The following is a 508,791-nucleotide window of genomic DNA, read 5'->3' on the forward strand; positions in this document are numbered from 1 at the left end:
AAACCTTAGTTATCCAGCATCTCTCTAAATGGTTGTCCTTGGGGAGAAACGCCCATGGCTTCTCATTAGGGTGTGAGCCCTGGTTCCACAGTTCACTCCCATCTTACCTCACCCTTTTGCCTGAGGTTTCAATAAATCCCTGTAAATTCTAAATAAGATTTGCAGATGAGCTACAGAAACCTCTGGGCTTAAGGGGATTCTGTGCAACCACAGTCCCTTCTAATCTAATCCCTCAGGGGGAGGGTCCCAAGGGCTGTTGGTGCATTTGTGCCACAACCCATGAATTCTTTATGGATGGCCCTTTGTGCCTGCTAATGGGGCCTGAAATGTACAATCTGCCTTGAGTAACAGTGAAAGGGTGCCCTCTCCCGACCTCGCCTCAGTCCCTGAATGATTTATGGATGCAGGCCAGACCCACTGGAGATTCATTACTGATGTTTTTTATGAGATTTTTTTCTCCAAGGGAAGGAAGTTGATGTTCATGTATATGGTGAACTCTACTGTGTGTGTGTGTGTGTGTGAGAGAGAGAGAGAGAGAGAGAGAGAGAGAGAGAGAGAGAGAGAGAGAGACAGACAGAGAGAGACAGAGACAGAGACAGAGAAAGATTGTCTTTAAAAAAAGAAGGGAGATTGTCTCTCGGACTAAAAAAAAAAAAAGGAAGGGTGAGTGCACCCTAGTGTCAGGGTTCTCTTCGCTGCCATCATCACAGATGATGAGGTAATACAGTTAGCTCAGAGCCTCCCATCCTCTCTTGGCTGTCCCGGTTTGCTTTGTTTGGAGAGTCTCATTTACCCCAGGCTATCCCCTGAGCCACTGTGCATCCAAGGACAGCCTTGAGCTTCTGACCCTCTTGCCTCTCCCCTACATGCCATGGCACCTGGCTTTTCTGTGTTTATTATTGTTCTTAATGCTATTTTTATTTATTTATTTTATAAATGTGAGTACATTGTTCCTCTCTTCAGACACACATAAGAAGAGGGTATCGTATTCCTTTACAGTTGGTTGTGAGCCACCATGTGGTGGCTGGGAATTGAACTCAGGACCTCTGGAAGAGCAGTCAGTGCTCTTAACCTCTGAGCCATCTCTCCAGCCCTTATTATTATTATTATTATTATTATTATTATTATTATTATTATTATTTCGGAGCTGGGGACCGAACCCAGGGCCTTGCACTTGCTAGGCAAACGCTCTACCACTGAGCTAAATCCCCAATCCCCTTTATTATTGTTATTAATGCTATTTTTATTTATTTATTTTATAAATGTGAGTACATTGTTGACACACATCAGAAGAGGGTATTGAATTCCTTTACAGATGGTTGTGAGCCACCATGTGGTTGCTGGGAATTGAACTCTGGACCTCTGGAAGAGCAGTCAGTGCTCTTAACCACTGAGCCATCTCTCCAGCCCTTAATGCTATTTTTTTTATTTTTATTTATCTTTATTTTTTTTCGGAGCTGGGGACCGAACCCAGGGCCTTGCGCTTGCTAGGTAAGTGCTCTACCACTGAGCTAAATCCCCAACCCTTAATACTATTTTTTTTTTTTTTTTGGTTCTTTTTTTCGGAGCTGGGGACCGAACCCAGGGCCTTGTGCTTCCTAGGCAAGCCTCTACCACTGAGCTAAATCCCCAACCCCCCTTAATACTATTTTTTAATTGAGTGTGTGTCTGCCATTTTGCTGTATGTGTTCTGGTGCTCATGAAGGCCAGGAAAGGATGTTGGCTCTATTGAAGCCTACCACTTCTTAGGTTTTAAAAGTTGTTTTATTAGTGTGTGTGAATCCACATTCAAGTGGGCACATCTATGTCACAACTTTTAGGGGTTGGGTCTCTGCTCCCACAGCACATGGACTCTGCACATCAGACTTGGATGAAAATTACTTTTATCTCCTGAGCTATCACACTACCCTCTCTGTGCTGTGTTAATCGGACGCCACAATCCAGTCACTCAGTGCTTATCCGGAGAGCTGGGTGTGCTTTGTGGAACAAAGAAGGGAAGATCCCATCCCTGCTTAGTAAGTCCTAAGTCTAACAGGAGACAACAAGACCTACATATTGGGCTGGAGAGATGGCTCAGTGGTTAAGAGCACTGACTGCTCTTCCAGAGGTCCTGAGTTCAATTCCCAGCAACCACATGGTGGCTCACAACCATCTGTAAAGGAATTCAATACCCTCTTCTGATGTGTGTCAACAATGTACTCACATTTATAAAATAAATAAATAAAAATAGCATTAATACAATAATAAGGGCTGGAGAGATGGCTCAGAGGTTAGGAGCACTGACTGCTCTTTCAGAGGTCCTGAGTTCAATTCCCAGCAACCACATGGTGGCTCACAACCATCTGTAATGAGATCCGATGCCCTCTTCTGGTGTGTCTGAAGACAGTGATGGTATACTCACATACATAGAATAAATAAATAAAATCTTTAAAAAAAAAAAAAGACCTACATGTATTGGTAGAGGAAAGGCCCTTTAGGGAGAGTGGGACTTGAGTCCAAGCATCCAAAGCCATTATGTCTCTGTAGACAGTGCCAACTGAGAAGCCAGTTGAGAAGAGAGGACAAATGTGCTTGGGAGACTCCAGGAAGTGCCACCGTCCATAACTTGAGTGAAACCAGAGCCTCAGGGTTTTTATCTCTTCTGATTTGGTGCAGGCTGTTGTCTCTCTCCGTGTCCCCATGTCTCCCACCTTCTCCATCCAGTCTACCACCTTCACCACTCTAGTTTAGAGGCTGGACTTCTTCCTTTTTCAATGTTTGTCCCCAGTGTAGACCAAAGTCCCTTCTTTGGTTTTCTCTTAGCAGGTATGGTAGCTCATGCCTGTTGTTTTAACACTTGGGAGGGAGAGGCAGGAGGATTCCTTAGAGTTCCATTTGTGTGGGGTTGGGGATTTAGCTCAGTGATAGAGCGTTTGCCTAGCAAGCGCAAGGCCCTGGGTTTGGTCCCTAGCTCCGGGGAAAAAAAAAAAAAGGAAAAAAGAGTTCCGTGTGTGTGTGTGTGTGTGTGTGTGTGTGTGTGTGTGTGTGTGTGTGTGTATAGCAACCTGGTATGGCAGCTGACACTTGTTAATGCCAGCGCTCAGGAGGCGAGGCAGGGGAATTATAGAGAGTTCCAACTTGCTGGGCTTTAGAGTGAAACTACCTCAAACAATAATGACAATAACACAAAATGAGGGCAAAACAAAACCAAGCGTTCCACCCCCCCCCACTCCCCCCAACACCCCCTCCCTCCCAGCTCCCCTACTCCCCTAACACCCCCATCCCCCAAAAGAAATGTTTACAAAACACAGAAAACCACAAGTAGTTTACAAGGAACACCTTGTTCTTTGGGACTTGTAAACCCTAGCTCTTTCCAAGTGAGATCCCAGAAAAAGGTCATTCATTGCTGGGGTCCAACACCCAAGAGGATCCTTTGAACTCTTTTTTTTTTTTTTAAAGATTTATTTATGGGTTGGGGATTTAGCTCAGTGGTAGAGCGCTTGCCTAGGAAGCGCAAGGCCCTGGGTTCGGTCCCCAGCTCTGAAAAAAAAAAAAAAAAAAAAAAAAGATTTATTTATTTTATGTATATGAGTACACTGTCCCTGTCTTCATGCACACTAGAAGAGGGCATCGGATCCCATTACAGATGGTTGTGAGGCACTACGTGGTTGCTGGGATTTGAACTCAGGACCTCTGGAAGAAGAGTCAGTGCCCTTAACCACTGAGCCATCTCTCCAGCCCCCTCTTTGAACTCTTAATCCTTTCAAATAGAAGTCAATGCTACTCAGTGGCCTTTATCATCTCAGGAAAGACACAGCTGGAGAATCCCCCGAGGGACACCCTGTGCAACAAAGGGTGATGCTTGCTGTGGCTGTTGCTGTAGGAGCAATTTCGCGGAAGCTTTGAAGCAGACGCAGAAGCTGAGAGGGGGTGGTGGAGGGTTGGGAGGCTCAGCTTCCTGGAACCTTGGTTTTGACCTCTAGGAACTCAGTGTTGTTCTCTGACACAGATGGTTTCTATTCTCTTTCTGCTTTCTCCCCACCTCCCCTCCAACCCCCTGGTGTTCTCCTTTCTCATGAGATCAAGCAGAAGAGACTCAGCTTTCTTTGTTTCCTGTGTTGTTTCCAACACTCCGCCTGTCCAGACCTCCAGTTCTAGGGCAGTGTTCATCTTCTTCTTCTTTTTTTTAATTTTGTTTTGTTTCATCGGTTGGTTTGTTTTTGTTTTGTCTGCTTGTTTGTCTTGTGTTTTGGAGATGGGGTTTCTCTGTGTACTCTTGGCTGTCCTGGAACTTGGTCTTTACCCCAGGCTGGTCTTGAACTCAGAAATCCGCCTGCCTCTGCGTCCCAAGTGCTGGGATTAAAGGTATGTGCCACCACAGGCAGGTGTGGACAGTGTTCTTCCCTTTTTCATTTATTTATTTATTTATTTATTTATTTATTTATTTTATTTTATTTTATTTTATTTAATTGGATATTTTTAAATTTACATTTCAAATGTTATCCCTTTTCCCGGTTTCCCTGCCATAAACCCCTTATCCCATAACCCCTTCCTCTGCTTCTATGAGGGTGTTCCCCCACCCACCTACCCCTTCCCACCTCCCTGTTCTGACATTCCCCCTACTTTGGGGCATCGAGCCTGTAGACAGTGTTCTTTTTTTTTGGTTCTTTTTTTTTTTTTCGGAGCTGGGGACCGAACCCAGGGTTTTGTGCTTCCTAGGCAAGCACTCTACCACTGAGCTAAATCCCCAACCCCAACAGTGTTCTTAAAAGGGGATTCTCCATACAGAACTGAGAGAACAAACAGGCCCCAGAAGAACTACATACAAGATGCTACAAAATTCCCAGAAATGGATTAAAAAACCTACCAGTGCTTAGAGACAGGACAAATGATCTTTCTTTTTTTCTTGAGACAGGTTCTCTGGAGGAGGAGGTTGGTCTTGAACTTGCTTTGCGAATGAACATAACCTTGAACTTTGAAAAGTGTGTGTGTGTGTGTGTGTGTGTGTGTGTGTGTGTGTGTGTGTGTGTGAAGAGTGTGTGCATCTGTGAGGGCCCACAGAGGACCGAAGATCCCCTCAACCTAGAGTTACAGAAGGTTGTGAGCCCAACTTGGATCCTGAGAACTGAACTTGGGTCCTCTGGAAAGTCAGGAATAGGAAGTTTTCTCAAGAGCTGACTCATCTCTTAGCCCCTAAAGAGGCTTGAGACTTTAAACATTTTTTTTTTTTATATTATATTTTATTTATTTTTTGGTTCTTTTTTTCGGAGCTGGGAACCGAACCCAGGGCCTTGTGCTTCCTAGGCAAGTGCTCTACCACTGAGCTAAATCCCCAACCCCACATTTTTATTTTTGAGACAGGCAGAATCTATGTCAACTTGGGTGACCTGGAACTCTTGATGTAGACAAGCAGAGTGAGCTCCAACTAGCAGAGATCCCCCTGACTCTGCCTCCCAGCACTGGGATTGAAGTCATGCCATGCCTGCTCAGGTTTGGAACTTTTTTATTTTTTAAAATTAGTTAAGGGCTAGAGAGATAGCTTAGCAGTTAAGAGCACTTACTGCTCTTCAAAAGGTCCTGAGTTCAATTCCCAGCAACCACATGGTGGTTCATAAACATCTGTAATGAGGTCTGATGCCCTTTTTGGTGTGTCTGAAGATAGCTACACTGTACTCATATACATAAAATAAATAATTCTTTAAAAATAAATAATTTATTTTAAAATATTTTATCATTGTATTTTTTTAAAGATTATATTTATTTACTTTATGTATATGAGTACACTGTAGCTGTCTTCAGACACACCAGAAGAGGGCATCGGATCCCATTCCAGATGGTTGTGAGCCACCATGTGGTTGCTGGGAATTGAACTCAGGACCTCTGGAAGAGCAGTCGGGTGCTCTTAACCTCTGAGCCATCTCTCCAGCCCCCTATCATTGTATTTTTTATGTGCATGTTTTTGTCTACATGTATGTCTGTCTGCCCCTGATGCCTGTGGAGATCAGATGAGGTCATCATATCCCCTGAAACTATTTACAGATGGTTGTGAACCACTATGTCTGTGCTGGGAATTGAGCCTGGGTCCTCTAGAAGAATAGCCAGCCATTGCTCCTAACCACTGAGCTATCATTCCCCCTCGAGGTTTAGGAATTAACAAATTTAAGAGTTGTTTTTTGTTTGTTTTTGTTTTCTGTTTTTTTTTTTTTTTTTTTTTTGACCTAGGGTCTCAGAACCCAGGCACTGCTTGACTCTCCTATGTAGCCAAGGATGACCTTACACCTCTGATCTTCCTGCCTCCACCTCCTGAATGCTGGGATTATGAACATGTGCTGTTAGGCTCAGTTTATGGGGTGCTGGTGAATGAGCCAGGGCTTTCTTTTTTTTTGGTTCTTTTTTTCGGAGCTGGGGACCGAACCCAGGGCCTTGCGCTTCCTAGGTAAGCGCTCTACAAGCCCAGGGCTTTCTGCATGATAGGCAAGCATTCTGACAACTGGGCCACACACCCACCTCCAATTTTGAACTTCTGATCCTCCAGCCACCATCTCAAAAATGCTGGGATGACGGTAATGAGCCACCACAATCAGCTTATGAAGCACTAGGAGGATCAAACCCAGGACCTCGCCAATGCTAGGTAAGCAATCTCCCAACTGAGCTGCATCCCCAGCCACCTTCTCTCCTCTTTTTTTTTGGTTCTTTTTTTCGGAGCTGGGGACCGAACCCAGGGCCTTGCGCTTCCTAGGCAAGCGCTCTACCACTGAGCTAAATCCCCAACCCCGACCTTCTCTCCTCTTAAAATCTGTATTCTGGGCACTTAATATAAGTCGAGCCTAGGCTAGGGCTGGTTTGTTGTGTAGGCTATTAAGACGATTAAGACTTGGGAGAGACAGCTCAGTGGTTAAGAGCACTGGCTGCTCTTCCAAAGGTCCTGAGTTCAATTCCCAGCAACCACGTGGTGGCTCACAACCATCTGTAATGGGATATCAGAGGCCCTCTTCTGGTCTGTCTGAGAGAAAACAAAACAAAACAAAAAACAGTTACAATGTACTCACATAAAATAAATAAATCTTAAAAAAAAAAAAAGACTTGGGAACAGAGACAGTGATATCATGGAAACCGAGGGAACCCAGAACTTCCAGGTATGAGAGACGAGTCAAGAAAAACAAGGACCAAAGGCTACCTCATTAGATTTGTAATGAGAAGGTCAATTGTACAAGTTACCATGACGGCTTTATTGGAGGGTTGAAGACAGGTGAAAGCGTGATTAAATTAATAGTTGGTTGGCTAATGACAGGCGAGGGAGGGAAGACACTGTAGACTATTATTTGGGTGGCTTGGTTGTGCAGGACACAGGGGGACAGGTAACCAGATGCAGACTCATGGCTAAAGGCAATGGTCTGTCAATTTTCAAAGAACTATTCTTTGGTCACAGGACTTGGGGGAATCAAATCGGTACTGACTGGAAGCTCCTCCTCCCTGATAGCTACCTTGTAAAATGTTGGAACATGTTATTCAAACTGCTGGAGGGTGAGGGATGGTTATCAACAGCCCTACCCAGATTGTAAATCCTGCAAATTACAACAACAGCTGGCTGGGCAATGGTGGTATGATATTGTGAAGGTAACCGAGAGCTGTGTGATTGGACGTAAGGTCCATTCAGTAGGAGGGAACTCAGATCTCCTACTTCAAAACTAGCCAAGAACTGAAGAACACATAGACCCTAGGGGAGAACCTATGGCTACCATTTTGCTCAACTGATTTAAATAGAAACTGTCTTCTAAATATTTATCTTTATACCCATAGATAAGTACAGACCTCGCCTCTCATCAAAGAAGCTTCTTTTTGCAGCAGACAGAGGCAATTACCGAGAACCACAACTTATCAAAGCATAGAAAATGAGTGTAATGTGCCCATCCACAAATGGGACACCTGTGACGCAACATCTATACCCCAGGGTTTCAGAATAGGGGGTGAAATTACTTTAAGAGCCAGAGGACAGGAAAACTGCTGTAAGATAGCATCTGTGTACATGAACTTGCAACAGTACAGTCGCCTGCGTGTGACCACATGAGGAGCAAGAAGCTAATTGCTTACATCTTGAACTGCAAGTATGAAGCAGAGAGAAAAAAACTGGAAAATGACGTGAGTTTTAAAGCCTGTCTCCAGTGACACACTTTCTCCAACAAGAGCACATCATCAAGACCTCCCCAAATAGCGCCACCAGCTGGACACCAAGTGTTTAAATACAGGAGCCCACAGGGGACATTTTCGTTTAAACCACTGCATTTGTCCAAGTGATCAACCCCACACCCAAGTATACACAGATGACCCGACTACATACACACATATGCACATACATGTGCACACACACATACACACGTGTGGGGGAGGGGTGGATACGATGTAAATACATTGTAGTTATGTATGAAATTCTAAAAAGGTAATAGATGATTACGTTGTTATTTTTTTGTTCCTGCTTTTCCTAGTGGGAGCTGAAGCTGTTAGGAGGGGTCTCCGGATGGAATCGATGTTGAATGGGTTGCACAGAGGCCAGCTAGCAGAACCTCATTGCCATAGAACAGGTGAGAGAAAATGAAATAATCTAAGACTTACACAGACCTAGGACTCTAGAGTAGGGAACTGTGACTAGAGACAGACAAATAACACTGTAGGCACAATTAGCATCAGGAATGTTCATGGCAGAGTTGTGATTCTTTCTCACAGGAGCTTACTCTGTAGACCACGCTAGCCCTGAACGCATTGAGATTGAAAGAAAGCAGGAACAGATGATTAGGGGAAGTGGCTCTTCAGATGGAATGTTGATGAATTAAAAAGGAAAAAAAAAGTAAGTCAGGTTTTTTTTTTTTTTTTTTTTTTTTTTGGTTCTTTTTTTTCGGAGCTGGGGATCGAACCCAGGGCCTTGCGCTTCCTAGGCAAGCGCTCTACCACTGAGCTAAATCCTCAACCCCAGTAAGCCAGGTTTTGCACACCATTAATCCCAGCATTTGGGAGGCAGAAGCAGGTACATGTCTGAGTTTGAGGCCAGCCTAGTCTACAGATTGAGTTCCAGGATATCTAGAGTGACACACAGAATCTCTATGGGGGGGGGGGGAGGCCAGAGGGGGGGGTGAGTGGAATGCAAAACAGAGCTGTTTGGAATTTCTGGGGTGCGGACAATGTGTATGCAGACTTTGTTTCTGCTTTGAGAGGCTGCAGAAAACAGCGAGTAGTTGCTGACAGCCTGGCTTCCCCCTGAATAAGTTACTCTGCTTTACATCCTCAGTAGAGACAATAACATTGACTGCTCCATCCAGTCTGTGGGAGAATTATATAGGCTCAGAGATGTTAAGTGCTTAGGGTAGTGTCTGGCATGAAGAAGGTATTCCATTAGTACCATCAGGTCAGAGATGGCCATAAAGAAACAGACAGGGAGCATAGGGAGGCAAGGCCAGCCTGGTCTACATAGTGAGTTCTAGGACAGCCAGAGCTACACAGTGAGACCATGTCTCAAAAGCAAAACAAAGCAAAACAAACAAACAAAACCCCTAAAAGAAATAAAGACACAGATGGGCTAAGGAAGGTTCCTTAGCATCAGAAACTGACAAATCAATGGAATGAAAAGAAAACCAATCAGTTTCACAATAGATAGGTTTGCAAAATGTTAGTGGGTAAAAGGAGGCTCTCCTAGACACAGTTAACTGATAATATCTCACATCTGTTCTGCACCTTTGCAGAACACCTACACTGTCCAAGGTTGTCCACTTACAAAACAAAGGCACAGAGTGCTTTTCTTCCCATTCCCCTCGAAGGTGACTAGACAGAAACCAGGATTTTCCCACCTCTTGACAACCCACTGCACCCCAGAGCATGCTGCCTTGTCCAGCACCAGTTTCGGTTTATCTGGCTGTGGAACCCCTGGGGCTCTCCAGGCTGCAGGTTACAACCTGCAGATAGCTGTCTTTCCTCTTTCACCTGTCACTGGATGACTTGCGGGCCTTAGGAATCCTTTATCTGCATCTTCACAGAGGAGTTGAAAGAGACCTTGAGTCCAAATGGAGACTACCCACAGTTCCTCAGGGTTTTTGTCCTGAATTTCCATGTAAATAAAATTTCAAGGGGTTGGGGATTTAGCTCAGTGGTAGAGCGCTTGCCTAGCAAGCGTAAGGCCCTGGGTTCAGTCCCCAGCTCTGAAAAAAAAGAAAAAAAAATTTCGAATGGAAACTGTATAACCTTTTTTTTTTTTTTTTTTTAAATCTCACTGTCCTTTTTTAAGAAGCCAGAGTGGGGCTGGGCATTGAAAGCTCCCAGCTCACATCTGTAGTCCCAGTAGTTGGGAGGCTGAGGCAGGAGTTTGTAGCCTAGAGTTGGTTCAGTTTTTTTTTTTTTTTTTTTTTTTCCGGAGCTGGGGACCGAACCCAGAGCCTTGCGCTTGCTAGGCAAGCACTCTACCGCTGAGCTAAATCCCCAACGAGTTGGTTCAGTTTATGGCAATCTTTTTATTTTTTTAAAGATTTATTTATTTTATTTATATGTTAGTACATTGTAGTTCTCTTCAGACACTTCAGAAGAGAGCATCCCATTACAGATGGTTGTGAGCCACCATGTGGTTGCTGGGAATTGAACTTAGGACCTCTGGAAGAGCAGTCAGTGCTCTTAACCGCTGAACCATCTCTCCAGCCCCCAGTTTATGGCAATCTTACTCCTTTAGTTGCTGAGTTCTGGGATTACAGTATGTCCAGTGCCATTCACGTCTGACCTAGTGTTTCTAACATAGTAAGGGTCATTAATGCACCCCCAAATCTGACTTTTGTGTTAGCTAAACAGAACATGTTTGCAGGACAGTCTTGGCACACAAACCGCCAACCAGCAGTCTCTAAGGCTGATAAACAGTATTTATAGGTTGATTTCATTGACTCACACGATAAACATACCAGGGGTTTTCACTGCAGGTTGGGTGACACAGGTTTTGAAATTTGCCTAGTTCTTGTCTCCATTTTACACATTAAAAAAGATGAAATTTGAGCCACCAAATAACTTAACCATGATCACAGGTTGGCAAATGAGTGGGATTTGAGTTAAGTTTGTTTCCATAACCCAACGTTATGACTCAGAGAATGCAGAGGCTGTGGTCAAGGTTGAATGCATCTATTTATCCTGAAGGAAAGGTCAGCAAAGAAACAGAGGGGGACAAGTCAGTCGGAGAAAATCATCCAAGGATCGAACCCAGAGGTTTAAAAAAAAAAAAAAAACAAGAGAAGGTTTTCAGATGAAGGGTCAGCTCTTGTTCACGCTGTGTAGAGCGCTTGCCTGACATTCATAAACCCTAATTTTAATCTCTAGAAAACTCTCCAAAGACAAAAAAAAGGAAGATAGGAAGGAAGAAAGAAAAGAAAGAGGAAGAAGTAAAGTAAGAGAAGGAAAGGAAGGGAGAGGGAAGTGCCTGAACGGCAGCACAGTTATTAAAACGGCGACAGATGACTACAAGTTCCAGAGAGCGACGCGCCTATTTTCCCGCCAGCGCCTCGGCCGGCCTTGTGAGAACTTCAAATCCCGGCATGCCCCGGGGCGCACCGGTCCTCGCCCCTCGTCGGTCCCGCCCCCTTTCCCCACAGCCCCCGCCCGCCGGGTTGGCCTCGGAGAGTTTGTCCGGTGGCCGTGGTAAACGGAGGTGCAGTAAGAACCCCGGCGGCAGCACGATGGGCGACTCCAAAGTGAAAGTGGCGGTACGGGTCCGGCCAATGAACCGACGAGGTGAGAACTTGTCCCGGGCCGGGGGCGACAGGTGCCTGTAGTGGTAGAGCCTTGGCGTCCCGGGGGTCTCGGCGGGCTCCCCTCAGCGCGCGTGCGCCCTCGACGGCGCGGTCGGGCCCTCAGCCCTCCGCCCCGCCAGCTGTCACCGAGCTCGGCAGGCCTGGGGCAGCTCCGGCCTCACAGCCTCCTGTACACGCAGCTCTTAGGGCGGACAGCCCTACTTTTCGATTTTCCACGTTCCATTCCTTGAACCTGCACCTTGTTGCTGTTTGCAGAAAAGGAAGGACGTGCCTTCCTAATTCTTTCTGGTTTATGATTATCGAGAGCTAGCTTTCTTTCTTTCTTTTTTTCTTTTTCTTGAAGTGATAGTCATCTCAACAATAAATAGTCTCGGTGCCAAGATTCTTGGGAAATTGTATCTTTCAGACATGCTCTGAAGTCTGTAGGGAGGGTAGAGAAAGTAGATAAACTCAGGACACGTAAATCATCTCTCCAAGTTGGAAGGACTGAAGCCCAACTTGTGTCCGGAGAGTAGCTGGTTTTTGCCTTTGCAGCTTCACCAGAGGGTGACTGTGTAGGATACTTAAAATGAGGTGATGTGTTTGAAAACACTTTATATACAAGTCTTGTTATTGAGGTGCTGCTGGGCTCCCAGGGGATGGAATTGCAGTTAGTTGATTTAGACTACTGACTAGCTAGAATTGTTTTCTAGGGTTTCTAGTTTGTTTTACTGTGTTTAAAGTCAAGTGTGTAGGAAATAGTTTTTCTGTTTCCCTGCCCTTTGGCGTATATATGGAGGTAAACAGGTGGGACAGTTGACAAAAGATTTTTCTGGTTGGTTGTTCTGTGGGAAAGCTGGTTTCTCTGTTTTCTTGGCGTTGGTTTGCCTACCTGAACGTGCTTAAGTCTATGAGGCATGTTTTTCCCTGAAGACTTAACTTTTTAAGCTCTCAGCTAATTGCCTCCTTGCATCCAGGTTATCACAAAACAGAGTGAGTATCTTAGAAGTCCGAAAGTTTTCAACTCTTCCATTTTCGAGTGTCCAGACATCTTTATTTTGGATCACTTCAAGCTCATTGTGATCATTACTGCGATTAAAAAACAAAAGAGAACAGCCAAGTGAAATCCGACTTATCTGGGACTGATTCGGAAAGGATGGGTTCAGCACATTCTTAAAATTTCCTTTTTGCAAAATACTTGGAAATGTCAGTGCTGAAGGAGGCCTCTAGCCAGCCACCACAGCAGGGCTTGGCACAGATAGTTAGAGCCCAACTCTTCCTTGTTTTCTCTCACTGGGAGGAAGCTACTGCCTTTAATTTGCTATGCTTGTAATTCTTAACAGTGGCTGTTACTATGCTCAGAGTTTCGAGACATTCATTGAATGATTTTAGCTATAGAGTACATGTTAGCTGTTCCTTACATTGAACATTGTCTTCCTTCTTCTCTCCTTCTCTCCTTCCTTTTTTTTTTTTTTGAGACTGGGTCTCCCTACATAGCCCTGGCTGCCCTGGAACTCAGCATGTAGACCAGGCTGGCCTCAAATTCACAGAAATCCACCTGCCTCTGCCCAGATCTTTAGTGCTGGTATTAAAGGCATTCACCACAATGCCTGGCACTTCTTTCTTTCTAAAACAGTGCTAAGGATTGGAACACTGGTCCTCACCTGCATTTTATCCACCGAACCATCTGAGTTCAGCCAGCCAGCCAGGCATCTCCCCAGTCCTGTTTTTCCCCACTTATTTATTTTGAGGTAGTGTCCTCGTGTAGACCAGGGTGGCCTGGAACTTGCAGTCATCTTCCTGCCTCAGCCTCCTGAGTGCATTGCGGGGATGCACCAACCACTGCTGACTGAACTCACTTTAAAATGAATGTTTACAGTTTGGTTCCACTGTTCAGTGACAACTGCCCCCTAGTCTCTTTGCTTCCTCTATCTTGTGTCTCTAGTGTTCATCACAGATCATTTCTTCATCTACAGGTTATTACGAAATTTAATAGCGAGGAACCTTAAAGCTTGTTATTTCTAAGTTGGCATCTTGAATTCCCATGAAAAGGCAGTAACAAAATTGAGCTGCTTTTTGCTGAGTTTGAAAAGAACCCTATTTAAACATTACCTCTTCCGAGGAAAGTGGTATTGTGATAGCATGTGGCTGTCAAGTAGTTGGGTCTAGTTCTGGGTGCTCCTGACTTAGTGTGTGTGTGAGGATTGACATGGTCACTGGGTTGTACTTCCCATCATAGACTCTGTTGTTTGAATGATGTTTGTGTCTTTTGAGGAGTCTGAAGGTTTCCAGAACTCTTCAGTGTAGGGTTCAGTTCTTTGTGTGACTTAGTGGCTGGTTGTGTTTAAGGGGCTTCAGCATTTCTGCTCAACTGTCTGCGGCGGTGGGAACTTAATTGAATATCAAGGGGTAGTTCCTAATTTAATGATAGCTAGAGTTGTAGTGGCTAATTTGTCAAGATAAAGAGAGGGAGGGAGGGAGAAAAGAGAGAGAGAGAGTGAGAGAGAGAGAGAGAGAGAGAGAGTGTGTGTGTGTGTGTGTCTGTGTGTGTGTGTGTCTGTGTGTGTGTGTGTCTGTGTGTCTGTGTCTGTCGGTCTGTAATCTTAGAACTTGGTGGAGGCAGGCAGAAGGATCTCAGTTTGAGGTGAGTCTGGGCTGCGTACATAGTAAAATTTGCTTTTTTTTAGCTAACCAACTAACCTTCCTTCTTCCTGGCCTCTGTTTTTCACCTTTTTTCTTTTGGTGATACTGGAGACTTAACCAGGGCCTTGTATACACTAATGTTTTCATTCTGGTGTTAGGCTCGCATGCATGTGTAATCTTTTTTTTTTTTTTTTTTTTTTTGGTTCTTTTTTTCGGAGCTGGGGACCGAACCCAGGGCCTTGTGCTTCTTAGGCAAGCGCTCTACCACTGAGCTAAATCCCCAGCCCCGCATGTGTAATCTTAACGTTACAGCTTCTAGTCATCTGAAATAGGAAGCTAAGCTGCTAAAGAGGTAAATGTTGTTATTTAAGAGATCTTGAACTTGTCTTTGAAAATGATGTTCCTCTTTCTTTTGGTATTGTTTTGAGATTGGGTCTCTGGTGACTCAGGCTAACCTCAGACCTGCTGTGTAGTTGAGGCTTTCCTTCTACCTCTACCTCCTGAGTGCTGGGATTACAGTCTTGTTCTATCCTGCTTAGTTCTTGTCTGTTCTTTTAGACTGTACAACTCAATATATGTGTTTACATCCTTCTACATACTGCAGAGAAGACCATTTCATATCTTATAAAAAAATCTGAGAGGCCTTTATTTTTGTTTTATGTCCTTGAGTTTTTTCCTTGCATACATATATATGCACCATATGTGTACACTATCCAAAGAGGCCAGAAGAGGGTGTTGGATCCCCTCGAACCGGAGTAATAGGCTTTGTGAGTTGCCATAAGGGTTCAGAGGACCTGAACCTTGGTCCTCTGCTAAAGTAGCTAGTGCTTGTAACCACTGAACCATCTCCCCATCCTCTCTGAAGGTTTTCTAAGTATAATTTCCATTAGATCAGTGACAGTCTCCTTTTCAGGAATTTGATAATTTACATTTGGGTAGTTTAAAAAATATTTAATAGGTGAATTAATATTGACTACTTGCCAGGTTCTAGATTGCATGGGAGCTTCAATCAAGGAACTGCCAATTTAGAAATATGTGCAAGATTAGCCAGGAAAACAAAGCAAAACAATATAAAGTCTTTGGAAAATACTTTTGTTAAGGGAATGGAACAGAAAGTTATGCCAGAAGTTGAGCCAGAAGGATTGTCAGGTGAGCATGTGTGATAGATAACTCTATTTCAGAAGGTATTTCCGGTGAGTTTAAAGTTTGCATTCTGCAGTGTTGTTTAAACACTGTTGTAAAACACAAAAAAAGTCAGAAATGATGTCTAAAAGATTTAGCGCTGCCAGAAGTCCTGTTCTTGGTAAAGTGGAGGGACCATAATGTAGGCATTGAAAGCAGTGCCAGCCAAGACATTCATGCTGTGGGGAGAGCAGAACTTGAACCCCTGTATGTAATTAAGAATGAGCCCATTAGTGTGGCCATTGGTGAATAGAAACCATGTAGCGCAGGGGGCCATGCCCAGAAGAAATGGTGAAAGGAAATGGATTGCTCTTGGGGAGAGGATTTTGCCAAAGACCTTGTTTGTGTTGTCCAGTGTTATCTGTGTCTTCAAGAGTGCTGTATGGTTTCTGTATGAGGAAATGACTGTCATGTGAGGAGAGACGATGAAAAGATAAACAGGTAGAGCTCACTGCTACTTAGTAAGAGCCAGGTGAGTGACAGGGACACTTAGGAATTTAGAGGAGTGAAAGACCTCTGCACGCCTGGTGATTAGGGAAGACTTCACTGAGGAGGGCAGATCTGGGTTACAAAACATTCCCGGCAGGAGGCCTATGATTTCCCTGGGTGGGAGGGGAAGACCTTGGTTCTCTGAGGAGGAAGCCAAGCACAAAGGCGAGAATGAAAATGAGCAAGGCCTGTTTAGGCAGCAGAGACTAGATTGGCCTGTCCCTAAGGTGGATTCTGCAGGGTTGACTGGAGTAAGGTGAGAGGAGGCCTGGGAGGAGCATGGGACTCTTGCGGATAGCTAGGCCGGAAGTCAGCCTAGGAGGCTGGTCTGGAGCTCTCTTTAGATTTCATTGGCCACAGGCAGGAAGGAGAAAGATTGCTGGATTGCAAGGCAAGGTCAGAAGACTAGATAGATGGCTGATTCCTTGCCACAGCCGAGCAGGTCTAAAACCTACTTGATAGAAATGAAACCAGGTAAGGAGGAAGTCAGAGGAGACTGGCTACATTCAGGTAGCCTTAATTCAGAAGATATGGGGCAACTTCAGAAATGGGAAACAGAAGGCCCTACCCATCAAGGAGGAGATAGGAAGAGTTCTCTAGGAAAGTGAGGGTCCAAGCACGGTGGTTTTGACCTTGGAGTTGATCACAGGGAGGCTTTGGATCTTTCAGAAAGATGTCTGACAAATGAACCACAGGTGGCTGAGGCTGGGAGTTTCTGACAGCGTTCGATGAAACAGAAGGTAGTTGTTTGCTGACATCTGCTTGATGTGCCAATATCCAGTGAGACACCCCAACCATTACAACATTGTTCTTGCTGTCAATCCAGGGACTGAAACTTGGGTCAGTATGGAGAGGACTAGAGCATTTGCTGAAGGTGCATGCCTGTGACAGGCAACTTTGTTACAACCTCTGTTACCATTTCCCTGTCACCTCCATAAAACCATGACTAATCCCTCGCTTTTCCACTTCTTCAGTTCTAAATGTGGGAGAAGGCACTGATAAAGCTATTACTTAAGGAGATGAATTGAGACATTTATTGAGTGGGAATGGATTTATTGATCTCTGCTCACTGATGACAGGACATGTTCTCTGAACAAACGTGGCAGAGATGAACAGTGCCTTATGGGGAAGCATATGAAGATCTGTGACTGAATGGTGCCCAGCTTTCACTCATACAAGCTGTAGGAAGCCTTAGAAAATGGTATTCATTAACCAGTTCAAGTATTGGTTGGTGAAAAACTATAATAACTACCTTTTCTGTTTTTCATCTGGAGTGCTGGAGCTTGTGGAAGTTGATTCTTTCTATCCAATGTGTAGGTCCAAGGACTCAAACTCTGTCAGGTTTGGCAGTAAGCACTTTTTGTGGACTGGACCATCTTGCTGGTCCTCTGATAGTGATCTTCCAAAGATTTGCTCCAGTAGCTGGGCTGAGTTCCTGTTTTGCTGGGGCTCTAACCCAGGGGCCTTTCTTGTTTTGGGTGGCTTTATCATTAGCCCAGTCCCAGGGTTTTCTATTGCCAATTGTGAGTTACAGAGTTTACTGTTTTTGTCTTTTTGTTTTTTTGTTTTTTTCCCTGAAAGACAAAAATCTCACTAAGTAGCCCAGTCTGGTTGCAAACTTGCTGTTTCCTGCCTCAGCTTCCCAAGTGCTGGCATATGCTGATAAGTTATTTTGCACCAATGAAATGGGCCAGTTGAAGCTAGATTAGAGTATATATAGAAAGGTTTATTGGGAAACTGCTCTCTGGTAGGCCAATTCACTGGTCCCAAGGAAGGAGACCAGGGAAGTCAGCATGAGGAGGGAGACAGAAAGGAGGGAAGGGGGAAGAGAGAGAAAGCCTTAGGTAGAGAGGGAGGAAGAGGGGCAAGAGACCAAAATGTCTAGAATTATATAGGGAAGAACAACCCAGCCCTTGGGCTGGAATGGAAAGTTCAGAGTAGAGGGCTGGGTGTGCCAGGTAGGGGCTGAGGGATGCTGGGAGACCTGGAGGCCAGGTCTGCTCTGGTATGTAAAATGCACCGCACGCAGCGGTTTGTTCTGGGGCCTGAAGCTAAAGCGCACTATCAGTGGTGGACAGCTCTAGCTTCATTGTTTGCTTGCTTGTTTAGACAGAATCTTAGTGTGTAGCCCTTGCTGTTCTGGTACTTGTTGTGTAGACCAGGCTGACCTTGAGTAAGCTCCCAGCAATGTGACTACTTTTGCCTCACCTGGTCCACCTCTAGTTTTTAGGAAATACACTTGTTTACTGTATTCTTCAAGCTGAACTTTGAAATCTTTAGAATTTCTACACTTCACAGTTCCAGAGAAGGGGATAATCAAACTAGTATTTTGGGGACCTGCCATCAAAGCTTGTGCTTTTACTGGGCCTCATAGGAACCAGGCAGATCTGAAGATAGATGGTAGTCAGAGGAATCTGGCAATTCTGAGAGGCATGGTCTCTTTCTTCCCTTTGCACAGGGTGTCATTGTACAACCTAGTCAGTCAGGCTGGCTTCAAACTTGCAACAGTCCTACCTTGGCATCCTTAGTGATGAGAGTAAACACAGATACAAGTCACCAAGCTGGTTACCAAAGGAACTCAGGTAACAGCAGGTGGCACAGGCCAGTTCATGATCAGGCCACAGATGCTTGAGCAGTAAAGACAGTTGTAGGGCAGTAGGACTTGGGTTTGAGAATGCACTGCTAGCAGTCCTAGCTGTCTTCCTTGCCTCCAAGGCCCATGGTGGTGAAGTAGAGGGGTTCAAATGAATGCTACAAATGAAGTGAGTTCAGATGGTGTTCATCTGAGGACCACTGAGCCTATCAAATTCACCTCACGTCTGCTTTAGATGACTGGGTGCATGCTGATGCTCTAGCCAAGAAGTGCAGGAGAGGCAGGTTTTAGGGGGAGGTGTTCGAGACGATGAGCCCTGCTCTGAGTCATTAGCCAGCTTGAGTCAATGGTGATGTGCCAGGTACTCTATCTGCACCTGTAGAGTTAGCTGTTGTAGGTACCGGGAAGAAACTCAGTGGTTGCCCTTAGCTAAATGGACAAAGGCAGTTGTGTAAGAGAGACTCAAAACTCAGGGACTAAGAATCTGTAGAGACCTGGAGTCATTACTGTAGAAGAGAGAATTTATGTCTTTTTTTTTTTTTTTTTTCTTTTTTTCGGAGCTGGGGACCGAACCCAGGACCTTGCGCTTGCTAGGCAAGTGCTCTACCACTGAGCTAAATCCCCAACCCCAGAAGAGAGAATTTATGTTAGGGCCTGTGTGAAGGAGGAGGTCACAGAGGCCAAGAGAGACCCAAGAGAACCAAGGTGGCAGTAATGCTGTGTAAGACCATGGAGACAAAATGTATCACAGAATAATTGGCCTGCAGTCAGATGTCACAGGAGTGGCCATTTGTTTTGGCCTCATGGTGTTGATGGTAATTTTCAGAATAACATGACATCCTAAATAGATGGATGATTTAGTGATGGAGTGGGGTGTAAGAACATACCAATTGGGCATGCCAGTATTGAGACTGTGAGTCTACATGAATATTCTGTGAGCTCCTCAGGGACAAGACGGCAAAGGAGTGGTCTAGTGTGCCAGACAGGTAGCACTAGGCCTTTCCAGCCTCTTTTTTTTTTTTTTTTTTTTCTTTCCTTTTTTTTCGGAGCTGGTGACCGAACCCAGGGCCTTGCACTTGCTAGGCAAGCGCTCTACTACTGAGCTAAATCCCCAACCCCCCTTTCCAGCCTCTTATTTTCTTCTTAAAGTCTGGGAGATGTTTGGGCCAGTAATACACAAAAAGCCAATGGAGAGGGAAATATGGGAGGAAGAGGATGACTCCTTAATGGGAAGGCCCTAGAGAGCTTCATTTTCATGGAAAGATTAAAAGATTGAAAGTGAGAAGAATTGTGTGAGTGGACACAATCAGAGACAGTGTTTAGAAAATGTTGAAACTTGAAGAGGGCTATGGATGGAGTTCTGTTGGTAGGGCTTGCTCATCATGAATAGAGCCTAGCTCCCACCCCAGTACCATAGAAAATGGGTGTGGTAGTGCACGCCTGTCGTTCCCACAGGAGGAGGTGTTGAAGGTTATCCTCTGCAGCCACCTGGAACACAATAAATCCTGTCTGAGAGGATATGTAAAGCATTTGAAGGACTCCAGCAATATTTTATATTTATTAAGGTTAGTAGGGTTAGGAACTTTTCTAAGTTTTCTTCTCTCTCCTTCTCTCTTCCTTCTTACCCCTTTGTATCTTGTCCTGGCTGACCTTACTTAGCCTCCTGAGTAGTTTCATATGCTTGGTTCTTCCTCTTCCTTTTAAAATATTAGATACGTTTATGTACCAAAATTATGCCCTTCAGTGTTTTAGGACATTAAAGATTTATTTATTTTATTTATATGTATACACCATAGCTGTCTTCAGACACACCAGAAGAGGGCATCAGATCCCATTACAGATGGTTGTGAGCCACCATGTGGTTGCTGGGATTTGAACTCAGGTCCTCTAGAAGAGGAGTCAGTGCTCTTAACCACTGAGCCATCTGTCCAGCCCCCGTTTTAGGACATTAAGATCTGTGTGGCCGCCACTGCTGTTCAGTCCCAGGATGGTTGCTCCATCCAAGAAGCAGTCACTTCCCATTCCCCGATCCTCTGGTCTCTGTGGATTTTCCTGTCCTGGTGTTTGATAGAGATGGAGTCATACAACATGGACTAGGCTTCTTTCAGTTGGCACAGTGAATTTAGGGTTTACCCGTGCTGTATAACACCAACCAAAACTCCATTCTTTTTATGTCTGAATACTGTTTGATTGTGCCTTGCTTTGTTTATTCACTGACCAGTTGATGGGCATTTGGTTTGCTCCCATCTTTTGACTATTCTGAGTCAAGCTGTATATCATGAGGTATAAGTTTAGGGTTTTTCTTTTTGATTTTGTTTGTGGGTTTGTGTGTGCATGTTGTTGTTGTTGTTGTTGTTTGTTTGTTTGTTTGTTTTAAGATGTAGTTTCACTGTGTGGCTCTGCCTTACCTGGAACTCACTTTGTAGACCAGTCTACCTTGAACTTACAGAGCTTCTCCTGCTCCTTCCTTCAGAATGCTGGGGTTAAAGGTGTGTGTCACCATGTCTAAGGTAAATTCAACTTTTTGATTCAGGCTCTTCTGTGGCCCAGCTCCGTTTCTGCATCCCTTTTCTTGTGGTGCTGACATTGCAGGCTGTGTTCCCTTGCCCAGCTGGTGTACAGGTTTTTGTATGGAGGTGTATATTCATTTTTCATCCTGTGGACACAGGAGTGGAGTTGCTTTGGCATGCACCAGCACCAGTTCTAACTTCTGAGAAACTGTTGAACTTTACTGTGAAGTCCCCGTATCACACCCATTCTTGCATCAGTTTCTCCCCAGCAATGCTCACATGTGCTATGTGCACCTTTTTTCTTTGGCAGAGCCGAAGGATTGAACCCAGGGCCTTCACTGCTTTGCTGGTGCTCTGCAGTTGATCTCATCTTGCAGCCCTGTCTTAGAGGGTTTTAATCACCCATTCCAAATCTTGAGGCTTGATTGTGTTTTTGAGTGTCTATATTTTGTGTTTGGGGCCAAATACAATTACTGAAACTTTTCATGCTGTCCCCTTTTCCCCTTGACCCACATCATCTCTTATTTCCTCTCCTTAGTGCTCACCCGTAGTAGAGCTCAATCCATCGCCATCATGTATTAGTTGAATAGATTTTGATATTCACTAATATATAAGGGTAGAGATTACTTCTAATAGGTATTTATAAGTCTTATATATGGAAAGCTATTTTGCTTTCCTTAAAAAGCATCACATGGATTTATTGGGGAGCAGCATGTGTGCCACAGTACATGCAGAGGTCAGAGGACAGCTTGTAGGAATCAGTTTTCTTCTTGCACCATGTACATCTTGGGGATCAAACTTAGGTGATCTGTTAGGTGGCAGGTGCCTTTCCCCTCCGAGCCATCTGCCAACTCCCAGTTTACTTTTTTTTTTTTTTTCTTTTTTTTTCCGGAGCTGGGGACCGAACCGAGGGCCTTGCGCTTGCTAGGCAAGCGCTCTACCACTGAGCTAAATCCCCAACCCCACTGAGCTAAATCCCCAACCCCCCTAGTTTACTTTTTACTGATATGGTGTTATCAGTTTTTAGCCCCCAATCTGGAACATTGGACAGAGGAGTCCAGAAGCCTGCGAGTAAAAAGTATAAGCTGCTTCCAGTAGCAGTGCAGATAAATGCAGGGTTAGGCTCACACATTACTTGCAGATTTTAAAATTAAAAGTGAATCTCATAAGTAATTTATTGTTTTTCTTTACAAAATGGGCACTAGAGGTGTTGAAGAGTCACTTAGGGGCTAGCTTTTTTAGTGACGTGCCTGGTAAGAAGAGGGAGGGTCTCTGTGTTTGGGTGTTGGCAATCTGGTTTGGAAATTAGAAAGGCAGATTACCAAATGGGCATCTCTGATAATTCACAAGTGAAAGATCCATTTCCTCAGACAAAACCTGAGTTACTTAAGGGGAGTATCCCAGGCCCTGCCTGTATTTTAATATGAAGTCATTGGGGTACAAACCACAGCTGATTTGTACATGGAAGAAAGACTTGCTTCAAATGATTGCTCACTCTTACAGAGTGACTAATACACTGGCTGAATAAGCAGGGGTGTCAGCTCTTGATAGTTAATATCATGAATAATTTGATGTAGAAAGGCATCCTGTTTGGAAATACTGACCTACAGCAGTTTGGGGGGCCTTTAATGCTAATACAGTATATCCCCCCTCCCCCTTTTTTTTAAAGGCTTAGGAATATATCAAAGTACCCTGGTCCTGAGGATTACAAAGCCTGCTTAGTCATAACACAAACTTAATGTATTACTGAAGGTTTCTAATTGGTTGTCAGACAGTGTTAATTAAGTCTAAGTCTTGTTACTTTAGGTTTCATTATGAATAAATGTACCCATATTATTTATTGTAATAATGATTAATATTTAGTAATGTTTGAACCATTTTAAGTGTATTGGTTGGAGACATTAAGGACATTTCACATTGACTTACCATCACCACCATACACGAGCAGAGAGAGCCTTTGCACATTATAAAATCAGGTGTGGTCATGCATAACTAATCCCAGCAATTGGGAGCTAGAGACCAGAGACAGAGGCTGGAGGATTGCTGCAAATGTTTTGGTCAGCTTGGGCTACAGTGTGAGGCCCAAGTCCCCCACTCCCTAAACAAAACAAAACATTTTCTGACCCCCTGAAGTTAATAATAATAGTTATTAACTGCTTAACTCTTATCCAGCCTGCTGACCCTGCCTTTCTCCTTTCTGTCTTTGTGAATCTGACTCTGTGACCTCCTGTAAGTGGAATTTTCTGATACTTTCCCTCTGTGACTGCTTCATTTGTTTCACAGCCTGAAGGTTTAACTGTGAAGTGGGTGTGGTGTCGCACACCTGTGGTCTCAGCACTTAGGAGTAGAGACAGGAGGATTGGGAGTTTAAAGACAGCTTAAACTACATAAATAGCCTAGGTTACATGGGGTACTGTTTCAAAAGCAAATAAAACAAATTTGTTTGCTTTTAAAGGCTGACTAATGTGTGTGTGTGTGTGTGTGTGTGTGTGTGTGTGTGTGTGTGTGTGTGTTCATGTTGTTTATCTAGCCACTTTTGGAGAGTATGAATAATTCTGCTATGAATGAACTCTGTAGCTTTCTTTTTTTTTTTTTTTTTTTAACTTTTCTATTTTTCGGAGCTGGGGACTGAACCCAGGGCCTTGCGCTTGCTAGGCAAGCGCTCTACCACTGAGCTAAATCCCCAACCCTGAAGCTTTATTTTCACAGAGGTAGTATATAGCCCTTTCTCCCACCGTGTTATATATGTGTGTGTATGTGCAAGTGGAGGCTAGAGGATAATGCCAGGTGTCTTCCTCAGTCACTCTCCATTTTATTTTTTGAGATGCAGTCCATTACTGAACCCAGAGCATGCTAAGCTTTTTAGGTGAGTGTTGGGGGATCAAACTGGATTCTCATGTTGTGTAAAGTGCTTTTGCCCATTAAGTCTTTTCTTAATCCCCTAAAATGCTTTCTTGGATAACCAGCCTTCCAGCTCTCCAGACCTCACTGGTGGTTTGGGTGTGTGTCCTAGACTGTGAGTCCTGACACATTCTAAACACTCCTGTGAAAAGTCTCGATTAATGTCTGTCCACCAGTTGACACAGTTGACAGAATTGGAGTGGGAGTTTTATTTGGTAAATACTGAGCTATGGGTGTGGCTTCTCACTCTGGTAATCCCAACATTCCAGAGGCACAAAACGGGAGGATGGCCTTGTGCTCCAAGTCTGTGCTTCAGGGTAAAATGCAGTCTCAAGAAAACCACTCCCAACAAAAAAATAAATGAATAAACAAAAAGCCCTGAGCTAAAAAAGAATTGCAGAGAGCTAATAGGCTGCCCTTGAGTGGCATGTAGAGGCATCTATAAATGTCAGTGTCTTTAGGATAAAGTGAATTCATGTTCGATGTTTTAATTACTAAGTGATAGTTGGAGATGACAATTTCCAGCTTCTTTTTTTTTATTTTTTTTTATTTTTTATTTTTTTTAAAGATTTATTTATTATATAGAAGTACACTGTAGCTGTCTTCAGACACCAGAAGAGGGCATCAGATCTCCTTACAGATGGTTATGAGCCACCATGTGGTTGCTGGGATTTGAACTCAGGACCTCTGGAAGAGCAGTCAGTGCTCTTAACTGCTGAGCCATCTCTCCAGCCCCCAATTTCCAGCTTCTTAATCGTATCATTTGATGCTTCCAAATTATTAATTGGATTTGATGACCAACATGGTATGTGTGCACTGCAGAGGGAAAAGCTGTCAAGAGAATGGGGCTTGCTAGTAGTTTAAACACCTACCTGTATCCTCAACACATGGCAAACCGAGGTAAGAGGATCATGAGTTTGATTCCAGCCTGGATGCAAGTAATACCCTGTCTGAGAAAAAGTGGTGGCACGCAGGGCAGAAGCATCTAAGTGTATGGATGTTGAAGGAAAATGTTTAGATACTTTGAGTCCTCTTCCAACTCAAGATAATTTGGTTGTAAAAACTCAGTTTTGCAGGTAGGCCAGGAGGCATCCTTAGCAAACTCAAAGCTACACTGACTTTGTGGTGGGCGGTGAGATTGTGGGTTCTGAGTCAGTGCTTCCGGAGCTTTAGTGATGTGTTTGTATAATAGAGATCTGTGTGAGGGGCTGGCTCATGCAGTGTGGTCAGATACCACCGGGCAAACCTATTAGCGAATCTCCATGGCTGTACTTGCTCAAGCTCAACCCACAGAAGCAGGGCACACTGGAGTGTTTACAAAGTTGCTCTCCCCAACCCCCAGTGCTGAGACTTTCTTGCCTCTTTTTGGGGACTCCCTAGAGCTGGTTGAAGCCCAAAGCATTGGAAGCAGATGCCAAGGCTAACTGGCCACCACAGAAATTAGTCTTTCACATCTAGGTAAAACTGGAGAGAAATCCAATAGTAGATATGCAAAAGTTAACTTAGGGCTAGCAAAGGAGGAACTTGTCTTATTTTGCAGTTGCTGTGTAAGTTAAAATGAGTAAAAACTTGGTTTCTCTGACATGGAAATACTTTATCACAATTGTGACATAGAGACATTTGGCCAAGCTTACTTGGGAACAACTGAGGCCACAGGGCACAGCTCCTTTCCTGAGAGCTTATCTTTTGGCAGTGGGGAATAAGGCAGGCTGAAGCAGTTTCATTCTTTGGGTCAGGCTAATAGAAGAATATAAAAACTATAGAGAACATAAGCAAGAGGCAGACTATTCTTTTTTAAACAGCTGTGTTCAGACACAGTTCTCATCCAAACAATGGAGCCAACTTTGTGGTTTGTAGTTAGCTCAGCTGTATACTCAGGAGCACATTTTGTCACCCTCAGAAGAAAACTAGACCTGCAACAGTTGTTCCTTTGCACCAGACACCCCTCATCTGTTTTTTCTTTTGTACATTTCTCCACTTGGGTGTTTAGATTGAATGGAATCTCATACCATGTGGTTCTTTGTGACTGTCAATTAAAGTTTTTGTATTATTAGTAGTGATATGGTGTTGGTTGTGTATGTATGTATGTGTGTGCATGTGATGGTGCATATGTGGAGGTCAGACTGGTTCTCTCCTTCCACCTTTACCTGGGTAACAGGGAAGGAACTGGGGTTGCGGGTTTGGATTTTAAGTGTCTTTGCCAATTAGCCATCTTTCTGGCCTTTGACTGTCTTTTTTAGGTCACTGTAAGCCTCAGCCAGGTAGTGGCTTTTATCAGGAGTTCGTTCATTTTATTACTTTAACACTTATTGTTATGTGTGTGGAGATCAGAGGACAGCTTTGTGCAGCTGATTCTTTCCTTCCACTGTGGGTTGTTCCAAGGGTGGAATGGAGGTCATCAGGCTTGCCCATCAAGCCCTTTTCCTGCTGAGCCATCTCACTGACCCTGCTCATTTTAATTATTGAATAATGTTCCATTCTGTGGTAATTCACATTATCTGTGCTTGGTGGACTTTTGGGGTTGTTTCTTCTTCTACTTTATGCAAAATACACTGCCATGAACATTTTATCTAGTAATTTTTGTGTGAATGCAGGTTTCTGTTTCTCTTGGCCATGTACCTAGAGTTGCTGGGTTGTATGGTGACCCCGCTTAGCCCTTTTAGGAACTGTTGAGCCGTGTTCCCAAGTGACCGGCCTACTTGTATGCCAGTCATGTGCCTTCTGCACATCCTTGCCAACCTTTGTTTTTGTCTTATTGGTTATTGTTCTCTGAGTGGGTGTCAGGGGCCATCTCATTGTGGTTTGATTTGCCTTTCTGTGGTGTCTGGTGACACCATGTACACCACATGGTGCTGCATGTCTTCCTGTGCTCCCTGGGCATTTTTGCACCTGTTTTGAGAGGTGTCGTGGTAATTTGCCCATTTGAAAATTGGATTATTGATTGTTATCGTGATTGAAGTGTAACTGTAAGATTCTGTTGTAAAAAAAAAAAGATTTTGTTGTTTGAGACAGTATTTCTAGACTAGGCTGTCTCTGCATCCCTATTCACTGAGGGTTGTCTTGAACTCCTGATCCATCTGCCTCTTCCTCCTGAGTGCTTATTACCTTCCACGTGCAGCTGAGGTTTCTATATATTCTAGTGCAATGCCCTTAGTATATAATGCGGTTGGCAAACTTTTTCTCTTCAGTTTTTGTATGGTCTCTCCCTCGTCTGACTCCCACCCCTACCCTTGTTGCTAAGGATCTAGGGGTTTACTCGATGAGCATTTGCCACTATAGCCCCAGGCCTTCCTTGAACCTTGTGCTCAGGGACTTATTGCTGTCTTAGCAGTGTGAAGATTTTATTTGTGAATGTAGAGTGTCTTTTCACTTATTTAAGTCCTTAATTCTTTTCAACTGTGTTTTAGAATTTTCATATACAAATCTTGAATTTATTTTCAATTTATTCCTAATTTAAATTTTTGATGCTATTTTAAGTGCAATTTTTGAAAATTTTCATTTTCATATTTCCATTGCTAGTATATAGAAACACAATGGATGCATCTATATTCAAAAGTATATTATGTACACACACAGTGTATACACACACATTGTTTGATCTTTTTTTAGTGGTCCTATAGGACTTTGCAGTACACAAGGCGGAACCACCTGTGAATAGAGAATTCACACCTTCCTTCCTTCCCAGTCTGGATGTCTCTATTCGTTTTTCTTGCTCGACTGCCCTGACCAGAATGTCCAGTGAAGAGCTGAGTAGAATCTGAGCAGTAAACATCCTTGTGCTGATGTTGGAGGTTAAGCTGTCCAGTCCTTCACTATCAAATATGATGTTAGCTTTATTAGACTGAGAAAGTTCTCATGTATTCTTAGTATGGTTTTCACAGAACACTGTGGGGTTTGTTAAATGCTCTCCCAGAAATTATTTATTTCTTAAGCATGACAGCTTTTTTCCCTTACTTTTTTTCTGCAGAAATTGACTTACATACCAAATGTGTGGTGGATGTTGAAGCAAACAAAGTTATTTTGAATCCTATAAATACAAATCTTTCCAAAGGAGATGCCCGGTAAGTTATGAAGCAATACCATGTTCACTAAAACCATCAGTGGCTACTGGACATATGAGGGTGCTCCTAAGGACACATGGCTGCCTACCAGGAGGCTGTCCCCAGGCTGAAGAAGAGTGAGGGGATGTCAGGAGTGCTGCAGACAGAGCCAGGTGGACAATGGGAACTCAAAAACTTGCGGGCACTAAGGGCTGAAGTGATGAGGTAGGCTTCAGGCAGGTGGTGCTGGCTGATGGACCAGGCAGGTGGGCAGCCGGAGAGGGCAGAAAGGGAGCCTGGAGCCTGTGCACTGACTTATCCTGGTGGCTTTTACTTCAGCCATTCCAGGGGCTGCCTTTCCTACAGCTCTCAGAGGGTTGTTTTCTCTAAATATAGGAGGGCTGGAGACCATCTAACTTAATTACTGTGCTCTGTTAACTCTTTAAGGCATATCCTGACTGTCAGGCTGAGGATAGATATTTCAGTGTCACTCGTGGATTTGGGTAAAGGTATGAACAAAAGAGAAAGAGGGAGAAAGTGAATTGGGAAAGAGCGATGAGATTATGTTTTTCTCAAAAATATTAGAGTAATATTAATTAGATCAAATAAGCTGGGCTCAGATTATAGAAACCGGGGGAAGTAGACAAGGAGATTTATATTACGGCCCAAGCTAGCCTTGACTTTACAGTTTGTGCTGCCAGTCTCCTGAGTGCTGGAATATAGGTGTATGCCACCACATCTGTCTCCGGCTTGTAGTTTTTGTTAGGCAGTTTTTGATAATTAATAAGTGAATTAGGAAAAATGGTAATGTAGACAGCAGAATAAAGTAGGAAAGAAGGGTTTTATGGGGGACATGTGTATGGGTATGCTATTGTACTGATCCTGGACTTAGGTCAGGAGGGGGAGACTTTCTGCTCTGGTGTCCATGCAAAGTAGATACTTTAAATATTGTGATAATGTGGCTGTGGCACTTCATGGTGGGCTTTTGGCTTGAGTTCTAATGAGTGCTGGACCTGGGTTCAGAGATTCTGAATTGAATCCTTCCATAGCTGTAACTATGGTTTTCTCCTCTTCTCCGGTTTAGGGCCTTGCTTTGTATCCTGGAACTCACAGAAATCTTCTTGCCTTAGCCTCTTGAATGGTTAGATTACAGGTGTTAGCTGCTATGCCTGGCCTGTAGCTATTTTTAACTTATTTGAGCAAAATCTCTATGTTGCTAGACTTGCCTGTCTCATAGAATTGTTTTCCTCAAAGATCAAATCAGTGTTTGGTTAAGCATTTTTTAGTGTTCTGCAAATGTTTATTGCTCCTGATGGTGAAGATATCACTTAATGTCTGTAGTGATAAGGATTAAGTGTTATGTATTGTTACCTTAACAATTACCTCAGAAACACAGCAACTTCAAACAGCAGTCATCAATTTCTGTGGTCCGGGAGATCAGTCAGGGCTGGCCTTGAAGTAGTTAATGATTTTCCTACCTCTTCTTTCAGAGTGCTGAGACTGTAGGCATATGCCAACACATCCAGCTTTGAAACACAGACTTTTACATAGCAAATTTTCATTGAAGTATTTACATGTACAGAAAGGTGCACAGCTTAGTGAGTTTTTATAAATTGGATATCTGGGGGCTGGAGAGATGACTCAGTGGTTAAGAGCACTGACTATTCTTCCAGAGGTCCTGAGTTCAATTCCCAGCAACCACATGGTGGCTCACAACCATCTGTAATGGGATCCGATGCCCTCTTCTGGTGTGTCTGAAGAGAGCTGCAGTGTACTTATACATAATAAATAAATAAATCTTAAAAAAAATAAATTGGATATCTTTCTACAATTGACCTCATGTAAAGGAAAAAGGTCAGTGTATTGTTCACCTAATGAAAATGCTTGCTACCAAGTCTGGTGACCTGAAACTGGTGGACGGAGAGAACTGACTCCTGAAAGATACTCCTTGACCCATGCAAGAACAGTAAATTAAGTAAAAATGAGAAAAAAGAAACAGAACATTGCTGGTGTGTGAAAGACTACTCAATGAGACCTTGCTCTCCCTCCCTTCACAGGATCTCACTGTTTCTTGCCTGGAACTTAATAATAGCTAGACCAGGCTGGCTTTGAACTTGTAATGACCCTCCTGCCTCTGCCTTCTGCTTGCTGGACATGGTCTACCACAGCTAGCTAGCTGCTCACTCGCTCGCTTGCTTTCTTCCTTCCTTCCTTCCTTCCTTCCTTCCTTCCTTCCTTCCTTTCTTCCTTCTTTCCTTCTTCCCTTTTGTCCTTCCTTCCTTCCTTTCTTTCTCTTTTGTAATATCAAGTTGAAAAGAGAAAAAAGAATTTAGAATGTAGCAGTCAGTTGTATATACTAACTATAAATTTGAAAAGAAATAGGAAATCATATGTTAAGAGATTAAAATTTAATTTTGAGTATTAAATTATTTTCTTAAAGATATATTTTTATTTTCCTGTGTATGTCTGTGTCTGCTATATGTGTGCAAGTGCCTGTTGAGGCCAGAAGAGAGCGTCATACCCCTTGGAACTAGAGTTACAGGTGGCTGTGAACCACCCTATGTGGGTACTGGGAATTGAACTCTGGTCCTCCGGAAGAGCAGCAATGCTGTTAACCGGCAACCTTCTCTCTAGCCCTACCTTAAATTTTTACTAATACGATTAATTATCTTGCAGAGTGCAGAATAATGAATAACAACCTCACAGGATCTGTACTTATAACTAGAAAACGAGGTTTTCGGTTAACGTGGAAGTGTTCGCATCAGTGTCCCAGCACTTGGGAGGCCAAGGCAGGCAGGAGGATTGCCAGCCTGGCTACCTAGTAAGTTAGGGTCTAACCTGGGTTTCATAGTAAGTTCTAAGTACATTTCTCTAGAAATGTCAGCTGTTACTCTTACTATTGCTATTAGTTTTATACTGTGTTCAAGTTTAAGTCCATGCTGTATTCAGTGAGCTCTAATTGAGCTTAATAAAGGTGATAAAACTTAAAAATCAAGGTTAGTACTTAAGTATGTATGGCTGTTGAGAAGGTACCCAGGTTCTAGAAACAAAGATTGCTAGCCCTGGAGAAATGTCTCAGTGGGTCTTCTTGCTCCTGTAGAGGACCTAGGTTTATGTCCAGTGCTACACGATGAGTCACAGCTGCACACAGCTCAGCTCAGCTTCTGATGTCTTTTGGCACCACAGACTCCTTCATACACAAGGTGGCACATGAACTCCCAAAGGTATTCTCATGTATAGATAAAGATAATAAAACAGTGTGTGTGGGTGAGTGGTCTGAGGATAACTTTGTGGAATTGGTTTGATTCTCTCCTTCCACCTTTGTTAGGGGGTCAGAGGATCAAATTCAGGTCACCAGGCTTCCCAACAAGTGCTTTTACCCACTGAATCATTTCACTGGCTTAGGATCTGAAAACTTTATTGAGTTTTCCCATGTTGATTGGGCACTTATAGCTAATTTGCCTTCTCTTAACAAGACAGCTGCTCTGGGCAGAAGAGTGAACACAGTAAAGTGCTTACCATGCAGTGGTGAAGCCCTGAATTCAGTCCTAAGAACCGTATAAAAAGGCTGGGGCTGGTGTCACACATTGGCAGTCTCAGCACTGGGGAGGCAGCGAAGGGTGGATCTCTGGGGCTTGTGAAGCCCCAGGTCAGGTATGAGGTGGACAGAATCTTGGAAATAGCACCTGAGGTTGTCCTTTGGCCTCTATGCATATGCTCACACAGGAATATGTACCTGTACACACACAAGACAGGACCTTTGATTTTATGTTTGCAGTGCATGGGATATTGGTCCCTGTTAGCATTAACTGATTTGGGAAAGGTTAAATCATTGCTCATGAACAAAGGAACATTTTATCACACAGAGAAATGATTTCCTCTTATTTACCAACATTATAGGGAACATTATTTTTATCTACTGTATTTCCTTTCTAATGTGATTACACAGAATACCCACTGGAGACAATTAATATATTTATTTTCTCATGTAGACTCACTGTGCTTATATTTTAGCAATCAAATATCTTTTTGAGATTATCTTCTTACCTAGAACCAATTGGACTTTCTAGACCCATCCTTGGGGCTTTCCAAATCTTCATCAGCAATATAATTATGAGTCATTTGAGGACTAATGAATGACTAATTCCTTACCTTATGTAGGTAGGTTTTTTTTCTTAAACTAGTAACATTTGAGTGTAATTTAGCTTAGCATTTTAGATACCAGGTGTGTTGGTGCATACCTGGAGTCCAGCTAGGACTGCACAGGAAGATATCCTGTCTTAACAGTCCCCCTCCATATTTTTGAGCACTGCCTTATAACTACTTCTGACAACATGATGTAGCATGCTCCATTCTTACGCATCTGAAATAATCTTTAGTCATATTTAATTTATAGTGCTTATGACCATAGCAGGCCAGCAGGTTTCTAGGGCATCATTTGCTTCGAGGGAGGCTTCTCATGGAAAACAGCAGGCTCTGCTTCCTGTGTGGTCATAGCTGACATTTATCATCACATAGGAGCTGTCTCCATGTCTGGTGACAACTGCATTCTGAGAAAGTTCAGCCCTCAGTTCCCATACTTGGTTCTGCCATCAAGTGCTTTCTGTCTTTTCTGTTCCACCAGTTTAACACAAACAGGGATTCTGTGTTCAGGGGTTGGGATGAACTCTGTAAACACTGTTTGTGGTTTATTGAGGACGTTCTTACCTGTAAACGACTCCTTTTTCTTTCTTTCTTTTTTTTTTTAAAGATTTATTTATTTATTATATATAAGTACACTGTAGTTGTCTTCAGATGCACCAGAAGAGGGCATCAGATCTCATTACAGATGGTTGTGAGCCACCATGTGGTTTCTGGGAATTGAACTCAGGACCGGTGGAAGAGCAGTCAATGCTCTTAACCACTGAGCCATCTCTCCAGCCCCGACTCCTTTTCTTTCTTTCTTTTTTTTTTTCCTTTTTTTCGGAGCTGAGGACCGAACTCAGGGCCTTCTCGAGCTCTACCACTGAGCTAAATCCCCAACCCCCCCCACCCCCCCCCCCCCCCCCGACTCATTTTCTTTATAGGCTGTGGTTTTGTGATGGTGAAGAACACAGCAACTAGAGGGTCATTGTAAGATGCCAGCATTGGGCTGGCCTGGAGCTTGCCCAGCCCAGGCTCTGACTCTTGATCCTCTGCCTTAGATCTGCCACTTCTGGCTTTTATGTCATCACAATTAAATGGTCAATGTTTTAGCATTATCATGTAAATAATGTTGACCTTCAGATCCTCTGGAAAGGTGGGAACTGCCCAGGAAGCCACAACGGACAACAATTTCTGCTTTAGGGATGTAGCACATTTTTTTGTTTGTTATCTGTTATTTCAAGACAGGGTTTCTCTGTGTAGCCCTGGCTATTCTGGAACTCACTCTGTACACCAGGCTGACCTCGAACTCAGACATACACTTGCCCCTGCCTCCTGGGTGCTGGGATTAAAAGACATGCGTTACCAACCTCCTGGCCTGGGATGTAGCCATTTTACAAACTCTTAAGAACCTAATGGTTGCCTTTCATTTGCTTGTTTAATATCTACTCTAATGTTGAGATTTTATTTAAATAGGGGATTGTGTTGCACAGATTCATGCATTGTGAATTTGTCTGCATTAGTCAGGTTCTCTAGAACAGATTAAAGGGATTGGTCAGTTGGCTTACATGGCATATTGTAGGTTGTCCAACAGTGGCTGTCTTCACACTGCTGAGGCCAAAAACTTGGAGACTGCTCAGCCTTTCTCCTCACATCACTCTTTATTAGAGTACTACTGCAAGGGTGACACCTACATTTAGGCTGGAACATCCTACTTCAAATAACTTGTTAAGAAAATTCCTCGGGATTGGGGATTTAGCTCAGTGGTAGAGCGCTTGCCTAGCAAGTGCAAGGCCCTGGGTTCGGTCCCCAGCTCCAAAAAAAAAAAAAAAAAAAAAAAAAAAAAAAGAAAGAAAGAAAAAAAAAAAAGGAAAATTCCTCACAGGGCTGGTGAGATGGCTCATTGGGTAAAGTCACCTTCAAGCCTGATGAGTTCAGTCCCCAAGACCTAAGTATGGAAAGAGCTCACCCCCACAAGGCATCTTCTTACCTCCATATACATGTCCTGGTATCTGAGTCCTGTCTCTCCAATAAATACACTTTAAGAAAAAAAAAATCCCTTAGGGGTTTGCCTAATGGCTTATCTCTTAGTTGGTTTCAGTTTTAGTCAAATTTGCAATCTAGATTGGCCTGCCCCCCCCCCCCCCCCCCGTGCATATGTGTGCGCGCACACACAGGTTTGCACTCAATATATACTAATGTATAATGCATATGTGTGTGTGTGTGTGTGTGTGTATAAAATCCATTGTCCCAGACATAGTTGTCTAAAATGTAACTTTTACTCTCTGGAACAGTGAATCTGAATTTTGCTGGGCCAATAATGTCACTTGATAGCCTTTTCCTGTTTCTCTGCTTTGCTATTTCTTAGACTGGCTTCTGAGGTATCCACAGTGTGAGAAATGTCCTGTGTATCTGAGAACTAGAGGCAGTGGTTCCATCTTGAGCAGTTTAGAGATGTGCATTTATATTTGAATGGACCCCTGAGGCCCTGCAGTGGAGAACTCTGCCACATTGTTTAGTCTGTTATTTCCAATTTATTGGAGCATGATACAGTTTCCCTTCAGACATAGTAGAAACAGCTCACAGCATAGTATTCCTTTGAACAAAGTTTGAGGATATCTATACTTGCTCCTTTTTCAGTTCTCCAAAGTGACTGACAACATCTCCTCTGTTTCCACACGAGCCCCTAACACTGCATATGTATCTCAGCTTAATTTGCAGACTCAATTTATTTCACACATAAAAAAAAGATGCTATCTCATCCTTTCTCAGTGACTCCAGTTTTTTTTTTTTTCTTGTCTAGATTTTGTGCTATGATAAAGAAGACAGCACCGTTTTGTTCACTGTGTGTCCCCGTTACTAATCATGACTCCTTCTTGAGCTCACCTTTCCTTCTAGGGACCTTCCCCCACATCCTCCTCCTCTGCCTGATGTACCTCTGCTGGGTGTACCACACTCAGTTCTCACAGTGATCACCTGCTCAGCCTAGACTCTACAGGTGAAAGGCCACAGTCCTTCACAAGATGGCCTAACACACTGGCCTGACTGGGCCCCTGGCTGTGTCCACTTTCCATGTGGATATAGATCTGTAGCTTCCTCATCCCTCTCTGGTTTGATGATTTGGCTCACAGAATTCAGGGAAACAGTCCATTTAACACTGCTCTTTTGGTGCTGGGGGTAGCTCAAAGGGAAAATGTGCACAGGAGGCTCTGGGTTCGTCTTTGGAGCCAGAACATAAGGACACAGTGAAAGCACTGCTACTATAAAGGGTACAAATCAGAAGGATCAGCCTAAGGAGACTCAGGGCAAGGTGTGGGTGGAAGTGGGGAACTTCTGTGCACGTCACATGTAGTCAGTATATGCCATCATCCCATATAGTCACCAGCCAGGGACGGTCCAGTGAACCCCTGTGTCCAGAGTTTGTACACATTTTTAATTTAATTTATTACCATTGTGTGTGTGTGTACACAGTGTGTGTGTGTGTGTGTGTGTGTGTGTGTGTGTGTGTGTGTGTAACTGAGCCATGGTGTGTCATGGGGGTCAGAGAACAACTTTTAGGAGTAAGTTCTCTTCTTCCACCTTTATGTGGGTTCCAGGTATTGAACTCAGGTTGTTGGTTTATGCAACAAGTGCTTTTTACATGTTGAGCCATTTTGCTGGCTCAATCCAGATTTTTTTAAAATCAGGGTTTTCAGTACAAAAGCATAGTTATTGTCAAATGATTGAACTGTCCCTAATCCTTGGCCTTTCACCAAAAGTGGAAAGTCTGGTATGTGACTAAAATCCCAACCTCTAGTTAGAGGCTAATTCTCAAAGGCATCCATCTGTACATGAATTGCCCACTACATGATCTGTGATTGGCTTCTTTCCCTTAGGTGTTGTTTATCCTTGGTATAGCTTTGACTATTACTTCTTTTTACAGAATGGATTCCATCTTGTATACCTGTTCAACTGTTGGTGGACTTTGGGTTTTCGGTTCTTGTGGCTTTGTGAATAATGCTGTCTGTGTACATGGTTTATGTGGACATGTGTTTTCATTTGTGGGTGGGTCTCTAGGCATGGAATTGCTGGCTCATCTGGAAACTCTTCTTAACCTTTCAGAACTGCCAAAGCCCTTGCACCATTTTAGGTTCTTGATAGTTCCAGAGGGGTGGCTTCTTTGGGTCACCATGAGGATAATGGTGGCACCTTGGCTAATTGGGGTTCATGTCTTGCCCAAAGCTACAATGAACAAGCAGAATAAAACACTGTGCTGTCCAAACAAAACAAGTCTGGTCCGCTTTAGTCTTCGTCTACCAATCTGGATCCCATGTTCTTATAAATTGGAACCCAGTTGTGTTTATTAAGTAGGACTTTTTGGAAAGGGTTTTAAAAGTTGAGAAAATTTGAAGACTGTAGCATGAGAAAGGGTCTAAAGAACCTGTCCTCTTGGCTCAGCAAATCCTCCTCTGTGTGCTTTTACCCCACTTGATTGGTTCCTCCTTCCTCTGCACCTTGGTTTCCTGAATTTGTTTTTTCTTTCTTTCTTTCTTTCTTTCTTTCTTTCTTTCTTTCTTTCTTTCTTTCTTTTTTAAAGATTTATTCATTTATTTTATGCACGAGTACACTGTAGCTGTCTTCAGACACACCAGAAGAGGGCATCAGATCCCTTTACAGATGGTTGTGAGTCACCATGTGGTTGCTGGGAATTGAACTCAGGACCTCTGGAAGAGCAGTCAGTGCTCTTAACCACTGAGCCATCTCTCCAGCCCTTGTCCTCCCCCCCACCCCCCAAAGCTGGGGACCAAACCCAGGGCTTTGCGTTTGCTAGGTAAGCGCTCTACCACTGAGCTAAATCCCCAACCCTTGTTTTTTTCTTAATCTTCACTTTTTATTTCTTTATTGTTTCACTCTGTGTGTGTGTGTGTGTGTGTGTGTGTGTGTGTGTGTGTGTGTGTGTGTGTGTTTTAGATCATGTCCAAAATATCAGGTGTGCATGAATGCCTTTTTTCCATGAAAAACCAGAAGCTTGACTTGGAAAAGATTAGCTACCTTGTAAAAGCTAATGTCTGATTTTTAAAGGCAAAAGGGTTAAAAGGAAATAAACATAATATTTCCATCTATTTTGGGGAGGGCAGTGACGCTTGGTATTATTTTATCTTGTCTTCTTTTTTCTCTTAAAAGATTGAAAGAGTCCAGGAGCTTTCCTCTTCTGTCTTTTGTTGGTAGTGAGTTGTTTTTGTGTACCTCTGACTCTTTGAAGAGATCGTATCTCTAAGAGCCGCTACTTGAAGCATCAGCCCCAAAACTTGAAAAGGAAAGAACTCCCTCATATGAGCTGCACCTCCCGGTTGCCTGTCCAGTTACTCTGGTTTCTGCGTTCTGTTCCAGCTGCGTGCCGTGTGTGGCTCTATGTGAGTCTGTTTACACCGTGCTTGGTATGTTAAAGTGGGATTTCTCTATGAGTCTTCCTTGTGACTGTCCTACACCAAGGGTCAGGTCTTGACACTAGAACTCTGAGGTTGATAGCATTTGGAGATTTAGATGGCACGGTCTTGAGCCAGGTGTGGTGGTGCACGTCTGCAGCCTGGGAGTAGGCAGCAGTAGGATAAGGAGTTCAAGGACAGCTTCGGTGCATGTTGACTCTGAGATAAACCTGGTAATCATGAGACCAGTCTCAAAAATATTAACAGATATTAACAGCGCCCTACCCCCACCCCCACCCCACCACCACCCCAGCAATATTTTAAGACCTTGATTCACTCAGACACTGATTTCTCTAGTGTCCCCTGTGAGGAACTGTTCTTATACATTGGGGCAGACTCCAACAAGGATGTCATGTGGTATCTCAGCTCTTATAGTAGATGACATAGGATGCTGTCCCTATCCTCTTTGCTTGAACTTAATAATCAGAGAACAGTATGGAGGTTAGGACTGCTGGTCTATTGGGTGTGTCTGAGATGTGGATCTCAGCCCCACTTAGTCAAGTCTGATGTGCTTTGAGACATCAGTTTAGTCAAGCTCATTAGATAATTAATGAATTTCTTTCTTTCTTTTCTTTTCTTTTCTTTTTTTTTTGGAGCTGGGGACCGAACCCAGGGCCTTGCGCTTGCTAGGCAAGTGCTTTACTGCTGAGCTAAATCCCCAACCCCAATTAATGAATTTCTAATACAAGCAAAGTAAGCCCAACCCCCTTTCACCCTGATCCTGGTGGGTGTGCAGATCGGAACTTGTAAAACACTGGGAAGTGAGGAGACCATGTTTGTTTTCTCTTGCACCACATATTGGTTAGGGCTTTGGCTAATAATTTCTTTGAAACATATGAAGTAATTTTCCAACTAATATCTTATTAGTGGAAGGCGTCATTAGGTCATATTAGATAATGACTTTTAAATGAAGATTTTAATTGAAGGAAGTCATGCAAAATGTAATTATGGTATGCACAATGGACATGCCTGTTCTCTCTGCTGTGAAATGACCCACATGAGGCTAACAGTTCTGCCTGCATAGAAGGTGCTTCTCTGGAGACTTGTGCACGTCTGATTTAATTTCATAAGAGCCTTTTCCCCAGGAGTCTGTCTACCCTAACTATGTGGGAGGCTGCAGCTTGATTTGTGCTCAGAGGTTGTAGATAGCTCTGTACATCCTCCCATTTACGGAAATACTCTCATGGCTGATCGTGTAAATCATGTATGTTTGACCATGGTTATAAAAACGAGTCAGGGAAAATTGTAAAGAAATGATTTGTGGTTAAATGCAGCTCGTTGTGTAGTTAATAGAAACAGATGATCGAATTGCAGTAAGTATAGATTTGGCCAAGTTTGACTAGCACACTCTAGCTGACTGCTAAACTGATCTGTTTGATAGCTTGTTAATAAGATTTTTTGAATAAAGATTGTGAAGGATGGCTGCCACAGAGTCAGTATTTGATGTATGTACATACATTTCTGTTTGAGACAGGGTCTCATGTAGGATTAGTATGTAGCTGAGGATATAGCCTCGTACTTCGAGACCTCAACATCCAACCCTCAAGTGCTAGAAACATACATGTGTGCCATAGACTGGGCTTAGACTATATGTTTTGTCATTGTCAGTGGTATATGTGTACTGTCCTGCTTGTGCTTTTATGGTTTTCATTGGTAATGAGAAGGAATAAACGTTAGAAAATGCTGCATAGATACTTATATTCGATAAAACAAGGAATCCACATTATGCCAGCACATAGTAAGTCTAAAACAAATAAGTTACAGCTGATAGGAATCTTCCTGAATTCTGAATTCAACATAAAATTGTCAGTATATGATCTACTAGAGAAAATATCTTATTATAAATAAAATTGGACAGCTCCTAAGCCCTGGCATTAGAGACCTTTCCTAAAGAGATCTTCTTTGCTTTGTTCCTTTGGCATCTGTATCAATAATTTTTCTCTCTGCTTTGACAGAAACAGGGAGGATGGGCTTAGTTTGGCTTACTGTTTGTGGGCACGATCTATTAAGGCAGGGAAGGTGTGGGCAACATGATTCTGCTATGGTGAGAGCATGAGGCAATTCTTCCACTATACCCTCATGAGGCAGAGAGGAATGCTGGTGCTTAGCTGGCTTCCTCTTTTTCCTTTTTATTCAGACTCCCACAAAATTACAAGTCCAGCCACTGGAGACTAACCATCACAGCATAGCTCCTTTCCAAGGCTCTTTGTTTTATTCAAGGTTCCAGAGTAGCTGGACTATTAGACTAGCCCTGATGCAGACAAGGCATTTGTAGCACTTTGGGGAGGTTTCTGATCCACTCAACATTTGAGCATCCAGTGTCACACTCATCAAGCTAAGAGTCAGGACAATCTGTTAATCTTTAGTTGTGCTTATCCTGGTGTCAATTATTGGACAGATTCCAGACAACAAAGCTGGAAAGTGGAGAGGAATTACACAATTCTTCTATGGGTTTTTCAGATTCAAGAGTTGAAGTAGTTTGGTTTTATTCTGAGCATTGTCTGGTTTCCTAGGAGAAGTTTCTTCTGCAAATTAGAACTTTAGAGGCTTGGAGTCCTAACTTTTATACACAGAGTTCTTTTACAAAACACAGTATCTTGTGGTAAATTTCACTTTTATCAAGCCTAATTTATATAAGCTTATAATAAAATCATTTGTCTTGTGGTGCTAGGAATTGAACCCAGGGCCAAGACCGCCACTCTGCCCTTAGCCCAGCTAAAATCTTAGAGGGAGAGGCATAGTCATGATGAGTAAAAACGCTGGTATTTTCATGTTCTAACCAATACATAAAGCTAGCAATGCTTTGTCCTACCTTTACGAACTGAAATTGAATTTACATAATGATCAGAAAGGATGTAGAAGTTACATTTATCATTTAATTTTGAGATAATGTAAAACTATTATCCATGGCTAACCATGTCCTACCATCTTTTCCTCCCTTTCTTCATTCATAATTGTTTTGAGGAAGATTCCATCTACTCAGCAACATTTGAATGCTAAACATAATCATAATACAGTAAATCTGCCTTAAAGTTAATTAATAATGGCAAGTTTAACTAATCTGCTAGTCTGGAGTCGGAACTGCTCCAACACTCTTAGAACTTTGTGAGTATGGAAATGATGCCCCAGATAGAATGTTCACCTGACTGCCTATGACAGGTTGCAGTCACAATGCAGGTGCACTTACAATCCCATGTGGTTTGTGGTTTGTCAGTAAGCAGATGAGCTGCATGGTTGGACCCAAGCCTGCCCCACAATGCCTGTTAGTTACTGTTGTTCTGCCTGGACTTATTCTCAAGGCCTGTTTGATGTTGCCTCTGAAACAGTGGTTTGAAGGTTGGTCTGGGGACTTGAGAGTTTCCTTCCAATCTTTCATGATGTGAAGAGCTAGTGTGTCTTCTTACTTACTTAGTAAGTAACCAGTGGACTTTCCCAGGAGTGGACTTTCCTTGTTCACTAGGCATGTTCTTGGGGTGACAATCTCGTAATTGGAATCCTTTAGATGCCCACAGTACACAGCTTTGTTCTGCAGTCATTCTGACCATCTCTGATTTCCGAATGTGACACTGATTATGTTTTAAAAATACTGCTGCCCAGGGACCTAAAGTTAGGATTGTAGTTACTGGATGACGTATCTGTTTCTTGAATGTGAAACACTGCTTATGGGATATAGACTCGATGTCGCATGTGGGGTATTGTGGACTGGACCCACCTGGAAGAGTGCTTGATTTAGCCTACAGCTTCAATATTTAAAGATTAGGAGACTTCATGTATAAACTCAAATTTGTTATACGTTTAAACAGCTTGTGACCAGGCCTCGACCTCCTCAGGCTCAATTCCTTTGTTCCTCTCAAGACTCTTATATGCCTCCCCTTTCTAGCCAGCAGTGTAGATTCATTTAAAAAATATTTATTTTTTATTTTATGTGTATGAGTGTTTTGTCTGCATGTATGTCTATGGACATACATGTGCCCTTAGAAGCCAGAAGATGCATCAAATCCCTTGGAACTGAAGTTACAGACAATAGGGAGCCACCATCTGGGTTCTGGGAACTGAACCCTGGTCCTCTGTAGGAGCAGCAAGTGTTTGTAACTACAGAAACATCTTTCCAGCCTCAAATCAAATCTGTTCTATTCTGTTCTATTTGTTTCCTCCCATACCTTTTCCTTTCTCTTTTTTTCTTTTTGGTTGGTTTGTTTGAGGCAGGATCTTACTATCTAGTACTTGCTGGCTTGGAACTCGATATGTAGTAGATCAAGCTAATCTCAAACTCACTAAGGTCTGCTTGCTTCTGCCTCTGCTTCTTGAATACTGGGATAAAAGGTGTGTATCACTAAGACAACCCAGAAGTACATATTCTTCTTTTTAATTGGATTTTTAAAATTTATTTACATTTCTTTTTTTTAATTGGATTTTTTATTTACATTTCAAATGTTATCCCCTTTTCCAGTTTCCCATCCATAAACTTCCTTTTTTTTTTTTTTTTTTTTTTTTTTTCGGAGCTGGGGACCGAACCCAGGGCCTTGCGCTTCCTAGGCAAGCGCTCTACCACTGAGCTAAATCCCCAACCCCATCCATAAACTTCCTATACCATCCCCCCTTCCCCTTCTTCTATGAGGGTGTTCTCCTACCCATCCACCCACCGCTTCCCGCCTCATCGTCCTGACATTCCCCTACACTGGGGGATCCAGCCTTGGCAGGACCAAGGGCTTCTCCTCCCATTGGTGCCCAACAAGGCCATCCTCTGCTACATATGAAGCTAGAGCCATGGGTCTGTCCATGTGTACTCTTTGGTTGGTGGTTCAGTCCTTGAGAGCTCTGGTTGGTTGTTATTGTTGTTCTTATGGGGTTCAATCCTTTCTCTAACTCCTCCAATGAGGACCCCGTTCTCAGTTCAATGGTTGTCTGTGAGCATTAGACTCTGTATTTGTCATGCTCTGGCAGAGCCTCTCAGGAGACAGCTATACCAGGCTTCTGTCAGTATGTACTTCTTGGCATCAGCAATATTGTATGGAATTGATGGCTGTGTGTATATCCCCAGGTGGGGCAGTCTCTCGTCCTTTTTCTTGAGCTTCATGTGGTCTGTGGATTGTATCTTGGGTAACTCAAGCTTTTGGGCTAATATCCACTTATCAGTGAGTGCATACCATGTGTGTTTTTTGTGATTGGGTTACCTCACTCAGGATATTTTCTAGTTGCATCCATTTGCCTATGAATTTCATAAAGTCATTGTTTTTAACAGCTGAGTAGTACTCCATCATGTAAATGTAGCACATTTTCTGTATCCTTTCTGTTCTCTGTTGAAGGACATTTGGTTCTTTCCAGATTCTGATTATTATAAATAAAGCTGTTATGAACACAGTGGAGCATGTGTCCTTGTTATATGTTGGAGCATCTTTTGGGTATATGCCCAGGAGTGGTATAGCTGGGTCCTCAGGCAGTACTATGTCCAATTTTCTGAGGAACCTCCACACTGATTTCCAGAGTGGTTGTACCAGCTTGCAATCCCACCAACAATGGAGGAGTGTTCCTTTTTGCCATATCCTCGCCACCATCTGCTGTCACCTGAGGTTTTTTTTATCTTAGCCACTCTGACTGGTGTGAGGTGGAATCTCAGGGTTGTTTTGATTTGCATTTCCCTGATGACTAAGGATGTTGGCATTTCTTTAGGTGCTTCCCAGCAATTCCATGTTCCTCAACTGAGAATTTTTTGTTTATCTCTGTACCCCATTTTTAATAGGGTTATTTGGTTCTCTGGAGTCTAACTTCTTGAGTTCTTTGTATATTTTGAATATTAGCCCTCTATCAGATGTAGGATTGGTAAAGATCTTTTCCCAATCTGTTGGTTGCCCTTATGTCCTAATGACAGTGCCCTTTGCCTTACAGAAGTTTTGCAGCTTTATGAGATCCCATTTGTCAATTCTTTTTTTTTTTTTAAAGATTTATTTATTTATATACATGAGTACAGTGTAGCTGTCTTCAGACACACCAGAAGAGGGCATCAGATCCCATTACAGATGGTTGTGAGCCACCATGTGGTTGCTGGGAATTGAACTCAGGACTTCTGGAAGAGCAGTCAGTGCTCTTAACCTCTGAACCATCTCTCCAGCCCCCATTTGTCGATTCTTGATCTTAGAACGTAAGCCATTGGTGTTCTGTTCAGGAAAATTTCCCCAGTGCCCATGTGTGTGAGACTTTTCCTCACTTTTTCTTCTATTAGTTTCAGTGTATCTGGTTTTATGTGGTTTTGATCCACTTGGACTTGAGCTTTGTACAGGGCGATAAGCATGGATCGATTTGCATTCTTCTTTCTACATGCTGACCTCCAGTTGAACCAGCACCATTTGTTGAAAATGTTATCCTTTTTCCATTGGAGAAGTACAGATTCTTTCTGGCTTCTGTGACAAAGATTATTCTTCATGACTTTTACCCTGGGCTTTGGGACTCATTTAACCCCACCCCCATTTTTCTTATTTTTTATTTTATTTATTTATTTATTTATTTATTTATTTATTTATTTTGGTAAATATACAGAATTACGGAATCTCAGCACTCAAGAGCTGAGATTGGAAGGTGAGGATTTCAAGGTGAGGATGGTGAGACAGAGTTTGAGGCCTGCCTGGGATACATTGTGAGGACACCCCCCCCCCCCAAAAAAAAAAAGTACCATACTTTTCTTTAAAAACTAATGCCATTTAAAAGGACATTTTTAGATTGCTGAAGAATCTTATTCAATCTGTGATATTTCATTTATTTATTTTACTTATTTATTTAGGGTGTGTTTGTGTGTATATTTGGTGGCCAGAGGCTAATCCTAAGTATCTTCTTTTCTTAGATGCTGTTGGCCTCTGTGTGTGTGTGTGTGTGTGTGTGTGTGTGTGTGTGTGTGTGTGTGTGACAGAGACAGAGAGAGACAGAGAGACAGAGACAACAGAGACAGAGACAGAGACAGGCTCTTGCTGACTGGAATTTACTGAGTAGACTAGGCTAGGCTAGGCTAGGCTAGGCTAGGCTGGCCATTAAGCAGTAGGGATCCACCTGTCTGCTTCCCCAGTGTGGGGATTCCAAACATATGCCACCTCCTCCAGGTGTTTTCTTTGGGTTCTGGGCATCAAATGGAGATTCTCATGTTTGCAAGGTATGCAGTTTACAGACTGAGCCGTATCTCCAGTCTCAAAGTGAGATATGTCTGAAGGTCATGGCAGTTTTCACCAAAGTGTTGAATGAACAGTTCAGGGCATTTACTGCGGTGTCTTGGGGCAGTGGGCAAGGATTCTCTGCTCTTGAGCCTGTCAACTGTTCTCTTGCTCAGAGAGAGGTATGTGTGGTCAGAAAAACTGAGAGGGGATTGTGGTGTGACAGGAGGCTTTTTTTTTAAAGGAGATTTTGAATGAGATTCAGATGCTGCAGAGTACGAGAGTCACATGGGTTATATGAAGCCCTTCTCTCTTTCAGTATTATAATTAAGACAGAAGAGGGAGAAGCTGAACATGTCCTGATCCTGGAAAACCAATATTCTGCTATTGTCAAGATGGACTGATATGATTATAGATATATCAGAAAGAGTAATTTAACAAAAAATTAAAAGCATTCCTAAGTTAAAAGACAGATCACTGTAAAATTTTGAATGTCATCAGAATATGGTCACTGTGTACATGTTTAGTACTATTTCTGAAAGCCATTCTAATTTCTTTAATTTAACTTTTTATTTCATGCGTATGAATGTTTTGCCTACATATGTGTCACTGTACCATGTGTGAACCTGGTGCCCCTGGAGGGCAGACAGAGCATTTGAAGCTCTGGAACTGGAGTTAGATTGTGAGTAAGCCACCATGTGGTGTTGCTGGTCGCTAAACTCAGGGCCTCTCGGAGCAGGAGCAGCCAGTGTTCCTAGCTGCAGAGCCAATTTTCCAGTTCCATCTTTTTGTTTGTTTTGATTTTTTTTTTCCTGAGACAGGGTTACTCTGTGTATCCCTGGTTATCCTGGAATTTGCTTTGTAGACCAGGATGGCCTCCAACTCTGCGATTCACGTGGCTCTGTTCCCAAGTGCTGGGATTAAAGGCATGTGCTACCACTGACTGGTTCTATTTTTTTTTTTTTTAAGAGCAGATTTTAATTTACTTTTGTGTGCTGGGTCTGTCACTAAGCAATTCTCAGCCTTCAGTGTCCCTTCTGGCTGGAAATCCCCACTCTGAGTACGAGATGTAGTGGTTGAGCCTGTATGCCGCTCATCCATTTTTGTGGAGTAGGGTACTGGGTTAGAGACATACATCAGTGCTGTCTTGCCATTTCCAGATGCCTCTTCAGATACCTTGTATCAGACACCTTCTTGCTGCTTCAAATCCTCTGCTTCTCCTGGGAGCCTTTTGATCACTTTTCAGCCCTGGCTGCTGCCAACTCAGCCTGAACTCTAACTAGACTCACCCAGACACAGTCACACACTTTCTCGTGCCTCCCTCCCTCTCCTCCTGCTATGTTCAGCTTGGCTGGCAGAGGATTCTGTGCGAGGTAGCTTGTCTGTGCGCCCTGTTTGTATGCCAGGTCTTCTGCTTATGCCTCACAGGCTGTTGGTTTAGCTTCCTGTTTACTTTTAGCCTCCTAGGACTGGGTACTGATCATTACAGAGGACAAACTTTATAGGAAGAGGTCGGGCCTGTTCTTCTTAGAGTGGTTTATTAACCCCCAAAGCACTGGAAAGACAAGGATGGAGGTGGTGCTGCTAGAGTTTAGTCATCCTCTTAGCTGTGGAATGGGATGAGACAATGTTGACTCTGGGCCTCCCTACCATCTGAGGAAATCGGGAAGCTCATATTCCCTCCTGGTGCTTCAGCTGCCTTCTCTGTGAGGTGAAAGTGGTGGCTGTATATGTTACATGGACACTGCAGTGGGCATGGCTGACTCATGGCTCATGGGCACCTGGCTCATGATAATATGTAGTAAATGGTAATTGCTGTTGTGTCCTGGTAGACTTATTCTGATAATTGTTCGCCTATGTTGTATTTTAAGAGACATTCTTTTCAAACATGGTGCATGCTGGGCAGTGAATAAGAATTTGTTGATTAGGTTGAACATGTAGTAGCTACATCAAGTTTCTTTTCTTTGACAGTATCAAAAGTGAGTTAAATGTGTGTATTAAAATTCAGATAGCAGGATTGTGGGATCTCTCTGAAGAGCATCAACTAGCATAATGTTGCTCAGAATTGGTACAGTTGCACAAAGAATTGTCATTCTCAGACTAGAAGGACTCTAGTCCTGATAAGCAGGCTTTGGAGCTGTTAGGAGTCTAATAGGCAGTTCACAGTCCTTGGAAATATAAGTGATACATAAAGAATGCTAAGTTTTGGATCTTCCATTGATGACAAGCAGCATTTATTTATACTATTATTACTACTTTTGTTTTTTTGAGACAGGGCATTCCTTAGACTCCTGCTGACTTAGCACCCTGAGTGCTAGGACTATAGGTATGTGTCTACTCATGGCCTATGCTGCCGATTGACACCTAATTTTTATGATCTTGGCAAAGTGCCTGATAAAGGAAAGGTAAATATAACTTGCTTTAAAATTAGAGAGAGAGAATGAGAGAGAGAGAGAGAAAGAGAAAGAGAGAGAGAAGGAAATCATATCATATTCTGGAGTCAGAGAAACATATCAACAGCTAAGAGTATTGTTTTTGTTAATATACTCAGTGACAGTTTGTTGTGTTTTAGGAGCATTGACCTGAAGAAAACAGTGGTTCTAGGCTTCATGGAGCTTGCTATTGCTAGCACAGTAGGATTTTATAGACTCATCTAAGCCACGTGATTATTTATAATGAGATATTATAGTAGCTTTCTATGATTAGACTTAGGCAAAAGGGCATGTTGGTCCGTCTCCCTCCCAACCACATCACCAGGAGGTAGGTTACAATATAACCTTGCTGAGTCCTGTACCATGCTTATTAGCAAACAGCCACAACATTAGTCATGCAGTGCTGTTGCTAGTGGCCAATGAGGTCACAGCTCTCAGTCAAGTTCCTGGCTGGAAAGTTTCCCTGGAGACACATGTAGCAGGTATTCTGACCAGATCAGAATTCAGGACTAGGTAGGGCCCCACCCAAGAGCATAGTTCCCAAGGGCGCAGGATAGGAAGCTAGCTTCTCCTTGTGAGTTGCCCTCCCAGGAAAGAGGTATCTGTATCCAGTTTTGGTTAATCTATGTTTAATACCATACATTTTCTCAGTGAAAGAATTATTTCTGGTATTTGCTATAACCCTTTTAATGCTGATCAGAAAGAGATAACTGGGAGCATGCAAAAACTGCTTCCAGAGCAGAAATCTTAGCTCTGTTTTTATTTCTTGTTTTATGGTTTGTTTTTTTTGGCCAGGAACCCTTTTGGCTGATAATGCCTCCTTAAAATGCATAGGATTATAAAGGAGTCCGGATTTGTGCTGAAGTGTAATTATCAGAAATGTTTTAAAACTGTGTGACAGTAGGGATAATGTACTTCCTGCTGTGCTAACCAGCCAGATCGAGTGTTGGGGAGAATTACTTAGACTTTGACATTGTGTTGGGTGCCTATTATATTGAGAGATATTTGCAACAGGGCTGAGAGATGTTTCAGTTATTGAAAGCACATACTGCTCTTACTCAGGGCCTGAGTTCAATTCCTAGTACCCATCCATGTCAGGCAGATTCACAACCCTTGTAACTCTAGCCCTTAGGGATCAGATGTCCTCTTCTGCAGACACTGTACTTAAGTGGGTTTGCATGCACACACCTGCCAAAACAAGCAAATGTTTCCAACCATTAGAATGCGATAGGAAAGCCAGCTAGGTTTGTTGGTGATAAGAGTCACAGGCTCTGCTTAAACTATGGTTCATTGCTAATCAGTAATTTAAGGGTGCATCAGTTTCTATGCTAAGGTCTTGAGAAGTGCCTTTACAGAGCCTCTCATTCCGTCTCTGAGGTTAAGAACCCCTGCTCTAGAGTGGGCCTCTTTGGTTGGGATTTTGGATCACATGTCAGCCATTATCTCTGGGTTGGTCAAATGGATAACTGTGTTCCCATTACTTTATATGAGATGAGGGTGCTGTGCTTAGGGTTCAGAGTTAAGGTCTTTAGGATATAGAGGACAGCATGACCTTGGGGTAGGAGGAGAGAAACCTGAGAGTGAGTCCCATGTGGGTAGTTCAAAGTCAGAAGCCTGGTTGGCTATGAGCATTTCCCATGTATTGACTTTTTCTAATCTCCATTATTGTTTGCTTTGCAGATGAGGAACAGGCAGAGAAAGATTAAGTAACTTGCCCAAAGTCAAAACTAGGCCTGTCTGCTCTGTGATTCCAGACTACTCACTCAGCACAAGAGCACCCTGATGACATTGTGGAGGACAGTTAGTAGTGTGCAACTCTAGATAGGACATTGGGTCAGAAGCTGCTAACATGATACTAGCCAGAGATGGAAAGGCTCTCTGAATGCCAAGCTTTAAGAATAGGGGAAGGATTTTTCCAGCCCAGAAATCTATACATCTCAGTTTTCAACTTAAGACAAAATTCATGTAATAAATAAACTCTGCTGTTTCTGAATAGATTTTTTTCTAGCAATTTCAGTTCTTTTTGTGCCTGTTTTATCTGTTTCTGTTATGACTTCCTCCCTGATGAAAGAATGTTTTTGGAGGGTAGGGTTTTATTATCCTCTCCAGTTAGTGTTTATGCTTAGACCACCATAGTCACCTGCTTAGATGGGGACTCTGATGCATTTCCTAAATGTGCAGTTGGGTGACTCAGTCATGGTCATAAGATGCTTGTACAACATGAAGCAAAGGAGCCTTTTGAGATCTGGTGTATTTTCTGGCCTTGTGTATGAGAATGCACGAGATGTAAGGTGGAGGGCTGTATGAGGTCAGGGGTGCGCTAATGTGCAGACAACATCCCCAGCTGCACTGCGTTGACTCCACCCCTACTCCCAAGTAAATGCAGCATGCCCTGACTTCCCTGTCTAGGAAAAGAGGCGCCTGGCCACACAGTGAGCTCATCGTGAATGGCAGATTACGTTAGTATGGCCAACTCTAACTAGACATTTTAGGGAGTGTTTCCCAACCTCTTTCCACAGTCGTGGGATATAACAGTGAGAGTCTAAGCTGAGTAGGCATGAGAGTAACCTGGACTTCAGAAGCCTCTGTACATAAGTGATTGGGCTCTGATGCTTACATGAATCTTAGTGCTTATAACCAGTCTTAGTGAAACATGCTTAACTCACCTTTCATGATGGGCTTGGTTAGCTAATTCCTGGTCCCAAGTGCTGATTGGCTGAGTTCAGATTCAGCATCAGCCCTTGTGACATTATGGGGATTCATGAATTGCACAGAAATCTCTTAGAAGCCCATTCCAACCTCAATCTATACCCTAACCCACACAGCCTGTGTGAAGTGCCCTTATCTCCGACTATAATTTATGATCAGAATGTTTGGTTGGCTTTTTTTTTTTTTTTTCATCTGCTGTAAGGCAGTGATGATTTTCAGGTTGGTAAAGAGCAAATATTGTTCACTGTCATAGTCTCTCAAAGATGTTATGTTGTGCCAGGGAGCATTCATGAACCAAAAGACCACCAACGAGAGCCATTTCTGATGTGACTGCATTAAGGTTTCTTTATTCTAAGTTTGGGCTTGGGCTCTCCTTTAATCCAGCTTTGACACAGCAGGGCAGGAAGGTGGAACAGCCTGGAACCCTCAGTAGGACAAGGTTTTATAGGAAATGGGAGCAAATGAGGGGGTGTCAGCTTGGCAAGCATCTAATAGAATGACTGTTGTAAGTCAGCAGTGGGTGCTCTGAAGAAAAACCATGAACAATCATAAATGGTCTGAAAGTACCTCTAAAATAATCAGACTAATCTTTGATTGACTGTTGTTAGGAAGTAGCTAGGGAGTAATTTTGGTGTAAGGGCCAAGGACAAATCATGGGATTCTTTCTGGTACTTGGGTGTAGCTTATCTGTAGGTCAAATTTTAGGCTTTTTTTTCTTAAGATGGAGGCCAGTTCCAAGATGAAGTAAATTTGGCCTCTCCGTTCCTTTCTGCATTCCCATGTTTTTCTTCCCTATTTAAAAATGTCCTTTCATCTTATAGACCAATAGTGGGATTCAACAGTGGCTTAAAATAAAAGTTATTTATTTTATATATGTGAATATACTATCACTGTCTTCAGACACACCAGAAGAGGGCATCAGATCCCATTATAGATGGTTGTGAGCCACCATGTGGTTGTTGAGAATTGAACTCAGGATCTCTGGAAGAACAGCCAGTGCTCTTAATTGCTGACCTAGCTCTTCAGCTCTCAACAGTGTCTTTAAAAACAAAAACAAAAATCTCATGTATTTCTTTTTATTTTGTGTGTATGAATGTTTTGCCTGCATTTATTGTAACATCCACTCTGTATATCTGGTACCCGAGGAGGTTAGAAGAGGGTGTTGAAGTGGTCATTTCTGGTTTCTTTGGAGAGTCAGTTGTGTCATGTGATGTTTTTCTGGAAACTGTCTTATGAAGGGATGTTTTTGCTGGAGCAGACACATGGGAGGATGTTTTGCTGAGAACAGACGTGTTTTTCTGGAGGCTGCCTAGAAAAAGGATATGTGATATTTTGCTAGAACAGATGCTTGAGAGAACACGTGATGTTTGGAAAGGGTATAAATATAACCCAACAGACAGTGTGGCATTGGTTCACCTTGCCTTCTTTGCTGATCATCGTATGTTGGGACTCTGTGAAGAGAGGCACACCAGGGAACTTCTTGTGGTGTTCAGTGGATTCTTGTTGCTTCCTCAGACTTGGGCGAATTGGCAGCCTCAAGGTTTCTTCTGAATCAAACTGCTGTTGCTGGTTTGTGAATGGTGTTTGTGAGTGGTTCTAGCTAAGGCTGCTGATTTGTTTGAACTGAACTGCTGATGTCCTGACAACAAAGACTGGAATTGCCCCTGGGAACTATTTCTGAACAGGTCTACATCCTCCTTTGCCCTATTGACCTTTCCTTTCTACTGCCTTTGGTGGGTGGTGGGCTAGAAAGGAGGTTGGAGCATTTGAGTATATTTATTGGAGTATGTTTTGAAAAATATAAGCCTACAGGGTTTCAGATCCTCTGGGACTGGACTTACAGGTTGTCCTACCTGTGGTGCTGTGGATGCTGGGCACCAAACCCACATCCTCAGCAATAGCTGATGGTGCCCTTAACCACTGAGCCATCTGACCAGCTCCTTAACAGTAGTTTCCTAATAAGTAGCTTCTGCTTGACTTTATTTATTTTGATACAGTCTCAATGTAGACCAGGATACCTCTACCTCATAGCAGAGACTAGCTTTAAGGTCCTCCTGCCTTCATCTTCCAAATGCTGAGATTATAGGTCGGTATCATCATGTTTAGCTCCTAGTCTCTGATTTCAATAAACATTCATCAAATACCTCAGGCTTGGCAGGCTTTGGGCTGGTGGTTGCCAAGGATACCAGATGAAGGAGCTGATGCGGCAGTGGCTGTCGGCAGGATCACCTGTAGTTAGTTGCTGAATGTAGTGCACATTGAAAAGGATTAGGGAGCTCTGCAAAATGTGTATTTTCTTTTCTTTTTAAAGATTTATTTTTATGTGTTTGTGTGCATGTGCACACATGTGCAGGTACTTGTAGAGCCCAGAAGGCGGCACTGGATCCCTTGGAACTAGAGTTACATGATTGAGTGTGAACCACCATGTAGGTGCTGGGAACCAAACTGGAGCCTTGTATATAAGCAGCAAAGACCATTTTAACCATTGAGCTATCACTCCAGCCCATAATTACATAATTTTAAAGGAGTTGTGTGTATGTGTGTATGTGCATATTCAGGTGACTACTGTGGTCAGAAGGGTGGAGTTTGATCCCTTGCAGCTGGTGTTTTAATTGTTTGTTAGAGACCAGACATTAGTACTGGGATCTATATATATATTTTTTTTTTGGTTCTTTTTTTTTCGGAGCTGGGGACCGAACCCAGGGCCTTGCGCTTCCTAGGCAAGCGCTCTACCACTGAGCTAAATCCCCAGCCCCTATATTTTTTTTTATAGATCAGTTAGCATTCTCAACTGCTGAGCCATCTCTCTAGTCTACTTGTTACTGGAGCCTAGAAAGGTTAAGATAGCTGCCCTGGGTGGCATAGCAAGAGGTAGACAGGATTTAGACCCAGGCTTTTGAATTCTGAAGTCCAGTCTTGGCCTCTTTGACTATCTGGTGTCACATTTACATACTAATGGAGTTATGGGTGAAGTGGCTTTGGTTGTGCTTTCCAAGTGGGTTTACCCTTTAATCCCTTGTCCCCGCTGAATGAATGGAAGATAGGAAGTATTGGACTTGGAGCTACTGTGCTCTGTAGGGAGCAGAATCCCGGTGGACTGCTTTGAGTGCTTACACAGGGTATCTGGCAGCAGTCCTCCTCGGAGAGTTACTTATCAGTGTTGTGTTTGTCAGGGGCATTTTATTGCTTTGTGCACTTGGAGTACTTTAAGGGCTTCATGGAAGAGTGAACGTAGGCTGGTAAACAGGGCAACAGAAGGAGGGAGGACTGGGCTCCCTCAATAAGATTGAACCAACAGTTGTGGAAACCTCAGCTCTGCGCCTCATGCATGCATGTCTCCACAGCTTTCCGTTGAGCCTGCTTTCTTTTGCTGCACACAAGAAAAAACAGTAAGGGGGAAAAATCCAAAATCCAAACCAGGTCATTTTAAATGAGCACTTTCTTTTCCACTTTAATTTGTTTTCCCACATCTTGTGGCATGACTAGGGGACCGGATGGTAAGAGGAAGTGGGGTGTTGGGAGAGAACTGGTATCAAATGTTCAAGTGGAAAGAACAGTTTCAAGTGGCACTTCTGGGTCTGAATCCCAGCATTGTTGATGAATGAGTTATTGACTCTTTGATCTTTCTGCCTTAGTACTGTAAGACAGCTCAAGGCCTACTTTGTAGGTTATAAGAAGTAAAAATTGGCAGGCATTTGACATGTAGCAGTGACAAAAAGAACTATGTATGTATGTATGTATGTATGTATGTATGTATGTATGTATGTATGTATATGCTAGGAATCAAACCCAGATCCTTGCATGCTAGGCAGATGTTATACCACTGACCTATATCACCAGCTTGGGTTCTGTTATTCCTCCTCCTCCTCCTCCTCCTCCTCCTCCTCCTCCTCCTCCTCCTCCTCCTTCTCTTCCTCCTCCTCCTCCTCCTCTTCCTCTTCCTCCTCCTCTTCCTCTTCCTCCTCTTCTTCCTCCTTGGCCCTTCCTCTTTTTCCTCCTCCTTTTTTTCTTTTTTTTTTCCAAGACGGGGTTTCTCTGTGTATCCCTGGTTGTCTTGGAACTCTGTAGACCAGGCTTGCCTCAAACTTAGAGATCTGCCTACCTTTGCTTCATGAATGTTGGGACTAAAGGCCTGTGTTACCGTTACCTAGCAGCTTCTATTATTCTTAATAAATTAAAAAAAAATAGAGACCTAGACTAAGTTAATCAGTGCCTCAGATACATCTTCCTTTGTCTCTGCTGTGAAAGGAGAATTGTAGCAGGCCAGCCTGATACAACCCTAGCTGTCCTGGTTGTGACCACTGTCACATCGACTAGGTGACCCGGGCACTCACTGCAAATCCATATTTATATTAATAGCTTTTCTTCTTCTTCTTCTTCTTCTTCTTCTTCTTCTTCTTCTTCTTCTTCTTCTTCTTCTTCTTCTTCTTCTTCTTCTCCTTCTCCTTCTCCTTCTCCTTCTCCTTCTCCTTCTCCTTCTCCTTCTCCTTCTCCTTCTCCTTCTCCTTCTCCTTCTCCTTCTCCTTCTCCTTCTCCTTCTCCTTCTCCTTCTCCTTCTCCTTCTCCTTCTCCTTCTCCTTCTCCTTCTCCTTCTCCTTCTCCTCCTCCTCCTCCTCCTCCTCCTCCTCCTCCTCCTCCTCCTCCTCCTCCTCCTCCTCCTCCTCCTCCTCCTCCTCCTCCTCTTCTTCTTCTTTTTAGAAATTCAGGTATGTTGTATACCTGCAGCCATCTAAATTAGCTTAGCATAGAAGTCCCTGCTTCTGCCATGACATGAAGAGACACTTCTGTCTTGATGTGCTCTATGATAAAGTGTGTTGCCCAAGCTTGGGCTTGTCTGCCTCTTTCTTTGGTCTCTTGGCATTGTCTGCTTTTGGCGACAAGTTCACACCAACGTATTCTGAAATAGGAGTACTGATTAGGGAGTTTTCTGTTTGTTTGCAAATAATGCTGGCATATGAAAATGAATGCTTAAAAGCAATTTTCAAGCTCCTATATTCAGCAGTGTATATGCTGGGTACAATTTAGTTACATTTTTTTAAATTTTATTTCTATTTGATGTGTACGGGTGTTTTGTCTGCATGTTTGTCTTTGTATCAAGTATATACAGTGCTCACTGAGGCCAGAAGAGGGAGTTGAAACCCTGAAATTGGATTTATAGACAGTTATGAGTGATCATATAGATGCTGGGAATCAAATCCAGCTCCTGGAAGAGCAGCCAGTGCTCTTGACCATTGAGCCACTTCTCTAGCTCCACAATTTAGTTTTAAAAAGAATTCATGGGGTTGGAGAGATGGGTGAGCAGTTAAGGGTGCATAATGCTTTTGCAGAGGACCCAAGTTTGGCTCACAAACACATGCAACTTCAGTTTCAAGTAGAATCCAATGAGGCCTCTTCTGGCCTTGCAGGTATCCACATTCCTGTACACATACATAAATATAGACACGTGTATATATAAACTAAGAAATCAGAATTCAATAGCTGAGCATGGCGGCTAGTATAGTCCCAGCATTCTGGAGGCAGTGAGTGGCAGGAGGATTGGATTTCAAAACCAGACTCTCAGAAGAAACAAAAGCTGCAGTGAGATGCCCTGCTGTTCTAACTTGAATGTTATCAGAAAGACAGTGCCAATGCTCATGTGTTACTGGGGACACATCAATCAGTAACATATGCTTGGTATGTAGTTTGACTTTTTCAAAATGTTAGTTCTGGCATAAGCAACCACACTATGTGACCTAATATTTATATTCTTAGGTATTTCTTCAAGAATAAAAAGAAATGTATGTACAAGGATTTATTGTTGAATGTTTCTACCAGTGTGCTTTCTAGTGACCCTAAACTGGAAGCAGTTCAAAGGCCCCGCTGATAATGGATAAACAAAATACAATATGGCAATAAAAAGAAACCCGGTGCCGATAACACACTCTGCAGGAATGAGCCTCACAAATGTGCCATCACCTGATACAAGAGACAGTATTGTGTGTATTTCTTTTCATATTAAATGTCCTAAAAGACAAAGAGGAAAAACAAATCTACCGTGGCATATGGTGGCCTGAGGCTAGTGTAGAGCCTGACACATTGTAGGCCTGACTGTTGGGGCAGGAGGGGGCCTTTGGAAGGACCGAGGTGTTCTAAGCATCCATTGTGGAGGTGTCAGTTAGCCATTTGCTAACTATCATTGAATTATAAACACTTAGAATGGGTGACTTTGTGATATAATAAGTTTAAAACTCAATCACGCCTGACCCATTTTACTGACATTTGGTTGATGTTTATTGGGTTGCACTACAAGGTTGGGGGCTGGTTCCTTGGAATTTTGAGGTTGGGCATGCAGAGGCTTTGTGAGTGGTAGAGGGTCAAGGAGGGAGGACTGATCCCCTATGGAAAAGGGAGCAGCATAGTCCAGTGGCTCAAACCTATAGTCCTGACTCTCTAGAAGAAGATAGAAGCAGGAAGATGGATAGAGGCTGGTGTGCAACACGGTGAGAATTCATTTCAAAAGACAAAAAATAGAGTTATAGACAAAAGGAACCTTCTAACTCTGGCTCTCAGTGGGTCGGTCACATATATGATCCACCAAGTTGCTATCTGGATTCGCAAATGGAGAAAACACAAACACCCCACACCCACCCACACACCCACCCAAGTTATCTATCTGGATTGCTCTGTTGATACCTTCCATTCATATTTGGATTTTGGTAGCTTCTTTTTTTTTTTTTTTTTTTTTTGGAGCTGGGGACCAAACCCAGGGCCTTGCGCTTACTAGGCAAGTGCTCTATCACTGAGTTAAATCCCCAACCCCCGGTAGCTTCTTTTTTTAAAATCTAAAATGTTTGCTGGCCAACCTCTGATTTCTAAGTGAAGACTACCCACAGGAACATAGAGGCCATCACTTTAGGGAGTGCTATAACAGGGTATTCAGAATTGGGGCTGTTGGCCCCGGGAAGCTGGAAGCAGGCTAACTAGAAGTAGGGTATATACATGGTTTTCTTTTGTTGATATTAAGTAGTAAATGGAGTAAAATGAAGAGAAGCTGGGTGTCTTTACCAAGGCCTGACTATTCTGGGCAGATGGGTGCAGAGGTTCAGTGTCAGAGAATGTCATCAGCTGGGTTCTGTCCTATTTTAGTCTTTCTAGCCAGACACAGGCCAGGACAGAACTCTTGATGAATTCCTGTACCCTAATCTGCTTCAGGTTACAGATGCTAGTCTGAGAGTTTTAGAGCTAAAACTGTATTGTTTCCTTCCTTCAACAAAATGAAACAGAAGCTATGATCCATGTGAGTGAGGTGAGTTATTTGCTGAATAAATGACACTGAGGAGGAAAACGAGACAGTACAGAAGTACGAACCATCCTCGCAACCTTCACTGAATTGAGTGGTGGGTTTTCCTGGGAGTTTTGAAGTTGGCCACACTTGGAAGTTAATCTTTAGTTGAACCCAAGAAAACTAAAGAGACTCCTGTTAAGTAGTAGATTTGGGGGACTGATTATAGTAATGGATTAGAAATTTCATTTTTCTCCATTCACTTGTCAATTATAACTACAGACAGAATTGCATCACGAGCCATCTCCCATGTATCAGTATGTATGAACACATGTGTGGCACACACCCCACATATACTGTTGCTTTTTTTTTAGGTTCCCAGGTTTCCTGACTTCATTCTGAATTCTAGATTTTGTTCATTAGAGTTAATACCAAACTAACTTTGATGACATTACCTCTGTGAGTGACATACATTTGTGTTGGAGGTTCCTTGTTTAGTGTGGGTGATTTATTTATTTATTTATTTAGAATTTTTTTTTTAAACAAATCCCAGTTTGGCCTCAAACTTGCTATGCAGCTGACCCTGCTGGCCTTCCTCTTCCAACTGCTGGATTTATGTGCTGTTCAGGATTGAACACAGAGCTTGATGCATACCAGGCAGGCACTCTTACCAGCTGAGCTACATTCCTAACCAAGTTGATAAGAGTATCAGAGTATTTACTGGGGAGGTGGGAGCTGTTGGGTCATCTTCTTTATGGGTATAAACAAGTGAGTTGCTTCTGCTTCTTTCCTATCTGAGCAAAAGGAAATCTATTTTCTGAGGCAGGACCTGGTGAATGCAGTAGCTGTGGCTGCTGTGGGGGAAATTGGATAGATTTTCTCAGTGTCAAGAGAAATTTGAAACCCTGATTTCCCAATGTGAAGCCTTCTAATTTTCCACTTGGGGTTAGCACTCTGAGGGTGGGTGCAGTGCATTGTGGGGTATGTTGGAGATTGAGGCGCAGGATGAACTGGGAGGGTGGGAGAGGTAGCGTCAGTTGGTAACATTTTTCCCACTGGTGAGTTCAGTTACAGTGTCTACTAAGGGGAAAAATGGAGACTCAGACTTTGGACATCAGAGAACGCAGAGAAGTGCAACTCACACATTTCCTCTACTAGTCCAAAAGTTCTCATAATCTCTGTACATAAACGTTTGCCATTTGAGTCTGTGTTACTCAGGTAAGCGTGCATCACTCATTATATGCTCTATACGAAGGAACTGAAGGTAGTTCAGTGTTCTCTGGATGAATTTAAGCCGCCTTAGAGTGAAGGCAGACCTGCTATTTAAAACAGTATTTTATTTTATGTATGTTTTTGTGAATTTATATGGACATAGGTGTCTGCGAAGGCCAGAGGAGGCCCTTCACATCCCTTGGAACTGGAGTTACTACATTTTGTGACCCATCTGATGTGGGTACTGGGTTCTGAATTCCTGTCTTCATGGTTGAGCAGTGCTCTTGAGCTATCCGTCCAGCCACAGGCATTAGTGAGTTTATATTCCTTCGGCTGGTGTGTGTGTGTGACAGGAGAAAAGCCAGGTGGTTTGTTAGTGATCAGTTGAGTTAATTCATGATTCTTGAATGTATGACAGTTTGAAATCATGGAGTTTATAGATCAAGGTTCCCTTATCAAAGTCTTACACATTACAAAGCACATCTAACTGTCCCCTAGTCATGGTCTAGGCTGTTATCTGCTCTGGGCCAGTGTGGTTTGTGGAGGTACAAGATTGTAGTAGAAGAAGGTTTTGGGATTTAGAGATCTTTTGATAAACACCTCTGCATCTCAAAAGGCCTGAGGTTTATTTTCTTTCTTTCTTTCTTTCTTTCTTTCTTTCTTTCTTTCTTTCTTTCTTTCTTTCTTTCTTTCTTTCTTTCTTTCTCTCTCTCTCTCTCTCTCTCTCTCTCTCCCTCCCTCCCTCCCTCCCCCCCCCCCTCTCTCTCTCTTTCTTTCTTTCTTTCTTTCTTTCTTTCTTTCTTTCTTTCTTTCTTTCTTTCTTTCTTTCTCCTTTTTTCAGAGCTGGGGACTGAACCCAGGGCCTTGCACTTGCTACGCAAGCGCCCTACCACTGAGCTAAATCCCCAACCCCAAGGCCTGAGTTTTTAAAAGGCAGTTGGAGCCAGGGGAGGTTTGCCTCGCCATTCAAACAGTCCTGTTGCTTGCTTGTTTTTAGGGTTCTTCTTTGTTTTCTGGGATACGTGGTATATTCACCCCTGACTCGCTTAACTTTTTTATTTTAAATTCTATGGGATATATTTTTTTCTGTCCTCATATTGTGTCCTTCAGTTTAAAGGGTTTCCTAGTTTTTTTTGACTATGGAATTTGCACTCTCATGTCTCACTTGCCTTACTGTTTCCGGGTGGCTTGGAGGAGGCGGGATGGTGGTAAAAGGTTTGTCCTGCAGAGGCATTGTCATATATAAAAGAGTAGTATCGGGAATGTTTAAGGAAATAGTTACTACTAGAGAAAATTTATTCAAGCTGAGAAGTGACAACTGAATAAGAGCCTCTCAGATCAAGGCTGACAAAGTCATGCTGACCTCCCCAGAGCAAGCAGTGGTGCTCTGTGTTGGGGAAGGGAAGTTGGGTGAATGGTGTAGTTTGGGTGTTGGGCAGGGGTTAGGTTGCCTACAGAGTGCAGGAGTTATTTACTGAGTAAGCAAAAGCTTGTATTGGTCTCTGATTAAAAATGAACCTCATTCTCTAGAGGTCACAGGTTGCTTGAAATGACACAGCCAGAGCTGCTGTCAAGAGGATGGATGGCCAGGGGACAGTGGAGGTAGTTGGGACCATTGGTGTTGAGAAGGGCTTACTGTGGTGGAGGTTCTTGTGGATGGCTCCCTGAGGGAGATGGTTTGTTTCTAATTTTCTTCTATGCAGGAGGGCTTAAGGAAGCAGAGGGGTCAGAGGGCAACAACAAGTGGTAGCATGGCCTTGTATGGGTGTGGGAATGTGGACTATGGAAGTGCTTGAGGTAGCCTGTGCTGTTCAGGCTCCGCTTCTCCACCTGCCCTAGCAGTGTGATAGACTTTGGGAATCAGAAAGCGACTGTGAACACAACCAGAACAGACTCTCAGGAAACGGCTTCCGTGAGGTAGATCCTTTAATTGGGGTGGGGTTGGGGGGTGGGGTGGGATGGGGTGGGGAAGAGAGGCTACTTAAACCTTTGAGGGGGTGTGGGTAGGAACTTTCTGGGTGAATGTTCATCATTGGCCAGGCAGGGCCAGGGTGTTGGGGATGCCCCGTTTGCACAAGGAGGAATTCCAGGTGCTAATGGACATGATCTTATTAGGGGGAGGAAGTTTAATCTGGCTGCTGGGCTATGTGACCTCCTGTGGTGGTGGTGGGGCACAGGGCTACTTGTACTGGGACATGAAGGCCCCTAATGGGGTGTGGGGTTGAGGGAGGGGTAGTAGTGATCCTACTCCTGATGCTCTCAGAAGGAGATTTTCAGAGGTCGTAAACCTCTGGTGCTTTGCAGGTATCACTGATAGGGAATTAAAGTGGGTCTTATGGACTCATTTCTTTTCATTTTGTTGTAAATAAGTTGTGCGGGACTGGAGATATAGCTCAGTGGTAGAATACTTGCCTAAGATTCATGTATAAGGCCTTGAGTTCACTTCCCAGCATCATACACACACACACACACACACACACACACACACACACACACACACACTGAGGAGTTGTTCAGAACTGAACAAGTAACCCAGTGAAACATTTATTCATTCCTATGCATTATCCTAACCAGCTTTTCTCCTTTCCTTAGATAGTCTATTGCTGGGACCAGGCTGATTGGTACAGCATTGGTTGTATATTAAATAGAAGGTCCCACTTCTTACAGTGTTACCCAGTAGATCCTGTGGAGTTCCAGTAGTTTGGTTGTTTTGCTGGTGGTGTTTTTGAATACTAAGGCCTCTTTTGTCTCATTCTCTAAGCATGCTTTCTCAATGATGCTCAGTGTAATATTCCAGATGTTGAGAGAAAAGTAGACTGGACTTTGAATGATACAAGGACGTCTTAATGAGACCTGCCTGTGATGGTTGAGAAACATCCTTGAGTTCATTCAGTACAGGGATTTAGTCCTGTCGGTTTTATTCTGTGTGTAGAAAGGAGGTTGGGGGAGGAGTGTCAGGAGCAAACTCAGTCATTATAGATTGCAGTTTGGTTGCTGGTACTGCCAGTTGAGTCCCAAAGAGGAAATAGCATCATTGCTATGGTGGCTGGATTCAAACCAGCTCTTTGTTTTCTTTGTTTCTTCAAACAGGCTTTCATAGGGGACTGACCTCTAATTGGCTGTGTAGCCAAGGATGACCTTGGTCCACCTCCTGATTATTGGGATTTTAGGCATGTGTTATCATGGCTGGCTTACGCAGGGTTATGTTAGCATGGAACCCAGGGTGTCATGTATGCTAGACAAGTATTCTTTGGGGTGAGTTACATCCCAGTCTCAAGCTCTTTGTGATGTGTATACTTTTTAGAGTGTGTCAGGGTGAGATCTTGTTAAGTCAGATTCTGCATATTTTTAATGGTGATCAATTAGTACCTTAAAGCTTTAGAATTGAAAGAGATGATTGTTGACAGTATGGTGGCACAGCCTTTAATCTCAGCCATCAGGAAGTAGAGGCAGAGGCAGAGAGGCAGAGAGGCAGAGAGGCAGAGAGGCAGAGGCAGAGAGGCAGAGGCAGAGGCAGAGGCAAAGGCAGGAGAATTTCTCTGAGTTCCAATGAGTCCAGGCCGATCAAGGAATATATAGTGAGGCACCTCTGTCCCTCCCTCCCTCCTCTTCCTCCTCTTCCTCCTCCTCCTCCTCCTCTTCCTCCTCCTCTTCTTCCTCCTCCTCTTCTTCTTCCTCCTCCTCCTCCTCTTCCTCCTCCTCCTCCTCTTCCTCCTCTTCTTCCTCCTCTTCCTCCTCTTCCTCCTCCTCCTCCTCCTCTTCCTCCTCTTCCTCCTCCTCCTCTTCCTCCTCCTCCTCCTCTTCCTCCTTCTTCTCTCTCTCTCTCTCTGACACAAACACATAGTGGAGGACAGAAGAGATGATGGTGCTTGGATTTTATTGGTTGACAGTGGTAATTGGTTGGTTTATAACTCATTCTGACATGTTTGTGCCTTAAGTATATGTAATATTGTGTGAATGTTGTTTAGTTCCTACATCAATCTTATTTTTTTCATCGTCAGAGGAATTATTGAAACATTCTCAGAGATTATCAATGTGTATAAAATTATCATGGAATGTCTTCTTAACCAGTCTAGTGATGAGAAATGTAATTTGATTTATTTTCATGGTATGATTTGTGTTTTGAGTGAGAAGTGAATATAGGTCCCTAAACAAGATCAATAAAAAAGAGTAAGATAATAGTTTATCATAGATACCAGATTTTTTCCTGAAGTACTGAATTATTGCATGTCAGGGGGTTGGCAATACTCGTGGTGGAACCCAGGGCCTTGCACATGCTGGACAGGAGCCACATCATGTATTGTTTCCAAACTGATCTTTTCCAAAACAGCAGCTCCTTCCATGTTGATCCTCCTGGATCATTAGCATTGTCATTTACAGTGCTGTCCTGCTTGGAAGACATTAGTCAATGCAGGCAAGAATTTGGCTGCTAAAGTTCATGGTTGTGAGTGTGACGAGATAGAGGGTCTGCATGGTCTCAGAGCCAGCCTGTTAGACAACATCAAGGACAAAGCTTTGAGTGTGGAGAGTGTCACACTCTAGCCAGCCATGCACAATACAATGATCCCTGAACGTCTCCAGTCTCCTGGTAGGATACATGCACTGGCCCATCTGTTATTTGTGTTGATACTTGCCAAGCACTCAGGCTGACTTTAAGTCATGAGGAAGCATTAGGTATCTAGTCTGAGGGATGATCTGCAGGCAAAGTGGCCAGTGTTTCTAGTGTCCATGATAGCCAAATTGGCCTGGGTTGGGGGAGACATGATGACTTCAGACAGCCCAGGACTGTGGACAAGGAAAAGTACACCAGTGACAGTAGTTGGCAAAATTTGGATATAACTGGGTTTGGATATAATAGGTTGTGTGTTGATAGGTCTGTCCTGACTTTGATCACTGTAACTGGGGTTCTGTAAGTCATTAGCGTGTGGGGAAGCTTGAGCAAGCCCGTGCAGGAATTCTTTGCACTATTTTTGTAGTTTGAAAGTACTTTAAAATGGAGTTAAGCAATGAGAACATTAATTCAGCAGAGCTAGGAAATAAAGGCTGTGGTGGACATGCTTTGTGCCAGCACTCTGGGTGGACCAGGAACTTTTCTTTGCTTCAAGAGTATCTGTAGTGGGGCTCACTGAGGATTCTGGGTAAGGGATACTGAGACCAGTGAGTGGTGCTACATGGAATTTCAGCTCTTTGTTGACAAGATCTTGTTTAACTAACTAATTAATTAATCTGCTTATTTTTGTATGGGGCTGTAATTATGTATGGGAGTGTCTTGTGACCATGTAGGTTATCTGAGCTTTGCTTGTTGTAGCTCCCAGACTCCCAAGCTGGAAATATAGTTTTTTTTAAAAAGATTTATTTATTTATTTCATGTATATGAGTACGCTGCTGTCCTTGACACACTAGATGAGGGCATCGGATCCCATTGGAGATGGTTGTGAGCCACCATGTGGTTGCTGGGAATTGAACTCATGACCTTTGGAAGAGCAGCCAGTGCTCTTAACCATTGAGCCATCTCTCCAGCCCTGGAAATAATAGTCTTGTAATTGACTTAATGGTTTCTGTTTTTATTGGGTTGCTTTGAATTCAGGTGAGTTCATGGATTCTTCTGTAGTGAGTCAAAATATTGTTTGATATTTATTGATATTCATTTTAGGAAGAGCTGATTTTAAAAGTTTTTTAAAAAATATTTTACTTAAACTTGAAATATACTAGATGTATGTCTTATTGTTCTTAGAAAAGATAGGATTTTTCATATACATATTAAATACCATAGTACTAGCTTAAGTCCCACCTGGGAGCCTTATGATAGCTTGTCTTAGATAGCTTTCTTTTACTGTGATAAAGACCATGACCAAAAACAAATTGTAGAGAAAAGAGTTTATTTTATTTGACAGTTTACAGTTGTTGTCCATCTCTGAAGGAGGCCAGGGTAGGAACTCAAGGCAAGAACCTGGAGGCAGGAACTGAAGCAGAGACCATGGGGGCGTGCTGCTTACATACTTACTTGCTTCTCATGGCATGCTCGGCCTGCTTCCCTATACAGCAGAACCACCTGCCCTGGTGCACTGCACACAGTGGGCTTGGCCCTCTCACATCCATTGTTAGTCTAGAAAATTACTCCACAGATCTGTCTATAGGCCATCTGGTAGAGGCATTTCTCAGTAGAGGGTCCTCTTTCCTGATAACTGTAGCTTATGCCGATTGTCAAAGACCCAACCAGGTAATACTTAGAATGGAGGGATTGGACCATTTTGACCAGCATGGAAGGAAGACTGAGGGTTTTGGAATCATAAGTCCCAACTGTGTTAGATGGTTCTTCAACTTTTCTGATTCTTCAACTTCTCATCTGTAAGATGATCTAGCACACCAGGTGAAGTTACCATGAGCATCGTAGAAGCCATGTCCAGTGCTTTTGGCCTGCAGATACCTCATATGCATGGCTGCAGTTTTTTTTTTTTTTTTTTTTTCATTTCTTTTTTATCGGAGCTGGGGACCGAACCCAGGGCCTCTACCACTGAGCTAAATCCCCAACCCCATGGCTGCAGTTTTTAACCACTCTGTATTCAGTTGAAAATCTGCTTTGCTTACAAATGCCTGTAACAGTGGTTGCATTTGTCAGTGACCTGTTTTACAGATTGGATGGCTTTAAAATGGTCATTTATTTATTGTGTGCTTGTGAGGGCACATATATGTCATGGCACATGTATGGGTGTTAGAGAACATTTTGTGGCAATTGGTCTTCTTTTACTATGTGGATCCTAGGGATCAAACTCAAGTCATCAGCCAAGTGCCTTTACCCTCTGAGCCATCTTACTGGCTTAGGGCTTCTTGTCAGGAGGTTTGCCCATATCTTGTTAGTTCAGAAAAACAGATTTTCTTTCATATCTTAGCCCTGTTGGATATGTTGCTCCTAATTTACCAGATTGTCACCACCTCTAAGAAATTTATTGGGTTGGAGAGATGGCTTAGCAGTTAAGAGCACTGACTGTTCTTCCAGAGGTCCTGAGTTCAATTTCCAGCAAGCATATGGTGGCTCACAACCATCTGTAATGGGATCTGATGCCCTCTTCTGGTGTGTGTCTGAAGATAGCAACAGTCTACACGCACATGAAATAAATAAATAAATCTTTAAAAAAAAAGACATTTACTGTCTTCTTCTCAAGTCATTTGGTACAAATAAATATCAGATTTCTTATAGAAGAAAATTTTATGAGACAAAGGGACAAGAAAGCATGTGGACAACCATTGGGGATATTTCTATGTAGTATCCACTCAAGCTGAGGCTGGATGCTTGGGTTCTCTGAGGAGGACCAGATCACTATTCTTGTTTCACTCAATACCTGAAAGACTCCAAGCCAGGAAGGACTCCTACTTTAATGGCAGCACTTTGGCTCTACATCAGGAGTGCTCACATTGGAGATCTAGGCTAGCATGGGAATAGATAGTGAGGACTCATCTTAAAACAGACAAAAATAGGAGAGCATTCTTTCTTTTATCCTTAAATTGGTTTTGAGTTTGCTGTGTGAACATAAGTGAGCATGGCTGTTATGTGGAATTCTGCACTTGCCTGCTTTCAGTTGGTCCAGGAAAAAAAGAAATATGTGTGTGTATTAATGTCTGTGGAGAAGGAGGACACGAAAGCAGCCTTGTTCAAGGTTAACAGTTGGTGCTTTGGGGTGAAGGGTTTTTGGAAGTTCTTTGTTGGATCTCAGGCCTTAGTTATTTTTCTGGCAGTTTCAGACAGAGGGACCGAGGGAAGGTTGAAGTAGGTGGGCAAGTGAAGAGGGTATGTACCAAGTGACCTAGAGAGTAGGAGCTCACTGTCAATACATCAGTTGTTCCTTTAATGTATGTATCCTTTTTCCTGATCCAGAACAGAAGTTCCACGGGATACACAGATCTAGATAGGTAAAGAGTATAATTGGCTGCTGTGAAAACCTCAGGAAAGTTCTAAATGTGAAATTAGGTAGTTTTTCTTGGAGGGGATGATAGTTGAGATAGGAATTTTAAAAATTCTAATTGTTTTTTATTTGTATGGTTATTTTGCTTGCATGTATATCTGTGTACCACATGCCATACTAGTGCCTGAGGAGGCCAAAAGAGGGTGCCCGACTGTCTGGAGCCAGAGTTACAGACAGTTGTGAATTGCCACGTGTATACTAAGAACTGAATCCCAGTCCTCTGGAAGAGCAGCCAGTGCCCTTGACCACTGAACCATCTCTTCACACAAAGACAGGATTTAATTATGTAGCCCAGGCTGGCTTCAGCCCTATAGTCCTCTTGCTTTAACCTTCTTTCCCCTAGCAGCTGGGATTACAGAGAGATGCAATTGCACTTGGCTCAGAAGTCAAGTGTTTGAAAAGGATGATTAATGAGACGTTTGTCTTAGTGTTTTACTGCTGTGAAGAGACACCATGACCCAGCTGGAGAGATGGCTCAGTGGTTAAGAGCACTGACTGCTCTTCCAGAGGTCCTGAGTTCAAATCCCAGCAACCACATGGTGACTCACAACCATCTGTAATGAGATCTGATGCCCTCTTCTGGTGTGTCTGAATAAAGTGATAAATAAATCTTTAAAGAGAGAGAGAGAGACCATGACCAAGGCAACTCTTATGAAGGCAAACAAGTCTCTTATGAAGGCCGGCTTAGTCTCAGAGGTTCGGTCCATTATCATCGTGGTGAGAAGCTTGGCAGCATGCAGGCAGACAGTGCTGGAGAAGGAGCTTAAGTTCTATCTACATCTTGATCCAAAGGCAGGCAGAAAGAGACTCTCATCCACAGTGGGCAGGGCTTGAGCATTAGGAGACCTTAAAGTGTGCCTACACCATGACACACTTCTTCCAAGAAGTCCATACCTTCTATTAGTGCCACTTCCCATGGGCCAAGCATATTTAAACTACCACAGGTGCATACAAGGATGAGCAAAGATGCAGAGGCAAAGAGAGCCATTAGAATTTTAAGTCTGGTCCCTAAGTTCTCTCAGAACTCAGGTCCTTCTTCCTGTTAGAGAGTCACAGGTTAATCAGGTTAACCTGTTCCCTCCCTTCGGGCGTTGGCTTAATTTTTTAAAAAATTTTAATTTTTTTTAATTTTAAAAGATTTTTTTCATTAGTATATATGATGAGTACACCGTAGCTTCTGACACACCAGAAGAGGGCATCAGATCCCATTGCAGATGGTTGTGAGCCACCATGTGGTTGCTGGGGTTTGAATTCAGCACTTCTGGAAGAGTAGTCAGTGCTCTTAACTGCTGAGCCATCTCTCCAGTCCCATTGATATTAATTTACCTTTCATTTACTATTTGGTTTCAGAAGTAATGTTTTCTCTTTTCCTTTTTCATCCCCTTTTCTTTTTCCTTCCCGTCCTACCTCCTCTTCTCGATCCCTCCCCCTTTGAGACAGAATCTTATGTAGCCTAGACTGATCCTGAACTTGCTGTGTAGCTCAGACTGACCTTAAACTCCTAATCAATCCTTCCTCCAGTACTGAGTATGGGTTATAGGTATGCGGGCCTGCTGGTATTTGTTTTCTTATTGCAAAATTTGTATTCATTATCTTTTGCTGTTCAAAAAGAGTTTTGTAAACTATACTTCTTTTTGCTAATCCTTGTTCCTTTTTCTTTTTTTCCCTATGTGCATGGCAACATGTCTGGAACTCAGGGGCCAGCCAAAGGTAAGAGTTCTTCATGTGATGCTTGTAGAGATTCCTGTGCATATCCCAGAAGTACTGGTCATTTTCTTATCAAAATGGAAAATTCCTTCTTCCTGCTGGTTTATAAAAGCAATATAAGGGGTTGGGGATTTAGCTCAGTGGTAGAGTGCTTGCCTAGCAAGCGGAAGGCCCTGGGTTCGGTCCCCAGCTCCGAAAAAAAGAAAAAAAAAATAAAAGCAATATAAGCTGTCATCTGTCTCACAACTCCAGAGCTGCTTATTGGCACAATGCATCTGGCCGCTCTGTCCAGTCTCTTAGCAGCCCAACATAGGTTCCTTGTGTGCTGTAGATTAGCATGAAACTGATTGTTCCAGACTGGTCACTCTGCACCAGTCCAAATCATCTTGCTCCTAGGCGACTGGGGATGCTTTGCCAGACCCATGGGGTCCTGATGGAGCCCAGATGATGAGTTCCAGCTTCCTCTAGGGGCTCTGCTTGCAACTTACATTGGAGTCACTTTCTGAGACTACTTTTAAAAGATTTTTTTAATTACACTTTTTAAAAAGACTGAAGTCTTTATTATTCTGTTACTATAATGAAATATATGAGGCTGAGTTCGTCCGTCCTTTCTTCCTCCCCTCCCCTCCCCTCCCCTCCCTTCTCCTCTCCTCCCCTCCCCTCCCCTCCCCTCCCCTCCCCTCCCCTCTCCTCTCCTCTCCTCTCCTCTCCTCTCCTCTCCTCTCCTCTCCTCTCCTCTCATGTATATAAGTACACTGTTGCTGTTTTCAGACACACCAGAAGAAGGCATAGGAACCCATAACAGATGGTTGTGAGCCATCATGTAGTTACTGGGATTTGAACTCAGGTCCTCTGGAAGCTCAGTCAGTGCTCTTAACTGCTGAGCCATCTCTCCAGTCTTCCCCCAACCCCATCCCCGGAGCTGGGGACCAAACCCCAGGACCTTGCGCTTGCTAGGCAAGCGCTCTACCACTGAGCTAAATCCCCAACCCCTCATCTCTCCAGCCTTAATTACATTTTTTAATTAAAATTTTTTGGTGTGTGTTGCATATCATACTGTACATGTGCATAGGTGAGTCAAAAACTTTCAGACATTTGTTCTTTTCTTACACCACTTGGACACCAGGGTTGGAACTCAGGCTTGATAACAGACCCCTTTACTCACTGAACTAACTTTTGTGTGGGAGTTTTGGCTTGTCTTCTGAGTGTCTTAATGTTCTTTTTAAAGAATTATTTGTTTATTTTATATGTCTTGAGTGTTTTGCCTTTCTGGATGTATGTGCACCATGTGCATGCCTCAGCTCATGGGGTTGAGAAGAAGATGTAGAATCCCCTGGGGCTGGAGTTACAGGTGGTTGTAAGCCACACTGTAGGTGCTGGGAACCCTGTCTTCTGAAAGAGCAGCAAATGCTCCTAACTGCTGAGCCCCTCTGGGTCATATTCTGTCAGCAGGAATTCTGCTTTTCTTTTTTTTTTTCCTTTTCTTTTTCTTTTTTTCGGAGCTGGGGACCGAACCCAGGGCCTTGCGTTTGCTAGGCAAGCGCTCTACCACTGAGCTAAATCCCCAACCCCAGGAATTCTGCTTTTAACTGGACAGTTCTCTGAAGTTACTCAGAACTTCCAGGAAGTTCCGTTTGTCCACATTCTTGGGCTTGCTTTTGTTTTACAGCCTGTGGTTGAGCTGTCTGTAACTCTGTTGTTACTGTTGCTGAAATATGTGTACACTTGCCTTTGGGATCCCCAGTGACCTTTTAAATGGTACTTGGGGGTGACACTGGTCTCCATATGTTTGTGGACTTTTTTTTTGCTATGAAAGGGTATTGGGTTAATTTTGCTTTTTATTAGAGCAGAAGAAGATAGAGACCAGTAAAGATGTTAGGAAACCACTTCACAATTTTACAAACTTGTCATGTTTTATTAGTCTGTGAATTGTTCTCACTGCTTAGAGAAAATGCTTTGTAGACAAAAACCCTGGAAGGGGAAGCCTACATCCTTAACAGATTGCTTCCTCTGGGGGAGGGGTATAGTTGGCAAGTGGGAGACCTTTATTTATTTATTTATTTGTTTGTTTGTTTGTTTGTTATAAAGTGTATTAATTTATTCTATGTGGGCAACGTGTGTGTGCACTCCCACATGCTTACCCTGTCATGTGTATGCTGTGTCAAGCACATATCAATCATAGGACAACTTTTGGGAACCAGTTCTTTTCTTTCACCTGTTGAATCCTGGGGAATCAAACTCAGGTCATCAGGCTTGGTGACAAGCACCTTTACCCTCTAAACCATTTCACCACCCCTATTTCTATTTATATTTTTCTGTGGAATTTGTTAATGTGACTATTTCTTCTCTGTTCATTGAAAACCTTTGTGATTCAAAAAACTAATATTTAGAAAGAAAGGAACAAGGGAGGTCAGTGGGAGAGGAGAGAAATTATAGTAGCATATGTGTGAAATGACACAGATGCCAGAAGGAAGCCCATTGCTTTGTATGTTCACCTAGTAATTTATAATTAAAAAAAAAAAAAGAATGGTGCTGGGCATGTGCTGCTGCACACCTTTACTCACAGCAATCAATAGGCAGAAACAGGTGGATATCTGGGAGTTTGAGGCCAGCATTGCCTCAAAACAAAACAAAACCCAAAAAAGCTTAAACTCAAGATGTATGGTATAGTATAGTATGGTATAGTATGGTATGGTATGGTATGGTATAGTATGGTATAGTATGGTATGGTATAGTATGGTATGGTATGGTATGGTATGGTATGGTATGGTATGGTATGGTATGGTATGGTATGGTATTTGCTGCTTATAATGGAAAGCCCCTCAAACATGAAAACCATTCAGATGAAAGGCCTGCTTCACACCAAACCTAACTTCCAGCTTTCATATCAACAGGTTAGTGCAGTTAAACTGATTGATTGTTGAAGATCAAACCTGGTACCTTATACACGTTAGATAACAAGTGCTAAACTACACTTAAGCCCATTCCTAACTATTCAACAAATTGTTTTGTAAGGAAGCAAAGCATATTATTAGCAAGAGAAACAAAAATAACCTCTTGAAGCCAGTGTCCACTGCACCATTTTTGACAGAAGGAGCAGGCTCTAAGGCTATAATAAGATACTAGCTACATGAAGGACATATTTGACTGTTATTTGTATAAAATACTCATTAATTTGGATCTGTCAGTGGAGCATGCATGAGCATAGTGTGATTATCATCTGACTTCATGAATTTTTGGGCTAGAAGATACTTATAGTAGTTTATGAAATTGCTAAAACCTAAAGGGAGCTACTTAGTGTTTTGGTAAGTAAGAACTATTTATTAGTCTTCAGCTTTGTGCTCAGTGGTGGTGGCATTTCTGTAAACAAGAGTCCCTGTTTCTCTGAAGTTTTCTTTCTTTGATTTAAGTTGTGCTAATGTTTTAGTTAGGGCTTCTATTGGTGCAACAAAACATCATGACCAAAAAGCAAGTTGGGAAGGAAAGGATTTATTTAATTCACACTTCCACATTGCTGCTCATCAACAAAGGAAGTCATGGCAGGAACTCAGGCAGGGCAGGAACCTGAGGCTGGACTGATGGCAGAGACCATGGAAGGTGCTGCTTAACTGTATCGCTTCTCCTGGCTTGTCCAGCTTGCTTTCTTAGAGAACCCAGGACTACAGCCCAGGGTTGTTCCCACCCACCATGGGTCCTTCCCCCTTGATCACTAATTGAGAAAATGCCTTACAGCTGGATCTTATGGAGGCATTCCCTTAACTGAGGCTCCTCTTTGATGACTCTAGCTTGTGTCAAGTTGATACAAAACCAGCCAGTACAACTGACTCCTTATCATTTTGACACACAAAAACATCACTATTAAGCCACAACCTTTCCTTTCTTATTCATCCCCAAGATCTCACATTAAAACCATAAATAACTTAGAAAGTTCCACAATATTTACAAATTTAAACACATTAAAATTTCAGTTTTTTTTTTTTTTTTTTTTTTGGTGGGCAGTGTAATACATGCCTTTAATCCCAGCACTTGGGAGGCAGAGGACAGCTTGGTCTACAGAGTGAGTTCCAGGACAGATAAAGTTATACACAGAGAAAACCCTATCTGGAAAAACAAAATGAAGCAAAACTTTAGAAAAAATATTTAATCTCTCTAAAAATTTAAAATCTTTTTTTTTAAAGTTCAAAGTCTTTTAGCTGTGAGCTCCTATAAAAATCAAAATTAAATATTTTCTTCACAAATTAAAATTAAATACTTCCTTACTTTACAGTCATAATCAAACCAAAACAAAACCAAGTTTCACAGTGTAAACAACACAAAATTTAATGACTGGGATCCATTCACGATCTTCTTGTCTCCTTCAAGAGGCTTGGGTCACTTTCTCTGTTCTGTCGTTAGCAGCACACACAGCTTTTCTTCTAGCTTGCACCACTCTACTGCTGCTGTCCTTAGTGGTTATCCCATAGTACTGACATCTCCAAAATTGTTAGGGTCTTTCTGCAACTGGGCTGCACTTTAGCCAATAGGCTTTCTTCATGGTACCAAGTCTCAACTTCTCCGCATGATCCCTTCATTCCTGGGCCTTCAACTACTACTGAGGCTGGACTTTCGCTAATGGCCTCTCCTGGCTTCTCAGCTGCTCTCAGTGACCCCTTCTTGCCTTCAAGACCAGTACCATCTGGGTGACTATTACATTACTAAGTTCTGTTGCCAGCACAAGATAAACTTCAACCAGTTCTGGAACACAGTTTCTCTGTGTTCTCAGGAAACACTTCTCAGAAGTTTTTATCTCGATGATGCTGGTCTCAATCACTGCGAACTTCTTAGCTCCCAGTAACACAAAGGTTTCACTTCCACGGTGCTGGTCCTTGTAAATTGTGACTGACTCTTTAGCTCTTCAGCTGCAGCTGACCAGAACAACAGAATCTAATTCAAATTAGCAAACAGGGAGTTGGGGATTTAGCTCATTGGTAGAGTGCTTGCCTGGGCCTCAGCTCCCGGGAGTGGGAGGGTGGAACAAAATAGCACACAGCCCTGATAGAGCCTTTAAACTTCCCTCTGAAACCTTACAAGCCAGGCCTCCATCTCTTGTACTGTTCTCAATATTCTTTTCTTTCAAACTCCTAAAGAATATTCCACTAAACTCTTAACACTCAATGGTTCTTCTAGTTCAAAGTTTCAAAGTTCTTCCACAATCCTCCCAAAACACGGTCAGGTGTGTCATAGCAACACCTTACTTCTGGTACCAACTTGTCTTAGCCTACAAAGGACTGAGCCCTCCCCCGTTGATCACTAATTGAGAAAATGCCTTACAGCCCTTTCTTTCTAATGACTCTAGTTTGTGTCAAGTTGACACAATCAGCCAGTACACCTATAACTGCATAGATGGTATTGTGCATATCATCTCCTAAGCTTCCTTTTTGCTTACCATTGTAGGTGACTTTTCATGACTTTAACTGTATCACACAATTGTCAATATGGGACTATATGCCTCACTAACTCCTACTCTCTGGCATTGGTATTAGTGATTTATCTGAGGAGTGGGCATCTGAAACATAATCACTGTGTAGCCTAGGCTGGCCTGAAACTTGACTATCTTCCGGCTTCAGTCTCTCAGGTGCTACCAGGCCTGTCTAGTATGTTGACTAGCAACACTATGCATTATTGTAATGACACTGTGTGACATTAAGGTTTGTTCTTCATGCACTGTCTTTTGTTTTCTCTGTAACAGATATTTGCCTATGATCATTGTTTCTGGTCCATGGATGAGTCTGTCCGAGAGAAGTATGCAGGTAATTGAGCACAGTTTCCTATGCAAGTATGGTATGTAGTTTCAGGCACATCTGGATCCTAAATTTAAATTTTAGATGTTTGGGGCTAGTGAGATGGTTCAAATAATAAGGGTGCTTGCACCAGGCCTGATGGTCTGAGTTTAATCTCCAGGATCCACGTAGGGAATGATGAGAACCAACTCCTGAGGTTGTCTTCTGACCTCCATACATGTGACAACCCACATGCACATGACACGTACAATAAATAGAGCAGATTGTTGAATCTTAAGTGTAAACTGTAAAGTAAGCAACTTGATCTCTGCATTGCATGGCCTGATGGGTGTCCTTGATCAGACATGTTTACAGAAGAGCATTTATTGACTCTTCTTCTTACTCTAACTAGAAATACTCTGTGTTGGAAGCACTTGGGGATACATAAGCTGATTGTGGGGTTTTTTAAATTTTTTAATTTTTTTTGGTTCGTTTGTTTTTTGTGATTTTTGTTTGATTTCTTATTTGTTCATGTGTTTTTTTGCCCATAAATAATCATTTTCCTGTCCCTTAGGTCAAGATGATGTTTTCAAGTGCCTTGGGGAGAACATTCTTCAGAATGCATTTGATGGCTACAATGCCTGTATCTTTGCCTATGGGCAGACAGGTAATGTGAACTAACATGTACTCACACATTCGGGCATCCATCCATGAAGGTGAAGATGAAGCCATGTTTGCTAGGCCACACTGCTCACTTTCCTATGTTAGTTTCTCTCACAGGTCATAACAGTAGGCATACTTTCAAAGACTGTGCATGGAAATTAGGATTTAAGTTGTTTATCTTTATTTTTTTTGCATGTGAAGTTTCTCTTCCTCTTCCTCCTTTCTCCTCTTCTTCCTTCTCTTCCTCCTTTTTCCTCTTCCTCCTTCTCTTCCTCCTTTATAATCTGTCAGAAATCCAAATAGAAACCAGTTATGGGGCTGGAGAGATAGTTCAATGATTAAGAACACTTGCTGTTCTTCTAGAGGACCTGTGTTAAGCTCCCAGCACCTACACAGCAGCTCACAACTACCTGTAACTCCAGTCCAGGAGACCTGAACTACTCCTCTGGCCTCTGCAGGCACTAGGCATGCAAATGGTGCAGAATACCCACACACATTAAATAAAAACTCACAGAAAAATATATTTAAAAGAACACATTTGTTAGTATCATACTAGTTGTAACTGGTAAGGACTTTAGGTGTTTATACTTTGTAATTAAAGAAATAAAGTCAATTTAAAGTAAAACTAGTTGCTTTCATAATGGTACAAGTGATCTGTCCAACCGAACACTGTTGTTCATAGAACAGTGTTTATGATGGGGTTGGGCATCATGTGTTGTGTCCAGAGAACATAAATTCTGAGCCAGGCATTGCCAACTCAACTCCTCTTTTCCTTGTCTTTACCAGATGGCATCATTTCTTCATTGTCAAATGTTGAAACTTGAGACCCTCCCACAGGATTGGCATGATATTTACCCTATGGTCACTTTAGGAGGGGCTTTGGAAAGTTGGAAATAGAAGTTTTAGGTATTATGACAGGTGACACAGAAGCAACCTGTGAGGTTGAAAGTTTGAGACACAAATATCACAAAACCATTTGATACTTGGAGGGGCAGAGCATACCTAAGTGCCATGTGTTAGCATTATGTAGTAGAATAGTGGTAGTTTAATCTTTCCCCTTTTCATTTGTTCATGTTTTCTGATCCTTCCTTCCTTTCCCTTTCTTCCCTCCCTCTCTCCCTTCTTCCCTCCCTTTCCTTCCTTTCCTTTTTTCTCCCCCTTCCTTCCTTCCTTCCTTCCTTTCTTTCTTTCTTTCTTTCTTTCTTTCTTTCTTTCTTTCTTTCCTCCCTCCCTCCCTCCCTCCCTCCCTCCCTCCCTCCCTCCCTCCCTTCCTTCCTTCCTTCCTTCCTTCCTTCCTTCCTTCCTTCCTTCCTTCCTTCCTAAGATCTTCTATAATCTATAATCTAACCTGGCTTTTGACCTTGCTATCCTTAGCCTCTGGAGTACTGGTACCATCACAAATGACTCCTGAGTCGTCTTCAATGAATATTTCATTCTTGCATATTAGAGGAAGATTATTGTTCTCTGCACTATTACAAGAGGGCAGTAAGCTGATTTGCCCTGAAACCCATGAGCACCTGTGTCTTTTGTGCTTTGATTTCAGTAGTTAGGAATATCTTATTGTCTATCTGTCTTGTCTGTCCCTCCCTCCCTCCTTTCCTCTCTTTCTCCCACCTTCCCTCCCTTCCCTTCCCTCCCCTCCCCTCCCCTCCCCTTCCCTCCCCTCCCCTCCCCTTCCCTCCCCTCCCTTCCCTTCCCTTCCCTCCCCTCCCCTTCCCTCCCCTCCCCTCCCCTCCCCTCCCCTCCCGAGCCAGGATGTCTACTGGAGGCTGCCTTTGAACTGATCCTCCTTTCTCTGTCTCCTGCTCCGGCCATCCTGCCTGGCTGGGCTTTTTTCTTTCTGGACCAGTTTCCTTTTTTTTTTTTTTTTTTTTTTTCGGAGCTGGGGACCGAACCCAGGGCCTTGCGCGTGCTAGGCAAGCGCTCCACCGCTGAGCTAAATCCCCAATCCCGACCAGTTTACTTTTATACAAGTAATAGAACGTTTCTGTGTGCTCTGTCCTTACTGTGCATTTCTTACTTTATTCAATTACATGAATATTTATTGTATTTTGTGAATTTTGCTAAGTCCTAAAAATTGATTGTAAATGGTAGAGAGAGGGTTCCAGGCCTTTAAACTTCTCCAGGAAGTACTAATGGTTGCTCTTTGTCTTTCAGGGTCTGGAAAATCTTACACTATGATGGGAACAGCCGACCAACCGGGGTTAATCCCACGTCTCTGCAGTGGACTCTTTGAACGAACCCAGAAAGAAGAGAATGAAGAACAGAGTTTTAAAGTCGAAGTGTCGTACATGGAAATTTATAATGAAAAAGTCCGAGACCTTCTTGACCCCAAAGGGTAAAACTTGGATGCTTGAGTGCTGTGTCTTTCTGCAAACAGACATAACAGATTGTGGCTTCAGAGAAGTTTATAATTGAACTGTAGTGGGGAATGACCTAGCTAAGCTGTTTGTGATTTATGTTTACAAGGATCAGTTTCCCAGAGCCAATTCTGGGTCGTTAGAACTGGCGAAGTGATGGTTCAGGTCTGTACTTGTGCCATGCTGTCTCTCCTCTCATCACCCAAAGCCACAGACAAAACAGGTGACGAAAGTATTCATTTAATATAAGCATGGCTGCAGCCTTCAGTCATGCAGCCTCTTTTTTTTTTTTTTTAAGGCAATAAATTTTGGATTTCTGTGGTTGGTTCCAGGCCTGAAGTGAGGGGAAGATAAATGCAAAGCTTGGAACTTGGTTTTAAAATAGTCTTAAAGCCCTCCGTCGGGGTAGGAAGTCATGACTTAATGAGGCTGACTTTGATGGAGAACTGCTTCAGAGCACAAGGAGGCTCAGAATCACTCTGCTCACCCTGCAGCCAGGAGGAAAATGAGCAGAGAGAGGGGCAGCTGAGAAACCTGTGTACTGCAGAGCAGGGAAGGAGACCAGGCAGGGGAGAGGGAGAGTGGGAAGCAATGACTGTGGCTGTGGCTGTGGCTGGCTCACGTGAAACCACATTAACTGGGTCAGAGAGCCATGGGCTTACAGCCCAGGAGGGGATAGTGAGCTGTGTTTGGAAGAGGAAGGTGGTCCAGGAAAGATGATATGAGAGGCAGAGAATCCCAATGAGGCTTAATCAAGAGCAAACAGATCTTAGTGCCTCACAGCCATCTTTCTTTAGCCAGTATGATCTTCAAGCAGGGGCTTGAATTGGTACTTGATACAGCTGTCCAAACTTTACCTACTCATTGTTTATCAAATCATTCTTACAGTGCCAGACACCATGCAGTTCAGAGAAAGCCTATGATCAGGAGACAATAAGTGTTACAAACAAGTTAGAGCAGTGTGCAGTCTGCTTTTCAGTGTGAGGGATGCCAACACTTAAGTGCAAAAAAGGGAAAGATGGCCTTTCCCAGAGCCAAGAGGATTCCATAGAGGTACTTGGTGGCCCTGTGCTGAGAAGGAGTTTATCCACTGAGAAGTGAGGTGAGAACAGTTAGTGTGTAGGCACAGCCTGTGCCAGCATGTGGAAGTGTCTGGATGATCATCTGTTTACAGGACGATCAGCATTCAGTGCAGCTGGCAGGCGAGTGTATAGATCAAAAATGTCATAGAAAGAGGCTGGAGATGGGTGGCCATGGCTCAGGCACCCATATTTTGCTCTCTGTACATTTTTTTATGTACACTGCCTTCAGGGCTTTTCTTGTACTTTGAAAGATGGCCACATTCTCTGAGATCTAGCTCAGACATACACTTCCGAGAAATAGTAAACTGGCTGGCTTCGTTGCTCTTCATACTTGTACCCCCTAGTGAACTGGGTTCAAGTCTATCAGATGTGTTTGGTCTTTGGTGGTTTCTTGTTTGTTTTGTATGTGGCTTAGTGCTCAGCACATGAGCTTTGGAGTTACTGAGCTCAGGAACCAGGTCCCCTTGTTTGTGGCTGAGCAAGTTCCTTGCACCTTCTAGGAGAACTATACAGGGAATGTGTGACGTTATCACACAGTGGCCCATAGGGCTGTTGTGAAGATTAAGAGCAGCTCCAGGTCTTATGACTTGTAGCATACAGTAAGCATTTAACACAGTGGAGGTCAGAGGAGGTCTGGAATCCCCTGGAGCTGGAGTTACAGGTCGTTATGTGCAGTCTGATGTATGTATCGAGAGCTGTACTCTAGCCTCCTGCAAGAACAGCAAATACTCTGAACAGCTTAGCCATTTCTCCAGAGCCTACAAACATTTTTGTTTCTGTAAAGTTAAAATAATGGATTAAAAGTTGTAAATCAGATTTTATTTTAACCAGAGTATTTGAGAAAACTTCATTCTTAAAATTCAAGCACTGGTTTTATTAGTTTAGTGACTGTCATGTATAGTAATTTAATCTTGTTTTGCTTGAGACATAATGTAGTAGGTATACATTGTCTTTAAGAAAAAGGGGCTGGAAAGGCTGGAGAAATGACACAGTGGCTAAAAGTACTGACAGCTCTTTCAGAGAGCATGGGTTTAATTCTTAGTATCTACATGGTGGCTCACATCATCCGTAACTCCAGATTCAGTGGAAGTCTGTCCTCTTCTGACCTCTGTGAACACTAGCTAGGTGTGTAAGTTGTTCACAGGCATAGTTGTTGACAAAATCCCTATACACATAAAAGGGGGGTGACACTGAGGAGACAGCTTAATTTGTCAAGTGCTTGCTGTGCAAACATGGGGATCTGAGTTGGATCCCTAGGAATCAGGTTTTTTTTTTTTTTTTTGTTTTTTTTTAAATTGTGTGTGATCTGTGTGCCTGCAATCCCAATACTGAGACAGAGATAGGCACACCCCCTGAGCCTAAAATGTCAGGTGGCCTAGCCCGTAATCAAGTTCAGGTTCCAGTGAGAAACCCTATCTTAAAAACAAGAATGACACCTGAGTCTTGACCTCTGGCCGCCATAGGGTTATACCTGTTCTCATACATGCCTACATACAAATGAACATGCATACATACCCACATAGAAAACTGAAAGGCTAAAAGTTAGTAGCAGACTATATCCTGGTGTAAGAGCTGAGCAGCAATTCAGTTCTTGTGCTGTGTCTGCTGGAGCTGAAATAATATAGGACCACTTGTCATCATCTGCATTCATGTGCCATTGTAAGTTGAACCCAGGACCATTAGAAATACTGAGCTTCTATGTGCTGGAAGACAGTAAAGCTTTTAGGTGGCAGAGCCATTTCCTGTTTTCCCCACTTTGCTGAACTGTTCTACTACTCATCCAACACCTCTGGTCCATTCCCAAATGGTGGATGAAGTGGATATTGTTCCGGGTTCCCCATGACTCAGGCTATGTGTTTACCACCATTCCTTCCTTTCTCCCCTGTACTGTTCTTTGTTACCTGTGCTCTGTCTCCAAGCCCTCCCCTACCTGTACTCTGCCCACTCCTACCTGTACTCCGTCTCCAAGCTCTGCAGCTAATACCTTGCAAGTCCTTGTTGGCACCTTAGTTCTGCTTCTACTTTGATAGCCAAGTGTGTTAATTCTCTGAGTGACTTTTAGGTGCCAGAGATTGTAGTAGGAACTGTCGACCCCAAAACTATCATTAATACAAGGTATTCTTCTTTTCTAGAGCCCAAAGTCTATTAGGCAAATACATTCTGATCCATGGTAGCGATGAGCAGACTCTGAGGCAAGACAATAATGGGAACAGATTGTAAAAGAGAATGGGTGCTAGACTGAGGAGCATAAACCTTACATTGTAGCACCAAAAGTCCACCATAGAACTTTAAGCATTCTAACTCATTATTTATTTTGAAAAGACAGTATCTCTCTATGGCCAAATGAACACATAGTAGGAAGAACAGATAATAAACAAAAAACTGTAATCACCTGGGATTTCACTATTAGTCAATATTCTTTTTAAAAATAATTTTGACAAAAGGTACTTTGATTTATAGAGTACAGTGGGGATATTTTGGGATATGTAGACATTATGAAATGGCTTCTTCTATCTGTTAACCTCAGTTGTCATTTTTCTATTTTTATGGTGTTGTGTGAACAAATGAGACCCACCCCCAGCAATTTTGAAATATGATTTACATGGTGACTGCTGTGGTCACCGTCCTGTTTGTGGGTCTCAGGGTTTACCCCTTCTGACTGAAACTTGGTGCTCTGTAACCAGTTCCTGGATAGGTGTTCCTGGTTTTCACTCAGAACACTGAGTGCTACAGCTCCATGCTTGCGGGAGGCTTGTTCTAGAAACTAATGGACGCTTACTTTTTATTTTATTGAACTTTGTTCATTTATTGAAGCGATCATACATCCCCCTTTCGTCTGGTGTGTCAATGTGATAAAGTGTGCAGACCCCTTGTTCGGACGGCCAGACAAGGCCTAGATAAGCTCTGTTGTGTCTTTAAATTGCCCTGAGAGCCCTGTGTTGTCTTTGCTCACAGCTGAGCTAGGCCTGTGGTTTTTCTTTCCTGTGCATTTACACTCACAGAGCTTCTGTCTTGGGGCTAGTCCTGTGATATGACAAGGAGATTGTTGGTATTTATTTGACTCTGCATTCTTTGCAGTAGTAAATAGACTTCCCACACTTACCCTTTTGAACGATGTGGTATTTTGCCACATTATAAAGCTTTTCTTCTCAGCAGAGATTTTAAAGTTAGGTTTAAATCCTTGCGAGGTACAGTGATCTGCTCTTCTGTTTTTAGAGCATCTCTCTTGAAGTGTGTGTATATTTCTGTGAAGCACAGTTTTGAGTCCTTCTAAAAGTCTCTAATGAACCATGTCTCTGTCATGACAGAAGCCGACAAACGTTGAAAGTGAGAGAGCACAGTGTGTTGGGACCCTACGTGGATGGACTTTCTAAACTGGCTGTCACAAGCTACAAGGTAACAACATCCTCTCTGTCAGGTGCTTCAATTGTAAGGTACTGCTATTTTGGCTCATTACATTTCTTTATTTTTGAATAGATATTTAAAATTTTTATTATTTTTATTTTATGTATACGAGTGTTTTGCCTACATGTATGCTTGTGTACTATCTGTGTGTCTGATGCCCCCAACGCCAGAAGAGGGCATCGGATCTCCTGGGACAGTTTTATGAGCTGCTATGGGGGGCTGGGAACGAACTCAGGTTTTCTGGAGTCATCTTTCTGGCCCTGAGTTACATTTTTAAGATTAAATTTATAATGCCATCATTTAAATAACTCCCTTTATACAAAACCCTTCAAGGTGATGATGGGGATTAGTCAGTAAATGTCAGATATGTTCAGTGAGACCTCTGGATCTTCAGAACTAATGGATCCAGAATGGGCTTGGGAAAGTTTTAAAAAATGTTTTGCCTATGTTGATATTTTTGAAGCTAATGATTTTGCTTTGAGAGTTTTTGTTTTGTTGAAATTTTTACTAAACATCCTTTTTAATTTATACAGCAAAACTATAATTATATGACATGAAAAATTTCTATATGTTTGGTATCTTTAACATTGCATTCAAGTATATACATCATAAAAATAACAGGATTTAAGTCTTGTTTTTGTATGGATTATTGCATATTCCGTTTTGCATCCTTAGTGTTTAGGAAGTACCAGGTTGGTGTATGGTGGGTGTTTTCAGTATATGTAAGTGAATGAATCTAAGAATAAGCAGTGATTTAAACAGTCTGAAATAGGTACTCCAAGGCTGGTGTCTTGCTCCAAGCTGTTGGGAGGGACTCAGGTCCTTCCCCACTCCACAGGGAGATGCTGTAATACATATGCTCTGCTTAATATCTTCTATAATAGACATATGATGGCACGTCTGGTCTGCTTCCATTAAGGAGCATCACCCAGATGGTCTGCTTTACACTTGAGTTCATCATGTGGCCAGGCTGGGCTGCAGAGATCTGGGAAATAGAGCCTCTTGGTGCTGCCACAGCAGTCTTAGTGGGAGAGAGCTGCTTCACTGGAAACAACACTGAGTGGTGGGAGGCAGCTGAGTATCACTTTTGCATACTCCATCTCTGATTCCTCGTTTCACAGACTCCTGGAGAGGACTTTGCTATTGTGTGTCTTTATTCATTATTGTTTGTGGTGCCAGGGGCGAGACCCTGGGCCTTGTGTATGCTAAGCAATTGCACTGATCTTGGGCTCCATTCCCAGCCCAGGAGACGGTAATTTGTGTTGTAATTAATGAAGCTGAGTTCCAATTGCTTCAGTCACTGTTTCAGAGCTTGTGGCTTTTGTGAGGTCAAGGAAAGACAGGGTGTCACTCTGAATTACCTGGAATTATTGCATACCAGGCTGGCCTCAAACTCTTATTAGAGATTCACTTGCTTTGCCTCCTGAGTGCTAGAATTAAAGGTGTATGCCACCATATCTGGTCTCAGCTCACAGCATTTGGAAAAACTGAGCCAGCCCTGGTGGGACAGCCCTGTCATTGCAGCTCTTTAGGAGGCTGAGGCAGTAGGATGGACAGTTCAAGGCCTGTTTGGGCTGCAGAATGAGCTTAAGGCCAGCCTGAGCAACTTATATAGGCCCTGTCTTAAGTAACTAAGTAAATAAATAGATAAATAAGCCAGCCAGCCAGCCCAGTCTCAAAAACAAACAAACAAACAAACAAACAAATAATAGCTAGAGGGGTTGAGGATTTAGCTCAGTGGTAGAATGCTTGCCTAGCAAGCGCAAGGCCCTGGGTTTGGTCCCCAGCTCCGAAAAAAAGAAAAAAAAATAGCTAGAGATCGCTCAGTGGTAGAGCATATATGTAGCATGTATATGTATATGTAGCATGTATGAGCCCCTGGGTTCAATTCCCAGAACTGCCTTCTTCTCCATAAATCATAGCATATACCTTATGTGTTTGGGTGAAGGGGTTAAATTCTTATTTTTTGATTTTATATAATTTGTTTTGGTAATAAGCTTATATTACTTTTACAATTGCATGCATTTTTTTGGCCCTCATATGTCACTCAATAGTATTGTTTCTAATGCTGTGCATGGCACACCTGTAATATAGTACTGTGGAAGCAGAGGCAGGGAGATCACAAAATTGAGGCCATCCTGGGCTACATAATACATGTAAGGCTAGTCTGGGGTACCTGGTAAGATCCTATCTGTGAGTTGAGGGTGTCTAGCTTCTAAACTTCTGTGTGTCAAAGCTGCCATGTGCTTCTGTGTCTGCAGTGAGTAAAGCCCTTTAGTTGGCCCTTGAAAATAGTATGGGCTCTTGTATTCTTGTGGAAAAACAAAATGTAACCTGTAAAAACCTGGGTGCTTGTGATAATGTGGGAAGAGTGGTCATGCTTATTCACAAATAATAAGTAAGTGCCTATGACCTTTTTCCACTTAGGATATAGAGTCTCTGATGTCTGAGGGCAACAAGTCTCGGACAGTTGCTGCAACCAACATGAATGAAGAAAGTAGCCGTTCCCATGCAGTCTTCAAAATTACCCTGACACATACTCTGTATGATGTGAAGTCTGGGGTGAGTAACTTCTGACATGATCACAGTTTAGTCCAGTGGCTCTTAACCTTTCTGATACTGCAAACCTTTAATACAGTTCTTCATGTTGTGGTGACCCCCAACCATAATATTTTTTTTGTTGTTGTTACTTCATAACGGTAATTTTGCTACTGTGATAAATTATAATGTAAATATTTGATGTGATCCCCAAAGAGGTTGTGACCCACAGGTTGAGAATCTCTGGTTTAGCCTGTTTTCTTTGCTAGCTAGACTGAAGGCCTGATCCAGACGTTTGGTCAGGACTCAGGACAGAAGGTCCTGACAAGAACAGAAGCTGCTGTACTGTAGCGCTGTTGGAATACTCCAAGAGGGCTGGGGTCTACAGCAACTCTAGGAGTCATACTTAAAACCACAAGGGACACACAGAACTTTAATCAAGAATAAGAAATTGCTTCTGTCAGCAATTCTCTTAGCACCCGGAAGTTGTAGAATATTCTGGAAAACCTTAGATTTCATGACTTCCCTGATGGCAGAGAAAAGGCCAAGGAAGATGCTTAACTTCTGCTTTCCAGTCTTTAGCAAGAGGGTCTGAAGGAACTTTAGTCATATCCTGCGGCCTGGCTGAAGGGCGTCTTGGACTAAGCATGGTTCCCACCCTCTCCAGCAAGAGGACAGCGAGGCTGAATTACACAAGCCGCTGACCTGGCCCAGCTACAGCAGCTTGCACTTTACACCCCGATGGCTGGTTTCAGCTGAGGCACCTTTGCCGGTACACCTGCTGCTAAACAGCCAGGAGGTCAGGGAGCAACTTGCATTGGGGAAGAGTGCTGTAAAATCATTGAATGTGAAGGGTGCATTTTGAGCATTTGGTTGGACCCTTGAGAAGCTGCCGAGGCCTCTGGCATGTTGAACATTTTGCTAAGTAACTCACGTGCTCGCTCTCCTTGTGAAGATTGATTTCTGGTATCCATCTCTCAGGACCTCAGTCTCAAATATGAGAGGCCAAAGTAACCTGGCAAGCTACTCTATGCTGGCAGGCTTCTTTCTCCTTTGCTGAAAAATCATTTTTCTTCTACATCAAGATCAATGTTAAAAACAAAACGTTCTCTGTCTTTGATTTCCTTTTTAGAGTAAATCAAAGCTAAATAAATACCATACTGAATACTTTCTTTTCTATTATTATTATTATTATTATTATTATTATTATTATTATTTCTTCTTTAATGTATGTGAGTACACTATAGCACTCTTCATGCACACCAGAAGAGGGCAACGGATGCCATTACAGATGATTGTGACCCACCCTGTGGTTGCTGGGAATTGAACTTAGGACCTCTGGAAGAGCAGCCAGTGCTATTAATCGCTGAACTGTCTCTCCATCCCCAACCTTCTTTTTCTTAAATCAGAAGTATTTTTTATTTGGGAAACAGAATATCCCTTTGTAATGTTTATGAAAATCTATAAATGTATTTTTTGCTGTGCTGAGTGCAGAACCCCGGGCCTTCTGCTTGTCAGATAAATATTCTGTCAAGAGCCACTTTCCCAGCCAGATAACACAGATTTTAAAGGGAAGTTTCCACAGTGGTTGAATCCGTAGACTCTGATATCGCTTTCTTGTGGTTCTGTTTTGCTGATGAGGTAAACCATAAAGTATGTCACATTTCTGATCTGGTGAAAGAAAACATCATTGTCAAAAACCATAGCTGATGTTAAAAAGTTAAGCGGATCATTTAAATAAGATGAAAATGTTTAGAAAATATTTTTGACTTCTAGAACAAATTTGTTACACAAAAGTCAGATTGTTTGTTTTTATTTTTAATATTGGCCAAAAATGTAAGTATTTTGTCTCAGGCTAATATTTGTGAAATTTTAAACACAGTTTTAAATCATTAAACTTTTGATCTTATAAGCAATTTTGTTTATATCTCTGAAAATTATATCAATCTCTCCAAAATGTCCCATTTTATAGCATTTTTTCCTGAGGTCATCAACTTCCTTGTTTCTCACTACTGGGTTAGCAAATTGTATAAGTTTTGTGCTAGGTGGTGGTTTTCTGCAGTGTTTAGTACCAGCACAAAATAATTTTGCAGTAATGACAGATAGCTTGAGTTAAGGCCGGAGACAATAAGCCATTTGAGGGAGTCAGCCTGTTTTCAGCGTTCATTAGCTGTTTGCTAGCATGTGTTGATTTTCTCTGCAGACATCTGGAGAGAAAGTGGGCAAGCTGAGCTTAGTGGATTTAGCTGGCAGTGAACGAGCCACGAAAACTGGAGCTGCGGGCGACAGGCTGAAGGAGGGCAGCAACATCAACAAGTAAGCTTTCCAGAATCACATTCTTGAATTGCTTTATGGGGCTGATAGAAAAATAGGGGAACATCTGCGTTTGTTGGAGAAAGATGATCTGGAATGGTTAAGGCAATGATGAATAAGCAGTTTGGACTTTTTTCTAGTGTTTTCTATGGCCCAGGCTCATTTTCTCATCTGTGGAGTTGTTTGATGGGATTGGCGAGCACAGCCCCCAGTCAGGTCAGGGCTTCTCAACAATGGTCCTATTGACATTGGAGCTTAGATGACTCCTTTTCCTGTGGGTGGAGGATGTTGTACATTGTGGGATGTTTGATAGAATCCTTGGTGCCCGCTCACTAAGTGATGTGAGTATCCACTGACTCTCTCCTGACCCCCGATTGTGACAACCCGGTCTCTTCTTGTGACTTGCTGTTATCCATGGAGCATAGTCATCCTTCACTGGTTCTTGGCTGTGCGAATAGACACTGTGCCAGCCACATTGGGCTGTCCCTTTAGTCTGCTGTTGTATTTGTCAACATCTCAGAAGCAAGACTTTATGAAGTAATGTTTCATTTGCCAGCTCTGTCACATATATAGTTTTACCTCAGGCTAAATCACTACCTCTTCTTGGGTTCAAATCTTCCCTTTCCTCAGGTGAGACATTAGCCAGCAGGTAGGAACTATGGAACACTTCTCCAGCACTAGGGTGTGCAGATGTCAGCTAGTTAGCACTATTGCTCTAATCAGTTTTTTACCTTGGGCACCCTTCTTGAGGGTATCTGTTGGTTATATTATTATCTTCACCCTAGTTTATCAGCTTACATATTTTATCTGCAAAAATGAAAGATCAACAGTGTTAAGTATTTTTATTGCTTCATGTAGCTCAGATGGACAGGAGCCTTTAGGAGCTTGGTCTTGAAATCAGACAGCAAAGTGCTGACCACAGCACTCCTTACATGCAGACAAGGACACCATCCATCCTTGCAACTAACATGACATTTGATATGTTCTGGCTTAGATAATTGGGGTTTTTGTTCCATGCAGGTCCCTCACAACCCTGGGTCTGGTTATCTCTGCCCTAGCCGATCAGGGTGCTGGCAAAAACAAAAATAAATTTGTTCCCTATCGAGACTCAGTTCTCACATGGCTGCTCAAGGTGAGTCATTTTCTTTGTCCTTCGTTAGTGTTTTAGTTAGTGATTCACTCTTGGTTAGCTTAGTTCGTTGGTGATTTTACAATGGACAGGTCCCCTGGGATCTTCCTGAAGGTGGTGTGGGAAGTGGACATCAGGTTGGGTATTAGAGCTTGTAAACTAGGTGACAACTTTGTAAAGGTGTCAGAGTGGAACAAAACCCTCTGCCTTTCTAATACTCTCCATGGTTCACTGGAAACAGAAGCAGGCCCTGGAGAGGTACGTGGTTAAGAAGAGCTCTGTCCTTCCAGAGGACCTGAGTTTAATTCCTAGAATCTATGTAGCTTAGCTCACAGCTGCCTGTAACTCCAGCTCCAAGGGATCTGACACCTCTTCTGGCTCCTAAAGGTGCTGAACTCACCTGCAGAAAACCGTACAGTGACACATACAGTTAAAAACAAGGAAATAACTTTTTGTGTGCCTAGTGTAGCTTAGTGATGACTCATTTTCTCATTGGTAAAAATGTACTGTACTTACTATTTCTTACTATAGTGAAACAGGGGCCTCAGGGAGCTTAGTAAATGACTGAGTCTTTGGTTTTAAAGATCAGCCTTTGCCAAGGGAAGTACTTTCTCTGACTATACACACTCATGTTTTTTTTCCCTGAACCCCCAATAGGGTTTCTTTGTGTAGCCCTGGCTGCCCTGGAACTCACTCTATAGACCACACTGGCCTCAAAGTCCTCAGGAAGAAAATCTGATAACATTCTTCTCCCTTGGACTTCCACAGAGGCATTTCTAGTCGTACACAGCCATCCCCTGATGTGCCTGATTTAAGATCAGACTCTACATGGCCACTGTGACTTTACTTAAGACAACAGGCAATCTTCTCGTGTTGGCTCAATGGCTGTCCACAAGGCTGAGCCTGTCAGCCCTGTTTCAAGAGAATCAGGTGTCAGGCAGCCACGCCCATGCCTGGCTGGTTTATGTGGCTGTGCTCTTAGTAAAGATTCATGAGACTCTTCATTGACTTTGCCTGTTTTTGATTGAAAGTGAGGGAAGATGTTCATAATATGTGAACAGTGAACCAAAGATGTAACTGCAGCTTCTTTGTGGTGATTCAGGTTAAAAGTAAGGCATGCGTGTTGAGTTTCTGCAGTAGTTTTTTTCATCAAGACTTGTATTATCTGTTTTATATCATATTTGATATTTGTACTAAGAGCCTAAGTAGGGGATTTAAAACCTTACTCCAGAGCCGTAATGTTTGCCCCCACCTCTGCCCAGTGTGTGGATCTTTCCTAGTCTACCCCCCCCCCCACCTGATGATTGTCTTTCAGTGTTGGTGTGAGACTAGCACACCCCCAGCATGACCTCCATTGAGCTCATAAAGTGGATCACCTTTGTAGGGATGAGTGTGTATGAGGATGCACCAGAGGTCGTGCTTTCTGTCATCCTTTTTGCCTTTGGAGCCAGGGTCTCTCACTGGGATCTGGGGATAGGGAGTTAGGCTAAGCCGAGTGGCCAGTGTGCTTCAGAGATCTGCCTAACTCCCCACTGCTGGGATTACAGTCGTCTGTCATCACACCAGGCTTGTAGGTGCTGGGGATCAAACTCAGGTCCTTGTATGGTCACTTGATGTTTATCACTGTCTGGAGGTAGATCTCCTAACTCCCAAGTCTGGGGGTAAGCAAACTCCGACTCCCACTTTTTTTTTTAAAGATTTATTTATTTTTTTTTATATATGAGTACACTGTAGCTGTCTTTGGACACACCAGAAGAGGGCATCAGATCCCATTACAGATGGTTGTGAGCCACCATGTGGTTGCTGGGGATTGAACTCAGGACCTCTGGAAGAGCAGTCAGTGCTCTTAACCATTGAGCCATCTCTCCAGTTCCTTGACCTCCACTTTTATTCTTTGTTTGTTTGTTTCTTTTTCTTTTTTTTTTTTTTTTGCAGACAGGGTTTCTCTGTGTAGATTGGCTGCCTGGAACTCTGCAGACCAGGTTGGCTTTGAACTCACAGAAATCTGCCTACCTCTGCCTCCTGAGTGCTAGGATTAAAGGCTTGTGTCACTACTACCTGGCCTGCTTTTATATTTAATGTCAATTCTTTAGTGGATGTCATGTGGATCTCTTACTGAGCTGACAGCCATTTCCCTTGGACCTTCTTTTTTTTTTTTTTTTCTTTCTTTTTTCTTTTTTCTTTTTTTTGGAGCTGGGGACCAAACCCAGGGCCTTGCGCTTGCTAGGCAAGCGCTCTACCACTGAGCTAAATCCCCAACCCCTCCCTTGGACCTTCTTTGTCCAATCCACTCTTCCGTTTCTAAATTCACAGGAACTTTAAGTCTTTTCAGTAACTGTCTTCCAGGCCCTTAGACTCTTTAATGAGTGGCTTCAAAGGCCTTTTACAGCTGACCTAGCTTTCATTTATTCTCTCTAGCATTGTAGGTTCTAGGTGAGTGAGGATGGCTGGTGCTTTAAGACTTTATTCTTTTTTTTTTTTTTTTAATTTATTTTATTTATTACATGTAAGTACACTGTAGCTGTCTTCATGCACACCAGAAGAGGGCAGCAGATCCCATTACAGATGGTTGTGAGCCACCATGTGGTTGCTGGGATTTGAACTCAGGACCTCTGGAAGAGCAGTCAGTGCTCTAAACCACTGAGCCATCTCTCCAGCCCCAAGACTTTATTCTTACTTGTCACTTCCTGCTCCTCTCTCCTCTACCTGCCACTCTGGAGTGTCTTCTCTTCTAGGTTTCTTCTGTTCTTTGTGCTTCCAGACGCTGGGTTTAGCTCTTACACAGCACTGCGTCTCCTATTAGATGGCAAACCCCACAAGAGGGGAAGAGCAAGCAATCCCAGCTCTAGTCTGAATTAGCACACCGACCTTTGTTCCGGTAGTTCTCTCAGCCTTTCTGGGTCTCGAGTTCCTAGCTGCACGACGAAGTAATTTGATTAGATGACTTCAGAGTTCTTTCAGCTTGAAAAGAAAAATTCTGACTTCTAAAATGAAATTTCTTCCCATTGTCCATTTAATTTGCATTGCCACATTTGAAACAAAGCTTGTCTGATTTGTTTAATTAAGGAGTAAACAAGAAACTATAAACTTTCTCTTGGATGCCTGCCCATTCTTTTGTTCTATTTTCCTTTTTGTTCAAGACAGTGTATTGCTGCTCCAGGTCATTTGGTAAATCAGGCATGGGGTGTGCCCAGTTTCCTTTTCTTCTAAGCATGCCGTGGCAGCTTGCTTTCACCCCTGGTGGTTATGGTTACAAGTCCTGTTTGTCATTCATGTTTGCTGTAGCCCTTAGGGGGATGTGTGGCATCACTGGTGTGTGGAACTGCAGTCGTTGAGACGTCACTGCCCATCTGAATGTGTTTGGGGCGCCTCATGACAAACCTGGAGCATTGACAATTGAAATTAGTGTCTAGGAGTGAAAAGAGAATCAAACAGTCCTGATTGATACATTTCTTGCCTTTTTATACATAAAGAGCATATTTTCTTCAATATCTCTTTTTTTTAAATGAAATTTTCAGTAATGGATGGGTAAGCACACATATATATTGTCTGTGATCGTATTAAGCTATTGATACCTTGTGAATTACTGTGTTTCTAATGTCAGAACAGAATAATTTGAAGTGGTATCAGGTGATCTGACTCAGCCTTCAGGCCTGAAGTTGTGGTTGCCAAGAACTAGTTGTGGGTGTCTGTGTGGGAAGGGAGGTCTGTTTGAAATTGTTGAAATTGAATGTGGAAAACCCTGGGATGGAGTAGAGCTCAATTTGCTAGTTCTAGATTGTTAGGCATCTTGTTGATGGGTTTGTTTGCTTGTTTTTGTGTTTTGTTTTTCAGAACAACCCTGCTTTCCTCTTTAAGAAGGTGGGGTTACTAATGGTTGAATTCAGAAAAGGCAAAGAAATGTATAAAACTACAAAATTCTCCAAAAAATTTATATGTATTAAAATTGGAAAAATATTTTTTTAAAGACTTATTTATTTTATATATATGAACACAATCCTGTTACAGATGGTCGTGAGCCACCATGTGGTTGCTGGGAATTGAACTCAGGACCTCGGGAAGAGCAGCCAGTGCTCTTAACCGCTGAGCCATCTCTCCAGCCCTGGAAAAATATTTTTAAAATTAAGAGTTTTCTAAAGATGAATAGTGGTCAAATCTAAGTCAGCTTTCTGAGTCAGCTTTCTTCTGTTGTGGTGAATGTCTCTCTGAATTTTGAGAGTCTGTCATTCATTGAGATCGCCTTTCTGACAGGGGATGTTGAGTCTTTATGTGTTCATGTATGTGGGTCTGTTCACGTGCGAGCATGCGCGGAATCCAGAGGACAGCCTTAGGTGTTGTTCCTCAGGCCCTGTACACCTTTAAAAACATAATTTTAAAAGTTTTATTTGTATGTATACATGTTTGCCTGTGTGAGTTTATATGCACTGTGAGCATGTAGGAGCCAGCAAAGGACATTAGAATCCCCTGAAACTGGAGTTGTAAACCATCTTGTGGGTACTGAGAACTGAACTCATGTCCTCTGTAAGAGCAGTAAGTATTTTGAACTGCTGAGCAATCTCTCTAGGCCCTTAACTGTTTCTGAGAGAATCTCTCACTGGCTTGGAGCTTATCTAGTGGGTCAGGCTTGCTAGCAAGTTCTGGGGATCTGTCTTTCTCCATGTGCCTGGCCCTGGGGTGGCAGGCACACACTATCATGCTTAGCTTTTTACATGGATTTGGAGCACTGAGTTCAAGTTCTTACATTTGCAAAGCAAGCACTTTTATGATTAAACTTTTTCTCAGCTCTGAATATTTTTTATGTGTGTGTATATATGTGTGATTGGGAACGCATGTACACAGGTGTGCATGTACTTTAGTGTACCAAGATGGGTGTTGGGTTTCTTCCTTTACTGTTCTCTACTTTATGCACTGAGATAGGGTCTCTCACCTGAACCCAGAACTTGCTGATGTAGCTTGTCTTGCTATCTTTCTTCAGGGACCCCTGTCTTTGCATCCCATGCTCTGGGATTCTAGGTGGGCTGCTGTCTGCTTGGCTTTTACATGAGTGCTGGAAATCTGTTCTGATCCCAGTGCTTGTATGGCACATGCTTTCCCCACTGAGCCATCACCACAGTCCTGACTCTTTGATATAGCTTAGTTTTTATAATGCTTCCAAGCCTCACATAGTATAGTGAAGTCTGCAGTTATCTCTGGGCCTGTAACACCTTACTCCACAGGCAGTGCTTGGAGCTAGGGCCTTATGAGCTGTAGATTAAGGATGAGCCAAGGCTGTAATTGTCTGGATGCCTGAATCAGGAGTGAGTGTTGCTCACTTCCATGATGATAGGCAGAGCTCAGGGCCTGTTTCCATTTTCACCTCTTGGGTCTCTTCATAGGGCCACCTTGTTCCTCCTGAGAGCAAGAGGAGCATCAGCTGCTTTTACTTTAATATCAGAAGTGACTTGCCACCAGCGCTGTCACCTTTACTGTATTGCCAGTTAGAGGCCAGTCTATAAATGCTGACCATCCAAGGGAAGAGCCTAGTTAGGACTAGTTAGGATTCAGGAAGCCGTGATGGCTGAGGGACTCTGCTGAAATGGAGTGACCTTTAGCATCTTTCACATGGTTAGTGGAGTGGGAGTTGATTTGGCGATTTCAGATTTTTTGAGGGTTGCCAAACACCAGCCTCAGCTTAGAGAGGGGTTCTGAGGAAGGGGGTGTTTGGGAGCGATGAAGACAAATGACTTGAAGTCAAAGCATGGGTTGAAGCTGGTGACCTCAGCTCTGCTCTGCTCCAGATGGCTTTCCAGACTGCTTTCTTTCTGTTCTGCTTTCTCTCTCCCTGGTCTGCTTTCTCTGGATTGCCAGACAGCTCGCTCTCTATGTTCTCCAAGCAGTTCTCTCTTGCCATTCTAAAAAATTTCTCTGTTAGCTTATCTCCTGCAGATCATAAGCCCAGTCTTTTATTTTACATATCAATCTAGTCATTTACTCCAGGTTTCCTTTTAATTATCCTATGAATCAGTATTCTGTGACCCCAGCCCCTTAATTCTCAGGAGACTGCAAGCACGTATATTCTTTTGACATTGCAAAAGAATTCAGAGATCTTATTGCCTCTGTTAAACACAGCCAATAAACTAGCTGGGTGGGACCCTGTGCTGAAATGACCATTTCTATCACACCTGGGCTTGACTCTATGACCTTGAACTGAGGAATCTCCCCTCTGTATCTTTTTGACAGACTGACTCATAGTGTAGTTGTCTTCGTTCCTGTGAAGCCCGCTCAGATAATTAATATTGCATACTTGAGAAATATTGCATAGTTGAGAAATATCGCACATTTTCAAACTCATGTTTTTAGAGTTCTTTTCTACAGCCTTAAGGACTGTCCTGAAGGTTCCAGCATTCACCATTTTCCTGAGACATTAGCCACACCTTCACCTTCCAGACTCTGTGATTATCATGGCATCATTAAGGGGAGGGTGGTGCAAACCTTGGAAGGAGGAATGTGAAATATGCACTTTACTATACAAACAAGCTTCATGCCCACAGCCGCCATCGTCACTCCTGGAGACCCATGCCTACTGGTCCTGTCCCAGGGACAGGAATCCTGTCACTCTGTCTCCACCAAGGCCACGCAGGACCAGCAGAGGAGTGGGTTTCCCTTTTTCTTTTCAGTCCTGAAATATATGTAACCTAGAGCACGTGTGCTCCGGCCACAAGTGTTCCTCGGAATCACATAGCTCTTTATTGTTAATGTTCTGATTAGCAGCCATTTGTCTGACTGTTTGAAACAGTTATTGAACCTGCAGATGAGTGTCGATGCTGGCTTTCTTGGTACCTTTGAATGAGCTTCAGGAGCCATTATGTAGAGCATGTGCTAGTGTTTTCTAGAGTGCTAGCTGAGGGAAGAAAATGGAGCCTCTGTAACTCAGCTTTTGTTGTGGAGGGCTCTAATTGTCCCTTAGGTTTCAGAGCTGGACAAGATTCCCAAGAACTTGTTTGTACCAGCAGGACAGGCAGCCCTGTGGAGGAGAGTGTAGGTGAGCCTCCTCAGGACTGGGAGTGTGGCTCAGTGGCACAGCACTTGCTATACGCTGCGAGCCCTGGGTTCCATCCCTAGCTCTACCAAATTCCCCAGAGGATCTGACACTGTGAATGTCCAGTTCCTCTGAGGTTGGCTAGCCATTGAAGTCTTCGTTCTGAGCAAAACTGCTCAGAATGGTATCACATTGCCTAATTAATGGGATATACTATCTTTGGATTAATTGTTACTTAAAAAAATGAATGTAGTCTGTTGGGTTTTCCTATTCTTTCTTGAAAAAAAAATCAAAGGGTTTGTGGTTGTTTGGGGTTCTTTTTGTTTGTTAAGAAAAGTAATTAGAGCTGGGCATAAAGATGCTTTCAGTTCCAGTGCTTGGGACACAGAGGCTGGCAGATGATAGAAGTTGAGGCCAACATGGTCTATAGAGAGAGTACCCGGACAGCCAGGAATACACAGACAAAAAAACCGTGGCTCAAACCCTGCCCCCTGCCAAGACCACCCCCACCCCACCCCACCCCACCCCACCCCCCAAAAAAAGGAAAAAAAGTAATTGGCAGAGAAGTAACAGTTTAGGGTTGAACCTCATGAGCGTGAGCCCCTGTCTTGGTCAGGGTTTCTATTCCTGAACAAACATCATGACCAAGAAGCAAGTTGGGGAGAAAAGGGTTTATTCAGCTTACACTTCCATATTGCTGTTCATCACCAAAGGAAGTCAGGACTGGAACTCACACAGGTCAGGAAGCAGGAGCTGATGCAGAGGCCATGGAGGGATGTTACTTACTGACTTGCTTCCCCTGGCTTGCTCACCTTGCTCTCTTATAGAACCCAAGACTACCTATGCAATGGGCCGGGTCCTTCCCCCTTGATCATTAGGTGAGAAAATGCCTTACAGCTGGGTCTCATGGAGGCATTTCCTCAACTGAGGCTCCTTTTTCTGTGATAACTTCAGCTTACGTCAGGTTGACACAGAGAACCAGCCAGTACAGCTTCTATTTTGTCTTTACATGTGTTTCGTCTTGGGCTATTTTATTCTTTCAGATTTTAGCTTTCTTTATGTGAAGAATTCTCCCAACTTAAAAGACTCCTCACTGTTTTCTTCCTGATAGGACAGTCTGGGAGGTAATAGCAAGACCGCCATGGTGGCCACTGTGAGCCCAGCTGCTGATAACTATGATGAAACACTTTCAACCCTGAGGTATGCAGATCGAGCAAAGCACATCATCAACCATGCTGTGGTGAATGAGGATCCTAATGCTCGGATTATCCGAGATCTCCGTGAAGAGGTGGAGAAGCTCCGTGAGCAGCTGACTAAGGCAGAGGTATGAGGCAAGCTGGACAAACCCTGGTGCTGAGGCTTATCTTGGCAAGCTGCTATGAGAATTTTCTTCCCTTGATTCCGTTCTTTTCTTAAGTAGTACTTTGTAGGAACTTTTTTTTTTTTTTTAAATGGCTGTTGAAAAGGATTGCATAGGAGAGAATGGAGTAGGAAAAAAATTTCTTTCCATTTTTGTCCAGAAGGCTGACAGACTAGAAGAATATGCAGGACGAGAAATAGTAGAGACAAAATATGTGATTTAATTTTGTTCAGAAACTGACGGCGCTTACAGTCCTGGGAAGGGAATTGGATTTTTCCCCTCCTTTGTTAGCCCTCAGTCAGAACAGAAGACATCCTCTCCTTTATAACCCACCCCTTCCTGTTATGGGTGTGTTATGTTTGTAGAGCAACTGTAAACTCTCAGGACGGAAGAGAGAAAGAGGCCAGAGCCTTGCCATGTTCATTCTGCGGCAGGAGATGCTTAGGTTCTGTAACGAGGTTTGAAGATCACAGTGTAAGCACAAAATGTCATGCTCAGGGCTCCTGCTGTGGTTAGTGTTTCTGTCCCAGGGACTTGTCTTTGGAGCTAGCACCATAGCCCTTTCCTGTCTAATCATCCTTGTTGTGCTAGAAAGGCAAGAAGCTTTGACATGGGCACAGCAGTTACTGTAGTCATGTTTGTTTTTCTATTGAATTTTATCCTGATTTTATAGTTCTTTAAGAATCTTGGGGCGAGGTTTCTGTATTTCTTTTATTTATGTCACCATCTGGTTGTTTCTCTGTTTTAAGACCGAGTGTTATTAACACTGTCCAGTTTGCAACGTGCTTCCATGCAGCTTATGTAGCTTTGAGTAAATTCTTGAAATCAACATTAGAAAGAGATTGAGATGAAGCATGCTTCTGAGTCTAGCTGTACAACCTATTGAAATTAAAGTCATTAGTCCTCTGTAAATAGCAGGGACCATCTAGCTCCTTAAATGTAGTGAAATCCTCACAGTGTTGGAGGAAGGTTGTCTTCCTGGATGTGCTGTATTTGACTCGGTAGGTCCGAGGTCCTCTGAGTGTAGGTGCTGTGGACTGTGAGGACCACCACCTTGCTGTAGGAAGGTGGAGAGCTCAGTGTCAGGTGACAGCCTTTGTCCTTTCTCAGCCACCTGATTACTCTTTCCTGGCACTGAGTAGTTAATTTCATGAGATAACATTTTGTTTTTAGGCAATGAAATCTCCAGAGCTGAAAGATCGCCTGGAAGAATCTGAGAAACTCATCCAGGAAATGACTGTGACCTGGGAGGAGAAACTAAGGAAAACCGAGGAGATTGCGCAGGTTTGTGTTTGGGGCAGGTGGCTGGGCCTCGGGTGGTGTTGGGTCTGTAGATCCGCTAGGGCTGCAGCTAAGACAGTCAGTCTGAAGGTAGGATTTCATAGCTTCAGTAGCTTGTTTCCCGTGGCAGAAACGAGTGGGTTTGTGCTGGGGATTGAGATTGAGACCCCATGCGTGCACCCCGCTGCTGAACTATGTATTTTTTTAAGAATTCATACACTCATACAGTGTATTTTGATCACAGGCACTCCCCACTCCTTCCCCCTAACTCTGTTGTTCACATCCTAGTAGATGTGTGACCATTCACTGGGGCAACTATACCCTTTTAAGAAAACTGACTCTCCTTCCCTCAGCAGCCATCAGCTGTCACTAATTCAGGATAGGGACTCCTGAACCCCTACAACCTCCATTCTGGAATGTCGACTGGCTTGATTGTGTATGGAGCCAACCATAGCTTCAGTGAATTCAGGACTACAGTGGCCCTGCCATGACAAGGGCACAGTTTCTCTTCTTCCTTGATGGACCCTGATCCTTGTGGGGAGGGGTTTGATATAGATGTCTATTTTTGCCAAGCACTATTTTTAAATTTTAAACTTATTTTTCTGTTTTAAATGTATACTGATGTGGACCTGGTCAGTGACTTATAGCTGTGACCTGAGGGGAGGTATTAAATTCTGTGTAACTCATGGTGGCACAGGCAGGAAAAGGGAGTGTAATAGATGTGAAGGAGAAGACATGGGCGGCTTGAAAGGCCTTTTGAGCTTCACAGAGGTGTTCTAACCTTCACTCTAGCAACCTGGAACTGTTTATACATTTTGGAAAGAAGAGAAAAATATGATTATCTTTATGTTTCTCAAGAATGCTTTATTTGCAGGTAAAGACATGGGATAGTCAGATCCTCTGTGTCTTGCTGCCTCTGTGCTGGGAATCACTAGTTCTCTGATATGTTTGCAGGAGCGGCAGAAGCAGCTTGAGAGCCTTGGCATATCTCTTCAGACTTCTGGAATCAAAGTTGGGGATGACAAATGCTTCCTGGTTAACTTGAATGCGGACCCAGCTCTGAATGAACTCCTGGTGTACTACTTAAAGGTGAATGCATGGCCTTCTCAGAGCTGGAGATATGGGGAACTGTGGTCCTTACCAATTGCTTTTATTTCATCAATTGGAGTGAAGGGCAGTCTTGGGTTTTGGGGATCATTTATTGTTATCTGTCTTTGAGTAATGTCATTGAACTACTTACATAAAAAGAATATTCCGATATTATTTCCAGCAGGTTAAATATTGTACCCACCATTATTTAATATAATTTTATAAGAAATACTTTCTTAAACATAAGAGGAAATAATTAACATTCTTACTTAGTGACACCTAATAGGAAATTGGTTTTCATTATCTTTTAGGAAAAAATTTAGCAGTTAAAATAGCAACCTATTAAAAAAACAAAAAGGAGAGCTGGTCATCTTGACATTGGGAGGATCAGAGTGTGAAACAGAAAGCAAAACATAGTACACATTGAAATCTGAAAACCCCAGAAGACTGAAGAACCAGGAAGGACCTTGAGCACGGCCCAGATGTAGGCGTGCTTTACATTGCCCTAGGGCCTGAGTTAATTACACATAGAGTCTAGCCCGGTCAGTACATGCCGGGTGTAGTTTCTTCCTCTCAGATACATGATTAACGTGACTGAGAAAGTAGAGCTGGCTTTGATGTTGTTGCAGACAGTTGTAAAGAATGTAATTTTACTTCTAAGAATACTCACATTGGCTAGTGGCCTTTTGCTTTCTATTACTGTGATAAAAGACATGACCAAAACAACTTGGTGAGGAAAGGGTTTAATGTTAGCTTCCAGTCCATCATGAAGGAAGCCAGGACAGAAACTTCAGGCAGGAACCTGGGGGCAGAAATGGAAGCAGAGACTGTGGAGGAACACTGCTTACTGGCTTGCTCCCATGGCGTTCTCAGCTTGTTGTCTTAAACATCCGGGATGCCCAGAGGTGGCCTGGTCTTTCCACATCAATCGTTAACCGAGAGCATGCCCCATAGACTTGCTCCCAGGCAGTTTAATGGAGGCTGCTTCTCAGTTTAGATTTCCTCTTCCCAAAGGACTCTAGTTTGTTTCAAGTTGACAATAAAAACAAACAAACAAACAAACTAACTAACTAACTAAAAAAACTAACCAAGCAGCATAGCTAGTTTCCTGCTTCTCATTGAGGATATGCTGGAATAATTGCTTAGTGTCATTTTGATAAGTCCCCTTTTTACTGAGTGTCTTACATGATGTTGGCAATGCTGTGAGTTAAATAACATCTTTACACAAACACAGATGTGTGCAGATCTAGTGCAGAGTCAAGGCCTTGCTGGTTCTTTACACACTGGAGGAGGTTGCCTCTGACTAGCTTCCTGGGTTCATGGGAAGATTGGATGCATTTTTATAGACAAACACTGTACAGCTCTACTGTATTCTCTATTCTGCTTTCTCCCACACATGGTATTTTTGCCTATTAAAAATACTATGTTGTGTTGAAGAGAAGGCTCGGTTGTTAGGAGCACTGGCTGCTCTTCCAGAAGATCCTGGGTTTGGTTCATAGCACCCATGTGGTGGCCATGGTGTAGGCTTTCAATATTAGCAGTTGGGAGGCAGAGACAGGAGGATCTGTTCTACTTGAGAGTTCCGAGACAGTCAGAGCTACATAGTGAGAGACCATATCTCAAACAAACAAACAAAGAACCAAAACAAACAAATCCAACTGTCTGTAACTCCAGTTCTGAGACATCCAGTACCCTCTTCTGGTTTCCAAAGGTACCAGGCACGCAAGTGACTCAGACTTACTTGCAGACAAATTACTCATACACATAAAATAAATAAAAAAATTAGAAATAGTGTCTTCACAATTCTCATGGCATTTTTGAACAGTGTTGGCAGCATTTTTTTAATATACTGTATTCTTGTCTAATCACATGTACACAACAGATGCGTGTAGTGTGGGCATGCATGTCAAGATCAGGGAGCAGCCTTGGGTGTGATGCTCATGAAGGACATCTACCTCCTTTGAGATACCATTCCATTAGTCTAACATTCACCAATTAGTCAGGATTGCCTGGAAGGTGAGCCTCAGGAGCCCTCCTGTCTCTGCCTCCCTAGGACTTAGATAGCAAGCATACCTAGCATTTGCAAGTGGGTTCTAGTGTCAAACCCAAGTCCTCATGTTTGCAAGGCAAGGAATGTTCTCTCTCTCTTTCCTAGACAAGCATCTTGAGTTAGAGCAGAGGCTGCGGATGCTTGTGGACTTAGGAATATGCACAGTATAATGAAACTGAGGCACACTGACCTAGGTTCCCAGAGTCTGGAATTACTTCTGTTTCAGAGATGATATAGTCCCAATTACAGGGTGCACAGAAAACCAAAACAAAATAACCCATAAAAAAGCAACCTGGTTGATGTCTGTTCTATAAGTTAAAAGTTCAGTAAATCAGCAGCAGCTGTTTGGAAAGGGACTTTTGGAGGAGTCAGAACATTTCTGGCCCCTTGTGTGGAGGAGCTGGTTCTCTTCCAGAATAGTCAGCCCCATTTGGGCCTAGTCTGAGGCAGTGCCAGGCTCACCCGATGGCAAGACCATACTCATGACAGGGCACATTCAGAAGGGTGAGCTCAATCCAAGAATGATCTTTTTTAGAAAATGCCACCATGTGGGATGGGGGAATCTGGAGGCTGCACTTTAAGTCAGTTTGTGGATGCTACTTCAGATGTGATGACTTTATTTCTAGGTGACTCCCCACATCATCTCTGATGTCCTTCCTGTGTTCAGGTTGTAGGAATTTCTCCTCTACAACATTCCCCTCCATCTTTATTCTGCTATATCTCATACTGTCAGCTTTTGGAATCCTTACACAGATAGAGACACAGTCCATCACTAGCTCATCCGATTTGCTTGCCTTGTATCATCTTAATGTAGCTTTAGGTACTCATTAGATAATCTTTTGTGTGTGTGGGGTATGTGGGGTTTGGAGCATGTGTCTGAAACTGGGTCTCAGACTGACCTTGAATTTAACAATCTTCTTGTCTCATCTTCTGAGTGCTGGGATCGGCCTGTGTAAACCTAGGAGATAGTCTTTAGGAAATTTCATCTTCTTTCTGCTGTTGTTTAGAGCACACTGTTGACTTAAACATTGAACATTAAGGAGTTGGCATAGTTGAGCCTTTTGACGTTAGTGTCTGGGATCCTAGTGTACCCTCCAAATCACTATAGCCTCAAGTGAGCGACTGAGATTGTTCTTTATAATATAAATTCTATCTGGGACTCTACAGTTTCTTGTGTTTCTAGGGATCAGTGCCTTTCTGATATTTGGTGCTTAGAGTATTTGTTGAAAATGAATTTCTTTTTCTACAACTTAGATTATACTTTTTTTCTGTTTGAGTTAGTGTCTTCTGTTCCTGCTGACTTGTAATTTGCTCTGTCTATAGTTACTACTGCAGACTGTGTCTTGTGTTGGCTGTACCAGTTGTAAGAGTCTTGGATAGGTTACAGTTCAAATAAAGAGGAAAATAGCATTTGCAAAACAGAAACTCAGTAATGACTGGTTGCTTATGTCCATGAGGGCTCAGAGCAGATAGAAATCGGGATAATCCTGCCTTGTACAGTTTCTATGCTAGTTGTGATGGTGGGTATTAGGTATTTTCCTCACCTCTGGGTGACATAAATATAAACCAGATCAGACCAGATTAAAAGTAGATAAGTTCAGGTTTATTAGGTGCTGCTTCAGGGCAGGTTGATCTGTCTTAAAGAACCGGGTTAGGGAAGTCTTGAACCCTGGCTAAGGCAAGGAGGCTTTATAGACCTTAGGCGTGTAAGCTAGGAACTAGGACTGTGCCCGGGTGTGATGAGAAGCTGGCACCTGGGCAGGCACTTAGACAGGTTAGCTGTATCAGAGCGGAGGATTACGTTGGCTGCCAGGAATGCAGAACTGAACATTTGGAGCCATTCCTTTCTTCAGTTTTCAGTGTGGGTGGGGTTGGGAGACGGAAGGTAGACAGGGTTTCCCAGCATGTACTGGGGAGAACAGTGAGCTCCAGCTGAAAAGTGGGCAGGAAGCTCTGTTCAGTGTCAGGTGGTGAAGTAACCTGGGGCAGTGTGACAGTGACTAGGTTGCTGGTTCAGTTCTGAAGATATTACACTAAAGGCTGAAACGGAGGGGTTAGAGAGATGAATCAGTGGTTAAGATCACTAGTTGCTCTTCCAGAGGACCTAAGTTCAATTCCAGGTATCCACATGGTAACTCACAACTGTCTGCAACTCCAGGCCCTCAGGATCTGAAGTCATCTCTGGTCTCCACAGGTTCTGCCTGCCCATGGTGCAGACGTACATGTAGGCAAAACACACATAAGCTTGAAAATTAAAAAAAAAAATCTTAAGGAAAAAGAAAGACTCTGAAATGAGGCACATATGTGGAGATCAGCGGAAAATTTGTGGAAGTCAGCTCTTTCTGCCGTGCTGGTTCTGGGGATTGAACTCAGGTTGTCAGGCTTGGCAGCAAGCACCCTTACCTGGTGAGCCATCTTGCTGGGCCCCAGATGCTTTCTTTAAACAGCTTTTAATCTTTGTAGTTGTCTCATTTTGGTTGAGACCACATAATTTTGTTTCTTTTTCTGTCTCCAGAAAGAGTCTCAGGTAGCCAAAGCTGGCTTTGAACTCACTGTGTCTCTGAGGCAGCCCTCAAACTCCTGATCCTTCTTTCTCCACCTACAAGGGCCAGCTCTGAAACTGTAGTTTTCAGACCACATTTTGATATATTATTGATAACTTGGCTTAAACTCTGAGAATGATGTAAAATATTTAGAATCAAGATGGTAACAAATAGCAAATGTACAGACATGAATATAAACTTTTATTTTAAGCTTAAGTAAGACAGCAACAGGAGGGATATTGCTTATTTTAAGGAATTAGAGCTCATGTAATGATCTTTGGGGGCCACCATCCATTTGCTTTCAGAGTGTGTAGCTGAGGCTGCTGACCGAAGCTGATCTTAACAGTATTCACAGTGAACTTTGCTTCTTTCTTAGGAGCACACGCTGATAGGGTCAGCCAATTCTCAGGACATCCAGCTCTGTGGGATGGGCATTCTCCCTGAGCATGGTATCATAGACATCATGCCCGAAGGCCAGGTCATGCTGACTCCTCAGAAGAATACCAGGTAACATGCTTAAATTACTGTGAATTACATGAGGTGCAGGAGGATTGAAGGATATTGGCCTGCTTTTATTTTCAGCCTACTGAAGTCACCCTGTTATGTGCCACACCCTTTCTATTTAATCTTAGTATCTGTCACATTCTCACACCCACTCCCATGTTGTCATTTAAAAAAAGATTTATTTACTCTTTAATTATGCATATGTATTATGTGTATGTATATGAAGATATGCATAGGGATGCAGGTAGTTAGAGGTGTCAGATTCCGTGAAGCTGGAGTTGCAGGTGGTTGTGACCCCCTGTCATTGTCTTCAGACAAACCAGAAGAGGGCCTCAGATCCCATTACAGATGGTTGTAAGCCATCATGTGGTTGCTGGAATTTGAACTGAGGACCTCTGGAAGAGCAGTCAGTGCTCTTAACTGCTGAGCCATCTCTCCAGACCTTTTGTTTGTTTGTTTGTTTCTTTTCTTTTCTTTTTTTTTTTTTTTTCCAGAGCTGAGGACCGAACCCAGGGCCTTGCGCTTGCTAGGCAAGCACTCTACCACTGAGCTAAATCCCCAACCCCCTTTTGTTTCTTTCTTAACTCATTGTTTTTGAAGAATGGTACCATAAAGCCTTAGGTGTGCTAAGCTTAGCACATCACAGCTCTCTATTTCAGCTTGTGCTTTGAATGGCCATACAGACAGAAGCAAACGGGTTTAGTTTTTAAGAATTCACACAGGAGCAAGGTTTGAGTGGAAACGAGAATTTGTGTGGCTGGAAGTGCATAGGAAATCATGGAGGCAGAAAGCCAGGTAAGAGCATAGCTTAGTCAGCTGTGCTGCCTAATACTGAGGAAGCTGAGGCAGAAGGATTGTGAGCTCAAGGCTTACATAGTGAGAGCCTGCCTCAGGAAAGCAAACAAGGTTTATAGCTTTACAGAGCTTAAAGAAACTCAGACACTGGAGTGTTCAGGAGGCTCTGCAGAGGATATGGAATCCAGAATAGACTAGGATTGCGAAGACTTGAGAGGCTGGAGAGCGTGGGACCTTGTCTCTTGATGAGACAGTAAACAGTTTCTCTCTGGAGGTAGACTTGATCATGTTTAGTGTACAGAAAAATATAGTTTCAGTGGAGCTGAGTTTCACTTGAAAAGGGAAGGAGGAAAAGGAGAGGACCTCCATGTGAAAGAAAGGGTAGTCCTTCCATGTCAAGTGAAAGAATTTGTCCTTGACAGCCCACTTCTCAGCCAGGGAGTGACTTGGCAGGACAGATGCGTGGGGCTGGTATCCTGGGAATATGCACAGGCGTAGTTTGCTACTTGTTTCCTGTGCTTCCAAATTCCTTCCATGCTACTGTTCTACCCACCATGTCTACAATGAAAGTCTGCTATGGAACTAAACAGCTCAGCTGACGTGATGCCACTTGTCTTGATTGAAAGGATGTGAAGGTGGTCTCTGCCATGACAGAATTCCCTGTAGGTCTCATGCTGCATCCCTGGTATCTGCCACTGTTTCTTGAATCTGGCCACTTGACTGACTCTGTCCAACTGGATTGGCTGTGCTTTGATTCATTGCTCAGTCTTTCATTATTACTGTCATGGCTCCATATTTACTCCTCGCTACTGTCCAAGGTATTCAAAGTTTTGAGAAACAGAGAGATTGATCTCTGACAGTGTCATTAGTGAATACGTAGAACTTTGACAACTGGAATAATAATGCTTAATGTCATCAGTATTTGAGGAACGTGATAATGATGTACCTACAAATATTTAAATTCACCAAGACAGGTTTTATTTGAGGAAATTTAGAGCAGTGAAGCAGAGAGTGTAGTAATCCTATTCATGTTGTCCTCTTTTCCCCACAGAACATTTGTCAATGGGTCTTCTGTCTCCAGCCCTATCCAGCTACACCATGGGGACAGGATACTATGGGGAAACAACCATTTCTTCAGGTATGACATTGCCCACATCTGTGAAAATGGAAAACCATTGAAGACCCTGTTCTGAAATAGAAGAGTCATTTTTTTTTAAAGATTTATTTATTTTATTTATATGTTAGTACACCGTAGTTCTCTTCAGACACTTCAGAAGACAGCATCCCATTACAGATGGTTATGAGCCACCATGTGGTTGCTGGGAATTGAACTCAGGACCTCTGGAAAAGCAGTCAGTGCTCTTAACCACTGAGCCATCTCTCCAGCCCTAGAAGAGTCATTTTAAAGTGTGAACACCATAAAGTGACATTTATTATGTGTGTGCTCATGGTTGTATGATTGATTATGTTGTATGCATAGCTTACATGTCTGTTCACATATATGTGAACCCCAGGGCTTAGAATGTCAAGTTTCCTCATCGAAAGTACTAAGCTTTTGTACATTGCTTTATTTTTCTTCCCAGTGTAAGAGCACCCCCTCCCCCAATTAATCATTTTTTTTCCTGATGGATACACTCTCTCCGTCTGTCAGTCATCTGTCTATACACACTGCTATTTTTATTTTTGCCTGAAAAGCAGTAGTAGAAAAGCCAGGAGGTAGTTTCCCAAAAGGAAGTTAGTAATTTCTTTCAGCTTTCAGTTTTCAGTGAGTTTCAGCACATCAGACACTGACGGCTTAAAGTGGGTCATATATTCTGAGACAGAATGAGAAGTCTTTGGGAAAGTGGCTGCTAGAGTGAACTGTGCCTCTCAGAAAGGCCATGGCTGTGGTCTACCATTTTCTTGGCATTTCCCTGTGGCTTAGCTGTACCCCTGCAGCCATGAAAGAAGCATTCAGATCACAGGGACAAAAGGGCCACAAAGGAAGTAGCATCAGCCTTACAGTTCTCTTGTCAGGGCACTAGAAATCTTCCCTCCTAGTCCCCTTGGGTGGACTCTGTCCAGTAGCTGCAAGAGAGGCTGCAAAGGAAGGTTCTCACCTATGACCACAACACTGTTTCCCAACATGGCTGCTGCTGTTTTGCATGGTTAGGCAGACTAGCTGCTGTAGAATTCAGAGACTGGTCTTTTCTCTTGTCCTTGACCAATGTGCTTCAGCTGTCAAATGGACTTTTCTCATAACTGTTGCTGATCCTTACCTGTATGCTGCTGCTGTTTTGAATTTATAGGAAAGGTTAGATGGGTGCATGCTTATGGGGAATGCTTTTCAGTTCTTTGCTTTTTATACTAAAGTGTTGGCTAACTGGTCTTGAAGCCCCTTAGATAGTTCTGTATTGCTTTTGTGTGCATTATGGTATTTTACTTCTACAGTCTTTGGAAACTTGTCACCATGCCTAGTTCTCCATCCTGAAGTGGTCCTCAGCTTTTCTGTATCACCCAGCTGGCAGAAGTGTGGACTCTGCTGTATCCACTGTACACACGTGGATATCTTATGTCTACTACTAGAGTATGAAGCTGGTCCATTTGCTTGTCCGAGAGCAAATGCCACTAAGGCATGGAATGAGTAAGTATCCTCGTTCATTTAAAAGCAGTGTCTCTTATTTCACCCCAAGACTCAATCTGCCAAAAAAGAAAAAGAAAGCAGAGCGAGAGGACGAGGAGCGTGAGGCATCTCTGAAAAATGACAGCAGTTCTGAGCAGCTGGATGCCGACGGCGACTCCTCCAGTGAGGTGTCCAGCGAAATCAACTTCAACTTTGAGTATGCACAGATGGAGGTGACCATGAAGGCTCTGGGCAGCAATGGTGAGCACAGGCTGAGTGTGTTTCTGCTGACACCTTCCCTGGATGACCTCTGAACTCTGTGTAATCTACTATAATGGATTGTATTTGCAGAACAGTCATTATTCTCTGCTATGATGGACAACATCACTGCAAACTTGTCCTCATGGTGGAATTTCCTAGGTTATATTTGCCTTCTTCTCATATTTCTGGAGCAATTGCCACAATCTAAGTTTCATGCAGAACTTACTTTAGCCCTTTTTTCTGCAGACAGTATGAAGTCTATCTAAAGTATGTAACACAAGTAACTGGCAGTAAGAGAGCGAAATTGCCTCAGACGGTATTGGGTTATGGCAGTTTGAATGATGGATGTCTAAAGTATACTTTCTTATTCATTATGCTTCTTGTTCCCACATGTTTAGACCCAATGCAGTCCATATTGAGCAGCCTAGAACAGCAGCATGAGGAGGAGAAGCGGTCTGCTCTCGAGCGCCAGAGGCTCATGTACGAACACGAACTGGAACAGCTCCGAAGAAGGCTGTCTCCGGAGAGGCAGAATTGTCGAGGTGTGGACCGGCTTTCCTTCCATTCACCCAGTGCCCAGCAGCGCTTGAGACAGTGGGCTGAGGAGAGGTAGGTGTGTGCAGGAAGGCCTGATTTGGGTAGCTCTTATACTCCCTACCCGGAAAGGTTCTGGATGGGAACACTAGATGATGCTTGCAAAGACTAACATTTCTGAGAGTGTTATAGCTGGGATTTACTGCGGGTCTCCCTCCCTTCCTCCTCCTCCCTTTGCTTCTTTCCCATCCCTCCCTTCCCTTTATCTCCTCCCCCTCTTTCCTCTTTCACTTTTCTTTTTGTTTTTGTTATTTTGAAATAACAAAAGTTGACTTTGAAATCACTCTGTAGCCTAGACTGGCCAGGAACTTAGAATCCTCCTGCCTCAGCACCCTGAGCACTGTGATTGTAGGTCTCTGCTTACATGCTGCCTATCTCTGTCTTTTTTTTTTTTTTCTGTGTTTCTTAAACAGCACTGAGGATTGAATCCATAGCCTAGCGTATGCTAGTCAGGTAGGCCATCTCCCACCACACTGCAATCCAACTCTTAATTTTCATTTTTGGAAAGATGGGAATTGCTGGTATATGCAAGTTTCTTTAAAACTGCCCATGGTATCTGCATTTGTGATGCACGTCCCTAATTCCAGCACTCAGGAGGCTGAGACAGGCAGATCTCTGCAAGTTCAAGACCAGCCTGGTCTCAGGGCAAGTTTCAGGTCAGTCAGGGCTGCATAGAGAGAACCTGTCTCAAGAAAACCATCAACAGAATACCATGTTAGATACTGCCCATTTTCAGTCTGTGACCTTTGGCTTTGAATAAAGAATACTTTACCACTGTATCATGCTTTAGTTTCTGAAGTTTGGTAGATTTTTCTTTTTAAAGGGAGAAAGAAAGTTGATATCTGGACTGATGAGGTGAGGTAGGTACAGCATGATGCTAATATGATTGGAGAGTACCAGCTTGATCTCGTATGGCCTAATTAGCATGGCACTAAATGCCGCACCGTTCGAGGGTGTAGTACTAACTTCCTGTTACTCCGATCTGCATATGGATGTCATCCTTGTCTGCTGGAGACTGACAGAGTCAGTCCTACTGAGTCTCCAGACCAGTGAGGATCTGGAATTGATCAGGATGCTTTGTGTTTCATATGTAGTTGACTTTGCAGAGCTCTGAACCTACCCATGGACAGCTTGTATGCAAGGAGTGCTGTGCTTATGACGTGATCCAGAGACCAGTGTGTGCATGGGGCGGTGTCAGTACCCTGTTCCTATCTTCAGAAGAGAATTTGAATGAGCTGATTGTGACCATGGTCTTCATATGCTGTTTTGTGTATTATTGCTACCTGCCTCTACCAGTCCTGATTTTATTTTATCTTAAAGAGAAGCAACATTGAATAACAGCTTGATGAGGCTGAGGGAGCAGATTGTAAAGGCCAACCTGCTGGTACGGGAAGCTAGTTACATCGCAGAGGAGCTGGATAAGAGAACCGAGTATAAAGTTACCCTCCAGATTCCAGCCTCCAGTCTGGATGCCAATAGGAAGGTGAGGTATCCATCCTCTACACAACAGGGATGCCATCCCAGAGGCTGTTCTGGGCTCTGTCCTCGTGACTGGATTAGTGGAAAGCTATTTCCTTCTGTTTTCTGAGTTGTATGTGTCTGCGTGTGTACATACTTGTGTGTGTCTATTAGCTGCTAGGCATGCACTCCTGCTCCCCTTGGACCTATCCTTCATACCTGCTTTTTGTTGTTATTTGAGACAAGGCCTCAAATTCAAGGCAATCCTTGTTCTGGGAGTACAGGTATGAGCTACCACACCTTTCTTGTATTTTTGAATTATAATTTATAATAGTTTAGGCTGGCCTTGAACTCCACGTCCTCCTGCCTCAGCCTCCTGAGCGAAGTATTACGTTATTTCCCACACTGGAAACATCCCTGGTCTCAAAAGAGTGCGGCAGTGGCACTGAGTACGTACGCAGTGTTGTCCTGGCTCTGTCTGATTGTCTATTCTTTTAGGCATTTGAAGTAGGAAACTTATGACATGTTTTGCCCTCAGATGAGTGACTGGGGCACCCTAGATAATTTACTCTTGAAGATATTCCAGGTGGCTACTCTTGAAAATTTACTTTTTTTTTTTTAAGATTCATTTTCTTATGTACTCAGGTGCTTTGTGTGCCTGCAGACCAGAAAAAGGCATCAGATTGTAAGCTGCCTTGTGGGTGCTGGGAATTGAACTCAGGACCTCTGGAAGAGCAATCAGTGCTCTTAACCACTGATCCATCTCTCCAACCCAAAGTTTACTTTCTTTCTTTTTTTTTTTTTTTTTTGGAGCTGGAGACCGAACCCAGGGCCTTGCGCTTGCTAGGCAAGTGCTCTACCTATTCATTTAAACAAATGAAAAAAAAAAATCACCAGTTTGGGGATGGCTCGGTCAAAGGTGCCTGCCACTGAGTTTGACAATCTGAGTTTGTTCCCCAGGATCCACATGTTGGAAGGAGAAGACCAGCCAGTTCCTGCACGATGACCTTTGACCTTTATATGTGTGTGCACACGCACGCACACAAGTGCTTGCGCACGCACACTCGCGCACGCACGCACACACACACAGAGAGAGAGAGAGAGAGAGAGAGAGAGAGAGAGAGAGAGAGAGAGAATGAGAATGAATGCATAGTAAAATAAACCTCCATACTTTTGGAAATAAGTTTGTTAGTTTGGGGTGATGGCCACTCCTGTAATCCCAGCCTTTAGGAAGTAGAGCAAAGAACAGAGGAGGATCAGGAGATTGAGGCTAGCCTGGGCTTCATGAGATCCTGTTTCAAAAGAAAGAAAAAGGAAAAAGTTTTATAACTATCAAAGCTAATTTTGCCTTGTCGACATCTCCTGTCCGCAGCGAGGCTCTCTCCTCAGTGAACCTGCCATCCAGGTGAGAAGAAAAGGGAAAGGGAAGCAGATTTGGTCTTTGGAAAAGCTGGAAAACAGGCTTTTGGATATGAGAGACCTCTACCAGGAGTGGAAAGAATGTGAAGAAGACAGCCCGGTAAGCTGCTGAAGACTCCCTTCTCTGGTAGTCTGAGAAGGAGCCACACCACAGTGAATCTGCCCTGCTCCGGGGACATCAAATGATTTTCCAAGATTGTTGTTCTGGTTTTAAAGTAAAATTTATTTTAATGCTTAAGTTGTTGAGCTAAGTTAGTAGTTTAATAGTTGGTCATGCATAGTTTTGTTTGTATCTCCTCGTTTCTCTTTGGATTCTAGCAGAATCCCCCCATCCATCTGTTAGCGAGTGCATCTGTCTCTGGTTGTTCTGGGGTTCTCTTTGAGGCAGGGACCAGGCCTTCTCAGCACACTGCAGGCATTGCTCAGCAGTGGATGGGTTCACATTCATCAGAGCACCTGGTGTTTGCACTGCTAGGAAGGTCTCCGAAGGCATTGTGATCCCAAAGTGCCCCAGCTCTGTGCTGCTGCTGGCGCCTTTGTTGTCAGGTTTCCTTGTTCGGGTCAGTCATAGTCATGTAGTTGTACATGCTTAAAACAGAAACACAGCCCATGTATTTTGTTGTTGTTTATTCCCACAGGTTTCTTTTGGGACAAGGTCTCTCTGTAGCCCAGCTTGCTTTTGAAGTCGTGCTCTTCCTGCCTCAGCCTCCTGGGTGGGATTATGGGGGTGCACTGCCCCAGCCTGCTACCTGTACCAGTGTTTTCTATTCTGCTGGTCCTGTTTCCACATGGACTTGCTTTCCTCATTAGCTTTTTAAAAAAATTCATTCATCTTTATAGTATCATCAATAGAAATGGCTTTTTATGGTTAGATATACTTTTGCATAAATTCATAATTTTCTTCAGTATTCCTCTCCTACTTTGACTTAGAGATAGGTATAAAAGTGAATGCCAAAGAAGTTCAGTTGCTGCTGTTGCTGACCTAATTTGCAGTAGTGCATTTAGCAACTGAGTAGGATCATCTTGCCTAAAAGATCAGTGAAGAGGTTAGTGCTCTCAGCTGGTTCTTTTTAGTCACTGAGGCAGGAGAATCTCCATGAATTCAAGACAACTGTGGTCTGTGTAGTGATTTCTACACCAAGGCCATGCAGTGAGACCCAGTCTCCAAAAAATAAAATCAAATCAGGATACAATGGTAAAAGTTGTTGACCAAATGAATTTATTTTATGAGATTCTTTTTTTCTTCTGAATTTGTATGTTTGTGTATCTCTTTTAGGTTTCCCGATCCTACTTCAAGCGTGCTGACCCATTCTATGATGAGCAGGAAAATCATAGTCTCATCGGTGTGGCCAATGTCTTCCTGGAGACCCTGTTTTATGATGTGAAGTTACAATATGCTGTGCCGATCATCAACCAGAAGGGAGAGGTTGGCTCTCACTGCCTCAGCCGGCAGACAGTTCAGGACAGTGAGGGGTGCTGACAGGACACTCGTTGTTAATACCTTTGTTTTTTAACCAGTCTGACTAGTGATAAGTATTTGTCTCATGGGCACCCTTTCCTGGTTTACTTAGATTGCAAAGCAGTTGTTAGAAACTCACCCTTTAGTGTCTCACACATCGTTACCCTCTGGCTTTGTCAAGGGAGGCAGGTCCTGGCAGGGAGAAGGAGTTGAGTCAGCCCAGCAGCCATGTTTGCTCTGCTTCCTCCTTCAGGTGGCAGGCCGGCTGCATGTGGAGGTGATGCGGCTCAGTGGGGCCATTGGGGAGAGGATTGCAGGAGGAGACGATCCTACAGAGGTCAGCTCTGAGAAGGAAGTCCAGGAGAACAGGCTGGTCTGCATGGTAAGCCAAAGACCTCTTCTAGAAGGAGCCAAGGTGGAACCATCAGTGAGATTGTAGGTTATACAATAAACTCATTTTCAACAACTTATAAATGCCTATCTTCAAGAAGTCTTTTAATGCTCAGTGTCTTAGGGATTGTGTTTTGACAAACTGTGGAAAGACCCACTCAACACTGCCAGTACTTTCTCTGTAGCCTTGGATCAGTCAGTCACCTCTTTTCTCGGCCACTCAGCAATCAGGGTGAGTGAGCTGCTCACCTGTCTGGCCCGTCTGAGTTTTCTATTCCCGGAACTCTCCAGTTCTGCTGAAGATCAGTGTCTGCCCCTCTGTGGTCCTGTCACCTTAGCTGTTTCATTTTCACCTGGCCCAGCTTCTCTATACCTCCCTGGTTACTCAGTGCCTTTGCCTGTGCCATTCCAGCCAAACAGTTCCCAGCCCGTGCACGATCCATGGCAAACCATGAGTGTTATGTAGAAATCCTGTCAGGTCCCAGGGTAGAGATGAAGATGCCAGGTTCCTGCTGTCTAGTAGCAAGAGTTATGTGGGTATGAGCAGAAGCCTCTAGTGTACGATCTGTTGCTGTGATATAGCAGGTGCCAGATGTCCCAGTGGACAGAGATTGAGGAATATTCTGGGAGGATGAGGGTGTCAGCTAACACCAGATTTACAGGTGCTGTGGTGTTTCCTGGGTGAATAGTATAGAGGGTCTCATGCTCCCTGGCACCTGCTCCTTCCTCCCTCTTTAAGGTGCAGTCCTTGTCTGAATCTCCAGATGCCCCCTAGTGGGCCAGTGCTGCTAGTGGTTCGGAATTCTGACAAGATTTAGTGACAAAATCAGCAAGAGTCTGTAGTATTTAAAGGAGATGACTAAAAGATCTGTGAAGAAGCCTAGGCCAGCTCTTGATTCTAAACTCATCCTAGGTCAAGCTTCTTCCTCAGTAAATATTTCTACACTTGAGGTTGTTGGAAGGAGTAAGTTAGCACACAGCCATGCCAAGGGTGAAGCTAGTGCTGTTGAGAGCTGAGCCTCTTTCTGCAGCTGCATGGTGAGGAAGCCTGCTGTGCTCTGAGACGAGCTCCTGCACTTGGAGGGGGCAGTTCTTAACTCCTAACAGTCTTGTTCTTACTCATTTGTACTTGGCTTCAGAACCTCTTCCTCAAGGTCATGTACTTGCTTATCAGAGGTTGAGATGTAAGCTTTCTGGCTCTGTGTGGCCATTTCTGAGATGACAGACAGTGACCACATCTCCAGGAGATCAGCTTTCACAGTGTATAATAATGAGAATGATCACCGGCCGTGGTGGTAGCATATAGCCTTATCCCAAGATCTGGGAGACAAAGGCTGGTGGTTCTCTTAAGTTTGAAGCCAGCTTGGTCTATAGAGTGAGTTTTAAGGGGTTGGGGATTTAGCTCAGTGGTAGAGCGCTTGCCTAGGAAGCGCAAGGCCCTGGGTTCGGTCCCCAGCTCCGAAAAAAAAGAACCAAAAAAAAAAAAAAAAATAGAGTGAGTTTTAGGGCAGCCAGTGCTACACAGAGAAACCGTATATTAAAGAGGGGAAGAATGGAAATTTGTCATTGAAAAAAAATGTGTATCTGAGCTAACATGGCTATTTTTTTTTTCAGAGATGGGAACCGAACCCAGGGCCTTGTGCTTGCTAGCCAAGCACTCTACCACTGAGCTAAATCCCCAACCCCTGGCTATTTTTAAAATAACAAAATATATTGAGATTTAATGGAAAATACGAAGCATGAAAGTAGTAAGAAAAGTGGTCATTCCCTGCCCACCTGCTCCACAGTGTCCCAGCAGCTCAGCCCGGCTCAGTCATACACTTCATGTCGCCCCACTCCAACCCCTACCCCCAGGAGTAGTTTGATGCCACCCTAACATCATACTTCACCTACAAGTAGCATGTGCCTTCAAAAAAGTGGGCACCTTAAAAAAAAATAAAAGATCAGCTGGGTGTGGTGATGCATGCCTTCTATCCCAGCACTGGAGGCAGAAGCACGTGGATCTCTGATTTTGAGGCCAGCCTGGTCTACAGAGTGAGTTCTAGGACAGCCAGGGCTATACAGAGAAACTCTTGTCTTGAAAAAATAAAATAAAATAAAAATAAAAAAGTCAATCAGTCAGCATACTAATTCCTTAAGGTCATAAACCACATAGCCAGCTTTCTTAGGTGTCTTTGGTGCCATTACCCAGGTTCCTTTTATTTCTCGATCCTGTACTCTTCTCACCTTGAAAGCTGCTTGTGTAGCCCCTGTGTTGTCCTGTGACTCTGTTCATTGCCATTGTATCTGTGCTCAGAGATGTCAGACCCGGGTTGGGAGTAGCAAGGCATAGTGCACCACAGAATCAGAAAGCAAGAGTGTGATATAGGTGGTGCTGTGCTTTTCTGTCAACATTACTGGTTTTTAAAGTTATCTTTATGCCATAATGAACTCTTAGATTTAATAGATGTGTCTTTCAATTCTGGGTATTTATTATTTATATCAAATCTCCAGTCTTCCAAACTTTGGGTGGTGGTAGTCCCTTCAGTTCTGCAGACATGATAGGTTTGGGGTACAGTAGACATTTTGTCTCATCTTGTAAACAGTTCCTTTTCTGGATCCAGAATCTATTATTTCTTAGGAAGCAGTCTTCGTTTGAGTTGGACATATACTTCTTAGAGATCAAGCTCTAGCTGTAGGGGTTCACTGTGTAAGAAGACGAGGGCAGATAAGGAAGCTCCTGTGGAAAGTCAAACGTGGGGACAGTCTCAGTCCCATGAGTGAGGGAGATCACTGGCTGTACAGACGTTGCACTAATTTCCTGTAATGATAGAGTACGCCCATATTTCCGTTCTCAGAAACATACATTGAAAGCTCCAGGTGTCATCAATTCCTGCCAATTCACTTTGGCTTTTTCATGTCGAGTTGCAAGTGGGGTGCTATCCTGACATCTTGTGGCGATTTCAATTTTTGTAGTAAAATTTAAAAAAACTAAAAAAACCAACCAAACCAAACCACCAACAACAAAATAACCAGCCTATGTGCTTGGGATGTTTTCCCCATTCCTGGTGCTCTTCTTTCCTGGCAGTCTCAACCCTAAGGAGCACCTGTAGAGGGCAGGTGAGCACATCTGACCTTGCCTTTGGTTTACTCCAGCCTTTGACTGAGGTTCATTTCCGTAGGAGCTAACTGCTTTCAGATGGACTTCCATCACAATTGAGCACGCGTGTTAGATCTGCTCAGCAGCACCTGGCCCAGCTGTCAGTCCTAACTGTGTGGTTTTACCACCATCACAAGCTACCACAGAAACTCCAAACTGAAATCCAGATGCTGCTGCCAAAAGTATGAAGAATGTTTGGTATGGGCAGCTAGAGGCATGGCTCAGTGATTAAGAGCATTTGCTGCTCTTCCAGAGGACCTTGGTTCCACCAGCTGCTTATATCGGCTCACAACTGCGTGTAACTCCAGCTCCAAGGGGTTCTATGCCCTCTTCTGAAGGCACCTGCCCACACATCACATTCACTTATACACACAGGGGTGTCTGTGTGTGTGTGTGTACAAGTCTGTAAGTGTGGCTGGAGAGATGGCTAAGAGTGGTTAAGAGTACTTGCTGTTCTTTAAAGGACTGGAGGTCAGTTCCTAGAGCCCATGTCAGGCAGCTCATGACTTCCTGTTACTCTACCAGGGGATCAAATACCTTCTTTTGGACTTCACAAGAACCTAGACTCACATGCATACACACATACACAGTACACACATCCATATAGTTAAAATAATAAAAAATCTTTTATAAAAAGGGCTCCAATGTAGGCATTTTCTCTGGGGTGTTGGTCCTACTGGGCATGTGCTTGCAGCCATACTTTGTAATTAGAGACTCTAGGGTCCTCTCATCCAGAGCTTTCTTTGAATGTTTGCTGGCATTCTCCAGGGAGAGGTTATCAGGGTAAATGTCAGTGTAGAAAACAGAAACTCTGTGGTCTTCACTTCCTCTCTTCTCCCCTCCACATGCTCAGTGACATTCCCAGTAGGAGTTAAGTAAAAACAAAGTGATATGATCGTAGCACACAGCGTTTCTGTTTCAGAACTGAGCGCCTCCTGTCCTTAACTTACGATAGAGGAAGTGCCTGTCCTCTCTTGAAGGTTTGCTGCTTATTTACTCAAGACATGGTTTTGTGCTTTGCTCATTGTGCTGAATGGCTTTGTGCTTTCCTTATGAAATGTGGGGTGATACTGATTTCCAAAACTTCTTCTGCAGTAGTGGTGATGGTATATCCTACATTCTGACAAACTAGGGTTCTAATGCTCTTGTCAGCTTCTAAGTGCTGCCAAGAATCCACCCTGGTATCTGATTGCTGTCACCATGTGTCAGGCTTGTGTCCTAGTCCTGAGCGCACACTGAATGAGATGTGCCTCACATAGGTGAGTGGTTGTGACAGAGTTAGGGCAGGACCTGAATTAAGTGCTCCTTGGAGCCCGTTGGTCGAGCCTCACGTGGAGCCTTCTTTGCTTTCAGGTTAAAATACTCCAGGCCACAGGGTTGCCTCAGCATCTGTGCCACTTTGTCTTCTGCAAATATGACTTCTGGGATCAGCAGGAGCCAGTGACCGTTGCTCCCGAAGTGGACACCTCTTCATCTCCCACCAGCAAGGAGCCACAGTGTATGGTTGTGTTCGATCATTGCAGCGTGAGTTCTTTTCAGTCTGCCTTGGTGTTTAAGTTGTTCTTGTAAACACAGCTAAAGAGGGAGTACTGAATCTTGGATGATTGTGCCAGTATTCATAGTGGGGTGTTCTCAAGTCTTAGACCAAGTGTTAGTTTATTTAGTGTGTCCACAATCAAGAGTGAACTTCTGTCTAGAGAAAGGCAAGGCTGTGTAGCTGTATATATGAATGAGCACTCTTCTCCAGAGGGAGTTTGTTTCATAAAAAGGTTAAGAAACTAATGTTCTAGTGAAAACGAAGGTAGTAACAAGACCAGAGACCACCCTGCTGGGCACCCCATGTTCTGCCATGTTGATTGGTTATTCTGTCAGCTGGACCTGACCTGTTGTTATTAATGATGATGTTTTTGTGGGCTGAATAAAAGTAGTGATTATCACTGTGCCTTTGGCTGTTACTGTCAGGACTTGGACTGACTTTTGCTGTTTTTGACTCACAAATGAAAACAGGCTCCCAAAACATTGCTAACAAAACAAAATAATTTTCTATTTTTATAGCCTGGTCTTTCAAAGTGAGAACCTTTAAAGTTCAAAGTCAATACTATGTTTGTGTATGTTTTTATTTTAAAAGGTTGATTTGTTTTGAATCATGTGTTTCTTTATGGGTATGCTGTCCATGTGAGTGCAGGTGCCCACAGAGACGAGTGGCATCAATCTCCTAGATCTGGAGTCGGATAGATAGGTGGTTATGAGTCACCACATGTAGGCTCTCTGGAAGAGCAGTGCTCGGCCTTAAGCTTGGAGCCTTCCATCTCTCCTGCCCCTTTCAAAGCCATACAGTATATGAAAGCCAGAGTGTTAGTCTGTGTGTGCACTGCTGTTTAATGACCTTTGTCCTATGAGGAAACCATGCCACTGTTTCTGTGCTTCCTTCCTGGTATCATTAAGGAGGTAACACCTAGTTTAAGTGCTCGAAAGATCAAGCAAGCACTTGCTGCTCTGTAATGAGCTGTTGTGTTTCAGGAGTTCAGTGTTAACATCACAGAAGACTTTATTGAATATCTCTCAGAAGGGGCCCTGGCCATTGAAGTGTATGGACATAAAATGAATGATCCCCGGAAAAACCCAGCCCTGTGGGATTTGGGAATCATCCAAGCAAAAACAAGGAGTCTTCGGGACAGGTGAATCTTTTTAAATTAATTAACTAAATCATTAATTAATTATTAATGTATCAATGCTTTGTCTGCATGTACACCTGCATGCCAGAAGAGGGCATCAGATCCCTTTACAGATGGTCTTGAGCCACCATGGGGTTGCTGGAAATTGAATCCAGGACCTCTGGAAGAGCAGCCAGTGCTCTTAACCACTGAGCCATTTCACCAGCCCCGACAGGTGAATTTTTGATAATCTATTGGATTCCCATTTCTAGCTTTAAAAATACTGCTGGAAAGGGGCTCGAGACCCCAAAAGTACAACAATGTCAAGCAACCAGAGCTTCCAGGGACTAAGCCACTACCTAAAGACTATACATGGACTGACCCTGGACTCTGACCCCATAGGTAGCAATGAATATCCTAGTAAGAGCACCAGTGGAAGGGGAAGCCCTGGGTCCTGCTAAGACTGAACCCCCAGTGAACTAGACTATGGGGGGAGGGCGGCAATGGGGGGAGGGTTGGGAGGGGAACACCCATAAGGAAGGGGAGGGGGGAGGGGGATTTTGCCCAGAAACCGGGAAAGGGAATAAAAATAAATAAATAAATAAATAAATAAATTTAAAAAAAAATACTGCTGGAGATGACTCTCATTTATTTTTAAATTATTTTGCTTTCCTTTCCCTTGTGTATTTGTGATATGTACATGTGTGCATACATATTTGAGTGGGGGTGTAGGTATGTACCTGTGGGAGTCAAAATGGACATGGAATGTTTTCCTCAATTATTCTTCCCTTCACATTGAGGCACAAGGCCCCTCATTCAAACTCAGAGCTTACTTAGTAGGTTTAGTCTGGTGGGATCCTGTGTCTGCATGCTTAGAGCCATAATTGTAGGCAGGCATTGATCCATCCAGCAGTTATGTGTGCAGTAAGCACGTTCATTATTGAGTCATGATCATTATTATATGAATTAATGGTCACCTTTTCCCAAGCATCACCACTCTTATGGTAAATGAGCTTTCTCCTGAACTTCATTTTACTGTTGCTTCTTAAACGCCCACATGTGTTTTTCCACTGTTCAGTAAAGTTCAGTGCTCTGAGGAAATGTCTACCAGTAAAATGAAGTTCAGGAGAAAGCTCATTTACCACAGTGAGTTTTGTCTGATTAGCCAGCCATGGAGAGACAGACAGCGATCTTCGGTAGCATTCACGTTGACACTGTCTCTGGCTCACAGGTGTTTGTTGCTGGTTGCTCGTTTGATTTTGTGCTGCTGATGTTTGAACCCAGGGCCTCTTGAAGGCTAGGCAAATGCTCCAGTTTTGCATCCCTGGCCCTTTCCAGTTCTGAGTGCCACCAGTGTTGGGAGAAGGTAGCATAAGTGAGTTTAAAAGGAATGACTCAAAAGCGGGGATGTTTTTGCTGCCATCTAATTATAGACAAGAACCAAATTTTCTTTTTTAGCAAATCCTAAATTAGAAGGTGAGATTTCTTTTCTTAATTTTCTTATGAATTGACCCAAGAGCACATCCTTATCAAGTCATGGATGACACCTTCCTATATCATCCTGTTTGGCTTCTGAGTACCGACTAGAATATTTCAATCATTGGATAACTATTTTCAAGTGCATTTGTCATTATACCTCCCCATGAGTTCTCTAGTTCTGTGTGTAGCTGTGTGTGTGCATGTGCATGAAGATTTATGTGAGTTTGAACTCTGAGCCATTGTTCTAACCCATATGTAATTTGTCTAAACAAAATAAAAGTACAGGTGAGGTATAGCTCAGTGGTAGAGCATTTGCTTAGCACATGGAGGTCACCTGAATTCAGTCCTCAAAACTTGAAACAATGGGAAAACAGAGCCATCCTAGATTGACGCTGTCAGTTTGACTTTTGGTTCACGTTATTTGCCATTATGTTCTGTACATTTCTTTCTGATCTAATGATCATTTCACTGGGCTTCTTTGTTTACGGTCATTCTCAGTGTTAAGAATGGAAGGTCCCGGACTGGAGAGATGGCTCAGCGGTTAAGAGCACCCAACTGCTCTTCCAGAGGTCATGAGTTCAATTCCCAGCAAACATATGGTGGCTCACAACCATCTGTAAAGAGATCTGATGCCCTCTTCTGGTGTATCTGAAGACAGCTACGGTGTACTTAGATATATAATAAATAAAATAAATCTTTAAAAAAAAAAAAAAAAGAATGGAAGGTCCCACGCTGTCTGTATTGAAGTAGAGAGGCATGGTTTGGGGGCTGAGGAGGTAACTCAATCTGCAGGATGCTGACCCAGCATGCATGAAGCCTGGGCTCGGTTCACTGCATAAACTATGTTGGCATACACTTGGAATCTCCGAAGAAGGAGGCAGGAATATTGAAAATTAAAGGGTACCTTTGACTGTATATTGAGAGTGAGCACAACCTGGTATATATGAAACCCTGCCTAAAAAAGAAGTGTAATTTCTTAAGACCTGCATATATTCCCTAGGTGGAGTGAAGTCACCAGAAAGTTGGAATTCTGGGTTCAGATCTTGGAACAGAATGAGAATGGCGAATACTGCCCTGTGGAAGTAATTGCTGCAAAAGATGTCCCAACAGGGGGGATCTTCCAGCTCCGACAGGTACCAACACTGCCGCCATAGTAAACTCCTCGACACTGGATGACTTATACTGGATTCAGAACGTTTGATAATAATGATGATGAAATATAAAATGGTCAAGCCCATTTCTTTGGAGTAGTTAAATGTATTGACATTTATTTATCTATTGTGTATGTTTGTGGATAGGTGTATGCCACTGTGCGCATGTACGAGTCAGAGGTCAGCTTGTGAAACTTGGTTTTCTCTTTTCCTTCTACATATAGTCTTGGGGTTTGAAATCAGGGTGTTAGGTGATGGCAGCAAGGCCCTTTACTTAGCTGTCTCCCTGGCCCCTTTCTAGGTTTTAATTTTCATTTTCAATCCCATTTCTTATATAAAAATTGTTTCTTTTATTGTCTAAAGTCATATTACTTAGTGGTGTTTTAAAAGTAGTTTCTAAAAGGGTTAAAATAAACTTTTTGAAAAATATTTTATTATTTTGTATGTATGTGTCTGTACATGTGTGAGTTTGTATGTAGGACACAGTGCAGGTCAGAGGACAATTTGGAAAAGTGGGTTCTCCTCTGATGTTTGGGCCTTGAGAATTGAACTCAGGTCATCAGGCTTTTGAAGCAAGCACCTTTGCTGGCTGAGCCTTCTTGTTGAGTTGAAAATGAGAAATGTTCAAGGAAGACTTAGAACTGAAGAGTGGGATGTAAGGCAGACGTACCAGTCAGCTTCTTGTACTCATGAGCATGAGGAAAGCAGTTCAAAGCGGCAGAGAGGGCGGACTGTAGGGGCGGACTGCCGGCTCCCTGCTGGCCCTGCTCTGTCCGTCAGCAGAGGGGACCAGTGTTGTGAGTGTCACTTGACACATGGCAGCTGTTAAGTGTGTGTGGCTGAGTCTATGCAGCATAGACTATGGAGTTCTCCTCGATCACCCAGATGAATGGCTGTCTGTCAGTCTGTGCTTCTGACCAACAGTGACAGGGTGGGTCTCCCATACATAATCTGTTTCTTAGCAGCAGTCTCATATTGGTTTCTTGGTAACAGTCTTCATGTGAAGGTTTCCGTGTTTGCCCACATTTCCTCCTCCTGCTGGTCCTCCCTTCTCCCCTGCGCCCTCTCGTTGGCTTTCGTGTCACGTGTTACAGATAGTGGAAAATCTCAGTGTAATTGGTACAAATGATTGGAATTACTCCTTTTTACAACACTAGGCCTCATTTCACAAATCTAGTAGGCTGTTCTCTAGAATTTTCATACTTTAAGATATGACACTAGGGGGCTGGAGAGATGGTTCAGTGATTAGGAATATTTTCTTCTCTGCCAGCTCTCGTTTGGTTCCCAGCGCCCAGGTCACATGCTCACAATCACCTGTAATTCCATTCCTAGGCCATATGTGGGCCCTACGTCATGACATTCACAAAGGCACACACATACACATAAACAAAAACAATAAATCTTTAAAACCTATATTATTAGGATTGCTATAGAAATGAATGTTTAAAGCATTCAAAGAAAAACATGAGAAAAGGTTGAAGGAAAGAGTGTTCGAAATATTTAAATTTCAGATTAATGTAGAAGGTAGAAGCAAATGAGTTTCTCGGATGCATTCATGCACAGGTAAGAGACTTAGAGCAAAAGAAGAGGGTTTTCAGCCACAGTATTATGTAGGGAGACCCAGCTGAATTCCAGAGGGTGAAGATTTTCCTGGGCTTTTTTTGGGGGGGGGTGCGGGGGACTGGCTTAGGAAGTCATCTTAGGAAGCCAGGCTAGGTGTCGTTTCTGTAGCTTACAGTCAACTGGATGTTTCAGTGTCAGTTATACCTCAGACCTCTGACTGGGAGTATCTACAGATGCCCCTAGTTTGTCAGAAAGGCTTCAGTGAAGGATGGGCATCCTCTCCTCAGTGCTAAGACACTCCAGCTTGGTAAAGGGCTCCCCTGTTAGGTGACAGGGTAAGGACTTGAGGTAACTCTGCTTGATCAAAGGCTGAGATCAAAGGAGAGGCGGGGAGAGGCTGTCACAGAGGCTTGGGCAGCTTGTTGAGCTCACCTGAATTTGAGGTTTAAAATTGGGCCACACTGTTCTTGCATGGGCCAGTGGCAGGGTAAGGGATCATTTGTAGCCATGGTGGGATGCTGCAGGGGCAGATGGACAACCACAACAGCTGGATGGATTCCGAGGAGTGGCTGAGGGAATGTTCCAAAGTGTTCTCTGAGACAGTAAGCCTTTCTCTGACTGTCTTCCATGTTATGACCCATTTCAAACATTCAGGATAGGAAAAGAGGCAGAAGGCAGCTACTTGAAATGATGAAGTGGTCTCTGACTTACTAAAGTGGGTAAAGGTGCTTGCCACATAAGCCCAAAGACCCAAGTTCAGTCTCTGGGACCCTAGAGAAGATGGAAGGGAAAAAGTGACTGGACAGTGGTCATCTGACCTGCAGTGTGAACTGTGGCATGTGCATCTCCATGTGCATACATAAGAGTAATAATAATAACAAGGAAATAAAAAAGTTTGCTGAGTGACTTTTCCCTTAAAATATTGGATGGAATGCATACTCCTTGGAAATGTTCCAATCAGTGGCTGTTAGCAGGGCCAGTGATAGCCTGAGTAGATGTTTCTGGCTGTGCAGAACTCTTGGTAGCTGATATTCTGGATGAGAGGTAAAGCAATTGACTTGAAAGTGGATGTTTAGGTTCTGTTGCTTAGATGCTCTTCTCTGTTCCTACCATGTGTGATGACTTGGGGATACTGGGAGCTCTGCCTCGGTGTGCACAGCCACAGGGCTTGTTCTGGACACCCACGCAGGGTCAGTCCTGATCACATTCTTTGCACCTTAATTTCTTTAATTCTGGGAAAAGGGCAATGATTCCAAGTTGTCACTAACTTTTTTAGACTCTGCTTTTTTTAAATAGCAATTAATTGATTTTTTTAAGTACATGTGTACATGTGTGTGTTTAGGCATGTGTGTACATATGTGTATGCAGGTCAATTTTTATTTATTTGGTGTTTCCGGACAGGGTTTCTCTGCATATCCCTGGCTGAACTGGACTTGCCCTGTAGACCAGCCTGGCCTAGAATGCATGGAGATTTGCCTGCCTCTGCCTCCCGAGTGCTGGGATTAAGGTGTGCATCACCGCTGCCTGGCAGTTCTTATTTTGAAAACAAGACTGAATGCCGACTTTGGTACCCTGTGCTTCAATGTAGGCTGCAAGTGTCTCTCTGCCCCGTCTCTTAGAGATGGACCAGGCTGTCACACTTGCAGCAGTTGTCAGCAGTCTGCATTCGATATACGTCTACTGCATTGTTCTTCACAGCACTACAGATCACTTATCCGTGCACTTGACTGTTGAGTTGCTGGGGCAAAGGTTGCTTACAGTTTGAAGTTACCTAGCCCTAGAACAAGCTTGACCAGTTTAAATTCCTGTCCCACAGGATTGATACTATCTGTCTCAAACTTTGATCTCTATTGGAAGTAATTTCTAGCTTAGCAGGTTGAAATGAAAGCTCTCATAGTTACCTTGTCAGGAAGTTGGCCTTTTTTCAGTCTAGGTCTTCTAAGATAGCGCCAGGATAGCCTAGAACTCTATGCAGCCCTGGATAGCCTGGAACATAGAAATCTCCCTGCCCATCCCTGGAGTGCTAAAGTTACAATGTGAACCACTATACCTGGCTCAGTTGAACATTTTTTATTAGACACTGTTTGCATTTCCTTTGCTTATAAGTTTTCATTTACCTGGGGGTTCTGTCAAATGCCAGCATTTGGCAGGCTGAGCTAGGAGGATTACCTTAAATTCAGAATTAGGCCATGTGGGTAGTGAGTGCTGTATCAACTGTGTTGCTACATAACAAGCCCCATCATTCATTGAAACACATTTTATTTTAGTTTCTTATTATTTAGGAATTATAAAAATGCTCATTTTGTTTTTTATCTGAAGAAAAATACATTTTCCTGACTAGGTTAGAATTTATGCTTTAGTATTTAACAGTTATGAAATAGATGAATCTCTCTAAAGCCAATTGCATTTCTCTATATCAGCCTGTAGGGGTCTCTCTAAACCAGAGTTTTGAAACTCAAGAAGATGATTTTTGTGTGTGTGTGTGTTTGTGTGTTGCAGGGGCAGTCTCGGCGAGTTCAAGTTGAAGTGAAGTCAGTGCAGGAGTCAGGGACTTTGCCACTGATGGAAGAGTGCATATTGTCGGTTGGCATTGGCTGTGTGAAAGTTAGACCGCTCAGGTCCCCTAAGACCCACGAGAACATCCATGTAAGTTTCTGGGCCTGCGCTGGGCTCTTTGAAAGGCAACAGCAGAGCAGAATCTTTTGAGACATTGCTGCCCCTTCCCTACCATTGGTGTCTCCTTCAGTGCACTGTCTTGACAAGAGCCCCTTGTTACTGTGTTACTGCGTGTTGTCCTGGTTTGTGGTGAACTGAGAGTTAAAACCTCTCAGCCTAGCAAACCGCCAAGACTAGCGGTGATTACCCCCCCCACCCCATGGCCTACCCCTCTAAAGAACCCCCCACTGGCTGGTAAAGACTCTTTGCCAGCGGGTGTTTGATTTCCCCGGGAGTAGGGGGTGGTAAGCCCAGCAGGGAGGGCATTGTATGGGCTCTGAAAAGGTCAGGGGAGGCTCTTCACTTTCCCCTAGAAGCTCCTAGTCTTACCTGCTTCCTGAGGGCGGATGAGGCTGGGTGGGAGGCCAAGGCGTGATGAATCAGTTAGACAAGAAGACAGGAACTGTGGGAGAAGGCTGTGGTTGTGGACAGAGGCCTGATTTGTGGGTAAATAATTGTTTTGGTTCTACATAATATGCTGTTTTCTTTTAGGAGGAAGAGGAGGACATGGACAGCTACCAGGTAATTGAGCACCTGTTGGCCTCATCAAATCAGCTTGATTCAAGTACTTAATTACACAGGCCAGGATCTTTCTGCACTGCTACTTGATAATTAAACAATTCTGCTTTTCCCAAAAGTCAAACAAAGTATGGAGTGCTGTGTATTGTGGGGTGCATGGGCTAGGAGTAGGACGCCCTGTGACTAAAGGCCTTTCCTAATCAGGGACACTGCATTGGGCTATTTACACTGCCACCTCCCAGTTGCCTTGCCTGTGCTCCCCTTGAGTTGAGTCACCCATGGGGGTATACACACACACACACACTCACACACACACACACACACACACACACACACACACACACCCCAATACCTATCTGTGTCTTTCATGTGTGAGACCAGGTCACCCTAAACGCCCCCTCCCTTGAGTTGTCCATTAGTTTTGGAGGTTTTGTTTCCCCTGTGGTTTCTTTCCCTAACGTGCCAAATTTAGTTTATGTCTGTGAAGTTGCATCTTGTTTGCCATCATTTAAGGCTGCCTGGGCTCTTTGGAGCCTGATTATGTCATCTGCTGTAGTCACTCTCCTGGCTTTGCATCACCCTAATTTGATAGAAATGTCTGCCTTCCTCTAAGTCACTGATTAAAAAAACCCTTACCATATCAGCTGGGTTGAACTGAGAGAATGGAGTTTTCTTTTAAACAGACATTACCCCGTTCATCGTTGCTTTCTGGATATGGTATTTGAGCCCTCTGTGATGGCACTTAGAGTAGATGCACAGCATGCTTCTCTGTCTTGTCCACAGGAATGACATAGGCTATTTGGTTAAGTGCCCTGTTGAAATCCAGACACTTGACATCTGCAGCATTCCTCTGAACCTCCCGTCCCTAACCTTGTTACTAAAGGAAATGAGGTCAGGCTGACTTGCTGGCAGGTGTTGACTGGTGGGGTTCAGTCTGTCATTAGCAACCCCTATGGTCTCACCCACTGCTACCTCCCAAATATGCTCAAGGAGTTGGAGCAAGCAGTTGGAGGTGGCTAGACACTTGAAGGATTCTTCCTGGTAGTTCTGCGGAGTAGACATTTAAAGGTTGTCAAGTACAGTTTGTGAGTCTTGTCTGGCCAGGCAACCTCATAGAAGATGTTGTTTCTCATGGGTGGAGTTAAGCAAGTACAAAGAGAACCAATTCTTAAGCGTCTAAATCATGTTCCGGGAGTTGTGATCTGTATAATAGGTAGAATCACTTGTTGGCGCTTCATGCTGGGTGGCCCGGATCTCAGGTGGTAGACTGCTTGCCTTGCATTCAGTTTTCCTGTCCCTATTATGCAGGGCATGGTGACAAGCCTGTGATCATCCCAGCACTCTTAGGTGGAAGTAGAGACTCGTGAAGTTGAAGGTCATCTTTAGCTATATAGTGTATGAATTCCAGGCCAGTCTGGGTTTTATGAGACATTGTCTTAAAAATGAAAAGAAAAAAAAGGCTGCTTATGTCTTGCGTACTGCTTATGTCTTAGAGTTAGGAGAGTCAGGTTAATTTGGGGAGCATCTAGTTCAAGTTTGTTGCCTGGATATTGCATTGAGTGTGACTTCCTCTGTTTTCTTCCAGGATAGGGATTTAGAGCGGCTTCGTAGAAAATGGCTCAATGCATTAACCAAACGTCAAGAATACTTGGATCAACAACTGCAGAAGCTTGTCAGTAAACATGGTAGGAAGAAAAGTTGGTCATTTCCCTCCCCATAGCAGTGCAGCCGAGTGTCAGTGTAACCAGCTGAGGACCCAGTGAATATGGTGGTTTGAATCGATGTCTGTTCTTGGCTTGGGGCATAGCCTTTTAGAAAAACACCTACTTATTTGGTTGTAATGATGTCTTCTTACACTTCCTTCTGGGGACAGGGCACAGGCATATATGTGGCCAAAGTGTCTATACACATTAAAAAGTAACTGGGAGAAAGATGTAAATGTTTCTTGTTGAAGGTACTGGGAACTTAGAAGCTGAGCCCTGCTATCAGGCCCTGCACCAGAGGTCTGTGAACTGTAAGAAGCCTCTGCAAGTTCCCAGTAACCTAGGGAGAGCTTGTTTACTCAAAGACAGTACGGAAACAGGCTGGAGAAATGGTTAGGAACACTCAACTGCTCTTGCAGGACAGAAGACTTGGGTTCAGTCCCGGCTCCTACATGATGGCTCCCGACATTTTGTAACTCATGTTTTGGCTCTGAGGACTCCTGCATGCATACATACTCACAGTCTCTTCTCTCCCTCCCTGCCTCCCTCCTCTCTTCTCTCCCTCCCACCCTCTATTGCATGCACATATACTCACTCAGTACTCCCTCCCCCTTCCCACCATACACTAAATCTGTATAAATGTGGGAGCAGCAATTAGGATTGCTAGACCTAGCTCTTCTCTTGTAGACAAAACTGAGGATGATGCTGACCGAGAGGCACAGCTCTTGGAGATGCGGCTGACACTCACAGAGGAAAGAAATGCGGTGATGGTGCCGTCTGCTGGGAGTGGCATTCCGGGGGCACCGGCAGAATGGTAAGGTCCTACAGTATGTCTCCTGAACCCTCCACGAATGACCAGGCCCTCACTTCCCACTTGGACTTTGCAATGCTGCAGTTAGTGAGTGGATGCCCGTGATGAGAACAGAGATACTGAAAGACTGTTACTTTATTTTCATGAGTTGAATATGACTGTGGCTTGAAAATGTTTTATTAAATAATATTGTTATTGGCCAAGGTAATTAGGATTTCTGAGAACTTAAATCAATATTTAGTACCGCTGCACTTAGCATTAAAAAGTAGTTAATATGTTAATTACTTGGGTCATTCGTTCCCTTAAAAGAATGTTAGTTAGGTCATTATGCAGTTAGAAAACTGCATCTCAACCAGTTTTTGGTTTTGGTGCTTAAACTGTGCTGTCAGCAAATGTCCTCTGACACTTGACTGAAATTAAAGCAAGTCAAGCATAGGAGTCCTTAAGTATGTCATTGGCAAGAAGGACAAACTCGTTAGACAGGCTGCTGCCGAACTGGGGAGTGAGTCTATAAGAGTGAGCTCCCATGGCCCAGCGCTGGAGGGTTCCTGTAGCCAATCACGAACCTCATCACACCATCTTAGAGGTACATCAGTGCCCAGCCATTGTCCCCAGAGGGCACACGTGATCCTGACAGACTCCTGTGTCTCAATACCGTACATAACCTGTCCTTCATGTTTTAGGACCCCAGTGCCTGGGATGGAGGCCCACATTCCTGTTGTATTTCTTGACTTAAATGGTAAGTTAGAGGTAGCTTCCAGACACTTCCCTTGAGAAAGCAGTGACAGGTGATGCTTTATGCTTCTGGCCAATCACGTTTCGGGTTGCACTTAGGCTCAGTGCTCTGTGTGGAATGCGGATGCTAGACGAGGACTGTCAGTCTCAGTATCGATCTTGCTGTGCTGTGCAGCCTCCACCTTTCTCTCACTTCTGTTCATCTCTGTTCAGGTCCCTAGGGCCTCACACATGCTAGTCAAGTGTGCTGTCACTGAGCTAGAGCCCAGCACAGCAGCCGTGGCTGTGATGCTCATATCTCCACGTGGCAACCCTGCTTCCCTGAGAGTACTTTATTTCCCTACCAATATAGGGTATTTTTCCACACTGAATATATGTTCAACTTCACTGCTCCAAAGAAAACGTCTATCTGGAAAGGACCAACAACTTAGCATTATTTAATGACTTTCTCAGCTTTTTTTGTGAGTTCCTATAAACTTAACCTTACTTGCTGATTTTTCTTTTTATATAACTATTGTTTTCCCCAACCCCTGCACTCCCATTCCACCAGTGTCTGCCTATAGGAGGGAAGATAGAAAATGCAGAGGTAGGGTAGGGAGTTAAAAATAAGAAGTCAGCAGTTAAGCTCCATGAAACACCTGCAGAAATGTGCATTAACACAAAAACTTCCCTACATAGAGAAGGATGCCTGGGCATCCTCAGCGGTTCCTTTCACCGACTGGAAGTGTGTTAGGATGCCTGAGGGGCCCAGCATTTGGTGCCCCAGAGCGCACACAGGTGCACAGGTTAGAGAGAGACATGGGGGGCCCACACCAGCTGTCCATCCTGTGAGGTGAGAGTTGTTCCAGAGCTGTCACAGGACACTGTCTACCTTGTGCTTTTGAGCTTTGGTGGCTGAGTCTCTCTGGCCCGCTTTCGTGCTGGGCTTCCTGGACAGCTAAAAGGCAGGCCTTCAAGGGATTGGGGAGCGTAGAAGTTCAGGAAGATTTCTTAGTTGTGCATTTGTTTTCCTCCTCAGTTAAGATGTTTCTGTAAGCATAGGAAGTCCTGGCTCTTAAGACATTTTCATATGTACATACATTATGCTTTCCTTCTGTGCACACTCTCACCTTAGTTTCCTGTCTCTACTGTACACTTTTCCTGGGTCCCTTTCTTCAGCCAAGTCATTCTGCATTCATGCCATGTAGGCAGATGGATAGACAGATCTAGATTTGCAAAGGAGAGAAAATGTAGCATTTGTGTATTTCTCCTTCACTACCATCTTCTCTTCCTCTTCCTCCCTCCCATCAGACAATTCCTATTCCCTCACCCCCATGGGGTTTCCCTTTTACTTTTATACCCGTTATGGGGAAGAGATATATGTCTTATTGTGTTTGCCTTGTTTAACTTAACACAATGATCTCTTGAGGCATTCATTTTCTTGGAAATGACAAAAAGTCATTCTTCTTTATGGCTGAATAAAAGTCCATTGTGTAGATATACCACATTAGCCTGGGCATCTGAAGAGACAGAACATTGTTCAGCACTCCACGTGAGTGGTCTACACAAGCCAACCTGCTTTGCTTTGTAGGCACACACAAGCCTTAGGCGGATGGGGCACTGGGAAGCCAGGCCCCGGACGAGTGACCACAGGGCCCTGTGCAGTTGCCAGGTCCATTAGCCAGCCTGCACTCTGGTTAGGCTTAACTGTGAGGAATTGCTGTCACTTCTTCTTGTTTCTTAAGTGCACTGAAGGGCGGGGAGATTGGGCTGGGATCCCATCATTACCATTTATGAGCAGACCTCATATAACCTCCTAGGTATCTTGGCTTCATTTGCCTTCCATGTAAAATATGACACATGGGGAGCAGCTTGAGTAATTTCTTGAAGCACTTTCTGGCTTTTGGATCTGTGAACTATTAAATGGTTATTATCAGTGTCATGCGAGACTGTGGGGCAGAAAGCAAGTGAAGTTTGAAGCAGAAGAATTTTAATAATAAGCGCGTTGGTTCTGCCAGCGGGGGCGGGAGGAGGGGTGTCCTTGAAAACAGCCTGGTGTTAAGTGACAGCTCTGCTTTCAGCGGATGATTTCAGCTCTCAGGATAACCTTGATGACCCAGAGGCCGGATGGGATGCTACCCTGACTGGGGAAGAGGAGGAAGAGTTCTTTGAGTTGCAGATTGTGAAGCATCACGATGGAGAGGTAAGGCTGCGCAGCCCTGGAGAGCAGGTGAGGAGCTCCAGCCTAGCCCTGCCCTGCCGGGAGCTTAGGTGTCAGCAAGAGAAGGGAAAACTCTGAGTACTTAGAGGGAAGCTTGACCTCACACCCAGTCCTTCTACCTTCCCCCTTCTTTGGTGAGAACCCATGTTGTTGTTCTGTGACTGTGCTCTGTTTCCAACCCTGACTGGAAGAGAGGTGGCTGTTGATTGCTCTGAAGTACATGGAGCTCCAGGCTGGAAGGACACTGACTTTGGTATTTGCTCCGCAGTTCCTTCATAAGAACTTTTTATTACAGGGCCTCACTTTGTAGCTCTGGCTGGCTTAGAACTGGCTAGGCAGAGCAGACTGGCCTCAGACTCACAGAGATCTACTACCTTTGCCTCCCAAGTGCCAGGGTTAAAGGTATGGAACACCATGCCTGACCTAAGAGTTGTTTAAGAGGAGAAAAAGAAAGACCCAGTGGTACACATCTATAGTGCTGGTGTTTGGGAGATTGGGGCACGCAGATCCTGAATTCAAACCAGCATGAGCTACATAGTGAAGTCTTGTCTCAGGGTAAAAAAAAGGGGGGCTGGAGAGATGGAACTGACTTCTCTTCTCAGAGGTCCTGAGTTCAATTCCCAGCAACCACATGGTGGCTCATAACCATTTGTAGTGGGATCCAATGCCCTCTTCTGGTGTGTCTGAAGACAGCGACAATGTGCTCATATAAATAAAATAAATCTGTTTTATAAAAGCAAAAGAATCAATGAAGGGGCTGGGGATTTAGCTCAGTGGTAGAGCGCTTACCTAGGAAGCGCAAGGCCCTGGGTTCGGTCCCCAGCTCCGAAAAAAAAAAGGAACCAAAAAAAAAAAAATTTAAAAAAAAAAAAAAAGAATCAATGAAGGCATTGATGCAGACTCATGATCTCATGGTTGAATCTGTGTGAGGGAGCATAATCCTGGGGCTTTATTTCCTAATTTTGAATATGCTTGACACATGACATCAGCAGTATAGTATCTGAAGAACTCAGAGGCAACCTGAGATACCTACTGTGGGGCATTAGCTCTGGTCCACTCATTCACACTGTGTCCTTCCCTAGTCCTGAACCTGTTTGTGTTAGATGTGATAAGATGGGCTTGGGATCAGTCTATGTATAAGTAGACTATGGGGCCATGACAGCTACTGCAGTTTGTAATTGAACTGAGAAAACCAAATATGGCTACTATCCTGCTGATTTCCTGGATGTGACACTTACCTGCAGTTTATTTGGAAGTGATAGGATGCAGGCTAAAATAGACAGATGGTCTCCGTGAGTGACCAAGGAACATAAAGTCCACAGTACTCAAGTTTTTCAAGCTTTCTTGACATTTAAACATTTTTTTAAAAACAAATAACAGCAAGTAGGTAAGTAATGTCTTAGTAACCATTTTTGTTGCTGCAAAGACACACGCCCAAGGCAACTTACAAAAGAAAATATTTAATTGAGAGCTTGCTTAATAGTTTTAGAGGATCAGACCATGATCATCATGGTGGGGAGTGTGACAGTAGGCAGACAGGCATGGGACTGGAACAGTAGCTGAGATCTCACATCCTGGTTGGTCCACCATGGGATGGGGAGAGGGAGACGAAGGAGACAGGGAAAGAGGATGAACTAATAGAGAAGAAACTGGGCGTGTTTGAAACCTCAGAGCCCACCTCTAGTGCCACATGTCTAACAAGGCCACACCTCCTTATCCTTTCTAAAGGACTAAGAACCAAATATTCAAACAAATGAACATATTGGGGAGGCATCCCAGTACACAAGCAGTAAGTACCAGCACAGGCACTGTGCCAAGCGCTCTGCACTCTCACCTGATAGCAGCCACATTCTGTCAACATGTCAGGGCATTTCTTTTTTTTTTTTTTTTTTCCCCGGAGCTGGGGACCGAACCCAGGGCCTTGCGCTTGCTAGGCAAGCGCTCCACCACTGTGCTAAATCCCCAACCCCTCAGGGCATTTCTTGAAAGGGAACCTTTACCCCAGCTAAGTGGCTTTCTCAAGAAAGTCTGTGTGGCCTTGGAGGAGAAAGTGAAGTGCTGTCTCACCATCTCTGCAGGTGAAGGCAGAGGCCTCCTGGGACTCTGCAGTGCACAACTGTCCTCAGCTCAGTAAAGGCACACCTGCTGACGAGCGAGTGTTCCTCATCCTGAGAGTGGCAGTCCAGCTCAGCCACCCTGCAGACATGCAACTGGTCCTACGCAAGAGGATTTGTGTCCATGTTCATGGGCGCCAGGTGAGGCTGACTGTGCCACTAACACTAGAAAGTTCTTTCTAGACACGGTCTGTGGAACTCTGAGCCTCCCCTTCCAAGGTCTGTCACTGTCCTTTACCATGCTGCCAGTCTGTAAACACACACATGGCGTTGTCACAGGACTGAGGTGGAGTCACAGAGCCACCCTGCTTTGGGGAAGTTCAGTGGCTTTGCTCCTTGGGGTTCTTCTGAATCAACTCGAGGAGGTTCTCTGGTCAGTTGTGTGATCTGTTGTTAGCCTGGGAGTACTAACAACATTGTCTTTTTTTTTTTTTTAACTTTTTTTTTTTAATTCTTATTTATCTAATGTATATTACAGATGGTTGTGAGCCACCATGTGGTTGCTGGGATTTGAACTCAGAACCTCTGGAAGAGCAATCAGTACTCTTAACCACTGAGCCATCTCTCCAGCCCAACATTGTCTTTTTTAGAACCCTTTGATTCTCAGTTTGACTTTGGTTAGAAAACATTGAATAGATAATAGGTCTTTCTGTTTTAGTAGATCTGCATTTTATTTTGTTGTCCTTGATATATATTCTCTCTCTCTCTCTCTCTCTCTCTCTCTCTCTCTCTCTCTCTCTCCCTCCCTCCCTCCCTCCCTCCCTCCCTCCCTCCCTCCCTCTCTCCCTCCCTCCCTCCCTCCCTCTCTCTCAGCTCTGCATGTCCTGGAACTCACTCTGTAGACAAGGCTGGCCTTTAGCTCAGAGACCTGCCTGCCTCTGCTCCAATGCTGGGACTAAGGGTGTGCACTATACTGCCCTCCTCTGTGTGGGTCTTTCAAGAGGCAAAGCCCATTTGCGTTTCAGAGTACTTGAGTGGGCCACCTTCTAGCATGTGGTGTGCTGGGTGGGATAGCATCCTGCCAGCAGAGCTGTGAGGAAGAAGAGCCTTGCAAAGGAGAGCAGCTTTGAGCTGGCACTTTATACAGTGTGGGGCAGGCAGGGCTGTGCCCTACTGAAGAGGGAGGGAGGGCGGGCGGGCAGAACGAACCCTGACTGACACATGGAGTTTTTCTAGAAATGCTCTAGGTAAGAGTTGAAACACTGTGTTATTGGATTTGTAAGTGTGGTTATTGGAAGGTGGGTTCTCATTCACTCCTCCGTTACCTCCCAACACATAGACACAGATGGAAATAAATCTTCTCATTTGAAAGAACACAGTCATGGTTGACAGACTTCAAGATGTAATCTCCATCCCTAAAAATTAATCTTTAGTTTTAAATGTCCCACTGATACCAGTCTCAGAGTTGAAGACTGGCATAATCCTGTTGAAATCACAGCTTCTTAGCTCTCTGGTCCAACATCAATAACATTGAGGTCAGGAGTTAGCTGTAGAGTAGTGTGTGTTTCCTACTCCCTCCTCCTGTGCCCCTCTTCTGGGCACTCTGAAGGGATGGAGAGAGGCCTGCTGCTCCGGGGAGCTTCATGAAGAGTGAGTTTCCATGTCTGAGTCAGCTGTCCTGGCCACCTGACCTGCAGTATTGGCAACAGTGAGGGCACAGTGTCAAGGAAGCATTTCTCTTCATTTTTGAGTAGGAGAAACTTGTTATTCCATTTCTTTCCAGTTGGACTGATTTGATGGAAGTATTTAAGCCATGTCACTTCCCTCAGTCTCGGATTCCTTTAAATTGCTTCTTCATGTAGGACAGTAACAAACACATGGCAGGCAGCTTCATTAGTTCATGCAGATGGTAAACACTGCCCTCTACCACCCAGGAGAAGCTGTGGCCTTGCTCTGTATGAGAGCTACAAGTCAGGACTGAGGCCCTGAAGGGATGGAGGAAGTGGATGACCTCCTAACACTCTGAGAGGCTCTGTCTGGGAGTTGGAGGTGGACGGCTTTTATTGGGGGAGGATCAGGTAGTAGTCCTCAGGTGTTCAGAGAGACTCTTCAAAATTAGTTAACACTCACCAAATGGGAAATAAATCATGATTAGATAGGATTATAAAGTTACGTGTTTTTAGCAAGCGCTGATTTTCCCCCCTTTGGGTTTTTGCATGCTTCTGCCTCACCTTTTGCCTCATGCCTGTTCACTATTCTCTCTCCTTATCTTTATTCAATTGTATTCCGCCCCCATGACTGCTCTCTTCAACCTCTGCAGAATGTTCAATCTTCACAGCTTCTCCCAATGAGTCATCTATGCATTAATTCAACAGTTCAATTCCTAACTGCAAAGAGCACAGTCAGCATAAACAATGACCATGCACTCTTAAATCATCCTTCATAACGATCCTGCTTTGGTCAAGAATTTAATGCCTGAACTTGTCAATATTCATGGTACCAGATGTCTGCCGTGCTGGAGAAGCAGAGTGTAAGCATCCCGGTCCTCGCTTCCGTCTTACTCAGAAGGTCATGTTCTTGTCTCTTCTGTCTTCTGAGTTTATTCAGATGCCTGGAGGCAGCTTGCAGATCCCAGGTCTCACTTCTCCCTCACCAGGTGCAGGAGCCAAGGCATTGTATCTACCCGTCCATTGGTTCTGTGCTTAGGTGAAGGAGCTGTGCCCGGTGCTAGGGATCCCACATGCGTGTGTCAGAAGTCTGTTCTTGTATTAGCTCTGAGTACTGCTGCTCTTTGCTACAGTAAACAGATAGCAAGGTTGGAAATAATGGTCTATATTTTGTTTTTCTCTAGGGCTTTGCTCAAAGTCTCCTCAAAAAGATGACTCATCGGAGCTCTATCCCTGGCTGTGGAGTGACCTTTGAAATTGTCTCCAATATTCCAGAGGTAAAGTATTCTAGGAAGTGTGAACTGGAAATAAACACGTAAAGGGCTAACTCTGAGGATGAGTTCTCTGCCGTAAACTTTTAGTACTATATATATATATATATATATATATATATATATATATATATATATATATATATTTGTGGCTTTAAAAGTTGAAATTTTAGTATTTTGTTCAAAGAATTCTCTTGTTTTAAAAAGTTGTTTATTTATTGAGTAAATGTATAAGAGAGGGTCCATGAAAGAGTTGAGGAGAGTGAGAAGTACCATGGCACGCCACACAGTGTCCACAGCTTTCTGGGGGAGTTGTTTCTCTCCTTCTAGAATCTTCGTCTGTCACTGACCATTGAGCCTTCAGCAGGTTCTCCTGTGTCTGCTCCTTATGAGTCTGCACAAACAGGGTAAGCCTTATGAGTCTGGGACTCACAGATGTGTGTCTCTGCATCCAGCTTGGTACAGGCAGGGATCAAAGTCCTTGGGCTGCAGGTGCTGCTATCCACAGAGCCATATTTCTAGCCAAGAACTCCATTTTGAAAATCAATTTAATGGCTTCTTATTTTGAAACACAACAGGCAGTAGCAATATGGTGTTAGTCACAGAGGGCCAAAACAATCCAGTGTAGAGATTTATGTCTGACGTAGAACTAGACTGAAGTCCAGTCTCTGTCTCTTGCTAGCAAGTGAACCTGCATACTTTACTCTAAATCAGAGAATGACGTTTTTTGGGGAGAGGGGACACAGGGACTAGAGACTCGGTGCCTCCCCACAGGCTGTCAGAACTGCCTCCAGGCGATAGAATTTGTGGATTCATTCTTCTGAGTGTTTGGATAGTGGGTGGACAATAACTGCTTTTTTTTTTTTTAAACAGGTTTCTGTGTGTACTCTTGACTGTCCTAGAACTTACTCTGTAGACCAGGCTGGCCTCGAACTCATAGAGATTCATGTGCCTCTGCCTCTTGAGTACTGGGATTAAAGGCATGTTCCACCACTGTCCAGGCAATAGCTGTTTTAACAGTCTGTACAGGAAGCAAGCAGTGGATGGCACGTAGGCTTTGCTTTTAGATTTGTACTGTTCCGGGCAGTCCACCAGAGATGACCACTCTGACAGTTTACAGCCGATTTAAAGTCCTTATTCTAGCCAACTAGGACCACATCCAGGTACTTAGGAACCTAGGTGCAACCCTGAGTGTTCAGAAGGTTTTTAACCCAAGTGTTGGCATCTCAATTTAAAGCTCCAGGGGTACTTTGCAGAAGCAAGCAGTTTAACAAAAGCTAGATGGTTAATTGTAGAGGGTTCTACACAAACAGGGTAAGCTAAGTTAGCTAGATATCCTGACCTTGGGTTACTAGAATAGAATTAGGTAATTTTCCATGAAATTCTGCATCAAGGAGGTCCAATTCTAGTTAAACTTAAAATGACCTCAGCAAGAATACAAGCTGAAAGAATCTTTGCATTGTCTTGCTCTATTACATTATGTTGCAAAACTTTTTTCTCCAAAAGCATCCAATGGTAACTCCTTCTTTCCTGGGTTTTTAAAAGTTGGGTCTTACATATTAAACATTAACTAAATATTTCATTTGAATTGAAGCCTCTTCACCATTTGAGAATTAGGCTGTTGCCAGGTGTGAGTATGTGTCTATAATTGTAGAACTTGGGAGACTGAGGTAGGAGGGTCAGAGTGTGAGGCTAGTCTGGGTTACGTAGTGAGACCCTATCAGAAACAACAGGCTCCTTGCCCAACCCCACCAAGCCAAGGGCTGAGTGTAACCGTGATAACGCCCTTGTACAGCCTGTGGAGGGACCTGCATGCATTCCCAGAAGCCAGCAGCCAGCCAGTCAGCCAGGACGCTGTTTGCAGCAGTGACTAATTACGAGACCTTGGACTAGAAAACATTACTCTTCATATGTGATTCTTTCTAAGAGTTAAAAGGGAAGGATATAGGGGGATCAGCTTAAGACTAAGCACCCTTGTGTGACAGGATGGTTGGTAATTAGCTAGGCTTCCAGAGTTAGCAAACATTGTTTCATTCTTTGTGAGAATGGGCAACTCAGTCAGAATAGGGTGGGGATTCACCTCTGTTTTCCAGAGCCTTTGGCCACTGCTGCTGCCCAGGGAGGACTCAGGCAGTGTTAGGAGCTCAGCAATCTGAGTGTCAGGCTGCTTAACAGCAGCTAGGGCCTTGCCCACTTCCTCTCTCCTCTCCACACTGCATCAGCGTCTCACTTGGATATTGGGGATGTTAGGTCTCCACTCTTGTCTAGTGATGTGACCCAGCTTACATTGGTCCCAGGGGTAGCACCTTCTTGCAGAACTGTTGTCGTGGTGGTAATTCCACGGTTTCTGTAGGTGGATTTCCAGATCACCTACAGAATCCTTTCCAGGTGGTAATTAGTTGTGAATGTTTGTGACGTGGGTACAACTGTGTTTGAAATGTTTGTGAAAGCTGCAGTTTAACCAGCCTTCCAGGTTAAGCTGGTATCTAATGATGGGTTGTGATTTCTGGGGAAAGTGCATTTTGAGTTCTAAAAGCTGATGTTAAAATGGAACTTGGGGTTCCATTGAATTTTGTCAATGCAGAGTCCTGTGTATGTGTGTGTATGTATCAATGTGTGTGAGCATGTACATGTGTGAGCATGTGTGTGTATGTGACTATATCTTCAATGTAGTTTTTTCTTTAAAGATTTATTTATTTATTATATATAAGTACACTGTAGCTGTCGTCAGACACACCAGAAGAGGGCATCGGATCTCATTACAGATGGTTGTGAGCCACCATGTGGTTGCTGGGATTTGAGCTTAGGACCTCTGGAAGAGTAGTCGGTTCTCTTGATCACTGAGCCATCTCTCCAGCCCCTTGAATGTAATTTTAATATCCATCCTTCAGTTCAGTGCCTGTGTGTGACACTTTTCTTTTTCAGTCTCTTTTTTTTTTAGCTGTTCATTATTTTGTTCTTCAGGATGCCCAGGGAGTGGAGGAGCGAGAGGCACTGGCAAGGATGGCTGCTAACGTGGAAAACGCAGCTTCTGCTGACTCCGAGGCCTGTATTGAGAAGTACTTGAGGAGTGTGCTGGCTGTGGAAAACCTCCTGACCCTAGATCGCCTGCGTCAGGTTAGCGGTGGTCAGCAGTGCTATGGTGGAGCTCCGTCTCACCTCTGTACTTGACTTTCTGGAGTCTGGTCTGAAGAGTTTACTCTCACAAAATCTACTGCCTGCAGTGGGGTCATTTTGCTTAGTCAAGTCATGGCTGGTATTTAAAGAATGTGGAAAACCTTGAACTGTGTGTTGGAGTGCATCTCTCTCATATGTTCTTCTCCTTGGTCTGTTTTCCAATTCCCAGGAAGTGGCCGTGAAGGAGCAGCTGACAGGAAAAGGGAAGCTGAACCGGAGGAGTATCAGCTCTCCTAGCATGAACAGAGTGAGTCTCTCTCTCCTGCTGCTGCCGTAGAACGCTATCTGCCACCTCCTTTCTGACTTCTTGTCAGGATGCCTTTCTGCCTCCTCTTGTCACATCTATGTCCCTCCACCATGTGCCTGCTATTAGACCCAGGATGCTTGAGTGTCATGGCACACATTACTTGTCTTCACCACCTGCTCAGCACAGGTTGGGAGTCACAGATGTGAGTAGAGCTTAAACCCCTACTGAGGCTTTGCTGCCCAGGCCAAGGAAGTAATTTTCTGGGCTTTAATTCATTATTTTCAAATTAGGAAGTTTGGTATATGTTTGCAGGCCATTTAGGGTAGAATAAAACGAGTAAAACAGGCTACATGTATGGCTGAGATGTGTTGATTAAAACTATGTATAGTTTATATACATATTGAACATGGAGATAATTATTGACCAAGAAGTGTGCCAGCGGCTTTATCTGTTCCTTATTTCTGTAAAGATGTGGGTATGAAGAGTAGGTGCGCTTTTGTTTTCGGTTGCTCAGCTTTGTAGGGAAGAGCAGCTGCCTCAAACCTGTAAGTGTTGGTGAGTGACAGGCAGGGAAGGTTTCCCACTGGAGACCCTGTGGGCTCAGAGGTGCAGGAGAAGAGGCATGTCTGACCACCGAAGACCTTAAGTGCAAGGCCACTGTTAGGCATGTAGAAATGCCACCAGTTCCAGGTCCCTTCAGTAAGTTATTAGCATACTGACTGGCAAATGCAGAGACTTGGTATCTGAGTACTATAATCTGCCTAGGGCACCTTCCATAGGTCAGGTCCTCTGAGAAGGGGTGTGGAGTTTGTGATTAATTACTAAGCAGACTTCTCTCTAAGGGAGTAAAACTTAATTCTCTGGGGTAGAGGAAAAATTCTCTGAAGCTGGAGAAAAAAAAAAGTGGGAAAATGCCACACACAGAGGCACATACACACCCTCAGACACTCAACACACACTCACATACCCTCTCACACTCTCTTACTTGGTGGATAAAGCAAAGCAAAGCAACTCCCATCACTTCTATCCCCCAGCAGAATCTCTCAAGCAGTGTAAAATCACAATGCAGCTATATTCTGTCTTTCTTTAGGTGGATGATTACAATGAGTAAAAAAACTGCATGTTCCCTAATGCCTTTACATGATTAAATGTTTCACGTAATACAGATAAAAAAACAAATAATTCCCAAGAGCCCACGTGCAGTCGTATCTAAGCAACTTGTTATAGATTAACGAAGTGTAAGCAAGCAAGCAAGATATTGCTTTCTCCCCCAGTTTCTCTTACTGGCAGGCTGCAATTTGTAGTTACAGAGAAGGGATCAATCATTTTATTATTTCTCTTAAAAAGAGATCTTATAAAAACATTTTAAAAGAATCACAAATCTAAACTTTTATATAAAAACAAATGGTCACTGCTACTTTAAACCGTCAGGGTGCACATCTACCAGCTAACAATCATATCAGGAAGCCGAGGGCAAAAATGGGTACAAGAAAGGAATCATTGCCTTGATCACCAGACCAGCCTTAGCAAGAAAGGCGTGCTATCTAGTATTAGTTGGGCTGCCATTGTTTTTGTTCCCTGACCTCACAAAAATCCCTGGCTCAACTATCAAGGGTGTGACTTTCTGAACTTTAAATTGTTCTCCAAGATTTTCTGCATCAAAGCCACTAGCGAACAATATTAACCTAACTTTACTAACCGTCCACATCTCCAAATTCTTTCTAGGGGTGGTGGACGTCACTAACATCTCCATCTCTAAGTTCTCTCTGGGGGTGGTGGTTCAATCATAAACCTACTGCAGCAGCCATACTGGAAAAAGACCAATCACTGTTATTGTAGGTGCTAACGACACTGCCCAGGAGGGACTGGAAACCTTCATACAATTCATCTATTAGGAGAGGAGTGATGACTTTGGGGGGTGGGGGTGGGGAGATGGCGACAAGCAGAATCAAACTCCACAACAGCACAAGGTCCTCAGAACGCATAGTCTTCAGTGCTCTGCCTCTCCAAGGCACACCCATCGTGCTTGTGCTGACTGGTGGGCTGCATTCCATGAGTTCTAAAGCTGTTTGCTGTTCCTCTCACACAAGCCTCCACAGTAATCTAAATAGTTTATTCTTAGACAAAAGGCTCAGGCGATGGCTGGATCCAGAGGCATTAAAGGAGTGAAATGTGTTCTGTTCAGGCCCAATGAGGTGCCACCCCAGTGTATAGAGGACACTAGAGCCTAGGTAAACCACCCATGGGAAATTGCTGGTAACTGCTCAATGGTTTTCACATCCCAGAGACACACTGGTCTGAAGCATTGGTCTTGGTTGGTTGGTTGGTTTGGTTATGATTTTGTCTCACTGTGTCTCTCTGACTGGGAAGCAGGATAACCTCAGACTTACTGTGATCCTCCTGCCTCTGCCTCTCAGATGCTGGGATTACAGGCACAGACCCTCAGGCCCTGTTTGATTTGATTTTCAAAGCAGCCTCTTTCTGGATGCTCTCATGCTTTTATATAAATCCCTTTTATCTCTCGCCAGTTGTCAGGAAGCCGACAGGAGCTTAGCCCATCCCACAGTCTAAGCAGCAACAAGGTGAGTTAACACTTAGCTCCTCGCCTCTTTTCTCTTTTCAAACCTCTGTACTTGCATATGTCTGAACTCTTTGTACACACCTTGGTTTTGTGATGTTTATTGGGGAAAGCTCCACACTGGTTGATCCTGCTGTTGAGATCCACTAACACCCTTTTACTAGAGTTGAAATGTTTGGTCTTGCTAAAAATTATCTTTCTGTTTATAATATTCCATTTACTTATGAAGAAGAAACCTCAAATTTTATTTATAATAGTAAAGCTATGGTAATGTAGAAAACTTAAAAGAAATAAAAATATTTATAATTATTGTTTGTTAGAAAAAATGTGTAAATCCCAGTAACAGCTTTATGCAAATAGAAACTCACTATTGTTTACTTAAAAAGGTCAGCACTTCTTGCAGCTGCCTGATCTGGGCGCTACTCCTCATAGTCTTTTTTGTCACTCTGAGGTACCTGACTAAGTGTCAGTGCTCTGCTGTCAGAATGACCCTAGTGTAGATTGGGAGTTTGCATGGTCATAGTGGCAGGGTGATGTGAGTGGCTACTTCAGAATGACTCGGGTATTTTGGCTGGTTGATGATAATTGTTAAGGCTGAGTGGTGTTCATGAGACTATTTCTAGTTTTGTTAATTATTCTGTATTTGTGTTTGACATTTTCTTTATGGAAACATAAGAAACAATGAAGAGGAAGTTAAAATGACTAAGACTCATTTTAAACTCAGACTGTTACCATGCCTGAAAACATAACCAAGCCCACAGGTGAAATCACACAAGGGCACATGTACACTCAGACAAAGTGGAGCTCAGTGAGCGAGTGGTGTGGATGGGCGTGGACAGGTTCTTCCAAAGGAAGGAAGCAGAGCTTTTGGGAACTTGGTTGTGTGATGATTTTTAAGTGTGATTATAGGAGTTATTAAGGGAAAGATATGTAATAGGAAAGAAAAAGCCTACTTTGTGTGTTCGGGGGAGGTGCGTTTAACTCAAACCCTCAGTTACAAGTTCCTTGTAAGAAGTGGCTGAGATTTTGCTTTTCTGTCTCCTCATACTTTCCTTATTGTAAAATTGAGACCAAGCTTCCTTTGCAGCAGTAGAGAGGATGAAGGGACATTCATATACTCCAGGCTGAGGCAGATGAGTAAGAATCACAAATAAGGGGCATACACGTGCTCTCCACACATCCTGCAAGGGCTGCAGTGAGGTAGTGGCCATGTGCGGAACCCCAGGAGTGACCCATGTGCACATAGGCAAGTGAAGAGCTGGACTTTACATTTTGGATAGAAGCCCCTGTGTCATTATAGGTACAGGGTGAACAGTCTTGTCCAGAGCAGAGTAGGGTGAAGCCCAGGAAGTAGGGGCCTTGTTTGGAAATCCTGAGTCAATACATGCTGATGCCTTGGTGTGTGTGTGTGTGGGGGGGGTGCTGTGGTGTGTAGAGTACTCCAGAGTGCTGTATGCAGCTATCCGTGTGAAGAGGGAATGCTTATATGGATAGGAAAGACGATGGAGGGGAAAGAGATGTCCTTGGGAAGGAATAGAAAAGTCAGTTACACCAAAGAGATGGATTCTGGGATCCTCTGGGCAGGAAGAAATGTATGGGGAAGGAGAGGAGTAGGTGCCATTCAGTCTTTGTGACAGAGTAGATTACAAAGGAGCAGGCCGTGGGAGCAGCAGGTGAAGCTGTGGGGGTGTATGTACATGTGTGTGCAGAGAGCAGGAGGCAGATAGATCATGTTAGACCTCGGACTGAGGACCAGTAGGGTTGCTTGGGGATAGTACTGGTTGGCTGCACCTTTCCAGGCCATTTCTGCTGAGCATTGGAGAGTTCAGACTGAGTCTCTAGCAGTCTGTGTTTGCTGTATTGCTTGAGGTGAATGAACATTAAATGTTTTTGTTACTGTCCTAGCAGCTTCTCTTTTCTGTCCTAGATTTCTTGGGGTTCATGATTAATTTGGAAAAAATGGTGATGTTGTTTCCAGATGCTCAGATCTGGCTTGTGTGATGGTTCTGTCTTGGTGACTTGGTCTTTTAGTCTTTCCTCTAGACCACAGAGAGCTGAGCCTGTTGCCTGGGGCTTCGTACAGTTTACTCTCAATCTGTCTGTGTCTGTCTGTCTATCTGTCTGTCTGTCTGTCTGTCTGTGTCTGTCTCTCTCCCTCTCCCTCATTCTCTCCCTCTCTTGGCTATAAGCAGCATGTGAGTACCACCTTAGGCTGTTGCTTTTGCCCCTGGGCCAGGAGGAGAACTGCTTTGTCACAGATGCTTGTGGGTAGGACAGGCAGATGGCAGTGGACAAGAATATTACAGACCACGTGAATGGAGTACAGACCACCAGATAGCCCCGCATTTCCTGTGCAGGGAGGGCCTAAAGCAATGCACTGTAAGAGATCATCAGCTCACTAATGCACGTCATATCTTCTCACTAGTGAGAAAAAAATCGTATTTCTCTCAGAATCAGGGAAGAGGATTCAACCCTGTAGCCTGCTAAGGACATTGCCTGTATCATTTCAAATGTGTAAAACGAGTTGTGAACATCTATAGGAGAGTTCTTTAAGATGGCCAGTGTTTAAAAGGTCAGAGGACCTGTCAAACCCTTAACCACAGCTGTGCCTACAGTGACTCTACATAGGTACTCAAGTACCCCTGACAGGGGCAGAGGAAACCAGTTGTATACCTGTGCTGTGCTTAAGCACTACTCACATGCACATGCACACAGATAGGCACTTGGGCAGAAATGCTCCGTCTTGATTTCCCTACAAGGAAGTATTTAATGTCCAGGGAGTTAGTCCTACAGATTTCAACCCAGACTTGGTGATGCTAAAATTACTAGAAAATGTATTTTGAAATCATCAAAAATAATGCTCATGTTAGTTGTGTCTGTCTTGTAGGCATTCATGGAGTCAGCTCTTGTTTTCTCTTAATCCATTTGCTGCTCTCAGCTCTGCTACAGATCAGCATTGTAGGGTTATGCTGTAAATGAGCACTATAGGCTAGAGTGTGAAGTGTTTTCTTTCAGGCATCATAGGCTAGCCAGAGCACTATGGTTTGTCAAAGAACACAGAGAGTCCACTAGCCAGTCCACTAGTCTTTCTTCCCCTGTTGTGGTCTCATGAGAGTAGATTTCATCTTGGTGTTTTTGCTTACAGTTATGGGGTGTTTTGCCTCTGTTTTAGAGACATTTTTAATAGATGCAATGAAAACGGATTCTTTATACTGTCTTCTAGTGGCTATCCGATGCAGAATTAATTTCAGCTTGTTGCTGGCTTTGATAGTGTATTGAGGACAAGGACAGCTGTCAAGTCTGTTGTCATTCCTAAAGCCGTTTTAAAGATGACATTTGTAGTAAATTAGTAAAGCAGTGTTGTCCTCTGAAGTGGTTTCATTGTCTGGTGCTTTTTGAGGACCTCATAGGTGCCAGGGAAGGGCACTACTATTGAGCTGTATTCCTAGCCCTCCTCAAAAGCTCTTGACAAAGTTCAGGTCAGCTGGTGTCTGGAGCAGGGTGGAGCTCACACAGCTTCCTGGAACTGCTGTCAGCTCTGCTTTGGGTCAGAGATGCCAAGCATGAGTCACTCTTCAGCTGCATCAGAGCTGCCTGTGGGCTGGAAATGACACGGGCACATCTTTTTATTTACTTTTTTGCCACTTTCTTGATCAAAGTCAGTCTTTTACAGAAAGCCAAAAAAATGATATTTGGTAGAAGAGCGGAGGCTGATGGGAAGACCACTGGTGGACATAGAGTCTCTAAGGACCTCCTAGACTTGCTGGATTGGCTGTGCTTCTGAGTCTGGGCCCCTCTTAAAATCTTGGAAGGGTTTATTTTGTTTTTTGAGTTCTGCTTCTTAGAACAAATAGTCTCTGTGTGTGGATCCAAATGACCCCAGAGTCTTTTCCAGTCTCTCCATGGCAGAGTCTGAAGCTCAGCGTGGGAGCAGACATTGGGACTAGACTAGTCAGTCTTCAGGAGGTACCCTGTGGTGCCGGTGTGCATGGCTATGGCAGAAGTAAGGAGGTGTCATGCCTTTTCTCCTTTAGGTCTGAGCTGTTTTAGAGAGCTCAGAAAATTCCAGAGCAAAAATCTCTACCCACAGTCCCAAGTTCATTCCCTCTGAAGTACATTTAACTGGTGGCTGCTTTGTTTTGTTGTTGGTTCTATTCTCTTCCCCAGCATTTCAGTAAAGGGAGAAACTAGCATAGCTAGGCAGGCCCAGTTTATTGCAAAGTCAGCACTTGTCCTGTCCCAACACGGGGTGGGGGGGGGCACACAATCGTGGGCAGACCTATCCTGGATGCTCCGTTCATCTCTGGTGAGCTGGTAGGGGGAGGAGAACCACATGGTGGGAGATTCCTGTGCCTCTAGGGACTGGCAGAAGAGGGGGTGGGGGGGCCCATCTTGCTCCTCTTCAGGTCTGTCCCTAGGATGCAGAGCCAAATGTGCCAGGGTACTCAGATCCTGAGCAGGGCAGTGAGGCTGGGAACAAGTGACTGAGGTTCCGTCTGCCCTGACTACAGGGACCTGTGCTGGGTGCTGTGACAGTCTCTCCATCTGCCATTAATTCACAGGCCTGCAGTGCGTGTAGGCAGACCTGCCATTTATTTATACTCAGAGTCTCCGGGTGTGGGGCCGGAAGACCCACTGCTCTTGTTCAGCCTCCAGGGGACATTGTGCACTGGGTGCCAGGGGAGCCCTGATTGTGCCCCAGGGAAGGGACACCTCCTTCAGCTGTTACTGGACAACTCTGTCACACAGCTTGGATGCTAAGTGCATCGCAGATGCTCAGTTTCCTAAGATACACAGTGTGGTTGTGTCAGCCTCCAGACAAGAAAGCTAAGATATTAGAGTAAATGTACTCTGTACTGAAGGAGGATGTCTTCAGAGCAACCTTGTATGAACTTGACATCACCAGCAGACATTTCAACATTCCTTCCACTGAGACTCCTGAAACTCCTGACCTTAGTGTTCAGACACTGACCGTGACACCCCAAGGCACCAAAGTGGGCAGCATCCCAAGAAGGATAACTAAGTTAGAACACAAAAAATTAAGAATAAAAATTAACAGAAGACTAAAATCTGTAAACAAGTGTGTTATCCATAGGAGTGTCGTTGCCCCGCTGGAACTGTGTTTTGTATTGCCCCATCATGTGCCTGGAGTCTGTTTCCTGAGGGCTGAGAGAGAACATCAGTGTTGTGTTGTTTTGTTTTAATGCCGTCAAGTGCTGAGAGTTCTCAGTGGCGAACATGATTCAGATCACTTAGAGTTTATTGAATCTCATGATCAGTTCTTAGGTTGCTGCTAAAAGCAATAGATTTTCACTCCATGTAGGAAGCTGTGGGGCTGTCACCTCACTGTTGAGCCTCCCAGGACACAGATTTCCACCCTGCTTCTCAGCAGCCCCCAGAAATCCTGGTTAACCCCTGGGTCCTTTGACTGTAGAATGCTCAGTTAAACTGATATTAAAACTGTTACTTAAACCTCAGTGAGAAAGACCTGAGTTATCATAGGATGAAAGGAAGCTTAAGGTCTGCTCACAACTTGGGGCTTGGCACCATGCTACTTTCTGAACTGTGGGAAGAGGAGCGCCGCCTGGTCGTCACCCCCCTCCCCCTAATACATGGGCTCCAGTTGAGACAGGTATGAGGGTGTCATCTGCAGCCACAGGAGCATTTATTTCTAAAGGCCTGCGTTGAGGAGGTGGCAAGATGCAGTAGAGTTTGGGATGACTTGATGGCAGCCACAGGTTGTGAAGTGAAGAGGAGTCTGCAGTAAATACTCATCTGTGAGGGGACACAGCCCCGTAAGCACGTGGCAAGCACGAGGAAGAGTGATGCAGTCAGACTTCCATCGCAGAGAATAGCCGCTGTAGCAATGCTAGTAGGCCTTTTCTGGAGTATTGTATAATTTTTTAAAAAATAAACTTCTTAATTTGAAACAAAATGACTTGCTTTTATCCCTATGCTTAATAGGGTCGGTGGGAAAGTCAGCAGGATGTGTCTCAAACACTAGTTTCCAGAGGAATAGCTTCAGGTCCTCCAGCTCTCTCTGTTTCACCCCAAAATAACCAGTCTCCTGATCCTGGTAAGTTTTTTTCATCTGCCAATCACTGCCATGAAATCTGAGTATCTTTCAGGAAAAGGTTAAATCAGGATGTCCTGCTAGGTCCTCAGGCTATTCCTGTCCATCAGAATGTCACCTTTTCTTAGCCTGTTGGGTGGGTGGCATCAGGTTGGAAGGGTGTTTTTACCACCCTGTATTCCTCTGATAGATTACCCGTGACCCCCTTGTCTTATTCATGTTCTGCGTATTTGTTAATACTTCCTGTCCATATGTGGTCCACAAAGACCTTTAGCTTTCACACCCTCACATCTGTCAAGTTTTGGTATCAAGCTTGTGTTGGCCTCACACAGTGCTTTGGAAAGTGGTTCTTTCTTTTTTGCATGTGTTTCTGTATGATTGGTAATATATACTCCTTAAATATTTGACAGGATTACCTAATGATGCTGTTTGAGGCTGGCATTTTCTTGGTGGAGAAGATTTTGAATCATGACTTTTGTGTTCCTTATCAGGCTGCTTCCTAAGTCTTAATTTTCAAAAAGTCTTTAATATTGACTAGGTTATTGTTTATTCTTATAAATGTCACAGTATTTACTCTAACTGTTCTTTTAAGATTCATAGCCAGGTGTGGGGTGCATATCTTTCATCCCAGCACTGGGGAGGTAGATCAGGAGGATCCCCATGAGTTAAAGACCAGCTTGGTGTATGCAGTGAGAACCTGTCTTGAAAACAAACCTTCAAAACACTACAAGTGAGCACGAAGACCCAAGCACACAAAACAGAGTTCTCCTTCCTCTAGAAAAGAAGTTAGTCCTTGTTTTAGCTATTGACAAAGAGTGACAGGCACTGGCAGGAGCCATGCACATGAGGGCATCATAGTTGCTTTAGTTACTGCTGTTTAAATTGGTAGGTGCCAGCTGTGATAATCTTTTTCTGCTAATGATTTGGGGTGTCCGTAGTAGTTTATATTGCTGGGTTTGCTTACAAACGACTCTTGGCAAATGCACAGCAGAAGTTATGTGCCTCTGTTTTCATTTCATCCCGACAGGACTGAACCCAGCCTCTTACTTGAACCCAGTGAAGTCCCTGGTGCCACAGATGCCAAAGCTGCTGAAGTCTCTCTTCCCTGACAGAAGGGGCAGACACTCATCTCCTCTTGTACAGCAGGTGAGGCAGCCTCAGTGAGTGTTTCCCTGAGATGCCGCCGTGCCGGCACTGTGTTGCTGTTCTGAAACTGGAGGTAGAGGGCATGTGAGCCAGCTTCTAACTCTAGGGGAGCCTGTGATAATGGCTCCTCCCTCTTCAGATAGCCGAGCTGTTTGCACATATCGACACCCCATCCTTTCTGCTCTAAAACAAGAACTGCCAAGTCTGCTACTAACGTGATTCATGGTGCTATCACTTAGTACGACAGTTGTCACATTTATGAGGGTGCACTTAGTATTGTTTGTGTTGCCAAGGAGAAAATGTAATTCTATTTTTAATTCTTGAGTTCACTTTTCAAACACTCTTCCATCATGCTTCACCCCACCCCCTTCCTCAGTGGACAATCAGTTCTTTGACTCAAAGTAGTCACTTGCCTTCCTTCTGTTTTAAAAACTTTGTCTATCAATGAGCATTAGAGAAAATGTTCTAGGATTTTCCAAACAACCAAGAAGCTTCTTTTATACGGTGGTGAAAGGTTCACACTTGGAGACGCAGTATGTAGTTGTGTAGACTTTAGCTCAACAGAAATTGTTAAGTGAGGTTTATTTATACTCATTCAGAAACACAAACCACGCAGGTACAGCTGGCGGAGTGGGTCTTCACATTAGCTCCTCCACATTTCAAAAGTCCCAGTGTCAGGAAAGTAGGTCAGTAGCTGTCGGAGGCTTGTGTGAAGGCATCTTCAGGAGAGATGGTTTTGGGGCCAATAAGCTGTCCTGTCTGTAGAGAGAGCTTCCTGTCCAGTGTGATATCAGTTTGCACATCAGCACACAGAGCAGTTGGCACAGTGAAACACAGCAATTTTGATAATTTTTAAATTACACCTAGCTAGGCAGGTCAAAGGTCATTTGACAGTTATTGAGATGTGTCTGTGAATGGAAGGCTCAGGCAGACTTTGACAGTGGCTTGTCACTGTGCACGCTATGCTGCTTTAACTGGTCATTGTTTCATCAAGTATGATGTGAAGGTCTATCTGAATTACTAAAGTAGATGTAAAGAAATTGCCCTTCCCCAGTCTGCCCTGGTGGCCCACAGCCCACATGACAGCCACCATATCTTCTGCTTTTTGTAAGCACCATGGTGACCTTACACGGAGTTTGATGACCATGGTTTCTCGGCTGCTCTTCATTGCAGGCAGTTGTCTAGATGGAGGGGAAACGGAGTCAGGTTGAAGGCGAGCAAGTTCTCAGCGAGCAAGTCAAAGCCCTGAGTGCATAGGAGAGTTCCTGTGTGCTCACTGTATGTGCTGAGACCCTGAGCTTTGGTGAGGAGAGGAATAGCAGCCGGGTAGACACAAAGCCGGATGGGGACAGAAAGGTGTCCTGCCGTGTCCAGGTGACAAGACATCTATGGAAATACAAATTAACACTGGGTTTAGTGACAGTGCCTTGTGGTGTAGCTAAAACATTAGAAGTGATTTGTGAAAACACCTCCCTGGGGCGGGTGTCTCCATATCTTCAAGGTTGCAGGCTCTGTCCTTATCTGCATAAAACCATAAGACTTGTATCACCAACAGCATGCCCTTCTTGGTGGCCTGTCCTAGGCTGGGTGTCCAGGTCCCTTCCTGGCCCTCTCTGTTTATCCACATTTAACCAGCTCTTCCCCTGGGTAGCTCACTTCATTCCTTTCTTTAGCTGTTCATATGATATACATTAGCCCATGTTTGGAAACCTTCTGGAAATGAAAGCAAGGTCTGCATTCTTGCTGAGGCTTATAGCACCCTCCAGGAGTGAGCGGCCTCCTTTAGTCTGTGTATGCTCCCTACCAGGTCCCCACGAGCACACGAGCACATGCCATTCAGCTTGAGTGCCTGCCTCTTCTTCCAGTGCTGCAGGCACTGTTTCTCCTGCTTTGGTTTAGAGCCATGCTGTCATGGAGGTCACTCTGTGGAAGCACAGCTAAGTGCCCCCAGCCCTCTCTATGAGTCAGATAAAAATAGCACACTGCCTCCCACCAGATACACATGTCTTTTTCTTGGGAATTTCTATGTTTCTGTTTGCTGACCATCTCCCTCTGGAATATAACTCTAGCGAACAGGGCTCATTTGCCCTGAATCATCCTCATAAGCTGGAGACACAAAGTTGTCTCACTGTCTCTTTGTATACAGATGGCAGATGTGGCCCCGTATGGACCTCTGTCACATGTGTAGGAAGCACTGTTTGTGAGTTAGCGGTGAGACAGGCACAACTGAGTGGGGTCTTGAGGTGTCAAGATGTTTGTGGACCTTCTCTCCTAGGTGGATGGGCAAGCCCTTAAAACAAATTCCTGACACCCTGATTTCCCCCTTGGGTTACCCAAAATGCACTCCTTCATCTGCTCCTCCATCCAACCCCTGAGCTACTACTTTCCCTGACTGTCTGCTGAAGGTCTGTGGGATGGAAATTCTAATTGTAAGTGACAGCGTCAACATTAGTTTTCTTGCAACTCGAAATGTGCTCTGTGCTGCTGCTCCCTGGTGTGCATGCTTGGGTGGGGTTTCAGTGCCAGTGGGAGATGGAGATGAATGGCCTTCGAGCCTGGCTCCTGTATGTTCCTCTTTCCACTTCCCCATTCTCTTGGAATTCTGATTGTATACTTGGGGGTGGGATTTTGACTTAAAAAAAAATCCTTCCTTGTGGTTTCTCCAAAAGCTGGGTCATCTTTTTTGTGTGGCCTTGGCCTCTGCTGGTGGAAGCCAGGGCAAAAGTGGTCCGTGTTCTTGAAGGCCTACCCAGTCTCAGCAGTTCTGGGTTAGTCTGCCTGCTGCTTGTTGGGAATACTTTCACAAGCCTTCATCTTTGTTTTGTCTTGTAGGGGCCCATGGGGGAATGGGTGGGCTAGTAATGTCTTGAACTTGGCAACAGTGGAACTGACTTATCTCATTTAAATGATGCACCTGTACCAGAGTACCACTGTCTTAGTTTGGCTTAGTAATGCTGTACCAGGACCAAGAGCAAACTGAGGGAGTAAGGGTTTATCCGGTGTGCACTTCTGCCTTGTAGTCTATCACTGAAGGAAGTCAGGGCAGGAACTCAAGCAGAGCAGGGCCATGGAGGGTGCTGCTTACTGGCTTGTTCCACATGGCTTGCTCAACTTGCTTCCTCATAGAACCCAGGACCATCAGCCCAAGGATGACACCACCCACAATGGATTGGGCCCTCCCACATCAATCACTAAGAAAATGCCCTGGACTCAGTGCTTCTTACCCTGTGGGTTGAAACCCTTTTGGAGTAGATTGACCCTTTTCAGGTGTCACCTAAGACCATAGGAAAACACAGACATTTCCATTATGATTCATAACAGTAGCAGAATTACAGTTATGATGTAGCAACGAAAATTTTATGGTTGGGGTCCTTACAACATGAAGACCTATATTAAAGGGTCATGGCATTAGTAAGGTTGAGAACCACTGCATTGTAGGCTTGCGTATAGAGAGATTGATGGAAGCATTTTCTCAGTTTAGGCTCTTTTCTCTCTGACAACTCTCGCGTGTGTCAAGTTGATATAAAACTATCCAGCACAGCCACCGACTAGGAACAGTCCACAGTTCTACCTGACACCTCTGTTGGATTTTTTTGTTCTGTGTCCACCCTTTTCAGTGTAGTCCTTCTCTTTGCTATTGTATTAACTACAAAAATACACAAAAAACACTTAAATGGGGAACTTCAGGGTTCACTTCTAAATATTTTGTTTTAAAATTCCCATATTCTTTTTGAGTTTGTTTTTTTAAAGCTTATAATTTTGCTATCACCTGCATAGTTCTTAGTTATAGGGTATCAGTATTTGAGTCACAAACACAGTGTTGGGTGTATAAGGCCTAAGATAGAGGCCTGGTACTCTTTGGCTGTTAAGCATCTGGCCAGCATAATGTATCTCCACATTCATGGCTGCCACTCCATCTCCCCTTTTAAGGAGGACACGGTAGCATCATGAAGCTAAAGGGACTGCATACCAGTCTCCTGCTCTGTGTCACCAATCTGGCAAAAAGAACTCCATGATCAATGCCTGATGACCTTGCTTGCTGCCTGGCTCTGCCATTACTCTTGTTTAGGCGTCTGATGTTGGCAACAGTAGTTTAGCTAGGTGTGAGCCCTGAGGTTTTATGTGCTGTACTTAAGTAAGCAACAAACTGATGTTGAGAGGTTTAGACCCTGACCCAAGATGCAACCTAGAAAAAGTCCATGACTGAACATGCCGAAGAGGACCTATCCCAGCTCTGAGGACAGGAAGCATGGTCCAGTGTTAATGTTGCTGGGACTTAGAGACAGCAGATAGAGAGCAACACTACTTAGTTACTTCAGGCTTGTAATCTGAAGGGAAATAGAGATCCCGATTCAAGCCTGTATACCATGTTCAGGGACACAGGTCTGTCATTGGAACCCAACTCACACTTCTCTCTTAAGAGGAGAGGAATTGAACAACTTCCTTCATGATGATCACAGTTTAGTTTGGAAGATAACACTTCCTTTGAGACAGTTGCATCACTGAAAGGGTGGCATTATTTCAGAGAAAAATGAAATGCTCTACGAGGAAGGATTGAGGAGTGGGTTGTCTGACTCTTGGTATCCTGGTGCCCATACCTCAGGAGAAGAACGACAAGGTGGTTCTCTGAAGTGCTGCTACAGTGAACTGGGATTGGAATTAGCAGAGCATAGAGACAGCTGTGAGAGCCCAGTAACCATAGGCTGCTGCTCTCTACCACAACCCAGGTGCTGGCCATCCCTGGGTTTGAAAACAAGGTGTTTCCAAGAGGGGATGCTAACCCATGTGAGGCCCAGAGTCTCCTCACATTCCCATCATTCCCCTGGCAGGACAGATCAGTTGGGAGAGAATGCAGGTTTGTTGTGAGAGAATGAACATTGCCAAGAGCCCTCTCATCGGTGGCCTTGGTGTTTTCAGGCAGAAGCATTTTATTCTGTCCCTTATGCAGGGGCAGGGCAGGGCAGGGCAGGGCAGGGCATGGGCACTGGTAGGAAGAAGTTTGGTCGGCACTTCTGAGTCACAGAATGGCCCAGAGGCTTCTGGTTCCTGGCTTTGCAGTTCTTTTCTTTTGTGATGGAAGTCCCTAGTTCCTGTTTTACAAACAAGATTCTCATAACATAAGTTGTGTGTAGTCTTCTTTGTGCGAGTGTATTCATAAAGAGTTGGGCTTCTCATTTTCATGGCGAGCAGTTCTGGTTGTAATCAGTTTCTGTCTGAGTTCCAGAAATGCAAAGATACTGCATAGAAAGAGGTGGCAGCTGACAAGATTGCTGTCTTTGACCTTCCCAGGCACATTTAGTAACGAATCTGGGAAATAATGAACTACAATTAATGAAACCCGCACCCGTGTTCAAGTGTGTCTCTCAGACAGCACATACAGTAATTGAAAGGACTTCCTGCTCTCTAATTAGTCAGATTGAATTAATTTGCCATGATAGCTCTCTTCACGTGTCTGGAAGTCTGTCTTCCTAAAAAGTTGTGGTGTGCTTCAGAGTTTGAGATCCCAAGTGGCTGCATTGATTAGTGCAGGGAATGAAAGGGTTAAAGTCAGATTGGGTTGTGTGGCTATATTGTCTGTAGGCGCACCAGGCCACTGTCACTTAGTGCTGACTGACCTGTCGAGGAAACTCTGAGATATATGTGGGCTCAGCTCCCCCATCACACTTAGGGCCTTAGAGATTTACACAGCATGAGCTGAATAGGTTTCAGCTGAGTTTGATTAAAAATAAGTAATAGTGTTCATAGAATCACTGAATCAGGAAAGTATTTGAAGGAACCAGACAAACTAGAAAGAAGAAAGCCTCTTCAACCATATTTCCTTGTCCCTCTTGTTCTTGACCATGGGCAGGGAGATTGTGGGCTGCTTCAGAGTAGGGAGTTAGAAAGTCAAGTCCATGTGTTGGAATGCTTCTCCTATCTGGATCTGCAAGGAAGATTCCAGAAGGAAATGGGAGGACTATTCAAGAATGCATAAAGCCCTCACAGGGATTGCTGCATTTGTCAGAAATTTTGTCACCTCCTATAATGGACACTTGGATCCTGTGGTTGACAGAGCCATGTGGAAGACAGGGTAATGGTGCTTTAACCAGGACCTGTAATGATCAGCCCACCCCTTCCCCACATGTGGCCATGCAGAGAACATATGTGATCACCACCTTCATATATTTACCTCATGCTGGTGACAGAGTAATCTGAGGGCACTGTGCATGTCAGAACACCCACTTCTCCATTTGAAATAGAGCCACCAGACAGGTAAAAAGCTGGCTTAGACATGACTGACACTCTGTCCACACCAGCCTGACACACAGAGCATAAAGCAGAAGGCAGCTATGGGAACGTGGTAGATACCAGGCACTGAGGGTTTTAACGCTACCACAGCTTCAGATGCCCCTAGTGAGGCCAGAGCCTTCCCTGAGCATGCCTCTGCCCTCATTATAGGCACAGTCACTCCTCTATGAACATAGCTCTTAGACACAGGCCTCTGTTGATGAGCTTAGGGCGGAGGCTTGGTCCTCAGCAGTATGTGTGGCTGTTAGCAGCACTAGGCGCTACTCCTATCAGGCTTCTAATACCCTGCATCTAGGCTTACTTAGAATGTCCTCATATCATGAAGGTGAGATGTTGGTTGCTTCTGATTATTTGTAGCAAAAAGTAAAATTTATAACTCTTATAAAACTAATTTTTCCTATTTGGACCTAAATAGTTGATTAATATTTATTTAAATAAAAGCTGAATATTAATTTGGACACCATTTTGATCAAATTCAGGGTAGTAGGTAGCTGTTAGAAAAGGTTTATAAATATAAAAATTGTAGGTAAAAAATTCAATATTGTTTAAGTTTAAAGTAGTTAATGTTTACTTTGTCCAACTTCTCTTGTTCCCTTTACCCAGCTTTGTGCTAAAATTTACAAGGATTCCTCTTTTTCCTTTGTGCTGCTTGTTAAATGACTGGTGTATGTGTTTATTCCTTTAGAAAACACAAAGACAGCACTTATTGATGGCCTTCCAAGACTGGAGGCTAAGATGTTCCTTTTGAGTGTCACAGAGGCATAGTCAGTGCAGGGTCCCAGAAGGCACTGCCAAATGTTTGTGACATAGGGAAGGGAGTGGGCACTCATAAAGCCTGGGCAGATTTTTGAGGGTGAGCTGTGATCTCAGAAACGTTGCCAGGTTGTGGTGGTGCGTGTGGTCTGTTGGGTCTCAGCAGTGCTTAGCAGTGCCATACAGAGGCTCCTGTGCACGGCGGCCTCCGACTCAATGCAACCACAGTGCTTGCAGCAGTAGGCTATGCTCTCCAAGCCCCGGTTCTGGAGCAGGAAACAGATAATTATATTCCCCCTTCTCAAGGGACTTCTTAATATTTATGGTTGTGAAATACTTTGCAATAGTTTTTATTAATAGTTACCAGATGTGTCATAAGGATTAATGAATTTACAGTCTGCAGTGTTTAGAGCTCCTGAAATAGAGTCGATGTCTGTGCAGGGGATGTGGAAGAGTATTAAAATGCAAAGAGTTGAGCATGGAGAGTGGAGCTATTGGGTGTGAAGGAGCAGTGGCTCACATGAGGTCCAGTTTAGTTTGTATCTGGTACCTTACAGTGACTGCCGAATTCTCCTGTCTGTCCTTAAACTTGGGAGGCTTGAGGGCCCCTCCCCCATGTGTGGCTATACACACTTAGCTCCTCTCAGCCTAGGTAATACCTCTGCCTTCTTCAGCCTCCAGACATTCATTTCCCTCCTTGTTCCCGCTTCTTTCTCTTCCTATCCAAGTTTAGGCCCTCCGGAACTCTCCATGGAGCCACTGAAATAATGTCTTCATTGACCCCTCATACTGGTGTCTTCCCTTTCTAACCAGTCTCCCAAAGGAAGCATCATCCTCACTGTCCACACTTCAGAACAAGCAGGAGCTGATTGTGGCCACGAAAGACCTTTACACCTCTCCATCCCCCTCCAGTTTCACCACCACACTGCACTGAGCCTCTTCCCCTGCGGGGGCTGCTTAAGACCCCAGGGTAGCTACTCCTGAGGAGATAGCAGTTCCCCATCCCTGCCATTGCTGCTCAGGTTGGTCCCACACAGCCACTTGGTCTTATCCTTTCTCCCCTGAGTCCCCTCTGCCTTAGGACCTTCCAGTCAGGATCCACATCACACTCTTCATTTTAGTGATTTGGCTTACACATCTCTCCCCACAAACAGATCACCACTCCTTAATGAGAGAATTCAGATGGACACTGGGACCTGCTGAGTCTGGAGAGCAGTTTCATGCTGGAACCAGGGCTTGGTCTGTTTGTGCTCTCAGTTAATTTTTGCAGCGATTTTGTTAAGGAGCTGCTGAGTCATGAGGAAGAGTGTGAACAGGCTTCCATGCTCAGTATCATGTCAGCAAGTGTCCATGTTTGGTGGCTACTGTTCCCTCCTGCTAGGCTTCCTTTTTCTTTCTTTTTTAAAGATTTATTTATTTATATATATATGAGTACACCAGAAGAGGGCATAGGATCCCATGACAGATGGTTGTGAGCCACCATGTGGTTGCTGGGATTTGAACTCAGGACCTCTAGAAGAGCAGTCAGTGCTCTAACCACAGAGCCATCTCTCCAGGCCCCAGCTTCAACCTTTTTTTTTTTTTTTCATCTTTATTAACTTGGGTATTTCTTTTTTTTTTTTTTTTTTCACGTGGAGAGGTTTAATGAGAAGAAGAGTAGAAGGAGGGGGACCGTGAGCATGTGGAGGGAACGGGGGAGGGGAACGGGGAGAGCAGGGAGCAAGAGAAGAAAGAGAGGAGAACTTGGGTATTTCTTATATGCATTTTTTTTCTTTTTTTCGGAGCTGGGGACCAAACCCAGGGTCTTGGGCTTCCTAGGCAAGTGCTCTACCACTGAGCTAAATCCCCAACCCCAAGCTTCAACCTTTTATGCCCCACCCTAATGCCATCCATTTTCAGTCAGATGTAACTAAAGAATAGAACTTGCAGCCTGAGCCTGAGGAGGGAAAAACCTCTTACTGTCTTTACTAAGAAAATACCCTGCAAACCTTCCTTTGGGTCTGTGGAGAAAAGAACAGAGGCGGCATCAGATCTCTTGGACTTAAAGGTAGAGTGGCAGGCACACAGAAGACTGCTTCATTTCAGTGTCAGCTGATCTCAGTGAGGTCAGAGGTCAGAGGTCTGTCTGGGTGCTGGGAGAGGTGATGCTAAGGCACAAAAACTTTTTTTGTGGTAAGGCATGAAGGAGGTGGCTGGGGTCTTGGAGTTGAAGCTCTTCCAACCACATGGCAATAACGCTGCTGTTCTCGGACGCCCTCACTTGTTCATCCTGAGGCGCACGTGTTCTCCTCCCCTGCTGTCTAGCCCCCATGTTTGCAGGGTGAAATGTATATCCTTTCTCCACTCCAGTCCTTCCATCGCAGTCCTTTCTGCATTCTCCCCAGTACCTTCTCTGAGCTGTCCCAGTGCTGATTAGAATGGGCCTATGGTGGTACTTACTTCCTAACAGAAGCCCTGGTAGCTGTGGTGTCCCCTTTGCCCATATTTGTGTGTGTTATCTGCATTTGAGGAATGGTTGTCAGTCACGCCTAGGCTTGAAGACTCTGTGTACACAGTCGGAACTACTTGGAAATCTCAGGGCCTAGGATCCTAGGAACTAGGAGGAGATGGATGGAGGCTTATCCTGTTCAGGTTTTCACTGTCTTTGGTACATGTGGTCACTGATCAACTGGCCCTAATCCTCGGCTTTTCTTCCCCGGAGTCCTTCAGTAAATCCTTCAACCTTTCCAGGTCAGTGGGTGACATAGTCAGTAGAACTGTGGCCACCATTTGTCCCTCCAGCTGGACAGGGGAGGTGAAGCCCATGCTTGCTTACCCCTGCCTGTGGGTCGTTCTCTACTGCTGAGTGGCAGGAGCCGGAGAGGCAGAAATGGTAGACTTCTGGTTTCTTCCAGAGACCCTCACACTGTCGTCTGCCTCTGTGTCCCACTGCTGTTGAACTCACCGTAAGATGAATTTGGTTCCTGCTCCCTCCTGACTTCACGTTCTTACCCAGATTCTTATCATTCTTCTAACACTCCTTGACTATGTCTGTAAGTCAAGTCTTCTGCTATGGTGTTTCACCCCTTCTCAGGCTCTTCTCCCCTCACCTGTTCAGGTGCAGGATTTTTTTATTCCTAGAATGTCTATTTGACCTTCTGCTTCTTCCAGTTGGCATTGCTCTGGCTCTGGCTGCCCTCTGCTTGCTTTGCTCAGGAGTCAAGTTACCTCTCTTTCTTTTCCTAGCTCTGTTAGTTTCAGATGCCCAAGGCTGCCCAAGACTGCTCCTATGTCTGCCTGCTTGATGCTCCAGCCTCCCTTCTCAGTCCTGCAGCATGTTGTGGGCTCCAAGTGCTCCCTGGCTCAGGTCGACTCCCAGCTTCTGTTTTCTGTTTGAGTTACTTCATGTAAACACTTGTGCTCACAGTCCAGTATTTGTCAGCATGTGTCTGTGACCACAGAGAAGAAGCATGACAATTATATGTGTGTCTTGTCTCCTACTGGGGCCAGCCTCTCTTGTGTGGTGTAGAACCCTGATACCCTCAAGCCTAATTGGCAGGAGTGTGATGGAGTTCCTGAGAGTTGTGACGGTCTCCTTGTGGCTCCTGGCAGCTTTCTGCTCTGTGCTCCTCTTGGGCCCCTCACTCACGTACTTGTTTCCTCAGCCCGTGCCCCGAATCTTGGTGCAGCCTACTTTCTCAGATGCCCGGGCAACAAGGACAGAGGAGGTGAGTCACCGGGTTGGGGCTGTCCCCTTGCAGAGGTGGCCCTGACACTACCTAGGGTCCTTTCATCCATGCCTACCTTCCCCTCTCTGCTTCCCACTTATTAATTAGCTACAATGTAGGTCACTGCCTTCTCCTGCACAGGCTCCTTGTTACACTTTGCTATTTTCAACCTGCTAATCATATGATTGCTAAAGTTTTTGGTGCTTGACTGCTAATGTAGTCTGTGCTTTAATAGTCCACCGCTAGGCAGAGGGGGTTTCTATAAACAGAACTATCTTTTTCTTGTGAGCATTTGCTTAATTCTCAGTTTTACAGTTCATTCTGGTTCATGGTATCAGCGTGAAAAGACTAATGTTAGACTGGGAGAGAACTGTCTCGTAAGGTCTCCCACAGCCCAGTAGCGCTCACCATCCTGTGACCAGCAGGCCTCCCTCGTCCCAGCACACCTTCAGTCTTTAGAAGATGCCTCATCTTCGTAGGGAAAGTAATGTATTCAGACAATAGCAAATAGGGTGTGATGATTTGAGGGACAATTGACCCTTTAGGTAGTGCCCCATTTTGAAAAGTCCCTTTCTCTCCAATGCCTTACTGATGTCTTAGTGTTTCCAGGGTACCCCTTCCCTGGGAGCACTGTCCGTCATGTGGAGGGAGGCTCACAGCCGTGGGCATTCCACAGGCAGCAAATAGCAGTCAAGTGATTAGTTTCAGTTCCAGCCAAGTGGGTGCTGGGAAGGAGCCAGTGGAGGCTGCATCGTCTTTCCTTTTGCCGTTGTTAGTCTGCCTTCACTGAGCCTGGCTTGTCCCTTCCATGGGAGCATGCACAAGCCCTTCAACTTTCCTGGGCTCCACTGTAAAGGACTGTTGCTAGTACCCGCATCCCTCTCCCATCAGGGATTCAAGTGGGGCATCGGGACACCTGTCACCTGAGGTGTTCTTTGCCTCTCCTTTCAATGCCTTTCAGTGCCAGAGTGGCACTAGAGGTGCTGGGTGAGCATAGAAAGGCCACAGGTCATGTCCGGCTTCTCTTAGAGCTGTGTGTATTTCCCTGGCAATAGCTGACTAGCGTAGGAAAGAATAAATACAGCACGTCCAAGTTGTAGAAGAAAAATGATTGAAGGATCACCTAATCTTCCAGCATATTTATGGCGATGACAGTTATTGATCTGCTGGATTGAGTCACTTTTCAGGCAGAGCCCCATCACAAAAATGGGCTGTTAATCTCAAGAGGTACCGTGAATTCCCTCCCCCAGAAAGTGTGCCTTGTGGGCAATGAAGGCTTCTGGAAGGAAGCAGGAATATAAATGACAGTTCACGGGAAAATGCATGATTTATCAAACCGCTGAGTTAAGCCAAGTAACTGGAAGAGACTTATAGATCTTAGCTACTTCCCAGTTCAAATAAATCCTGTGTTTCAATGGAAAGTGGCCATCTATAGCATAAATATTGGGCTATATCTTTCTTTTTCTGCGCAGCCTTCCATCTTGTTCCCATTTCATCTTCTCCCTCCTTAGCACCGTGGGTTCAGAATTGGGAGGTAGTGCTTGGCCCCTCAGACAGCTTTAGTTATCTAAAAGAACATCCTGTGTTCACTTCTAAACACCAGGACTAGTGGGGGCCTGCCATCACTATGATATCCTGGCTTCGTGTCTGTGTCTTCTGTCTGGTAACTCAGACAGTGATGTGAAAGGCCACCGGCTCTGTCCTTGCTTAGTGATGATCCTTGGCCCATGTCCCAGAATCAGAGGCCCCCGGGCCTTGACATAACACCAGTAGTCAGAAAAGCAAGCTCCTAGAAAAAGAGCCCTAGCTATAGGCAGCCTGGTCCCTTCCTTGTCCCTGCCTCCCAGCCTGAGCACCAGCAGTGTCTGGGGTCAGCGCCTCGTGTGCCTGCACTGCGTGCTAAAGCACTTTCAGATTGTCTGGTGAGGTCATCCTTTGGATTTTGCCAGAGAAAAGTGCTTCTCTGCCCTCTTTAGTGCGTTTCAGTCTTCCTCTGAGGACAGTGGAGGGTGAGGGCATCTGCCTCCATGGGAACACATACTAGGGAAACCGTGATGGGCAGAGTGAGGTGTAGTGTGTGTCGCTTCCTCCTGTAGTGGGGGCCTGTGCATCACATTGTGATGCCCTCCTGTGCTCAGGTGCAGGGCTGAGCATCTCTGTAGAAAATTCGGATGCAGCAGGGTTTGTGCCATCACGCTCAGCCACTCCCAAACACAGATGTACAGCCTAGTGCTCACCTGACATTTGGTTCCAGGGCAAAGGCTAGCTCTGACTGTGTTTGCTTCCGGTATGTGATACCCACAGCCAGGAACAGCTCCTACCCAGGGTTCAGTGTAGATCTGGTAGCGCTAGCCCCATGGGCTTTGATTTGGTGGGAAGGCCTTTCCAACTGTCCTTAGTATGCCTTCTGTCTTTCTGTAGGCTCAGCAGGGCAGCCCTGGGCCTAGTGGGGCTTTGGAGTCTATGGTGAAGATGGCGGCCCCTACAGTAAAGATCTGCGACAAACCTGTCAGAGTGTCTTCCCCTCCATCTACCATGGTAGTTACTCAGCCCCAAGAAGGGCAGGATGGACCTCCCAGCCCCTTGAGCGAAGCTTCAAGTGGCTACTTCTCTCACAGTGTCTCCACTGCCACCCTGTCAGAAACGCTCACCTTAGGCCTGGACACCACAGGCCTCGGCAGCCAGACACCTGGATCCCCCCCTGCCCTGTGTCAGGTCACCCAAGAGCCTGAGCTGGCTTTCCTCTCCTGCACACAGAGCCATCCAACTGACCCAGAGGAGCCCCATATACCACCTGCAACTCCTACTCAAAGCACAGAGCTGGAGGTCCCCAGACCGCCTCTCCTTTCTGACCCCACACCTGCTGTGCCCACGTCTCCATTCAGAATCCGGAAAGTGCGGCCCTCAGAGCTTACATCCTTCACAGGCATGCTGGGGGGAGCCTCCTCTGGAGCACAGGAGGACCCAGTGGTTTCAGAAGACCCGAGCCATGCTAGGGGACAGACTCTAGGGAGGCTAGAAGTGACATCTGACTCTGAGGATGCCAGCGAAGTTCCTGAGTGGCTCAGAGAGGGAGAGTATGTTGTTGTGGGCACCAACAAGACGGGCATTGTAAGATATATTGGACCAACTGATTTCCAGGAGGGAACGTGGATTGGTGTGGAGCTGGACCTGCCTGCAGGTGAGTGGACTGTGGGTGCCCGTGCTGAACATGACCCTGCTGAACGTGGACTGGCAGGAAGGGAACATGGGATGTGCTGTGTACCCAGAGCACATCAGACTCCTTGAGCCTCCTGACCCTTCATAAAGCAGATGCTAGCTTATCTAAACTCTCAGAATCCATCAGCGCCCCACGATAGTCACTGAAAACTGCTATAGACAGTAGTATTTTAAATCTTTTTCACTTGAGACAGTGAGCAGCTGTGTGGCCCAGACTGGTTTGAACTGACTCGGGCCCAGTGACCCTTCAGCTGTTAGCCTATCACTCTCTGGGGCTACAGTTAGGTGCCAGCACACCCAGCATCTTTCTAAAGTTGCAGCAGCAGCTCTGCCTCAGACTGCATTCGGTGCTCTTGAGACTCTAGGATACTTAGTGACGGCTCTAGGGGAGGTGACAGGGTCCCAGACTGCATTCGGTGCTCTTGAGACTCTAGGATACTTAGTGACGGCTCTAGGGGAGGTGACAGGGTCCCAGACTGCATTCGGTGCTCTTGAGACTCTAGGATACTTAGTGATGGCTCTAGGGGAGGTGACAGGGTCCCAGACTCTTGAGTCTCAAGTCAGCCGGCAGAGCTCAGGGTGGTGAGGACGCAGGGAAGGCCCTGCAGGGAAGGAGCATGTGTTCGGACATCTCTGTAAATGTTTTCAGTGTTGTTTTATCCTTTAAGAGTAGGCTCCCCTTGGGACCAAGCACTAGGCCCTGTGGTCTGAACCAGCCTGTGGCCTCTTAGTCCCTTTTAACCCTTGTTGTAAACACAGAATGGTTTTGTTGGCTACCCTCCAACCTGGACCACATGGAGCATGCTTACTGTGCTACACTGCCATCCCTGGGATCTGTATTGTCTTATACTTGTCACCTCACAGGGAAATCTCATGTTCACTGGCAGCTGTGACCTGCTCAGCCTTGGGCTATAGTTAATCTGCTTTTTGTTCCCAAGTTTATGGGGCCCAGGATCTGGAGTTGGTGGCAAGGAAACTGCCTGGCTTCTTTCCTAACATGTGGCCAGCATCCCTGTGTGGCAGCACCATGGCCGCTCCTTCCTGTCTCTGACTGAGGAGCTCTGCTGTGTGGATGTCTTCATCGCTTCACCTAGGCTGCTCTGAATGTGGGCTGGGAATGGTGACATGGACTCAGGCCCCTCACTCCCTGAGTGTTGACCGTGTGAAGACAGCAGATGTTTTTCAGAATAGCAGCCCCATCACAGTGCCGCAGGGTCAGGTGTGAGCATCTTCTCCCATTTTGAGCACAGAGAGTACCTTGGTCTGAGCATGGGAGGGGGGAGAATGTCAAGGCTGAACTGGCAGGGGCAGGGCATCCTGGAGATGTGCAGCCCACCTGTTCCCTGCAAAGCAGCTGCTCAGGCTGCCACAGGGCAGACCTGGCTCCTCGCCTAGGCTCTGGGCACTCAGCCAGACCCAGCAGCTTGCTGGACTGCTGGGTAGACTCAAGCCGTAAGAGGGTGCCCTCAGAACTCAGCACTAGGCCCTGGGTCTCTCAACCAGCCGGTGGCCTCACCAGTCCATTTAGCCCTGGCTGCAGATATAGGCCAAAATGACACCCTTGTCTCTGAGCCGAGTGCTTCCTGTGAAGTCACTGTCTTTAAAAATAATCTGGCAGAGAATACCTTGAATACCTTGAATTGGAAGTGGTTCAAGATGTAGTAGAGGCTGGGAAAAACTTCAAATCTGCTTTTCCCAAAAGAGCAGGAGTAAGTCTGTGTCTGCAGTTGAACTCAAGATTTAAAGAGAGTTAGGAAATAATTTAACTCCCCGAAAGGAACCAAGTACCTGCTTTGTCTGCGTTGCTGGGCTAGGTTCAAATACACTGTGGTGAGCAATACCTCCCACTCGACTTTCAGTTGTGCAGAGGAGAAAATGCTAGGTGAACAGATACATTTTGAGAAGAGCAAGTGTGCCGAGGGGATAGAGGCGGGCGGCTGTCGGGAATACCGTAAGCTGTTCACAGAGACACAAAGGATCCAGGAAGCAGAGCTGGCAAGGTGGGCTGTCACCAGGGTAAGGCAGGGCAGCGAGTGTCCCATGCTGCTGAGTTCGGCCCAGCTTTCTATGTTTGAGGACTGATAGGAAGGTAGCTCTGTGGCCTGCAGGGCACCTAGTGCCTGCATCTGAGAGCCTTGTGGTAAGTAGTGCAGAGCACACATGGGAGGAATGGGAACATGAAGACCACTTCGAGGATGGCAGATGTGTGGGCGGGGAGGACTTAGGTTAAGGTAGTGGAGGTGTGGGGAGCAGTGGTCAGGGTTCTGGAATTGTGTAGGACAGACGGAGGGGCTGTCGGGAGGAGTGTCAACAAGGTAACAGCTAGTGTGTGGCATCCTCACAGGCCACAAATACAAGTCCATGAGTTGGAAAGGCTGGAAAACTGCCTATCAGTGTAGGGTCACCATCTCAGGTAATCCCGAGACACAGAGATGACAGGTGCCCAGGGGGCCAAGCTGGGGGACAGTCACACCTGGGCTGAGCTGGGACCTGGGATGTGAAGTAAGCTGGAGCCCTGCTTACATTTAGGAAAGGAGCTAGTGCCCCTGGAGGAGCAGGAGCCAGCTTTGCCTTGATGGCTGTCACCTCGTCCTCAGCAGGTCTTTGGGCAAGGCCTGCTGCTTCATACTTAAGACCACAGTGCTAAGGGGCCGTTTGTCCCTGATGACTGCTGTTTGCTGTCTTGAGAGCTACTGTCATGGGCTCTGGACTCAATGGCTTCTGGGTTGGGTGGTGGCTTGGAGGTAGCAGTATGATAGATGGACACAGTAAAGAAGGTGACTGTGTGTAACAAGGCTTCTCCATGATGCTTCCTTCCCTGCAGGAAAGAATGATGGCTCCATTGGTGGGAAACAGTATTTCAGATGCAACCCTGGTTACGGGCTGCTGGTGAGGCCAGGCCGGGTCCGCAGGGCTGCAGGCACTGGGCGCAGGCGCAGTTCAGGGCTCCAGCCTCAGGGAGCCCCAGAGGCCCGCAGGAGTGCTACTATCTCGGGCTCTGCCACCAACCTGGCTTCACTGACAGCTGCATTGGCCAAGGGAGACAGGAGCTACAAGAATCCTGAGAACCGGAAGTCCTGGGCCAGCTAGGATGCAGCTCCCTCGTGAACACTGATGGGAAGGGGAGACCTGATTCCTCCACGGGAGCAGGGCCATGAATGCTTTTTGCACGACTCGGGGATGATGGACAATCTGGTTCGCTGTCCTCTGGGAATCTGGAAGCTGGATTTCCTTCCTCTACTTGGCAGTGGCAGACATCCCTCAGCTCTGTTCCCCTGGTTAGGTGTGGAAGGTTCCAGGAGCCCAGAGACCTGTGGGATTACGGTAGCTGGGTGGCAGGGCTGGAGCCAGCCCCGCTCCTCCCTGACTGCTTGAGGATGTGTGTGGGGAGGGGGTTCCCAGCCAGATGTATTGGGCTCCCCTTTCCTTATTCTGCTGACTTCACTAATGTCTTAATTTAAGCAATGATCCTAACTAGTGTCTTGCCCTCACAGACAGGACTTCCTTTTCCTGCCTGGGTCCAGCATGCACACCACCTCTGTGCACACAGTCGGTTATCAGCCTCCCTAACCCATGCCTCATCCTTCTGCACGGCTCACAGGGTTTCTGGAAGGCATCTTTGTAGGTGTCCCAGTGTCTTTACACTCAGAAAGTCTTTTCTGTCAGCCATTCATTTCCTAACAGGATGCTTGAACTATATTTATTTAATTTATTTTTTTCCAAAAGTTAAAATACTTCACAAACCACAGTCGCATGCATGCTTGGGACCCGCCTTGTGCTTACCGGCCTCTGGCTGGCCAGAGCTGCAGCCTCTATCTTGGATGATTGTTGCTGGAAGTGGCGGCCAGCAGATGAAGCCAGCTGCCCTTTGCGTTGCTTGATTGCAGAGACACCATGGCTTTGCTGTCACTGGTGGGATGGCAGACCCAGAGGCTTGACATGGTTCAAGTCTTCAATCCCTTGTCTGGATCTGCCAGTTTTCAGGGAACTGGAGAATGTCTTAACTCTTGACAATTCTTACCCTGACTACGCCTGGGCCAGCAGCGGGCAGGTAGGTAATGAGGGCAGAACTGTTTCATTTCCTTCTTCCGATCTGTGCTGCAGTCGTGGTGTACCCAGGGCATTACCAACCACCTGTTTGCTGAGGTGTGTGTGGCCTCTGAGTCCCAGAGTGTTGGTGGAGGCTCAGTGGGCAGATCAGAGTCACCCAATACTGTTGTCCCTGGTCCTGCCCTGCCTTCCACCTCAGGTTGTGTCAGTGTTTACTCAGGGTATCCTTGGCAGTTTTTAATTTGTTTTAAATTTGACCATCAAACTCTTGAAGAACCACAGCCAGCAAGCTTTGGAGAGGAATTGGTTCTGTGAGGACTGAAGCCTTTTAAGGGAAGTAGGTCCTGCCAGGTGGCTTCTCAGAGCACCTCAGCCTCCTCTGGCCCTTGTGGCCTCTGTGCTAGCATTGCTGACACTTAGTGTGGACCATCTGCCTTGTCTGATTAGCCCAGTATAAACATCACTACCATCTGCCTGCTTGCCCAGACCCTGACCAGCGGCTGCTTAGAGCTGTAGGAGGATGGATGGTCTTCCTGTCAGCATCCACGGTGTCCCCTAGAGAGCAGCCATTCATTCCTTGAAGGGACCAGAGTCCCAGAGTCCCATCCTCTGGGACAGCCATGCGATGGCTGCTAGGGAGAGAAGTCCCTGTAGGAGTGAAGCCAGTAGTGCTATGCTGTGGGAGGGCCATTGTGCCACTTGGCACTTAGACGGTCTAAAACAGGATGCAAAGGTTCCTACGGACTTCATCTTGCTTTGGTCTCAGGAACACTGAAAGTCCTAAGGGATTTCACTTGGTCAGCTGTCATCCTGTGGTTCTGGGACCACCTTCTCTCCCCTAGCCTCCACTTTCCTCCCTGTTCCTTGGACCTGAGGTTCCCCAGCCTTTCTACTTCCAGGCTGCCTAAGAATTCGCCCTGCCTCTGAAAAGCAGTACCATTTGCACAGAGCCTTGCAGGACGCTCTTCCTGTGACGTGCTTCAGCTTCCCTGGCAACTGACAAAGCACTGACATCCCGCAGGATGGCTGTGCCCATGGCCTCCAGTGGTTGGTGCGGGGGCGCAGCTTTGGAGCTGTACTGTGTAAGGGCAGTCTGTCCGCACCTTGGTGCTCAGTGTGGATGGGGTCTTCTGGGGTCTCATGGCATACATGGCAAGTGTGCTATAAGTTTGTCCTCATGGGTATCCTTATGAGCTGTTCCCGTGGCCGAGAGGACCCTGTGTGCCTGTCTGCTATGAGGGCAGGGAGGTGACCTTGGGAAAGCTGGTGCTTTGGGGTGGGTCTGAAGAGATGGGGCTCAAGTGCTTGCTGGCCTTCAGGGTTTGCTGTGCCCACATTGCACTCTGACTTCATGTCCCCTGTGGGCTGGATAAGGACAATAAGCTGTGTTCTCCGGGGGCTCCCATGCTAGACGAGGCCAGACAGGCCAGCTGCAGCCTCAGGCCTCTACTTACTGCCTCTTGGAGCAGACTAACACTAACTTGTAGCTGGAAAAGTGATGTATAGGGGTCATGGTCACTAAAATGTCAGGTAGTGGATGGTAGGTGGTGGCTGTGGGTTGGGTCCCAGGTGCTGAGGTCTATGGGGCAGAGAAGGCCAGTGTTTTGGGGCTGTGTTTAGTGACACGGCCCTGAGGAGCTGCAGCGGTACAGATGGTGTTTCCATGTCTCCAGTTTTCTCTGCCACTTATGCCTTAGAGGTTCTGTGTGGGAAGCAGGTGAGTTGCTCACATAGCATTTACCTGTCTGTCCAAGCTGCCTGTTCTATGTGTTGCCCTGACGGTGACTTGAAGCTTCTAGTGCCTCAAGGCCCAGGCCACCTCAGGTCAGAGACCATAGGGCCATCTTCAGTGCCTTTCCCGGGACCAGTGTCTAACCTCTGCTTCCGGTCCCTGACACTACCCAAAACATCTCTTAGTCTCTCTCTATGGTGCCTTCCTGCTGTGCTGTGGACACTCATGCAGTGTTGGGAAAGTTGGGAAAAGCACGGGTGTGTGGACTGTGTAAATATGAGCTCACATGTGTGATGTTGATTCCAGGATTTCAGTGATTGGTGCATGTTAAATGGGAATTTAAAATCCAAAGACCCTGTAATGAACAGTAAAGATGATTTATGTTGTATGAGGAACCACACTATTGTAATTTTGTACTATACATGCCTTTCCATCAAGTGACCAACAGCTTCGAAATAAATCCAGGTGATTTCTTGCTTATGTCTGAGGTCAGTCTTACCTGTTCTTCCCTATCCTCACCCGGGGTTTCAACTGAGTACACTGTCCCTTGGTAGTAGTCCTAGGGTTTCCAGAGAGCACGAGGCTCCAGGGCACAAATTTCTGTGACCCCTAGATGTGACTAAAGACCCTGGAAGTCCCCATTGGCATCTTGGTCTGTCTCTAATCCCTCAGTCATTTTGGCCCTTCATAGAAGCCAGGTAGCATCACATTCCTGGGGGGACTGAGACTAAAACTAAGTGGAGCTTCAGGGCTAATAGATGACTTGCACACCACCCCCCCCCGGTTCTCTCTGTGTCTCTCTCTCTGTGTGTGTGTGTGTGTGTGTATGTATGTATGTATGTATGTATGTATGTATGTATGTATGTATGTATGTATGTTCGTTCCCTGGTTTCAGGCAGGGGTTTCACATCTGCTTTGACCTATGATAGGCCCCATTATGGACTAAACTAGAGAGCGAAAGTCTTTCTACTGCTGCACATAGATATACCCTGGAGTGCAGTGGTTCTCAACCTTAATGCTGTGGCCCTTTAATACAGTTCCTCATGTTGTGGTAACCCCCAACTATTCTGTAACTGTTGGTTCTTCATAACTGTAATATTGCTGACTTGAATCATGATGTAAATATCTAGTTTCCAATGGTCTTAGGTGACCCCTCTGAAAGAGTCAAGACCCACAGGTTGAGAACCATTGCTTAGGAACAAGGTGTTTTAGAAAGAGGGATAAGTTAGGGCTATGGAACCTGACTTTAGACCTGCCCACCAGGAAGCCTACCTTTTCTGGTTTTGTGCTAGAGAAGGGACCTCCTCTGCCATCCATGGGTCCCTACTCAGCCACTTTGCTATAGTAAAGCATTGTTTCCAGGGTACAGGACTCCTGTTTTTCTCCGTGCACCAATCATCATTCTGCCCTTTTCTCATAATAAAATAGCCTGAGAATGCTGAGTCAAGGGCACCCGGAGGCCCAAGCAGAGGTGGCCATCAGCCATAGGCAGCTTCTGTCTGCACAGGACTTGTTTGTATTCCCAAGTGCAGCAGAGTTACGTCCTGCCAGGCAGAGACAAAAAATGTGGCAGCCAGGAGCAGCCCCTTGAGAGTTGAGGCAGGATTCTGAATGGAACTGATCCAGCAGTGGGGGTTGGGGTGGAAACATCATCTTTTCCAGACTATGGTTACCTGGCAGCCCCTGGAGAGGTCTAGCCTGTACCAAGCCCTGGCATGGGCTGTAGTGAGTGTCACACTTGGTTCATTCTTACTTGAGTGACTCAAGGAATGTGGGCACTGTTCCTGGGCCTGGAGGAGCTTCGGAAGTCACTCCTAGATACAGAGAAGAAAGGGTACCCTTAGCATGTGCCCAGGCTAAGGAGATCTGATCCTGACCTGAGCTGTGCTGTCAGACTCCCCTATGTGTACACACCATGAAGGGAAATGGTTCTCAGTCTTCTAAGGAGGGGTACAGGGACGGCTGGGATCTGATCTTCCTTCTGCTCACCACTGAAAACCAGAACAGGAACAAAGCTGCCATTTTCTGTTTCTGCTCCTCTGGATATAGCTTTCAGAGCGAGCTTCTAGAGGCTCAGGGTGGGCAGGCTGCAGTGGGAAATGAAAGCTACAGGACCTTAAGTGGGGCGGAGCCTTACTGGATTCCCACTCCACCCCCAACATGAAGTGGCTGCAGGGGTTCTGCTCAGGGTTTGTAGTTGTGATCTCTTAGCTCCCCTGTCCACTGCCATGATTATTTGGATCCAAAGAAATCCCAGACAGACTTTGCTCAGTTATACATTTTATTCTCTAATAGATACAATACTAAAATAAACACAAATTAAAAAAAAGTTTTGTTAAAACAAAACTGTACAAAAAAGCAGTATACTACATTTTAATTACAGAACAGTCTACTGTCCAAAAGGCACTAATCCAGAATAGGAGATACAATGAAACAGGACTCATTGGAACTATTTAATCAATACAGTAGAGCACTTGTTTCTTTGACCATTTACATCGAGAAACAAGGGCTTCTTGCTACAGTCATCACACATTGTTAGAATCTGAGTCCTACTGGGAAGGTGCAGTATCATTCCCTAGAGCAGGCTCCACCAGGGGCCAGGAGGGGGCTGGGAGGGTGTGGGCAGCGGTGGGCACCCAAGCTTGTCTTGGCCTCTGGTGGGCTGGTTCTGGCCATTATTGGCAGCCACTCTAACCCCTCTCCTGTTTAGCACCGGCAAAGTGGGTTCTGAGATGCTCCAGGTAAAGAATTGGACCTCTGGTGACAGCTCTGGTAGGGGAGGCATCTGGTAACCCTGTCCAAAAAGGCAGCAGCTACCTGGGAGACATGGCCCAGTGGTAGCCAGGGGGCTGGGAGCTATGCTAGGAAAGTCACCTGGGCAATGGAGAGAAGACTCCCCTTGCTCCCTGGGTCTGGGTACCCAGTGATCTTATCTGGGAAACTGGTTTCTAAAAAGGGAGTTTGCTTCCCAGAGACAAGTCAGAATGCTATACTATGCCTGGCCTCGGGGGTGCAAGCCTGCCCCCCTTTCAGTTAGGTGGTGGCCATACACCTACCTCCCTGTGCCCCAGCTTTATTATCACAGACTCTGGCCTAGGTAAGAAGGATACTGCAGCTTCCCAAACAGTGTCATACACAGAGAAGACGAAGACAGGCATCTGATGTTAACAAAAATAAGTAACAAAGAAATGGGATTAAACCAAATCTCTTCTCACAGCGCCCTATACTACACCCTCCTTCTGCTTAGCAGAAAATTGTACGTACACAAAAATACAAATACACAATTTTGTAGAACAGTCTGATTTTTAATATATTTATATATATTTATATTTATACGAGTGGCAGGTTAGTTCATTATATAGAGCTTTTTGCACTTTTGGCTCATACGCAACAAGGCTTATAAGTTCAGCTTTAGCTTTCATTCAGATTTTATAGCTTTTGAACAAATTTTTTCACATTTAAAGCAGCATCCAATTTGCACTAGGAGTCTGTGGTGACTATGGGGAAAGATGGGGTCAAGAGATTATGGGGGGTGGGGTGGTATACATTCCAGTGTGTGTGGCATGTACAGAGGATTCCATGTGGACAGAGCTTGCCATGATGACCCCTTGAGGTAGACTGGACACCTTACAGCAGACTCAGACACAGGTGTGATTCACCCTCAGGGACACATGGCACACAAGATGGGGACAGAGACCAGAGAAGACACCAAAGGGAAACACAGAGACTAAGACACACAACCGCCAAGGCCAGGAGGGCGCCCTGCTCCCTCCCCGACTCATCTGGCAGGATCCTACACAGCCATTAGGCTGAATACCTGCAGGCAACCTCAAGACATTTGGTCCCTGGTGTCTGGTCAGAACACGTAAGCTTGCTTTCCACTTCCCAGCTGCCCATGCCAGCTTGTTCCCAGACCCACAGGGAACTCAACAGGACTGCATTCGGCTCCTGCTAGAACGTTCAAGTCCAGTCAGGGCCCAGAATCCTGGTCCTCCTGACGCTCTGACTCAATGCTGTTGTCCCTTAATTTGCATCCAGTTGACATTCCTCAGTTACACCAGGCCAGACAGGTGCTTGGTAGGTAGACCATGGACGCTGCGTCTAGAGGGTGACACAGTCCTCAGAGGAAGTGTGGTTTTGCATGCTCCACAGCCTCCTTTTAGCCACCACTTGGCCACTCACCCACTGCTTTCCCCTCTCTAGGTGAGGCAGGGCCATCTGCACCTGTTACATGCAAATGCCCAGGGTTTGCTCCTCCACTGCCTGAACAAAAATCCTGCATCAATGGAAATAAGGTGCCTGTGGAATGGATTCTTCCTTCCTGTTACCGTTGTAACCAACCAAGCACAGCACAGTCAACGACCTGTCCTATACCCCATGTAAATAGGGCCCAGATCTAGCTTACACTTAAACTATTCCCCAAAAGAAAGTCTCTCACTCACTTTAAAAAATGCACATTGGCTCTTACTCTACTGCTGATGGCCTTCAGCTCCTTGGTATCTGGGCTGTGGATGCATGCGGTCAGGGCTCCAGTGCACACAGGTTTATCAGTCATGACCCCTGCCTGCTGGCCCTCTCAGAGCTGGAAACGGCCCTAAGTGCTGACAGATAGGACTCTGCTCAGAGGCTGTCTCACTCCTGCTCTTCTGCTCAGTAGCTACCGAGCTCTAGCTAAGTAGATTCCTTAAAACTCCCTCTGACCCAAGACCACAGTCACACCAACAGAAAGAACACGGGAAACAGTGACAAAGCCAGCCTTCTCCCCATGCTTGCCCTTGTGACCATTCTGCCTGCAGAATGGCAGGGACACTGGGTTGGGGAGTGGGGATGTGCATAACACCTGTCCTGGGGCGGGGTGCATGGTGGGAAGGACAGGGCACAGGCCAACTCTCAGGCAGGTTCCAGAGGTCTGTAACTTGCTTAGGCACTTAAACAGAAATGAGAAGTTTGTTCTAGAAGGTACTGCAGACCCAACCTAACCATGGCCATGGAGGGGAGGCCGAGCCCATGGGGAGATTGGAGAAGGCTCTTCCAGGGGAGATAACTGACAGTCTTGGCACCTTCCAGCTAGTTAAGTTATGTGGTGGCTCAGGGGCCCGTTTGGCATCTATGGTCCCTGATCTGCACCTAATGAGGTACAGACTGCCCTGACACACTGTTTAGGGTCATTATGAGGAAACACTAAGAAAGAAGAGAGCTTTCAGAGCAGTGCTGTGGTAGAACCCAAGAGCATGAAGGAGAACGCTTGCCAGAATGGCCAGTGCTCGGAAAGGAAGAGCCCTACCCACCCTGAGAACTTTGGTTTTGTTTTTCTGGTGCCCATTTTCAGAGCTGCGTGATGAGATCCCCACTGCTTTCAAACAGGGAAATGCAGGCATCAAGGCAAATGATAGAGGGGTGCTTTCTGAAAGTGCTCACCTCCACTCAGTACACACGACTCTCTCTCACACACACACCTCTCCTGCAGACGGGGCCCAGGAAGCATCAGAGAGAAGCTGCTGTTTGAATTCATACAGCTCTAATGCCATTTGGTTTTCTAGTCTAATGGCCTCAGCAAGCCGTAGAGTGGACAGATGGCCTCACAGGTTTAGGCTGGGCTCTTAATGCCAGTAAAGCAAAATGGGAGGGATTTCTGGGCTGAGGATGCTACAAACAAGACTGTAGAGATTTGACCTGGAAGTGCTGGGAAGCTAAGTCCTTGCAGGAGCAAAAAACCTTGACACAAGTCCTGGGACTGGTCTGTGTCTTGAGCCCTAGGAGGTGTCACAGGCACAGATTCCATCCCACACTTTCTATAGCACCTTTGGCCACCAACAAAGATGCAAAATCTTGATTACACCAAAATGAAAGGCACCCATACTCTTTTTTTCTTCAAGCCAAGGTGTTTGGGGCAAAGTGAAGACAGTAAAGCCAGCCTGCTGAGTCCCTCCGCCTTGCTCCTCAGGTGTATTTCATTCTCTCGGGCTTTAAGGCTACCCATGATGTGACAGATCACAAGACGACAGTGACCTAGCCAACTCTCCGAGAACCTAATTTTGTAAGAAAAAGAGCTAGAAAAGAAGGTGTGTGTGTGTGTGTGTGTGTGTGTGTGTGTGTGTGTGTGTGTGTGTGTGTGTGTAGCAGGTCATTTGGAAGATGTCCCTTGTTTGGTGTCACTGACCAGTAGTCATTAAACCTCCACATTAACCTTGAGGCAGCCTGCTCCATTTTTGGACTCTAGATATTAAAAAGTTTTACTCTTGGTCTAAATTTGAATATCTTCAAGAAGCTGCCACTTATGGGTCAGTCAGTGTTGATAAGGAGCCAAGGAAGGCCATGGCAGAGTCACAATAATACCAGAGCTCCAAAACCTTGGACTCCACAATGCTTCTACCTCCCTTTCTATGGCAAAGGGACAGCAGGGTTTGTAGGAGGGTTCCACAAACCTTCAGAAACTCAAGCAGGGTGCCCCACAGTCAGGGAGCTAAGCGCTGAAAAGAACTGAAAAGAGCAGGCTGGGACCATCAGCCCACAGTGATGCACTTCAGCTGCAGAGATGAGAGTGGCTGTGGCACTGGGGGTGACCCCATGTGCTTGAGAACTGCAAGGGGGTTGGCAGTGACCTCAGCAGAGTAAGACTACACATTTCCAAATACCAGTATCTAGATTCTTACAACAATCACCTCTAGGGTTTTCCTTAGGGAGGGAGGGAGGGAGGAAGGGAGGGAGGCTGGCTCTTCTGAGACGAGTGCCACCTGCACTGTCCTTGGCTGCTGAGCTGGTTTTGTGTTTTGAGGTGGTGCTACCTGTGACATACATGAATATTTACCCTGGGTGGGGTGGTTTTAGTCAGGGCGGCCCCTTGAGCACCTGAGCAGATGAGGCTAGGAACTTCTACCTGCATGCTAGTTTGTTCCTTGGAATGCTCACAGGTAACTGTAATGTCTGCTGCTGTGCGGTATGTGTCTCATAAGTCACACAATTAACTTAACCAGTGACTTTTCAAAATGGAACCAGAAGGCAGACCTGAACCTCTAATGAACAAAGCAGTTGCTCAGCAGCTCGGAAAATAAGAAGTCCGACATCCACAGCAAGGCTGACAAGTCCCAAGGACCACACCTCTGACCTGCAGGTATGGGAAGGGACCACAAGGTAACTTAGAGAGGCTTCAGCAAAGGCCATCCTCCCAGGACCACCTTCCTGACAGACACGTGCTGCACAGTCCACTGGAGGTACCTGGGAGGACTCAACCAAGGCATCTCTAGGAAGTGAGACTTCCTCTGTGTGTCTGTGTGCCAGGGAAACAGGCTCTCTAGCCCTCTCCAGGCTCATACTCAACCTCAGCCTTTCCACACAACAGAGCTGGAACCAGCATCTTGGTTAGTTAGTGTTCTGGGTGAGATGGGACAGTCTATAGAAGGGTACACGTGACAGCGTGCACGCCTGCACACACACACACACACACACACACACACACACACACACACACACACACACAGAGTTACTAACTAATCTCACAGTTTTCAGCCTAAAAAAAGACAGGGCTCTTGAACTCAAGTTAACCTCACCTGGGTCGAGCCTCATGGGCAGAAGAACTTATAAAAGGCCACTTAGCACTGGTAGCTGCTGGCATTCCGGTGGACCCTTCTGACGCTCTAATTGAATCAAGGCTCCTGCAAAGGATGACTAGAAAAAAAAGAAAAAGTCCAACTAAGCATCAGCTGGAGAGGGGTTAGAGAGTGTGCGGTCCAGAGGACGCTACAGGCTGTGAGGGTTCTATGATGCCCACCTGAAGGCACAGGTGCTTACGAGAAACAAACTGGGGGACAGTGCACATGGCCTCAGCAGAGCCAGGAACCCAGGACTGACAGCCGAATAGCTCTGGGATGCTTGTAGGGGCTGAACAAGCCAGATGTGAGCAAGCTGGGGTGTGCACACGGAGCCTGAGTCCATGTATTCGTGGGTGATGTCGATGTGTGTGTCCCTGTCATGTTGTCTGTTCTTGGTCTCAGGGTCCCAGAAGGGAAACACCACCCAACTGTAACTTCAGTGCAGCAAATACTCTCTGATGGTCGTGGCAGTGGAAATAATCAGGTTTCCAAGGAAAAGCTGGAAAGTGCCAGGAAGCCCAGTGAAGCAGCAAGTGTCCCCAGGTAAGGTATCTGGCTGCCAGGGAAAGGATGGGGACCAGGACACTCTGCCAGATGCTGCCTCAGTTTGAGATAGTGACTAGCTTCTGGCCAAAGTAGAATCAGTTGAAACTGGACACAAGAGTTTAAGAGAATTTGGAAGTCAGATGCAAGCAATAAGCAAAGCCTTCCATTCTGGATTTGAAATGATCCCCGATGCGTTCTCTCTCTCTCTCTCTCTCTCTCTCTCTCTCTCTCTCTCTCTCTCTCTCTCTCTCTCTCTCTCTCTGGTGGGAGACGAATCCTATATCATTATTTTGGTTTACTGAGCTGTTGTTCCGAATGTTCTCAGGAGCATTAGTGCTCGAAGGGAACAAGGATGGGCGCTGTGCTATTCTCAGTCACATAAAGGACAGAAATCCTCTTCATTATGACCATGCCAATCTACACCCTGCTAAAACAGCTAATTACATGTCAGGAGGACACTCAGTCATTCGGAACAATTGCCTTTATACTTTTATATATTCATTCTATGCCACCCCCTCAATTACCATGGTTACAATTTGAAGAAAGATTCTGCCAAACCTTCATTTGATCACAGCACACCATCGTGAATTTGTAAGTTAATTATGGCTGTACAGAGCCAGTCATATTTAACGAGAGAAACGACGGACATGCAGCCAGGGGAGCTGGCCTCTTGGGCGTTAAGTGGGGCATCAAGCTCCCCAACAACAGTGCTTGGAGCTGTACAGCCTGAAAATTGGTCACAGAAAGGGACTGTCAGCCAAGGACGGCAGCAAAGTTCCCCTACAAGTGGAAGAAGGCCACTCATATCTCACCGGAACTGGACCAGCTAGATTTAGTTCTGCCAGATGCCAAGAACGATAAAGCAGCTTGCAGACATAGACACCAGGGCTTGCAAGGCAACCGCCAGGTGGGGGGAGCAGAACCTTCCTTCAGTCTTGTCCTCTCTTGATTCAGGAAGAAAACTAGTATTGTGAGGATTTGGGTGGTTCAGGTTGCTGACCTTTCTTTTTTTCTCAATTAACACCCCCTCCACAAATGTAGTGTAATGAGGATCTACATAAACTCTCAATCTCCAAACTCCCAGCTTCTGCCAGTCCATGGATATGCACAAAGTGTTCTTCTAAGCGTGCCAGCCCTCTATGTTGCCATAAGTAGTATCTCTCCTTAGGGTTAGAAACAAACGGCACTGGGGAAAGTCTTTTAGAACATACTCTGTAAGAGATGAGCTTTTGCAACCACAACACTGGCGTGATGATGTGATGGGCCTCAAAGCCTTCCCTGCTGTATGGCCTTTGCATGTCGGTTCCCTAGCACAACAAGGAGATCACTCTTTTTAAGGGATGGTCATCTTTGAAATGGAGTGTGTGTAATGAAGGACACCGTGCAGGAAGGAGGATCTGTTCTGACCACAGGCTACCATGAAGGCCTTAGAAAGCAGCTGGCCGTCTGCGGCTGCCTCCATGCTAAGCCTTCCACTGCTGTCCAGGTGCTTACTCTGACAGTGGTGACAGGCACAGGAGAGAAATGGTAAAGGGCTTTCACAGCCACAGTGCAGTTTGTTAAATTCGGTATGGCTGACAACTGGTGGCCTAATCCTGAGTAAACACATTTGCAACGTACAGAACACACACAGAGGAGTGCTGGGCATGTGCAACCCCTACCCCCGCTCCAGTGCACCCCACCCAGCTCCACTCAAACATACACATCAGAACGGGACGATGTGCCCAACCTTCACTTGGGAAATCTTAAAAAAATAAATTCGGCTCAGTAACGCTGTACATGGAATCGGCTGGTCTCAGTACAGCCTCAATAAATACAGTAGTAAAACAGCTAAAAACCATAGCGAGAGGAGAACATCACCGAGATGGAGGGAGAGTGGCGCTCATGCAGGAGGCAAAGGACAGGAGTCCACCACTACACACGGAGTTATTGCCTAAGAACTTGGGGAGGCTCACAGGAAAGTCTAGGCCAAAGAGGAAGAAAGTTCTGGGCTAGAGCAGAGCTGAGTTAGATGGGAGTCCTGCTTCTAACCACAACCTTTTTGAGACCAGGGAGAGAAAGGACCTGGCGTGAACCCTTTTAGGACAGGATAGAGAAGTCACTGTAGGAAGGGATTATTTTCACTGTGTAGACAAAGGTAACAGGTTTGGCAGATGGAGCACTGACTGCCTGTCGTGGGAAGGAGGGTCTGTGTTCAGAGGACAGAAAATGTGCAGTGACATCGGCTCAAGGCAGAGATGCGGTGCAGAGAGGCAGAATGGAGAGGAGAAGCCATGTAGGGATGGACAGAGTGCCGGGAGCATCCTGACAGAACAGCATCTGCTGCCGCTGGTGTCTGATGACTGGTCTCCAAGAGGAGTTTAAAGAAAGAGTTCCTAAAGCCAGAGAGAATGGAGACAACTATCAGCTTCCCAAGTGCCGTCCCCATGAGGTAAAAACATTCCCAGATGTCTGGTCCTAAAATAATGGGTGTGGCCGAGTGACAAACTTCCCAGGCATCAGAGCTCTGGAGCGGAGCACAGAGGTCCAAGCAGCCTTCCAATGTGCTCATGTCTTTCTGAGGTCACCTACTGAGCTGGAGTGAAAGCAACAAAGGCTATCTGCCTCCCCATCCCAGGTCCTCCCTTTCTGTAACCAGCCTGAAGGAGTGTTCAACACAAACGTGCCTGCTGTGAACTCAAGTCTCCTGGGTTCTGAGATCCTGCATGGTCACACAGGAGAGCACTGCTGCCTCCTGGCTGTGACTCTCAGACAGGCAGGAGTATCCCAGAAGGCTCCTGTGTTAACAGGTTGCCATGTAAGGTACTATAAGGTGGGAGATTACCTTCCTACCCAGCAACAGTAATTCTTAAATAAATGTAACCTCACAGTCTACCAACGCCTGCGCCCCTCCTCTCCTCCTCCCAGTATTCACTGGTTGAGAAGAGTTCTGGGACCATAAGAAGTACAGAAGGAGGTGAGAGAGAGACAGGGCAAGCAAGGAGCACAAAGGATGAATCTGACTGTGGATATTCTGTGGCCATTCTAAGAGCTCAGGGACCAGGACTCAAAAGTAGACTCAAACCTAGTGACCCAGGAAAATTGCCTGATTTTTGAACCTTGATCCCAAAGAAGCAAACCCCTGCTGAAGGCGCGAGAGCGCAGGTTCCCCGTAAGGCAGTGAGGCTGTGGGCTCTCACCACGGAGCCAGGCTCCATGGTAACTGTGCTCTTCCAGGGCCACCACACTGCCACACAGAGCTGGTACTGCCTGTACCAGCCAGGGCTTGGTGTCCTCTGCTGCACTATTCTCTCTAAAAGGCCCTAGGATGACTTTGCTCTTCTGCTGCAGAGCTCCCTTAGAGTCTGGAGCTGTCTAACAGCTGGAGCCTGTTCCTTTAAGAAGGCAAGGGAGAAGAAACAACAGCGGCATCGTAAAGAGGCTGTCAGTCATCATAATCTCATGGTAAATCATGGATGTGGCTTGTTGGAAAATACGTCTTCCCCCCTCTCCTGTTCTTCCTGATTCAACTGAGAATAAGCAGACAAAACTCCACCAAAATGGACAGACATAATAGGAATATTCCTTCCAAGTAAACAAAAGGAAAGAATGGTAATGCAGTCTCCTAAGTGAAACAAACAAACAAAAAAAAATCAAATAAACCATTCAAGATACTAAGTAGGTGCAGGGGGTGGGAGGCTCTTTCCTGAGAATAAGAAATGCTACTCTTAAATTTGTGGGTTCAAGTAATACAGTAAGAGAAGATGGCTCCATTTTACTTCAGTCCTCAGAGCTGGGAAAAATGCATACATTTCCCCCTGAAATCTACTGATTGGAGCAGGGCCAAGCCCTACCTAGTGCCCTTCAAAGTCACAGATGTAGGCTGGGTAGCATCCTCAGCCCCTCAAAGATGACTCCTCGCATTCCTGTAACCAAGACTCATACCGAAGGGATAATCCAGACAGTGTGCTCTGGTAAGATCAGAGGATACCGAGTATCCGGCCCGGGGGAAAGGGAGGAGGGTCTGCAATAGTTTTGAAACTGAACACACTTGGTGAGGAAGCAGGGGGTGAGGAGATGGCACCTACTTTCTATCTTAGAGATTGGTTCAGGCAATAGACAAAAAGATGGAAACCTGCTCAAAGGCCCACTCCACACTGCCTCTAAGCAAACCTTCGTTAGACAAACAGAGGAGATAGATGGGGGAGGCAGGAGACGCTTAGCCTCTCAGCACACACTGCACCAATTCACTGAAGGCTGTTTCTTCTTACCCACAGTGACAGTGTGCTATTTAATCAGGGCTCCAGGAGATCATTTTCACACAAGGCCAGCGGATGTAATTTTCTTTGATGCATGAATAGTTCATCATTTTGCTACTAGATGACAAGGTGACCACAGGGTGACTTTATAACGCAAGTTCACTGTTTGGTATTTTGAGTTCTCAAAATGAAAAAAAGATTTATCAAATATAAATATCTTTAAAAAGTAACAAAAGTGCTACATATGTGATCAAGGAAAAAAATTCCATTAGTTACTGCCGCTTAAAGTAGATTAAACTACAAATATTACCACATCCATTATCAATATGGCTTCCAATTATTAAATAAATCGCCTGTAGCAATACAGCTTTCACACCTCCACAAGAACAGAAAAGGGAACACAGCAGGGACGTCCTGCTGTCCCACGCGCTCGACATGTAGGTGGCAATGTCCCCTGCTTTTTCTGCACCTAGCTAGGCAAGGATCCCCGTCTGTGACAGTCAAGTTGCCACGGTCCCCAGCAGAGTCCTAGCAACCCTTGGTGGGCCTCAGGTGACAGGTACAAAGCCTGCTTTCCACTCACTCTTGACCTCAGCTCTATACTTTCTGGTAGCAGGGAGGGGGCACCAACAGGAGGCAAAGCAACTTCCAAGGTAACTCCAATACTTCCCAGGCAGGCGCTGGCATCGCGCTGTGGAATGTATAGCGGCCCGAGACCTGGGCTTAGCGTCCATCCGACACTCAGCTCATGCTTTCCCTACTGCTCTCAAGCTGGGTTTTGCTTTTCAGAACTTGGTTTTTGTCTTTTTTGTTTTAGAATCGTGGTCCCAAAGGCGGAAGGCAGTATATTATCTACTAGGTCACACAGCTTGTAAGACAGAAGGATGTCTGTGTTGGGCATTAGCATTAACCAAGATCTGAGCTTGGGATTCCAACGACATTCGTAACACAGCACCCAGAGAAGTAGAGCCTGGCCACACTGTGACAGGAGGCGGCTTATTGCAGCTGAATCAGTGCGTCTCACGCCGAGGTGGGGCTCTATGTTCCTTGTGCTCCGCTCCACGGATCCTTGCCAGATGGTGTCTGTCGGCCCTGTGCCACTGCCTCAGCCTGCATCCCATCAGTCTTAGGGCGGGGACGGGGTACAGCCTAGTTTTACAGGAATCTAAAGGTACCCAAGATTTTACACAGAGCCTAATATTTGAGAACTGAGGGTTATCTAAATACTTGGAAGCACTTTCTTGGAATGCTAAGACAGAGCAGCGAGATTTGTCTTTTCACCTCAGGGGCTGGGAGAGGGAGGTTTGTCTGTTTGCTTCTTACTTACTGGAGTTTGAATACTGAGAGAGTATATGCAAAGGCTGAATGAGGGCACCATGCCATCTTCACAGAACAAGACCCTAATGGCTACCTGACATACAAGGAACTGTAAGTTATACTGTAAGAACACATGTTAAGGACCGAGGAAAGTCTGCTAAGGTGCTACGTCTAAACTAAGTTAACTGTTTAACTCCCTGATCAGTCATCATCCAGGGCCTCTGTCTTGATTTCATTGGCTCCCTGCCGGGCCAATGCCAAGATAGTGTGGTTGACGGCCGCCATCTCCACAGCTAACGAGATGGGATCTTGGTGGTCGCTATGGCTCGTGCTGTCATCCTAGACGTGCAGAGATAAGAAAGGAATGTTATTGGTTGGCTGGCAGCAATCTCAAGCTCACAAAAAGGCATGCAGGGGTGCCGTGCGGGGGACAGAGCATCTGTGGAGAAAATGGCTGAGTGCATCTCATGGTGGAGGTGAACTGTATTTAAGTAGACACTGAATGGACACAGGTCCAGAGACTTTCAATTTTTTGTGACTCAATAAATAAAAAGGATATAAATGATTTGTTTTGTTCCTTTTTTCGCACAGTATTTATTCTACCAAAAATTGCTAGTGCTGATCAAAGCTGAAGTGATCAAAATAAACTAATAGTCTGGATTTTTCTGTTTGCCACAGATACAACAGTGACCTAGTGTACTCCTAAATCCACAAAGCTACTGGGACCCAGTGTGTCCCTGCTGAGAACAGTGGAGGAAATGTAGAACAAGCACCTTACAGATCAGGGACGGTCTGCAGTTACACAAGTTGCAGGTGCAGACCCCGACTGAGAGCTAAGTGAAGCTTTCCACCCTCTAAGTCGCACACAGTAAACAGTGAGGCTGCTGGTGGGCGTAGGGACACACGCCTGTGACCCCACCATGCCCAGGCCGAGGCAAGAGACTGACTGCAAGTTCCAAAACCAAACCAAGGCAAACCCAGACAATCGAGGAATAAAGCAGTGATGGAAGTTCTCCCTGCAGGTGTGCTGGGCACTAAAGGCGCCATCACAGATCTGGGACGGATCTCACCTGTCTCATCTTCAGGGGACTCTGTACCAAAGAGCTTTGGAAAGAAAAGTCCCTTGCGGGAAGCATGTGATGTGCTGCCCTCAGGGCATCTGCAAAAAAAGGTGGCAATGATCCATCCATGTGGGTCTGCTGACAAACGACAGGGATGTTTCCAGAAAGAAACAGCACTCCCCCGGGCGGAGGGTGGAGCTGTGCTTGGAGAACTGGGTCTCTTGGGGGCATAATCTGCTGGGACACATGGCTACTACTGTTTCGTTCTGGCTTTTAGACACTAGCCTTTGGGATTTAAGAAGGAATCTGCAGAGAATCACACATGTTGCTGCAATAGTGGATACGCGGAAGCTGAGGACAACTGAGAATGAAGAACATGGCGGCTGAGGACAAGGAAAACACCAGAAGAAAGAGTCTAGGGACAGGACCGTGTGTTCTTTGAATTTCCCAAGTGGAAATGAAATTTGATCCTATAGAACATTTTAATGAAATCTGTCAACATGTTTGCGGGTGTGGGGAATTCCCCCAATCACAGTTATCGACTTATTCCATGCAGTGGCTACAATTAAATACACTTTCCCGAAGCAAGGCAGAGCACAGCAGGATGAGATGAGAAACCATGCAGGTATTGCATTATGACAGGATGAGTCAGTGTCCAGAGAGACTCTGGTTAGCCACTCCTCTGGGCACGAGGGTTCCCAGTGTAATGGGGACTGGAGTGGGCGGGGCCTTTTGTGCCTTCATGGTCCACGGCAGGCACGGTCACAGCTGCCCGCATGCCCCTAAGTGTTTCTCAACACTGTGTGTGTGAGTGTTGTAACTTGCTTGTTTGGGTCAGATCCTCCTGTCTTCTTCTACCTTCTCTGCTTCTCTGCCTCCCTCTGAACTTCTTCCCTCCTCCTCCTCCCCATTGCGTGCTTGCCAAGTGTCCTGTTGTGTGACAACAAACCCATAGGGTGGATAGAGATTACTCACAGATTTAACAGGACAACAGAGTCTTACCACATTCCTTTCCAAACGCATGAAAATCTAACTAGACACATGAGCAGAGTGGAGGGACACCAGCTGCTCCCCGGCCCCATACAACCACCCACAGACTTGAGTTGCCACTGCCCCCCACGGTAACCAGAAGGCTAGCCCAGCCACCCACCTGCTCAGAGTAGTCGTTCCCGTCCACATCGTCGCTGTTGGAATGGCCTCCTGGACTCTGTACATCGATCCCATGACTCTCCAGGATTGCTGCTTCTTCGAAAAAAGCAAATAGATCCCTAAATTATCTGCTGCCTCCACATAGTGGCTGCACATGATTTTATGGTGAGGAAATCAGAACATGGTTAGTCGCTAGTCATCTTTCAATGGGAGAAGTTCAACTCTGTGTAGCTTGGGGTAGAGTCCAGCTTCAATGCACAGCAAACTTCCCACTGGTTAAGTACCAAGCGGACTGTTGGGCACTTCACAGAACTTACTATGTTAACAGCTGTCCTGGCGGGCAGGGCAAGGCATCTGACAAGTGGAATGGCAAGTAAATGGCAAGTGAAATGAAGTCATACTTCTCCTGATGCTGGGCATCAAAACCAGGTCCTTCCTTTCTCCCTCTGTGCTATCTCAGCCCCCGAAAGAAGCTTAAAAGAATCTTTTATCCAACCTCATCCCATCCATTCTGACCTCGTACTTTTACTATAGTTTTGACTGGGATTTTCTTCTTCGTTAGTTGAACACATGTTCCTAGGGCACTGTCACATGGCCTTCGCAGTCCTCTAGCTTTACTGTTATTGTTACCAATGGAGCTGTTTAGGGCACACATCACAGTGCAGAGCAGTGACTGCACACTGGGAGCCCACCACATGCCCTTTCTCGCTGCTTTTCCATGCTTCCTGTCCCCTGCATCTCTTCCATTCCAGCTACCGAGAAGACGTTTCTTAGTGTGGAGTTCTAGGCTGCACTAGTAGCCAGCAGGCTGGGAGACTCACAATTCTTCTCTTAGGACCCCACAGAAAACCTTACTGCGAGCCACACGAGTACCCCTTGTTCAGGGTTAGAGCTACATTCTAGAAGAAGCGTCTTTATAAATAACAAAGGCATTCTTGAAATATAAATAAAATAGTTCAGGTAGCACTGACCATGTTATTTAAAATGCGAAGAGAAGCAATGGTGTCTGTTGTTAGACCTAAGTGTTGCCATCACTTAGACTGGTAGCTTATAGCTGGCCACTCTTAGTGCATTTCAAACCTTCTCATGAGAGAAGGCAGTCTCTCTGATACATTACCGATATTGGCTCTCCTCTTGATCTCCTTCCGCCGATTAGCGAACCAATTATATACTTTCAGAGACGTAACTCGTTCCAGGTCAGACAGCTTTTTGCCTGTGAATGCATGCAACAAAATTCAGACATCTGTATCTTGGACCCAAGTGTGAACTGTCCTTTAGAAATACTTCTCTGATGAAAGCTGCTTCTGATTCTATTTACTGCCAAAATAACAAAACGGGGCATAATCTTTGCTACCATTGCTCAGTACCAAGAACATGCTAACAGCATCACTGTGTGAACAAACATATAAATGGATGCAGAGCTAGCCACAACTAATAATACAACAAGCTTCAACACAGGAAGGCAACTCAGTATTATAAAAATTCAACAAAGTCTGTTTACTAGAGTTCTAAATCAGATTGTAGATTCCATGTTAGCTTCCATAGAGGCACCATTTAATTAACATCATCAAGAGTGTTGTTATTGTATTATTATTATTATTATTATTATTATTATTATTATTATTATTAGGGGGAGTTGAGATAATATCTCTCTGTCCTGGAACAACAACAATTTATTTTATTATTATTATGATGATGATGATGATGATGATGATGATGATAATGATGATGATGGGAAGTTGAGATAAGGTCTCTCTGTCCTGGAACTCGCTCTGTGGACCCGGCTGGCCTGGAACTCACAGAGATCTGCCTGTCTCTGTATCCTGAGTGCTGGGATTAAAGGTATACACCATCACCACCCAGCTGAGAGGAATGTTATTCGTTAAAGAAGTGTACAGATAACAGAAAATGACTTGTTTTAGTTTCCTGGTGTCTTAAGATCTTAAGATACATGTTCTACCTTATATAAGATATGAGTTACAAGTTGCTTTGAAGGCTAATGGCCATGTCCATACATGTGACTCTTCTGGGACACAAAGTGGCACTCAGATTGGATTTCAGATTTACAGTCTTCTTGGTCACCACAGTTAATTCTTAAGGAGATACCATGCCAACTGAAAGTAGTCATCTGCACTGTCTCTTCCTCTATGTCTTTTGGATTTAGGTTTTTAATCTGTACGTGTTTGCCAGAGGAAGCAAATCCCTGCACTGGGACTGTAGGCCTGTGGGCACATGGTACAGATTCCTCTGGGGGTAGATGTGACTAACAGTCAGATTTCTAAATAAAGGAGTTACGCCCCTTTCACTGTGTAAAACTGAGATTCACACAGTCTTTAAACCATCAAAACAAGTGGCCAAGCAGAAACTAGCTGATCGTGTCAACTAGTGAATGGGTGCTTGTGTCAAATGCACAGGGACAAGACACACAAGAAGTAGCAGAGTGGTTGTAGACTCCACAGGAGACTTTAAAAGGGAGCAGCCATGTTTCCTTTAGCTATGCGGAAGTCATCCCAATATGGGGAGCAGATAGAACCCAACCCCAAAGAGCTTTCTCACAGATCATACAATTTTAGAGCAACTTTGAAAAAAATGGATTTTTATATTTTTATTAACAAAACTCACTTAAATTTTTACTTTATGGTTATTTTAGAATTGATAAATTCATGCTAACTTTTAGTAAAACAAATCCACAATTTAAAAAAATTCAAGGCTTCAAATCTTATGGAGTCATTGTGTATGAGCACTTGATTCGTGTCGTGGTAACATCAGAAGTGCTATGTGGAGAACACTGGGTTGGGACCTGCATTATGAGGCAAGTGTCCAGACCACTGACTGTAGCTGAGCCTTGCCCTCTGAGCTCAGGCTTTACCTGGCTTCTGTATGACCGCATTGCAAGCATTGGCAATTTCTTCTCTCTTTGCTTCATCTGGGTACTGGTTCTCATTGAAGTAACTGCAGGGACAACAGACAAAGACACATCTACTTTAAATGTGCTCATCAAGTATGTCTTCTTTGATCCTTAACTCTGCCGTACTCCAGGATGTTCAGAAGAGCTTTCTGATAGAAACCAGTCTCCACTGTGTTCAATATGGCAACTACCACCTATGTGCCCACTGTGTGGCTTCAAAGGAAGTTAATATTAGAAAGAGACTTGCCTTTCAACTCACCAAAATTCCTAATTGTGACTGGTGGTTACTTGCTGCTGTATTTCATTAAGATTCTTCTGAGGTAAGTTATTGTTTTAGGGGATCTACTTGGTGATGATCATGTTAATTGAATTAAGCTAGTCACGCCTACTCTCAATGGTTCTTTTCATTATTTATTTTATACAGACATAGAAAATTATGAATGCAAGTATGACATGACCTCAGAAGTAAAACTGACTGGGGGAACCAAGAGGAATAACAGGAGGGGAAGGCTAAGAAAAGGTAAGGCAGGGAAGTAAGGGTAAAAGGTGTGTACACACACACATACACACACACACACACACACACACACACGTTAGTTTAGTATACATGACTAAAGTCCTAGAGCCACAAGAGCCAAGCTACTCAAGACTGGTGTCAACACAACTTTTTCTTTTTTTGGTCATTCCTTTTCTTTTATAGTAGCAAAAAAATGGAAATTACCCAATTATCCACAAACAAGGGGATGGCAGAACAAATTATGGGGCAGCTATATTTATACACAGCTATTTTAAAACAAATAGGAAAAAAATAAGTTAGCACTCTGTTCACTGACCTGAATGGATGTGTATAGCATGTTCCTAAGTAAGAAAACAATCCACAGGATAATGCACAAGCCAAAATGCTAAGAATTAGAAGATTCCTGATGGTATGTATGCCGGTTCACACGCGTAGCCAAGGAACATGCACACAGGACTGAGAACACTGACACTCACTGCTGAGGACGGGCTCAGCGGGGAACTTGCGCACTTCATTTCTGTGGGCAATAGTAGGCTTAGCAACGAAAGGCTTGCTAAATCTGTTGTTAGACTATCAGATGCATAAAATGTAAGGTGGGAACAGAAAGCTCATTATTAGTGCTTTTTCTGACATCTATGAACTTAAAGAAAACTCTTGGCTTGAGTTTGGTTTCACTGGATTCTAGTACTGAACATTTCTTCCAGGGTGTCCCTTTTCTGAAAACCAGTCCTGTTCCCTCACCATACCATCAGCACTGGCCAAGACCACCCACTGCACAGATGCCCCAGAGGCCCCTCCACTCTTAAGACCCCCAAATCCCTGCTGCCCTTTCCTCCCTTGATGTTTCTTTCTGGATAGCACACCTTCCCTTCAGTCTGTGCTGCCTGGCTTCCCCATTGTCTTTTCTAAAACATAGGCCTTACAACTCTTGTCTTGCCCATGTTCTACATGGTCCCTTACTGTTCCCACAGTGTAAGCATTTCCTCCTGCAGTCACTAATCCTGAAACTGTTTCTCTTCCTCTAAATACAAAAATAAACATCTATCACCTCTAGCTACGTCCTTACTTCTTACCCAAATGGCAGACAAGCCAAACTTGAGAAGAACCTGCCTACTGAGTTTTCCTGTTCCTTGTTCATGCCCTGCCTTCCCCCCACTCTTCAGACAGCACCTTCCTTTTACCCCCACCCTTCTCGGGATGTGATGTGTTCCTGAACACCACAAAACATAGCCAAGTGGCTTCCCACCTCTGCAGTCTGAGCAGCCAGCCCTTCCCTTGGGTGGGAATTCATTCATACCTCGCTCTTCTGAACCTTTTCACTCTGAAGTCTCAGCCCTCACAGCCACCACCTTCACTCTTTCTGCAGATGACCTTGCCTTCCCTGTTATCAGCTTGCTAGATTTTTAGCTTCCGAGCCGCTAAACTTCTCCAGGTCATTATTCATTTCTCATAGCTGAGAAAACATAAATCATCCTCCTTTCCAAGGTCAGCTTCTCTCCTTGTCCTTGATTGTACCCCCCTCCTTTTCATTCTTTCTAATTTTTCTTGCCATTCTCAGTTCTTTTCTGCACCAGTGTAATAATCTTTCACTGATTTTATGATGCACATTTCTTCATTATTTTGGTCTTTGAAATCAGGACACATTTCCCAACTGGTAGTATCTGAAAATTGAATGGCAGTGTTTTGCTTTTTCCTTCCTCACTGGCGTGCACAATAAGGCACGCCTTACAATCAAGACTTTGCTACACTAGCTGCTAAGTCCTAAGGTTCCCCTCAAGCAGAAACTCTGTGGCCAGTATACCTTGTAACTTTCTAGCCAAATGACCTGAAAGTCCACGACAGGCACTGGAGTATGTGATTAATATTCTTTTTTTTTTTCTTTTTTTCGGAGCTGGGGACCGAACCCAGGGCCTTGCGCTTGCTAGGCAAGCGCTCTACCACTGAGCTAAATCCCCAACCCCGTGATTAATATTCTTGACACAATTCTTTAGGTTATATCCTAAATGTCCTGTTCAAACATTTTCAAAGGCTGACAATAGATGCTTAGAGCATGCCTCTCACTGCCCCTCCCCCAATCTCTACAGTCACTGCCACTTAGGCAGGAAGCCTGGTCTATCCCCCAGGGCATGAGTGTTCTTTACCCAGTGAGTTCTACAGGACTCATCTGTCCCTTCCTCACAGTCCTTCCATCTTGTACCTTCTCTTCCTGAAGCCAGGGTGCAAGTCAGACTCAACTTCAGCCATCTCACAAATCCTGGGACTGTAGGCCTGGACTGTTCAGCCCAAGGACAGAACACACAGCTGTCAGAAGCCTTTATCTCTGAGGAGCAAGACCCATGATACACAGAGCAGGAAATAAAATGCCAGTGACACACTGACGTGTCTGACTCTCACAATCTACTTCATAGAAGTCTCTGCAGAGTTTTGAAATGAACAGACTCCATTTTTATAATAAAAGGACCTTAGGGAAACACTGAAATAATTAAGAACTAGTTTGATGATTAATACAAATTTACAAACAATTTATGCTCTAAAGTGGACTGGGATTAGGTAGAAGGCATTACTGTTGTGACTGCAGTGACTAATAGAAAAAAAAGCCATACTAGTTTTGATGCAAAATAAAAAATTTTCAGCTATCCCTAGCATAATGTCTTCTACTGAGTAAGGTTTAGTGTTTACATTAGTCTGTATTTCTAGGCTTTAATTTCACACAGTGAGTATCTGAAAAAGGAGACCCTGGTAACCTCTCCCAAATCAAGAGTATTTAGTTATATAGTTTAAGCCTTACTTTAAAAAAAAAAAAGTAATCTTTTTTCTCTGTTAAAAAATCTGTTGATTTAAAAAATATCTGTTTTTTTTTTTTTAATAAAATTCTATCTGTGAATGTTTGCGGATGTAAGTCTGTGAACCGCCTATGTGCAGTGCCTGCAGACGTCAAAAGAGGGGGCTGGACCACGGGAACTAGAGGTGCAGATGGCTGTGAGCGGTCATATGGGTGCCAGGAAATGAGCCTGGGCCCCTAGCAGAGCAGCCGGTGCTGTTAACTACAGACCAGCCCTACTGCTTTTACGATTAAGAAATGTTGTGCTCAGCCTCACTGCTGAGCTCTGGCTAACATTTAAAGAATTAACACTAATTTTTCTTAAATCACTTCAGAAGCTTGAGAGAAAGAAGCTTTTCTAAATTCATTTTACAAGATCTTCATTGTCCCAATACCCCGATGACCACAGATACAAGAAAAACAAAACAAATGAAAACCTTCCTATACTGTGAAGGACAAACTGCATGGTCAACTTACTGGATGCGCAAAAGAAATTAGAAATTTGGTAAACTTCCAATATCCCTTCATGGCTAGCACCTGTCATTTCTTTAATAGCAGAGGAGGTCAGAGTGTGAGGGTGGACTGGGTCGTACCCATCACTTCCTCAGGGGAATCCCAGGTTTTATCAGCAACCACTGTATTCCAATCCTTCTAACAAAATCTTGCTTGAAGAACGAACTGCACATCAGTCTCACCAGTTAAAAATACTCAAATCAAATCAAACAGACATGAGGCTTGAAGCTGAGAACACCAGGAGGCTAAGCAGGAAGTGTTGAGGACATGTGATACACAGGGTTTCTCTGGACAAGACTTCCAATACAACAGGAAATAAAAAGACGACTAGGTGGCAACAGAGCGGAGAGCGTGCTCTAGAATCAGAGACAACATCTGACAAAGGACAGACATCCAACCATAAGGAACTCTCCCTGGCATTGGGCAGTAAGGTGCATGGCTACGATGGCACCATGGTGACTAGTCTAACGTAACAAAAGCCCTAGCCTTCCCGTTACATGCTTGGTGAGAGAGAATGCTGCTTAGAGAAAGGGAAGTGTCCAAGAAAAACCATGACCAGTCTTCCAGTTACTCAAAGAAGGAGTCTGGTTGGCCACGGCAGAGACTAACACATGTGTATCTGCTTACTCAAGAGAGGTATGAATACAGCAGTGGAAGAAGGAGTGTAAAAAGGAGTCTGGTGAATGAAGGCAGAGGCCCTAAGCAAGGCTTCTGGAGGAAGCAGCACCAGCTCCTGCCGCAGAGACAGCTTCAGGGTCCACTTGCACCGTGTCTGCTTCAGCTCTGTCTGGTGGCTTTAGCAGTGGAGACACAGATGACTACAATTATGTCAGAACTGTGCTGCTGTTAAATTTTATGTGACCAAACTGGACTGTGAAGGAAGTCAGCAAAGAGGCTGATGTCTGTAATTTCTTAATCACGCATTTAATCACCCTGTCACAAAGCCCTTGTTTCTGCTACATAGCTGACTATTAAGGGTGGCAAAGACGCCGCAGACGGACCTTCTCAGTGTGGTCACAGCAGACAGAGGTAAACAGAGCTGTAAAGGGAGCCGCACTGAAGGCAGAGAAAGCACTAGTGTAGCAGAAGAAGCTGATGGTGGTGCAGGCTCTCAAGGAGAGTGAGAGCGCTCAGGGCAGGGACCTGGGCACAGTGCAATAGTGAGAGGCAGAGTAAAGGGATCCTAAGGAGTCCATGGCAATGGAATTGGGAGTCCAATACAGCCTGAATGCTTGATGGGGCAGCAGGTCAAAGTGGAGAAAAGACTGAGTCCATGTTGTGAAGAGAGGAATCAACTCTTTAAGAATCTTGGAGCCATGGTTTAAAGCAGGGACATTTGAGGGTCAAAGTTGTTTTGCAGAGCAGTATTTCCTGTTGTGACAGACACAGAAGCCACCCATGTGTGTAGCTGTGGCAATGGCTAAGGAGAAATCATGAAGGCATGGGGAGGAAGAGGAAGCCATGACAGTCCTGCAGCATGAGCCATCATTTGCCTTCCGGCACTTTAATTTTTAGGTATGTTTTGTAAAAAACAAAAAGACAAACAAAAACTTTTCTAAGGTAGGAGAGCTTGGCTGCTAGTTTCTAAAGGACACACAAAATCAAACCCTAGAACTTCACTCTTCTTTCTTTTGGAAATGTAAGCACATGCCCGTGGATAGCGACATAGAGACGGCAAGCTCGGAGGACGCTGCACATGACAAAGGACACCATCAGCTGAGCGACCAGCAGCTTCCCACAGAGAAGTCAAATGACTGGTGCTATGTGATTTAGGGTAAAAGTTAGAATGAAAAGTGGGAAAATAGTGTACACGAAATGAGAAGCCATAAGCTAAGAATGAAGGGCAATGCCCCTCAAGCACATTTGTTCCAATAACACTTACATCACTGAAGCCAGAGAATTTCTGATTTGTGTCTTGTTGAGAATGCAGACAAAACAGAGACCAACCCTAAGAGGGGATGAAGCCACACAGACAGGCATGTCGCACTGTCTTCATGCAAGCTATCCCTGCAGAGAAGATCTACAGTTTCACTCTTTTAGTTATCTAGAATTAGTGTTCAGGACTGTTTCCTACTACCCACAATTCCATGTGGATTTCTTCAGAAGACATTAACATTATGCCAGCCTACATGCTATGGAGTTTAATCGTGTCACCTCCTATATGAGAGCATCTATGAGTGAAATTATCTTTAGCAATGAAACAATTAAAATGTTTTCATTTCTTAGCTTGTTTTTATACAGTGGAGTAAAGGTGGAGAGGACACAGGTGGAAAGCCACCCTCCCTAAGGAGAGGATCTATCTTTGCAATTGATAGGGGCCTAATACTTTTTCTATTTACTCACAGATCATTAAAATGATATTCCCTTTTCTTCAAAGATACCACAGTTCTTCTAAGACTAAGCATACCTTAAAACATTCCCATGAACCCATCTGTGGCCAGAGAGAAGTAAGAACGGCACAGATAGAGCTCTGCTGTATGCACGACCATCACTGAGCCTGGTCTTGTGGCAGTTAGGGGTCTTGTAGATTGTTTATTAGTTAGTTGAAGTGGGACAGTGTAAGCTGCATTCCCAAGGTTATAAAGGACTAGATCAGGTCCTCTGACTTTTGAGTCTCATTTTCATTCTAGTACTGTTAGCTAAAGAAGTTTCTGGGTGAGAGGGAAGGACAGGTAGCAATGAGGTAGCATGAAGTGGAAAACTGGTGGGGTGGTGGTGAGTGATGCTGAGCGAGAGGTGAGCAGTGCTGAGGGAGAAGATTGGAGGCATCATTACTTACATTTACCTAAATTATATATGTTATATGTATATGAAAGTGGGTGCATATTATCACCTGTGGGGGGTTGATAATGCTCCCCTCCAAGAGCCAGAGACTAACACCAATCCTGGTACCAGTCATGAGAAACCTCCTTTTAAGTTGTTGCTCAGTGATTTCAAGCAAATCCCAATAACACAGGCTATTACTGCTGCTCTTAGTTGCTTTCCAGAACCTAAAGTCCGTTCCTACTGCTGAGGACACCCTGGACTTTGGAGACAGGACTTGAAAGAACTGAACTGGATCTGCCCCAGAATCGTCCTCCCTGTGGTCTAGGTTTCATAGTACTGGAAAGCGCTATGCAAACTGCCAAGGTGGAAAGCAATCAACAGTCCTACCCAGCTAAGACACCTGTGAACCACAGCAATGACCAACGTGCAAAATAGCCCCAAAGGTGCAACAGCGGCACTGATAGCTTGGGGGTAACCAATAGCTGTCTAGTTGTACTTATGGGCCAAATGGCATGGAATTCGTGTCTGCTAATGTAAGCATGGCCAACTACTGTGGCTGGGGAGCCCACAGAACCTACAACCTACTGCTGAAAACCAGTATAACTGTTCTGTGCATTCCCAATACTTACTCTCATACCCACAGATAAATGTAGCTTTCACTCCTCATCTCATTAAAGAAGCTTCTTTTTGCAGGAGATGGAGACTATTACAGAAACCCCAACTGGTCAAAATGCAGAGAACATTTACCTGGGTCCTCAGCCCCAACTGATACATCTATACCGCGGCCCTTGTACCTATGACTCAGGAAACATCAAGAGGGGGTGAAGATTTCAAATGCCACAGAGGACCGAGAAGTCTGCTCTGAGACTGCATCTGCGATCTATGACATGGAATCTCAAAAATACGGCAGCACAGACAAGACCTAAACAATGACATCACCAGCCGACAAGCCACCAGGAACGGGGGAGATCTCAAAAGGCCCCACCTCTAGATGGGATGATTTCAGTCATCAGTGACTGCTGAAATGAAGAGATCTAGTCTTACCGAGGGACGAGCCCCTAAACTGGTTATCCAATACCACTGGTCAGCTCTAAAAATACACATATGAGCAATGTTAAATGGGTTCAGCAGCCTGTATTTATATATTTATATATTTATTTATACACACGCAACAATAATAATTAAAGACAAAGAAGAAACCGGTAGAGAAAATGCACGGTAGACAGAGGGTGTGGCAATGGAAGGGAACAGTAGGAGAACAGAGTATGACAGTAGGGGAGAGATGATCTAAGTGTATTATATACATGTATGAAATGTCAAAACGAAACCTACTACTTATTACAATTACCTATTACAATTAATAAATGATAATAGAAATGAAAAATCTTATTGTACATGGTAACTATACAGAAACCATTGAAAAGACCAGAATTTCTCATCTACGAGTAGTCGCCAGTTAGAAAACTTAACACAGTAGTTATCCTGTTCTCATTATTATCTCTCTCTTACTATTTAATAGAGTAAGATAAATACAAATTAAAATAAAGTGCCTAACAAGGAAAACAGAGTGAGCCAGGCATGTAGAGATCAAACTGGTTGGCAACCCTGCTCTCACCAGGGAGGAAGAAGAAACAAGTTCCAGGTCATATTCAGCTACACAGTGAGCTGAAGCCCAAGCCAGGGGCTGCTCACACCTACAATCCCAGCACTGGGGAGGCTAAGGCAGGAAGATGTCATTTCAAGACTAGCCAGGGCTACACAATGAATTGCTCTCTCAAAACAAGCAAGCAAGAGAACAAAACAACAAACAAGCAAGTAAGCAGGCTTCTGTCAAATCAGCCCCCTTGCTTCTCCATATATGCACCACCATCACGTGTGCACTCTGGAAGCATGATCAACTAAGCAGTTAGGCCACTGGGGCTATAACTTCTTGAATTCATCTGATCTTAGTTAGGCTCAGAATAGAAAGACAGTTACTAACTTACATATCCATAAACTAGAGCATATTTTCATGGCAGTGTTCATGATAAAATTATATTTTACAAGTCATGTAAGGAGAGTTAATATAGAATCGTACAGCTGGTGAAAGGCTCTGCTGCTGGAAAGGTGTGTACGTAACATACAGAGATATGTTGGAAACACGGGAGGTGTTGATGATGGTCGCCGAGTGCAAGCATGAGAGCTCCTTTCTACTCTAGATCCCCTTGTATTTCCTCACATTTTACACACTAACCAGATAGTAACTTTATAATGCAAAGGTAACATTTGAAAAGAAAGTTTGCTACCTTATGATGCGAGAGAAATGCAGTTTTACATAATTATTAAATAACAGTTTCTTAGCTGGCCTTGCACCTTTTAGCAACATTTGAGAATGTGCTTCATAAATGCACTAGAGTCCGATAAACAGGAGCCACCCTGCACTAATGCCTTCTTACAGATGAGCTCATTTTGAATTCTATGGGCAGAACTAAATAAATAACAGCTCTCCCCACATCAACCTTTTAAAAGGTGTACGTGAACAGAAAAACTAAAATATAAATGAGTTCTGTTCCAGAGGAAGCTGTATGTTTTCACAGTTTGGCAGCATCTTAAAACTTCAGAACAGAAAAGCTTGTGAAAGGAGAGTTTTAAGCAGAAAAATTAGTATTGGCCTGTGGACAGATTAAAGACCCAAAAAGATGACTTCTCAAATCCTCATTCATAAATTCATATGGAAGTCCGCAACACAGACCACTGTGGATTTAGACAGACTGCAGAGCAGACCCTAGCAAGGAGTCAAAGACTTTTGAGTTGTATGGAAACATCACGAGGTCAACTCCTCCCACCTGTAGTAAGGGTATGAAATCTGAGATGGAGCCACCAAGGAGAAAGAACTAGCCTCCTCATGGTCACATGACCTACAGCTGAAGCATCCCGACATAGTTCATTGGCTCAAAGGCCTAACAGGAATGGCCGTTAGTAGCTAAAGATAGGCTACTGTTTCTGACCTCATTTAAGATATGCCATGCAAATCCCCAAAGATGAACCAACTAGCTTAAGGTCCTGGCAGTCTCTCGAGAGCTCCTGACAGTGAAGATGTGATGCTATCAGAGAGAGAGAGAGAACTGCAGGGCCACAGCTGCATCTCACCCAAGGGCTTCTCACCTCCTTGAAAAACATGGTTACTCAGGGGACAACTGTAACACTGACCCACCTCACTACACATTGCCAGTCTGTGTCTACAGCTGGCTTTACTTAGCCACATGCACCAGTTCCTCTGCAGACACTAGAGGTTACAGGCTTCCAACTAACTCTTATCAGGGTGGTAAAATGCCAACTCTTGGTTGATGACCAGGAATGAAAGGCATTAGTTACTTTCCACTTTGCTGGCCCTAAATTGTCTGGAAGAGACAATTTAAGGGAGAAAGGATTTACTCTGTCTTATCGTTTGAGGGGATACTGTACAGCATGGTGGGGAAGGCATTAGAGCTTGTTCACATTTTAGCTGACCAGTCAAAAAGGAGGGGAAGCCAGGCCAGGAAATAAACTTCAAGACCCATCCCCAAGAAATTTCTTTCCTCCAGTTAGGCCCCATCTTCTAACCATTCCACGGCTTTCCAAAACACCACCACAAGTTTGGGCCCGCGGTTTCAAACACAAGAACCCAAGGGACATTTTTCATCCAAGTCATTATAGATGGAGACTCTTCTAGAACTCTCGGGAACCAAAACCAAACCAAACAAAGCACCCCTGACAGGCTCCCACTGTATCACAGAAGAACGACAAGGTGCACTTGACTGAGACAAGCGGCTTGACCGACTCTCAGGAGCTTATCAAGCATTTGGTCAACTCTCCATTTTAACAATAAAGAAGAAACTGTGTGAGGATGGTGTTTGGTTCTTCTGGTCCATGAACTTTCTAGTGGAACTACCAAATGGGAATGATAAACAAGTTAAGCCAGCAGAGTGACATTTTGGAAAATTCACAAACTCTTGGGCATTGGGGCTGGTGAGTTCCTCTTGCAATCTGCTTCACCTACAGCCAGGCGGCAGCTGCACCTTTTGCCTTCTGTCCCGGTTTCCTGATAGGAAGTAGTTTTGTCAGAAGGAACTGGAAGGTGATAGAGAATGAAGTTCCTCACACTTGGCCAACCATTAATGGATCACAATAGAAAGACCAACAAAAGAGGATTGGTAGAGATCAACTCATTGTTCCCTGGATTTCCCCCCCCCCCTAGGGTCAATTCCAAGCTTTTGCAAAATGCACATCATGCTAAAGGAATAATGCCTGAGCCTAAAATGAGAAATGGTTTCACTGGGGAATCAATCCTTAAAAAAAAAAAAAAACCTCCTAAGTAGTAAACCAAGTAGATAAATTCTTAGAACTATGGTTGCAATAACACCTCTGCTTTTGGCCAAGATCTCGTAAAGAATCAGGGTGTGCTGCTCTCTGGTTATCCTAGTACTTCCCGAAGCCTAGCTTTTCACTGCCCATGTCTTAGGTTTGTGACCATTTTCAGTGATAATCAAACTATCAGAGAGTAGGTAATGGCCTTTAGTAGCCTTTTAAAAGGTAAGTTATAGAGAACCCTGTCTCAAAACAACAAAACAAACAACCCCCCCCCTGAAAAAACCCCTTTTCTTAAAAACAATAAAAGGTAAGGAACTGTAGAACATTCCTTAGATCCTAGCTCTCAGGAAGCAGAGGTAGGCGGATCTCTGAATCTAAGGCCATCCTGGACTAAGAAGATCCTGTCTCAAAAACCAAACAAACAAAAGTGAAATTAATTCTGCTGCTATATGTCAGAACATATGCGGAAAGCTGCTTAGCCACTGTGTGCAGATTTAGTAAACCTCCAAGAGAGAACTAAATAGTAAGGCTGTTTTGGTGCCAAGTCTGCCTAAGGATGATGGCTATATGACAGTCTCAAGATAATTAGAAACAAAGTCTGGGCTTTGGAAAAGTATACTTTTTAATACTATTTTACATGAATGTGTGCAGAGGTCAGAAGAGGCCATCAGATCTCCCAGAGCTGGAGTTGGTGTTGGCTATGAGCTGGGACTCAAACCCAGGTTTTCTGCAAGAATGAGCCACTGGCCCTGCCCTAATCTGAACTTTAATGTATGGGGCGTCGTCAAAGCAACAGTACAGGATACTGTGAATGAGGCGCTACACCATGATCAGGACTTCTGTGGTGCATAGGTCTTCAAGGTACAGTTTAAAGAGGACACACATTTTGTAGCATGAAACTCAGCAGGATATTCAAGCTTCTTCAACCAAAAAGACAAGCAAATGGAACACTTACTCACAAGTCCATATCCTGCTTGTGGCTACAAGCAAGCCCTATGTAAGCTGTTATCTTAGGGTCTAACACTCCTTCCCACAGTATACGAAGAACCAATGTCTCCCTTGATCCTGCCCACTAGATAGCATCCCCTTGTGTCTACCACAAGGACTGACACCAAGTAATCGCTGGAATATTTGAACCTTAAAAAGAAAAGGCTCGGGGTTGGGGATTTGGCTCAGTGGTAGAGCGCTTGCCTAGGAAGCACAAGGTCCTGGGTTCGGTCCCCAGCCCCGGAAAAAAAAAAAAAAAGAAAGAAAAGGCTCACTTGTTTCCCTCAGTTTTCAGTTAGGCACAAGCTGACCTCCCTCTGTACCAGTGAAGGTCACATTCTGATGAAGTTGTCATACCTCACAGTGACTCTCATGATAGCAAGGGTCACCTAACTGTGCTGTGTCTTTGTAGACTGTGGCTGTAGCAGGGTATGCGGAGTGCAGCTGCGCCATCCACAGAGGACAGGGAAGACTCTCACTCCACCTCAAAGCATCACGGTAAGCTCTCTTTTAGCTATTTCTGTTTGACCAGAAAGGAACCAGGAAGTATAATTTGCCAGTTTTAAAATGCATTTAAGGACAGTCCATCTTCTTATTGGCTATGAGAAATGGATTGGGATAACTCTGCTTGTCAATAAGTGGCAAAGTTTTGCTGTTTTTCCTCAAATAGTCTAATGGATTGAAATGAGGTCATGTCCAGGCTCCTGCTGCCTCATGTAAATGCTAAGAACTTCCTTCTCTTTGCAGAGGCACAGGAGGTGCAGCTCTTATGTTCCGCTCGAGTAATTCCACAAGGGTATAGGAGAGGAGAAACTCATTTTAAAATTCAACTTCCAGTACCTATTAATTCCGAAATGTATAGTTTATTCCCCCAGCATTTTCTATTCCCTACCAGTGCTGACATGGGGAGGGAGGGAAAGGAAGACCAGGCAAAACTATGTCGGGGAGGCAGAGGGCATGCACGTTCATCCTCATTCACTTCAGGAGCTCAACCCTGCCACCACAGTGCAATGGCCAAGGAATGGAAAGACATCACTGAAACAAGAGCGGTTTCTGAGTCACATTAGTGAGGACAGTCTTAAATCCTTCATTATTACTTACCTTTGGATTGACATAATGGCCTTAACATTTTGAAGAGAATTGAAAGATACTATACTCCTCTTTGTCTCCTCTGAGCCTGACATGTCTGGAGTAGCTATGGGCTAACAGTTCCTAACCTGCTGAGGCCGTGGGATCACCTTGCCTACTCATTCAGCCATGTTCACATTACCCCTGGAAGCATTAGCTTGCATGCCTAGTGCCATGCGGCTTACTTGCCTGCCGAGTCTAATAAAATGCTTGCTTGAAGCATATAAACCACGCCACTCAGATGCTGCGTAAAATACAGGGAGCCTACGGGTACCTAGCATATATCTACTATGTATTCCTAACTGCTATATCATCAGATACCAAACAAAAGGGAAAGGATACAAAGATATAAGCTCACCATTTAAAGCAAGTAACTCAAACTGTATCATGTCTCTCCATCTTCACCTTTCTGTTTTTCAGACAGTCTCCCTCAGCAGCCTAGGTTAGGTCAGCCTGAACTCGGTATGCTTTCCGGGCTCCTGGAAACTCATGGTGATCCTCCTGCTTCAGCCTCCGGCGTATGGATGACAGGCTGGAGCGCTGTGACCCAGCTTTATCACGGTAACACAACTGCTTCGTCTGCTCCCACCATTTCATTTACACCCCCTCCAGTTTACTAAGCCACGACCGTCCTTCCTGTGCATTCACCATTACTGATGTAGGTACTTGCTAAAAAGTGAGCACACTTAATGTAAAGAGCTAAAAAACAGGCTCTTTTCTCCGTGTTACTAACTTGCTTCTGAGATCGAGGGGCTTAAGATACTTCCTTCAGCAGCTTTACTCAATTCAGCAATAAAAGAATAATGAAGAAAATGAAAGATTCTTTGTGATTATAATAAAAGTTTTAGGAACAAAAATCAAAAATAAGAGAAGTCAATTTTTTTTCTAAGTAGTAATTCAAGCATTTGTAGTCTTCTCACTTAATAAAAAAATTAGTACTTCCAACAATCTCGATGAAACGGGAGGTGACCAATGACATCTTTGCCACTTCAGTTTCTTATTATGCATCTGTAAACCCTGACACTGAGAGGCCCTCTCCACAAGCTGACTGCTGAAGGCAGCATTATCACACTATTGGGACATGCAGGAACATGGATGTCTGACAGAGCCCCTTCTCGGGGGATGAGGCTCCCCAAGGTTAGTCTGCTCACGGTATCCAGGCCGTGCCAGCCTGCAGCTAGAGAACTTAGTCTCTGCACATGCTACTCTCCAGAACCCGCCCGGTGAAGAATTCACTGAAACTACAAGTAAAAAGAGACAGGCACGAGACTGACACCAAAACCTTACACTAACAAACTGTCCTGGGAAGAATTCCAAAATGCTAAAGACCAAGGGAATTAGATTACAGCGCCCTCAAACAACACTCGAGAAACACGCTTCATAAGCCGATTATCTCTTCCGTACTAATTCTCCCAGAAGGCAAGAATGCACCGGGCAAACCGCATCTGTGTGTCAGACACGTCCCAAACGCAGACTACACGCACGGCAGGTTAAGGGCAGGGACACCAAGTTTAGAGCTTTGATTTAATTTGTGTTTGCCATAATACTGTGGCTGCAATGCTATTTTCGCTCATGACAGCAGTTATTCCAAGAACCTATTTTTGGATATGTGAATTTTAGGGGAAGGAGACACTTACTCTCAAGCTTGTTTTCTATGCTGGTTCCTTGGCTTCTGGGGCGAGTTTAAATTAACTTCTTAAAGTTATTTTGTTGACTTCAAAGTCAAAAAACCAAAATTCATTTCCCTTATAATTCCCAGGCTCTGTTTAATGGTGGGGTTTTATTTTGTTTCCTATTACTTACAGAAGATGAACATTACAGAAATAACCCAAGAACAAAAACACATTACAGGTAAACTGCTCTGTGAGAACAAACCATGCAGTAGAACTCTGAATACACAGATAGACTCGTCTGTATCTTCTTGGTCAGTCAGTCAATACAGTCATTCCATCACTTAACTAGAAAGAACAGCAGTAAGTAACTTTCTTGCACCACTGCAGTCACCACATCCACTGGATACTGCCAGGCACTCTTGCAGTTACTGCTCAGCCTGGTCAGGGCTTCCCCGAAGACGTTACCTTCTTCCCATCTTTCTTAACTGGGTGAAAGAACCTGTGGTGTGGTTTAGAAACTTTTCTATCTTCTTCCTTTGATATGAAACAGGAGTAGGAACAGTAGCCAGGCCTCATTCTCTGTATTCCAGCCACAGACCCAAGATAGACCTTGTTCCCAAATGAAGGCACAGCAGGGCCAGATCCTGAAAGGCACATAGGGAGAGTATACTGGGCCTGGCTCCTAGGCTTCGACCCTCCACAATGCAAGTCTAACTTACATAAGCTCTTCTTCCATCGAGAGCTGTTTCTACTCTCTCTCCAACACTGCCTCATTACCGGAAGGCGGTTGACTGAATGAATGAAGGGGCAGGTTTTGGAAAGTCCTAGTTTTTGTCTTATACTATCTGCAGATACAGGCCTATCCAATGGACACCGTTTTCCATCTTGTGGATATATAAACCACTGGTAAGCCTAGTTTAGTGCTAATATATAGCAAAAGTTTATTAAGTAACTGACCAAAGATTATCCAATATCTTCTAAACTCTCTATTAAAATAGACAAATCTTTAAAACAACCCATACTGTTCTAAACAGGAAACAAGACCAACCTATGCAGATAGAATAAACCTGTGTTCCTCATGCTCCTGTGGTCCAACATCAATTACACATGTGTTGCATCTTTTCCCTGTTAAAACCTTTATAGTTTAAGAACTATAGGTTAAGACCAAACAGAAGGCTGAAACAGATGCTAATCCAAGGGCATAAGATTTGGGCTAACCAAGGCCTCGTTCGTGTGCAAAGAGCAACTGGTATACATCCAGATGAAAATGTCTTCTCTCTCGAGCAAGAGGACTCATATACAATTAGTACTGCAGAGAGACATGGAGTCCATCTCCTCACTGGATGTGTTGTCTTAGGAAGTATCTAACCTTGAACCTTGGTTGCCTCATTTGGAAAAGGACCAGAGTGGGGATCAAATGTGGAGGGTAAACAGGGGTGCTCCTGATGGTGGACTGAACAATGCCTTCCTGTTTTATGTGAAGTTTTGCTGAGGTCTGACTTACATATGGAGCAATCCACATGTCCGAAATGATTGCAGTAATTCCCAAGAGCATAAAAGCAGTGTGCTCTGCAGCTGCCTCCTGGCCCCCCGACCTCCATCTTCCTTAGTCTGGGCCAGTACCACACATGTTCTTTTTCTATAAATTTCATTACTCTGGATATTTTCTATAAACAGAACCACATACACACTGCCCCTTGTACTAATCAATGATTTGGGGAGTCAGGAAAGAAAACAAAGCAACATCCACAGCATTATACATGTGACTATGACTGTCTACTGTAAGCAGAACACTGTGACAAGGCTGGGGGATGCACCACTGAGAAGCTTTGGGTGTGGTAAGGTACCAGGAAGCTGCACACACACGTCTTCGCACACACACGTCTCCGCACACACGAGTTAGCAGGCTGTAGTTTGTGGACACTCTCCTGTAAGTGTTTTCTTTTTCTCACTCAAATGTGATGCAAAGTCACCACAAGAAAAGGAGGTTGAGTTTTCAGAGAGAAAATGAAGTGTAAAATAATTTTAAGAAAGTGGAAAAGGTAAGCCAGGAAGATATGATATGAGTATGTGACAGAACTAAAGATCTCCTTGAGGTTCATGATCATGAATTTAAAATGAAATAAATCAGCAGGGCTTTAAGGTTTGGTTCTTTTTCCAGCTACAATCAGTGGCCAAAAATAAATAAAAAAGCAGAAATTGTGAGCTGTAAACAACAAACCTGCACCCATACCTTGAGCTGTAAGTGGCTGATGGTGTTCCCTTGTGAGTGCCATGACAACTTCCTGACACTCACTTCAGGTCACTCCCTACCTAATGCTGGAATGGGCTTACTCTGAGGACAAACACTCTCAACCAGAACTACTGGAATCTTCTATGATTTCGTCATACGCATCATCTCCATTCACCCTTACATCTTGACTTACCAAGGTCCTAAGTTCCCAATGATTCACATGGGAGGGTTGGCTGGGGAGCTAGGATCAAACCTTGTTAACTCTGAAGTTTATCTTCTTTTACTCTATCATTACACGTAAATAATTACACGTAAAATTACACGTAAATGTTTAGAAACATAAGAACTGGGGAGCAGGAGAGATGGCTCAGAGGTTAAGAGCACTGACTGCTCTTCCAGAGATCCTGAGTTCAAATCCCAGTAACCACATAGTAGTTCACAATCATCTATAATGGGATCTGGTGCCCTCTTCTGGTGTGTCTGTCTGAAGACAGCAACTGTGTAATCATATATGTAAAATAAATAAGTGAATCTTTAAAACAAGGACATAAAGAAACATGAGAACTGGAGTGTAGGGATGCTGAATGATTTCCCAGGGCAGATCCTTGGCCAGTGGTGTGTGCAGACACTGTGTGCTCGGTGGATGCCTGACCATCACCAGGTTCATCACTCATCCAGCCATCACCACTCAGGCACAGGTTACTCTGACAGCCTTCTAATCTGGCCTCCTATGACTCACTCATAATATTACAACGTCCAGAGCAGACACATTTACACACAGACCAATGGTTACACTGACTGAAGGGGGGGGGGTGAGAAAGGAGAGTGGCTTCCATTAGATCTTAGAGTTCTGAGGATATAGTAACAGTATTGTACAGATAAATGTGGTGACATAATGTGACTATTGATACATTCAAGGAGTTAAGCATGCAGCTCTATCTCAATGAGGTTGTCTTTCATAAGTACATGTACACTTGTGTGTGGAGGTCATATGACAACTTGATGGAGATGTCTCTCTTCTTGCACATTGGTTCCAGGGATTAACTTAGGATGTCAAGCCTCACAGTATGTGTTTACCTGCTGAGCCGTCTCAATGGCCTTTCCATTTTATACTTATTTATCCAGACCACTACTGATGACATTAGGGCTTCTGTCAGTATTCTGATAGTGTTCTTTTTTGTTTTATTTCTGTCAGTAGAAAAGTTTGTCTCTGAAAGGCAAACCCAGAGGTAACCGCCCCAACACAGGCTGGCGCTCTTCCATGGGATCTTCTCTGGTTTGCATTTCCACAGCAATGGATGAAAAATGCTACTTCAGTGGAGCCTAATCGAGAGAAAGCTTTGCCAAACTATGTTTGCCAGTGTGACAGGTGAAGGATGTCACCCCAGTAGAATTTTAATTTGACTCACTCTCGACTCAACGCAAGTGTCTTTGCTGGGATGCAGTGATTTGCATCTGGAGGCTTGTACAGGAAGGAGGCCTGCCATGGGCTGGAGGCTACCCGGGCTGAGTGAGACTGTCTCAGGGCGGCCAGAACAGGGAGAGTGACAGTGGCCTTTTAGGACTTTGCAGTCCATTCTGGCTCCTTCAGTCCACCTTTCTGTACAGGTGCTGGTCCTACCTTATTTATAAACTCTCTATGTATTAAGGGCCATGCTTTCCTACTTCACTCAGCTTTACCCAGAATATTACCCACTTTTATTTATCCATCATTTCATTTCTGCTTTTGGGTTATGAGAGTCAGTTAGGAAACATTTTTTCTACTTCCAGGACACAAAAGGATAATTTATGTTTTCTTCTGTGTATATAAATTCACCTCTCTGATTGATTTGAAATTTATGTGTATGGAGTGAGGAATAGAATAGTTTTGGACTTTTATCCTATGCTAGTATATTTGAATAAGGTTTACTTGGCTGGATATATGTATTTATCCAAACATTCAGTCTATGCCAGAAAGCATGATGCTGCTCCAAGGTCAGGTGACTTCATGTTCCACTTCTGAGAATACAAAGCTCCGTTTCTGAGGATGCGGATCATCCAGACGATTGCTACTCGGGGCTTTAAAAGGCTTTCGGCATTTCCGAGCAGTCAGGGCTGAGCCACACCTCCTCTAGCAGTGCCAGGTTAGATGAAATGAAGCCAGAAAATAGGGTGAGGATATTTAATTTAAATTAAGGTTTAAAATGTTAGAACTCAATAGGAACCTTATAAAAAGATAAAATGTTGTATATCCTTTTGAGTAAAATTTAGTCAGTATAATTCTAGGAAAGAAAAACTCAGAAGTGAAGGAAGCCCAGCCGCTGAGTGACATCTACTATGCACACGTTCTCAATGGCTAGTCCTTCTCACACCCACGTTTGTGGTAAGTGCACTCTGGTATATTAGTGAGAAATGTAGCTCACTGCAACATCAGGAGAGTCAGAACCCAGACCAGGCACAAAGCAATACCGACATCTCTGCTACCCAGAGAGAAATGAGCACCGCTGTGACAGACTTAAGCCAGGCACTGTTCTCACTCCGATCTGCTATGTGGAAAATTTGAAACAAACTTTCAGAAAGAATCAAACTTTACAGATGAGGAAAATGGAGCAGATTGCAATCAGATCTCCAGAACACTAAAGTCTCCCCTTCCACTGCAGTCAGTCAGGGAGACACTGGTTTATTACTGAGCGTGTGGTCTACTTTTAGCTACAGTCAAGAGTGAGGGAGAGCACCTCACAGCAACGGATACCTGACGGCTCCATTGTGGCTGCCTATTCACCTCACACACACCATCTGCATTCCCACACTTAAAGCCTGTCCTCCTTCAGGGAGCGATGCCAATGGGAAACAGCAATGAAGCAGGTGAGAGAGAGATGGCAAACTCCTGGGTAACATGTTGCCGGATACTGACATTTCCACTTTGAAGACAAGAAAGACAGAGTTTTGCTTTCCGACTTGATCTGAACCTGATCAGGTTTCTGGGACTTCTAAATCTGCATCAAATGTTCCATCCGTCCATCCATCCGTCCATCCATCCGTCCATCCATGGTCAGATTAGGTAAGAATAACCATGTTGCTGTCAACCTTCCAGCCAATCAGAATCCTGTATATATCACTTATGCTGGAATGTGGGGGCTGAAGGACAGTTCTACTGTAGAATATATACTAAATTCAGCATTATGCTATAGGCATGTATTTATACCATGTCAGATGGGAAAAAAAAAAAAGGCATCAAAAGGCACTGAAACCAGATGCAGATCAGGCTTTGTTACATGTATTTTTTAATCTTTGGGAACCCATTTACAGAGATTGACCCTCTTCTGCAGAAAAGGGAGTCTCAGTACTCTCTCTCCTTTATGGTTCAACACTGATGAAAATCAAGCTTCACAGAGTTTTTTCAAAATAATGGAAAGATACATATTTAAAAATACCAACTCTAGGCCGGGTGGTGGTGGTGCATGCCCTAATCCCAGCACTAATCAGGCAGAGGCAGGAGGATCTCTGTGAGTTTGAGGCCAGTCTGGTGTACAGAGTGAGTTTCAAGACAGCCCGGGATACACAAAGGAACCTTATCTCAAAAACAGCAGCAGCAGCAGCAACAACAAAAACTCTATAAACTTTAACTGTATGGAGGCCGTTCCCAGCAGAGGACAAGATTGAGTTATAAAACAAGCTGGTTGGTGCTGCCAACGCCAGCTTTATGAGTTCTCTTTTCTCATCGACACAGCAGTTCTGACACTTCAGCACACCCGCAGAGCTACACTCTGGACGTCATGTTATCTTTTAGAAACGAAACTGGTCTGCTAAGGGTTTCACGGCACCAGGACACCTACCTTTCCATGACAGCTAGGCACTCCTTTCTCCAGGTAAATCTACTCCCTCGTCGAAGCCGGAAGGTTCCAGGTGTGGCAGAGACTGGGGGAGGTGTTTGTCTCCATTCAGGGTCCTCTATTGGAATGGGGGCAGGTCTCATACTTAACGTAGCCCCTGGAGTAAACAAGACATTTTTAATCAGATATTTTCCAATTAAATTAGTATTATAAAGATACCATGAAAACAAGACAATGAGCTTTGAGTATGAGCTTTTCTTTGTCCACTGAAATTTGAAGGTCAAGATAGTTAATATTCTTAAGGGACCCAATGCCCTCTTCTGGTTCTGCTGCCTCTATACAGATATAGTTCACAGACATACAGGCAAGCTACCTAAACATGTAAGATAAAAAATGGCCAAAAGAAAATCCTCAAGAGGTAAAAAAGCCTCTTCCTTTAAAAGCCTGTGGTCACCATACCTGTCACCTTCCCATCTGCTTTCATGTGTCCCTCTGTCCCTTTAAGGAATAGGGAGGCCTGGACTTTCCCCTGCTCAGCCCTTTTCCCCTATTCTAGGCCAGATACGGTACACATCTGTAATCCTACCACTTGCACGTCAGAGGCAGAAGGCCCCGAGTTACTAAGGCTAGTCTCAGCTCCACAAGACTCTGTCATATAATACAGCAGTGAAAGAAAAGAAGATGGCATTTCAGAAGCCTTCAGTGAGCAGGATCCAGTCTCTGTAGGTCTATTACCTACTAACAATCCCATATTCTTTCATCTCAACTATAACAACTTTGATCTGAGAGAGTTCACTAATGTAAACTTGCTTTTCTCAAATAGCTTCAACCAGTTATAATTCACTAATTCTTGGTCTACCACATGTCTTTTTCTGTGGCTTGTTCTAGATTTGAGACTAGACTCAAACCAGAGAAACCACATTGTCTCAGGCTTGCATGGACTTGGCTCACAGATCTGAACAGAGACTGACATGCTTCCCCAGAGAGCTCTGCCTCCTTTTACTACGTGTACTGAGAAATTCACCTTTCCCAAACATAATTACAGTTATACCCCTCTTCTGATTAGCATCTTTGGGACGTTCCCTCTGACTTTAGTTTAATGTGAACTCTTTTTCTTTCTGTCGGGACAAGGAGTAAAGCAGCCTAGAACTCTTGCCTCCACCTCTTAGGTATTGGAAGTATGGGCATGCTTCACTATCTGATGAACCAAAACTCTTACTAAAATGTCCTGGAAAGGCAGGTTAGAATTCAAGGGGTTTATGTACATGTGAATACATGTTACTCTCACACAATGTATACATGTTCCCTCATGGTAGGAGCTGTTTTCTATCAATATCGCCAGGTAACACCGTGGACAACGTCTCTATTTTAATACACATATATTCCACTCCCTCCTGCCTCCCCCTTCCACCCAAACCCTTTCTGAGACAGGGTCGTACTATGTAGCTTAGGTTAGCCTTTAACTCCTGACCGCAATAGTTCCTCCTGCTTTAGGATCCCAGTAGCTGGAACTACAAGTATGTAAATGTGGGCCTAGCCAAATCCTATTCTTCCTAAAGGCAGCATGTTTATTTGTATTTTCTTGGATGGAGACCAATGGTTTAAGCCTAGATTGTCCTTTTCAAACATATTAACTTTCTGTTTCTCCCTTATTAGTAAATCTCTTCTTCCAATGGCAAAATATCTCAGATTTACCTCATCTTTAATTTTCCTACCTCCCCCCAGATATTATACAGCCAGTCCATACTCAAATTTCATTAATTTTTATAGTCAAAGTAAATTGAGTATAACAGTTTGTTTTTATATGTATTGCTGACTTACAGCATCATCTCTCACAAGCAAACCTGCCCAGGGCAGGTCAGAAGATGAAGCTTCACAATAAGCCATGCAGTAGTCCTGGGCAGGTCCTATGACAAAGTCCAAAGCTAGACCATGGGGAGCTTTGTACCCTCTATCTGCCTCTCCTTGGATGCTGGTTTAGCTGTCCTTTAGGAAGTTAGCTCAACCGCACGTGTTAACAATCTAGAAAGGCTGAGAGGAATCTCTAGGTGCTTCTGCCGTTCTACCCGAGGGCTTGCCAGTGGAGGGAGAAGCTCCCTTGTACACTTAGGTCACCTCCCATTTAATCATATTAATATATACATCACGTGGATGCTTCTACAGCCATTTTACAGAGAGAAATAAATGCCCAGACACACGGTCCCAGCAAAGGCATGTTGGTAGCCAGGCTCCAAGGGCTCTACGGGTCCTCCCTTGCTTCCCAGCAGCTGTGCCTTTGTGTCGTGCTTTCCCATTCTGTACTCATGGCTAGACTGTGATCAACAGTAGGTGACAGTGAAAGCAGGTCTCCTCCAGAACTGAAATAACAGGGCATCTCTCTGTGGTTTCTTTTTCAGATCACTTGCTCAAGGGAGGAGTGATGCTGGGGTGAGAATGGATGCTGGGGTCCTTGAGGAACTGCTGTCTCTAGCCACATGGATAGCCAGCCTCCATGTGAATGGCCTAGCATGTGGAACATCCAGTTCCAGTGACTGCAGCCCTGACTGATGGCTTAACTAAAAGCTCATGATGTTTCTCCTGGATTTATGATCTATAGAAACAGGAAATAAATCTTTGTTGTGCTAAGCCGCAAAAATGTGGCATGGTTTGTATCACAACCAGGACCAGTTGTTATTTCATTATATTCCCCCAAACACTAAGTGTAGTAATTATCTAAATGCACCAATTTGGCAGGAAAAAATCCCTTTAAGATAAAATACTAATAGTAAACATGAGCACACTGTCTGATCCTAGCCTGTTACTGTTACTCTGACTTGTGTTAGTTTCTGGTCCTTTTTCTATTGAGCTTTAGATTTTAACTGAGTGGAGATCCAACACTGGTTATTAGTTGCACCGCTGTAATCATTTTTTTCACTTGTGCTGTATCTTTGTTTACAGCATTTTTAAAATCCTAATTATGATACTTAAGTTTGTGAGCCTTTCCATGCAGCTGATGGGTGTGAATCTTTTGTGTCAAGTCTAGCAGGTTTAAATCTCTTCAATTTTCATCAGTGAGTTTGAATTTTTTTATATTATGGTCAATGGGTTTATGAAAGGGGCTCAGGGACTCAGCAGTTAGGAGTCCTGGTTGGTCTTCCAGAGCACACAGGTTTAATTTCCAGATCCTTCCTGGCAGCTCACAACCGTAATTTCAGTTCCAGGGGATCTGATGGTCTCTTCTGGCCTCTGTAGGCACCAGACTTGCAAATGGTGCACAGAAATACATACTGGCAAAACACTCATACAAATAAATCAATAAACAAATAAATACATTTCTGTTATCAAAATAACCAGACCCTAGTTCGAAGTCTTTTCTATTTTTACCAGAGCAAGCAAGGATTACAGCACACAGTAAGAATCTAGGATAACAATCTACCTATTTAAAAGTAGACAAATTTTGTTCCAAAAGAAAATGTCCAAAACAACCAGGCTAACTAACATCATAGGGGGTCAAGATGAAGGCAGAAATAGAATAGAAAAGGCCATGGGTTCTCTTACCCCACCTCTGCCCTGGTGAAGGGATGGAGAATCTCAGAGCTGAGGGAATGGGGGAGAGAACAGAATGAGTGAGTGGGCTGCTAGAACTGTAGCGCACTCTCTCAGGCAGGCAGTGTCGTTCCAGGCATGCAAACTAACAGAGAGCAGACTCCTAAGAGGCTGAAGGAAATGGACAGCCAGTGCACAACAGAAGCTCCTTTTCGGTATTGGGACTTATTATTAACAATATTAATCATTTAAAAAAATATTCTGCATTGTCTAGACTTCCTGTAAGAAAGGAATTTAGATTAAAATAAAGTTGGTCAGAAAGGAAGGGAAAAAAGTAAGAAAAAGGGAGGATAAAACCCCAAGAGAATAAAGTAGTGACCTGGTGACCTTGAAAGAAATAGACTGCTTATGTACCAAAAGCTGAAATTGAATTTTAATTTTAATTTTAAATCTGTAAATATCCTTAATGTTAAAAATACCACATTAATTTTGAAATTGTTTTTCTTGTTCCATTTATTTATCAATGTAGCAGTCACTCAGAATAGCACAGAACCAGGTAGGCTAGCTAGCTGCCTGTAACCCAGCCTGGAAATGTGGAGTTGGGGATCCCCAAAGCAAGCCAGGTAGCAAGACTAGCTGTATCTGTGAGCTCTAGATTGTCCGAGAGACCTTGACTCCATGAGTAAGGAGGAGGAGAGATTGTGGGTGATTCTTGACATCAACAACCTTGAACCTCCAGGTGCCCACATACATGTATATCCATCCCCACACACAAACACAGACACTTGAAAAAATAGCACATGAAGCTCTTTGAATGAATACAGATTTCTTCTAGAAAGCCCAGTCTATGTTGTTTTGATTTATACAGACAGTGAATTCTACAAGAATAGGATAATTACACAATTTAGGACTCTGACAGGACCAATGCAAAGAAACTAGATTGTGGGAACAATGAAGAGAAGCCTAAAAACTTCCCTGCAGCAACACAGGACTTCCGGGCTGGTTGCCTTCTCCACATTATACCCGAGTTCACACTAAAACACAATTTTGTTCTTTGTTTTGGCAAATCTAAACTCGTGAGAAAAAAACCAACTTGCTTTTCTAATGTGCTAACAGGTTTTTAATGAGTGTTCTTCTGCAGATTATCTCATGTACAGGGTTAGAATTAGGTGAGGCCCCACTGATCAGCTAGTAAAGGAAGGTTGTTAGCACTACCCACAGGAACAGAAAATGGCTTCTCATCTTCTCCAACGTCATGCATATGTTTCCCAGAGCATGCTATATGAGGATAGGTGTTTCCTCTGATCTGCACACAGACTTCATGTGCACTACATACAAGCCTCCCACCTGACTCAGTTTAATGTAAAGTCTGCAGATCAGTGTCATGAGCCTGTAGGTGCCCAGCAAATCCTGCCTGCTGTAGTAATGGTTGAATCAGACAAGAGAAGACTGTGGAGCTTAATTTGAATTAAAATAGGGATTTTTCTCACATCACGCTGAATTTAGCACTTGGTTCTTTAGGAAAACAGGCATTTTCTTGTAAATGTTGTGATAAGAAACAAGATCAAGTCCATATGATTAGTTTCCATAAACTTGCTTTATTTATAAGACTTAGCAGGCTTTGGGATATGCTGGGAAATTCTGATGGGTCTGTTTATCAGAGAATTATATTGTATCTATAGATTTTGGATTATCAATAAAGTAACTCCACTTTCCCTTGCTGAATTTATGTAAAGAGAATCTTGTAAAGGAGAGACCTTATAAAACCTTGAAATGGATCAAGAGGCAGAAAGCCGAAAGTGGAATTTGACCAGAGAAGTGCGACCAGAAGTCATTTAATGTAAGGGAAGAATCCACAAACACAGCTGACTTGTTTGCCAGGCATCTCTACAGCAGAGAAAAGTCAGCTTTCTATTCTGCAGTTTGCCTTAATTTTACATTTTTTCTCAAAGTGTATGCGACAACATGACACTATTTACATTTCTCCTGATGACCTGTCTGCTCAACAGAGGAAAGGGTAAATAAACCCACCCACGGCTGATTTCCTATAAACTACTTCAGGCAAGCTGCGGGACCACACCTCAGGAACTGTGGCCCTCTTCTCTTGGTATCTTAATATGAACAAAATTAACTTTTACATCTATTCTCCCTCTCCCTCCTTCCTTCCTTCCTTTCAGAACACATTATATGTATTTTTCAAACACAGACTACAGTGTTTAAAATTCAGGAAGCCACAAAAGGGCCATCGCTCAATGGTAAAATGCCTGCCTTGCATGCACAAAGTCTTGGATATGATCCCAAGCACTGCAAAACAAACAAACAAACAAACAGCCCAGAGGTTAAATAACTAAGTCTTTCTCCATCTCCCCTTACCAACAGCATCCCTCTTCAGAGATGTTCTTACCGGTTCCTAAGCAAGGATTCCCAACAGCTTCTATTCTTACAGATATCTAAACTGCACGTGCACATGCATGCACGCGCTCCTTGCACTCCTCGGGTACCAATAGTAATATAGTATACATTGTTTCATATCTTACATTTTAAACTTCTGTATGCTGTTTCAGTACATGCAATATAATCCACACAAAACATATTATAAATAACTACAATATTCTATGATATTTTCTTGTAGAAAACTTAGCCACTTCTTGATGAGGTAATTCTACTGACTTGCAGAGTAGAACATAAGACGCTCTAAGCAACTATTTAACAGGCAGAGGAGAGAACCTTAGGTGCACACAGTATTCAAAGATTACAGCAACTCCAAAGCACCCATAGAGGAAGAAACACCACCATTCTTCAGACAAAATCAAAGGCTGTTTTAAAGTCAGCCAAGACGCACTGACACATCCAGAATCCTATGCCACATTACCTCTTAGATTAAAGGTGAAAAGAAAGAAAAAACTTAAATACTGATGGATAAGATTCAGTATAATAGTTATATACAACAGAACTACCATTTGACACTTACCAACTTCCCTTTTTTCTTCTGCTTATAAAATATAACACAGAGAAAAGTGGAGGAAAATGAGTATAGACCGGGCTTTTAAACAGGAGGCAGCGATGTAACTTCAATGAGAAGCCAATGTATGCACACAGGGGCACTCATCCTCTACAAGAGAGACTACCTGTGCACAGAGGGCTGCTCCCAGTCAGCCTGTTAGTCTTTCCTTGTGTTTCCCATTGGGTACCCTACATTCCAACTCCTTCATTGCTGGGTGGATCTAGTTCAGGTTCTTGGATAATTGGGAAGTAAGATTAAAAACAAAAGTAAAATCATTCCAAGGTTGCAAGCTAGATCTTAGTAGGAGTCCTCAGTGAGCCTAGAAATGCTGCTGCAGTTCTCTTTCCTGTTCCTAATGGATTATCAACAGCTTTCATTTTGCCCCAGGCTGGAGCAGAGCATTAATACCCCAGCGTAGGAATTCAGCTCAACAACCATCAGTCTCTATGCAAGTTCTGTCCTAGGTACCAAATCCTCAGGAACAGTTCCTCACGTAGCTAGCTGAACCCTGGCTGTCAGCCTGTGTGTCTCTGTGAAGCATACCACACAGCACGTTTTTCTCCTTCTCAGTCTAGCTAGCACTGCTGTGAATTACTGGCTTTGAGATGAGTCACAGGAGAAGGAAAGTCATCTTTGGGAGATTACTTAGCATCAAGTCTGACATACTGCTTCAAGAATATTGTAGAATTGTGCTGGTCTCATAAGGAAGCGCCAGACAGCTGAACACTTGAAATGTAGCTGGTTGGAAACTGTGTTGTAAGTGTGAAATACATACCTATTTCTAAAGAATAAAGCAAAATCAACAGGGAGTGGTCACCTCTCAATTTTCAAAATGAAAATTAAACACTGAAGTGATGGGTGCTACCATATCATTACTATGAATTTCAGCTTCTTTCTGAAATGTGGCTGCTAGAAAATATAAACCCACATGGCATCTGCACTGCATTTCCTCTGGGATGGTGTTGCCTTGGAACATGTAACAGCAGCAGAATATAGGCATTTTCTCAAGAGATCTGCTTATGCTTTTAGACACTATAGCAAATGTGAAAGCTCTTCGTTATACAAAAATGTCAGCTGATAAACACTGAAGGAATGGTAGGTGACTGGAAGAACTGATAGAGCAAGGATCCTCAAGGAATGCTGAGACTGCCTAACACAGGACCGAGTACTCACCTTGGAGCAGAGCTAGGCACATAGACTACTTAAAACGCAAAGGAAAGATCTCGTCTCTACCCTAACAGCGCCACTGCGTATAGAAATGAGCAGTGCCACCACTTGACATGCTTTATGACACATGGTACACAGACTTCTTACTATTTTACCTAGTGTTTCATTGAGAAAAATACACAGCAAAATTGTACTCATACTGCTCAATATTTCCTTATACCGTTAACACACACTGCTCTATCAGTCCACTTTATTTTTGTTGTATCTCAATGTAAATTGATGTCATTATGACAGGGATCCCTAAAAAATAAAAAAGTCTATATACCATTTCTAACAAAAACATTTGATCTGAGTCCTTTAAGAGTAAGTCTGGGGTTGGGGATTTAGCTCAGTGGTAGAGCGCTTGCCTAGCAAGCGCAAGGCCCTGGGTTCGGTCTCCAGCTCCGGAAAAAAAAAAAAAAAAAAAAAGAAGAGTAAGTCTGTTTGGAAATATCTACAGTGTGGGACATTCTATAAGACAAAGGGACTTTAAAAGTTTTTATCATTAAAAAATAAAAAATTTTGGCTGGAGAGATTGGTCATCAGTTAAAAACACTGGCTGTTCTTCCAGAGATCCTGAGTTCAATTCTCAGCAATCACATGGTGGCTCACAACCATCTGTAATGGGATCTGACTCCCTCTTCTGGTGTGTCTGAAGACAGAACACTCATATAAAATGGGGGGGGGGGGTTGGGCAATTTAAGAATCTGGGGAAACATTCTAATTTGCTGACCCAAACCAGATACTACTTATTAAAAGACAGAGAGGGAGAGAGTGGGTTGAAGGGAAAGAGACAGATAGTGAGTTATATAAGACATTTTTATAACAGAGAAATGCAATAAAGGCCTAGATAATGGTGGAGGCACTCGTTTTCTTTGACATAATAATGGAGACTGTGATTTCATAGGAAGCTACCCTCATTATTAAGACAGTGCACACAAATAAATCTTAAAAATGATTAGTGAACAGCAAAAATGTTCACAGTTTTTGTATCTAAGAAAATTAACTGAAAATAGCTGGATATCTTATTAGTCTTTTTAAATGTATGTATATCTGTAACACTTTAAAAGAGAAAATAGAGAATGGAGTCTACAAATTTTTTTTGTACAGATTGTTACTATTTTGTTTTGTCTTCCCGGGGCCTTTTGGGTTGAGAAAAGCAAACAAACCAACCAACCCTCACAAAGGCATTCGAATGCAGTTGTGTGTATTTATGCTCAGGGTCAAGGCTGCTGCCCATAAGACCTCACCTGGTGTGTCTGCGAGCTTTATGCAGTGGTGCTGCAGAAGGTATCTGATGGTAAATGTTACACTAATGTCAAAGTCTCTGCACTGTGTGGCCCGAGACAGATATTTTCCTGACTTCATATTTTTCTTGGTCTATCACTTGTTACAAGTATCTTGGAATAATGTTGCCTACTCTTGGCAACTCCACACACCAAGACTCATGATCTTTTCTCATAAGATTTCATCCTATTTTCCAATCTAGTGTTGCTCCCAGGAGCTATGTAAACGGCTTCACCTTACAACTCTAAAATATATTTATTGCCCATGTCACAAGCATTAAAAACACAAAAGCATTTAGAAGAAGAGATTGGAATGGTACAGTATGAACTCTAAAAACATATTAAATGCATACCAATTAACATAATGCTTTTCTAAAAAAATGTGAAAAAAAAAGATACAATTTTATTTGTACACCTGCAGTTGAAGGAAAAAGGGCCAGCCACTGATGTCATGACCATTCTTCCAACTGTGCCTAGGAAAATTCCCTAACCTGGAAACCCAGAGACAGCTGAGAGGAAGAGGTAAGCCCCTCAGAAGCAGAAACCTCAACAGTAATCACACCAGGGCCTCCCACTTGCCTACAGGCACAAAGGAAAATACTAACGTGTGAAGCGAGTTTTCTGAACAAATTAGCATACACTGACAAAATTATGCCTTTTCCTTTTGGCATAATAAACAAAAAGGATACTTACCAGGGTTTGTCTTTTCAAGTTGATACCATCTGTAGAATGCTCTCTTCTTCTGCTCACTCAGATCTGATCCCTGCTGCAGCAGCCAGTGAGAGATTCGACTCTGACTGATCCCTACAGAGGAAGAAAAACAGCTCTTGGTGGGAGACTGAAATCATAGACAAGTTAAGGAGGGTTCTGCTGGTTTTAGTTACTTGATACATATTAACTTGACTGTGTGAGAAGCTGTAAGTTGACACTAGACTGACCACACTGATGTGCAAAAGTGACCTATAAGAAATCAAACATTCTATCAACAAGGATATTATAGTGTCTTCTAAAATGAATCTGTAAGCTGAGACTCTAAACATGGAGATAACGAGAAGACACCAAGTAACATTACTTGTCAGATAACACTCCACGGCTGCTGTAAGAACATGAGACGCTTTAACAGATCTTTTGAGAGGGAAATACCTAGTCAACAAGTTTTATTTCTCATTCATAACACTAATTAAAAGATTTAGGGGCTCAGAAAGAAAGGGTCATTGAAAACACTGTCATCGTTACGATTTCTAACTAATTCATTTAAGCATTTTAGACACATCTCCATTAGTAAAGAGAAGCAGGAGTTGGCAGGCAACATGACCTCTGAAGAAAGCCCAGTAAATGAGAAAAAAAACAAACAAACCCGGTTTCTAGAGTTGACTTTCCTTTCCAAACAGAACAGACTACACAGTAGTAGTTCTCTGCTATTGCTAATCATTTCTTGCCAGCCATTACTTAGAGATGTGGATGACTTGCACATATGAAAGTCAAAAGAATGTTTCAACACTTTCAAGAATCACACACTCACTCTGGTCATTATATTCTTAAAACCCCAATATGCAAAAGCAGAGAAATCAGGAAAAAATAAACAAGGCATTTCTAAAATATCATTTAACTATGATAAAGGGTTTACATCTTAAAGCCTCTAACACATGCCAGGCAGTGGTGGTACACACCTTTAATCCCAGCACTCAGCAGCCTGAAGCAGGCAGATCTCTTGGGTTTGAGGTCAATCTAATCTACAGAGAGAGTTATGGGCTACACAAAGAAATCTTGTCCCTTTGGAAGTCACATATCAGATATATTTACATTATGATTCATAATGGTAGCAAAGTTATGAGCAATCTTTTTTTTTTTTTTTTTTTTTTTTTTTTTGGTAGCAAAGTTATGAAGTAGCAACAAAATAATTTTATGGTTGGGGGGCAACACAACATGAAGAACCGTATATTAAGGGTTGCAGCAATAGGAAGATTGAGAATCACTGCTCTAAAGATAGCCACTGTGGGCTACACCAAACACTACTGTACAAACAGCTGTGTAAACCTAGTGTACTCAACAGAAGGCAGGGCTACCATGACATAATCACATATTAACTAAACAAACACAAGGCATCAGGGTTTCAGAAACTCAGCAACTCCTATTAGAAGATGACAAGAGAAAACATGGCAGGAGGAGCTGAAAGAAAGACTATGATAGAAAGTTCTCTGACTAAAAATGTGTGTGTGTGTGTGTGTGTGTGTGTGTGTGTGTGTGTGTCCAGTACACAAGGTCAGAGGACAACTTGGGTTTCAGGAACTGGAACAGGATGTCAGGTGTGGTGTCAGGTACCTTTACCCACTAAGCCATCTCACTAGTGCCTTCTCTTTCTCAGAGTCTGGTTCTCTTTTTAAAGACGTCCCTAAGTAATTCCCAGACGCCCCCAGTGGTAGAAGGTCTGTGTGATGCAGGTCCTGGAAGCTCTGCTCATGTGCACAAGTCAGAGGAGAATGCCGATTATTCTGAAGAATTACATCAGCTGTGGTTGGCAACATTGTAACCAAAATCTAGTTTTAGACATCACGGTTTCTTTTTAATACTACTCTAAAATAAGAATGAAGAAATGGTCATTCAGCACATGAAATCAAAATCTATTTGGATTTTCCTGCTGTTACCACATAGATAAAAAACAGGGATGTTTAAAAATATATTAAGAAAAAGTATGTCTGAGATCTGTCAGTTTTTTCCAATATTAAATCACCCTCACAATAGAACACATGGAGCCCATTAGCTATGAGAGCTATCCATGCTGTGTAGCAGGCAGCAAAAGCCCATCAAGAGGACATCAAGTTACAGTATATTTTTATAAAAAAAAACTGACATGCATTTACATTTTCTGTTTGTTTTGTTTTGTTATAGTGTTTATTTTTGAGAAAAAGTTTTCTCTGTGTGACTCTGGCTTTCTTGAAATTTACGACGTAGAGCAGCCTGGAGTTGAACTCAAGAGATGTACCTGCCCCTGCCTCCCGAGTGCTGGGACTAAAGGTACGTATGGGACACCACAGCCTGGCTAAATTTAATATATTTAAAAAGCTACAAAACTCCCAAAACTAATCTAACATCAATAACCCATTAATACTTAGTATTAACAAGAACATAGGATTCACATACAATAGGGCTATTTTCAGAAACAAATAGGCAGGATCCATAAACACTGAACTTTGGGTATACAGACCACAGGAGTAATTACTTATCCAGCACAAACATACACAAAGACATGCACAAGAAGACTCATATGTGAGCATTACCCAGAGAATTCCCCTGTTCCAAAGCCTAAATGGCCATCAAATGCAGAATGCATAATGATATCTGTCTTCTGCTGCAGACTGCCATAGCAACAGGAAGAGGATGAACTAGTAGTATATGTACCCATAGCAACAGGAAGAGGATGAACTAGTAGTATATGTACCCATAGCAACAGGAAGAGGATGAACTAGTAGTATATGTACCCATAGCAACAGGAAGAGGATGAACTAGTAGTATATGTACCCATAGCAACAGGAAGAGGATAAACTATGTACCCACATGGGCAGACTTCACAGAAATAATGCTGCTTCCCAAAAGCCAAGCACACACAAAAGCCATACACTATACTATATATAGGGATGTAAATCAGCATACTGGTACCCATTCCGGAAAGCAAAGGTTGAGGATGAAGGTTTATGTGGTGGCCAGTGATGTTCTGTACTGATGATGGAAAGTGGTAATGTGGGTATCTAGACTTTGGAAAAGTCACTGAGTTGTTACCTACTGTACATATTTAAAATTTAAAAAGATCCCCACAAATTTTTAAAATTCAAAGCATATATATACATATACATATATAAATATGCTCTGGATATATAAAGTATATACTTTATGAATATATAATTTCATATACCCTGTATTACATTTTATATATATATATATATCAATCAAAAGCTTACAGACACATACTATAAGTCTAAAATTGTAAAAATTTCCTGAATTTCTACCACTAAAACTTTCTCAATCTTTCCATAAATGTTTTAATGTCTGGCTTTTGACCCTGAATATTTTAGTTTCTGTTCGTTCTTTTAGAAACAGTGCGATTAATGGTGAATGAAGACTTATAAAAATAAGTCTACTTCTGCCTTTTGTCTGCAATTTTACTCTGAGGTAAGCATGTGACTGACTTAAAGATATGTCATCACACATTGTTCTCTCTGTGTAATTATGAATGTAATAAGACAAAGGGAGGAGCAAGTGATACAGGTTGTCATCCTGATTCACCTTGGATTCAAACAGTAAATGCAGAAAATGAACAAGTTAACCCAGCCATTTTCCAGAAGAGGCACTGGGAGACAGACGAATAAGCAGCAAATGTCACACTGGGAAATGATTTTCCTCTAGGGTCCTTGACCCACAACCCTGGTTGCTGTGGAAGCTCTGTGGGGCTTGGTAGTCAGGTCCTAGCAGTGTCTTTGCACTGTCTGTCAGCTCTGCTACTTCCCTTGGGAGAAAATTCCTGACAGTCCCTTCCCTGCTGTGGAAGAAAATCACTGACTAAAACTAAGCGCTGCTTAATTTCTTTCCAGTGAGAAAGTGCCCAAAGGGGTTGGAAACAGTCGCTGGCCCGCTTCACCATGCCCACGACTACAGACTTTCCTGGCTCTCTGGAGACACCACGCTTCTCCCACTAGAGGGCTCTCAACTAGAACAGCATTCTACATCTTAACACCGGACGGACGCTGGCTCCCTCTCCATGCTTTGTTTCTTGTCACAACTCACTGGCTCTTCACACTTCACCAGCCCTGGAAGGAGGGACACAGCTCCTCCAGAGCATCATGTGGGCTCCAGGTGCTATGTTAGCGTCCTACTCATTAGTGGCTGCTGGGATTCCATATTTAAGCCTCTCTCTTTGATCATCATTAATTATCAACAATGATTTAAAATGTCATGTAAATGCAAGAGACTCTCAGGGCACAGCCTGTTCTTGGAAACCACTGGCTAGGCAACTTTAGCGAGAATTTCTCATAGGCCAACGCAGCAAGCCTAGTCCACTGTCCTCGCCCTTCATCTGCTTGTCTTCCTGTAGGAGCTAGCTCACTTTAACCTCCCCACTCTCTCCCCTAACGCTTACATTCTTACCAAATCTCTTTCTTCTAGTCATCATTCCTGTCTTCTGGAATCTTAGCTTCTTTTACCTGAACAACTATAACAACTCTGATGACACAAACAGGCCATCTCAGAACCACAAACCGTAAACCCTTATGAATGCTCTTCGTAAATCAGACCAGTCAGAGACATGTTTAGTCATGTTTGGGTCTATCTGAGCCAGAGTCTCACTAGATAGCCCTGGCTGATCTGGAAGCCACTATGCATCTCAAGCTTGTCCCCCACACGTAAGCGTCCTACTTCAGTGCTTTTGAGGGCCACATTGTAGGTGTGTGTCACTATGGAGCTAATGATTCAATGTTTAAGCTAAAACAAAATCATTTTCTATAAAAATCCAAGTATGTCAAACATACACAGGAAAATGTTTCTCCACCTTCTCATACCTTAGAATCATTCTTGTTTGTTCCGTATGGATGCATAAAGCCTTCCCAATACAGGTAACACATAAGCTTTTAAAGAGCATACAGTTAGGTTTCAACACCTAGTAAGGGACTTTTCTCCATCTTGCACACTGTACATCTAATTCCTCACTTAACCCAGGGGACAGCGACTTCATGAGACCTCTAGCTATGTTCTGTAAGGACACTTCTTTCTGCTGTTGTGTTTGCTATCTTGTGTTGTCTGCTTTTTGATTAATTGCAGGCAGTGTCTCACTCTGTAGTCTAAGCTGGCTTTGAACTCTTAGAACTCTTTCTCTCTCAGCCTCCCAAGTGCTAGGATTAGGGCTGAGTAGCCATGACCAACTTTATGGTGGCTTTTTATTGACTCTTTCTTTTTAAAGACATTTTAGATTTTTATTGTGTGTATGAATGATGTGTGTCCTGGTGTTCATGGAGGCTGGAAGAGGGTGTTAGATTCAATTTTTAAGCTAAAGCTTAAACAGCCTAGCTAAGCTGCTCCTGCATTTCTGATATATATTGTCTGGAATACTAGAGGCTTATATTTCAAGATGCTAATTCTGGGATACAGTTTTATGCAGCAACAGATGACTAAGCCATACATGTTGGCCCTGGGACCTCTGTCTTTATGTAATCTTCACATTAACTTCTGATCTTTAATCAGCATTCTCTTTCTGCCCTGACCCAGAGTTTCTACTATAACTTACTCAGGGCTAGGTTTAAATGGACTCAAGATTTTCCCATTCCCCAGTTTTCTGACTTTGAAGCCCTGTATGATTGTAGTAAACTGATGTATATTCTACAAAGGGCAAACTCCTATGTATACAATGAGTTTTGAAAAATGTGTATGTGTATGATCATGGTGTGACTCAAAACATAGCTCTCTTCCTGTTCCTTCTTGGTTCTGTTTTCAGTCAATACATAAATTTCAAATTTTTGGCTTCACTCTTATTGGCACTATCTCACCATGGAGTTCTTACTAGTACAAGTTGAATGGTGTTGTGTTAGCCAGGCCTTATCTACTTGAGGGTCTGTGTCCCAGTTTCATGCCTGGAGGACAATGTTACAAAGATAAATCGGGGTCACTGTTCCTTCAGGATCTGTTCGGCTGCAGTAAAGTGAATGGAAAGGGTACAGCAAGAATCTCTACCCATGACACGCCTCTGTGAAAGGAAGGAAAGCAAGACAACGTGGTATGTCCTAAAGGCACCACCAAACTTGCTCAAAATCACCCTTTTCAAGGCTGTGCACATTATTAAGGGCTCACCACGCAGCACCTAACAGCAGCTCACAAATCATCTGGAACTCCAATTCCAGGGATCCAACGCCAGGACTCCATGAGGGTGTAAATTATCATCACCATCATCACCATCATCACCATCACCCCCCCCCCACACACACACACTGGAAGTAAATATGTGTTTAAAAAGAAGAGTCAATAAAAAGTGACTCTGAAGTCGGTCACGGTGACTCAGCCCTAATCCCTGCACTCAGGAGGCTGAGGGAGAAAGCATATTGAGAGTTCAAAGCCAGCTTAGGCTACAGAGTAAGACACTGCCTGCAGTCAATTCAAGAACCAAACAACACAACATAACAAACACAACCACAGAACAAAGCGTCCTGACAGACACGGGGATGGTGGACTTATTTGACATAGATAGGAACAGTCAAAAGAACTACAGAAAAGGATAAGAAAAATGGTTTATCCTATAAAAACTATCAACAGAGACTACTATATGGAAGAACTAGACAGACATTTTGGAGTACAGAAGTATAAATGAAATAAAAATTTTACTGACAGGGTTCCACAGCAAATAAGAAGTGGCAGAAGCACTCACCACCGCGATGCAAAGGTCAACTGAGGTAGCACATGGGGAAAGAGTGCCATGGAGCAAGCTTTATAGACACACACCAACCAGGTGAGACTCTTAGGAGGTAAGTGAATACACAAGAACTGAGAAAATAATGGTTAAAAATCACACAAAGTGTGATGAAAAATCTTAACATTTTTAGGTGCCTAGTGATCTTCACGTATGTTAACCTAAAAATTCACACCTACAAGCACCATAAATCAATACCTCTCTCCACAAAACAGGACTGGTGAGATGTCTCAGCACATAAAAGTGCTGCCAAGTTGGACATCTTGAGTTCAATCCATGGGATCCCATGGTGGAAGGCTAGACCAATACCCATGAGCTGCCTTCTGCTCTCCACCCATGAGCAACAGCATACATACATGTGCTTCACCCATGAGCAACAGCATACATACATGTGCTTCACCCATGAGCAACAGCATACATACATGTGCTCTCCACCCATGAGCAACAGCATACATACATGTGCTTCACCCATGAGTAACAGCATACATACATGTGCTTCACCATGAGCAACAGCATACATACATGTGCCTCCACCCATGAGCAACAGCATACATACATGTGTTTCACCCATGAGCAACAGCATACATATATGTGCCTCCACCCATGCACACAAACTAAACAAAACTGTAATAAAAACACTTTAAAATCAAAGATAAGAAGTGAAAGTAAAAGAGGGAAAAGAAGGATTATGTACAAAGTGAGCTCATTAGGGCTGAGAGTAGGTTCCTCAGAGAAGCCATGAGGAGGACACTTAGGACACTGCCTGAGGAATACAAGGCAGTACCACAGGAAGTCTCTGAAATGAGGACTTCCTAGAGTATAATGAAAGGACATTAGACAGGAGCTGGAATACACTGAAGACAGAAAAGGGAGGGGTGCTACGGGGTGCATCCCAAAATGGCCACAAATGATAGCTTCTGAGTGGTCAGGCCTACTCGGAAGACTGGAGTCTCTAAGAGTACACACTAAAAGATATATCTCCCCAGTCCTCTGGTCTCCCTGCTTCTGGGCTCTGTGAGGTGAGCAGCTTTGCTCTGTCACACCCTCCTGCTGCTGCTGCTGCGGCAGAGCAAGTGACAGCAAACTGACACAGACAAGAAAGAAGCTACGTGCGTAAAGAGAAGAGCAAAGGTATGCTGTAGTCCATAAGTACCTTGTGCTATTTTGTTGAAAAGGCAAGTGTAACGTAACAATTACATACTGTATCCTAATGAACACATGCATTAATTAATATGCAACGTGTGTGACATCACAAAATATGAAAAATGAAGCTGTGTAAGAGCAAAGTTGTTTTGAAATTAAGTTGATATTAATCTGGGCTAGATTATTATGCACTAACATGTCAATAATAATCCTTAGTGCAACTGTCAAAAGAACAATTCAAACTATATCAACAAATAAGGGATTACAACTTGGATACTAGAAAGTATCCAAAAGGACGAAGCAATAAAAACTAAAAAGGCACCAAATATACAGAGAACACGGTAAATATAAGTCATGCTTATCCTAATTACATTAAATCTTAATGAATTAAACACTACAAAAGAAGACAGAAGCTGACAGAACAGATAAAAAGCACTATATTCAAGGACTCCTCACCCACAGGTAATGTTGGCCACCAGAACTCCAGGTAAGCTGCCCTTCTATGGATTCCCCTTCACAACTCTATCAGTGTCCCCTAACCATACATATCCCCTATCCCAAAACTTTCATCATCACAGTGTTCCAGCCCCCAACTTGGGCAGTAGCACCTGCTCAACCACAGGTCATACTGGCTAGAAGATCAGAGAAAAACAAACCAAGGAACAAAATACCATCCAACAAAGACATTCTCAGAAATCAGCACCAGGACCTCACACCCAGATGCCTAGAGGCCAGTGTAAATAACACAATCAACAACAGCCATCTCAGTATCTCCCCACCAGAGCCCAGGTAGCCTACTGTAGCAAGCTCTGAATATTCCAATACACTTGAAGCACAAGGAAAGGAATTTAAAACCAAGTTTATGAAGAAAATATAAGTCCTTAAAGAGGAAATTAATACATTCCTTAAAGAAATCCAGGAAAAGACAAACAAAAAATTGGAGGAAATGAATAAATCCCATAAAGAAGGCCAAGGGGGGTGAGTTGGAGAGGGGGTACAGTTAAAGGAAAAAAAAAACTGTTCCTAAAAATGGAAGTAGGAGAAATAAAGAAAACACAAGTAGAGGGAATTCTGGCAATGAAAAAATCTAGATAAGTGAACACGAACTATAGAGGCAAACTTCACCAAAAGAAGTGGAGGCATAAATCTTAGGCATTGAAGATACCATAGAAAAAATAGATACATTGAACAATGAAAGTATTAAGTCTAAAAAATTCTTGACCCAAAACACCTAGGAAATCTGGGACACTATGAAAAGAACAAACCTTAAAAAAAAAAAAAAAGAAAGAAAGAAAGAAAAAAGAAAAAGAAATAGAAGAAGAATCCTAGCTCAAAGGCTCAGAAAATATTTTTAACAAAATCATAGAAGAAAAATTTTCTAACATAAAAAAGGAAATGCCTATAAAGATACAAGAAGCATATAGAATACAAAACAGATTGGACTTGAAAATAAATTCCCCTTGCCATATAATTATCAAAACACTAAACATACTGAACAGAGAAAAATACTAAAACACTAAAAGCTGCGAGGAAAAAGAACAAGTATCATATAAAAACAGACCTATCAGAATTACAACCAACCTCTCAATGGAGACTCCAAAAGCCAGCACGTCCTGGACTCTGAGACCACAGATGCAGACTAGAACTAGCAAAACTTTCCATTACTATAGATGAAGAAAACAAGATATTCCAAGATAAAATCAAATTCAAACAATATCTATTTACAAACTCAGCCCTACAGAATGTATTATAAGGAAAACTCTAACCCAAGGAGGTTAACCATACCCATGTACAGGAAATAATCTCACACAACGAGCAAACCCATTGTATATGTGCGTGCATGCATGCGTGCGTGCATGCGTGTGGGTGTGAATGCCAATGCCAACAAAAATAATAGAAGTTAACAATTACTGGACATTTATATCTTTCAGTATCAATAAACTCAATTCTCCAATTTAAAAAAAAAACCACAGAATAACAAAACTCATAAGAAAAAAACACCCCATCCTTCTGCTGAGTATAAGAAATACACCTTGGGGTTGGGGATTTAGCTCAGTGGTAGAGCGCTTGCCTAACAAGCGCAAGGCCCTGGGTTCGGTCCCCAGCTCCGAAAAAAAAAAAAAGAAAAAAGAAAAAAGAAAAAAAAAAAAAAAAAGAAATACACCTTAACATCAATGATGATGTTATCCCAGAGTAAAGGGTTGGAAAAAGACTTTCCAGCAAATGGACTTACAAGGTAAGTTGGTGTTGGCCAGTCTAATGTTTAACAAAATAGAGACTTCAAACCAAAATTAGTTAAGAGACAGGAAAAGACACTTCATACTCATCAAAGGAAAACTTCACTAAGATGATGTTTCAATTCTCAACATCTACACCCCAAATGCAAGGGCACTGTAAAAGAAACATTACTAAAGCTTAAATCAAACATTGACCCTCACAAACTGATAATGGAAGACTTCAATACACCACTCTCATCAATGGACAGGTTATCTAGACAAAAATTAAACAGAGAAATACTGGAGCTAACAGACATTATAAACCAAATGGACCTAACAGATATCTACAGAACATTTCACCCAAATACAAATTAATATACATTTGTCTCAATACCTCAAAGAACATTCTCCAAAAGTGACTATATTCTGGGCCACAAAGCAAGCCTCAACAATACAGAAAAATTGAAATACCCTCCTGCACATATTAGACTATACAATGGATTAAAGCTAGATTTCAACCACAACAACAGAAACTACAGAAAGCATACAAACTCACGGAAACTGAACAACTTTCTACCAAGTGTGAGAAGCTCATTTTTCATATTCCATTTTATCTCCACCCAGAAATTAGGTCACAAGCCACTTGCTAAGTAAGGTACTTGCTCTTTCAGCTAATCCATCTGACTGAGTCACTTTCAGGCTGAAAGCTGCAGCCTCTGGTTAGCAACTCAAAGTGACACAGAAGGCTAGAGAAAGCAGCCTGCAGGAATTTGGGAGCTCTAAATTAGAGTATGGGGAGAAAAGGAGAGAGGGACTTTATCTCTGACCTTTGTTCTCAGTACTTGTAGGACTCTCAGGGCAGGTGTTCACATGGTAAAAAGTTCACTGCAAGTCTGCATATAAATTCAGTCATAAATTGACTAAGAAGTTATAAAAGAGAATACCTATGTGCATATATACTAGAAGCAATTTTTCTGGCTTACCTTTCACCATTTGTTACAAGCTTGCAGCGTCATGGAATAAGACTGTAACTAAGCTGTCCTTGAAGTTTTGTTTAGATAAACCCAGTCAATATCTTATCTCTTGTTTTTGTACCTGGGGTCCTATGGTGTATATCTTCTTTATAATCTTTGGTTAATAATTCCTGTAACCCCTTGGAATGTGCCCTAAGTTTTAGAAGACTACTGTTATCTCAGAAGCAATTAAGCAGTCCTATTATAAAAGGGACTCGAATGCTCTATTTGGGCTGCCATTCTGAACAATGGTAACCCTTGTATGCTAGATGTTTCTGCAGAATAAACATTCATTGTCTTTGCATACTATCTGAGTCTGGGTCTTCCTTCAGTGATTTTCAGACCCTTACAAATGAAAACTGATTCAAGACAGAAATAAAAGAAAGAAATTAAAGACTTTCTAGAATCCTAGAATGAAAGTGAATACACAACATACACACACTTATGGGACATAATGATAGTGGTGCCTAGAGGAAAGTTCATAGGACTACACGTCTACATAAAGAAATTAGTGAGACCTCAACTAACAATCTCCCAGCACACCTGACAACTCTACAACAACAACAACAACAACAACAGAACACAAGAGGAGTAGGCAGCAGCAAATTATCAGACCTAGAGCTGAAATCAATACAATAGAAACAGAGAACAATACAAAGAGTCAATGAGTTGGGTTTTGTTTTGTTTGTTTGCTTTGTAAAAATCAATAAGATAGACAAACTGTTCAGTATCCAAACTAACTAAAATACATAGAGAGAATATCCAAATTAACAAAATCAGAAACGAAAGGTAGAACATATCAACAGATACCAAGGAAATCCAAGGAATTACATACTTTAAAAACCAAAATGCTGGGATCCTCCCCACCCTGGAGAGGGTAGTGCTGAGGGGCACAGAGTAGGGCTCTATTGTGGCTTTAAAGTCTGAAGGCCTCCTGACATTTTAGCTCTCTCACTGTACTGAAATACTGATGATAACTTCTAAAAGTCCTAAACACTTTCTTGCTCTTTCCTTCTTGCTCTTCCCAGAGAGAAAAGCTGCTGGTTGAGGTGGTTGACACCTGCAGCTGAACAGCAGGCAATTAAGTAATGTGGCCTTCGTTCTACCTCAGCAGGAACTAAGCAGCTCTAACTTTCTTGGCCTGCTAGTCCTAAGTCACAGGAAGAAAAAGGGACACTTTGAAAAGTGATTATAGAGTTTATTACTAAGTTGTAAAACAGTTTCCTATGAAAGCTATCTAAGGGGAAAAACAGATAGATCTTAAGTGGAGTAAGGGATAAATTCTAAGTGGGGAAAGGGAAAAAATTCTTCTCCCTTTTCCTTCTCATTTCTTTGTCCTCATTACTTATATATCTTTCAGAATACATGATCACATGTTAAAAAGTTCATCACAAGTTCACACACAAAATCAAATCATAAATTGAAATAGAACTTTACAGCAGAGAATGTTTACATGCATATGCATTAGGAGTAATTATCTGGGTAAACATCCATCATCTATCACAGATCCATAGGTTCACTGAAGGTTTAAAATCATAACTAAGTTATTAGTGAAATTTTATATAGATAAACCCAGTCAATATTTTATCTTCTGTCCTGGCACCTATAATAAATCGTTAGTTCCCTTTTTATGACCTTTGGTTAATTGTTTTACAACCTCTTGGAATGTGCTCTGAGTAGGAGAAAGTCTGGTTACTCTCTAAGAGGCAGTTAACTGGTAACACATGGGAGACTGGCAGAGTTCTCATTGCAGTTTTGACTATCAGAAAAGGAACTAATAGCAGTCCCACTATAAAAGAGCTTAATAAGCACTGATATAATTTTAGGAATTCCTCCAGGATCATCATTAGGACTAAAGAAGTCATCTATTTGTCTATGTAGCATGACTACGAGATAGTACATCTTCGTAGATCTGCAGAGATCTGCTCAAAGGGGCAGGCTATTACTTAATGATTGTTATATATGTTTAATAATAGCAGGAAAGCATATTAATAGCAGGAATCTCTCCCAAATGAATTCTCCTACAGTCTTGCCTACTAAGAGTGAATCTGTCCCAGACTATATTATAATCAGAAGCAGACCATCACAGAAAAATCACCTACTAGCTATTAGCTTGTCCTATTATGGCTCCTGACACCTATTCTCTACAAAATTGAAAAATCTAAAAGAAATGAATAATTTTCTTTATAGATACCACTTGCCAAAGTTAAGTAAAGGGCACATAAACAACTTAAAACACCTATAACCCCTAAGGAAATAGAAGCAATAATTAAAAGTCTCCCAATCCAAAAAAAAAAAAAAGGCCCAGTGCAGGACAGTTTTAGCACAGAATTCTACAGACTTCCAAAATAGGAATAATACTCCTCAAATTATTTCACAATAGAAATGGAAGGAACAATGACAAATTTATTTTATGAAGCCATAGTGACCCTGATACCCAAATCACAAAAAGATTCAACTAAGAAAGAGAACTACAGACTAATTTCCCTTATGAAGATAGAATGTAAAGAACAACAACAAACAAACAACAACCAAAAACTCAAAAAAAAAAAAAAATCCCAAACTGAATCTAAGAACACTTCAAAAAGATCATCTACAATGACCAATTAAGACTTCATCCTAGAGAATCAGGGATGATTCAACATAAGAAAAATCAGTTACTGTAACTCACTATATAAACAAAATGAAAGAAAAAAAAAACAAACCACAAGTCCACCATCTCATTAGATGTTGAAAAATCCTTTGACAAAAATCCAACACTCCTTCAGGATAAAAGTCTTGGAGAGGGGTTGGGGATTTAGCTCAGTGGTAGAGCGCTTGCCTAGTAAGCGCAAGGCCCTGGGTTCGGTCCCCAGCTCCGAAAAAAAGAAAAAAAAAGTCTTGGAGAGATAAGGAATACAAGGTACATACCTAAATATAATAAGGGTAATTACGGCAAGCCCATAGACAATATCAAATGAAATCCAGAGAAACTAAAAGCAATTCAACTCAAATAGGGATAAGACCAATCTGTCTACTCTCTCCATATCTATTCAATATAGTACTTGAAGTTCTAGCAAGAGCAATAAAACAAACGAAGGAGGTCAAGGGAATACAAATCAGAAATGAAGAAGTCAAAGTATTGATATTTTCAGATAATATACAATAAAAGACCTGAAAAATTTACCAGGTAACTCCTACAGCTGATAAACCCCTTCAGTAATGTGACTAGATACAAGATTAAATAAACAAACAAATCAGTAGCTTTTGTATATACAAATGGACTAAGAAAGGAATCAAGGAAACAATACCCTTCACAATAGCTACAAGTAATATAAAATACCTTGGGGTAACTCTTAACCAATCAAGTGAAAGACTTGTATTATAAAAATTTCAAGCCTTTGAAGAAAAATTGAGGAAGATAACAGAAGATGGAAAAATCTCTCATGCTCATAGATCAGTAGACTTAACATAGTAAAAATGGCCATCCTACCAAAAGCAATCAACAGATTAAACACAATCCCCATCAAAATTCCAACACACTTCTTTATAGACTTTGAAAGGACTTCATATGGAAAAACAGAAAGTCAAGGATGAAAACAATCCTGAACTATAAAAGCACTTCTGCCTCTATCACCATCCTTGACTCCTAGAAGTATTACAGAAATAAAGTAATAGAAACCAAATGGTGTTGGCATAAAAACAGACACACTGATCAATGTAATCAAATAGAAGACCCAGACATAAACCCACATACCTCTGGACAACTGATTTTTGATAAAGGAGCCAGAAATACAAAATGGAAAAAAGAAAGCATCTTCAACAAACAGTGCTGGTACAACTGGATGCTGAATGCAAATAGAACCATATTTACCACTGCTCAAAAGTCAAGTCCAAGTGGACCAAAGACCTCAACATAAGACCAGATACACTGAACCTGCTAACAGGGAAAAGTGGGGAGTAATAGCTTTGAACACACTGGCATGGGAAACAACTTCCTACACAGAACACCAAGCACACAGGCATGAAGATTAATTAATAAATGGGTCCTCATGAGACTGAAAGGCTTCTGTAAGACCAAGGACACCATCAATAGGACAAAATGGCAGCCTACAGAAAGGGAAAAGATTTTCACCAACTCCACATCTGATAGAAGGTAAATATCTAAAATTGTAAAGAATGCAGCTGGCAGTGGTGGTGCACGTCTTTAATCCCAGCACTTGGGAAGCAGAGGCAGGAGGATCTCTGAGTATAAAGCCAGCCTGGCCTGGTACGGAGTGAGTTCCAGGACAGTCAGGGCTCTACAGGAAAAACCCTGTCTAAAGAACAAAACAAAACCAACCAACAACAACTCTGGAAACTAGACATCAACAAATCAAACAATCCAATTTAAAAATAGGGTACAGATCTTAACAAAGAATTCTTAATTAAAAAATCTCAAATGGCTGAAAACCACTTAAAAGAAATGTTCAACATCCTTAGCCACCAGGAAAATGCAGATCAAAACTACTTTGAGATTCCAAATTACAGTTCTTAGAATAGCTAAGATCAATAACACAAGTGACAGTTCATGCTGGCAAGGATGTGGAGCAAGGAGAACACTCCTCCATTGCTGGTGAAGTGCAAATTTGTAAAGCCACTATGGAAATCAGTGTTCTAGTTCCTCACAAAAAAGGGAATCAATCTATTTCAAGATCCAGCTATCCCACTTTTGGGCATTTACCCAAAGAATGCTCCGTTATACCACAAGGACACTTATTCAACTATGTTCACAGTGAACTTATTCAAAATAGCCAGAAACTGGAAGCAGTGTGGATGTTCCTAAACTGAAGAATGAATAAAGAAAATGTAGAACTATTACTCATCAGTTTAAGAAAAATGACAGCATGAAATTTACAGGCAAATGGATGGAACAGAAGAAATCAACCTGAGTGAGGTAACTCAGATCCAGAAAGACAAACATGGTGTGTACTTACTTATAAGTGGATATTAGTTAGAAGGTAATTGATAATCATGCTACAATCTACAGACCCAGAGAGGCTAAGTAAGAGGGAGGGCTCGAGGGGGCAAACATGGATCTCCCGGGAAGAGGAAATAGAACAGCTTTTGCAGATAGACCGGGGACAAGTCAGAATGGGAAGAGAAGGGATCAGGTATGAGGGCAGAGGGAGAGAGTACTGGGAGAGACAACTGGAAAAGGAAGGCATTTGTGGGGTGATATGTTAACTTGGTGCCATTGAAACCCTCTGCAATCTCCGAGAGAGACCCTGACAAGGACTCCACTAAGAGAGGATACTGAGCCTGAACATCTTTTGTAACCAGGCAAGGCTTCCAGTGGGGGACTGGGACACTAACCTAGCCACGAAACCTTCCACCTACAATCTATCCTGCCCAATAAATGTGCTATGGTGGAGCAGAACACGTAGGAGTATCCAACCAATGACTGGTCTAATTTGAGGCCCATGCCACAAGAGGGAGCCCAAGCCTGACATTGCCTAGATAACCAGGAACCAGAAGCTGGATAACCCAGAGACCTAGAGTAGAACCAAATGCAATGGGGGTGTGGGGTTGTCTATGAAATGATCCCTAATGATGTTCTGCTATACTCATAGATTGGTGCCTAGTCCAGTCATCATCAGCTGAAGGGAAATCCACAGCTAGATATTAGGTGAAGAGAGAGCCCAAGTTGAAGGTCTCCATTAGGTCCCTCCTCTTAGAGCCCAGGAAATGTAGAAGAATGGGCAGAGGAATTGGGAGAGCCAGAGGGGTCAAGAACACAGGGAGAGGATGGACCCACAGAATGATCTAAGCAGGGCTCATAGAGATAGAAGAGGCAATTGTGGAACCTGCATGGGTCTGCGCTAGGTCTTCTCCATCCATGTTATGGTTATTGACTTGATGTTTTAGAGGGGGTACTCCTAACAATGGGAGTGGAAGATGTCTCTGACTATTTTGCCTGACCTTAGAACCCCTTTTCTCCTACTGAGTTGCCTTGTCCACCTAGGTTGGTGCTTGGTCTTATTATATCTTGTTATGCTGTGTTCAGTAGATGTCCCTCGGAGGCCTGCTCTTTTCTGGGGAGAGATGGGTATGGGGTGGATTTGGGGGAAAGGGAGGGCCAAGAGAATGAGAGGAATGATGGGAGGGGAAGCTGCAGTCAAGAAGTATTTTATGAGAGAAGAAAAAAATCAGTATATATTCAACTATATGCTGTTTATAAGAAATATATTCAAAGACAAATATGTTGAAAGCAAAACTGGAAAAATGCAGATCATGCAGACAGCAGCCATCACTAGAAAAAATAAACTGTAATAAAAAAAATACTACGAAAAGCCTGGGCTACATATACATAGTGAGACTCTGTGTTGAGTACAAACACACAGTCAATGCGTAAGAAAGATATAATTAAAGACATAAACCTATATAACAGAACCTCAAAATCCATGCAACAAAAACCTGATGAGAGTTGAAGGGAGAAACAAGGAAGACGAATGCCCCACTTCCAGATACCCCACTTGCCAATACCCCATTTATCAGTACCCCACTTTCCAGAAATAAAATCATTAAAGAGCAGTAAGGAAACCACACATGCACATGAAACAAAGCCTAGCAAACATTCTACCCAGCACATGCAGAAAACATGTCACTCTCAAATGTTTACCAAGGTGACATTTACTGCACTCTAGAGAATGACATGTCCCTCAGTCCTCAACCTACAGGTTAATGTGCATGGAACAATCTCCAGAATAGGTGACCCCATTTCTGGAAGGAATAAACAGATTATGATCTCCAGTTGCAATGGGATCAGCGGTGTGTGGGAGCAGCAGTGGCGGAGTGCAGGCCTAAAATGCAGAAGATACTGAGTTAAATGAGAAAAAGACAAGAAAAAAAAACCAACAACACATAGAAATTAAACAATACTTTTCTAACCACTTAGTTGAGGAGGAAATTATGAAATAATTTTGAGATGTTAGAAAGAAAAATATATTATAAACTTTCACAATGAAGAGACCAAGGCAGAAGCTTATAGTTGCAAGGAACCCTTTAGCTAGATAGACTAACCAAAAGAAAAAAGAACTCAATTATTAAATCACTAGTGAGGCTGGGGTTCATCTCTGCAGAGATAAAAGGGTCATAAGGAAATTCTGTGAACAGTGGTATGTCAACCAAATCTATAATCAGGATGAAGTGAACAAAACTCTAGAGGAAAAAACTAAACTACCAACTACGCCCAACTCAAACATAAACTCAGTGCTGCCCACAAGCAGACCGGATGAAAGTACTGAGAGCAAAGAGGACTGTGGCTTGAGAGCCAATATGAATGCATACATAAAAATCCTCAACAAAATACCAGGAAACTGAACCCAACCACATATTAAAGAAATTATACACGACTAAGTGGAATTTAAGTTGGGAGAGAAGAATTCACTCAATATATGAAAGTCAACTAAAGTAACAGTCTGTACTAGTCTACAGCAATATATAAGAAACAGCAACAGAGCATCTGACCAAGTCAGTATCGACCATCCAAACTCCAGGAGAAGCAAGGTGCAAGATCTACATCTTCATCTGAAGGCCATTAGCAGAATACTAACTTCCAGGCAGCTAGGATGTATATGGAGTAGGTAGTACCCACCTACTCCAACAGAGGGCCACACCTTCTAATAGTGCCACTCCCTGGGCCAAGCATATGCAAGCCATCTTGGTGATTCCGATACCGGGCAGTACATAAACAAGCAGTGGTTTAGACTGAATTTCGCAAGGACATACTCTTTTTGTAAATTGTAATGGGGTGTACATTTTAAAAATTGGGTCTGGGTTTCATTTTCCAAAACATAGAACTCATGCATGTCATATAAATTAAAAAAGAAAAATAATTAAGTCATTTTTTTAAAGATTTATTTATTTATTTATTATATTTCTATTACACTGTAGCTGTTCAGACACACCAGAGGAGGGCATCCGATCCCATTACAAATGGTTATAAGCCACCATGTGGTTGCTGGAATTTGAACTTAGGACCTTTGGAAGAGCAGTCAGTGCTCTTAACCACTGAGCCATCTCTCTAGCCCCCAGTCATTTTTATCTATACTCTCCAGCTAATTCTCTTACTCTGCTTAAAACAGACTTGCCTTATTCACTTCTGGACTGACAATAACACATAATGCAAATGAATCATAATTCACCTACCAGCTTCCGTCTGATGGACACAGGTTATTTATAGCTTTATGCTACCATATCACATAAAATAAACATTCTTATACCATCATCCTTCGAGATATAAGAAAGTATTTCTGTAGGATAAACTCCTGGAAGATGAAATATATGGTCAAACTAGAGGACTTAAAAGAAAAAAGGAATGTTACTAATACAAGAGTTACATTTTAAAGACTAAAGTAAATCAATTATAGATTGGAACTGTCATAGCTCTGTGAACAGCACTTGTCTAGCATGCATTAAGGGCCTGATGATTTACTCCCGTGTGTGTGTATGTGTGTGTGTGTGTGTGTGTGTGTGTGTTTAAGTAGAAACCTTATCTTGTGTGATACATGGACATTATAGCCCATGTATCACGTAAGTGTTGAGTTAACGTTTACTGTGCTACAATGTAGCAGACGGTGAGTGACATAAAGCAGAGAGCTTTAATACCATCCCCTCCTCTGAAATCCACCCTCAGGAATATAATTCTCTAACATAGAAAATCAACTTAATGCAGGAGGGAGAGCACATGCCTAGAGCCTTTGCACAGGAGCTCAAATCCAGTCCTGGTAAAAGGGAAGCCCCAACAAAAAAGGGGTATGGATGGGTGAAGTAGAAACTGAAGGGTTCTATGGAGAATCAGGTGTGTTGGGTGGTGTTTTGCTGTGGCAAACACATGGAGTATTGTCCTGAAGTGGACACAGGTGAAAGACTAAGGCAGGCTTGTGAAGCAGACATAGGAGAGAGGATGTTCTGCTAAAGCAAACGTGTGAAAGGACACGTGATGAAAGATTCTTTGCTAACAACACACAGTTATTGGTCCACCTTACATTGTTTAGTTGAGCTCCATTTGTCAGGACTCTGTGGGGAATCAGGTTGACTGGATGCATGTGCTGAGGCAAGTAGAGGACACGTGATGTTTGGAGGGTATAAATAGGACTCAACAACGAGAAGGAGAGAGAGCTAGGCTTGCTTATACAGCTAGATGTGCAGTGCTTGTGGGTCTCACGTCTTCACTGATCTTCGATTCCCTGAGATAGGCATAGCCCAGAACTTCTTCTGGCATCTCTCGGAGTCCCTGCTGCTAAGTCAAGCTGAGGTTGAGGCCTGGCTGTCTCTGGTAGGTCATGTCACCACTGTTGCTAACCCAACTGTCTGTCTACCAAACTGGGCTGCTAGTGTATCTGTGAAGTGTTTGCAAGTGGATCAAGCTATCACTGCCTGCTGACCTGTGAACTGAACTGCCGATTTCCAGACAGCACAGATGGGAGTTGCTCCAAAGAACCTTTCTAAACGGGTCCCATATCCTTTCTTCCCACCTTTGTTGAGTGCTGAGCTACAAGAGAGGTTAAAGTGTTAAAAAAAAATCATTAAAATTAAGGTTTGAAAAACTTAAAGGTGCACGTGGGTTAATATATTTTTTAATTTATTCTTTCTACAAGTTCATGTTATATAATGAGGAATATTACAAATGTGGTTAACATATTTAGTCTTGAGTAGGCTAGCTCCATAAATGGGCACTGAAGGCTGGCGAGAGTTAAGCAGAGCCAGGATTCAAATCATGGCTCAACCCTTTCTTGGGTATGGAATTAGAAAAATTACTCGGAGAAATCCTGCTCTAGAAAGCAGGTAATTAACTACATGAAGCTTATTCTGAACCCAGGCCCTGCACAGCTCTAGTTATGTCCTTGGCCCTTTACATGCATTCTCTCCGCACTGAGCTGCCTATGCTTAAGAACCCTGACTGCACTGAGCAAGAGCTACAGGATGGGGAACCCAGCCATCACCTCCCCTTGGTTTTCTTATCTGTAACTGTGGGACTTCACGCCTGTTTCTCAATTATATAAAGCAGTTAGCATAGCATCTAGCACTTGGTAAGTGTCACATCAATTACAGCTAAAAATAAAAACTTTTTAAAAGGAGGTTTGTCCTACAGGGTGTATGCCAGTACCAAGCAGAACTGGCCCTAGAACTCCTGTCAGCCATCTGCCCAATAACTAGGCCAAACCAGAGCCCGAATATAGAGATCAGCAAAATTTAAGAGATATTGGTCTTAATATTATTATACATTACTATTTCAAAGACATGGTATCTCCTGGAAAAAACCATGTCAAACGAGTGTCGTCTAAGTAGTGGAAGAAGGTGGGCCCAAAAGGCAATCTTTCTGTCAAAAAAAAGCTGTCAAAAGAAAACAAATACCTTTAAGAAAACACTATATTTTAGTTTTTAAAAGGACTCAAAACTCAAAACATTAAATTTAAAAATTGCTTTACAAATACCGCAGTAGCACTAGAGCCTATCATTTAGAAGGCTGAGGAAGGAAGATCTGGGGTTGAGGACCTGCTGAGCTACACAGTGAATACCAGGTCAGGCGGGATGACACAGCAAACTCCATGTCTTTTAAATACAGAATTAAAGGGGCTGGGGATTTAGCTCAGTGGTAGAGCGCTTGCCTAGCAAACGCAAGGCCCTGGGTTCGGTTCCCAGCTCCGAAAAAAAAAGAAAAAGGAAAAAAAAATACAGAATTAAAAAATAACGATTGCTCAGAATTTCTCATAAATAACAGCAACAAGTTCATATCGATGTTACTTTGGATAGGGATAGACAGGCACTTTAAAGTCTAAAAGCAGGGTGCTGTTCAAGCATCGGCCCGAGACCGTCACCTGTGCTCCCGCTCAGCCTTCGGCCTGTTGTCGTCTCACAGGAAGTGCCTCCTGACTGTCTTCCTAGGACATTGTCCCCTTAAGTCAGCATTTATTGTCTGTTTTTGGCCTGACAGCACACAGTCCATGCTGATCATGAGTTCAACCAAGGATAATTCTGAACCCCTGATACAATCAATGGCCTCTACCTTCTTGGTGCTTGGGATTATAGGTGTGTGTCACCAGGCCTAGCTTTAAAGAAAAACTGCATGTTCATTGACTTCATGTATATGTGAGGTACATGCCACAGCATGCATGTGGAAGTCAGAGGATGACTCTGAGGAGTCAGCTCCCCTCCTGCCGAGTGAGCTCCAAGGATAGAACTCAAAGCCACTAGGCTTGGGGAACTACGGCCTCTGCTCTGAGCCATTGCTGCCCCCACCTCCCACGTCATTTTCTATTCCCAATGTTAAGAAAGAGTGGATTATGTACTGGTGAGAACATTTTAGGGACAGAGTTGTTTATTTGCTGGTTTCTCAATCTGAGGTGGTGAAAGAAAGAGAACTGAGAACTGCTGAGTCAGTCAGGCCTGGGCAGCACACCTGTGTATTGTCCTCGGCCATCGCTAGCAGGCCTTCTGGGTGTGTGAATCAGTATAACGTGGCTTCTGCTTTAAGTCAAGTAGGAGACCTGGTTCCCACTGTAAGGCTGGCAGCAAACCTAACGGAAGCTTACAACCCTCTGCACTGTACATGAGATGATGGAAGCCCAGGGGGACACACACATTACAGTAACTACAGAGCTAGTTTACAACAAGCTCCCTCCAGAACTCTCAGTACCAGAGTGAGAAACCACGGGCATCGCACGGAAGAGGTGCTTCTTCCTGGTATATCCTCATGTGCTGGCTACAAGCAGTTTGCCCAGAATTTGAAGGAGACAGAAGAAAAAACAGTTTGCAGGACGTGTAAGCCAAGAGAAGGCCCAAATATACTACACAAAACACTAACAAGAGTGGCATAGAGAGCCTGTAGGCAGAGCTGGGGAAAGCCTCTGAAGAGAGGAACTACAGCTCCAAACATTTACTCTGGAGACAGTCAGACTGCCCACCTACAAGCTGCTTATTGTGAGGACAGATAACAGACAGCTTTCAAACTGACTTTCTACTTAAAGCTAGCCAAATCCTGATAAAGTCTTGTCAAATGAGCAAATGAATTATTTTTGACAATTATAACAGGACAATTCCACAGTCTGATACATGCTCTAACAACACTGCTATTCTAATTTAGATATAAATTATTTTTAATAACAATTTTCTTCATAGTTCACAAACCTTGAAGGTAACACACCCACGAATAGGGAACTGATAAAGTGCAGTGTCCAGACAAGGGCTGTTACTCAGCTTTACAAGAAAAGGAGTGCTGGGGCTAGGCAGCAACACACAGGAACCTAACTGCTCTTAGTAACTACAAGAACCCTGCTGGAAGCCATCACGACTTGACTCCAGTGCGAACACACTTTGGCAAAGATCCATGGTCGCAGGAATTGGGAAGATCAAAGAGCCAACAAGCAGAGCACAGAACACTTTTGAGGGCTGTGAGATCATACTGTAAGTGTGGATGTGTGTTGTTTGACCCTATAGCATGTACAGTACCAAGAGGGGGCCTAATGTCAACTAGGAATGCTAGTTCCCAATGACACATCAACATAGGGTCACTGACTGCAGCAAATGTGCCCCTGAAGGAGGTGACAAATATAGGAGACTGGGTATGCATGGTGGAACAGGAGGTATTTCCCAACTTTCTGTCCAATGTTGTTGTGAACAACACTGTTCTAAAGAATAAAATTTGTTTTTTAAACTGATATCTTAGTTGGTTTATAACACCTGGTCTAAAGTTCTCTGATTAAGAAAGACGGCAGTACTATTTTTTTTTTTGTAAAACAACTGATGCATATATAATATTTTCATTCTCCATTTTAGAGAAAAGTAAGTGGTTTGAATACAGCTGGAAGTAAAAAGATTAGACGCAAATAAATACAAGTGTCAAATGTACTGTAGTTTAAAAGTGGACTAGAACTGGACAACTAGGAAAAAATTGGATTGCTATGGTGTGGATGTCTATGTGCACCCCAAGCCTTTTATTGAGATCTTTGTTTTTACGGTGATGATGTTTACATGTGGGGACCTTTCAGAGAGGGGTTGCCTAGGTCACATGGGGAGGCCTTCAGGAATAGGATTAGAACCCTAAGGGGCCTGGAAGACCCTTCACCCCTTCCACCATGTGAAGACACAGCAAGAAATAGTAGTAGTATATACGCCAGAAAAGCCAGCAGTCCCCAGACATGGAAGCTACCTTAGCTCAGGGTTTCCTGGTCCCCAGAACTGTGAGAAATACACATCTATGTCTGTAAACCACACTATCAACTCAGTTTATCACATTTCGGTTAAATGGACTAAGAGAACAATCATTTGGTCAAAGTCCCACAACTTATAAGGAAAGTGAGGCTTTGGTTCACATGATTAGATGTCAGAAAGAACGGAATCTCAGTATCTGCTGTTTTCCCACTGTACCCTAACAATTCAACACAACTGTTATAAAGTTCTTTAGATTCAGATGCTAACATTTTTCTTCATTTTTTTTCAGAAGACATGACACCAATTAGTATATTTCTTTGGCTGATAAGCTTTCATCAACCTTTGCCTATTTATTTACTCATTTATTCTTAGTGTCCCCAATGTTTCCCAGAGATCATTTCTTTTTATTTGTTTTGGGAATCTTTTAACAGCCTAAGAAAACATTTTGCTGACAGTAAATATAAAATACATGTATTTATTCCTAAAGCCAAGGCTCTGCTCACCACCCTATCATTGTTAGTGAGAAGCTAGAATCTTGGCCGACCTCTCACAGAGGTAAAATCTACCCACGGTGGGAGCAGCTGCAACTGTGACGGGATCTACAAATAACATGCTGGAAATTCAGCAGGCACTGTTATTATATCCTGTTTACACTGTCATTTCTCCTATCAGCAGGATATTATTTATACAGACCCCACCCCTGCACTTCTTGTTTATCTTATTATAGAAGCCCTCCAAATCTATAAAAAGCAGCCTCTGCATTTGATTCTGGAACAGCACATGTGTCGTAATTTGGCACCTTGCTACACTTTTTTATTTAGCATTTTCTGTTGTTAGGCACCATCCGTTCTGATTTTTATCTTAAGGTTGATCTCACATATTAGAGTGGAACTGAAATGATGTGAACATTCTTTTCTTTGAAAAGAATCTGCCGCAGAATGACAGAACAGTTATGTAGATAATGGTCAATCTCTAACTTACTGTTCTTCCAAGTCAGGGTGGGGCACAAATGGGACTAGTTCAGCATACAGGAGAGACACAACTTAGTGAGTTAGCCAGTAGATAGCAAATAAATTAGCCTGCTATTAATTTCCTCACTCTCTTGCTTTGTAGATTAAAACAAAACAAAAACCCTGCAACTTCCTTAAACACAAAAATGTATGCGATTGTTGAACAACATCCTAGAAACAGTCCCTTTGTGTACCTGTTAATGTGTGGTTTGAGCTCCTTTATGCCTCAACCAATTCTACCAGGCGGGTGGGGGTGAAATGTTCCAGGTATGCAAACAGTGACAGACCCTCTGAAGAAACTGCATCACCCACGTGAGGATTAAACCTAAGGACAGTCAGTACGCTCATGCCAGATATCACCCCAATAGAATGAGGCGTGGAAATAAGAATGCATTAGGTATGCAAATGAACAGGACTCTTAAAACTAAAAGGAGTTAATTCAGCCGTGAATATATATAATATAAGAAAGATGGCAATAAAAAATAGGCATAGGGGATGCATTATAAGAACTTCTGGGGCTGGAGAGATGGCTTAGTGGTTAAAAGCACTGATTGTTCCTGCCAAAGTCCTGAGTTCAATTCCCAGCAACCACATGGTGACTCACAACCATCTGTAATGGAATCTGATGCCCTCTTCTGGTGTGTCTGAAGACAGTGACAGTGTGCTCACATACATATAATAAATAAATAAATTCTTTGAAAATAAAAAAAAAAGAACACGATGGCTCAGTGGGTAAAGGTGTTTGCTGCTAAGAATTATGTCCTGAGTTTTAATCCCTGGAACACATGATAGGGAAACAAAAAACAGACAAAACAAAACAAAAAAAACCCAAAAAACCCCTCACCCCCAACATACACATATATGCATGCATGTATGCACTAAAACAGATTGAAGTATAAGATGATTCAAGGTTCTGTATATTCAACACTCAGAAATATTCTCTTCTGAACAAAATCAACTTTGCAATTCTGTTCTGTCATGTCACGAATTTGTCTGGCTTTCCCTCTCAATTTTGCAAATCAGAACATACACAGCTTGTAGTCTTAGAGGCTACAGCAAAGATATGAAGGACAACAGCTGTCATGGCATAACCCACCACACCGTGAGTTTCAGTAAAGCTCGCACGATTTACCCTCATAATGTGTTACACACTGTAATTTAGTTTATTAAAGATAAGTAATTTATCTCATCCATCCTATTGGCAAACACCTAAAGACTTAAAATAATTAAATTCACACCTTTCCTTACCAGTAAGACTTCTATATTAAAGGACATGTTTAAAAGCCATTTATCGGTAACAAAGACATTTATAAAAATGAATTACTAGTAAAATATACATACATATATGTACACATAGGTATCATAAAGGGTTGGCTGACATTAGGTATAGGGATAAAATTTAATACTTTTACCTCTGAAGTTACAATTTTAATCAAATTAATGAGCAAGAGTAACCTCTTAATAGAAGATTCAGTATTTACCAGTGTTTAGGCCATTGAAGGAATGAACAGAGCTGGAAGAGCTACTGCGGTTTAGGTACTTGTACATAACCACAAGAGTACAAAAACTGAGGCAGGGGGTTGAAACACACAAAGGCATAAGTTTGCAGCCACGCGCTAAAAAGGGTGGTGGTGGCAATTACTGTAACTGTAACTAAGCAGGGTAACAGCCCAGCAGTGCACTGGAAAGAGCTTGCGGATCCTCTAAGAACGGAAAGAAGAGCACATCGATGGGGATGACACGCCTGCACTCACATTAAGGGACTCCATGTTTAAGATGTGATCTGGGTAGATAGGACACATACACACCACATGTGGGTGAGGTCTGGGCTGGGTGGAGAGTGGGATGGATATGAAGAACAAAGAGAAGACACTGGTGACTCTTTTCTTCTCAGGAGGCATGGGACAAAGGTTTCACATACAGAAATGGTCCAAAGACAACTTCACTAGGCAATGGCGGTGCACATAGCCCAGCACTTGGGAGGGGGCTGCAAAAGGATCGGGAGTTCAGGGTTGTTATCAGCCATGGAGTGAGTCTCAGTCTGAGTCTAGCGTGGACTGCACGCAACCCTGTCCCAAGAAAAAAACCAAAACAGACCAAAACAAAAAAACAACAAACAACAACAACAAAACCAAGGCTTTAATGACGACAAACCCCATAACTAAAACGGAAAAACCCTCCCAAACTTGCTTTTCCTCATGAGCCACTTTTTATTGGTAAAATCCTAGATTTAACTTAGAGAAGTGTGAAGCTTTTAAAAATATTAAACAGACAGCAGCTGATAACTTGTCATAGGTTCTACCATAATCAAAAGAAACGACACCCCCTTTCAGTTACAAAACAGGGGCTCTTCTTATTACTAATTATTATTGTTGTTAATGTTACAAAACTTACTAACACAAGTTTTTTAAGAAGTCACTGGAGCATATCCTTGACACCAGAGGCTCTGGTTTAAACCCCAGGCTTCTGTCACCATGCCCAAGCTGACAGGGCTGCAGCACGGAAATGTAAGCGGTATTCAACATCTGCACAGACGGCAGAGACGAGACGTGATTCTAGAATAAAGGGCTCTGTGGCTCTTACCTGTTACCTGTGCAACAACTGCTTGGGAAATCCTCCGATTGGCAAGAAAGGCTTTGATTTCCTCTTTTATCACACTGCTGTCCCTCCTAACAAAAACAGAAGACAAGACCAACAATGTATGTTGAAGGTAGAAATCCTCATCTTTGCTAAAAGAAAGGTGAAGCAGAGAGGTGGGGAGAACACAGAAAGGAAGGACACAAAAATAAAAGGGAAACGGACTAAACTTGGGTGAAAATATGAAATTACAACAAACCGAGAAACACCAAATACTGCAGTCCTGAAACATCACACCATCAGACAGACACCTCAGTGAATGCCACTGTGGATACAAGTCTCATGTGGGAGGACCGGTAGCTGAATGCTGTGAATAATTCATATTAGGAACAAGGTTGTCATGTGCGGTATGTATGGCCTCATTATAGGGAATGAAAACATAGAAGCCCTGGAAAAATGAAAAGCAAAGGCTGTGAAAAATCAGCTGTACGTAGGCTGTGGGTCTGCAGGTTAAGGAAGGCACTGTAGAACTGACACCCATCTGAAAACCTTGGAAATGCTTCCGGGGCAAAAATCAACACAATTCTCATGAGTGAATTAGCACTGTAATGTTTATTACAATTAGCTGCTTCCTCTCCCTCCCTTCTGTATAAGAAAAAATGAAAAGAATGTGGAATGGTTTAAAATATTAGCTTCATATTAAAAGTGTTTATTAATTTTCCATTACATATAATAAGTACACAGAATAGTTAACACTAAAAACTATAGTATTCAATCTTGGAAATATATATTCTCAGCCTATTACTTATTTAAATAGTCAGCACATTTTCATAGACTAGACAACCATAAGAATGACAAAGCACACGACTCATCTTTCACCAAAATAAACAATACTTAAATAAAAGTTAAACTAGAGTTTTAAAGAACACTGTTCTTGTTCAAGATGAAGGCTGACAGATTGTAGTAGCTAACTTTCTAAACAAGGTCAGCAGATAAAGGCCTCAGCTCAAGTCACTGCCATCTGTTCTTAGAAAGCATGAACTAATGATCTTTTTCTGATTGACCTTTGCAAATTGAACAAAACATATCCTTCCTTTTATTGTTACTATATGTAGCCCCCAAAATGATATACAATTATTACAATTCCATATAGAATTTGTTTTCACTTTTTGAGAGAGGAGCTCACTCTTGTAGGCTAGGCTGGCTTGGAACTATTGAGCCAAGGTGGGGCTGAAACTCAAGGCATCCTTCCATCTCAGTCTCCTGAGTGCTAAGTGTAAAGTTCCATGTTGGATACTGTCGAGAGAAGCCTCGGCCATTTTCCACTCTCTCATTTTTCAGAGACAGTCTCTGAGTCCATGCTGGCCTTGAATTTACTGTAGTTTCGGCTTTCTGAGTGCTGGGATTACAGCTGTGTGCTGCCATGTCTGGTCTCCCTCTTGTATATATTATCTACATTATACCCTCAATTTTACCTCTCAGCAAAGTCTAATCATTAACCACTAGCTATTCACAGTAAAACCCTGCTCACCCTTGATCTGAGACGATGGAATCACAAATCTTTAGAAATCATTTTGTGAATGAACCATAAATTCCATGGGGGTTCATGTCTTGCTGTAGACTGGAGCAGAAACAAAAGTATCCTATCAGAATATAACTTGTGATTTACCTGAGACCAGGTCTTTCAGCCCCTTCACTAGGAAGGATTATACACTGTGGTGAGGGATGCCATGCTTCCGGTGGTGAGTTGGACCTATGCATGCTGTGTATGCATCTATGTTTGCCTCTGAGCCCAGAGCTCATCAGTTTGCTAAACTGGCTGGCCAATGATCTGTAGGGAATCCCTCAGGGCTAAACACGAATGCCACCACTGCCTGACTTTTTAATGTGCTGAGGATGTGTAGTTAGTTCCTCATTCTTGTGCAGCAGGCTCAGTATAACCCCTAGAGCCATGTTCCTGCTGTGGGGAATTTGGGAAAATAATAGATGGGCTACTGAGTATCCAATATGTAGCTCGACAATAAATTCTGAGTTATTGGTTGGAAATCCTAAACAAAAGGTTTCAAAAGAAAATTAAAAATTAGTTGCCTAGTATAATATTCTAAATTTTTAAACTGATTTAGATTCCTGTTTACATCAGCAGTATCTATTTCAGACGGCTTTTGTTCACAGACTTAATCATTTGCTTTCTGAAGTAACTATAAAATTAAGTTGAAAATTTTTATACAAAGTGTTGTATTTCAACATACCGAATGATCCTGGAAAATGAAACTATACTTGAGAATAATTGTTCAGATTAAATTTAATACTTTTATAGGCAAAATGAGCAAATGATATTTTCCTGACTAATGATTTAAAATCAAAATTAAATCAACCTATTTTAAATCAAATGCACCTAGAACAGACACTAAATCATAGAGAATGGAGAACAAACACTAAACTATGTAAGCAGTTCATGAATTACTCACTGCCTTGCAGTGTGACATTATTAAAGGACTGCAGCAAGCCAGTAAGAGTCTCCAGTGTTTAGAAATCAGCAACCTATTCACTGCCTCAAAGAACACATTCTTATGCAGGTCTTTAAAGCATCCACAATAAATCTAAAAATGCACATACGTGTGTATCCACATACATTCCTTACCGTTTTACCACAGACACTTCTTGAAAAATAAAAAAAAAATAAAAAAGAAAACAAAACAAAACGGGGTATCTATAGGACTAAATGATGCCTGGCCAGCATCATAAAACCCCCTGGTCTCAACCTCCAGGCCCTCCCCTCCTTAAAAGACAAAAAACATGTGAGGGAAAGCCAGTTAATATTCTGTTGTACTCTAGTTACACCATCCAGTAAAACAAGAACATTAACACACTCCTTTCAAGGGCTTTCACTTCTACAATCAGTGTGCATTAACTGTGCAAAATAAAGGTCTGTGGCGTTTTCACACATGAGGATAACAAACAAACTTTGGTCCGTTCATTTATTTGGCTGCCATGACCAGCCCCACCCCGCTCCTAACCATCCTCCACTCCCACTGCTCCCCTCTCTTCCCCTTCTCTACCCCCTTTCTCTCCAAATTTCAAAGGGTTTTAAGATTATGGATATAGCTCAGTGGCAGTTGCTTCCCTAGTGTGCACAAGGCTCTAGGTTCAATCGCTAGCTCTGACAACAAAGGTCTTTAAAATGTTTCTTCAAACAATGGGATAAAAACTAAATGATATAAATACATACATATATGTGCATATCATACATGCAAAAGAAATTTCTATGAAGTAGAAAGTTTTGGAACTGTAAATGTATCATGTAAACACAAGCTATTATTTCTATAAACTAGGCAGACAGGATTCAAAGCAAAGAAGAAACATGTGACCAACTCTAACTGTAAGACATACATCAGTGTAAGTGTGCATCTTGGACCAGGTACTTCAAGCACCATGCATGGACAAAATGCTCTCAAGTCAGTCAGGTGAGAAGACGCCTGCTTGCTTGGGCTCACTAGGTACTTGCAGAAACGGCACACATTCACCTTCACTGTCCAGCGCCATCCTATTAGGCTGACTTGGCTGTTTGTCTTCTCTGCCCTCTCCTTAACTGTCATTCTAGCTGTGGAACCGCCCATTCGATAGTGTAAAACATCGCTTACACAAACATGACTCACTCCTCTTCTAGTCCATAATTCTCCTTTGTTGAAAACTTGAAAATTTGCCTAAAGAGAATGTGTCCCTTCTTCCACTCCCCCCAAATATTTCACGTGCTTCACGACTGTCCACGTGAAGTCTTAGTGAATTAGCACAAGCAACCACTTGACCACAGATAGGCACAGGAAGTGCATGCTACTTCTCACTCCTGATTTCAGATTGTTGCCACGTGGTCATCTGATGGGCCTAGTCTGCAGCAGGATGGAGCTAACCATTGCTTCCAAGCCCACTGCCTTTGCTTTTAAGACTACTTAAACCCTCCACTATTATCCTTCCTAATAAATACAGCAGGCTTCATGAGGAATGCCTTTTTGACAAATCACTTTTAAAAGGCGATTTATTTATTTTACTTTTCCTATATGGGTGTTTTGCCTGAATGTACAGATAAGTGTACCATATGTATGCCTGGAGGGATGGATCCCTGGAACTGGAGTTGCAGACAGTTGAGAGCTCCCATGTGGGTGCTGGGAATTGAACCAACATTCTCTAGAGGAGCCAGTGCTCTTAACTCCTGAGCCATCTCTCCAGCCTCCAACAAATCGCTTTTAAAATCTGTATATTTATATGTATGTATGTATATATGTATGTATGCATGTATATTATGTATGTACGTACTTATGTGAGAATAGGATTTTGAGGCAGGGGTCTTGCCACTGACCCAGAATGGCTCTGAACTAGAGATCTTTTCTCAGCTCCGGAGTGCTGGGATCTAAGTGGCACCACTACCCTGCTCTCTGCCTTTGTTTCAAAGCAGGGTCTTGCTATGTAGTCAACAGTGGACTTGAATCTACAGCGATCCTCCTGCCTCCACCTTCCAAGTACTTGGATTCCAAAAGGGTATCACCACAACTGGCTTCCTGACAGCTTTAAAAAAAGACATAATATAACTGCCTTCGATTGAGAGCCATTCTCCCTGATTATCATGGTTTACAAAGAAAGATCTCATTTTTAGATTAACTCTTAACATCTCAGTTGTACTAAGGACACAATGTACTATACAGTTCATGCCCTTAGCATGTCATCTATCTCTCCTACCAGTCTGGAGAGACCTTTAGCACAATGACTGTCATATTCAGCATGCATTTTTCATACCTTAATTTGTTTAATGAGTGAAAATTTTCTAGAGGTTAAAGGCTATAAAATGGGAAACCTGATCTAGATAATTTATATAACAACTTTAAATTCTTATTTTCAAGAATGTTTATGTTTTCCAAATCAGGATGGTGATTCAAAATGACACTGATTTGTTTTCTGGAAGAAAGCAAATTAAAGGGCTCACATTTTAAAATGATTTGCTTTAAGATGACTCACACTCCTTAAGTTAACATACCCTTAACATTCTGGATGTTGTAAAGGAGTAGCTCAAAGGCACCCAGGATGAAGCCAAAAACAGTGTTTCACATCTGAAAGACACTCACGATTTTCTCCCTGTGTACAACTCTAAGAGAGAGCGTTAAAGGGTTTAGAGCTCTTCTCCATGCAGAATGTGGAAGGAGGGGGGGGGCACCACCACTCAGTGGTGCTGCCTTCTCATGGAGCATGAATCCTGCCTGCACAAGCATACACAGCCTGTGACCCAGCTACATCAGACCAGAAGCCTTTTCACATGGTCTTTCTTAAATTTGGGACTGTTTTCATATTTACAATAAAATACCCTAGGGACAGAACCCAGTTGTAACACAAATTTCAATTATGTTTTACATAACCTATACAGTGAAACTAGATGTAACTTGGGACAGTATTTTAAAATAACTGTGCCTAGGAATGTGTGATACCATGGAATTTTTCACTTGTGACACAGCAGTTCCCGTAAATTTTGAATTTTAAAACACTGTGGCTCATGGAGCTAGAGCTTATTTTAATGCACAGCGTTACTAATTCCAAATCGTCTCATTTACATGATCTCATACTACGTAAATGAGCACAGGAAAACACTGATACATCCTATTGTATTTGCAGATGCGGACACACATTCCTATTTAGACACTTACATGCTAATAGGCCTTTTAAGATGTCCTAATATAAAGTGAATCTTCACTGTTGGCTTTCAGTCCTTCCTAAAGTAGCACATTCAACTATGTACTGAAAATTTATATGCCAGTGTGGCTTTCTTCTTCCTCCTCTTTGATCACAATTCAAACTATCAAGGGTATATACCTTCATTACATACCTTCAAATTATATATTGTAATACGGTTTGCCTGGATTAGAAAATCTGCAAAGCATGTCCCTGCAGGTTGGGGCTGCAAAGCATGTCCCTGCAGGTTGGGGCTGCAAAGCATGTCCCTGCAGGTGGGACTGGGGGCCAGAGGTCCCTGCAGGTGGGGCTAGGGGCCAGAGGTCCCTGCAGGGTGGACTGGGGGCCAGAGGTCCCTGCAGGGTAGAATGGGGGCCAGAGGTCCCTGCAGGGTGGACTGGGGGCCAGAGGTCCCTGCAGGGTGGACTGGGGGCCAGAGGTAGGTTTTGCACAGCAGCTGAAGCAAGAAGGCACTCGGGCGCCCACGCTTCTTACCAGAGCCCACCAGGTCAGTGTCCGGTCACTAGTGTGAGTAAGCAGCAAGGACGGCGTGTCACTAGATGGACAGAGAATACCCAGGAAGGACTACTGCTTGAAAAGTCCTTGTTTGGTAAGGGACAGATCTGAAGTAGCAGATATGTTGAGGAAGGAGAATGGCAAGCCGCGTAAGGAATGCCATTCACATTCTCTTGAGGAATGATATTAACTCCCCTTCCTAAAACTTTATCAAATCTATAAGCATAAGTAATTTCAGTGGTAAGATATACCATCAACACAATGATAACAAAGACATGGGATTATAATTTAGGCTCAGCTGCCCAATAATCAAACTTTCTTAAGCAAATTACTAATTTTCATGAACCTCAGTTTCTCTGATTAACCATTCGGCATGGCTGTAGAGACTGCAAATGTCATGTGAGCAACTTCTCTCTGTGCCCTAAGAAGGAATATCCTTTGCAAACTTGACAAAGGTGAGGAGGGGCACGCTTGAGCTGGAGGGGGAGAAAGCCCAACAGGGGGACCAGAGGTCTAGAGGTTCCTACTGACTAAATGTCACCACAACAGCTATTCTGAACAAGCAGAGAAAGGGAGTAAGAAAGTGTCCTAATAACTGCACAACGATTAAGAGCGCACAACTGAAACACATACTAAACCTGTGAGTCTGCATCCAAGGCAATGTGCACAAATACTACAAGCTGGCACTGAACAAATAATGCTATTTTACCGTCTTCTCTACTAATGAAAAACTCAAGAAATTTCAAATGAAAAGTGGGTCATTTGTCCAAATGGTTTTCCTTTTTAAACTGGAAAATGATACATGCTAAGTTCCAAACACCAGCTATGGCCAAGGGAGTGACTCAGTGGAAGATAAAGCTATGGGTTCAATCTTCCGCACTAAGAAAGTCACCAGAAATAGCAGAGTCTTGGCACCAGTGTTTACAGCTGAGGATGAACCAAACTACTGAGTCTCTTGAACTGCACAGCACTGAAACCTGGCTAACACTGACTATGTCTGAGGTGTGACGCTCCTCAGTACATGCACCCCATGGTCCCTGGAACCCAGAATTCCATACATAGCAACTCTTCCCTGAAAACAAACTTAGAAGAGCCCATGTGTTTAAAGCTGTCTCACCACAGAGGTGCCATAGGATGAATCTTCATACAGCACTGCCAAAGCCCCCACCATTCGGTCTTGGTGTCAGAAAATTTTCAGGACCGCTTATAACTCAGTTGTGACTTTTGTTGTTACTTCTGGTAAGTCTACACTTCTGTTCACTAACAACTGTAACTAACTTATCTGCAGGCTCTCATCTTTTTTTAAATTTAAGATTATTTTATATTCATGAGCACTTTGCTTACACATATGTGTGTACAACATGCATGCTTGGTGCTTACAGAGCTCAGAATAGGGCTTTGGATTCCCTAAAACGAGTTATGGATGACTGTGAACCACCATGTGGATGCTGGGAATCAAATCCATATTCTCTACAAAAACAAGTGCCCTTGAACAGTGCGTCCATCCCTCCAGCCCAAGGCTTCATTTTTACACAACTGCATAACTCTATTGAAAACAATGTTTTTGTCATTTCTATTTGTAAAGGTCCAGAAAAACTTCCTAATTCCAACCATTTGGTACAGAATGTGAAGCCGTGAGAATGGGTGTGGCGTCCTAAAGTATTTCTATGTCTGTCAGTCTGCCTCCTCTGTGTTGTGTTCCTTTTGATGCTGTCTGGAGGGTAAACGCTCTGGAAGTTACCATGTTAGCTTTGAACTGACATCAATCTTCCTGTCCCAGCCCTCCAAATGTTGGAGTTACAGGTATGTGGCCATACCGGCTTATATTAATCAGAGAAAAGACACACCTTTTTGATACTTTTTCCTGTTTCTCTAACTTTAATGAACATATGCATATTTTAATTTTTATTTCAAAAACAATAATAACTAATTTATTGGCTATATGTATATATCTGTATGTGTGCCATACACCTGTGCCATTGCATGCTTGTAGTCAGAGGACAACTTTTTGGGAATTGGTTCTTTCTTTCCACTTTGTTGGTTCCAGGGTTAGAACTCAGGTTCTCTGACTTGGCAGCGAGCATCTCTATTCACCGAACCATCTCATCAGCTCCAAATCCTTATTCAAAACACATTACCCTTATGGCTTAAGCCAAATTTATTTACTCAGTTAACATGCTGAGTCCGCACCATGGGATAAGGAAAATACCATGTCTACTACCCTCAAAGTGAAGTATTCTGGTGTAAAGTCCTGACTACCTTGGTTGAAAGTGGCCTTCTTTTCTTTGTGTTTAAACTCTGGGTGAACACACTTACTTGGTGACTGATGGTGTATGATGTGCATGTGGGCATTGCATCTACTGTCAAAATCAAAACTTCAGCTTTTTAGGGGCAGGGTGGTATATATCTATGTTTCTTACTGAAAATTACTTCTGACTTAATAGTTGCTTAAATTACAGCACTGATTGAAGTGCTGCAAGGAAAAAAAATGAAGAGTGCATGTATTCCGCATCGTGGTAAATTCATCTTACCACTCAGAAAAAGTATTTACAATGAAAGATTGAGGACTAGATTGGTTTAAACGAACTTCTGCGAGGAACTGTCTGCCAAAGCCATAAATAGAGAAAGCCCTTGGACAAATCAAGAGACTAGAAAAGCTTAATCACACAGCAAAAGGACTGAAGCAGAAAAGAAATAAAAAGTGTGAACTAAAACCACAATTTGAAGTTTCACTTTCATTTCCAATAAAGGGAGGGAGAAGCCATTGTTCTTACTGGTAAGCTGCTGAAATACAGCCTAATTCAAAACAGTCTTAGAAATTATAGCTGTTTTGGGGGAATTCTAAATAGGCAACATACTAACCTCATTAATTCCTCCACTTTATCATCTACATCTAGGTCCTCTTCTGAGGCTTCAAAGCTATATGACCTCTGACCCATGCTGTTTACATGGTAGCGAGATGGTGACATCTTCCCATTGGATGTGGACAATCGATCACTGTTCTCTCTCCCATTTTGATTGGTAGTGCAAGGCAGTGGGGAGGTATCATAACTGTTGCTGGGTGATGGGGACATTCCCGAGTGCTGGGTCTGCGTGGAAGCTGTGGCTGTAGAGGAAGATGCTGGAACGTTGTTGGTACTGTTCCCATACGAGCTTCCCCCGTAGCTGGACCTCCTTCCAAACTTATCACTATGCTCTTGATCAAGACGGTCCAAAGTTTCTAATGCATGAAGAATTTCATGTTTGGTCATCCCAGTACGCCGAAGACGCTGGAGCAGATCTATCTGTTCTATGGTAAATCTGGGCTCATCTGTGTAGTGAGACATGGTTTCCAGCAGACTGGAGAGAAAAGGAGGAGGATAAAAATGAAGAGCTTTTATTGTCAGCTAAAAACCCATTCCCTCACCAAGAATCCTCAACAGAAGAGGCTTGAACTCTGCGCAAGTTCTCCTTACTGAATATATAATCCTAAGGGATAGGGAGATGCCTCAGTCCATTGACATGCTTGTTATGCAAGCAGGGGTGCCTAAGTCCAACCTCTCGGACTCATGCAAAGCTGGGAACAGCAGCGAATGCTAAGTACTGGGGAGGCAGAGACAAGAACATCGGTAGGCCTTGCTGACCAGCCAGGGAAGCCAACCAGTGAAGCTCACCATCAGTGGCTTCCGCAGAATGTACACTTCTGGCATCCACATGCATTTATACACATCTTAGTAAGTCACACATGCGCACGCAAGTGTGCGCGCCCACACACAGATATACATAGCAAAAATGAAAAAGAAGAGCCTGACAGATTTTTCGTTGTTCTTGTGACATGGATGGCTACAGATCCTGAGTTTAGTAGAAGTGCATCAGCTATAACATAAAACCCAACTTAGAATGAAATTTGTTGTTTTGGTAATCAGCCAAAATTTGGAAGCAAAATGTTAATTATGTAAAAATATCCATCCATCAGGTAAAGTACATCAGTACATCAGTACATCAGGCCCAGACTATGTGCTAATGTACAGGATTTGGGGTTTCTTTTTTCTTCAATACCTGCAAACCTGACCAAGAACTCTCGGGCCATTCAATGACAAACCTTTTTCTTGGCTGAGTCTAAGTGGATGCTAGTGACTACTATAAACACTTCAGTGGAGAGTAAGAACAGTACATACAACAGAACATCAAGCCCTGCTCCTTATTCTCAGCACTCTCGTGAGCCGAGTGCTCTCCAAATGGATCCCTCATGTGTGTACAGCCAACTGGAGCTATTCCTGTCTCAGAAAATTAGTTCTACATGTTTCTATTTTGACTAGCACAAGACACTATAGCACACCAGAAAATGTTTTCTTAGAGAGAAAATTAATATTTTGTTTGAGACATTAGCCCAGTAATGTCTATCGTAATGTTTCAACCTGTGGGTTGTGACCCCTTTGTAGATCAAATAACCCTCTTACAGAAGTCACCAAAGACCATCTGAAAACACAGATATTTACATTACGACTCATAACAGCAGCAAAATTACAGTTATGAAGTATCAACGAAAATAATTTTATGGTTGGGGTCACAACAATATGAGGAACTGTAAGGATTGCAGCATTAGGAAGGCTGAGAACCACTGCATTAGCTGCATCATAAAATGCTCTCTCCTTGAATGTTTAATAAAAGTCAACTTTTAAATGAAAGATTTACATTACGTGTTTGTCTCTATTATTCTGTATATCTGAGTGTTAATGTGCATATGTGTATGTGTACCACAGGCATGTAGTTCCACAAGAGGGCACTGGATGTCCTGGAACTGAAGTTACAATTTTGTAAGATGCCATGTAAGGGCTGAGGACCTAACCTGGGTCTTTTGCAAACATAGCAAGTGCTCTTAACTCCTGAGCCATCTCTCCAGCTTCTAAAATCTGACAGGATTTTTGAAAGTGATTTTAATTTGTATTTTCTAGTGATCGATACGATAAGTGATATCCTCCCAGTAAGGGAATGCCAGGAGACCCAGAAGTCAAGAGGTGTTCTTATCCTTTAGATGTGCTCAGGCAGGCCCCAGCCCTGCTGGATAGCTAACTATTCCTTCATCCCTCTGCATCCCTCGACTGGAAATCCAATGGAGCAGTCACTTTTACTCAGAAACTGGGTGAGAATTTCATATGATATGACTTTTTATAGTCCTCATAGCAATTCTGTGGTAGACACGATTTATTTTGTTTTATCTTAATGTTGCATTATGAGCTGTTAAGGAAGATGAGGCTTAGAACACTTTTGTATCTTTCAGAAGGTCTAAAGGCAGCCTGATGGCACAAAGAGAACTTTCACAGCGCATCTGGCCAACAGACTGAGTTCAAGGTCATCTTGGAACTTAGTGAGACCTGTTCTAAAATCAAATTAATTCAAGTACTCTCTGCCTCCATTTTTATAAAAGCAGTTGCCAAACTAAAGTAATGTACTGGCTTGGCCAATTCCAGTTACATCTCCTAATTATTTTTTTCATCTTCATAATTACTTTCCCTTGAAAATAAAAGGCCTGTTTGGTATCTTCAGTTCTTATCCGATCAAGACACTTCACAAACTGTTCTTCCCGTAGATGCCCAGCTTTAAGGACTAATTTATCTATGTGCATGAAAGTTAACCACATTTTCCTATCCTGTTCAGTCAGAACAGACAGTAAGTCATGTGCCATTCTTCAAGCCTCCCTCTATATGACATGACACTATTAGTATAAAATTTCACAGCATCCAAAATACTTTACACCATTTAGATAATTCAACAATTGGAAACTACTCTTATTCTAAACTCATAAAGGGGGAAATAGGGCCCACCCATCACTTTGATTGTCCAGAACACCTAATCATTTCTAAGTACACGTTCTTACTGTGTTTAAACAGCAGTCTATAATTTGTACTAAGAGCAGCCCCTTCTGCCAAGGGGGCTAAGGGAGAGGTCATAGTTGCTAGGAACAAATGACAACATAGAGGAGAAAGACAAGGGCATCCTGAGCAGGATCACATCATGCACATAACACAGAGGACACGATATGTCACACATACGCACACACACACAAATGATTAGAAGCTGTCATGTGCCAATGTGTATCAATACACATGACAAGATATACTATGCCAATTTCCATTTGTACCTCACATAATCTACCCAGTGTAAGCACAGCATCATAACAGTACAGCAGCAGATGACCTATAACGGTCATCTAGCACCATAATGCCAGCAATCCTTTTACAATAAAAGATAACAAGGAGGGACTACATTACTTTTCTCATGCACAGAGATCACTCATATGATAAGGGATAGTTTTGTTTTTAATTACTAATTTGAATGCAGGCTCCAGCTAATAGTAATTAAAAATAATGTGAGAATTTTAACACTGAAATAACAAAGACAAACATTTAAATAGAAAAGAACAATTCAGGACTTAAGGCTCAATTCCTAAGTTGATACTGTAAGACTACAGTACATCTTAAGACATGAACTGTATTTTGCAATAATACCTAAAACTTTTCTAGATAAGCCACAAAGCCCAGGACATACATTTATAAATGATATTCTGCAGATTGACAACAGAAGAGTCTAGCTAAACATTCAGAAATGATTATGTGGTATTGAAATCACAAGGACAAAAATGACATGAATTTTTAAAGCATCAATAGTTAAGGTTTTCTTGTCAAACAAATTTCTTTCAGATTACTTTGGCTGTTTTTAATCTTCTTCTTCTTCTTCTTTTTTTTTTTTCCAGAATGACCAGGCAGAACTCATTTTGCCTTGCATATGTGGCTACTGTAGTAGGATTCAAAACATTCCAGGCCTTTCTTACTGTGTATATAAAATATATCATTCCCTACCATCAAAAGAGTGACCACTTTAAAATAAGAAAATGACATGGAAGAGTAAGTAAGAAATGTTTTATAGAGAACTGAGCTTCATAGCAGGGTAAAATAATTTATAATTTAAATTATTCCATAAATTGACTAAAACCTAATAATAGCCTATGATTAGAAAACATGGTGTAAATGCCCTTCTCATAATAAAGGATTTTATGGGGGAAAAAAAATCCATTCCAGTGTGTCAATCACACTTGAGTATTTTTTAAATTAGCTTTGACTGAGTTCCGGTTTACACAGTTTTGAGGGAATCTGTTATGCAGCTTTGACATGGTTTCAGACCCTGCCATAAGTGACAGACATGTCTATAAGAAACGGCAGAGCTGATGCCCATCGCACCTACAGTGCTCTGTTCTGCTTGGCTCTGCTCCGGCATTTCTGAGACAGCCTTGCACACAGTTCAGGCTGGCCTCAAACATACACTGATTCTGCCTTTGTGCCCCAAGTCCCGAGATTACAGGCCAGAGAATACTAAGTCTCATCAGACTCCTGAACATGGAAACCAGAATCAACATCTAACCACTTGAGAACTCTGCCTTCTTTCAGGGTTACATGAACCCTCCCCAGACACTGCAGTAAGTTGCTGACTGGACTTCAAAAATTTTAAACTAACTCAAGAGTTTGACAGATGCTTTGAAAGCATTGACGCCTCACCTGTGAATACCAGCACAGCCCTGCAGCATCAGTGCTCAAGACAAATGACAACAACAAAAAAACCCAAAACCTTACTGTTATTCTCATTTGGCAATACATTCTTTAATTCTGCTTTCTATTTAATTGAATTATCTTTAAAACTGTGACAATATCATATGTGTATACAACACACCAACTACTGCACTCCTCTCTATGTTTGTGAGTTTAGGGCTCACCTGAGGTACAAAGCAAGCTCCAGGCTGTTTTAGACACACTGAGTCCAGTCTCGAAAGAACCAAACCAAAACAAAACAAAAGGGCAAAAAAGAAAAGGAAAAGGAAAGGAAAGAGACAAAAGCGGCAGGCAGGCACGCCAGCAAGCAAGCCTGGGGCGTGGGGCAAGCCTCAGAGATAGAGTGCCTTTCTTAGAGCACTCAGACTCAGGACAACTCCTACATCTGGCTCTCTTCCAAAGCCTTTTCACTAAATCAGAGTCAACGTGGGGGGTGGGGGTGGGGTCTAACGGAAAAAACTAAATAATGATGATGATGATAATAATAAAACCAAATCTTAATGACTACTTATTAGATTATAAACTGCCAACCAAAACAGAAGAAATTTAAGTGAAACAGACTCTACCAAATTTTAGAAATTACATAGGCTCAAGGCACTCTGCACTAGCCGCTAAAGATACACTTAATGAGCTAATAGGCCCTTTATCTTCTCTAATTTCTGAAATTCCTGGAATACTTTTATTCGGAGGCCTATTTCATATGAACTAGTGGTTACAGTTCATGTTCCAGCACAAAAACACTCTTGAAGCAATAGCACCACCTCCACTTATATCTCTCTGCCTTGACTCTGAAGAACAGCTAGCAACGACACTAGCTAACGGGCAGAACTGTGCTAGTGTATGCAGTAGGGGAGAGGAAAGGCTTAGGTGTCTTTAGAGCTTGCAAACAAAACAAGCATTAAGATAGCATGCTTTTTATATTCTACTTATTCCTGAGAATGCAGCAAGAGCTCTCTCTAACACTTAACCATCCACCTCACAGGCGTCTAGGTTATCAAACAGTTAAACACAGTAAATATGATGCTGGAGAAGAGGTTCAGCACATGCTGTCCTTGTAGAGGTCCTGAGCTGGGTCCCCAGCACTCACATCAAACAGATAACAACCACTGCAGTTCTGGAGGATCTGATGTCTCTGGCTGCCGTGGGCAACTACACTTGTGCACACACACACACACACACACACACACACACACACACACACACACGTGCACATAATGAAAATAAAATAATTTTCCAGAAAATAATAAATATGGACACTTTATGCTAAGATGAAAAAATAATTTCAAAATATAAAGTTAAAAAATGGTTAAAAAAACCAAAAAAGCCCCTAGATTTGAAACCTCACCCTCACCCTCACCATATGATACTTGTTTCCCTCGATGTCAAAGAGATACACTATTTGAATAGTTTTCTAAAATTTCTTTGCTCTTGGGCTGGCAAGATGGCTCAGAGGGCAAAACTGCTTGTGCTAACCTGATGAGGAGAGTTTGATCCCACAGGGAAGATGTGGGAAGAGCAGCGCACTACACCAAGCCATGACATCCACACTAGGTGGAAGCACACGAGCAGCCACCGCCAGCACATAAAGAACAGATGGCATTTTTAAGAATTATTTGAACTCTAAAAGCATTTGCTGTCACATCTGAGGCACAGTCCTAGTCACTTATCACAAGGGCGGCAGACGGGCTAAGCGTTGAGATGATACTTACACCACTGGAAAGGAGCTGAGCATACTTTACATGAGGCAGATCAATGGCCTTTCCAAAGACGGCCGGCCTTATTTACCATTCTGTAAAATAAAGACAGAAAAATTGAGAAACAATTATACAAGTCAGCACTGAATAAAAAGTTTAATCAAACAACTTCAGGGTATTAAATAAAAGTTAACATTAGATCTTTTTTCAAAATTATTTTGTAATTCTGAAATGAAATAATGAATTGGAGCAAAACTTAAACAACGAAAACACAGAAAAATGGCATTAATAGTTTTCCAAATGATTCCCTTGCGGAGGAGCAATAAAAAAAAAAAATCACCCAATTTAACTTGTTATCGGGAACCACCCACAGACGCGGATATAAACTTGCAATGCAACACACACACTGTGCTGGCATCTAACAAACTCCTAACTGGAGATTAAGCCTTGGCCCTCATCCATGCCAGGCCAGTGCCGACTGAGCTCCACCCCCCCAGCTTTCAGATGTCCCATCGCCTATGACACTTATAAAGACTCTTTTAACAAAGCAAGCTAAGTGTAATGCTAATCTTGCTGCTAGGTGAACTCCATTTCTATGAGTGTCAACTGTCACAACTATAAAAAGGGGATAAAAGTGGAGGCTGGCACACTCATCTTCTGATTTGTATTGTTTCACTAACTGTTGAGACACTTCTACCCTCTTCGGTTCTGACCACACACACACACACACACACACACACACACACACACACACACACACACACCTATTAAGAGTCCAGGAATCAAATGCCAAAGACTGAATTTATTAGCCATGTCAAACCTAAATCTGTAGCTAGAGACAACTTTTTCCATAAATGACAGGTTGGTACAAATCGCCAGCACCCTACCTTCACAGGTGCTGATGGACACCTTCCCATCATCATGGACACACAGAAATAAAGAAACTAACAACAACAACAACAACAACAACAACAACAAACTAAGCCAGAATGGTGTTATAGGCTTTTAATCCTAGCACTCTGGAAATATCAACAGAGGATCACTGGAAATTCAAGGCCAGCCCGGTGGACCAGTGAGTGCCAGGTCAGTTTTGAATTACATAGAAAGATCCTGCCTCAAAAAAAAACAAGAACTGGGGCTGGGAAGGGAGTTCAGGGTAAGGTACATGCCACACATGCACAAAGAACAGGGTTTGATCCCCAGCACCCATGTAAAAACAAAACAAGAAAAATTAATAAACCAAATAAAAACAAAACAAAATGATCAATAACAACTAATTAACTAATTAATTAAAACAGGCCAGGCAAGGAGGTGCTTTGGGGAAGTAGAGATGGGAACATTTCCGGGGCTTGTGAGCCAGCTAGGCCAGCTAAGCAATGAGCTCTAGATGCTTAAACACTAAGGTGGGGAACAAATGAGAAGAGCACTTGCCATTCACCTTGGCCTCCACACTGCTTATATACGCATAAGCATGCACACACAGACACAGAGATGAAGGGAAATATTAGAAAAATTTGTAAACATGTTGCAAACACAGAAAGTATACAGAGCTAACAGCTTAAGTGCCCACAATACACAGCTTGAACAGTTAATAAGTCTGATACTACCCCACCCTTCCACTCTGTGCCTAAGGTTATTTTCAAGCCTCATCATTTTCACGAATAATTCTTAGCAAGCTTCAATATCTGGTTTCCAAATCCAGAATAGACTAAGCCAATAAAAACTTTAAAGGTAGTTAAGTGTGAAAAAAAGTTCACTCATAGAATTAAAAATAACAAAGGCCAGTTACCTGAATTTAAAAAAGAAAAACTTTATTTACAGACACACAGAACAAAGCTGATCCTCATAATTGGTGGTGTTTATGATCTGTTTAAAAAGGAAGCAGACTGTGACATATGACTACTTTCAGGTCATTTGGGGAGTGAGGGTCGAACTCCGAGCTCTAACATGCTGACCCCACTCAACCACTGTGCATCCCCAGCCTGACAAGTTTTTGTTGAAGCCAAGACAATTAAAAGCTTGTGCTTTGGGACATTAGTCAGAGGTGTTTCGCTCATGTCAAACATTTTTCCTTTGAACAGTCCCAGATAAATATTGCCCTCTATATTTAGCATCTGAGAGGCAGATGGTGAGTGTAGGGTGAAGATCGGATGGTGACATGTGAGAAGGCACACTCGCAGATACAGAAATTTTAAAAAGCATCATGGTTAGAAGAATATTAGGCCTTAGGGGCTTAGGGATTCAGCTCAGCGGTAGACGGATTGCCTACTAAGTACAAGACCTGGGTTTGGCCCTCAGTTCCAGGGAAGGGGAAAAGTAGACTACTAGGGCTATCCAAAGTGGCTCATACCAGCCATCCTAGCATTTGGGAAGACCAGCTTGGGCCACAAATTGAGTTCCAGACTAGCCTGGGCTATACAAGGAGACTCTGTGCATCCTCTAACCACTACCACCAAAAATAAATAAAATAATAATACTAATTTCTCAAATAATTTCTCTGGGTACTTTCAGACTATAAACTTAATGACTATTCTCTCAGCCAGATTCACTGGGTAAAGGCTTTTCGTGAACCATTTATTGAAGTTCACAATCATCTGAGAAACATTAAGACACCAGCTGCCCAAGGTCAACCAGTTTTTCTTATAGAATTACGGGCTTCATCTTCAAACTGTAGGGTTAATGATACCATTATTATCTCTGTATTGTTTCTCTGGAGTAAATGTTTCTCTGTGAGATGCAGTGAGCATGTTCAGCATTCATGATGAAACAGGCCTGTCACAAACCATGGGGACTTTTATTCTGGAAGAATTATTACACACTACCTGTCAAGATCTTATAGCCTTTCTGATACTCATGCTGCTTCTACACCTCCAATGCTGGGAAAACTTCATGGAGATTGTAAAGTTGCTTCTTGTCACTTCAACCCACTCACCTGGCTTGACAGAGATGGATTAAATTTCTGTCCTCTCCTTTCTTTCACACACAACTTTTAAAAATATCAGCATCACATTTGCAGACAGCTCCCAGGCCAGGCACCCCCACGGCTTTCTCAGTCAGCCTTGCAGGGCCATCTTTGAGTGTGTGGTTCCCCAGACTCAATGGAAGACTGCAGAGTAGTTAAGGAGAAGGCAGAGAACCGGGTTCCCCGGGCCTAGAAAAATCACTCTGCCCATAGTCCTTTTTGTGTATTTTTCAGATAGTGTACAGCTCATTTGCACAGCTGCTGAGCAAACACGCATGGAACTATTACACTGCTCAGCTTTCTTTTCTAAGTCCCTAGGCACTGGAAATTTTGCCAGATAATCCCCAGGTGTACTAATACACGCCATCAGAAGAGTCCCAGAATTGCCACATGCCTGCCACAGGCTCTGTGACAATGTAATAGTACAGAGATTACCAGTCTTGATAATGATACATGTCAGGCTAGAACCGACAAGGACATATTTACAGAGAAAATCCAAGTTAACCTAGGACCTACTAAGCTCAAAGAGGTAGAAGAGAAGCCAAGTTGATTTTTGAACAGCTTTCAAGTAATCTTACTTAGAAACTACTGACTTAAAGGACAATGAAAACTATACAATAACACAATGTCATGTATCTTAGGTGAAATATGTTGCCTGGGTATAAAGGTAAGTTGGGCCTAGCATTATCAAAAATACCTCTTAGGGGTCTGAGGATATACCTCTGTCATAGTGTGTTTGTCTAGCATGCTCAAGGCCCTGTCTTCAAATATGAGCACTACAAATGCACATACCTAGAGTTTATAAATACATAGGTATATGTATCTATGCTGTAATATCAATATTTCCAAAATGAATACTTAAAATGAAGTTACCCATCATTAAAAGTAACTTAGACAGCAAGCGCCTAAGACATATCCCCTTCAAAGGAATTCATATCAGCTATTGGAACAAATGCCTTAAATGTCCCCAAATTAGTCACATAGTGAATACCTGCCCTAGCCAATCAGCTCCCTGGCCCTTCTGAAACACAACACTTCCCTCCTGACTAGGGGGAACTCTTTCATTCCTAAGACAGCCAGTGCCCAGTAGAATTTTCTTCTATCATCGTGTTACAGGGATCTGTACATGTAACTGTAGTCCTTACTGGAGCAGGAGCTCAAGAGCGAGGACCGTTTCCTACCCACTAGCCAGCCTCAATCCCTAGCAATGTGCCAACTTAAGGAGCAGTAAGCAGATCTTTGTTTAGTGCAGAAATTAAGTCTCACACCAATAAGATAGTCCAAAATTCTAATTTGGAAAGCACAAAGAGTCTGTAATACTAAAACTTAAAATATGCAACTGATCACCTTTTCAGACAATTAATAAGCATGTATTACTTACACATTAAAAGGTGAATAGTGTGTGTTCTTAGAACTAAGAATTTATATCTACATCTACACTACATTTAGACTCAAACTGTGTTAGGATTAGAGGCCCCGGTGTAGCTAGAACACTAAACTACAATTTAGAAACTTAACGGCTCCACACTGTGTAACCTATAATAGTCCCTGGAGTTCCCGACAGCAGGGGAACTGAAAGCCATGAGAGCAGAGCTCCTTCCACTGTGATCAGTAACTTTATAAGTCGCTGGTCTTTTATTTATTTACTTTTAAAGATTTATTTGTGTGTTTATTATATATACAGTTCTCCATGAATGTATGCCTGTATACCAGAAGAGGACACTAGGTCTCATTATAGATGGTTACAAGCCACCATGAGATTGCTGGGAATTGAACTCAGGACCTCTTGAAGAGTGGTCGTCAGCCCCAAGTTGCTAATCTTTTTCAGACGACTCTCTTCTGACCTAAAGCAGAATCTAATTCCGTGTGGCATACACTTGGAATATTCTGATGTTGCAATAGAACAGTCTACTCAGGGGTCAGTCTGTATCCATTGCTCACTCACTCATTTGAAGCCTCTACTTCATGAGCAGAATAAAATGACAATCATCAGAGCAAAACTTGTCACCCTGGACTGGTCAAAGATCCAAATGTCCTTTTCATTTTGTACTTCCCTCAATCCTGCAGTTTCTTAATGCTTAATCACCGAAATAATTAAAGTTAAAGAGTGAATCCATTAAGCTACAATAGGGTAAATCATAACTTCTTCAGACAGAACTGATAATAATGAGCAGACAATGTTTTCTAATCACCTCAGCTTATAAATGAAAAAACAATTCTAATGCAATATACACAGCACCCTTACTTCTTCCTAGATAAGCCACAGCATCTGTTGGGCAAAAACAAGGCCCTGCAACTGTAAATCTCTACCTTTTACAGGTAGAACCCAGATGCTATTCTCAAGAACGTCACCTTCAAAAGAATTCAGACGCCAGTTTCCGAGTCTTCATGGACAATAAAATCCTAAATTTAATCACAGCTGGCCTACTCACTTATCTACTAGGTGAGGTGGCTCATGCTTGTCACCCTAGCACTCAGAAGGCTAATCTAAGAGGTTATCGAGTTTGAGGCCAGCCTGGGCTACACTGGCAGATCCTGCTTCTAAGGGGAGCTTGGAATCACTAATTCTGGAAGTAATGTTGCTGAGTTTTATATCATGTGGCTCTCAGTGGCTTCAATGTGGATATTATCGCTGACAAGAAAGTTATCACAATTGCCTAGATTGCTTTTTACAGATTTAGAGGCCATTTTTTGCTGAAGCCAGTGACTCTTCAGTGGAGTGTGTGTGTGTGTGTGTGTGTGTGTGTGTGTGTGTGTGTGTGTGTGTGTGTAGCATGACCTTCTGATTTTCTGATTTTAGGAGACAAAAAACTCTATGTATCCACTAAAGAGAATAGTGATTGATTACTTCACATCCAATAATCTTTCTCCACATCTTAACTCATCCTTTTCTTTACTGATAAATAGCCCCAAACTCCATCTTCCCAGGAGATTGAGACTTGGGTTTCCCACCTCCATACTTGGCAATCTAGTAAGAAACATTTTTAAGTCTTTGTTCCACATTGATTTATTTATTTTGTTCATGGTGGCAGTGGGGAAAATACACTTATGCCATGATACACATGTGGAGGTCAGAGGGTAACTTTTGGAAGTCAGTTCTGTTCTTCAACCAAATGAGTCTTAGGGATTGTACCCCAGTCATGGTGATAGTGCCTTTACTGAGACATGTGGCCACAAAGGCATTTTGTAAAAAACAAAACTTGGTTCAGTGACATGTATTATGTGGTGAGCAAAACTGGTCTATCTGGTCATTAACACTAGTATCCAGAAACCTAATTCCCAGATTAATACTTACAATGACCTGCACAATACATAAAAGGAAAAAAAAATACAGACATTCAGACACTCAACCGGAGATTTTGCTGAGGTTAGAGTATTACAAATGTTTAGAATGAAGAAGCCTTCTCTGGCTGCATGAAGCAACAATTTCTGTTATTAATATATTTACTGAAATTTGCTGAGAAAAATTGTACAACAAGCTAACATTTGACATCCCTTTTACCTAAAAGTGTATGTTTTATGCCTCAAGTCCTGTAGGCCTTGTGTTGGTCATTTGAGCATTCAACAAACATTGACCACCTAAGGACAAGCAAAGCACTGGGGAGCATAGTCATGAAAATATACAAGTTCTACTCATATAGAACCTATATTCCTGCAGTGAAAGACACAAAAGGGTCAACATAGACTCCACATCATGGTAAGCACATAAGAGAAAAGGAAAGTGGGGAAAGAAGATAGGACTTGAGGGTTGTGGAACTGCATGCAGCCTTAAATAGGGTGCTGAGACACTCTCACTGAGGAAGTTAGACCTGACTGAAGACTAAACTAAGGGAGGGAGCAACCACGTAGATTAGGGATACAGGGCATTTCAAGATCTTGAGTCCAGAGTCAGCCTACTAGGTTCAGGGCTGACAAACACAAGGATACGTGTGAACAATTAGAACCTAGGCTAAGCAGGAGCCCCTCCTGGCAGCCTAAGATCCAAAGGAGCCTATAGTTTCTACTTGGAAGTACAAAATACTTCTTAGCTAAAAGAGAACTAATCATTTTCGCGGGTAACTCAGAAGGAAGCCTAGTATATACTGCTAAGGGTAGAATTTCTAATATCAACAGGTTAGCAAAGAACTTTCTTCTGTACATGCCCAGCACCTTAGAGAGCATCATCAGGGTCAACCTTAGACTAGTTTAAAGCACAACTGTCAATTTACTAGGTGAGTACTGAAGGCAGAGGACCAGGGAATTCAGCTCTCCATGCACTTCCAGAGGATGATGAGCTGGCCAGGTAAGATAGCACACACTCGTAATTGCAGTACTCAGAAGGCTGAGGCAAGAGGATCATGACCAGCCTAGCCTATATAATAGACCCTGTTTAAAAACAGAAAAGAGACAGGGAAGGGAAAAGCTTTGGAAAAAGATAACTTGAAATAAAGAAATCAGAAGAGACACCTCACAATGGCTTCAAGTCAAAATTAGGAGCGTTCCACAGGGCAGCTTCATTGTATTCACAGGACACTACAAGTACCCCATAGAGTGCTGACTCTACCTCCTACAGAGTCAGTGTACAGCTTCCTAGTTATGCAGCTGAGATGAGGGAGGAGAGTCTCAGTTAAGTCTACTGCTGTGAACAAACACCATGGCTAAGACAACTTGTAAAAGAAAGCATTTAATTTGTGGTTCACCATTCCAGAGGATAGTGGAATCCATGACCAGCATGGGAGGAAGCATGGCAGCAGATAGGCAGGCATGGTACTGGAGCAGTGGCTGAGAGCTTACATGTTCACACAACAATGGCTAGGCAAAGAGAGAGAGGCTAATTGGGCCTGCCATGGGCTTTTGAAACCTCCAAGTGACACACCTCCTCCAACAAGGCCACAACTCCTAATCCTTCCCAAACAGTTCTGCTAACTGGAGACCAAGCATGAGGAATGGATTGTGTACACAGTTAATTTCATGTGAACCTTCTCCCCGTTCTAATTGGTGAGATAAAGGCTCAAGCCTATTATTGGGCAGTGGAAGAAAAAGGTGGGGCTGGAGGTTTTAGAGAGTAGAGGAAGAAGGACAGAGAAGAGTTGTGGAAGGAAGATGGAGCAGAACCATGTGGCCTGGAAAAGCCCCAAGTAGCAAGGGATCTCATAGCTGGGAAACAGTTAGTGTAGTGATCAATCTGCCCAATCTAGGTGTACAGCTTATAAATATTATAACTGAGTTATGTGGTTTTTGCATGGGCTCATTAGGGTTGGAGATTTACTGCAACACAGAATGGTAAGATTTACATTGGCATTATCTGCTATAGTTTTCATGGATTCAAAACCCCTTCCTCTGAACTATTTCCTTCAGTTATCTACTGGTAAGCTCAAAAATTCTTGAATTTTATGACACTTATAAGCTAACACCATACAAATATAGTCTTTGTTTATTGTATGCAACTAGATATAATATGGACTCCCCAAAAATCTTTGTGCTATGAATTATAGATGGGAAGAATTCTTGAGGAATTTATTTTTATTGTTTATGTGTATGGATATTTGTGACTGAGTACCTGAAAAGGCCAAAAGAAGTCTTTGGATTCTGTGATTCTGGTGTTTAAGAAGGCTGTGAGCCACCTGATGTGGGTACTAAGAACCAAACACTGGACCTCTTGACTGAGCCCCCAGACTGAGCTCCTAACCACTGGGCCATCTCTGTAACTCCAGAAGAATTCTTTAACCTTTGGAATAATTTCCAGAATCAGATCAACATTAATTTCTTTTATATTACTTCTAACCAGCATAATAAATATGCTAAATATGCACCCCCTGGTCTTTATTTCTTATTTATGTTCATCTATAAATAAAAATATAAAACCACCTATTTACACAATGCTTAATAATATCTACTAGGGCTACACAACACTGGGGTCAACAGCCAATTACGGATCAGGAAGAAGCTCACGGGGGGGGGCCCTATCCATTCCTGCTAAACTACTGTATACTGATGGATTCTGAGGGAGAAGCTGTCACTGAAAGGTGAGCCAGCCAAACTCCACTAGATAATTCTACTCTGTATACACAGATGTCCTGGTTAAAGTCAGTGCTCACAAAACAAGAAGACTTGAAGTTGTAAGGAAGAGAAGGGGGAAAGAAAAGAGTGAGCAGAATATTTTATCCACATGTATAATCATCACAGAGGAGATTTTAAAACTAAAGAGAAAACTATGCAAACAAAGACTCTCCCATGAGGCAGCCATGGTGGCTTACAACTCTATCTCTGTACTCAGGAGGCTGAGGTAGTAGGATACTACGAATTCTTGGCTACCTGGCGCTACAGAATGAGCCCCTACCTCTAAGATTATCTTCTGTGGATATAATATGATGTTATAAACTTTAAATATCAGTGAATTTACCTTATTTATATCTTATTAAATTTATTTCATAAAATAGAATGGAATGCCCTCCATGAAGGTCCAAGAGAATGATGCATTCTTAATCCTGCTCGCACTCATGTGAGCTGCTAGTAGACTCCCAAACACTGCTTCCAAAGGAATAATGACAGGTCACTATTTTAAACTGAAACTCACAGCTAGGAACGCACACTCTGTATACGGCGAACTAGCACAGACTGCTTGTATGTGTGAAACCAAATATCGCCAATTACTCCCCATTGCAGGTTCCTTTAACTGTTATCCCTTTCAATGCTACTATTTAAGACACTCTTTTCTCTCCAGCTAACTGCTTTCTCACTTTTGTCTTATTCTTGTATATAGCTACGACCTCCACAAAACACATATCTGAGGGCCAAGACAGGGTCAAAGAAGTTCCGTACCCACCAAAGGTAGCTCCCTTCAAACTAAATTGTCACAAATACTTTTGTGTGTGCACATGAGTGTACAGATGCCACTAGAGGCCACATGTTGGCTTTGGGTGTCATCGTCCATCACTTGGGGCCTTATCATTTTTTGAGGCAGTCTCTCACTGATCTTATCTCACTGATTCAGCCAGTCAGCAAAGCCTAGGGATAGTTTGTCTCCACCTTCCCAAGGCTGGAATTAGATGTGCACCACCATTCCTGCATTTTCAATGTGCATGCTGGGAATCGAATTCAGATCCTCAGGTTTACAGGGCAAGCACTTTACCAACTGAGCCATCTTCCTAGGCTCCTAAATTGTTAATTTTGTTTTTTGAGGGTATAGTTGAGTCAATCTTTGGTTGTACACTGGTTTATTTGGGTTTTTGGTTGGTTGGTTGGGTTTTTTTTTTTTTCTTTTTTTTTTTTTTTGGGCGGGGGCGGGGGTTGGAGACAGGTTTTCTCTGTGTAGCCCTGGCTGTCCTGAAACTCACTCTGTAGACCAGGCTGGCTTTGAACTTCGCCTCTCAAGTGCTGGGCTTAAAGGCACATACCACCACTGCCACATTCTAATGCACACTGTTTAACCTACACAGTATCTACAATTTTGAGACTGTACATATATATCAGTGTTTTTAATAGAATCAAGATCTACATTCATCAACATACATTGTTAATATCTCGTGGAACCCTGAGTTCAAGGCATGCTTCTCTGAGTCACTGCAGGCAGGTAACTGCAGTCACTCAACTCTGCAGACACTGAATAAATGCCACTGCCGACCAGCGAGCTTAACTCACTCAGTGATTTGTCTCATGGCAGAAAATTATTCATATTGTCCTGTTTCAAGAAAACTGGCACCATGACTTATAGCATGCTAAACATACTGTCTTTTCATGTTAATTATTTTAGTTAAGAGCACTCTGAAGGCGGCACTTCAAGAAGGGCACTTTCATGAGAGCAGGAGATAGAACTCCCATGAGAGACCCTCCCCTCCCCCACTCTCCGCCACCAATACCGGAGGAAGGAAGACATTCTTATCAGGAGTCCAGGATGGAAGAAATCTACACAAACAAACCCTGTTCAACTAACCTTATCTGCTTAGTCACTCTTCCAAGATTAGCTGCCCTGATTGAAAGCTTTTCATTTGTCTAAGACAGCTTTTGGTCCTAATGGCTTCTTGGGGCCCTCATTTTTCTTGGGGTAGGGGTGGGGGGGGTCCCATAGGGGAAAAAAGATCACCAAATAAAATGTGTATGCTTTTCTCTCAGTAACGTGTTACTTTAGTTCTAAGGCTTGAAGAGGATGGAGGATATATTTATCTCCCCTACGCTGTGAGAGAAAACCGTCTCCATTTTTCTCTTATCCCTGACTTATTTTCTGTTCCACAGGCATTACTGGAGCAGTCATCAAATACAACCAGATGCTGACAAAGCTAGTTCACCAAAAAGGCAAGTCCAGAGTACACACCAAGGACTAAGAACACACACAGCAACAGCAAATAACCCCTGCAGTTATTCAGTAAAAAAGGGTGGTGGCACCCAAATGATAATTAATGCTTATAACTTTCTACCTAGCAACTCCCGTTCTGGAGATTAACCCAAGAATATAGTTCATACAGGGCAAGGTAACTTCAATTCAAGGTTATTCTTTGCAGCACAAAAGATCAGAAATAATCTACATTGCCACTATAAGATGACTATAAGTTATGGTATAACCACACCATACAGCCATAAAAACTAAGGAAACTCCTTACATCTTATTATGAAATAGATTCCAATTGAAAAGAACAAGAAAGAACAAAGTGTTTTTGTCAGCTGTAGAGGAGGAAGAGATTTAAAAAAAAATGCTCACATAGTCTTGTTTCTATACACACACCAAATACTTCTGGAAAGGTATTGAAGACACCAGTAATCCTTGAGGAGAACAGCTGAATGTAGTAAGGAGACTTCAAAGGCTTCCATTTTTCTACCTTATACATTTCCCAGTTGGAGAGGAATATGAAAAGCTGGCAGAGTTCATTCCAAGTAAAAGTAAGAATTCTCCACTGGAGACAACAGATAGAACCAAAAGATAAAGTGCTTAGCTAGCATTCACCAGGTTCTGGGTTCAAGCCTAAGTACTCCATCCACATCAATAGCATTTGGCTTTGGAGTTCAACGTGCTGGTTCAGCAGGAACCTAGGGGTAGAGTGGGGGATCAGGAAACAAGACAATGAAAGAATTGACATCCTTTGCCATCTGGCTCTTTGAACTGGCTGTGAGGTCTGAAGAAATAAAAGGATAGATCTGAAAGATAAAGGGTATTTTCAAGATATGGGCAGACGGAAACTGGGCAGGAAGGACTCCCCAAATCCACCCTGGGCTTCTGGTGCTAAAGGCTGAAGCTCTGAACATACATTCCCAGCATGGCATGTCTGTCCCTCACAGGGAACACAAATGCAGAGACAGTGAGGAGGTACCACAATGGAACAGCATAAAAAAAGGCTATAAGCACAAACTCTACTTCATGGCTGTATGTGGTGGCACACACCTTTAATTCCAGCATTTGGGAGGCAGAGGCAGGTAGAAGTCTGAGTTCAAGGCCAGCCTGTTGTACAGAGCAAGTTCCAGCATAGCCAGGCTATATAGAGAAACCCTGTCTCAAAACCACAAACAGCAGCAGCAAAAAACTCTTTACTTCTGTCCTCAAATGTATGTAAGATTCCACTCAGGGGGTCCTCAATAGCCTTCTCAGGCTCCAAAAGCGTGGCTGCTGTGCAAGCAGGAAGTAACAGTTACATTCCATCTCCCCCAGGTCCTGAAGCCAGACACATTTTCACTACAAATCTCTAAACATGAGATACCAGGAGCAAAGAAACAAACCAGCACTCCAGAAAGAAAGCCAAAAGGAATGTCAGTGTGTTTTAAAAAGTAGCCTACTGCTCACCACACGGGAAGTGGGAGGAACCGTGAGGGCAAGCAAAGAGGTCACTAAGCTCCTCTGGGATCCACACTTACTCTACAGAGTACAGTCCTTCAACCACTTTAAAAAGCCATCAAGGGGGCTGGGGATTTAGCTCAGTGGTAGAGCGCTTACCTAGGAAGTGCAAGGCCCTGGGTTCGGTCCTCCGAAAAAAAGAACCAAAAAAAAAAAAAAAAAAAAAAAAAAGCCATCAAGCAATGGTGTGTGTTCTTGATACTATGGCACTGTGTACCCCTGCATTCTAGATTGTTCACATTAAAAAGAAAGACAACTAGAAGAATGGGAAAAGAGAGCTGGGGAACACACGGGGAACATAAGCACATCCTTGTAACATATTGGCAGTAAATTACTGAATAGTCAAATACAGAATTGCTTTCATTTTTAAAAGTTTAAGACATATTGCCCTGTTCTAAAAATATAACAAAGTATTTATCTTAATTCAATGTACTATCTTCCTTTTTCAATTTTATCCGGAATTAAAAAAAATATATATATTCCATGTATGCCCTATAGCACAAAGATAATAGTTTTAAATATACAGATGAGTCATTTTTAAGAGATGAAGTTTACACTAAAACCATAATACTTGCTAAACCATAAAAACCCAGAGAAACCAAAGGCCATTGTTAGGTAATTTGGATTCATATGTGAAGATGAATGATATTGCCAGGAAGAGGTGTTTCTAAGATTAGCAAGGAGTCACTTCAGAGGCTCTGGAGATGAAACTCCATTTGATATAAATCTGTGGCTTAACAGAAATGAAACCAGCATTACTTGTTTACTATACCCTGTTTTTCTTCCACCTACCTCAGGAGCTATGGAGTATAATTTTATGTTTGATACTTACCTCTACATTTTTCATACACCTTCATGTATGCGTTTGATGTTCAAATGCCCCCACAATGTAGGTAAGGCAGGTTTTACAAACACTTAAACACAGGAAAATTTTAATTTTAAACAAAGCAAAATAATGTGTCACCAGAGACATTTTATCCAACTTCTAGTTCTCCAAACAACAACTTCTATTTTCACAGAAAATACCTTTCCTGCCCATTTACCTTCATTTCACTAAAGCCAAGCAGCTGTGCTTTGTCTCAAGTTATTAGCAGAGTTCATACTCCATCAATTTCATATTCCAGACAACAGACTTTGATATCTATTTTTCATTGCAGTGGTTGGGAAATGAAGGTTGGGAAGTGTTGAAATATGGCTATGTACAAATCAACCTGCCACATCTGACTTTGTTGGCAAAACAGAAAATGATGTCTATACCTCTAACCCAATAGGACAAGCACAGATCTAACTAAGGAAAGCTTTATAATACCAGACTTCTGTAACATTAAGATAGTGTGGGAATGATATTCTAGAAACAAATGCCGTGTACAAGGGCTACAGTAAGACAAAGTATTTACAGCAAGGGGTATCATTTCATTCTCTTGTCATTTCTTTACAGTAGCTTCTTTGTCAATCCATTAACAAAATCCATTAACAAAGGTCACCAGCTTGGCGAATTCTTCCTTTATTCCCTAAAAGTTATAAAACTTCCTGAGTGAGATAACCTGACGACTTGTGAATGGAGTTAGCAGACCCCTTAGTTTCCTGAACTGTCTGGGTGAACTAGGAGGCAACTGGTAAAATAAAGCAGGAGTCACTTAGACCTGAACACATGACACAGGAAACTCATTAAAACAAACAGCCTTTCCCCAGCCTTGGTGGTCAGCATGCAGTAAATTGTGATCTCTAGGCCAACTCCCGCTCTCTTTCAATTCTCTTTCAGTTTGCATGTCCTTTCCTGCAGTGGTGGCTCTTTTGCACAAGATATCCCACTTACCTTGGCTTGATAATTCTTTTCTTTCTTTATGTGATACCTAGCCTTCAGACCTGGACTTTATCATTTCCCAAGGGACCCCTTTCCTGCCAATCTGACAATGCTAACTCTCTACATTCTAAGTTCTCAAAGCACCTGGCAGTAGCCCATCATGGTGCACTGGAGTGTAGCTTTGCATCTGTATGACTATTTAAGTAATAATCCTCACTACACTGGAAGCTTCAGGAAGGTAGAAACCACACATGTCTCTGTTCTCTATTATGTTCCTTTTACCCAGGAGAGTTTCTGGAACATGGCTGTTACTTAATAAATAGCGAGCGAGGAGATGAATAATGATCTACGAATATTTCAACAAGCATTGAGCCAGGAGTTCCAGATCATTGGAGTCTACCTCTGCCTTATTATTTTGCTTTTAATTTTCCTGTGTTTAAGTGTTTACAAAAACCAGCTTACCTACATTGTGGGGCATTTGAACATCAAATGAATAGACAGGTGTATATGAAAATTGTGCAGGTAAATGTCAAACACAAACACTGCATGGCTATTGAGATCGGTGAAAGGAGGCAAAGGTACACTAAGTGAGTTGTGCTGCTGTCACTTCTGATAAGCCACAGTTTTATATCAATGTGAGGCTCACCCCCAGAGCTGTTGTTTCTAGCTTTGTGGTTCACTGATCTATATAGAAAAGATCCTTGGGCTGGAGAGCGCTCAACAGGAGAGAGCACTTGCTGTTACTCCAGAGGATCTGGGCTGAGTTCCCAGCACCTCATGGTAGCTGGCACTGCTTACTGTGACTTCAGTCCAGGGGATAAAACTCCCTCTTCTAACCCCCAAAAGCACCAGGCATGCATGGGCACATACATGCACACAGGCAAACACTCACATAAGCTGAAATAAATATATACTGTAGAAAATCTAAATATGTAATACATGGCTGAGTCTCTGGTTATCTAAATATTGAAAATATTCATTTTTTTTTCCTCTGTGACAAGATGAGTGGGTCTGTGAAGCCACAGGGTTTTTCTCACTTAATATAAAATTATTCTCTTTACAGATCGAAAGACCTAAGAATTTCTTGAGAAAAATGTAACTATCTTTCTTTTCTCATAGTGGATACTTACCACTTTATAAATTGTAGAATATTATTAAAACTCAAAAAGTAGAGGAAGTTCTCAGGCCAAAAAAAAAAAAAAAATCACTAATGATTGATTAGTTTGAGTTTTGGTTCAGTTACATAACATATAATATATCCTTAAAATGTCATAATATTAACCTTTACAATAACAAATAATTACCACTTACTGTACCTGCATTTCAACTTTCAATTGTTCATAAAAGTAGCACTGGTAAAAGGCCTAGCTTGGCATACACCAGAGAGTGCATGCAATGATAGTGTGTTGGGTTTTTCCTTAAAGAGAGCCTGAAAATGATTTGGCTACACCTACTTCTGATTCCCATGGTTATCAAGAATCCGAAGGTTAAATTGGAATTCATACATCTATTTAAAGAGTAAAAAATATTTTAGACTCTCCTTAAGATAGAATTAGTTTGTTTTCTGAAAAGGAGCAACGATGAAGGATCAACCATGTATAAATGATTAACTAATGAGAATACACTAACAACAGTAACACTTAGTACACTATTGGTGTCTGTTTCTTCACTTGACTGTCATGGTGATTCTACTGTACAATGTTAATATTTCTATCTCACAACAGAAGAAAACTGAGGCTTAAAGGACATTAAAAACAAATGAAAAAATGCCTCAGTAATTTAACAGTATCTTTCACAAGTATCTTCTAACAGGAGTTAGAACTGCATACAAGAGGCTCTTGAGTTAAGCTCCCAGCACTGGCCATTCTACACTCTACTGGAGACACATCACAAAATAAAGCTATAAACCATACCTATCTCAACACACACATCATTTGTAATATGACCCTATTGTTACTCAATCACGCTTTTAGAAGAAAAGGCTTTGATTAAATAAAACTTATCAACTCTTTTTACTGTCCAGCCCTTTGGCTTCATGGTGAATTCTCCCAAGCATTTAAGTTAGAAATAATGCCAATTCATATAAGCTATTTCAGAAAACAGAAGGCAAGCATGCATTTCAACTCAACAGACATGGCTAGTATCACTGTAACATCAAGTCAAATACGTTAAGGGCAAAGCGATCCATGTGTGAGTATCCCTTGGGAACATGTGCAGAGAACCTTAATAAAATACTAGGAAATGATAAAACTTAAGTCCAACAAAACAAAAGGTTCCTGCAATCCTGACTAACGTTAATGATAGTGTGAGACGGCTTAACTCTCCAAAGCCCTTAAAGTGCTTTACCATATTAACACCTACGACCATTTCAATAAATCCAAAAACAAACCTTCAATTCACGATCTTAAAACAATGACAAAACTCAGCCAAATAATGCATGAAAAATAACTTCTTTAAAATAATAAAGTATTTACAAAACACCTAATATTTGATTACAGTTATGACAGAAGACTGAAAGCTCTCTCATTTGGATCTCTACAACTCCAGTGTCTGCTAGAGCTTCTGGGCAGTGCAGTGAGGAGGAAAGTAAAAGTCTTAGGAAACAGAGCTTACCAGCAGGTCTCCAGGACAGCCACCGTATTTTCATCTATACCTCAGTTCATGTCAAGTCCCTACTTAAAGTCACATAGTGGCTTCCACTGCACACAGAATAAAATGCAATCCCTTCCTAAGGGACATTCACACTCTCTTGTAAGATTTGGCTTCTATTCTTCACTCACTGTGGCCTAGGCTCAGGCAGCTTGTTTCTCAAGGTCATTCCCCTTTCTTTCCTTCCTTCTTTCTTTTCTTTCTTTTTTTTTCTTTTTTTTTTTTTTTTTGAGACACTGCAGTCTGCTTCTCACAGCCAGTTTGTAGTTCGTTGTTGTTACTCGAGTGCTAAGTGGCACACACTTGAAATGGTCTATTAAATAACCGTTATAACTTATTCTACTTATTACTGCTATCAAATTAGTTTCTTCCTTAGGCTGAAGAGTTGGCTTAGCACTTGAGGGCCAGCACTACTCTCATGGAGGACCTGAGTTCAATTCCCAGCACCCTTATCAGGTGGCTCATCAGGACCTGTAATTCCAGCTCCAGAAATTCTGACACCTCTAGCTTCTAAGGTTACCTGCATTCCCTGCAATCATGTGCACAACCCCACCCCCCACCCCACCCCCACAATTTAAAAATAAATCCAGTTTAAAAATGTAGCTTCTTGTTTCCTAAAGCATTTTAGCTAAACAACAGAATCACTGTCACATGTGCTGAAACACTCATTCAAGCATTTCAGTACTTTAAGGTAGCCATTCACATGAGCACTGAGAAGCGTCTATAAATGTGGGTGAAATAGAGGCAGGCCCATAGTTCTGGTGGGGTATACAGGAAAAAAGGGAATGTGAGGCAGATTCTTAGATGCAGCTTAACATTTTCCATTACTACCCTTTCAGCCGTCAACCCCAAACTGCTTGGTTACAATGGCCCAGAAGAGCAGTTGGAACTTGTAGCTGTTAACAAGGAGTGAGACTTTAAACCACCTACAGACCTTAAGGATAAATTGATGACAGTAAGTATTAATACAGTGAGCTATTCCTTCCTGGCCTAAAACTAACAAAAGCTAAAAAGATTCACTTGCAGTAATAAATACGGTTTGCTCTCTCCTCAAACACCTGCTCAGAGTTCTGGCTCCTACAGAACAGCCTTTGACTACAAACCTAGGAGCAGTCATGTCCTCTGCTCCCCTTTTTTCACTCAATATCCATTCTAATAAACATTACATTCAGCCAAGACTCAGGCCAGTTCCCTGTTCTTGCCTTCATCAGCCTTCCTTGCTATTCTCTCAAAATGGACTTTATTTTCTGGCTATCGTTTAATTTAAAAATTACTCAGTAGCTCTCTCCTGTAATCTGTTTCATATTCTGTCTGGAAGGTGCCCCAGGGAAGGTGTTCCTAATCTCAGGTTGCCTCACCCCAGTACCTGGGCGATTTCCCAGTTCTCTAGTGACAGATGCTGTTACATGACAGGGCGCAGAAAACCTAGAGATTACTATGGCTTCTTGGTTTGACTTCCGATTGACAGCTGCTCTGTTCTGGGGTCCTTTATGTCAACTCTGATTTGACACTATGAATCCTAAGTGCTCCAGGATTATTGAACATACACAAATACAAGATAAATAAAGGATGAAAATCAGGGCTAGAGCATGGCTCGGTGGTAGAGTGCTTGCCCTGTGATCAATCTTTACTGTGCACACAGGAGTATTAAATAGTGCACACACACACACGCGCACACACACACGCGCGCGCACACACAAACACACACACACACACACACACACAGAGGTATACATACACTTGTGGCCCAAGCCACCCATGAGGCCAAAACAGGAAGATCACTGAGCCTAGGAATTCAAAACAAGCCTGGGTGACATTTCAAAAACAAGCAATCAACTATTTCAGGAAGAAAAGGCTGAATACCAAATGGTTCCATAACACGAGTCACAACTGTTTCATGGATGAGAACAATCCTCCAAGACTCAAAAAGACCATGGAGGTAGAAGCATCGAGGTTGACCCCCAAACAGAACAAACCAGTGCACCGCTGTATCCCCCAGATCGGTGCCGATGTCCCCTGCCACACCCAAAAGAAAGGCTGAAGGGGATGCTAAAGGAGACCAAGCCAAGGTGAAGGACGAGCCACAGAGGAGCTCTGCAAGGTTTGTCTGCTAAACCTGCTCCTCCAAAGCCAGAGCCCAGGCCTAAATCGGCCCTGCAAAGAAGGGAGAGAAGGTTCCAAGGGGAAGAAGGGGAAAGCAAATGATGATAAGGATGTGAAGGCCAACACACACCAGGCACAGGAGGCTGAAGGTGCTGGAGATGCCAAGTGACACGTGTGCATTTTTGATAACTGTGTACTTCTGGTGCCTGTACAGTTGGAGATACTATTTTTTATCAAGATTTATAAAAACGCTGAATTTTGTTTTACTTTCTTTTAAGCTATACTGTTAGCACACAGAACATTTCATTGTTGGGGCGCGGATAGGGGATCTTGTGTCACTAACAAAATATCTCCCAAGCTGAATTGATGATGAAAAACATCTTTCCTTGACAATTTTAAAAGGCTCTCATTGGTTCCCAGGAGAGATGTCCTCGTGTTGACATAGGTGGCCACCATGGCATAACATGCTTTGTGGTCTGGGAAAACTCTATATTCATTTTTATATCCTCTTCCCCCTGTACCATCAACATAGACTTAATTCCCTTAAAACCAGAGACCTGTTGGAACCTGATCCCCAAAATTGGTTTTCCAGTCTATTGGGCGGTGTGGACTTGGCAGTGACTTCATCAAGTGTTTCAGAAGAGTGCTGGTTTCTTTTATAAAAGATTGTGCATCTTCAGATCGATGATTCTGCCATGTTCAGTTCCTGTCAGGGTTCGCCTGTGAGTGGTTGTCAAACAACAACCTTAATGTGAAATGTCAACCCTCACTTTAAGCTACTTCCCCCTTTTCAAAGCATTGAATGAAGATTTCATTGGGTTTTATAGTGGCTTTCTGATGTTGGTAGTCTATAAGAAAGTTCTTGTATATTGTTGATCGTTTGCCCATGTTCTACCTGGAATACCACGATTGTTTAAAAAAATTATCCTTAATAAAGCTGGTTACGGTTAGGTTTGGGAGGAAAAAAAAACCATAAAGTTAGGTAAGGAGAGGGGAGCAGAGCAGTGTACCAAAGAAGCTAAGGAAGGAGAAACCAAAAACTATCACAAGAATAAGCTAGGTGAGTTTGACTGAAAGCTAAGGCTGGCATAGGGAACAGTAGGGGAAAGGATGAATTTTTGATAGCAGTATGAGTGCTTGGTACCTGTGGATTATTACATTCACATGGTCTTACTTTCTCAATGAGAGAAAGCCCTGTGTGGCAGCAGTTTCTAAGACAGGCCGTTCTGTCACTAAGGGATGAGGAAGGTACTAGCAGGAAGACTTGTTAGGAACTTTCAACCAAAGCTAATAAGAGTCCCAGTCAAAATGGTGTAAGGCACCACATGCTTACACACACTCATTAAATCTTAACATAATTTAGCCATGTACTAACATGTAGCAGCTGCATCTTTCCTATTATACTAGTGAGAGAGTTACAGGATAAATGTCAAGGAGTTCCAATTAACATGTTTTTGCTCATATTCAAGAATAACAATAAGATGGACTCAAATCAGTCTCCTCCTTGGAGAAAGGCTCAAGAGCTCCCTACTGATGAGCCACTGGTAGTTGATGGATTCTAGAGATAAGAGTCCGTTTGTTTGACCGAGTGACCCTGGTAGGGTGACAAGGCTCTAGAAAATGGCTCCACACTCATGAGTATGGGTAGAACGGATTGAACTTGGTGGATTATTTTTCAAAAACAGAGAGAAGAAATGAAGTTAGGATGAGGTAGGAAATCAGGGTGCACCAGAGAGGAGTTAGGGAGGGGAACGAGGGGAGAATATGATGAAAATGCAGTGTAGTTGTGTATGAAATTCTCACCTCTATAACCCTAATACCTGCAGAGTCAACAGGCACATTCCTGGAACATGATGATCAACCAGTGGGGCACAACCGGTGAACTCCAGGTTCAGCAAAAGATCCTGTCCCAATAATATAGAGAGTGACAGAGGAGGTCACCTGATGTCAACCTTTGACCTTCACACACGCATCTCAAAACCAAGATGAAATGGACCTTCTCCTTGAATACATAAACTACCAAAAATAAAAAATCCCCAAAAAACTATATAGGTCAGTACCTATTTAAGTTGAGTTTGCACTTAAAAAAATATGCCAAAAACAACAACAAAAAATGCTTAGGAAGGATGACTTCACTGTCAACTTGACTAACCATTCCAGGAGAAAAACAATGACAGTTTTTCTCAATTTATTTCAGAATCTGAACTAGGAAAAAAAAAAATTCCCCAAATCGTTTCACAGGTAGAAAATTATCCTAATGTAGAAGTTAGAAAATTAAGTAACAGGGTAAGAGAAATGCACACTATTATCCTCGTGAAGACAAATGAAAAGGATTTTTAGCAGTACGTGAACAAATTGCTACACCATAGAAGGTGTGTGTGGTACTAACAACCAATACAAATCACCATCACAATAGTAATGATGACACAGCACCTGAAGAGGCCGTCCAAAGCTAGAGTGAACTAGAACGAGAACATCCTGTCACTAATGCGGCTGACATATTTAATCAGGAAAGGTACAACATTTTCCTCAACACTGAAACAAGACAGGGTCTGTGGCTCTAACAGCTCGTCAGCATCATCACACCCAAAGTCTTAGTCAATATATAACGGAAAAACATAAAGTATTATTCACAGATGACTATATTAAAAAGACTCAAAGTTTCTATGTAAAGAGAGAAAGAGACGGAGACAAGAGAGAGAGAGAGGGAGGGAGAGAGAGAGAGAGAGAGAGAGAGAGAGAGAGAGAGAGAACCCAAGTCTTTGAGTGTATGAATTCCGCAAATCTGCTAGAAATGAGGACAACATAGAAAAATCAACTACATTTTTAGGAATGATCTAGAATCTAATGAATTTGCTTGTTTTTCTTCCTTTTTTAAAAAAGAATCATTTTATCTATTTTATGTATACACGAGTACACTATAGCTGTCCTCAGACACACCAGAAGAGGGCATCAGATCCCATTACAGATGGTTGTGAGCCACCATGTGATTACTGGGAATTGAACTCAGGACCTCTGGAAGAGCAGCCAGTGCTCTTAACCACTGAGCCATCTTTCCAGCCCCACTTCTTTTTTCCTAAACACTTACCATTTACAGAGCTGGAGAGGTAGTTCCAGGTTAAAGAGCACTTGTTGCACTTACAGAAGACCCAGGTTCAGTTCCCAGCATCCACATATTGGCTTACCACCAGCTCCAAACAGTCCAAGCTGACCAACTCAGGCACCATGAATGTGGTACACATACACACAGGCAAAATGTTCATATAGATAAAACAGAATCAATCTTTTTAAAACTTAAGTATCATTCACAATAGCACCAAGCCATAAAATACTGATGTAAATCTAAGACAGAGATCCAGATCTGCACAGCAATGAATGAAAACCTTAAGAGGGGAGAGATCAAGGAACCTGTAAGCGAGCAATGCAGCCAGGAAGCTGACTTACTAGGATGCATCCACTGCTAACTACTGAGGGCCAGTGAGAATCCCTCAAGGGCTGATGACACACATTAGCAAGCTGATTCTAAGCCATGTGTGGCTACACCAAGGAAGACCACCATGAGTCTGTCAAAGGTGTCAAGGCAACACAAGGTAGATGGGACGGCCTTCTCAACATCTGAGGAGAGAACTCAAGACATCCATGTGTAAGAACTGCAACCCGAAGGAATATTTCAAGCTTTTATTAAAGCAACAAGAACAATAAAAGCCCTGACTCAGCTGGGTGGTGGTGGCTCACACCATTAATACCAGCACTTGGGAGGCAGATACAGGTGGATCTCTGTAAATGCAAGGCCAGCCCAGGCTACACTAAGCAAGTTCCAGAACAGGTAGCATTACACAGAGAAACGCTGTCTCAAAAAACCAAAACCAAAACAAACAAAAAACCCATAAACTAATTTAAAAAACATCACAGACCTAAATATGTGTGTTCTTCTCCCACAGTGGGTCTGACTACACCACATCCCCCATAGCATTTCATCCACAAGGCCCCCAAACTGACTCCTGATGCCACTGCCCGCGGTGGCTCCACTCAGGAGGAGCCATGCAAAGTGCCTGCCGCTGTGCTTTGAGAATGTACTCAAGAAAAAGGAATGTGTTCTCAAGGTAAAATACCAATTCTGAAGACTTAATGTAAGAAAGGAATATAAAACGAATCCCTAGTCATTTTTACACCAAGAACATGTTGAAATAGTAATGTGCTGGGCAGCTGAGTTAAATAGAAGACATTAAATTTAATTTCAAATGTTTCTTTTTATTTGCTGAAATGTAGTTATTATAACATTTAAATCTAAAATGTTGCCTTCGTTATATTTCCTTTAAAAATGTTTCAAAATTTTACTTTCTGTTCAGGAGGAACTGTCTGCTTGCATGTCTGGGTCACCTGTGCGCTCGATGCCCATGGAGGTCTGCAAAGGGCAACAGATGCCCTGAAACTGGAGCTATATCCATATGGCTGTGAGCCACTATGTGGGTTCTGGGAATTGAACCTGGGTCCATCGAGAAGAGCAACCAGTGCTCTTAACCCCTCAGCCATCTCTCCAGCCCCTTCCACTCTCTTTGTGTTAGACAGAGCTGCTATAGGATGTTAAGAATGCTAGTCATAGCAATATAAGCAAAACACAACAACAAATAAGATTTCAGAGGACATGTTAGTGTCACTAGGTCAGCTGTCACCATAGCTTTTCCTGCCCTGGATTTTTCTGCTGCTTTAAAATAAATAAATTTATAAAGTTATTTTCCAAAGAATTTGTGATTTTTTAACTGAAAGTATCCTAACTCATACTCTACTCTAGCAGCACTTGTGATGCTATCTTTGAAAAAAATAAAAATATATTCAGCAGAATTCTCATTGTCATTCTTTTACTTTCTTTATGCATGTGTACAACACACTAGTTTTTATAAACTATTTCATTCCTGTATTACACAGAAAATACACATATAACACTGTACTCAAATAAAGTAGATACATTTTAATAAGGGTGGTTCTCACTGAAATAATAAAGAATAAATACATTTTGCTGTCCTGAAATCAGATATTCACTTATTAACTCGACTGCTGCTGAGGCCTTACTTTAGCTGAGATGTGGAAGGTGTTTCACTGTGTGTCACAGCCGCCTGTGGTGCTGGTTCATGGCTGCTATGCTAACCTCCAGGCAGAAGTGGGTCCTGATGAACAGCAGTAAAAGGTCCTTTCACACCCATCCCCCCACCCACCCGACCTCCACCCCCAGCCCCAACCCCCCACCCACACAGCACAGCAGAGCCCCTCCCACATAAAAGGCAGAAATGAGGATTCTGTTGGAAAACTTAAACATCATAAGAATTTGTATTCTATAAACAGTTAAGTAGGTTGAGTTTCTAACTTTCTCCCACTTGTGAGGGACAACTACACCAGGAAGAGGTTTGCCAGCTGAGAGGTTCAATAAAACTAGAATATCAAAATCAAGAAGAAAACAGAAATAATGACACTGGAGATCAGAGAGAGCGAGGTCCTTGAAGAATCCCTGGAGGCACATTAGGTTGTACAGCTTCCTCATAAGGGCAGGAATTAAAAATTTAAGAATAACATTATCTGCAGGCTCTTCTGTGTGACAACTATTTCAGGCTACCACTGATGGTGGCTTGGGCATGAGAGATTGTAAGAAGAAAAGAGAAATGGTAACAACCAAGAGCTGTCTGGGAGTAAAGCAGAGAAGACGTGAAGGAGGAAGAGGCAGAGAAGGCCAGTTTGCTAGTGGGAACGGGTGTCTGGCTATTGGTGTCACTTCTTATAGAACAGCAGCTCTCAACCTGTATGTCACTATCCCTTTGGCAGTCACCTATCAGATATCCTGCATATTAGATATTGACATTATGATTCATAACAGTAGCAAGACTAAAGTTTTGTAGTAGCAACAAAATAATTCTATGGTTGGGGTCAGCACACATGAAGAGCTGTACTGTATTACAGGTTACAGCATCAGGAAGGCTGAGAAGCACTGCACTACAGCAATGGTGGAAGACAGAAACCCAAGAGTGACTTCAGAAGTGGTAACTGCGGTGCCTGAGACACTTGAGAGAAAACGCTTGGTTGGATGTTCAATGGAATATACAGAGGCTTGGGCTCCTCTACTACTAGACAATAGGAATAGATGAGCCTGCTTAACTGCATGTGGATTAAAACAAAACAAAAACACATCAGAGCTGGAGTAGAGCTTTGAGAAACTTGAAGCCTAGACAGACAAGAAGCCACCTACAAGAGACAAAGAAGGAAAGACAAAACTGGGGGAAAAAAGAAGCCAAAGAAAAAAGTCTTTGAGATGGAAAGGGGTTATTAATGACAAAAATAGCTGAGACATCAAGCTAGAAGAACAAAACTTGTTCGCAGATTTTAGTGACACTGTAAAAGTTTTGAGGATGAGTAAGCATGTACACCAGACGCTGGTGGCTGGCATCAGGAAACAAGGTAAGAATAATCAATATTGTCTGGGAAAGAGAAAGGACATACAGCAGCACCTAGATGTAAAACTGGGGTCCATGGAACTTTACTTGGTTTAAATTGGATAAATACCTGAATTTCTTTTAGGACTAAAAGATGGACTCTGACTCACATCAAGAAGCTTTAAAAAATATGAAAGACTAAAATCTGAATGTCCTTTGAATGTGGAGTATAGGCAAACATGCATGCCTCATACACCGAGAAGTGGTGTCCCAAACAGCCAGAAAAGTTTCTCCAAGGCCAAGTTCGATGAACACAAGTGTCATTCTACTGCCAGCAACTGCATGTAGGAACAACGCTGCTGTCCTAACCAGAGCACACCTATGACGTGACTCTGGCTGTGGTTTCTGTCAGGAGCTGCCTCTCATAGTCCTCCCATTGTATGAGACTCATTCTGTTGTAGTCTTGCTAACAATTCTGAAAGATTCCTAACTTCATGTAATAAATTTGCTCTTTTTTTTTTTTTTGTCTTTGAGACATTGTCTCCTGTATCCCAGTCTGGCCTCAAATGCACTCTTGTAGTTAAAAATGATCTTGAACTTCTGATCCTCCTGCGCACTACTCCTGAGTGCTAGGGGTGACAGGAATGTGGCACTGAGCCAAATTTGACATTGGATATAGATGTCCTAGGGCTCCATGCATGCCGAACATGCACTCTACCAATTGAGCTACATTCTTAGCTCAGTGACTACACTTTTAGCGTATGTAGAACAGTCAGTGTCTGTTGTTCCACCTATGACTCTGACTGTTCAAGTAACTATGACAAAAAATGGCATAGAGTGGAAATGGCTGCTGACACAGGAGGTTGGAAATTGTGCCACAGACACTTAGTATCAGTAAGCAAGCAGACCCAGACCACCTACTGAAGTACTTCTGTTTTAAACAGTCTCTCTCTCTCTCTCTCTCTCTCTCTCTCTCTCTCTCTCTCTCTCTCTCTCTCTGTGTGTGTGTGTGTGTGTCTGTCTGTCTGTCTGTCTGTCTGACTGACTGTCTCTCACACTCTGTGTGTGTGTCTGTCTGTCTGTCTGACTGTCTGTCTCTCACACTCTGTGTGTGTGTGTGTGTGTGTGTGTGTGTGTGTGTGTGTGTGTGTGTGTGTGTGTGTGCCTGGCTCTAGTTCTGAATCCTTTTAATTCTGCCTCTTAAGTACTGGGACCATGAATATGGTCCACCATGATTGGATTTGGTGACGAATAGGGTAAGATACTTTGTCACTGGTTTATCAATTCATTGTCCCCTCTAGTCTTTGAAATGAGCATCAATTTTACTGAGTTGAAAGACTGACTCTCCCTTAAAAATTCATTAAAGACAGAAAAAAGAAAGCAAGAGAGAAAAGTAGTAAGACAGAGTTTATTTTTTTTTAAGATTTATTTATTATATATAAGTACACTGTAGCTGTCTTCAGACACACCAGGAGAGGGCATCAGATCCCATTACAGGTGGTTGTGAGCCACCATGTGGTTGCTGGGATTTGAACTCAGGACCTCTGGAAGAACAGTCAGTGCTCTTAACCCCTGAGCCATCTCTCAAGCCCCAAGGCAGAGGTTTTAAAAAGTATATATGAATTATCTGTTTACAAGAACAAAAAATACACTGAAAACAAAGAATTCTTAGCACTTGATCACAGGGTGAAGATGCAAAGATGAGCAGTACCTGAACAGGCATCTCACCCAAGAGTATGTGCCAATCTCTGACAAGATGCCCAGCAGCAGCAGACCAACTAACATCACTCCCATGAGAACGGCCATAAAGAAAGTGGGAGACAATTACAGGTGTCAGCCAGGGTGTGAAAGAATCGCATCCCTACATCATAAACAGACAAGGAGTACTCTCAAGGATGCAGGAAACTGCAACCAACACACAAACAAAGACAAACAAGTGACAGCACTGAGAACTGTGGCCATTCACCAGCAATGACGAACGAGTCCCAGCACTAAGAGGCAGAGGCAGGTGGAGCTCTGACTTTGAGGTCAGCCTGGTCTCCATAGTGAGTTCCGAGATGACCAGAGCTACATACTGAGATCTTGCCTCACAAAAAAACGAAAAATAAAATAACACAATTCGTTAGTTTCTTAAAAAGCTAAACATAAATTTAACATTCAAACTAAAACTACCGCGCTACCCACCCAAGAGAAATGAAAATATAAGAGAACTGAGGGCAGATGTCACATAAGGAATATTCCTAATGTCCTTAAATTATCCATCAGCACATTTATAAACAATGGAAATACTGAGCAATAAAAAGGAAAGATCAGTAGTACCTGCTACAACACGGATGGACTCCAATAATTTATGTTATGTCACAGGGATAAGAGACAAAAGCTACTGTTGGTTCTGTGTTTAATCTATCAGGAACTAAGAATGTAATTCAAGGATAGTGTGCTTATGTGTTCAAGATCTGGGTTCAATCTCCAGCATGGAGGAAGGGAAGGAGGAGAGGAAAAGAGAAAAAGAGGAAAAGGGAAGTGAGAGGGAAAGAGAGAATATAAGAATACAAGTCAGAAGTGGTAACACACATCTGTAATTACAATAAACAGTTGATAAAGACAGGAGAATTTGGAATTAAAAGGCTGTCTGGAAGATACATATTCAGATATTGTCTTTAAAAAATAGATTTAAGAAAAAAAGAATACCTTGGTAATAGGCAGAAAACTAGCTGATGGTGTTCAAAAAATGAAGGCAATACAAACAAACAAACAAAATCATAGAAGTTGGTTTGGGCTTAAAATTGAGTTGTCAAATAGAATAAAAGGCAGGCTAGTAGTACTCTCTGAAGCACACAATTAAATTTATTTTAAGACAAGAGTACGTCCTTAGCACTGGACTGCATCCCGAGAACCAGGAAAAGTTAACTAAACAAACCCCAAGGAAAGCAATTAGTGGAAGAGCAAAGCAGGAACAATAGACCTTGCAGGTTAAGGTTTCTGTCTGTAGTCACAGAATAACTTCTTGTTTGTCCTGTGTTAAGTCAGGTTAAGGTTTCTGTTTGTAGTTAAAGAATAAGTTCCAGTGTTAAGTTCTTGCAAGTTAAGGTTTCTGTCTGTAATTAAGAGTTACTTCCTGTTACTTAGATCTGAGGTAAACTACAAAACATGTTTTTCACCCCACACTAACCTTGGGACCCCATTCCCATGATTCCCTTCCCTTTGTTCCTTCCCTTCCATTGTACCTTTCTAACAATGTAAAAAGCCAATCCTCTCTGTGAACACTTTATCTCTCTGATAAAAGGAAGCTCAAGAGGAAGTCTGGGGCTGCTCTCTAAAATCCTGACTTAGGGAAAGGCTGGGGAGTCCCAAATGTACCCCAAATAAAGCTTGCTGCATTTGGACAATCATGGATTTGGTCTTTCTCTTCACAATTTTCAGGTTTAACACTAGAACAAAGCTCTTTGCTACTTCAAATAACCAAAGGTTCTCTAACATTCCCATCATCAAAAACAAAGAACATTACTCTTTTTAAAGAGATAACAGACAACTGCACTGTCCCTTTTCCTCCCTGATGCCCTCATGAATCCTATCAATCTGGGGCAAAGCACTATACTTGTAATTTAATGTTACTCTATGCTTATAGAGGGCTTTGTTTGTTTTGACCTTGGGGGTGGAAGGGTGGGTATGCGCCTACTCATCAGGGAAGAAAAAGACTTACCAGTGAACTTACTTTGAGAACAATTTACAACCATAGTTCAGCTTCTTAATTTTCACTCATAAGCTCCTGTGAGGCACTTTCTTAATAAGATTATCTGAAGCAATCATCTATCCTGTTGCTGCGTATTCCTTCAACAATATCAGAACCAATTTCAGGCCTCCAAGACAGAATGAAGGCCAGAGCTCCCCAGGAATTCTCCAAGGCTCTGGCACAAGACTGGTACTGCTGAAGCACTAGCCTCAAGGACTGAGCAGCAGATGGCTTCTCAGCTCTGCAGCCTGACAGTCACTGCTGGACTACCTAGACTGGCCTATGTTATGAAAGCTAGTTAATATGCTCATACTCATTCTATCAGTTGTTCCTTTGGAGAAACAAGCACCTCACAAATTCCCCTGTATGCCAAGGGTAGGGTGACTTCCTTGCACCACAAGGTCCCAGATGACCTTGCAATGGTGGGACATAATTATATATTGTCTAAACTGGCAAAATGAGAGTTGGAGTACTTGTTTCTATAAAAAGTATATTACCAAAAAAACAAAAAAAGTTAAATGTTTTGATACAATTTAAGATAGCTTACTGAAAACAAGAAAAGTAGATGCAAGACTACAGTAAAAGACTTGGGGAGGTAAGACATTAAAATATGATTCACAGATTGTGTCTTTAAGATCTTCCTTCATTTTAGGGCTGGAGAGATGGCTCAGGGGTTAGGATCAGTGCAGCTCTTACAGAGGACCCAGATTCAATTCCCTCTTCTGGCCTCTGTGGGCACTGAATGCACTTGGTATACAAACATGCATGCAGGCATACACATAAAATAAAAAATGTAAAAGAAAAAAGATCTCCCTTCATTAAAAAAAACCCTCAAACTTGACAAAACAAATGTAGGGTATATACAAGACAAACTGATACACACAGAGCCAATCCACTCATCCTAGTAACAGCACACTGTGGCCCAAGTTCTTGTTGTTTTTTTTTAACTCTGGTACAACTGAGAGTGTTTGGATGGGAGAAATTGCTGGCTGCTGGGGTGGAGAGATACATTTGCCCACTGGATGACCAAAGCATCTTTACTCCAGTAGTGACAACCAAAATGGCCCACAAGCACTGTCCACTACTCCAGTTGAGATCTAAAGCTCTGGATCAGTTAGTGTGAATAAACAACCATATATTTTGATTAAAATAAGTATTTGGGGAATCATTTTTTAAGGATTTTTTGATATATTAACTTTTTTTTCACTCCCTGACCACTCTTGTTGTTTAAATGAAGTCATTAAAGACGACTTCTGTCCATTCACCAGGAAGCCAGAGCACAAAGGCGCAGGATTACCAGGTCAGGCCTAAGAATAAGAGGTTGAAAAACCAAGGGATAAAGGAGAAGAGGAGAAGCAAGTCCCAGCAGGTAGGAGAGGCTTGGGACAACACTTGCTAACCCTCCCAGTGAGGCCACCCAGGCCCACAGCACAGACTAAAGCAGCCACATGGACATTTCAGAAGCTTTAATGTTCGTGAGCAAGTGGATGGGCAAAGTAAATGACTGTCCAGTTACTTATGATGTCCAAACATTTAGAAATTAGGAAAAAACGGAAGTAGGTCTGTGTGTGAGGAAACACAGTGACCCATCAGCCGTGGCTGGACAGAGAGTAGATATACGTAAAGAAGAGTGAGAAACAAGAACCACAAAGACTTCAGTCAGTAGGAGAATCAAATCCAACACTCAGGAGAGGAGTCCCTTCAGACACAGGCATGACACTTACCACTAAAAATGCAACATGCCTTAAAAGTAAATACAAAAAGTTAGGATCAGAAATAAGTCTGTAAGCAGGGCTTAGGAGTAAACAGACTGGCATGAGTGTGTCAAGATGCACCGGAAAATGATTCCTCAGGAGGAAGGATTATTAGATAAGATCCTAACTGGCAAGACAAGAATATATAGAAGTGTTAACTGAGTAACATGGCAAATAGTAAGAGGGGAAACATCTTTAGGGATAAGAAAGTAAGATGCTATTCAAGGGTGAAAGGAAATATTAGAAGCTTTAAGAAGCACAGGAGTCAAAAATTATCAAAATTACCAAAAGCACAATGTAAACACAGGTAGAGTCCATCCATACATGATTAGCCTGGTGAAAGTCATTTTGAGGATGCTGATGAGGCAGAAAGGCTTGGTTGTATGCTGCACTGATCTCAATAGGTATTTATGTGGGATGTAACTATGTCCTACACATAAGGAAAATTGAGAAGAGAATAAGCACACAAAATATTAACTAGAAAGGGATTGCTTGCACTACAGAAGAGTCCTGAGGGTTGAGGAAGACATGAAGAAACTGGAAACAGAAGCACAGAACCACTAGTAAGGAAGTGTTTTAATATGTGCCAACACTTTCATAAATACAGTGCAAATGTTCTCATAAGCCCAAGAGTTCTATTAGATTGGTACTATTTTAAATACATTTACGTATTACTTTACATGTGTGCAGATACACACGTATACATGTGAAGATCAGAAGACAATTTTCAGAAGTGAGTTCTCTCCTTTCACCATGAGGTTGCTGGAGATCAAACACAGGCTGTCAGACTTGGAGGCAAGCACCTTTACTGGCTGACCCATTTTACTGGCCCCAAACAGATACTGTTATTTACCTTAGCTTACAAATGGAGATACTGAAACACATGGAAGTTTATACAAAGAGTAAGTTGTAAAGATTAGAGGTCCATCAGAGCAATCCGGCTCCAAAGTCCATGTTTCTCAGCAGCTCAACGGTCTGGAAATAATCAAGACTCTGAGAAGAACAGTGATATATATTAAAGGGGAGGAGCTAAGGAATTAATCTTTGAAGGCAAAATTTCAAGAGGCTTGATATTCTAAAGGTTTTACACACACACACACACACACACACACACACACACACACACGACTACCTTGGATCCAAGTGTTATACTGTCTGCATTTTCCAAGTGTCCTATATCAATTAGAATTATTTTTTAAAGATTTATTTATTTATAAGTTTATTTATTTATAAGTACACTGTAGCTGTTTTCAGACACACCAGAAGAGGGCATCAGATCTCATTACAGATAGTTGTGAGCCACCATGTGGTTGCTGGGAATTGAACTCAGGACCTCTGGAAGAGCAGTCAGTGCTTTTAACCGCTGAACCATCTCTCCAATCCAGAATTATCTAGTATGTTTATGGAAGAGTGTCCTATATCAATTAGAATTATCTAGTATATTTATGTAAGAGTCACATTCCTAAACTCACCCCAGATTCTAAAACTCTGGAGGTAGGACTCAGGAAAATACGTTTTAATACTCTTTCCAGACAATTCTTCTGCATAAAAGCTAAGGTACAGCCCATTTGCTTATAATACTTTACTTTAGCTCCTTTTCCTTTTGTAACTGAACTGGATTCTTCTAGACTCTTAGCTGACTATGCTTGCTTGATCGGTGTTTGTATCTAAAATTCCTAAGCTGATTTCTAATCATCTAAACTTGGATTTAGAATTTTCAGTATTGAAATTCCTATTAACCACAATATTGACAGAAGAATTTTCCAAGAAAGCTCTAGTTCCTTTCTTAGGCATGATTCTTCTGTTAAATATAACATAGGCTGATGGATTCTATGCTGAACAGACATGCCAATTGTTCCCTTGCTGAATCTCTGCAGAATAAGATATATGGTAGATTTACTAGCTCAAGTCCTGTTTATTGCGTCTAAAGTAGTAGGCAGAAATGTACTGGTTATGTTTGACCTACCACCAAAGCTTATCTTTCCCCTTTATTTTATTTAATGTATATAGGTATTTTTCCTGCACCACAAGCATGCAGAATCCATGGAGGCTAGAAAAGGACTTCAGATGCTGAGACTGGAGTTACAGATGGGCAACCATGTGGGTGCTGAGAATTGAACTTGGGTCCTTTGGGGGAAAAAAAGGCAGCCAATACTCAGTTTTTAATATCTTATTTTACTTTTAAGTGTATGAATGTTTTGTATGATGTATATCTGTGCATCACATGTGTACCGGGCCTAAGGAGGTCAAAACAGAGTGTCAGATCCCCTGGGATTGAAGTTATAGACAATTGTGAGCTGCCGTGTAGATCCTAGAAATTGAGCCCAGGTTCTCTCAAAGAACAGCTAGTGCTCTTAACCACTGAACTATCACTCCATTCAAGGATTTTATAAGGAAATGGTTGTCATTCTACAGAAGGTAAAACATTCCTCATTCTCTTTGGACTTGATGAGAAATTGCAAAGAAAGGACTGATTTAATTAAAGCTACATCTACAGTACTATTCTGTCATCTGTCTGGCTTGTCTGAGATGACTACGATTAAAAAGAAAACAATGGTAAAAATACAATGTGGTTCTTTTGCCATTTCTTACAAACTGACCCTTGAAGAAAAGAGTAAATAAAGGCAAAGAATTCATTTCCACAACACCAAGCAGCACTCAGCATACATTCTCAGACTCTGTGTCTGTGAATGTCCCCACTCAATCCCTTCAAGAACTGCATGCACACAGACCCAAGAACACACTTACAGGTGACTTCCTCTTGTGTTCTGCCCTTACCTCACAGAATACGGACAGACATGAAACTCACTGTCAGTGCATTCACATTCCTCCCTTGTCAACAGACTAGGAAACACACTACCACGATTAGGCTTTAGTTGAAGAATCAGTTCCAACAGCTCCATGGTAAACCACACCCATCTATAATACACAAGTCAGTGTGATGGGGAAGAGGAGACTTCAGAATTCAGCAAGGCAGACAGAAGCAGGAGGGGGAAGTGAGAGGTAGATGAGGCAGGCATGAAGAATAAAGCTGAGATGAGAAACCAATTCCAAACCAGGAGGTAGAAACCAGCTTCTAAGATTCCCAACAATGCTCTTCCTTTAAGGGTGTGTGTGTGTGTGTGTGTGTGTGTGTGTGTGTGTGTGTGTGTGTGTGTGTGTGCGCGCGCGCGCGCGCGCGCGCGTGCGTGCACGTGTGCGCGCGCCCGCACACAAGCGCGTGCTAAAAAAATTTTAAAAAACATCTAGTTTCAATCCTAAGCAGCTATACCGTTATAGTTTTCTTTGAGGCCAAATAATTCCTAATTAAAACTATTTATATACTTATTTTAGAGTATATACAAAAAAAGAAAAAATCTGAAGCCAAATAAATACAAGGAAGAAAAAAAAGTATCAGGAAGAAAATGAAACCACAGATAGCTAAAAACCTTGCATGGCTGAATCTGACTTACCAGGAAGCTCCACTGATATTTATCTTATTCTTTCAAATTCATTCTTTGGGGTTTTTTTACAAAGCAAATTACCAATGCCAACAATTAAAAATACCTCAAATTTCAAAGACAAAAATCACACGGCTTGGGGGCTGGGGATTTAGCTCAGTGGTAGAGCGCTTACCTAGGAAGCGCAAGGCCCTGGGTTCGGTCCCCAGCTCCGAAAAAAAAAAAAAAAAAAAAAATCACACGGCTTGTCTTGTGTTAATATCACAGAGCTGTGACATTTAAAAATTCTCTAAATCATACATCTAAAGAGAAGCAGCTCTGTAACTATGCTTTAACCTGATAAACCTTTTGGGACCTAAACTCAGAGTAACAGTACCTAAATCTCCCCTCCTTTATTCTTTAAATCTTTAGTTATTTCTAAGTCCAAAATCAGAGTATAACATGAGCTCCAGTCTACCTAGCAGGTCTGCACTAGCCCCAGAACCAACATGGCACTAAGTAGGTGTAACTTTGGTCTTCGAATACAGACTTTCTGCTTTGGTGAGAAATGTATCAACTGAGTGTAGGGCAAGCACCTCTGATCTTGGCAGTCAGAATGTGAAGGAAAAGAATCAAGAGTTCACTCTGGGCTACAGAACAAGGTCTGTTTCAAAAGAGGGAAGAGAAGGAAAGGTAGGAAGGGAGGAATTCATCTTAATTTTACATATTTACTGAATATTTCACTATGATTGTTAGATTTTAATGGGTACTAACACTATAAATATTTGTTTAAACAAAGCTTATTCATGTTTTATTATTGATGCTTTTGGTTTTGTGAGCCAGGGTCTCTTATAGCCCATGCTGGCCTCCTAAGAAGATGATCTTGAACTCTTAACCCACTTGACTGCTAGGATTATGTCCTAGGATTTGTTCTCTACTGTGTTGTCTTCAAATTCATATAACAAGAAAATGTAATTACTTTTCATAAAACTTTGTATCTCACCAAAGAATTTCTGAAATACTACAGCGACAAAAGAGTGAAATTCCTGGTCCAACAATTGGTACTTGTGGTATTTTAAATGAAAATGTCTCCCTTAGACTCATATATTTGAACACTTGTTACCAGTTGGAGGTACTGCTCGGGAATATTTAGGAAGTGTGTCCCTGTTGGAAGAAGTACGCCACTGATGGTGTACTTTGAGAGTTTAAAGCCCAGCCATTTCCAGTTTTCTGTCTCTGCTTTGTGCTGACCTCAGAGGGCGTGAGCTCTCAGCATTCTACTCCAGCTGCCGTCCTGCAGGCGTGCCTCCCCACCATGGTGGATCCTCATCCCTCTGCAACCGTAAACCCAAATAAAGTTCCCTTCTATTAGTTGCCTGGACCATGGTGTTTTTAATCACAGCAATAGACAAAAGCAGCCAATACAGAGCCTTTCCTCTCAACTATACGACAAAACAGCAGAACCTAGGAAAGAGGTCAAGTGCTCCTTCCCTGTGTGTAGTGATGAATGATTTCCATGCCTAAATTTAGTGATGTTTACATGAACTAAACATGATAAAATGACATAACACTATACATGCATTGTACCAATGTCAGTTTCTAGGTTTTGTTCTGTTTGCTTTGGATGTCTGTTGATGTCAGAGCCTTACACATGCTAGAGAAGCAAGCATTGTGCCACTAAGCTATTTGCCCTCTATCTGTACCATACTAAAGTTATGCATACATGACCAATAGGGGAAGATGAATGAAGGAGACAGGGCCCCTACTATTTTGCAGCCCCTTATGAATGACATGATACAGCAAAAGCATTCTCAGGGCTTATGTAAGGCAATCCTATGAAGTGGATTTTCTTCTCGCCTCCATTCTACAGGTGAGAAAACTGACATACAGACATTAAATCATTTGCTCAAGGGTACACAGTGGTGGAAGCTGGTTTGACACGGGTGGAATGACTCAAAGTTGGAATTTATTTGAAAGGCTGCAGAGCCACTGAAGGATTACAGGAAAAGTATGGCTGACAATCAAATTCACATTTTACTTTGGCAAGATCCCTCAGGTACCAGTGTAGAATGACTAATGAAAAAACAACTGCATACAACAAGATTAGTTAAGAGACTGATGTAATGAGTCAGAATTAAGAGAACGGCAAGAGAATGATAGGAAGTATACTCAGGCAGCAAGATCAACTAACTCCATCTCACGATTGTAAGGCCTGACTAGCCAAACCAAGAGCATCAGGATTAACTATCCTTATCCAAATCACAAGGAAGATTGTTTCAGTATTACATCATTCTCATTTCAGCAGAACCCACATTTGACTTTTCCCTGTTTAAAAACTGAATCTTGGGTCAGCAGGTAAGGTAGCAGGTAAGGACGTCTGCTACCAAGTCCAAGGACCTAAGTTTGGTCCCTAGGACCCACAATGGTGAAGAGAGAGAACCAACTCCTGCAAGTTGTCTTCTAAAATGCATGTGTACACCATCAAAGGTGTGTTTACTCACATTAAATAAATAAATAAATAAATAAATAAATAAATAAAAGAATGTGACTATATTCATTAAAAAAAAATCAGTGTTCTTTTGCACCTCCACACTGCTCCTTAAACAAGAGAGTTATTAATGTTTCTAATACATCACATATATGGGCCCCTCCCTAGACAAAAGATGGACAGAACTACCAAATATATTGCCTTAGTTTGTTTTTTATTGCTGTGATAAAGACACCATGACTAAAGTAACTTGGGGAGAAAAGAGTTTATATTTGACTTATACTTCCACAGTCAAGGCAGGAACTCAAATAGGAGAGGAGGCAGAAAACCAAGTGGAGACCACAAGGGGACCTTATTGCTGGCTTGCTCCTTCTGGCATTCTCAGCATGCTTTCTTATACTTTGAAGAACTTCCTGCCCAGGGTTGGCACTGCACACGCTTCTTGTCAATCAGCAATGGAGAAAATGCCCCCACAGGCTTTCCCACAGCAACCCGATTGAGATATTTTCACAATTGAGGTTCTTCTTTCCATTTGACCCCAACCCATGTCACAGTGACAAAACAAAACAAAACAACAAAAAACCAACCAACCTTGTCAGGGAATATATCCAGCAAACATTTCAGTCAACAAACTAATAAAAATCTAAATGGACTCAGAATGAACTAAGAAAGAATCAGGTACACCTGCCTTAAGACTCAGAAAATAAAGAAAATGGCCATCAGAACAAAGCTGAACCACTGCTCCATAAAGCACTTAGAGTGCAATTTCTACCTTTTGGTCATAGTTGTCTTTTAAATAAACCCATAATGCTGTTCCTACATCATAAGAGTCCATAAACAGTGATGAGCTAAAACCTAAAAGTTTTATACCAGATAATCACCAGAGAGAGTTTCTCCTCACGTGCACCTATAATGGATGGGTCCTCAGTCTAAGTGAAGGCCATCTTGGGCACAGTTGTGTCTAGGAATCTGAGTCACGCACTAATTATTTAATACTAGCTGGAGAAAAATGTCGGACTGATAGACTCCCGTCAGAGAGGACTGAAGTTTGTCAGAATCTGCTAAAATGATGGTTCCCAACAATAAGGAGGCCTCCAATGTGTCTATAACGTGGACAGCATGAATGGTGGTTACACACTTAGGTCTCTGCCATTTGAGGATCAGATTGATTTCATGGCTGTAGATCTGAAAAACACACATACAGAGACGGAGAGTGGACCATACACATATTCACACACTTCACATATATTTGAGTACACATATGAATATGAGTATATAACACTCTAAATATGCTATGCTCTTTATTCAGAACAGCCTGGTCTAAAGTTGTACAAAATTGAAAAGTAGAAAAACCAGTAGTTATCAGAAAAATCTAACCAAAGAATAGAATAATAAGATTCTGGAAGCCAATATATCTAAATAAAGCAAGAATGAACAGACCAAACCCAGCAGATTTTTCCTGGGTACTTTTAAGACTAATCCATAAGTGTTCACCATTTTAAAAAGTTGAAAAGTGCACCAACTCCTGTTCTATGATAAATTTATAATTCCCAAGAGAAACAACTCAAACTTAAAGAACAGATTACAACAGAAAAGCTGCAATAGATGAAGCCAACAGTAAACCTGCTTTGCTTTTGATACAAACAAAGTAGCCAACTGAACTTTCAAACTAGAGCCAGAACTAACATGACACATAGGAGACTTAAAAAGAACAAATGAATATACAATATACAATGAAGCAAGCAAGAATACTCATCAATACTTAGTATAAAATTGCAGGGGTAGAAGAATGAGACCTTTGTTACAATGTGTGTTTGAACTTAGAAAAACAGAGATATTAAGTTTCTACTTGGGCTAGAAGATGAAATACACCTAGCTGTGCAGATGAAGCCTCTGAAGGCATTCAACTAAGGGGTTACTAAGGGTTCCTTTCCTTGATGCACTTCTGCAACTAAACAGCCTTGCATGTATGTATGCTGTGCACAGAACTAGCAGCAGATTGGTTAAAAACAGCTTGCATTTTCAACTTCCCATACTGAAAGATTGGATTTTTTTTTTCAGAAATGATCAGAATAAAATAAGTATGTCTTTACAGTTACAGGATGAAATTTTAGGCTGGACAGGCACCAATGCCCCCATTCTCCCCATTTTTTCATAAACCATATGACTTCCACATGCTGAGAGTGTTTTATGCTTTAGTCTGCAGTAAAGGCTTTACATCATTTTAATGCTCCAGTACTCAAAATGCAACAGAATCAGCCCAGTGAATATAAGGAATATTCGGTGTACATGGAAGCCATTTTTATCAGATTATTAGTCAGAAAAAGTTTAACCAATGCTTTTCCCATAAATAATTTCACAATTCCATTGATGAAAATAAACAAGAAGATTCAAGGAAAGGGTAGATGAAAAACACTCATTTTTTTCTAGCTTGGAACATTTTTGTTTGTCATATCTAAAATGATTTTTAAACATTTAAAAATTCAATACCTACTAGAATACATTTCAGACAAACACAAGTTACCAACTATTATGTTGCTACATGGAAATTTCTCTCAGCTTTTGAAAATTAATGTTTTCAGGTTAAGAAAAAGCTTCAAACAAGTAATTCTGAAAATCCTGGTCTTCAACAAACCAAAGGCTCAGTTCGGAGCAGCACACTGTGTACAGAATTATATTTTTAGGTCCATTCACATACACAATGCTCAACTTCATGCAAACAGTCCCCTTATCTGTGAGAATGATCAACAGCAGAAATTTCAAATCAAAAACTAAACCTGCCATAAAATCTCAGTGTATCTACGGGACTTTCAGATGCTATGAAATCGAATAGCCCACAGCTAATAGACGAGACATTTGAGAACTAATACATTTGAGCACACACATAAATACATGAAACTCTCGAGTCAAAATAGAAATTATTATGCCAATTATTCTTTTAGTGATTTGAAAGTCTATGATACCACAAAATCATCACAGAGAGTGATTGAAGAAGTTGTATTTTGGACTGAGGGAATACAAAATGTATGATCTTAAATTCTCCTGGTGTAATGTCATTAAATATTCAAGACTGTGAGAAACAAGACGTTTCATTCCAATCCTAATTGAAAATTGAAAAATAAAATCAAATTTTCCAAACTTGACTTGTAAGCATAATAAACCAGATCTAGCGACTTGGCTGTACAATTTTAATAAGTTTAATGCAAAGTACTGTGAACCCGATGTGATAATGACTTGTGGCATAAATGCAAAATAACAACAAATTTGGGTCCTTTTCACTTAACGATGCATTTTATAGTGAAACCACAAAAAGCACAGCTCATATTAGCACAAACTAAGCAAAAAAGTACAGGAGGTATTATGTCCATCGGGAAGAGAAATGTTCTGTGCCAAGGAAGGAAGGAAGGGGTTGGGGGAGGGAGGAAGCTAAGGAAAGATAGGAAAGAGAAGGCAAAGATTTCTATTATCTGCAGGTCCCCAGAAAAAAGGAACACGTGACTATACCCTATATAAGAGACGAGGTTTTTTTTTTAAGCTTCAAACAAAAATAAAAATGGCAATCACTTTTATCATTCAACTTTAGGTAGCGTGTATCTTTACTGCTAAGTGCATTCTTTGCTTCACTCACCCCAGGCTTCCTCACTCTTCCATACCAGTTTTCAAGCAAATGTGACACAGAACAGGGTGGGGTAGAAGAAGAAAAAAAATACATGCAGCGCCTTTCAGCGCACCGCCAACCCTCTTCCCTGCAAATAATTTCCAACAGTTTTTTCAACTACGAAAATAAGTCGCCCTATCTACCTCAGGACACAGAGCAGACGTTCTGTCTCATTAGAAGACACAGATGCGTATGGCATTTAGCACTCGAGTTCCCAACCCCACGTTCCCGAATTTTAAATAATTGGCAAGCCACTGAGCTTGAAGATGACAAGATACCTCTACTTACTGTTTTCGGGGTGAAGATGGGCGGAGGACTCCTTTCAAAGTAGCCCCAATAGTGTAACCAAAACACGGTTCCGGAATAAAATATTAAGAGACACTTTTCCTTTCCCACCTTTAGCTGCCGACTTGTGGAGATGCATCTCCACATCACATCATCAATATAGTCCTGCCGGGAGTTTGGGGTGGAGACTGGCCCAGAGGAAGGCACGGAGTGTGAGCTGGGCGCCAGACACTAACGAGTTACTGAGCCCCCAAAACCATGCACAAGATCCACGGACCAAAAGTCCAGCCCGGGACTCACGCGTGCTCCCAAGCCCAGGCCGCTTATCTCTGACTCCAGCCATCTAACTTACCATCTACAGACATTCCTTCAAGACGATCCCAGCACCCAAGTACACGTCTCAGTTTAAAACACAGCGAGACACTCCCCAAACAAACCAGCACACCTCGAAACCACCTCACAGTTTCTCAAACTCCCAAGCAGGAAGACCCCCAACTCCAGGATTCAAACCTTCCGCGGGTCTTGGAGACCAGAGAGAAGTTAAGAAGCATCGACGCCTCTCCACGTCCGCCCCTCACAACTGCCCCACCCCACAGCCGACGCACGGGCGCCCCTTCGGAAGTACCCCCACTTCCTCCCCTATACTCAACCTGGCCACTCCAGAGACCCATCTGTGGCGCCTACTTACTTTCTCTCCCCCAAACATCTCGACATTTCTTTTTCCTTAAAGTAATGAGAGAAGTGTGGAAAGAGACTTGAAGCAGTCCGGCTTGCAAACGACCCCACTCACCTCGGAAATCCAGCTGAGAGTTCTCTGCACCCGGCTCAGCCCCCTCCCCAGCGTCCCAGTGCAAGGCTGAGGGAGGGAGGAGGAAGGCGGGAGGGGGAGGGGATCGTCACCGCGGGGCGCCCTGCGGGAGGGGCTGAGGAGGGCTCCAGACCCGCGCAGGAAGAGCAGAGGGGGGAGGGGAGGCCCCTGTCTCCCAGTCTCCCCCTGAAAACCACCCTTGTCTCAATCACATCAGACTGACTGTCTTTGTCTGGCTGACAACCGCCATATTGATAGCAACAGCCCCGCTCCCACCTGCTGCCGCTGGGCATCCCTGGGAGTTGTAGTTTCCGGTTCCCTAGAGGAAAAGCTCGGAGTTGAGGGTTTGAGGCTCAAGGGAACTACAGCTTCCAGCAGGCACTGCGCCCATACGCCTTCCCACAGGGAGGAGGGGATCTGGGATTTTAAGCCGTGCCGACTACATATCCCAGAATACCAAGGATGCCAGACCCAGATGAGGGAAATGATATCATGCTGGGATGGAAAGGAAGGATGAATTGGCGGCGGCGATGGATTTGAGCGGACGGAAGGAGGTGTTTAGAGAGAAAAGGGAGGGAAAGGAAAGACGCCCACAGTGCCCATGATATCTACTGTAAAACTACATTTCCCGTGAGGCTCTGGAAAGTGCGTGAGAAGGAAAGACTCCAAGTCCCGCGATGCTCTCGGCTATAGAGATTAAACCGGAAGATCCTTCCTTGTCTTGAGAAGTGAAGAGACTGCTACTGTACAACCAAAAGTCCGATATGAAACTGGTGAGTTTCCGCTACTAAGTCAGAGGGCAAAGATAATGCTGTATCCCTTTGGACTCTGTCGCCTCCACCATGATTTGTCACGGAGGGAGGTCAGCAGTTAATTGTAACTTAAAGTGATCTGTGGCAAGCTGGGTTTTGTGATTGGGATTTGAATTCCCTCTTGCACATATCCCACAGCCCCTGCATCTGTTAGGAGGTCTAAACTACTGTTTGGTAGATCTCTTTGGCCAAACATGAAGTTGTATGTTACATTTCTTCACCTTTGGGCTAAAGATAGGCTCCAAAACTGTTGGTTTGCACCTGAGAGTTCTAATAGGTCATCAGCCTCTTTTTCACTTAATGAGCCCTCGAGTGGACTACCTACTGATGTGGCAATGATGGATTCGATCTGAACAGAAAGTAGGAGTTATCAGACAGAAGGTCTACATGTCCTGTTACTCCTAACTACCTTTCAAATTACAAGAAAGTGATGCCACAGAGTGGTGTCCTTGAAGGATTTAGCCAGAGCAGTGTCGAAGCATTCCTGTTTAGGGCCTGCGTGAAATTAACGGCTCTAGATAAAACACGCCTCTTGGAGAAGTCACTGTGTGGCAAAACTCAAACAGTAGGCTTACAGACGGCCTTTTCAGATATTTGTTTTGCTGAGCACACTGTTCTAACAAGTTGTTTTATTCAAGCTTAATGGAGATAGGGCTTCTCTGTGTAGCAGCCCTCACTGTCCTGGAGCTAACTCTCTTTGTAGACCAGGCTGATCTTGAATTCAAGAGATCAGCCTCCCTCTCAGAACAATTTCTTCAGGAGGGTTTCAGAGTTTATGTTTTTTTTTTCTTGTTTTGTTTCGTTTTGCTTTACTCATAAAATCTTCTTGCTTGACTTATAAACAGGGGTTAAAACAGGGAAGGAACAAATGAAAGCTTAGCCTTTCCCTTTCAGAATCAAAAGCTGATAACAAGAAGCCAGATATGGGGGTGCGCACCTTTATTCCCAGCACTCAAGAGGCAGAGGCAGGCAGACCTCTGAGTTTGAGGCCAGCCTGATCTACAAAGTGAGTCCCAGGACAGCCAAGGAAGTTACCCAGAGAAATCTTGTCTCAAACAAAAAAAGAAAAAGAAAAAAGAAATCAAGAAAAGGAAGTGTTCTAATCATTAACACTTCCTCTCTCTTCCCTTTTAAACAAAGTGTAGATCCAATAATCAAGCCAATAATTACTGTCCACATATCAAAGTGGTTTCTCAGTAGGCTAAACTTGTATGCTGTGCCTGCCAAAGGGTTTGAATAAACTTTCTCAGGTCCTTAACTTTTAGCTATTTACTGCTTTAGGAATGTGAGGTTGGCTGTGGTTTGTTCTTTGTTTTTTTTTATATTATAGGGACTAGGGATCTATGTCGGGGCAGCATGGTTGCCTAGGATGTACATACACAATACATTGGGTTTGATCTTTAGCATGAGTGTAATGAGTTACATTGTGAAACACATACATACTTCTGAACAAATTCTTGCTTTTGCTGTAAGACTCTCCCACGGCACATGAGGGATAGCTGCATCTCATTGTTTCTTTTCCTTTAATGAAAATTTCTTCAATAGGTCTGTTTTTCTGCCTTCTTACTAATACTGCTTTTGAGGTGGCTTGTTTCACTTGGCATTTTGAATTCAGTAAGACCTTCTGTCCTTGTTAGATTTTGTTATTATTGCTTCTTGTTTATCAGCCTTACACAGAGCTAGAGTTATCTGGGACAAGGGGTCTGAAATGAGAAAATGCCTCTATTTAATCTGTAGGGCATTTTTATGATTGATGACTGATGTGGATGGGTTCAGCCCACAGTTTGTGGAACTGTACACATGCAGATGTTCCTGACGATGTAAGAAAGCAAGCTCAGCAAGCTGTGTGGAGCACATAATAGTCTTCCTCCATAGCCTCTGTGTCAGTTCCTGCCTCCAGGCCCTAACTTCCTTTCATGATAGGCTGTGATCAGAGTATGTAAGCCATTGAAGCCCTTTGCCTCCTTTTGGTCATAGTGAGCGTTGTTGGCTTTTTGTTTGTTTGTTTTGTTGGTTTTTTGGTCTTTTTGATTTGTTTGTTTTGCCTTGAGACAGGGTCTCACTATGTAACTCTGGTGGTCTTGGAACTCACTCTGTAAACCAGACTCGCCTCATTGCTCCATCTGCCTCCCAAATGCTGGGATTAAAGGTGTGCACAACCACATCTAACTTGATTGTGGTGTTTTCTCACAGCAATGGAAAGCAAACTAGAACACCGTCTAAGCACCCTCCCTCCTCCCTGCGTTCAGTCGTGATCTCTTCTGTTCTGGGGAAATCTCAGCTTTTTCTCAGCTGCAGAATCCTATAAGAAAATTTAGTACCTTATTTTGCATTCCAGGTAAACTCATAATCTTTATCTTGGTTGCCTCAGCTTTGGAGAATATGGTCCCACTTCTGTCTCTACATGTAGTCTAAGTAGCCTTTACTGTGATGTCTTTATTCAGATTATGTAGGATGTTTTCCAGTTCTTGAGTTCGCTCTATTTTCTTTTGTCTTTGGAAATTTAAACGTGTCCAATTACCTACCACATGGTGTCTTTTCTCAGTTAATGTCTTCACATACTTCAGGACATTGTTTGAATAACAATTTTTCAAGAGTTTCTTGAATTAGGCACCCCTGGTACATGTTTCCATGCAGACCATTCTGTTGGACTTTTAGTTATTTAGTTATTTTAGTCATTTTTTTTTGTGTGTTTGTCCTTCCTAATGTAGACATTGTATTCCCAGAGACTTAACACAGTTTAATTTCTACTTTCTAAAAAGAGCATTTTTTAATTTGGGGTGGAGTTGCCTTATATGTGAGTCTGTATACCACATGTGTGCAGTCCCCATAGAAGCCAGAAGAAGGCATTGGGTCTCCTGGAACTGGAGTTAAGATGGTGTGAACCACAGGAACTGAACCAGGTCCTCCAGAAGAGCAATAAGTTCTCTTAACTGCTGAGCCAGCTCTCCTGCCCTAACTACTGCCTCTTACGAGCAGTCAGTGTGTGACAGTCAGTGTACTGTTAGCACAGTACACTGTTTGATATAGATGACAGTATTCTATTTTACAGATTTAAAATGTGAGCTTCTGGGAAGTGAAGGAAGAGACTCGAAGTTAAACAGATTAAAAGTGAGAAAACAGGGGGCTGGGGATTTAGCTCAGTGGTAGAGCGCTTGCCTAGGAAGCACAAGGCCCTGGGTTCGGTCCCCAGCTCCGAAAAAAAGACCAAAAAAAAAAAAAAAATGAGAAAACAGGATCTGAATCTTCTTCTCCTTGCTTGAGAGTCTGCTGCTCAGTAAGGGCAGAGACAGGAGCTCCTGCACTGTGGCAGCACAGGGCAGGATTGGCTCTTAGACGTGTGCAAACTGAGGCATTAGATGTAAATTCGTTTGTTTCAGTTACAGCCTTTAAAATGGTTATTGGTGTTGAGCATAATAGCACATTTCTGGGATCCTGTCACAGAGGCAGAGTGATCTCAAGTTCCAGACCAACCTGAGATTATAAGACACTATCTTAAAACTTACTGGTAAAACAAGGTTTTTATCCTTTATCATCTGACAGGCCCCATGCCATACCAGCTGAGTGAAGCTAGTGTTCTTTTGGGTTTATTTTTATTTTGAAATGGAAACCCTGCAGCCCCTCTGGCCTGGAACTCGCTCTCTGGCTCAGCTGACCTCAGAAGTGCAAGGGTCAGCTGATGCTTTGTTTTTTTCCCTCAGGTTCAAACAGCTTCTTTGATGGGATTTTTGTTTTCTAACTTTACACTTTTCTTCTAATAAATTTTTGTCTGTATTGATATGTATGAGTGAGTGCCTGCTTATCCGTGTGTGTACCAGGTGCATGTAGGAGCCCCAGGAGGCCAAGGAGGATGCTGGACCCTCAGGAACTAGAGTTATAAGGACCCCACCCCAGTCCTTTTCAAGAGCAGCAAGTATTCTTAACCACTGAGCCATCTCTCCAGCTCCTCACAAGTCACTGTGGTGGTGGCTTTTCACATGCACACTGAAGACACTGAATGGCATTTAAAAAGTTCCTAGTTAGATACTAACTCAAAAGATTTAATGGCTGACTATATTTATAATATCATACACTATTCTGGCAGCTTTAACAGAATCAATTCATTGACATTTCCAACTATAATCCTTTTGGGAGAGATTGGAAATATAACTTCTAAATTGGCACATTTTAGAGCATGGTTACCTGTTAGTATAGTTGGAGCCTAATCAGATTCAACCTAGTCAGTTCAGCTGAGTGATGGAGGTAGAAGTTACCAAATCCCTCGCCATAAAGTGCACTGAGCAGACTGACAGCAAGTGAGCTTGAAACACAGTGGCGGGGCGTCTAGTGGTGAAGTGAGCATTAATTGAACTCATTTGAAGCTGAGGATGCAGGATCTTTCTGAGCTAGTCCCTGTGACTGACAGAATCTCCATGCTTACCCAGTCCACAGTATACCCATAACATTCAGTTTCAACACTCTCCATTTTAACTATTATGTCCCACCCTAAATAGCTACGCATGGAATTACTTATAGTTTGCTGAGACATAAGCTTGAATGTGACTTTGGGATTAATGGCACTCTTGTGAGTGAGCAGGCACCTTGCCTCCACACGTTGGCTCTTGACAGCTGTTGTCACTCTCTCATTAAAGGCCTGAAGGGGAAGTCATTTTGATCTCCATATAGTGTACTTACTGAATTCCACGTGGGGAACTATATCTTGCTGTTGCATTTATAAATTTAAAACTTGGAGAGGCCACAGACTGGATCTAAGCTCTAGACTGCTCTTTGTGCAAAACTGTTTCATTTTTACCTGTTCAAACTTGCCATTACTCCTGGGAAAACAGATGGAACAGACAAATTTATGTATCAGTTCTGTGGAGGATGAGCAGAACTCCAAGTTCAGCTGTAGATTATATAAAGATCATTGTTTAAAACAGCAAGTCCTGCTCCAAGGTCATTTAACAAGTCACTAGGTGTTAGAGTATAGTTGATTCTCACCTTGTATAGACATTCCTGGCTGCTCCTTGCCAGAGTGACAAATTCTGACTTCCTTGATCTTGAACCAGGAGTGTATCCTCTTTCTCTGTAAGTGATAGTCCTTCAAAACCTCACCAGAAACTGCTGCATGTGTTGCAGTTTGACTGTTAAAATGTTAACCTGATTTCGGGGGGGGGGGGGGGGGGGGGGCATGCTTCTCCTCGATGGTTGATTAGTGCGCCCTCCTGTGTCCCTCTGATGTAATGCCATGTCAAGCCTAATGAACAGTGAGATTTTCATCACAGTCCCAGTAAGACAGATGTTTTCCTTTCTTAATTTCCTCAAGCTCTGAAAAAGGCCTGTATGGCATATAGCCTTGCAACACACCTTGTGTGGTAGTGCCCTGTGATAAAAGTGGACATTTTGCATTTCAGAATACTAAAAGTAAGCAGCTGCCCCAGTGGCTTACCCTGAGTACTCAGAGACTTTACCGTTTCCTCTGATGGTCAGACAGACAGCCCACAGCAGGAGGGAACAGTATCCCTCCCAACTCAGGGAAACGCAGCCATTCCTGGTGAAAAATTGGTTCCTAGCTTACTATATATCGGCAAAGACCTGAATATAAACCATCCCCCACATCTGCTCTTCACTCGTTTAGTCAGTCAGCAAATCTTGAACACCTCCTTTGTATTAGGCACTGCTCAAAGGACTGCTATAGTGCAGAGATCAAAATAGATGTGTTTGCTGCCTCTATGAAAATGTAGCTTGCTGGGTCTGCTACAGGAAGACAGTGTTCCAGTGAGTGCCGAGATTTTGCTGTATTGTTGGTCACTGGCTCGAGCATTCTTGTAGTAAAATAGTAGAGATTTTAGTTTTCCTTGTAGTCAGCAATATGCCTTCAAATTTTAGTAATGTCTAGCTGCCACTAGGTTTCCATTATTCTGGTAATGTGTGAGGAAGCTGTTCCCTTTTTTTGTATGGATGTAACTATCTCCTTTCCTACGTCCTTGCCCCTTACCACCTGCTGCAGACCTTCTTCACATATAGCAAAGTATACCTAGAGTAGGGATTGCACATGCCGAAAGACATTTGAGAAAGGGGCACGGGGCCTCAAACCTCTAATCCCAGGACTTGGGAAGCAGAGGCAAGAGGAGTGATGCAGAGGCAAGGCCAGCCTGATCTACATAGTGAATGGAGGCCAGCTAGGGATATTTAGTAGACTCTGCTCCCCTCCCCCATCAAGCTAAACAAACAAACAGGTCAATAAATAGTGTGGTACCATACACATTTTTAAAAGATCTCTACTGTTGTTTTGAAAATGCCAATGTGTGATCATTAAGTGTTAAGGTGAACAGAATTATGGGCTTAAGCAGGTAGACAAGGGATGTGAGCCACAAAGATCCTCCAGAGCTCCAGAAAAGCACCAGCTAGAAGCTAAGAGCTGACACACTAGGCAGGACTATGAAGAGGATTGAAGCCAGAGAGGTTCTGAGGAAAAGTAGAACATGGAAAGGGACTAGAGGACATTCTTTTAGATTTTTAATTTTATTCTTGAGTATTTTGCATGCATGTATGTCTATGTGAGAGACCAGATCTTGGGTTCAGACACCTTAGAGAAAACTGACCTAAGGTTAAATTCAAGTTAACCAACAAGCCAGCACACCTAGCGCCAGTTCCCAGGTTACTCCTGAACGAGCCTGCTGCACCTGGCTTTTCTCTCTAACAACCACCAATCAGAAGAAAAGCACAAGTTAAGTTTATGATTTGGCTCCCAGCACCAGCCAGTTATTTTAAAGGGCAACAAAATTCCATAATAGCCCCCCCAAACCCCCCAGATGTGTGCCAGGCCAGAAACCCCCTTGCTTGCTTGCTCGCCTGCCTCTAAATGTTTGCTTGAAACTAGGCTCAGGGCTTCACCTTCCTATCCTGCTGCATCAGGGTCGGCAGTGAGTCCAAGCTTGAGCTTGAATAAAAAGACCCTGGTACGATAGCATCAGAGTTGGCCCCTTGGTGGGCTTTTGGGGTTTGCAAACGGGCACAACATGTGTACCAAGTTCATTCGGAGTGCCCAAGGAGGTCAGAAGAGGGCGTCAGACCCACTGGAATTAAAGTTACAGACAATGCTGAGTTTGGAGAATAGAACTATTGTTCTCTGCAAGAACAAGTGCTCTTAACTACTAAGCCATCTCTTCAGCCCCTAGGGAAAAACTTAAGAGAAGAGTCAGCTTCAGAGCCCCAGGATGTTCATTGACCAAGATGAACTTACTGTGAGAACAAAAAGTTTAAATCACCCCATACGGCTATATGTCCATGCCTTACAGATCTCAAATGTTTACATGTATTAAAGTCACAACTAAGTGAACTTTAGTTCCCTCAGAGATGGATAGTTGGGCAGACGACATTCACAAAAGATCTCCAATATTAATTGTGAAATTAATGCCCCCTTTTGCTCTTATGGTTAATTTTTTAATCATTCATGTTTATAAAGGAATAAAGAAAGTTTATAACAAAGTGTCTGACATAATCAAAATTTCAGACTTATGGCTTAAGCAGATACTGTCTTTTCCTAAATACAGTTTATCTATATGTTCCTTTTTCATTAACATAAAAGAAGCATATGTGATGATTAGTGTCTGTTGTAAGCTTGATAGAGTCTAGAATCAAAGGGAAGATTGTTAATCCCAAAGATGGGAGGAGAAAGACCACCAGCCCAAATCATCATGACCAAATTAATTAAAGCAAGCTTTTTTATTCTTGTACACAGGCTGTCTCCCCCTAAGGTAGGGATTTGAGAAGTCAGCATTAGATATGAGGAAGACAAGAGGTTGTTGTTGTTGTTGGGTTTTGTTTTGGAGTTTTGGCTTTGCTTGATTTTGTTTTTTTGAGACCAAGTTTCTCTGTGTAACTGTCCTGGCTGTCCTAGAACTCCCTTAGTAGATTAGGCTGACCTTGAACAGAGATCCTCCTCTGCCTCCCAAATGCTGGGATGAAGGGAATATACCACCACGACTTGGTAAAACAAGATTTTTATAGCTCAGGGGCATAGCGTTTACAAATTTGGGGGATTTGGTGGGCAAAATAGGCCAAGTTACAAGAACAGAACATAAGCAAAACAAGGTAGCCGTGATGACCTGAAACAAAGACACAGTCCTAATAACAGGTTATAAGATAGCTATGAGAACAGTGTAACAAAGCTTTGAAACAAAGCCAGGGTTACAAAATGGTTATTAACTCTTTGAAACAAAACAGGATTTCCATTCCTGAAACAGGAATGAACCCAGTTTGTCTTTACTATGAGATGACTTTTAAGCCTAAAATGGCTCTTCAAGACGGGCCTCTGGGCATGCCTGTGAGGGATTGTATTATATGAACGGAAAAGGGAGCCTTGCTCATTGTGGGTGGACCATGAATTATGGGCTGTATAAGCCACCTGAGCATTAGTAAGAATACATTTGTCCCTCTCCAATCCTGACTGCCAATACAATACGACAGCTACTTTAAGCTCCTGTTGCCATAAATTCCCTGCCATAATGATTTGTACCTTGAACAATGGCCAAAGTAAGCCCAGTCTCCCTTTAGTTGCCTTTGTAGGGTGTGTACTCAGCAGCAGGGGAGGACCTGAGGTGGTATAGTTAGGCCTTCTAGTTAAGGATTCCTTCCAACGTTTTTTTCTGGTATCTGGAAATAGGGCTATAAAATGGTAGTTTTCCTATTTTTTATATTTTTTATATTCAGTTTTATTTAGTGTTACATATCATGGAACACATGCATTTAAAGAGTCAAATGTGTTGTGGTGAATTTACAGAGTTATTTACCCATCCTCACAATTTCTCCAAAAAGATCTCTTATCTATCAACCTCCAGGACTCACGCAGCCTCTAATCAATCTACTCTGTCACTGGAGATTTACCCCTTCTACTCTTTTCATCTGAATTGTTTCGTATGCTGTAGTCTCTTATGTCTGACTGCTTTTGCCACCATGCCCAGCTGTGGGAAGATTTAATCGACATGTCCAACTTCACTTACTCTGTCTTTGTGCACTGTTGTCTAAGTTGTAACAAATACATAATTTAAACGTACCATTTAACCACTTTTAAATAAACAATGCAATGGCATTTAGTACATTGTTATACAACACTGACCATACATTTTTAGAATGTTCTTAGATTATACACATTAAATACTACCCACTTCCCACTCCCCTCGGCCTCTGGTTGTCAGCCATTGTCCTTTCTGGCTCTGTGAATCTGGCTGCTCTTAGTACCTTGTCAGTAGTAATACAGCGTGCACATTCTCACTGGCTTAGATCTCTTCACAGTATTTACAGGATTCTTCCATGTTATCACACGTGTCAGAATTTCCTTCTTAAAGGTTGAGAAGTGTTCTATAATACAATGTCCGGTTTAATCAGACCTTTTGCCTACTTCAGACACTGAATACAAATACCTGTTTAAGTTCTTGTTTTCACTTTGCTTGTGTATTGTTTTTGTTTGCAATATGGACTCAGAAATGAAATTGTTAAACCACCCAGAATTCTGAGTTTAATTTATTGAGTAATTTATTGAATAATTATTTATAGTATGCTCATGGTAGCCGTACCTGAACCCTTTTATAATCTTACCAGTAATTCACAAAGCTTCTGATTTCTCTACATTCTTATTAGTATTCATTTTCTCTCTGAGCTGATGTTTTAGAGATGGCCATCCTATATCTGGTAGTTCTGATTTGCATTTCCCTAATGATTATGTTGAGACTTCCTGCGTGCACATTTTTGTTTTGTTTTTTGTGGCGTGTGCACATTGGTTTGTTAACTTTTAGTTTTGAAAACAAACTGAATATGTAAAAAGGTAATGACAAAAAATGACAAGGCTCTGTCCAGACTGGTATGGTGGCACAGTGTAATCCCAGAAGTCAAGTGAGGACAGGAGGCTTAGGAACTCAAGGTCATCCTGAGCTACATGGTCAGTTTTAGTCCAACCTAGGCTACATAAAACCCCATCTCAAAAATCAAAAACCAAACTAATTGCCTTGGGACTGAAGAGATAGCTTAGTGCTTAAGAATAGCTGGTGCTCTTACAGAGGACCTGAGTTCAGTTTCTAGCACCAACATCAGGCTTGAACTCACAGAAATCTGCCACCACTACCTCCTCAGAGCTAGGATTGAAGGCATGCATCATTGCTGTCTGGTTCAGTATTTCAAGGAAGAAATCTTATCTTTTACTTAAATCATTTTACTGCCTCAGGTTCCAAAGGGCCCCAGGCCTTCTTCTGGCCTCTGTGAGCACCAGGTATGCATATAATGTACAGTCATAAATGCAGGCGAAACACTCATACATATGACATAAAGGTAAATAAGTCTTTAAATATGTGCATATGTGTATGTGAATATTCCCTCCTACTCTGTCCTGTTCTCCAGAACAACGTCATTGTTTGGTTTTTTGAGTGTTCTTGGAGATAGTCTGTGGGCTTATGTACATAAATATAATTAAAATCTTTTTATTTTTTGGATAAATAATGGTAGTGTTGATATTTTAGTGACATGTTGTTTTGTTAGGAGTTAGAAACATACAGATCTTTTCCGATCAGTTTCTCTAACGAGGGGACGTGGTGGCACAGGCTTTGATTCTGGCTTCTGGACGTGGAGGCAGGAGGCTCAGGTTCATCCTCTACTGCCCCTGCGTAGTGAGTTTGAGACTAATCTGGGCTATATGAAACCCTGTTTTAAGAAAAATCTAGAACTGGTGCTTGTGCCTAATAATCAAGAACCTGGCTGTAACAAAATCCAAGGACTTTTTGTCTTCTATGTACTTCAGTTCTAAACTATGAAATGGTTTCAGTGTGCCTTTTAAGTATTTTTAGAAATACTTTTAACAGACACTTTGTAGTTGGGTTTCCTGAAGGGATAGTTAGGACTGTGGCACTTAGCCTGTAGCTGGCTCTTGCCAGAACCTCCCTCCTATCCTCCACTTCAGTGTTTTTTCCCTGGCTAAAAAGTGAAAACATGGTGTCAACGTAACTGTAATTTTGAGTTCCTTTTCATGTGTTTGATAGGGTGCCTGTGTGTAAGCGCGTTTGTTTGCATCCTTCCAGGTCGTGTGTGTGTGTGTGTGTGTGTGTGTGTGTGTGTGTGTGTGTGTGTGTGTGTGTGTGTAAGCATGTTTGCACCCCAGCTGTATACTGTTTGATTTGTAGGGCTCTGGTCGAAACGCCTATGCTTTATTTCCTCATCTTGCTTCTCCAGACCTCCAGAGTATGCCAGACATCACCTGTTCTATAAAATATCAACCTTTCACTTTCTTATAAACTTAGAATGATTTGTTTCCATTAAAATCCTTTGTATGTGATTTTTTTTTGGAACCAGGTTAACTTATTACATTTTAAAGAGATAATTGGAGTAATAAGGAAAAAATATATATATATACACACATATGTATATGTGTATACGTTTGGTTTTTCAAGACAGGCTTTCTCTGTGTAACCCTGGCTGTCCTGAAACTCACTTTGAAGACCAGGTTGGCCTTGAAACGGCCTTGAACAGGAGGGAGATTAAAGGCATCCACTACCACTGTCTGACTTAATATTTCTTTAAAATTATTGAATCTTAAGAACAAAGAAATCTTTTCTTTTACTTAAATCATTGTACTGCCTCCTTATTACATTTTAAAACGTTTTCCTAATAGGTTATTTCCTTTTAAATATCTAAGCATTCTCTCTCTCTCTCTCTCTCTCTCTCTCTCTCTCTCTCTCTCTCGTGAATTTGCTCACACATGTGTATAGGGGTGCATGCGCTCTCTCACTTTCCACCTCATTCCCTTGAAACAGGGTCTCTCACTGAACTTGGAGCTATGCTGGCAGCCATCAAGGCCCAGCAATTCTCTGCTCCACTTGTAGGAGCACAGCCACACCCAGATGTTCGTAAGGCGCTGAGAATCTGAACTCACGCCCACACGTGTGCACAGCAAGTGCTTTTTCCCACTGAGCCATCTCCCCAGCCCTAAATACCGTATGTTTTTATTGTTGCTGAATTAGAATCTTTTCCTATATACATAAGACACACATACCCTTGTTAGTTTTCTTTTACTATTTATCCTGTTGTGTTTTATGAAATTTCTAGGTGTGTATCATTGTAGCTCATTTTTCTTCAGACTTCATTTCCATCCTATGTAGCTACATTTGTACACATGTGCCGTGGTTTGGTAGTAGGCATGGTAGTAGGCATCTCCATCCTGTTTCTGATATGAGTGGTCCTGCCTTATCAACACATCACCTTGATGCTGACTTTGGGTTGAATTTCTTGAATAATTTATGTCTTATAGTTAGCTGCTTTCCTGTTCTAGAATTTTCTAGTCATTACTAAAATGAAACTCTTTCACATGGTCCAACAATATGTTATGTTTTGCAGGAAAGATCTATTTGTGTTTGATTGTTTGCCCTAGGCAGTTAATTATATCTTGTAAGCCATTTCCAGAGTTTTAAGTAAACAATGGATTTTACAGCTTGAAATCCTAGGTGACTCTTAGCCGACTCAGAAATAATAAGACTTCTGTGACCTCAAAAGAAATGGCAAAGTTTCCTCAAAAAACAGCAGCCAGAAATAGCTCTCTCTCCAGAGACAGGCCCTATCAAGGCAAGAAATGTAAACAGAGAGTCTGTTAAAATAAACATAATTGCCACTTACATGCTTTAAAAAAATGTTATGGGGACAAAAGGGGGCTCAGAGCCAGGCCCACCTGGCAGCTTATTTATTTTAAAGGGAATTTGACTCAAGCAGCATCGTTCCAGTAGGAAGAAGAAACTGTTGCAGAGCAATGATCTATAACTACCAAGAAGAGAGGCAGGAGCAAAAACCCATTGTCTGGTTGTCTAGGACAGTCTAGTGTGTGTCACAGAGCGAATATTGAGCCTGTCTTGTAAGCAGCACTGTTAGTGGTGTGGGACGTGCCAATCAGCCTGCAGACACAGCCTTTTAATTGAGCATGTGATTGATGGGCTTTGGGGGATGGGCTGAAAAAGTCAGTAGTGGCCTGTGCAAGATACAAGTTGTAAAGGATGAGTCCTACCTAGAGAATCACAGCTTCAGAAGTAAAATCTGAGCTGGCCTTTACAAAGCTCTTGGGGCAGAAGATTGTAGCCCGGTGGTAGGGTGTTTGCCTAGCATGTACTAAGCCCTGGGTTCCAGCCTCAGCACCACTCATACACAAGTACTTTGATTGGTGTATGTCTAAATGGCAGAGTCGTATCTCATTCTGGGTGGAGAAAACAGCTGAAAGTAAGAAGGATGTACACGTAAGGTACTCATTTCTCCTTGACAGGCAAGTGCAACCAACTGGTTCTTACTCCTCCTAGCAGTGCGCGTAGTACTCACAGCTCAGTATTGTGGAGTATCATTTTCATCCCGTCTTATTGGGCCATTTGCTGAGACCCAGTGCAAAACTGCAGTAAGACCAGCAGGGTTCTGTCCAAAGAAACCCACTGGACTAACTTTTCTCCTTAAGGAGGAATCAAAAGAATATTTGATCAACATGTACATTTTTTTAGACTTATTTATATTATGTTATGTGTTTTTTGTTTTTGTTCGAATTATATGTATGTGCACCACATGCATGCCAGGTCATTATGAAGGTCAGAAAAGGTCATTGGATCTTCTGGAACTAGAGGGTGTGTACAGATGGTTGTGAGCGGCCAGATGGGTGTTGGGAACTGCATATAGGTGCTCTATAGGAATAGCCAGTGCCTAGCCACTGAACGGAATCTATCCCTAAAGTGTAAATTTTTAAGGGATTTTTTGGAAATAAAAATAACCCTATTATAAAATCAATAAACACTACCGTAGATATGTCTTTCTTTTTCAGAGTATAATTGAGAAATATAAAGAAATAAAAAATCACCTGTAATCCTCTGCAACTTTGATATACTTGAGCACTAGTAGGCTGATGGACTATCTGTGATCACCCAAAGTATGACTTAGTTACCAGATTGAGCCTGAGTGACAGAAAGTCTTGCCAGTGACTTAAGCAGAACAAATGCTTACATCCCTCTATAAACCAACTGCAACGATGAATAGTTCAGGATTGGTGTGGCCGGTCCAGGTTCCTGCTACCATGTTATAACATGTAACTTCATCTTCATGTTCCACTATAACTACCTGCTCAGGCCATTATACTCCTATCCTAGCCAACAAGAAAGGAGTGGAGGCAAAAAAAAAAAAAAAAAAAAAAAAGCATGCCCTCTCCTTTGGATGAATTCTTAAAGTGTGTGTACCACTTTGTTTCCCTTGGCTGAGTTTTATTTTCATGACTATGTCTGACTCCAATGAGACTAGCAAATATAGTTTCCGTTCCAGATAGCCACAATCACACCTTAGCTTTGGAATCCTAGTGTGAACAGATCTGTCATTGCTTTGCTTTGCTTTCAACAGGATTTTCTGTGTGTAACCCTGGCTGTCCTGGAACCCTCAATGTAGATCAGACTGGCCTTAAACTCAGAGACTCACCTGCCTTTGCCTCCCCAGTTCTGGGATTTAAGGGGTGGGCCACCAGCACATGGCCAGTTGTTTTGCTTGTAGCCACGACAACATACCTGATGAAAGCAACTTAAGGAAGGGTTTACTTTGTCTCAGGGTTTGAGGGTATAGTCCTTATGGCAAGGGTGTAAGGCAACCGGTCACATTGTATCCACTGTCAGGAAACATGCTCTTCCTTTTTATTCAGTCCAGAACAGTAGCAGTGAAACAGTCCTGCCACACGGGGTAAATCTCTCTGGAAGCGCCCTCATGGACATGCCAACAGTTTGTCTTCTCAGTGATTCTAAAGCCCTTGAAGTTGATGGTCAAGATTAACCTTCACAAGATGACAAGAGTCACTGTGAAAAGCCTTTCACTTTGAGTATAGTTAACTGTGTATTTCCAGGATGAGCATTCACTCTGACATAGGTTTACTTCCCAGTATGTGGGCTCTGGGACTAACTCAAGTCATCAGACTTTGTAGCAGGTATATTTTCCCTATATGCTGTGTTGCCCACTCTTAGTTTGTTTATTTGAGGAGTTCTTACTATGTAGCCCAGGCTGGCCTCATTCACAGCAGTTCTTCTACCTCAGCTTCCTGGGGGCCTGAATTACAGTCACAAACACCCTGGCCTCTTTTTCTCCTCGTTTACAAACCAACCACAAAAAGTGACTGATGTTTAAAGAAAATAGTCAAAAGTACAGAAATAGGAAGTACCTGGTAGAGTGCTGGGATGGTGCGAGCTTGGAATGTTCTGTTAGTTTGATTTGGTTTTATGCTGAAATAGCAAGAGTTTGCTCAGAGATCATGTCTGTCTCACAGAAATAAAAGCATTGTAGCTGTGGAAATTGCTGGAACCCTGACACCCAGTGTTCAAAGCAAGCACACTGTGTCAAAGTCCAGCTTTGACATGGCAGGTAAACTAAGGCAGGATGGGGAATTGGCCATTGATCACTTGGCAGACTTTTCTCTCAGGGAATAAAACTTAATCCTCTGGGGCCTGTGGGGCGGGTGACAAGGGTGAGAGAATACAGGTATACACAGACACACACCTGCTGGATAAAGCAAGGGTCAACAAGCTCCAGCAACTTACACACACACAACACACACACGTTGTAGGTGGATATATACATACATATACACACGTTGTAGATGAGCAAAGCTCTAACAACCTTTTTTTTTCATAGCTTATACATCCCAGAAAAATCTTCAATCCTTACAAAAATTACTGTGTGGTTACATCTATTTTTCTTTAAACAATTACAATGAATATGTGTAAGAAAAAACTTGTCCCCCAATACCCCCAAATAATAAAATAGATTTAAAAAAATTCCCAAGAACTCACCCACATTTGTAACTAAGCATCATGTTATAGATTAATAAAGAGCAAGCAAGGTAATTTTCTCAGCTGCTTTCTCTTACTAGCAGGCTGAGATTTGCAGTCACAAAGAAAGGATCAATTATTTTATTATTATTTATCTTAAAAAGTAATCTTATGAAAGTCTTAAAAGAATCACAAATCTAAACTTTTATAAAGAAAAAAGCCAATCATTTCTACTTTAAATTCTCAGGGTGCATATCTACTCATTAGTAGACAAAAAATTAATCATCACCTTGATCACCAGCCCACCTTTAGCAAAAACAGTGTGTCAACTAGTAAGAGTCCAATTGCCATCGCTCTTTCTTCCTGACCTTAAGACATCCCTCGCTCAGTAATCGAAATTGTACCTTCCTAAGTTGTTCCTCAAGATTTTCTTTATCAGAACCACTAACAAAAACATCTTAACCTGACTTTACTAACAATTTACAGCTCCAAATTCTTTCTAAGGGTGGTGGACGTTAGAAACAATCTCCATCTCTAAGTTCTTTTTGAGGGTGGCAGTTGAATCATTAATCTGCTCCAGCAGCAATGGAAAGATCAGTCACTATTATTGTAAGTGCCAGTGACACTGCCCAGTGAGGGCTGGAAACCCTCCTAGAGTTTTCATACAATTTGTAGATGAGGATGGACATGGCGACTACTAGAGCAACAAAGGACATGTACTCCTCATTCCTCTGCCTCTCCAAGGCACACCCATCCTGGTTGTGCTAACCAGTGTTTGGGCTGTGTTCTATGAGTTCTAAAGCCGTTTTGCTGTTCGTCTTGCACGAACATACTATTGTGTCCTCAGCCCACAGGCTGCGTCCTTTAAGACTGTGAGCTGTGCCTTCATTGCTTTAGAAACCACAGTGCTCACATTGAAAAGAAACGGGAAGCGTCGTCGTCATCCTCAGGAAAGAGACTGCTGTGAGCCGTCCAGCAGACAGGCATGCATCTTTAGTGTGCTTTATCTTCAGTTTGGAAAGCTTTAGCATTGACCACATTTTGATTTTTTTTTTCTCTCCACAAATTAAGATAGCTTACTGAAGCATTGTCTCTTAGGTTTTATCACTAAGACAAATGGGAGGAGAGGAAAGAGAAATGAATGGGTGTGTGCAATGGGGGATTATTTAAGAATTAGAGATTAGGAAGAAATAGGGAAATGCTTCCTTTTGCATAAACAGGACTTTTCTTGTCTATTCTCATTACTTCTTCACATTTATAACTCTCTGGTGCCCAGTAGCCTACAATCCCTAGCTAAGCCTGACCTGTACTACTTCCTTCGGCCATAATTGTTCACTGTGAGCATTTCTACCCCCTTCTGAGCATCTGTTGGCTGGGATATTGCTTTGTAAAACTTCCCTCCACGTTTTGACTTGTTTTCTTGGAAGTGCAAGGCACAGGACTAGGGTCCAAAGAAGTGAGAGCCCCAGGTGTCACTTACTTAGCTGTGTGTGGTGCCTAGTCACTCTCTAGCCTGAAAGTGCCTTTGCCATGTGTACATTACAGAGTTTTTACATGCGTGTATAGACTTTCTGTGGAAAATTAAACCTCCTGTCTCACCCAGCTGTGTAGTTAGTTTGACTGTGAACATGTTTGGCACATTTAACAGTTCTGCAACATAGAAACAAGCTGGGGAAGGTTAACAAATAAGATTGCAATGTATTTAAAGAAGTCTCTGACTAGAGAGCCTGGCCCAAAAAACTTTTAGTGGGGTGGCATCATTCCAGATTCAGCACATTTGGCTCAGTGACTCAGGGTGACAAGACATAAGGAAGGGGTCCCTAAAAGAGGGTGCCCTCCCCATTTTCTGCTACAGCAAGAATCCTGTGCATCCTTGTTGGGACATAAAGGGTCTCCTTGTGAACTGCTGCTACTGAGGGCAGTGACCGTGCTTTGCTGGAGTGGAGCTAGAGTAGAGAAAAGCTGATACAACCCTGCAGAACTAAGTTCCTCTTAAGCAAAAGAAATCACTAAGGCTTAAGTAGTGGAATTCCTCCCAATGCGTTCATTGTGTAGGTACATGGATAGAATAATTTTTAAAAAGCATCTTTGTGTTCAAAGAAAGCTGAGGAATGATTTAGTTAAATCTCATTTGTCCAGTGAAAAATTTGAAGCCTGAAGCATTTTTGGCTTCTATTCAGGGCAATACCACCTTCGAGACAGAATAAGAACTGTTCTCTATATGCAAGTCACATGCTGTACTTGATGTTGTGATACACAGACCAGCAATAAAAACTGCTCATTTGTTTGTTTTTGTTTGTTTGTTTGTTTAAGCCAAAAATATTTCATCTTGGAAGAAAGTTTAAAAAGTTGAACGTGTCTTAATATCACCCAACAATACTTACCATGAAGAAGAGGCAGGCTCCTTCAGAAACCTGCATGTAGACATGTGCAGCACCATTCTTCATAATCATAGAAAGTTTGTAGATTATCTTACCACACTGCACTCAAGAACAAGCCACATATCCATCACTCTGAATGCATGAGCTGATTCGGTTCATCCATACAGTGAGGCCGATGAGCTATCTATGCTTGCACTAAGGGAGGAGTGAGCAGTACATGCAGACTTCCAGTTGCTGCCCTGCATTCCAGCCAGCAGTCTTTCTGAGGATCGCTGTTGATTGACATTTTATTTACTGACCAGTGTCATCTTCATTGAGTGCCTGTTCAAATCTTTGTTCTCCTTGTTGTGTTGTTTGTATCTTACTTAGGCTGATTGGGTCAGGGTACTGGTGAAGCCTAAACTGGCCTACAACACCACTGTAGCCCACCTTTTGAACTTGGGACCCTCTCACCTCAGTTTCTCTAGTGCTTAGATTACAGTTGCCACCATACCAAGCAACTTAGCATTTCCCTCCCCCGCCTTCTTTCTTTATTAACATGTATTAACTATACATGATGAGTTTCATCGTGACATTTCCATGCATGTTCTCTCAGTCATACTCACCCCTCTCCCTGTTTTGCCCCCTCCCACTTCTGCTGATCTCCTTCCTAACTTCCCAACCCAGCAGCTTTACCAATTCAGTGTAAGGCCATTTAGAGCATACCACTGCCTAGAAAGATTTAGATCTCTTGGGGATCCTTTTCTTCAAGTCTAGCAGGGAATGGATGCTGCCCTGGCTCAGCGTGCTGACTCTGGCACTTACTACCCTGGATCCAAGTTCTACCCTGCTGCTGCTGCTGCTGCTGGTTTTAACTCTTTAAATTTTTATTTATTTAATGTTTTGCTTATTTTTATTTTATTTGTTTTGCCTGCATGTATGTCTGTGTGAGAGTGTCAGGTCCCGGAATTACAGACAACTGTGAGCTGCCACGTGGGTGCTAGAAATTGAACCCGGATCCGCTGGAAGAGCAGTCAGTCTTCTCAACTTCTGAGCCATCTGTCCGGCACCTCTGCCCAGCCTCTTACTGCTTTGGGGTCATATGTACACTTCATGCCTGTGCTTCACTGCTTCCTCTATATAATAGGAAAGGATTTCCTAATCGCATGAAAGGAGTTAGGTGTAAATTATTTGCAGGTAGTGTGATACCTAACAAACACTAGGTCATAATGGCAGCATACCAAGCAAAACTATTTTCAGCACGACTAGGGGGAAAGAGACCACAGGATACTTTGTGCCTCATTCATTTGAGGAAAGGCTATAAAGTATACTGTATGGAAAGAAAAACAAAACTGTTCAGTTGTGAGGGACAGGGTAAGATAAAATGTCGCAGCATCCCTTCTGTAGATGTTCCAGAAAGAGAAGTACAAAGGATGAGATAGATACAACACCCCAAAGGAGAGCAGCTCACAGTTATCTTTTATTTTGAATCCAAATAGTCATGAAAAGTCTTGAATCTTTGTATTCTAAAATCATAAACCAATAAGACTACCTAGTCTCAAGAGATTCACAAACGTCTAAGGTACAAGTAAGTGCCACATATAAGCAGGTCCTCTCCACCGCCCACCTTAATGCTGCTGTAACTAGGACAGCTGAGAATGAATGTGACAGGTACTCCTTCCCTTCACTTAGTTCTTATAACTCTATTATAGATGAGGGAACTTAGTCTTCAGAAAAATCATGTTAATAACAAAATTGAGCAGGATTTGAGTTGAGGTAATCTACCTTACAAAACCCCAGCCTTACATAATTTTATGAAACAGCCTCAAAGCTAAAGCCACTCATCAAATAGTTGACTTTTCTTGCTTAGGACCATTTAATTGCCTTTAGATCGCTACTGACATTTTAGTGAAACTGTAGGATCTAGATGGTGTAGACTGTAATATACCAGCAGAACAGAGTTGTTAGCAGTTATGTAAATAGGCATGTACTTTATGGAAAGCATTTTGGCAGCAGATAAAGAGCCATAAAATGCTTGTACTCTTTGACCTAGTTAATACCACTTCTGAGAATGCATGAAAGCAGTCCAGTATGGAAGAAACTCCTACACCATGTGATCAGCACAGCCGTAGCCGTATTTATAACAAAATGCCTATGCACACTTAGGTGTTCAGTTAGAAGGGAAAGATTTGCTGGCTAGTAATGAGATATTTGCATAACCCATGAACATGAAATGTCATGTGACAGAGACAAGGAAAACAGTCATCCTGGGTTTTAAAAGCAGCACCCAAGTTTTATAATAAATTACACCTTTAAAAATTTTAATTTATGTGTTCTGGCTGCATGTATATCTGGGTATACAGTACATGCATACAATACCCTTATCTTTTACATAATGTGAAATGAAATGAAATAAATAGTTACTACTTTAATACTTCTCTTTCCTCCACCTTTGAAGATTTTTGTAACATAGTTGTATACTTTAAAAGTGAAATTCCATGCTGACTTGGGCTTTTGTGGTTTGGTCTTGTAACCCTTCCTATGGGTTAGCTGTGCTGTGATCAGAGAGTCCGTTAAGAGACTTGTAGAGAGCATCTCTAGAGACTGACAATCCCTGAGTGATCTGGTGTATGCCTCCACTACTGGTTGGAGGAACCTTTGGCCAGGACTGTCTCTGTGCAGGTGACCCATGATGATCAATACATTCTGAGAAGCAGGAGCATCTCATCATATGCCACCTCTTCTGAAGCTGTAACATACAGTTTCCTTGTCCTTGGAAATTAGGCAAATGGGAAACAGGGCCAGTCACCTTTCTTAGGTACTCTGAACACTTTCGCACTCACATACAGCCCTTTGTCCTTTGATAACTGTAATAAATAATACCTTGCCTGGTGTAACCTTATTTGAAGGAAGCAGACACCACAGCAGTGAAAATAAGGAAATCAAGTGTGCCTTACGTGGTGCTTTGAATTCAGCTGGATCCCATGAGCTCATATGTTTGAATACTTGGCCCCCAGTCTCTGAAACTGGGAAGGATTAGAAGATATGTCCTTGTTGAAGGAGGTGTGGCACTGGGGGAGGCTTTTGAGATTTCAAAGCCTAAGCCATTCCCTGTTAGCTCTAGCTGACTTCTGGTTGTGTCCCAGGGTGTGAGCTCTCAACTACTGCTCCAGCGCCTTTCCTCCTGTTAACTGCCTTGCCTTGATGGCTTTGGGCTCTAATCCTCTGAAACTGTAAACTCTAAGTTGCCTTGGTCATGGTATTTTGTCAACACAGTCAGAAAGTAAGAAAGACACCTTGTAAGTAAAGCAAACTGACTAGGACAAGGACAAACTAGCTGCTCCAGGTTTTGGGCTCACTGTAACATTTGTTGGGGTGACATAAAACCGTTCTCCCCAGAATGGTGAGAGCATGAGCCATAAAACTTGTGCCAACTTCCTAGACCAACTGAGAAAAACAGACTATTGTTTCCACTAAAAGTTCTGTGTATCCAAAACTCAGGGTGGGTGTTTGAGATGGGGGAAACTATTATGTGAGCTTGCCTTTTAGCTCTCGTTATCTTGGGGCTAGGAAGTAATTGCTAATTGTAATAATGTCTGCTGTTATCAGTTTAGCCTTCAAGACTGTTGCTGGTTTAGTTTCTGACTTTGACTCATCTTTAACCTAATAGTTACAAGCCACAAGCTGCTCCTTGGGTCATTTGCAGCTAAGCAGTGACTAGGTTGAGGGATGCTGCTTACTAAAAGGTTAGCAGTAGAGCGTTTCCTCTGCCTCCCCTCCAGTTTTCTTCCTGACTTGTCCCCGAGGAAGCTTACTCAGCACTCAGCTTCTTGGTCTTTGGCGTTATTTTAAATATGTAAACAAGTGATCATTCCCTGTAACATCCTGTGAGGAAAAGTAGAATGCTCTGTATGTTACAAAGAGCACACAGAGCTGTACACACCTAAAAGGCTTATCCTATGTTACAGGTGGCTGTGGGGACCTGGGCATGGATGTGGCATCGCTCTGACTTGTCCTTGTGTTAGATGAGAAAGGACTAAGAGATGGCTTGCAGTTCAGTGGAAGCTTCTTCAAAATTACTTGAGTCAGTCAAGGAAAAGGTCCTTTACTCCTTCTTAAAGATGGCAAATGGATCTTGGGAAATAACTCAGCCCATAAAATATGTATCCTGCAAACGTAGGAACCTGCACTGGTACCCCAGCTGGCTGTGGTAACATTCATCTGTAAGGAGACAGGGGTGGGAGATGCCTGGCCAGATCACCTTGCTGACGAGCCAGCCTAGCCAAATCTATGAGCTTCAGTTTCAGTGAGAGACTGTCTCAGAAAAGTGAGGTGGAGAGCAACTGAGGAAAGCACCACAAACACAGGCACAGTGACAGAGTGCTTCCCGCATGGAGAAGTCTCAGTACATCAGGCATCCTTCTGTTTACATTGAGAAGGGCATGAGATTTCAGGTCAGGGCGTTGTCTTGTCAAAGCTTGGGAATGGGTTTTATTTGGGTGTTTTCATGGGTAAATGTCTTTAGATTTTGTTATCTACACTCTTCCCCACTGCTCTACTCATACTCCTTTCCCCCTTACTGGCTCCCTTCTTTTACCCCCAAATAGTCCCCAATTCCACTTTCATGTAACATATATTCCTCTGTCCTCTCCTGGCCCCTCAAGATCTCCAAGTCTGACTTATTTCATTTAGCATAACAATCTCCAAGTCTGGGGTTGGGGATTTAGCTCAGCGGTAGTGCGCTTGCCTAGCAAGCGCAAGGTCCTGGGTTCGGTCCTCGGCTCCGGAAAAAAAAAATGCAAAAGAAAAAAAAAGATCTAAAAAAAACAATCTCCAAATCTGTCCATTTTCCTGTTAATTCCATGATTTCTTTTTCCTTTACAGCTAAATAAAATTTCATGGCCCATTTGCACCACATTTCTTTATGCATTCATCTTTTATGGGGATTTACACTGGCTCTAGGTTTTTAGCTGCTGTGAATATGGCAGCAATACAACCAGGTGTCCTTTGGCCGCGTGCCCGGGAGTGGCAGTAGCTGACTCGTGTGGCAGTTAAGTTCTCTGGGTTTGAACTTTCCATATCACCTGTGCCAGTTTACATGCCCCTCCTCACACTCTTGCCAGCACTTGTTGTCATCTTTGTTTAGGCTTTTATTTTTTTAGGTTGGGTTGTAATAAGAAGCCTTTCTGGTCTCAGATTTGTGTTGCTTCTCATGCCTCTGCCTCCACATGGTGGGACTGCAGGCAGACACTACCATTCTCAGCTTGTTTCCTTAACAAAAGTCATTATGGATGGGGTGTGATAGAATCCAGAAGCATTTCAATTTGTTTTTCCTCAATAGCTGAGTGCATTGAACACTTTTTGAAATGTGTACTGGTCACTTGTATTTCTTTCAGAAGTCTCTGCCAAGTTTATTAGCCCATTGACCAGTTAAATTATTTGATGTTTAGTTTTGGAGTTCCATATATATTCTAGATATGAATTGTAGTCTGTAACAATTTTCTCTTCTAGAAAAGCCACTACTTAAAGATAGAGAAACTCAAGCATAATTTGAGGACTCAGTGAGTTTCATTGACTATCCCCAGCCGCAAACAGCACTTAGGTGCAGAGGGTAATAGAGATCTGAAAGCCCACGGGCACATGAGTCCATGCCTGAGTATGTGCTGTGAGCAACTGTGACCTACCCCAGACTCTTAGGATCTGAGGCTGTTGAGTATTTTACAGGTAGTTAGAACTTAACTAGATAAAAAGACGTTACACAGAAGGTTAGCTGAGTATGCACAATGCCTTTATGGGAGAGATGACATCACATAGGAAGTTAGCTGAACTCACACTCTGTTCTTATGGAAGAAGATGTCACATAGAAGATGGCTAGCTGACTTCACACATTGTCCTTATGGGGGAAGATGATATCACATAGAAGGCTAGCTGAGTCACACATTGTCCTTATGGGGGAAGATGATATCACATAGAAGGCTAGCTGAGTCACACATTGATGTCACATACAAAGCTACTTGAGCTCACACCCTATTCTTCAGGAAGAAGATGATGTCACATAGAAGGCTATCTGAGTCCACACACTGTCCTCCTTAGAGAAGATGACATCAGAAAGAAGGCTAACTGAGCTCATACACTGTTTTTATGGGAAAAGATGATGTCTCATGGAAGACTAGCTGAGTCACACACTGTTCTTAAAGGAGATGACTGCTTTTACTACGACACTTCCTAAGCTGTTTCTATAACTGGTTGTTTTTTGTTTTTCCCAGTACTGCCTGTCAGGGCACCCAACTTTACCATGCAATGTGCTCAAATTCAAATCCACCACTATTATGTTGGACTGCGGACTGGACATGACTTCTACCCTCAATTTCCTTCCTTTGCCTCTTGTTCAAAGGTATGTGCTGGCTGATGCATCCTGAGATAAAATGAGCTTTAGTTCCCTGAAAAATGGGACTCATTAGTATGAACATTACTGATACCGTGTATTGTCTCATATATTTGCTTTACCTCCTTAAAACTGTTCTATCAAAATAATTTCCTTTGGATGTGTTGGTAGAAAGTACTCTATTGATTTATTGATTGACTTCTATATTCCAACTTCTTCTGGGCCTCTGTAAAATGTTTCTGCAACTGCTTTTGTAACTGAGGTCATGTATATTTCATCTGTCTTCCTAGTACATGTAAGAGCTAATAAATGACTCACTGATGAGCCCCAGAATTGAATTTTAGGATCATTTAACTGCCCTTTCAGGGATCTGACAGAATAGAAGCTGGCATTTCTTTTCTGTGCATTGTTTTCATATTAATCAATTTGTGTGTCTCTCTGTGTGTACGCATGTACATATGCATGGATCTGTGTATGTCCCCAGTCCATGTCTTAAGTCACCCAGATTGCCTTGCTCCTATAATCAGCATTGTTAATACTAAACTAAGATTTTAAGAAACTGAGTTTTCATGTCGTTTCTACTTAGAAAGAGCAATTTGTAAGAAAAGTGACTTTTAGAATCAAATATGCTCACAGCAAAAAAAAAAAAAAAACACATATAAGAAATGAGATGAAAAGGTAATATGAAACAAATCCAAGAGCTTAAAAGACCAGCAAACTGAGTACGCCATCTAATTCATCTCAGGCCTTCCCGAAGACAGCTCCAAGTGTAGTGATTATTCACACAGCAGCCCAGGAACCCTCTAAGAAAATCATAGTCAAACGCTGATGGTTTTTTCTGAAATAAAATATGTAACAAAGGGGTATGGGGACAAGGTCACAGATAATTTCAGATTATGTTTTATACAAAGTTGATGGAATTCACTGATAACTATACTCAGCACTTTAAATACAGGTATTATCCAGGACGGGAGAAGATGCTTATTTACCTAGCTGGCAGATTACTTATTTAAACAGATGGAAACTGTTGTCTTTTTTCTCTATACAGAACAAAATATTCATTATTTCGGTGTTTATTAAAAATCTGTCCTATGTGGGACCAGGGTTACTGACATCACAAAACTGATTCCTTACCCTCAGGGAGGGTGAAGTCTGTCAGCAGAGACAGGCGTGCACAGCTGGCGACTGCCTGGACTGGAGATAAAAGCTCTGCTCTGTGGTGACTGCTGTTCTGTACATAGCAGGAAGGTTTCTATAGCTGCTGTCTAGGCTCCTGAACTTGACCCGCTTCACTCTGTCCTTCCTGCTCAATCTCTCTAGGTAACTCCTCTGTCACCAGCACTGATGAGGAGGGGAAGCCACAGCCATCCTCTCCTGCCCTTTTCTTAAACTTCAGAGGGAAGTGGTGCTACTGGGATGGCTGGCAGTTCCTACAGTTCTTTCTAAAAGTGTCACTTGGGGCAAGGAACACTCACTGGATAAAGCGCCTCCTGTTCGAGGGTGAGGCCTGGAGCTCATATCTCCTGCACCCACATAAAAGCCAGGCAGGCATGGCCTCTGCTCGTAATCTCTGTGCTGGGAGGCAGGGGCCAAGACTCTCTGGGGTAGGCTAGCTAGGCCAGAGCAGAATCTGTGAGCACTGAGCCAGTAGGTGAAGTGGGGAGGGGGGTCAAAGAAAACAGCAAAGTGTCTTCTGCCACTCAAGCCAGAAGCGTTGGGGCACATCTGCTGAGAGTATGCTTACCCAGTGTCCCCTTACCCCATTTTATGTTTATAGCTCTTCCTGTTACATTACTTCATGTATGCATATTAACTTTCTTCTCTACTGAAGATGTTTTATAAGGATGGGAATTTTGTTTCCACTGCATCCTCAGCACTTAGACCAAATCTTGGCCTGTAATGCTCAGAAAATATTTGGCTTTGCAAATGAATCACTCTCCTCCTTGGAGCCCATGCTGCCTGACCTGTTCAGAGGCTTTTAATTACTAAAGTGTCATTGGTAAATTATTGTACCTCTGCTGTAGTGCAAATTTGGGGTGGGGTGTCTGTGCCTGTGGCATGCTCAGGGTTAAACTCAGGGCCTTGCACATACTAGCAAGCACTTCTTACTGAGCTGCATCTCCAGACCAGGTGGCACTCATGCTCATAATCCTCCTGCCTCAACCTCCCCACGGCTAGGATTACAGGTGTGCATCACCACACCTGGCTGACTTTCCTTCTTAAGTCTTTATCTGGATATCTGTATTTCTCTGTTTACCAAATGAGCTTTCATTATACGGTATTTATAATGGGGGGCGGGGGGAATTTGTGATATAGGATCCTGTATTGATCACATATTGTATTCAGTTGTCTGGTTTTGAGCCTCCTTCAATCTGGAAGAATTTCTCAATCTATCTGTTTTAATGACCTTGACATTTTTAGACATACAATTATTTTATATAGTCTTCTAGTGTGGGTATATTTGATGTTACTCATAAATGGGTTGGAATCATTATTCTCTTATCAGAAGACATGGGATTCCATCCTCCCCAGAGTCATCCTGTAGAATGCAAGCCTAAGCTTGTCTAACCTCTCAGTATTCTGTTTGTCTCACTGCTCATATGTCCCTCCAGCTCTTCACTCTCACTGGGCCCTGGCTTCCTCCTGGTTCCTGCTAGCATGGTGAATGCCTGCTGCCTTCCCTTAGCTCTCCACACCCAGACCCTCCACCACAGTTCCCCTGGACCTTGGTGCTCCGACTTCAGTGGGGTCATCTGCCTAGACTGGTCCTTGCTAGGTACCTTCTGTGCTACTACTGAGGTGCCTCATCCTCCGAGCAGCTTGTTCTCTGGCTGTTGTCTTACCTGCCTTATGGGAGGACAGGTGTGTTCCATCCACAGTCAGGGTGCCTGCCTGTGTGGGTGCTTAACATAAAGACTCTACCTAAGGGAGTTAACACCTTGGTCTTTACCACCTGGACCAACCGCTGAGGCTCCTCCCTGTTTTCTACACTTTGATTGGAGAGCTGCTAACAAATACTGAATAAAGCAGTGTTGTACCCATTTCATTGAATCTCCAAAGACCACCCAGGAGCTGATTCCAAAGCAATCACACTAGAGTCTTTCTTTATCCAAGCTCAAGCTTGGACCACACCTCTCTCTGATACAATAGGACTGAGGGTGAAGCTCCAGCCCAATTTCAAGCAAGCATTTATAGAGGGGAGCAAACAAGCACTGGGTTTCTAGCCTGGCACATATCTATGGGGCTTGGGGGAGCTATTATGGAATTTTGTTGCCCTTTAAAATAATTGGCTGATGCTGGGAGCCAAATCATAAGCTTAACTTGTGCTTTCCTCCTGACTGGTGGTTGTTAGAGAGTTACCTGGAAATTAGTGCTAGGTGCAAGTTTGTTGCGGGAGTAGCCTGGAAACTGACGCTAGGTGTCGGTTTGTTGGTTAACTCAAGTTCAGCCTTAGGCCATGTTCAAGATCTTACGATAGAGTCTGAACCCAAGATCTAGTCTCAGACATGATTGCATCTTGTCTTTGTTGTTGTTACTTCTGATTTAAAGATGTATACACTTTATACTAGAAATTGTAAAAAGTTTCTTTTTTTTTTTTGGTTCTTTTTTTTCGGAGCTGGGGACCGAACCCAGGGCCTTGCGCTTCCTAGGCAAGCACTCTACCACTGAGCTAAATCCCCAGCCCCAAAAGTTTCTTAATAAAAGAATTAATAGCAGCCTTTGTGTCAAAAGAAATGGCTCTAAAATAGTTAAATAAATGTCATGTGTTCTTCACTGGTCATCATTTTTCTAGTATTTTCTCCTGAATTACTGACATTTTCAGATTTCTAGTATATAGAGCGAAGTCCAATTGCTAGAAATAAATGGTTGATTTTTAATTCCTTTTAGTGTGTGTGTGGGATGTGTATGTGGCAGGGACATGCATACAGCACATGCATGGACAGGAGATATCTTTCTGAACTTGCTTCTCTCCTACGGTGGAATCTGCGAGTTGAACTCAAGTTTCAGGTTTGCCTGACAAGCACTTTTACTGCAAACCCCTCTTGCTGGCCCATAAATTTTGTTTTTGTTTTTGTTTTTGTTTTTTTTCATTCAGCCTTTATAATGTACAGGAAATTAGTCTTACCTTCTAGAAACCATTCATCTGGATAGAAAGTCACTTTATAACTGTTAGGAAAAGTAGCTTCATTTTCCATGATTGGAAACTTAAGCCATGGGTGACAAGTACCAAGCTTCTTAAACTGTAGATTGGGATCCTACATAATTGATTGTGAAGGTTGTAATATATTTGGCAACAGTAAAAGGTTCCTGAATGTCCAGTGACCAAAAATTAATTCAGAGTCAAATGGAATTCTCGCCTGCACTCACCTGTGCCGACTTGCGTGCCTGCACTGCAGTCAGGTCCGGGTACACAGCGTCATCCTCTGGGGTGCCTATGCACACTGCCTGCACCACCTCCACCCCAGACGACTGCAGGTCATGAACTGCAGTTTTACTATACATAGAGGATTTTCCATTCCTATGAAAACATAATGGTTTAATTACAGAAAACGAAGACTTAATATTTTCCTGTCATACTTACATGCAAGCATGAGATTTATACATTAGTGAAGTTAGTAAATCTGTGTATCTTTGTATTGTCTTGTGTTAGAATGTTTGATTTTAAAAATTGCTATTTCTGGCCTGACTGTGGAGGCTCACGCCATTAGTCCCAGCACTTAAGAGGCAGAGACAGGCAGATCTCTGCATTCAAGGCCAGCCTGGTCTACAGAGAGAATTCTAGGAGCCAGGCTGTTACCCAGGGAAACAAGCAGGATGGCTCAAGCTGACGACCTGGGTTTCGGGGCCCACCTGGTAGAAAGGATGAGCGTGCAAGCACATGCACGCACAAACACACGCACAGTAAACACAATGAAAATTTTACATTGCTCTTTGAGTTGCTGGCTGGAGTTTCATAAACTGTTGGATGAATCCTAGCTCGGAGTGAGGATAGAATGCCCAACAATTTCTGAAATGGCCTCTTTCTGTCGTTTGTGAAATCATATTTTTATGTACAGTGTTATTCTCAACATTGGTGATTACAGTATCAAAATGTTGACCAACTCGGAAAAACAACTGTTGACGCTCTCCACTTCCTACAGAGTCAGATATCTAGTCAAGACTTATTTATGTGTGAAATCAAATAAGCATGGCCGTCTCATTAGCATGCAGATTTATTCTGATCTTTAGTAGGTGTTAAGATTATATGTATGCCAAGGGATTGTTTCTTTATGATTATCAGTAAATGTTTGGATTCTGTTCTTAAAGATTTGTTTGCTTTATTGTGTGTGTTGTGTACGAATGTGTCTGTGTGTGCCTGCATGAGTTTGCATGTACTGTGTGTATGCAGGTATTCTCAGAAGTCAGAAGGGGACATTGAATAACCTGGAAATGTAGTTACAGGCAGTTTTGAGACACTGGTGCAGGTGCTGGGAACCAAACCTAGGTCCTTCAAGAGCAGGACTCACTTTTAACTTCTGAGCTATTTCTCCAGTCCTATATACTATATGTATGCCTGTATACATAGAATCACATACAAATTTAAGTTTCCTGGGCAAAGGGGACCACAGGTAGAAAGAGTTCCAGGTGACCTGGTGTGGCCGACTTGTCAGCACTGAGTCGAGAGTGTTCCTTTGCTTGGAATTCACAGCCCAGCACCTAACCTACGTGAGCTTTGTCAAAGTCTGTGAAGCTACCCATCCTGCCTCCATTCACGATGGCTGTGGAACACAAACAAGATACAGCAAGATAACTGGTGACTGGGAGCTCTAAATGCCCGCAGTATTTCATCTGCACTCTTTCCTTTCTTCATAAATGCTTTTAAATTTCTCAGATCTGTTCTAAACTGATATGCCACATAGCCATTGATTTGGCAATGCCAGGGATTGATTAACCTGGAGCCAGGCATGGGACAGACAGACAAGCGTTCTATCTGTCACCCAGCCATTCTATTCCCAGCCCTGGGTGTTTTTGAGATAGTATCTGACTGCCCAGCCTAGGCTGACCTCTGAGCCTAGGCTGACCTCTGAGCCTAGGCTGACCTCTGAGCCTAGGCTGACCTCTGAGCCTAGGCTGACCTCTGAGCCTAGGCTGACCTCTGAGCCTAGGCTGACCTCTGAGCCTAGGCTGACCTCTGAGCCTAGGCTGACCTCTGAGCCTAGGCTGACCTCTGAGCCTAGGCTGACCTCTGAGCCTAGGCTGACCTCTGAGCCTAGGCTGACCTCTGAGCCTAGGCTGACCTCTGAGCCTAGGCTGACCTCTGTCACAGGAACACACCATAATACCCAGCTGTTTCACTTTCTTCTACTGTGTAGTCTAAGCTGGCCTCAAACATGATATCCTCTTGCTTCAGCTTCACAGTTGCTGGGATTGTAGGCTGGGACCACCATAGCCAGCTTTAAGATGGAGTCTCAAACTTAATACAACTGTTTAGTTCTCCTCTTTCAGTTAATTTGGGTAAAAACCACTGCCAGTAACTCTTAACTGTTTCTAACTGTATGGTGTGTATATAAAGTCATCATGAATTCACTCACTGAAGATTATAATGTATTCAGGATAATTCATTTTTGTTTTGCAGCCCCAGGCTATCTAATCTTCCTGGATGGTCTCTGAAAGATGGAAATGCTTTTTTGGACAAGGTAATGTCTAAAACAAAAACTGCAGCCTGCTTGTACACGGTGGGAAGCTGTCCTGTCAGAGCCATGCTAATGACTCAAGGCTGAGTGTGTTTTCATGTGTGTTCTCCCACAAACCCCAGATTCACATCAGGGTCTTTAATACTTGGCAATTCTGTCTTTAGAGACTGTCTGTGCTTGGCCTCAGGTCACATTTGTGTCTGTGACAATCTTAAATACTTTGTAAATAATTTATCACCAGAAAAAGAAAGCTATCTACAGTTGTAGTTAGGGTCACAAAGGCGGTGCTTATTAGACTTTGGTCAGCTTATTAAATGAGATCCCAATGCCTAAAAAAAAAATTAAAACTGACATAGGCACACTTCTCCATGTCCCTCCATGGTCCTTTAAATCATCCAGTCTCACCTAAGCTTCGGAATTGAAATGCTGAGTGACTTTAAACATCTCTCACATGATGCATCTGAGTGAGAGTTACCACTTACAATGGACTGCTGTACAAGCGTGGCTTCTTTTCAGAATTAATTCCCGTAGCTGCACCCCAAACTCAGGTGCAAGCCCGGTGCATAATCTGAAACTAGATTGCCCTCATAGCTGACTATAACGTTATGTGACTATCAGGAACCTATGTACCTGATTTCAGCCCAGGTCTCCTGCTGCTGGCTCTAAATCATTATCCCTGAGAGGCTCAAAAGCATTGCCTTACCATTGCCTCGTGGGTGAGTGAAGTGACTTGCATGTGTATGTGGGAGTGTTTCATTAAAGGGGAGTGGTGAGTGACAGACAGTGACATTGTAAGTGCTCAGAATGGCAAATGTGCCTCCTGCAGACCTCAGAGACTTTATCATCCTAGGATAAGCACCCGAGTATAGCACTGTGAAGAGGAAGATCACAGCGCCCTCTTAAGGTCATGCCAAGGTTTGAAGCTGCCCACGGCGGCTCACTTTTAGCCTCATCTTGAAAGAGCTGGGGAATTGTCTCCCTTTAAGAATAATTGCTCATTTGTTTTTAGCTAATGGGTCCATAGAATTAAGAATTATTGCTCTCACCCCCACCTCTCTCTCTCAGCTCATCCTATCAGTAGTTAAACAGTATCCAGGTGACATGCTGCTCATAAGAACAGCCTTCAAGGGGAAGAAGCCTTAAGGACCCCAATAAATTCCTGAGGCTAGTAATGTAGTTGACACCCTGTTTTCAAATAAAGGCAGAGTAATTCGGATTATGGTAAATTTAGATACATGTGTGTGATTATGTAGAAATATTTGTTGGGTGACTTGTAAAAACTTGGTAGAACTGAAGTTGTATATTTCCCTTTCTGAAAAAGGCAAAGGACACTGTCAAGTCCCACCCGGTTTGGCTATAAAGTTATAGGCCTCTGCCTGTGGTGATCCAAAAACTCTGCCGTGTGTTTGTAAATGTCAGTGGCTTTCTGGGGCCATCGCAGCCTACCTGTTAGAGGTCCACCTGGGTCCCCAGCCTTTCCAGTTCAGTGTGCTCTAACATAATTGGAGTACTCTTATATGTGTGACTTTGTCTAGGAGTTTTTCTTGGTGCTGCTTCTCCATGGGAACTGGCAAATTGAGGTTCTAGACCTCTTCTCAGTGGACTCAGGACTCTCTGATATGCTTCTGAGTTGCCATGGAAGTAAGTGCAACTGCTCTAATGCAGCGTGGCTCCATAGCATGGCCATCTTTAGACACCTTGCCTTCTGTTTACCGCCCCACCCCCAGTTCAGGGAAGAACCACCAGGAAAACAGCACCCTGTGTGAGCTCCTGCTCTCAGCCTCCTTTCTCATAGCCAGTCCTTGGGAGAGTCCAGACCGAGATGTTTATATAGACATGGGCACTGGCAGAGGCAGGGAGGTATATATCCTGTTTTAATCCATAAGCCTTCCTTTTTCATGTGAATAAATATGGTTGGCGTATAACCCCAAGTGAGTGTGTGTTCTGTGGAGCAGACCCTACATGCACTGTGGTGGCAGCACTTGGATCCTGCTCCCCACTCCTCTCCTCCCTCCTCACGAGGCCTCTTCCCTTCAGTTCTTAATCGCATGGAAGAAAGGCTCCTAAGTGATTTTCCCAGGCCTGGACTCCTCACTTGATGCCATAGTAGAGTCACCAGAAGTTCTTGTCATAAACACAGGCTCCATGGCCTCCTCTCCAGCTTCTGATCCCTTAGATATTAGTCAGGACCCAGGGAGCTTTGACTTGACAACTAATTCTTAAGAAGCACTGAATCTCAAATTATAGCAGCATGTGTTATTCCTGACTCTTAAAGATGCCTCGGGGAATGTGTGTTCAAACCCCAGATCTGCCGCAAGGCAGTGTTTTCACCCTCAGTCAGGCACCTAGCCAACCTGAACCTAAATAGGGAACAATTTGTCTAAAAATAACCTCCCACCCTCTAGGTTAGGTGTGGAGATTAAGTTTCCCTGATACTGTATCTATTAACTATCTCTTAGTACTTTTCCTTTCCATCTCTTTTAGGAGCTAAAAGAGTGCTCAGGTCATGTATTTGTGGATTCTGTGCCTGAATTCTGCTTACCAGAGGTAAGATGAAAGTGATTCTTATTGAAAGTCAACATCCTGGTAATCATCACTGGAAGGCACGGAATAAAGCACCATGACCCACGCCCTCACTCACCACAGCCTTCTTGTCACTGCAGCTGTCATGTCGGAATGGGCAGCTCCCCATTGATTTCAGTGTATCAGGGATGACACGGACTCTTGCACCCTTCACTTCATGGGCAAGAATGTGGAACGTGTGGACCAGTGCTCCAAGGACCTTGTGACTTGTTCCAGAGTACGGAACTTGCCAATAAGAAACCTACATTTCCCAGCTCACCTTTGGTGTAGGTTCTAAAGCCATTAGCTGTATTTTCAATCTAGATTATATGTCTTAAGTCACTGTTTAAAGTAGAGCCACACTGTTGTTAAGACTTGGAAAAAACAGGAGGCACCAGCTCTAGTCAGTGAGCCCAACAGACCAAACGTAAACCCATGACACTACTGTTTCCCTCAATTCTACAGCGTGTGTTGTGGATGGTCCAGTACAGTTAGTGTGCAAACCTGTTCATAGTGTGTAGAACCAAATGCTTGTACAGAACACTTTCAAAGGTAAAAACACTTTCATTTCTTTTTTTCTTCTTTTTTTCGGAGCTGGGGACCGAACCCAGGGCGTTGCGCTTGCTAGGCAAGCGCTCTACCACTGAGCTAAATCCCCAACCCCACACTTTCATTTTTATTCCACTAAAAGTATGTAAGTAAATTTGTGAATATCCATGTATTAATGGAATTTAAATATTAATTTTTTTTTGGAGAAATATTTTTGTCATCACGCATCTTTGGTTGAAATAAGTTTGTTTTTTTTTTTCTTCTGACTGTCCTCAGCAGATGTTCCTGTGATTCTGGGCTCTGTGGGCTGATTGTTGTATTTTAAAGAGAATATTTAGGCTGCCTCTCATGCCCTTACATGTGAGCTTCAATGTTGCTTTCACTGTCATTGCATTTGTCCCTTTGCCACTCTTGTCTGAATTTCCTTCTTTAAAAGTTCCAGAGGCAGCAGAGAGTAGAATCACCTCTCCATCGTGAGAGCATTGTCTTGCAAGCACAGGGCAAACAAAATGTGGTGTTAAGGCTAATAGATGTGTGGGATATTGACATTAGGTTTTCTCTTTCCATTTGGTATATGATACTGGGGAAACATGAAGAACCATCTACTCTCCCCAGAGAAAGAACCAATAATAAACCAAAGAAAGAATGCCACCACAGTCCAACTTGGTAAACCAATGAGTCCTACTGGTCTTATTTGAAGGAACATGAGTGAGGGGTCACATACAGGACAGAAGTGGCTCAATGACACATTACCAAATTCCCACCACAGCATAGATGGTGGCTCACCAATGATAGAAACCTGGAGTGTACTGTACAGCTTGCAGGTAGCTGGACAAGTCCAGGAGTGTCTCTTTGAGAAAACTCAGTTTGCCTGAGCCTCTTTCAGGCAACTCTGCTAGTCTGAAAGTGTCCTCAGCAGTGTTCTTCCTGTTTATAAGCTTGGGGAAGGAGGAGCCTAGTGAATCAGGTCAGTTTCAGGGACTTCCTGAAGCCTTGTATTGTTTGCTTCCTGAATTTTAATGAACTCCCCTGCAGAATGGAATGTTTCCCCTCCTTGACACTTCTTTGCATCTCATCTGAGATGGAATATTTTGTCTAAGGAAATTACCTGCACAGCAGCATAGATGCCATTGTCCCAGCAATGAGGCACTTATGTCCTTGACTCACATGTTGATGATACTGGCAGGCTTATTAAATTATTTGTATGCTAAGTCACTCAACCAGAAAATACCCACACCCCAGGTAGATATCCACACTGCTTATTGTTTGCTTATGTCATCAATATCTTTGTTACTTCTGAGCAGGGCTAACAGCTCCACCACCCACTCTACAGCTATGTTCATCCTCAGTATATCACATGGTTAGGGGTTAACTCCTCTGTGAGGGAGAGTTGCTGGCTGTGAGCTGCAGTTTCTAGGCTCGCTATCCACATAGTATATGCTTGAGTCCACCCCACACCAACCCCCCACTAGTATGCCAAGGCTTGTTAGGTGGGAAGGCAGAGAAGTTGCAGGGGAAGAGTGCAGGGTGCTATCACAAGAAGGATGCATAAAAAGCCCCCTTGGAGTTCTAAGAGTTAGTGCAATTCTATTTCTCATTTCCTCCCTCAGGAATACATTGAAAAAAGCCAGACATTGAAAAAAGTCAAAAACTTGAAACAAAAAAAGAAAAAGAAACAAATTAAGTTGTCTCTCTATTTGACTTTTGAAGAGCAGGTTGCTAAATGTATAAGATCAGAGTGATACCAGTGAGCCAGCCCCATTCTCGCAGCTAAGCCATTTTGCCTGGCTATCGGCTGTCAGTATTAGGACACATCCACAGTGAGAGAAGGGCGGTGTTGCGGGAAAGGCCTCATTATTCTGAAGAAGCGAAACTACTACTCTACATTCTGACAGCATCATTTGTCAGTCCCGTCCTGCTGATCTATGTGCCCTGGCACAGACGCATATCACCCTCCCTTTCTCTTCAGACTGAGCTAATAGACCTGTCTACAGTCGATGTGATCCTCATCTCTAACTATCACTGCATGATGGCGCTGCCCTACATCACCGAGCACACAGGATTCACGGGCACAGTGTATGCCACAGAGCCCACCATGCAGATCGGCAGGTGAGAGGTGTGACTGCCAAGCTCCTTCAGTGGCCACTGTTGGGTGTGGTACCAGAAATGTATAATTTATTTCCCAGGAACAGAGATGAGTATGCTGCTCTGTAGACACAGGCGTGCTCACTGGAGTTGCCTAGAGATGTGTCCCCGTCTTTGTTTCAGCATAGCTAAAGGGAGTGTTCATAGGCAAGTCCTCCGTAGATGGTGCGAGTGGGTCAGAGGCTTAGGAAGATGCCACAAAGATCCAAAGCAGAAATCTTCAGAGCAGTTTGCTTATTTAAATGAAGAAGAAAAAGAAGAAACTTTATTAATTTTCTTTGAAATATCCCCTCTTTTCATGATTTACTGAGGGCTGTAAATGAAGACTTGTAGAAAACAAGGGAAGAAGCAGTTAAGTTGTCTTTCGCGGTGACAGAATGAAATATCACACACTTAAGGATTTAAGAGTAAACGGTCTTGGGCCTGGAGAGATGGCTTGGTAGTTAGAATGCTTGCTGTTTTTGCAGAGGACCCAGTTTTGGTTCCAAGCACCCATGTCAGGCAACTTTCAGCACCTAGAGCTCCTGTTCCCTGGGATCTCACTCCTGGCTCCACAGCCACATGCTTACATGCATGCATGCACATGGAGGTGTGCACACACATACACACATAAGAAATACGTAGGTTTTAGATCATTCATTTTATGTCTGTTTTGCCTACATAAATGTCTGTGCACCATTCCTGAGCTTGATGCCTGTGTTTCTCAGAGGAGGGTCTTAGATCCCCAGAACTAGAGTTATAGATAGTTGTGACCCACCATGTGGGTGCTGGGAACTGAACCCAGGTCCTCTACAAAAACAGCAAGTGCTCTAAACGACTGGGTCTTCTCTCCATCCACAAAAATAAATAAATATTTAAAAAATAAATCTTATAAAACAAGAATTACAATCTTCAGTCAACCAAGAAGGTTATACTTTATTCTCTACCACAACTAAGCTTTTGCAGTGTAGATGGCTGCTGTACATTACCATAGAATCAGTTACTGAGAGAAAAGAGGAAAAAGAAACCCTGTAAATTATTACTGGGGAACAACCCATACATAATGTACAGCTTTGAAATAACCAGTATAAGGTACAGCTTTCAGGATCCAGTGTACAGGGTCGATTGTACTATGAACTGTTAGGTTGTACTGTAGTGTCTTACAGATGCCCAACAAGATGAGCTTGTGACTAGAAATGAAGCAGAGCCTTTAGTGTGCATGACCTGCAGCTTATACAAAGTCAGTCAGGGGCTCCGGGGACCAGAAACTGCCATTATAGGAAAACAAGACAGCAGTGTAGTTGAGCAGAAGCGTTGCAAGCGTTATGGCGTAGTCTGAGAAGGATGGCATTTAAGGGTCATGAGCCTGGGCCTCAAAACTTGGGCTACTGGGGCCAGCACTGCTGCCTCAGAGAGATGGTCGTTAGGGAAACAGTGAAGTGCACTCATTTGGGTTTCTGTCGCCGATAACTTTGTATATTGCTGTTGTCTCTTATTGGTACAGAGAGGATATTACCCTGTCTTGATTATCAGCACTAGCATGAACTGGATTCAATATTGAACATGTATCTCTAGTTGGGTAGGAAGGAAGGTGGATATGTGGACCTTTTTGGAGGACAGTCTCATTCTGCAACCCAGGCTAGCTGAGATCTCACTATGTAGCCTAGGCTAGTCTAGAACTCATGGCAGTCTCCCTGCCTCAGCCTCTGGTTAGATTACAGAGACGAGCTGCCAGGTCCAGCTCTATTTCCAGCTGTCTGATTATCCTCTAGTTTTCAGGGTGCTATCAATGTCTGTGTAGCCGCAAGTCAGCTGAGTGCAGCACTCCTTGGACTCCCTTGGCTATGTTCAGGTATTCCATGCAGAATGGCAGAAGTCTGTCTCACTGTAGATCTTTTGGGCAGATTTTAAACTAGTTCTCAACGTCTCCCTCTAAACCAGGGGTTCTCCACCTTCCTAATCTGCAATCCTTTAATACAGCTCTTCACATTGTGGTGACCCACAACCCTAAAATTATTTTTGTTGCTACTTAACTATAATTTTGCTACTGTTATGTATTGTAATATGAATATCTGATATGTGGGACATCTGATATATGACCCCTGTGGTGGGGTCATTCAACACTCCTTCCCCCCCCCAAAAAAAAACAAAAACAAAAACAAAACAGATCGAGACCCACAGGTTAAGAACCTGACTGGAGGATTTTTGATTCCCAAAGTATGTGTCAGCTTTTTACATCAGTTTAAAACATCTATCTCTGGGACAGGGTAGTGAAAAGTGGGCAAATCTCCCTCTCCTGGCATAGTGTTAGCAGCAAATTGTTCTTCAATATTCTTTATGCTTTGTTTAAACTCAGGCTTCTCATGGAAGAGCTGGTGAATTTCATCGAAAGAGTGCCTAAGGCCCAGTCTGCCTCCTTGTGGAAGAATAAGGAAATACAGCGGTGAGAACAGCCCTCTCCTTGTTGGCACAGAGCTTCTCAGTCTCCTTTGTACTCCAGCACAGACCTTGTTAGAGCGGGAGGTGAATGGGCTTCATTTACTTCACACATACAGGCTGTGGGAGCGTTAGGAACACATGGCTCCCTGGAGGTTCTGGGTCTAATGGTCCAGATCACTCAGGTCTTGCCAGGACTGTCTTAAGAATCTTCACCACTCAGCAGGTAAAGAACTAGGGATGCAAGAGGGCTCTGTGGGCAAAGGGGCTCCAAGACTGCAGATCCTCAAGACCCACATGATAGCAAAGACCCACACCTCACAGGTTGGCCTCTGACTTCTATACATGTGCCTTGTCCCGAGTGCATCCATCACATACACATACATGCACACAATAAATAAATAATTGTTTAAATAAGAAAACAATGTTGCTGCTTAAGGAAGCTGAGGAGGACATTTCTTAGATGATGTGAATCAGCTATAAGAAAGGATTTTCTTGCATAAAGACTGGGAGCTGGAGAGATAATTGGATGAATAAAGCATTTTCTCCACATTCATAAGAATCAGAGTTCTGATCCCCAAAACCCACATAAGAGTGAGCAGGCAATCCCAGAAACACAGAAAGGTAGAAACAGGGGCTCCCCAGAGCTAGCTGGCTAGACTTGGTAGAAATGGTGAGCTCTGGGTTCAGCAAGACGCCCTGCCTCAGTCACTAAAGAGAGCCATTGAAGGAGAAACCTGGCATCAGATTTGAGTCTCCACACGTATGCACACAAGCCCTCATATGCATGTGCACATTGTATGTCTACATACATGAAAACACATGTATGTACACACACCATACCCACTCACAATCATGCACACATACACACACACACAACAGTTGTGTTGAAGAGGCATCTGGTTTCATGTCATGGGATGGTGAGAAATTCAGTGTTGATGGGTGGGTAGGGAGGTGAAGCAGGGAGGGGCAGGTTGGAATAAGGTTATATAGTCTCCTACATGTGAGGTTGAGGCTTGCACCATTGAGTATGTGCAGGTAGAGGCCTGTAAGGAGAACAACATGACCACATTTGGTTTTGAAGAAGGGAACTCTGGAAGCAGCATGGGAGTGGTGAGCCCTGCAGGGATAGAGACCGGGAGACCAGCAGGGGGTCATTTCAGAAACAAAGGTCTAAACTAGGGTGGAAGCAGTGAGCATGAAGAAGACTGCAGCTCCAGAGAAGCTTCTGAGTTGGGATTTAAAGGGATTGGTAAGTATTAAGGGAGTCGCAAAGTAGAAAAGAGGAAAGTGTGGAAGCCAGGGACATAGGAAGGTTCCAAAAGCACAGGCTCATAGGTGGTGACAAGTCCCTGTAATCCCAGCACTCTGGAATGGGAGACAGGAAGACTGAAAGCTATGTCAGCCTAGACTGCATATGCAAGTTCTACAAGTGCTAGAACCCAAGTGCAAGAAAAGAAACTAAAGAAAACTAGCCAGTAAAAATGGAGATGTGGCCCTTGGAAGTGGACATTGGAAGATCAGTGGCCATCCCCAGAGTATAGGTAGAGACTAGATTGCGGGAGGTCAGGTAAAACATATGTACACGGAGGGAGCATGTAGGTGGCTTGATTCCACACCCATGCACTCTGACCTCCCCTGGCAGTGGAGGCCACCAGTCAACCTTGACCTGGCATGTGTCTAACCCAGCAGTGGCTGCCTTCACCTCCAACCCCATCTTCTGCTCTTATCATGGAGAGCCTAGGGGTCAAACTGCTTTAGACTTCCTGAGAATTCCTGATCCCACCCCTTTGTCCAGTTGTCCCGCCCTTCACTACCTTGTCCCCAGAGAATGATGATGATGATGATGATGATGATGATGATGATGATGATGATGATGATGATGATGATAGCAGTCATCCAGGCTTCTGAATGTCAGCGTCTTACATTTTGCCAGTCTTCCTGTGTGTGTAGGTGAGCTATCCCATTTTTGTGTTCCAGAGTTTAGGCACCTGTCTCCTCTATGTGTTCCTTGTACTCACTGCTTATTTAACCTAGGAATTACTTTTTCTGCCAGACATCATTCTAAATGTGTTTCTGCAGAAGGAACTAGCACTTTGATGACATGTGTGGTGGTGTTACTGAGTTTACAGGAGAGACGTGCCACACAGAGGGTGGGTAACTTCCCCCAGGGTTATCTGCTAGCTGTAAGAGGTTCTGACTTCTTAGGTGACTCAGGCTACAGAGTCCACATTCAAACCCTCAGTCAGTCAGTCTTTGAGGGCATGTCCTGCAGTCCCCCTTGTGTGGTAGAGAGGGAAGTAGGTGTTCTGTCCCCTTTTCTCCTATCTTGCATGGATCTTCTGGGTGTCTCTGGTTGGTAGGATGGTGTGCAGATGTCTCTAAAACATCTGGGAGTGCCATAGCCAGGCTGTCCTGTCTCTGTTTGAATGGCTTCCTTGATCTGGCCACTCCCAAACAGTGGTACATGGTCCCCTGCCCTCTTTATGTGGCATTTACAGTCTCATCTGCCTTTTTCTCAGCCCTTACAGTACCTTGAGCACGCTGGACCACATGGGACCTCAGATCCTGACAACCTCCCCCCTTAAAGAAGTCTTAGGGCTGTTTCTTCTTTCCCTGTAGTAGACCACGTGTGCCTTGACCTCCTTTACTCATTTCCTCTTGTTTGTTTATGTTCTGATGTACTGAGCTGCAAATAGTTTTGGCACATCAGAAGTGGTATTCAAAGGTCAGTGTTCCTGATTTCCCAAGTCCTGGGCCAAGTCTTAGGAAGTTCTGAGTCTTAATTTGCCTCTTCTGTGACCTTCAGCACAAAAAGAGGCATTTTCCCCCTTGCTACCCATTCTTTTTAAAACATAACAACATAACTGGCTCCCAGAGTCATGTTAGTATGTATTAGGAAGAGAGTGAATGGAGCTTGAAAGAAGAGAGCCTTAGGTCAGGTGCCTGGGCATTATTCATGAGATGCTCAGCAAATCTCTGTAGGAGGAAGTGTTAGCTAAAACAGAGCCACCAGTGTCTCATCTCACCACTGGTGGGTAAAGGGTAGAAAGGGAAAGGTACCTTGGAAGAGGTGCAGAGATCTGATATGTACGCTGCTGAAGACAACCAGTGTGCACTCAGGCCCTGACCAGGGCTTTCATTTTGACTTCGAGACACATGACGGACCTTAGCTATTGATGGCAAAGGGGACAGTCTAATTATGCAGAGTGATAAAGCAAAAGCCCCAGGGCTGTCTTTTTTCTATCCTGAATAAACTCAGCACAAATTTTAGAACTGGCATTGAGATGGAAGCACTCTTTGAGCTGGTGATGATTCCTTAAGGAAAGCACATGTCCTTCAAACATGGTTTCTCACTTCAGCATCTTCCATAAAGCCAGGCACCCAGTGTCTATCCATGACCCCGTGCTGCAGGAGAGGGAGGCAGGGACAGGCAGATCCCAGGGGCTGGGGGCCTGCAAATCCTGCCTAAACAGTAAGCTCCAGGTTCAGTGAGATAGAGGACATCTGGCATCAATCTGTGGCTCTACCCTCCCACACATGGCGAGCACATCTGTGTGTGCACACAGGAGGGTGGGGATGCCCTTAGACTTTTTAGTAAAAGAAGTAGAATTTTTTTTTTTAAGTTCCTTATTTAATTGGGCCAGGTTGTAGGAGTGCGTCATTTGGTCAGCTGAAGGAGTTCTGCGGACACCTGGGGTGCTGTCACAGTCCCGTACTGAAGCAGCTGGAGCACGCCGAGCGTCTCGCTGTTGAGGGTGTGAACTGCCAAATCTACCCTTTTTTCTTTCAGGTTTGTTTTGCTTTTTTTTTTTTTTAATAAGTTCAAATCTGACTGTTTTATAAGTGATTTTTCAAAGTTATTTTTAAGTGCTGGCTTACACATTAAAATAATGCCCCGTGTGATTCAAGCAAATCACTGGGAGTCAGATTTGAGACTTGAAGATTTACTTCAAACTACATAGAGATTCTCAAAATAGATCTTGGTCGAGTGCCTGAAATTAATGCATCTAAGTAGCTTGAGTTAGTAAGAAGGCCATCAAGTAAAGAAAACAATAAATTAAACATTTTCAAGCTCATTGGTCAAAAAAACATCTGACAAATTCTCTTAAATCATTTGAAGTTGGTTTGAATTAGCATTTGATTTATTATTAGGATGTATATTCAAAAATCCTATTACTCTTGCTTTTGACAGTTGTGTGACTTCTTGCCTTAGTTGACATGTCCCTAAAATTTATGTAGAAGACATTAACCATCCGTCTTAATTTTGACACTACAGTTTACTCTTCCAGAAAAAAAAAAGATGCAGTTTTGAAGGGAAGGAAAACCCATGTAATAGAATTTTCTCAGTTTCACCTTAAAATTTAGATTTTTTTTTTTAATGAGAAATTTTAAAGCAAAATATTCCACAAAAGAAAGTGCTTTGGTGTCTGGTATTTTTAATATAAATGTTTTATAAGAGTAGAATCCTTCATCGTAATTAATCATAAGTCATGATAAGGCATTTCTAGGTATGGCGGTGTGCACCTGTGAAGTCTCACAGCTGGGAAATAGGGAGCAGAGGCAGAGGAAAAGTTTAAGGGCAAGCTGAGCCCCAGTGAGATTCTGCATTTACAAAAATGATAAAAATGGTAAGCTATTGTCATAATCATCTCTGAAACATTAAGGAATTAAGAACAGAAGAAGAAGGCTCACCCCGCAGGAGACTTTTAAATGCATGTTAAAGCCGTTATTCTTTTGCTCTGACATTCCTTGGCTATTTGCTGAGGAATTTATCAGGTCTGACTGTATAATAGGAAGAACTTGGAAGTGTGGGCGTAGAGGTCACACAGACTGGAGTTTGAATTTCAGCTCTGTTTCTTGTACCTGAGTCAGGTCGTCTCTTTGGGCTCAGTTTCCACATTTGTAAAGTTGAGAGGATTGCCAACCACCATTGGAGGTGCTGAGTGGACCAAATGGGTACTATGGGTGACATTTTTAAGCTGTTTGCCTGTTTAAGCAAGACATTTGGAGGTGTAGTTTGAGTGAAAATGTCCCTCAAGGCTCACGTATCTGAACGTTTGGTCCCTGGTTGTTTGTAGAGTTGTAGAACCTCTAGGAGGTGCAGCTTCCCTGGAAGAAGTCCATCACTGTGGAGCAGAACTTTCAGGGAGTGCGGTCTTACTGCTCACCTCTGGGGGCTGACTTTATAGGCTCTCCCTACTTCCTGCCTGGTCTCTCTGCTTCCTGTGTTTTAGCTTCCTGCCTCTGCTGCCTCTACAGACTCTGTCCTCCAACCCTGTGGAACCAACCATAAGCCAAAATAAACTTTTATTTTCTCCCGTAAGTTGCTTTTGGCCATGGTGTTTTATCACAGCAACTAAATTGTGACTAATCCACTTATAGCAACCAGAGCACACCTGCCTTCCAGCCCTAATTCATCATAGATGCCACCTTTTTTGTTGAGAGCAAGTGGACAAAGGAAGCTGTTTCTAAGCCCACCTGTTTAACCTTGTCAGTGATGCTTTTTGAGATGTGATGATTTCCTTCCATAAAATACATTAAAAAAAAAAAAAAACCCTCTAAGTGCACATACATTACAGTTTTAGAAGTTAGCCATGGAGAGGGCTCTTTAAGGCAGATCCTCACAGGATGATTGTGCTTTGATAGAGTCAGCCTTGTGATCCCAGACCCATTGTTTCATGTTGTCAGTAAGTTAGCCTTTGAGGGACCAATACATGTTTCCCAAACTCCAAGGATATTGATGAAATAAAACCTCTCTATTACTTCCTACTGAGACTCAAAGTTAGTGTGGTTCTTCTGTCCGTGAGTCTGTCCTGCTCAGCAAGTTCACTTCAAAAAACAAATGAGCTCTTCCTCCCCTCTTACTTCTCTTTTACTCTTTGTTCTCTGTTCTTGCCCCCTTGCCCCCTCCCACCACATGCCCATGGCCGGCCGCCTTGCCTCTCTTCTTTTACTCTTCTCTCATTAAACAAATGATGAAGCAGAGTTGTGTTGTTTTCAGGGACTGTGGAGTTGAAGCAAAGATCTTCTGGACTCTCTTGGAAGGTGCTTGCTCTTCACGCTGTGCCGTAGTGATCGCCGTTGTTCTTTCTAGAAGTAATTTGGTCTAAAACAAAAATCAGGATTATAGTATTTCCGGTTAATATTGAGAAATGTGTGGTTTTGAGGCTTTGTTTTTGATAAGCTCGGTACACAGCATCAAGCCGACCTCCAATCCAGCGCTGATGTCAAGTGGTCTTTATTGAGGGTAGACACAGTTTCTGCTTCTCCTGTTCTTTTATTCTGCTCTCACATTCTGTCCATTTGTTCAGCAAACACTTAGAACCCAATCAATGTGTTCATCGGCTGCCTTTAAGTAATCCCTATAGACCTGAAGGTCTTAACTCTTTAACAAAAACCCGCCGTCTTAGGTTGCTGCTCGAGCTTCTAAGATGTGGGAAGAGGCAGCGAACTTTGGCTCAATGTCAGTGGCCCAGGGAGGAAGTTTATCAGGCACTCAAGTGCGATAAGAAGGAATGAAATGATGAAATCTTTTAGAAGTACTTATGAAAAATTTAGACTATGAAATTTTGACTTTGATAAATTAGAAAGCCAGAAACAGAACCAGTTCCCTCTGGGTTTCCTTATCCTACTTATCCTAAATCAGCTAATAATCCTAATGGCTTTAAGTGGGTCTGTAAGTGCCCTGCCATAAGCGTGACCTCACATACACATAGGAGTTTTAGGGAAAGCTCAGTCTGAGGAAATGTAAGGAGATAGGTAGATGACAGGGTGACCCAGTGTCTAGGGACAGTAAAGAAAGTATAAACCAGAGTGGGTTTTGGTAGGGGATCACACTTGACGAGTAACTACCAAGTACCCAGCACTGGGACACATCTGTGAAAAAGCTATCCTCAGAGCTTAAGACATGCAGCCCCTGCACCAGCCTACAGCCTAGGGGTAAGACTCTGTAGGCCCTGTTGGTTCAAATAGCAAGAAACCATACTGGGACAAGTGATGGGCTGAACAAAAATAGCCAGCTTGGTGAAAATCAGCTATTGTACACAAGAAAGAGACCAAGAACATTTGACTGGGCCTAATTTTAGACTTCTGTCTAGCCAATAAAAAGATCCCTAGATGATTTGTGAGAATGTAGTTGCCAGACTTTTATGAAAAGAACTTCTAAACATTTCTAGGTAGAGAAATGATAGGTACTTTGAGATCTACAAGACATAAACAGTACATAAGGTTCTAGAATAGACTATCCTAAAGAATTTAGGCTTTGTTGTGTGTATCTGTGGTATACATACACACATGCATACATGATATATGTAATATAAATATATGTATGTATGTATGTATGCATGTATGTGTTTAGAGTTTATACTCATGAATTCAACTGCTAATGGAAAGTATTCAGGAAAATATCACTCTAAACTGAACATCATTCCCTGACAGGAAAGCCATCTACATTACGCTATTATATGGTCAGTAAAGTAGAGGTTACCCAAAGTGTAGTAGGCCTGTCTATCATAATGGCATACCCTGCTGAGACAGGAAAATTGCTTTATTGAGTTCTGAAGTTCAGGCCTACTGTCAGTTATATGGCAAGACTTATCTCTAATTTTTTAAAGAATAATAAGAATGTTGGAGAGTTTGTATATGACTGTGTAAGCACTGTGCTGTTTTATAGACGTGCATCTACAGGTTCTGGTATGTGCCAGGGGTTTCTGAAACCAGTCCCCTGTGAACCTGAGGAAAATTAATTTGTCTGGGTGGTAGTGGCAGGCACCTTTAATTCCAGCACTTGAAAAACAGTGACAAGACTCTGTGAGTTCAAGGCCCTCCTGGTCTACAGATCTAGTTCCAAGACAGCCAGGCCTACACAGTGAAACCCTATCTTGAAAAGGAAGGGAGGGAGGGTCAGAAGGAGGAAGGAGAAAGTGAAAGAAAAGGAAAATTTATATGTTCACTTTATGTCAGTTATTTGCTGTTGTCTGTAAGGAAGAAATTTTTCCCTCAACTTAGAGATAAAGAGAAGAAATGTGGTTAAGTAAATGCTTAATATTTCAACTAAAGGAAGTAAAAGTCCATCTTAGATATAAAAAGCAGTCTGTGTCTAATTGTTCAGTACAACTGGGCTTTATGAAAATGGCCTTGAGAATGCCTGAGGAAAGCTGTATGTAGTCGGGTCTTTAGTGGAACACAAATCTCTACGTTCCTCAAGCTGGTCTCAAACTCAAGGGCTCAAGTGGGTCTGCCCTAGCCTCCTGCATTGCTGGGACTTCAGATGTGGGTCACCATCATGGCTCCAGCACTGTCCAGTGCTTCTCCATTTCTGCATCGCTCAGCAGGCTTCAGGTAAACTCAGGTCCATCCGGAAAGAATCACTTGCAGGCTCACCTAATGTTGACCTAAGGCGCCTCAAGTCCTTCCCCTGTGTGCCCATCAGGTGAACATTTTATAACATGGTAGCTGCATACATCAGAGTATGCAGAAACAGAAGAAGAAAAAATGAGCATTCTGAGTGCCTCTCTTGGAATCCATCGTTTTTCTCATATTCTGTTCAGGAGAAGCAAGTAGGTGGTCCATGCTCAGGGAGGAGCCTTTATAGTATGGTAAATCCAGGATAATGGTGTCATGGGGAGCCCTGTCTAAAGTTACCTAACACAGAACCCTAATCCAGAAAGTCAAACATGAAGCCAGAGTTGGTTGGACTGCTCAGTTTCAGTTGTGCCCACTTGAGCTTTTGTCTGGTGTTTTCTGTGATCCTCGCTCTGTGTGAGCGATCTCCAACCTTACTTGCTGGTGCAGGTGAATTCAGATAGTATGCAGCAGCATTTAGGATTGCTGGTTTTTCCCCTTTCTGGGAATAGCCATGGTGTGTGTTTGTGTGTACATGTGTCTGTGTTGTTTGTATTGAGTACTCTAGCAGCATATACAAAATGAGAAAGACGTTAGTTAACTCCATTTGTGACATGACAGAATCAGGTAGAAGGTGCCTTGCTATTTTGGTGTATATTAGTCAAACTAAAAGTAACAGCGTGCTTAACAAGCGTGCTTCCCTCACCGCAGTGCTCTACTGAACTATTGGCAGAAACATGGAGGAGAGGTTTCTGTGTAAAGTGCTGTCTGCTGTTTCTCTAGATGCTATTGGTAAGGTTATCTGAAAATATGTCTGGATTTTCACAAACCTTTTATGCAACTTTAATGGCTTTGCTTTCCAACTTAAAAGACCCCAGTATGTTCTCTAAAATTAGACCCCGAGTTACCAAAGACGAAAACAGTAGATACTTGCGGGGTGCCTCCCAGCCTTGAAAGAGCAGTGGCAGGGGCACAGAGTAGGACTCTGGTGTGGCTTTAAGGTCTGAGAATCTCAGGACATTCTAGCTCTAACTGTACTGAAATGCTGATGATAAAATGTCCTAAACAGGATCTTGCTCTTTTTGAGGGTAAAAGGCTGCTAGTTTAGGTGACTGACACCTGTAGCCTAGCAGCAGGGGATTAAGTAATGTGACCTGTGTTCTATCTCAGCAGGAACTGCTCCCCTCTTCAGCCTGCTAGTCTTCACCGGAAGAAAAGGGGACACTTAGAAAAGTGATTATAGAGTTTATTACTAAGTTGTAAAAAGTGTCCTATGAAAGCTATCTAAGGGGAAAGCGGTTAGATCCTAAGCAGGGAAAGGGAAAAATTCTTCTAAGTGGAGAAAGGCAAAAAATTCTAGTTAAGGGAAAAATTCCTCTCTAAGTGGGGAAAAGCAAAAACTTCTTGTAAGGGAAAAAAAAATTCTCTCTTTGTCCTCAGTACTTATACATCTTTCAGAATACATGATCACATGTTACGAAGTTCATCATAAGTTCACACACAAAAACAAGTCATAACTTGAAATAGAAGTTTACAACAGAACGTTTGCATGCATATTCATCAGGAGTAATTGTCTGACTAACCATCCATCCCCTGTCACAGCTCCACAGGTTCACTGAAGGTTTAAAACCATAACTAACTCATTAGTGAAGTTTTGTATAGATAAACCCAGTCAATATTTTATCTTCTGTCCTAGCACCTATAATAAATCATTAGTTCCCTTTTTATGACCTTTGGTTAATTGTTTTACAACCTCTTGGAATGTGCTCTGAGTAGGAGAAAGTCTGGTTACTCTCTAAGAGCAGTTAACTGGTGACACATAGGAGACTGGCAGAGTTCTCACTACAGTTTTGACTATCAGAAAAGGAACTAATAGCAGTCCCACTGTAAAAGAGCTTAATAAGCACTGATATAATTCTAGGAATTCCTACAGGATCATCATTAGGACTAAAGAAGTCGTCTATTTGTCTATGTAGCATGACTACGAGATAGTACATCTTCATAGATCTGCAGAGATCTGCTCAAAGGGGTGGGCCATTAGTTAATGATTGTTATATATGCTTAATAATAACAGGGAAAGCATCTTAATGGCAGGGATCTTTCCTAAAATAAATTCTCCTGCGGCCTCGCCTAATATGAGTGAATCTGTCAAACCTGTCGCAGATTATATAATAATCTGAAGCAGGCCATCTCAGGAAGATCACCTGCTAGTTACTAGCTTGTCCCATTATGGCTCCTGACAGATACTTCATTGTGCTTGAAATGTTTCCTTAGGATTCAGTCCCTGCCTCCAACTGTCTACTGACATAAGACTGTTTAATCTCCAGCAGAGTGACCTGTGTTGACAAAGCTGCTACAGACTTCTGTCCTAGCAAAAAAGAAAGCACATGCTGTTTCAGGATGGTAAAAGTGCCAGGTATCAAGTGGCTAAGGAGACATACACAGGGAAAGTAGTTGTGAGTCTCGCCTTGTGTGTGACTTCTTAGTCTCCTAGAGAATGGAGCCAGTTGCAGGAGAGCCGTATAAAACATACTCACCTGAAAGAAACACTGTGGGCTGCACTCTGCTCCTCTAGCCACACCCACTGTAGCCTTCCAGCTCTGGCCTGGAGTCAGAGTCTGCCTCCCATGCAGCCCAAAGAAGAAGTCATCATTTTTCCTGTTAGGCAGCCTGGGAAGCCAACCACTAGACCCTGGTGGTGGGAATTTCAAGGGATCTAAGGATAGGTAGTCCCTTGGTTTCTTTCTCAAGACCCTGCAGAGGGAGTTCAGAGTCACTGCCACTCCTCAGAGCCTTGCTCTGGGTTGAGGGACAATGCATGTGCTACCTGGCCATGGTACTGCAGTGCGGCTCATTTGGGTTGAAATGGAGCATGTCTGGATGTCTCTCCCATCTTCCCACCATCACATGGTACCTCTCTTAGAGATCTACATAGAATACATCCAAGAGCCTTGAGTTTTACTGAGTATAGGGAGAATCATTAGAGTACAGATGTGTGTGTTGCCGAGTGTGTATGTGTGATCGTGAAACCCTCTGCTGCTCCCTGTGTTTGGGGGAAAGTATAGCCTAATGGATGGATTCAGTTCACCAGGAGTGCATTAACCGAGACTGTTCACTCAGGCTCACACAGGTTAGTCTTCCTGATAATACCTGATGTCTATTTTTAGACAGTATTCGTTCATCAAGTGATGTTTTTGATGGTGGTGTTAAAGGTCACACAGGTCACAGGTCATTCTCTTACTGCCGAGCCTCACCAGTGTTAAACTCACTCTTTCTCAGCCCACTAGTGAAGTTTATTTCTCTTTTGTGAACAGGGAAGAGAATGTGAGATCTGGGTAGAAATGTCTAGTCTGGGGAAGGCTCAGAGGCAGAGCATGATCCACAATATGCAAGGGCCTGGGAGTCCCAACACTGTGGGAAGAAAAACAACATGGACGTAGTTCAAGTTGAAATGTTCTGTGTTAGACTGTGTATATGATCAAGGGCTGGAGAGGCAGCTCGGTGGTTAAAAGAGCCTGCTGCTCTTGCACAGGGCCTGGGTTTGGTGCCCAGCCTCCACATTGGGATATCATAACTGCCTATAACTCCACTTTCAGGGATCTGGCTCCCTCTCTGGTTTTCTTGGTGTCAGCTACTCACATGATGCATATATCTCAGATATTCACACATACACATGAAAAATAGAGATGAAATAAATTTTTAAGTATATATTGTTGAACTTAAAATTTTTGAAAAGAAAGACTGAAATTATTTTGTCCAAGTGCAGCAAGCTTTATTTGGGATATGCCTGGGACTCCCCAGCCTTTCCCTAAGTCAGGATTTTAGAGAGCAGCCCCAGACTTCCTCTTGAGCTTCCTTTTATCAGAGAGATAAAGTGTTCACAGAGAGGATTGGCTTTTTACATTGTTAGAAAGGTACAATGGAAGGGAAGGAACAAAGGGAAGGGAATCATGGGAATGGGGTCCCAAGGTTAGTGTGGGGTGAAAAACATGTTTTGTAGTTTACCTCAGATCTAAGTAACAGGAAGTAACTCTTAATTACAGACAGAAACCTTAACTTGCAAGAACTTAACACTGGAACTTATTCTTTAACTACAAACAGAAACCTTAACCTGACTTAACACAGGACAAACAAGAAGTTATTCTGTGACTACAGACAGAAACCTTAACCTGCAAGGTCTATTGTTCCTGCTTTGGTCTCACAGTATGAAAAACCTTCAAACACTGTTAATAAAATAACTTTTAAAAGGAAGGAAGGAAGGAAGGAAGGGAGGGAGGGAGGGAGGGAGGGAGGGAAAGAGAGAGAGAGAGAGAGAGAGAGAGAGAGAGAGAGAGAGAGAGAGATCTGGAGAGATGGCTCAGCAGTTAAGAGCACTGACTGCTCTCCCAGAGGTCCTGAGTTCAAATCCCAGCAACTACATGGTGGCTCACAGCCATCTGTAATGTGACCCTATGCCCTCTTCTGATGTCTGAAGACAGCAACAGTGTACTTATATCTAATAAATAAATCATTAAAGAAAGAGAGAGAAAAGAGAAGAAACAAGCAAAGAAAGATACAAAGAAAGGTGAATGACTGGACAGTCCAGTTGGACTGTAGGGATTATCAGTATAGATTTTAAAAATCATAACTATATGCTGGATAAATAAATTAGAAATAGAAACATAATAGGAAAAAAATCAACAAAATTAAAAGATTTAAAAGTGTGTGTGTATGTATGTGTGTGTATGTATGTATTTTCATGCATATATGTGAGAGTGTGGGTGTTTGTATGCTATGGTACCTGAGTAGTCAGAGGACAACTTTTGGAAGTCAGGTTTCTTGTTTTTTCTACCAGTATGCTCCACACTCCAGGCTAGCTGGCCTGCGGGCTTCCTGCTGGTTCTCCTGTCTCCTTTCCCATCTCACAGTAAGAGTCCTGGGATTACAAGTGCCTACCACCCCATCCAGCTTTTTACGTAGATTTTAGGGATTGAACTCAGGTTATCAAGCTTGTTCAGCAAGTACTATTATTACCCACTGAGCCACTACACACACACTTTTTTTTTAGTCAATAAAAATTGACAATCTTGTCTTGGATTGACACACACAAAAAAGAGCAAAAAGTCAACTTATTAGAATCAGAAAGAGACAATAATACTGACTTTATATAAAGATTATTAAAGAATTCATGAACAGACCTATGCCAATAAATTGCCCTACTTAAGTGGTCATATTACTAGAATCTCTGTTAATTGATGGCATGCTCAGCTAGCGATTGGCCTTGTGCTGTGTTTGCAGGCTGCTGCCTTCTCCTCTCAAGGATGCAGTAGAAGTGTCAACCTGGAGAAGATGCTACACAATGCAGGAGGTGAACTCTGCCCTCAGTAAAATCCAGCTGGTGGGATACTCTCAGAAAATTGTGAGTGTTTTTGTGAGTGCTGTCAGTTTGTGTGGAGTCCCAAGCTGAGGACCGACCCCAGGGCTAAATCCCCAACCCCTGTAGCTCTCTTTCCAAGCTACCCTGTCACCTTCCTGTGAGCTCCAAGGAAAGAGAATGCCTGTGGATCCCCCCCCCCCTCCATGCTTTTCAGTGGTGTGCATTCATCATCCCCATTCCCTGACACCCCTAGAATTGGTTGGTCAGCTGGTGAGGAGTCTGGAGAAAGGCGTCTGTTGCACCCTGTCACCTGAGAAACCAGACATACCCATCTGAGACAAGGCATTGGGAAACTGGGATGCAGCTTACCAGGGGTGGCTTGAAAGCTGACCTAATGATGCGGACTCTGCTGTTGTTGACCTGCAGCTAAACCTAACTAAGGTGGAAAGGGAAACTGGTCTTTGACTCTTGCCCGCCCATTTCCTAACTTGCCCCTGGGCCTGGTGACAGAGCCTGAGAAGGAGCGAGGTGGCCGGCTGCAGGGCTGTTTCCATCACTGCATGCCGCCATCTTTCCATCTGTTTCTACATCTCTGTCGCTTTCCCCTTTAAACTGACTTGTCTTGCTGACAGCGGGCATGTTCTCTGTGTGGTTCTTCTAGGAACTTTTTGGTGCTGTCCAGGTGACCCCTCTGAGCTCTGGCTATGCCCTTGGAAGCTCCAACTGGATTATCCAGTCCCATTATGAGAAAGTATCTTATGTCTCCGGATCCTCCTTGCTTACCACACACCCTCAGGTAAGTTATCTTTTAATCACTACCAACCCATAGATATTTAATTCAAATTCAGAGTGTCTCTAGTGTACTATGAACAGTTTTCAAATCTTCATAGTCTCTTCTGACACTCCAGATCTTTGAGTGAGTTAGACTGTTCAGGAGGGTCTGCTTTCTTCCGAAGGAATTCTGTTGTACTCAGGGTCCCCTCTAGGATGGTGATTCCCAGTCCTTCCAGGACCCTGGCCTGATGTCGGACACAGGACTTGTCGTTTCTCTCAGCATGTACTAACTGCTGAATACCTACCGAGGGCAGGTATCAGGCCCTGATCTCACTGTCAGGATTGAGTGAGCACTAGGCAAGGTCTTTGCTGGTAAATGTCGTCTTCAGTTGAGAGTGACCAGGACAAAGGTGAGTAGATTGGCGTAGACTGCGGTGGAAGTCCCAAGGCCGCACAGCAGCTTTAGTTCTAGAGGAGTGGAGATAGATTAGATTGGACAGTCTGATTGAAACCCAGATGAAAGGGCCAAGTAGAGCTGTGAGGCAAAGCCTGTGGAGATGGCTCATGGAGTCCCTGGAGCAGAACAGGCAGGGCATTGCTGAAGAGCAGAGAAGGCCTTGCGGCTGCACTGTACTGCACAGCCAGGGAAGGAGCAGGGGCTGGTCACTCACACATACCTTCATAGATTGGATCTTTTTATTCACTCTGTGTGTGTGTGTGTGTGTGTGTGTGTGTGTGTGTGTGTGTACTTGTTAACATGGGCATGTGTGTACATATGTATAAAGAAAAGGGTCAAGGCCAGGTATCTTTGCCTGATCCATCTCTACCTGATTTCTTGAGATATGGTCTCTCATGAACTTGAGGGTCACCAATTTTGCTTGAATGACTAACTGACTAGCCAATGGGCTTCAAGGACCCACCTGTCCCCACCCCGCTCAAATGGGCAGGTAGCAGGCATGTGCCGTCAGACTCAGCCTTTAAAGTGGGTGCTAGGGACCAGCACTCAGGTCTTCATGCTCATGCTGCAAGAGCCACTTCCCAAGGCCTTCCTATTGGATGTTTTGTTTTCTTTTATTGAAACAGGGCCTTACCGTGTAGCTCTGGCTGGCTGGCCTGGAACTCACTGTTGAGACCAGGCTGGCATCTAACTGAGGTTGACCCACCCCTGCCTCCCAAGTGCTAGGCTTGAAAACACCAACCCATAGCCACCTCCCGTTAAGTTTAATGTCGCTACTAGGTTTAAGTTAGTCATGCATTGCAGTTACATTTGACAATTAGATATACATAAATATTGTTAGGAATATAATATTTAATCCTCAGCTATTTATAGAGAACTTACTATTGATTTTATAAACACTGGTTCTTTTGAATTTGTAAAGGCAGAATGGTCAAGGTTAGGTAGCCAGTTGCCGAATGTACAGATAACTTGTGGGAGCCCCTGTCACATTTCATCTTTGAAATTTGTTACTTTATGAACGTAACCTTAAGATGTTGCTGTCTGGGGCTGGGGATTTAGCTCAGTGGTAGAGCGCTTGCCTAGCAAGCGCAAGGCCCTGGGTTCAGTCCCCAGCTCCGAAGAAAAAGGAAAAAAAAAAAAAAAGATGTTGCTGTCTTCATAATAAAACAGAAGTTGAAGCTTAAACATGAATTGCAGGCCCCTCTGCCTTAGACCTGGAGCCTGGGCCCCCCCGCTTCCTTCATAATTCTGCTCTTCCCTGGTGGCTGCTTTGGTCCATACCACAGCCACCTCATGCTGTCACACAATTGCTTTCCTTGTCCCTGTGCTCTGTCCCTTTGTAGGATTAGTGCTCGCCATACTTCATACAGGAAGTTCTCATGTTGTAGAAGTAGTTGCTTTATTTGTTACAGATAAATGTGTGATTTACACATACATGTACATACACCTGACAGAATGGCTATCTCGAGCTGGTTAGCATTCTCCGTTTTTTAAATAGTAAGAACTCCATGTTCTGTTTGAAACACCAGGCACTACTGCCAGTTTTCTTGGGGCGGGGGGGGGGGGGGCTCTCATGTAACCGAGGCTGGCTTTAAGCTTGATATGTACCTCAGGATGGCTTTGAACTCTGTAATTACAAATGTACTGCCACCCTGGCTCATACATTCTTTTACAACCAAGTTTTATCTCAGGGTCTGGAGGAGACACGTTTCCATGTTTTCCTGTAGCTAGCAGACCTCTAGGCCCTTCCCGCTTATTGAGATCAAAATCCCATCAGTGTCATCACAATCTGCTTCATTGAATCAAAATTTTTTATTGGCAGCTGCTTTCATTCTTGATGTATTCTGCCCTAAAAGACAGAAGGGTAACTTGGCTGCCAGCCGCTCTGATTTGTCCTGCTTAGATCAAAACCTTTACAGTACTGTTGACGTAATTTCCAGTAAATTGTCCTTCCAAGGGCCATAAATTTAAAGGGAAAATAAGGTCTCAAGAATAAGGAGCAACATACCTAAATAACTGGTTTTAATCTTTAGTTGGTTGCTTGTGCTATATGTAACAAAGGGGGAAATAGATTTCTTTTCCTTTACCCACATTTTTGGATTTGTATTGAATAAGTGGGAATAAAGAAGTTTTAGTTTGAACAAAGCACAATGTTCTACAGTAGAAGCCAAGAAACAGTGTCTCTGGAGCTGTACCTGGCCCAGTACTTATTCCTAAAAGGTTTTATTGGGTTACAGACACACCTGTTTGTTTGTGAATCACTTATAATGGCAGGTTTAAAGGTAAATTTCACAGAAAGTCTGCTGTCCTCTGGTCTGCCAGGTTGGAGCCCCTATGAACAGAGAAACACCACACAAGCTGATGAGGTGATCTGTAAACACAGGGGAAAGAGGATTTTCCCTGAGCCAGAGGCAGCAGGAGAGGAGAGGTGGCTTTAAGAGAGCATAGGCAAGACTTTAGTTCAAGAAGCCTTGATGCTGGGCCAGCAAGATGGCTCAGTGGGTAATGGTGCCAACCCTGATGACCTGAGGTCCCTGGGACCCACGTGGTGAAAGGAGAGAACTGACTCACCGGTTGTCCTCTCACCAGGCCACAAGTGCACACACATCCTCACAGAATAAATACAGACTTCAGTATGATTTTTTAAAATGTAGAGCACTTATTGATGGCCACTATCTTCAGAGAAGGAAAAATGAAGTCAAAGATGCAGTGTGTAGATGGCATTGAGGATGGGGAAATAGGATAATGCATTTGACAAAGAGTTGACAAGGTGAAAGAAAGTAAAGAACATTAGCTAGAAATACAGCCAGAACCTGGGTTGACGGCAAGTCTAGAAACAACCTGGAGAATCATCATACTTTAATTATATAAATAAAAGGCCAGAGACCAGAGATCAATCTGCAGGAAAATGTTTATCAGTAGACTGTGAAAGGAAGAAAAACCACCTTGTGTAAGTGTGGCTAGAAGAAGCCATAGCGGAGAGTGTCCTGAACAGGAAGGAAGGGCACATGTCCTCAGTGCCTGCTCTGCTGGCACTGCCACTCGGGCACCAGGCCCCGCCCCCCCAACGTGGTGCACCTTCCATGGCGGGATGTGAACACACGTCATGATTGCTGCTGCCCTGGTTGTGTGCCGAGTTTGGGTTTTTTTGTTTTGTTTTGGTTTGGTTTTTTTTTATTTTTTTATTTTTTTTGGTTCTTTTTTTTCGGAGCTGGGGACCGAACCCAGGGCCTTGCGCTTCCTAGGTAAGCGCTCTACCACTGAGCTAAATCCCCAGCCCCATGTGTGCCGAGTTTTAAAGGGAGTGCTTTTTGCAGTCCCTTAGATGACGATTTCTTAGATGCAATCTGTCATGAACCATACTTATTTGTCAAGGACTTTCTACTCTGTTCTTTATTTTTGATTTTTTTAAAAGACATGGCCCCTTATAGAGTGCTCTCACTGAGTCTGACATAATCATGTGACCTATAAACTATTAGTGAATTTTGTTCTTTATTCTGCCCTTTACTTCCTTCTTTTTAATCTTTGGTTGCTGTGTGAGGGGGTATGGAGTATATATTTATCTATCTCTTTTTCTTTCGGCACATGAAAGAGAACGTGCAGTACTGTGCTGTCTGCATTTCTCTAGCTGGTAGTTTCCTAAGGTGCTGTTCCCAGTCTGCTCCTAGTCACGTCCATCTTGTTGCACACGACAAGACCTGTGGTTGTTCTAACTGAATGGGTTACATGAGGTGCTATCCGCATGTTTCCTTCATCAGCTCTTGCCAACACCTAGACCGAGTTTATATCTTAGCCTTGTTCATGCTCTTGTAAATGTGTATTCCTTCCATAAATCTAAAGAAAATATTGTAAATTTAAAGCCCCTAAAACTGTGGCTCAGATCTGAGGTGGCCACTGGGTTGGTTGGTTTGATTTTCTTTCATTGACAATTTTCTTCTAAGTTTTCCCAAAAGTTCTGTTGCTGATTGTTGGTTGGTTTTGGTTTTGGTGCAGTACTTGGATGTGGATGTTCTACAGTGAAAGCTAAATACCATGTAACTGGAACAAGGGCCACAGGAAAGCTGAGCCTCAAAGTCCCTCAGTCTTTGGTACTGCTGGCTCAGTTACGGCCCCTTGGAAGCCAGGAGAGGATCAGTGCTGGCTGGCCTCGGCGTGGCTGGCCTCTGCATGTCTTTCTCCATTGTTTGTCTCATTTATGTGGACGTTGTCTCTCCTCAGAGTATTTCATTCTCTCAGAAATAATGTGTGCTGCCTAAGTGCGTTCCTGTGTGTGCATGTTAATTTCCTCCTTGAGTCAAAGCTATTCCCTAAGCCCCACCCTTAGCGGTAGAGTGCGAAGAGGCAAGAGAAGGTGCTGGGTGTGGCCTTTACAGAAGTTCTGATGGGGAAAGCTCTCCTCCACAGTGCAGCCGGACAGCGTTGTAAGACCAGAAGTCCACTGAAGTCTAGGGCTAGGGAATGGGGGAGCTCATCAGAGTGTGGGGTTTGAATTGGTTTGTGGGGGCAGAGCTGTACTTTATGGTTGGGGAAGTACTTCTTCCTTCCCTAGGCAGTAAATCCTTACCCATTTCATCTGTAGTCTTTTAACTTTTGTAAAGGATCTTGAGATTCCCCACACTGTTGCTGACTACTGGTTTCACTTTCTCTCAACCAGGCTGCCATTTCTCCTGTATATTTCAGTCTGTAGTCTTCTGCACACTGGCTTGCTTCTGGCTGGATCCTGTTTCACATCTAAGAGTAAAATCAGGACTTCACCTTAGGGGCCTTGTTCTGCATTTTCTCTTGGCCGTCACTGTCTTCTATAAGAGTTGTTATGACCAAAAGCCAATCCCTGTTTCAGGCTGCTGACTTCTTGTTGCCCATCCTGTCCATAGACAAAGCATTTTGATCTTTTACCCTTTTCCAGTTATACTTTCTCTTTTTAGTACTGGATTCTGCACATGCACACACAGGCATACACACCTTCATGTGCACATGTGTGTACACACACACCACTGCACTTGACACACACAAAAACATAGAGGTCAAGTGGAAAGTCAAGGAGCCTGTTGGGAGTAAAGGAGGACAGAGGATACGTGAATCCGATCAATGTGGATTGTACATGTGAAGGGGAATGTCACAGTCAAACCTGTTACTTTGTAAGTCAGTGTGTGCTTATAAAAGTAAAGTTAGCCATGTGGTGGTGCATGCCTTTGATCTCTGCACTCGGGAGGCAGAGGCAGGCAGATTTCTCTAAGTTCAAGGCCAGCCTGGTCTACAGAGAGAGTTCTAGGACAGTCAGTTAAAGTTACTTGTTAGAGGACAAAATTTGGTACAGACAGCTCTCACTAACCTTAGTTTTGGTTTTTGTTTTTATTTTATGCATATAAATGTTTTGCCTGCAATGTATGTGTGTCTGTGCGCCATGTGCAGGCCAGGTACCTGCAGAGGTCAGAAGAGGGCATCAGATCCCTAGAACTAGAGTTATGGATGGTTTTGAGTCATTGTGTAGGTGACAGGAGCTAAACCCCAGTCCTCTGCAAGAGCAGCTGGTGCTCTTAACCCCGAACCATCTTTCCAGCCCCCTGAGTGTAGAGTCGTCACCATTTTATTCCATCAGTTTATAGCCATCAGTCTTTAACTCTTGAGCTGAGCAAGGTAAGGTTTTCTATTTGTGTTTAAAGTATCCCATTTTTTCATTCATTAAGTGCTGTTGACACCAGTGATAGCTGTATTTGCCTTGAAGAAGTACAGACATTTGAAGTGTCACCTGGGGTTGGAGGGTGTCACTAAAGCCTTCTAAGCCCGTATCTGTCCTGGAGCCCTGGGAGTCAAATGAAGCTGACTCTGCTCAGGGCTGAAATTGCAAACATCCGTAAACCAGAACACCAAGTAATGGTTCCAGCTCAGTGGTACTCACACCAGAGCATTATTTGTGGGTTTTTAATTTCCAAAAGATGATATTGATGGCTTAGGCTCAGAGATAATGTGCTTTCAGCGGGGTTTGTCCCCATTGTGTTTTCTTCTGGATCAGTCATTCATTCTTACACTTAGGGGCTATGGCCCTTTCTGACCACCCAGTTAAATCTGCACAAGCATGAAGAATCACATACACCATTTCAGGGAATTTGGGGTCCTCTGAGGTCTACGTCCATCTCCGTCAGTATAGGCTAATGTATATATCAAACTTTCAATCTTAGTACAATGCACTGTTGGGTCCCCTTTGTCACCAGTTCAGTTTCCTTCTGTAAACACAGGATACAGTCCAAGGCTAAGTGTATAGCTACTGTAAAGCCATTGTGCCCCCACCAATGCACACTTCCTTCCTTTTGTGGAAACAGTGGGACATAAGTGTGGACTGAGACGTTCTGCCCAAGAAGGGAAAGGGCTGCTAGACACATAGTAAATATCTGAGGAGAGGAAACAAGCCAGTCACGCACTGCGTGTTCCACACTGCGCCCCCTGTGCCCGGTTAAACACATTTCTTCCCGGTTATAAGGCAGTTTATAACAGGACCATACCTTGATATTTAGCAGGGCAATGAAGCCAGTGCCTCCACACCTCCATACTCATGTTAAAGGGGAATCTCTTAAGAGTTACAGATGTCAAAGGTGACAGTGCAGATTCGGAGCTTTGCTACGCTTCTGTTTGGATGTTCTTTCTTTACTGGGGAGCATACTGTGGCATGGAAAGGAGTGAGAAGTCTTCATAAAGCATGTGGCTCCTTTTCAGGACAAACAGTCACAAGATGAAAGCATCTAGGGACTCCCCAGCCTCTCGGTTCTTGCAAGTATTTCCAACCAAGTCCCAGCTTAGCAGAAAAGCAGAGTGTTCTTAGGTGCTCTGGAAGTAGTCACAGTTTAAATTGTGCTAGGTAAAAATAAATGCTAATATCTTAAAAGAACTCATTGTCATGTGCCAGTGGGGCTCACAGTTCACAAGCAGAGAGAATGTGTAAGCCCCCAAGACTCACAAAGCTCAACTAAAGGAGGTGGTCAGGACTGTCCCATGTCATAGGAAACTGGGCTCAAAGCTTGCTCAAATTATAAGGCTAGTTGTGGTATTGGGAAGAGGACTAAGTTTCTAACCGAGTTGTTTGGTTTTTTTTTTTTCTGATTCTTCCACCCTTGATACGTAGGTAAATCACCTCACCTCTGATTCTTCCACCCTTGATACGTAGGTAAATCACCTCCCCTCTGTCTTCCCATAACACCCTCTGTCTTCCCATAACACCCTCTGTCTTCCCATAACATGTGCTTGCCTCCTACACTTCACAGCTCTTCTGAGTATGCAGTTACTCAGTTCAGTGTAATTCCCAGGCAAGCATTCCCTTCGCGAGCCCTACCAGACACTGTGGAAGTGAGCTCAGCAGCCTTGACCTGCAGACCATCTAGGTTGATCTGTATTGACGTTTAAAAGCATGTAGAATGCATGTGCCTGGCGTTCTAAAGAGGGAAATGCTGTAGAAGTAGAAAGCCTTAGCTGTGACTGAAAACACTGCAGATAGGGAAACAGGGATCTTAAATGTCTAGTTCTATGAAGCTGGATGTGGTGTCCCAGCCAGTCATGGCAGAACTGTTGCTCCCTGTGGGAGAACTGCTCTGGACTAGACACAGCAAGAGCAGCATTTGCTCTGGTTCCTGCACTGTTCATAAGTTCTAATTAGAGCTTTCTTTTCTCTTTCAGCCCATGGACCAAGCTTCTCTCAAGAACAGTGACGTTCTGATTCTCACAGGGCTGACACAGATCCCTACTGCAAACCCGGACGGCATGGTGGGCGAGTTCTGCAGCAACCTCGGTAAGGGGCCGCTCAGTGCTAGACTTCGGTTCATTTCTCATTTGAGTCCTGCGCTCTGGTGTCTGAAGTCTCCCTAATCTCATTTACTTCCTCCCCTGAGTGAATTGTCGTCCACGGCAGACATTCTTAAGGAATGTATGTCTGAAGGAGGGGTAGGAGGTGCACAGCCACAGTTCTAGCAGAGATAACGGCATTCTCTTACAGACCATGTTAGTTAACCCCCATTGTGGTGGGTTTGGCCAGGATGTGTGCTCACACTTGAAATTCACAGCAGGGAAAAATAGAAGCATGGGGTTGCCCCACTAATATTTAGTCATTTTTATTTTTCTACGTCTTTTGGGAAAATTTTAATTGAGAGTCCTCTAGGATGTTTCCTGCCTGGAAGACATTTATTGTCTTATAGATTAGATGGTCAGTGAAATCTCACGATCCTGTCCTTATTTTAACAAAGTAGGGTGGCTGCTGTCTTTGTATGTTCAGGCTGCTATAACAAAGTATCATCATTGGTGTATAAACTAGCAACATTACTGTCCCATGGTTTGGTTAAGGGAAAAGTTTTATTGTAGATATGAGAGAACAGCCAGAGGCAGAGTCCATGGGAGAGAAAGAAAGTAGACTGAGCATGGACTGCAGACAGGACCTGGCCAAAACTATCTACACAAGAGGAGAGAATAGCAGGAGATGGAGAAAATATAGTAAGAAAATCAGGAACAGAACAGAGCAGAGCCCAAGAGTGCATGCTGAGAGAGAAAGAGAGATGAGAGGGGAGAGGGGGGAGGGGGAGAATATCAAATAGCAGGGTCATAAGGAGAACGTGTATCTGGAGGGAGTTTAAGAAGGCCTAGGAGCTAGCATGGACTCTGAAATGTCTGAGAAGTACTTGTGAGACTGAGGGAATGTGGAGGCCTGCATGATATGCTGATAGGTGCCACAGGTAGCCATATATCCCTTCTGCTGAAGTAAAAGAAATAATGTTTGAGGTATATAGGAACCTGTTTCACACATTTCTGAGGAATGCTGGCTTTTATCTAAACACCAGAAATCTTCCTATAGTCCAAGTTGAGCTCATTTCTGGGTATCCGCGTTTTAAAGTTTGGAAAATTGGAGTTTTCTTTGGACTAACAGTCAGGTGGCTTAGGCAGTGAGCATTTGCCTCACAGTCCTGAGACTGGGAACTGAGATACAGGTGGCCATCTTCACACGGAGCAAATGGTGTTTGACTCCACTCCTCTTCTTACAGAGGCACTGTTCTCATCATGGCCTCCACGACCTAATCTAAACATGATCACCTCCCTCCTCAAGTCCTTGCTTCAGAATACCATCATATTGGCCAGCTGGCTGGCACATTTAAACTCGGCAGGGCAGAGGGCACAAAACATTAAGTCTAAGCTGGCTACCCAAGCCGAGCTGAGGGCTGACCTTCACCTCCCAGCAACATTAAGTAGTCTTACTCTGGCTCCGGGAAGAAGTGGCCATCTTCTATCTCATGGGCAGCACTGTCCTTTGAAATCCCGTGAGCCCTGCCACTAATCATGTTCTCCTTTATCCTTTGCTGCTCTAAAGGCGAGGTAATTTATTCTTACTGTAGGAAAGTTGTTGGACTGCTCAGATAGGATCTGAGCTTTGTGTATTTGTTATTGACCTAGAATCACTAACTCAAGAAACTTTAGATTTGGGGAAACCCAGCATCCAACACACTGTGTCAGGGGTCCACTAGTCACTCTCCTCAAGATCACTGAGGTCACCCTAAAAATCCAAACCTGAAGGTTCTGCACAGATCCACTAGGTGAAAGCTGCGTGCTCAGCGTGTTCCCTTGGCAATGTTTACACAAAGTAAAGTTTACAAAGCCCTGGCCTCATTCATCCCCTCACACAGTAATGAGGAAACTGAGGCCCAGCCAGGTTGGAGTTGCAAACTTGTGACCCCTCCATGTATTCTGGGCAGAGGCAGACTAGAGCCAGGCTCTCCGAAGCGTCTCCTTCATCCCATGCTGCCTTCTAGAGAAGACCTGTAGGTCACAGCAGGAGTGGGGAGGGCTCTTGATCCAGACTTCAGATCCCCTCCCCTAAAGCCACCTGCTTCTGTTGTTTGGTAAATGAAGCAAAAGCTGAATTGACCTTACAGTTTTTCAGCCATTCATACTTTTAACACATTATAGCCCATAGTATAATTATTTCCACATTCCATAACTGGCTGTGTTTCAGATAATAGATGGTTTCTTACAGACAAATACTAGTGCGATAAAGGGCAATGAAAAGGACTTAAATGGGAACAGATTATTTCCTTCTGAATCACTCAGCCACAGTGAGAGACTGAGCAGAGACATCCTGAGATTTTGAAATGGGATTTAGAGAGGAGTTGCCTGAAGCTCAGGTTCACTGGAGACATTAAAACCCACCAGGGGTTTAAGTTAGACAGTGATGAGAGCACCAGCCTTCAATCCTGCATTACCCTGATGTGTGCTTCTCAAAAGAAATAGTAAAAGTGTGTGGGTCATAAGACCAGGCTGAGGCAGGAAGGTTTTGTGAGTGGAGGGTGTGCAGTAGAGAACACAGTGAGAGTAGCAGGGTCATAAAGAGAGTAAGTCACTGGGGCTGGCTTACAGTTTCAGAGGTTCAGTCCATTGTCGTCATGGTGGGAAGAATGACAGCATGCAGGCAGACATGGTTCTACATTTTAATCTGTAGGCAGCCAGGAAAGACTGTTCCGCACTGGGCGTAGCTTGAGCATATAAGACTTTAAAGCTCACCCCCACAGTAACACGCTTCTTCCAACAAGGCCATGCCTCCTGATTAGTTCTGCTCCTTCTGGGCCAAGCATTCCAACATGTGAGCCCAACCTACTCAAACCACCACAGAAGGGAAGTCTGACTGGAGGAAGTTTAGGGTAGGGAAGAGGTAAGAAGGGCTGCAGTGGACTTTGAAATGTATAGTGTGTACTTAGAATACTGAATGAGCCTAGTGTCACAGATAGCCGTTTGCTCCTTCGTAACAAGACCCTTAAAATTAAATAATATCGGGGCTGGGGATTTAGCTCAGTGGTAGAGCGCTTGCCTAGGAAGCGCAAGGCCCTGGGTTCGGTCCCCAGCTCCGAAAAAAAGAACCAAAAAAAAAAAAAATTAAATAATATCGTACATAGGAAAATAGAAGATATGTAATTGCCATTTTAAAGGTTGTATTTGCCCTTTCTAACACTGTCCTTTTGGTACCGTCTCCCGTCTCCCCTCCCCTCAACCTTTCTAGCTCTGACAGTTCGGAATGGAGGAAATGTGTTGGTTCCCTGCTACCCTTCAGGCGTGATCTATGACCTCCTGGAGTGCTTATATCAATACATTGACTCCGCTGGCCTCTCCAACATCCCCTTCTACTTCATCTCCCCAGTGGCCAACAGTTCACTCGAGTTTTCCCAGATTTTTGCTGAGTGGTAAGTCAGTATCCTTTCTCTGAGTTCTGTTTAAGTATATTCAGTCAGTAAAAATGAAAATAATTGTGATTTCTTAAGAGTACTTGAGATTTCATGTATGTACATGTGTGTGAACTACTGAAAGTCAAATTCCATACGTCACTAGTATTTAGAAGCATGGGTCCCAAGAAAGGCTTAAGTTAGCCTGTTCTCAAAAAAATCAATGCTTACTTTCTTATGTACTACAAAGAGAAGTTTCTTTCTAGAAGGTCTTCAGCCCCAAGCTCATATTGTTGTAATTAACTATATCTGATAAGAAAAGCTGGATTTTTATTTCTATAGCTCGTTTATCAAAGATATATTTTATTTTACCAAGAAGCTGACCAAATCCCAGGACAGACACTTAGATATAGTGAGGTTACTAAGCTCTGACCATGGATATGGAGTTTGAGTCTAACTCCCCTGGTCAAAAAGAGGGAAATGGAGGTAGATGTTATTTCTAAATTTTCAGGAGCCTCTCGACACAGTAGAATATGTCCAGTCAGTTTGAGTAGTATGGTGACCAAATGGACACAGCATTACTACTACGTTTCTTGCTGAAAATGTTATAATGAACCCAGTGTTATGCCCCTCACCCACCTCCTGGTTTTGGTGCATGGCTTTTTCCTTCTTCCCTGAATGGACTCCTCTCCTCTTGGTCAGTAGGACTGCTCCTTCTCCTTAGTCCTCACTCGTTTTTATCCTTGCACATGAGTGTCCTCCCCACATAGGATACCCTAAGCATTATTTGCAGATTAAATCAGCATGTTAAAAATTTGTCTTCATTCAGACCCCCAATAAAAATACTGCAACACATTCCTGGATCCAGCCCTGTAGGCACAATAGACAGTGCCCCACCTTGTCGGGTCTGTACATACAAAAATGGCCATCACCCAGCACACAGCAACGAGAGTGCTGTAGGGTCTTTCTGTGGTTTCTTTACGGGTGTTTGTTAGTTCATAAGTGGGTGATTCATGTTTGTGTAGAAAATAAATTACAGAAAATTATAGAGACCTGAAGCCCGCACTACCACTGTCCAGATAAACCCCATCTGACCTAGAAATCATGTTGAGTAGTTAATGTTTTTAAACATCACCTTGCTTAGTTTTACTTCTTAATTTTAAATTCTGATTCTGTTTTCCTAAAAGGAGGGGGGGAGTTGTAGCTCAGTAGTACAGTGCTTATGTAGCAGAAAGCATTCAATAATATTAAACTATTATGAAATCTTTGTGAAGAGCAGCAAATATTTGCTTTCCCAGCACTTTGGAAGCTGAGGAACACAGGTTCAAGGCCAGACTCAGTTATAGCCCAGATCTTGTCTCCAAAAAATGAGCACACAGCGAGCACACAGTGAGCATACAGTAAGCACACAGTGAGCACACAGTGAGCATACAGTAAGCACACAGCGAGCATACAGTAAGCACACAGTGAGCACACAGCGAGCACACAGTGAGCATACAGTAAGCACACAGTGAGAATATACTGAGCACACAGTGAGCATACAGTGAGCACACAGTGAGAATATACTGAGCACACAGCGAGCACACAGTGAGCACACAGTGATCATACAGTAAGCACACAGTGAGCACACAGTAAGCACACAGTGAGCACACAATGAGAATATACTGAGCACACAGTGAGAATACACTGAGCACACAATGATCACACAGTGAGCACACAGCGAGCACACAGCGAGCACGCACTGAGCACACAGTAAGCACACAGTGAGCACACAATGAGAATATACTGAGCACACACTGAGCACACAGCGAGCACACAGCGAGCACGCACTGAGCACACAGTAAGCACACAGCGAGCACACAGTGAGCACACAATGAGAATATACTGAGCACACAGTGAGAATACACTGAGCACACAGTGAGCACACAATGAGAATATACTGAGCACACAGCGAGCACACAGTGAGCACACAGTGAGCACACAGCGAGCACACAGTGAGCACACAGCAAGCACACAACTGAGCATACACTGAGCACACAGTAAGCACACAGAGAGCACTCATGGCTGCAGTATTGTCTTCTCACATCACTCGTATCTGAGTAATTAGCTTATTACTTTCTCGTCGGCTGGCAGGCCTTTCCTTTTAGGAGTAAATCCTAAATTGATACTACTCTGTCTCTGCATGATGACAGCATTTGCCTTAGGTAAGTGACTAAAAGTAGAATTACTGGAATAAAGGGTAGGAATATGTTTAATGTTCATTATCTAATACTACTTGCCAAAAATATTTTTATGTAAATCATTTCTTTTTTGCCCATTTTCCTCTTAGAGGTTTATACCTCTCTTACACATTTGAACTCTGTGTATATATTAAAGATATTAACTTTTTGTTAACATACTCTAGCCATTTTTCCCATTTTGATACTTTTTTTTTTAATTTTATCTTGGGTTTTTTTCTATTTAAATAATAAACTTTGTCCTTTAGAATAATTTTAGATTTACAGGAAAGCATAATGATAACAGAGTTCCCGGACACCTTTCACCTGTTTCCCCTGATGTTAACATCATTCAGGGTGAACACACTTATCAAAACTAAAAAAGGAAGCGGAGGAGCTCAGTGGCTAGAGCGCTGTGTGCTCTCCCAGAGGACCTGGGTCCAATTCCCAGGGCCCACATGGCAGCTCTCTGTTACTAAAGTCGCTAGGGATGCCAGGCCCTCGTCAGCCTCTGCAGGACTGCACATGTGGTGCACAAGCGTACATGCAGGCTGAACACCCGTACACATAAAATAAAAATAAGTGAAATCTTCAGAGAAGAGAGAACAAGAACTAAAAGTAATGATAGAGCAGAGTGTAGTGGCGGATGCTCACATCTCAGCAGTTAGAAGTCTGGGGAAGGAAGATCCAGAGTTCAGAGGTAGCCTCAGCTACGTGGTAAGTTTGAAGCCAGCCCTGCTTCAGAGAAGAGGTTGTGTGTATGAGTACACGCAGCACTGCCAGTGCAGAGCTCAGGCACCACAGCCTGGAATGTCCTTGCACACACAGAGTGAGTGTGACTGCCTCGGGAGAGGAGGAGTGTTCAGCAAGCAGGCAGTGAGGACGCAGCGCCAGCTCCTCAAGGGGGTATGGCTAACATCAGAAAAGAGGGAGGAGGAAGACCGGGACATATGCTCTTCCCTCAGAGAGACCCAGCAGTCACAGTTCGCCAAGGGAACACGGAGTAAAGCCTTGCTCTTCCTATGAGCTCTCCCAGTGTTAGTCGCCACCCTTCCGCCTCCAGGCAGCTCCCATTCTCCTCCTGAGCTACACATGGGAGTCCTCTAGGCAGCTGGTAACCAACCATCTGAAAGCAGCAAGAGACTGAAAATTTGAAAGTATCATTAAGGCCATTCTAGTGTGGCCCAGAGCGCAGTGTAAGACCTTCTCCTAGTCAGGATCAGAGCCCCCGCAGGCTTTAGACCGCCTGCTTTGCTTCACTAACCTTGGTACAGTAGCCTGCAAAGCTCATGCTCCCTACTAGGAACTCAGTGACTTTAATGGACAAGTGCTAGCTCTAGAGCTCTAGACTGGAGACACCCAGCGAGGGATAGCGTTAGAGCCAAGTTAGCCCTGCTAACCCCAAGCCAGGACCACCATCACTCTACTCCAGCTTGCTGCCTCCCCTTGCTTGCTTGGAAGAATGTTCCACAGGGGACACCCTCAGGCCCAGCTGCTTACTTGGGTCTGCTCATAGCTACTCTGTGGTTCCTGATCTCAGGGCCCCCACTCCCTGCTGTCCCAGTGTCAACCCCAACTCCAGACTAAGGACGCTTGCCTGCCTGCCTGCCTGCCTGCCTGCCTGCCTGCCTGCCTGCCTGCCTGCCTGCCTGCCTGCCTGCCTGCCTCCCTGCCTCCCTGCCTCCCTGCCTCCCTGCCTCCCTGCCTCCCTGCCTCCCTGCCTCCCTGCCTCCCTGCCTGCCTGCCTGCCTCCCTGCCTGCCTGCCTGCCTGCCTGCCTGCCTGCCTGCCTGCCTGCCTGCCTGCCTGCTTCTTTTTAGAGGAGAGGGTGGAAGGGTAAGTCACAGAGCTCTTCCTGAGCCATAACACCCTCAGGAGTTCAGGCCCTGCTGCAGCCCTCGCTTTGGGAGCAGAGCACCTAGGGTATTACAGACTCATAGAGTTCGACTCCAGCAGCTGCAGTCCCCAGGAGCAAACCCTTATTCTCTCAGCAAGTATGGAAGCCCCTATCTGTTGTGCCTACATGAAGATTCTAGAACTGAGGGGAGGACATATCTCAGCAGAGCTGGCCACAAGTGCTTTCCTATCACTTGCCTCACTAGTTAGACTGTGGTCCCTTCCCTCTGTATCGCCCTCTACTGTTCAGGGTACAGTACTGAACTCGCAGATTTCTTTCTCCCTCCTGAATGGGAAAGAAGACACAGCTAGTGTCCAAAGGATGTATAAGGTGATTCTCTAAGGGTATCTGCCATGCTCTTACCTTCCCCTAAGAGATTTTTTTTTTGGTTCTTTTTTTTCGGAGCTGGGGATCGAACCCAGGGCCTTGCACTTCCTAGGCAAGCGCTCTACCACTAAGCTAAATCCCCAACTCCGAGAGAGATTTTTTTTTAAAAAAAGATGAAAGAAAACTATAGATAGGAAAAACTCAGTACATTTTGGGGAGTTAGTCTAAATCCTTACCTCTGAACCCCTTGTTTTTACAATATTTTGACAGGGTTCTTAAAAGAGAGTTCCCAAACTAGATGTGGTGGCCCACACCTTAATCCCAGCACTTGGGAGGCACAGGCAGGTGGATCTCTGAGTTTGAGGCCAAGCCTGGTCTACAGAGCAAGTTACAGGACAATCAGGGCTACACGGAGAAACGGTGTATTGGAGAGGAGAGAGAGGGAGAAGGAGAGGGAGAGAAAAAGGGAGAGGAAGGGGGAGAGAGAGAGAGAGAGAGAGAGAGAGAGAGAGAGAGAGAGAGAGAGAATCCTAAAACATAGCATAGTGTGCATGTGTGCTGACCAACCTGGTCACCACCTATCGACTAGCCAGTTGTTGAGTTTTTTGGTCTTGTCACGTTGCAGTTTTCCAGGGTCCTCTGCAATTTTTCTTTTCTTCTTGCTGTGTATGTAGCCCAGTCTGGCCTCAAACTCTAATCCTCCCATCTCAGTTCCCCTGCAACTGGTGTGAGCAGTAAGGGAATAGGACGTGTGCGCTAGCAGAAAGCCATGTCTCAGAAGAGGCAGGTGCTTTTCTCCCCCAAAACTCTGCTAAACATAACATGGTATCTCAGGCAGGATCCTGAAATAGGAGAAGGAGCAAGAGTGGAAAACAGCTCAAATCTAAATCAAGTCTCGGACATAATGCCAAGGCAGAGTTCTTGTCTAGCATGCACAAAGCAAAATTCAAAACAGTTATAATAAAACCTGAGTGTCTAGTGTGCTCACCTGGGCATAGTGGCATGGACCTGTCACACCAGCACTCGTGAGTTCCAGGCCACCCTGGGACACAGGGGAGCTGGGTACAGAATGAGTATAATTGTGCACCTTGTTGACACTGAGGACATAAGAACTGTACTCCAACACTTTTATAAACCTAAGATTATTTTAAACAAGTAGGGTTTTTTTTTGTTGTTGTTGTCGTTTTGTTTTATTTATAAAAACTGTACTTAGAAGAAAGCATCCTGCATGAGCTGGGCCCACCTTTTATTCCGTCAGAGCCAGGGAGCTTTAGAAGAACTTGAGTATTTAGTGTTTGTGATGCCGCCACTAGGTGGGAGTAGATGCGCAGTGACTTCCTAACACTGTCTTCCTTTTTAAAGGCTTTGTCACAACAAACAGAGTAAAGTTTATCTCCCAGAACCACCTTTTCCGCACGCAGAGGTAAGAAAACAGCCGGTGAGCAAGGGCCCACAAGAAATGTGATGATGGTATGACGTGGGATACTGGCAGTCCTCATGCCCAGCCATCCCTGTGTGGAGCTGGGCACAGTGACACACACCTATAAACCAGCCCTGTAGGAGCAGACAGGCTGTGAGTTCCAGGCCAGCCAGGTTTACACAGGGAGACCATGTTTCAATAAATAAACAAACAAAAAGGTTCAAGGTACTCCAGCTCACAATTTATTTAATTCACTTGCTTCCTCTAATAAACACATTGTATTACCATAAATGTGGACAGTTCGGAGCCTTTCTGTTGTGCTCTGTGCAGGAGACTTTTATTTGAATATCTACTTCCACCTTCTATAGGAGCAAATCTGTTCTTTCTAAGGGCTGGAGAGATAGTTCACTGGTTAAAAGCACTGGATACTCTTGTAGAGGATCCAGGTTCAATTCCCACCACCACGTGGTGGCTCACAACCATCTATAACTCCAGTTCCAGGGTATCTGACTCCATTTCTGCAGGCACACATAAAATAAAAGTAAATATTCTCTTCAAAATGTTTTTTCTAGACATGTCAACCACATATGTAAAATTTCTTTAATTTTCACACTGTTTATATATATCCGTGTGTGTGTGCAGGCATGTATGCATCAGTTATCAACCTTAATCCCCACACACACCTTGATTTTTTTTAGACAAGTTCTCTTACTGAGCCTGGAGCTTGTTAATTCAGCTATGCCAGCTTCAGCCCTCAGGAATGCACATCCCCAGCACTGGACACATAGGCACTCCAGCTCCGTATGTGGGTGCTGAGGGTCCAAACTCAGGTCCTTGTGATTGTAAGGCAAGCACTTGACCAGCCGAGTATTCCCAGACCCGTATGGAAAGGCTCAGTGGTGGAGATGACATTGCAGCTAACAAGATGGTAAGGTCTTTTCCTTGCAGACCTGGCAGGCGTGGCTGAGCCACTGTTTGATCCCCATCACACACATTTCTGTGTGGCTCGTGGTCTTATTGCCATGTTATCGCAGCCGTCCGTCAGTCCTGTATCACAGATACTCAACAGTAAATTAACTCACTCTTAGTAGCTCCTGTTACTGGACAGGTTATTCCTTGATTCTTGTTAATTCTCAGATGATATCTCCACTCCAGAAAGAGCAGTGTCTGGCACAGCCAAAAACACACTTGGCGCCTTTGTTCTGTATGCCATAGTACATGAGAATATTGCCAAAAAAGCCAAGAGCTCTGGGGACGCCCCTACTGTGCTCTCAAAGGCCCATCCAGAGTCACGTGGACTTCGTGCGCAGCCTCTGCCTCCACAGCAGTGTCTGTCCCAGAAGGCCATAGTTCAAGTAAAGCAGTGCACACCTTTTCACGTCTTCATCTTTTGCTTGCTAATACATTCATCTCCATCTTCTCAGAGCGTCTTCAGCACTGAGTTCATAGTTCACGGTCTTGTCGATGTGCCGGTTTATCTGTTTACCAACTGCAGGACGTTACTGTTGTCAGGTGTTGGCAGTTCTGCTTAAACTGCCGTGGGTGTGGATCTTAAGCTTTCAGCTCCTTAGAGTTAACCACCAGAGGAGCATGGTTACTGGGTCCTCTGGGAAGTGTATGTATACTTTGGTTTAACAAACAACAACAAAGCCTTCCATGGTGGCTGTGCCATTTCTCATCCCACCAGCAAGGAGTGGGAGGAGTCCTCAGTCCCACACTCTAGCCAGCATTTGGCCATTGTACTGGAAAGGAGCAGCATCTGCTGCTTTGATTGGCATTCCCCGCTGGTGCCTGGTGTCGAGTGTCTCCAGATGCTCACTTGCTGTCTTGGTGAGTTATCTCTGCAGACTTTTGACAGCAGCCCTCAGGCAGGTGTAGCTTCTGTAGTGTCTTCCTAGTCCCCGCTTGCCGTCTCAGTTGTCTTGTTCAGCATTTCTGCAGCTCAGCCATGTTCCTCTGCTCTGGGTTGTATTTTAGCTCATTCAGACCAATAAGCTGAAGCACTACCGCAGCATCCACGGAGACTTCAGCCATGACTTCAGACAGCCGTGTGTGCTGTTCACGGGGCATCCTTCCCTCCGGTTTGGGGACGTCGTCCACTTCATGGAGCTTTGGGGGAAGTCCAGCCTCAACACCGTCATATTTACAGGTAAATCTTAAGAGTAACAAGGCTCCTGTCCTTCCATCGGGCAGACAGGGCGTGAGCCTCCAGGGTAGAGAGGAAAGTATCAATGCAGCCCATCAGCCTTGCACACCCTAGTCTCCTCACTGGAGAAGCTGAGGCAGGAGGATCAAATTCCAGAGCACCCTGTCTCCAAAAATAACAAGAACAACATAGATATAAAGAAATAAAAGTAGGGCTGGAGAGATGGTTCAGCGGTTAAGAGCACTGACTGCTCTTCCAGAGGTCCTGAGTTCAATTCCCAGCAACCACATGGTGGCTCACAACCATCTGTAATGGGATCTGATGCCCTCTTCTGGTGTGTCTGAAGACAGAGACAGTGTACTTATATATAATAAATTTAATAAATCTTTTGAAAAAAAGAAATAAAAGTAAAGCCATGTTGGGCAACTGTTTGTCAACACAACTTTTATTTCTGTTCTTCTCTTTTCTTTTTCAATGCTGAGATCTGCTGTAGTGCTTTGGGATAGGATTTTATACGGTGTTGAGAACCTCAGTGATTCCAATGTTGGCCGGGTCTGACCGGTCGGGATTGTTTACATAGCTGAATCTTGGATCTTTGACTATGCTCTGCTCTGGCTTACAGCTACTCCTCTGGAAACAGACTCCTCAGGAAGGAACAAAGCCTTCAGTGAGATGAGGCCAGACAGAGGTGACTTAGGGATTCTCCCTATTTTATCACTGTAAGGTCTTCTTTACACTGCCTTTAAGCTTAGAAATCTCACAGGCTGTGAAGTCAGAATCCTGAAAGCTTAGTATAGCCTCAAACATGACAATCTATATTAGTCAGGGTTCTCTAGGGGGAGAATGAATCTCTCTTCATTCATAGATAGATAGATAGATAGATAGATAGATAGATAGATAGATATTATTTATCAGTATGGCTGTCAATGGAAAGTTCAATAATCCAGTAGTTGCTCAGTCTCCCAAGGCTGAATGTCTCAGCTGGTCTTTAGTATATGCTGTTATCCTGAAGAAATAGGCCAGTGAAGGATGCTCTGCTAGCAAGGCAAAGGCAAGCAGGCAAAGAGCAAAAGTTCCCTTCTTGTCCTATATAGGCTGTCAGCAGAGGTGTGGCCCACATTAAAGGTGTGTCTTCCCACCTCAAAGGTCTGAATTAGAAATGGATTCTCCACCTCAAACCAAGCGAAAGTAATCTCTCACAGGTGCCTTCTATTTTTGAACTGTAATTTGTTCCAGAGATAGTCAAGTTGACAACCAGGAATAGCCATCACACCATCGCTAGCGTCACCTTCTTCTCGGCAGAGATGGGGTGACAGATTCACAGATGTTGGGTGACATTACAAGAATTCTACAATTAGTCATCTCGGTGTCCTGTGTAGAAGAAGCAAGAATATAACCAGGCTGGGATAATTACCCCTGTTGGGCTGGAACAGGGTTAACTTTGAGTTGGAGCTGGATTTTTAGAAAGGTTTTCGTGGATTTGTTATGTGCTCTGTGAAGTGTGTGTCCAACAGTGGCTCAGCTGTGCCAGGAGCTCCTGACCCTTAGGGACTACTTTGTGGTTCCTCAGACACCTTTGGAAAACAAAGACAGGCTGTCAGGTCGTAGTAGATTAATTCACAAAGCCCAAAACTTGGCCATCATCAGAATTTTGCTAAGGTTGTCAGATAATACCATGTGGTAAGGGAGTGGCTGGTCTCTCCTGCTCTCTCTGAGCTATATCATGTGACAATACTTAAAGACTTCCATGGGCACAGTGAGAGAGTCCAGCTAAGAAGCCAAGGGCTGTGACTTGACTCGTGGTAGCACTGGGCAACATGCTGACATTTCATTGGCTGGTGGGTGGTTTCTAATCCCTGCTCAAGTGAGGCGGAGTTTGTCTGCCTTTGCTGCTTGTGTTGACGACTATATAGTATTCCTTCTGGGGTGGCCATGTTAGCAGAGGTTTTAGAATGAAAGCGTGGCTCTGGCAATCCTATAAGCTGGGCTCAGCCACCCATCCCTAAGATGCCAAGTAAAGGGACAAAATAGGGAAAAGCAGAGGAAGAGTCATTCAGAGTGGCCATATCATGAAGAACAGGTGAGGGACCCATCTTTGGGGTAGAACATAGATTTACATTTAAGTAGAGGTCTTACCGTATGCCTAATTAGCAGTCCTGGTCAGGATGAGGGTCTGCCCATCACTGATCCATCATCCTCCGTCTGCAGAGTGGTCCTGTAAGTTGCTGGACTGTGAAATCTCTTCGTGGGTGGGGGGAGGGGTCCTCCTCTCGCTGCAATTAGCATTTCAGTCTTTTCCTACCCCAATGTGAGAGTCATGGGGAGGCTTTAATTCTTTGAGGTCCATTGCCTCAGTAGTTGGATAAGCTGAGAGGAAGTCTTAGACAGACTATACCTGTCCCTTTGGGTATTGTAGGGTGAGCACAATATACTGTTCTCTTGGCTCTGTGGGCAGCTCATTTGGTATGAATACTCCCTGCCAAGCAAGCACTGGTAGCTGTTGAGAGGAAAAACTAGGCAATGTGACAGATTGCTCCTCTGAAGGTCTGGGCTCCTGGTGGGAGAGCCTGTTGACATGGACCAGGTCTCTGTGATGTCTGAGGTCTGACACCCAGTAAGTGTCTGCAGTCCTTTGTGTCCCACCTGATGTTAATTCTGAGCAGCTGATGGGGTATTCCTGTGGCTGTGCAGGTCCTGCCACTGTAAACTGTTTGTCTCTATGTGTATGCGTACTCTCTCTACATGTGTACACCTGCGTGCCAGAAGAGGGCATCAGACCCATTATCGATGGCTGTGAGCCTCAATGTAGTTGTTGGGAATTGAACTCAGGACTTCTGGAAGAGCAGCCAGTGTTCCTAACCGCTACACCGTCTTTCCAGCCCTCCTGTTCAGCTCTTGCAGGAGCTCAAGAGAATGTATATCCCATTCTTCCCCAGCTTTCTATCCAGAATTTCAGCACTGATTAATGACTCCTGAATACATTATCACTGCTGTGCTTCCAAATGACAATTTTCTATGCTGTTACTTTCTTCTTTTTGGGACAGGGTCTTCACTGTTTAGCCCAGAATGGCCTTAAACTAGCAGTTCCCTGCCTCCCAACCTCCAAAGTGTACAGCCACACACAGTTCTTTTCCTTTCTGTTTTGAGCTGATGGTTTGTTTAGAGCAAAGTCCATTTCCTGTCTATCCTGTATTTGTCTCATCGTCTCTGTTTCGTAAGCTTCCAGCCTACACCCGTGCCTCAGCAGCCTCCCCACCTCCTCTCTTTCCCCCACGGTCCATACTCTGTTTCCTTGCTCATCCTTCCCGAAAGGACTGTCTGCTTGGCCCTGACCACATCAGCTGCAGCTGGCTTGGTGTTGTCTCTGCCTGAATATTAAAGTTTGCTGTTTACACTTTCGTAGAACCCGATTTCTCCTACCTGGAGGCCTTGGCTCCTTACCAGCCACTGGCCATGAAGTGCATCTACTGTCCAATTGACACTCGACTGAATTTCATCCAGGTGTCAAAGCTGCTTAAAGAAGTGCAGGTAAACAAAGGACTGACCTGGGTCTACACTCACTGTTTTCCTCTGGGCCAGGGTCTGAACGTGGCTCTTTGTGGACCAGGTCTACCCAGCCATGCTCTGAAGCTGCCTCTTCACAGAAGCCTGTCTTCAGTTGTGTACGGTGCTGCCTGTTCCCCTTCAGACTTCAGGAAATGATCTTTATTCTCTGAAAAGGTTTCCCCTCTAAAGAAATGAAAGGGGAGGGAAAGAAGGCCTAATTGGGTGCTTTTGATGAGGACCAGTGTGGCCACAGAAAAGCATGTAGATGCCCTTCCCCTCCAAGTCACTCACTGTGCCTAAATCTGAGCCGAGTTACATGGTAGGTTCGTGGTTGTTCTGATTTTTCTGCAAGGAAAAGTAATTCAAGTAAAATGGGGGTTTCTGCACAGGGTGGCAGGAGATAAGCCAGGCACTGGGACAGAAAGTGGGGGTAGGGGAGCAATTAGAGCTGGCAAGGAAGACAGCTGAGACCCTGTTCGAGGAAGGGTCTGTGCCCTGACTAGGATCCTCAGAGCTGAGGGCAGTCTGCTGAGGGACCCACTCCGTCACCCGATCATTTGCGAGAATGCTTGCCTCCTTCATCATAGCTTTAGCTCTCTCATCTCCCTCACAGACTGCCATCATGATAGTACCCATGTACAAAAGGTAGGACAGGATGACAAGAAACAGGAAGAGAAGCAAGGAAGACAGACGCTGGAGCTCCAGCTTGTCACTTCGGGTGGACAGAGCGTCGTGTGTGCCTCTCAGCATGCAGAGGGCCTTGTTCTTTTCATCACTAAGCTACTTCAAGTCCAGTCCCTAAGCCAGCTTCACACCCCTCTGTCACATGCTAATCCTAGATATCAGAGGCTGTCTGGTGCCCACATCCAGTAAGTGACACGCTGGAGGACGCTCAGGCTGAGGCAAGAGACAAAGCTGTCAGATGCTAGCCAGGTCAGGAAAAACACAGGCCCTAAAAGTACTAGCTCGAAAGAACAAGCTTATTAGATCCAACCAGGCCTAGCCGCTGGAAACCTTCATTCAAAGGATTTGTGACTTAATCCAAACTCTCAGGACAGGAGCAATCACTGACCTGGGGATTTCCAGCATTAGTGTTCAGCTTGGTGAGAGTTGTACGAATAGTTCTATCATCTCTGATTCACCGTCATACTCAGGTAGGCATGTGGCCTGCCAGTTCCCACTGATCTGAGAATAGTCTAAGATATGCAAAAACAGAATACTGGGCTAGCACAGAGCTGAGATTCCTGCTAATTAGTCAAGGGCTTGTGGTAGCGTAGAGGGCAGGTATCATAGGAAGACTGCACCCAAGGAGCTGAGCTCAGCTTAGGGAGTAGACACAGTGGATATCACCACAAAAGTTACATCCTTCCCTCAACCACCTAGGTTCCAGGAGCTTCCTCACCTCCTCGTGGGTTAGCCCAGTTCCATGAGCTGTCCTCGCCTCCCCGTGGGTTAGCCCGCTTTGAGAGAATGTGTTCTAGCGGCCTGATTGTGGGCTTGAGCATCAAGGTGCTACAGTAGGGCTCAGAAAGAAGCTTAGGGCTCTTCTCTGCACCCAGTGCCTGCCCTTTTCTCTGATCTCTGTCCCATTGCTCCTCAGCCCCTGCACGTGGTCTGTCCTGAGCAGTACACCCAGCCACCCCCAGCCCAGTCTCACAGGATGGACCTCATGATCGACTGCCAGCCACCAGCCATGTCCTATCGGCGGGCTGAGGTCCTTGCCCTGCCCTTCAAACGACGCTATGAGAAAATTGAAATCATGCCAGAGGTGAGCTGCTGCCCTTTCGCCCTTAAAAGCCTGGTTTCCACCAGAGTGTCCTCAGGGGCATGGCCAGTCTCTCAGAAATGAAGGGAAGAACACAGACCCTCAGGCAAGCGACCGCTCTTCAGGTTAGTTAGCCTTCACTGGTGTGGCCCTGCAGGTGACAGCCTGCATCCCCACCATGTAGGATGCTAGTGCCCTCTGAGGGTTGCACATCCTTCCTGGAATTATGTATGAGAAAGGAGAGATGTAAACTGCAAACCTTTACCTGATGTGGAGACAACTGTCTAAATGGCTTACCTTCTAAGTGCTAGCTTTAGTTCTATCACAAGGAAATGTAAAAGGCACATTGCACAAATGATGCCACAGTCAAGTGGTGCTGTGCTTAGGTGACTCCGCTAAGGGAGAGAAGGGAGAAGGGTGGCTGTAGAGCAATGGGGGTGGGGGGATGGGTATGCTGCTTAGGGGCCTCCAGCACTCGGGTTCCTCAGTGCCTGTCAGAGACCTTCAAACATCTTTGGTTTGAATAAATGGCTTTCTCTGAGAAAAGTTCTCAGTTCCAGAAGACAGATGGCTCAGCTATGCGAGATTCTCCGAGGTTTCCTCACGGATCCTCTGCTCCACGACCATCCTTTCATCGTCTGAGAGGGCTTTCTCCAGGTGCTGCTGCATGTGCGGGCCAAGACTGTCGTGTAGGACAGAATCAGAGTATCACTGGACCACAGCCCTGGAAAGTGCGTGTGGGAGATGAAAGGGTTAAAGTCTGCTGCAGTTAGAGGAAGTCCCTCTCCCCAGACTGCAGCCTCTTTATCTAGCCTTCCAGGAAGGAGGATTTACAAACAGATCTTAGACCTATTCTCATAGATGGACCTCCTGGCCTCCTTACGAGGCGTGGAGGGAGAGTGTTGACCTGAGTTGCATGGTTTGGGGGTCTGGACTGGCTCCTATGGAGCCAGAGGTGTCACGCTGGTCATTTGTCCTCTCCGAGAAGCCCCACCTTGACAGTGTCTTACAACTGCCCAGGGACTCTCTCACCAACTTGGTCCCCAGGATGGCATCCTTGGGCCCCCCACGCCAGCCTCAATTGTACCGAGAGCAGCCACTTACGGACCAGGCAAACTGTGAGCAGGGCAGGGCTGCGGGATGTGACCTGGCACCATCAGGTGTTGGGTAACTGCCGAGGTGTGGAACTCCTCACCCTCCTCCTATGCTCTCTCACTTCGTGGAGCAGCCCTCCATTTGTTGATGTTTAAATGCTGTACGCTGCTTCTCCTACTCAACTGGCATTGAATCCCAATGCTTATGGAATGGCATCTTGCACACTTCAGTTTGTTTTTAAATGAAGGCAGCCTGGCTCGGTGGAAGCCGTACATCTGAGGACAGCACATAGCCAGGCCTGAGCACCAGGACCCCAGACGACATCTGAGCTCACTGCCGTGTGCACACTGTGGCTGCACAGGAAAAGGCACCATCCGGCTCAGGTCACAGTAGGAGACACCAGATTGCTAGGGATACAAAAACAAACAAACAAACAAAAAGGAAGAAACGCATGCCACCCAGGGAAGGTATGGGTTAGCGAAAGAAAGCGTAAAGGGAATCTATGCCTGGTGTGTGCTGAGGAGTCTGGTAGCTCTGAGAGGACTTCAGACGCTCTATGGAGTCCGTGAGTCATCTCTGAAGTAGAGGCGTTCGGGTGCGCACAGCCCAGCACACACGGACTCGCAGCTGCCCTGACTGCAGTACCCAGGAGCCACCAGGAGCCACCATGCAAAGTGCTTTGATGATACCCAGGCACTGTCCTAGCCAGTGGTCTCCCTCCTCCTTCACTGTCCTAGCCAGTGGTCTCCCTCCTCCTTCACTGTCCTAGCCAGTGGTCTCCCTCCTCCTTCACTGTCCTAGCCAGTGGTCTTCCTCCTCCTTCACTGTCCTAGCCAGTGGTCTCCCTCCTCCTTCACTGTCCTAGCCAGTGGTCTCCCTCCTCCTTCACTGTCCTAGCCAGTGGTCTCCCTCCTCCTTCACTGTCCTAGCCAGTGGTCTCCCTCCTCCTTCACTGTCCTAGCCAGTGGTCTCCCTCCTCCTTCACTGTCCTAGCCAGTGGTCTCCCTCCTCCTTCACTGTCCTAGCCAGTGGTTTCCCTCCTCCTTCACTGTCCTAGCCAGTGGTCTCCCTCCTCCTTCACTGTCCTAGCCAGTGGTCTTCCGCCTCCTTTCTTCTCTCCTTGCATCACTGTGGTGGGCAGGAGACTTACGGAGTATATACCTGATTCATGCACTGAGTTCTCTGGTCATTTTAGACCACAGTAGTATAAATAAATCAAGAACGATAGAATGGCCGTCCTTGGAGGCCTTTACCACCAGGACAGAGAATGCTAAGAGCTCAGTGTTAAGCCCTGGACACTCTTTATGCTGGGATCTTCCCTCCCACTCAGGGAGCCTATGTGACATCCTGCATTTTACTTTCAGCTGGCGGACTCCCTGGTGCCCATGGAGATCAAGCCTGGCATCTCCTTGGCGACTGTCTCGGCTGTGCTGCACACTAAGGATAACAAACATGTGCTTCAGGTACCCGGGGCACGTTCGAGGCTGGGTGGGGACCCAGGAGACCCCTTCCCTTAGGAAAGCTCTGTCCGCCCAACAGCTCCCAGTTCATCGCAATCAGACACTGAAGCTTGGGTTGACTGAGACGTGTGTACTTGAAACAACTTCATACACACTCTTAGCCACTTCTTCCTCAGGCCACGTGCCTCAGAGAAGCCACGTAAGCCAGCCTGAGTTGTTTCCTGTCCCCAGTTCTTGAAGCAGCATCACCCCAGCTTGTCATGGGCATGCTCCTTGTTGAGCCCATACCTGAGGGTGCAGGGTGAGACCTGAAAGCTGTGGACAGTGTCCATCCCTTGTGATGCCTGGAAATACAAGCACAGCACAGAGCCAGGAAGGCAGGAAACCTGGTGCGTGGGTGGGCCACACTCACCTCAGAAGCAGTCCTTGCAGGGGTGTGTGTGTGTGTGTGTGTGTGTGTGTGTGTGTGTGTGTTGCCGGCCACGCCCACCTCAGAAGCAGTCCTTGCAGGGGTGTGTGTGTGTGTGTGTGTGTGTGTGTGTGTGTGTGTGTGTGTGTGTGTGTATGTGTGGCCAGTGTGCTCCTGCAGCTAGCACTGAGTATAGGCACTGTGTTTGCTGCCATGCATTCCCTGGGCTGATCCTCAGAGCCCTGAGGTCCAGGAGTTCTCTGACCTCCTAATGCTTTTCTACTGCTGCCTGCCAGACACACAGTCTTTTTAGTCAGCATGCATGGCCGTGGCTGCCAGTGACTATTGGGAGGGTTCATCAGCAAGTAGTGGAGTTCCTGGAAATGCAAACCTGGTTTTTACTGCAAGGTAGCTATGATCCCAAGCATATGGCTCGCATTAACTCAGGTGGAACCCAGCTGCTGAACCTGGTTTTCGTGCCAGGCCAGCAGGTCGTGTCATGGCCACCGAATCAGTGAAGAGGTGCTCACTGAAAGCCACACTTTCCTTCTGTCCTAGCCCCCTCCCAAGCCCACCCAGCCCACCAGCAGTAAGAAGAGGAAGCGGGTGAGCGAGGACGTTCCTGACAGCAAAGTGCTGAAGCCTCTGCTGAGCGGCTCCATCCCAGTAGAACAGTTTGTGCAGACCCTGGAAAAGGTGAGCTCGGTGGCTTGCTCTGCCCCAGGGATGTGCTTGGTCAAAATGGACCAAGCCAGAGAACATCTTCCTCCCTGGGCTGTCCCTAGTCTCTGCTCACCACCAGCTCTGTCCTTCCGTCTACAGCTAGGGAGCAGCAGTAGATGTGGCACAGTAGAGGTTGCCTGCACGATGTGGAGCCAGGCTGCCACAGGAAGAGCACTAATCTGGGAGGGCTAGCACGCGTGACTAGGTAGGTCAGGGATTCAGTCAGAAGTGGGTGGAAGAGACAGGCAAGAAAGAAGACATGCTGTCTCAGTGACTGTCTATCCCATGGGCCCCAATGGCTGCTTCTTTCAAAAGGGAGGTTTTTTTTGTGTGTGTATGGGTGTTCTGCCTGCATATTTATCTGTGTACCTATGCCTGGTGCCCATAGGATAGACAGGCCATGGGGTGGCCAAGAGAGGAGGTCAGATCCCCTGAAATGAGTTACAATTATGAGCTGCCATTTGGATGCTAGGAATCAAACCATGACCTCTGGAAGAGCAGGTGTGCTCTTAGCCATGCAGCTAGCTCTCCAGCCCTATCAAGGAGATTTCTTGACTGCATTTGTGCTGGGAGGGTAGAGGACACAACCTTAAAGATCTTTGTAATTTAGTCTTTGTCACAGGATTGTGACGGTTAATGTTTCCACATTATCACCCTTACTAGGAAGAGAGGGATGGGTTGAGGATGGGGCATGCTCTGAGAAACTCCAGTTTGATGGCAGGGATGGACATTCTCCTGCTGAGCTCTAATAACCATAGTCTCAGCTGCTGACCTCTTTTAAGTTTCAAAAACAACGCTTCTCATTTCAGGCTTCGTTTTCTTTATCTTTTGATTTTCCCAAACTGCTCTTGAGATCTTCCCACAGTTCTGTAGATGAGTAAAGGACCCCATCTTCTCAAGGCCTGAAGGGCTCCCTATAGGAACCAGGAGTTTCAAGTGTCACCTTTTTAAATTATTATCCCTCACGATTACTTGCTCTCCACAGTGACCTTACCTTTTCTCCTGCCTGGCCCTCCCTGTTGTCTCACCTCTTTCCAAGGTCATGGGTGTCCTGCCTCGGGCTCTTGTTGCATAGCTCATCCTGGCTTAGCTGTAGCTCTCATTTTTAAGGAGAGGCTACAATTAACAGTAACTGGGGAGATGGTACCTTGCTATGAGGACTATGCTTTCCCTGGGGCTCAGAACTGCAGAGACCAAAAGTAGGCAGGGCCGAGGATCAACAACCCAGCTCCCCATGAACCTGGGGTCTGGGGCCCTCAGAAAGGGCGGACGAATCCGCTGCTTTCCGAGAGTTTTTTATGTTTGGGGCCTTTCACGAATATGAACTTCTTGGTTAGATTCTGGCCCTGATGTCTAAATAGCTGTGCTGAGTGTAAATGCCAGTGTGGAGCGCAGTCAGACCTTGCTTTCAGAGAGCTTTCCTCTTTTCTCTTGGAACAGCATGGCTTCAGTGACATTAAGGTAGAAGACACAGCCAAGGGCCATATTGTCCTGCTGCAGGAAGCTGAGACGCTCATCCAGATTGAAGAAGACTCAACTCATATCATCTGTGACAATGACGAGACACTGAGGGTACGATTACGGGACCTCGTCCTCAGGTTCCTACAGAAGTTCTGAGGGGCACCCATGAAATCCTAGGCCCTTCACCCAGAGACAGTCTGGTGGTGTCCTCTGGCTTCCAGAGAGGAGGGGGGTCTCCAGCCAGGATCTGCCAGTCTGACTTCCTTGCACTGCTGACCTCAAGAACTTTTGGAGCCCTGTTCTTTTCAGTTCTGTGCTCCTCGGCAGCTGTGGATGACAGCGTGGTGACAGATGTCCTTTCCTAAGGGAAGTGAAAATGGCTGGCCTATGTTTTCAGGGCTCACTGGGGATAACTCTTGGACTCAGCCGCCTACAGTGCTATGCCTAATAAAGGTCAGTCCCCAAATTAGGAAGTGAACCTATCTAGCTCTGTTCTGTGGCCCATTTTGCTAAAAATAAACATTATTTTTATAGGAGTGCCCAGTTCTATTGAACTAAAGAATGACTTAGTGTCTGGGGGCAAAGTCTGCACCCACACCCAACAGTGAGAGCCACAGCACATCTGTAGCCCAGATCCTTATCCAGCCCTGTCCATCGAAATGCAGATGCACCTAGTGCTGGAGAGTAACGGCTGACACAGCCAGCTCATAGCGCCCCTGGGCTCATAAGACCCTGTCTCAAGAAGCAGAAATCAGCTGGCAGTGCATGCCTTGAATCCCAGCACTCGGAAGCAGAGGCAGGCAGATCTCTGAGTTTGAGGCCAGCCTGGTCTACAGAGTGAGTTCCAGGGGATAGAGATGACTAAAGGGGCCCCCTTTGTCAATTCTGGTGTTTTGGTTCTTTTTTGGGGTTTTTTGTAGTCTTAGAGGGCGCCCACTTGTGGTTCTGAGTGCTGTTTCCTCCAGGGTGCCCAGCTGCTGCTGTACACCAGGCAGCAGGATCTTGGGGGACAGTGCTCCGGGGATGTCAGTGTTATAGCCCTTTTAGATAGACAGTATTCAGTGAAACCGCTTGTGCATGTGTTTTATTCAGGGGGGACGGGGGCAAACTTACAAGAGTGGGTGGGGTTCTTCTTAGGGTGAAAGTACATTGGCTGAGGCTTGAAGCCTGGGAATGCTTTGTTTATACATGGAGATATTCCAGGTGCTTGCTGGCCAGGTTCTTATTGGAAGAAAGGGAGTTGAACCTGTGAATTTGCCAAGAACTGGATCACATTCCTCAGGTAGAGGATGTGAGTGTCAGGCTCCCCAGATAAGGTTAGGCAGAGAAGAGGAAGCCACACTGAAAAAGGGACTCCCTCCATTTTGCTCAGAGCTCAGGGAGCTGTCCCATCAGAGATGTTAATAGTAGGGCTTCCCACCACCTACTGAGTTAAGCCAGCCAGGTTTCCTGTGAAGCAGGTGCAGCTCACAGAGAACAGGACAGAGTGACTGCTCACCTGTGATCTGGGCCCTTCCAGTGTGAACCAGTGAGCTCTGGCTGCTCTTCTAGTCTTCCCTGTGTCTAGTCGCATGGACCACAGAGTTAGGAGTGCCAGGCAGCACTTCAGGTCCTGAGCACGACCTGAGTGACAAACTCTTGGTGGACTTGTTGGAGGAAAGGATTCCGTTACTTCTGCATAGTCTTCCATAGCTCTCCTTGTCTGCCTATTTTGAAACAGGGTCCTGATATACATCACACTGACACCACCACCATGTCTGTCTGTCTAGCAAGTCTTTCCCCAAAGGGTTAAAGCTACACTGCTATAACAAGTGACCCCACACATGGCAGCTTCAAATCTTCCCTTGCAGCTTTGGGGCTTAGCCAGAGCTCCTGGCCCCGCTCACGCTGGAGTCACCTTTCCCCACAGCTGGATGTGGGGCCTGGAACACAGAGGCTGAGTGAATGTCCCAAAAAGGGCCAGTTTGTGGCTCCTGCCCTCTACATCCTATGAGGCTCGGGGCAAGGAGACGGGACTGCTGGTCCATTCCTCCCAGGCAAGGGTACACAACCTCTCGTCTTCACAGCTTCCAGCCCACAGCCTCGTGGTTATCCTGAAAAGGCAGGAGTTAGCTTTTCCAGATGGTGTGAATGACCAACAGGAACCCTCACTGATGGTGCACTGAAGAGCTGAGCAAGCTGGTAATAAAACAGACGGTTTCCCCTCCCAGACACCAGGCACCAGGACAGGCTGCTGGCTTGTGCTTTCAACCATCTAAAGGGAGGTGGGTAGATGGTGCGAGCTTTCAGGTTCTCCACAGTGGGAGACACATCCATTCTGAGCCTCTGCCAAGGGTGAAAGTAACCAACTGTGGTTCTGGATAGCTGAATCTGGACAGGCATTGCAGAACTGAACCAACGGAGGCTTGTGCCCTGCGCTCCTGCCAGATCCTGAGCATGATCCTGAAGGTTTTACACTGCAGTCCCCCAGATCGTGTGCCCCAGGTTTCAGTCCTGCCACGAAACAGCTTTCTGTGTTCCAGCGTTGGCGTCTTAGCACTGTAGGTGTCTGAGTGGTGTCTTTACCCAGGTCCTGTCATTGAGCTGCAGTAACACTGCTAGTCTTTCTCACATGGGGACTAGAGGATTTCTCCAGTAAACCTCAGTTTAAGTGCAAACTGTGCTGTTTTCCTGATACACAACTGTGAATCTACCACAGATGAATAGAAACCTAATCTATTTTTCTAATTTTTAATTCTTCGAATTTCACTTTATGTACCCCAATCCCACTCATCTCTCTGTCCCTGCATTCACCTTCTGCCCTTGCGATCTCCCCCACAAAAGAATGTAGGATAGAATAAAACAAACAAGCCATCATGGAAGCTTTAGTGTGTCCCAGTGTGTCACCCAGCATGCCCTTTTGTCCACACTTCCTTACGAGCAAACGTTCACCAGAATGAGTCTGTTTCGGAGCCTCTGGGTTCTGCCACACCACTAATGCTGGATCCTCACCTGGACTCCTGTGTGTCCTATCATTGCCCTGTGTCATGGAGTTGCTACAGCTCTGGACCTACAGGACTGGCTCCATCACAAACCCCACCTAGATATTGGAGTAGCCAACGGGAAGCCCTGAGTCTGGGCCTGGTGGTAGCCGAGTTGGTCAGCCTGCCCGCTCTCCTGCCCCTGCACCACCAGGGTGAGCTGGCCAGCACTGCCCCAGCTAGCTCACCCAGAGCTACAGTTGCCAAGAGGCAGGGTCAGCTCTCCTGCTCTCAAGATGCCCTGGGACCAGCTCACCAGCACCATCATTCACCACTACAGCCATCGCTACTGTACTGCCCAGGCAAGGCTCGGGGCCTCCTCTCCCAAGTGCTGCAGCCAGTGAGGTTGGGGGACACACCTCTCCCTCACCCCAACCCCCACCCCATGGCAATCAGGCCAGCTCCCCTGTACTCATACCCTGGGGCTGGGTCACCTGAGCTTCCCACCCCCCTCTCACCCCACCCTCCACCATCAAGGGGAACTGTGCTGCCCAGGTGAGGAGCAGAGCCAGTTCCGAGTGCGGTGGCCAGCTCAGCACAGTGCCTCAGGCAGCAGTCCAGACCAGGGACATCTGCGCGGCCTTTGGTGGTAACATGGGCCTGGGACATAAAAACAGACCCTGGCTGTGACAGAACCACAGACCCAGATATGGGCTGCTCCATCAAGCATTGTGGGCCGGAATGTTCCCATGGCCTCAGGTGGCAGCCCAGGCAGGCCACTCAGCTCAGCATGGGTTCCCCACACCCCCCTACGGCTTGGCCCTCAGACAGCCAGTTGACCCTTGGTAGTAACTTGGGCCACAGACCCCCAGGATGGCCTTTGGCAGCAGCCTGAGCCGGGGCCTCACCATGGCTTCTTCAGCCCACTTGCTCCTTACCACTATCAAGTCTCCAGTCCCACCTTTCTCTCCCATCCCTTCACTGGGTAGGTCATCTGTCCCACCTCTCCATCACACATTCATGCATCATAGTGGCTCCCTCAGCGTGCACTTGGGTGACTATCTTCCAGCCTCCCCAGCCAGTGTGGCCAGAGTGAGCGCTTGAGTGTCTTTCTTTAGGCTGAGCCCAGGCCAGCAGGCTGGGGCAGGCGCTTGGGTCAGACTTAATCTTTATACTGTACATATTACCATCTAAAATGCAAGGGTAGCTCACACCTGCAATTCCAACACCCAGGAGGCTGAGGCAAAAGTATTAGGCAGAAGTCCAAGGCTAGCCTGGGAGACCTAGAGGTTTCCAGCCTCACCTGTACAAGATATGACCATATCTCAAAAATTTTAAGACATATTTCCTAATTAAGTAACTGCAGTACTTTTATACATTAAAAATAGTGACCTTTTATTTTACACACAGAGACCTTCCCAACCTATAATCCTGTCCCTCCAGGCACCAGTGAGCACAGATTAAGCCCCTGCTACTGTATTTTTGTGCCCTGCACTTTCTCTGTAACTTCATCTCAGTGGAGCCAAGGGCTCCCTTGAAGGGCACAAAGGAGCTCATTCTGAAGACCTTGTGAGGGTGACAATAAAGATACTGTAAGAAATGTTTTTTTTTTCTTTTTTTGGAGCTGAGGACCAAACCCAGGGCCTTGCACTTGCTAGGCAATCACTCTACCACTGAGCTAAATCCTCAACCTGTCAGAAATGTTTATGAATTACAAGCCCACACTAAAGACTGACCTAATAACTGCATTTGGTCCCTGAGAAGCACACGATGGAAGGAGGAAGCCAGTTCCTGAACGCTGCCCTCTGACCTCCACATGTGCACTGTGGCACGAGTCCTATCACAGGTAAATATAGCCAACTTTTTAAAATTAAAGAATTACAGCTCCATTTACCTTTTCTGGTGGTCAGTTTCTTAGTTTCATAAATTTCATCACTATTTAAGCTCCCTGTCATTCACCTCTGCTCTAAAATGACTTCCTGATTCAGTAGACAGAGGAGGTTGGAAAAGTGTCTGCAAGTCAAAGCTAGCCACGAACTAAGAACAGTTTAAAATGTAAAGAGAGAAATCACATGACCCACAATGCTTTAAAAAAAAAAACCAGTTCCTGTTCATGTGCTGTAGGAATGTGTGAATCCTGATGCTGGGAGGGTGAACAGTGTGATGCCCATGTAACAGCTCCCACCAGGCACAACCCCATATGTTGAAACTCCAGACAAACATTCTGTAGGAGGCAGAGTAGAGGAGTAAGATAGAATGTTACTAGGTAGATAGATGAATACCACCACACACTCTAAAACCAGAGGAATTGGGGCTGGCTCATGGACAAGCCAGCCCACCCAGAGATGCTGAGCTAAAAGGAAGGGAATGGCCACGTTCCCATCGTGGGGACAGACAGTGTTGTGCAGGGAGCTAGGGCTTCCCTGGGTAAGCCCCTGACCAATGTGAATAAACAGATAGAGAGCAAGGCAAGTACTGGCCACTACCCAGGAAAGAAGACCCAGGAAGAAAGAGACCCAGAAGCAAGCCCAAGTATAGCTAAAAGGGAGAGGATGTCATGATCAATTTCAACATAAAAACGACAGAATGCCTACAAGAAGTGCGCGTTTAAGACGGGATGAAAGTAACTGGATGTGGGAAGACACACCATGTGAACAGCAGTGTACCAGCTAAACAGACCAGGGCAATGTTGCCAGAAATGACAGTTCATCAGGGAGATAGAATCACGGCCATGTATCAACAGTGCTGAGGGGCGAGCTACAGAGCTGGAGATTTGATGACACTAATTACTAAAACAACTGAAGCAGTGAATTTATAAATGAGCTAAACAGAACTCTCCAGCCTTAACCCAGGCTGCAGCTCTTGGGCACAGTTCTCCAGCTGCAGAAGACACAGTCTTCAACAAGAGCATGTGGTGTTTCTGTCATGAAGACTGTGTGCCATAGAACAAGTCTTTCTATGTGTAAGATACTCCTGACAACAGTCACCAGGGTAGAATTACAGTCAAAGTTTATAAACCTGTACTTTCAAGCCTGTAAATATTCACAGAAACTAAGCATGCTAATAAAAATAACGTGTGGGTCAAAACGATATCCCCCCAGTGAACTAAAAAATCACTCTGAACTGGAGCTGGGGAGGCAGTTGTCTGGAAAGTGCTTACAACGCAAACATGAGAACACGACGGTTTCCCACGAGGAAATCTAGATATGACTGCTTGTGATCTCAGCATGAGGGAGGTGGAGATGGGGTGAGGAATCCCTGGGGCTAACTGGTCAAACAGTGCTACTAATGGACCCCCAAAGCCCAGTAAGAGACTGTGACTCAAAACACAAGCTCCGAAGGAACAATACAAACTTGATCTCTGCCCTTTCTGTGTAAATGCACACATCTATACACACCCACAGAAGTATTCACAGGGACAAGAGGCCAGAGCAGGCTGGGATACTCCATCTCAAAAGAGTTAAGACCTTGACATTAGTGCCACTTGTTGGCCAGGGAGACCTCAGAGGGTCTAAATAACACAAGGCTCTAAGCACCCTCATGGCTGCCCAGCTGAACTATATGGTGACCCCCTCATGGCTGCCCAGCTGAACTATACGGTGACCCCTCTCATGGCTGTACAGCTGAACTCTATGATGAGACCCTGTTGCTGAAGATGCCACATGCTTTGGTGACAAGAGCTACAGAAATCAAACCAAACCTGCCCTGGAACTTGCCCTCTGCCAGCTACCTTTCATCCACTGGAAAATGCTATGCGGGCTGCTAAGGGAGGAGAACATCAAGATCTTAACTCTGTAAACCAGTACCAGCCTGCCACATGAACTCTGCCCACATACGCAACAGTGGTATGACTGCTATAGGGGTAACCAGCTGCTCTGTGATTGGTCTGATTCTCCCTCCATGGGAGAAAAACCTATGCCTGGTACTGTGAACCTGGTCAAAAACATGGCTGGGGAAGTCACAGACCCTAGGGGCTAACTTACTACTGCTGTTGTAGTTAAGTTGACAAAACTGCCAAAGGGCTACACTGGGACCCATGGACAAATGCTATTAATCGATTAAGACAAAAGCCTTAATCAGAGCCTCTGTCTATAAACGACGACAAACACTAAAACATAGCTGATGAAGGTGTTGAGAATAAGTGGCCTAGTGCCCACTCTTAAGGCTCTGTAAGTATGGCAGAAAGAAGACGGAGAGAACGGCTACAAAATGGCAGCCATCATAGCCATGAACTCAGCAGTTAATTACCTATCTTGACCTGTATAAAACTGGCCATGTCTGCATCAACCACAGATGGGGGACACTATCCCTCTCTCTTAAACTACTGGCGATTTGGAGAGTCTAGAAGAGGAGTCATTATCCAGCTGTGTACTCACTGGTGAGCCCATCAGGCTCCTGGACAGTGTCATACCACGGTCACACAGAGCCCCCTGATTAAACTCAGCTGGGTCACAAAACAAAACAAGGTGTGGGGGTGTGAAAGAGGATACACAGAGGAAAGAGTGACAAGAGGGGGGGCAGGTAATCGATCAGGTGAGTTACACACATGTATGAAAGTGTCAGAGAGCAACTTTAGTAAGAAAGGCAGCATGTTAACGTTTAGAAGACACTTACTCACCAACACAAGTCACCAGGAAATGTGGCCTGAACTCTGAACCCAAGACTGGCAGCACCCCAGGCTACTGAGCATATGGAACAAAACAGCCCCCAGCAAGTACAAAATGCAGCCATCACTTTCAGAGGAAGGTCTCCCGGAGCCTCAGAAAACTGTACAAACATGCGCCACCCAATGACCGTGCTCACAGGTACTCACTGCAGAAAGGTAGGGGATCCCCAAAAGAGCCTGCTCGTCAAGTGTTCACAGCAGCCTTATTTAGAATAGCTGAACTCAGGAAATGGCCCAAGTGCCTGAGATTTCCTTAAACTCCAGGCAATGCCCCTGCCTCTTGAACTACACACAGGTCTGGTACCTGGCTTACTCGTCCTTGAAACACACAAATGGCTGACTTCAAGACAGCCACCCCATTTCACCCTTCCTGCTGTCTCCCTGAGCAGGTCTGAACCCCACCCCACAACTGTTCCCAAGGTCGCTAAATGTCTGGGTACGTTGGGAGCAATCCGGCCCACTCTGCCTGTGATCTCCCCCAAATTGGCCACAGGTTCAGCTTGTCACCTTCGTTCATCAGGGGCCCACATGGTTTCCATGGGGCTGTACCCCCAGATGCTCCTTCAGTGGGTGAAGTAGAACATCGACATCAGCATACACAGCTCAGGCAGCCATCAGGGTTGCTGTTTGGAGACACAGGGCAGGAGCCGCTTCTCAGAAGACACTCCATGGCGGCTGCAGCATTTGAAACACAGGTAGAGCCAAGCAGTTTGCTTTTAGTCAATCACATCTGTTCACATATTCGAGAGTGGACTTGACGCCTTATGGAAAGCCTGCACCTGGCCGAAGGCTTTGACCCCTCTAGTGCTGTGGACAGCGCAGTACGTGAGCACACATAGTCCACTGCAGAGCCCACACCCAAACCTCAACATCCATAACTGCTCAAACACTTGAGTGACGGTGCCTCCTCCACTCTCAGTATCCTGGGTAAGGAGTAACAAGACCTACCATGACGTCCCACATCTGCACACTGTTGACCTGTAAAGGTCCAATCAGTCTTAAACGGCAATGCCCTAGGCTCCTGCCTGCAGAGCCAGTACAGGGCCTGCCACTCCTGGCCCTTCCTGGGTTTCCACCTGTCCCCTCCACAGCCCAGGACAAAAGTTACTCTCAACCCAGAAATTCTAAGATGCAGACACAGAAGCCTGTGGTCTGACATGGGGACTCCTAGAGGCCATCCCTGCCAAGTCAGCACAGGACACACAGCTCATTTAAAAGGCTGATAGGAGTCAGAGATGGCTCTGATGGTTAAGAGACTTGTTGCTTTTGCAAGCATTGGACTTCAGTTAACAGCACACACATCAGGTGGCTCACAACTGTCCCCAAGTCCAGCTGCAGGAGATCCGATATTCTCTTTTGGCCTTTGCAAGTTACTGCACACATGTGCTTATACACAGACATAGTCACACACACACACACACGCACACAATAAAAATTAAACATTTTTTTAAAGATTCCCACAGTAACAGGGTAGCTGGTGAACAAAATGGAACACTGGCCGACAGCCTGGGCTCATGCTTGCCCAGCTCCCTTATCCTCGGGCTGAAGCTGGTGTGCTTCCATCCGGCCATGTAGAAGCCACTGAATCAGGCAGGCACCTTGACACAGTTAAGTCTTCTGTTCTTGCTGAATAGCAAAACACCTCCGAACAGCTTGAGTTAAAGTCTCCATTTATTTTGTTTTTTTACAAAAATCCAATGTAAGACCTTTGTGCTCATGGTTTGGAAGGGGCAGACAGATGGACAAGTTATCAGAGCCACCCCGGGCAGCCCCACCCCCAGCTCCATGTTCGCTAACAAGGCCACCCCAGACAGGAGCATTAGAGGTGGTCCACCGGCTGGAGGCACCCTAGGAGACGGTCACTCTGTGGGTGGCCCTGGACCTCAAGATAAAGAGCAACTGGAAAACAAAGCTGTCCTGGCACCGGAGCTAAGACTAGCCGAGTGTGACCTGTTAGGAATACGCACTAGGAGGTGACCATGATGAGCAGCATCAAACACCAAGCAGGTTCCCCACACGTGTACTGGCACAGTCATTTCCAAGCGTGTCCCCTAACCCAACCCAAATCACAAGCAGGGTCCAACTTTCTCTGCTTCTTGCCTCGGCAGAGTCCCTCAGGTGCAGTCATCGCTGTCCATGCTTGCTGCTGGGTCCTTCAGTCAGCGTTCCCACCAGGCTCAGAGGTGCTATCCCATTGGACACTCTGACATTGCTCTCCCGCAAACGCATTTCAGTGATACCCATGGGGGAGCCATAGCTTTTAGTGCCCCACAAAGGGGGTCCTACCACAGAGACGGACTTTCTTATTGGGTGCCACAGCACCATTTACAACCTCTCAATGGAAAGAAACAAGACGACAGGGACGGGGCTCGTGGCAGAGCGATTGTCAGGAAGTCCACCCACAGCTCTGGCTTCCATCCCAATACTGGGAAAGGAAAGAAAAAGATAAAACAGCAGCCACATATTCAGCGCAAAAAACACCACACTCTTTGGCTCCCCTGAGGGAAGAGGGCTACTGCTACAAGGACTGGTGAGAGGACAGACGGTCGGGGAAGGACACTCCATCACTGAGTTGCCAAGAACCAAATGTCCCCGGCAGCCCTGGTATGAGGTTCCAGAAGACTCAGTGGAAATTCTGCAGCGGCCTGGCCCTGCTGGGCTGAGGGGCTCCCAGGGGCCGTGCCAGCCCCACTGCAGGAGGGATCTAGAGAGAAGTCAGGACAGCAGGCAGAGAGGACCCCAAGCAGCAGCACACAGTCAGGGCCTAAGAAGACGGGACTGGCTTAAGGCAGGTGCATGACCAGGACAGACTGAGCTCTGATTCAGTCGCTGGGGCTGGGGGACAAGTCGCAGGCCGAATCCCTGACACAACAGTTTCCCACGGCCACTGTGCCCCAAGGTAGCTTACTTCACTTTCAGCCCATCAACAGCCATGGAAAGTGGTAACTTGGGGTGAATGCCTGTTAACGTCCACCGCAGACTAGGACTCACCCAGCAAATCAGCCTCCAGGTTCTAGCACACCCCAGACCTTGAAGGCGGGGCTTCCTATAGCCAACATGGCATTGGGGTCTAAACCCCACAGGTACAGGATGGAAGTCTAGACACAAGAGGGAAGGTGAATTTCACCTAGGTGTTCTTTCCAAGGCGCATGCCTTGCAGTAAGACTCTGGAAGCCTCAAAGGACACAGGCTGGTTCTACACCAGATGAGCTCCCAGCCAGCCTGCTAAATTCCTGCTGTCTCCTCTGAGAGAGACAAGTACTATGGGAACCAACCACCAGCACCCTGCACCTTGCACCAGGGTCACCCAGAGGGTGGGCTAAGTACAGGTCTCATTTCTGCCTTACTGTTTGCCTCCTCATTCTTTCTCAAACACAAGAAAGAATGGAAGCCGGGTGACACGTGAGTGCTGACTGATTCCAACCCTTCAGAGCGTCTGGAGCGCGCCGGTCCCCACTGTGCAGCCCCCAGCAGGAGAAGCTGTGAGAGCAGCATGGAGGCATTGGGAAGAGGCTGGAATGGGTCAGGAGATCCAGCCTAGGCCAGGGCCATCCCGCTTATTTCTTCTGCAGCCAGTGTCCCCAGGAGGGTGGGGCCGCAAATGACTGTCCAGGTAATGCAGGGCCAGGACCCTCTCTAATACATGGCTGGGTAGGTCCCTCCCTTGGAGAGATTGGCAGAAACTTCAGGTGCACCCTGACCCACCAAAATGTGTGTGTGTGTGTGTGTGTGTGTGTGTGTGTGTGTGTGTGTGTGTGTGTGTGTGTGTGCGTGCATATACATGTATATACACATATGTGTGTACATATACGCACATATAAATAAGCCTTGGATGGCAGATGTGAAACTCTCTCTTTAAATAGTAAATGCTGTTCTGAATTTAAAAACCGGGAACCAGCTGTCCCGGGCTCATGAACAGTCCTCAGTGTTCGCCATTAGTCGGTGCCCTGAGTCTGCTGACCAGGATTCCAGGCCCAGTGCGGCTGACTTCAAAATAAAGACAGCCATCCCTTTCTACTCTCCCTGCTCTTCTCCAAGCAAAGGGCCTGGGCCCTGCCCCACGATGTCCCCAAGGACCTTCAACACCTTGGGAACCTTGGGGGTGACTCCCCTCACTCTGCTCACTGTCTTCTCCTCAGAACTGGCAAGGCCCTAGATGAACTTGAAGCACTTGGTCTTGTCATGGGGCAGGCGGGTCTTGAAGAGCACAGAGTCCACCCTAAACTGTGTGTACAGGAGAGGCATATAGCCGTACACCTTGACAAAAAAGTTGATACACTTGTGCCGCTCATGAAAGTGAGAGTCATCGTGGGACAGGGCCTGAGGGCACCCCGGGCATCGAAAAGTCCACCTCGATGTCACCTGGAAATGGGAGAGAAAGAGCAGGGTGAGAACACAGCGTGTCAGCTGACAGTCTTACAGTGTGGCTGAGCCAGCGCCATGTCCACCGTGGAGCTGCCGGGCAGCCAGGGAGGATCCACAAACCCAGCACACAGGCAGCCTAAACAGTAACTGGGGTCTTTGCTGTGTCACCACACTTAACAGACAGCAAAGTCTCAGCATGCCAGTGCTACCAGGCCAAACCAGTCTACTCCAGCATTTATTTATCTTGGTGGCCCAGTATGAGGTTGATACACAGTTGTTTGTTTCATCCATGTTTTTCATAGCAAAATACTGGAAAACTGGCCAAAATGGAAATAAATAATTCTAAAATTACTCATCCACTGAGAAAAATGTTTAAGAAAATTACATTTTAAAGCATTAGAAAATGGTCAGTCTATAGATTATTAAGATTTCCAACAATTAGAAGAATGTAAGTAACATATGGCGTTGTCACATGGGGCTGACCATTAGGCAACCCTCCTCAGTTCTGCTGGAAACCTGAGCATGGGACTCAGCAGAATGGGACCTGGGCGGGGGAGACAGACAAAGACAGTGGACAAAGGTCTTCCTCTCAAGCTCAGCTCTAAGCCGGAGGGGACTGCACACCTCTGGCCATGTCTGAGGACATCATATGTGGGACTGAGGCAGGAATTTAAGTTGCTTGTGTGCCTGCACAAGATGCTCATGGAGCCTAAGCTGGTCTCAGTCAGGCAGTGATCCCAGCACCCAGAGAAAGGACAAAGCCCTCTGCAGCACTGCAACAAGGTAGGCACAGGAGCAAGTGCAGGGAAGGACCTGCAGAGACACAGGACAGCGCCAGGAGCACCCGAAGCCAGATGACAGTGGCTGTGAGCAGTGTGTACGTCCAGGAGAAACTTCCCAGAGACACGCAGAAACTACAGACATTTCTCCTAGGAGCGTGAAGAGAAAACCCAGCAAGTGAAAGGCTCTGAAATTAGAGCCTGGAGCGGAAAACACTGACAAGAAGATCGAATTATGAAAGCAAGATGAGTAAGAGACATGGAAACGGTGTAAGGTCATGGACGTTCAAAGCAGGCAACCCTGGTCCTGGAACAGACGGACAGACTGAAAGTCAGGGCAGAGGCGGCATCACGGCGTATGAGGACTCATGCAGGCTCACACTGACATGAGCATGTGGCGTGAGACAGCGCTACACCGTCTCACAACCCTCAGATCTGTTTTAACTGAGCAGGTTAGTGGAAAGGGTCTCTTTCCGAGTCAGCTGCACTGTTCAGGATGCACACTCAGATACAAAGCCTTGGCCTCTTCGCTCCATCCCACTGCTCTCCCACCAGTTCACTACAGCGACACCACAGCAAAAGTCTCACCCATCATCCACCGCGTCGCTGGGGCAGTCCTTCTGCAGGGGCTGTCCTCATTTCTATTTTTAATTATTTGTATGTACGGGGGGTAAGGTTGGGTGTGCATCATCAGACCCCCTGAGCCACACAGCAGGCATTCTGGGAACTGAACTAGGACACAAAGGAAGGCTGAAGGCCACCACTACACAGCAGTGACCAGCAACTACTTTGATATGTTGCAGTCACTATGAGGTGACAAGAATACAGCTCTGACTTCTTTCTTTAACAAATCCGTCAGTATGTCTACCCTTAGAAAACACTGCTTGCTTCAGGAGTGAAGGAGACATGTGGGGAGTAAAGCTGTCCCACCCCTCACGCCCGTGTCCTAGCTCCCACAGTTCTATCCACTGGCCTTGGTGCACAGGCCTTGTCTTACAGCCATGCATCACTCCTGTGTATGTGCTGAGGTGTCCTTGTGTACCTTACAGAAAACTCTGAGCTGTGGCTCTGTCACAAGCTGCACTAAGGCAAAACGGAAGAAAGAAGTGTGCAAGCACACACCTTCCCCCAGGTAACAGGCCGTACCTTGATGGGGGGCTTCCGTGTGATGTGGGAGACAAGGAAGTTCATGGCGATATCCTCACAGTTGATATACTCATCCACCATGTCTCGGATGGCCTGGGGCATCACATAAGAATACAGGTAGGCGTAATACTGTCGGGAAAGAAAGGATGGAACATGGTTAAACCTTCTTTCACTTTCAGCAAAACCATGCGTGGCTCTAGGGGCTGTTGGGATGTGTGAGGAAAGGTACCCGGGGTGGTCCCAGTGGGGACACACTACTGGTGTTTAGGGCCTGGGAGCAGGAGCAAATTCAAAACAGATCTTCACTGCGAAAGAGGTCACGAGTCCGCTTGCTATCTTCAGTCTACAGGAAAGCACCGGAAGGCCCCACCTTCACAGAAGCCAGCTCATCGGGCTGAGACGCTGGCGAAGGCCTTCTGTGGGGGGCAGGAGTGATTTGCTGATCTCGGAATAGGGATTCTGTGGTACTAGGAATGGACCAGGCCTCTTGCGTACTAAGGCAATGCTCTACCATGGTGCTGCGTGGGCCTCCATGTTCAAAACAGGAAACTCTTCAGAGTGCAGTTGAGCATTTCCAAAGGGAAAGTATAGGCCAGCATCACTCACAAGAAATGTGAACCAAGAGGCTGAGACAAGGACTCCATGGTTAAAAGTGCTTGTTTTGCAAGGCTAAGAGCTAGAGTTTGGATCCCCAGAAGCCACGTAAATGCCAGGTGGGTGTGCTAACCTACCTGTGATTGCGATCTGGGAAGGTGGAGGAGACAGGATCTCTAGAGCACACTCGCTACACCAAGACAAGCCTCATCTGTAAGCTCTGGTTTCCACCGAGACCCTCCCCCTCAGTGAATAAGGTAGAAAAGTGATCAGGGATAATTTCTGACATAAACCGTGGACCTGCACAAGCATACACATACACATGCATGTGTCTGTACACATCCAAATAAAACCAGCAGACACTTACACATACATACCACATAAACATCTGGAAAGATAAATTTAAAAAAATATGAGTCTTGTGGTACTTTAAGTGTCTATAATCGTGGGATTGGGGATTTGGCTCAGTGGTAGAGCGTTTGCCTAGCAAGTGCAAGGCCCTGGGTTCGGTCCCCAGCTCTGGAAAAAAAAAAAAAGTGTCTATAATCGTGTTCTTCAAACTCAACAAGAGCTGGAGCCACCACACAGAGCAGAGCACGTTGCATGCCCCAGCTTAGCTTGATGCTGGGCACCGGCACAAAAGAAAAGGGCTGAGAGGCGTGAGACTTTAGTCCTAGAAGGTGGGCAACAGAAGCAGGCAGATCTCTGACTTCAGGTCAGGACCACCCTGGTCTATGAGTAAATTCCAGGATAGCCAGAGTTATGTACAGAGACCATGTTTCAGTGGAAAATGAGTGTAGAATTAATACCTTACCCCATTTATCCACGACAACTGCACTTCAACAAGTAAGGAACATAAAACCTGAGGTGGTTTGATTTCCCTCACACATCCCAGCACATTCAGCTCTGACCAGGCACCACCAAGAGCTCAGGTGCCACAGAGGACAATGGTTATGCCGCAGATCAGAGGAACTGTAGGAGGGGAGCCAGGAGCAAACAACAGCACACACAGAGGTAACAGCACACACAGACATAACTGCAGGAAAGGTGTGATGGCCGAAGATTCCTGCACTGTGAAAACTAATGTGGAACCTAGGGTGAAACCTAACGTAATAACATCTCTGGGCAAAGGTGGCAGAGCTCTCGGATAGAGTTCCACAGTGGACCCTGCAGTGGCAACCAGTCTGAGCCATGGGAGTGCCAGGCTCCAGCCTGACTGAGCCATATGTGGGTATCAGTGCTGAAAGTGGACACTATCCAACGAGTATTTGATCTCGTGCCCTCAGCTGTCCAGAGAGAGAGCCAATGGTCTACAGGCAGTGCTCATGGTGTACAGACAGTCCTCCTAGTGTACAGGCAATCCTCAGGGTTTACAGGCGGTCCTCCTGGTGTACATGAAGTCCTCCTGGTCTACAGGCAGTCCTCCTGGTGTACAGACAGTCCTCCTGGTGTACACACAGTCCTCCTGGTGTACAGGCAGTCCTCCTGGGGTACAGGCAATCCTCACAGTTTACAGGCAGTCCTCCTGGTGTACAGACAGTCCTCCTAGTCTACAGACAGTCCTCCTGGTGTACACACAGTCCTCCTGGTGTACACACAGTCCTCCTGGTGTACACACAGTCCTCCTGGTGTACACACAGTCCTCCTGGTGTACAGGCAGTCCTCCTGGGGTACAGGCAATCCTCACAGTTTACAGGCAGTCCTCCTGGTGTACAGACAGTCCTCCTAGTCTACAGACAGTCCTCCTGGTGTACACACAGTCCTCCTGGTGTACACACAGTCCTCCTGGTGTACACACAGTCCTCCTGGTGTACAGGCAATCCTCCTGGGGTACAGGCAATCCTCACAGTTTACAGGCAGTCCTCCTGGTCTACAGACAGTCCTCCTGGTGTACAGACAGTCCTCCTAGTCTACAGACAGTCCTCCTGGTGTACACACAGTCCTCCTGGTGTACACACAGTCCTCCTGGTGTACACACAGTCCTCCTGGTGTACACACAGTCCTCCTGGTGTACAGGCAGTCCTCCTGGGGTACAGGCAATCCTCACAGTTTACAGGCAGTCCTCCTGGTGTACAGACAGTCCTCCTAGTCTACAGACAGTCCTCCTGGTGTACACACAGTCCTCCTGGTGTACACACAGTCCTCCTGGTGTACACACAGTCCTCCTGGTGTACAGGCAATCCTCCTGGGGTACAGGCAATCCTCACAGTTTACAGGCAGTCCTCCTGGTCTACAGACAGTCCTCCTGGTGTACACACAGTCCTCCTGGTGTACACACAGTTCTCCTGGTGTACACACAGTCCTCCTGGTGTACACACAGTCCTCCTGGTGTACAGGCAATCCTCCTGGTGTACAGGCAATCCTCCTGGGGTACAGGCAATCCTCACAGTTTACAGGCAGTCCTCCTGGTGTATAGGAACACTTGGTCTTGACTTTATTTCAGCTATCCTATGTATGCTTCTTGTTCTGTTTTCTTGCTTGAGATGGAGTTTCATCACACAGCCTAACCTATCCTCAAACCTGTGATCCTCCTACTTAGCTACAGTAGCACTGGGATGCCACATGTGGGCCGCCATGCTTGGCTTCTCTAAGCACCTTGCTCCTTCAAATACAGGGATAGCTTACTTCTGGCACAGAAGGGCCACAGAAGCAGAAAGGCTGGTGTGAAGGCAGTGTTCTTTCCCACAGAAGCTGACCTTTACTAAGCTCGGAGCACTGACACGGCCTTGTTTTCTTACCTTGTGAAAGAAGGCAGCACCCGTCAGCACCATGGACAGCTCACAGGAGTAGTTGGAGTTGTAGAGCCAGGACTGGTGAGGGATGTCCCACGCATGGTACCGGCCAGGGAACCCCACAATGCGATCACGCGCCTCTCTCCACACCCTTGAAAACACACTTAAAATGAGTGCTTTTAACTGGCCTGCCTAAAACCCTTAAAGACTTTCCCATTTTTCCTTTTATTTCACTTTTTTAAAAAGAAAATTAGGCACAAACAAAACATATAGATACATGTGTGTGTGTGTGTGTGTGTGTGTGTGTGTGTGTGTGTGTGTGTGTGTGTGTGTGATCATCAATGACCTGCTTATCACCCTACAAGTTTCCAGTAGGGAGGTCACACGGTAAGAAGCCCCAGAAGGCCACATGCATAACAATCTGCTAATAAGTGGAAACGTCAATTCCTTCCTGTTTTGGTTCTTTAAAGATGTGTTTTTAATGATCGTGACAGCTTAGTTCCACAGAACATGTATGTAACTTCTCCACCCTGAGTCCCTGTTCTCCCTGCTAGAGAGGGCACACATGAGAAGTGCTCAGAAGCCACAGGCAATCACTGTGGTGGAGTGCGTCCATTTCCTAAACTGAGCAGGGTCTAGGGGGAAGCCCAGTTGTGCAAACCTGTGCACAGACCATCAAAGGAGGACTCTGTTGAGAGAGAAAAGAAAGTGAATGAGAGAATATCCAGCACAGCTGAGAAATCTGAAGAAAGTTTAAATATTTTATTGCTAGAGTGTGTGCAAGTGTTGGTGTTCATGAAGGGCATGCAGAGGTCAGAGGACAGCTCTGTGGCATTGGTCTTTCCTTTCCAGCTTTATGTGGGTTCTGGGATCAGATCTCTAGGCTCAGAGGGGAAACAACCTTTACCTGCTGAGCCATCTTGCTTGCCCAGGAGAACCTTTTACATCATTTCCAAATTTATAACTAAGTCAACACAAATACAATTAGTTCCCAGTTTCACCAGCGGAAATTGGAGCAAAGCTGGCAGGGTCTAAACGGCGGCAGACCGCAGCTGCCTGGAGCTCCTGAGCCGCGTCAGGGCATGTCAATCCCTGAAACAGATCTCATTTCAGAGACTGTGACAGACACTGATCTAACAGATGAGAACTCACAGCTTCTAGCACAAAACAGAGCCTTACCAGCTTCCTTTTTGAAATGCTGGAATTTTCTTTTCTTTTTTTCAGAGCTGGGGACTGAACCCAGGGCCTTGCGCTTGCCAAGCGCTCTACCACTGAGCTAAATCCCCAACCCCAAAATGCTGGAATTTTTTATTGTGACAAAATACCATTTTAATCTTTTTTTTTTTTTTAGGCTATACTGTTCAGTGGCATTGAAGACACACAGTTGTGCTGCATCACCAACATCTGCCTCCAGCCCCTCCCCACCCAGTGGAAATCTAAGTTACTGCTGAGACAGTAACTCCTACTCGACTTCCTAAGCCTGGCTTGCTCCATTCTCACTATCCCTGTGAACCCGACTTCAGCGTCTCACATGAGCAGACTACACAGTGGTCCTCTCTGTCTACACATCTGACTGTTACACGTGCTTCTGCATCCAACAATAAAGCTTCTGCACAGAGGAGCCAGCAGAGTGAAGAGACGGAACGGGACAGAAGCCCTGCCTGGTCCACAGCCAACACTGGTAAATGTAAAGAGCTCAAAAAATGATACATCAGGGGCTGGAGAGGTGGCTCAGTGATTAAGAGCACTGACTGCTCTTCCAGAGGTCCTGAGTTCAATTCCCACCAACCACATGGTGGCTCACAACCATCTGTAATGGGGTCTGATGCCATGTTCTGGTGTGCACAAAAACAGAACACTGGTATAAATAAATCTTTTAAAAATATATATATACAACAAAAATGGGCAGAGTAAATAACTGTAAATAAATACAGAAAAATGCAATCAAATTTACCTTGAGATTGCACGTTACCCAGCTGGAATGGCTATCATCACGAAAACAGAAAGTTCTAGTACGGGAGGTATGGCACACAGGAAGGAGTGGAAATTAGCCCAGCCACTTATGAAAGCAGCACAGCGTTAAAGTACAAGCCCAGGCCATACCACTTCCTGCCCTCAAGTCAGCTTCCTACAGAGACAGTTTCCTGTGGCATGTCATAGTGGCCTGGGTGCCCGTGCCTCAGTGGCTCAGACATGGTGTGGTTCTCCTTCAGGTGGGAAGAATGAAATCCTGGATGGAACTGAAGATCACCACATGACATGAAATAAGCTAGACGCAAAGACAGATACGATTCCGATCACATGCTGAAGCTGAGGGAAAGGACATGGAGTTAAAGGAACACAGTGGGGTGAAGGCAGAGAAGGGGTGAAGAGGACAAATATGCAAAAAAAACCATCCTACGGGGGCACAGAAGGGAGCTTCGCACAACCGACATAAGCTAATGAGACAGAAACAAGGCAGGCTGTGTTGGGGGCTCGTGTCTGTGCCTCCTTCTCCGGCCTACAGGACTTGGTTGGAATCCAGTCCTAGAGACAATGTGTCAGTTCAGTTCTTGAAGCTAAATCCCACGTTCTGAATGACCTCTAGGAAACAGAACGACCTCGAGGAAACACACAGAAAGGATCCCCTACTCTCACCATTCAAGAAAGGTCAAAAGCCCACTGATGACAAAGGAGGCCCCTTCATGAATTCAAACTCCTCAGGGCATGGACTCGTCTCTTGGTCATTCTTGGGGCCCCCAGTTGCATCCAGAGCTCCCAGTCCCTCGGCAGGCCTTAAGTGTGTCTCGCCACATCACACTACAGCCCATTTCCCACCACAGACACCTGCAGTGGCAGGAACCATGCCTGAAGCTCTTCCCAACTTCTCTCCTTTTATAACAGGGACAGCAGCAGCTGCTTATCTCCGTGGGCAACACAGCCCAGTGCAGCAGGACTTTGCTTCTCAATCTCAGATAGCAACAGACTTGCTTCAGTGACCACCACAAACAGGCTGTGGTGGGGTTGTAAGGAGAGAGGGAGAGATGGGGAGAAGGGTTGGTGGGGGTTGGGCGGCTCTGTCAGAAGTGTGTCCAGGCATTCTCTACAGGACTCATGGTGGACCCAGAAGTAAAGACTACTTCTGTCACCTATGCCTCTGTGTTCAAAGACCTAAACAAAGGTAGCCCAAAGCCAGGTGGGTGGTGGTACAGAACAGAAGACAGGAGGACTCCAATGCAGGTGACTCCTGTGACTTGCCTAAAATGAACAACTACTTTTCCCCCAATTTATATGGACAAAAACTGACCAAATACAATAAAAATGGTTTTGTAAATGCTACTGAAAGCACAAAGTGGACATGGATAAATTAGAATTCATCAAACTTTAAACTGTGCTTCAAAGAATGCCACAAGGAGATGTAAAGATGGTCCTGAGTGGGAGACTTCCCGTTCTCTCTGACATGCACTGACAACACAGCAATAAGAAGATAAACAGGGGGGTTGGGTATTTAGCTCAGTGGTAGAGCGCTTACCTAGCAAGCGCAAGGCCCTGGGTTCGGTCCCCAGCTCCGAAAAAAAGAAAAAAAAAAAAACAAAAAACTGTAAAGTGGAGCTGGAGAGATGGCTCAAGCCATCAAGCCATAGCTGATGTCTGGCCTCCATACATGACACACACGCATGTTGCACGTGCAAACACACAAATCTAGCGTGGACTATACCACATGACATCCACTTAGAATAGCCATAAAATAAAAATCAGTAAATGCATGCACTGAAAGTGTATGGGTAAGTGGCATGCTCACTCCTGCTGGAATGTGAACCAGTGCAGCCACTGTGAAAAGCAATCTGTAAGTGCTCAAAGCATCCACCCCACAGCTAGAGATGGACCCAGGAGAAGGAAGTGTTCCTAGCCAGGCAGCATATGATAGGCACAGCATAGCACTGTGCATCACAGCCAAGCAGAAATGACCCAGCTGTCCATTAGTGCCACTAAGAAAGACCGCACAGGCCTGCTACTGTGCACCTTTAATCCCTGCACTCAGAAGGCAGAGGCAGGCAGATCTCTGAGAACTCAAGACCAGCACGATCTACACTGCATGTTCCAGGCCGACCAGAGCTACACAGTGAGACTCTGCACACAGAAAGTGTGGCACGCCCATACACAGGGAACAGAACTGTGCTGAGACAGACGGACAGACGGTCCTAGAAACTAGGATGAGTGGAGAAAGCTGTTGGGTTTCAGGCCCAGGACAAGGGGCTGAGGTGCGTATTTTACAAACCAAAGCAAACCTGGCCTCCAGCTTCTCCCAGCATCCCTCAGTTCCTACCTGGCATACCCTGCCCCCAACGTTGAACAGGGGCCCAGAGGCTTCTCCCTATATAATCTAGACATTTTGTGCTCTTTCTCTCTCTCTCTTCCTTCTTCCCCCTTCCCCTTTCCTCTTCTCTCTCACATCTCTTTCTTTCTCCCTCCTCTACCCCACCCCACCCGTTTCCCATGGTGACTACCCTGGCCTTGGTCCTTGGGGCCAGAGAACTCGCATGCGAGGAGCAACTTCCTAACAAACCTTTAGTATCATCTTATCTGGCTTGAACTGGTTCATTTCACCGGCAGCGAAACGTAACTTATCAAAAGCCATTCACGGGCGGCCTCTCACGTCCACAGAGACAAGAACTTAGAGGGGTTGGAAGGTGACAGAGCCACCAAGGATGGATTCAGTTTCTGGGCGCTGGGATTAAAAGTTGCAACACCAGGGGTTGGGGATTTAGCTCAGCGGTAGAGCGCTTGCCTAACAAGCGCAAGGCCCCTGGGTTCGGTCCCCAGCTCCGAAAAAAAAAAAGCTGCAACACCATCACCAGGCAATGATGTGTTCTAAAACATCTACCCAAAATCTACCCAACTCTAATACCTGGATGTGTAAACGGGCTTGTATATAAATCATGTAAGTGTCACCAAAACTTAATTTCAAGCAAAATGTTCACCCCTGGGTGTTACTACTGAGGCAAGTCTAAAGCAGTACCCAACTAATACAGCACCCCAGCTAGTACAGTACCCCAACTAGTACAGCACCCCAACTAACCATTAATTCATGTACATTTGTAATTGTACAGGATTAATAAGATGTTTTCCACAGCGCCCCTTCGGGAGCCACAGTAAATGCCAACTTCTCACTCACCCTCTGGTGACTTCACTGTAGATGTTTCACACACTGACCTCAGCCCACAAACCAGTGATGATCCACTCAGAACCCCTAACCTGCTTCATTCTCTTACACACAGTGTGCCTCACTAGAACACCTAAGGCCCCAGAGCACCTGCATGGTGAACCCTAGAGAGCAGCCCAAAGCGGTAGGGAGAGAGTTAAGCGGGCATGTAAGTTCATCCCAGCTGCCTGCCACTGCTGACAGCTTTATTCTCTGTTGTCTAAACTCACTCCTACGATCACGCACACAGCTACAACGTCCACATCAGGTCCCAGGGCTGCACTGGGTCACCTTGTTCATTATTTCGATTAGACACAGTTCTGGGTTGTCTGTGACTGCTCTGACTTTGTAAGGAGACCCATCTTTGGTGAATTTGTAAGACGATGGCTTTATTAAGAGATGGTGGAAGCCTACTTGAAAGAACAAGTAGGGTTCTTACTGGGGGCATGTCCCTTGGTGGACATCCTGCCCTGGTCCCTTCCCATAATCATCCATTTCTCTGCTTCCTGTCTGCCGTGACGCAGAGAATCTCCCCTCCATACGTTCTCATTGCCACGCTGTTATGGCCACAGCACCCACTGACAGGATGCTTCAAACCCAAGTCAAATAAACCTTCCCCTAAGTCGCTTCTGTTAGATATCTGAGACAGAGATAATTAACTAATTCAAGGGGCATTAGGGAGAGAAACCAAGGTCCCCCAGTAGTTCCCAGCACCCAGCGTAGATGTCAGCATCATCTCTACCACTGCTACTACCTCCCACCCCTCCCTCCCCGTGCTGTACCCTGGTTCTCCACCCCGCCTACATCCTGTTCCATTCCTCACACACAGCCTGCACGCCTTCCGTCCATCTAGGAGTTAGCTCCCCACAACACGACCCTGACTTCCTCACCTCTATTCTCAGCCAAGGAGATTGGGTTTAGGGATGTCAGACTTGCAGGTCCAGGAGAGGCAGTAACCCTGACCCAGCCCGTTGCAGATTCTCATCTACCTGGCCCCAGAGAAACAGCCTACTAGGATCAGAGCAGGGTAAGCAAGAATCAGCCCAAACCACAAGAGCTGGGTCCAGCCCCACCTGGCGATGCCCTCACAGCCTCAGAGTTTCCTCTGATAGCAGCTGGGAAGTTCAAGCTGTTTTCTTGGTGTTGTTTGTTTGTTTGTTTGTTTTATCACTTCAGTGTTTGAAAAGCAGCCCCTTACCGAAACCCGAACATGATTTCATCATGGCGGAGGTGGGCATCGTCATCGATGGACAATATTGCCTCTGTCTCTATCTCATTCCAGGGCAAGAACCGATTGTTCAAACTGTTCTTCTCAGTACGGACAACCTGGAAGGGAGAGGGACAACACAAGAAGTAAACGTGACATCAAAAAAGTCTTGAAGTGATGCTTGTGATGTCTAACATGTGCCTTTAAATGAAGCTGCCTCCATTTGGAATGCACAGGAAGATCTCACACTAAACACCAGTCACTGTCACCTGGCTTTCTCAAGAAATAAACATGGAGGATTACTTTATACAACGAACATAGCTTTTGAGGTTAAACATGGTAGGGTTGGGGATTTAGCTCAGTGGTAGAGCGCTTGCCTAGCAAGCACAAGGCCCTGGGTTCAGTCCCCAGCTCCAAAAAAAAAAAAAAAACAAGGTTAAACATGTCTGCCACCCCCAGACAAGATGGGTGGCAGAGGGCAGCTGAATCCAGATCTGAGCTCGGATCCTCCCAACTGTTCACAAATTTTAAAACAACACTTAGAAATACTACTGAGTTCATCTCATTTCTAGCCAGCACCACCCCATTCCAGCCCCAATTTTAAAGCCTTTGGGAGATAAACCTTTTGAGAAGGGAAATTGTTCATTTCACCTTTGTGGAGACCACCTGCAGTGTGGGAATCACCACCTGCAGTGTAGACATCACCACCTGCAGTGTGGGCATCACCACCTGCAGTGTAGACATCACCACCTGCAGTGTGGGCATCACCACCTGCAGTGTGGACATCACCACCTGCAGTGTGGGCATCACCAGCTGCAGTGTGGGCATCACCAGCTGCAGTGTGGGCATCACCACCTGCAGTGTGGGCATCACCACCTGCAGTGTAGGCATCACCACCTGCAGTGTGGGCATCACCACCTGCAGTGTGGGCATCACCACCTGCAGTGTGGGCATCACCAGCTGCAGTGTGGGCATCACCAGCTGCAGTGTGGGCATCACCAGCTGCAGTGTGGGCATCACCAGCTGCAGTGTGGGCATCACCACCTGCAGTGTGGACATCACCAGCTGCAGTGTGGGCATCACCAGCTGCAGTGTGGGCATCACCAGCTGCAGTGTGGACATCATCACCACCTGCAGTGTGGGCATCACCACTTACAGAGCTCATCAGACATAAAAGCTGTTCCTTTCTTCACAAGGTGTGTGTGCACAGGGCTGGTTTGTCTTGATAAGAGAGGTATTTGTGCTAGGTCTTCAGAGGGAGCGTAATTTTAGTAGAAAGATGGAAAGAAAGATGTTTTCGGCCAGGATACTTGGCTGAGATCATGGGTGTGTGGACTTCTAGATACCTGGTGTCAGGAAGATGTCATCCTCTGTGCAGGGGAGATAGTGTCATGGAAGCGAGAGGGACTATTCTGGCTTTCTGAGTCCAGTGAGATCCAGTGATGCGTCCTCATTAGCTGGACTAACAGCTAAGGCGCTGTGGTTTGAGTCCCCGGGTCTGGTTCCCAGTTGGAAGCTGTCTGGGAAGGTTAGGATGTGTGCCTACTGGAGGACATGTATCAATGGCACATGCTTTAAGAGTTCTGGCTTGGGCCACTCTGAGTTTACTCTTTGCTTCCTGTTGTGGTCAGCATGTGAGTGAGTGTTCAGCTTCTCCCCAACAGCCACGCCCGCTGTCTCACTTCCCTGCTGTGCCATGATAGTGTCTTGCCCCTCTGGAAGCATAAGCCCAAACAAACCCTTTTCAGAGTTGCCGCCTCAGTGTCCAGCAACAAAAAGCCACTAAAGTAGTACAAAGGGAGCTATCAAACTCCTTCTGACATCACTGAGACTTACTCCCAGCTACACTGAGGGGAGGGTTATGAAGAGAGCACCTGCTCTGCATATCAGCATGACTTTGGAGACAGTCTGAATTGGAATCTGCTAAAGTCCTGTTCTTCACGTTCCCAGGCCCTTGTCTGCTAAACTACTGTCCACTTTGTAAATGTCTTCAAAGCAAAGCCACCATTGAAAATGTATTGTTAATCCCTGTTCCACCACAGAAAATGTCAATTACAGATGTATGTGAAGTAACAGATTAGCTGGAGTGCTGCTTCAGACATGCCTCAGTTCCGCAGCCGTTCCAGCCCCATCAACACCAAGAAGGATCTACACCAAGAAATAACTACACTATTCCAGATGTCAGAGCCCAGAAATAAAGTCAGAAACCTACCTTGCCCCAAGAATATTTAACCAGTTAAAGAAAGAAAGAAAGAAAGAAAGAAAGAAAGAAAGGAAGGAAGGAAGGAAGAGTAAAAGAGGGAAAGAAAGAGTGAAACAAAACAAAACAAAACGGCTGGGTTTGTAGCCAAGGTCTCCTAAGCACAGATTCAGTGGTAACAGAACACAGAGGCCAAGTTGTGATCAGGAAACAGAGTGGCCATTTAATAGGTGGAGACTGACAAATTGGGTTAAAGGAAAGCAAAAGAGACAGCACTACACTAGAGGGAGAGAGCAGAGCACACATGGTACTGCTGGGTAGTAGAGGGCGCGCCTCGAAGGTGAGGTCCTGGATTGGAGCCTCCTCAGCAACATCAACAGGGATAGATGGACAGAACACACACACACACACACACAACGGGGGAGAGGCGGGGGGAGCCAGGATAGGAGTCACCAAGCCCTTGGTCTTTGCTCCCCAGTGAGTGGGAAGGTGGCCAGAAGTGGCAGCCCCAAAGGCAAGTTTAGTGATGGTAAAATCTTATCCATTTTAAGATGCACTTAGGGTTGGGGATTTAGCTCAGTGGTAGAGCGCTTACCTAGCAAGCTCAAGGCCCTGGGTTCAGTCCCCAGCTCCAAAAAAAAAAAAAAAAAAAAAAAAATGCACTTAGTTTCAGAGATATCATCAGATCTTATGGCCACCAAGACAGAATGGGATAGGGTGAATGCTCACTCAAACAGCCCATCATTCATTCACTTTCCCAGCATCCCTTGTGCCCACTCATAGCACTATATGTATTCAGGCAGTTCTGCACAACACAGCCCCTCCTCAGCCCCAGCAGATATACAGAGAAATTAAATTCCTCAAGCTTCTCTTTAGGATTACCAGTTCTATGAATTAATTTCCAGCAAGATTATCAACAGAGCCTGAGCACTTGGTGACTCAAAGCCAAGCCACAAGCTGCAAGGACATTGCCTGGACCTCCAAGCCACCTGCCAAAGCTGCATTTCCCTAGAGCCCCAGCAGATGGCTCTGCACCGGTACAAAGAGAGAAGCCTATCGGAAAAGCAGTACAAATGACACCCAACCTCTGACAGACAGTGTGAACCTGGTGGTTCCTCTGCCGAACTGCTACAACACCGTGTTGTCCACAGAACATGGGATCAACAGCCAAACTCCGAGTCCAAAACCAAGAAACAAGGAAAGCTGACGTGAAGACAAGGATGTAGGCCCAGAGCAGACAGGATTCCCTCGAGAACTGCAGTTCACAGGCTTCCTTGTTTCCCCACACCACCACTTGAGACAGTCTCTCTTCCTCATCCTGGCTGTCCCAGAGCTCACTGTGTAGTCCAAGCTGGTCTCAACTCACACAGATCCTCCCACCTCACCTGCCAACTGCTGGGATTAAAGTTGTGTGCTACCAACCTGGCTCCCTCCTTATACTTTAAAGGCCTGAGTAGGCTAGAAAGCCGGCAATCTAACAGCAAACAAGCTCTGAACTGAATTCACAAGCAGGTTTGTGCCTAAGTTCGCTGAAGTCCATCCCTGAGATGACTGTCAAGAAGCCCGAGAGGGAATATGGGGGAAGAGTTCTGATTTAGAAGCCAAATGGGGAGGCTTCACCTTTAACACATGGGAGGTGGGAGCAGTAGGAAACTAAGTTCAAGGCTACATACTACATAACAGGTCCCAGGCCAGCCTGCGTTACGTGAGACTCTGCCTCAAAGCAAAAACAGATTCCAGTTTCGAAGCTATAGCACCCAATCACTAGACTGAAGCTCTGCAACTAACCACTGTGGGTTTCAGCAACAAAATCCTGACAGAGACGCGCAGTCACTCCTAAACGCACTGCACACAGTCCACACTAGTCTCTAGGAGTTTGCGGAAAGCACAGCAAATGTAAGATACATACAGGCCGACCGAAAGGAACTTAAAAAACACGCTCATTTTTGTTGATGGTTTGTTTCAAATTACAACAGTAATCCCCCACCCCAACCCCCAGGACCGGCTGTTTCTTCACATCGTGCAGGGAAGGTATATTACAGACTTTTGTGTTATACTTTGGTAACTCAGAAGATTAGCTTTCAAATTACTGCTTCAATTAGGAGGCTGGCATCGGCCAGAAGGAATGGCACACACACTGCCTGCCACAGAAGAGATGTCCAACACATATCAAGTAAACCTGTGGCTGGGTAGCGGGTAAGCGGAAACCAGTCGGTTCTGCAGTAACAAACGTTCAGTGTAGTGGGTAATATTAGGGAGCCCTTAGTATTTACTCCTGTTTATACTTCCTTCTTGCTGCACTGTTCAGGCAGGCCCTGAACTCAGTGTGTAGCCCAGGTTGGACTTTAAGGTGCAATCCCCCTGCCTTCACCTGTGTAGCCCAGGCTAGCTCTTGCAGCTAGTTCTCCTGCCTCCACCTCTCGGTTGCTGAGGTTACTTGTATGTGCCACAACGTCTGACTTCTAATCTTGCTTTCTAATGCAAAGATCTCTTGACCCACAGCAGTCGTGTTGGAGCAACTGTGCAAGCATTTGCTTGCCTCACACAGCACATTCCCAGGTCAGCTGGCCTTTGGTTACCATCCTTCAGAGAAGCCGAGACTCCCGGTCGATCGACATACCTTTCTCCTCATTACAATGCAGAGGCCAGGGCAGCAATCCTGGCTTAGAACTTGCCACTGCACTGCCACAGGCTGTCCCTCACACCATTAAGTTCACACTGGCTCAGCCCAGCCTCACATCCTCCAGCCTCTAACAATGCCCCGAGCGTAGCACACTTCCACAGCCAGCCTTGCCTCAGGCCATCACACAGGCGACAGAGGGAAACTGCAGCTACTTCCTCTGGCTTAAAGCAGACCACAGAGCTCAGGAATGGAGAGCCTGAAGCCTTGGAAGCTGCATTTATCACATCTCTAACATGAGCACCAACGTCAAAGAGCTTGAGGCGGGAGTCACCTACTCACTGAACAAGGGGGAGGGGCCGAGAGGGAACAATCCAGGGGACGGGAGTTACAAGTAACACCATGAACTCATTTTCATTCATAACTACAAGGCTAATGCTGCATGAGACACATCATTAACTCATGAGACACATCTATTTGACGTTTGAAAAGCAATGCTGATGAGGCCTGTGAAAGCATTACTAAAGCAGCACAAAGCAGAGGGGCAGCCTCCAGGGAGAAGATGCACACGAAGACCACAGCTCAGCACAGAAGCACCGAGAAGCCGCTGAGACAGGTCACAAGTGGGGCTTGGCATGCACCTCCACCCCAGTCTGCCGCAGAGTGAGGCAGGAGGAACAGAACTCAGGACCAGCTGGGTTACAAATGGCAAGTTCCAGCCCTAACAGCAAGCCTCTGCTTTCCACACAACTACTGCCTAAAGCCACTGCATCCAGCCCTAACAGCAAGCCTCTGCTTTCCACACAACTACTGCCTAAAGCCACTATATCTTTAGACTAGCACAGCCTCTTCTAGCTTCCTCACACTTTGCAGTTACTTTCCAGTCTTAGTCTTATACATGATACATTTATATTATTTACTCACAAGCAATCTTTCCAGGAAATCTGTCTTGGTGCAAAAGAAAAGCATTAGATGACTTTATGTTAAATGCTCTGATCTCATGTAGTGAGGAGTGGCCATGAGAACTAAGGTGTCTCAGGGTCTGCCTTGCTACAGCTGGTAAATCACTATGCAGCCTGACTTTCCAACAATCCCTTTAAACATCGACAATGCTTGCTTCTTAAGCTCCTGACTCCTGGCAGCTTTAGAGCTTTCCCGAGCAGCCGAGAAGCTCATCCTTGAATGGTGACACTGATGAAGGGAAACCATCAGACCACCCAGACACACGCTGGAGAGGCTGTGAGGTTTGTCCTGACTGACTCACCATCTGGTTTACATGTGATATTTTAAAGAGTAGAGTGCAAAGAGATTAAGAAAATAAAGCATATTGCATCTCTGAGGAGTGAGCCTTTGCAATGGCCTCTTAAGCTTCGAAAATGTCCCACAGAGAAAGCCAGGAAGTGACAAGGGAAGAAGGCTCCCAGAGGCAGTTTCTGCTCAGCTCTCTCTTCTATGTACCAATAGGCCATGTAGGAAACAGTGTTAGAGTCAGTCTGCTGGGAAAGCATGCTATCCCCAAACAGAAGTGTCCAGCACCAGTCAGGACAGCAGGGGACAGTGGAAATCAGCCTGGAATCACAGTGTTTTCTTGGACTTGCCAAGAAACCGGTGTCCCTTCCATTGCAGTCCAATCCTTAAAACACCACAGACATCCCAAGAGTCTGATGAGTGTTCTAAAGAGGCCACCTTACTATTTTCTACAATCTAAAATTAAACCAAATAAAGACGATAGGTAAATAGAAATAGCTGAAATCAAAACTTCTGGTGTGTCAAAGACCAGGGTTATCTAGAGCAGTGGTTCTCAGCCTTCCTAACGCTGTGACTCTTTAATTCAGTTCCTCATGCTGTGGTGACCCCAGCCACAAAATTACTTTCATTTGTACTTCATAACTGTAATTTTGCTACTGCTAGGAAAAAATCACAATGTAGGTATTTTTGGAGACAGAGGTTTTCCAAAGGGTCCAGGGCCCATAGGATGAGAACTGCTGATCTAGCGGTTTCTGCTCCTGGGAGCGCTCTCGCCAAAATCAATCCCTACAGATGCCTACTAGAAACTCTGGACAAACTTTAAAGATTCCTCAAAGAGAGGCTGGAGAGATGGCTCAGTGGTTAAGAATACTGGGTGTTCTCCCAAAGTACCCAGGTTCAAGTTCCAGCACCCAAACAAAAAAACTCCTCAAAAGAAAATGAACGATGGATGAAAGGGAGCTGAGAATCAGGCAGGGGCGAGGGCTGATAATGCTTTGCTCTGAGGTAAGGTCAGACCTGGCTCTAAAGGGCACTGAGGAAAAGCCCAGTCTTTCTGTCTTGAGTATCAGGAGATTGAATACCCATTCCTGAAAGGAAAAAATAATGAAATACAGAGAAGGAAGGGAGCTCAGTATTTGAGTATACACTACCCGACTCCTGCTCATTCCTACCCCAGGCTACCCTGACCCCTGCTCTTGCACTGGGGCACTCATCTAACAGCAAAAGCTCTCCCTTTGTGTCCCAGCCAATAAGCTACCTGAGAAAAACCAAAAATACCTGTACATTCAAAAAAAAAAAAAGAGAGAGAGAAAGAAAGAAAGAAAGAAAGAAAGAAAGAAAGAAAGAAAGAAAGGGAGGAAGAGAAAAGAAAAACTAAATCATGGCCTAAGATAAACTACGGAAAACCAAACATGAAGGGAAACCTTGGAAGCAGCTAGAGGAAACCATAACCTATATGTAGGGAAGCGGTCTGAGTAGCCAATGCTGCACATGCAGGCACAGCAGAACAGCATGGGGATGCTCTTTTTAAAATCTCTTTGTCAAGATTTATTCCTTTTGTTCTATGTGTACTTTGCCTGAATGTATGTTGGAACCACATGTGTTCCAGCTGCCCGCAGCAGTCAGGAGAGGTGTGGGATGCCCTGGAACTGGAGTTATGGATGGTTGTGAGTCAACACGTGGGTACTAGGAACAGAACACAGTGCTCTTGTTTGCTGAGCCATCTCTCCAGCCCTCCTTTGATTCGCATTAGCATCTCACCATCACCACCTCCCAGTCTTCCGTCACTCAGATGGAGGGCAGCCCAGTAGCCCAAAGCACTGCCCATCTGCCCAGTAGCTCTGGACCTGAGATTCTCCTTACGGAGTGTGGGACAAGCTCCGTGGACAATGGCCATGATGGTCACCTTCACTCCATCATGATGTAATAAATAAAGAGTGGAGATTTTAAAATGTAAGACATACCACGCGTCCCCCACTGAGATAATCCCTCTCCACTCAAGCATCTATGGCTCACAGGAGTCCACAGCTGACATGTCAGCCTCTATGCCTGATGCCCGCCTGGACCCTGAGGCACAACTGAGGCACAAAGTGCCCTGCATTCTCTGCAGCTGCATGGGTGCTCCTGAGTTGATTCATTAGCAAGTACGCTGACGTGAATCATCTTCCCCTGAGGCACAGTCTACTAGACGGCTTAGGAAGCCAATTTTACAAAGTATCTATTAACTGTAGCACGAGGAATAGGTTGTGCTGGCATTATGGTGGAAAACCTTTTTGAGAAGCATTCCAGACCTTGCTGGCCCTGACACCGCCTTCACCAATAGGGTCAGCAATTTCAACTGCTGCTCTAAATACCTGATTCCCTTAAGCAGAAAGCACAGTCAAAATATTTAGTGACGACTGAAATTCTCTAACTTGAAACTCTTTCCTTTTAAAAATAACTAGAAAAGACTGCATGCTACTACAGAAAGTCCGTTAGAGCAGCCCGTTTGGAGACTTTCTGGCATTTCCAGCTAAGCATCATGTTACTGCAGTGGGCTGCCCAGAAATCACAGGAACTACTTATTTCCCAACAGATTAAAGAAGGGATTAGTTCTGGCAAGTTTGCTGGTGGATTTCAGTCATCGCTTACTGGAGGCAGGAAGCCAACACTGCTCCACCTTCCCCTGTATGAGCAAATGTGTCTCTCACAAAACAGCACACTTTAAAACAACTCGACAAGACCTGTGCCTCAGTCACTGTTCTACTGCTGTGAAAAGACACCATGACCAAAGCAACTGCTATAGGAGAAGCATTTAGCTGGGATCTTGTTTACAGTTTCAGGTTAGCCCAACTACCACCATGGTGGGGAGCACAGTGTCAGGCAGGCAGGCAGGCAGGCAGGCAGGCAGGCACAGTGCTGGATAAGTAGCTGAGAGCTATGCAGAGAGCACAGATGGGCCTGATGTAGGCTTTGGAAGCCTCAAAGCCCAACCCCAGTGATACATCTCCTCCAAGAGGCTTCACTCCTAATCCTTCCCAAACAGTTTGCAGTCATGGCGAAAGGCACCACCTACATAGGTTTATGAATGACTAGATAAGTGTGCTCTGTCAGCATGCAAAAGGCCCTGGACTCAATCCCCAGCACCAGGAGTGTACACATGTACACACATACACATGTACATGTGCACACACACACAGAGGTACACATACATTCAACTCTACTACAAGTAAGGGAGCAAAAGTGATAAAAACGTAGAGAGGGCATTAAAAGGAAGGTACTATTCCTCATGGTGAAACGCACTGCCCATTTTATTACCATGATGGGGACACCAATGTCTGGCCACAAAAGGTCCTCCGAGGGCAGCTTGGGAGAGTTCCACACCACCACTACCTTGTTCAGGTAGGGGAGGCCATTGAGCCTCTCCAGGGAGTTCATGAGCACTTCCTCCCGCTCGTAGGTCAGCATCACAACTGTGAACTGCTCCCGCTGGACATTGCCTCCAAGCGCTGCCTGGAACTCCTTGCCAGAGCCCCCAGCCCCACCACCGATGGGCCGAAATCCAGTCCCTGAGCCCAGGAATTTGGCCTCAGAGGGCAGCACAGGGTCAAAGGGTGTGTGTGGAAAAAGATGGAAAGGTCCGGGTGCGGAGTTCCAGCTGCGGTAACAGTCAGTGACAGTCAGAGTGAAATTACGGAGGTATTTAGGTGAGGCATAGGGCGGCTCTGTCTCTACCGGCCCCAGGTCCAGGTCCCCATTGTCAGCCATGTTGGGGTCAGTACCAGCTGCCTTGCCTGAACGATGGGGGATCTCAGCTGCTACCTCTTCCCGGATGGGAGCAGCTGGGATCTGAATTCGAGTCCTAATCATGGCCAGCACGGTATTAAAAATACTGTCAGCGGTGGAGAAGTAGGTCTCCCAGAGAAAGCGGCCTTGCCGCCTCATAGCCAACAGATCACTGTCTGACAGACTTCGTAACAGGAAGTGAACCTCTGTAACACGAGGCTTGGGCACCACTAGGGCGGCCTCATTCCATTGTAGCATGTCGTGGTACGGAAGCTGCACCTGCTCCCCAAGGACAACAGGCACAGCTCCCACCTCCAAGGCTTCAAAGAGCCGTGTTGCACAGCCAGATGAGATAAGCAGGCTCGGGTCCCCGGGAGTGATGATGAGGGCGAAGGTGGAGAGCTTCAGTAACTCTAGCCGGTCTTCCCGCTCCCCACACAGTGCCCACTCAGTAGGCAGACTGGGCTTTGGCTGGTTTTTGCAAGTAAATTCTACCAGCACCTGATCTAGCTTGCTGTCCTGTACGGCCTTGAGGGTGGCAATGATTCGATCATCATAGTCGGCCGGAGGGTCACCCTCCATTTCTTCCTCAAAGGAACGGGCCTCCTGAAGGCTAGATCTTAGAGACTCAATCTTCTCACCCTGGAAAGTGAAGAGATATTTCCGCTTAACTGGCACCTGCGGTGGGATTTCCATGAAGTTGGGTTCAGACATGGCATGGACAAGTGGTGACACAACCAAGTCAAAGCCAGCTCTGTACTGGGCAGCATAGAAGGTAGACTGGGCCACCATGGCCCGACCTGTACTGACATTGTACAGTAAATTTTGTGTGTCTGACTTCCGGGACAGATTGATGATGACATGGTTGTGTCCGTCTGTCCTCCAGTGTGGCAGAGAATGCAGCTGCTTCTCAAGGTCGGCAGGCTGCAGCACAGCGGGCTCTTGTATCTCTCCCACTAACACCACATACAGGCAGGCGATGGCTGCATTTTCTGTAACATAAACGTTGGCTCTCACTGTAGCCTGAAAAGCCTGCTTGACCAAAGGGTCCAGGTAGCTCCCAAAGGCAAACTGGTCACTGTCATAGACGAAGACAGGAAAGCCAGACGTCAGAGGGCAACGAGAGTAATCGAAGCAGTTGTGTAGCCGGCAACCCCGAGTGACCTTGGGGGGTGGAAGGCCAGCGTCATCCTTCTCAGGGAGCAGCCGGATGGGCAGTGACAGTTTGGGCTGGTTCTGGGCCATCAGCTCCTTGTAGGAGTGCTCTGTCTGGCTAATGACATTCTTGAGCTGCAGCAGGTCCTGCTTGGCGTTCTCTATACTCTTCTTACAGGCTTCAATCTTGAGGTTTAGCTTGGCAATCTCGCTGTTCAGCTCCTGCCGCTTGGCTTCTAGCTGTAGAAGCTCTTCGCTCACAGACTCGCGGATCCGACAAAGATCTAGGACGTGCTTTACCTCACAGAGCTCGTTGCCAGCCCGGGGGCCAAAGATGCGCTTGCCGGCCTCATCTGCCTCATCCAGAGTGGTGAGGTAATAGTGGGCAATGAGGGGGAAGAAGACCAGGATGATGAACAGCGTGAAACTCAGCCAGGTCAGCCGGATGCGGTTGGACCAGCGCAGCATACAGGTCTGACCACCGTTCCCCACTCCCCCATTCCGCAACATGGTATAGCCTGTCATGAGTTCACTGTGGCTCTTGCCCACTCTGGTCACGTCGGATCACTTGCCATAACCATGAGTCTGTTTGACAAAACTCGACCTCTTTTTCACACACAAGGTTCTAGAGGGATCAGTGTGCTCCCTGCACAAGGCACCAAATAAAATGGGAATTTCATTTTCCTCGCTGTGGCTCAGGTCTCTAACTTGGTCTCTAAATCCTAAGTATCGGCTGTTGTCATCAAATAGGAGGAGGTACCACATTGCTGATGGGATGAAAAGAAAGAGATCCGTGGTGTTAAAATCCAGGGGAAAAGCCCTAGACTCCCAGGGACCGCTTCAACTGCCATAGCTTTTGTTCCTTGGCTTTGTTGGCTAGCCGGTATGCATAGCTTCTATAAGTTATGCAGTGACTGGGAAAAACAACTGGCCGTTTGAAATGCCAGCCCCGTCCTCCAGGTCACTACCAGCAATCAGGCCTGCAAGAGAAGGAGAATCCTGTCAGATTTGAAAAGCTTCCATTCAAAGCTCCTTTGCCATCCCCTGCCCCAGCCCCAGCCCAGCTGTTTCTACCTGAGAGCTGGGCCCCCGAATGACTCGGTCCTCCCCAACATCAAAGTCTCCTTTTGAACTACTTAGCAAAAACAACTCCAAGAAGCCCAATTTGTTAAATTTAGAGTTTAAAGGAGTTAAGAGAACTCTTTTGAACTTCACCCAGGAGTAGATAAAAGGTATTTTCTAGTTTGCCTCTATTTATCTTCCATTAGCAGACATCAGGCACTCCTTAAAATAGAAACAGTAACTTGGCCTTCCAGAGAGAAGACTATACTTAGAAATGAGAGGTATCATCCTGTATCCTTCGGGGACTGACCTGCAGCCGGCCCTTATCCTCAGTAACCTCATCTTGTAAAATGGAGGCAAGTGCATGCACATAACAAGGAATTATTGACTGTGAAAATAAGCAGAGGACACAAGGTACCAAGACACAGCACCAACACAGCTTGCCAGTCCTGTTTCCTCCCCAAACTCTACAATCCCAACATACAGAAGCGTCCTACCTACATTTCTCTCAAACTGGACAGAGCTTAAGTCGAACTTGTATAGAACACGCACATACGTACATATGTGCGCACACATACACAGAGTCCAAACTAATCTATGCCCACAAGATACTCTAATTTTATTCTTTCACATCTTCGCAGACACAGCCATTCTAACTGGCACTCAGGAGGCCCAGGCAGGAAAATCTTGAGTTCAAGGCCAGCGAGTGTTACACAACAAGATTCATCGTAAAAAATGACAAGTGGGGGCTGGGGATTTAGCTCAGTGGTAGAGCGTTTGCCTAGCAAGCACAAAGCCCTAAGTTCGGTCCCCAGCTCCGAAAAAAAAAAAAAAAAAAAGAAAAGAAAAAAAAAATGAACGTGTGTGTGTGTGTGTGTGTGTGTGTGTGTGTGTGTGTGTGACTACATGTACTTTTGATGTCTAACATATGTAAAAAAAAAAATTCTTGCATGGTAATAACCCTTGACCTCATCAAACTTGACTGAGTCTAAGAGACGAGATGTAAAGCACTGAGGAGAACTTGTCCATCTTGTACAAATCTGCAAATTCAATACCCAGCAGGGAGGGGGAGGGGAAGACAGAAAGCACCTGCAGGAGCACTCTACGACTGTCTCACAGTCACCCCCAGCCTCCATGTTTGCTCCAGATGCGCAATGGTTAGTCTCATAAGGTCTCTTCTGTCCTAAGGTAAAAACAAAAGCTGATGCCAATTTTACCAAGGGTTAAAGAGAGCAAGTGATCAGGGTGACAAAAAGCAAAACGAAATTTGTCCTTGAAATACTAAATGTATTTAAATGAAATACTAAATAATCCAAACTTGTTCAACCGAGGCTCCCAGCACTCCTAGGGGTGGCCTGCAACCACCTGCAACTCCGGCTGCAGAAACTACAAAGCCTCTGGCCTCCACATACTTGTGTGCACAAATACACACACACACACACTACCACACTCTTAAAATAAAAGGACTGAGAGTGGTAGCGAGTAACTTTAATCCCAGAACTCATGAGGCAAAGGGAAGCAGATCTCTGAATTTGAAACCACCCTGGTCACATAGTGAGTTTTAGGTCAGATAGAATTATATAAGTAAGACCCTGCCTCAAAAAATAAATCTTCCAACTCAAATAAATAACTTCTGCTCAAACATTCCACATCAAGACCTACATTTCAGCCTTTGTTTTGTTTTGCTTTAGACCGGGTCTCACTATGTAGCCCTGGCTGGCCTGCACTCACTCTGTAGACCAGGCTGGCCTAAAACTCATAGAGAGCCACATGCCTCTGTATCCCAGGTGCTGGGATTAAAGGCGTGGCCACTGTACGGTTCATGACCCACATTTCTAAAGCATCCTTTTCTAAAGTTATCCTTTTATTCAAATGTTTGTGCTTCTATCAGCCCAATGAGTAAGAACAGAACAGAGGGAAGAAAAGACAGACTCCAGGCCATGAAGCCGGGCCCTTCCCACTCACCCTACCTGGCAGCACTCTTCCTCTCTCTGGCTTATGTAGTCGCATATGCCTCAGCACAGGATTGCCTGAACTAATGGTCATCAGTGCTTGTTCTCCTGGTTTAAAGAGAAAACAGAAAGTGATGATTTGAAATGTGCTCGCTATGGAAGGTGCTGTTAAGGACTTTAATTAGTCTTTCTGAAAAGGCTTCCCTCGCAGATTCAGCAGTCACGGGGAATACCCAAACATAGCTGTTTGGAGTCAGCGGGTACTACTGACAAGCAGGAGGGCGGTGGGAATTTCCTCACAGGCAAACTACTTGGACAGTTGCTGCTTGCTGATGGGCTTGACTGTAAAACAGGATGCTGTAAGGTGCAGGTAGTGTACATGGACCTCAGAAGGACACAGGAGCTCTTTGTAGGAGTGGTGATGCTTGTAACTAGAGTGGAGTTCAGAATGAACAGGAGGCAGGTGAGGAGCATCTGGAGGCATAAATGAACCAGCGTCAGCGTGAGCCAGGTATGCGATCCCGCATGGAGGACGCAAAGGCAGGAGGAGCTCGGGTCCAATGTATTTGGGCAGCAGTGCTCCCAGAGCACCCAACATACAAGCAGAGTTGACAACAGAAATAAATGTTCTAATGGGGAGCAACCCTGATTCTAAAGAATCTCATCCGACTCAGTTCTATCTCGTTCACCAGCCCAAGCCAAAAGAACAACCAGCGGCCAGTCGCGCAGCTCCTGCCTCCAAAACAGCTACTTACAGTTTGTTTGCAAGCATAAAAGGAAAGAGAAACCCTCAAGCTCTCTTCTGCAATTCTCCCATGTACAAATAAATGCCCCCACAACACTTACACGAAACGCTCTAGTGTGGTTTTCAGGGCGAGTACACTGTGCACTTGTGATCCTCACCAGCCGCGGCTGTGGTGCCTGCCAACGTGCCCTGCCCTACAACACACCCTTCACACTGCAAACTAGAGGCAGCTTCTCTTCCCTCAGGATCCGTATGTGCTTTCTCCACCCACTGCCCCCACACCCGATTTAGCCATCACTGCCCTCCACCCTCGCTCATTCAAATTGAGTGTCACTGCCGCCTTTCCATTCACCCACACCAAGTTCTGTACACACTGTGCACACTTGGTGTTCTGTCGGAAATACTTGGCTTTCCCTGCCTAACCCTTGTGCTTCAGATTCCGATTCTTTTTTTTTTTTTTTTCCTCTGAGACAGGGTTTCTCTGTGTAGCCCTGGCTGTCCTTTAACTCACTGTAGACCATGCTGTCCTTGAACTCTGAGACCCCCTGCCACCACCCACTTGCCCAGTGCTCAAACTCTAAGTTGTCTTCTGTAGTCCCTGAGACCTTCTGACTTCCTGGTGTCAACCTACTGACTTTCCTCTTCCGGTTCCTCTTCCTTTTTTCCTTCCCCCTTTCCTCTCCTCCCCTCCCCATCCTTTGCCTTCACCTTTCTTTCTCGCCCACTTTCCACACTGAACCCTACTCCCTGAGAGCAGGGCCCTTCCACTCCGGCCTTGCTATGCCATCACCGTGTCCACTGTGAGTTGATGAATGAGTTGTGTCGCTGATGGCCACCCAGCCTCTTCCCTTGGTTTTTATGGTAGGACATTTTTAGTACCCACCCACACCTTTGACTCATGTTCTTTTTCTGTCTTGGGGACATCCAGTCTTCCTCCTACCTCCTACTTAAAAAGGATTCTGAAGGCTCTCAGCATCGTTGTTAATGAATCCATCTGCTTTCATGATGGCAAGCGTCGCCCATGCTCAGATCTTCTAGAAGCTACCCTCAGCACTCCCCTGGCTGCTCTGGGCCACAGCGGGGTCCTCCTGGCTCCATACAAACTGCCTCTCCTGAGGTGCTCCAGTCACTTCAAGGAATTCGTTTTCCAAATAACGTTTAGTTCTGCCCTTGATTCCACTTTCCTCCTGTCAGAAACAATGTGCTATACTCAGGAAAGACAGACCTCAGAGCAGCTAGGCCTGGATGGAACCCCACTGTCGGATGCTCATTTAATCGTCAGAAAAGCCACAGTACCTTTGCTTGGAAGCATTATAAAACTCAGGGCTGCAGGGAAGCAGACGCTTCTGACTGTGTCGTATAAAATGTTTCAGACTGGCTCCAAGCCTCAGTTACTTTTCAATCTCCAGCTCCCGCATCTGTGTCTGGTCTCAGACCAAATGTTTATTGCGATCATAACCACAATAATGTACTTGCAATAATGGTTTAGAATAATTTTTACTTACCCCCTTTTAATTAATATTCTGCCTTCAGCCTAGTCCTAGCCCACAACACTCATAACCCCAGATTCTCTACCAACTTACCCTATGTATTACTGAAATCAGTATTTGCTCCAGCTTGAATGTAGCTGGCCCAACCTTCAGGTCTCCAAGCCATTCTACTACACGCAGTCTACTGATGACCGCAGCCCATCTCTCTACCTTATTATCTTATTTAGTATTCAGGAAGAATTAATCTGATAATCTGGAATGATAGCAAATGCCTGCTACTTGAGAAGCAGAGACATGAGGACCACTTGAGTTAGGAGTTCAAGACCAACATGGACTCTGTGGAGACTCTTATTTCAAAAAAAGTTTTAAAAATTAAAATTTTAATATGATAATACCAACAACCAAACCACCCATGGTCTAAATTTCAACCACGCTCTCATCTATTACAAGCGTAACATAGCTCGGGGCATTTCCAAAGCCAGCACTACACTTTTCGAATGTTTGACCTCAAAAACGGTGAGCAAGCCCAAGCCACTCAGACTTTCAGGAGTACGAGGAAGGGCTCCATGAAGTCTACCTCTAGCTGAGGTGCCTGAGCAACTGAGAACTGCTAGGTCAGAGGTCAGGAAAACGGCCTTGTTAAGTTGCCCAGGCTCTGGTGGATGGCCCTATACCCACTCACAGGACATGACTGGACTCTGGGTTATAAAAAGAGGACATGAGGGGCTAGAGAGATGGCTCAGCGGTTAAGAGCACTGACTGCTCTTCCAGAGGTCCTGAGTTCAATTCCCAGCAACCACATGGTGGCTCACAACCATCTGTAATGGGATCCGATGCCCTCTTCTGGTGTGTCTGAAGATGGCTACAGTGCACTCATATACATTAAATAAATAAATAAATCTTAAAAAAAAAAAAAAGAGGACATGAGGGGCTGGAAGGAGGATGTGGGGCGGGGGATGGGTAGTGAGTGAATGATAAGATCAAAACATGTATATCTGTATGAAATTACCAATGAATAAAAACCTGAGCTACTACATAAAACTCTTTATTTTCTACATTATTTAACCCCAAGTGTTTGCAACAATAGAAGACAGACTAATACGGTACTATAAGTGATCTAGAAATGGCTTAAAACACATAACACAGGGGCTCTTCTCTGTCTGTGGGTTGCTAGACTTTGAGGGGTTAAACAACCCTTTCACAGGGTCACCTGAAGACCATTGGAAAACATGCATATTCATGATTTGTAACCGTGGCAGAATCACAGTTATGAAGTAGTAATGAAAATAATCGTATGGCTGGGGTCACCACAGCATGTATTAAAGTTTCCCCTAACAGGAAGAACTACACCATTTTATATAAGGAACTTGAGTATCTGCAGGTTTCTTATCAACAGAACCTAACACAGTCCCTCTCTCATACTAAGGAGAACTGCATTTTATGTCTTCTTTAATGGTTACCCTTAAAATACAGAGCACAACGTCAGCTTAACCAAGCCACAGGTCTAGTGGTCTTTCTGCTGGCTCCCTCCGCTCAGAGCACAGCATGGTAACTGCACCAGGCCCCTGGTGATCCACTTTGGACTTAGCCTCACAGTCCTCCCAGGCTCCCGCTGCTTTAGCTTTGCCCATGCCCTTGCCCATGCCCTTGCCCTCTTTGCTTACAACATTCTGTTCCTCTCCGCGCTTCATTCCTTCCTGCTGGTTGCTGTTTTCCCCTCATACACGATTTCCCTTCTCCACCATACTTTGGAGAACCCTCTAGATTTACCATGGTCACTACAGAGTGAAATGTCAGTCCTTTTGTATGTGTAAGGCGATGTGACCCACTGCCCGGCTGGGTGTGGGTTTTGTGTGTGTTTTCTCTATCGGATGGGGTGCAGGGTACGTGTGCATACTCAGAAGCCAGAAGTTTGCCTTGGGTGTTCCTCAGTCTGATCTTAGCTTTTGTTTGCTTACGTTTGGTTTCAAGACAAGGTTTCTCTGTGTAGGCCCGATTGTCCTGGAACTCTGTGTACACCAGGCTGGCCTCCAACTCACAAGATCCACCTGCCTCTGCTTCTGAGGGCTGGGATTAAAGGCATGTGCTGCCATTGCAGGGCTCCAATCTTACTTTTAAAGAGAAGGCCTCTTACCAACCCTGGGGCTTACCAGTAAGCCATACTTACTGGCTGGCCCCAAGGACACTCGCACCTCTGCCTCCCCAGCACAGAGGCGTGCCACTGCACGTGGGTTTTATATGAGTGTTGGGAATCAAACACAGGCCCTCCTGTTTTTTACGGATTGAGTAATCTCCCCAGGCCCATGCTCTGCTGTTTGTTAAAAAGAACGTACTTGTGGAGCTTTTATTTGGAGAGGAGTTGATTTTGTTTTGCTGAAGACTGAACTTTCAGAATCTTAGGACTTATGTCGCTAACCTAGAAGTTTACTAATTGCAGTCTCTGGACAGAGTCCGCTTCTGTCTCCCCCCTTGAGTCTCTACTTGGTGCCTGTCAGAGCCTATTCCAGCCTCCAAACCTTCTCATCTCCTTCATAACTTTCACTTTGCCCTTTGTGCTGCCTTCTGGCAATTTCTTCATATCTGTCTAATTTAGGAGTTGGGAAACTTTCAGCAAAGGGTCAGACAAGTAATATTTTAGTATGCATGGGGGTCACATAAGATATCCACAGCATATTTTAGTCTTTTAAAAGAGAGGAAGGATCTGGAGAAATGACTCAGTGGTTAAGAGCATTTGTTGCTCTTACAGTAGACTCAGGTTCAGTTCCCAGCAACCACATGGTGGCTTGGAAGCTAGTTCCAAAGGATCTGATGCCCTCTTTAAACCTCTAGGACTTCAGGCACACATGTGGTGCACACATGAACACATATAGGCAAAATATTCATACACATAAAGTAAAACAAATCTCTAAAAAATTTAAAAGAACACTAATAAGACAGTTGTTCATTCTTATGCTGAAAACCATAAAAAGCAAGACATTTGCTGAGCATAGTGACATACACCTTTAATCCCAGCCAGCGCCTGGGAGACTGGGGCAGTGGACCTCTGTGAGTTAAAGGCCAGCCTGGTCTACACAGTAACACACACACACTCACTCATCATTCTCCCCCTCCCCCCACCCCCGTCACGTGCACAAGCCAGAGTCAGATGCAGCCCATAGGCGTGATTATCAGCCCTGTCCTCTGACTGTACCACTACTCAGCCTACCTCTGGGTTTTAATTCTGACAACTATTTCAAGTCTCCGGAAGCCCCAGAAGGTCCAGAAGAGAAGCACCTACTCCTTGTCCTCCCTGGCTTACCTTATTCTAGCTGCTGATTCTTGCTAGTCGGATGGTAGATTGTTCTCTCTGTAATCCTGTCCAAGTCACTCTTAGGGGTCATTTATTTCTGAGAAAACTATGGGCACCCACCTAGAACGGTCTGTTGGATAGAGAGCCCGGCCTTATTATCAGCCTTCAGTCTCACATCAATTTCTCAACCTAGAGATTCTCGACACCACATAGCAATGATAAACTCGAACACAGAATCCACAGACAGGTGGCCATTTCCTCCTCCTGACAACCCACAGTCCAGCGTAAGAGAGGCTGTGCCTGTGACAGACGCTCTCTGTCCCCTACCGCTTCCCTGAAGATCTATACTCTCACACAGTGTCTCAATCCTACTGCTCACAAACTCCAGGGCTTCTCCTCATCCCTGAGGAGCATACAAACGAGCACAAGTCACTAACACTGGCCACCCCTCAGGTGGTCACCCAGCCTACTGACCAGATTCTTAGATTCTTAGCCCCTGCTTCCTACCCACCGCCTGTCTGCTTTAAAGAGACGTTACCTCTCTTTCCTGACTACATAATATGGATTCTGATTGGGGAAACACATATGCTATTTTGCCAAAGGCAGAGGCTTCCCTTACCCACGCATATATGCTCACAAAACTAGGACACCGTATGTTCTCTTTAGCAACCTGATTTTTCTTTTCGCTTATATTAAAAGCTGTTAAGTCAGACATGGCGGCACAGGCCTATGATCCCAGAGAGGTAGAAGCAGTAGAATCAAGATTTAAAGGTCAGGGCTGAAGTCATAGTTCACCAAAGGACTGGAGTTTAGTTCCCAAGTCAGTGGCTCACAATGGCCTATATAACTCTAGGACCAGAGGATCCAAATGTCGTCATCTTGGATTCTGAAGGCACTGTATTCAGGCACACAGATATATACACATATGCACACAATTTAAAAAATAATAAAAATAAATTTTATAAATAGTTCAAGGTCGGCTGGAGAGATGATTCAATGATTAAGAGCACTGACTGCTCTTCCAAAGGTCCTGAGTTCAATTCCCAGCAACCACATGGTGGCTCACAACCATCTGTAATGGGATGGATACCCTCTTTTGGTGTGTCTGAAGACAGCTACAGTGTACTCGTATACATAAAATAAGTAAATAAATCTTTAAAAGAAGTTCAAGGTCACCCTTAGTTACACAGCCAGTTTAAGGTCAGCTAGAGTTTAAAAAAAAGAAAACAAAACCCCCGTAGTCCTACCCTGAGACATCATCCTAGCACAAAGGCACAAATAGTTAAAATACCACCCCACACAGGCATTAGTAGTTGACTACCACCCATACGAAAAGGCCTTGCACTAGTGTCAGCCCTTTTGTGTGTGAGGTACACACCAGGCAGATGCTTCTAGTTTCCATAACGATCAAGGCCTTCCTGAGCATTTCTGCATAGAGCCAAAGTAGGTTTCCATGGGAAGCTGCTCGGTTAGGAAGGGAAGAGGATAATACATTTCCAAGGGATAGAAATCAAAGCTTCCATTTGCCAGCGCTCACTGATAATGGTGACAGGTGGGTAGAACTCAGTTACCTCTTAGCTCACCACATCTCCCATTCTTCTGTCTGGTCAAAGCTAGACCAGGTCTGGGCATCGAGAAAGGGACCCAGAGCAATCTATCCTTCACCCTAAGCGGTAGTTTAGATGAGAATCTCTCTCTGCTCTCAGAGAGTGATAGGGAAACATACCCTGCCACACCAAGCAGGTATAAACAAGACAGACTCCATATATAAGCCACTTTAGATTCCATAAAGTTTCCCAACTGCAAAGGACTGCCAAATCCTTAAACTCCCTTTGGACTCATTTAGTATTATTTGGTTCAAAACTTAGGTCATCACTTCAGCTGATTCTTCAACCCGATCAGAAACTCCTTAGAGAAACTGATTTTTTTTTCCTCTCTAGTTTTTAGATCTCCCTTAGAGAGATGGCAGCTATCACTAGAAGACTAATCAAACTCACAGCAGACACTGTCATCTCTAGGCAATTAAAATTACAGCCTGTTCCCCGTCCCCTCCTCTCCTGTCAGCTATTCCTAACCCCCTTGCCACCTCCTACTTCCTCCTGTTACCTCCTCCCCTCTGTCACCTCCGTCACATGTCACATCACATCTTTTTCTTTGTCTCCATCTTCTCTTTGTCTCTTTTGTCACCCCCATCACCTCCTCCTGTTACCTCCTCTCCTCTGTCACCTCTTCCCCTCTCTGTCTGTCTCTGTCTCTGTCTCTGTCTCTCTCTCTCTCTCACACACACACACACACACACACACACACACACACACACACAGAGCCCCATCACCTCCTCTGTAGCTACCTTTTCCTCTAGCGTCCCCTTAGCATTCAGCCTGCTCCTGAGTTGGCAGGAATATTACTCTGCTCCATCAGGACCTTGCTTTTCAGAGTTTGGGGATGTATTTGTATCACAACCATTCCACTTGACTTTTCGTCTTTTAGGAATATAGCTCTAGCGGGGAAGAAAAAGCTCTGAGGCGAAGCTGGGCATGGGCCTCATTCCTTTAGTCCCAGCACTTGGGAGGCAGAAATAGGTGAATCTCTGTGAATTCAAGGCCAGTCTGGTCTACAGAGCAAGTTCCAGGACAGCCAGGGATACACAGAGAAACCCTGTCTTGAAAAATAAAACAAAACAAAAACAACAACAACAACAACCAAAAAAAAAAAAAAAGAATAAAGCTCTTGTTTACTAGGAAACTCTGAGACATCTGTTTACTTAGATCTTCGTTAGTTTCTTTCAACAGTTATATCCTAAAAAGCTGGGGAGGGTGAGGAGAGAAACAAAGAGGAAGTGGAGGAAATTATACCAAGGCACTCACCAGACGTGCCTGGTACCACTTGGGTTACCTCGTAGACTCTTCCAGTTCTTGCCAAATGAAACCTTGCATGTGCTTAACCTGGCTCTCAGTAATTGTGAGACAACACTTCCTGAATGCTCCCCGTGTGACAGGTTAAATCTACACATTCCTCAATACGCCACCTTAACCATCTGACAACCCTACAGGTGGATGCCGCTGCACCGCTGTTCACAAGACAGCCAAAGCCCAGTGTCCACTATGGTTGCAGAATAGTAGCACTTACCAAGGTAGCCTGCCTGACCCAGGTCCCAACCATTGGGTTAAACTGCCTGTGACACTCACCTAAGGCAGAAGGTCCCATGTCCCCTAAGCACATCCTCCATGGCTGTCCTAATGCACGATTAAAGCCACCACTCTCTTCAGATTTACAGGTTTCTTTACTAAAAGAGAAAATGATATACCACTGTATCTTTAGCTGTGCACCCAAGACCTACCTCCCTATCCATACATACAGTACTATTTTCTTTCTCCCGTTTCAGCCAAAATGGCTTCATCAAGCAGGAGAATTCTATCAAAACCCAACACGGGTTCTCTACACATCGTGGCCATGGCCACGAGACCTGACTTTTTTTTTTTTTTTTTTTTTTTTTTTTGAAGGCTGGTGACAAGTGAACCAATGTAATTAAAGCCAACTAAGGAAGATGGCTCTGCACCTAGACTGAAGCAGAAAGCCAGCAGCAACACTGCATCCAGGAGTCCCTTCCCCTCTGCAGCGCCAGGCACAGCATGCTCCAGACAACACAACTTACACTATCGGTCCGTTTCAGAAGCCGCTTGGGGGCTCCTGTTATTTCTGCCTTTCGGACAAAGACATGGTAAATCCTGGAGGTTAGGAAAGTTGCTTACGTCAATATAGCAAAAAACCTAGGAGCCAGACAAACCCAGATGTGTGTGGCCTACACCCTGTGTGCAGCTTCTTATGTGTCTCCTGTCTGTTTACTGGCAAGAAATACTTTGTTGCTATTCCTTTTACATGGTAAGTATGTATCTTTTTGTAATTAAAAACAAACAAAAAACTAGGCCTGGCAGTGTACTGCTGTAGTCCTAGTACTCAGGAGGCTCAAGCAAAAGGACAGGGACCAAGGCCAGCCTGAGGGCCACCACAAACAAGAGGGAAGGGAAGGCAGAAGGACAGGGAAATATTTTGTTGCGGTCTTTTAAAGTACATCATGCTTGACAGCCCAGTAAATAATGTGATAATTACCTATCTGAGGGGGGAAAAACAGATTTCTATGACTAACCAGAATTAAAAAACCCCAGATGAATTAAAAAAAATTGTCACAAATGAACCATAAGAAAAGGAAAACATGCTTGTCACTTTAGCTCAAGTTAAACATGGCTACTTTCCTAGGAATCCAAGCAAACACACAGCAGTGCACCCACAGAAGTTAAACACACCTGACTCCCTGTGAATCAAAGGACTGTGTGTTGGGGGGAAGGGTGATCAAAAGACTGATCTGCTACCTGACCAGCATTTAGAAGGGAAAAGCATTAAAAGTGGTCAAAAAGATAAAGACAAGAGGTTATTAATAGAAAGGGTCGAGGTGAAGTCAAGCAAGCATGTTCCAGCCAAACAAACTTTCCACCAGTAAATCAGCAGAGAACTGTATAATAAATACCTAGTACTTATCAGAACCTGGTCCCATGCCTTTCTGGAATACAATTTGGAAAACTGAGACTGTCCTGACCCCTAACTCCACTTCCAGAAAGCCTCAAGAATTGTGAATAGGAAGAAAATGTCCTACAAGAATGCTCAAACATTAAGGCAAAGTTCAGAATACTGCAGGCAGCAGGTATGGTAGGTACCTGGGTTAGTGGGAAGGTAAACAGAGGTCATTTGTGATGAAAGTCCTAACTTTTCCTACTTTTGACTTAATGATTTCACTTTCTAGGAATGGATTCTAGGTGACAAAGACCTATACACAAGATGCACATGCCTCAGCGTTCTTTCTACAATATATACAACAAAACAGGCATAAAGTTAAGTACGGCTAAATATAAAATATGATAATGTTACTTCTGTGGACTTCAGAATGCAAACCTTTCTATAATTTTAAGTAGGCAGGAAACATATTTACAATGCTATATTAGTGGAAAAATAACATTCAAAACCATGCATCTGAATGGAAAAACACACAGATGCAAAACACCAACCGTGACTCTTTTATATTACAGAGTTATACAGGGCTTTGCATTCTTCCTATTTTCCTCCCTCTTCCTCCCTCCCTCTTTCCTCCTCCCCACAAAATCCCAGCACTTGAGAGGCAGAGCAGGTGGATCTCTCTGATTGAGGCCAGCCTGGCCTACACAGTGAATTCCAGGGCAACCAGAGTTATACAGTAAGACCTCGCCCACACTAAATAATAAATAAATAAATAAATAAATAAATAAATAAATAAATAAATGTTTTCTGGAAAATGCCATGTGAAGCAGGCTATCCTCCTGCTCTGCCATTGTCTCTTGAATGATAGAAAGAGACCTCTTATGTCTTTTTCCCCAAGAATATTTCTGAAAGTGAGAGACATGTAGGAAGCAGTTTAATAAGGTCTCCAGGTATACTTCTGTGGTATGACGGAGACTGAATTGATCTTTCTAAGGCTTCCATTTCTCAAGAACACAGGACTTTTCCTTTCTTCTGTGGCCCATATAACGGATATCACTAGTAGCCTGGGCCTGACTCTCAAGGAGACACAGAGCTGAAGCAAAAGCCGGCTCACCCATTTTTAAACCAGCTTGTGACTCTTGAGAAAAGTATTCTACCCTTGCTTTATCGCTGCCATCTTTCTGATTCACCAGCCCCTCACAATGCTTCCTCTTGACTCATAAGCTCTTGGCACCTTTTGGTTTGGGGGCAGAATCTATGTAACCCAGGCTAGCCTCAAACTCCTGATGATCCAGGGATCAGTCAGATGCCACCACACCCTACTGAATCCTTTCTAACTAATTCCTAAAGGAAACGGTTAGAGCAGCTGGCCTCAAAAGACCTCTCCATTCTAGGACTTGACTTACAGACGCCTTGCCCATGAGATGCCCAGATGTTCACATGTTTTTTATTGGAAGAACAGACGCCATTGTGTCAGGTCAAGGCGGCAGGGCGCCAGGCCTCCTTCCCGATTCACTTTCCTTTAAGCACCCCTCCCCCGCCCCACCCCTATTTTCCATGGAGTCCATTAATAACAAGCTTGGAGCCTTATCTACTGTTTTCTTCCCTCAAAGCCTCAGTGATTTTGGTATTTTACAACTAGGAAATAAAGGAAGTCATGCTGGGAGGGGTCAGTCACGCCTGGGAGAAAATCCAAGATACAAAAAAGCTATCAGCTGGATTTCTGCAGAGGAAATCCAATATAGATAAAGACAAAGCACGCACTTTGATCTCAAACTGCATGGGGATGACTGCATTTAACTGAGCAGGGGCTGAGGCACTCGCTGGTCTGACTCCGGCTACTGCGATCAGTACAGCAAGGAAATCCAACCATTTAGAAAAAGCTTTGAATTTGGAAAAGCCTATTTTAAAAACCAAAAACAAAAGTGGAGACTGAAAAGCAAAGGTGGCCATGTGTGTCTCCAGCACAGGTGCAGAATTCTGTGACGTGTGCTGAGAGCCACGCTGGAAGAAGGCCATTAACACAGTAAGTGGAGGGCAGGGGACTCAAAAGCTGGTAAGGGGATTTAAAACCTTCAAATAAGAAACAGCTGGTGGAAACCGAATGCTTTGAGTACAGCAGAGGCCTACGAGTCAGACATACAGACAGACAGACAAACAGACTGAAGTTGGTCGGTAAAGATAGCAAAGTGCAGAGTCTGTCAACACCTATGTGATTCGCTGTCATCAAACATTAAGTAATGCAGCACGAACCCTACAACATTTTCCTCAAAGCAAGACAAAAACAGTGAGTTTTAACGTGAAATCTGCCTGTTTCCAAATGCTGGCTTCTGGCTTAAGTTTCTGTGTAAGCTGCAAGCCTGACTTGATTCAAACAAACACCAGCATGCAGCCTGGGTCAAAGCGAAGGAACAGACATGGTAGCTGTCTCCTCACATCTGTAATTTTTCTACGCAGTCTGATAAAATGCAAGGTGGACCTAAGAAAATACCTTCTGGCCTGAGTCACAGCTGGGATGGTGACACCGATGTCCAAGTTTAGATGCAGACAGGTCAGTAAAGACTTCAGACCAGTTTAAGAAGAGCCTTACCACTTACTATGTGTAGCTTCAGTCAGGTCTCCTGAGCACTCAGTCCTCTACACCTGCCAATCCTCCGCCCACCCCCACACATCAACCTGTTAGCATTAAGCCTCCTATCTCTCTGTGTCTTGGTTTTTAGATTTATTTCACATTTTTATTGTCTCAGTATTTTGCCTGAAAGTATGTCTGTGCGCCACAAACTTTCCTGGCGCTTGAAGAGTTAGAGGAGGGCATCAGATCCTCTGAAATTGGAGTTACAGATGGTTGTGAGCTAATGTGTGCGCTAGGAAATAGCCTGAAAGAGCAACAGGTAACCTTCTTAGCTGAGCCTTATCTCCAGCCCCTCAGTGACTTTAAAAAGTAAATTCTTTAATTTTTTTATGATTTTTGCTTATTTTTATGTGTATTGGTGTTTTGCCTGCATGTGTATATATGTGATGGTCTCAGATTTCCTGAAGCTGGACTTAGAAATAGTGAGCTCCCATGTGTGTGCTGGGAATTTATCCTGGATTCTCTGAAGGAGCGGCCACTGATCTTAACTGCCAAGCCATCTCTCCATCCCTTAAAGAATAAATTCTATGGAAGAAAAAGAACACAAAAACAGCAAAGAACGTATACAGCAATTAAAAACACTATTATAACCCACCACGCTGTGTTTATATTTTTAAATTTATTTTTTTAAACATTTTTTATTTGTGTGCCTGTATATGTGACCAAGGAGGTCAGAAGGGTGTGGCCCCCTGAGCCTGGACAGCTAGGCAGTTGTGAGCTGCTCCATACGAGTGCTGAGGAACTGAACTCGAGTCCTCTATAAGAATAATATGTGCTCTTAACCACTGAGCCATCTCTCCAGTCCCATATGCTTACATATTTTAACTGTCTTATTACACATACTGAGGGACAGTCCCAACCTATTTCTGTTTTATATTCCTCCCTCGGGATATGAAACAATTTTTGTTGAGAAAAATATTTAAAAGAAGTTGGAAAGACTTAAGATGATAACATGGGAGAGGGCAGGATTACAAGGTAAAGTGTCTACAAAGCAACCATCAGGGCGTTAATCATTAACATCATGGCCAGTCTCAAAGTTACTGGGCCCAGTCGAATGGAAGAATATACAAACGGTGGGCAAATGAGACTTAGGGCAGGCACAGGCCTTCCTAGGCCACCTGCTTTTCTATACTTTACTGCAAACACAGACTTGCTCTCTGGGATACAGGCAGGTACTAACTCCTGAATGTATTAGATTCTACTCTATGTGATGGATGTGCTGTTCTCCTTCGTATGGCTCCATCCCTGGGATTTTAATGGCTCGTTGGGAAGCCTCTGAGCATACTCTGCACCACACATTACAGCCTACGTAGAGGCTACACTGCTAAATGAGTCCCTCTGTCCCTCTGCACTTCAAGGCTACAGATTTCTTCTTTTTAGATTTATTTATTTATTATATATAAGTACACTGTAACCATCTTCTGACACACCAGAATATGGCATCAGATCTCATGACAGATGGTTGTGAGCCACCATGTGGTTGCTGGAATTTGAACTCAGGACTCTGGAAGAGCAATCAGTGCTCTTAACCACTGAGCCATCTCTCCAGCCCAGTTTCTTTCCTTTTTTTTTTTTTTAAAGATCCTGTTTCTTTCACACCTACTTACATCACCCAAAACACCTTTAAGACTGACATCACAAAAGTCATGCGTATAAGTGGCTCAGGCAGGAGAGGACAATGCTCACTCTGCCCTTGAGTTCTCAATTCCATCTGCACACAATCTGCCATTTCATGGAACCTACAACATGTGAGAAAATCTTTCTCGTTTGCTCAGCTGTCCCTTTATCACAGATTCTCAAAGGGAACAGATACCAAAAGTAAAAGGAAATGATATAAATAAAATGTTTCCTAGTTGGCTTATTTTTTGACATAGCCCAGGTTTTTTCATGTAGCCCAGGTTGGCCCCAAACTCTCTTATATAGCTAAAGATGACCTTGGACTCCTGGTGTACCTAGTCAATTGCTGGTTTCAGGTGTGTGCTACTAGAACGTGCCTGGAAATCAACAACTCCTCAAGAACTTTCTTGACTCAACTTAGTTCTCCAGCAAATATTAATGGGTAGCTTAGAACTTTTAATAGAAGATCCTTGGCTCTTAGTCCTTGCTCCACATTGAACTATGTACAGACAGTTACAGTCGCACCAGGGCTACATCTGGTGAGATGTTATTTCTAATACTTTATTCTACTTTAAACAATACCTTTAACCCCTTCTCCAGTCCCCACCAAAGCAAAGGCTGTAGCTCAATGGTAGAAGGCCTGTCAGTGTAACATGTATGAAGCCCTGGGTTCTACAGGTAAAAAAGCAAACAGACTCAGTCACTCAACTGACAGGACCTGCCTTACTAACTAAACTCCTAACTCCTTTTCCACCCTTTACTGACTTTTACCACTAAGCTAGAGATCATGACATACAGCAGGCTGGCCTGGAACTCATAGTGAGCCTCTTGCAAACCACCATACCCTGGCTTAGCGCCTTCACACAGCCCAGCCCTTTCCAACCATCACACTTTCTTCTGAAAACTGCTAGCATATTTTAGACCTTCCCCTCTCTCCTAGAATCCATTTTTCTCTCCCACCTGGTTACTGAGTCATTTCCCTCACAGGACAAAAAATAAAAAAAAAATAAAAAGTTCTCAGACCTAATCACTAAGAGATTCCAACAGACACCAGGTACTTAATAACGGTTTTCTTCTAGAAAAGTGAAGGGTGAGAGAATAAAGACACACACCACAAGCTTTTCTGTTAGTTCTACTGTCACCTTTGGTGACCAAACACATGTCTCAAGAATTCTGAAGATGCTAGGTCTGGTTTTGGTGGCTCTAGCCTATAATCCCAACACTACAGAGGCTGAAGCAACAGGCTCACCAAGAGCTCCAGGCCAGCCTGAGCTACAGTATGACCATGTCTCAAACAACAAAATAAAACAAAAACCCACACATAATTCTGAATTGCCACAATTCTAGGTCTCCTCCAGAAAACATTTAGATTAACTTCAACTCTTCAGGCTCTCCACAGGCCTTCAGGCTCTCCACGGGCAAAGATCTGGAAATTCTCACAGGAAATGGTTATGTTTAACACACCAAGTAAGAGTTTAAGAAAGTGGCCTTTCCCTAGCAAGCGCAAGGCCCTGGGTTCAGTCCCCAGCTCCGAAAAAAAGAAAAGAAAAGAAAAGGAAAAAAAAAAGAGTGGCCTTTCTTTCGCTACAAATTATGTAAAAGTACTCTGCTGTAATAAGTTGTTAAGAAAGTCTAGTTCACTCAAGATTATCATGCCCCGGGGAGGAATCACCATCCCAGGCTCTACAGAGAGTTACAGTCACTGAGCCAGAGGGGAAAGGTAACTGTTGAGAAAGAGACAGGAACTTCCATGCCTACTTGGATGGATGGATGGATGGATGGATGGATGGATGGATGGATGGTAGAAGAGAAGGGATCAAAAAGTCCAGCCTTGAAATGCCAGACTCTGAAAGTGGAAGAACAAGACAAAAGTGAAGAACCGCTAAAGCCACTTCTTAAATCACATATTGAGTTTCCTCTTCCCCAAAAGAAGAGGACCATATAAAGGCCTTGAGAATTTAAAGAGCAGCAATCCAGGCTGGGGGTTGACATCCATCGAATTTCAGTGGGCTAAGGGCCATGGCTATCTCAATAGAGGCTAAGCAGCTGCTCACTATGGACTAGGGCAAGCACTCGGTGTTGCCCGGCTCCTCCGGCTCTGACCTGGGGCTGATGCCAACAGAGTAGTCGCTCCATTTAGGGCATCACAGGAACCCCCATCCCTCAGCTGTGGCATACCCAGGCTCGGGGCGGACACAGAGCACAGCAGCACCTGGACCCCTGGCAGGAAGTGGCCACCTGGAGAGAAGAGCCCGATGGGCAGCGGCGCGCAGCTGTGCGGAGAAAGGCGGCCAGATGTGGGAGTGATCACGAGGAGCTAAAGGTTGCGCTTCCACAGAAATGTTACCGTGGGCCGCTAGTGCCCGGCCCCAGCAGAGCGAGGCCCCCGCGCGGGGCAGGCCTACCCGGCTGTGCCGCCGTAGCAGCTCCCAGGCACTGCCGCTCGCGCCTCCGCCCGCCACGGCCGCAAGCTCAAGGCTGCCCGGTCCTTCCCACCAGCCTTTCCTGCCCTGCCCGGGTCCTCAGGCTTGCATGCTGCTCGGACTCCTACCGGCTTCCAGTCAGGGACGAGCCACCGCTGTTGCCTGAGTGAAAGTCCGCTTCCCACAAGCCGCTCTGGCCGCCGGCTGCAAGCCTCCCAGGCCGCGCCGGATCCTCCGCTCCCCCTGCCGGCCGGCGGCCATTTCCGACCGGCGCCGGCGGAACTTGCCGAAGCTGGGCCGGAAACCGCCGAACCTGCGTTTACTACCGAGAGGAAAGCACCGATCTGTTCGTAACTTTCCGGACGCGTCCGGAGGCACAGGCGGAGCGGGCAGTGGGCTCTGCCCTTCGGAATCCCAGGAGCAGGCTGGGTGCCGGTGACTGTGAGAAGGGTCAGGAGCTCGGCTTTGAGGAGGGGCCCCACTAATCTGGGTAACCCTCAACCTAAAAATAAGCCCATGCCCAGATGAGGTACCCTGTGCTAGCAATGACCCACAGTTCTGAAGCCCTGTATCGGCAATGATCCACAGTTCTGAACACTTTTAAATATTTAGCTGCAAATAAAGGGCGGGTCTGAATGAATGCTTAGGGGAAAAAAAAAAAACCCCAGCTTTGCAAAACAACAGATTAATCAACCTTGCAAATTGTGGGCTAAAAAGAATTATCTTTAAATAGTTTAAAGCCAGCCCCTTAGGTTTGGGATTTGCCAAGACCTTTCAATTACAGAGAGAACATAGAGAGAATGGGGTGGGGGGAGGTGGAAGGGAGGGAGAGAGGGAAGAGATAGGAACAATCTTAAAAGTGACACGAGGTCACCGGAGTTAATTCAGAAAACAGTTCAAAATCATCTTTTAAAACTAACAATTGTAGTATAGTCTAAAGTCCGATTGCTTTGAGGTATTTATTTTAGTCCCCCAAAACAAGGCTGTTACCTCAGGGCTTCCTCTATAGAGTCCAGACACACCCGGCCAGGTTGGCTCACTTCCATCCCTGTGCTTGGGTGGTCTGTTACTTTAAGGAGAACTGAGGCCCAGAGATGGTCTCACAGCTGCTGACCCTTCCACCTGCCCTTCCTGGGAGCACCCGGACCCAGTGCTCAGAAAAGGGAGGCTGAGAAAACAGGATTCCGCTCCCACAGCAGACAGTTTGCAAAACAAAACTTAAAAAAAAAAAACAAAAAAAAAAACACTGACAACCTATTTTCTGGAACAGTCTCTTCATCCTTCTGGTCTCTCCATCCACCTCCAAGTCAGGCTTCACTCTTTCCCCACCTGTCTTAATTTACTCTCCTGTCACTGTGATAAAACACCATGACCAAAAGCATCGTGGGGAGGAACGGGTTTATTAGGCTTACATCCCAATCACAGTTTATCCTTGAGAGGAGCCGAGGCAGGAACTTTATTTAAAGCAGGGCAGGGCCCCTGGAGGCAGAAATTGAAACAGAGGCTGTGCAGTTAGGCTGTTCACTGGCTCCTTCCCCACAGCTGGCTCAGTTTTCTTTGTTACACACTAGAGACCACCTGCCCAAGGGTGGCTCTGTCCACCATGGGCTGGGTCTGCCCCTATCAGTCATTAATCATGAAAATGCCCTCCCAGAGACTTGTCCACAGGCCAATCTGACAGAGTTTCTCTCTCCCTCTTCCTCTCTTCCCCTTTCCCCCTCCCCACTCCCTTTCTCTCCACTTGGGGGAGGACATTTTGAGATCTCCCTCTACATGTCTCTGTCTATTCTGGAACTCGCTATGTAAACCTGGCTGACCTGAAACTCACAAAGATCTGCCTGCCTCTGCTGGAATTAAAGGCACGTGCCACCCGCCCACACCTGAGGTTCCGTATTGTCAGAAGACCCTAGCTTGTGTCAAGTTGACAAAAACAAACAAACAAACAAACAAACAAACAAACAAAAAAAACACTAACCATTGCACTATCCTTCCTCCTTCCCTTTCTGGGGACATGTAACTCTCCTCTCTCCTACTGAGAACAGGAGGTAGGAACTGACTAGACAGGTAGGGGCACAGAGAGAAATCAGCCCCTTTCTTGGCTAAAGACTGGTAATGCTTTGGGAATGTCCATAACTCTGCTTGCCAGAAGCCAAAGACGCCACAAGTGCCTAAGCCAATTGTGTCTGATTGTGCCATGGCCAGAGGCTGGAGACGCCAGGAAGGAGGTCTTCCTCTCTTTCCTCCAGAGGAATACTCCTTTCCTGGAAGCCATACTGAGGCTGTGACCCAAACTGCAAGGACCTCAACACCTGGAATGGAAACCGGACTGACCTGCTCATCCTCCGTCCTTCCTGCATCCACTAAACCCCTAGTGACTTGCAGACAGTGAAGCTCAATGGGGTCCCACTCCCTGGGGGTTGGGGAGACCTTCCCACTGTACAGGAGCTCCACCTTCGTTCTCTCCCTATAGTAGGTTTCCCCCCAACCCCCTCCCCCCCACTTAACTCTCACCCTCTCTGTGGTACATACATTTCATTCTTTGAATTTGAGACACAAGAACCCAAAAGCCTCTGGCTTGGGGTGGTTGTGAGGTTGTTGAGTTTCCAGGACCCTCACCTCCCAAGCTAAGCACAGAAGAGCTGACTGAGAAAGCTTCTGCTGCCATCAAAAATGCCAAGATATCCCTGTAATTTCTTTGCCATTGACACTAGACTCTCCCTCTCCCTTTAAGGAGAAACAAACACACACACCCAAATCTCTACTCTCACCACTGACATCAAAGAACAACTCCTTCCTATTTTTTCTTTCTTTTTTTTTTTTTTTTTGAGAAATGTCAGGGACATAGGATTTTATAAACTGGAGAACCGAAAGCGGGGAAAGCTTTGTCTGTTCGGCCTGAACTTCCCTTCAGCAGTTCCTCTACTTGGCTTTCTTCCAGAGATGTGTAGCAGCGGCAGCAGGAAGAACCGGGCAATGGGACAGGATAGGAGACAAGGTAAGAATTTCCAAGGTTTGGTTCATTTCCATATTGGCAAGTGCAGACTTGCAGATAACAGCTGCCCCGAGGACTTAGTCATCCCGTGGACCTGGATAACGCAACACATTGCTGCTCCTATCTCTGACTAACTTGATTTTAACTGTACCTAAGCTTCAGCGAGAAAAGGGGGATTCACCTGAAACTAAGTGGACATTACACTTGGCTGCTGCTCTCTGGCTGTCGCCCAGCACCTCTCAGTCTCCTGCCCCAGCTCCTTCTAAAAGGTGTGCCAAACCAGCGGTGTGGCTCTAGCTTTCCCTGACACCACTTCTTGCCACTTCGAGTGGTTGTTGAGTATCAGTTCCATCTGCAACAGCTCCTTTGCAGCGGTGCCCTAGATACCATCACAGCCCCAACATCCCATGAGTGCATATTTATGAATACTTAATTGGCAGTAGGTTATACCTTTTACACTGCTGTCTCATTTTAGTCTAGCTAGGAGTTACCACCCTATAGAGAAGAACGTTCCAGGAAGCAGATGCCTGGGACCACAGAGTGCACAGCAGAGTCCAGGACTCAAAGCCATTGTGACCTGGAACCCCACGTTCTTGACCAGAAAAACCTAGGTATTTCACCAAGATGTTAAATTTACTATTTCCCACAGTGAATTAATTTCTTTTTTTTTTTTCTTTCTTTTTTTCGGAGCTGGGGACTGAACCCAGGGCCTTGTGCTTGCTAGGCCTGAGCTAAATCCCCAACCCAGTGAATTAATTTCTATCCCTTCCTCCTTGCTCTCCCAGAATGTCCTGGTTTATAATGACTTTACCTTCATCTTTCCCAAGACAGAAACTCCAAAGCTGGCATAACTTTTGCTGTTCCTCTCTCTCTCTCTCTCTCTCTCTCTCTCTTTGGAGCTGAGGACCGAACCCAGGACCTTGCGCTTGCTAGGCAAGCGCTCTACCACTGAGCTAAATCCCCAACCCCTCTCTCTCTCTCTTTTAAAAAGATTTATTTATTGATTATATGTATGTGAGTACACTGACGTTATCTTCAGACACACCAGAAGAGGGCATCAGATCCCATTACAGATGGTTGCAAGCCCACAGTGTGGTTGCTGGGAATTGAACCCAGGATCTCTGGAAGAGCAGTCAATGCTCTTAACCACTGAGCTATCTCTCCAGCCCCCTCACTGTTTCTCTTTACACTTTTTTTTTTTTTTTGGTTCTTTTTTTCCCCCGGAGCTGGGGACCGAACCCAGGGTCTTGTGCTTCCTAGGTAAGCGCTCTACCACTGAGCTAAATCCCCAGCCCCCTCTTTACACATATATTCAGTCACCAAGACCTAAAGCCTTAAGGTTTCTGCCACCCATCTTTCAAAAGTCTAATACCTACCCTGGATCAAGTCCCCTTTATTTCTCCCAGAGACTTCTGTATCAACCAAAGTTTCTGGCTCAAAAATCTTTATCATGTACGCAGCGTTTTCTTTCCTCCAGGAAGGAGCTGAAGTTAGGACGCCTGCAACAGAGCCAGACCTCACTGGCCTCGCTGTGGGCGGAACGAGTACGGTGTTTACCCTCTCTACCTTGCATTTCAGAACCTAATCAGAAATGTCAGCAGTGGTGACAGGGGGATCTCTGCGAGTTCAAAGACAATCTGGTCTACAGAGCCAGTTCCAGGACAGCCAAGACTGCACAGAGAAACCATGTCTCAGAAAAAAAGGAAGGAAGGAAGGAAAAGAAATAGGTTTGCATTGTGATTTAACAACCACATCAAGAGATCCCGGTCTGTCCTAAGGAATTAAGACAGGAAATTAGTTAACAGAGGCTCCATTATGCCACTAGACCCTGGTGACCCAGTGTCTGCCAGCAGTGCTCTGCCTCCAACAGCTCCTAATTTTAAATTTCAAGAAGACAAATGTGATTGCTTTAATTTGGATCACATGTCCACCCCTAGATCAACTCAGCCTAAGCAACAGATCACCCCCAAACCCATCTGTAAATAGAGCTATGTCCAAAGGCAGAGGCACACCATCCACTCACGTGTTTATACATCTGACAAGTGGAGCACGTACCAAAGTTCCCCAGTGTTGCCAACATGGCAGTGCCCTCACACCATGACAGTCACCTGGAGAAAAGACACTAGATAAAGTCCAACAGCACTCGAAGGAGATCAATTCACCTACAACGAATGAAGATAATTTGACACATATTCTGGTGGTAAACAGTCAACACCACCAAGTACATCGGCAAGTTGAACAGAAGCTCACACCATCGCAGTAAAGAACAGACACAAAGGGGCTTACATCCCTGGGAAGCAGCTCAGTTGGTAAAGCACACACGGGCCTGTGATGCTGCAGGCCTGTAATCTCACAATGGAGAGGTGGAGGCAGGAGGATCTAAAGCTGTAGCAGCAGACCACATAAAACACAACATGTTTATACGGCAGTAGGAGTGAGCGCTCTGCAGATCTCAGCAGATGCTGGTATAAAGTCTCCAATGGACACAATGCTAAGGAAAAGGAACTGGGGCTGGAGAGACGAGTCAGCAGCCAAGAGCACTGACTGCTCTTGCAGAGGACCTGGGTTCTGCTCCCAGCACCTACATGATGAGTTACAACCATCCCCTTGTAACTGCACTTCCACAGGATTCCCCACTCTCCTGATCCCCCACAGACAGTGGGCACAAACACGGCTCAAAATAAATAAAATGTAGATGAAACACTCTTTCACATAAAGTAAAAGGTGATTTTTTTAAAAGAAGAAAAGAAAAAGGATCCAGGGACAAAATAAGTATAAAATATATGACTCCCAAACCGAAGTATAAAATCCTGCAAAAGCTAATCCATCCATTCAGAGTGGAGACAGGGTACGCAGACAGCCATGTTTTGGTTTTTAAGCTACCCTCTGGGCAGACATGTGTTCAATTTGTCAAAGGTCATCCAGTTGCTCACTTACACATGAGCCCTTTTACCAACATACATCACCCTTGAATGAAAAGATTTTCAATACGTAACTGGGGTGCTGCCATACGGTTACCCCAGAGCCTTCCCAGTTGTTGTCAGCTTATTCCTACAGTCCAGGAACAAAGCCACCATACTGCACAGCCTCACCTGTCTGGCTGGGAAAATGTGGTAGCAGCATGCTGGGATGTAGTCACACAACAGGGACTGCTGGGCTAAAAGCTTTAGACTTGGGGGTATTTCTAGACACTCGTACAGTGGTTCACCAAGAAAGCAGGTCTGAGAAAGCAGAATAGAGCCAACACTTGGAGGGAAGAGGACAGCCCCACGAGATGGAGGGAAGTGCCTCGTGGCTGTCACCATTCAGTTCCTTCAGTTCCAGGACCCTCCATCTGTCCCAGCTGTCATGGCAGTGGGATGCAATGGCTTGAGTTATTACCAAGAAAACCTTTAAGTCATTTACATTGACACCAAGAGCCTTGCATTCCTAGCAACCAAGCACACCTCCACTAAAGTCATTAACACACTTCACTGAGAATGACTGAGTGGTAGCTGCATGCTGACATGCCTCTGAGTGCTTGTTGGGAGTCATCCAACTTCACACTTGAACAATACAACAGTCAGCATGATGACTATTCCTACTTCCCAGATGAGGAAACAGAGACCCAGAAAAGTTGACTTCCATGGCCAAGGGATAGTGCCAGGTATGGGCCCCTCTAAGATGCCTGACACCTTAGTGGTGAAGAAGGGGGCTAATGCATGCAAGGTGAATCATGGCTGCATCTGTGGATCAGGCGAAGTTGTCTGGTTTGTTAAGGAAGTTCAGGTGTAGAAAACCTGGTTGAGAAATTGGTAAACATCTTTTTCCTTCACAAGGGACTAGCATTTTGAGTTAAAGAAATGTGAAAGCACAAAATACAGCATATGTTTATGAAACAAAACTGGATGCCAGGGGGCTGGGTAGTGATGCGTGCCTTTAATCTCAACATTCTGGAGGCAGAGGCAGGTGCCTATCTATGAGTTCTCAGCCAACCTGGTCTACAGAGCAAGTTCCAAGATGCCCAAGACTATATAGAGAAACTCTGTCTTCAAAACCCAAAACAAACCTGGACGCCGGAGGGATGCCTCTGGGAAAGGAGCTGAGTTATTTCCCAGCACCCATGTCAGCTCACAGCCTCCCATAATTCTAGTGACAGAAGATCCAGTGCCCTCTTCTGACCTCCCCGGGCAGCAGACAAATACATGTTGCATACAGGGATACAGAGAGAGAGAGAGAGAGAGAGAGAGAGAGAGAGAGAGAGAGAGAGAGACTGACTCACACACATAAAATAAGCCTAAAAATAAAAAATATTTTTAAACCACAAAAGCTGTGTTCTTTCACCAGGAAAAGTATTTACAAGCACCAAAAATGTTTTCTTAGGGAGGAGTCCCTGCTGGTGACTTACTCTTCCCCAGTGATGACTGCCCAAGAGAATCTGGACGGCAGTCTCATGATGAGAGATTAATATCACAAGATCTTCAGCTTTAGGGAAGGAAGCTTCTGTAGTTACTTCCCCCAAGGGCAGCTGCCAGACCCACAAGCCACTCAACAAAGATGCCATCAGTGACCCTGACAACCTTCACAAAGTAAGATTCAGGAGTTGTGGGTGAGGTAAGTCAGATAAGCGTTGGTTCTCTGTAATACTCAGATTTCTCTTTTTAAAAAAAATGCTGAAAACCACCCTTGCAGATTTTTTCTACACATAAGTGACTGGGCAATTTTGTGGTTTATAATTAGAACAATGCATGACAATTTCTAGATTAGGGCTCCAGGGTGACTCTTGGAAGCCTGGACGACTGTCAGCGCTAAAGAGTGAGAAGGTTGGTCTCCAAGCTTCAGGGGCAGCACTCACTACACTGCTAAATGGCTCCCCCTCCAAGTCTAAGCTTTGATGTTACCTTTCTTAAGTGGCTGACTTTTGTCTGCCAAAAATTGGTAGAACATTTGGAGTGGTGAGTAGATAATTTATGGCAAGAACATCAAGTTAACATCAGCTCCAAGCCAAAGCACATTTTATTGTTTAAAGACAAAAACAAACCTATTTGTAGATTAGGGTAGGGCATGGGTAGTCATACACTTTGCCAAGAGAAGTAGGAGGCCCTGGGTTTTGTCCTCAGCACTTCAACATACACACAGACACAGACACAGACACAGACACAGACACAGACACACACACACACACACACACACACACTACACACACACATGCTCACACACACACGCGCTCACACACACACTCACACACACACATGCTCACACACACGCGCTCACACACACACACTCACACACACATGCTCACACACACATGCTCACACACACATATACACACACACAGACACACACAAACTCACACACACACATGCTCACACACACATGCTCACACACACACACACATGCTCACACACACACAGACACACACACACACAAACACATGCTTACACAGAGAGAAAGAGAGAGAGAGAACAGAACAAAAGCACCATTTTGTTAAGTCATGAACACCATGTCACAGTATTGCCTTATGACTATGAAAAGTAAGTTTTGCACTAGCTTCTTTTCAGAAACCTTAGCCTAATTCAAGCCTGTTAACTGCATTAAGACCTCTAGCCTGAATTAAATTAATTAAATAAATCATGGTAGTGGGGCTGGACCTGTAGGTAGCCAGTTTGCCTAACATAGGCAAGACTCTAAGTTTCATTCCCAGCATCTCAAAAAAGAAAAAAAAAATCACATTAGCGAATAGATATCAAAAATGTCACTAACATTTTCTAAGTCTGACCCTGGGAGCTCTGTCTGATGATAGCCTTCCCACTAAAGCAAACACCAAAACTCATCCTAAATTACATCATCAGGTAGCAAAGCTGTTCAGATAAGCACACCGCAGCACTGACCATTTGAAGGACTTCGTGTACTGAGAGTTATAACCAGAGAAGAGTAAACCTAGGCAGGGTGGTGGCTTCACACCAGTGTCACATTTGTATGCAGCTCCAAGCCTCTCCTTACACCAGGACGTCACCCCCTTACTTCAAAAGTCAACAGCTTGGGGCTGGGGATTTAGCTCAGTGGTAGAGCGCTTACCTAGGAAGCGCAAGGCCCTGGGTTCGGTCCCCAGCTCCAAAAAAAAAAAAAAAAAAAAAAAGTCAACAGCTTGATACCTGTCATCTACAAACCATCTTATGTGGAAAAGTCCTTCCAGTAAGCAAACGGTTACAGAGGCTTTGTTTTGTTTCCTAGTTAAAGTTTTTTTCACACAATATATTCTGATCACACTTTTCCCCCCTCTCCCAACTCCTCCCAGATCCTGCCCACCTACCCGACTCCCCATTCTCTCTTTAAAAAACAATGACAAAAAGAAAGCAAAATCCACACATGTGGGCACACGGGCTCACACGTGAAGGAGCACACACAAAGAGAACAAAAACATACAACAAAAGAGCAATAAGACAGAACATGCCCAAACAAAGCAACCTGAGAAAAACGTCTACAAAACTCCACTGAGTTCATGTTAACCATCTAATGCCGGACAAGTGGTCTACCCTGAAGTATGGCTAATTTACTTGGTGAATTAACCACGGAAGAAAACTGTTTTCCTTTACAAATGAGAATCAGCTGCAGATAGGTTCTTGGTTAGGGGTGGGAGCTTGCTGGAAGCTCTGAAGGTCCTATGCATGCTACTATCCAGTCCTCGGGGTTCGTATGGGCCTCAGGCCTGCTCTGTTTGGAGGACCGTGGCCTTGATGTCCTCCATCCTCCTCTGACTCCACTTCTTCATAGCTTCCTGAGCAGTGACAGGAGGTTTACTGAAGATATCCCGTTTAGGACTGAAGCTCCAACAGAGACGTTCGTGTGTGTGTGTGTGTGTGTGTGTGTGTGTGTGTGTGTGTGTGTGTGTGTGTGTAAGATTTATTTATTTTGGGTTGGGGATTTAGCTCAGTGGTAGAGCGCTTGCCTAGGAAGCGCAAGGTCCTCGGTTCGGTCCCCAGCTCCGAAAAAAAGAACCAAAAAAAAAAAAAAAAAAGATTTATTTATTTTATGTGAATACACTGTTGCTCTCTTCAGACACACCAGAAGAGGGCATCAGATCTCATTACAGATGGTTGTGAGCCACCATGTAGTTGCTGGGAATTGAACTCAGGACCTCTGGAAGAGCAGTCAATGTTCTTAACCACTGAACCATCTCTCCAGCCCCAACAGAGACGTTCTTAAGGAATGTCAATGAAGTTGGACCTGGTGGCATATGCCTGTAATTCCTAGCACTTAAGGGTAAAGGTAGGAGGATCAGAAATTCAAGGCTAGCCTTAGCTACATTTGCAAATTTGAGGCCAACACGAAACCTTGTCTCTAACAAGCAAATACATATATCAATAAATTTAGTTAATTTTTATTTATGTGTGTATATGTGTGTGAGAACATATGCCACTCATGGGCCGATGCCATGGATGCCAGAAGGGTATAGGGTCTCTGGAGTTGGAGTGACAGGTGGTTATGAGCCATCTGATATGGGTGCTGGGAATTGAACTCAGGTCCTCTGCAAAAGTAGAAATTACTCTTAACGATTAATCATCTCTCTGTGATTTTCTTAACCAATGTGGCTATAAAATCAAAGTTTAATGTGCAATTTCTAGGAGTAATCACACTGTGCATATCCAAAAGATGAGTCACATGTTAACATCTGGAGCTTCTACTGGGGGGGCAAAAATCAATAGTTTCTACCACCTGGAATTTCCAAAGGAAAGAAAAATGTGAAAGTTTTAAACTAGTTCATAGAGGCTTCCAGAGAGATTCTGTTGGAGAAAATTTCTATTTTCTTTAATATTACTAATATTAACTCTCAGTCTCAGTGGTGGGAACATGACACTATAGGGGCCAAGTAACCATTAGAACAAAATAATCACCATCCCTCACCCAACCGAAACCATCAGCCAGAAATATGGTCACATTTTCATGGCTACATCTGGGTCCTATGTAACCATAGTTTTACAAATTCATCAGTTTAAGGAACAAAAATATAATTATCCAAAGTTCATCTCTAACAGAGACTGTTCTCAGACCTGCATAATTACATGTTGTAGACATGCATAATTACATCATGTTATTGAGAGAAGCTTATCGCTAAGGTGATGTGGTGGCCACTCAGAAACAAACCCTTGACAGAAATGATGCGATCAAGGCAGAAATACATCAATTGCATGTGATAATATAGTACATATGGAAACTGTTAAAAGCCACAGTGCACCTGTATTGCTCATATGTATCATATCTAATGAATGTTGTGTGTTATACATATCACGTATGTTATATATGTATGTATGTATGTATGTATGTATGTATGATTCATATAACGGTGATGATGATGCATGTTGTCAACTTGACAGTATCTAGAATCACCCGGACTACGGGCATCTGAGTGTGCCTGCAAATGGTTATCTTGATTAAACTCTCTGTAACAGAGAGACTCATCTTAATGTGAGCAGGACATTTCCCTAATCATGGATCCTAGACTGTTGTAAGCAGAAAGAGAGACACACAGGCATCTATCGCTCCCGTCTCCTGACTGTGGATACAACACCGGCTGCTTAGTGCTTCCGCGGTCTGGACTCTTCTGTACCTTGAACTGTGCACTGAAGCAAGCCCTTTCACTGTTAAGGGGCTTTTACCAGAGTGTTTTCTCACAGTAATAGGAGAGGTGAGTATGCTGAAACAGTGAGATATCTTTTTTTACTGCCATGTTTAGTTAGTGCTTCCAGGTCACGGGTGTAAGTTTCTTGCTACGTCTATACACCAACTCCCTCAGGGTTTTAACACATGATCCTCAGGCATCTCACTCGTGGGTAGTTCACAATGGTAGTTTGTGGGCTGAGATAGGATGACCTGTTCAGTACTCACAGATACAGGAGACAGGCAAGAACAAGTTTTTATTTTATGTGTACAATTATGTACATTATGTAGATGGTTGTGAGTTGTCATGGGTTCTGGGAACTGAACCTGGGTCCTCTGTAACAGAAGCAAGTGCTCTTATCCACTGAACCATCTCTCTCTAACCCCTTTATTTAGTAGGTTTTAAACAAAGTGGTCTATCTGATTGAGAGAATGCCTGTTCTTCTGAGATTATGCTGAGATTATGTCCTTTCTCTTTAATGGCAAATTGTGCTCTCATGAAGCGATACTGCTGGTCGATGGCTGCTGTACGTTCCTTACTGGACAAAATGCTAAATACCCCTGTTTGGATACTTGCCACTCAGTTTTTAACACGTTACTCCATAACATCTAGGGGTATGGCAACTACCAGTGTGCCCAACTACACCGGCCTTGGCATTTTAAAGGATGCAGGGCAATAACACACACTCATGCATGCTCACAAATGGCATGCATTGCTGGAAACACTCCTTCAGTAGTAGACTCCCATAGCCCCCAGGGACCACTGCATGCTTCCACTTATACTCCAGTGCAGTCCCCTCTACAGTGTAACCAAGGATGCTTGGTGTGACTAACAGAAAGTCAAAAGTGGTGGTATGTTAGTCAGGTGGTGGTGGTGCAAGCCTTTAACCCACCACTAGGGAGGCGGAGACAGGTGGATCTCCAAATTCAAGGCTAGCCTGAACTATAGAGTGAGTTCCAGGATAGCCAGGGCTACACACCCTGGGGGTTTTTTGTTTTTGTTTTTAAAAATGATGATATATCATCCCCAAGATTTAGTGAGGTCTTTCAGGTCCCCCTTTGATTACTCTCTCTTGTATCATTCAGTTCATAAAACCTCACCATCAGGGACTGGAATGATAACCCAGCAAGTAAAGGCACCTTGGCTAAGCCTGATGACGAATGACAAGGTCAGTCTCCAGGACCCACACAGTACAAGTAGATAGCCAACTCTCTCTCTCTCTCTCTCTCTCTCTCTCTCTCTCTCTCTCTCTCTCTCTCACACACACACACACACACACACACACACACACACACACACACACACAGTGGCACACACGCTCAACATATACAAGCTAAAATGTTTTCAGAAAACAAAACCATCTTACCTTGAGGTCATAGCATGTCACAGAGAGACCCTTGTGGAGAGGAGTCAAGGCCCCTGCCTGGGAACTGTAGATGCATTAAACCTCATCAGAGACCCAAGCCACATCATTCCTGAATCTCTAAACCTTCTAAAAGTTTGAGATAATAACACTGGCATTCTTTTTTTTTTTTAAAGATTTATTTATTTATTTTGTATATGAGTACACTGTAGCTGTCTTCAGACACACCAGAAGAGGGCATCAGATTCCATTACGGGTGGTTGTGAGCCACCATGTGGTTGCTGGGATTTGAACTCAGGACCTCTGGAAGAGCAGTCGGTGCTCTTAACCACTGAGCCACCTCTCCAGCCCAACACTGGCATTCTAAACCCCTGATTTTGAAGTAATCTGTTAGAGGAATGGGAATTTTTTTATATCGATTCATTTATTTATTATATATAAGTACGCCATAGCTGTCCTCAGACACACCAGAAGAGGGCATAAGATCTCACTACAGATAGTTGTGAGCCACTATGTGGTTGCTGGGATTTGAACTCAGGACCTCTGGAAGAGCAATCAGTGCTCTTAACCACTGAGCCATCTCTCCAGCCTGAGCAATGGGAAATTATCATAACTCCTTTACCCTCCCCTCCTCCATCATCACCATCAGAAGCTCCTGGTATGCTCTGTGCCTGTGCTGGAGGAGAAGAGGGGATCGAAGGGGGCTCCTTTCCATTCCCCAGGCTTCAGTTTGCTTAATCCCACAACTTCCGTTGCTTCTTCAATTACTCATGTTGACCTTTGTGCTCAGTAAACGAGATCTTCCATCTCCAGCAGCAAATCAGTTCCACAAGTTTGCAGGCTTTGTGAGAGTAGTCAGACCGAGTAAACATGGCATCTTGTGAAGTTTTAGAAATCTGGTACGTTTCTGTTGACTGGCTCTCTGACCCCAGCTGTGACATCGTCACTAGGCCCATATTTAGCTCCGCAGAGATACAAACCTCCATATGCTTCATGAAGGCAGCAGATGTGATCTCTTTTAAATACTGCCCTTCTGCCTTCACAGTTATGTATAAGCGCTAGAATAAAAATAATAGTATTATAGCCAGTGTTCCTCTGGGAGATGCAAAGATGTCTGTTTAGGGAACTACCATGGTATAGCACTCAGAGGATGGATGGATGGATGGAGAGATGGAGGGATGGATGAGAGAGAGAGAGAGAGAGAGAGAGAGAGAGAGAGAGAGAGAGAGAGGCCATGGCTTAGAATGAAATGTGAGAGGAGATGGATGAAAGGGCACACTAGAAAGGGTCCACGGATGGGTCCTGGAGGGAAAGTGACACGGAGCTCAGGTTCCAGCTGGGGAGCTCAAGTCCCAGTGACTGCTGTTTAAAATAGCAACTGCTATTTTTGGACTTCAAGTTATTTGTGTTGCTAAGGATATAAAATCGCCCATTAATATCTTCATTAATATCTGTCACAAGTACACATGCTGTGTGTGCAGAAGCTGGGGAAAACCAAGTGAAAGGGGAATGGAGGCTGGATGGCTCAGTGGTTAAGAGCACTACTGGCTGCTCTTGCCGAGGACTCAGGTTCCATTCCCAGTGCCCACATGGTGGCTCATAACCATCTGTAACTCTTGTTCCAGGGAATCCTGTGTCCCATTCTGGCCTCTCTGAGCACTGGGGTCACATGTGGTACACAGATATACATGTAGGCAAAACACCCCCACACATAAAATCAATAATTTTTACAATGTAAGAGAAAGGGGATGGGAGCCAAGTTGACAGCTGGGTCAGTGTGGAACCAAGGAATCAAAGCATCCAAAAGCCAGGTCCAGTGGGACACACACATGGGCAGAGAGGCAGAAGGATCCCTGAGGTTGAGGCCAGTCTGGTCTACATGGCAAATCCAGGCCTGAGAAAAGTTCACTATACTGTAGCCAAGGATGTCCTAGGGTCAGTCCTCCTGCCTCGGGCTCCCGTGTGCTGGGACATGCCTGGTCTCCCATTTCCATCGAGCCATCCCCACATTTTGCCCTGGAGAGGTGAACATAACTATGATCCCAGCAGTTCTGTCTGTCTTTTCTGCACCCTTCCCCAGAGCTCTTGAGCCACACTGCCCAGTAAGCATCCTGTCCCGTTTTACACAAATCAGTTGTTCAAATCAACTTTCTAGAGATCACCGACTAAATCCTTCTCTCCCCCTGCCCAGGTCTTTCCCTTCTCCAGGTGCCACAACCTCAGTTGACACTGATTTAAAAAGTTTCTGTACAGCAAAGGACGTGACGAACCGAATGAAGAGAAAACTCACGGCTTATAGAAGCTAACTCTGTAAGGAGTGGAATGACGTGGAAAAAAGCCTTTTAAAAAAGGCAAATGAGGGGTTGGGGATTTAGCTCAGTGGTAGAGCGCTTGCCTAGGAAGCGCAAGGCCCTGGGTTCGGTCCCCAGCTCCGAAAAAAAAGAACCAAAAAAAAAAAAAAAAGGCAAATGAGCTAGGCACATGGCACAAACCTTTAGTCCTATCACTGGGGAGGCAGAAGCAGGCGAATGTCTGTGGGGTTTGAGGCCAGCCACATCTGCACAGCAATTTTCAGGCCAGCCAGGACTACATACTGAAATCCTTTCTCACAAAAAAGAAAATAACAACAACAATAATAAATGAAACATAAAAGAATATTTAAAAAGGAAAATTAAAAAGAGAACTAACTATGGCATTATATCCATAGCATAGCTTAGATCTGGGTAAGGTAATGCCTCTGGCTACTTATTTTTGCCCCAGGTTGTGTTATTTATTTAGGGTCTTGTGGTTCCCTATGAATTTTTAGGATTGCTCTTTTTTTTCCTTGTGAAAACTATCATTGTCATTTACATATGGGTTTGAATAGTATGGGCATTTTAATAGTAGTCATTGATCCCACAAGCATAGAAAATGTTTCTGGGTCATCTTCAGTGTTGGTCATGAACATTTATAGTCATTGGAAGGCAGTGTTGTCTGTCTCAGTGGGTGGGGAAGCTTTGAAAGGAGACAGGAAGTGCTGCTTTTCTTTGGTGATACAAAGCACATTAGTGCTAACACACGCACACACACACACACACACACACATATGAAAGCTGGGGGGGGTAATGCTATTATACATTGAAACATAGTCTTCTGCTCTTAAATGTCGTAAATATTTCTCCATGAATTCCTCTTCTTTGCCCTGTGCCCATCCCTCCCTCCATCCCTCCTTTCTTTCCTTCCTTCCTCTGTTCATTTCTGGTGGTATTTGGGTGAGAATCCAGAGCCCTGAGCATCCTTGGTAACTGCTGTACCACTGAGCCACACCCCAGACCGTAGCCTGCATTTCCTAAGTATTCATGTACCTAACCACAGGAAATTCAAACTGCTGTACTGCTATTAAACTGGAGTCTGTTTTCAAATGTCATCATTTGTGCCAATCATACATGTCATTACCTTTTCATCAGTTTGATCCAGTTCAAGTTCACCCGTTGCACGGTTCATCTTTGATTTTATACTCCTAATCTCCTTCAGGTCTCTCGCCTCTCTTCCCCCTCCACCTCCTCCCTTTCCTTCTTTTCCCACGCTCCCTTCCTCCTCCCAACCCCCTTTCCTCCTTCTCTTGCTGTCCCCTCCCTGTCCTCTCTAGGACATTGGCATTCTGGGAATGTAGGTCAGTTTGGGAAAATGTTCAACTTGGGTTTGTTATTGTTTCCTTGGGGCTGGATTGCATAATGCTTTTTATTTTTAATCTTGTCCTTTGAAGTGATTTTAAACTTAGCAAAAGTTTTTGAGGTTATATAGCACTTTGTTATTTTTTTTGTAAGTTTGAAGTTACTCTTAACCAGACTTACCAGTTTTTGACACTTTGCCTAAATCCAAGTTCATTTTCATTCATATTCTTTCTCTCTCCTGTCTCCTCTATTCATCCTGTCTGTCTGTCTGTCTGCCTCTCTTTCCCCACAACCCACCCCCATCACCACCTCTCATTCAAGTTTTTGTGTTTTGAACAATTGAGTCACGATTCTGGAGAAGCTTCTGTGGGCCAGGATCTGACCACCAGAGGGTCAGCATGTGCAGACAGGAAACCATTGTAGACAGGAAGCGCCCTGTGGGGAGCTCAGAGTTTGCATGACTAGACTCAGGAAGAAGGAAGGGTGGTTAGCAAGCCACTGTTGATGCCTAAGCAGGCTGTGGTACATGCCTGTGACCCCAGCACTTGGGAGGTGGAGGCAGCAGGATCCTCTGGTGAGAAGTGAGTTTGAGCCCAGCCTGCACTGTGCAGACCTGGAGGAAGGGGGAATGAAAACAAAACGAAGGGCAAATGAGCCACACGGAGGAGAAAACAACATGTAGAATGTCTACAAAATGTAGAGCTTGATATCTTAGTTTAGTTGTCTGTAAATGTGTGGCTTTATTTCTGCACCCTCTGTTTTGTTCCACTGGTCTTCATGCTTTTACGTCAGCACTCTGCTGGAGAGATGGCTTGGTGGTTATGAGCACTAGTTGCTCTTACGAAAGACCCTGGTTCAATTCCCAGTGCCTACCTGTCTGTAACAGTTAGACACCTAGCTGTAACTCCAGTTCCAGGGGATCTGATACCCTCACACAGACATAGTTTGCCTGTCTGTTTGCTGTTTATGGTGGGTCTGGGGAATCAAACCTAGAATGTAGCACATGCTAGGCAAGAGCTCTACCACTGAGCTGTGTCCCCGGTCCAGTCACTCTTTTTAAAAAGCTGTCCATGCACAAGTTCCTTCATGTATATATGTGATTCACATGCATGCAGTGCCTGGGGAGGCCAGAAGAGGGCGGTCAGGTGCACTAGAACTGGAGTTAGAGGTGGTTATGTGCTGGGAAGTGAGCCCTGGTCTTCTGCAAAAGCACTGAGCCATCTCTCCAGCCACCAAAATGTGAAACATGTTGCCAGCTTTTCAAAACATAAAAAAGGAATTAGGTCCGCAGTCTCTACGCTGCTGTAAATGTTTTTAATCTTATTATAAAATGCCTCAGTTGGGTTGTTAGGATTGATTTTTGCCTTATCTATTTAGACCTAAGGATTCGGGAGGCAAGAATCTAAGTTGTCTTTTGGGATGGAATAGCAGGAGTAGAGTTCTAACCCAGGACAGCTTTAATGGCTGCTATGGTGCACTGGGGAAATTTATGCTACAATCTGGGCTCCCAGGAAACACAGCTGGACGTTCTTGAGATGAGGGCTGGTACAGAAAATGAACCCTTGGTTGAACTTAGCACAGTACCATCATTAACGTAATCATCGTGTGCCTCTGTTCTCTTATGGAACCTCGGGCGAGCACCGTTAGAATGGCCACAGCGGCTTCCTGGTGATATTAGAAGGAGTTGCAGCTGGTATAAGCAGAGAGGCAGAGAGACAGCGTGTGTGAAAGTTCCTGCCTCTATCTGAGCCCCTGGTATTTCTAAAACTTCTAGTACCATTGCAGGAGGTCATCCCAGTGGGAGGCTGGAGAGACAGTTCTGACACTCTTCTAGAGAGCCTGGGTTCAAGTCCTAGCACCCACATGGTGGCTCACAATTTCCTCCTGTAACCCCAGTCCCAGGAGATCCAGTGCCTTCTTCTGGCCTCAGTGGGTATACAGACATACACACAGCCAAAGCACCCATACAACATAAAATTTAAAAAAAAATATTTTTAAAGCCTGGGTTAAGAGATAGACCCTCAAGGGGGAGGGTGGGGGAGAGATCAACCCTTTGAAGAACACAGATATTCCATGTTCTTCCCCTTCCCCTTTCTTGCTGTCATTGGGGAATCTACAAATTTTCTTCTTTCTGTAACATCTGCCCTTCACTCTGCCCATGAAATGCCGCTGTTTGGAGTGGTACTACTCACAGGTACTGTGAAAAATAAATCGTTTTTCATTTTTCTAGACAGGGATTTTCTGTGTGTAGCCCTGATCCTTTCTCTGTAAGACCAGGCTGGCCTTGAACTCACAGAAATCTGCCTGCCTCAGTTTATGGGATTAAAAGCATGTGCCACCATCGCCTGGCTGGTACTATGAACCTTTATTAAGAGATCTTGGAACTGGAGAAATGGCAGTAGTTAAGACTGCTTACCGCCTCTCCAAAAGACTTGAGTTTAGTTCCCAGCACCCATATAGGACCACTCACCATTACCTGTAACTCCATTTTTAACATATCCAAATCCCTCTTCTGGCCTCCAAAGGCACCCATGCACACATGGCATATAGATACATACACATAATGAAAATAAAAATGAACTTTGAAAGACAAGAGTGTGCTGTGGGAGGCCTTTAAGTCACTGGGGTTATACCTGTGACATGAGCGCTATAGTCCCAGTCCCAGGCCCTTCCTCCCTCTCCTTCTTTGGCTGTTTGGTCATGAGATGGGTAGCTTGCTCCTTACAATGCCTACCAGAGGCCTAAGCGACATAGCTCTACCTGGTCATGGGCTAGAACTGTAAAAACTGTGAACCAAAATAAAAATTTCCTCCTTCTAGGTTAATTATCTCAGGGGTATCATCTCAGTAACAGAAAGTGGAGGGCCACAATGGCCAAGTGACTCCTGTTCCTCACATGAGCATACCATCACCTCTGTAAGTGACAATATCCACACATGGTGGTCATATCACACTTGGGGCCCAGGCCCTTTTGAATTCCTTTTGGGAAGGCACCCGCCCCATAGGTCACATGCACACTTCTCTTCAGGCAGGGTCAGGCAAAAGCAATCTCCAGTACCTGTCCAAGGGAAAGCTCAGTTCCTGGAGAAAGAAACAAGAAGTCTCTTGTGGTCTTGAGTCCAAGCCCCCCTCTCCAAGGTAGCTTAAGTAGCAACAAGATATTTCCCAGCCATAGAATCCAATTCGGTCACAAGAGTCCTGAAGGATCCCAACCCCCAGATCCCCGCAGTATTTATTGAATGCATAGCGCTTGCTCTTACAAGCCCTCCAGAGGTTTCTATTGTCTTGAACTCAAGAGCATATGGAGCATTGACATTCAGCCGCTCAGCTATTCTCAGAGTTGTTTTTGCTCTGTAAGGACACAAAGTGGCTTTTGAAGCTTCTCTTGTTTGTCGGAGGGTTCTGCAGCTATGAGGGAGCAGGCTTTGGTGAGCAGAGGAGAGAAAGCCATGTCTTTGTGCTTTCCTGTGATTGCTCTGCCAGAGAGTGACATCCTGGGGGAGCTGTCTAACGGCAGACAGCATTGCTAACAGGAAGCGGGCAGCAACATGGTTTTTTAGCAATAATGATCAAACATCCTTTGAATTTCCCCTTTATCCTTGAAATGTCTCGTGTTGCCTCGGATCTATTCATTCCCGCTTATTCATCTGAAGCGAGTCATCTCTGCGGATCTGTACACAGAAGTCACGGGGCTCTGAGGACATCACTCGAGACAAAAGTTCCTGGGCTCAGAGGGAGGGCCAGGAAGATAAACAGTCACTCCAAAGACTGAGGAGCTCTTTAAAAACCAATAAAGGAGGAAAAGACATGAAAACATCTCCAAAGGGCCCTCGGGTTTTGAAGATGGCCTCTACAGACTCTAAACATTTTTACCATGCCATCTCTGACTCCCCTGTGCTCTTTGGCCCACTCCTATTATCCTCTGGCATGAATTTCCTCCATTAATTATCCTTCCTCCCTGTGGGATGCTCTACATCTCCTGTCGACACCGCTTCCTTCACCATCACCATCCCTGAATGCACCCTAGGATGCCCTGTTCTTGGAGGCCCTTTCCCATACTGCCTGAGTGGGCTGAAGACCAGCAGCTCCAACGCCATCTAGAACTGCTGAATCCAAAATTTCGGTGGTCAGGACCGGATCTGCATTCTAGAAACGGGTTTGGTGGCCCTGGAATCCCAGCCCTTATGAGGCAGAGACAGAAGGATCACCCCTGGGTCTGAAGTCACCAGGGCTATATAGAAAGACCTTGTCTCAGAGGGGTGAGGGGTGGGGGATTGGAGGCAAGGAGGTGAGTGAGGAGCATGGCCCAGAGGCAAAGCCCTTACTGGGCAAGGGTTAGGACCTGAGTTCCAGTCCCTAACACCCACATGAAAACTAAACGTGGGGGCGGGGACAAGCCTGAGACCCAGTGCTAAGCAGCAGAGGAACATTCTGTGGGCCCATGGGCCAGCCTGTCCAGTGGAAACAAGTGAGCTCCAGGTTCAGTGAGAGACAAACTCAACAAACCAAGGGAGAGGACAATAGAGGAAGACACCATCAACCTCTGGCCTCCATACACATGTGCCTGGCCTCCAGCAGCCCACCTCAGCTCCCCCACCCCAAGTATGTATTCTAACAGATGCCTGGGTGATTTGTGAGCTCCTAGAGACTGGAAAATCATTGTTGACACCAGTCGTCCCCCTCTCTCGTGGATTTTCTTCCTCTATCCGTTCACTAAATTCATTCTCTAGGGCTCTGTCCTGGGCCTCAGGTTTTCATGTGTTCTTTTCTCTATGTGAGCTCAGTCACCAAACGCCAAGCTGGTATTTGTTTCGCACAGATGAGTCTACACCAGACAGTCTCAAGTGTGGGTCTCCAGGTCTGGGCTCTGTTCAGAGCCTCTGGGGTATCCGGTTGCTTTTTGGACTTTTCTAGCAAAGTATTTCACAGCTTTCTAAGCTCAGCTTGTCTGAAATGAACTGGACACCTCCTAACCCACTCTGTCTGGGCTACATGGTGTGGTTCTGGCAGCCACCTGTCCCCTGCCATCCCAGGAGCCAATAACTCCCACCACTTAGGAGTTTTGAAAGTCACAGCCTGCGGCTTCTGTTTTGAAGCCTGATTCTCAGATGAGAACCATCACTGGCCTTTTTAGGGATGTGGGACTCCCTTCACAAACTTATTTCTCACAGTCTTTGTAAAAGACCAATCTTTTTAGACAGTCCCAGTGTGGGGGAGCCAGTCCAAGCCTGCTCTTACACCCAGGTCTCCCTAAGCCTCTGATGCCCTTCCTCCACACTCAATCACATGCATCTGTCATTTCCCGTCTGCTGGGGTGAACCTTCCTTCAGCCATACAAGCCGGAGCCCCTTCCAGTTCTCTCAGCTGCAACTGAAATGAGGACCTTCCTCTTACTAAACCCACGCCATTGGGCCCAACCCGATCCAACTTTATCTTCCTCTTTCCATCACCCCACACCCTGGGAGTCTGCTCTCACACACGTTCTCAGAGTTTCTGCCTGTGTAAATTACACAACTCTGTAGCTCTTTGAAACGTTGTGGAGGATCTGTAGTCACAGGTTAAACCTTGTGTGGTATGAGACTATCCTCCAAGCCAAACTGCCGCCATCCTTAAGAGTGTGGCTTAGCCTGCTCACCAAAGATCATCAGTAAGGCTTGGTACAGGGAGGGTCACGGATAGCCACCCCCTTCCCAACCAGCCGTATGCAATTCTTCCCTATGTGTATGTGATCCGGGTCTCTGGGAAGGGGCTAGAGGATATAGGTGAGGAAGGATAGGTGAAGGGACTCTATTCCCACAGCTATCATCATGCATGCTGGGTACAGACCTTCCATTGTAGCTGCTGTAGTGTCTCTCATGCTCCTGTCTGTCCCCTCACCCACTGCCCTGTCATTAAGCTTAATAAACGAACTGGTCTCTCACAGCCAATGTTAGTGGAATTTCATATTGGTTTATTATAGGGATTGGAAGACAAGTAGGTAGACATTGTTTATATCATACCAAAGGAAGGGATTTTAGAAACACCTTCTGATGGTTTATATCTACTTGGCCCAGGGAGTGGCACTATTAGGACATGTGGCCTTGTTGGAGTAGGTGTGTCACTGTGGGTGTGGGCTTTAAGAACCTAGTCCCAGTCGCTGGGAAGCCAGCTTTCTCCTAGCTGCCTTCAGATGGAGATGTAGAACTCTCAGCTCCTCCTGCACCATGCCTGCCTGGATGCTACCATGCTCCCACCTTGATGATAATGGACTGAACCTCTGAACCTGTAAGCCAGCCCCAATTAAATGTTGTCCTTATAAGACTTGTCTTGGTCGTGGTGTCTGTTCACAGCAGTGAAACCCTAACTAAGACACACCTTGTATCTCAGTTTCAGGGCCTGCTGAGATTTCAGTCCAGTGGTCAGCAGCAAAGAGAGTTTGTGTGATGGCACCTGGGGAGAATCAGCACTGCCAGTAACTGCCTCAGTGGAGACTGTGAAAATTTCTTTGGGCAGCACAGGGTTAATCTCCAGGATGTAAAGCCCTGTAGTGTAGAGAGTAGAGAGGCCATTTCCACTTGAGCAAAGGGGTCAAATCCACCAAGGGTAAATAGTGGCTTCCGCCACTGGTAAAGAAAGCATCAGAACGTAGAGTATCATTCCCTCTTCCAGATCTCATTCTGTCCCAGTAACCATTCTCACCTGAAAAATAGACAGCAAGGCAACATGCAGTGCACCCGGGCCAGCTGCAGGGCGTTCTACATTCAGTTGTTATCTTAGGCAACAAAGATATTTCCTTTCCAAGTGCACATGGCAAGTCCTAAGTCTTGTAAGTGCTTCAACTGGGAATTTAATCCCTGAGCCCGTGTGTGTGTGTGTGTGTGTGTGTGCGCTGTGTGTGATGTATCCCCATATATGTGGATGAGATGTTGTCTGTATGTGAGTACACATGAATGTCAGCGGTTGACTGGATATTTCCTCTAGATGTACATTCATTCATTCATTCAATCAACTCAAGAGTGAATGAAAGAGCCAAGAAGAACCACTTCTAGCGTCACCCAGACATTGGCTCTTTGTTGCCTCGAGACTCAGATGGACAACTTGGCCGTTCTGAGTCTTGAGCCTGCCAGTTTTCTGACTGGAATAGATACTGCCCTCCTAGGCCTCCAGCAGGCCAATTGCAGACCTCTGGGCCTCTCAGCTCCCCCTTATCCCATGAGCCAATCCCTTAGAATCTCTTTGTGTAGCTGTCTGTTTCACTGTATAGCATGTGCATATCTGTGAGTATCTTAGTTCAATGTGTGCGTGTGTATTGCTTCTGTTTCTCTGAAGAAGCCTAACAATAAGCAAACATTCTCCTCTAAACGCTCTTAATTCTGCCTTGACTGCCACATCACTAAGAATCAGTACCATTGCTAGGAATCTCTTCCCGTGACCCTGAGGAGGACATCTCAAACAGAGATCCTGATTCCATGACCCAACGTTGACATCAGCCCTCTTGTGCGATTAGCCTTGGAAGTGAAGTTAGGGTTGAGATGTGCTAGGAGTGTGTGTGCTCACCGAGACACCTGGCATCGCCTGGGTAACAAAGTCCTCTGCAGCTTTCTCTGAGAAGTTGAGAGACAATGTGTACTTCCCATAAACTACTAAGCATCCCATCTTCTTACTTTAAGATTTATTGATTTATCTTTCTGAAAGTTCTGCTGCATGTGTGTCTATGTACCATGTGCCTGCAGGAGCCCATGGAGGCCAGAAGAGGGGGGTCAAAGCTCCTGGAACTAAAGTTAAAGGTGTTTTTGAGTTGGGTGCTGGGAATTGATGTTGGATTCTCTGAAGAACAACTAGTGTTCTGAACTGCTGAGCCATCTCTCTAGCTGCTCTGACCTTGGTGTTGACTGTTCTTTATGAGTAACTATAAAAATGATAGCACGTTCTCCTCTCCATATTGCCCTAATTGTAACACATATACACACACACTCCTTCTCAGACTGCTGAGAGCTCTTAGACATACTTCAGACGGTGAAAAGGCTATGGGGAATCCATCCATTAATAAGATTGACAGTGTTAATGTAGATGATAGCTTTGAAAAAATCATTTGATTGGCAAGAAAGACCAGATAAGCTGTGTAGCTAACACTTTACATTAAGTACTCAAATAGGGTGGGAGCTGCTACAGTAATTATGCCATTAAGAAAGAGTGGTCTGGGAGGGGCTGTGTGAGGGAGGACTGGAAGGAGGAGGGGGCTGCGATTGGGATGTAAAGTGAATAAATAAATAAATTAATGAGGAAAAAAAGAGTGTTCCAGGGCTAGTGAGACAGCTCAGAAAGTAAAGGCATCTGCCACCCAAACCTAAGGACCAGAGTTCAATCCCCAGAGCCCATACTTAAAGCAGAGAACCTCTGATCTCAGTATGCATATTCCTGCAGACAGGTCGTCAAAGAGTGTTTCCAGGGCCAGAGAGAGAGCTCAGCAATTAGGAGAGCTTCCTGCTCTTCCGAAGGACCCAAGTTCAGATCCAAGAACCCACATGGCAGCTCATAATCATCTTCAACTCCAGTTCCAGGAGATCCAACACCCTCTCTTCTGGCCTTCAAACGTGCCAGCATTTACATACATGTGCATGCACACAGGCGCGTGCGCGCGCGCGCACACACACACACACACACACACACACATAATTTTAAACTAAATAAATATTTTTAAAGTGTTCCCAAAAGCTAAGAACATTATCAGATAGCATCTGAGACTTATAGCAGAGATCTCTCTGCTTTGATGTAACCCCTCTATCTGATGGCCCCACCAGTATGGTTTGAAAATGCCTTATGTGGTGGTTTGAATAGGAATAGTTTCATGTGTTTGAATCTTGGTCCATAGGAAGTGGCACTATTAGGAAGTATGGCTTTGTTGGAGTAGGTATGGCCTTGTTGGAGGAAATTTGTCACTGTCGGGGTGAGTTTTGAGGTCTCATAGGCTCAAACCAGTTCTGTCCCTGCTGCCTGTGGATCCAGATACAGAACTCTCACCTCCTTCTCCAGTGCCATGCCTGCCTGCATGCTATCATGCTTCCTGCCATGATGGTAATGAGCTAAACCTCTGAACCTGTAAGCCACCCCAGTTAAATGCTTTCTTTTATTAAGAGTTATCATGCTCATGGTGTCTCTTCAAAGCAATAGAAACCTTAAGCCTCCTTTATCTATCATTTTCTTTTCTTTTGTGACTATAAAAAGTTCATGTAGGGGCTGGGGATTTAGCTCAGTGGTAGAGCGCTTGCCTAGCAAGCGCAAGGCCCTGAGTTTGGTCCCCAGCTCCGAAAAAAAGAAAAAAAAAGTTCATGTAAACACACACACACACACACACACACACACACACACACACACACACACGGGGTTTCAATGGTCTTGAAGCTATCACTATTATAGTAAATTTAGGGTATGTTTCTTAGAGTACGGTGTCTACTAAAAAGGCGCCAGAACTCTTTTCTAAGAAAAAGAGGTACCACAGAGAGCCTCAGAGATTCTGCTTCTACGGACAAGAGTAGGACTATGCTACTGGCTACTGAGAGCTATTAACCCTGCTTACTGCTCCACCAAGCCTTGTGTGTGTGTGTGTGTGTGTGTGTGTGTGTGTGTGTGTGTGTGTGTGTATGTGTCTAGTGTCCTAGTATAGGGCTATGCTGGGTTAACTTCAGGAGATCAAGGAGGAGTGTTAGACTAATTCTACTATTTAATGTTAACTACTCCAGGAAGAAGGCATTATTCAGTGTGTGGCCCAAAGTGGAAGGTGCCAGAGATGAGATCTGACTCCCCTTGCTTTCTGGGCCCAAAGCTTGTGCTCCTAAGTGCAACGCAACCCCATCTCCCAAGATGTTAGGAATGGGTGATCCCTAGGAAACCATTTGCTGTAAAGACTATGAAAAGTAGAGAAACTTCCAAGACCCGGACTATCAGTCCAACAAGGAAGATGGCCACATGGCCAGGGGTCCCAGTGCTGACCAGAATAATCATGCTATGCTTTGTATAGAATGAGGCAGGAGCTGGTGGGGACCCCCTTCCAAGGCTGAACTTTAGTCAGCTCCTCTGAGAATGCCTGTCTCCTAGGCCTACCTTTTGACCTGCCATCCTTGTCCTGCTGAGTCAGTTCAGCAGGAATCCTCCCACCCTTGATACCTAACCAAGCTCCATGCGTATATTATCCATCCACTGCCCCCACCACTTGGCCCATTAGATATCAAAGCCCAGCCCTCCCCACTCTATTCACAGCTGTCCTCACACAACTGCAGTCATCCTGAAGACGGTTCACCGCCTCCTCACATTTATCTGAGAGGACTGAGGAAAGTCCCAAAGAGCCCTTTGGCACAACCACACCCTTTCATCCTCAAAGCCCTCCCACGTTAAATCAATGAGTGACGGGTGGGATGGAGAGATGGCCCATGTTTACCAGAGTTCAGTTCCCAGCACCCATGTCAGGTGGCTCACAACTATTTACAACTCCAACTCCTGGGGTCCAACACCGTCTTCAAGTACATACCCTAAACCCCTACATACCTACAGGTAATTAGAAACAAAATCTTTAAGCTGTTAACTGAGTACAAACCCCCCTCCATCCTTTCTAAGTCAAGGACCCACTAAAGTTTATGAGAAAGATATTCTAACAAGAATAATGAAATAATCACGATACAAAAGTAAGGATGGCTGCCCTTCAACAGCCTAGGCCATCTTAATTATGAGCTCCTACAGTTTCAGAAAGCTTTAGGATGAGAGAGACAATCACCCAAGAAAGCCTGGGTTCCATTCACATCTTGGCCTATTTTCTGTTGCTCTAACACCTGAGACAGGTATAACATAGGAGCGTTGTTCATGTAAATTCACTGTTGTGAAAGCTCAAGTCTAAAGTCTAAGACCAACTGTCTTGTCAGGTCAGCCTCTGGTACAGGGCTCTCTGGCTACATCACAGCATGGCAGACAGCATGGCCGAGGTAGCCTTTTAAGAAGGAGTGATCACATGACAAGACGCTGGAGAAATTCTTAGATCAGGCTAGCTCTTTGGAACAGTTGCTGCTGGGAAACTAAATCAGAGTTCTGAGAGAACCCCAATGTGGTACCCCAGTGGTCTAATGGCCTCCACTGGACCCCTCTTCAGGGCCTCACACCACCTTTCACACTGCCACACTGGAAGCAAGCTTCCAACACACAAGTTCAGGAACACACTGAACCCATCTGCAGAGCACAGCAGGTGGAGTTCCAGAGTGGAGTGATGACCTCACATAAGTATATTTAAATCAGTGAAATTATACAGGTAACCTGTAAGGTAGGTTTCAGATGAAAGGCTGGTCTCATATTTACCATGTAGCCCAGGCTAGCCTTGGACACATGGTTATCTTCCTGGATCTGCCTCTCAAGTACTGGGATTGCAGATGTTTTTCTCTCAGAGGAACATGGTAAACTTTCTGTTACATGCATTTTAACATAAAACCATAAAAACAGATTGCTTAAAACCACTGGGTCCATTTTTGAGATAGTCTCCAGGCCTGTTAGTGCAACTTCAAACTCCCTGTTAGTCAAGGATGACCTCGAACCCCAAATCCTTCTGTTTCTACCCCAGAGCACTGAGATCATAGGTATGTATAATTAACCCTATTTCATGTGATGCTGGGGATGGCGCATGCTGGGCAAGCAATGAGCTTTATCTTCAGCCCTGGTCATACACTTAAAAAGGTAAGATGCTTTACTACTATAAAAATAATCTACATTTTAACTGGAGAAATATACATATTGTCTGTACCTTCATAGACGTATTTGTCAATACTCGTCTGTATATCCAACAACCTTATTTTCTAGAGTCAATATTGATAGCACTTGAAAGATAAATCCTTTGTAAACTTCCTCAGCTCACACTGTCTATGTTGATGGTTGATATATGCAAGGGGCATTCCATTTTATGGGCTAGGGACTGTGTAGGAGCAGACCTAGGAGGTCATGCAGCATCATGGCAACCAAGACAGTGAAGCAACGATGAGCTCATTTTGCTACTGGGGTACAAGCAAAGTAACCTGAAATGATGTAATGTTTACACACATAGCACACATAAAAAGTGTTTAAAAGCCTCTTTGTTCTGCGGCTGACGCTGGGGCAGGTGCTGGCACATGCTGAGGAAAATGAGCCACGGGACAGGCTAAGGCTCCAGGACAGAAGCTGACAAGCCAATAAACAGACATGCTGTTGGCCCAAGCCTAGGGTCTCATCTCAGTGGCCACTCTGTGGCGCTTGGAGAAAGAATTCAAAATATCTCCAGAGAGAGAGAGAGAGAGAGAGTGCTTTGCTTAACTCTCCATGTGGACTCCTCTCCTCCGGGCATGACTGGCTGCTCTCCCAAATTATACACTGGAAACAAAAATATTTATTATGCTCCTGGGGTGTGGCACAATTTATGAATGCAGAAAATTCAAGAACAGGAAGATCTATATCTTGGTCCTTATTTTCCACACATCTGCCCCCTAATTGGGAGGACAATAGCTGAGTGGGAAAAAGTGACAAGGATGCAGGGCTGTGTGTGAGAGACAAACACTCATCCTAATAGAAGTGTAGACCGAGATACCCCTCTGTGGAAGGAACCGGGTCTTAGGGATCAAACTTCCAATTGAGACTCACTCACCTCTGACCCCTAACTTGTCTCCTGGGAGTCTCTCCTTAGGCTGTAATACTTAAGGAACAGCATATGTTTAAATGGATTCGTCGTGGCATTGCTGTGAATAATGAAAGAGGAAGAATTCCAGCCCCTTTGACAAGGGGACTGATTAACTACATTGTACCACGCACACACAGCATAATACTTCGAAGGCATAAAAACACACGAGGAAGTATTCAGTGTGCAGGTATTGTAAAAGTCTCCAAATACAGTATGTGACCAAAGAGCCCCAAGGTACAGAAATCTGTGATGCTTCCATTTATTTTCAAGAAGGGAAAACCAAGAACTTGAACTATTTGCATGTGTTGAATATTCATAAGCTATATGAATACACATATACACAGGCACACTGGCTACTGGAGAGGGCTGATGGGGGTGCTGTGGTTTAGATAAAGTTTATTCTCCTAAAACTCAAGCTGAAAGTCAATATCCATTATGAGCTGTAAGAGGTAGGGCTAGATGATTAGAGCTCTGCCTTCATGAATGGATTAATAAATTCTCCTTGTTAATGAGCTGGTAGGCTATCTTGAAAAAGGGTCTGTGGGGCTAAAGGGACGGCTCAGTGCTTAAGAGCAATTACTGCTGTTAAAGAGCACCCTAGTTTATTCCTTCCAGAACCCAGCATCCATGTGGAATGGTACACAATAGCCTATAATCCTAAACCCGGGAGAGCCAATGCCTCTGGCCTCCTGGGCCCCTGAGTTTACATGCACACACCACATGCATATACATAATTTAGGATAATAAAAAAAGTTTTTTTTTTTAAAGAAAGAAAGATGGTCTCCTTTTTTGTTGTTGTTGTTGTTGTTGTTGTTTGTTTTTTGTTTTTCTGAGACAGGGTTTCTCTATGTAGCACCAGCACTAGCTGTCCTGAAACTTCACTCTGTAGACCAGACTGGCCTCAAACTCAGAGGTCTGCCTGCCTCTGCCTCCTGAGTGCTGGGGCTAAAGACATGCACTGCCAGAGAGAATCTTCTACAAAGACCAACATGTCTTGGTCTCTCCCATGTCTCTGTCTCTCGCTTGTGCTGCTCTGTGCCAGGTGAGGAGGATTCTGTACAACAGATGTGGCCCCTTGACCTGGGATGAGAGCCATTCCCACCCTGTGGCATAGGATAGTTAGCACAGAAAACCCGCTCTGACAGGAAGTGAAAAGAGTGGACGGGCAGAAAGACCCCTGCTGTACGAAGCTCGGAAGCCTTCTCATTCAGAGTTGGTAAGGCAAGAAGAGACTGAGAAGCCACCCCTACCTACTGTGTGGTCTGGTGTGGGAGGAGGAAGCCGGCTGCTACTGGAGCTGTCATACAAAGCATGTGCTCTGTCAACAGTCAGGAATATGGCAATGGCGAGTGGGCTGCTTCTGTACCAAGCCTCTGGGCCACAGCCCTGCCAGCTGCTAGGCTCCCTCCCCTGCAGGTGCATCTGCCTCAGTCAGGCCATGGTGCGCCTCAGATGATCGCCGCCCCACCCCTGATGCTTGTGATCTGCTCTCCTCGCCAGTTACCAGAATCCATCTCCCAGCCTCCTCAACCTGAATCCTTATTAAGTAGGCTAGAAAGGGGGCAGGGAGGGTCGATGAAGTGAGTGCTATTAACAGAGAACCCAAGCCTGGGAGGTCAGAGAGACTGGGATGGATGATGGCCGCCAGCCAGACCAAACTTGGAACACTCCTCACAGATACCAAAGAGACATGTGCCCCATGCCAACACTGCTGGCTCTGGGTTGGGGAATAATGGGTGGCTGCTTTTCGGGGATTTCTTTGATGTGCCTTCCAGTTGCTTTTATGAGTATGGATCGTTCTTATAAACCAAAAAAGTACAGTGTAAGACAAGAAAACAACAGAGATGGATGCATTAAAGACAAAGCCGCACCAAGATCCTTACATAGTCTGAAACCTTTAAAGATGTAGAAGGCTGGGCGTGGTGGCGCACGCCTTTAATCCCAGCACGAGGGAGGCAGAGGCAAACAGATCTCTGTGAGTTGGAGGCCAGCCTGGTCTACATAGCAAGTTCCAGGAGCATGGGGTATAGTTTAGTTGGCAGTGTTCTTTACCCAGTATGTGAGAAGTTCTGGGTTTGATCCCCAGCACTGCATAAAACAGGTGTGTGGGGGGGGGGGTCACACCTGGGATCCACTTGAGAGGTCGGGAGGCAAGTGTTTGTCAAGGTCACCTTCAGCCACACAGTGAATCCAAGACAAGCTTGAGTGACAGGAGATCTTATCTCAAGTAGAAAGGATAGAAGGAGGGAAGGGTGGAAGGAAGGAAGGAAGGAAGGAAGGAAGGAAGGAAGGAAGGAAGGAGAAATAACAGACAGAGTAAATGTCACAGGATTGTAGCCCAGTGGTGAACCGCTACCTTAGCATGTATGAGGCCCTGGGTTCAGCTCCTAGCTGGTGTCAAAGATACCAATGGGCTGTAGGCCAATGTGACCCAGTTGACTTGAAGGGTGGAGTAGGACTGTCCGAGGTGAGGAGGTACAGCAAGTAACAGATGCTCTAAGGCCAGTGGCTCACTCTTCCTGCAGGCCCTCTCCTCACTGGCTTTGAAACTCAGTAGCCCTCCAAGCCATCTTCCTCCCCCGACTCTGTAAACCCAAGTGATGCTGATGTCATATTCGTCTCCCCAACTTAACCACTCTATTCAAACCATCGCCATTTTCTAGCCTCAGTCCTTGACCGTTATGTAAAATCAACTGATATTTAAGTTAGTGGGTTGGTTTTGCTCGTGAAGGTACCAAAGTCTCTCACCCATTTAATGCAAAGCTTCGTACTAATTAATAAAATTGGATGCAAAAATCAAACCCCTCAGTGCTTGAACAATACAGCAGACCTAGGCACCTCCAAGGTCTCCATCCTAATAAAACCTTCCTGAATCCCAAATTTGGAAGCAGCATGGTGGCCAACACCCTGTCCTGCTTTAGTCAGAACTCTTGAATGTAAGTGACAGGAATGAGAGTGATAGAAAGAGATGCGTAGCAAAGGACACAACAAGTTAGAGCTAAGCCAAGCCCAGGAACCAACCCAAACTTGAGCAGGACTTTGTCCTTTGCTTCTGCCTCTCACAGTAAGACCCTTTCACAGGACAGTAAACACGGACACCCAGAGGTCAAGAGTTGCCACTGTCAGCCCTCGAGCTTTTATTAGTTCTATGTTCAAAAGTCCTAAGAGGACTCCTCAGTCGGCTCGGGTCGGATCCGTGGGATGTACGAAAGTTGTAACAGTTGCTGCCAGCATCAAATGGCCAGAGGGAGGGACCAACCAGTACCACAAAAGCAACTAGGAGTTGCTGTGAACGAAAGCACCATTTCTCCCCCTGAAGCGCTTATGTTGAGCATAACTCCTCAGGTACGACTGTGTGGAGATGCCGAGGGCAGTGTTTGAGTCCTGGGAAGGAAGCCCTCGGGAAGGGCTTGATACTTTCTAGAGGAGCTCTTGAGCTAAAGCTGGCTTAGTCGGCACGAGAGCAGGTGGTTACATGTCCACCATGTACTGCCTGTCGTCACACAGAACACCCAACTCACCCTTCCACTTTTTGCCATGAGTTGAAGCAGTTCGAAGCTTTCACCACACATTGTTAAACACCCAGTCTTGATGGCCAAGCCTAGCTATGAACCAAAATAAGCCTCTACCTGCTACCCACTCTACAGTATTGCATTAGAACAGCGGAATGCAGGCTAAGGCACACATTATTATACTCCAATAAAAAGGCATGCTCTAAAGTGACCTTTCAGACTTCTTCAGCAAAGCTGAAGAGACCCTGGAGAGCCAGGGGTCTCCTGGGAGCTGGCGCTTCCTATAGCCTCACCTTCCACTCAGAACCAATCCCCCCAACCTTAGCAAACCCCCAACTGTTATGTGTCACCAGCCACCCAATTGCTCACAGATGGTAAATTATAAATGGCAGCGGTATTACATGCCTTGGAAAGAAGCATCTTTAACGGCAGGTGCTTCTTTCAAGTGAATAGAGTTATTGTGTAGAAAGAGAATGGTTTCCGAGTCCTGACAAATCCTGATGCCACCTGCTCTTTCCCATCCACATGGTCAGCAACTAGTCCTATTGTCTCTGGATCACCAATAGCAAGCAGCCTTCTAATCAGTCCTGAGCTCCGGATTCACTGCTATGCTAGCTGAGCCCCGCTTCTGACCATGCTGGGTCATTCTATAGACACCAGAGTGTGAAAAGAGGTGCCCTGGCCCTTATTAACCAAGGCATACTTAAAAGGAATGATTGAGACCTGGGATGGAGCTCGGTCATACAGCGCTTGCTTGTACAAGGGACCCTGGATTCAATACCAAGTACCACACAAAAAGACACGGAGGCTGAGGAGATGGCTCAGTGGGTAAAGTGTATGTTGTGCAAGTGTGGGGACCAGAATTTGAGTCCACAGTGGGTATGGTGGCACCCTTCAGTGCAGACAAGTCTACAGCTGGTTAGACTGACAAGCAAAATCCCAACATCAACTTTGAGCCTCTGTCAGCACAAATACACATGTATGCATACACCTGTACACATATTTGCACACATGTGAGTATGCATACTCATATGTATATCACACATACACAAAAACGTATTTCAAAATTAGTAAAACATGCTCTACAACTTATCTCTGGGTAATCACGGGAAACCCATCAGTTCATCTGAGGTATTTCATTTTTAAACAAAAGGCATAACATTTTAAAATTTTTATTTTAATGAACATTTGTATTGGCCTGTATATATGTCTGTGTAAGGATGTGAGATCCCCCGGAACCTGAGCTACAGACAGTTGTAAGCTACCGTGTGGGTGCTGGGAATTGAAGCCAGGTCCTTTGGAAGGACAACCTGAGCCACCTCTACATTCCAAGACATGGTATATTATTTTATAGACCTATGGAGATTACTTTTAACATAGTATTAACAAGACATGGTATATTATTTTATAGACCTATGGAGACTACTTTTAACATAGTATCTCTTACCCAAATGTGTAAATAGGAGTGTTTCACATCATGTTTGTTTAAATTTTGAGTAGTTTCACAAGTGAAACATCCCTAAATCTGAAAATGCTCTGAAACTCAAAACTCTATGACCATTGGGTCAATGCTCAATTTTCCAGTTTTGGCATCTACCTTTGGATTGGGAGTGGTCAGTTTGTGTGTGCTGTTGATATCAGAGGTCCCATGCTAACCTTCCAAAAGTCAAACAAATTCTAGATGACAGAGGAGGTTGGAAAACGCTCTGCTGCATAAGTTTGTCTCCCAAAGATCTGCCATTTTCTTCTGTGAGCCTACAAAGTTTGTGCACACAGTGGGTCTCTGCTTCCCCTGCAAGCAGCACTGCTGTGCTCGCTACCTGACACAGAAGGTCGAGTCATTCTCTCTTGGGAGTGGGTACAGCCAGCACCTACTACATTTCTATCACTTCCCAATATGGCCCATCAAATTATGACCCTATCAAGAGATGAGCCCTTTGATGAAGTCACCATTCCCATGGAGCCAATCACTTCCCCAAAGCGCACCTGCAAATATGACTACTTTGGGAATCAAGCCTTCAACACATGAGCCTTGGGAATGTGGGGAGATATTCCAGATCTAAACCATGAAAACTACTGAATTGAGGGATGAAAAAAGGAGACAGGGCTCCAATCGATGGAGAATTTTAAACTGTATCAGTATATGATGGTTCTGAAATAGTCCCAAATATGCAGACACAGGCAGAACATGGAGCTAAAGAGATGTGATAATGTATACTGGATTGACGACACTGTCCCACCAGATGTGATGGCACATATCTGTAACCCTCACACACAGTAAGCTGAGGCAGGAAGGTTAAAAAAAGTTGTACACTAGCCCTCACTGTACATACACACTCAAACAAGCAAAAAACCCTCAATGGTATCTCACTGAGAATATATATATTCTCAATATATATATATATATATATATATATATATATATATATATATATATATATATATATATATATACTTTTCTTTTTCTTTAAAGACAAGTCTCCCCTGTGTAGCCCTTGTTGGCCTGAACTCTCTCTGACTAACTTTGTAGACCAGGCTGGCCTTGAACTCAGAGATCTGTTGACCTCTCCCTCCTGAGTGCTGGGACTCTAGGAATGCACCACCCCACCCAGCTAACTTTTCCTGTTTTACAAACCCAGATTCAACACAGGTAACCTGATCTCACTGTGAACTCTGCCTCAGCCTCCTGTGTGTGAAGGTTACAGAGGTGTGTGGTCACATCTGGTGGAGACAGTGTTGCTGAGTCAGTCTCCAATAATCTCTGTTTGTATCTGCACATTGGGGGATCAAACCATTATATCCTAATACAGTGTAAAATACTCCACAGATTGGAGCCCTCACCTCTTTCTCAAGCAACAAACTCTCTCAAGACAAAATTCTATTTTTTTTTACCTTATTCAAGGACCCTCAGAGATCATAAAGAGAGAGAGCAAGTTTAGTGCTAAAAATAAACATGTCTCCTCCCTGTACAAGTAAAATTTGTAAGACACCATATCCCAGAGAAAACAAACTCCCCGAAACAACATGGGCCTGGAGAGGTGACTCCTCAGGTAAAAGCGCTTGTTGTTCTTGCAGAGGACCAGAGTTTACCTCCCAGCACCCACAAGGCAGCTCACTGCCATCTGTAACTCCAGTTCCAGGATCCAACACCCTCCTCTGGCTTCTGCCAGCACTGCATGTGGCACACAGACAAACATACGGGTAAAAAATACCCAAACACATTTTTTAAAGCATTTTTTTGGAAACAATGGGAATTCTCTTTATGTTCTGCTTAATCTTACTGGGAACCTTAGAGCACTCTAGAAGAATGAAATAAAGTGGGGGAAAGGATTTGAATAAACATTTCTCCAAGAAGATCCACAAATGACCCAAAAGCACGCAAGATTTGCTTAGTGCCATTGGTCAGCAGAGAGATGCAAGCCAGGATCAAGATGACGCATATCACGCCCACAACCCTGGCTGGATTAAAGGAAAGACTGAGGAGACACTGGAAGCCTTGACCCTTGGACATTGCTGATGGGATATGAAGAAGTTTGGCCACTACCGAAAAACAGCTAGGCGGGCCCCCTCCCCCGCCCACCAGAAGTTAGCATGGGCCGCCCGCCACATGACCCAGCAGTTCCATTCCTGAGTAAAGAGCCAAAAGAATGGCATGCGAACAGATATGAACAAGCAGAGCAGCTCCGTCAAGGTAGCTGGAAGATGCAAGGGGCCTTAGATGCAAGATGACCGGATGCCATGAACAACAGCATTGTGCTCAGCCATGAAGAGCAACCAATGCCTACGGGCATGGAGCCTTACCACAGAGGCAATGCCGGAGCTAGACCAACAAAACCAATACTTCCACAGTCTACACTGGGGCAGGGGTGGAGCAGGAGGGGGTGGACGGCCAAGGTAATAATGGTTCTATAAATTATATCAATCACAAAATAACTTTTTAAATTTAAGGGAGATACAGAGAGACTTCAAATAGTGTGTGTGTGTGTGTATGCACGCAAGCACACATACGTGTGTGCGCGTGTGTGTGCATGTGTGCGTGTGCATGTGTTGGATAATATATTTATGGTTGGTAATGGAGGAAACATTTTAAAATGAGACTTAAGAGCATAAATCGTAAATATGTGATTATGAAATAGCTGCCATCATTAAATTTGAACTCATCTATTCATTCAAATAAATTATAAGCTGAAGATGATTAAAATATACTGTATAGTGTATGAATTAAAATATACTGTATAGTGTATGAATTAAAATATTTTAATTTATTATTTATCTTAACTTATATAGTATTTCAACAAGTAAATTATAAAATGGAACAATAAGCACGAAGCCAGGGGTCTCACTAGTTGTTGTTGCTGTTGTTTTCGGTTTTCTGAGGCAGGGTTTCTCTGTATAGACCTGGCTGTCCAGGTGCTTGCTCCGTAGAGCGGTCCGGTCTCAAACTCAACCTCTGCCCTCCAAGTGCTAGGACTAAAGTCATGTGCCAACACTGCCCTGCAACTCACAACTTCAACCCCATCGCTGAAGTTAAGAGAAGTTTGAGGTGAAGGATCATGAGTTCAAGGGCAGCAGAGGCCACGTAGGGAGTTCTATGCCAGCAAGGCTCCTTCTCAGGATAATTTAAGAAATGGTTCAGCAGTTAAGAGTACTTGTTCTTCCAGAAGACCAGGCTTGAGTCCCAGCAGCACATGGTGGCCTACAACCATCTGTTGCTCCAGTTCTAGAGGACCTGATGCATACCCCTGTCCTCCACAAGCACCAAGCACACATGTGATGTATAGACATACATGCAGTCAAAACACTTATACACATAATAAATATCAAAACGCCGGGATATATGCAGGAGGCATCAACTGTTTGCATCAAGGGATGCCCCTAACCATCTCCCTGCACCTATGCTGTGAGCTCTCCAGCTGCAGCCTGGCTTCTCCTCTCCCCACTAGGAGGCCTCTCTTCTACAGCCTGAAGAGGCAGCAGCAATGCCCCCTGGGTACAAAGACACACTCGGAGCAGAGCTGCCACTTATCCTTCCTCCCATCCGCTCCCGCAGAGATAATGAAGGATTTTCTGTATCCAATGAAGAGCTCTCCAACTTCTTCTCTTCATTGCACATACTACACAGCAAGAATGTCAAGGAGCTATAAATGACAATGACAACTTCACAAGGGATGGGGCTGAGGGGAGCTCAAAAGCTGGGATCACCAAGAGAAGGGGGTGGGGAGGTGGCAGAGTGCTTAGGCCTAAACTTTCATAGCCCTTGAAATTCAACTGAGGCATGATTTAAGAAGCAATAAAGAACGGCAAGGTCTATCTAAGGTGGAAAGAGCCCTCTCCCCAACCCCATTTCTGTTTATTTCACTCTTTACCCTTCCATCCCTACCTCTTTGCCTCTCTCTCTTTCTCTTCCCCATTTCTCCCTCTCGAGTGTGCATGCATGAGTGGGTGGGTAAGTGCAGTGAGTGTCTCCACACTCGTGTGCCTGTGTGTGCGTTTACAGGGGTGATGGTCGGTTTGAATGAGAATGGTCTCTCATAATCTCCAGCATTTGAACATTTGGTCCCCAGCCTGTGGCACTGTTTGGGGAGATTTAGGAGGTTCTAATTTGGTACAGGAAGTAATGTCACTTGAGGTGGGCTTTGAGGTAAAAAGTCTCAAGTCATTTCTACTTCATTTTCTCTACTTTGTGCTTACATTTGAAGTTTTAAGCCCTTGGCTCCCTGCGCCTACTGCCATGCCTGTCACTTGATGTCACAATGTCACAGTTCTCTCTCATATCCTTCTGGAACTTCTAAATAAACTCTCCTATAAATTGCTTTGATCATGGTATTTTTGTCACAACAGAAGTAATGAATTGTGCTGGGGATTTAGCTCAGTGGTAGAGCGCTTACCTAGGAAGCGCAAGGCCCTGGGTTCGGTCCCCAGCTCCGAAAAAAAGAACCAAAAAAAAAAAAAAAAAAAAAAAGAAGTAATGAATTGTGTGTGTGTGAGAGAGAGAGAGAGAGAGAGAGAGAGAGAGAGAGAAAGAGAGAGAGAGAGAGAGAGATTGATTTCATATTGAATCCAAGTTCTCATACATGCCAGACAAGTACTGTACCACTGAGCTATATGCCCCCAGCTCTCTTTTCACTTTTCACTCTCTGTAGACTAGGCTGGCCTCAACTCACAGTTATCAGCCTGCCTCTGCCTTCCAAGTGCAGGGATTAAAGGCACTCGCTACCACTGCCTGGTTTCTTTTCACATTTTAAGACAAGGTGCAATCCTCCTGCCTCAGTCTCCAGAGCAGTTGGGCTGACAGACCTGCAGCACCGGCATGGGCAGAGGTAGAGTCTGAACAGGAGGTCTGTATACATAACTAGGCACAGAGGCTCTCCAAGGGGACACTGCCTCTGACCTCAAAGGACCAGCAGTAGTTAGTCAGTAGCACGGGGTTGTGGTGAGGGGTACCATGAGAGACGAATTGAGAGTTGCCCCCACCTGGCATCTGTGGCTAAGAGCTGAAGGGAACTGAGAGGGAGGGAAAGGGGAACCTGAGGAACAAGCAGCACCCATCAGACAGGACCTGTCGGTACAGGAGGAGACGTCATCTTCCAATAACAGTAGTTTGCTTTTAAGAATGGTGGGGTGCGGGGGCTGGGGATTTAGCTCAGTGGTAGAGCGCTTGCCTAGGAAGCGCAAGGCCCTGGGTTCGGTCCCCAGCTCCGAAAAAAAGAACCAAAAAAAAAAAAAAAAAAAGAATGGTGGGGTGCGATTTGGTGAGCATTTTTCAAAAATACTCCAGACCACGATGTGAGGTGTAGACCGGATAGGTGTCCAGACAGAGCGAGAAACCACTTGGAGACCGCAGCAGGCACCAGATGAAAACTCAGGAGCCAAGTGGGCATCCGCAACAGGGCGGGAGCTGGAGGGGCTGTCCTGGGCAAGGAATGTACGCTGCTATGAGGAAAAGACCTCTAGAGCAACCTCCGGACTTCCAGCGTGGACATCAGCTCACGTCCTTGGCTGGGCTCATTTGAGTGGCTGGTTGTTGAGTCCTCTAGTCTGTCGCTTAGAACTAGAGAATTCCAGGAAGATGGGATCAGCTAGAGTGGGGAGCCCAGGGAAGAAACTGCAGAAAGAGGGGGCTAAGGGCAAGAACAGCGTGAGGAGGCTGAGGAGTGAAGCCGAACATGGTGACTGCAGGGAAGCCTGGGCCAACAGCCTCCAGCCCCTGAGAGATGCTCAACTGTGGGCTGAGCAGCAAGGGCAACACTGGTGACTTCTTCTGTGAACACGATTTCAGTGGCGAGATGGGAACAAAGCAAGAAGAGGAGAGATGAGGGGTGGGAGGGAGTTGGCGAGCACAGGCAAGTCTAAAGCCAAATCTGTTGTGTGGAGAGGAGGGTGGCTGGGAAAGGTGGGTTTTGATGGTGAGGCAGGAGTGTGGACAAAGGCTAATGACACCGATGTGGAGGTAAGAGCAAAAGGCTCTAACACAGGCTGAGCCCCAAAGTTACCCCTCCTGGTAACACACATCTGTAAGCCCATCACTTGGGAAATGGATACAAGAGGATTTAGTCTATGTGGTAAGATCCTACTTTCAGAGGAGACAAAACAAAAACAAAAACAACAAAAACCATGGTTCTAATTCAAGGGCTAGGCGCCACAAGCCAGAAAGGAGCAGGAAAAGAATGGGCACCTGAGAAGTTAATCAATGGGGGGGGTGGGGTGGTGACAGCAGAGCCCTGATTTTACCTATAAAGCCACAGTAGGTTCTTTGCTGAGAGAAAGGGACCCGGGAGGCCATTTGAAAGAACTGCTGTGGAGAACAGAATGAGAAGGAACCAGCCAGAACAGGCTGTGTGCTTTAAGGGTCCCTTGGGTAACAGAAACCATTTCAGTTTTACCAAGGTCTACAAGATAAAAGGACAGCACCCAGAGGTCCTGGGTTTGGGTCCTTTAATGACCTGAAAGAGGGAGTTTGACGTTTGCTGACTTAATCCTTAGTCTGCTGTAAACTGCCAAGTTGACGGAACAGAGCAGCAGGCGAGAGACACCGGACTGACTGGTTACTGGTTATGGTGGCTCAGGTCACAAAGCAGATGCAGGAACCCTGCTGCATGAGGACAGCTTGAGCTGCACGGCAAGTTCCAGATCAGCTAAAGAGAAACAATGTGTATATGTTTAAGGTGCTGGGGAGATGGTTCAGTCAGTAAGGTGTTTGCTTTGCAAGCCTAAGGACCAGAGTTCAATCCCCAGAACCCACATTTCCACACATTAGGAAGGTGGAAACAAAGGGATTCTTGGGGTGCTTTAGTGGAAACAGGAGTCTCCCGAGGCTAGTGAGAGACACCCCCCCCTCTCTCTCTCACACACACACACCCTATACCTGTAAAATAAAGGTCACAATTCTCTTAAGATCGTAAGAGAGAAGACATATTACTTGTCCAGAGCAGACACCAGGCAGTGCTAGATAAGGCCCTTCCTTCCGTATGAGGACCCAAAGATTCAGTTGAGGAGATGAGAGCTCATGTGAGATGTGACAGTGGGGACAGCTACCAACCACAATCAGCTGCACCTTTTGAATACTATCTTTGTTTTTGGTTTTGCTCCACCCATCCTGAAATAGTCAAAAGAATATGGGAACCACGAGAAGACTTGATTCAAATACTGTTCGGTTTTTGTCTGTCTGTAGCGCAGGGATCCTTTCTCTTCCTCAGTCCATCTCCATCGCCCTCACGGCCCCACACTCTGAACCCTTGGGCAACCGCACACTCAAACCACAGCAAGTGGGAGGCGGACGTGGTACAGGATAAGCAAGTACATTTTTGAGACAGGTTTCCCTGACATAGTTCTGGCGGCCTGGAGCGCTCCAGGTAGACCAGGCTGGCCTCACTCTCGGAGCTGCTCCTACTTCTGCCTCCATTAAAAGCATGCACTCCAAGCTCCACCTCTGAATGTGCTCTAAGCCATCTCTCCAGAGGTCACATCTCTCCAGTGTCACACGCTTGATGGGCACTCACCTTTCCCCTCGCTTCTGGTTTTTGTCTGTTTTGTTGTTGTAGGACAGGGTCTCTCATGAACCTCAGGTTGGCCTAGAACTCCTGACCCTCTACTTCTACCACCCACGTGCTGGGATTACGAGCAGGTGCCACGATGCCTGGCTGCATTTCACCACCTTGATACCCAGAGGAACCAGCGCCAAGCACATACAATTCTAATCACACAGTCCAAGAATCTGGCCAGTAGTCTTCTCTTGGGCTGGGTTCTATAAAATACCTTTTACCTTTTTTCCCCCCGTGAAATTACACTTTTGATCTTCCTTATCTCAAATGTGTCACAAGCTCCTAGACAATATGATGGCTAATGGGGCTTTTCTGTATATAGTAAAATATATAAAGACATACAATGTACTATACTAGCCATTTTTTTTTTGAGAGTGAGATAAGGTTTCACTAAGTCAAATTTCGCTGGCCTGTAACACTCTGTGCAGACCAGACTAGCCTTGAACTCACGGACATCAACCTATCTGTGTTCCCAGTGCTCAGATTCAAGGTGCACATGTGTCTTAGGGTTTCCATGCTGTGAAGAAACATCATAACCACTGCAACTCTTATAAAGGACAACATTTAATTGGGGCTGGCTTATAGGTTCAGAGGTTCAGTCCATTATCACCATGGTGGGAAGCATGGCAGCTTGCAGGCAGGAGAGCCTCATCCATACTAGGCGGAGCCTAAGCGTAGGATCTCAAAGTCAACCCCCACAGTGAAACACTTCCTCCAGTAAGGCCACACCTACTCTAACAAGGCCATACCTCCTAACAGTACCACTCCCCACAGGCCAGGCATATTAAAATGACCACAGCATAGATACTTGGGCTTCTTTATGGTCAGAGGTTGACAGGAGGAGATTCTTCATGTTGATAGGAAACAGTGAAAAAGAGATTAACTACATATATGTATCTGGTAAATGTGTATTCAGAGGAGTATGCTGTATGAGGCCAGAGGAGGATGCTGGGTGTCCTGTTCTGTCACTATTCCTCAAGACACAGCCTCTCTCACTGAACCTAGAACTAGGTTGGTGGCCAGCAAGCTCCAGCAATCCTCTCCCTGAGGCCTGCCTCCCAAGCACCGGGTTACAGGCACTTACGTAGCCACACACGGCTTTCCTGGGGTTTTGAACTCAGATGGTCATGCTTATCACTGAGCCATCTCGCCAGCCCTGAGGTCAACCAGTTTACGGAAGCAGCTCTACCACAGTGGTTCTGCTGTGTAACCATCATGCTCTTCTAGGGCTCCATCTCCTCAAAGCTGTGTCCATTCGGCACTGCCTCTGAATTCCTTCTCCCACAGCTCCTGGCAACCAGCATTCTGTCGTCTATCTCCATCAACCTCTCACTCTAAGGACCTTGTTCAAGTAGAGACAGACATCATTTATCCTTTGGGATTGGAACCCTCAGCCTGATATCTGTCCCATTCCTCTTTCTGGGTTCTCCCATTTCCTTCTTGCCTGCTGTGATTTTGTTATTGCTTGACCCCTCTTCCCAGGCATTCTTAACACTTATTTCAGGCGCCAGCTTTACCAGAAGTCTTTTCTCGGCAACTGACTGACTAGATGTGAAGCCCTGGCACTGTGAGCTGGGCTGCAGTGCCACACCGCCCACCACCGTGGCCAATACATGCTGAGTACCATACTGTCTGGGTCCATCTACCGTCCTAGGTTAGCTTCTGAAGCCAAGGTTTTGGTTTTTTTTTTTTGGTTCTTTTTTTCGGAGCTGGGGACCGAACCCAGGGCCTTGCGCTTCCTAGGTAAGCGCTCTACCACTGAGCTAAATCCCCAGCCCCGCCAAGGTTTAAATTATCCCTGCATTTCCAACCCTAGCACTATAGGATGTCTACCAGACAGGATCTGTGTATGAATAACTCTGCCATTACAAAACAGGTTGGAATAAAATCCATGTAATAAAGTCAATCAGAATAATCATTAAGATAGGCTCCTGCTTTACAAAGATTTAGACCCCAAATTTAGTCACCTTCTCTCCTTGAGTAGAGGTAATTCAGTAACCATTTAAAAAGCATTTATTTTTATTATTATTATTTTTATTATTATTATATTGGCTGTGCATGGTGACACCCACATTTTTAATCCCAGCACTTGGGAGGCAGAGGCAGGTGGATCTCTGGGAGTCTGAGGCCAGCCGGTCTGTATAGTGAGTTCCTGAACAGCCAGGACTACATAGACATTCTCTCCAAAAAAAAAAAATGAATAATTTAAAAAAAGATTATTTCGTTTTGATTATCAAGTCAAGAATTCTGTCAACCAAAAAAAGGAATGTGTGTTCATTATCTACATTTTAGGTTTGGAAGACACAGTAAAGATGGTTTTCACACTTCAACCTTCCTTGGTGGCAGAAATGTCTGAGAACCAAGCTTGCTTGATTTCCCATCCACAGCCTCCCAGCAACAGACTCATCTGGGGCTGAGGATTGTGTTCACCCGGATTATCTTTTCGCTATAGTTTTTCTAATTATAAACATTACTAAGCAATAAGAACTTTCTTAGAGTTTAAGTAAAAGCAAATCAATTGGCTTATGAAAATGGATATATAACAGGATAAAACAAGTCTTTCAAACACGAATTATGGAGCTGGAAAGATGGGTTGGGGGTTAAGAGCACTTGTTATTCTCACAGAGGACCGAGGTTCTCGAAGTTTCTAGCATACCCACGGTGGCTCACTACCATCCCTAACTCTAGTTCTGGGGATGCGATCCCCTCTTCTGGCCTCCCGGCACACATGCACATGTGAATGTCCGCACGTACACACAAGCTCATACACTCATACACATAAAATAAATCTAAAAGGAAAAAACTAAAATATGATTGGGAACAGGGAGCTGAGGAGGAAACCTTGTGGGGCATTACAACCTGAAGCCTCCAGGTTGTGACTTACCAAGGAAGCAGGGCAACAAGAAACGAGACTTAAAGGACTGAACTCCAAGAGAAGCAGAAACAGGCTGACACACTCAAGCCCAAACTGCCAGGCATTTCAGTGCTTTCTAACTATCGAACCATATACTTTTTGCAAAGTTATAACTATGAACTCACAAACTAAGACGCTCCGATCGATGAGGAGCGGAGTATGGCATCAAGGAGCCTCAGGGGCCATCCTGAGTGGCATTTAGGGCTTCTGGGACATCAGGGCCCCACAGGCTCAGCTCAAAGGACAGCTCCTCTGAGGGGAGTGGCAGCTGCCACTCACCCCTGCACAAACTGCGCGCCCTTGAATCCACGATTTTAATTTTCCACCAGCCACCTGCGCCCGAGAGTCACATCCATTCCCACGAGAGGGGCAGCTTGGAGCAGAACAAAACACAACGGATTCCAGACACCTTTGAGTTAAGAGTCTCGAGACCTTGGAAATGCAGTGCCGGGGAAACAAGCAAAGCTTTTCCACAGATCTCGCAGCCACGCCCACACCTCTCCAGGACTTCCCGCCCTCAAGGGACGAGCTTCCACAGCCCCTACCTCGCTACAGCACCAGGAACCGAGGTCGGCCAACGCCGGCGGACCTCCACGGTCGCAGAACACTTGGCCCGGCCCCGCCCACGACAGATAGACCACGCCCCTCCATCCCTGTATCAGCTGGGCCCCGCCCCGAAGTCCAGGTCCCGCCCCCACAGTCAAGTCCCACCTCGAAAACTCGCCCAAGCCCTCAATAGTCCACGCCCCATACATATAGGCCCCGCCCAAACGTTCAGGCGGCACCGGGTTGTGGATGCACCGCCCCAACGTTTTGAGTTCTTGCTGCACAGGCGAACTCGCAGCTCTGACTGACCCTCCCAGCGTGCTTGAAGCCCGATGCATTGTGGGATACTCAGGCCAATGTCAGGCCTGTGCTGACTCCTGGCGGGCGCTACTGTAACAGCAGCCGGAGTGCGGCTGAGGGCTGGGACCCTAGGGGCCTGAGCTGGTTTCCAGTTCATTAAAATAACAAAATAAAATGGAATCCTGTAAAACAGCTGGAGCCCCTTCCCTCAGAGAAACTCAAAGAAAACACCTACGACAATAGAAAAATCTACTGAAACCAGGGAAAAAATAATTGAAAACGAGAAATGATGTTAAGATGACATAGAAACATGACATGGTGTCTAACCCATGAAAGCGCAGATCAGCAGAGTCCTAGATAGTAGTAAAATGCTATTGCAGTGGGGCACAAAAAATTAAAAGAGCCCAGGAAAGCCATTTAATACACCTCGCATTTCTCTTTTATTTTCTCTTTCCTTTCCTTTTCTTTCTTTCTTTCTTTCTTTCTCCTGGCTTTTTGAGACAGGGGTCTCTTACATACCCTAAGCTAGTCTCGAACCACCCTCTGCCTCAGTCTCTCAAAGTTCTGGGATTCCAGGAGCATGGCACCATATCCATCCAGCCTTTAATGTTTATTAAATAACTTCTAAATGTTTCTAGGATGTTGGAATTAGTTCTGATTTCCAGCAGTCCAACAGGATTTTAGTTTCCCCACAGCGGGGTCTTGTTGTTTGTTTTGTTTTGAAACATGGTCTCTGGGTAGCCTTGGCTGTCGTAGAACTCACTATGTAGACCGGGTGGCTTTGAGCTCTGCCTGCCTCTGCCTTTAAGTGCTGGGATCAAAGTCATGTACCACCAGGCCCAGCTCATTTAAGGGATATTTAAAAAGATATCAAAACACAAAAAAAAGTTTCTTAGGTCTTAGAGAACCATAACAATTAGCTTGTCTGCAAATCATGGCAGGATACCAGAAGGAAACTATTTCTTTGGGAGTGTGTTAGTTTGGTAGGCTTCTCAAAGCACACTCCAGAGGCCAGTAGTCTGTGTGTAAAGACTCACCCCAGCAAAGTGGGTTCCAGTGCTGAAAGTTGAGAGGGAGGGATCTGTGCTGTCCCCTCTTCCTGGGCTTACAGATCGCATCTTCATGATCATGGTGTTTCCCACAGACACGCCTGCATCCCTCCTTATAGGACCAATCATCTTTGGTAAGGGGCTTGCTCTGCTTCAACATACTCTCATCCTATACAAACTGTCTATAATGACCCGACTTAAATCGGATTCCCTCTGTGGTATCGGGGGTGTAGAACTTCAACACACAGTGGGAGAGAGAATGACAACACAACCCCAAACTGGGAGTAAACGCTGGAAATTCACAGCATAATATTGGAAAATTCCTGTGAAAAACTAATGAATGGTAAAACACTGTAATATATATTATATACATATATGTAATATCATGTATGTATATATACATATAATATTAATAGAACTTAAGCACAGTAAGACCAAACTTTTCTTCTTGCCTGTAACACCTCTTGCCTTTCAAGATGAACTTGGCACTGTGGAGGAGCTAAGCTAGCCCTAGACTTGGGAATCTGGCATGCTGTGTGTTTGATGTGCCTGGACACTATCCTAATGCCTGGTCTGGGGGAAAGGGCCCATTTCTTGCATTTGAATCTCAGGTTCTTAGGCAGAGAGAACATGGCAAGGCCTCCTACTGAAGAATTCCAAGTTCAGGGGTGGCGGTTTGACCAAAGCCCCCAGGTTGAGGAGGATGCCTCACAGGCACAAAACTTCTTCACAGCTGAGCCATGTCTCTCAGGTAGCCCAACTATACAAACCTTACCACTGTAAGAAGCTTTGGACTGACTGCAAGAAACAAAGCCCTGTGTAGCATGCCAGAGCTGTGTTTTCTTGCTAGAATCTGGGAGAACCCCAAAGCCAGCATGTAGAAACTCTAGTGTGTGGTGTGCACGGAAGTCTATGCCATAAACATTCCTGGTTTATTTCAGCCTACCCACAAGAGGACACAGAGCACAGTGTCGGGGACTTTAACACACCAAGCAGAAGGAATGACTGACTTAACAGTGATTCTCTAAGCATCAGCCACATTTAGGAGCCCGGACGTCCAGAGCAGAAGCCACTGCTCTAGTGACTTAGGCACAGAGTTTCAACTGGGCAGCTTGCTAGAGAGGAGCTGTGATTGGCTACCGTGGGCAGCCAGTGAGCTGCAGGTCTCAGTGAGACACAGGACACAGGGTGGGTGGGGGTAGGGGATCTGAAAGGACCCTGAGAGCAGCTACCAGGAGGCAGTGCTCACCTCCCGAGCTCACTCTGGAACTCTACTGCTGGCCAACTGGACTAAATAGTGAGGTAATTCAGATTTTCCCAGATTTTAGGCAAGACTCCTTCAGCTTCCCTTAATAGGGCCCAATCTCCGAGGAGAAAGTGCTAGGAACACAGGTGGCCAGGACAGCAAGCCCAATGCTCACACAGGTGACTGTCATCACTGAGCTCATGGCCACCTCATAACTTTCTCCTGTTTCTCCACCTGGACCCCAGAGCACTCACATGGGTTCCTTTACGGCAGATGCTACTTGTACTAAACAGGTCACAAGACCTAGAATTGGGTGGCTCTCCTTTTACGTAATGGCTCCTAAAGAGGCCCCGGGGGACCCTAGAACTTAGGACCCCTTGTGTAGCCCAGTCCTTGAACATTCAGCCTATCACAGTAAATTAGACTTGTCTCAAGAGCATGTGCGCACCTGTCACGTGCACATGTGATTTCCCCCACAGACGTGATCCCGAGAGGTTTCTTCCTACTTGGAACCTTTCCTGGGTGAGCTGATGCTCACTGGGTTCTCCAGCTGTGTTTGCTGTGCTGCCCTTCCCCCACCCCACCCCACCCCACCCCACACTTGGAACTTCTTCATATTTTCCTTGCTTCCCTATTTGGATACCAATACCAGGAACCTTGGGATACAGCACTGTGGACCTGGATGACCTCTATGTATCTTTCCGAACCCTTTGTAAGGCTCAGTATAGTGCACACCTGAAATCCCAGCACTTGGGAGGCAGAGATAGGAAGATCAGGGATTCAAGACTTGTCTGAGTTACATGAGATTCTCTCAAAAGGGAAAGAAAGAAAGAAAGAAAGAAAGAAAGAAAGAAAGAAAGAAAGAAAGAAAGAAAGAAAGAGGGGGAAGGGAGGCAGGAAAGATAGAGAGGAAGAAAGAGGGAAGAGAAGAAAGAAGGAAGGAAGGAGGGAAGGAAGGAAGGAAAGAAAGAGAGAAAGAAAGAAAGAAAGAAAGAAAGAAAGAAAGAAAGAGAATTTTGGAAAAGGAAAAAAACTTCATAAATATCCAGGGATGGTGTTACATGCTTTTGATCCCAGCACTCAGGAGGCAGAGGTAGGCAGATCTTTGTGAATTTGAGGCCAGCCTGGTCTATATAGTGAGTTCCAGACCAGCTAGTGCTACACAATGTGACTCTGTCTCAAGAAAAATAAATCTCATAAACAGTAAACAGAACATGGTAAATAGGAGCCCCAGCCCACACCTCCTGTCTGAGCCCATGGGTTTTTCATGCTGCTCCCTGTTCTGCAGGCTTCATGGCTGTCTTATGACAGCAGGAAGACTGGTGGTAACAGAGCCTGAAGCCACCGATTTGGAGACCCCAGGAACTGGGAAGTGACAGAAAGTTACATTCAGCACAAGGGTAGTAAATACTAGATTCACAAATATATGTGCCCATGGGGCCATTCTCAGGCGGTAACACGGTGCACAGCTGGCTGTGGGCCATTACACATGGATCTGTTGATAGGAAGAGTTGAAATAGATAGGTAAGTAGATGACAGACTACAGTGAATGCCCAACCAGAGCTGGCTTGCTTGCCAGTCACCAACTGAGTGCTCGGCAGAACTTTGCCAAACTATTAAATCGCTGCACTGAGTAATAATAATAATGATGGGCTGGAGAGATGGCTCAGTGGTTAAGGGCACTGGCTGCTCTTCCAGAGGTCATGAGCTCAATTCCCAGCAACCACATGGTGGCTCACAACCATGTGTAATGGGATCTGGTGCCCTCTTCTGGTGTGTCTGAAGACAGCTACAGTGTACTCATATACATTAAATAAAGAAATCTTGAAGAAGAAGAAGAAGAAGAAGAAGAAGAAGAAGAAGAAGAAGAAGAAGAAGAAGAAGAAGAAGAAGAAGAAGAAGAAGAAGAACTCATTGATTAGTGGATATTAGCCCAAAAGCTCGGATTACCCAAGATACAATCCACAGATCACATGAAACTCAAGAGGAAGGACGGCCAAAGTGTAGATGATTCATTCCTTCTTAGAAGGGGGAACAAAAAATATTCATAGGAGGAAATATGGAGACAAAGTTTGGAGCAGAGACGGAAGGAATGGTCATTCAGAGACTGCCCCACCTGGGCATATTGCTGAGACCAAGAAGTACATACTGACAGGAGCCTGGTATAGCTGTCTCCTGAGAGGCTCTGCCAGAGCATGACAAATACAGAGGCAGATGCTCACAGCCAACAATTGAACTGAGAACAGGGTCCCCATTGAAGGAGTTAGAGAAAGGATTGAAGGAGCTGAAGGGTTTGCAACCCCATAAGAACAACAACCAACCAACCAGAGCAACCAGAGACTAAAAAACCACCATCCAAAAAGTACACATGGACAGACCTATGGCTCCAGCTGCGTATGTAGCAGAGGGTGGCCTTGTTGGGCAGCGATGGGAGGAGAAGCCCTTGGTCCTGCCAAGGCTAGATTCCCAGTGTAGGGGATGTCAGGGTGGGGAGGTGGGAAGGGAAGGGTGTTTGGGTGGAAGAAAGGAATAACATCTGAAATGTAAATAAAAAATATCCAATAAAAATTAACACAAGAAAAGAACTTATAAGGAATGTGGGAGACTGTAAGAAGGTCCAGTCTCTGAATTTCTGAATTATAGGCATAGAAAAAAAGAAAAGAAAAGAAAGATGAAATAAAGGCTGAGGAGATGCCTCATTGAGTGTGACGTGAAAGCAAGATGACCTGAGCTCAAATCCTCAGTATCACAGGGCACGCGTGCGTGCACACACACACACACGCACACAGACACAGACACACACACACGCACACACGCACACACGCACACACGCACACAGACACAGACACACACACGCACACACACGCGCGCACACACACACACACGCACACACACACGCGCACGCACACACACGCACACACACACACGCACACACACGCACTGTGCTGAGCATGGCCAAACATGACAGTAACACCAGCATTGAAGGGCAGAGCAGGACATCTTGGGGACTCGATGGGCAGGCAGTCTAGCCAAACAGACAAGCTTTGGGTTCAGTGAGGAATGATCTACAAATGCACAAGGCAGAGAGCAATAGAGGAAGACCGCTGACGTCATCCCCTGGCCTCCACATGCACAGCCCCACCCTGTGTGAACACCCCTCCCACCACGTCCACAAAGGACGAAACAGTGAGATGTCAGCGTGCAATTCCATTCCGTGCTTCACATGGACATAAATAGACTAAAGAATACCAACAAGGACCCCATTGAGCAGAGATTCCATGACCTAACCTGAATTTGGTCAGAACCAGCTTGTCCCTGTGAGTCTGCCCCCAAGAACAGTCACTTGAAAGGCTTCTTTGATTTCCTTTCCCTGTGCTGAAGTCCCAAGACCCTGAACTGTCACTTTGGGTGGTGACATTCAGCTTGTAGACTCACAAGTTTTCCTATGACCCTAATCATAGACCATTCCCAAGCAGAATTCAAAAGTTAGCTTCTGGGGGTCAGGGATATAGCCCAGTTAATGAAGTGCTTGCCCAATATGCACAAAGCTCTGGGTTCAAGCCCCAGTATCTCATAAACTAGGCACGGGGGTCTATACTCGCAATCCCGCACTGAGGAGGTGAAGGCAGGAGGATCAGATGATCGTCAGCTAGAGTAAGTTTGAGCACAGCCTAGGTTACACAAGACTTTGTCTTTCAGACAGTGCCCCCATGCATGGGAGTCGCTAGGGTCGCCCCTCCAGTACCCAAGTTCACACTCAGTGCCCAAGTGCTAACTGAATTTACTTAGAGAGGAAAGTTGTCTGCTGACCACGGTGTTACACGTCTGTAATCCCAGCATGTGCAATGCTGAAATAGGATCACAGGTGTGAGACCAGCCTGGTTATACGGGAAGACTCGCTGTGAAAGAGGGTGGGGAGTGTGTGTGTGTGCTGGGAGGAAGCCCTGAAGCAGTCAGGTGATATCTGCCCTGCAGACACTTTGGCTTTTCCTTCTGTCTCGCTCTCCTTTCTGTGTGTGGCTGCTGTCTCCCAGTCTCCCAGCCCCCATTCCCCATCACACATACCTTTACCCATGTCCTGAGAGAATCATCCACACCGATTGACATTCGAAAATAAATGGCTGGAAAGAGCTTATCAAATTGCCTTTTATTTTACATGTATATGTTTTGCCTGCGTGTATATATGTGTGCCACATGCATGCCTGGTGCTCATAGGAGGTAAGTGTTGGATCCCCTGGAACTGGAGTGACAGATAGTTGTGAGCCACCTTGTTTGTGCTAGGCATCAAACTGGGCTCTCTGGAGTAGCAGTCAGTGCTCTCGGCCACTAAGCCATCTTTCTAGCCCCCAGACTGCTTTTTGCAAGAATAATAATTCCAAACTAACGATTTTTTAAATTTTATTTTATTTTATTTTATTATTTTGTGGGTAGATGTTTTACCTGCCTGGATGCCTGTGCACCACATGCATTCCATGCCCCAGAGGCCAAACGAAGGCATTGATCTCCTGAAACTACCACGTGGGTGCTGGGAATTGAACCTGGTTCTTGGCTGCACAATCTCTCCAGCCCCCAAAGTAACAATGCTACCTTTAGATAGATATTGCCTTTTAGATGTTGCCTGAATGCTTGAGAGCTTCCTCCCAGAATACATTTTATGAAAAATTTAAAACTCCAAACCCAGATGTAGTGACATATCCCTGTAATCCCCAAAATTGGGAGGCAGAACTGGAAGGATCCTAAGTTCCAGACCAGCCTGAGCTACATAGTCAGTGTGGGTTTAATACCAAGACCCTGTCCCAGAAATTCAAACAGAACTAACTCCATTCCCACCAACTTATGAAACCATCATCCATCAGGTCCTGACTGTAACCACGGATATGAATTCCTGCCCCTACTTCTCAAGTGCTGATATCATAGGTATGTGCCACTGCATATGGCTTCATTGATGTCCTTTCCTGACATTTTGCCAGTTGAAATGCTTGTAGGAGGTTTGGGGAGATAGCTCAGCTGTTACTTCCCTAGCATGCATGGAACTCTGGGCTTGGTCTTTAACTGGATGTGTTGTACATCCATGTAATTCCAATGTCTAGGAGTGGAGGTACAAAAAGTCAAAAGTTCAAAGTCATTCTTCAATATACAAAGCAGCTTGAACTTTGGCTCAGTGGTTAAGAGCACTTGCTGCTCATCCAGAGGACTTAGGTTGGTCCCCAGCACCCACATGGCATCTCATACCATCCACTCCAGGTCAGGGGATCTGACAACTTCCAACTGTGGTATACACATAGACATGCAAGTGGTACAGGGTGGGCAAAGTCCAGTAAGCATGAAGGTTGAAGAGAGATTTTAAAAATTACATTTGGGACTAGGTTGCACAGGTCAGTGACACACACGTGTACATATAAACATACATGGGTGAAGTAAGATATAAACATTTATAGGTTGACAGAGACGGTGTCCAATTTACTTTGGTATTTACTTGCAAAGTTGGTGTGTGTTTTTTTTTCCTGTGTGTGTATCTATATTCATTGTGTGCATCTGTACATATGAGTATGTATTGTAGGTATCTGTGCACATGTGTGTTATAGGCATTCATGCACTTGTGGAAGACAGATATAGACCTGGGGTGCTGTCTTTATTAGGGTTTGACTGCTGTGAACAGACACCATGACCAAGGCAACTCTTATAAAGGACAACATTTAATTGGGGTTGGCTTACAGGTTCAGAGGTTCAGTCCATTATCATCAAGAGAGCATGGCAGCATCCAGGCAGGCATGGTGCAAGAGAAGCTGAGAGTTCTACATCTTCATCTGAAGGCTGCTAATAGAATACTGGTTTGCAGACAGCTAGGATGAGGGTCTTATAACCCACACCCACAGTGACACACCTACTCCAACAGGGCCACACCTTCTAATAGTGCCACTCCCTGGACCCAGCATATACAAACCATCACAGGTATCTTCCTCTGTTTCTGTCTACACCTCATTTTTTGAGGCAGGGTCTCTCAATGAACCTGTATCTCATTAATTGGCTAGATGGACTAGACAGCAGGCCCCCGGAGCCACAGTTTCTACACACCCCCAAATGGGGTTATAGGCATGCACTGTCACACCTGGCTTTTACCTGGGTTCTGGGGATCCAAACTTCATGTTTGCACAGCAAGCATAAGAGACCATCTCCCCAGCTTGTTTTGTTTTTGAGATAGGACCTCATGTAGCCCAGGCTAGCCTCAAACTCACTATGTAGCTAAGGCTGGGTTTGAACTCCTCTTGAGCCCAGTTCCCAAGTGCTGGGATTTGAGGAATGCATCACTACTCAGTTCAGTAAATTTTCTTATGAGCTGCCATCTTCAAAGGACCAGTCAAAACTATTTCAATGAAAATGCATGTTTAGGATGGTAACACGGCCCTTGCCTGCTTGGAAATATTACTTTTTGATGTGTGTGATGAAGACCCCACTGTTGTTGCATGGAGACAACAGGAGAGCATTTCAGGGGTGCATCTGCCTTTTGTTTCTGTCACGGGGAAAATTAATTTACTAAATTTTACATGAAAAAAGCATTGTTAGGGAAGATTTTAATTTCTAATAAAAACTTTATTGCTTCTCCTTTGTTTCTCTTTTTGTGATGAACAGAGACTATTCAGTCCTAAAGAAGCCTCTGGAAAAGGCCTCTGTGCAGTCTCCTTTCCTGCTTGCTGGCTGGGGCCTCCAGATCCACATGTTTCATTCCTGTGCTCCAGCCCGGTCCCTCCTCCTCCTCCTCTTCTTCCCCCTCTTCCTCCCCCCTCCCCCTCCTCTTCTTCTTCCTCCCCCTCTTCTTCTTCCTCTTCTTCCTCCCCCTCTTCCCCCTCCTCCTCTCCTTCCTCCCCCCTTCCTCCTCCCCTTCCTCCCACTCTTCTTCCTCCTCTTCTTCCTCTTCTTCTTCCTCCTCCTCCTCCCCCTCTTCTTCCTCCTGCCTCTGCTTTTGTTTTCACAGTCTCTGTAAGTGCCTCATCACATCACACCCTCTGGCAGTGGCCACTGAGACTATCCAGGGCATTTTCGGGGGTGGGGGTGGGGGTGGGGCTGTTACTACCCACTAAGGGTTAGCCCTTCTGTCCTGACTCAGGAATTCCATTCCTTGATAATAGACACAAGGCCTGTGTCCACTACAGACCATGTATGGTCACTCACAGCAACTCTAATCGGACTTAAAATGTTTAAAAAGTTATTTATTTTTATTTTATAGATATGGGTGTTTTGCCTGTATACATATAAATGTGCTATGTGCTTGGATTGCCCATGGATATCAGAGGAGGTTAGCAGATCCCTGGAACTGGAGTTACAAATGGGTGTGGGCCCCAGTGTAGATGGTAGGAACTGAACCTGGTCCTCTGCAAGTTTTGCAAGAAGATCGGAGAAGGTTGGAACAGTAGAACACATGGATTATCACTAAAACCCTTTCCTCTCTGTGTGTGTGGGGGGGGAGATAAAAATCTACCCCTCATCCTCCTCCTATAACAAACCAAGGTGGGATTCCACCAAAGTACACTCTGGGGAACAAGTGAGTTTATTAGAATTACAGAGTAGCGGATGGGGAACTACAGCCAAGAGCATCAATGACCCTAAGGCAGTCACACTGGATAGTCTGCAGCCAGTATGCATGGCATGTAGCTGGAGCCCCTCCCCTTCTTCATCAATATCCTTTAGCCCTTCCCAGAGACCCCCTCCCCCACACTGCCTGCAGTTAGGGCAGAATTGCATACAGCTGGTAGGGAGAGAGGATACTCGGGAGTATCCAATTACCCTCCCTGCTCCCTCCTTCCAAAAGGGAATGTCAACCATCAACACCACCCTCCTGCCCCCCGAACCCCGCCAAGATGATCTTTGGTAACAGGCCTAGCAAAATTCTTGAAGATGGTTCGGCTCAGAGGACATTGCTGCAACATGTGTACATTAAAAACATATCAAAAAAAAAAAACAGCTCCAAGAACTTACTGAATACATTGAGAAAAGTTAGCGACAGTCCCCAGCAAACTGTCATTTGAGCGCCCAGTGTGTCAGAGGGCTGTCCCTGGAGCTTCAGCTTAATTTGGTCCCCACTGCTGACAAGGCTGCTCAGATTTCTATGCATCCATTCATCCATGTATGTGTGCAGGTCCTTTGGGTCCTTGACCCTGCCTCTGCAATTCACTTCAACCCAGAGGCCTGGCTCAACCTTGTGACCCTGCAGTTCTGTTCTGGAGAGATTACAAGCCCTCCAGTTGGGTTCCTTAATATCTTTACTAATTTTTTTGAAATTTTATTTATTTGTACTGTATGTATATGGGTGTTTTGCCTGCCTGTGTGTATGTGCACCACATGTATGCTCACAGAAGGCACAAGAGAGCATCAGATCCTCTGGGATGGTTGTGGTGGGTGCTGGGAGTTGAACCAGGAAAAGCATCCTGGACTCTACTGCTGAGCCACCTCTCCAGCCCCAGTCTTAGTATCTCATCTAAGCACTTCGGCGACTCCGAACCTTCATCAGCCACCTCTGCCTTCGGTAAAGTCTCCTTGAACTCCTCAAAGTCTGCCGCAGCTCTTTGATTCTCGTAGCCACTCTGTGACCTACATATATTCATATTTATAGATTAATTACCATATGGTGTGTGGTGTGTGATCTGAGCGTTCACATTAGTAATTAAGACTGGAATTAAAAAGGACCTGTGGTTGCCAATTGCCAGCTATCAAGGGAAATTGAGACTACTTGGCAAGCTGCAGTCAAATGGACTCATGGAGTTTGTGAAATCAGTGTTATTAAACAATTCTGACATTGTGGAAAGACACGTCCATCTGTGCTTCTGACACAGCATCCTCCAAACTTCACGTCAGTGGTCCTGACAACTCAGGAGAGCTGGAAATGTGCAGAACAATCTGACAGCCTGGCAGGCAGAATCACCCTGCACCTTGGGAGAAGAGACATCTGCCCCTGCCTTCTGCAGTGTCCTTGGCTGCAAACACAGGAGGCAAGGCTCACCTTGGGACAGCGGTAGAACACTAGTTTTTCTGCGTTTGCACCCTCACATTCACCTCAGGTTGGAGCTACAGATGCCAGTGCCCATGGGCTGATTCAAGGCCTTAATTCTCCAGTCATGTAACCTGACAACCATCCTGTCATTGTCCTTTCTGTCCATATAGATTTTTATCCCATTTTCTTCAGGCTACTCTCCACGTCTACTCCTCCCTCTTATATCTCCCCATCAAGTCTCTCCAACTCTCTGTGACTTCCTCTAACCCCATCTCCCACTCCTCCCTTCCTCTAGGCTTGCCCTGAAGGAAGACGGCACTATTTTCTACAGCTTTCTGAATTGATTCACCTTAGAAAGAGCCTGGGGAAATGTTTCATTTTGTTTTGCAACACAGCTCAACATAGACTCGTGACCTAAGGCATGATACAGAAAACTAATTTCTAAACTGTGCAGTTGTCGCTGTAAAAGTTTTTAAAAAGCCATCACCAGTTGATTTTGCAGGATGACTGGTTTGTTGTTTTCTCCCCAGGAAAATAATGTACAGTACCAGTGATACTGACAAGATTTACTCAAAGACAAGGTCACATGAAATCTGGAAACGACTTCTATTTGGACACAAAATGCTTGGAGGTAGGATGGCTGAAGTGTGGGTGTGAGGCTCACACAGAGAGGGTGGGAAACCCCTGGGGGACTGGGCTGGGGAAAGGTGCCTGGCCCTCCAGGGGTGGGTACATTGTAGATGTATGTTTCTGGGAGATGCTGATAGAGCCTCAGAGGCTGATGTGTCCCCTCTCCCTCAAGCCAGTGGCGTTTAACTATCCCCTTGATGTTTGGCAGGGAGGCCAAGGGTTGCCTGCAGTGGAGGAAGGAGAGCTGCAAGGAGAAGAGAAGAGGACCCTGTGGTCCTTAGCATCTGCCAAGCCTTTCAGTGGTCCAGAAGGACCCAGTTCTCCATCCATCAGCCCAAAGCCCACATTAGTCAGGCCCTTCCAGGTCACCTGAGCCTGGGCTTTAGATCCCACCATCCACCCTGCCATAGTTGCTCCAACTTTCTCCCACCGTTCAACCTGCTCCCTCTAAGAGAAGTCTTGGGGTTGCAGCATTCCCGAGAGATTGATGACAGCCAGGTCAGCCTTTGATTCAGCTCTGCTCCAAGCTATAGCTGGATCACTTACAAAATGCACATTTTAAACCTCACGGGGCAGGGTTGGGGATTTAGCTCAGTAGTAGAGTGCTTGCCTAGGAAGCGCAAGGCCCTGGGTTCAGTCCCCAGCTCCAAAAAAAAGAACCAAAAAAAAAAAAAAAACAAAAAAAAACAAAAAACAAAAAACAAAAAACAAAAAACAAAAAAAACCCTCATGGGGCAGTTTATAAAACTCACGGAATTCTCCGTTTGGTCCTGGTGCTTCCCAGCACACAGGCTTGTCTTGCTGTGAGGCTCGTGTGCATTGAGAGTCCAGTAGATGTTGGCTCTCTTCCATTGCCACCCACTGCATCCACCTCATCCCCTCACAAGGATGGACTGGGAACTCACTTCTGCCAGACAGCTCAGGCTGCAGCTAAGACTTCCATCCCCGGGTGTGGACAGGGTCACTTGGCTCCTCCCAGTTGGTGTCTCTAGAACTCTGCGTCTTGTGGGTTGGTGACAGTGCTTGCAGCTGTTCCGATGCAGGAGCATTTGGATGCACCCTGAATGTCACCGTCGTTTTTTAATCTTAAGAAGCAAGGATGGAGCTCGGGGGTGGGGGTGGCCCAGCCTTTTGTCCCAGCACTTGGGAGGCAGAGGCAGGAGAATCTGAGTCTGAGGCCAACCTGGTCTACAGAGCTAGATCTAGGATAACTAGAGCTGTACAGAGGAACCTGTCTTTTTTTTTTTTTTTTTTTTTTTTTGGTTCTTTTTTTTCGGAGCTGGGGACCGAACCCAGGGCCTTGCGCTTCCTAGGTAAGCGCTCTACCACTGAGCTAAATCCCCAGCCCCAGAGGAACCTGTCTTAAAGAAGGAAAGAAAAGAGAAAAAGAAAGAAAGAAAAGAAAGAAGCATGGATGGGGGAAGTGACATCTTTTGGCCGGGCTTAGCTGGTACTGGGTTTGGAAACCTTGGCTGTAGAGTTTGTGACTTGGACAGAGATAGAATTCACAGCAGATCCAGAAGCTGATGCCCAATTCTCATTCAGTAGCATTAAAAGACATTTCAATCCATCCTCTCCTAGGTAGAACGCAAATTATCTATTAGCCACATATGAAGACCATAGCTTTGATGGTCTTATACTTCAAATTCAGGTTTAAAAACACTCTGGCCATGAAAGCCATACAAAAGGATTTTAAAATACCAGATCTTGCCCCTCAAGTCCCATGCCTAGAGAAGCTAATGACAGTTCATCATGCAATATTCCATTTGAGCAATAAATTATAAACCCAGAAAAAGAAGAGAGATATTTCATGGTCCCTAGAGGACAGTCCCCTGGAGCCAGGCTCACCCACCCCGCAGGTGCCAGGTTTCTGTTTTCGAGAGAGAACCTCAAACTTCTGAGAATGTGGAGATGCAAGAGAAGTGATACTGGACAAGGGAGCCAGTTGTCCAAAAACATGGATGCTTTGTAAGAGTCTCATGAGCCTTCTCTGCCCCTTTCCCCACTCGTCTTAGTCAGTGTTCTATTGCTGTGAAGGGACACCATGACCAAAACAACTTATAAAAGGATGCATTTACCTGGGGACTTGCTTACCCCAGGGTCAGAGGCTGAATCCATGACCATCGTGGTAATGAGCATGGTGGCGGCAAGCAGGCATGGTGCTGGAATAGTAGCTGAGAGCTCACACTTGACCCACAAGCAGGAGGCAGAGAGAGAGAGAGAGAGAGAGAGAGAGAGAGAGAGAGAGAGAGAGCGCCAGAGCCAATTGGAATGGTGTGAGCATTTGAAAGCCCAAGGCCACCCCCAGCAACACACTTCCAAGGCCACGCCTCCTAATTCTCGAATATATGGGGGGGGGCACATTCTCAAACCACCACACTGCTCCACGAGACAAAATTAATGGGCTTCTTCTACTGAGGGGTTTTTGGGGGTGATTACAGCTGTTTTGCTCCAAGACAGCAACTCTTTTGTCCAACCCAGAAGAGCAATGAGGCTGCAGTCTCCAGGCTCAGCAATGCACTTTGGAAATAATAGAGAGAAAGGTTGGATAACGTTAAGTTCAAGTTAGAAGCCGCTTTGAGAGTATCCCCCAAGCTGTCTGCATTTTATGTTTGTATCGACACAGGGACTTTTGATGCCACAGAACCTTGTTCCTGGCAGTGCAGTTGAGAAAAGGAAGCAATATGTGAAATCTCCCTGGGGTGATAGAAGCGAGAGGCTTTTCCCTTTCTAATAACCTCGTGCGATTGGACTGAGGAGCGGTTGCTAAGTGAATTCAGGGAAGGATTTGAACTTTTTGAAGAGCTGTCCACCCCCAAGCTCAGCAATGGCAGATCTGGAAACAGAGCAAGCAACGTTGGTTTAGTTTTTTAAGGTGGACTGGGAGTATAGAGTTCAGTGGTAGAGCATGTGTCCAGCTTGAACAAGGTTCTGGCTTCAGTCTCTCCCCCTCCTCCCCCTCCCCCGCCCCACACCCGACACACATGCACGCAAGACTTTTCTTTGGGTAAATTTGGCTGATTTTTAAAAGAAGCTACATGGGAAAGCAAGGTTGACACAGAAAACACAAATACAAATAGGTTAGAGGAAGTCCACAGTGCATTGGGTGTGTGAGGTGGGCTGCCGCAAACAAATCATGACCGTGTTTGGGGTTAAGAAATCAACCAAGAAGGGATTTTTTTTTCTTTTGTACTTGAATTATACGTATGTTTCATTTGATTTAAGAAAATTCCTATAACTGCCCAATATTTTTTTAAAAATCAAGGTAGTAAATGAATGTTTAAGAAAAAGTAGTTGTCACAGTGGAGAGTCCAACAGTCACAGCCAATCACAGCACTGCCATCCTCCTCCAAGACACTCTTATCAGCACTCTCCCTTTCTCCTTTCAAGAGTCTCAGAATTGTGAGATGTGACTTCCTGAGCCCTTTGTCTGTTTGAAAATTTTTTTTTTTTGGTTCTTTTTTTTTTTTCGGAGCTGGGGACCGAACCCAGGGCCTTGTGCTTCCTAGGTACGCGCTCTACCACTGAGCTAAATCCCCAGCCCCTGTCTGTTTGAAATTTAAAGTGGTCTCTAACAGTCTAAGAACAATTTAATATGTAGATGTTCAGATTTTCTAAATACCACAATGGTAGTGTTATGCCAGTAAATGCCAAGAGGCTTGACCCCGAAAGGTATCGCAGCACACTGGAATGTTAATACAACAAAATACCAGATAAGGTAGGGGTCGGAATCCATGCTCCAGAGCGCCAAAGGTGAGCTTATGCAGTCGCTTGGGTAAATCATGAAGAGCTTCGTATTACTCAAAGGACACCCTGTGAGTCCTTCTTAGTTGTCTAGGCAGCCACCAGACAGCCCAGAAACCTGCTGAGTCTGTTCCTAGACTCCCAGCCCTGCAGCATCCTTGCCTTTCTCCCTCATCCGACCAGCATGCAATCTAAAAATGTGACACAAGGGGGCGCTTATGCTCCAGATGCTTAACTAGACCAACCTTTGGTCCCGTTCCCACTTAACAGCAGGAGAGGGAAGTGTCAGAGGGAACAAGTACATTTGTCAGGACAAGAAGTATGGCTACCCATCACGAGAATTCTTTAGAGAAAGCACACAATGCACTAACAGTCTCGTTGTTCAGTGATGAGTATTTTTGGTGCAAATTTCCTCATATCATGAATCCATCTAAGGAGCGTTGGAAATTAGAAGCTTTGTTTACTGAATGCTCGTGTAACTCATCCAACATGTAACAGTTATTAATATTCGGCTTCACACAGTGACTAATTGGCTGTAGAGAAAAGGAACGTGGGGCAGAAAGCAGAAGATGGGAGGAAAGGCGAAGGCATGGAAGAACAGAAGGGGAGAGAATGAGAGCGCTGTAGGCTGGCAGGGAGGAGTCAGAACCCAACTGAAGGCAGGCAAGGTCAAGAGCAATGGCCCTTCACTTTTTCCTCATCACAATCCCCACAGGGATCTGAGAAGCGGTGGTCTTCGCCCACGCAAGCAATCGATGTGTTTCTATTGTGTGCCGTGCACCACCAGTCCAAACAGCACTACAAAGCAAGTGGGAAGAGACAATGAGGCTCGAGGGGACGGGAGAACAGAAGGAAGCACAAAGGAAGACAGCAGGCAGCAGAGAAGGGTCACAGCAGTTCCTGCCCACCCCTACTACCACCCCCAAGGTCCATTTAAGGGCAATTCTGGGCTAAACAGAAGACAGGTAAAGTCTCTCCGTGCCTTTCCATTGCTCTATCCTGTCCCCTCTCTTATCACACATGCCGATAGGCTAGAACTGTGTGTATAGATGCCTGCTCTCTTGGAGTTCACTGGGCATACTACCCTGGCCTAGGCTAGCAAAGCCTTTGGTTTCATTTGCACAATGAAGAGACTCAAATAGATGGAAACGGACACTTTTAATGAATATACTGTTGCCTCAGAAGGTGTTCAGGAGGCAGTAGACTTCCTGGTCACAGAGTGACAACAGGAGGAGCCACCATGAGGACAGTGCTAGTGGGCTGCAGAAATGGAGGAATCTCTTACTGCACATCACTGCAGTGTGAGTTTATGACTAGAGGGTAGCTATCACTCAGAGCATGTGGGCTGGACCTCAGCCAGGCTCCTCCCTTCCCTGGGAGTGAGAGCCGACAGCCCAGGAAGGCTTTCAGTGTTGAATTCCACCGTGTTTGGTTATGAGACAGTTCTCAGGAAGCCTAGGCTGGATTTGAACTCAGTGTCAGCCAAGAATAAGCTGGGATTCTCTTATTTCTACCTCCCACTGCTGTATGTGGAGCTGGCGGTTACAGTGGGGCTTCTTGCCTGTGCTAGGCCTGCATTCTTTCAACTTCAATACATTCCCCCCTAAGTTTCTTAACTTTAGCTCTTTTACAGAATAAACATGACTCCAGGGTTCATCTGAGGTTTTTGTGTGAGATGAAGAGTTCTAAGTAAAGGATACGGTTGGGTCTGAAGCCAGGCTAATGTAAGGAATGGAGTTTCTGGATTAGGCTGGCCCCTTTACAGGAATCAGGGCTCCTAACGTTTCTTAAACCTGTGTTGTTTTCTTAGGGGTTATATTTCTTAAGGACCTGGAGGGTGGGGGACAGGGCTCCTCAGAGAACAGAGGCCTCGCTTTGGATGACTTAGAACAGACAATGTCCACATTCAGGAGGTCAAGGTGGGCTGGGCTGGGGTAAATAACTAAGCAGGAAGGAACAGTTCAAGTGTGAAAGTTCTGTGCCAAGTAACAAGCTTCCTTCCAGCTGACCTGACCCTTTTCGAGAGATGCGTGGCCTGGGTTGTGGCTCCGGTGTCTGTTTCCATTGAGGTGAACCTGAAGCCCGTGGCACTGGCTCTCTGACAAGCCTCAAAGAGAAGGCTCCTGGCCAGAGGCCTGGAGTGAGCACCTCCCTCCTAGTCAGTCAGCAGGAGATGCTCATTAGCAGGCTCCGCCCATGAGCCGGCTGCAGGTGTCTGCATACTTTCTGCTCGCCCACGGTGTACAGGCAAGCTGACGCCCTCTGAGGGTTTCTGGAACAAAGAAGACAAGGCAATGAATCTGGGAAGTTTCCTCAGCACCTGCTTATCTGTCCAACTGTGAAACAGGGATCATTTCTTGCCTGGAAAACTTAAGAACACACGGCACTTTGGGAAGGGTGATCCTTGGGCAGTAGGCAGCAAACTCATGCATTTGTTTAGAATTCCAATTCTCACTTCAGATTACCTGAACCAAGAGTCTCCAACCTGCATTTCTGTAACACCTCCACTCCAGGTGGTTTTTAGGCAGGTAAAATGGGAGACCCTGTTTTTAGTGAAGCGAGTGTTTCTCTGAGACTCAGGGCAGGTGTTTCTCTAGTTCTATTTTCTCTTGACCTACAAGTCTCGGTTTTATCATCTGTTGGTAGACTTGTGTGTGTGTGTGTGTGTGTGTGTGTGTGTGTGTGTGTGTGTGTGTGTTTGCGCGCGTGCGCGCATGCATGGGTGCCACAATCCTGAATGAAATCTGACCCATTGTTTGTTTTTTAAATAAAGTTTTATTGGTTCTAGCCCATTTGTTATATATTAGTAAAAATGAAATATGTATGGGTAGCTTGTGGCTACAAGGGCAAAGTTGAGAAGCTGTGAGATACTGCAGGGTTTTTGGAAGTTCCTCATCTGGTTTAATAATAAAGACACAGAAACATCTGTATAGTATTGGCCTGTTTGCTGGGGCAGTCCCTCAGCTAGCCCAGCTAACTCAACCTAACTTCCCTGCCACTGTGTCTGTCTCTCCATGAGGCTCTCCCTGCTCTACCTCCCTACCAGCTAGCCTGGTAGTGCCCCCTCCCTCCTGCCCCCCCACAAAGCAATTAACAATTAAAAATAAAGGCAGGGACACACCTTCATAGCCAGTTGATACAATATCCCAACAGTGAGCATTTGCTTTTACTGTGTAGCTTAGAATACTTCTTGATCTCCCCCTGGCTTCGCAGGGATGGCACATCGGATGGTTATGACCCCATTAGCCCACGTTACTTTCCAGGATCTGCAAGGCTGCTTTTGCTCAGAACACTTAACTCTTCAGTGAACCTGCCAGTGGGTGACTGGACTGGAATGAAAATGTGTGGCTTCTCTGTCTTCAGCTAGGGTCTGTGGCCAAAATCACTCAACTCCAAATGCAGATACGTTGACAATCAAGAATCTTTTTTTTTTCCTTTCTGAAACTATAATATACTGTGAACTTGACCTAGCTTCTCTACTCCCTGTCCCAAGACTAAAGATACCTACCTGCAGCCATGACTAGAGAGAACATAAGGGCTGTGAAAAGCCATAGCAACCTAGTTCCTGGTCTATTCCTCTGCTCTATTTGAAAGGGCTCAGCTCTCCTCTGTTCCTGAAGTTAGTTCAGGAGCAGAAGGTCCACCCCTCTATTGTTGAGTCACTGGACATAGCTTGTCCGCCCAGCGGCATAAGGACTTTGCCAGTCTTGGATCTCTTAGACATTTACATGCTGCAGCTGCATCAGTGCTCCTCAGGATGTACACAGACACCTGCATCTTCAATGTCTGTCTTCTCTGCACCCGTCACCTCTAGAAACAATCCAAATTAAAATAAAACCCAAGTGGGTCCCCTTTCTGACCTCTGTCCCCCATCCACACAGCACACTTTACAAAACTTTTGTAAACTCTCAGGAACAACAGATTGTTACAAGTTACCAGCCCAGGGAAACCATCGCTTAAAGACAGTGGATCATGACATAAGCCAAGGGCAGAGTCGGCAGCATGGGAACTCTTGAAATGTCAGGAAGGAAGGTGTTCCAGTTTGCTTCCCTGTTGTAATCAGTGGCCAAACGCGGCTTAAGGGAGCAAATGGTTTACTTCACTGGACATTTTATAGCCTGTTATCCGGGGAAGCCAGGACATGGTCATGAAGCAGGAACTGAAGCAGAGACCGCAGCAGAATGCTGGCTTGCTTCCCTGATCCTGCTTAGTCAGCTTTCATTATAGATCCCAGGCCCACCTGCCCAGGATGGCACCAACCACAGTGGGCGGGGCCCTCTTCTATCAGTGGCCAATCACGCCCACAGACATGCCCAAAGGGCCAATCTGATGAAGGAAATTCCTCAACTTGGGCTCTGTCTTTTCAGGCCAAGCTCACAGTGGTGATTGGCCACCACACGTGGGTTTATTTTGGCTCACCAGTTCAGGTGACGGTTCATTGTGACAGGGCAGAGATGGTGGTAGGAGCTTGAGGCAGCTGGTGTCGTGGTGTCTATGGTCAGGAAGCAGAGAGAGATAGATGCTTGTGCTCAACTCAATTTCTCTGTGTTTTTTTTTTTTTTTTTCCGGAGCTGGGGACCGAACCCAGGGCCTTGCGCTTCCTAGGTAAGCGCTCTACCACTGAGCTAAATCCCCAGCCCCCAATTTCTCTGTTTTATCCAGCATAGGATCCCAGCCCACTTCATGGTGAATCTTCCCTCCTCAGCCAAACCTCTTGGAAGCACTGTCACAGATATATCCAGAGGTGCGTGGATTCTAAACTGTGACTACTGGAGGCCACAGAAGAGCGGTTGATCATGCTGGGGACAAGGGGGTAGGGAGCGGAGGGTGGCAGGTGGGAGGTAGGTGATTGGGTGCTAAATGAGTATCACTCGAAAAAAACATTATTTGTACATTTATGTTTGAATGGTATTTTGAAGGTAAATGAGCTCATCAATCTGTAAAAAAAAAACACAATTTCATCAAATTACATCTTAAAATATGTAAAAATATAAAAATCTATAAGACTATAGTTTTATAGACTATAAAAATCCCAGGAAAGTGGAGGCAGGAGGACCAAGGAGTTCAAGGCCACCCTTGGCTACATGGTGAGTTGGAAGCCAGCTGCCTGAGACACTTGCCTTAAGACAAACAAACAACCTTTCCACAGAAAGACCCATAATAACCTTAATCACCAGCTCTCCACGACTGGCAAAACTCCAAAGCGGCTCAGAAGCCTGGGCGCCTGTCTCCAGCAGGCAGAGAAGCCCCACCCTTGTTTCTGCTGGGGCTTTAATGCTGTCTGGCAAGCAAACTGCATGTTCCCGGTTGGCTCTTTTCTCCTGTTCTCTCGGGTGATGACTTCACACTTTCTCCTGTCTTCTTAGATGCCAGCCTCTTCTCCGCAGACCCACTTCTAATGACCTGTCTTCCTGCTTCCCTTTGAAAACTGCCAGAAAATTCCCTCCAGCTCCTACCCTCACTACTCCTGTGTAGTGTCCTCATGTCCTCTTATGGTGGAAGAACAACCCCGTGGTGGGGCACTGGGACCTGCTCAGGACACTGCAACAGCACTCTTCCCTCTATCCACTCATTCTCAACAGAATAAACACACTATTTCCCCATATTAAAAAAAGT

General features: G+C 44.3%; 4 protein-coding genes, 1 long non-coding RNA gene and 1 pseudogene across 29 annotated transcripts; 4 read left to right on the forward strand and 2 right to left on the reverse strand.

Moving 5' to 3' along the window:
- The first annotated feature begins 11,611 nt into the window (after positions 1 to 11,611).
- On the forward strand, positions 11,612 to 169,272 carry Kif13b (kinesin family member 13B). 2 transcript variants are annotated; one of them, NM_001412036.1, is made up of 40 exons: positions 11,612 to 11,727; positions 28,012 to 28,105; positions 68,080 to 68,092; positions 73,818 to 73,878; positions 74,423 to 74,515; positions 76,669 to 76,849; positions 81,262 to 81,349; positions 83,786 to 83,920; positions 86,100 to 86,212; positions 87,230 to 87,341; positions 95,468 to 95,680; positions 96,890 to 97,000; positions 97,952 to 98,086; positions 103,056 to 103,186; positions 105,030 to 105,116; positions 106,651 to 106,841; positions 107,240 to 107,450; positions 108,756 to 108,918; positions 110,266 to 110,412; positions 111,589 to 111,738; positions 112,025 to 112,153; positions 116,654 to 116,824; positions 117,821 to 117,978; positions 120,434 to 120,566; positions 124,647 to 124,793; positions 125,355 to 125,384; positions 126,967 to 127,066; positions 127,772 to 127,898; positions 128,579 to 128,634; positions 130,691 to 130,812; positions 132,909 to 133,085; positions 135,736 to 135,828; positions 138,787 to 138,939; positions 139,169 to 139,246; positions 141,775 to 141,828; positions 147,789 to 147,900; positions 148,925 to 149,043; positions 159,729 to 159,791; positions 162,213 to 162,972; positions 165,835 to 169,272. In NM_001412036.1, exons 1-40 carry the CDS (start codon positions 11,673 to 11,675, stop codon positions 166,098 to 166,100), a joined length of 5,532 nt encoding a protein of 1,843 aa, NP_001398965.1. In that variant the 5' UTR covers positions 11,612 to 11,672; the 3' UTR covers positions 166,101 to 169,272. The 2 variants fall into 2 exon arrangements, with proteins under 2 accessions (NP_001398965.1, NP_001398964.1); NM_001412035.1 differs by lacking the exons at positions 147,789 to 147,900; positions 148,925 to 149,043.
- Positions 169,273 to 171,055: 1,783 nt separating this feature from the next.
- Positions 171,056 to 303,564, reverse strand: Hmbox1 (homeobox containing 1). Of its 15 annotated transcripts, none has more exons than XM_039094010.2 (11): positions 303,285 to 303,427; positions 261,437 to 261,516; positions 255,007 to 255,483; positions 245,923 to 246,008; positions 218,034 to 218,144; positions 208,323 to 208,476; positions 187,562 to 187,644; positions 185,810 to 185,905; positions 184,694 to 184,782; positions 184,402 to 184,473; positions 171,056 to 182,821 (listed from the first exon to the last, which is right to left on the reverse strand). In XM_039094010.2, the coding sequence occupies exons 2-11, from the start codon at positions 261,457 to 261,459 to the stop codon at positions 182,684 to 182,686; spliced, it is 1,329 nt and encodes a 442-aa protein (XP_038949938.1). In that variant the 5' UTR covers positions 261,460 to 261,516; positions 303,285 to 303,427; the 3' UTR covers positions 171,056 to 182,683.
- On the forward strand, positions 280,645 to 280,907 carry Hmgn4-ps7 (high mobility group nucleosomal binding domain 4, pseudogene 7; annotated as a pseudogene).
- Positions 303,565 to 303,787: 223 nt separating the features above from the next.
- On the forward strand, positions 303,788 to 388,102 carry Ints9 (integrator complex subunit 9). Of its 2 annotated transcripts, NM_001402259.1 has the most exons (17): positions 303,788 to 304,075; positions 328,526 to 328,653; positions 335,261 to 335,321; positions 337,803 to 337,865; positions 340,399 to 340,538; positions 342,910 to 342,996; positions 356,613 to 356,733; positions 357,353 to 357,487; positions 365,588 to 365,699; positions 368,943 to 369,123; positions 374,904 to 374,964; positions 376,939 to 377,110; positions 380,511 to 380,635; positions 382,254 to 382,421; positions 384,878 to 384,976; positions 385,941 to 386,078; positions 387,546 to 388,102. In NM_001402259.1, the coding sequence occupies exons 1-17, from the start codon at positions 304,067 to 304,069 to the stop codon at positions 387,720 to 387,722; spliced, it is 1,977 nt and encodes a 658-aa protein (NP_001389188.1). In that variant the 5' UTR covers positions 303,788 to 304,066; the 3' UTR covers positions 387,723 to 388,102. The 2 variants fall into 2 exon arrangements, with proteins under 2 accessions (NP_001389188.1, XP_063130207.1); XM_063274137.1 differs by lacking the exons at positions 303,788 to 304,075; positions 340,399 to 340,538 and having other exon boundaries at positions 328,574 to 328,653; positions 387,546 to 388,039.
- Positions 388,103 to 396,845: 8,743 nt separating this feature from the next.
- On the reverse strand, positions 396,846 to 487,313 carry Extl3 (exostosin-like glycosyltransferase 3). Of its 9 annotated transcripts, none has more exons than XM_063274597.1 (8): positions 442,030 to 442,440; positions 425,218 to 425,307; positions 424,337 to 424,430; positions 420,563 to 423,165; positions 411,189 to 411,316; positions 404,815 to 404,959; positions 401,483 to 401,611; positions 396,846 to 399,554 (listed from the first exon to the last, which is right to left on the reverse strand). In XM_063274597.1, the coding sequence occupies exons 4-8, from the start codon at positions 422,708 to 422,710 to the stop codon at positions 399,345 to 399,347; spliced, it is 2,760 nt and encodes a 919-aa protein (XP_063130667.1). In that variant the 5' UTR covers positions 422,711 to 423,165; positions 424,337 to 424,430; positions 425,218 to 425,307; positions 442,030 to 442,440; the 3' UTR covers positions 396,846 to 399,344. The 9 variants fall into 9 exon arrangements, with proteins under 9 accessions (XP_063130667.1, XP_006252268.1, XP_038949547.1 ...); XM_006252206.5 differs by lacking the exon at positions 424,337 to 424,430 and adding an exon at positions 433,909 to 434,006 and having other exon boundaries at positions 442,030 to 442,438; XM_039093619.2 differs by lacking the exons at positions 424,337 to 424,430; positions 442,030 to 442,440 and adding an exon at positions 487,220 to 487,313.
- Positions 444,433 to 447,610, forward strand: LOC134482133 (uncharacterized). Its single transcript, XR_010058181.1, has 2 exons — positions 444,433 to 444,896; positions 446,472 to 447,610. It is a non-coding gene; the product is annotated as an uncharacterized LOC134482133 (long non-coding RNA).
- Positions 487,314 to 508,791: the final 21,478 nt, after the last annotated feature.

Source organism: Rattus norvegicus, chromosome 15, assembly GCF_036323735.1.
Source record: "Rattus norvegicus strain BN/NHsdMcwi chromosome 15, GRCr8, whole genome shotgun sequence".
Classification (NCBI taxonomy): Eukaryota; Metazoa; Chordata; class Mammalia; order Rodentia; family Muridae; genus Rattus; species Rattus norvegicus.

Coding starts and splice junctions, on each gene's coding strand:
- Extl3 (XM_039093619.2), bottom strand. CDS start 422,710: ATGACAGGCTATACCATGTTGCGGAATGGGGGAGTGGGGAACGGTGGT. Junction 401,612..404,814: donor GTGCTGCCTTCTTTCACAAG/GTAAGAAAACAA, acceptor CTTTCCCGACAG/TATTACGCCTACCTGTATTC. Junction 399,555..401,482: donor CACGGAAGCCCCCCATCAAG/GTACGGCCTGTT, acceptor TCCCATTTCCAG/GTGACATCGAGGTGGACTTT.
- Kif13b (NM_001412036.1), top strand. CDS start 11,673: ATGGGCGACTCCAAAGTGAAAGTGGCGGTACGGGTCCGGCCAATGAAC. Junction 141,829..147,788: donor ACAGTCTAAGCAGCAACAAG/GTGAGTTAACAC, acceptor TATGCTTAATAG/GGTCGGTGGGAAAGTCAGCA. Junction 162,973..165,834: donor GGAGCTGGACCTGCCTGCAG/GTGAGTGGACTG, acceptor CCTTCCCTGCAG/GAAAGAATGATGGCTCCATT.
- Hmbox1 (XM_039094008.2), bottom strand. CDS start 261,459: ATGCTCAGCTCCTTTCCAGTGGT. Junction 246,009..255,006: donor AAAGTGGAGGAATTAATGAG/GTTAGTATGTTG, acceptor TGTTTTTGTTAG/GAGGGACAGCAGTGTGATAA. Junction 185,906..187,561: donor TGCGGTCATACAGAAGCCAG/GTAAAGCCTGAG, acceptor ATGCATTCACAG/GCAAAAAGCTGTCTGACCTG.
- Ints9 (NM_001402259.1), top strand. Junction 357,488..365,587: donor TGCTTACCACACACCCTCAG/GTAAGTTATCTT, acceptor TTTCTCTTTCAG/CCCATGGACCAAGCTTCTCT. Junction 380,636..382,253: donor AGCTGCTTAAAGAAGTGCAG/GTAAACAAAGGA, acceptor ATTGCTCCTCAG/CCCCTGCACGTGGTCTGTCC.